Below are 576,716 nucleotides of genomic sequence, written 5' to 3'. Positions count from 1 at the left end.
CCCTGTCCCTCCTCCGCCCGAAGCAGAAGGCCTCACTGAGGTCGAGGAGCTGAGGCGGCAGCTCCTTATACAGGAGGCAAGGAGTTCGAACGTTGAGCGCGCAAGACCGCCCCTCGCTCATGAGGTGAAAAACGGAGCTCCTACACCGGCACCCCGCAGGACTGTGGCCGCTAAAATGTATAGCGGCCCTAAAAAGGGCGCGACACCCGCGGCACGTCCGGCTGCTTCGGCTTCTGTTCCGGCCAAACCAGGACCATCGGGGACCCAAAAAGATACGGGGGCACCAAAACCCGCTCCCTCAGGAGCAAAAAGCACCGGCCAGCGTATGACGCAGAAGACTGCTCCTGCCCCGTCCCAGCCTGCGAAGGCGGGGCCCGGCAGGAGCCGGACCAAGAAGAAGGGGGTCGTCAACGCCGCCAAACCGGCACCGACCCCCCAGCCCCGCCCACTGCCCCCGGCCCCGGTAAACATGAACGAGGCCTGGACGACGGTGGTGCGGCGCGGGCCCAAAAAGGTGGCGGCGCCTCCTGCGCCGCGCCCCAAGCCCGTCCCTGCGGCTGCCGCTCCCCGCCAAGGGGGTCGAGCGGAGCCGAGGGGCCGAACTGGACGAAGGAGGCCGCGCGCCCCGCGGTCGGCTGCAGTGGTTGTGGAGCTGCTGCCGGCCGGCAAAGAAAAGGGCATCACCTACCACGAGGTGATGACCCAGGCGCGCGGTGGCGTAAATGTGGACGCCCTCGGCGTGGAGGGTGGCCTGAGGGTCCGGCAGACGGCCAACGGGGCCCGCCTGGTAGAATGCCCCGGCGCGAATTCCAGCGCCGCGGCAGAAAAACTGGCGGTCCGTCTGCGGGAAATCTTGCCGGACCCCGAGGTGGTGCGCATCGCGCGGCCCGTCAAAATGGCGGAAGTAAAAATTACGGGCCTCGACGAATGCGCCACCAAAGAGGAAGTCGCCGCGGCCATTGCGTCGCAGGGCAACTGTGCCCTCGCCGACGTAAAAGTTGGGGAGCTTCGGCCTACATATATCGGAACCCGGACGGCGTGGGCGCGTTGCCCGGTAGCAACGGCGACAGTCCTGGCTACCCCTCCACAGGGTCGGCCTTCGGACAGCCCGGGACAACTGCGCGTGGGCTGGGTGGTGGCCCACGTGCAACTGCAGGAGAGCAGGCCGTGGCGCTGTCTTCGGTGCTTCGGCACCGGCCACGGCCTCGCCAAGTGCCCCTCGACAGTGGACCGCAGCAACCTGTGCTTCCGCTGCGGCCAACCGGGGCACAAGGCAGCATCCTGCACCGCAGCCGCGCCGCACTGTGTCTTGTGCGACGCGGCTAAAAGGAAGGCCGACCACCGGGCCGGGGGCCCGGCGTGTAAATCCGCCCCCTCCTCTACAAAAACGAGGAGGGGCGGAAAGAAAAAGAAGCCGGCTGCAAAAAGGGCAGCCGGTGAGTCAGCTCCCGCCGCGGCACGAGAAGAGCCGCAGGGCGGGACAGACGAGGGAGCGATGGACGTAGCCCCGTAATGGGTTGCGTCCACCGCTTCCTCCAGTGCAATTTGAACCACTCCGCTAGGGCACAGGATCTCCTCGTCCACACCATGGCGGAGTGGTCAATTGATGTTGCTGTCGCCGCGGAGCCGTACTTCGTCCCCACCGACCAGGACTGCTGGATGGGGGACGTCGACGGCTCCGTGGCCATCGTACTAAGACAGTCCGCGGCGTTACCCCCCTTGGATATGGTGGCCAGGGGACCCGGGTACGTCGCGGCTAGGATCGACGGGACCGTCGTGATCGGGGCGTACTTTTCTCCGAACAGGAGCCTCGCCGAATTCGAGCGGTTTCTGGGCGGGCTCGAGGCGCTTTTACACCGCCTCGGGTCCCGCCCTGTCATCGTCGCGGGGGACCTCAACGCCAAGTGTACGGCTTGGGGTTCCCCCCGCACGGATTCGCGAGGCGGGGCCCTTTCGGAGTGGGCGATCGCGACCGGCCTCTGTCTCCTAAACAGAGGCACGGTCGCGACTTGCGTGCGGTGGAACGGGCAATCTCACGTGGACGTGACGTTCGCGTCCCCGTCCGCCGTGCGCCGCACCCGCGGCTGGCGCGTACTCGAGGGGGCGGAGACGCTCTCGGACCACAGATACGTCCGATTCGAGCTCTCCGCCTCCTCCTTGTCGTCGTCGTCAGCCGTGGGCGCCCGCGGCGAAGAGGAGCTCCCGCAAGGTGCGCCTCGTTCGTTCCCCAGGTGGGCCTTGAAACGGATGAACAAGGAGTTGCTGATGGAGGCGGCCGCTGTTGCTGCGTGGGCGCCAAAACCCGCGCGGCTCGCGGACGTGGATGCGGAGGTCGACTGGTTCCGGGGCACCATGGCAAACATTTGTGATGCCGCCATGCCCCGGGTCGGCCCCCGAGCACCACGTGGGGGTGCGTTCTGGTGGTCGCCCGAGATCGCAAGACTCCGCGAGGAGTGCGTGAGGGCGCGCCGCCGGAGCGCACGCCACCGCCGCCGCCGTCGTCGCGACGCTGCGTTCGCGGAGACGGCGGCCCAGCTGCACGCTGACTGTCGTCAAAAGCAGACGGCGCTGCAGCTGGCCATCGGCGAGGCCAAGAAGCAGAGCATGAAGACTCTCCTGGAGTCGCTCGACGAAGATCCCTGGGGGCGCCCATACAAGATGGTTCGCAGGAAACTGCAGCCGTGGGCGCTCCCGGTGACCGAGCGGCTCCAGCCTCGGCAGCTGCGGGAGATAGTTTCCGCGCTTTTCCCGCCGGCAGCGGGGGGGGACTTTGAGCCCCCCCAGATGGACGCCACGTGGGGCACACCTCCACGTCGCCCCAGCGTTCCCGCTGCCGAGGAGCCCCCTCCCCCTATCACGGGGGCGGAGATCCATGCGGCCGTGTCCAAAATGAGAGCGAAGGACACGGCCCCCGGCCCTGACGGCGTTCACGGCCGGGTCTGGAGCTTGGCCTTCGAGGCCCTAGGGGACCGGCTCGGGGGGCTTTTCGAAGCGTGCCTCGAGTCGGGACGGTTCCCGTCGAAATGGAAGACGGGCAGACTGGTCCTTCTGCGGAAGGACGGGCGCCCCGCGGACTCACCCGCGGGCTATCGCCCCATCGTGTTGCTGGACGAAGCGGGCAAGATGCTCGAGAGAATCGTCGCGGCCCGCATCGTCCGGCACCTGACCGAGACGGGTCCCGATCTTTCGGCGGAGCAATACGGCTTCAGAGAGGGCCGCTCGACTATCGACGCAATTCTGCGCGTGCGGGCCCTCTCCGACGAAGCTGTATCCCGGGGCGGGGTGGCGATGGCGTTATCCTTAGATGTAAGGAACGCCTTCAACACCCTGCCCTGGTCGGTGATCGCGGGGGCGCTGGAGTATCACGGCGTCCCCGCATACCTCCGCCGACTGATCGGCTCCTACCTCGAGGGCAGGTCGATCCAGTGCATCGGACACGGTGGGGCGATGTACCGCTTTCCGGTCGAGCGCGGTGTTCCGCAGGGGTCTGTCCTGGGCCCCCTGCTGTGGAACATCGGCTACGACTGGGTCTTGCGGGGCGTCGTACGGGGTCCCCTCCCCGGGCTGAGCGTAATATGTTACGCCGACGACACGTTGGTCGTGGCTCCGGGGAGGGACTACCGGGAGTCTGCCCGTCTGGCGTGCGCAGGCGTGGCACACGTCGTCACAAGGATCCGACGGCTGGGACTCGAGGTGGCGCTCGACAAAACCCAGGCCCTGTTGTTTCACGGGCCGGGACGAGCGCCGCCTCTGGGTGCCCACCTCGTGATCGGAGGCGTCCGCGTCGGGGTCGGGGTGACCGGTCTTCGGTACCTCGGCCTCGAACTGGATGGTCGGTGGAACTTCCGCGCTCACTTTGCGAAGTTGGGCCCTCGACTGATGGCGACGGCCGGCTCTTTGAGCCGGCTGCTTCCAAACGTCGGGGGTCCCGATCAGGTGGCGCGCCGCCTCTACATGGGGGTGGTGCGGTCGATGGCACTATACGGGGCTCCCGTATGGTGCCACGCCCTGACCCGCAAGAACGTCGCGGCGCTGCGACGTCCGCAGCGCGCGATCGCGGTCAGGGCGATCCGAGGATACCGCACCGTCTCCTTCGAGGCGGCGTGCTTGCTCGCCGGGGCGCCACCCTGGGACCTGGAGGCGGAGGCGCTCGCTGCCGATTACCGGTGGCGAAGCGACCTTCGTTCTAGGGGGGAAGGGCGCCCCGGCGAAGGAGTAGTTCGAGCGCGGAGGCTCCAATCTCGGCGGTCCGTGCTGGAGGCGTGGTCTCGCCGCTTGGCGGACCCGTCGGCCGGCCTCCGTACCGTCGAGGCGGTCCGCCCGGTTCTCGCGGACTGGGTGGGCCGCGACCGCGGATGCCTCACCTTCCGGCTGACGCAAATGTTGACCGGCCATGGTTGTTTTGGCCGGTACCTTTTCAAAATAGCCGGAAGGGAACCGACGGCGCAGTGCCACCACTGCGCTGACCGCGACGAGGAAGACACAGCGGAACACGCATTGGCGCGTTGCTCTGGATTTGACGAGCAACGCGCCGCCCTCGTCGCGGTCATTGGAGAGGACCTCTCGCTGCCGCGCGTCGTGGCTACGATGCTCGGCAGCGAGGCGTCCTGGAAGGCGATGCTCGACTTCTGCGAGTCCACCATATCGCAGAAGGAGGCGGCGGAGCGAGAGAGGGAGAGCTCTTCCCTTTCCGCACCGATCCGTCGCCGTCGAGCCGGGGGCCGGAGGCGGGAATACGCCCGTACGTCCCGGCCCCTGTAGGTGGCGGCCTCCCCCCGGTGAAGGTCAAGGGGCGACCTGAGGGGGTGAGGCCGCGCGGCGCGCTACCAGCACTCTAGCGCGCCGCCGTGGAGTGATTAGAGCGACCGGTCGACGGTGTATCGCGTCCCGACCCGGCAGGCTGGTTCTGGTCCAGCGGGGTATTCCGGGACACCAGCGGCACCGTCTGGGCGGCCCGACGGGCTGCCGTACCGAGACGGCCGACGTTTCAGAGCCTTCGATTCGCCTCGAAGGCTCCGTCGGCTGGGCGTCCTTGGGGTGAGCCGCGCCGTCTGGTTGTAGTGTTGACCGCGGTAGCCCCCCTACCTCATCCGGGTTCTGACCTCGGAGGGGATCGGACGTCGGGTGTAAGAGTGCAGGGGAGTCGTTTAGTGGGTGGGTCCTAAAATCCTTGGGCCCGCGGTCTGCTCACAACACCATGCAGATCGTTGAGTCTCACATACCCCGCGCGCCCCTTTTGCGCGGGGACCTCGTAGGAGGTTCGGCCCTCTACCCGAAAAAAAAAAAAAAAAAAAAAAGGTTAAAAAAAATTATTGTGATTGAGAAATCAATCAATTTAGGATGGGTTTTTAAATTTTGCCCTAATTTTGGAGCTAAGATTGGAATGAAAGAGGAAATGACATTACAAGCAGAGCACTGAAAATTGGAAGAAGAATTTGAAATTAAACAAATTAATATTTTTTTTATGTTTTATTAAAATACTTAATAATATTATAATAATTTCGATAAAGGAGTGAAACAGGACCGAATTATTAATTTTATATCTTATTAATGTTATATATTAACATTGTACTAGCTTCATCGCTTAAAGAATTTCGTTAAATATCTCACAGTCTTGCCAACAATCTAATATTTATAGACTAATGAGATGCAACATAATTTTAATTTAAAATGAACGATTAAAATTTTCCAAGAAGTTTTTCATAGAGTCCTTTAAAAGTAGTGTCTGATGTTTTGTCGTGCTTCCAAATGTTTGTTGAGTGGGGGTAGGAACACTGGTGCAACACGGCCTTCGCAGCTGACATTAGCAGGAAAATCGCATCGTTCCTTTTGAGGATCATAGAAAAGATTAGACGGACAAGCGAGTGATAATGTTTTACCGCTGACGCACATGTGATAGTGGCTACACACATTATGGGCTACAAGTTTGCCGTTCGAACCTTCTTGAGCACATAAAGATAATGCCTGTTTCGGATCACAGTTACAAGGACCAGTATTGACGTTTTCCTCACCTGGAACGACTCTAGTGCCACATTCGACATTCTTGGACCATTCACAAGTTTGGGTGATTGGGCTAAAGAATAAGTTCGAAGGACATTTAAGAGTTACGGGATTTCCAGATGAGCACATGTAAAATTTATCGCAGTCTTCGTGAGCCACTAAAACTCCTTCGGATTCTTTTTTCGAGCAGATCACAGCTGTTGTATCTTCGTCTTTGTTGTTTCCGTTACCGTTGTCTCCCTGGAGCTTTCTATCTCCACAATCAACGTAGCGTGGCCAATCACATTTTTCGGTAAGCAAGTTATAGAGTAGAGTGCTCGGACAAGTCAAAGTAACGGGAATAGCATTGGAGCACGTATAGAATTGATTGCAATTTTCATGAGGAATGAACGTGCCTTCTGAATTACCTCTTGCACAAATAGCTTTTACTTCACTGGGGCTAGTGTTGGTGTTGTTGTTAACATCATTCGGTTCTATTGTAATACAAAAGTTAAGATCATCACTCTTATCAGGAATTATTCTATCTCCACATTCAACAGTACCAGGCCATTCGCATCTTTCTAAATGTGGATCATAAAGAAGGTCTTCAGGGCAATTTAATGGAACCGGTCGCTTATTGAAACATTTATAGAACTTATTGCAATGTTCATGTGCTATTAGAATACTGTCAGATCCTTCAGCAGCACAAATACTTGGGGCTTCACTGGGGTTGCATTTGCAAGAGCCTTCACCACCTCCGCCGCCACCGCCACTGCCTCCACCTCCACTGCCGTCTTCTTCATTGCAATCAGGTATTATTCTGTCTCCGCAATCAACAGTATCAGGCCATTCGCATCTTTCTAGATGCGGGTCATAAAGTAGATTTCCTGGGCACTTCAATGCTACTGGTAGTCCATGGTCACATTTATAGAACTTATTGCAATATTCGTGAGCGATTAAAACACCATCAGAGCCGTCGGCAGCGCAAATACTTGGAGCTTCACCAGGGTTGCAGTTGCAAGAGCCACCTCCGCCACCACCACCTCCACCTCCGCCTCCGCCGCCACCACCACCACCGCCTCCACCGCCACCGCCTTCTCCACCTTCACCTCCACCGCCACTACCACCTCCACCGCCGCCTCCGCCACCACCACCGCCGCCACCGCCGCCGCCTCCTCCTCCACCACCAGATCCCTCATCGCCACCATTGCCTCCGTCTTCTGGATCGGGAATTATTCTGTCTCCACAATCGACAGTATCAGGCCATTCGCATCTTTCTAGATGCGGATCATAAAGTAGATTTCCTGGGCACTTCAATGCTACTGGTAGTCCATGGTCACATTTATAGAACTTATTGCAATATTCGTGAGCTATTAAAACACCATCAGAGCCGTCGGCAGCGCAAATACTTGGGGCTTCACCAGGGTTGCAGTTGCAAGAGCCACCTCCGCCACCTCCACCTCCACCTCCGCCGCCACCACCACCACCGCCTCCACCACCGCCGCCTTCTCCACCTTCACTTCCGCCGCCACCGCCGCCACCACCGCCGCCGCCACCGCCGCCGCCACCGCCGCCGCCACCGCCACCGCCTCCTCCTCCACCACCAGATCCCTCATCGCCACCATTGCCTCCGTCTTCTGGATCGGGAATTATTCTGTCTCCACAATCGACAGTATCAGGCCATTCGCATCTTTCTAGATGCGGATCATAAAGTAGATTTCCTGGGCACTTCAATGCTACTGGTAGTCCATGGTCACATATATAGAACTTATTGCAATATTCGTGAGCGATTAAAACACCATCAGAGCCGTCGGCAGCGCAAATACTTGGAGCTTCACCAGGGTTGCAGTTGCAAGAGCCACCTCCGCCACCACCACCTCCACCTCCGCCGCCACCACCTCCACCTCCGCCGCCACCACCACCACCGCCTCCACCGCCGCCGCCTTCTCCACCTTCACTTCCGCCACCACCACCGCCGCCACCGCCGCCGCCACCGCCGCCGCCTCCACCGCCGCCACCAGATCCCTCATCGCCACCATTGCCTCCGTCTTCTGGATCGGGAATTATTCTGTCTCCACAATCGACAGTATCAGGCCATTCGCATCTTTCTAGATGCGGATCATAAAGTAGATTTCCTGGGCACTTCAATGCTACTGGTAGTCCATGGTCACATTTATAGAACTTATTGCAATATTCGTGAGCGATTAAAACACCATCAGAGCCGTCGGCAGCGCAAATACTTGGGGCTTCACCAGGGTTGCAGTTGCAAGAGCCACCTCCGCCACCACCACCTCCACCTCCGCCGCCACCACCTCCACCTCCGCCGCCACCACCACCACCGCCTCCACCGCCGCCGCCTTCTCCACCTTCACTTCCGCCACCACCACCGCCGCCACCGCCGCCGCCACCGCCGCCGCCTCCACCGCCGCCACCAGATCCCTCATCGCCACCATTGCCTCCGTCTTCTGGATCGGGAATTATTCTGTCTCCACAATCGACAGTATCAGGCCATTCACATCTTTCCAGATGTGGATCATAAAGTAGATTTCCTGGGCACTTCAATGCTACTGGTAGTCCATGGTCACATTTATAGAACTTATTGCAATATTCGTGAGCGATTAAAACACCATCAGAGCCGTCGGCAGCGCAAATACTTGGGGCTTCACCAGGGTTGCAGTTGCAAGAGCCACCTCCGCCACCTCCACCTCCACCTCCGCCGCCACCACCACCACCGCCTCCACCACCGCCGCCTTCTCCACCTTCACTTCCGCCGCCACCGCCGCCACCACCGCCGCCGCCACCGCCGCCGCCACCGCCGCCGCCACCGCCACCGCCTCCTCCTCCACCACCAGATCCCTCATCGCCACCATTGCCTCCGTCTTCTGGATCGGGAATTATTCTGTCTCCACAATCGACAGTATCAGGCCATTCGCATCTTTCTAGATGCGGATCATAAAGTAGATTTCCTGGGCACTTCAATGCTACTGGTAGTCCATGGTCACATATATAGAACTTATTGCAATATTCGTGAGCGATTAAAACACCATCAGAGCCGTCGGCAGCGCAAATACTTGGAGCTTCACCAGGGTTGCAGTTGCAAGAGCCACCTCCGCCACCACCACCTCCACCTCCGCCGCCACCACCTCCACCTCCGCCGCCACCACCACCACCGCCTCCACCGCCGCCGCCTTCTCCACCTTCACTTCCGCCACCACCACCGCCGCCACCGCCGCCGCCACCGCCGCCGCCTCCACCGCCGCCACCAGATCCCTCATCGCCACCATTGCCTCCGTCTTCTGGATCGGGAATTATTCTGTCTCCACAATCGACAGTATCAGGCCATTCACATCTTTCTAGATGCGGGTCATAAAGTAGATTTCCTGGGCACTTCAATGCTACTGGTAGTCCATGGTCACATTTATAGAACTTATTGCAATATTCGTGAGCTATTAAAACACCATCAGAGCCGTCGGCAGCGCAAATACTTGGAGCTTCACCAGGGTTGCAGTTGCAAGAGCCACCTCCGCCACCACCACCTCCACCTCCGCCTCCGCCGCCACCACCACCACCGCCTCCACCGCCACCGCCGCCACCACCGCCGCCGCCACCGCCGCCGCCACCGCCGCCGCCACCGCCACCGCCTCCTCCTCCACCACCAGATCCCTCATCGCCACCATTGCCTCCGTCTTCTGGATCGGGAATTATTCTGTCTCCACAATCGACAGTATCAGGCCATTCGCATCTTTCTAGATGCGGATCATAAAGTAGATTTCCTGGGCACTTCAATGCTACTGGTAGTCCATGGTCACATTTATAGAACTTATTGCAATATTCGTGAGCTATTAAAACACCATCAGAGCCGTCGGCAGCGCAAATACTTGGGGCTTCACCAGGGTTGCAGTTGCAAGAGCCACCTCCGCCACCACCACCTCCACCTCCGCCTCCGCCGCCACCACCACCACCGCCTCCACCGCCACCGCCTTCCCCACCTTCACTTCCGCCACCACCGCCGCCTCCGCCGCCGCCACCGCCGCCGCCTCCTCCTCCACCACCAGATCCCTCATCGCCACCATTGCCTCCGTCTTCTGGATCGGGAATTATTCTGTCTCCACAATCGACAGTATCAGGCCATTCGCATCTTTCTAGATGCGGATCATAAAGTAGATTTCCTGGGCACTTCAATGCTACTGGTAGTCCATGGTCACATTTATAGAACTTATTGCAATATTCGTGAGCGATTAAAACACCATCAGAGCCGTCGGCAGCGCAAATACTTGGAGCTTCACCAGGGTTGCAGTTGCAAGAGCCATCTCCGCCACCACCACCTCCACCTCCGCCTCCTCCACCGCCGCCGCCACCACCACCACCGCCTCCACCGCCGCCACCTTCTCCACCTTCACTTCCGCCGCCACCACCACCTCCACCTCCGCCACCGCCAGATCCATCATCGCCAGGGCTACTTTCCTCACTTTTAGTTTCATCACATTCTTTATCGTTATTTCCATCTTCGCAATTACAAAGTAGTCTGTCACCACATTCAACATTATGCGGCCAATCACATTGGTTTGTATAAGGGTTAAATAAAAGATTGTTATTACAAACCATAGTCCTTGGACGACCGTGAAGACAAATGTAATATTTATGGCAAATTTCATGAGCTATGAGAATACTATCAGACCCAGGTCGCGCACAAATCTCTGGTGCCTCCGCTGGATCGCAATTACAAGTCTGCTCATTGTCATCGCTTTCCTTACTCTCATTGTTACCAGGGTTTTCATCCTTTTCAGGGATAGCCCGGTTTCCGCACTTTACATTGTGAGGGTAATCACAACGCCTAGCGCAAGTATCGAATAGAAGATTGCCGGCACAAGTTTGTGCCACTGGCCTTCCGTGCGCACACTGATAAAATTGATTGCAATTTTCGTGCGGAACGAGACCACCATTATTAGCTGGGAGGGCACAAAGTGATGGCGCATCACTAGGGGCCCAGTCGCAAGTGTTTTCATTTTCATTGCCGTTGTCTTCACCTTCCCAATCGCCTTCATTGTCGTTACATTCGGTGCGATTGTGGACTTGATTTGTTATTCTATTTCCACAATCAACGTTGTGAGGCCAATCGCACACTTCGATGACCGGATTGTAGAAGAGTCCTTCAGAACAACAAAATGGAACAGGCTTTCTATTGGCGCATTTGTAGAATTTGTCACAACGTTCGTGCGCTACGTGCAGATTTGCAGAGCCTAATGCACTGCAAATGTTGTTTGCTTCTTCGGGATCGCAGTTGCATACTAATCTGCCATCGCTACCTAAAAACTCACGCCCCTGTGCAAAGAATATTGCACAGAGCAATGTGAGCAATGTACCTGAAAACAAAAAAACCCATAATTAATGTTTGCAAACCTTCAACCGTTGATATTATTAGCTTAGTTTTATCATAATCCTTTTTTCCTTACGTAATATTTTTTAAATTTTATACTTAGGTAATAATAATATTATGATTATTATACAGGGGGGGATACCTTGTATCCGGCTAAGTACCTCCAGCAAATATGAGCCCCATATACATTGGCTCTCCGTAAAGTAAGTAAAGGATCAGATTAGTAAAAAATACCGGGCTCCCTAAGCCTGCTCTTAGTGTTAGCACTGAAGGCGTCTAATGCAAGAGTTATTAAATCTGTAAGGACGTGTCTAGGGCGTTAACGGTGACTGGCTCCTGCGTGATAAGGATTTGACGATTGTCAGCGGCGGCATTAATAAGGCGATTATCATGACGCATTTTCTTATCGAAGTAACAATCCGACGCTGATTTCATATGTTTTCGGATCGATACCTTTTACCTTTCTACCGTTAAACGGTAGGCAGCGGCTTGGCTCTGCCCCTGGCATTGCTGACGTCCATGGACGATGGTAATCACTCGCCGTCAGAGGGCTGTATGCTCGTCGGCAATTTAAAAAAAAACGAGGCCTAGGCCGTTGTGTAAGTTGACGAACCACTGAGCTCCGACGGATAATTATTAATAATTATTGACGTGAGTGTGCAGGCCGTGTGAGCGAACACCGCACTCGCGTAAGTCATGACGGGCCTTATGCAATTTTTGTAAAGTGTCACCTTGTTCCGAAGGGACATTTTACTCCGCTTACAGATCGTAGGGTAGAGTCGCCGAGAACAAACGCGGTACGGTTGCGGAGTGGCCTTTACGTACCACCACCCCATCAAGCAAACGATCAGACTAACATACGTACATTATTAAAAATACATACATAGGACATGGATACTTTCAATATCTGACGCGCTTGAGTATGTTTATGCAACATTTTTTTTTTACATTGTTGAAAATCTATACCCGCTCATCCCACCGATGTAAAGATATAGATTACATTTGTATAACATTTTTGAAGTTATACTTCTTTAGGCGCGTTATGAAAAATTGATGAGAGTGAAATTTTACGATGCGCGCACACCGACACACAAAATTAACAGAATGACGTTGCCCACTAAATCGTTCATTACAATACGACCGACGTAACTTGGCGAGTCTGAATATAGTTGCAGGTGAACTTTTGCGCATGTACACTCGTAAAAAAAAGGGTTATTAGCATTCATTTTTTAGTAATATAAATGACAAAATTATTATTTAATATAATTCATACTAAATATTATTAAAGTTAAATATTTATTATTAATTATTTAATATTTCAAAAAAAAAATATATATATATATATATAAATAAAGTATAACTTCTCACGCGCGTACATAAGTACACATACACGCACCCTTTTTTTATTAACTAACTTTGCAACCCAATAGGTCTCTATGCGGCTCGAGAAAATCCCCATTTAGCATCGTGGGCTCCTCTGCTATTAACACATATCATTTCCGGTTTTGTTGGTAATTTTTTTTTTTGTTTAAAGCATTTTTTATTTATTTTTAATCACTTTAAATCACTCCAGTAGTGTTTAAGAATTCACACTTAAAACTCACCTTTCATTTAATTAGCACTATCCACTAGTAGTAAAGTTTGCGATGTTGCACAGAAACTGATAGCTTAATAATTGATTGCACATTATTTATACGTTCCTACTGATTTAAATTTATTCACTACTGATAATCGGTTTGATTAAAACAAAACACTGATTGAGAAGCAATTTCTGAGAAATTAAAATATGACGATAAGTCGTAATTATGACAAAGGCCATACTTCAATGCAGTGTTAATAAAATTTTCGTACGTGAGTCAATAAAAACTTCACAACTCACGCAATAAAACTAGGAGCAAGAGAACATACTTCCAAAATGCATTTGGAAGGGTACGTCCTGAAAAAAATTCCCTGAATTGCACCTCAATAATTTTAGGATATTTTTTTATAACATTATATACCGATCAGATTGGATCAGATTATAATATACACATCAGATATTTGAAATCGGCGCGACGATTTTATACTTTTTAATAAATAAATAAAATGTCCTTTTACAAAACAATATACTGATATATTTATGTAGGTCGTATAATGTTAATGTTTAGTCACTGGTGTGTTTCTCGTTGGTGTTTGAGGATTTACATATTTCAAAGTATGTACAGTAGCATCGCCCGATTAGCCTCCTCCCAGCGATAGGCAAAATGTACAGACGACCGATTCGTAAACGTCTCAGGGAATTTATTACCTCTAAAGGCATCCTAATTAAGGAACAGTTTGGATTCCGCGACAAACACTCGTGCATCCAACAACTGCATCGCCTCACTGAGCATCTAAGTAGGAATAAGTAGACCTAAATCCGTTCCCAAACTTCTTCTTCGATATGGCGAAGAGGTCGTTTTTTTTTTTTTTTCATTCCGATTTGAGCAACCGACGCGCGTGGACGTGCTCATTGTTCGTTCGATCGCCCGACCTCGGTTCGTGGCACATCTGGCGTCCAAGTGTTTTGTCGGAAGTGACTACCGGTGATAATAGATCATTGTTCGTGGCACATCTGTGGCCCAAGTGTTTCTCGGAATTTGTACCTGCGCCTAATTGCAAGGCATTGCCGCCCGGGAACTGTGCAGTGGTTCTATTCACTCTAATTATATTCTATTTATTCTATTCACTAAAATTTCTAAAATTCCTAGAATCGCTTCGGCCAATTTAGTGTTACCGACGCAGGGGCCTCGCCGCAAGGCGAGCGCGTGGTTAAGTCCCGGGGCAGCCCCCCCTGGGCAGTCAGAAGAAATGGAGTTCTCTCCAACCAACACACTGCTCGCGGAATTCTTAAGCGAGAAATACCCGGCCCTCGAATCAGAATTTTTAGCTTACAAAGCTAAACGCGCCGTGAACTGTTCTGCCGTGCCCGCCGCGCCCGCCGTTTCCGCCACGCCTGCCGTTCCCGCGTCCCCTGCAAGCGCGCGCAAAACTCCCGCGCCGTACACCGCAGCCTCCGTCGCGCCCAGCACACCGGTGTCCCCTATACTCTCGCGAAAAACCCCCGCGTCTACCGCGGCAGCTCCTGTTCTACCTCAGCGATCGTCTGCGGCCTCCGTCGCGTCCGCCGCTCCCGCGCCTTCCTCCTCGTCCTCCGACTCTGACTCGGATATGGAGGTTGACCTCGTTCCCGCCTCATTGACAGATGGATTCACCCTCGTGCAAAAGGGTAAGAAGCGCGCCGCAGAGTCCCGAGCTTCCGCGGCCGCTAAAATAAGCAAAGCCGCGAACGCGTCGCTCCCCCGCCCTCCGACCCCCGTCGCTCCCTGTCCTTGTGCCACGCCGTCGCCGCGTCCGGTGGCACAAACGAGAAATCAGGCCCCTCCTCGGTTGATTCTTCAAGAGAAGGCTGCTTGGGACCGTGTCTCCCTGGCCCTTAAGGCCAGGAACATAAGTTTTGTCAGTGCCCGTAACCTCGCGAACGGGATACAGATAAAAGTAGCAACACCCGACGACCATAGGGCCCTCTCAAGCTACCTCCGAAAGGAGCGTATAAGTTATCATACGTATACGCTCCAGGAGGAGCGTGAGCTCCGTGCAGTCATACGTGGCATCCCCAAGGAGTTAGATGCCGAGCTCGTAAAGGCCGACCTACTGGAACAAGGCCTACCCGTAAACTCCGTGCACCGCATGCACACAGGACGCGGGAGGGAGCCATACAATATGGTTCTCGTCACCCTCCAGTCTACCCCCGAGGGTAAGCAAATCTTTAACGTCCGAACGGTCTGTAGGCTTTCCGGAATCACCGTGGAAACCCCTCATAAAAAAGGCACTCCGAGCCAGTGCCACAATTGTCAGTTGTACGGGCATTCTTCCCGCAATTGTCACGCGCGCCCTCGATGCGTCAAGTGTTTGGACGATCACGCCACGACTCTTTGCACTCGCGACCAAAAAACCGCAACGGAACCACCTAGCTGCGTCCTGTGCCGAACACAGGGTCACCCCGCGAATTATGTGGAATAATATCGTGGATGCCCCCGAGCCCCTAAAATAAATCGCCGCGTCGCGCGCCAAAACCGCCTCCGAGCTTCCGGCCCTGACATCAAAGCCACGGCACCCTCTGTGCCGAAGGCTAAGCCTGCCTTCGTGCCGGCGCCGGTGCCCAGCGGCTCGGCCTGGGCTAAACCGTTGCCGTACACGAACACGGCTGTAGCTCCCTCCCCCGCGATTCGTCCCGCCCCCGCGATACGTCCCTCCCCCGTGATTCGGACCTCCCCCGCGACCAGCACTCCGACCGCGTCCGACAATCTCGCTCTAGCGATCGACTTTTTTCAGTCGATCAACTTTGAGCGTGTTAATGCTTTGGGTGACGCCATTCGCGCCGCCTCCACTGCACAACACTTCATCGCCGTTGTACAAGAAGACGCTGACGTATACGCGTCGTTAAATACGTACGTCCTCCCCTCACTCCGCCGGTAATCAATGGCGTACATAAGTAGAATAAAGCCCCTATCCGTAACGATAGGATTTTTTAACGCTTACGGTCTCGCAAATCAACGTGATCAGGTTTGTGATTTTTTGCGTGACCATCAAATTGACATCTTTTTGGTGCAGGAGACCCTGCTTAAGCCCGCGCGCCGCGACCCTAAAATCGCGAACTATAACATGGTTAGGAACGACAGGCTCACTGCACGTGGTGGTGGTACCGTCATTTACTATAGACGAGCCTTGCACTGCGTCCCACTCGACCCCCCCGCGCTTTCTAACATCGAAGCATCAGTATGCCGAATCTCACTGACTGGACACGCGCCGATCGTTATCGCGTCCGTTTATCTTCCACCGGATAAGATCGTTCTAAGCAGTGATATCGAGGCGCTGCTCGGCATGGGAAGCTCTGTCATTCTGGCGGGCGACCTAAATTGTAAACACGTCAGGTGGAACTCACACACCACAAGCCCGAATGGCAGGCGGCTTGACGCGTTAGTCGATGATCTCGCCTTCGATATCGTCGCTCCGCTAACCCCGACTCACTACTCGCTAAATATCGCGCGTCGCCCGGATATACTTGACATAGCGTTATTAAAAAACGTAACTCTGCGCTTACACTCGATCGAAGTATTTTCAGAGTTAGATTCAGACCACCGTCCCGTCGTTATGAAGCTCGGTCGCGCTCCCGATTCCGTTCCCGTCACGAGGACTGTGGTGGATTGGCACACGCTGGGCATCAGCCTGGCTGAATCTGATCCACCATCGCTCCCGTTTAGCCCGGACTCTACCCTGTCTCCTCAGGATACCGCTGAAGCCATAGACATCTTAACGTCACACATCACCTCGACATTAGATAGGTCATCGAAGCAAGTTGTAGCGGAGGACTTCCTTCACCGCTTCAAATTGCCCGATGATATTAGGGAACTCCTTAGTGCGAAGAACGCCTCGATCCGCGCCTACGATAGGTATCCTACCATGGATAATCGTATTCGAATGCGTGCCCTACAACGCGACGTAAAGTCTCGCATCGCCGAAGTCCGAGATGCTAGATGGTCTGATTTCTTGGAAGGACTCGCGCCCTCCCAAAGGTCTTACTACCGCTTAGCTCGTACTCTCAAATCGGATACGGTAGTAACTATGCCCCCCCTCGTAGGCTCCTCAGGCCGACTCGCGGCGTTCGATGATGATGAAAAAGCAGAGCTGCTGGCCGATACATTGCAAACCCAGTGCACGCCCAGCACTCAATCCGTGGACCCTGTTCATGTAGAATTAGTAGACAGTGAGGTAGAACGCAGAGCCTCCTTGCCACCCTCGGATGCGCTACCACCCGTCACCCCGATGGAAGTCAAAGACTTGATCAAAGACCTACGTCCTCGGAAGGTTCCCGGTTCCGACGGTATATCTAACCGCGTTATTAAACTTCTACCCGTCCAACTCATCGTGATGTTGGCATCTATTTTCAATGCCGCTATGGCGAACTGTATCTTTCCCGCGGTGTGGAAAGAAGCGGACGTTATCGGCATACATAAACCCGGTAAACCAAAAAATCATCCGACGAGCTACCGCCCGATTAGCCTCCTCATGTCTCTAGGCAAACTGTATGAGCGTCTGCTCTACAAACGCCTCAGAGACTTCGTCTTATCCAAGGGCATTCTCATCGATGAACAATTCGGATTCCGTACAAATCACTCATGCGTTCAACAGGTGCACTGCCTCACGGAGCATATTCTTGTGGGGCTTAATCGACCAAAATCGTTATACACGGGAGCTCTCTTCTTCGACGTCGCAAAAGCGTTCGACAAAGTCTGGCACAATGGTTTGATTTTCAAACTATTCAACATGGGCGTGCCGGATAGTCTCGTGCTCATCATACGGGACTTCTTGTCGAACCGCTCTTTTCGATATCGAGTCGAGGGAACCCGCTCCTCCCCACGACCTCTCACAGCTGGAGTCCCGCAAGGCTCTGTCCTCTCACCCCTCCTATTTAGCTTATTCGTCAACGATATTCCCCGGTCGCCGCCGACCCATTTAGCTTTATTCGCCGACGACACGACTGTTTACTATTCTAGTAGAAATAAGTCCCTAATCGCGAAGAAGCTTCAGAGCGCAGCCCTAGCCCTAGGACAGTGGTTCCGAAAATGGCGCATAGACATCAACCCAGCGAAAAGTACTGCGGCGCTATTTCAGAGGGGAAGCTCCACACGGATTTCCTCCCGGATTATGAGGAGGAATCTCACACCCCCGATTACTCTCTTTGGACAACCCATACCCTGGGCTAGGAAGGTCAAGTACCTGGGCGTTACCCTGGATGCATCGATGACATTCCGCCCGCATATAAAATCAGGCCGTGACCGTGCCGCGTTTATTCTCGGTAGACTCTACCCCATGATCTGTAAGCGGAGTAAAATGTCCCTTCGGAACAAGGTGACACTTTACAAAACTTGCATAAGGCCCGTCATGACTTACGCGAGTGTGGTGTTCGCTCACGCGGCCCGCACACACATAGACACCCTCCAATCCCTACAATCCCGCTTTTGCAGGTTAGCTGTCGGGGCTCCGTGGTTCGTGAGGAACGTTGACCTACACGACGACCTGGACCTCGAATCAATTCGGAAATACATGAAGTCAGCGTCGGAACGATACTTCGATAAGGCTATGCGTCATGATAATCGCCTTATCGTTACCGCCGCTGACTACTCCCCGAATCCTGATCATGCAGGAGCCAGTCACCGTCGACGCCCTAGACACGTCCTTACGGATCCATCAGATCCAATAACCTTTGCATTAGATGCCTTCAGCTCTAATACTAGGAGCAGGCTTAGGGACCCTGGTAACCGTACTCGTCGAACTCGACAAAGAGGTCGACGTGCAACCTAACCCATGCATCAGCCCGCTGAGTTTCTCGCCGGATCTTCTCAGCGGGTTTCGATTCCGATCCGGTAGTAGATTCATTCGCGAAACAATTGCTCTTGAGTTGTTAGGTCTCCTTCGGAGGCGCTCGGGCAGTTGTTAGCAAATCCCGCCCCTCTTGGCTGAGCCTTTGCTCGCCCACCTGTCCTGGTGAAACTGGAAAGGCCTTCGGGCCACCAGTAAACATTCAATCATAAAAAGGTCGTTTTCAATTTTGCGGAAAAAAAGTAACGATTTCATGAATTTAAGCTTTCTATAATTTTCCATTTTTTTTGGATTTAAGCATGTTCAGAATAAAAAATGCTTCATCACAATCAAGTCAATCAGTCATTTATTGATAATATTATATAATATTCATTTATATTTTTCATTTTTCGCATTTGATAACGCCAACACAGTTGACAATTTAAATAGGCTCTTTTTTTAAAAGCTTAGAAATCGTACTTCTTTTGTTTTTGATAAAGTTCTAATGTCCAGTTAGTTTTCTTTTATTATTGTATTATATACTGATTAAATAAAATTGGTGGTAGTGGGTTTACACCAAGGGTCTGCGCTAAATCCCTATATTTTCCTGCTGGTGATAGATGCCTTGACATTGGAGATACAGGAAATCCCCATTGGTGTATGCTGTTTGCAAATGACATAGTGCTCGTCGGAGAAAACGGGCTCGAGGTCCAAAACATACTGGAGAAATGGCGATGCTAGTTGGAGTGTGTTGGCCTAAATATCAGCAGATCGAAAACCGAATATCTGTTCTGTGATTTTGGCGGCCTCTCCAATTTTACACCCATTGCTCTCGACGGAGCACCTTTGCCAGTAGGCCAAGACTTCCGATACCTAGGGTCTGTTATCCAAAGCGAAGGTGAACTGGATCGTACTTGCATGCAGCAGATATGCGAATGTTGCGATGGATGTGTGGAGTAACGAGAATGGATTTAATACAGAATGAATATGTTAGAGGAAGTCTGAAAGTGCTACCTGTGACAAAGAAGCTGAGAAGTGCGTGTTTGGGATGGTATGGACATGTGATGAGACTAAATGAAAATGAGGTTGGTAAGAGAATGCTAACTATGAATGTGGAAGGATATAGAAGAAGAGGTAGACCTAAGAAGAAATTGATGGATTGCGTGAAAGACGATATGGGTAAGAGGGGAGTGAGCGAAGAAATGGTACATGATTGAAGAGTATGGAAGGAGAAAACATGTTGCGCCGACCCCAGGTATCTGGGAGAAGGGCAGGATAATTATGACAGGTACATATATACCTATAAATAGGACCACGTGCCTGTTATCATGGCAGCGAATTTACTGTACTTATATAGGTAATTACGTTAACATTAAGGTTATGAGAATTAAATCAAATAACTTGCTTTTGGCCCCAAATTTGAAACCGACCCGAAGGCGTTCGACAAAGTATTATGCCATAACGGAATTATTTACAAACTGTACCACATAGCTAGATATGCCAAACAGTGTCGTGCTCATCATACGAGACTTCTTGTCGAACCATTCGTTTCGGTATCGAGAAGAGGGAATAATATCGGCCGGAGTCACGCAAAGCCCCTAGTTAGTCCTCTTCGCCGATGATCCGGCTGTGTATATAGTCTAGTGTAATAGTCTAGGCTACCAAAGAATAGGTACCTAAGGAAAGAGGGGGGTAGCTTAAATAACCTTTTTTTCTCCTACCTACGCCGAAAGTTAGGTTTTCCCCCCGCTGTACAGGGAAGAAAGTCTAACTTTTCCTACCGCTGTACAGGGAAGAAAGTGTAACTTTTCCTCCCTGGGTTCTGACAAGTGCGCATGCGCGTTAGTGTCTACGTCTGCTCTCACGCACCTAAAATTCTCCGCCATTGTTGTGCTCGGGTAATTTGCAATATTGTGTTTAGTGTAAAAGTGAAATAAACAAAAGGCAATAAAATTTAATAGTGAAGTATTAAAAAAGATGAGTTCATCAGACAGTTCTTACTCAATTAGTAGTAGTTTATTTAAAAATTAAAAAATCAGTTATTTTTTTTTACTTTTCTCCCTTGGTACACAATGTACTATGTTTTTTATTGCCCTTGTAGGCAAACGAGCATACGACCCACCTGATGGTGAGTGGTTACCGTCGCCCATGGACTTCAGCAATGCTAGGGGCAGAGCCAAGCCGCTACCTACAGTAATACCGCAGTATAATCAGGAGAAATCACACATCTTGGACATGAATGGAATCAGCAGAACATGGGTTCACCACAAGAGATCCGACGGCGGAATTTATGGTAGCACAGGTTTCGAAATAAAGATAAGCCATTATGCTAGCGGTATGCGCCTGGAATGGGCCAAAGAACATTGAAACCGTCACAGTAGTGAGGCCTGATTTGTCTCTTACATATGCCAAATATTGTACGTTCCATAGCCGAAAATGATGCCTCTTGGAAGACAATCCACTCTTTTATGATACCATCTTTTCTGGAAAATACATCGTAGCGATAAAGGCAACGGTCTACTCATGATGCCTGTTCCGCGGTCAGCGAGTAGGAGTCGGTGTGCGGAAATCCGTGCTACTGAAATAAGGCCCCAGAGAGGTGAGCAAACGTTTTACAAGACTCTCGTACTATCAAAGTGTGTTTGCGGCGAACCTTTCCCCAGTGTCTGCGTAGAGACCTCTATTTTGTTTTCGGGTCATGACAACGGATCGACGGTAAAATGCCTAAAACTCAAATATACGCAAAGCATTCGTTTCCAGCTTTAATGGACTGAACAGAGCAATCACAGTCTATACTAAGTTCTAAAGATACGTCCACAACGTTTTTCCACAGTTTCTTTTTTTTTAGTTCACTGTGCTTTGTTTTCTTAATATATCTATGTGTATAATGATAATAGCAATTGTTATTTTTCGTCATTGATTCGCACTTGGCTACGTTGATATCTACCGCCTTCTTATAAAAATATATTATATTATTTTACAATAAATTTTGCTTTATCGATTTCCGTTAATGCGTAAAATGATTTTATGAAGATTTTCAATTTTGTGTTAATCATTATTCTCCTGCCCTTCTCCCTGCCACCTGCCACCTGGGGTCGCAACCAGTTTTCTCCTTCTTCTTCTATCATACACCATTTCTTCGCTCTTTCCCCTCTTACCCATTTCTTCTTAGGTCTATATCCTCTTCCTCTATATCCTTCCACATTCATAGTTAACACTCTCTAACTAACCTGATTTTCATTCCGTCTCATTACATGTCCATACCATCCCAAATGCGCAAACTTCTCAGCTTCTCTGTCGCAGGTGCCACTTTCAGACTTCCTCTAACATATTCATTCCGTTTTCTATCCATTCTCGTTACTCCACACATCTATCGCAACATTCGCAACTCCTCTGCATGCAATCGCCTGTGCAAATGTTAATCGTCAAGTTTAATGTTAAGGTTAATTCACGTGTTAATTAACGCATCGATTTACCATTGCAGTAGTATATTATGCGTAGGTATTGTACCAGAATTTTGTAGTACTTTAACAGATTATTAGGGTATGGCATTGCAGGGGGTATATACGACTGCACCTGGCCCGCTAGTGCGCTGCGCGACCTCGAATGCGGGATTTTGCAGTCAGGGTAACCTAAGGATACCGCATCGTCTCCTTCAACATGGCGTGCGACGACAGGACGCTCGCTGCCGATTACGGGTAGCGATGCAATCTTCGTGACGGGGGAGCTGTGCCCCGACCAGATTGCAGTTCAAGCGCCAAGGATCCAATCTCGGCGGTTTGTGCTGAAATCGTAGTCTCGCCGGTTGGCGAACTTATCCTACGGGCTGTGTAGAGTCATGTCCTCGTCGCGCAAAAAGAACCAGACTTGTGACTGCAAGCAGTCGTGGGTACGATGCTTGATAGCAACGAATTGCGGAGCACGATCTCGTAGAAAGAGGTGGCGGAACGAGAAAGGAAGAGCTCATCCCTATCGGCACCGATCAGGTGCTGGCGAGCCCATGGCCAAAGAAGGAAGGAGGCGTCCTCACCCCTGTGTAGGGCGATGGGGTGACTTGAAAGGCGAGGGATGAGGCCGCACGGCGCGCTATCATAAATCGCGCTAAAACAAAAATATACTGCCAACCATGATCATTAGGGGAGACAATTTTAGCATCGTACGTTTTATTTTCAGCTCACCTATAAGTCAGTATCGCCTAGTTAGATTGTTTTACATTGTTTAGATGTCTCTATAGATACTTCCTAATGGAATATTTCGTTCGTGCGATGATAATCTGCTCATATACGTCAAAAAAATCAGATTTAATCCAATTCCTACTGATTTGTTTTCATTTGTACTGTGGTAATCTGATTATGCTATCGGATTAAGATTGGGTCTACCGAAAAGGACAATTTATAAGTACAAAAACTTAGATGCACCTATAGTTTTGATGTTTTAGCAGATCAGTAGATGCATCAGTACAACTGTTACACTCGTATGTACTGCTAGATAAAAGGTATTTAAACATTTAAAATTGAGTTTAGGTCAGAGTGTTTCTCAATTGATTTTATTTCGAAGGTTTTTAATTATTAAGTGACATATTTTATTGTCATTTTTTACAGTGTTTTATACAACTATTAGGGAGTATTGTGAGCACTTATAGGTACCAGACTAGACCATCGTACTGCCTATTTCTGTCGCGACACAATTAATGTTGACTTCAGCTCTTGCCTCAATGTGGTAGCGGCCTTGTGGTACCTATGAAATTTGGTGACCATTTAAACATCAAGTCTGAGCTTATCTACTAAATTAGTGCATATTTTAATTATAATTCACTTTACAAAAGAAAGATTATTAATATCACTGATTTTGATAAATAAGGAATACGCTATGTTTTATTTATTTATTTATTTATTTATTTATTTATTTATTTGGGAAACAAACAGTACAATACAAAACATACAATATTTAAAAAAAAATTAGCTAAAACAATAACCAAATATGTTTCCACAATCAAAATCACATATAAGTAGACAGTGAACAAGAAGAGAAATTTAGAAATTCAAATTACAAAAAAACAAAAGCAACACAATACGCACATATCATTTTATACATTAACTCACACTATAAAACTACAACACTTAACGGGCCAAATCACCCTTTAAACACTCCAAAACAGCTTTTCTATATGCTACAAGTGACAAGTAAAAGATATCAGCATTAGAGAACTTAGCATCATACAACCTACAAGATCTACGGACAAAAGAGTTAGAAGCATATTTCGTTCGAGCCGTGGACATGTAGAAGGTCTGTTTAGAACGCGCGGAAATACGACTACATTTAAATGAAATTTTGGAAAGAAGATAGCTAGAATCAATCTCGTTATTTATTATTTTATATAAAAACATTTGATCCCTCAGTAGCCTGCGATCGACTAGAGAGACAAATTCTGTCGGTTCTGGAGAGTTAAAGCGACGACAATGGTATAAAAGATGCTTAAAAAACTTTTTTTGGACTCTTTCTAGTCGCTGAATATAAATATTATATTGGGGGTTCCATGTGACGGAGCCATATTCCAATATAGACCGTACAAAACTGTTGTACAACAGAATCAAAGTAGATGGTCTTTTAAAGTCTTTACCAACTCTAAGTATGAAGCCTAACATTCGAAAAGCCTTATTTACTATTTCATTAACATGAAAATCAAAAATCAAACTGGAATCCAAATAAATACCCAAATCACGAACAACTGTGGTGCGTACCAAAGTTTGACCATTAATAGAATAGTCATACAAGATATTCGATCTTCCACGTGAGAATGTTATAATAGTACACTTATTAGTATTCACTGTGAGTAAGTTATTTTGACAGTAAACAAATAAGTTGTTCAAATCATCCTGTAATTCCAAACAGTCGTTTAAGGACTTTATAACTTTATATACTTTTTTGTCATCAGCGTACATAATGAATTTGGATTTCCTGAAAACATTCGAAACGTCATTGACATATATATTAAATAACATAGGACCGAGATGAGAGCCCTGAGGAACTCCCGAGGGAACAGGTGCAAATGATGAACAAAAACTATTGAAAGTCACAGCCTGACTGCGATCTCTAACATAAGACTCAAGCCACCGCAGCAAATCACCGTGGACCCCAAGTCCATGCAATTTCTCAATCAAAATGTCAAAATTTATTCGATCGAACGCTTTGGAATAATCCGTGTACACCACATCAACCTGATGACCATCCTCCATGGAGCTCAATACATAATCCAAAAACTCACAGAGGTTTGTCTCAGTAGATCTATGGCTTATAAAACCATGTTGTTGCTCTATAATATGAGGCCTAATCAATGGAAATAAAAAATCATAAACTATACGTTCAAACATCTTAGGGATGGCACAAATTTTAGAAATTGGTCTGTAGTTAGCTATGTTATGTTTATCACCGCTCTTAAAGACTGGCACCACGAACGACCGCTTCCAAATACGGGGCATAACACCAGTTGATAATGAGTGATTAAAAAGAAGATGCAAAGGGTAACACAGCTGAGCGTAACATTGTCGCAAAAAAACAGGCGGAATACCATCCGGACCAGCACCCTTGGAAATATCAAGATTTTTTAAATATTGCTTGACTTTACCCACCGAAATAAAAAATGAAGAAATATCTACACAGTTAAGGTCGTGAGAAGCAGGGGTATAACTTAACGATGATGTTGACTGTGTATTGTTAGTTAAAAAGGCAGAACCAAAATGAACATTAAATAAATTACATATTTCAGAACCATCAGATGAGCACCTATCATTTAAGAACAATTCGTTAGGAAAATCCCCAGCACTCCTCTTGGATTTAACAAATCTCCAAAATTGCTTACTGCACTTCAAGATATCATCCTCACACTTTGTTATGTGTGCATTGTAACAGCAAATTTTTAAGGCTTTTTGTCTTTCACGAAGAACAGAAAAACTTGAATAGTCGGCCAATCGACCATAACATTTCCATTTCCTGTGAAATTTTCTTTTTTCTTTAATCAACTTGATTAAAGCAGAGGAGTACCAGTAAGGGAAATTGGAGTTACCTCTTACGACCTTCACAGGCACATTATCAGAAATAATCTTGTCTAAGATTTCATGAAACTTGCCCACGGCCAAGTCGACATCTAAATTCATAAAAGATTGTTTCCAATCAATTTTCGAAAGTTCCTCGTTAATAATAGAGTAGTCACTTTTATGGAAAAGCAATATGGACCGGCCAGGAGAACGTAGGGGTCTCACGTCTAACCCCTGAATCTGAATATCTAAGGCTGGATGATGATCATCCTCAGATACAAGAGGAAGGGACGAACGAACAACCTTACAAGCACAATTACTTATTACTAAATCTAAGCATCTTTTATTTATATTAGAAATCGAATTAAATTGTTTAAAACTATTAAAAGCTAAAAAATTAGAAAGACCAAAGACAAGTGAGTCCCACCGATCATCATTCAAGAGTCTAGCAGGTCCATCAACACCGATCAGCTCCCAAGAAGCATTCCTTATATTGAAATCGCCGACGCACAAAAATTCGTATTATCTAGGTAATTTGGCTTTAGTAATTAAAAAAACTTGTTTCGAGCAAAGTTACGAATATAACGTAACACCGTTTGAGAATTAAAACAATTTGAAATAGTGTTTTGGGGTAATGTTTCTCAAAGTTATGAAAAAAGTTTTTTTTTTTATTGCTTTGATGGGTGCACGAGCTCACAGCCCACCTGGTGTTAAGTGGTTACTGGAGCCCATAGACATCCACAACGTAAATGCGCCACCCACCCCGAGACAAGTTCTAAGGTCTCAAGTATGTTACAAAGGCTGCCCCACCCTTCAAACCGAAACACATTACTGCTTCACGGCAGAAATAGGCAGGGTGGTGGTACCTACCCGCGCGGACTCACAAGAGGTCCTACCACCAGTAATGTCCGTGATTCGAACTCGTGATATCATCATCATCATTATTTCATATTACCCTTTGCCGGGGTGTAGGGCTCGAATCAAATTTTTCCATTTACATTGGTCTTGGGCAGTCTGTTCTAGCTCGTCCCATGTCATGCCCAAGACGCCTAGCTCCTGCTCCACCGAGCGACGCCAAGTTGTTCTGGGACGGCCTCTCTTCCTTATGGCCTTAACTCGTGATATAATTAAATTAATATTTAAACGGTATTATCAAAATGGCGATTTCGAGGTTTATTCCCTATCAAAGGTCTTTTACCACATCGCATTTACAACATTTTGTTATCGAACTTCATTAATCATAAAAAGTAAAAATGAGCTCACCAACACGTCCTAGATGATCGCATCGATAAAATTTCGTGAATTTCAGGTTCAATGATTATTAATAAAATGGAAATGATAATATAATCTTATCTTGAAACAAATAGTCTTTAATAAATATCGATAAATTCGATCGGACAGTTGGTGTTTTTTTTTTTTTAAATCTACTTTGATGTTGACCACAGCTTTGTTGATATATAATAATATATTTTTTTTTAATTTCACGACATTTTTCTGCTATTCGACAAGGTTCCTTCATTTCAAAATATCCAAAAGAAAATTTGCGTGAGCAAAGGTTTTATCTCAAAGCAGCAACTTAAAAGAACAGATACTAAATAGTACTCATCCAGCTATTCGTCATTTATATGATAGAAACATCTATCTGTACACGAAATAATATGAACACCACTAAATTATTATTTTTTTATTGCCCTTGGAGGCAGACGAGCATACGGCCCACCTGATGGTGAGTGGTTACCGTTGCCCATGGACTTCAGCAATGCTAGGGGCAGAGCCAAGCCGCTGCCTACCGCTTAATACTCTCCACAAGCCTCGTTTGAAGAAGGATATGTCATAGCGCTCGGGAAACACCGTGGAGGGGAGCTCATTCCATAGCCGGATGGTACGTGGCAAAAAAGATCTCTGGAAACGCACTGTGGATGACCGCAGTGGCTCCAGGTAGTACGGATGAACTCTACTCCGGTGGCGGGCGGTGCGATGGTAAAAACGAGATGCCGGTATCATCTCGAATAATTCCTCAGAGCACTCCCCATGGAACATACGCAATACAGAGGGAACCGAAGTCCCTCCGCAGACCCAGAGGTTCCAAACGATCCGTGAGAATGGGATTATCGACAATCCGAACGGCCCTCCTCTGTATGGAGTCAAATGGAAGAAGCTGGTATTTGGGAGCCCCGGCCCAGAGATGGGACCAGTACTCCACGCGAGGCCGGACTTGTGCTTTATAAAGCAGAAGCCCTTGTCTAGGCGTGAAGTACCGCTTTGCTCTGTTGAGGACTCCCAGCATTTTGGACGCCAACTTGGCTTTGCCTTCCAAATGACTCCGAAACTGGACATCGCTCGAAATGTCGACCCCAATTATCCCAATACTCTCGGAAGGTTGCAGGGATACTCCTTGGAATTGCGGCGCCATGACAAAGGGGTCCTTCTTCGCAGTGAACGCGCCAACTTGTGTCTTTAACGGGTTGAATTTAACCAAGTTCAATTCACCCCATTTGGAGACTCGCCCCAGAGAGTTCTCCACTTCAGACACAAGTTTTGATCGTCTCTCTTGCACCACGCTCCGAGAGAGACTCTGATGGCCGATATATCGCGCATCCCCCGTGCTGTCATCCGCATAGCAATGCATGCCATCAATAGACAGCATGTCATTGATATACAGGATGAAAAGCGTGGGGGAGAGCACCGAACCTTGTGGAACGCCAGCGTTGATGGTCATGGTATCAGAACAGTCACCGTCTACAACGACCGTGATGTTGCGCCCATCCAAAAAGCTAGCGATCCACTTGCAGAGACCGTCGGGGATTCCGTAAGATGGTAGCTTCGACAGAAGTGCCCTATGCCAGACCCTGTCGAAGGCCTTCGCGATATCAAGGCTCACAGCAAGAGCCTCGCCCTTGCTCTCCAAGGCTTCAGCCCACCTGTGAGTAAGGTATACAAGAAGATCGCCAGCTGAGCGACCGTGACGGAAACCGTACTGTCGGTCACTGATCAGCTGGCGATCCCCAAAATACTTCAGGAGTTGTATATTTATAATTCGCTCCATCACCTTGGAAAGCAAGGAAGTTATCGCGATAGGCCTATAGCTCGATGGGTCCAACCGGTCACCCTTCTCGGGGATAGGGTAGACGTGGGCGTTCTTCCATGAAGACGGAACCCTGTTAGTGCAATAAGAGAGGCGATACAAACGCCTTAGCGCAGGTGTCAGCTCAGGGGTGCACCTTTTCAGAACCACAGCAGGGATGCCGTCCGGCCCACTCGACTTATGGACGTCCAGGAGTCGGAGTTCCCGCCTGACTGTACACTGTGTAAAGCAGATCTCCGGCAGGGAACTATCACACCGGGGGATGTTCGGTGGTGTGGCACCCCCGTCGTCCACAGTCGAGTTCGAGGCGAAGAGTTTGACCAGAAGGTCAGCCTTCTCTTTCGCACTATGGGCCAGACTGTCATCGGACTTGCGTAGTGGTGGGAGACTAGACCTGCAGAAGTTACCTTCTGCAGCCTTAGCGAGCGACCAGAAAGCACGGCTCCCGGCGGGATAGCTCTTGAGTCGCTCGCCAATTCTGGCAACGTGCTCCGACTTCGCTCTGGCAATAGCCCTCTTATAGGACCTAGAAGCGGCGTTAAATTTCCGCCTTTCCTCAGAGGTATTAGGATCCTGGCGTCTCCTGGCATCATTCCATGCCACGTATGCGGACCGCTTGAGGCGTGCAGCGTCCCGACTGGCATTGTTATACCAGGGTCCACTGCGACCCCCGACGGGCACCTTGGAAGAAGGAATGAACAGTTCCATCCCCCGAAGCACCACGTTTTTAAGTCGGTCCGCACAGACGTCAGGATCACCAGAGGAAAAGCAGAGCCGCCCCCATGGGTAGGATGCGTAAAATTCACGCAACCCATCCCAATCTGCTGACATATACCGCCAAACTCTTCGATACCCGGTCGTCATTCGACGACCAGGACGAGAGATCGGTACCGCAGCACGGATAAGGCAGTGATCAGACGATCCAAGTGGAGCGTCGATCACCACACTGTATCCGGCCGGATCGGTGGTCAGCAGAAGGTCCAACAGAGAGGGCTCGTGCCCCTCAATATCTGGGACACGGGTGGGCTGTGTCACCAGCTGGGAGAAGCCGTAGGTCAGGGCGAAATCGTAGGCAGCCCGACCCGGGAGGTCAGTGGTTCTGGACCCCAACCACTCTTGGTGGTGAGCGTTAAAGTCTCCAAGAACCACCACCTCCGCAGATGGGTACTGCTCAAGCACGCGGTTAGTCCCCTCTTGCACATGCTCTATCAGAGCTGAACCTGCATCACTGCTGTGGGACCTGTACAGGCACGCGTAAACTCGGGTACAACCCCCGTGATCTACGCGCAGCCACAAGATGGACAGGTCCCGTTGTTCGAGGCCTCGTAGACGGCGACAACAGACATCAGCCCGGACGAATACACACACCCCGGCTTTACGCAGGAAGTTGTGCTCCAATACGTAGCCGGGGTATTCAAGGTACAAAGTGTCATCCGGAGCAGATATTTGCGTCTCCGTCAGAAAAAGGAGGGCAGGTTGCGTCGTCTCAAGATGGTGATGTACGGCGTCGAGGTTGCTATGTAAGCCCCTTACATTGCGGAAATCCACATTAAATGTGGAATGGGGCATCGCCGACAAAACCCTTTTCCTTTTTTTTACTATCATATTATTATTTTTTTGGAGAGTGGTATTGGGTGGGGTAGGAAGTTCAAGGCGAAATCATGACAATACCTGAATAAAGCGCGGAACACAGTACGTGCTTGACCACGGGTTGCGTGAGAGACTGACGAAGGGCCCCCAAATAATATATTGTTGGTGCAACACAAAAACACGCGACGCTCTTGGTCAACAAAATCATTTCTAAAGAGCATTAAAATAAATACAACCATATTTCGGTGCGAAGAGTAAACAGTCAATATGTATTATGTTATTACGAAAAAATGAATAATTTAAATTGAATAATTGAAAATTAGGAATTCAATTGGCTCATGGAGACGACCACTACTTAGAGTTTAGTGACGAAAAAGCAGTTACCCTTTATTTTTAACAATTCTATTAGGTACATAATAGTTATATGTTTAATTGTTTACCTGTATATTTTAGAAAGAGTACCGTGAGAAGCGTTTATATATTATATAAACATACCTACATAATAGTTTGGGGAAAAAGTTTCTTCGCATTTTTTAAGAAAATTCACAACATTTTTTAATATAGTTTATTTAGATTTAACTAAAGTAGGGACATGATCCCATTGCTATAGATATTTTGGGGCTCCTGATCAAAATACCGCGACAATTGGTTTTGGCAGTCCTCTCGTGATGTTAACCTGACACTGCCTAAAGAATTCTGAAGAGACCGAAACAGATGGGAATCTGAAGGTGCAAGGTCAGGACTATACGGCAGACGCATTAACACCTCCCAGCCAAGCTCCCTTAATTTTTGCTGAGTGGCTAAAGATGTTATGTTATGTCTAGCGTTATCATGATGAAAAACTACACCCCTTCTGTTGATTAATTCCGGCCGCTTTCTCTCAACTTCTTGCTTTAATCTCATCAGTTGCTCGCAGTAGAGTTCCTGCCTGGTGGTAACAGCTCATAATGAATAATGCCCCTCCAATCCCGCCACACACACAGCACCTTGTTGCGAGTTAACCCGGGTTTCGCCACAGACTGTGAAGCCTGATCGGCCTTTGACCACGACCTTTTTCACACGTTCTTGTCGTACGTGATCCACTTTTCATCACCAGTTATCAGCTTCTTCAAAAATGGTTCGATTTCATTACGTCGTAATAAAGAATCACAAATGAGTACACGGCTCATTAGGTTTCTTTCAGTGAGCTCGTGAGGTATCCAAATATCGAGCTTTTTTGTGTACCCAGTTTTTTTTCAAATGAGCCAAAACTGTTTTGTGGCCAATTCCCAGTTCTTCAGCTACATCGTAACTACTGATATGCCGATCTTGCTCCACTTTTTCAAAAATTGCATCCGTTTTATTCGTAATAGGGCGACCAGAGCGACATCCATCTTTGACATCAAAATTTCCGGATTGAAAACGCTTAAACCAAATTTGTGCTACTCTCACAGACACTGCACTAGGTCCATAAACATCGCAATTTTTTTTTTGCGGCTTGCGTTGCATTTTTACCTTTTTTGTAGTAAAATTTTAAAAGTATCCAATTTCTTCATTAGATTAACTCATCTTGGCAGTACGAAATGTAGCCGTGCCCAGCATAACATATAATATAAAATATTTTGATTGTATTTATTTATTACTGTGTGAATATAAAATCATTAAAATGGGTATATTGAAGCAGCATTATTTTAAAGAGTTCAAACATGTGTCAATTTGGAAACTCTGAGTAATAATATAATAATTTCTTGAATTTATTTCATTAAGTACTAGACTTTGTCTTTGAAGCAGGTCTTGCATATTAAAAACCAGGTTTTATTATAGTAGTAATATTTTGAAGACTAGTTTACACATATTTTGTATGTACGTACGACTATGTGTTACATCTGATGTTACATAGTATAATGGACCGGGAAAAGGAGCTATTAGTTGTCTCAATCCGAAACTCATTAATGCACTTTTGATTTTCATTCCAGTTTTTATGTGGGTTAATGAACAAAATTCACTAATTTCGTTTTTGACACCTACAGCGTATTTTATTTTTTGCCGCCATTTTTTGTCTAATTTTTTTTACGCAAACTTTAATTTTCTCGGACTGTCAATAGGTGGCGTGGATAGAGAAAATATGAAGGAAAACAGGAAAAAGAAGTCCCAAGAACATGGAGCCACCGAAATAAAAAAAATAGGTTTATGTGATAAACGCTGAAGGAGAAAAGACACCTAGATTTGTTTTTACAACATACATATCATATCATACATCAACATATCATAGTATGTTTTTGTTTTTACAAATTTATTCTTAATGACCCATATACATGCATAATATTTATTTAAAAACATGATGACTAGAGCTCTGTTATTGTAAAAAATTATCAGAATATCAAATACTAATTGTTTAAAAGATAACGATAAAACGCTTTTGTATTGTTTTCTAATCTATGTTGTTATGTAGATTTCTCGAAAAAGAAACGCACAAGTTCATTGTAACAAGATATGCAGCTAACAATTTAATTAGTAACTATTATCCGTACTAGATACAGTATTTTCTTCGGTTTTCACGAATCTTGGACACAATTAAAAGTACTTTTAATCATATTGTAGTACGTTGTCGTCGTGGCCTAATAAAGATCTCTGGTGCATTCGTATCTAGCGATGCAACGGTGTTCAAATCCCGCCGGCAAGTACCAATTTTTGTAATCACAATCGACTTCCACGGCGAAGGAATAACATACTGTAATAGAAATCAAACCGTCAAAATTATAATTTGCGTAATTACTGGTGGTAGGACGTCTTGTGCATAAATAATACACGTAAATTAGATGACACATAATTTATAGCTAAGATGGATGGACGAGTTCAACGGCCCACCTAGTGATCAGATTTTTTTTTTCCTACCTCAGCTGCGAGCCTTGAGAGGCTATGTCAGCGTAACCTTAACTAGTAGGTGAGCTCACGGGGCTCAAACCTGACGACGTTGCTAACACGAACCCTAGCAAGAGCCGTGCTTCGCATAATCTACCACCGGATCGGAAACGCGACCCACTGAGAAGATCCGGCGCGAAACTCAGTGGGCAGTGTCTGAGGGTTAATTTATCGTCGAGCACTTCCTCGCAAGCGACGGGTTCGACGAGAACGATGACCATTTCTTGAGGTACCTAAAAGCACCGTTAGTGGATCAGGAGGATCCGAAATGACATGTTTGGGGCGACGTCGACTGCTTTCCATTCTGTCCGCAGGATTGGGAATGAAGAAAGTGCCGTTGTACCAACAATGAAGGACTTGTGATAGCAGCAGTACCGAGTACACTCGGGTGTCATAGAAGTTGTTCTATTCTTTTATTTTTTTATTGCCCTAGTAGGCAGACGAGAATACCTCTGGTGGTGAGTGGTTACCGTTGCTCATGAACGTCAGCAATGCCATGGCGAGCAAAGCCGCTGCCTACCGTTGGGTACTCTGTAGTTGGGTAGGCTGAAAAAAAATATTGGCGCTGGAGTTCAGTTTCTGTTTTACGCTCCGTCGCTGTCTGCGTTCAGTAACCCATACCTAGTTAGTTCCATTTTAATTGGTTAAGATCATCTCTAACTTGGAAGATATAATGGAGTTTTTTTAGGATTTTTTCCGTTTAAAACAAAAATATATTAGTAGTTGTTGGTGATCCAACAGTAGACCAGATACTACAAATCTAATACTGTCTCGCACAGAACAGTTCCTAAAAAACTCCATTCCACTTACTTCCGAGTTGGAGATGAATTGATCTTAAACAATTAAAATGGCTTAAAATTAATTAATTAATTAATTTAAACGTACTAGAAGATTCTAGAATTGCAATTCTAGATAATAAGTCAATAATAATTAGATTTCTGTGAATTTATCAAACAGCCGGATCATTTATAATAATTGCAATTGCGTTACGTGCACATCCGTTAAGGCTAATCGATTGGCCGAATAGATATTATAATCTTTTGATAACAAATCATAGATCGATATCGATCATAGATAGCTCTGAATTTTTGGGAAATTAAGGGTACTCTTTATCTCTTCGATACATTTGAGTTGGAGGTTGCGTAGCCTTGTAGACGAAAATAATTATATCACACACAGGGGGCCAGTTTTACTCAGACTTGTCCGGCTTTCTCTAATTCCAACGCTGTGTAAATATTGACTGCAGAAAACTAATGACCAATGCTTGGCAAGAGTTGAGTTTGGTAGAAAAACTCTTGTCGAATCTATTTTACATCAATTAAAAGACAGTATGTTTTTTTTATTACCCTTGTAGTAGACGAGCATACAGCCCACCTGATGGTGAGTGGCTACCGGGCCCATGGATGTCAGCAATGCCAGGGGCAGAGCCTGGCCGCTGCCTACCGTTAAGTAGTACCGACTTGTCGCGCATAGCATTTCATGATATTCGCCTTAACGTTGTCGCCGCTGACTACTCCTCGAATTTTGATCACGCTGGAGCCAGTCACGGTTGACGCTCTAGACACGTCCTTACGTATCCATTAGATCCAATAGCCTTTACATTAGACGCCTTCAGCTCTAACACTAGGAGCAGGCTTATGGACTCCGATGACCGTATTCGTCGAACAGTATGATAAGAAGACATGCTGCGCCGATTCTAGGTAAGGACAAAAAGAACGAGCAGAGTTACCGAGCAGAGGCTTATTCGGCATTTAGCCGGTAATTAGCAGCGGCCACAATTAGAGGTTTGTCGTGTCGCTCCGTTTTGTCGAAGTAGTGTTCTGACGCAACCTTAAGAGACTTACGTATCGGTTCTAAATTTAGATCGTCGTGAAGGTCGACATTCCTCACGTACCATGGTACTTCTGCAGAGACGGGATTGGATGACCTGAACAGTAGGAGTGGGTGATATAAATCGTATATAGATTCAATATCTATATATCGCAGCAATATCGTTGAATCCGATATCGCCCCGCACGGAATCTATATATCGATATCAGCCGATACACGATATTGCTCGATGTGATGCGCATCGGCATATCGTACCGATTCGTTAATATCAGCAATATTCGTTTGGTTCGTATCGAATCGGCCAGAGTGAGTGAGCGCACGATAGGGATATCATGTGATGAATGAAACAGAAACAGGCATTATCCATACAATTGTAAACCTTATATTTAAGTCCATATGTCTGTAGATTATTCTTAGCGTATCAGCAGGATACAATTAAGGAAAGAAGTTTCAACTTTCGACCCTAACTTGAATGCAGTATAGCCTATTTGCATCGTTGAATTTAATTTCACGCGCTTTGACCTTGAACTAGAATTTTTGGACAAGTGTTTATAAATACTTGAAAGTTTTTTGTGTTTGATTTTTAAAGTACACATTTTTCTATTTTTAGTTGAATCCAAATAATTGAGTTTATTTCTTGTGTTTGTATTAAACTTTTGAAATCTACACTCTTTTGGTATATTTTGTAATTTTAAATTAAGACACAAAATACTAAAAACTGAAAATAATGTAGCCATTCCTAAGCCTGGTAAAAGCATGAAGGAAAGTTTTTTTGATATTTTTATTTTCATGTTCTTTTTATTACTTTAAGATCATATTATAAATTGATATCAGAAAACCAACCGTATAACGTTGACTTAAATCTATATCTACTACGATATTATATCAGCGTATCGTTTCAAATCTCAAATATCATGAATCGAGAAAATCTACTAGCATCCATCAATATATAGAATCAGAAAATATATAGATTCAATATCCGATATTGATCCTCGATATATAGATACGATTCGATACGCGGCAAAACCGATATTACCCACTCCTACTGAACAGAGTTTATGTGTATCCAGGCCGCGTGAGCGAACACTACACTTGCATAGGTCACGACGCGACGGAACGTATGCAGTAGAGCTTGTAAAGGCTTGTCACCTTGTTACGAAGAGAAAATTTATCTGAAGCGATCTGAAGTTTATTATGCATGAGCTCCATCTTCCTACTCGAGTAGTAGATAGCCGTCTCAGCGCAAAGAGCTAATTGGGATGCTCGATCGAGGTATATCGTTAATATTATATTATATAGGCTGGTCTTAGTTGGAAAGTAACATTCAGATTATGACATTTATGAGGTTTATTAACATTATACTAAGTAAGCTGTGCTTGTTAGCTCATCGATAGCATAAGCGTAATCGCATGAGTAATCACTGGTGGTGTGTCGTGCTGTGAGGCACACAGGCGCGCACAGGTAGGTACCACCACCTTGCCTATTTCTACGGCGGAGCTGCCGTTGTACTATAGATCGGAGATTTGGTACTCTTAACACCAAGTGAGATTCTTAACACCAGGTGGGCCGTGAGCTCGTTCACCAGTTTAGGCAACAAAAAAATCTAGAACAAGAAAAGTTTCCGTCCAAATTTTTTATTTATTTACGCATACCTGACATTTTATGAATCACAGTGAAATGCTTTTTGTTTTTTTTTTTTTGTTTATGACAATAACATTTTTCTACGAATTCCACAATGATAAAAATCGAAAATAATTATCTGTTGATTTCAAAAACAATTAAGTCAAATACAACAAAGAGCTGAATTCTTTACGAAAAACAAAAAAAAAATAGATTATCGTGTGACGTGATACCGAGAACTCCTTTGAAACGATATTTAGTGACATTCTGATAAGATAATAATGAATTTATTGAAATGAATTTTAAAAACGCCTGAATGTAATATGCGAGTAGCAATCAGTGAGACAAATAAGTATTTTTTCGCTTATTTGAAAAATTATACGTATTTACTTATAAGGCGCCAGCTTATAATTGAATTAATGTTTGGTTTAGGAATGTGTGCGATTAATTAATGTATTTATTCTTCATTTAATTTTTCTTTCTTGTTTAAAGTTCTACATGAACTATGTAGCAGAAGAAACATTGAATTTCCATTATGATTGTATAAAACGTGTGCAATATAGCTATTATATTCATTATTAAATAAACAAAAACGCTAAATCGTTTTCATAATTAAAAGTTGATGTATCTTTATTGATGTACAAATATATTTTATATTTTAGGTTATAAACTATAATTTAGTAGGTGTCCATTTAATATAATGTAAAACGGAACGTACACACATAGTTGCCAAGAATGGAGGTCACGTCACATCGTGCGAGGGGCGGAGCGCCACCAGTACGTCAGTAGTCAGTACTCAGTGCAGTGTTACCCCGCCTCCGTCAGTGAGGTCCGTGCTTTCGGTGACTCAGTGATAAACAAACCTCCTCAGTGCCTACATGTCCGATATGCAGGTTTGAATTCCACCCTGGAACGCAGAGCCGGCTCCATGTATCGTAGTCCGCGCCCAACTCCACACAAGTGAGCCGCGTCCTTCGCTTCTCCTGCCAACTGTGCTCCCTGCTCTCCACATATGACCTCGGTGGCCTCTTGTTGCAGATGTCAGCCGCCGCCGCACGCCCTACGGCGGTTTTATCACATTTTAGAAAATGACTGAAGGCTCACTCTTGCATCATGATACACCGGTGAGTTTTTTTAGGGCGCACAAAGTTGTCTGCCGATGCCGCGCGTTTAGAACTGTCAAATGGCGCGCGATTGCGTGAACTCTTACGGAACGTGTTAAAGTCGAAAACAGTGTGAATTTGCCGGACAAATTGGGAAGTATTTTCGTACGTAATCGTATATTGACCATGAATTCACGCGAGTTCATTAAAACCGGCTCGGCATTCAGGAACCAGTCTCCAATTGAATTCAACGTTTGGTAATTAATGAATTAATCGTGTTTTTTTTGTTGTATATATTTTCTATATAAACACATGCCGCCATACAAATATTTATCAACCAATCGTAGCCAGTAGTATCTACCTACCTAGTGTAAAGCATATCCGAGCCATCGTCAGATATATCAGATAACATATAACATATTTAAGCAGATTTACTTGATAAATCGTTTCTACTACTTGAAATAGAGCAAATAAATTATTTAATAATCACTTGTGTTTTGTGTACGTGGACGAATACAGATTAGCTGAACAGAGAATGTAAATTGGGCTTGAATTAATTTATTACGTTGTAGTATTTAAACAGGTGCACGGTAATTATTGACACATTTATTTAAACGATGTGGAGGAGGACGCATAGGATTCAAATAATATACACATTTATCGGTATTTTTTTTCCAATTTACAAGAAATGAAAATCCCGGATATAAATGTGTGCTAGCGTATTTATTGATATTATTTATCTTAAATAAACATAACAATGTTGTTGTGATATAAGATTCGGAACTTATAAAAGTAACAAGCTCTGTCTATTATTGCTTAGTTTTAGCAAAGCCCTTTTCACAGTAAAAGAAACACTGCCTGTTATTTTTTACTGGTGGTAGGACCTCTTGTTAGTCCACGCGGGTAGGTACCACCACCCTGCCTATTTCTGTCGTGAAGCAGTAATGCGTTTGGGTTTGAAGGGTGGGGCAGCCGGTGTAACTATACTGAGATCTTAGAACTTATATCTCAAGATGGATGGCGCATTTACGTTGTAGATGTCTATGGGCTCCAGTAACCACTTAACACCAGGTGGGCCGTGAGCTCGTCCACCCATATAAGCAATAAATAAATAAATATATATATAATTCTTCTTAATCGTTTTCTCATTGCTGAGGATTGTGATTCAGTAACACTTTTTCAACAGAATGCCATCATTAGACGCGATCACCCGCCTGGTGAAACGCGGTGCTGATAGGTATATATCCAGTTGGTTGGACGTCTGACCAGTCCAGACGCGTTGGGATCCGACCTCTTGGCCTTTTCCCTTCGACTTTCCCTATCAACATCAGCTGTTACACAATATATCATGAATACAACGTTTTTTCTTGTGCGATATCATAATTTGATAATGATTAAACATTTAATATAATGATGAAACTTTAAAAGGTTTTCGTACTACCATCAAATTAGGTCAAGTTTCGTCAATACCAAGATATACAATACGGACACGTGGTTTTTTTTTTTTAGTACGGACTATTGATTGCTTTAACATTATCACATTTTCCGACATTACATCCATTTTTTTTTTTGTTATCTATACTCCTAAAAAATATAATATGTACCTACTTATTTAAACATTTTTACTTACTCATGACATGCTCAATAATGTACCTTCTTATTTAACATTTTATGATATCTATTCTATACTAATACTAATACTAATATATATAAATCTACAGTGGTTTTTACGGATGTTCCGTTATAACTACTGAACCATGCATCCGATTGATTTGAAACTTGGTATCAATGTAGAAAATACATGTACTTAATGGATAGGCTAATATTTATATGAGTGTTGGACTCCCTAATAATAATGACAATAAATAATAATGTTAATTTTAAATGCCCAACGAATTGGGCGAGTATGGCTAGTAAATTCATAATATTTAACATGTATATAAATTACATAATATGTATAAGGAAAACGCAGCGTGGGTAGGTCTTTTACAAGGTAGGCCGATGACCTGCTAAAGGTCTCGGAAATCCGATAGATGAAGGCTGTTGCAAAGGTTCTGTGGGCTGGTGATGATGACAATTATGATGATGATATACAACATAATAGCTTTATACGAAATCGTAAGCTCGATGTAGTTCGAATATTATTAATTACTAATTACCCAAATTATAATTTTGCGGATTTGATTTTTATTACACGATGTTATTCCTTCACCGTGGAAGTCAATCGCGAACATAATTTGTTAAGTACGTATTTCATTAGAAAAGTTGGTACCCGCCTGAGATTCGAACACCAGTGCAACGCTCAATACGAATGTACCGGACGTCTTATCATTTAGGCCACGACGACTTAAACGCGGATCCTAAGGTGGCAAAGTCGACGATACTGTGACAGAAAACTTCACTGGAATAGCAAAACTACTGCAGCAATTATTGGTGGTAGGACCTCTTGTGAGTCCGCGCGGGTGGGTACCACTACCCTGCCTATTTCTACCGTGAAGCAGTAATGCGTTTCGGTTTGAAGAGTGGGGTAGCCGTTGTAACTATACTGAGAACTTAGAACCTATATCTCAAAGTGGGTAGCGCATTTACTTTGTAGATGTCTATGGGCTCCAGTAACTACTTAACACCAGGTGGGCTGTGAGCTCGTCCACCCATGAAAGCAATAAAAAAATATACCTAAACGTACTCAATAACTTATATTTTATAGTATGATATGAAATACTTTTACCTCAGAAGATACCGCGAGGCACGCCTAGTTAAACGTTAGTATCAAATGTATGCTGATTCAACAACACAGCGGAAGGAAAGGTGTGGTTATTGTATTTCGCAACAAAGAAATCACGATTGAATAACATTAATATTTTACTAGCTTATTATTACTGAACTAGGCTTGAATTTAATCCTTCATATTTGCTCTTTATTTAATTGTTAAATCCAGACTCCCGTTTCTCTCATTCGGCCGACCAGGCGAAGAATTTTTTTTCCTACCTAAGCTGATAGTCTTGAGAGGCTATTTCAGCGTAACCTTAGCTAGTAGGTGAGCTCACGGGGCTCAAACCGGAGTGATGCTAACACTGACCCTAACAAGAGCAGTGCTTCGCAGAATCTACCACCGGATCGAAAAGGCGACCCACTAAGAAGATCCGGCGAGAAACTCAGTGAGCTGTGTCTGTGGATGAAGAATGTAAATGAAATAAAGTTTCGTTAACATTCCTGGATTTTAAAAAAGCCGATAGTACCTTTTAATTATTTATATTATTCTTGGTTCCCACCAAAATCTCTCGGATCTTCATTAGCCGGTTTCGAGGTATATGTGTATACCTATACTATAATTGATTTATTTAAGTATTTATAATCGCTACTAAATCTTCCAGCTTTAATATTAAACACGATAACAAACTTTTACTAAAGAAAATTGTAATAATTAAATTATATTAACATAATAATCATAAATTATATTGAAAGAAATCGTGTAGTTATCGGTAAATTAGTTAATTATTGCTTATCTAAATGACTATTTTAATGTCTTCCACGAAGAACGAAAATTGTTATTTTTACATAGATATTCATGATGGTAACGACTGCATTATCAACAATTCAAACAGAACCATCCTTTTGTATTGTTCTTCGAAAACAATAAATTGTTATTTTGAGTTTTTTCTTCTCTCTGAAATTATTTTTGAAGCTGGGTCTGTCGACGGGCTTAGGGCATAATATAGGTCTAATATAGGTCGAACATATGTTCACGTCCTACTCTGCGCTCAGTTCTTACCGGATACGCCTTCCACAAAATCTGAAACTACGAAGAATGGTGAATAATGCTAATGAAAATTAAAATAACATCATTTTACATCATGTCGTTTTTGTTTTTATAAAACAATTCCATCTCTACCAACGAACTCATTGAATTTAAAATTGAACTACCTGTGTCTACAGTATTATTTTAATCGTGAAACCTATTGGCTCCAACCACGTAACGTCAACGGCCGTGAACTTGTTTACAGTAGGCCGTCTAAAAAGCATTAGTATACTTTTATCGCCAAAATGGCTCCTTTTTTATCTTTGAACATATTACTCGTATATAATATTTAAGTCATTACCAGTAATACTATAGTGATTTGTGACCGGTTGTCTTATTCTTATCGCGTTCGAGAAATTACTACCCTCATTCGTCACTGATCGTAAGTAAAATAAGTTTTTTATCACTATCCTTCGTTTAAGCCAGTGGTCGGTAACACGCGGCACGCGAGCCTCATGCGGCCCTTTGACTCCTCGGCTATGACTCTTCCGCGAAATGTTTTAGCTCGGGCACGGAATATTACTTATTATCTTGCCTTGTACGACAAGTAAATGTTTTTGAAACACAAGACTATATAAGATATATGTGTTTAAAAAAAATGTCGCTTTGAATAAATTTCAATTGTGTGTTATCTATCTTTCGCTCTTTTGGTTGACAAGGTTGCCGCCACTGGTCTAACTAAACGTGTGCATCATAAAAAATCATTGTCCGTTCCATTTATTGTTGCGACATATGATTGCAATTTTTAAGCGAACTCAGATAAAGAATGAAGGTTCACAATTTGACTGGTTTATGTGTGTGATACCTCAGAACCTTCTTCTTGGTGTTTTTTTTATAGCATTGATGGTTGGAAGAGCTCACGGTCCGCCTGGTGTTAAGTGGCAACCGGAGCCCATAGACATTTACAACGTAAATGCCGCCACCCACCTCGAGACATGACCGATTTTGATGATTCTTTTTTCATTGAAAATCTAGTGCTTTTCGCTATTATTGATCAAAGGCTTTTCGTGTAGACCTATTTAAATTTTATTAAGATTATAGTTTGTATCGTACCTGTTGTATTTAATTGATCTCGAGTACATTTTTGAAGTGAAACTTCCTTATTTTTTATTCTTTATTAGTGCCATACACCTATTAGGTTAAGTCGACCTCGAGTACATTAATGATATGTTTACTTATTTTATTTTGTCAAAGTCGATTTACTTTTCTTATTAATTTTTTTATATTTTATTATATTCATTTAACTTATATATACGATAAGCCACGGCCTTTTTGTATTTTGATACATCGAAAATTAGCATTAACTTAAGTTCGTCAACAACCGTTTGCCAGAAAACTTGTTAATCAGACACTTTGACCTTCAGACTGAATTGTTAAATGAACAATGAACATAAAACATGTTAAATTCGGTATTATAGCAACATATTAAAAATACATATTCGCATAGTTATGTTGCTAAGAAAATAATTGACACCGTATTTGAGAAGACAACACCAAACAATATCACAATAAAATTTTTACATCTTTGTTCGCCGCGAATCTAGACACGTCGCTGCATATTAATTTTGATGAATTTAGCCAAATAGATTTCGGTTTATTAAGCCTTGAACCGCATTGAGCTTTGTATCGCAATCATTTATACGCACTCTACGAGTTTTTAATACAGTAATAGCTGAATTGTTGACATTCTTTTAAAATGTATACAAAACAGTATGAATGTTTCCCATAGACACACAGCTCACTGAGTTTCTCGCCGGATCTTCTCAGTGGGTCGCGTTTCCGATTCGGTGGTAGATTCTGCGAAGCACTGCTCTTGCTAGGGCCAGTGCTAGCAACACTTCCAGTTTAAGCCCCGTGAGCTCACCTAAACGTCATGGAGAAGCTGAAATAACCTCTCAAGGCAATCAACATAGGTAGAAAAAAAATGAATGTTTTTGAAGTGAAACTTCTTTAGGCGCATGAGGGTAAAATTTTTACAGAACGTCACGCAGGTATGCAACGGAAGTGACATCAAACTACTATTGAAATTAAGTACTTGTCAAATGTCAGTAGTAGTTTTTTTTTTTTTTTTTTTTAATTTATTGAAAGCATTGGCAACACGGCCATCAGCTTAAACTAATTTTACAAAAAAATAGAACATGAACTAGAACTTACAATAAAACACAAATAAAAGAAACAAACCAAACCAAGAAACAATTACAAATCATTGAAAATAACAAATTAATGACAAAATGAATTGCAAGAACTTACTATAAAAAAATAAAAACTTACAAGTTTTCTTTCAACAAACAACAAAAAAAGAATATGAGTCGTTATAAAAAAATAATTAAACTTGCACATAAGCAGGAGACCTATGATACATTCATGAATTATACATTCATAGTCGTCCTATAGTGTGAAGTACAAAATTATACACTATTGAGAATAGTTGTGGAAGCTTTAAAATACCTTGAATGGAATTAGGAATAGATTTTAAGCCTGTGTCTTTACATAATGCATTAAACAATAATCTCTGTTGATTGAATTCAGGACAATTAAAAAAAATATGATCTAGATCACACATGCCAGAGTTACAATAAGTACATGCAGCTGAATCACTTAACTTTAATCTAAAAAGATGCGCAGGAAAATGGCCGTGGCCTATACGTAATCTACAAATAATCGATATAAAGGCTCTTCCCGGGAAGAATCTAAAACTATCAAACCAAGATTTAGTACTAGGTACTGGGACTATTTCAGCTAACCATTTACCTTTCGTTTCTCTGGACTTAGACAAGTAATTAGACCAACGTTTCATCATATTTTGTTTAATTGAATAAACTAAATCTGAATACGGAACTTTAAAATCGGAAATATTTATATCTTTTGTAGATTTCGCTAATTTATCAACAAATTCATTACCCACAATACCAGAGTGACCTGGCACCCAGCAAAATTCAATAAATATATTTCTAAAATACAAAAAACTCAAACAACTTCTTAACTTATAAATTAAATAATTTACAGATGCACTAATACATTTATTTTTAAGAGCTTGCAAGGCGCTCATTGAATCAGATAGAATTAAAATTTTGTCCCCTGCAGAGTAATTTACTCGAATGTGCTCTAAAGCATATATAATGCCTAGTACTTCAGCCGAAAAAACAGAGAAAAAATTGCTACATTTATAAACTGATCCTATGTTCATGGATGAATCAAAAAATGCAAAACTAGTTCTATCTTTAGTTTTAGAGCCATCTGTATACACTTTAACAAAATCAGTCTTATCTTCAAGGAACTCCAGAAAATCATTTTTAGATTTAAACTTGATTAGATCAACAGCCACATCTCTCAACATGTCATGAAAGTTATATTCGAAACAAGGCAATACGGTAGACCAAAATACCACATCCTGAAATTCAAAATTCAAGTACGTTAAGGCACTGGATATGGAGGAAGAATTAGGAAGCGGAATTAAATTATAATTTGGAATATTTGCATACTTCAAATACCTGTAAGTTACTTGATTATCACGGCTAATAAGCTTAAGGCAATAATTATCTAATATAAAACTTCTTCGTATGAATAGAGGAACAATACCAGCCTCAACTTCCAAGGAATTAATGGGAGACGACATCATAGCACCAGTAATTATTCGTAATGCTCTATTTTGCACAATATCTAATTTCTTAAGAAGAGAAAAATTTGCGTCCGAAAAGAACATACAGCCATAATCGAAATGGCTTCGGATTGTTGCAATGTAAATAGTTTTTAAAACTTTGGGATCAGCTCCCCATTTTATTCCAGTTAGCGATTTTAATATATTCAAACCTAATTCAGCTCTTTTACAAATAACATCAATATGAGTTTTCCACGAAAGATCAAAATCTAGAGAAAGACCAACATATTTTACGAAAGATTGAGCAGGAATAATAACATAATTGTATAAAACTTTAGGGTAATGCAATCCATTTTGGGAAAATAAAATTGCAGTACTTTTGGAAATATTGACCTCAAGTTTTAGGGAATTTGTAAGTAAATCGTAAATATTACGCAAACAACTATTCATAACCGATTCACCACTTTTAATATCATTACAGTTTACATAGAGAACAAGATCGTCAGCAAAGAATAAATGTTTAACAGAATTTGGAATTTTCTTTATGAAACATACTAAACTAAGTATGAATATGAGAGGTGATAAAACGCAACCTTGAGGAGTACCTTTAGTAGAAATTTTAGGACCAAATAAACTAGATTTAATTTTCAAAAACATAGAGCGCTTGTTCAGGAAATTGTACAGCCAGAACAGAACATGTCCTGGAAAGCCTAAAGAATGTAGACTTTCAATAAGGTAGGAATGATCTATATTATCAAAAGCCCCTTTAATATCCAAAAATACCGCTAATGTAAATTGATTATTATGGAAGTTATTTTTAATATCGCCAATCAAACAGCTTAAGTTATCTATTGTACTTTTACCTTTACGAAATCCGTATTGAGTACTTGGTATTAAGTTGTTATTTTCAGTAAACCACTCTAACCTGTTTTTTAACATAGTTTCGAAAATTTTCGAAAAACAAGAAGTTAATGAAATGGGTCTGTGAGAATTGATACAGTTGGGATCCTTGTAAAGCTTTAAAATCGGTACTACATGTTGAGTTTTCCAAATCGGAGGAATACAGTTGTTTTGCCAAAGATCATTAAATATTTGACATAAAATTTCCTTGGCATACTGGGGAAGATTTTTGATTACTTTATAAGGGATGAAATCAGGACCAGGGGAGGTTTCCTTTTTATTTTCTAATGCAGTCGCAAATTCGCCCATAGAGAATGGGTCTACCAGCCATTGAGCCTCCGGTTTTCCGAGGCTGTTAAAAAAATCTTGTAACTTAGATTCGGAAATTTCATTCTCAGAACCAGCTATCGAATCCAAAAACAAAGATGCATTAGCGGGATTTTGAAAAAAACTTGAAGACGAAGAAATGTTATTGAGTTTAGCGTGCTTAAATCTACGAATGTGATCCCAAATAATTTTACTCGAAGTCATTCGATTGAATGATGAACAAAGATTCATCCAGCTTGAACGTTTTATTTCATATAAAGTTATTTTCTTCAAAGCGTCCAGCTTTTTAAAAATAATATAGTTTTCCATATTTGGATAATGCTTGTACGATAATAAAGCAACTTTGGCTTGTAAAACTACGCGGTCACAATCAGCATTCCACCAAGGAACAGCTTTGGAACAATTCCGTTTTTTGTGCGAGTAACACTTTTTGTCAAAAGTCATTAATATGTCATGTAAAATACTCAAAAACATATTATAATTTTCAAGAGGGTTATCAGCGAAGCTAAAACTTGAAAACTCACTTTCACATAACTTATTAAATTTTGACCAGTCAATCTTATTAAAATTTATGTTAGCTAAAGAGGTATTATCTAGTGTAACTTGATTTATTGAAGAGGTGGTCGGGCCAAAGGAAGGATGGGAAGGAAGAAAAGCATCGTTAAAGACTTCAATAAGTAGTGGGAAATGATTACTACTGAGCAAATCATCAAGGACAGAAACTGTGCAACTAGAGCTAAGAGCAGGGGAAGCGAATACTAGATCCAATACATTTCCTTGTTGACCAAATGGAGCAAAGGTTGTGATTGTGTCATCATTTAAACAAACTAACTCAGAACTTTCCACATAATCATGAAGGGCTTTACCTCTTCTATCATTGACTCTTGAACTCCAGGAAGCATGATGTGCATTGAAGTCACCAATTATTAAATAATTATTTGAAACAAATTTAGAACATGAATCTTTCAATAAATTAATAGTGAACTTACCATTTGGTGGTGGAGGAATGTAAACACATAAAATGTCAAAAGAAAAATTATTAATGTAAACTGTAATTAAAATATTTTGAAAATGATATTGAGAAATTGTGTCTATTATTTTAAATTTATACTTAGAGCGTAATGCAATAGCAACCCCACCATGTGGGTGGTTGGAATCTCTTCTTATAACATTAAATCCAGGTAATTTGATGATTTTATGTGAAGTTAACCAGGTTTCATTGAATAAAATCATATCAACACACTTGTCAAGTTTACTGAGGAAATTTTTAAGTTGATCTAATTTAGGAAATAAACTTCTAGAGTTCCAATGAATGATATTAAACTGACCAACAGAATTATGCATATAAGATTGAGTAGAACTATCCATAATTTATGATGTAAAATTCGTTACTAGCATTTCTTTAATTAACTGAGTAGATATAGGTCCAGAAGGGGATTTAGAATCCTTTTTCTTTAACAATTCTATTAAAGTTTTTGTAATGGTTCTGATGACAATTTCTGAATTGATAATGTCTGAAATTAAAGCCCTACCTTGAGGGGTCTTCGCAGATATAGGTATGTCAGAAGAGGTCACGGGGTTCTTAATAACAGGAGTCTTTAGTATGGCTGCATATGATGTTTGCTTGCCGATGATCTTATTTTTTACTTCAGCAACCTTGGCTGCCTTTACTGAGCAAGAGTAAGAAACTGCAGAATGTGGCCCACTGCAGTTGGAGCACTTGAAGATGTTGGGAGTGCTGCACTCCTTATAAAAATGATAGCCTGAACAAATAGAGCAAACTTGAGTGGCTTTACAGGCACCACTTCCATGTCCGAATTTGTAGCATTTGAAGCACTGTAACACAGGTCTAATATAATCCGAAACAGGCATCCAAATATGCTCGTATGTGACGTGATCAGGATGGCTAGACGCCAAAAATGTAACCAGCACAGTTTGCAGTGGCTTGTCACTTCCATTCTCTTGTTTTTTGAAAAATCTTTTTACTCCGAGTATTGTGCATGAAGCTTTTAAATTTACTAAGAGATTCTTCGTTCAATTCCACAGGAGCTCGAATAATTCCTTGACTCTCAATGCTATCGTAAGGTATTTTTGCTGTCCAATTGTTTAACTCCATAAAACTTACATTTAATAAAAAAGCGTTGGCATCCCGAGCACAGCCAAAGTAAATTTTAGCAAAAAAGGTACCAGCAGCTTTGACATACTGGACCCCTTGAATATTTTTTAATGCTTTGTTTATTTTTAACAGGTCCATTGGGACTCTGTTATTTGGTTGTGAGATGCTTGATTGAAGAAGCACTGGGTATTCTTTTTTTGTAAGGTCTTCGTAAAGAGCATGGTGGTCTTTAAAAAGACCGCGCTTATTTTTAATGAAAGTCATTTTTATTTTGCGGCTTTCGTCGTATTCAGATGACTTCATTCTTCTTTTTCCCATTATTATGGGAGCGGACACAGGGGCGGAGCTGAAGCCCTCACCCCCGTCGTCATCGTCCATTATTACGGAACACACTTATGAAATATAATTTTAAACTCAAACACAGTGAAAAATTAGGAAACAATGTCGTAAAAAAGGGCTAAAACCAAATAAATTAAAATTAACTTGAAAAAAGCGCCTATTTAGTTTGACGTTCCCGCCCTTTTTTTTTTCTCAGTAGTAGTAGTTGTTGTATTTTTCCAACTGGAAGGCAAATGTATCATCATACCATACAGCCTAATATTTTATAATTTTTTTGTGAAAAATGATAATAGGAATTGAAATGAAATGAAAAGAATTTGGAACATTAATCAAATAGCATGAAATTAAATTAGTCAATTCAATTGGCAAAATATTAGTCATTTACCATTTAGAAATCTAAACATAATGTGACTGTCAACACTGAGGTTTGAGATTGACATTTGACAGACTTTTGGCGGGAACATATCTTCCTTTTTCCCTTCCTCAAGTCTCGGAGATCTAAAGTTTTAGATTTGTATAAATTTAAGCAAGACTTATAAATTAGTTCGCCAAAAAAGTTTCACTTCTGACATGTGTACTTTGTACGCACGCACTTTTTGTTTTTGTTACGGGCCTAAAGAAAACAGCATACGAACATGAAAATGTAAGTGCCGAAAGTGTAGTCAAACTAACGTCGTGCCTTATATCATCACATCGGGTGTACTGAAAGTTGTTCCCGATAATAGTCAGTATTATAGTGAACGCAATTCTTGACGCAAAAAAAAATGCTGGTTGTGTGGTGTCGATGTGGAATAGCAGTAGGAATACCAGCAGCATTGCTTAGATGGTTGGACGAGCTCACGGCCCACCTGGTATTAAGTGGTTACCGGAGCCTATAAACATCAACAGCGTAATGTCGCCACCCACCTTGAAACATAATTTGAAAGTCTCAGTTTTACAGTACACACGGCTGCTCCACCCTTCAAACCGAAAAGCATTAATGCTTCACAGCAAAAAGAGACAAGGTGGTCATACCTACCCGTGGAGGCTCACAAGACGCTTAACCAGCAACAATACTCAAATAAAAAAGTGCATGTTTCATTTTGGTACACGATGTTATTCTTCCACTGTGAAAGTCAGTCGTGAACGTATATTAAGTACGTATTTTATTAGAAACTAGCTGACCCGGCAGACTTCGTAGTGTCTCAATCGATAAATAAAATACCTAAACTTTTGTATAAAATAAACTTAAAACAAACAAAAAGAATCCGTCCGACGGTGGACACATCAAAGGAAAAACAAAATTGTTATTTTTATTTAATTCCGAGCATTTTCATATTTATTTACCTTTTATACCGTCTCTGGACTTCCACAAATAATTCAAGACCAAAATTAGCCAAATCGGTCCGGCCGTTCTCGAGTCTTAGCGAGACTAACGAACAGCAATTCATTTTTATATATATAGAAGAAGAAGAAGAAGATATTGCTACCTGCCCGCGGGATTCGAACACCGACACAGCCGATTCGATTGCACCGGGCGTCTTATCCTTTAAGCCGCAACAACTTCAAACTTCATTTATTGGTGTTGTAACCTCGCACGCGGAAGTACTTGCATTCTACATTTTTTTTTATTTTTTATTGCGTAGATGTGTGGACGAGCTCACAGCCCACCTGATGTTAAGTGGTTACTGGAGCCCATAGACATCTACAACGTAAATGCGCTACACTCCTTGAGATATAGTTCTAAGGTCTCAGTATAGTCACAACGGCTGCCCCACCCTTCAAACCGAAACGCATTACTGCTTCACGGCAGAAATATGCGGGGCGGTGATACCTACCCGTGCGGACTCACAAGAGGTCCTACCAACAGTAATCTGTTAAGCAGTCAAGCATCCCAATTTAATGGGAGTGACAGATGTTCTAGAGTGCATTCAGAGTTCTGTCGCATGTCTCAAGGTGGATCGTGGCATTTACATTGTCATGCCTATCGTGGTAACAACTTAACACCAGGTGAGGGGTGAGTTCGTTCATCCATCTACGCAATAAAAACAGTAAAAAGTAAAATAAACTACAAAGAAAAGTAAATTGTTAACTGGATAAATTAATTATATTGTCGGTGTTTCACTGTATGTCGTATGTCACTAGATCGGACATAGTGGTAGTAAATATATTAGATATTTAAATATATTTTTACTGGTGGTAGGACCTCCTGTGAGTCCGCGCGGGTAGGTACCACCACCCTGCCTATTTCTGCCGTGAAGCAGTAATGCGTTTCGGTTTGAAGGGTGGGGCAGCCGTTGTAACTATACTGAGATCTTAGAACTTATATCTCAAGGTGGGTGGCGCATTTACGTTGTAGATGTCCATGGGCTCCAGTAACCACTTTAAACCAGGTGGACTGTGAGCTCGTCCACCCATCTAAGCAATAAAAAGATAGGTAGTAGCACAGTAGTGTTGTAGTAAATCAGTACTCACCGGCCTACTATCGCTATTATTATTGCCAAGACGGTATAATTCCGAGAACTAGCAAAGAATATCCAGCGAGTTTTATAACTGGTTATACTATTTCGCTTCCCGCTCTGATCGGTTTATGATTTTGAAGTTTTAAAATTGTCGTATTGTAGCTTACGGGCAACTTATTAGCATATTATCCGTGTGTATCGGAGGATTTTTATGACATATTTTTATTTTTATTTTCGAATGCTCAATTTAAGAATCGGCAATGTTTATAGCAGAAGAAAAATAGTCTTCGAAATTACAAAAATAATTAACCAGTTTTTACAATAATTAAGATTCATATTGCTTAAAAAAATTAGAGTGCTTTCGGTAGATTTTTCGTATACTCATATGTACCTGAAAAACAATAAAGTAATATGTTCACAATGAGGTTAGTTCATTTACTTCCCACGTGTTAGAATGCACAGCACTTCGCAACAACGTTTAAAAAATAACTTGTGATATTCTCAATAGTTCAGAAGCTAATTTACGTATTCTAGAGGTAGTTTTCCAATTACAGAGCATAATGCGACTCAGTGGCGCACAATGCCGAATTATGCTGGAGCTTAATTGGAACGTGAATTAGTTTTCAAATGCATCAGCAGAGTGCGCTAAGTTAGCACAGTTTTAATTAACATTGATTATTTCTAAGAAACTACGACGAAACGAAAGCCTTACAATTTTTTTCAACATTAAATAATATTACTAACGATAACATAAACAAAAATTCGATCAATGACAACTTAAAGAAAAAACACTTGTCAATTTTCTGTTACTGAGTTTTTTTTTTATTGCCTTTGTAGGCAGACGAGCATACGGCCCACCTGATGATGAGTGGTTACCGTCGCCCATGGACTTCAGCAATGCCAGGGGCAGAGCCAAGCCGCTGCCTACCGAGTTGGTATCGATTGCGAGTATCACGCGAGAGCAGTACTTTTGAGAGTGCTCGATTGTGCGAAGCGTTGCTGTAGTTGGAACATTCAACGTTGAGCATTATGCCGCATAATGCGCTCTTGTGCTGTAATTGGAAAACTACCTTAATCTCCTTCGGTGTTCGCGAAGCGTAAACATAATTTAAAACCACTTTTACGATTTAATCTCGCGTTTTTTATTGACATTATATTATTTTCCGATGTAGCGAATACTTTACAGTTTTCGTTAACTGCCAAAAACGTAAAATTAGTATTAATTATAATATTTTTCACGGTCTACTTCTGACGGAAGCGTATTATTTTTTATAAAAAACAAACAATCAAATTGATGAAACAATACCACATACAGGGTGTCCCAGAAAGAATAGATACTCCTGAAACACCTCATAGTAGAGCTATTGGGGACTGAAAATAAAAAATAAAGCAAGATACTTCTTAGGTTTATAGAAAAATACCAAATTTCAATATAAAAAAATACGCTAGTTACTCATAATATGATTTCCTGCACATTCCTTAGTCCATGTAGAATATTATAACACCAAAAAGCCTATGGATTTCATTTATTTGTAGCTGTTGTATATGTATTCCAGAAACGCACAGCAGTATTGAAAATGTCAACTTTTTTTTTAAATACGTAATTTGGGTACTACTACCTGAGATTTTTTTAAATATTTTTTTTGTGGCCCCAGTAGTTATACTATGAGGTGTTTCAAGACTATCCATTCTTTTTGGGACACCCTGTATATATATTTATTGGGCGTCTTTCTGACATTGCTTTTATAGTTTCTCAATTATTGTGACATTGAAATTTGTGCTTGCACGTGCGTTGCGTTCAGTAGACGCGTGACGACAATACGTTAATGTAGGTATATAGATTCGGTCTAATATATTTAATGAAGCGTCCGGGCGTAATAAAGGTAGGAAAATAAAGATAGGAATAAGGATAGGATAGAGAAATAAATATAGGAATAAAGGTAGGAAAATGTTGTAGTCGCATCGAGTGATGCGACTCTACAGGTCCGTCAGATTTTCCGGTTTGAAAGGTGACAACCAGTATGCAATATAGTGGACACTACGACCTTCGACGCTTGGGACGTAAAATTTACAACATGCGTACACGTGGTGGTAACAATACCAGATGGACCGTCATCCGGTTCGACTTGAGCAATAAAAAAAAGTGATTATAACATTTCTAATAAAGTGTTAATTTAAAGTTTTTTTTCTTTATTGGACTTTAGTGGACGAGCTCACAGCCCACCTGGTCTTAAGTGGTCACTCGAGCCGTTGACATCTACGACGTAACCCCACCCTTCAAACTGAAACCCATTACTGCTTCACGGCAGAAATAGGTAGGGTGGTGGTACCTACCCATGCGGACTCACAAGAGGTCCTACCATCAGTAATAATAGTAACCAGTAATAGTAGTAATATATCTTACTAGATAGATTTCCCGCGATATCGGTTGCACCTTTGTTGTGGGTGAAAAGGAAATCGCCTAACTTCCACCTACGCTATGCGAACTGCTGACGCGTCATGCCGTGATTGAACCGTCTAAAACCTTGAAGAAAGCCCGGCATACAGGCCACTTGATGGTAAGTAATCAATGTCGCTCATACACATCAATGTCAGACATAGCCAAGTCCTTGTCAGAAGAAAACGGTTTTTTTTATTGCCTATGTAGTCTGACGAGCACACGGCCTTCCTTCCTTTTTTTTTTCAGCTTCCCCCTAACCTTTTTTTTTTTTTTATGATTGAAGGATTACTGGTGGCCCGGAGGCCTTTCCAGTTTCACCAGGACAGATGGGCGAGCAAAGGCTCAGCCAGGAGGGGTGGGATTTGCTAACAGCTACCCGAGCGCCTCCGAAGGAGACCTAACAACTCAAGAGTAGCTGCTTCGCGAATGAATCTACTACCGGATCGGAATCGCGACCCGCTGAGAAGATCCGGCGAGAAACTCAGCGAGCTGATTCATGGGTTAGGTTGCACGGCGAACTCTTTGTCGAGTTCGACGAGTACGGTTACCGGGATCCCTAAGCCTGCTTCTAGTGTTAGAGCTGAAGGCGTCTAATGCAAAGGTTATTGGATCTGATGGATCCGTAAGGACGTGTCTAGGGCGTCGACGGTGACTGGCTCCTGCATGATCAGGATTCGGGGAGTAGTCAGCGGCGGCTACGATAAGGCGATTATCATGACGCATAGCCTTATCGAAGTACCGTTCCGACGCTGACTTCATGTATTTCTGTATAGATTCGAGGCCCAGGTCGTCGTGTAGGTCAACGTTCCTCACGAACCACGGAGCTCCGACGGCTAACCTGCAAAAGCGGGATTGTAGAGATTGAAGGGTGTCTATGTGTGTGCGGGCCGCGTGGGCGAACACCACACTCGCATAAGTCATGACGGGCCTTATGCAAGTTTTGTAAAGTGTCACCTTGTTCCGAAGGGACATTTTAATCCGCTTACAGATCATGGGGTAGAGTCTACCGAGAATAAACGCGGCACGGTCACGGACTGATTTTATATGCGGGCGGAATGTCATCGATGCATCCAGGGTAACGCCCAGGTACTTGACCTTCCTGGCCCAGGGTATGGATTGACTAAAGAGAGTAATCGGGGGTGTGAGATTCCTCCTCCTAATACGGGAGGAAATCCGTGTGGAGCTTCCCCTCTGAAATAGCACCGCAGTACTTTTCGCTGGGTTGATGTCTATGCGCCATTTTCGGAACCATTGTCCTCGCCCTTACCTGTGGGTGAGCTCACGGGGCTCAAACCGGAATGTTGCTAACACTGGCCCTAGCAAGAGCAGTGCTTCGCAGAATCTATCACCGGATCGGAAACGCGACCCACTGAGAAGATCCGGCGAGAAACTCAGTGAGCTGTGTTTGTGGGTTAGTTCGCTCGTCGAGCCCTTCGTCGCTAGCGACGGGTTCGACGAGGACGGTGACCGTTGCTTGTGGTACCTAAAAGCACCGTTAAAGGATCGGGAGGATCCGTAATGACAAAATGCCTACCATTAATTCTTCTTCTTAAAGATTTTTTTTTACTAATAATTTTATCAAGATCTGGCCATTAATTTCGGAGCTATAATGCATTTTTTTAAGACTTCGCCTACATTGATCATATGCTCATTGTTTTTTTTTAGAGTACCTACATTGTCTTATTTTGTTGGAGCAATCAATATCCGTGGTAGTATAGTGTTTTAATTCATGCGACTAAGTAAGAAATACGCTAAGTATGCACGGGAGTGTTCCAAATGGCATTGAGTTTGTACAATCTCCGGAGAAACTAAATACGCATTTCTAATCTCATCACGTGTCAGACACGAAGTTCAGTGGCACGGTAAACGAAACTTTTTAATATAAAAAGGTCTCTAACTACGTCCCTTTTGGGTTCAGACTTCAAAAAGACAGGAAGCGTGTTACAAATAAGATCGAGATCGTTCTGTACGAAAATTGCTCGTTTAGCTGAACCCATTATAGGAATTGTTGTTTTAATCGATTGCGTTTATAGATTATTTTTTTCATCTATAGGATTTAATATACTAAGAGTATGTATACTAAGAGCCTAAGTACCTTAGCCTTTTTTTCTTTTTATTTCTGCTAGGGTGTCGAACCTCATACTAGGTGTCCGCGCCTAGGACGTAGGTACGCAGGGCAGTCTCTTCGCCCGCATTGAGGTCCCGATGTTTGCTTATGACAGGAGCACTCTCCTTAACTTCTTTTAGGACTCATCTATTTTCCCTGGGCACAGGTAAAATGATTAAAATTAAAGTAATATTGGGCACCTCATTGAACGAAAGGAACACTAAAGAGCTTGTTGGACGTTTTAAAAACTACAGAGATAAAACAATAAAACTAATTTAAAATCATCCTTTTTCAATATAAACGAAAATATTTGCTTAAAATAAAACTTATGGGTGTGTGTTAAATTAAATTCAAAACTCAAAAAAATCATTATTTCCGCCAGGTTTTTAGGAAAACATTTTAAAAACACTGGCTTGTATTCGATGTAATATATTTGCTAAAAAAAACGAAAACAAACAAGAAGTAGCGCGAGACTCAACTTAAACACACTAATATTATATCATAAAGGTGAAAGTGAGTTCGTTTTTTTGTTAAGTTTTCACCTCTTAACTACTTCCCTTCGTACTTACCTTATAATGAAATATTTCATGCACATTGTCACAAGTGTCTGGTAAAAGGAAGAGAGGCCGCCCCAGAACAACTTGGCGTCGCTCGGTGGAGCAGGAGCTAGGGGTCTTGGGAATGACGTGGGAGGAGCTAGAACAGACTGCCCAAGACCGATACAAATGGAAAAATTTGATTCGAGCCCTACACCCCAGCAGAGTGTAATAGGAAAGCATGATGATGATGACATTGTCAGAGGTGCAGATCAGGGTGCAGGGTATATTTTATGCCGAAAAACAAGTACTACCGCCGAGAGATATGTTTTTTCTACAGTTTATACGTTGCTGCGCGAGAGAAGCCGCGGTTAAAAGTAAACATCTAAATTACACCCAGGGTATCGGAACCATTCTTCTTCTTCTTCTTCGTAGCTTCCTTCATTACTGAATGTCGTGTCGGAAAAAGGAAATTAAGGGATTTGTTCTGGCTACCATCCTATGCCAAAAGGTTTTTATTGGGGAGGAGGGTTTAATTACACGTTAAAATCTCGACTTTGTTCTCTTCTTTGGAGTCTGCTGGAAGTGATTTCATTTTGAAATAAGCAGTAGTACCTTTGTGTAGCTTTCATTTTTATACAAAAATCAAATGAAATCAAATAATCAATCAATCAAATCATAGCTCCCTCAACGTCACATGATCACCTACCGATCCGTGAAGTTGAAGTAGCCTCTTAGGCTGTCAAAGATTAGGTAAGAAAAAATAAACCAGATGGGGCATTAGATCCTTGACCTAATTACGTCAAGTTTCATCTGTTGTTCCAGAACCTTCGTAACTTGATAATCTATTTTCATTACATCTTAGTTCTTCTATTTCTTCTAGCCTATCTCTCTCTAATCAAAAATCGCTTTGTGAAGAATGCCTCAGGGTTTGTTACTTTGGAATACTTAGTTATGTTAGTCACCTGAATGCGAAGAGTTAATGCTAGGCTCATCGCTATATTGACTAGTCGCGCTATGACGCTGACACATAAGGAGGTGCGCCAATATCTGAAGCGTAGCCGCGATTCAATAGTTTTATAGATAAGAGCATACAAAATAAAAACTCCCGCTTTTTCTTTGTTCAAAGTTAATAAATAAAACAAAAATCTTATCTGTGAACTTTATTTCCTGAACAATACATTTTAGCATCTAAGTGGTGTTCCGAGAAAATATATGAGGTCGATGTGAGAGTCTCCTCGGTCAGTCACCCTGTTAAAAAAACATACAGCAAGTACGTATTATAGCGCGACAGTATAGAGGTTCCGATGCTTTTTGGAGTTTAGTGCCATTTAATTAGTATTAGAAAAAAAAAACTGAAAAAAAAGTATTTAATGCAGTAGTGGCCAGATACTGTGTTCCGTCATCTCAATTTTGCATCCAATTAAATTTAACAATTCCTCTAAATACATAATAGTATAGTTTTGAGGTAAACAGTGATTGTTCGTTACGTTTTTATGAGTTTATTACGGATCCCTAAATATTCAAGGGAAGATGATTTGTCGTCCCGATTCACAGTATCGTCTGACAGTAATCGCAGTAATGGACGATCTCCGTGAATATAATCGGGCACTCGATTAAATTCAGTGCAACGACTCGACGTCCTAGAGGTCGGATGTGGAATTAGTAAAAGAAATTCTGCTTTAACGCCACGTATAAGAAAAAAACATATTATACAATTGCTCGTGAAGATTCCAATAAAATTGTTCCTGTAAACTTCTATTACATTTTTAAATCAGTTACTGCTGCGAAAAGTGATTTCATAACCAAAATAATTGTATTTAAACAACAATGAATACGCTGGTATTTTCTACGATGAAGGTGAGTAAATATATCGGATACTTAGCAGTGAAATTCACTTAACTACAGGGAACTGTGAATCGAATGCTATTTTATCACCTACTAGCGAAATCCGGCCATGCTTCAATGTCAGTCGTGAAATGCTAAATGAAATACGCACATTTGTGAAACTGCTTGTGCTCCCCCTATCCTCCTTTGATATACTCCACAAATATTCTCCATTGTGCAAATAACAACATCTCAATACAACAACAGCGACTGTTTAATGATGCATGAAAGTAATTGTTTATGGGGAACTTTTTATTTATTCCTTATTTCAAACGAGATCGGGTTGATGCCATGGAAAGTTTATTTGTGTTTCCTGATATGTTGGACAGCACAGCTTAAATCAGCTGCAATACAATTAGATGGGTAGATTAGAAAACTTGATATTTTCCAAAAACAAATCAAGCGAATTTACATGACCCATGAGCGCAAAAAACGGTATAGCGTAGGTATAGAGTATTCTCTACTAAGTACTTGTAGTGTATTTAATATTTTTTTTACAACAAATTTAATTTATTATAAGTTCCTACAAAGTAAGTTGATGATATAACTGACAAAAACCTTCACTGAATTGCCAATAGCGCCATGTGAAAATCCAAGCACACAAACATTAATTTCTTAATCTTACACGAACCTTAAATCGCAAGGACAAAATATTTTTAAGAGATGGTCTTTTGAGGGAATGATTGTGGTTATTAAATATAAAACGCTTTTCCAGTTCTGGTATGGTACCAGAATGAGATCCTAGTATCTCTTATGTCTCAATAAAATTACCGCTCTATCTACGTTGTTTAGGTCTGGTCAAGTCTAAGTCGCTGATCATATAGGGCTTTATACCTTTTTTTACCTACATATAGTCTTATTACGTTTTAAAAGTACAGATTTTTTTCATTGTAGCTCATTTGATATTATGTAAGCATATTCCCAGAGAGATCTAATATAAGTACTTTGCTTTGTCATTTTCTTTTTGAGGCAAAGGAGGCGCCACGCCGGAGTCGCTAGGGCGAAATCTGTGAAACGTGTTTCTTTTTAATTTTGACATCCAAGTAGACAGTTGACTGGTCAGGTTTTGTAGCCATAAAAAATTACGTACAAAAACATATACAAGAAACCAAAAGCGAATTTTTGATTTCGTTCAACGTTCACGGCCAAGGTCGTCACGCACGGTCGTTTTGCTCAGCTGAGTATCACGATTTACTCAAGTTAATCGCATTTTTTAATCTGATATTAATTTACGTAGCGTTTTTTTTTTTTTAAAGATTAATTGTAGATTTCGTGGACCACGTTTCGCTTAATACCTTCGTTTTTTAGAGTATTTTGAAACTGGCTAAGCAACAGAAATAATGTTCATATGTCATTTACATTCATTTTGTATTTCAATAGAAAAACGTTCGAAGGTCACGATTTCTGCGTTTTGTCTGAATTTAAGTCATACTTATATATTTTATCATTTCATTACGGATTATTATTTGTATTGGCCAAACATAATGCGTTCATTAAAATAATGATCACAGCGGCTAATCAGAAACACGTTGAGATAATACCCTATAAATCATCATTATCACCCATAAAATAGGGGCTTCTTATCGAATACATACGCCAGTAATTACTTAAAGCAAATTATGATTAACTACAATCAAAATGGATACCTTTAGTTTTCCTGTAGCACTGAGAAATGTTTTGAAATGTGACTCATAAGATGAATGTGGAACAAACAACAATTCTCGTTATAAAAAAAATATAATATAATAATAAAGCTTTCTTTATTCCATACAAAAATAATTAACACTTAATTACAAACAATTTGAGTATACATTTATGGATTAAAAGGTTAGTTTCTAATATTAATTTATTGTTGATTATTATTTACATTATTTCTGTACGGCCCCCCTTCGAGGCACACCACTTCTTTCTATCCCTGGCGATGTTCAGCCAATAATTACCAGCCACTGTTACAATTTCGTCTACCCACCTGACGTACGGGCGGGGCGGCCTTTAGCTCTCCTCCTGGACCTGTCCACTTTTTTTCCCTACCTATGCTGATAGCCTTGAGAGGCTATTTCAGCTTCTCCTTGACGTGTAGGTGAGCTCACGGGGCTCTAACCGGAAGTGTTGCTAACACTGGCCCTAGCAAGAGCAGTGCTTCGCAGAATCTACCACCGGACTGTCCACTATAACTACTATTCTCCTAACTAACTATTCTCCTTATGGATAATTATAAAATATCCTAAATGTTGGTTTTTTGATACATTGGCTCGATACTGTACTGCATTGGGAATTGTTCCGGACGGGCGCATTTCTTTCAAATACCTACTAGTAATAGTAACCTATTTGTTTTTAATTTGATTTTATTAATATACAAATAGTTTATTAGTGTGCGTTTTAGTTTCAATTTTAATATTTTGGAACAAATAAAAGAAATCGACATTCTAAAACAGAGATTAGTGTATTACTTAGATGTTGTAAATAAGAAAATTTGTTACATTCATCGAGAATGTTTGTTACCCCCTCACGCAAAAACTATTGGCGGGATTATGATGAAACTTGACAATGAATCGCTTATACATTACATTAATACGGAAGTATAATATAGTACAATCAACGTACGAGTGATAACGCGCCAGTTGTTTAAAGAAATTGATGTTTTTCATTCAATTACTGATTTTTACATAGTGATCAGGTTTCATTTATATATTTAACATACTTTTATTAGCTTGGTATGTATCTTTGTTTGTATATAACGGAATCTTTGAACGTCATTTTCACCGATACTAAGACGATTGATTAGCTTGTAGATTTATTTGCACACGCATCAAGGACTAATAACAATACAATAATTTTAATTTCGCTCTAATATCCTGACCCGTATTAACGGGATAAATAACAGATGACATTAATTGTTAGTTCAATTTGCTATTTAAGCGTGTGTTTTTTTTAAACTACATAATATGTTATAGAGTATAGATAGATAGATACGATTTTGTCCAGTCTAATCTGAGTAATATGTTATATAAGATAGGTTATCGTAGTTTCTACTTGTGTAAGTAAGCTCGCGTCGAATTCTATGCGATAAGTAAGAATAAAATCTATACATATAAATAAAATTGGAGTGTCTGTTTGTAATATTGAAATAACCGCTTTTTGCTACATACATATGAATATATATATGGTACACACACCAAAATTACATTTTTCACAATCTTTGTCTGTCTGTCTGTTTGTTCCGGCTAATCTCTGGAACGGCTGAACCGATTTTGACGAGACTTTCACTGATAGGTAGCTCATGATATAAGGAATAACTTAGGCTTAGTTCTTAAAGACTAGATTCGCCCCACGGCGTCACCCGCGGTACGAGAATAACCGCGCGTAACATCGCGGGACTCAGCTATCAATAATGAAATTAAATGTTTCCGAAGCGAAGCGAGGGCGGTTCGCTAGTTTATTAATATATTATGATGTTCTCAGATGTGTGTGCGCATATGGCTAGAAGTGGGGCACGCGTGCGAACCGCGGCGCTCCGCCCTCGGCCGGGCGCTGGCGTTGGACTGGCGCGTGTGGGTGCGTGGTGCCAATGGACGCGACATCAGTGCTTTCGTTCACAAGATCGTCTTCCGCCTTCACCCCTCCTCGGCTTTTGTTTACCCAAAAAGAGGCAAGGATGTTTAACATTATCACATACCCCCGGACAAGTTCGAGGACTCATTTATATACTTTGTAAGCAAAACCATTCATGTTTTTTTTGTGTATCAATATAATCATTATCGATCAGTCGATTGTGGGTGTTTTTTTCCCCACATTTCATTACTTTTACGAATTATGAGTGCGTGCTTGATCGCTTGTCTACTATGGATCTGTGAGAGTTTTCAAAGCATTAAATGCGAAAATACATAGTCGTTTGTATAATATGTACCTACACAAATACTTGTCTTAGTTGTATTTATCGAGTCTAGTACAGAGCCAATGTATTGACAAAACGAACGGGTTCATTATTTATGTAAATGCTTACATGAATCGACGTCAATGCCGTCTAACTCGTAGAACGTGCATGTTTTTATGTAATTCGATGTTTTTTCATTGTTATTTTTATTTTTTCATCGTCACTATCTTTACATTGATACCCCTAGTCAACCTCGCAACACCTATGACATTATCTCAGTGGCAATACACACTGTTACTTTTTTTTGTCTTACTCTATTCGAACTCGGATCTCGCTTAAAAACGAACTCTTTTTTCCAGTGCTCCAGGAGCCTCCGTACGAGATCCAAGAGTCCGGCTGCGCTTCGATCGAAATACCGATTCAGATATACCTGAAATACAGCAGTCGGCCAAAGAAGATACAACTTAAATACAGTCTTCAGATCGAGAACAACACGAAGAGCAGTTCCGAGTCTCGTTGCATCTACTACGACTTCGAGAAGCCTTCGGAGCAGCTGTGCCGCGCGCTAATGAGCGGCGGAGGTGAGCTGATCGCGCGGGCCAGAGCCAAGCACCTGCTAGAGTTGCTCTCGGGCGCCGGTACCAAACCACCGCGCAAAATGAACACCAACAAGTTCGTCGAGCCGGTCCTCTGCAAGCACGGCTCCAAGAAACGCAGCAAACGCTTCTCGTCGGCATCGTCGTGCCCGAAGTGCGGCGAATCGACAACGGCCGAGATCAGGAAGCAGCTGCGCGCCGTCGAGATGACCGACGACGAGATACTACAAGTGTCGCGCCTGTACATATCGTACACGAGCTACGAGAAGTCGGCGAACGCTCTAGAGCTGCCGCCGCCTTCGGATCCGATATACGCTGTGCCAGAGTTGCCGGCCAGACTCCGCGAGGCCCTCAAAGCGGCCGAAATCGATCGGACTTCTTCACGCGGTGAAGTGCGTTAATGACCAATTTTGTGTATACCCTATAATTTGTCGGTGCCATTTTAAAAGTTCTTCCGCGAACAAGCATCAAGATTTTAATATATTTTTATAGTTAGTTTAATTGAAAATCTATATTTCTCAGAAACTTTTACTGTAGATATAGAAGAAAAAAAGGTTTCATTTTAGTTACTTATGTGTCTATTTAATTTGTCTCGCGACAACGAATGACTGGTGCTGTGAAGAGGATCTCAAGTATTTGAAGAGGTAAACATATACGTATAAATATATTTAATTAGATATATGAAAAACACATCAATTAAAAATAAAAATCTAATTTGAATTTGAATGTGCGACGTTATGATTTCGTGTTGTAAATTACGTAAAATAATTTCATTTAATAATTATCCATCTATTTCTATCGAATTATTTTTATTAGTACCTACCTATATTTTCTAGCCGAAAGATCGCAAAGCAAATACATGGGAACATCGTGCCTTATTTTACGTATTTTAACGACTACATATTGGCAAAATTGTTAATGATTATTCGCAAAAAACGGCAAGAAATTTCCCATTAAAACGTATAATTAATATTTTTTAATAAATTTTCGCGGGTTCTATTTATGATGGTGATGTTCAATAAAAAATCAAATGAGTAGCTATCGATTTACGGAAAATAATAAAAATTAATAAATCATTAGTAAGTGAGGGTTTGTGATATTACTATGAATTATTTTTATTAATATTTGATAGTTTACTTCGTTTTTAGTATTTAGTACTTAGCACAAAGAGTGAACGTTCGTTTATTATTAAATCGATACCAGAATCAGAGTACAACAAGTCAAATTTGTTAACAATGTATTTTTTTTAAATCAGAAAACTGTTTCAAATCAGGTACTTATTTAAAATAAGTTAATATGGTTTGAAACTGATGTTGAATTTTGACTTGTGTCAGTTTGGTTCTGATGTATCTAATGTAGCTGTTTGGTTCTGATATACTTAGTCAGTTTGTGATTTTGTTGATTATTTCTTTGCTAGTGATTTCACGTTATGTGGTGCTTTTAGTGGTTACGATACGATAATGATCTTTCAGAGAATCAAAATTATTGATTTAATAAGTTTTCGTCGTGATTGTTCCACAGACTGATTGTAAAAGTGTAATTTATGAATATATTCTAGTTCCTGCTTCGTTGTTGGATTATAATATATTAATGAAAAATGTCAAATAGGTTAGATTATATTAACAATAAACTATAGCTAAGAAATTGTATGCTCAACCCTGTGGTGCTTTTTTGTATTGTAAATCAACCCTGTTATGTTATGCTATTTACAAAAAAACGTCTTCCAAATGTACAAACTATTTGGAAAAACAATACGGACGCTTGAAGATAAATTTTGATAATTATCTTGTTTTTCTTTAAGTTCTTTAATATAAAATCACGAATAAGGCATAGTGTCGTTTCTTTGATATCAGCTGACTGATTAAGGAATTAATGTCAAATGTTCAAGCTTTTCTATGCCTTTTGTCGGGCGACTAGTAGTAATTATAAATGAAATTACTTATCATTGTTCGATTTTAAACTCTTATTTAAATTAAATTAATGATTATTTAATACTTTGTACAAATAAACAACAATCGCGTTTGTGAATGCGTCGAGTGCACAGTGTGTATACACGATTTTAATGAACCGAGGGCGGATCCAGCTTTGGCGCCAGGAGGGGGTCACATAGTCAAATTTAGATGCGTTCGTTCCCAAGCGTTTGCCATTATACAAAGTTATTATATTATATTAAATCAATTAAATATTGAAGGTATGTAGTTACATAAAATCTGTATGGTGCCAAAATATATAAATAAAATCATTATATTCAATTAGTGGTCCACCTAAGTCCTGGAACCAGCTCAGGGGGTGGTCATGACCCCCATGACCCACCCCCATTGGGGGGATCCGCTATTGTAATGAACAGGGTATTAGAATGTAAGTAAATTCAAATTTATCAAAACGTCATCAGTCATTAAAACGTCATGATGCGATGTTAAAATAACAAAAGTAATAATAATATAATAGCAAATATATTTAATTGAGCAGTTTACTTGAGCAATGTTGTAATCGGATAATTTTTAGTTGTTAATACTATTGAAATAAATTTTAACATTTTGTTAGAATTATTTTTTTTGTTTTGCACACAACCTTTTAGATTTTCAGTATTAATTTGTATCATGATAATAATAAATTTATTATTCACATCATCATCATCATCATCATCTCATCCTGTCCACTGTCCACTGCTGAAGATAGGCCTTTCCAACTGATCTCCAGCACGGCCGGTCCGTTGCCACCTGCAACCAACGTGACCCAGCGATTCTCCATCTGGTAATTATCATGGGTTCAATTGGGCAGGTTAAATTGACTTAAATTTTTAAAATACTTCTATTCTATCCTATCAACCCACAGACATCCACTGCTGGACATAGGTTTCCCCCAAGCCTCGCCACAAAGATCGGTCCTGCGCTGTCTGCATCCTATCTTCAATATTTTCTTCGATCGTAAACTATATTATCTTTACTGTTTCATTTTGCCCTTTCTAAGTAATATAAATTTTCATTTTCAACGTTTCGAATACTTCAGGTTTTTATCTTTTTTTTTTTTTTTTGCTACAGCCCACCTGGTTTTAAGTGGTTACTGGAGCCCATAGACATCACAACGTGAATGCGCCACCCTCCTTGAGAATAAGTTCTAAGGTCTCAAGATAGTTACAACGGCTGCCCCACCCTTCAAACCGAAACGCATTACTGCTTCACGGCAGAAATAGGCAGAGTGGTGGTACCCACCCGCGCGGACTCGCAAGAGGTCCTACCACCAGTCAAAAACCGTGGTCACGGACTATTCAAACGTTGGCAATAATACTAAAAGAGAAGCGAGATAAAATAAGGTTTGACTGTGACCTTTTGAAGTTATTATTTTACTAAATCATTTCGGCGCAGTAAATGGTTTAAATTAACGAGTCACATAATGGGTCTTTAAGATAACGCTATTTTCGGTAGACAGTAGAGAAAAATGTCATTAAAGTGATTTCCAGCGTTGTTCAGATTTACCGTTAGCAGAGCAGTGCGTATATCATTAAAATGCAAATTCAAAGATTCAAGCGCGACACCATTACCAGCTCAATCTTCAATTATTAAATGCATACACATTGTTAAGCTTATGAAAAGTGACGCGAAATGAAATGAAGTTGATTAATTTGTGTCTTTATGTAATCAAATGGCATTAAATTAAATGAAACGCGATGAGATGGTATGAAATAAAGTCTCAGTACGAATGAAACGCGATGAGATGGTATGAAATAAAGTCTCAGTACGATAGTTGTTATTTAGACTGTTTCAGTGGACAGCGTTTAATATCTGTAAAAGTGCAGAAATGTGAGAAAAGAAACGAAGCTGCTGGACGTAGCTTCTCGGAATCTTCCAAAAAGTCCACTGAAAAAGCCTCAGTAAATAACCACCATTTTACTGAGATTCTTGTACATCCCATATCATTTCGTGTCAACTGATTAATGTTTCAAATCAATCAACTTCGTTTCATTTCATTCCATATTATCCTTTTTTTGATATGAAAAAAAATTAAAAGATTAGGCTGTATGGTACCAACCTTTGCTTTTCTAGTTGGAAAAATAGAACTACTGCTACAATAGCTGTCATTTGTCGTCTTTGTCAATCACACTTTCCATTGTTAAACGTTTTATTTACGTTGTTAGATTGAAACATTTCTTCAAATCCAAATAGTAAAAAATACAAAATTGGGAATTATTAAAACATTCCTAAAAGTGCATATGTAATAGAACCGAAAAAATAATTATAAATAAATATGGTTTGTGTTCCATGTTTCATTATACCACTACTTTTGTTTTTATGGCATCGATTTGTGCAGCCGTATATTTTACGCTTCTGGAATCCATGGGCTGTAAAAGACAAGGACGGCAACGTAATGAAAACCGAATTCCCATTTCAATGTAAAGAAGGCGTTTGTGTTTTTGCACGAAACAAGAATACAGAAAATTCAACAAGCAACGAAGCTGATCAATCTGAAGACCAAAAAACGAAATAAAAAGAAAACAACACTCCAAGGCCTACTTGTTTTGAGTAGTAATTTAATGGTTCAAAAACTAATTAGGAAATAATGGCTTAAGGTATAAACATTTTGAAGCTACAGTTCACGATTCCTTATTTTTCAATTATAGTGCATAGCTTTATTACATATTTCAATGATTTCTTTTTACTAATATAATCAGTATTCATAATAGTTGGATTTCAGAAAATTCAATATAACTAAATAAGAAGTTTCATTACAATTGATCAAATCTTATGAGACAGCAGCTTTGAGAAGGTTTGTTGATTCTCAAGCAGTTAACATTTCTGTATTTTTGACTCTTATGGCAGATATAAACAATGTGGTGCGGTTTTAGAAATTTTATTTTATTTTATTAGGATAATATAAGGGTATATTTTTACATATACGCTTATATTGCCAATTACTGTTTAGAAACAAATAAGAATGCAGTATATGAATTCAAAAGCATGGGTGATGGCAAATTTCATTATACTTAAAGTTATAAAAGGAAAACAAAGCAAAATATTTTCCAAATGGATAGTTATTTGCCCTCACGGGATTTAAAAAATATTTATTTGAATTATATTATTCATCCTTGATGTAAATAAAATACTTATTATGGAGTCTTACATTTTATTTGATTGGCAAATACAAAAAAAAACAAATTTGTATAGTTTACTTAATGTTCAACACCTAACGGAATGTACTACAGAACAATGTGGTTGATGTTGTTAGTAGTTTTAAACTAAGGACACTGAGTACACTACACAAATTTGGTAACACCTGTATGAAAACTTAAGATAGCATCATGCTGTTATTAAAATATATTTGGAGAAATAAAAACCTATTGAAATACATATTTTCAACATTTTACTACTGATATCACAATAAAAATAGAACCATAACTAGAAAGTATGTATTTGAAAATAATTAGTAGTCATATAGTCCAATGAAGCTTACCAGCTAATCTTAATGTGAATTTAACATTAACACCAATCATGTAATTATAACAGTCCTCCTGAGAAGTCTCTAAATGACAAATAGGTAATATTGTCCATCAAAGGAGAAAAAGTTATTAATCATATTTTTTTTTACAATTTTGTACTCTTATCTGTGACAAATGAAATACAAGTGGCAATATCAACTTCAGATTGGCAAACATACATGTTTCATTCATACAATGGCAATCAAATGATCAAATTATCTGTTACTTAAAACTAGTGTTCACTTAACATTCTTCAATTCAACTTCAAATACTAAGGTGGAGTTAGGTGGAATAACTGGAGGAGAGCCTTTTGCACCATACCTGTTAAAAAAATTATATAAATTAGTCACAAATTAATATTTCTTTTTGTCATGTTTTGTTACTGAAAATTAAAAAAAATACATTATTTAAATTTTGTTGATCATATTGATGATAGGTACAAAACAAATACAAAGTTTATACATATCAGACAGATAGTCTTATAATACATTAGTCTTAGGGACTATAATGGGTTAATAATATATCAAACAAAGGAAAGTATGGTAGATATATAATGTACCATGTATAAGTATGTATGTATATCAACAAGATGTATCTGAAACATTTGCTTTTCTTAAATAATTAAATGTGTTGATTTGTATCTGTACATTGAATTCATAGCCTACATAGTATTGAGCGGTCTTAATGCACCACAATTTCAATGCCACCCACCTACCTGCGACATCTGATATTGATGTCTCGAAAGATATTTTTATTGTTGCAATACTACTTCATTGTTCTTTTCATTTCAAACAAATTATGTTAATTAATTACTGGGTGGAAGAAGCATTTGTAAATATTGTTTAAAGAATATTATATTCGCATATGTAGTTAAGTATACTTACGCCATGCCGGGAGGGCAGATAATCTTCCTTTTGCCTCCGACTTTCATACCAGAAACACCAACATCCCAGCCGCTAATGACCTCTTTTGCGCCAAGACGGAACTTGAATCCAGGTCCCTTGAGGCAGTTGTCAAACATTTTGTTGTTTTGTTTAAGGCGACCTTCATAGTAGACCTATTAAATACAAAAAAATATATTGAAACTACTTATGTGCATTATTATATGAAATCTTATTATATATTATTATATTATTATATTATTTTATAAAATATATAAATTTATATTATATAAAATATATTGAAGCATTATTATATAAAATATATTGAAACTACTTATGTGCATTATTATATTATTATATGAAAGCTATTATTATCACAATAGAATCCATGAAAACAAACTATAAGTCTTGATATTGATTATACATTTGAGGAGTTACAATAAGACACATAATTTAAATGATCATTGTATGAAAACAAACTATAAGTCTTGATATTGATTATACATTTGAGGAGTTACAATAAGACACATAATTTAAATGATCATTGTACTTGTAACATATCTAATAATTTTTTATATAAAAGTTGGAAATGTACTTGTCAATTTATTGTTGAAGCATCTTTATCTTTATACAGACAATGGAACACGGTAGCAGCGAAAACATTATTGACATTATCAATACATTTACTATATTATTTTAAGTATTATTAATTTTATATATTACTGTTTAAGATCAATTTCGAAGTTGTGTCTCTTGAAAATAAAATGACCTAGTTCTCAGTTTAAATACACTATTTTATAATTGTGTTTACAAAATTATGCTTGATGTTGAATAAAAGTCACACTTATTGACTATAGCAACGATTTAGGCCTAAAGTGTGAGGAGAGAGTGAATCAATACTAGCATTTATCAAAGGTTAGACAAATAGTAATACAATTAATGTATAACTAGCTGACCCGGCTGACTTCGTAGTGCCTCAATCGATAAATAAAAAAACGTAACTTTTGTATAATGTTAATGAATCCATCCGACGGGGGACACATCAAAGGAAAAACAAAATTGTTATTTTTATTTAATTCTGAGCATTTTCATATTTGTCTACCTTTTAAACCTTCCCTGGACTTCCACAAATAATTCAAGACCAAAATTAGCCAAATTGGTCCAGCCCTTCTCGAGTTTTAGTGAGACTAACAAACAGCATTTCATTTTTATATATATAGATATAATGAAGTTATGAAATTTCACCTACCATGACAACTTTGCCTGGCTTAGCAACAGGACCATTACCAAGTTTCAGGTCCTCAATTTGTACTCCACCACTGAGAGCTTTCTTCTCCTTTTTTTCAATTGGACCCTCCTCATTTTCTTTTTTAGCTGCAGCCTTTTTCTTTTCAGTTTTTTGTGGTTCTGCTTTCTCTTTCTAAAAATAAAAGAATAAAGATACATTCTATTATTTTATTGAACAGGTAATTGTAGGCTTGAGCTATGTCCGACATAGCAACAGGACAAACATACATTTAGACCAGCACTTAGTGATATTCCTGCTTCTTCTAGTGCCAACCCAAGCAGGGTTCAAGGAATTTGCTGAGTTTATTACCAATTTTCCAGTGGTGAAACATTATTCTAAATTTGTTGTGAAAGAGCATTTTACTTAATGGTGAAGTCATGATCATTAAAAGCCCAACTGTGAAGGTCTACTTAATAAATGCTTTGTAATTTGAATTCCTTGTCCCATATTAAGTCTTACTTAAACTTCCAACTAAAATCAGTATCTTATATTTGGCATTTGGCACTTGATTGTTTTGTAACATGCCAATTTAATAAAATTTGAAATTACTAAATAATAAAATAAACAGAATTTAATGTATTAAATCAAATACCTTGGGTTTGTCAACACCATTCACCTGTCCTTGGGCTTTTTCTTGTTGCTTTTGTTTCTTCTTGAGTCTCCGTTTCTGTGACTTGGTAAGCTTGGAAGTATCAACTTTGGATTCTTCCTTACTTGTATCCAAAGTGGTTTCAGCCTCCTCAGACTCTTCATCTTTATCATCATCATCACCTTCTTCTTCATCAGAATCCTCTTCATCTCTATTAAATTTTTTAAGACATTTAAATTTAGGAATATACTACATGTTTAGTTTTAGTGCATACTCTGAAATGTTTAAATAAAATGTTTTTGGGAACAAGATAATATTTGTACCAATGACTACATGCTTCCTTCTTTATCTTCTATTACTTATGAAGACGCTAGCACTACAGGTGCTGAACAGAATCTGATTAAGTTAGCATATAGGATGTTTATCAGTACTCACTCATCATCACTAGCATCACCAGAAGTATTCATTTTGAATGAGTCATCATTTTCATCTGTGTCAATATCTTCACCATCCAACAATTTCTGAAGTTGATCTTCCTCATCATCATCATCATCATCATCTGAGCTCTCAGCTGCAGCTGTTTTTTTTGCAGTTTTTTTATCTGGCTGCAAGTTTTTGAAATTATATGCATGGAAACAATTAAAAGAGTATACAGATACATAGCACCTGATACAAAATTTTTACTATGGTCTTATCAAAAAGTCACTAACTACTGCAAGCATTGGCAGATTGTCTTTTATTATTAAACAAATCAAAAAGGCAATAACAAAAGTTGTTTTAACCAAAAGCATCACTTGACAACTAGCAGTTCATCAATATGTTATTTGGGCTATTACGTAAACTTTGAAGGGATTAACGAAAATTCATAAGAATATAATTTATTCCGAAGCCACATTTATGACAAAAAGCATAAACAGAAATAATTGTAATGATTTTAAGAAATGTGCTTGTATTTTTTAATGTTTAAAAGGTAAATGTTATATGATAGTACTAAGGAGAGGATATCGTTTCAAATATTTGTTTGTATTATTGTACGGTACCTTGGCTTTCTTGCTGGCAGTAGCATTAGTATTGTTTTCAAGTTTCCTTTTGTTGTTGATAGGTGCTGAAGTTTCTTCCTCTTCTTCTTCAACCTCTTCCTCATCCTCTGACTGCTCATCCTCAAACTCAGGGTCCAAGTATCCAGTTAGATGTACATTGCATTTACCTGATATCATTAAACTATGTTTAATTCACATGTAGTTTATGTCATACTTGAATATCAAAAAGGTAACTTAACCTGTTAACCAAGCAGGGTGTATAAATACATCAAACATAATCAATAAAATGAATATATGAATATGTCCTTAAAATGGGCAGGATGTATAGTTTTACAACAAAGGTATTAATCATCAATACATTTTGAAACATGCCAAAACATGAATTTAATATTCATGAAGGAAATCAGTATCATTTTGCTGTTGAGAATTGTACTGGCACATCTTAGTGAAAGATCTTGCACCCATTATATACTACGTAATTAAAAAGGCAATTCCCCGATAATAGGTTAATCTATCATCTTACTATAAATTTTGTTTAATTTACCATTAGTCAAAAAGGCAATAGAGTCTCCTGTTTTGAAATACAAGTCAAGTGGAACTTGAATGCATTTGTTTTTCTGGAGAGTGCACACGAGAAAGTTCTTTCCATCAACAACAACCATCACTTGACATGGCTCATTATCACCAGTTGATGTGTCCATAGCAGCCTGTGAAATGTGGAACGGCTTCTCCACCACTTGGGTGTACCGTTTGTTGGGTTCCATTATTAATCCTGTAGAATAAAAAAAAGTTAGTACGAAACATTCTTTAAAATATAATCTACAACACCATTTAGTTTTATTTTAAAAGATCTAGAATTAAAGTAGTGATTTTTTGAGTGCTAATCTATTAATTATAAATTAATTTCGATGGGCGATTTTGGATAAGTAAGTAAGGATAAAATTCCTTATTAAAAGTGATTACGACTAAGACATAAACACAACTGAAGAAGGATGGTTACAAAAGTATCACATGTATCGCTAATTAAGACGTATAAGACACGCAACAGATATGAAATAAGAATAACGTAAAGTCAAAGAGACTTGATGGATGTTGTTCCACCTATCTCGTTTTAGTTAATTATCAATTTTATTAAATTTAGCACAAAGAATTCTTAAAGCCAAAATTGACAGCAAAATTGCACTTTAGTAAATGTTTGTGGATATTGAAAACTTTGAAATCAAGTCGAATACCCAGAGAATTTGTTTCGTGCCATGAAACAATGCGGTTCAACACCGGCATACAACACGTGGTTATAACCGGCATTAGGAATACTTACCCCAAAACATGTTGATAGTTAGATCAGATGCGTAAATGACTAGAAACACAAACAAAATTAAGTTGATTCGTTATTTTAATTTTAACCACTTTAGTTTTGTACTCTTGTAAGTAACTCAGCATGTGGGGACTACTCGTGCTCCTGATGAATGAACGCGCGCGGTAAACGACTCTTTTGACACTTTTGACACTATTGTTCTTCTTCTTTTTGATTATGGCAATCAGCTTTTTACAGTCATAGATTATTCTACATGTATTTTATGACTAGCGATAGCATTTTGCCAATGTCATGCTTATTAATTTTTCTCTTTATAAACATGTCATTTATACCATTATAAAAATTATATATTATATAGTATCTACGTAGGTATATGAAAAAATTGTATATATTCTCTAAATGTTGGAGTTTGAATATAAAAGTAATGGCCGGCAGCACTTGACACATGTAAGGTTACAGATTTCGAATATTGGAATTATTTTAAATGTTTAAAACAAATAATTGTCTTCTCGTCAGTGAAGACAATGACTTTTCATCTAGACACGGTCAGAGCAACATCTACGAATTTTATAAAGATAAAATATTATAATGGTGTAACAATGTACAAAGTATTTTCAATATAATTATAATGAAGCAGTGTGTTTTTAAATAGCCTCTCATCAACCTACAGAACCCAATCCCTTCAAATTTAACCATCCAACACTAAAGATTCCGAAATAGCTAGAACAATTTAGATGAAATGATTCTAGGAATCTTTATATTAAGATCGTCGTGGCCTACAGGATAAGTCCGGTGCATTCGTATCTAGCGATGCAACGGTGTTCAAATCCCGTAGGTGGCTACCAATCGGGGGTTCACAATTGACTTCCACAGTGAAGGAATAACATCGTTTAATAAAAATGAAACCGGCAAAAATTATAATTTGCGTAATTACTGGCGGTAGGACCTCTTGTGAGTCCGCACGGGTAGGTACCACTACCTAGCCCGTTTCTGCCGTGAAGCAGTAATGCGTTTCGGTTTGAAGGGTGGGGCAGCCGTTGTAACTATACTGAGACCTTAGAACTTATATCTCAAGGTGGTTGGCGCATTTACGTTGTAGATGTCTATAGGCTCCAGTAACTACCTAACATCAGGTGGGCTGTGAGCGCGTCCACCCATGAAAGCAATAAAAAAAATTTAGCTAAGCGGATGATCTTGTGAAGCCTAGTATCGATCGGATCAAAGTTAAATAAAAAGTCAGCCCGCAAAGTAGGCAGACGGGTTAGTCTAGTGTTGTATAAAAATTAAAAAGAGTATAATCATAGATATATAAAAACACATTTTTTAATACATCAATGAGTATAATGAATGGAAATGGTATCCGGGAAGTAATGATAGGCTGTATTGGCTTGTTTTAACCGTAGTACAAGTGACTAAAAGTACTTCAAAGTGAACTTTGGATAATACATTTACATATTTTATTCACAGTTTTATTGTTTCATAGATTATTTAGAAGTGCAAAAAATTTTTTCCATAGATTATCACCTAGAATGTAAATCCGTAAAACGTGCAACACTGTGTTCTTTCTTCCTTTCGCTTCTCTTTGATTCTGTCAAAAGCAGCGCTGTACAACTTCAGCCATGGTAATTTAATAAATTCGTAATGTAATCCAAAATAATCTTAACAATTGTATTTTCTTACAACTGTTTTAATACGGTGTTCATCAGTTTTCCTAAAATGAATTCTTGCTACCTGTGTAATTTACAGAAAATTTGTTGTAGGGTCGTGTCCGGACTAAAACCGTCAAGAAAGCGGCGAAGATTATTATTGAAAAATACTATACAAGATTAACACTTGATTTTGATACAAATAAAAGAATATGTGAAGAAATCGCTATCATTCCTACCAAGCCTCTTAGGAATAAAATTGCTGGGTGAGTATATTCCTATTAAAAATCTAACATTTAATTTTTGCTTTACACAAACAAATATTAACCCATTCAAATAAATCTAACAATAATTAATGCATACTCGCAACCAAATGAAACAAGTGTGTTATTGAATTCAATGGTCTTTAAATTTTGATTTTAAATGAAAACTTTTAGGTGATGTTTTAGTAGAAAAGTAGTGTAGAAGCGATGCGGGGATTCTGTACTGTATAGATATTACAGATATACACATATTTTCTAAAAAAAATTTAAATTATTAGGAAAACGAATATATTACTATAAAATTTGATTTCAGATAATCTGAATTCAAAAACTTAAACGTGCAATTTACGAAATGTATGCTGACAGTATCCAATCCTTTAAAACTTCTCCTAGGTTTTAAAGTGACAGGTTATTAAAATTATAATTCATAATAAGCTACTGAAGATACAAATGTAATAATTTGGAAAAGCAAAACAAAAATATTAGGTATGTTCATATTAGTCACCTAATTGGTGATTAAATAGAAACATAATTTTGAAGCAAAAAATATCTTAACAATAGTTACTTGGAAATTTTCTGCCAGAAATTTTCATTCTAGTAATTATATTGCCAGATTATCCTTACAATATTGTCCCATACCAACTATTAATAATAGTAATAATCCAGACCTGAACATTATGTAGAATATATTGGCTACGAAATTATTGTGTTATCAAAACAAAAATATATATTATTAAGTTGAAGTTGTCATGTCAATACAATTATCATATACATACATTCATTATACAATTAATTATACAATAATTATAGATTATGTATAAAGTTAGATCACAAATTGGATCAGCACTGCTAGCATTTTTGTAGTAGTATACCCAACACTATTACACAGTTTACAGGGGCTTAAGAGACCATTCAGAAATCGGTAACCTTAATAAACTATTATTATAAAGAAATTGAAAACAATAGAACTAAGCATAAATAAACAAGTAAATTTTGTGATTTTCACATGTTAACATAACTTAATTACTCCAACATAATGAAAGCAATTGGAAGTTTTTTTTATTAATTTGAAGCTCTAAGCTCATTTGGTGTTAAGGGTCACCAGAGCTTAATGATATCACCCACATTAACGTCGCCTTCATCTTCAAATATGAGTTCAAAATCTTTTTTATTCACTTTTCTTACTCTACTACTATCTCTTTTATTTACTTTTCAACGGTTTGGCCAACCTTCAAACCCAAATGCATTACCACTTCATGGCCGAAATGCATTACTGTTTTTCCTTGAGGCTGCACTTTCGTTGTGTCAGCTAATTAAAGTTTTATGTGTGTAAAAAGGTGATAAAAATTTCAAATTCCCTAATAGATATTGAATTTAATCTGAAAATTGGCGTACAGAATGGATTGCAGTCACATTGAATATTATAGTATACCAATAAAATTGTATTTTATTGTTTTAGATTTGCCACACATTTAATGAGGCGTCTCAGACACTCGCAAGTGCGAGGAATCTCTATCAAACTTCAGGAAGAGGAGCGTGAGAGGCGTGACAACTATGTCCCAGAAGTGTCTGCTCTCGAACATGACATCATCGAAGTAGACCCCGACACCAAGGATATGTTGAAGATGCTGGACTTCAACAATATTAATGGCCTGCAACTAACACAGCCAGCTACCCAGGGTGGCTATGGTGGCAGGCGTAATTAATAAATTATAAGAATAAAATTGTCTTGTTTTAATTGAATAACCTGTATAGTATATATGGCTGTGGTCTGTGAAGTGTCAGTTGTCCCTCCCGACTAGGTGCGTCAACACCCCCGCCATTATCACGATGTTCGACCAGCCCATACCGTGGACCCCGAAGGTCAAATATTTAGGCGTCACCCTCGACAAAAGGATGACGTTCCGCCCCCACATCAAGACGGTACGCGACCGTGCCGCCTTCATTCTAGGACGTCTCTACCCGATGATATGTAGAAGTAAAATGTCCCTTGGAAATAAGGTGACACTACAAAACTTACATACGCCCCGTCATGACCTATGCAAGTGTAGTGTTCGCTCACGCGTACTCGCACTCGCATACACTTAAAATCATTCCAAATTATTCAATCCCGTTTTTGCAGGATAGCCGTCGGAGCCCCGTGGTTCGTCAGGAACGTCGACCTCCATGACGACCTGGACTTAGAGTCCATCAGTAAGTATCTTCAGTCGGCGTCGATGCGCCACTTCGATAAAGCGGCACGACACGAGAACCCTCTCATCGTGACCGCCGGTAACTACATTCCCGATCCTGCAGACAGAATGGAAAGCAGTCGACGTCGCCAAAAACACGTCATCTCGGATCCTCCCGATCCACTAACGGTGCTTTTAGGTACCTCAAGCACCGGTAACCGTTCTCGTCGAACCCGTCGCTAGCGACGAAGGGCTCGACGAGTAAATTAACTCTCAGACACGGCCCACTGAGTTTCTCGCCGGATCTTCTCAGTGGGTCGCGTTTCCGATCCGGTGGTAGATTCTGCGAAGCACGGCTCTTGCTAGGGTTCGTGTTAGCAACATCATCAGGTTTGAGCCCCGTGAGCTCACCTACTAAAATTAGGGTTACGCTGACATAGCCCCTAGGGCTATCAGCTTAGGTAGGAAATGTCAGTTGTACAAAGAATAGTCAAGTCAAATACAACGAAATTCCGGCACTTTTGTTGTTTTCAGAATGTTTATTACAATAAACAAGTAATCTCAGCCCCAGTAGTACTAAACGCCATTGATATACCAGAAATATTGAAAGTGGAGACTGTGTTGCAGTAGACTCTGACACTGTCCAGCGGCGACGAGTCGAACGGTCGGTTAGTGCCCATCGACTGCTGAAATTTGTGTCGGAATTAAATATAAATGTGTGGTGTATGTTAAAGTGTATATGTGGGAGTAGCCCATATCAGCTTATTAATTTACCGTATACAGTTAATATAACTTCGAGTAAATAGTGACATTTAGTAGGTACATACCTACCGACCTATCGAGGGGTGAAAGGCTATTTGGTTTAAGCGACATTTCGCTAAATACGCGATAGTTAACTTTGTAATTAAGGGATAAGCAAGGGGTGGGGTCATGGTTGTCATGACCCCCCCTGAGCTGGTTCCAGGACCTAGGTGGACCACATATTGAACAAAATGATTTTAGGACCACGGTTATGGAATTAAATAATCTGCCTCATTCCGGGCGTGATAGTGCTTCTCTGGATGTCTTCAAGAGAAGATGACAATATGTACGTATATGTACAAGTTATTATGTGTTAAGTTTTTCAAGTGTACAATAAAGAATAAATATTTTTAAGTACAGTACTTACTTTCCTAAAATAATAAAATACATATTTTTTACTTGTATCTATTGTTATCAAAATTAAATTATAAGTTCTTGACTTGACCATGACTATGTGACCCCCTCCTGGCACCAAAGCTGGATCCGCCCTTGGGGATAAGATTACTGGTTTCCATGTATCTTGCTTCACGGTCCATTCCGACAGGAGCCCTCTTCTTCGATATAGCGAAGGCGTTCGACAAAGTCTGGCACAACGGTTTGATATACAAACTGTATAACATGGGAGTGCCAGACAGGCTCGTGCACATCATACGAGACTACTTGTCGAACCGTTCGTTCCGATATCGAGTCGAGGGAACGCGTTCCCAGCCCCGTCACGTCACAGCCGGAGTCCCGCAAGGCTCCGCCCTCTCCCCGTTACTATTCAGTTTGTATATCAATGATATACCCCGGTCTCCGGAGACCCATCTGGCGCTCTTCGCCGATGACACCGCCATCTACTACTCGTGTAGGAAGAAGGCGTTGCTTCATCGACGACTTCAGACCGCAGCTACCACCATGGGACAGTGGTTCCGGAAGTGGCGCATCGACATCAACCCCACGAAAAGCACAGCGGTGCTTTTCAAAAGGGGTCGCCCTCCGAACACCACGCTGAGCATCCCTCTCCCGACTAGGCGCGTCAACACCCCCGCCCCCGCCGTTCGCCCAATCACGATGTTCGACCAGCCCATACCGTGGGCCCCGAAGGTCAAATACTTAGGCGTCACCCTCGACAGTAGGATGACATTCCGCCCCCACATTAAGACGGTACGCGACCGTGCCGCCTTCATTCTAGGACGTCTCTACCCGATGATATGTAGGCGAAGTAAAATGTCCCTTAGAAATAAGGTGACACTCTACAAAACTTGCATACGCCCCGTCATGACCTATGCAAGTGTAGTGTTCGCTCACGCGGCCCGCATACACCTAAAAACATTTCAAATTATTCAATCCCGTTTTTGCAGGATAGCCGTCGGAGCCCCGTGGTTCGTCAGGAACGTCGACCTCCATGACGACCTGGACTTAGAGTCCATCAGTAAGTATCTTCAGTCGGCGTCGATGCGCCACTTCGATAAAGCGGCACGACACGAGAACCCTCTCATCGTGACCGCCGGTAACTCCCTCCCTCCCGACTAGGTGCGTCAACACCCCCGCCATTATCACGATGTTCGACCAGCCCATACCGTGGACCCCGAAGGTCAAATATTTAGGCGTCACCCTCGACAAAAGGATGACGTTCCGCCCCCACATCAAGACGGTACGCGACCGTGCCGCCTTCATTCTAGGACGTCTCTACCCGATGATATGTAGAAGTAAAATGTCCCTTGGAAATAAGGTGACACTACAAAACTTGCATACGCCCCGTCATGACCTATGCAAGTGTAGTGTTCGCTCACGCGTACTCGCACTCGCATACACTTAAAATCATTCCAAATTATTCAATCCCGTTTTTGCAGGATAGCCGTCGGAGCCCCGTGGTTCGTCAGGAACGTCGACCTCCATGACGACCTGGACTTAGAGTCCATCAGTAAGTATCTTCAGTCGGCGTCGATGCGCCACTTCGATAAAGCGGCACGACACGAGAACCCTCTCATCGTGACCGCCGGTAACTACATTCCCGATCCTGCAGACAGAATGGAAAGCAGTCGACGTCGCCAAAAACACGTCATCTCGGATCCTCCCGATCCACTAACGGTGCTTTTAGGTACCTCAAGCACCGGTAACCGTTCTCGTCGAACCCGTCGCTAGCGACGAAGGGCTCGACGAGTAAATTAACTCTCAGACACGGCCCACTGAGTTTCTCGCCGGATCTTCTCAGTGGGTCGCGTTTCCGATCCGGTGGTAGATTCTGCGAAGCACGGCTCTTGCTAGGGTTCGTGTTAGCAACATCATCAGGTTTGAGCCCCGTGAGCTCACCTACTAAAATTAGGGTTACGCTGACATAGCCCCTAGGGCTATCAGCTTAGGTAGGAAATGTCAGTTGTACAAAGAATAGTCAAGTCAAATACAACGAAATTCCGGCACTTTTGTTGTTTTCAGAATGTTTATTACAATAAACAAGTAATCTCAGCCCCAGTAGTACTAAACGCCATTGATATACCAGAAATATTGAAAGTGGAGACTGTGTTGCAGTAGACTCTGACACTGTCCAGCGGCGACGAGTCGAACGGTCGGTTAGTGCCCATCGACTGCTGAAATTTGTGTCGGAATTAAATATAAATGTGTGGTGTATGTTAAAGTGTATATGTGGGAGTAGCCCATATCAGCTTATTAATTTACCGTATACAGTTAATATAACTTCGAGTAAATAGTGACATTTAGTAGGTACATACCTACCGACCTATCGAGGGGTGAAAGGCTATTTGGTTTAAGCGACATTTCGCTAAATACGCGATAGTTAACTTTGTAATTAAGGGATAAGCAAGGGGTGGGGTCATGGTTGTCATGACCCCCCCTGAGCTGGTTCCAGGACCTAGGTGGACCACATATTGAACAAAATGATTTTAGGACCACGGTTATGGAATTAAATAATCTGCCTCATTCCGGGCGTGATAGTGCTTCTCTGGATGTCTTCAAGAGAAGATGACAATATGTACGTATATGTACAAGTTATTATGTGTTAAGTTTTTCAAGTGTACAATAAAGAATAAATATTTTTAAGTACAGTACTTACTTTCCTAAAATAATAAAATACATATTTTTTACTTGTATCTATTGTTATCAAAATTAAATTATAAGTTCTTGACTTGACCATGACTATGTGACCCCCTCCTGGCACCAAAGCTGGATCCGCCCTTGGGGATAAGATTACTGGTTTCCATGTATCTTGCTTCACGGTCCATTCCGACAGGAGCCCTCTTCTTCGATATAGCGAAGGCGTTCGACAAAGTCTGGCACAACGGTTTGATATACAAACTGTATAACATGGGAGTGCCAGACAGGCTCGTGCACATCATACGAGACTACTTGTCGAACCGTTCGTTCCGATATCGAGTCGAGGGAACGCGTTCCCAGCCCCGTCACGTCACAGCCGGAGTCCCGCAAGGCTCCGCCCTCTCCCCGTTACTATTCAGTTTGTATATCAATGATATACCCCGGTCTCCGGAGACCCATCTGGCGCTCTTCGCCGATGACACCGCCATCTACTACTCGTGTAGGAAGAAGGCGTTGCTTCATCGACGACTTCAGACCGCAGCTACCACCATGGGACAGTGGTTCCGGAAGTGGCGCATCGACATCAACCCCACGAAAAGCACAGCGGTGCTTTTCAAAAGGGGTCGCCCTCCGAACACCACGCTGAGCATCCCTCTCCCGACTAGGCGCGTCAACACCCCCGCCCCCGCCGTTCGCCCAATCACGATGTTCGACCAGCCCATACCGTGGGCCCCGAAGGTCAAATACTTAGGCGTCACCCTCGACAGTAGGATGACATTCCGCCCCCACATTAAGACGGTACGCGACCGTGCCGCCTTCATTCTAGGACGTCTCTACCCGATGATATGTAGGCGAAGTAAAATGTCCCTTAGAAATAAGGTGACACTCTACAAAACTTGCATACGCCCCGTCATGACCTATGCAAGTGTAGTGTTCGCTCACGCGGCCCGCATACACCTAAAAACATTTCAAATTATTCAATCCCGTTTTTGCAGGATAGCCGTCGGAGCCCCGTGGTTCGTCAGGAACGTCGACCTCCATGACGACCTGGACTTAGAGTCCATCAGTAAGTATCTACAGTCGGCGTCCATGCGCCACTTCGATAAAGCGGCACGACACGAGAACCCTCTCATCGTGGCCGCCGGTAACTACATTCCCGATCCTGCGGACAGAATGGAAAGCAGTCGACGTCGCCCAAAACACGTCATCTCGGATCCTCCCGATCCACTAACGGTGCTTTTAGGTACTTCAAGCACCGGTCACCGTTCTCGTCGAACCCGTCGCTTGCGACGAAGGGCTCGACGAGTAAATTAACTCTCAGACACAGCCCACTGAGTTTCTCGCCGGATCTTCTCAGTGGGTCGCGTTTCCGATCCGGTGGTAGATTCTGCGAAGCACGACTCTTGCTAGGGTTCGTGTTAGCAACATCGTCAGGTTTGAGCCCCGTGAGCTCACCTACTAAAGTTAGGGTTACGCTGAAATAGCCGCTAGGGCTATCAGCTTAGGTAGGAAAAAAAAAAAAAAAAAAAAAGCTTCACGGTCATCGTTAGGGTTAATTTAGTCGTCGAGCCCTTCGTCGCAAGCGACGCGACGGGTTCGACGAGTAAATTAACCCTCAGACACAGCCCACTGAGTTTCTCGCCGGATCTTCTCAGTGGGTCGCGTTTCCGATCCGGTGGTAGATTCTGCGAAGCACGGCTCTTGCTAGGGTTTGTGTTAGCAACGTCGTCAGGTTTGAGCCCCATGAGCTCACCTACTAGTTAAGGTTACGCTGAAATAGCTTAGATAGGAAAAAAAAAGATATCTTGCTTTGCAGGGAAGGAGGTTTTGAATTTCGGATTTCTAGCTTGTTGCGAGATCCTAGCTACAGTAATGCTTATAATAATTACAGTAATATTAAAGTCTCGTTTCTTCCAAATTAAATCCAGAATTTACAGAGTACTTTTTGATAGAAGATAGGGAAATAGCCTTCTGCAACACTACACTGCAAATTAATGTCAAAATGTCAAACATAACGTTCCCACAGATTATACAATACTGTACAACATAGGCACCTATAAGAAGACGGAACTCCTTGTATTCTTCCTTGAATGTAGCTAATAATTACATCGTGATTAAATACTTATATTTCACTTAATTTTTCTGTACTATGAAGAATGGAATGCGAACATTTGTTAGATAACGTCAAATTGGAACAAATCAAAGTCGAGGACACAAAAATCACAAAGAACTTCAGTTGTTCAGGTAAAGTTATCTGAAATGCGAAATTTAATCGTTTTAAAGGATACGGTGTATTATAGTAGTTCATCAGATAAAGTTAATGTTATTAATCATGGAAAAGGGGAAGTTAGTTTAAAAAAATCAATAGCGTTTAACATATTGTATTAATCAGCTGTTCGTCGGTAAAGGGAGGGGGGCGCGGCATGGCTGACCGTGACTGACTATTGACTAATTATGACAACTATATAATAAGAATAATTAAGAATTAAAAAAAAGCCTTCCAACAACTGACGCTACCATACCGCTAACAATTCAGCAGTCTTTAGGCTTAAAATTTATGGCTTTAATAAATTTCTAAGTACAGTAACTAAGTAAATTGCACAGTATAGATATATTTATGTAGTAGATTACTAATTTGTTTTATTCTCTTAATAAATAAATCAAGGTTACCCCCATTTTTTCTAATTTGATTCAAAAATAAGTTAATGTACTTATTAAAACACCTTATGAACACTGTTTAAATTAGTCTCAATTTTTTTTCAAAACCTGTACATTTAAAATCATGTAAATGTACAAATTAAAAGAATACATATTAAATAATTTATGGTAGTGAGGCGTTTTGTGAGTCTGCATACTTATGATATGGTTATTAGAGTTGTGGTTCTGCCTATGTCAGTCATGAAACAGTAATGCATTCCAGTTTCCTGCCAGCAATATATTGTAACCTACACCTTAAGTTCTCAATGTTTGTGATGGAACTCACTATGTCTATAGGCTTAGTTACCTATTAACACAAGGTGGGCTATGAGTTTGTTCAATATGATGAAGTACAATAAACAAATCCAAAAATCAAATTATCCCTTAAAAGCTCTTAATCTTAATTTATATGTACTGAGTTGCAATAGTAATCGTATTTATAAAATGTAAACCACAGTGTAAATAACAGCAAATACAAATATTATTTCACTATCCAAAATTTTTATTGAACAAACTGATATCTAAAGTTCATAGCGAAAACTAAAAATATAAACACATCTAATTAATTTGTTTTGAATTTTTGGACTGTAATAAAATTTAAGAATAAGAAAAGATATTTATATTTTAGAATGTTCAGTACCAGAACAGAACTGGCTTTGCCTACATTGTGGTGTGGTGAACTGTGGTCGTTATGTAAATGGCCATGCGAAGAACCATGCTGACACACTCGGACACCAGCTTTGCATTAGCTGTGATGCTTATTCTGTATATTGGTATGTATATCGAACTAATTCTGATTAAATAATAATATAGGTCTTAAAAAACCAATTATTTTAGATAGTGTAAGGGCTTATTTACATTGTACCACATATTCAGTATTATGACAGTGTGTAACGTACAGTCGGTAGTGCTGGTCGTTCTTGCTGTGCGCAATAAATCATTAGCTGCCAAACTACTTTAATTTCTACACACTCCTTAATGCGTGACTGCAACACAATAACACATCACCTAAAATAGCAATAAACCAAAATTCTGTTATATAATAACCAAAATTCTGTTATATAATAACCAAAATTCTGTTATTAACACAATCCATCCAAGTTTCCTCCTTTATTGAGGACATGTGAGAGATGTGTGAGTGAATATGTGACGTATGATAAGCCTGAGTGAAAAAGAAGATATAATGTGCCAACCCCACATAATCAAATATTACCAAGAAGAAAAATGATTCCAACATGAGAATATTATGCTATTAGATTACTATTATCTATCATGAATAAAATGCTAAATGCAATAAATATACTAATAATGAGCTAATAAAGCTTTGATAATTCATTGTGAATACACTTTTTGTAAAATTTACATTGGCGGACTTAATGCCTAAGGCATTCTCTACCAGTCAACCAAAGGCAGTGCAGAGTGAATAGTGGTAGGTGCAATGAAATTTATGTTAATTTACAAATACATACACACAAAAAAAAAGTAAATACATACATATATACACAATCACATATATATACATACATACACAAATAAATACATATTTAATGTATACGTATTTAATGTAAAGTATTAAAAGTATGTGTTGTTAAGTAGGTCTGCCAAGGAAATGGGAGTGCAAATTGGTATTACAAGGTTGTGAGATTATTGAAAGAATGCATGACTAAGCTATGTAATTAATGTTTTAACTTTACCTATTATTTTGTTTTAGTTACAAATGTGATGATTACATTATAAATGATACTGAGAACAATATAGATAAAATAAGGCAATGTATTATACGGATTAGGCAACAAAATGATGAAAAACAAAACAGTAGAGAAAAGCAGGAAGATAGCAGACAAGATGAAGATGACTGTGATGCCAATATACCTGGTTTGGTCACTGCTCCAGATGATATAGTGCTCAATGTTATTGAAGGAGATATAGCAGTGCAACCAACAAGCTCTTCTTTAGATCCTCACAGTACAGAAATTGAAAACTGTGATAGTAAACTTGATAAATGTATTAAGGTAATTTTTTAAATCTAAATATTAATATAGATATATGACGGAGAGGCTGGTAAAATGATGACGTCGTCATCTATCATACCATTCTCTTGATCATTATCATTCCATAGTTCCCATCCATTCCAAGTTAATTAAGGTTCACTTTTCCAATGAACTCCATTTATTACATTCCAAGTGTACAGCGATCACAACAGACAGCTCTGCCTCTTTCGGCTGCTTGAGTCGGGAATGTTTTGTGCGACAATAGTCACTCATATTTATAGTAGAACAGTGGCTTAGTCATGAATTCTCTTGAACACCGTCTTAAACTGTTGATGACATATGTAACATTAAGGAAACAACTTTATTTTCTAAGCCATTGATTTACATATAGTACTACTCATATATCTTGTTTTAGGGGACTGAAGAATCTATACGAAGTCTTAGACCAAGATCGAGGAAGAGAACTCATTCCGAGGACAGTAGCTCAACTGAAAACTCATTACAGATAAACAGAAAAGATAAAAAACGATCGCCTTCTAATGGAAAGCTTCAGAGAGAAAAAAAAGTTGTAGGATTAAAGAATTTAGGCAACACATGTTTCATGAATGCAGTTCTTCAGAGTCTGAACAATATACAAGAATTTAGTTGTTATTTCAATCAATTACCTTCTTTGGAGATGAAGGCAAATGGCAGGAAGGTGTATCATTCAAGGAGTTATACACGACAGGAGATGAATGATGTTGTAATGGCTGAAGAACTCCGTAAGGTGAGATAATTTTTTAGCTGCTGAGTGAATGTGAATGCTCAAATTTCCACCAAAACAGTGTGACATTGATTTTATAGTACATAATTTAAAAATGTATATATATAGTGTAAATTGTTAGTAAATATATATAGATAAAAAACTAAAAAAAAACCTTAACAGTGAAGTCAGTGTTATTTGTTCTGGTAACTAACGTCAATATTTTTATAAAAACATTTATAGTATTTACGTATGATTTCACACAGAACAAACTAATAGTATCTTTAGTTCTGGCAGTTTATTTGACTTGGGTTTTCATTTTTACGGTAAGAGAATCCCCTAATATGACATTAGATCCTCTTCCTTGATATGACAGTAAAAATGTGAGATTAAACTGTAACTAAATTGTAAAAAAAACTTTTAATTATGATTCATAATAATCTAAGAAAATACTATACTATAAGGATGCTTATAATAATGGCAGACTTATATCATTAATGGAGAATCAAATAAAAACATTTCAATCCTTTCTTACAGGTGTTGATAAATCTCAATACTGGTGGTTGCGGTTCGAAAGGTGCTATTTCACCGGAGTGCTTGTTCCTTGTGATTTGGAAGGTGGTACCGAGGTTTAGGGGCTATCAGCAGCAGGACGCACATGAGTTTCTCAGATACATGCTAGACAGGTGATAAAAAAAAGATCAGAGGAAATAATCCTATTCTTTTAAAAAATATATTAACATTTAGCACTCCTTCTCTATATTCTCTTTAAGTCTGGGAAATTTCATACTCCTCCGTCCGTGCCATTTTCGTAAAAAAGTTTTTGTTTCACATATCAATATACAGATTACACACGGAGCTGTTGCAACTGCTGCCCCCCGAGAAGCCGGAGCCCGGGTTCGTGGCGCGGCCTCCGTCGGCGTCCATCGTCACCGCTGTGTTCGGGGGAACATTGCAGAGCGAGGTATTAGTAGTTCTCTTCGTTTCGCATATCGTCACCGTCAAACCAAAATCTGCTATGTGCGAAAACTCTATTTTGAATTAACGAGTAAAAGTTAACACAAATTTATATGCAGCTGGAACAGCGCCCCTAGCGGCAAACGTAGGCAAACGTTCTAACTCCATACAAATTTAAGTTAACTTTTAAGCTACCGAGAACTTTAGAGTAAAAAAATGTTCGTATAAAATTTTATTTAAGAAGTGAATCTTTAAGAACTATATCAAATGAAAGCTATAGATAAATATTAAAGCTATAGACGCATACCAGTTTTTTTTTTTATATACGGTAGATAGGGCTGTAAATTATATGAAAAGGTCAGAAAGTAAAAATCTCTAAAAATGCACATAGCAGATTTTGGTTTGACCACGACGATATACTACATTCCATTTTGCTTTTTTTATAAGTATATTAGGCACACAATTCACATTTTAAGCTTTTAAAAAAATATATGATACACAACAATTTGCTTATACGGGGAATTCAATTTCCCCAGGTTTTTTTTTAATGTGTTAGGCACATAATTCACATATAAAATGTGGGCTTAAAAAAAAGTTACACAATAAAGAACATAAAGAACAACAATTAAAGAATCTGGCTTGTAACATATGCCACGTGCGCACGACTAATCAAGATAATTGTGCTAAGTACACAAGACTATAGGATGAAATATGATAACGAAAACTAATGTAACTTATAATGTTATGAGAGTAATTCTCCTCACAATAAACATAAAACAATTACACGACTTTATCTACTATTAACATGGAGGATGTCTTGAACATTATAAAAAAAATTATACTCTGGTTCTCCGAGTACCCAGTTTCTTCATATCCAAAACATATAAGAAAAATATTTTAAATGTGAAAGTGTGTTTGTTTGTCCTGCTTTCACATTCAAACGAAGCAACGGATGTCTTTTTTTTAATCTCAGTTTTAATTCGGAAACTTAAATTTTTCTCCCAAAAAAACATATCATTCTCACGGGAAACTACACTGACACATTTCCTTGAAAACGCAGGCGAAGTCGCGGGTAACTGTAATAAGCTAGATTACTGTATTTTTACAATAAAATTGAGGTGTTGTTCGTTGACATATTTTCAATATTGTGCTGAATACAATGAATGTAAAATGTACTACTACAAGTAATGAAGATAAAAATGTATGATAACAATTGCGTTTTCAGGTTCGTTGCTTGGCGTGCGGCACGGAAAGCAAGAAGTACGACCCTTTCTTAGATCTCTCACTGGAATTACCAGAAGTCGGAAGAAATGATACGCCCGTCGCTCTTTCGGATTGTCTCGCCAGCTTTGTACAGGTAGGGTTCTGTAATATCATTAAAATTGACCAACATTCATTCTTCATTCTTACTGGTGGTAGGACCTCTTGTGAGTCCGCGCGGGTAGGTACCACGACCCCGCCTATTTCTGAACAGTAATGCGTTTCGGTTTGAAGGGCGGGGCAGTCGTTGTAACTATATTGAGACCTTAGAACTTATATTTCAAGGTGGGTGGTGCATTTACGTTGTACATGTCTATGGGCTCCAGTAACCACTTAACACCAGGTGAGCTGTGAGCTCATCCAACCATGTAAGCAAAAAAAACATTTACTCATATATAATATAACCATCAGTTATAAGCAGATGTGCTGTAAGAGGTGTTCATTTGAGTCCTTCGCTCACTGAACGAGCAGTTCTTCCTCAATGGATTATTTAAGGCTTTGAGTGATCACTGGAGTCCACTGGAGCTCGTGGAATGTTTTGGAACGAAGTTCCTTATGGGACGATGCGGAGGGGTACCCTAATCTGGAAAAAACGTCCGTAACGTAAAATTTATATTAGTAATGCACACAATGTACGACTTAACTTTGTAAAAACGTACAAAAAATAACATTTTTTTATCATTCATTGATCACGATCTCAAATCGTTCGTTTGCGCAATACACTAACTCTTATGCAAACAACCGTGAATGAAGTGTACCACAATAAGTTCGCACGTTACCGAATGACCGTGGGTTGTTGCGAAACCTCCAGTTTTATTTTCTTTATATCTCGAATAGAACTTAAAATTAATATTTTTATAATAAGGAACTTCGTTCCTATCCGGTGTCCCACGACACCACACATCTTTTTTTTAGAATAATGACTAAAAGGCGACATTTGTTTAATGTGAATGTTTCATACTGTGAAGGTCGAGGAGTTGGCCGACACGGAGCGTTACTTCTGCAGCAGCTGCAAATGTAAGCAGAAGTCCACTAAGCAGTTCTGGATTCGGAGGTTGCCGAACGTTTTGTGTCTACATTTGAAAAGGTTTCGGTGGCACAATTATTTCAGGTAAAATATTGAATTTTTTTATTCTTATTTTTTCATTAAAAAAAAATCAGTGGCGAGCAATTGGAGATGCCTATGTCCAGCAGTGGACTGCTATAGGCTGATGATGGTGATGATGATATTTTTAGTTATTATATGGTTGGACGAGCTCATAGTCCACCTGGTGTTAAGTGGTTACTGGAGCCCATAGACATCTACAATATAAATGCGCCACCTACCTTGAGATACAAGTTCTAAGGTCTCATATAGTTACAACGGCTGCCTCACCCTTTAAACCGAAACGCATTACTGCTTTACTGCAGAAATGGGCGGGGTGGTGGTACCCACCCGTGCGGACTCATAAGAGGTCCTACCACCAGTATTTGTATGGAATGGGATCGTTCGCCTACGTTTGCCGCTAGGGGCGCTGTTCCAACTGCATACAAAATTGGGTTAACTTTTACGCTATCGAGAACGTTCATAAAGCACACGGGTATCGTAAATACGCCTTATCTTTTTGTCGCGTTTGTTTTAACGGAACATTGTTTTGTTCAGGACCAAGGTGGACACTTCGATCTCGTTCCCGCTGCGCGCGCTGGACGTGTCCCGCTTCGTGCGCGACGTGCGGCGCGCCGAGCACGACGCGCTGCTGTACGACCTCGCCGCCGTCATCGTGCACCACGGCTCCGGGTACCGTACCCAATGCGGAATTTACATTACGAATTTATTGTCTTGCATGCTTGCAAACTCAGTTTCACGAAAGTACTTTCGACATATGCGAAGGTAATTTCGTAAAAAAAAATAGTGTCGCGAAATCCACAGTAGCGCAGTAACCATGGCGCCATCAGCATCAAAGCTATATTTTGTGATATTCAATGTAGCTAAAGAAATGCTTATATACCTAAATACTTTAGACTTTAGAACTCATATCTCAAGGTGGGTGGTGGAATTTACGTTGTAGATTGTCTATGGGCTCTGAAAACTGCTTAACACCAGGTGGGCTGTGAGGTCGTCCACCAATCTACCTCGTGTCTCGAGTTGACGCGAGGTGGGCCATGAGCATGTTCACCCAATTAATAATAAAAATTAATAACGTCCCTATGCACATCCCCCAGGGCCGGGTCTGGTCACTACACCGCGTTCGCTATAAACGAGGAGCAGTGGTTCCACTTCAACGACCACACGGTGCGCGCCGCGGACTCGCACGCCGTCGCCAGCTGCAAGCCCTACATACTCTTCTACATCCGCAGGGAACTGTCGCTGTGACACCGATACCGACCTCAATACTCACAATTTTGACCCTCGTACACTCAGATTAGTCTGTAATGGTGTAATCAAGAAGGGTGTAATTAAAATCGGGACCTGAGATACAAATGGCTGACTCTAAGTGAATGGAGTGACAGAGAAGGGACAAGACAAAAAAAAGTTTGGGAATCTATGTTCAAAGGTCATTGCCCCTGTAATAATTAAGATTGTAAAAACACTGTATGATACAAGTGTTGCCAACTTTTATTTTTTACAGCGCGCTCAAAGATCGTTACAAGTAGCTTAAAATATATAAAATAAAATGGCTGTTAGGTATGTATGTATGCTCCCGTGTCCTGTGTGCAAGTATCTTGGGCTCTGTCCTTTTGACTTTTATTATAATATATACATGGAAGGCTCCATGAAGCTCGCTGTTGTTAAAATCTACTGAATTGTGAATATGCATTATTCTATGCCTATATATCGACTAGTATTTTTTTTTAAAAACCTCATTCTCAAAACACGTTTATAAATTTTATAAAATCGTAATTCTCATCACGCATTCGTTTTTGGGAGTGATTTTTGCAAATGAGTATCCGAAATAATTTTTTGTAACGTAATAAAATATTTTTAGTCTAAACAATAAATTATGTCAGCCTTTTTTTAACAAGATGTTTTCTACTTTTTTATTAATTCGCAATAGGTCAAAATAAGTTTCGTGTTTCTTATTTCATCGCAAATGAGGTTGTGTTTTCGATTGTGAATTCAAATTTGGAATGTGTGATTCGCCACAACGTTGACTAGCCACCAACGACTATGATGTTTTTTTTTAACAAACAAACAAGCAAAAACATCCGTCAAACTTTAGATCCTATGATTAAAGTAAACTTATGATCTAATTAATTAAGAATGTAATATTTAAAAGGCTATTATTGTGTATAATTATGACAGTTATTATGAGATAACGTAATGTGATGGGACAGTTTAATCTGCCCGCCTGGTTTTATTTACAGCTTTTTTTTCTTCGTAATAATAAATCATGAACTGTTATTTTTGTGATTTCTACACAGTATATGTACATCTCGTATTTTAACAGATTGAAATTTTTAATGAATCCTTTACGATATTTCTACATAGTAAAACAGAGTCGCTTTCTCCGCGCTTTCTTTCTTAATCTCGCCACCGATTTTGATGTTGTTTTCACCAATCGATAAACGAAGAAGTTTTATTTAAACAATACGTCAATATTTTGGCACATCACGCTTGACTATAATGGCGGTGTTATGAAAAAAAAGTTATTTTTCGCGTGTTTACTTGGCTCACGCTGGCCAAATCGAGAAGGCTAGTTTTAAATAAACGATAACATTTTCAGTTCGAAAATAAGGTCGATTTATCCAAGAGTGTTCAAACAATAATAAACGTTGCGTAACACCGGTGCGTGTTTCGTTATGGGATATATATTATATTTTGTTGCCGAAAACAAAGGTCTGTTTGTTTTTAAGACGTACTTTTCTGCACCCTTTGCCTACACCAGCGGTCGGGGAAGTTTTTTAATTATTACCCCAAAATATTTTTGAATAATATTGAAGAACAAAAAAAAACGAAATCGCTTCTTTTTAGTATCTTTCATATTGTAGCCCCCATGATAATTTTGAAAAGAAAACAATAACAAAAAATTTAACGATTCTAAAGAAGTTTCACTTCAATATATACTTTTTACTCACAAAAGTTTCATTTTTACCCCCCAAAATTTCATTTCAAAAAGTCGTTGACCTCTGCTTGTTTTTCACCTGAACTTTAATAAGATCCTAGTGAGATTTTTTATCTAAATAATAAAACACGAATGCTGTCAATATCGACGGCGCATATTTTGAATTATTTAGATATAATGGTGTATTTTTATAACAGCTGTCGACTGCATAGCGTTGTATATTGGCATCACACGGTACCGCTTCGAAGACATGTTTATGCATATCGACGCTTGAAAGTCTCGAATATATTAAGTGTATAATCTATGCTTGAAAGGCAAACGTGACTAAGCGACAATGCGTGAACTTTACAGTAGACTAATTTGAAGTTGAAATACCTGAAAAAAATTATATTTTAACGAATCTAGCTGTAGAATTGAAATGATTTTAATAGACCTAGAATTTTTTTTTTGCGCATCGAATATGGTTATTGCCTATCATTTATGTACAAAGCAGTTATTGTCGCTTAGTCAAGTTTGCCTTTCAAGCGTCGTTATGCAAGCTTCCCTTTCATTAGTAACATTAATAATTTAATATATTTTGAAGTTCCTTACGAATCGGACATTAAATGACGTATTAATCGCGCGTTTATTAAATACTTTTGCTGTTTCACATCTAGACAAATTTTAATTGCGTTATTAAACTGTGCAAGGATTATAATCGCATATTATGTTGAGATTCTTTAAATTAGCCAAAAAGGTTTTCAATACAAACTCTTTCGAATTTGGTGAACCAATCTAAATGCTTATTAAAAATATAATATCCTACGAATACTGTTAATGCGACCGTCTGCGTGGATGGTTGGATATTTCACTGAAAAAATACTTACGGATTTTGATGAACTGTCACGATGTATTAACTGATTAAGACTTAGGCTATATAAAATAGTACGATCAAAGTATGGTAGGTGGCGCGCGAGTAGTTAGAATTTAAAGTTTATCGGACAATAATAGTCACAGCGGAGCGTAACCTTGTCTTGCGTAATATAATCATGAAGTCGTACCTCATTAATTTTCGAATAGATTTCGTTTAAAATAATGTACAAATCAAACATTGTTCGCAGATTTTGTTAATTAATAGCAAAATACAAAAGCTTTAAGCAGGCAAAGTTAAAATAATGTTTAAAAAAAATATATTTCACGTGTTTTACAGAAAAAAGTACTTTAATATAAATGAAGGCACAAATTTTCTGTACAGATTAAGGTCTAATGCAGTATGGAACCGAAATTTAGTACCTAGGTAGCACAGGATTTCATACGAGCCTCTCTGATCTACAAAAGAAAAACAAAAACCAACATATACTTTTTAAATATCATAATAAGATACTTAAGCTTACATACTGATATACTTATATACGCGAGTTATAACACTTAAAAAAGTTAGTTACATCTTACGAGTATAAATGATGAATTGATAAAAATGCCTTAGATTCAAAACTATCTACACGCCAAACAAACTTCAAGACGTTGACAGTTGACATTAAATTCTACTTTTTAGATAGGCTATTACTGCAAGACGGTTTCGTAGTCGCTTTGCTGGTCGTGGATTTAACAATAATTTAGGTATACCTCGTGTTTTGTTTCTCAATTGGACTTACTTTTTAAGATTCGAATTCTTAATTACGCCTCTTACATTCCCATTGGTTTTTTCTTAACGCGAAAATGTATTACGCAAAGAGAAAACGAGAATTGTGTGTTGAAATGTTACGGTGAACCTTGTGTAAATAAAATCGGTTTTTTGTTTCGTGATTGTAGTCTATATCAAAACCGAAGTAACTTTATAGAAAAAAAAAATACAGATTAGTTTTGTATAAGCAACATCGATTACCGGAATTTAGTGTTGAATTTAATAAATTCGCCAAAATAAAATAAAAATGTTGTTTTCTTTATTTACATTTATTTATTTCCAGCATTTAAACCAATTAATGAAACGCGTAAAGCACGATTTTGTTTCTACGTTACTAAGTGATAATTGTGGCGTTAATGGTGTTTCAGTTATTGCTAAATATTCACCCCATTGCGCGGGCCTAAGTAATGCCGCCGCGTTTCTCGTCCATAGCATATCTTGTTTAGTCACTTTACTATCAATGTTAACACCGCAGTTGAGATTATCCTCTTCCATATTACTTAAAACAAAATCTGTAATCGCGGAATTATTGTTGTCATTCTCTTCAATAATCCAGTTGTTGCATTCTAACTTTTCGATTGGATCAGTAATTTTGTCCTTTGTAAATGTGCGTTCCATAGTTATATGCGGTTTCCGTAAACGCTTTCTTTCGATTCGCGCTTCATTTGTGCCGAAATCTTCATGAGACGTGGTACTTTCATTGAAAGGTTCAATTTCTTCGTGGATTTTTGCAAGCTTATCATCCCTGCTAGCTGTTGAGGACGTAAAAATAGACTTGAAGTGTAATTTCTCGTCTAAACGCTTTTGGACTTCTAAGCTCGGATTCGCAGTAGTGGAAGTTTGTTTATCTTGTTTTTTGGGGTGAGAACGTAATTCTATGTCACCAACGAATTCTGCACATCTTCTACGGCTTCTTTTGTTAAATCGTGGCGATAAACCCATCTGAGTAATCAATTTTCTAGATTTTTCATTACTGTCATCGGAATCGCCGGTATCTTGATCAGGGAACCAACTGTTAAATTGTTTCTGTAAAGAGTTGCATACGTTTAACATTTCGGGTCTAACGGGTTCTGTTACCTCTGTGAGTGTAGAGAGAGTTTGGCCTAATGTCAGATTCAGTCTAGGAACGTACGTGGTTGGAATTGGTGACGGCAGCCTAGATGTTTCTGTACTGCTGCTACTTTTAGTCAAATCGTTAACATTAAAATCGCGAGAACTAGAGCTACTTGTTTCGTTCGAATAATTTATTGGTTCATAATCAGATAGCAAATTTTTATTTTTGTATGAATATATCCAGATAGTTTTCTCATGATCTTTCGTATTAAATGCGTTCATAGTTTTTTGATAATGATCTTGATTCCAATTTACGGTTTCACGATTTATGTCGCCGCTTGCAGCAAATAATTCGATGTCACGATCTTCATATTCCGAAGAGGTGTCAGAATAGTCGAAGTGTCTATTGACTATCGTGAAACAATTAATTTCGCGATTGAACGCGACTCTTTCTTTCAGAGGGCTAATATTTTTAGTGCGTTCGTCACATTTATTTCGATTTTGTTTGTTGTAATCATTAATTCCAAATTCCTTTGTGAAGCTACATTCTGGTCTGTCATTTAGTGTCTTAGTAACATTAAGATTACCCTTGACATCGTGTTTCTTCCGTACGTTATAATTCCAAGATGTTTGTGGGTCTGGTGATTTGGGTGTCAGCGTGCTACATGACGAATCTAGTTCTATAATTTCCATGGTATTAACTTCATCTTGTGTCCAAATCGACCGATTTAGTATTCCTGTATATTCAATGTAGTCTCGTGGAGTATTACTAATATCTACAAAAAATATATATTCATAAGCAAAGGTGAGTTAACAACTATAGGTAAACTAGTTACCATTCGATACCATTATCTAAGGCACTTATTTGGAAAAGTAGGGCCGAAGTAGTCTCTAGTAATTTTCGAAGAAGAAACTGGTTCCATTTAGAATGTTTCTTCAAAGGCAATAATACTGCTGAGTGTTGTCTGTGGGTACAGGCAAGAGTCAGCGCGAGATTTGACTGGTAGCGTTCTCTTTGTTAGAGGTGAAGACTGAGACGCTACGAGAACGAAGTAATTAAGTCTGTTTGCACAAGGATTATAATGACGGCAGTAAAAATAAGCTTTCAGGATATATTCATTGCGTTATAACTCAGACCTCTACCGCTGATTATTAAGAATAGAAATAAGAGCTGAGTTTAAGGGTGGTAGGTAGAACGCTGTGCGCTCAGCAAGATAGAATTATGATGACTCATTAAATTTTATACTTTTTTTTTAATTAAAGGAGCAATGCTAAAGCTAAAGTTCAGGTGTGAAATTCACTTACGATTAAAAATATTGCTGTTCCGATTAATATTGTAACGCGATCCCATTCTGTTCATATGAAACTATGTGAAATAAACACAAGATGTAAATATGTGTATTTGCCATTTGTACCGACTTTATATTATTAACGTTTATTGAAACATCAATCGCTTTGTCAATACGTAAAGAGGTTTCATTTTGTGTTTTTTCTTAAATTAGGTACATATAATAATATGTTCGTTGACCGAAGTAAGCTTGTTCCAGTAACCACTTAACACCAGGTGGGCTGTGAGGTCGTCCACTCATCTAAGCAATAAAAAAATGTATACAATTTAATAGGTATAAATTATATAGGTTTTTTTACATAATTCACCTATAAAACTACATTAATTAAACATCATTAAGATTTTAGCCACAGAGAAACATTTTGCATTTTAAAAATTAAATTAGATTACACTCTAATTCTATTACATATTAAACTTCACCATATTGTTGGTAATTTACTGGTGGTAGGACCTCTTGTGAGTCCGCACGGGTAGGTACCACCGCCCCGCCTATTTCTGCCGTAAAGCAGTAATGCGTTTCGGTTTGAAGGGTGGGGCAGCCGTTGTAACTATACTGAGACCTTAGAACTTATATTTCAAGGTGTGTGGCGCATTTACGTTGTAGATGTCTATGTGTTCCAGTAACTACTTAATACCAGGTGGGCTGTTGTGAGCTCGTCCACACATCTAGGCAATACAAAATAATAATAATAATAATAATAATAATAATAATAATATCGCGTAGAGTAAATTGCTTAGTTTTTAGCAGAGGACAAAACTGAATTTACCTCCTAAGGACTTTGTCAAACATACCTATATCATGGAATGTTTTCATAAACAGTCAATATAACGTATTGTATACGTGTGTAGGTATACGTAGATTGTACGAAACATAATTAATTAATTAATATTTTTTAATTAATTATTAGTTAATTAATATATTAATTAATAATTATACCTAATATTGATTGCCTCGTTGATCCATTAGTTAGTGTTCTTTATTGTAAAACGAAGTCCGAAAAGAAATATTATCTATGCCGATAGAAAATAGTATTTTTCGTAAGAATTTGGAGTTCGAGATATGGGTCATGCTTAACGTAGCGGTAGGCAGCGGCTTGGCTCTACCCCTGGCATTGCTGAAGTCCATGGGCGACGGTAACCACTCACCATCAGGTGGGCCGTATGCTAGTCTGCCTACAAAGGCAATAAAAAAAAGAGTGACCTTTTTTTTTCGTGTCAAAGCGGGACGCCTACAGAATTTCGTATAGGTATAAATAAATACATTTATATAGGGTACGTCGAAAATGTAATATTTAAGTGCAAAATAAAAAATACTTATGGTTTGAAAAATGACTTCACTGTCATCTTCATTCTTACACCAACTTGGCCTTAAAATAATATTTATAAATAATTTCGCAACAAAAAACTACTTTTCTACAGCAAAATTAGGACCTTACAATAAGGATTTCGGATAAGTATTTAGGTACGGTATTATAAGGTAAGTATTTGGTAAGTTTCTATTAAACACATGGACAAAAGATAAATGAAAGTGAGACATTTTTGTTCTCATTGGGGACAACGGGACGGACAGCCTGAAAGCGGAACAATCCCGCCCAAAGCGGGACGTATGGTCACGTTAGTCATGCTACATATGAACATCTGGTGCACTGTCTTCGGTATCCCGTTGAATTTTAGATGTTAAATAACTTATTAGCGCGGCTCTGGAGTGCTCGCTGTCGGTGGAAGACCAGTGCCGTGATACCGGATGGATAATCGATGAGCCGGTAGCTTGTTCCGTGCATTATTATTTTTCCTGTCTTTGTGTTAGGCTTGGAGAAAAATCTCGACATCAGATGATAACTCTCGTTAGGATGATCGACTAAAAATCAGATTAAACTAATAAGATAAAGATAATATTATTATAAGATAAGAAATAATATAAAGAAGAATATAATAATAAGATAAATAAACATGCCTGTATTAGAAATACTTATACGTTTATTTAACTTCAAATTCAATTTTGTAGACATGAAATTCAATTTCTATTCCAAGGTTAGATTTATTTTTATTATTCTTTTTAACTAAACAAAAAATAACAATACTAAAAAATAACAAAAAGAAGAAAACGCCAAAATAATTTAGATAATTTAATATTAATTATTTAGATAAATTAATTTAATTTAATAAATAATTTAGAGATGTAATCATCTTAATTAAATTTTTTCAAGTTAATCATGAATTTTCAATCATGAAGACAAATATTGACAAGTTTCTTCATTAAATTCATAAAAGAATATGGCATTTTAAGGCACCGAGGTCAATCAATTTAAAACCTTTCTCGGTTGTAAACGTTAAAAGCTATTTAGTTTTGACTAAAAGCTGTAGGTACTCGATGCGGTGAGGGCACACGATAGCGACGGTAGTAGCGCCACTGTTGGCGAAACAAAGTGTAAATGGATTGATTGCGCCAATTCCGTCTCACAAAGGGAGGAAAATTTCATTAAAAGCTCCGTGGCGCGGGCCATTTGGCAAGCACTTAGTCCATTAGGAGCGTCCAAATAACGTTACCTTGGTGCGAGAGTCAGGGGCGGCTGCTGAACTATTTCGAGCAGGGCGGGGATAGTTGCTTGTTTAGGTGTGATGCAACTAATTGTGTAACACGATATATTTTGTTTACAGATTGTACCATTCAATTTGTATTTCATAATATGTATGTGTAAGAGAAAAACGATATTAAACATTCGTAATGTAATTAACAGAACATTTACAGATTATTAAGTCGTTCTAAGCGTCTGATTGTACAATTTTCAATATTTCACTTGTGATTTAAAAGATTTAAATAATTTAAATTTAGGTTGATTATTTGAAAGGCATACAAAAATCAGGAAATCTGCGTCAGAATGCCGCACTATTTCAGAGGCACGAATAGTCAAAAAAAAAAACAAGATGCGCTACACTATTTTCAGTATATCTTAACGCAGGCATAGTGCGAAAAAATTGGAACCAAATAATTAATTTGAAATCACATAGAGGACGCGGGAAAAGCGAAGTTAGACGCCGTACACAGGGGCGAAAGCTTTAATTAATTAGATTGCACTGTGCTCGAGTGGCCGGGCTTTCATTGCACGCGTTAATTTGCAAATTAGACGACGACAAAGCGGCTTTATTCGCTCCATTAGGCTTCTGACGTACACCTATGAAATTTAGATATTTCTATTTAATACGAATTATCGCTGACAATTTATAATATGCTTTTATTATTAGTTTCAGACGTTTGTAACGGAATCTTTGAACATTATTTTGATCCCCTTCAAAACGTCGGATTAACTCGAAATTTGGTATACTTATTAAGGATCGACAACAGTAAAATATTAAAAAAAATATTGAAAAACTAGATATTCAACTAAAAAATGAAAAATAAATAATAGTTTAAAAAAACTAACAAAATACCATTACAAAACAATTATTAATTCAAATTATTTTTTTATTTTGTAGTTGGATTTTCTATGAAAGCGTATTTTATTAATTTTCTTAAACTATTATTTATTATTCTTTATTAGACGTGACGTGAAATAGGATTATGGAAATATTGATTTGAAAAATTGAAACGTGCAACAGTTAAGGGGTCCTTTACGTAAAATATTTCTTGAATTTGCTCGGATCTTGGATTGTTTGCGATCGCGTTTTGTTCAACCGATTGAAATGAAAATGTAAAAAATACTTTAGTTTTTAGTGCTTTACGGAATATTTCTTTATCTTTAATAAACGGTACATGGCGCGCGAGTAAACAAGTACACACATTAAGGACTGTCCCCGCGATGTCCTGTCCTAGTATTGATATCTAAATTATGTTATAAGTTATAATATTAAGTCGATCTACCTGACGTGCTTTTTTAATAATATATGTATGTATATAATTTAAAAACTAAAAAAAAGGAAACCTTAGTCGAACTAACAATTGATTTCATCTTTTTTTTCCTGTTGATACTAGTCAGGATATTAGAGAAAAGTTAATTTTTGTATTGTCATCAGTCCTTGTTGCGTGTTCAAATTTACTGTTAATCGGACGTCAAAGATTCATTTTATATACAAACAAACACATAATATGTTTATATATTATTATAAGTATCAAGCTAATAAAAAACGTGTTAAAAGAAGTAAAATGGTACTATGATTTTCTATGCTGAACAGTTCGTTAGGTTTTTTTATTGCTTAAATTGGTGGATGAGCTCACAGCCCACCTAGTGTTAAGTGGTTACTGAAGCCCATAGACATCTACAACCTAAATGCCGTAACCCACCTTGAGATATATGTTCTAAGGTCTCAGTATAGTTACAACGGCTGCCCCACCCTTTAAACCGAAACGCATTGCTGCTCCACGGCAGAAATAGGCGGGGTGGTGGTACCTACCCGTGCGGATTCACAACAGGTCCTACCACCAGTAAAAGGTAAGCTCTCTGAAAATTATAGTTTCATTTGGTTCACATTATTACGTAGGTATGTCTGTCCGTCGTAACTTTATGAATGGTACAAATTCATAAATGAGCAGGTAATCACCGACATAATCTTAATCTATTTTTTAAGTAATTTACATGAAAACAAACCGTTGTCTTGATCTCACGCTTAAAAAGATAAACATGTTTAGTTCCAACTTGCTATCTAAGTGGTCCATCAAGTTTTACATAATTTTTGTTATACAGAAAACAATGGTTACCGTTCATAAAAAAAAAAAATCTAGATAAATTTAGTTTGCAACGGAAGTCAATGTTTGGCGCACCGGCCGACCATGAGAACAAAACCAAACAGAATAAATAATTACATTAATTTTTGTCTATCAAAATGTTTTTAATTGGTTTTAGAGTTGAAAAATACTGTAGTATGTGATTATCTAGCTACAAAGCTGTATATTTGGTTAATGGAAGAGTGTTCGAGATAAAAGCCAGAGCTATCGGTGCGGGATCTCTGAGATAATTAGAGGGGCCTTCGAGCGCCGCCTGACGCCTCTTCCTATACATGCCACTTAAAACTACACTGTCTTGCCAAACGTATGCCACACGACACACACATAACACAATATTGTATATACTTAACGCGTAAACACGTCTTGGAATACATTTCTAAACAATTCATAATTCTATATTTATTTCTTTGTCGAATACAAAGGTTCTCTCGAGTTAATACATTTTCAATTGACAATTTCCAATTTATTTATTTATTTATATTTATTTCTTAGATGGGTAGTCGCTCGCAGCCCACCTGATGTTAAGTGGTTACTGGAGCCCATAGACATCTACAATGCAAATGCGCCACCCATCTTGAGATATAAGTTCTAAGGTCTCACTCAGTATAGTTACAATGGCTGCCCTACGCTTCAAACCGAAACGCATTACTGCTTCACGGCAGAAATAGGCAGGGTGGTGGTACCTACCTGAACGGACTCACAAGAGGTCCTACCACCAGTAATTACGCAAATTATAATTTTGCGGGTTTCATTTTTATTACACGATGTTATTCGTTCACCGTGGAAGTCAATCTTGAACATCATAAATAAAATATAAATGATATATAATATGTAATAAGTAAAATAGAATAATAAATAATATATAATAAGTAAAATAGAGTTAATAAACTTTATTAATGTGTGTCAATAATTAGTGTAGTCAATGAAGATTGTTGAGAACAGCTACTTATTTTTTATCTATAGCAAAATCAAAATCAGAACATACCAGCCAGCTTTACATAAAAAAATATGTTGCATTAATTTAATATTTTTACGCTATCATAGCAAAGCAACTTGAAGTACTCGGGCGGTCCTAATCTTAACGCGTAATCATGTTGCTTTTAGTGAAATTGCTCTATAAATATTCAAGGAAGAAGTGGAAAAAATTAATAACACAGTATCGGACCGGTTTAATTGCGGACCACGTGTGCTTTGATGTTATAACATATGTGCCACATTTTAACGGAATTTCGGTGCGATGACTTGTGATTTATTTAATTTTTATTGATACTTCGCTGTCAGATTTAACGTCATTAAAGGTGAATAGAATTAGGTGGCAGACGGAAATGCGCTACAAAACAAGTTTCCTTCAACGACCGTATTTTGTATCCGTACCTTAACTTACTTTATCTAACACGATTTTAGCCTAAAGGATAAAACGTCCGGTGCATTCGTGTTGAGCGATAAGCCGGTGTCCGAATCCCAGGCGGGTACCAATTTTTCTAATTAAATACATACTCAACAAGATGTTCACGATTGACTTCCACGGTGAACGAATAACATCGTGTAACAAAAAGGAAACCCGCAAAATTATAATTTGCGTAATTACTGGTGGTAGGACCTCTTGTGAGTCCGTACGGGTAGGGACCACCACCCTGCCTATTTCTGCCGTGAAGCAGTAATGCGTTTCGGTTTGAAGGTTGGGGCAGCCGTTGTAACTATACTTGAGACCTTAGAACTTATATCTCAAGGTGGGTGGCACATTTACGTTGTAGATGTCTATGGCCTCCAGTAACCACTTAACACCTGGTGAGCTGTGAGCTCGTCCACCCACGACCCAAAACACGAACTTTAAAGACCAGCCCATGAAATGTGACCTAATATTTCTCGACGCTCTACTCAAGTCAACAAAAACAAAACTCAATATTAATTTACGAGTTTACAAAAGCGGTAGCTTGATTCTTATCGGCGTTCGATAAAACATTCGTTGCCCTTTTCGTAGGAATGATACGAAACTTGTCCGAGAGCTTTCAGAGGGCGATAAACAAAAGAAACGAACTATTAGGCATACAGTTTCCAGAGGTTAAAAACATTTTCGATTGACCCTTGTGTTTTATTTTTATATTAATTTAATCCTATTGTATCTTAGTTGAAGTGAAAACTTTTTAATTAGCGTTCTGATTTGAAACACGACGCGAAAAGTGAAACTAAAAAGAGACGTCTATAATATTTGGCCTGCGAGAGAATGAGATATGTATAATCTCAACTAATACTCCATCTCCATCTATAAACTCTTATTTTTATTGTTATATATGAGCTCACGGGTCTCCTACTGTCTAATACAGACAGACAGAAAAAACTTTCATATTTTCTCCGGTCTTTGTGAGTCCTAGACGTAATTAAAAATACTTTTATTATATATCGTCTCGCATCTTATTTGTCATAATATTGTTATCGCCCGTGGCTACGAAAACTCGCGAGATTAAACCGTAAAAGTACTTTTAATTACAATTGACTGAATAAGAGCTACCTTGAGTAACAAAATGAAATATTTGTGTTTCGCGGCATCTCAACGAACAAAACATTAAAATCAAAATATTTTTTTAAATTAAATTTATTTTTATCATGTAAACTGTGTTATCAAATGAAGTTTGGAGAAATACAATTTGTTCACACAATATAAACAATTGACGGTTAAAAAAAAACCTAACACGATTAATTGAATGATAGAAAAAAACGACCTCCAAATATTTGTGGCTCCGACGTATTAAAGTGTAAATGGAAACAATGATTTGACACTATTCGTGTAGAAATGTTTTTAAGGAAGCGACAGCGTTGCATCTGCTATCAGGCGAGGGACTAAAAAACAGTGGCTGTCCCCTCGTCGACACGTAATTGGCACGTTTTCACAAAATTACTGTTTAATATAACACTTTCTAGAGATAATAAGTTAATAGCCTCAATATTGGGCCAACGGTCCGTTCCATAACACTTAACGGTGAAAGGCAATCAGACTTAACAAAAAAATAGCCGACTAGGATATACTGCTACAGATAAAATTAGTAAAATTTAAAACAAAAACATTATTGCGGTAGATTTATTTACTGGTGGTAGGACCTCTTATGAGTCCGCAGGGGTAGGTACCACCGCCCTGCCTATTTCTGCCGTGAAGCAGTAATGCGTTTCGATTTGCAGGGTGGGGCAGTCGCTTTAACTATACTGAGACCTTAGAACTTATATCTCAAGGTGGGTGGCGCATTTACGTTGTAGATTTCTGTGGGTTCCAGTAACCACTTAACACCAGGTGGGCTGTGAGCTCGTCCACCCATCTAAACAATAAAATAAAAAAAATCAATTAACGAGATTACAGATTTGTATTTGACGAACTATTCATTACATACATTGGGATTTTAATGGATTTTCTGAATAGAGCATTGCTACATACAAATATAATTACATGCGGCTATTTATGTTATGGAGTTTATCCAACGCAATCTTAAGTTTGAACAAATTACTCACTTAGATAATAAGGTTATATACACATTGCCAAGAAAGACAGAGATAATCTTGAAAAATAAGTGATTATTGGCTGAAGATTGCCGGGGCGCAGTCCAATGTGCTGGCTTGAGAAGGTCTGCATCACCTTCGATTCAGAGTGGCCCAAGATAGGACGAGGTGGCACAACATCGTGAATATCCTGGATATTGATGGTGGTACCGATCCTCGGATATGAAGAGCACGAAAGACCAAAATTGGGGAGAAAGTCGGGAGTAAAAATATAAAAACCGATCTCACAATTTGCTTGGCATTGACGTGAGAACTTTTTTTAGATTGCCAAAGAAAACATTTCAATCAAGGCGTTAATTTAAAAACATTTCGAGAGTTGAAACAGCGCCGAAGTTTTTTTTTTTTTATAAAATAGTATTTCTGTGTCGAGTGTCAATTATTTCATCAAAGCGGCGCCGGCCCGATGTGGGATCGAAATGTTTTACCACTTCAGAACAATGAGTTTCTTATTGATTCGTTAATGCTTTTTTGTGAATACTACATATGAATTAAAACGAAAATCGTTAGTCTGGTGTGAAAAATTAAAAAGAAGATCAGTGAATCAACAATATAATGGACATTTTTGGCACTATTTTCCGCCAAGCTCCCTATTATTGTAACCGTGCGAATTGACAACCCGATAAAGATAACCAAGTCCAACCAAAAGTGATATGTCGTCTCGATGTTATACGACACGAAAAAATATTAATAGAATATTGAACACAGTCGAAGTATGATAGAAACGGTATAGTTTGTCGAGACTAGCTGTGATTAGTGACGGGAGCCACGTCGACTGATTACAGGCCGGCAAATGCGTTCACACGCTCACATATTATTCACATAGTTTACGTAATACTACGATATTTTAGTAAATGCATTTTTTTTATTGATCATATGGGTGAACAAGCTCACAGCCCACCTGGTGTTAAGTGGTTACTGGAGCCCACAGACATCTACAACGTAAATGCGCCACCCACCTTGAGGTGTAAGTTCTAAGATCTCAGTATAGTTACAACGGCTGCCCCACCCTTCAAACCGAAACGCATTATTGCTTCACGGCAGAAATAGGCAGGTGGTGATACCTACCCGTGCGGACTCACAAGAATGCATATTCATATTCAATTCAAATTGTATAAATATATGTATACGAGTATACTTCATGAGTTTCAGCAACTGAAGAGCGCAAAGTGATCTGTTATATATAATAGATGTTACAGTTTTGACTTTTAAACGTCATAGGTTTTTGTGATGGTCTGAAAATTGATACTTAAAATTAGATCGATTGATCTTAATCAAAAAAGTCGAAAAGTAAAAAAAAATTAACACTTCTTAAAATAATAAGGAAAAAGTTTTACGATTGGCGGTTTTATCGCTTAGAGTGATCTCTTGCAAGCAATGAAAAATAACTATTTCACGCAAAAAGAAATGGTCGTTTTCAATATCATTAAATGTCAACAATAGCTTCAAAGCAAATATGACGCAATTAAAAGTCTTTTTTTTAAATATACTTATTTACGTACACTTACATAAATGCAGTATAATAAAAATTCGAATAATAATTTTCTTCTTTCTAATCATTTTTATTAGCGTGACGAAAGATCATAAATTTAAAAATACTTTTTTATTGGACTAGTTGGATGAACTAGCTCATCGTCCGTCCTGGCCTAGTGTTATATAGTTAGGGTCCTAAAACCACGATACTTTAAGACAAATATTTTTCTGTATGGAAACTAGCGACATCTTGTAGCGGACGCCCCTAAACTTATATGTTATTAAAGTTAAGGCATTTAATTATTGCATAACATAAACACAGAAAATAATTTTATATTTTTTATAAAAAAAAACATAGTCTTTATTTGTTATAGACAAATTGACTAAATTTTATCAATTTGTGATTTCTGAAAATTTACAAAATCCTTCATTAAATATAAAATATAGGATAGGTAATATGCTACTGCCATCTACAGGAGCAATGAGAAACTAGTCGAAGCGAAGCCATCTAGTGGCCGACGCCCGTAAACATTTTTATTTAGTGCTTGAGTTGTTTAGCTATAACTAATTTATGTGTATTATCTGTGAAATAGTTAGCCTATAAATAATAATGAATGTCGCCATCGATCATCTCGTTCGGTAACGCTGACATAGCCTCTCAATGGTATCAGCATACGTAGAAAAAAAACCATCGACAATTAGAACTGAGAGCGGTATCACAATTGTATTCTTTAACGATCATGCCACCCTTTAACCGGATTTGACTTAGCGGTAGAAATAGATGGAATGGACATACCTACATATCTACACGTGCGAGCGTACAATATGGCCGATAATTTTGCATCTATCTATTATTTTACTTATGCTGAGAAGTTTTCTAACTGTTAATACAAATATATCGTAGAAGCGCTACGAACTACGCTACGCAGCTACGCCCTGCTGTCCAATTGAAATGTCTCTTTGAAATCCCCGACCTGAAATAATCAAAAACATTATCATCATTGAAAACTGAGCTTTGTTATGAATAAAGTTTGATTGTGAATTTATTATAATAAAGAAATCTGAAACTAGTCTGTGGTTGTTGTTTTCAAGTTCTAGTATTTTCTTTATAATTATAGATCCCGCTAAAAGTGTCCAGTGAATATTCTATTACCATTAAATCGTATTTTTCTTCTTGTGTTTTAAGGTACATTCTAATAATCCTATTAATGAGACCACTAACTAGTCATTAAATTATTAAATTAAAACCATGCTGTCAATGTTTTGCGGATTAAGAAAGAAGAAGTAAATAATTTACTATAGAAAAACTTACCCAAAAATTACTGCTTAAGTTCTTGTTTATAATATCACGGTGTTTAGAAACCGAAGTGCTGCAAATTTGTTTTACATTAAAAAGTTCCAATATAACAGCGATCAAAACTTTCTTATAAAAATGAATTGCTGTTCGTTAGTCTCGCTAAAACTCGAGAACGGCTGGACCGATTTGGCTAATTTTGGTCTTGAATTATTTGTGGAAGTCCAGAGAAGGCTTAAAAGGTAGATAAATATGAAAATGCTCGAAATTAAATAAAAATAACAATTTTGTTTTTCCTTTGATGTGTCCCCCGTCGGACGGATTCCTTTTGTTTGTTTTAAGTTTATTTTATACAAAAGTTTAGGTCTTTTATTTATCGATTGAGGCACTACGAAATCTGCTGGGTCAGCTAGTGAAGTATAAAAATAAGTTCAAATATTGAAAAGGTAATTGATTTTTTTAATTGCTTGTAGGTAAAGGAGTATATACCTCAGGAATACAAGGGGCAGTGCCGCTGCCTGCCGAATTTATCAGAGTATAATTTTAGGAAAACTTGTAATTAGTAGTATTAGGAAACGACGCAGCCTCTGACACTCCATATTCGATTTAAAATAAGTCACCACTGACGACAAAATAGGCCTTATCATCGTCTAATTACGAAGGCATTAGAAAAAATATCGTACAACAAAATAAACAATTTAAAAGTAAGTTTAGTTCAGTCAGTTACAAAAATAAAACCGGAGTGGTACTAATTGAATTGGTGGATTGCGTCAGCGACTTAGAATAGGGGCACTATTCAACGCTTTACAAATATAAAACAATCATTTGGACAGTTCAAAGAGCTCCGCGGTGTAACGCAACCTTAACGTGTGGTGTAAGTCACGAGCTGAACGAAAATAATAATAAACAATACACATTAAATGAAACCAAGACAATATTCTCTCAAGAGGCGGATTATCCGTAAGGCAAACTAGGCACGTGCCTAGGGGCGTGTAGTTACAAGGGGCGCGCGAGCTCAGAATTTTTAAATGAATAAAGAAAATAACATATCGACGATTAAGAAGTAAATGCTTGAACTAAATATCTTGGTCTACTAAATTCCAGGGTTTGATGATACAACATCATCGTAATTGCAAAAACAACTAGTTCAAATTTATAGTATTATGATGGCCATTTATGGCCGGTACAGGGGCGCCGATAAAGTGATTGCCTAAGGCGCTCTGGACCTTTAATCCGCTACTGATTCTCTGATGTTGTTTTGTTCTCGTCGTTGCCGATTCAACTGGGAAGCTTATTTTGGGCTCGTGGTATTTGGTAGTCAAAGTCACTTAACCGATGATGCGATCACGAAAATTTATTTCAAAAACTCTTCATTGCAAGCAGTGGTGTTGTATTTCGCTTTGATACGCCTTAAATAAGCACGTGCATTATTTAGAATACAAGTTAATTAAACATAATAATTATCTGATCATTAAAATTATATAAGTTTTTTATAACATACAATATATCGAGGGGTGAAAGGCTTGCAACTTTACAGGTGAGTTATTTAAAGTTTAAAATTTGGAAAAATTATCATAACAAAATAACTTCTTCAGTTATTTGAATAGAGTCAACTCAATTGAAGTTTGTTAAAAAAAAACATTGAATTTTTGGTAATAATAGCGAATAAAACGGACCTTTAATTACAAAGATAAATATCGCGTATTAAGCGAAATGTCGCTTATACCAAATAGCCTTTCACTCCTCCTTTTGAGGGTTCATAAATTGATTAATCACAATGTGCGAAATTCACAAACTAAATGACAAACGAAAATATTAAAATATTCGTTACGTTCACGATAATGTAATGTGTTCTGCATCAACCCTGTCCCGCCGTCTCAATAATGGTATAAAATGTATATAATGATAGTTATGTGTTAGATTTTTTAAGTTACTAACATAGATTATAAGTAATTATTACTAACAAAATGTTATGGTTTAAAAAAAAAAAAGAAAACTGAAATAAAGAATTAATAATAATAATAGTCCCGACTGGGCTCCGGCCGGGTCTGGGGTAGGGCGCCGGCTGTGAGCGGCAGGAGTTTTTAGTGTGGTTCAACTCTCACATACCCCATCTGCCGCGCGGGTGGGAATCCGGCGATTTTCTCCTGTTGAAAAAAAAAACTTTCACGATAAAGAAATAAAATCCGAATTTATTGACTTGCGCCACAAAGCTTGAGCTCGCGCCTCGTCATCACGCGGCGCCTTTCAATTCACATCTCAAACGTTTGGACACTCCCCCACAATGGGCCGAGCACAAAGCACCGACACGTTTGCCGGCTCGTTATGTAAAATCCACCAAACAATGCTGTATCGTTTTCTATAAGAACTCAATCGAATTAACAATGACTCTCGTACAATGCGAGCCCGCGTTTCGAGGCCTGTGTTTCAGTTGTAACTGGACATTTCGTCGGGCCTTTTATCTGATTGACGTCGATCGGCGATCAAGAGCTCTTGTATATTAATCGAATTACGATTTAAATGTGAAAATATTAAAGGATTTGTACCTTCTGTGAAACCTTGGTTGTGTTTCTGCAGTCAACGAACTGACTAACATATATAGCGTATAGTAGGTCAATTAATAATCTATATTAATATATAAATCTACCGTGGTTTTTTCGCGTGTTCCGTTATAACTACTGAACCGTGCATCCAACTGACTTGAAACTTGGTATCCATATAGAAAATACATTTATTTAATGGATAGGCTAATATTTATATGAGTGTTGGACTCCCTAATAATAATGACAATAAACAATAATGTTAATTTTAAATACGCAGCGAAGCGGGCGGGTACGGCTAGAAACTAATAAATTACCAATACATATTACTTTAAGATTATATTTTAAATTGGCTTTTCCCTTATTCTGTTATTTCGGTAAAATCTAATATCTACATCTAAATATTGTAATAGCTGCTTGATAGACTGATCTGTTTTATTTTATTTCTTAAAATAGATAAATCTGATAATTTAATGCGAGTTCGGCAGGACCTAAATATCGCAATAAAATACGAAGCGCCATCATTTAAAAACAAACAGAGAAATGTATTAAGGCCAATAAGAAGAAGTAACAAATACATTGAAAGCTCGAGTTTTATATAAAGCGTGCACACAGTACATAACAAAACATTACCACACAAACAGCGTGCCGCCTCCGACTCTCGCCTGCGCCCCGCGGCGCCTCACACATAGTTGCGACTAAATCACAGTATTACAAGTAAATAAAATATTCGGTTCTAAACGTCGATTCGTATCTTCAATAACTTGACAATAAAGCAAGCTATTAAGTACGTTATTTAGAATTGAGAGGTACTTAAGTAAAAATCAAACTTTATTACGGTCTTCGGTAAATACTTAATGGTAGTGAGCTGTGAGTTCATTAACCCGTCTACACGATAAAAAATCTGTAAGTGTCTGTAAGCGCATCACTTGAGAGTCACTGGAAAAATTTGGACAATTCAGGAAATGATCATGCAGCTACTTTGTTGTCATTGCTGGTATTAGTTTTATTTTTTATTTTTTATTGTCCGTGTAAGTAGAAGAGCATACGGCCCACCTGATGGTGAGTGGTTACCGTCGCCCATGGACTTCAACACTGCCAGGGGCAGAGCCAAGCCGCTGCCTACCGTTTTTTTTGAACAACAGCTATGACGACCACTCACCGCCATGCCGGCTGTGAGCTCGAATTCATATACAGGCAATAAAAAATAAATAAAATATTGCTTAGCATTTTTTATCAAATTATGCAATTATAATTTAATATTAAAAAAATAATAAAATAAGACCACGCTATATTTATAAACATTAACAAAAGCAAAACATTAACTCATAAGCTAGACCGCGCGAGAGAGAGATGGGCAGAATTTACATGATGCGCATGCAGTGTGACTTCACGCCGCGCGCTTATTCACAAACACTATACAATCGCAACGTTTGAATGTGTTGAACGCGAGCTACATGGTAGGCGGAGTGGGTAGTGTTAGGCTTTATTTTCGTTATGGAATTTCTTGATTTGGTCGCCGCGCTCAAAAAAGCTATGCTATAGCTTAAAATTAACATAATACCTGTTTGGTCAACAGTTAATAGTTTATTGAACACTGTATTTAAAGTAAACAACAATGACATTACTGTGCGTTTTATACTGTGAGAACTGAGTAGGAGTCGTAGCGTTACCCCGAGGCGTCGAGACGCATTTGCATATAGCTCCACGCTTTGAACGTCGGCTCACCTAATAGGCTGTATGCCAGACCGACGGTTACGTGTTGCGAAAGTCACGTTTTCACACATCCATGATTGTTATATATCATTGATGGTTGTATTTTGATTTACATTGATGTTTTAAGAAATTTTATGACCTGGTAACTAAGACCTTTAAGTCATCCTATTTTTATGAAAAATGATAGTATGGAGTGAAATGAAATGAAGTGAAATGAAGATGATTAATTTGAGACATTAATCAACTGTAAAAATTATGTAATTCCAATTGAGTGTTTGACAAAATTAATATTGCTATTATCTGATGGCGTCTTGAGTGTATTTTATTTGTTTGATACTCTCGACCGGGCTTAACCAAGTCGATGGTTTTAAGCATGTGTAAATATACATTGGTGGAATTGATTAAACATGTGTTAGTAAATTGTAAATTACGTAATATAACTCAAAGCAGTATCGCGAATTTTAAATTTGATAATCAAAAACATACTAATTTATGAAAAATAATTTCTAGCTGGGGACTACAATGTTTATTTCTACAAACTTATGCCAAAAATAGTTTAGATCAATTACTGTTTCATGAGTACATTAATTTGTTAATTCTTTTTGCACAAAAATATTTGTAATGACCCTTGAAATTTCTATTTAAAAAGTTAAGAATTTTACGTCATTATTTCTGTCATTCTTGCCTTGTACTTGTAACAAACACAATATTAAGGGCAACGTGCGTAATCGAGTTTTTTTTTTAATTCTTCGTTACAGTTTCATACAATTTCATGTTTACATTTGTCAACCTTTATACTATATAATTGAGATTAGGACCTCATGTCTCAAGGTGGGTGGCTGCGTTCATTTGGTGATGTCCATGTGCGCCGGTAACTACTCAACAACAAGTGAACTCGTTGACCCATCTATGTATGACCCATCTATAAATTAAAAAGGTAAAATTCAATATGAAGGATAGCGTGATAGAACAATATGGTTTTTTTAAAACGCTTTCATTAGCTTCATGCGTATGTTAGTATGTATGTATGTAACGGAAACTTTGAAAATGATTTTGATCCCATTCAAAATGTCGGATTAACTCGAAATTTGGCATATTTATCCTGGATCGATGACAATTCAATATTTTAAACAGTTACACCCGTTATCCTTACTAGGATAATCAGGATTAGAGATTTTTTGTTGGGACTAGCTCCCAATTTTGACAACTATTCCACAATATACAAATTAATAGCTTGTTATTGACATGTTAATGTTTTATTTGTAGCACCAATAAATGATAGTTTAAAAAAACCAAAAAACACGCATTTTTGTTTTTTTAGTTGGATTTTATTTTTGGAAAATCCAACTAAAAAAAAGAAAAAAAAGTAGTGCTTTTTAAAATGTTATGAAAATGATAAACCTTTTTCTACTCATATCTGTTAATAAAATATTTTTAACAATTGACACCACGCACCCCATGCTTTTTTACAATAAATTTAACTAGTTTCTATTTTTTAGTTAGATTTTCTATAAAACCTGTTTTTTTTTTTTTTATAATACTTTAAAAAAAATATTATAATTTACTGTCCGCGCAAAGGTAATTTAGTTCGAGTTAATAAATGCCACGGAAACTGTGTAAAATTATTTGTACATCTCAGTGTATATACAACAAAGTAAAAATGAAAAATAAAGCAGAAATTGTTTTTAAGATAAAGGTCATCGTCAAATTGATACTTCGCCACGGTGGTCTGTGCGAGTCCACGATCTCCAAAACTCAAGTTTCGGTGACTGTGGGTCGTGGAGAGTTCAACCCGAATGGCCAGAGTACTTTAACAGAAGAATTCGAAAGTAAACTACGTATGTCATGGGGCATGTAAACATCGGTATAGTGTTTTACAAGTGACGATACGATTCGTCTCGTCCCATTAACACTTTCGCGTGAGCAACATTTTACAACGTCGTGTTTTTAAAATAGACAATAAGTTTTAATAAATTTGAATTAAAAATAGTGTAAGAAAAAAATATTTTATTATAAAAAAGCGTGGGGTGCGTGGTATAAGTAGGTATAAATATTTTATGAACAGATATGAGTAGAAGGGTCATTTTGATAATATCCTGAAAAGCACCCCACGCTTTTTTTCTTACACTATTTTTAATTCAAATTCATTAAAATTTATTTTCTATTTTTTAGTTAGATTTTCTATAAAATTTTGTTAGTTTTTTTCAACTATTATTTATTTTTCATTTTTTAGTTGAATTTAATTTTTTTAAATTTTTTTTTAAATATTGAATTGCCATCGATTCATAATAAGTGTAGCAAATTTTGAGTTAATCCGACGTTTTGAAGGGGGTCAAAACCATGTTCAAAGATACCGTTACAAACATACATACATACGTCTGAAGCTAATAAAAGCGTATTAATTATGAAATGGCGCAACGTCATATGGCGGCCTCTAGATTATCATATTTATTTTGTCGGAACTTCTTTGGACGTCTATTTTATGGGCAAATTCCTATGACGCATCTACTTAGCGCCGCAACTCATTCAACACTAAACTAAACCTGGAGTTTTTTTTAACTTGATTTTCCGTTTTAGTTCTCCCTGGGCAGACTTACAAACAAACTCACGCTACAAATTGCGTACGGCGGATAAGCCGTAAACAGTAAAATATGGGAGATTAATCCGTTCAAGTAGTTTTAATTATGTGTACGACTCACAAAAACGGACAAAAATACTACACGTGGTGTTATCTGAAAGATAGTCACACAGCGTTGTGTCTTTTGCGTTGTCAATTTAAAAAACTATCAATACAGGATGTGGTGAGCTGGGACAAGTAACACGAAGTTAGAGTATTAAACGGAAGGCAGCGGCTTGGCTCTACCCTTGGCATTGCTGATGTCCTTGGGCCACGGTAACCACACACCATCACGTGGAGCATGTTCTCGTCAGCCTATACGGCAATAAAAAAAGTTTGGTAAGGTGACCACATGAACTATCTGTTTTTAACTTTATTTTTTGTCTATTTGCAGTAAAATAATCGCATCGTGAAGTAAAAATGGCGCCAGTCCTCTCGATGTCTCGTAGATCGAGTTGAAATGAACCTTGACACTCGAACAGACTCGAGAGGTTTGCTCTTCGTTTGAGACTCGTATTGTTACGTCACACGCATTGTATGTAACTGTTCTTGTTATTATTTGTACAAAACACGTACACGAAAATAAAGAAATGCGGGAAAATAATTGAAGACATGTGTGCATGAAGGGTGATATGATACAATTTAATAATTTTGAGAAAATTGCCAACAAGCTTTTGTTACTTGTCCTTTTTCTTCGTACATACTCCTTCGTCACATGTAATTTCTAAAAATAGCTTTTAAGCTTGGAGTATTAAGGTCTAATATCATTTATAGGCACATAACACCTTCGTACAATGTAAAAACTAAAAAAATCTTAAAAATGGTATACTTAACCCCTTCGTTCACTCATGTCTTCAGTTAATGAATACCATTGACACATTCTTAGCGATACACAATTTATTAATTTGTTTAATTAAATCACCTTGTAGCCTAAATTAGGCTAGATTGTAGTAGTATAGGAGATACTTTACGGCGGTAAAAAAAATTGTACCGTACATAGCTTAACTATTTAGGTGATGTAAAGATCACGCGTCTTACGCCACGCAATCAATGGTTCTGCTCCTACCATAGCTGAGGTTCGCAGGCGATGGTATCCATCAAGCGAACTGTGATCTATTTTCAATGTCGATAATTACAAATAATCTTTAAAACCTGCGCTATGGTTTCACTTCAAAAGATGCATGTTGCGACCCATGTCGGGTGAAAGAATTGTCTAGAGACAAATCTCGAGCGAGTTATTAAGAAAAGCCAAATAAACTTTAACTCTTAACACGTTCAAGGAATAAATGAAACCTATGATATTATCAATCCAACTAGGTATATGAATAAAAAACTGCTTATTGTTTTTTACCTTAGCATAAAAACTAACAAACACGCATAAGTAGCCAACCAAACTAACTATGAATTAAATTGTTTTCATCCTCTTATTATTGGTTAAGATATTAGAGCGAAGTTATAAAATTATTGTATTGTCATCGGCTCATGAGCCGTGTATAAATTTACAAGTTAATCGGACGTATTGAAGTCGGCGATAATGAGTCGGAGATAATTCAAAGGTTCCGTTACTTACAAAAGAACATACATAAATATGAAGCTAATAAAAACTTCTTCAAAATTTATGTTTTATCCTCTTAGTGTTCCTATACCATTCATCTGATTACTGTTGTTGGTACTTCAGAGATTGTTTATATAATATGATCTTATCCAACCCAGGTGACGTCGTCCGAAGCATGTCTTGTCGGATCCTCTTTCGGCACTTTTAGGCCCCTTAAGATGCGAATTAACCTATAGATACAACCCATTGACTTTCTCGCCGGATCTTCTCAGTGGGTCGTGATTCCAATACGGTGTTAGATTCTGCGAAGCATTGCTCATGCCAGTTAATGTTAGCATTTTTTTTCAAATTGAGCCCGTGAGCTTAACTACTCCTCCAGGCGTCTCTGGAATAGCCCCTTAGATCACCGAATAGGTAGGGAAAAATAATAATAATATTATCATCACAATAGGTGACGTTAGCGACCGGCTGGCTGTGCCTCTAACATGGCCGACGTAACCACTATCATCAGGCTGTTGCTAGCCTGCCTACAAAAGCAAAAAAAGATGACGCGTTATTAGTTTCAAGAAATTATTCTTTTTGTTACACAAATACTAGTGCACTACATGTTCAAAGTTTCTACTTATTTTGTCAATTTGTGTGTTAAAACGAAAGCTGAATGTATTATTTTTATCGTGTAGGTATTGCAAGGCATTACATCACGAGGCTGCTCTCCAGCATTTGCCAAGATCGAACCCTCAGCTTTTACGGACATATCATGCAGTGTCCAAGGCATAGTCTGGAAAAGCTTCTTATTCTTGGTCAAGTGCAGGGGAAACGAGCCAAAGGCAGCGCACTTAAGCTGCTTTCAGACTATGCTGTACTATAGTACCATATAGTATAGCAACGTATACTTAGCCAATAATATATAGTACAGTACAATGTGAACGTGTCCGGTGCTTTTAGATACCTCAAGCACCGGTCACCGTTCTCGGCGAACCCGTCGCTTGCGACGAAGGGCTCAACAAGTAAATTAACCCACAGACACAGCCTACTGAGTTTCTCGCCGGATCTTCTCAGTGGGTCGCGTTTCCGATCCGGTGGTAGATTCTGCGAAGCACGGCTCTTCCTAGGGTTCGTGCTAGCAACGTCGTCAGGTTTAAGCCCCGTGAGCTCGCCTACTAGTTAAGGTTATGCTGAAATAGCCTCTCAAGGCTATCAGCATAGGTTTTTTTTTTTTTGAGGAAATCGCCGGACTTCCGCCCTTTTCTGGGGATACTGGGCGGGGTATGAAAGAGTCGAACTGACTAAAACCTCCTGTCGCTCAACAACCAACGTCCAAACCTCGCATGAGACAGAACTCATGACAAGGCAAAGGGGGGAAAGTGAAGCGTTTAGTGCGGAGCACATCTCTCCCATCACCCTCCCCCTTGGGACGCCAGACTGGCGGTCGTCGGTGCCACGACCACCAGCCCTCTCGGTCGGCCGACTGTCCGAAGCCCGCCTAGATGGCGCCGGTTAGAGTGGGTTACCCTACGGAATACCCCGCTGGGCCACAACCAGCGTGGATCGAGGGTAGCCGGCCTTCCATCACCCGGATGCTCTTGCGTAAAACGCGTACAGAGCAGCTTGCACGTCGTCTTCTTAGGCCCCCTCGCCGGTCCCCAGACTGACATGTATTAGCATACGTAGGAAAAAAAATAACCATAACAATATATGGTGCGCGATATTGTTGTGCTATGAGCTATATACCATATGCTTTATATTATAGCGTAGTCTGAAAGCAGCTTAACAAGATGATCGGACACTATAAAGAGGGCAGTTGGAGGCACCATTCAACAGGCGGTCCACCTCGCAGCGGACCGATCTTTACGGAAAGACTTACATACGCGTGATCGCGACCTTCAGCAATGAGAGAACGATGAAGAAGAAGATAGTGGAAACAACAATTTCCTATCGGCACAAGTCGTAACCTGAGAAGACAATCCGGTTATTAGCTATGCTCTCGTCCTAGCCGACTCCACATTTGCATTAAACAGTAGAAAATCTTAAAATAGATCTATACTACAACTTTATTTAATTTCGTACCTTTCTTTAGAACCAAGCACACATTATTATAGATACCGTTTCAAGATTTTGATCGTAATGAAATCGAGTATTTATAATTTGCGTTGTGTTGTTTGTAGTGTTGCCTATTTTAATGTTTTGGCGATGTAATCTTAAAAAAAAAAAAACGTGTCACGTTAAACATAATGTTATTGATCAAAACAACGAAGTGGCGATGATCATTATGTGTTTGTAAAGATCTACCGCATGCCGAAAGCGTCAAGAAACTAAGGACTTTCTTAATTACGTAAATTACGTAATACGTAAATGTTTGCAACAAGCGTTGTCTTTAAATTTCCTGCTGTACATACTAATTCTAAAGCCTACTTTCTATGAAGAGACTCAACGAGTATTGGAGCAGCTATTTCTTTCGAATAAGATCGTACAATTTACTTTACGGTGGAATGACACAGAACTATAGCTCTGACTAATACGGGCTTCCGTCTATGCCACGATCAAATTCCTAAAACAGAAAAAAAAACATCATAGCGTAGCTACTGCAACAATAATTTGTAATGAATTAAATTGAACTCCTTGTCGTTTCAAAATACAGATAAATTTTTTTAATTTTATTAGTATAAAATGTAAAAAAAAACACAAAAATGTTAAAATTCATGATTGTAGTTCGGAATTAAAGGGCTTTATTATTATTATTATTGTTTTAGCTTCGAAACGATGTAAGCGACATAAAACAATGATAATATGGTGACAAGATAAGGTACTGAATTAATCCGAGATATTTAGTTTTTATACGAGAAATATTTAGGGCATCAGCGTAAACTTTACGAACGGAGAGTTCGGATGCGGAACGTGTAACCGTGGGTACTTCTACAATTTTTAATTTAGTTTGAGCTGCCTTCAGAGATGGATCAAGTTCGAAACTGGTCTGTCAGCAATCATCGACCGTTGGAGATGTTTGTCTGAGACGTCAGAGCGTATATTTATTTACACATGTATATCGATGTGTTTCAACCGAGACCGGCCTTTCATCTGACAAACACGAACCGACTGCGTTCTTTATGTCGCCGCGACCACCACTCGGTAATTACGATTAGGCTAGCCGTTCAAATATTTTACGAAAACTTTAGTCCATTAATGAGCTACCGATACACCGACGTTCAGTTTTATACTGTTTACGTAATAAGTGAGCTGAGAACTTGTCTCGTGCAATTAAGAAAAAAAAAAGTTCTCTTATAATGTGTTTGTGTTTGACTCGGTTCTGTTTGGTTATGGTGTTTGTTATTGCAGCCCGTTTAGAGACGATCGACTTACCTGGAATTTATGAGAATTCACCAACAATAACATCGCTGAGAATATGGGAAAGCAAACACATATTATTCATGCGAGAAGTAAGTAGAAAGAGCAAACAAAATTAATTTTTAATAACTTTTTTTTTATTGTTTAATCTATGTTATTATATTTTTTACGTTTTGGCGGGAACGCGAGGAGTGACGTTGTGTGATTTGTTTTACTTTGTCTATTTAGTGTTTCTTCAGGTTTAAATGTGTAATAATGGTGGTTTATTAACTGTTTAATATCTGTGAAAGTGCACAAATGTGGGAAAATGAAACAAAGCTGCTTGACGTAACTTCTCGGGTTCCTCCAAAAAGTCCACTGAAAAAATCTCAGTAAATGACCACCATTTTACTGCGATTATATTTCATCCCATATCATTTCATTTCATTAAATTTCATCTCAGTTGATTAATGTCTCAAATTAATCATTTTCATTTCATTTCACTCCATATTATCATTTTTCATAAAATTAAGAATATAACGTAAAATAAGACATGACTTAAAGGTCTTAGTTACCAGGTCATAAAAACTCTTAAAAAAAAAATACGTTTTGGCGGGAACGCGAGGAGTGACGTTGTGTGATTTGTTTTACTTTGTCTATTTAGTGTTTCTTCAGGTTTAAATGTGTAATAACGGTGGTTTATTAACTGTTTCATATCTGTGAAAGTGCACAAATGTGGGAAAACGAAACAAAGCTGCTGGACGTAACTTTTCGGGATCCTCCAAAAAGTCCACTGAAAAAATCTCAGTAAATGACCACCATTTTACTGAGGTTATATTTCATCCCATATCATCTCATTTCATTTAATTTCATCTCAGTTGAGTAATGTTTCAAATTAATCATCTTCATTTCATTTCATTTCACTCCACATTATCATTTTTATAAAACTATGAATATAATATGTAAATTAAAATAGGACATGACTTAAAGGTCTTAGTTACCAGGTCATAAAATCACTTAAAAAATTTTTTTATATTTTATTCTATGCGCATATAGTATGGTTCGATTCTTTACCCAAATACATACATATGGATACCATACAAATTTATACAAGCTTCAATTTAATGTTTGTAAGTTGCAATGATTAATTTAAAAATTAACTTTCGTGGAGTGACATTAACTTCAGTTAATTTGCTTTATAGTTTTTTTAACCTTTTTGAACTTTTGAACCTTTGTAAACCAAAAAGCCATGTACCAAAAAGCATTGAGGAACCTAAATCTAACAATTTAAAACAGAGGCATGACCCCATTACAATGTAAACTTAATCCAAATTTCTGGCAATCTATCACATTTATACGAGTCATCTGTCCAAACTTTGGCAGGGTATCGTTCAAATAATCCGAGAATCGAGCAGCGAGGAGAGTTTGCCTCCATTGTGATCGCAGCGCAGTGTAAACACTACATTCGTTCTCCGAAGGGCCCTGTCATGGGTAGCTTTCAAAACTTCACGGCTTTACTCGGCGACCTGTTTTTTTTTTTTGTGGAGAAAATAGTATATTTACTGACATCCCTGTTTTGTGTGACAATGGAGACGTATCATGTTTTACGGAATTCCAACTTGTCAGAAACTTTACAACTGCGAGTCGATCCACCGTAACCAATCGATGTGGATGTTGGTAACTGAAAATGTATAATTTTAAACAGCCAGTCCGAAGATCATTTAAGTATTTAATAAGCGATAAAATGAACAGCAGAGTAGAATAGATATTACAAAGAAAATACAACGAACTACAGTTACCTTTTCCAAATTAAAAGGATTGAAAAGAAGATTCTTTCAATAGGTAAAAAAAAAACAATAAATAGATACTTAATTCATATTAATATCATATTTTAATCTATAAATTTTACACAATATAATCTATTAAGAGCACTGCTATTGGTCAACTATCAAAGGTTCCGTTACACAGTTAAACAAATGTATAATAGAGATACAAGTCAGGCTAATACATATGTGTATTCACTGAGGATGTATTACTTTTTTTTTATTTATTGCTTAGATGGATGGACGAGCTCACAGCCCACCTGGTGTTAAGTGGTTACTGGAGCCCATAGACATCTACAACGTAAATGCGCCACCCACCTCGAGGTATAAGTTCTAAGATCTCAGTATAGTTACAACGGCTACCCCACCCTTCGAACCGAAACGCATTACTGCTTCACGGCGGAAATAGGCGGGGTGGTGGCACCTACCCGTGCGGACTCCCAAGAGGTCCTACCACCAGTGAAGTTATTATACTAATCGTATAATATTGTTTCAATGAATCTTGTACAACACGCTATGTGGATAATCCGAAATATCGATACCAAATATAATATAGAATGCTACGAGCTCACACAAATAACATTGTGTTTATCGAAAGCACATCCACATAGTAGCCCATGTGGTCGTATGGATTCTGTTGATACTTTAATAAAAACATATACACATGTGAGGTCCACTTGTGAAATATTTACTATTTGGATTATATTATCAAAGTCTTGAGTTCCAGTATCAAAAGCTAAGAAACCTGCATGATATCTCACTTTATTCTAGCGATTGCTGCTTTCTGCACTGCTTTCTCTTTTCTTTCCCTCGTTTTCCAAATTAACTTCCTGCTTATATCTCCACTCCTTTTTTTATGCTTAGATGGGTGGACGAGCTTACAGCCCACCTGGTGCTAAGTGGTTACCGGGGCCCATAGACATCCACGACGTAAATACGCCACTCACCTTGAGATATGAGTTCTAAGGTCTGAGTATAGTTACAACGGCTGCCCCACCCTTCAAACCGAAACGCATTACTGCTTCACGGTAGAAATAGGCGGGGTGGTGGTACCTACCCGTGCGGACTCACAAGAGGTCCTACCACCAGTAATTACGCAAATTATAATTTTCCGGGCTTGATTTTCATTACACGATGTTATTCCTTCACCGTGGAAGTCAATCGTGAACATTTGTTGAGTACGTATTTCATTACAAAAATTGGTACCCGCCTGGGATTCGAACACTTTTTATATCTACTCTCCACTACAATACACTACTTTTTATATCTTGTGTTTGTAGTGGGACGTACTTTCAGTGCCGCTGAGTTTTTTTATTGTCATGTAGTATAGTTATTATATATAATAGTTTATTCAATACAACTACGACTAGATATGGCTCGAGTGAATTTTTGAGGTCACAGTATTTTAAAGGATAAAGTTCATAGATACTGGTGGTAGGACGTCTTGTGAGTCCGCACGGGTAGGTACCACCGCCCTGCCTATTTCAGCCGTGAAGCAGTAATGCGTTTCGGCTGGAAGGGTGGTGTAGCCGTTGTATAGGTACTTTAGAACTCATATCTCAAGGTGGGTGACGGCATTTATGTAATACATGTCTATGAGCTCGTCCCCCATCTATGCGATAAAAAAAAGATATCTCAATAAGTATGCTGCCCACCTTGAGACATGACGTAGCAGTCCCAAGAGTATTGTAATATGGCTGTTTCACTATTCAGAGCAGAATTAGATCTCAACTGAGTCTTCTATCGGACAGTTTTCGAAACAATTTTCTAGAATTCTCTTCGCATTTTTTTATCTTTTTAATCTTCGCATATTGTAAATGTGAAAGATTCGTGTTTTTTACTCAATCACCCGCAAATTTGGGTGAAAATTTTGCACAAGGATCGTTTATAACTTCAATTAATATATAGGATGCATTTTATGACGGTAAATGACTTAGCATAATTATTACAATATACAGACTGGTTTTTGGTTTTATCAATCGACATCGGATCTTCTCAGTGGGTCGCGTTTCCGATCTGGTGGTAGATACTGCGAAGCACGACTTTTGCTAGGGTTCGTGTTAGCAACGTCGTCAGGTTTGAACCCCGTGAGCTCACCTACTAGCCCGGTGACGCTGATATAGTCTCTAGACCATCAGTAAAGGGTAGAGAGACAAAATAGAATCTTATGATTATTGTAATACGTGACCAGTGAATAATAATTATGTAGAATAGGGATCGCAGCGCAAAAAATAAAACTTCCACTGTTCCAAAATCTTCTGTTGTAATAATAATTAACAATTTTATTACGTCTTGTTCATTTTTCAACCGTCTTCGCCATCTTCCTTTTCTCTGTCATTCTCTTCTCCCTTTCTTTCCGTTTTCTCTCACTCACATCTTAACGCTCCGTTCCACACTATTTTCATACGTTCCGTTCTTACCAGTCCTACAATTACATATAACCTCTAAAACATTTCAAAATAATTTATCGCAAATCGCAATAATGTACACAAACTCTTCCCTATAAATGCTCCACGAATCCCTAAACATTTAGTAGCACAGTAGTATTTCCGCTAAGGGATGTCAGCAGGGTGGCTTGTCGCGTCCCGGCCACAATTAAATGTTACCGCGCGACCGACTCCCAATGCAGCACACATCATTGCATTTCATTCGTTATTCGCTAACTTTTTTTTTCAACAGATTTTTGAATCGGTCAGACTACGTTTTAAAGAGAATACACATTAACATTGCTCTCCCATTTATTGATTAATTTAAATTTCGGTTTTGATCTCAACGAATCTGAGTATAGTTCAGCGGTCGAGGAACCGGGGTAAATTACCTCAAATGGGGTAAAATGAAATTTTGGGGGGTAAAAATGAAACTTTTGTGAGTATTTAAAAAGTATATCTTGAAGTGAAACTTCCCGGAAAAAAACATTTAAATTAAGAAAGTTTTCTTATGGGGGCTATTTATAAAATTTAAACTAGTTTTTTTGTCTAATAATACAAGAAAAATATCATATGAAATTATCATTTACTTATATTTTCTGTGGGGGCGATTTCTTTTCCTCGACTGTATATTACATATATTACTATTATTAACGTTATGTACTACATTACTAGGAATTACATTGATAAATTGAATAAATGATGATTAAATTAATTTTTTAGTTAATGTTTTCTTTTCAAAATTATCATATTAAAGATGCTAAAAAGAAACGATTTCGCTTTATTTTGTTCTTCGCCATGGGGTAACATCAACTTACACAAAAATATTTTCGGGTAATAATTAAAAAAGTTCCCCCTACCGCTGCTTTAGATGAAAACATTAAATGATAACAAATCATTAGCATCCAATTTAAATATTGTCTTTTTCATTATTATTTGGCGCTGTTTTGGCAATGTTGGTTTGTTATATTCGATTTTTTTTATTGCTTAGCTGGGTGGACGAGCTCACAGCCCATCTGGTGTTGAGTGGTTACTGGAGCCCATAAACATCTACAACGTAAATGCGCCACCCACCTTGAGATATAAGTTCTAAGGTCTCAAGTATAGTTAATTTTAAACTCAAACGACCGATTTCCTAATCTGTATAAGATACAAAAAGTACCTACATAATCGATGTAGATGAAGAAACGACGCATTATAAGTGTTTAATGATTTTTGTTCACAATTTAAACTTTTTTTTAATAACATTATAGATAACTAGATTTATATTTTTAAAAGGAAGAGGAAGGGAGAGAGAGAGGGGAAGGAAATTAAGTGAAATACGTGTAATAACATCAGTGCCTTTTTTTTCTTTTCCTCTTTTCTTCTTTATATTTAATATACATATATGTAACAAAAAGTATTGCATGGAATAAAAGGCTTAATATTATTATTATTATTTTTAATGATTTTTGTTTTCCTCAGCTGGGCCTCAATTTTTCGTTCTAAACGCTAATCGAATTGTAGCATAGACTGCACCGGTGTTTTTGTAAAAGAACCGGTGGATCGGAAAGCGCGTGACGTATTTCACTCGGTCACGCAATTATTTCGTATGGAAATCGTAATAGTTCGATATAGACTTATAAAGGCAAAATACATATAGCAATCAGATACAGACTTATAAAGGTAAAGTGAAAACTTTTTAGGATTAAAAAAAAAACTTGCTTAGAAGGTTGAACAAGCTCATGTCTCTTTTCGGGCAGAGGGCTGAACTTCCTACCAGGTATTCGCAACTAGAGGTTGCGCGGGGTATGTGGGACTTGACGGTTAGCAGATGTTGCGGCAGACCGCGGGCCTATGGATATAAACTCAGGTGTGGGACCTTAGTCTATATCCTATGCTGATGTTTATATTATATCTTATATTACACCTATGCTTATATTATATCCTGATGCTAAATAACACCTTAAGAATTGAGTTCTAAGTATATTAGATAGTACAGCAGCTGCCCCACGGAAGCTTCTTCGTGGTAGAAATAGGAAGGGTATTGGTACTAATTCGTGTGGGCTGAGAAGACGCCCTACCACCATAGAAGCAAATTATAAATTTGGCGTATTTGATTTTTATTACACGACGCTATTCCTCCATCGTGGAAGTCATTCGTGAACATGTCTTACGTAGGTATGTGTTTCTTTAAAAAAAATAGTACCGGCCTGCGGGATTCGAACACCGGCACAGTCGCATCGGTCAATATGAATGAAACGGGCGTCTTATCTTTTAGGCCACTACGATGCTTGAATACAATTATTTTCAATTAAACATAATCCAATTTCTTAAAGCTCTTTTGGTTTTCATTACGTTTATACAATCACTTTACTTGTTTTAAATTGAGAGAGGTTAACGCTTAATTCAGTCTAAATATTGGTTCAAAAGAAAACTGTAATATCGCACATACGCTGTTATAAGCAGCAGGCAGTAGGCGGCGGCTTGGCTCTGCTCCTGGCATTGCTGAAGTCCATGGGCGACGGTAACCACTTACCATCAGGTGGGCCGTACGCTCGTCAGCCTACAAAGGCAATAAAAAAAGTCACTTATGCAATTTTTGTTAAAACTGAACTGAACTGAGTATGAGAAAATACATTTTTAATAGTCATATCAGTGAGATGTTTGCTTTTACTGATCAAAATTTAAAGTTGTAATTTAAATAATAGCGTTTTTATTTATTTACTCTAGCAGAACTATACATAATAAGATGTTGAATTTTCCAACATTTCTCCTGAAAAATTACATAATTTGCATAAGTGATATTATTGCACCGTGTGTGCGATATATACAATAGTGTAAATAAATTTCAGCTGTGACAGTACAGGATACCTCGTTTCCGTGAACCCTTGCGAATCAGCGGGCGGTCCACTTGAGGATCTCGAGGGCTGTTTGTTTTGCTGGTGTTTGTACTCTGTGGCGCCCTACTTCGAGAGACCATCTCGTTACATCACTAACTTGACTCGCTTCCCTTCAGCCGGTTACGTTGTGTACACACCAGCTGCTTGTTTTAAAGGAACCGCCTACTTAGATAAATTGTTGGTGGCATCTATATGTTAATACATACGTGAAGTAAAAACTTTGTGTACCCCTTTTTACGAAAACTGCGCGGACGGGGGAGTATGAAATTTCCCACACTTATAGCGAATATAGAGAAGCATTTTTTTAATTATGCATTAAAAAAAAACATTAAATCAATAAATAAAAAATATTACACACACTACCATGTGTTTGACACACACACGCATATATACTCTTTTGTTGATTGTCAAACTTTTGTTATTGTTTAAAATCTGTGATCAATTAAGGATAATATGTATATTAATATTGTTTATCTTTAATATTATCTATCTATAGTGTAGCCTTGGCGAAATCTGTGATTATAGAAGTAAAGTTTTTGACAATACAACCATAATAATGTTCATACTTATTATTTAAATTTATAATTATGGTCGAATTTCGACCGCGGGGCGACACTAGTACCTACATATTTAAAATTGCTCAACGCTTTTTTCTTTCTGTATTGCCCTCTTTTGAATGATTATTATATGGTCAATATAAAACTTTTATCTGTTGTCGATTTAGACGGAATAGCAGTTGGATTATTTGCAATGTTAATTGGGAATAAAACGTTTTCTCTTGGCGGCAGCAGACGAACGTAAACCTACAGTAATACATTATACAGACGAAGTATATTATTATCGCATTATATTTGTCGAATAATTTTATTGATAGTCGGAGAAATAAAAAAATAAAAAATATCGTGCAAACTGCTTAAAAATACACTCGAGTTAACTAACAGAAGTGCAAATCAGAGTTCATTAAGCAGCGCACAAAAAAACACAATGTTGTCAATCATCGCAACGATGATTTGTTATAAAATAGCGCCGGAGAACTGGGGTCGCGGCGGGCGGCCTTCATTCACGATGCTCACTCAGTCCTTACACATTAACACCTATTACTGGGGCGCCCTTTGTCGCACGCAAAACACTACTACACTTTCCTTTTACTGTTTATTGTTATCGTTTTGTTTCACTACGCAAACCGTTCACCAACAATGCCCCACTCGGTTCGTCGGACACTTTCAAGTGTCGAAAAGCGGTAATTTGCCTCATTCGCTTATTGTCGAGGCTAAAAGTCAGCCTTTGTCGGAACTCTGTGGAATTGGCAACGTTTAGATTCGACGGAGGCAATTCTCGGGGAGTGGACGCGTTTTATCGACGGGTCCCGGTCACTCTCGGATTTCACACCTCAATGGCTGCCTAATGGACTATTTCAGGCGAAGTTTGAAAAGCTTTTTCCTTTTCGATCGCCTTTATATTTATATGTTTTAGATTCCTTTCAATTGGACCATCAATATTGTCGTGCAGTGGCTCTTTGATTAAATTAGAATCAGATATGCATAATCAATACGAATTATCATATAAAACGCACGCGTACCAATTTATCATGTCTTGAGAGCTAATTATTAAGTTTTTGCTTCTCAACGATTTAGAATAAAAACTAGCAAATGGTAAAGTCAACTTATACATATTTGTGTTGTCGTCAAAAGCCACAGTTTTCGAACAATGTGAGATTGTTTCACGTAGATAATGTCTGCATTTAATCTCGGACTAAAGAGAACAATATCGAGCCCGCAGATAAGCGCCAGGAAGTTGACGCATTCGTCCCTTCCCATGAATGCGTTCGAGTTTGTAAGACTTTTGTTATGCTGATAACATGATAAAAAATTGCGTTCTTGCACCTTACTGGTTTGCGAAATTATAATGCGAAGACGGTAAATATTTGGGTCCGTTATTTTTACGATGTTTCTAAAGCATGTTAGGATGGTTTTTGAACAACGCCGGGGACCGCATGTTGATGCGATGATTCAACAAAGGTGGCAGACCATATTCACTCTCAATTCTTTAGTTGAAATTGGAACTTAATAACTACAGAACCACGTAACAAGAAAGACCGGTTAATTAATTTTGCGGAACTTAAATATCTGGAGAGTAAACTGGATATCAAACTAAATGATACGTCTTAGGATTAGGCTCTAAGCACTGGCATGCAAACACAAATGAATTGACAAGCCTTTTTAATGCCTTTCAAACAGAGCACAAATATTTTTATTCCACGGGTTCGTACCGCGATTTTTTATTTCACTGAATAAGAATGAGTAAAAGAGGCAGTCAGAAAAATTTACTGGTAAAAGTTTTTCGTATGATGAGAAGATCGCAATTGATATCTTTGCTCCGACAATTATTGTCTACCCAATGGGAGAGATCGCTCTAAGAATTCTGACGTCCCGTTGTGTTTTCGTGTTGAATGTTTTGCATTTGTTTTTCCATCCATGATGTCTCCATCTAATCCACTCTGTGTTGAAGTTAGTTCCATCTAATCACCATAAAGTATGGTGTATAAAAAATAAACGAAAGTTTTTGTTTTTATTTTTGATAACATTGTCGTGTACAATGAAACATACTCAAAGATCCATAGACATATTTGTCGGCACCCACCTTCCAACCCATAATCTATCGGTGATCGTGACCATTAATATACGATAACATTGAAAATCGCGGTCAGATACCGTCAAATAAAAACCTTGCGCTCTGAGAAATTAAATGCCCATATCGTTTCCATTTTATTATCGCCGCACTCGCCATAGGAGCATAGTTCTTCAATGCTATCTGAGACACACTTTAATGCTATTAGGGACACAAATCGTTTACCAACCGTGTCGAATTCTAAGTTCGTTCACAAGACAATAAAGACTTTATATGCCTCAAAATATTTTCCTTTATATGGACAGATTTTTGCAAATAAATTGTCAGTGTGGAGGTCATGGGCTATGCTGTTCGTTCTTCTGATAGAGGGCTGGTGTAAGCGAAAAAGTACTTAAAAGCTTATAGCTACTTACATAATAAATGCGACTTTTTTGTGACGCGATTTATGGTTTAATAATGTAATGTAAATAAAACAAAGGAAAAAAGTTTGTCCATCTAACTCTGGGAGAAATATTGCATTGAATGTATTAGGTACTTATAGTATGTATTGAAAATGAATATGTGGATTAAAAGTGACGCAGCATCTGGACTTAATTTTTAAATAATCCATGTAGGTAGTTGATACCTACTTTAACTAAAATGTTATTTTATTAATAACGTAAGTAACAAGTTCACGATTGACTTCCACGGTGAAGGAATAACATCGTGTAATAAAAATTAAACCCGCAAAATTATAATTTGCGTAATCACTGGTGGTAGGACCTCTTGGGAGTCCGCACGGGTAGGTACCACCACCCCGTCTATTTCCGCCGTGAAGCAGTAATGCGTTTCGGTTCGAAGGGTGGGGTAGCCGTTGTAACTATACTGAGACCTTAGAACTTATATCTCAAGGTGGGTGGCGCATTTACCTTGTAGATGTCTATGGGCTCCAGTAACCACTTAACACCAGGTGGGCTGCGAGCTCGTCCACCCGTCTAAGCAATAAAAAAGCAAATAAAAATAAAAAAAACGTAAGTAACAAGAAATCCTAAAAATTCAATTGTTATCGCATTAAGTATGTACACGTTTTTACTAAACATTACGTAGAAATCTTAATTTACACGCTAATATTTTAAAATAATTACTATAATCCTCCTAAATTGGTACATATTGTACTGACCAAGTCATTTATGAATTGGTTAAAGTTTTGTCTTTTGTTTATAGCAAATTCTCACGACCCGTGTCCGAAATATTAATATACTTAGGTATAACATGACTCATTAAAATTCCTAGTAACACTAAGCCTGTATTTTAGTGAATCTAAGTCGCTCTCTCACTGTACGTAAGAGCGAGACAAAAAACTGTTTCATTGTATCAGTAGTATTTCCAAGAAAGAGTGGAATGTTGCGTATTTCGCTATTGAGGCTCAATAATTACGACAAACTATAAGAGAAATTACTTTTTTAGATAATACCTAAATTTATAAAAGTCGATGGTTTTCTATGAAATTTTCAGAAAATATTCAGATCGGTCCGGCGAGTGATTCCGTGAAATTTGCGATCGGTAAAAGACAAACCAAAGATCCGCCGAATAGAAGCAATGTATACTGAGTTTTCGCTAGTACCTACATGTATATTTATTTTAAACATCACAATTTTGAATTACGAGTAGTTTACATATCGAGGGGTGAAAGGCTATTTAGGTTTAAGCGATATTTCGCTTAATACGCGACATTTATCTTTGTAATTAAAGATTTGTAGGCAGCGGCTTGGCTCTGCCTCTGGCTTTGCTGAAGTCCATGGGCGACGGTAACCACTCACCATCAGATGGGCCGTATGCTCGTCTGCCTGCAAGGGCAAATAAAAATAATAATAACAATAATAATCGAAGACAAGTCACACGCATTAGTCTGGCCTCTATTTAGGATTTCCTGTACTACGGGGCCATAGACTGTTATACATACTTTTATACATTTAAATATATACAAATATATATATTAACCATCCAGACAAACAAATGTGCCTATCACTATTTCTTTCTACTAGAAATATTTCTTTGTACTATTTTTTATGTTAACAAATTTATCTAATTCGTGCTTACCTTTTCTTTTTTAGAGTATGTACATTTCTTCTGTCCAATTCGACTTTGCCGTGGTATTTCAAATTAACAACAGCTGCTATAAGCATTATAAACATGACTTGTTATAAAAATACTACAATAATATTATTTAAGTTTACCGACCGCTAAGTAAAACTTAGAGATGTTTTCTTTGAGGAATAATCTCATTACAACTCGCAAAAAAAATGTTTTCTAAAATAAATACTAAATTGTACCTATATCTCTATTAATTGCGATACCTAATAATCTCTGATTACTCGCAAAAAAAATTGTTTTCTAAAATAAATATTAAATTGTACATCCCTACTGATTGTAATACCTAATATTATGTATTCTGTGTCGGTGGTAATCCGAGGTGAATGAATCAAGCGAACAGAATTATTCAACAAAAACTATAACACTTTAATTTAAAATCTAATGCAAAAAGATTTACAAGTAGCTCAGAGCTAGAGAAGAAAAGCTATCAGCACCTTGAAACATTTCCGCTACCTACCCTCGTTCATAACATGAGTTTCTTCACTTATTTTCGTACCTAATTCTAATTCTAAGCGTCGGTATGAAAAGCAACTGCCCGAAATTGTTGAGACAATTTTGTAAAAAAAATATTTAAGTTTAATCATTTCTCACTTGGAATATATTGGAATTTAGGTTAAAATTTAAAATTGAGCATGTGCCTATCTATAGAAATAAAATATAACTATAAAGTAATATAAATATCTAACTATAATACAAAAATGACTCATTAAATTGTTCTTCTCTCACGAAATTACGAGAAAGACTAGGTGTATATTAGTCTGAAAAATATGAATAGTGTGTAAAAGAAGTTAAGAAGAAGAAAATAAGAAGTAGGTATCTAATCATTTTATAATAATACCATACACGTATAGCTTTGCTACTTAAGACGTTGGATTTAATGGTATTTAATGATTAAATAGGCTCACTCAAAACTTGGGAATGACTTAATTTAACTTAGGTATGTATAATCTTAATGTTCTGTTTATGTTTGTAATATATCTTTTTATATTTCTGTACACAATAGAGTATGAATAATAATAATAATATATAGCACGATATTTTTGTAGATTATTAAAGCGTAATTAGAATTAACTATTTATTTTTCAATAAACATAGCCTACGGCACCATTTAAATAAATAAACTACAAGAAATTATATGTGAGCTTATGTGCTGCGCAACATTTGTATCGTAATTCAAAGATCTCTAAGGAGCTGCTTCTGTATTCCTTGGAAGATGACTCTTATAAGAAACCATAGACATTTAAATCTACTTCTACGATATAGTAAAAGTGATTGATGAAGCTCTATGTTTATTTTCATACTTTTTTTTTTTAAAGTAAACTCCATTATACACATCAACGACCTACAGTTTAATCAAATAATAATAACATTGAAATAAAACATGTTTGTCTTCGTTATTTTAAATTTCTATTTATTTGTTTCAATAATACTAATTCATACTTTTGTTTATTTCAATTAAATCAATACGTATTCTAGTAAATAAACAACGTTATGTTTACATAATTATTAACAACATAGCGTGGACACGATTATCGCGTGCCGATATATATGTACAAATAGACACGTACACCCTATCTACATACATAGCTTGGTCGTTTTCAGACTTTACATGAACGATTTAAGTTAAACATGACTTCATATGAAAGATCACTTCGGAATAGCAATATCCAACGTAAGGTACACAGTAAAATTCACAAAAAATGTAGAATTTTTAGAAAAAGAAAAAAGAAAAGAACGTTCCTAAATACAGGTTGTTATATACAGCTTCAAGAAAGAATTGAAAATTGGAAGTCAGCAACATAATTACGGTATAACAACACAGAAAGAGCACGATCGGGAATAGCTTAGAATTAATCTATAGAGTAATTTCACTAAACGTAAATTTCACTCCGGTATTATAATTACAGTTCATATTGAATATTCACAATTTATACAATCGGTTAGTTATATTTGGCAAAGTTTAAATATCCGGCGGGCGATGTTGGTCGGGAGGGCTTGGAGGCGCAGGCGTGGCGTGCCGCCTTAGCTGCTGGAGTAGTGCGGGTTCCAATGCCGGCCACCATCCGCCCAGCAGAGGATACTGTGTAGCCGTTGTCAACGGTCCTCTGGTTTCTTCATCTACACCGCGTTCCTCTTGGTCGCTGGCTACCACATCTATATCTTCCTCGGGTTCTTCGTCACAACTGCTATCTCGCCGCTGCCTTTTCTCGGGAGTTTCGTCGGGCGCCAGCAGCGAGGCGACGTCGAATTGTCGTTTGCGCGGCTGCCCTCCGCCGGCAAGTCGGGCCGCATTCCAGAACGGAAGTGGTAACGCTGTCGGGGGAGGCGATTGCGGCGGCGGGGAAGGCGAGTCTTCGCCATCGTCGTCCACCGCTAGTCCCATGTGTTTTCTCACCTTTCTCTGGGCTTTGCGTCTTCGAAAATCGCCCTTTCGGAAATCTTCAACGTTTGCAGGATGTATGGCCCAATAGTGCCCTTTCCCGTTGGCTGACCTGCCTGCCTTCACGAAGCAGTCGTTCAATGATAGATTATGTCGTATTGAGTTGCGCCAGCCGGGACCGCGGGTTCGGAAGTACGGATAATTGTCCAAAATATGTTGATAAATGTCGGATAGAACTAGTTTCCTTTCTGGTGAACTGAGGATGGCCATCGCGATGAGTCCTATGTAGCTGTGTTGGGGCTTCGGTTCTTCGGGTTGCAGGGCGCGCTGCTGCAGCAGCGACATGGACAGCGCGAGTCGCGGTCCGTAGGGTCCATAGCATGGTGCTACCGTCGGTGGATATAGTCGTAGCCGCTCGGCGACGGCGTAATTGTAAAGCTGAAGACGATAGTGGTCGATTGCGGCAGCCGTAACTGTCGGAGCGTCTTTACCGAGCGGCCAAGAGCCTCCCTCGGCACCGCTGCACATGTTGTCAAGCAGAGAGCCAGCGTTGGAGTGGAGCTAAGCGCGGCGGAGCGACGGCCGCGAGTTCGGATGGGGGCCGGACCGACCTCAGCCAATCACCGCCGCCCTACACTTGTATACGTGTTATTGTTTAGCGACGGCCCACTCCAGTGGCTTTGCGACTCCACGCTCCCTGCCTTGAGGCTACAAGTACAGCCAGCAATAAAATTCCTAATCACCTTCTATTGTAAAATACATTCTTCTTTTAATGTTGTTTGTGAGGTAATTAGGAAAATAATATGACGTATTATTTAGATTCATTTTCACAGATCGTAACGGCCTGCTAGTTCTTTTTAATGATTTTTCAACATCAGAAGTATTCTTAAGGTAATTTAAGATTAAAAAACTAAGGCAAATACTCTGCTTTAGTTAGAAACTTGCTGAGTTTGGAAAAAAATTATTACCAATGGGAGGTTTTGTTGCTGATGTAATTTTTATCATTTAAATTATTGAAACAAAAGCTTTCCCTTTAAATTATAACAACGTATTACGAAAATTCAATTTACTTGCTATAAAAAACTAAATTCTGACTTTAACATAAAAAAATACTAAGCATTACCCAATTATGGACAAATAACAAAAAAGAGCTTGCATAGGCAAATAATCTTAGCGTATTCCAGTATCACAACTAATATAGATTATTGCGACATTATGGTAATATAAAGTGGCATTAAACAATTATTTTAATGTGGCAAACATATAAGTGTTTAGTACAATACTATATACCATTTTTCACCATCGTTAACGATAAATATAGATTCGTGCTTTTTTTTCTATCTGTACATCATCAAAACCGTTACAAATGACAACTTCGTAGCGAGTGCTTCCCTGTTATTTCAGAGATATCACAACACACAACAACACATTACTTCTCAGGAGGTGAGCGAGAAAGGGATGCAGCTAGAAAAATACCTTCCCCTACCGGAGAGCGAGAGGGATAATCGCAGAACAGTTTCATGCACGACAACAACATAAGTAACAATTTCAAATCTAACGTTGTTTTATTCGAAATTCGATCTAAGTTACGAGAAAATAAAGATGAATTCGGCGTTTTCGAAAGCTGAACGTATTATGTTTTCGAATTGGGAATATGCGTTTGAAAACAAAAAGCACGGGCAAGAATCGTGTCTGTGTGCGAGAGGGGCAGAGGATGGTATCGTTGTAACGCGCGACTCTCGATGCAGTTACCGCCCATTTAAATACGCCATTTTGTTTACTGTCTCCAGTCTCCACGGCTGGAGCCTTTGTGTTTCGTTTCGAGAAAGCAGTGTTTTGTGGAATAAGTAAATCGCAGGAAACATTTAGGTATATGTAGGTTAGACAATGAGGGACTGAGGTTCGGTGGGTCCGCATCCGAGTGTTTGTACAGTTCGATTGATTCAAACAAAAGAGTATTGCGTTCGTTGTCAGAAAGCCAATTATTGCACGTATCAAATATTTTCATTTAGAAAGATTTTTTTTTTTTATATTTTGGTAAAGCGTGCTTTTTTTTTGGGTTTTATTAGAAGTCACAGTTTACAATCGAGTCGTTTTAAATTTTTTATAAGTTCTAACCTATAATTCATGGTAGGGCGTAGGTATTTCGAGTTCGTATAAGATGTCTATATACCTAGTTTGAACTTCAATTCTCATGTCAAGCGAATGCCTCCTAATTTGAGTTATTAGGCCGGTTAACCTGTCAGCATCAGGTGAGGCGTTTGTTTGCTTGTTTGTTTGCTTCGAAGCGTTCGCACGGTGTTAATCCGATACTGTTGAATCATTTATAGTAGTTGCCCGGATCACATTTAAATGTTCTTGCATAATACCATCCCCGTGCGTTAGTGGTGCGAGAATGGTTTCAAGAAATCGATGTTTCTGATCAAATTAGCGATTTGTTAATAGAATTAGATGCGCTAATATGAAAGAAAATATTGCTTTACTATTGGATTTAAAAATCGAAACAAAATAAAACTGTTTACATACGAATCCATATAAAACGACAGAAACTTTCCCTGAAGGGCCACCAATAAATGGCTGAGGAATGCATAAAGCATATTTCATACATTTTTCATCGACATATACCTAGTATACCTACTAAAATCGATTATGATATACCATCGATACAGTGAAATGTTCATTAATATTATATACATGTATTACAATAACAATCATTGTTATTATTTATTAAATATATACTAGAAACTTTCACTGATGCGTGAAGCCTTAAAACTTAAAGACTTCAAGTTCGTCAAATCTGTTTGTGAAAATTATAGTATCCTATAGTATCCGTTTTAATCTATTGCACTCCTAAAATGCTATTTAGTGAAATTATTAATATAGTTAATGACACAATAATAGCAGTTTTGTTGGTTTATTCTTATTCTATACGATCACAAGTATTTATCCAACCTCATATATTCTAATGTCGTTGTTGATACCACGAAAAAACTCTTTACATACATTATCAATGTATCCTAGACATGGAGTGAGTACTTTGAAAAAATATTATAGTATTTCATTACATTTCATAATCCATTTATCACTATTATATTATATATATGTACATATATTTCCACATTATAATATAGATCTATGAGTAAGCGACGCAATTATTTGATAGTGGTAATGAATAAGAGAATTGTATTTTTAATGGGGTTATCATAATTTTAAGATAATTATATGACTTTTTGGCGGGAACGCGAGGAGTGAAGTTGTGTGATTTGTTTTATTTTGTCTATTTAGTGTTTCCTCGGGTTTAAATGTGAAATAATGGTGGTTTATTAACTGTTTAATATCTGTAAAAGTGCACAAATGTGGGAAAATAAAACAAATCCGCTGGACGTAACTTCTCGGGATCCTCCAAAAAGTCCACTGAAAAAATCTTAGTAAATGACCATCATTTTATTGAGATTATATTTCATCCCATTTCATTTCATTTAATTTCATCCCAGTTGATTAATGTCTCAAATTAATCATCTTCATTTCATTTCACTCCATAATATCATTTTTCACAAAACTAAAAATATAAATTAAAATAAGACTTGACTTAAAGGTCTCAGTTGCCAGGTCATAAAATCCCTTAAAAAAAGATAATTATATTTGTAGAATTTGAAAAAATACACTAATAACAAAGCTAACGAAAAAGTACCTAATTTTAGGAGATCTTAGTTAAATTAAAACTATTTTTATTAGTATTTTAAATGAAAAGATTAATAGCATCGAATAATTTTAACATTTTTACATAATATCAGACTTAATAAAATGTGTGTATGTAGTTTAAAAACTAACAAAACACGCGTAAATAGCAAACAGAATTTAACAATAATTAATTTCATCTTTTTTATCCTGTTGATACTGGTCAGGATATTAGAGCGAAGTTATAAAATTATAACATCGTCAACCGTACTACTCGATGGGTGTATAAATTTTCAAATTCATCGGACCTTATCAAATCGATGGAAATAAGGTTCAAAGATTCCAATACATGTTTTTTTTTTTTTTTTTTTTCTTAATAGGTTGGACGAGCTCACAGCCCACCTGGTGTTAAGTGGTTACTGGAGCCCATAGACATCTACCACGTACCTAAATGCGCCACCCACCTTGAGACATAAGTTCTAAGGTCTCAAGTATAGTTACAATATATAGGTACATACAAACACACATATTTAGCAATCTAATAAAAGCTTATTAAAACGATAAAAACGATTAAACTGATATATTTGTACTGCATTACAAGTGGACTATTCAATGTTCCGTAAATTGTACTAAACCAAAAAAAAAATCGTAAAACTTGGCTCCAAAATTCGTTCCATTCGGTCGAGTTGAGACGAAATTGCGCTCTACTTGTGAAAAATAAATTCAACTACCCGATTTTCTGTAAAAAAATTTATCACAACACTAGTTACGTTGACTTATGTAATTAATGTTATGATAAATTTTTATCACACGAGTTTTATTTTTTAGGTGTACCTACACGTTTTGCGCCTATACGTTTTTTTTTCTTTTCTTATCTCAACTGAGAGCCTTGAGAGGCTATTTCAGCGTAACCTTATTAAGTAGGTGAGCTCACTGGGCTCAAACCGGACGACGTTGCTAACACGAACCCTAGCAAGAGCCGTGCTTCACAGAATCTACCACCAGATCGGAAACGCGACCTACTGAGAAGATCCGGCGAGAAACACAGTGGGCTGTGTCTGAGGGTAAAGGCCTCTACGCTGTACTCAATGTATTCACAGTATTAGTTGTACTGTATTCAGTTTATGGATCTATATATCGAAAGGTGAAAGGGTATTTGGTTTAAACGACATTTCTCTTAATACGCGACATAAACGAAATACGTACTCAACAAATGTTCACGATTGACTTCCACGGTGAAGGAATAACATCGTGTAACAAAAATCAAATCCGCAAAATTATAATTTGCGTAATTACTGGCGGTAGGACCTCTTGTGAATCCGCGCGGGTAGGTACCACCATCCTGCCTATTTCTGCCGTGAAGCAGTAATGCGTTTCGGTTTGAAGGGTGAGGCAGCCGTTGTAACTATACTTGAGACCTTAGAACTTATATCTCGAGTTGGGTGACGCATTAACGTTGTAGATGTCTATGGGCTCCAGTAACCCTTAACACTAGGTAGGCTGTGAGCTCGTCCACCAATATAAGCAATAAAAGAAATCGCTTAATACGCGACATTTATCTTTGTAATTAAAGGTAGGTTTTATTTGGTATTAGCATCAACAGTTCGATGTTTTTAATTTAACTTCAATTAAGTTTACTCCATTCAAAAAAGTTTTTAGGTTGCAATATTTTTCCAATTTTTAAACATAAAATGGCTCTCCTGTGAAAGTTGCAAAAAGGTCGCTTAAGCCAAATAGCTTTTCACCCCTCGATATATATATGTATGTATAGATTTATGAGATCGAAATACACATACTAGGAATCTACACCCAACGGGCTAGAACATAAAGTTGTGGTTGCAGAGCTTGTAAACAAGCAGATATTTTTGTTAGTATCCACTTTAATTCTTAGCAACTGAGTCTGCAGTCTGGTGGTCTCTATGGGCTCCAATTACTGTTTAGCACCAGGAACCTAAAACGTTTAACATTATAATTTATAAAAAAAACATATGTATTTTTTTTTTGTATTCTATTTAATTTTTAGCAACTGAGCCTTCAGTTTGGTGATCTCTGTGGGCTTCAATTACCGTTTAGCACCAGGGAGCTAAAACGTTTAACATTATAATTTATTTAAAAAAAAATCGGTTGTCTGTAAAGTCGTTTTACTGACGATAGTTGAACGTGACAACGTGATAAGAAAATACGCCTCAGAGCGAGGTAACGCCGCATGAGTCATGTTTTTCGTGCGTGCAGCCGGCTCCATCGAATTATAAGACGTTGTCACGTCAAAAAACATATGTACACTTTTTTGTATTCAATTTAATTTTTAGCAACTAAGCCTTCAGTTTGGTGATCTCTGTGGGCTTCAATTACCGTTTAGCACCAGGGATCTAATACGTTTAGCGTTATAATTGAATTAAAAAAAAACATTTAAAAAAAAATTAAAACGTGACAATAATAAAGAAATTCATTTACAATTTCTATACGTGAGTTTTGTTCATTGTTGTCCTAATTGTCGGAGACGGCGAGCCCGGGGAGGCGGTTCGCCCCGCCCACGACTCAAACGCTTTTGTCCCCGACAGTACCGCTTACATGTAAATTTTTAGTAACCGTAACAACGGAGGGCTCACTCTGTGTTTGTATTGTTTGCTTAACTGTACTTACAAGAAAAGGCGGAGTTTCGTTCTATTAAAGTCTCACGTGTTCAAACATGGATGTACATATGTAAATCGTTAGCCAAACGAAAATATAAAAATAAATAATAGTTTAAAAAAACTAACAAAATACGCTTTTATAGAAAATCCAACTAAAAAATTGAAAATAAATCTTAATAAATTTGAATTAAAAATAGTGTAAAAAAAAATTATTTTATTGTAAAAAAAGCGTGGGGTGCATGGTATCAAAAAGATTCTGTTACAAACTTACATACGTCTGAAGCTAATAAAAGCGTATTAAAAATAATCTAATTAGTTTGTTATAGTGACGCGTTCTTGTATCTGATTTCTATTAAAAAAAAAGAACTGCATGGAGTTTATATAGCTTTGCAAAAAAAAAACTTTTTGGTTTAAAAGTAGGGACTGTTGAAGAGTTAAGAAAACAAACGAGAAACGTAATAAAATATTTAAATCGTTAAAATATAATTCAATGAAAGGATTTATATAATATGTAGTCCCGATGTCTATTTATGTAGGAATTGGAGAACTTCCTATGTCAATGGCCAGCTTTATACAAGCTAGCCTTAATAAAATATACAGAGAAAATATTTTAATGTTTAATTCATTGATATATTTAAATAAGTACTAACTTTAAAAAACAACAATATTGAGTGAAATGTAAAAGTAAGAAACAAAGAATTTTCTACATGTTGCAACGTTCAATGAAATTTATAATAATTTTCTCTGATATATCTTGCCGTTTTTCAATTTAATATCATGAGACGAAGAGTTTTTGCGTTAGTGTATTTAGCGAAGTAAAGCGTTTTGCTCTTGCTAGGGCCAATGTTAGCAGCAAATTCTGTAAGGTTGAAACAGTAAGCTCGCCTACCCGTCCGCGAGATGCTGAAGTTAGTCCCTTAGGTTAAAAAAAAAGTTGATTTTTAAAGTATGTAGCTAATTAAAATAATAAAATAAATTATGGACTTAAAAAAATATTTGTTGTTATTCTTTTTATCTTTTTAAATCCTTTTTTAATTGCCATTGTAGGCAAACCAGCATAAAGCCCGCTTACGGATAAGTATCCTCAGTCGGTTATGGACATCAGCAATGCTATGAGCAAAGCCAAGCCGCTGCCTATTGCTGAAGACCCTTCTCAAACCTCGATGGAAAACATTTCTGTGCGATTCTAAAAGTCAGGTTTAACCGTTTATCTATTAGACGTTTTCAATGTGTTACAGTTTAGTTCCGATCATAGACATACAACGTGTTTTCGTCAATTAATTTCGCGAAGAAACCCTAAAACCTGTATTTGAGAGTTCGGGTTGTAGAGTAGGTAAAGTCGAACGCCGCTGTCACCGCATATTGAATTACAGACTTTGTGTGGAAAACTGTACGGAAAATATTTTGGCGTCACAAAGGAGGTATTTAGACGATGTTGCCAGCCTATTAAAAGCTTTTAAAATATTTGGGAAATTCAATTATACAACATTATCATTGTGTGTGAATAATAAAAGGCATATTATTACCTTAATCACGAAAGGTGTTACGTGACGACCTCTCGTCAACGGTTCGAGTTTCTCTTAAACACTCAGAAAACAACAGATACCCGTTATATCTTGGTACATTTGTCACATTTGATTAAAGAGATACAATCTCTTGATGGTGTAAGAAACTAAATTAAATCAAGAATTAGAAAAAAAGAGTCACCATTAGTCAGTTTGCTTAAAACTTCAACTAATCTTCAGCTTTCAGGATTTGATCAGACTTTATTTGTAACTAGCTGACCCGACAGACTTCTTAGTGCCTCAATCGATAAATAAAAGACCTAAACTTTTGTATAAAATGAACTTAAAACAAACAAAAGGAATCCGTCCGACGGGGGACACATCAAAGGAAAAACAAAATTGTTTGTATATATGATTCCGAGCATTTTCATATTTATTCACCTTTTAAACCATCTCTGGACTTAATAATTCAAGACCAAAGTTAGCCAAATCGGTCCAGCCGTTCTCGAGTTTTAGCGAGACTAACGAACAGCAATTCATTTTTCTATCTAAAGATATAGATAGATATAAAATTTAGCATTTCGAGTAATAAATCACTCGTATTAATCACTATTCATTTTTTTTATCCGTTGATTCCCAGCGAAACGTTTGACCGTGGCAATTCCGAAAAGGGGGAGAATCGAAAGCCCCGCAGCGACGAGGGTCTCATGATAATTTCATGCAAATCGCGTGCCGACGGCTGACTTTCACGATGGTTACAGAATTTGTTTATGTCTGACGAAGAAACAAATTCAGCGTTGGCTGCGCGAGGAAAACTTGAATACACGTTTATCAGCCGTTCGTGAATGTAAATTAGTTTGGCGGAATAGGAAATAAATGTGAGAAGCTTTTTGATATAAAATATTAAATATATTATATGATAATTTACTGGTGGTACGACCTCTTTTGAGTCCGCACGGGTAGGTACTACCACCCTGCCTATTTCTGCCGTGAAGCAGTAATGCGTTTCGGTTTGAAGGGTGGGGCAGCCGTTGTAACTATACTGAGACCTTAGAACTTATATCTTGAGGTGGGTGGCGCATTTACGTTGATGTTGTCGATGGGCTCCGCGAATCACTTAACGTCAGGACCTGAGCTCGTCGATTGACCAAAAAAATGCCGCCCCCCACCTCACGATATGAGTGCGAAGTCTCATTTTCACAATATAACGTATTACTAAACGTATTACTGCTTCACGGTCATAGATAATACACATAAATTAGTTTACACGGCCGAAATTGGCAGTATGGTGGTACCTACCCGTGCTAAAATTGGCAGGGTGGTGGTACCTACCCGTGCGAGCTCACAAAACGCCTTACCACCAGTGTATACGCAAATTATACTATGTTATTTGTTGTGCGTTGAGTACGTATTTCAATAGAAAAATCGGTACTTGCCTGCGGGATCCGAACACGGATACCGTCGTCGCTCGATACGAATGCACTATGTGACCACATCGTTTAAGCCACGATTACTTCAGCCTTTTCTTCCTTTCTTTAAAGCACACACATAACTATGTGTTCTATTCTTGCGTGTTTTTTTTACTAAAACCTATGTTCGCCTAACGATCGAAATCGACTATTACCACTGACATAAGAATATCTGGATTCCGATAAATGTTATGCATTGACATTTTCTGTTTTATTATGTTATTAATATTTGGAAAAATATCTATTACTTAAAAAAAAGGTTAAAAACACTAAAGCTCAATATTGGGCACGAAACAAAATAATTTTATATGAGAATTGGTCGCAAGCCAAAGGTAAAAATGGTGTCAAACAGTATTTTTTTTTAAAAACATACCTATTATGTAAGTTAAGTTGAATTAGCAAATTCGTAACTAACATTAAGTGAATAAAATGACCACAGTAACGAAATTCCTTTGCACAATTGCTTTGAACTATGCGAACGTTTACGCAAATAAAAAAAAACAACAAGTGAAATATTTAAAATACTGATGTGATAAAGATTGCGACATAACTATAATAGTTAGACATATGCTGTCGCGACACTTTATGTAAATAAAAATGTGTTCTACAAAGTCGTAGTACATTATTTTATTCTATCATCAACAGTTTTCGCAGGGCGATATAAAGCGATAATAGCGATGTAAAGAATATTTTAGGTATTTTTTTTAACGTTGGGTACATGATTGGAGTTTTAGTAAGGAACCCTAATTTTTTTTAAAAAGATGCCTATGTCACTCGGCTATAGTGTAGCTTCCGAACAGCGAAAGAATTTTTCAAATCGACTCAGTAGTTTCGGAGCCTATTCAATACAAACAAACACACAAATATTTCCTCTTTATAATATTATTATAGCATAGATAATAGCTACTTTAAAACCATTGCGAATGAACAAGTAAGGTACTTTCTGTGAAAATTATATCCAAATAACAATAATTGCCATACCGTCGGCTTATTGCAAGAAGTCATTAAGTGACATATTCATTATTTTGGGAAAACGGAATTTTAGTTGGAATTAGTTAGTGGTTATGTTGATTAGCCCATATTATCCTTCATACATAATTACAGTGAGCAAAATTGAATGTTTTGGATTGCTTAATATGTATATTAATTAAAACAAGTGAGAGTCGGTAGTCATATAACATTATATATGATTTATATACTAAAACTAAAAGTTAATGACTTCTTGCTACTGTAAGTCGGTTTTATATGTGAATTAATTATTTCTTAAATTAAAATAAAACAACAAAATACTTATCAAACCTTATTGAAATAAACAAAAACGAATAATAACATAATAATCAAAAACATTTTTTTCATAACAGTTGACGTAAGAACTTGCAATAGCTAATATTGCCAAATACTCACGACAACTTCGCAGTCTCAAAAGTTGTACATAATTTTATTTTTATTTTATTGCTCAGATGGGTGTACGAGTTCACAGCTCACCTGGTATTAAGTGGTTACTGGAGCCCATAGACATCTACAACGTAAATGCGCCACCCACCTTGAGATATAAGTTCTAAGGTATCAGTATGGTCACAACACTGCCCCACCTATACAGAGGAGGGCCATTTGGATTGTTGATAATCCCATTCTCAGGTATCGTTTGGAACCTCTGGGTCTGCGGAGGACTTCAGTTCCCTCTGTATTTTGTACCGTATGTTCCATGGGGAGTGCTCTGAGGAATTGTTCGAGATGATACCGACATCTCGTTTTTACCATCGCACCGCCCGCCACCGGAGTAGAGTTCATCCATACTACCTGGAGCCGCTGCGGTCATCCGCAGTGCGTTTCCAGAGATTTTTTTTGCCACGTACCATCCGGCTATGGAATGAGCTCCCCTCCACGGTGTTTCCCGAGCGCTATGACATGTCCTTCTTCAAACGAGGCTTGTGGAGAGTATTAAACGGTAGGCAGCGGCTTGGCTCTGCCTCTGGCATTGCTGAAGTCCATGGGCGACGGTAAACACTCACCATCAGGTGGGCCGTATGCACGTCTGCCTACAAGGGCAATAAAAAAAAACCCTGGAAGCCGAAACGCATTTCTGCTTCACGGCAGAAATAGGCGGGGTGGTGGTACCCACCCGTACGGACTCACAAGAGGTCCTACCACCAGTAATTACGCAAATTATAATTATGCGAGTTTATTACACGATGTTATTCCTTCACCGTGGAAGTAGATCGTGAACATATTTTGTTAAGTACGTATTTCATCAGAAAAATTGGTACCCGCCTGCGGGATTCGAACACCGGTGCATCGCTAGATACGAATGCACCGGACATCTTATCTTTTAGGCAACGACGACTTAAATAATAAACTAAAAATAAATTTCTTCTTCCTGTTAGTCAATCACTCATGTATTCATTCAATCATGTATTTTTTAATGAAAATTAGGGACTGAGCTTAAACACCATACAAAAACATAAAACAAAAAAAACAAAAATCTAGGTTAGAAAAATCTGTATCAGAGGTTTCTTCTTCAGGAAGATAATTCTTTATCAGGTATATTATTATACCAATGGTGTAGCTCTGCAGGCTAGGTCTTTAATGTTGGAAACGTAGTCATACCTATATTGAACAATTTTAAGTCGGTTTTTCCAAGCTTGAAGCATTTAACCTTCAAACACTGTAGTCCTACAGTGTCAATTGACCTTTTAAACATTAATTTGTTTCTCAACTCTTTTAGGTTCAAGATATCAGAGTGGCTCATTACTATAGGTTCATACGACGTCTTTGCTGTTTTTTTTCTTTTTTAGCTTTCTGTTCGATCTAGCCAATCTTAAAACATTACAGAGGTCTATCATAGAAAAAATTGGCATAAGACACATTTGATTCTCGATAGAACTATGCATATTATCGACCTCCATATTATGTGTGTGGCCCAATTCTAAATACTTATGTTCAACCACCTCAAGGTGGGTAACTTGAACTAAGTATAGCATTAAGCATAACAGAAACTGATTACGTTCTTGCATCAGCTCGCTGAGTTTCTCGCCGGGTCTTCTCAGTGGGTTGCGATTCCGATCCGGTAGTAGATTCATTCACGAAGCAGCTGTTCTTGAGTTGTTAGGTCTTCTTCGGAGGCGCACGGACAGCTGTTAGCAAATCCCACCCCTCTTGGCTGAGCCTTTGCTAGCCCACATGTCCTGGTGAATCTGGAAAGGCCTCCGGGCCACCAGTAATCCTTCAATCCTAAAAAAATATAAAAAAGCCTGTCTGGTGTTACAGTGATTACTGCAGCTCATAGAGATCCAACGTGAAAGCCACCACCCATCTTGAGACCCGAAATCTAAATCTAAATTGTTCCGTATGCTGCTTCGCTTCGATGGTGGTACCAACTCGTACGGGCTTGCCATACGCCATACCAACCATCCTATCAGTAAATACAAGTTGGTAATCGTAGTCCACTGGTATGATTCTCAGATAACGATGTTGCCAGTGTATCAGTCATCTCCAGTGTATCATTTAACATCTTCTACACCCGTGGAAAGAATGATGCTATTGTAGGTCAGGTGTTTGCTTGCTCGGTTGTGCGAAGGTTGTTCGGAACTTCAATTGCTCCAACATCTTGCTTCCTCGTCCTTGTTTGAAACATTTATTTCGTTGCATTTTGTCAAAAATCATTAACTCTATAACAGGCGTGGTAATCAACGTATCTCGCCGCAAACTGAGCGAGCGAGGCAGTACTCTCTCGTCCCGCGCAAACCCACCCTCACCCGCGTTCGTCGGTTTCGTCTTATGCCCCGTGTTCCCTAGACAAGCTGTTTTGTCGCATTTCACCAAACCCTATATAACTCACTAAACTACAACCGAGGAACCACGTAGCCTGCAAGAAGTTACTATGTTCTTTTAATCGATGTTAACTTATTAAAATCATGCCATCAACAAAATGGAAAAAATAAGGAAAAAGAATAAATGATTTTATGGAAATCTTACTATTATGATTTATATTATATTAATATCGATAAAAATCATTAAAATCACTTATTGTGCATTTGTGATGAAATGATTCATTACAGAAACTAACTAAATGTAAATAATGAATTTTATCGAAATGCAATTTTAAGCTATATTATACTACACTGTTTTGATAAAATTAATTAGATGCTGAAAATGAGTTCTGTAATGTAATGTATGCTGTTTTCAAATAATTATCCATTTAATAAAAATAACTAGTGCTGCTTAGTGAATCTTTGTAAATGCCTGACTTCCAAAGTTGCAATTATCAATTTTCTACCAAAGACGTAACGGCTAAAATTGGCCAGCTAGAAATTAGTGTGTTTTTGCATTTTGTAGAATATGCAAAAATGAGCCCATTATAGATAAAAACGCATTTAGTGATTTTTTGCAGTTAATGAGTTCTTGCAATAAGCCGACGATACAGGGTACAAATTAAATCTGCCCGCAAGATCCTATTTGGTCACGTCTGATCCGAAATAACCAGTATTGAACGAGCGAGACGAAGCCTCAGTAATTCTAAATCTGCAAATAAAGCCATATCAGACCCAGACTGGTCTCGAGGGAGATGCCTAATCATCATTTTTCCTTTAAACACATTCGTGCCACAGACCAGGCACGAGTTCGCGGGGCTTGATCGAGAAAACATCAGTTTACGAGTTTTCGAAGGCAAGTATTTTAGTCTGTGTCGCGTGTGGTGAAGCCGTAGTTATTTTGATCACAAAGCACGGGCCACGAGTCGATGTAATACGCTTATTTGAAGATAATCCCCTTCCCCTCGTCGAGGAGAATGCCGCGCGGCCTCAGACGATTTGTTAGACTACGCGGCGAGCTTTGAACTCTGGTGTGATTACATTCTTATATTCTCCGAGATACGCTTCTTTTGTTGTTTAATAGTTTTTGTTGAATGTAATTTTTGTTATATTTATTTGGTGCTCAGATTAGGATATCAAGTTATTAATTAAAAATACATTGGCAGCCCCGTCAATTGTTTTAGCGTAGGCTATGGTTAGGTTATGAAGCACACAATATGTGTACTGTGCGTGTAAAAAGAAAAAAATTAGTTATTGAAATTTAATTACTAAGTAATTAAAATTTTACCTGTCAAGCTAGTCCTATTACTTTTGATACTAACAACAATAACAAACTATCATCAAACTGCCAGTTTCTTCAAGATACTAGTAGTTCTGTGTGAAATGAAACGTAAAAAACTAAAAATGTTTTTTTATCTAGCAAAATGTTTAAATGTCGAATAGCATCCTAGTAGTCTGTGATCACGAAAACTGTAGAGTATTTGAAACGGAAATAATATAGAAGCGGAAATAATATAATGACAATAAAAATGCGAGATTAAACCGTAGCGTAGGTAAAAGTAGTATAAAGTAAAAGTAAAAAAAAAAGAAAACAAGAGCTAGCTTAATATATTATCGAGCTTTCGAACTAAAATAATATCAATGAAATAGTTTTATAGGTATACTATTTATTATCTTCCCAAGTCGTAGACGTAATTAAAGTACTTCTACAATTTAACTTCGCGTTTCTTGTTGTAATTATAATTTACCACTCGTTACCACGTAAAATGTATAGTACTTATTCGAAACTTCAATCATAATATAATGACAATAAAAATGCGAGATTAAACCGTAGCTTAGGTAAAAGTAGCTTAAAGTAAAAGCTCCTAATTCGTGCCTTCTTCATTCGCTTTTTCACTATTGGGCTATTAAAAATATGCAAAGCAATTCCTATATCCTCCCTAAGCTGATAGTCTAGTATCATATCAGCGTCACCGGCTAGTAGGTGAACTCACGGGGCTTAAACCTGACGATGTTGCTAATACGGACCCTAGTAAGAGCCGTGCTTCGCAGAATCTACCACCGGATCGGAAACGCGACCCACTGAGAAGATCCGGCGAGAAACTCAGTAGGCTGTGTTGTTGATGCGTGGGAAAGTGCAGTGTTTGTGAGATTTCCACCATTTACCCATATTAAGCCCGGCTCACCGATGACCACCGGTGCCTCACTGGCCTTTGTCTCGGGAAAATAAAGCCCCTATTTTGTAAGTTAATAGCGTACACCTAAACTGTGATTCTACGAAACCGTATTTTATGAACAAAAGTAAAAGAAATGGTTTCCCACGGGCAACTTAATTGATTCTGGAAATTGATGTTTGATGAATTGCGACATGAATATAGTCTGTTTTTCTTTTATATACGTTTGGGCGACCACACGGCCCGTCTGCCCTTAAGTGGTTTCCCGTAGACTTCATACGAATGCCACCGACCAAATTGAGATACGAGGTCTTATTCTAAATTCTAATTATAACAGTTATTTACTTATATACCTAAGCTATAAATTTCTTTACATATTTTTCTTTGTTAGTATTTCTTCCATGTAAACAGAAAGATGACCTCATTCGATCCATTCACTTTTAATTAATTACGGGTTTTATAGTGACCCTATTAGGCAAGGTTACTTACTGGTAGTAGGACGTATTGGAAGCCAATCCTGCCTATTTATAGCGCAGCAGAAGCAGTTATGCGTTCTAGTTTGATAGCTAAAATCGTTATACTATACAGCAATTGAAATTTCTACCTCACGTCTCAAGGTAGCTTTCACGTTGTGACATATGAGGTTTCCCGCATAACTTAACTCCAAGTGAACCGTGACGGTCGACCGCACTATAAAATAAAACAAAAAATTTGACTAAGGTATCTATCATTCCCAGCAGCTCCTAGGAGCACTTCGATTTAAGTTAATAATGGCGACAAAATGAGCGGTTTTACGTCTTATGGAAAGTAGTTCACGGTAACAAGGAGTACGGCTTTGAACACGTCACTGTCGATGCCAATGGACAGCATCATCTATCGAAAGCTGATTCATTTTAACTAATAATAAATTTCGTAACGCATCTTTGTGTGTGGTCAAAAATGTATGTATTCAGTGACTGAACAATACAATCTTTAGCCCGCTGAGTTTCTCGCCGGATCTTCTCTATGGGTCGCGATTTCGATCCGGTGGTAGATTCTGCGAAGCACTGCTCTTGCTAAGGCTAGTGTTAGCTAATTCTCTCAGGCTGAGTCCGTGAGCTCACCTACCCGTCCATGCGTAGCTAGAATAACCTCTTAGGTTACCAGCGAATAGGTAAAAAAAAAAAATGAAAAAAAAACAATCAATACTAATATTATAAAGCTGAAGAGTTTGTTTGTTTGAACGCGCTAATCCCAGGAACAACGGGTCCGATTTGAAAATTTCTTTCAGTGTTTGATAGCCCATTTATTGAGGAAGGCTATAGGCTATATAACATCACGGTAAGACCGATACAAGTGGAGCACCAATAAAGAATGTTTCAAAATATTTTCACTTTCTACGTAAATGAAGTGGGGGGTAAAATTTAGCGTTATGCCAAAGTAACTATTCCACGCATACACATATTAAATACACAACTAAAGGCACACTTGAGCTAATAAAATTTTCTATGAAGCCCGCAACGCGTTTCCGCGAATTCGCATCAAAACGCGCCCACACTTGAATAATCATATTTTTATTAGGACCAGACATTATTCATAATGTTGTTTTTTTTTACGAATTGTGTAACACGACCGAAGATCGGGTCGTCCCATTGAAATTGTAACACTATACAAATTGGCAGCCCCATTCATTTCGATTGACATTTTTATTTAACCGCGATTGAAAATTTGAAAACGAAATTAGACCCCAATAATATTATTAAGACGTTTTTCTGTTGCTTCTGAGTACCTACAATGGATGCCCCCTTTCGTCGCTCGTATTACCAACGACGTTTTTGGTAAACACAATAAATATTTTTTGGATTCGCCTTTATCCCGCGAGCGAAGATCGTAGATATTAGCGATGCGACGAACGATACATGTTGTAGATTAGTATTGTTAGTTAGATTTTTAATGACAAGTGCTCTATTTGTAACGCGTTTAGGTGTGTTTTCGGTTGACTTTAATTTGGCATATTCTTAAGCTCTGTGTTTGATGCGATATTGATGTAAATGTAACAAAATTTTGGTTTCTTTTTTCTCTCTTTGGCATGGCTTGCTGACGTCTATGAGTGACAGTAACCACTCACCATCAGGTGGGCTGCATGCTCGACTGCCTAGAAGAGCAATAAAAAAGAATATTTTGTTCTGATTTGATCTTGATCTTTATGATAATATATGAATATTATATTACATATTATTATTTTATATTACTTAATTGACTGTTTCATTAATATTTATATATTATTATTCTTCATGAATTAATGGATCAAAAAATAATCTTAAATGAATTGGACTAGTGGCTGCCTTTTACTAACATCCGAAATTTAGTCCTTTTTAATTTTACCTTTTTTTTCCTAGTCGTAGGTAGCCTAAAGCGGATAGATAGATGAGCTAACGGGACACAATGCGAGAGAACTTGCCAATATTAGGCCTATCAAGAGTAATGCTTCGCTGAACCTACCACCGGATCGGAATCGCGACCACTGTGAAGATCCGTCTCAGAAACTCAGTGAGTTACCACATTACAATTTAAGGTAATTTTTTTTAATTCTTAATTTTTACATTTAGTTATTTTTCAGTTTTTCTTGTGAAAAGTTTACAATGATCATTATTCAGGGAGTGCTTAAAATACATTTACGGAAAAGAGATTTTATCAACGTAACATAAATAATTTTACTAAATTATCGAGTAAATTCACCCATTCTCATCAGATACACCCATTCATCTAGAAAATACGGTTGTCTTTCTTATTGAAGAGCAAAGGTTGTTTATAATTTTTGAAGCATTTTTAGAATGAAACGCAAGTGTACGCAAATACGCGTGCATTACAATAAACGACAAATGTCGAGATTGTAACAGTTGTGATCGAATTAAACATGCTCCTTTGCACATCACTCCACTTCCCTTGGTTACGAGTGTACGACAATGGTGTCCGCTAAGTTGGCGTGAGGATTAACCATCGGTAAGTGGATTACACGCATGTGGCGAGGCCCTTCCGTTTGTATTGTCATAGCTTACGGCCACTGGAAACTTATTGTTGACATGTTAATGCGATAATCATTTTATGTAGTGAGAAATTATCGCAACATTATACAGAAGATTTGTGGTTTAGATAGGATTTATTTATTTATTTTCGGTATCATAGAAAAATACGTTGTCCGGTATATTTGGATTTAATTATTCAATTATAGTTTTGTCATGTATAAGTAGTGGTTGTGTATTAATAAAATTAACCATTTCTTTTAAGCTTGTTAAGATTTACTGGTTTTAGAAATTCAAGAAAATATTCCTTACGTTTGTCTAATGATTGAGCGGTTGTTTTATTTTTTTCATCGAACCAATGAGATAATAAAAGCAGACTTATTGTGATAAATCTAATTTATATTCAGCATTAATGTGTTTTAATTATTAAAACTCATTTCGCTAATCCTGTTGCATTGGAGAATATACATTTTCCTGTTAATTATTGTGAACAAATTAATAACAGTGGTCCTGCGGTAGTCGAAATTCGACTATAATTAATTGGAATTGCAAGTTTGTACACTATTATGATTGTATTTTATACTTCTATAATCACAAATTTCGCCAAGACTACACTATAAAAAATATTAACAAAGACAAACAATATTTAATCTCAATTTGACAACAGACGTCAAGAACAAAAGTTTGACAATAAATAGTATGCATGCGTGTGTGCGTCAAATACGGTATGTAGTGTGTGTAACGTTTTCTTTATTGATTTAATGTATCCTTTATGCATTATTTAAAAAAAATATTAGCATTGTGCACTTCTTCTCTATATTCTCTATAAGTGTGGAAAATTTCATACTCCTACGACGGCGCAATTTTCGTAAAAAGGGATACAAAGTTTTTGCTTCACGTATTAATATTAACATAATACTAGCAGTTCCAGTAAATAATTCCTGCTTATATATTAATTTATTTATAAGTACAGTGGGGAGCAAATTTTCTCGTTTGGTATTTTCACGAAACCCACTTTAAATTAATCGAGAACATAATTTTTTTGTAAATCAAACGTAAAATAAATTTATATTAATAAACAGCATATATTGCTGCCGCCCTGCCTATTTTCTGCCGTGAAGCAGTAATGCGTTTCGGTTCGAAGGGTGGGGCAGCCGTTGTAACTATACTGAGGCCTTAGAACTTATATCTTAAGGTGGGTGGCGCATTTACGTTGTAGATGTCGTCTATGGGCTCCAGTGACCACTTTACACCAGGTGGGCTGTGAGCTCGTCCACCCATATAAGCAATAAAAAAAAGAAAACAAGAGCTAGCTTAATATATTATCGAGCCTTCGAACTAAAATAATATCAATGAAATAGTTTTATAGGTATACCTAGTCAGGTCATAAATTCTGTCACATGTTTAATGTAAAATAATTGAAACAAGTTTATTCATTATGTAACCATTCATATACCAAAATGAACTTAACAAAACATAGATTCTTATGACACTAAAGTTTATTCAAAATGACCTCCGTGATTTTGAATACAGGCCTTCAATCTGCGCGGCCAGTCGTCTATCGCAGCACGAACGAGGTCCATGTCAATATCGGCGGCTGCCTTAATCAAGGATGTCTTGAGTGACTCCAAATTGGGATGAGGCTTTGAGCACGCCTTTTCCTCCAAGTGTTGCCATATCTTGTAATCTAACGGATTCAAATCTGGACTGGAGGAGGGCCAGTCTTCGTGCCGGATGAAGTCGATTTCACGCGCCGCCAGCCAGTCTTGTGTGCTCTTCGCTCTATGAGCTGGTGCCTAATCTTGTTGGAATACCCAGTGCCTGTTATTGAACATGGTATGAGAAACAGGTTCCACAAGGTTCGTCAGGACTGTATTTTGATACACAACTGCATTCGTTTTTACACCTTTCTCACAAAAATGTACCTCTGTTAAGCCCCAATAAGAAACTCCCAACCATACCATGAGCGAGGATGGAAAATGACCTCGTTGGACACGCGGAATACGGTTGCTCGCTTCTTCACTACTGTGTGCGTACACCTTATCATTTTGTTTGTTGTAGCTCTCTTCTACGGTAAAAAATTTTTCATCCGAAAAAAGAATTTCCCGATATTTTTTCCCGCGTACCGCTTCTACAAAGAGCGGCATCTCTTCAGTCACAGGTCCATTAGACGGGCATTCAAACGATGTCCTGTTTTTCTTCGATATGCCCGAAGCCCTAAGTCTTCATTTAACACCCTTTTCACCGTGGTTCTGCTTAACCCCATCTGAAGGGCCAACAGTTTCTGCTTACGTTTGGGATTTCTTTGAATTCGCGCCTTCACAGCTTTTATCACTGCTGGAGTACTAACAGACCGAGGGCGACCACTTCTTGACCTGTCATCTACACTAAAGTCTTCATTGTATCGTTTGATGGTACGATAAACGAATCTTTTGGTTATATTCAAATTCTTCAGTATGTTAAAAATTTGAATTGGCGCGTAACCGCAACGATGCAACGCAATAACTGCAACACGGTCTTCTTTAAGCGTCCACTCCATATTTAAAATTGAGTAAAATTCTAAAAGTATACATTTTTATTTTCATGAACAATTCGAAATTCGAATTCAATAAACTTTTTTGTGGCCAACATTCTAAAAGAAAAGTTTTTACTGTGTGACAATACTTATGACCTGACTAGGTACTATTATTATCTTCGCAAGTCGAAGACGTAATTAAAGTACTTTTACAATTTAACTTCGCGTTTTTTGTTGTAATTATAATTTACCACTCGTTACCACGTAAAATGTATAGTACTTATTTGAAACTTCAATTATAATATAATTATAATAAAAACGATAGATTAAAGAGATTAAGTAGTTTAAATTACTTCTATACTATTATTAACTTAACTTATTAAATATATTTTAATACGTGAAGCAAAAACTGTACCCTTTTTACGAAACTTGCGCGGACGGAGGAGTACAAAATTTCCCACACTTATAAAGAATAGAGAAGGAGTGCAGAATGTTAATATTTTTTGAAAGTATGCATAAAAAATACATTAAATCAATAAATAAAAACATTACACACGCTACCATGTATTTAACACACATACACACACGCATACCTACTATTTGTTTATTGTCAAACTTTTCTTAATTCATATAGTCTGTGGTCAAATTGAGAATAGATTAAATATTGTTTGTCTTTATTCCTATTTGTCTAACTGAAGTGTGGTCTTGGTGAAATCTGTGATATGAAGTATATTATAATAGTCTTTGACAATAGAATAATCATAATAGTATACAAACTTATAATTTCAATTAATTATAGTCGAATTTCGACTACCGGGGGACCACTAGTATACGTAAATTCTCGATGCAAACCAAACAAAATCAAAATACCACAAGGTCTCAATATTGTGACGTTTTATTGTGAAAGCCTCATTGAGTATATCCCCCTGCATTGTCTGCTAGTGCGGAAACCCTCGACTAGTCATTGGAGTGTTCACGACTTTTAACAATGCTACCGTATTGTGCCAACATTTTTGTTTTCAATATGCGTAAATAGTGCATAAATATTTGAACAGCTTAAATCTTTAACCCTTGGGTTTGTTTTTGCGGGCGCAGGCTGTGTCCGTTTTTGCGATTTGGAATGTGAATAGTAATGATTCGGGAATTTTTGCTTTTTTTTTTGCTACGAAAAGGATTGCTTCTGTTATATTTATTTCGAGATTTGTTTCGTATTTTCGTAATTTTGTGAGTGTTTTTTTATAGTTTTATATTGAACAAAACTAAGACTTATTATTAATTTTATGGCATTTTTATAATTTAATAATTAAAATACGTATTTTATCTGTTGTAATGTATATTACGTCTAATGATTTAAATTAACATTAATAACTTATAGGCATAATATTGCGTACCTAAATTATAATGGTACATACATACATATTTTTATTAAAAAGGCAAAGCTACGAATATCTTTCTGGTACACAAATCATTTCAAATCTTCAAAAACGAAGAACACATTGTAAATTTCTTTCAAATGCAGCTGCAGAATCAATCAATGAATAATATCATAACCATTAAATAAGGTCATAGAAATAAAACGTGCAATCGCAAACTCACATATTTGTAAGGAAGGAAACTACGTCCAGCTGTATGCGTGTACGTCCGACGGTGACATTACATATGTTCCAAGAACGGACATCCAAATCAGCAACAGTCCTTAATTCAATTACGGATCCATTGTCACAGTTTTTGCTCCCGAAGCTCTTAACGCCTCAACAATACTTATTTTGCCAACAAGAACGGTTTTGTTAAACACAATAACTTTTAGCTTCGGACACGATGACCGTAATATTTTTTTTTCTAAACTCGAAACTAACCGTTCAAATGTATTATTAACTCGCGTAGTGTTTGTGCAGTTTCAACGAGATAAGATCTTAATATTCGGATTAGCGAGGTGTTCGATCTATTGTCAGGTTGTCTGGACGTGTATCTCTTTGTCAACGTAAGTGTTGGTGCCACCTATGAGGCACAATAATGCGAATGAATGGTCGAGATGCTCCCACGATTTAGTAATTGTTATCGGAGAAAGGTTTTTCCTATCTTTCAACATCCGGTTTGATTGTTTGGGGAAAAAAATATTTTTTGAGCTTAATTTTGTATTTTAAATTCCCTGTATAACTCAAGTTACAAGTGAAATATAATTGAATATTCTTTTTTGTGTCAAATATATTTACGCTAAATTAGTGGACTGGCGCATTTAGCGTACATAATTTGAATTGGACGGAAGCGAACGATCTGAACAAAAAAATCTAATTTTAAAATGTAAATACAACATAATTGTTTTGAGGTTTTGTTTTGTTATTTAATATATTTATTTCTTAGATGGGTTGACAAGCTCACAATCCACCTGATGTTAGCTGGTTACTGGAGCACATAGACATCTATAACGTAAATGCGCCACCCACCTTGAGATATAAGTTCTAAGGTCTCAGTATGGTTACAACGGCTTCCCCACCCTTGAAACCGAAACGCATTACTGCTTCACAGCAGAAATAGGCAGGGTGGTGGTACCTACCCGTGCGGACTCAGAAGAAGTCCTACCACCAGTAATTACGCAAATTATAACTTTACGGGTTTCATTGATATTGATATAATAGGGAGACGGTCCTCGTGGTTACTCTCGATCATGGGCACTATCAATATCAGACAAGCCGTCGCCTGTCAATACTATTTAATAACACAAATTTGTCTTGTTTTTGTTTTTTTCTAATGAACAGATGACGCCAGTTTATTTGATTAATTTGGATTAAAATGCTTAAGCTTTGGATGTGTCTTCGTGGCCTTTTTTTGTTGTAAATATCTTATTTTATTTTATTTTATTTATTGGGTACCAACATGTTATACATCAGCACAGAATATTACAGGTATCATACACATACATTGATTTCACACTAAATGCTAACATAATTACAGGTACCGACTGCATGCATTGATAAAAAAAAAGCGGTGCGTTGTATAAAAAAAACTATATATAACATTACATGAAGACCTTACATTATTTCTCATTTACTACCAAATACGCCATTACTTATTTGAAAAACTCATTGAGCAAGACTTCTCGTCTAAAACTATCCACAGTCCCAGCAAAAACGTCCAGAGAATACCTACTTGCTATGCAAATTGTTTAATTATTTCTTATTTGCAGATTGGCTGGAAGAGATCGCTAACAGTCAATAAGCCCATTTTACTTTAGTTTTAAGTGTTTGGATGGACCTTGATCGCTTAACTGATCCCAGATACAGGTTTTTTTACCTTTTAATTTGCTTTTTTTTTAAATACATGCTGCTGTTTTTGCTACCTTTTTTGTACCGTCTTCATAACGTCAATACCGCCCACCCACCACGAGACATAAGCTTGGAGTGTCAGTGGCATTAACTAGTGTAATCCCTGTCAAACCGAAACGCATTACTGCTCCGCCGCAGAAATAAGCAGGCGGGTAGTAGTGCCTGTGGGCACACTAGGCGGCTTACCACAAGTATTTAATTACCCAAAATAGTTTTTTTTGTTTGTTTTGGATTCACTTTTTATTACATCGTGTTATTCCTTCATCGTGGAACTCATGTTTAAATACGGATTTCAATAGAAAATTTGGTACCTGCCAGCAGAAATCGAAGCCCGACTTAGTCGTATCGATACAGGTGAGTATACCAAGCGGCGGATCCTTTAGGCCACGACGACTTCGAAAACCAACCTAACCGTGCGGCTTCATAATACGTCCTGGCTACAAATACAAATTGGGCGCTAGGAATCATGTTGGTTTTTTACTGGTGGTAGGACCTCTTGTGAGTCCGCACGGGTAGGTACCACCACCCCGCCTATTTCTGCCGTGAAGCAGTAATTCGTTTCGGTTTGAAGCGTGGGGTAGCCGTTGTAACTATACTGAGACCTTAGAACTTATATCTTAAAATGGGTGGCGCATTTACGTTGTAGATGTGCTTCTGTAACCACTTAACACCAGGTGGGCTGTGAGCTCGTCCACCTATCTATGCAATAAATAAATAAATCAATTATAACTACTGAATGAAATTGTTTCTCAAAAATTTGTCCCATAATACGAGATAGAAAGTCTCTGTAATCAATAATAGCCCCTCCGTGCGCTATCACGCGTAGGACCTCCATAGAATCGTCATTAACTCGCGATCGTTTAGCGATCATAATTACTTCAATGGCAACAATGGATCGGTGGGAGCCACTCAATTATGTGGCATTCAGGAGCGTCGCTGTTTGCACTGGCTGACTCTCAAGTGTGCCTGGTGGATATCGAGTGGCGGACGAGAGCTCTCATTGGTTAAGCACCCCCGGCGAGAAGGGGAATCCTGTCTTTGATTCGGTAGTTCCGCAAAGTCTTGTGGATAACACTTTTACTTGGGAATCGGTTTACTAATCTATATACCTATATATATAAATGAATTGCTTTTCATTAGTCTCGCTAAAACTCGAGAACGGCCTTACCGATTTAGCTAATTTTTGTCTTGAATTATTTGTGGAAATCCAGAGAAGGTTTAAAAGGTAGATAAATATGAAAATGCTCAGAATTAAATAAAAATAAAATTTGTTTTTCCTTTGATGTGTCCACCGTCGGACGGAATCCTTTTGTTTGTTTTAAGTTTATTTTATACAAAAGTTTAGGTCTTTTATTTATCAATTGAGACACTACGAAGTCAGCCTGGTCAGCTAGTACCGAGTAAAACAGTTCCTACAACGTTACCTATTACAAAAAATGACAATGCTTTAAAAGGATTTTTTAGCGAGTAAGTCGACAGATATATGATTTTTGGTACTATATATGGTTTGCAACGAAACCGCTTAAACAAATTAATTTGAATTTAAAGTAAAATTAAATTGCGGTCTCTCTCTCTAGATCCACGTTATTCCGTCGGCTCGAGTTCAGAGGGAACGCGACATCCCGCGCCCCTCATTCCATTAATGTTATTATTTGGCAACATTTACTAAATAATTTGCTCGTTAAATGTCCGCCGATAGCGGCCCCCGTTCCCTAACTACTGTATTGTGTCAGCGGCGATTTGCCCGGGCCTCCCCCGGGAACTAACGACGGAATTCAACCAATACGACTCTAACATTAATTACTCGGACGTCTTTGTTCGGATATTTGTAGCAACATGCTCTTTTGTTGGCGATACGAAATTAATAACGTCATGTTTATTGTACGAACGGGATTTAGGAAACTATCGGTCACGCTTCCAAAGAACGCCTGTAAGTGCACGCGTGCAAAGGATTTGCTTGATTAAGTCCCGCTTCAGCTTATATTTGGTTAATAAGTATCGTGTTTCAAAGAATCCCGGTAAAGTCTTATCTTGAAATTCAACTTTTTTTGGAACGAAGTTCCTTATGGGACGATGCGGAGGGGTACCCTAACCGGGAAAAAACGTCCGTAACGTAAGATTTTTATTAGTAATACACACAGTGTACGACTTATGTATGTGTTTATCGTAAGACGGTATGCGATTTCACGTCCCATCAGGCGTCTCAAACCCGACCCTGTAGACCGAATGGTAAACAGTCGGCGTCGCCCAAAACATGTCATTACCGATCCTCCCGATCTATTAACGGTGCTTTTAGGTACCACAAGCACCGGTCACCGTCCTCGTCGAGCCCGGCGCTTGCGACGAAGGGCTCGATGAACGAATTAACCCACAGATACAACCCACTGAGTTTCTCACCGGATCTTCTCAGTGGGTCGCGTTTCTGATCCGGTGGTAGATTCTGCGAAGCACTGCTTTTGCTAGGGCCAGTGTTAGCAACACTCCGGTTTGAGCCCCGTGAACTCACCTACACGTTAGGCCGAAGCTGATATAGCCCCCAAGGCTATCAGCATAGGCAGGTAAAAAAACAGGTGTCTGCAGAACCCTTGAAATGTGCTGCCTCGTTTTCTATTACCTACAACGGAATAACAACTATCCCGACATTGAAAACAACGAACAAACAAAAGAAACAAAACAGAAAAATTTATCATTTAAACAGAATAAATGACGAATGAATTTGAAATGTTTTCTCATCTCAATTCGGGGGGTCGATTGCTTCCCGCTTCCGTAGGTTTAACCCGCGATTCCCTACAAGTGACCCCTGGGTGGTGCTAAACGGGAGCCGAAAACATAATCGGTGGTAGGACTAGTCCGACTGGCTGGCGACCACCCTCCAACTAGAGTCCGCCGCCAAATAGCCTAGCTGTGTTCCGGTGTGTGGGTTGGAGAGCCAGTTTTATTCCTTTCCTTTCCTCTTCCTTGTTGGGGGTGAATCTTGATGACACCTGGAACATGCGGATCAGACGTGCGCGCGAGCTTGCGGGACGTGATTGTTTGACAGGGGTATAGGGAGACCCAGTGAAACGGTGTTCGCTGCCGCCCGCCGGTCAGTAGGGGACCTGAACCCGGGTGTCACTACTAAACTCCGCCCCGGGAAGCTGTCCCGCCAACCGGTGTAAAATCCTGTCGTGCGGTCGTCGTGCCGGAGTCGGAGACCGGAGTGGATCCCGGCGATCGTACGCAGGGTGGACTGGGGGCCCTTCCATGCCCTGTGTCGGACTCTCACGGAACCCGTGATCGACCGCACACTATGTTCCGCGCTTTATTCAGGTGTTGTCATGTTTTCACTCCGAACATCCTACCTCACCTTATCCCACTCTCCAAAAAACAAAATGAAAATAAGAAAAAGAAAAAGGGCTATATCGGCGATCCCCTATTCCACATTTAATGTGGATTTCAGCAATGTCAGGGGCCTACATAGCAACCTTGACGCCGTACACCACCACCTTGAGACGGCGCAGCCTGCCCTACTGTTTCTGACGGAGACACAGATATCTGCTCCGGATGATACCTCTTACCTTGAATACCCCGGCTACGTATTGGAGCACAACTTCCTGCGTAAAGCCGGGGTGTGTGTATTCGTCCGGGCTGATGTTTGTTGTCGCCGTCTACGAGGCCTCGAACAACGGGACTTGTCCCTCTTGTGGCTGCGCGTAGATCACGGGGGTTGTACCCGAGTCTACGCGTGCCTGTACAGGTCCCACAGCAGTGATGCAGGTGCAGCTCTGATAGAGCATGTGCAAGAGGGGACTAACCGCGTGCTTGAGCAGTACCCATCTGCGGAGGTGGTGGTTCTTGGAGACTTTAACGCTCACCACCAAGAGTGGTTGGGGTCCAGAACCACTGACCTCCCGGGTCGGACTGCCTACGATTTCGCCTTGGCCTACGGCTTCTCCCAGCTGGTGACACAGCCCACCCGTGTCCCAGATATCGAGGGGCACGAGCCTTCTCTGTTGGACCTTCTGCTGACCACGGATCCGGCCGGATACAGTGTGGTGGTCGACGCTCCGCTTGGATCGTCCGATCACTGCCTTATCCGTGCTGCCGTACCACTCTCTCGTCCTGGTCGTCGGACGACGACCGGGTATCGAAGAGTTTGGCGGTATATGTCAGCAGATTGGGATGGATTGCGTGAATTTTACGCATCCTACCCATGGGGGCGGTTCTGCTTTTCCTCTGCTGATCCTGACGTCTGTGCGGACCGTCTTAAAGACGTGGTGCTCCAGGGGATGGAATTGTTTGTTCCCTCTTCTGAAGTGCCCGTTGGGGGTCGCAGCAGACCCTGGTATAACAATGCCAGCAGGGATGCTGCACACCTCAAGCGGTCCGCATACGTGGCATGGGATGATGCCAGGAGGCGTCGGGATCCTAACATCTCAGAGGAAAGGCGGAAATATAACGCCGCCTCCAGGTCCTACAAGAAGGTAATTGCCAAGGCGAAGTCGGAGCACGTTGCTAGAGTTGGCGAGCGACTAAAGAGCTATCCCTCTGGGAGCCGTGCTTTTTGGTCGCTCGCCAAAGCTGCAGAAGGAAACTTTTGCAGGTCTAGTCTCCCACCACTGCGCAAGTCCGATGACACTCTGGCCCACAGTGCGAAAGAGAAGGCTGACCTTCTGGTCAAACTCTTCGCCTCGAACTCGACTGTGGACGACAGGGGTGCCACACCACCGAACATCCCCCGGTGTGATAGCTCCCTGCCGGAAATCTGCTTCACACAGTGTGCAGTCAGGCGGGAGCTCCGACTCCTGGACGTCCATAAGTCGAGTGGGCCAGACGGCATCCCCGCAGTGGTTCTGAAAAAGTGCGCCCCTGAGCTGACGCCTGCGCTAACGCGTTTGTATCGCCTCTCTTATTGCACTAACAGGGTTCCGTCTTCATGGAAGACCGCCCACGTCCACCCTATCCCCAAGAAGGGTGACCGGTCGGACCCATCGAGCTATAGGCCTATCGCGATAACTTCCTTGCTTTCCAAGGTGATGGAGCGAATAATAAACACACAACTCCTGAAGTATCTTGAAGATCGCCAGCTGATCAGTGACCGACAGTACGGTTTCCGTCACGGTCGTTCAGCTGGCGATCTTCTTGTATACCTTACTCACAGGTGGGCTGAAGCCTTGGAGAGCAAGGGCGAGGCTCTTGCTGTGAGCCTTGATATCGCGAAGGCCTTCGACAGGGTCTGGCATAGGGCGCTTCTGTCGAAGCTACCATCTTACGGAATCCCCGAGGGTCTCTGCAAGTGGATCGCTAGCTTTCTGGATGGGCGGAGCATCACGGTCGTTGTAGACGGTGATTGTTCTGATACCATGACCATTAATGCTGGCGTTCCACAAGGTTCGGTGCTCTCCCCCACGCTTTTTCATCCTGTATATCAATGACATGCTGTCTATTGATGGCATGCATTGCTATGCGGATGACAGCACGGGGGATGCGCGATATATCGGCCATCAGAGTCTTTCTCGGAGCGTGGTGCAAGAGAGACGATCAAAACTTGTGTCTGAAGTGGAGAACTCTCTGGGGCGAGTCTCCGAGTGGGGTGAATCGAACTTAGTTCAATTCAACCCGTTGAAGACACAAGTTTGCGCGTTCACTGCGAAGAAGGACCCCTTTGTCATGGCGCCGCAATTCCAAGGAGTATCCCTGCAACCTTCCGCGAGCATCGGGGTACTTGGGGTCGACATTTCGAGTGATGTCCAATTTCGGAGTCATTTGGAAGGCAAAGCCAAGTTGGCGTCCAAAATGCTGGGAGTCCTCAACAGAGCGAAGCGGTATTTCACGCCTGGACAAAGACTTTTGCTTTATAAAGCACAAGTCCGGCCTCGCGTGGAGTACTGTTCCCATCTCTGGGCCGGGGCTCCCAAATACCAACTTCTTCCATTTGACTCCATACAGAGGAGGGCCGTTCGAATCGTCGATAATCCCATTCTCGCGGATCGTTTGGAACCTTTGGGTCTGCGGAGGGACTTCGGTTCCCTCTGTATTTTGTACCGAATGTTCCATGGGGAGTGCTCTGAGGAATTGTTCGAGATGATACCGGCATCTCGTTTTTACCATCGCACCGCCCGCCACCGGAGTAGAGTTCATCCATACTACCTGGAGCCACTGCGGTCATCGACAGTGCGTTTCCAGAGGTCTTTTCTGCCACGTACCATCCGGCTATGGAATGAGCTCCCCTCCACGGTGTTTCCCGAGCGCTATGACATGTCCTTCTTTAAAAGAGGCTTGTGGAGAGTATTAAGCGATAGGCAGCGGCTTGGCTCTGCCCCTGGCATTGCTGAAGTCCATGGGCGACGGTAACCACTCACCATCAGGTGGGCCGTAAGCTCGTCTGCCAACAAGGGCAATAAAAAAAAAAAAAAAAAAAAATTCAATTCCATCCGATAAAATATTTTTGTTCGCTGTAACTTTTAAATTCGTTAAAGCGAAGTTCGATGTTGAAATTCACAGTTAGATGTGCAGCTATAATTTCGATGCCTCCAATGAACACTACGCTAATTACAAATTCGTAGATTTACAGGAGGAGCGTTTAAACGAAATAAGTTGATAAAATCTTTATTATTGCAGATATATTTATGGTTATTTTGTGTAACTAGCTGATTTACTCTTTTTTTTTTTTTTTTTTTTTTTTTTTTTTATGATTGAATGTTTACTGGTGGCCCGAAGGCCTTTCCAGTTTCACCAGGACAGGTGGGCGAGCAAAGGCTCAGCCAAGAGGGGTGGGATTTGCTAACAACTGCCCGAGCGCCTCCGAAGGAGACCTAACAACTCAAGAGCAATTGTTTCGCGAATGAATCTACTACCGGATCGGAATCGCGACCCGCTGAGAAGATCCGGCGAGAAACTCAGCGGGCTGATGCATGGGTTAGGTTGCACGTCGACCTCTTTGTCGAGTTCGACGAGTACGGTTACCGGGGTCCCTAAGCCTGCCCCTAGTATTAGAGCTGAAGGCATCTAATGCAAAGGTTATTGGATCTGATGGATCCGTAAGGACGTGTCTAGGGCGTCGACGGTGACTGGCTCCTGCATGATCAGGATTCGGGGAGTAGTCAGCGGCGGCAACGATAAGGCGATTATCATGACGCATAGCCTTATCGAAGTATCGTTCCGACGCTGACTTCATGTATTTCCGAATTGATTCGAGGCCCAGGTCGTCGTGTAGGTCAACGTTCCTCACGAACCACGGAGCCCCGACAGCTAACCTGCAAAAACGGGATTGTAGGGATTGGAGGGTGTCTATGTGTGTGCGGGCCGCGTGAGCGAACACCACACTCGCGTAAGTCATGACGGGCCTTATGCAAGTTTTGTAAAGTGTCACCTTGTTCCGAGGGGACAATTTACTCCGCTTACAGATCATGGGGTAGAGTCTACCGAGAATAAACGCGGCACGGTCACGGACTGATTTTATATGCGGGCGGAATGTCATCGATGCATCCAGGGTAACGCCCAGGTACTTGACCTTCCTGGCCCAGGGTATGGGTTGTCTAAAGAGAGTAATCGGGGGTGTGAGATTCCTCCTCCTAATCCGGGAGGAAATCCGTGTGGAGCTTCCCCTCTGAAATAGCACCGCAGTACTTTTCGCTGGGTTGATGTCTATGCGCCATTTTCGGAACCACTGTCCTAGGGCTAGGGCTGCGCTCTGAAGCTTCTTCGCGATTAGGGACTTATTTCTACTAGAATAGTAAACAGTCGTGTCGTCGGCGAATAAAGCTAAATGGGTCGGCGGCGACCGGGGAATATCGTTGACGAATAAGCTAAATAGGAGGGGTGAGAGGACAGAGCCTTGCGGGACTCCAGCTGTGAGAGGTCGTGGGGAGGAGCGGGTTCCCTCGACTCGATATCGAAAAGAGCGGTTCGACAAGAAGTCCCGTATGATGAGCACGAGACTATCCGGCACGCCCATGTTGAATAGTTTGAAAATCAAACCATTGTGCCAGACTTTGTCGAACGCTTTTGCGACGTCGAAGAAGAGAGCTCCCGTGTATAACGGTTTTGGTCGATTAAGCCCCACAAGAATGTGCTCCGTGAGGCGGTGCACCTGTTGAACGCATGAGTGATTTGTACGGAATCCGAATTGTTCATCGATAAGAATGCCCTTGGATGAGACGAAGTCTCTGAGGCGTTTGTAGAGCAGACGCTCATACAGTTTGCCTAGAGACATGAGGAGGCTAATCGGGCGGTAGCTCGTCGGATCATTTTTTGGTTTACCGGGTTTATGTATGCCGATAACGTCCGCTTCTTTCCACACCGCGGGAAAGATACAGTTCGCCATAGCGGCATTGAAAATAGATGCCAACATCACGATGAGTTGGACGGGTAGAAGTTTAATAACGCGGTTGGATATACCGTCGGAACCGGGAGCCTTGCGAGGACGTAGGTCTTTGATCAAGTCTTTAACTTCCATCGGGGTGACGGGTGGTAACGCATCAGAGGGTGGCAAGGAGGCTCTGCGTTCTACCTCACTGTCTACTAATTCTACATGAACAGGGTCCACGGATTGAGTGCTGGGCGTGCACTGGGTTTGCAATGTATCGGCCAGCAGCTCTGCTTTTTCGTCATCATCGAACGCCGCGAGTCGGCCTGAGGGGCCTACGAGGGGGGGCATAGTTACTACCGTATCCGATTTGAGAGTACGAGCTAAGCGGTAGTAAGACCGTTGGGAGGGCGCGAGTCCTTCTAAGAAATCAGACCATCTGGCATCTCGGACTTCGGCGATGCGAGACTTTACGTCGCGTTGTAGGGCACGCATTCGAATACGATTTTCCGCGGTAGGATACCTGTCGTAGGCGCGTATCGAGGCGTTCTTAGCTCTAAGAAGTTCCCTAATATCGTCGGACAATTTGAAGCGGTGAAGGAAGTCCTCCGCTACAACTTGTTTCGATGACCTATCTAATGTCGAGGTGATGTGTGACGTTAAGATGTCTATGGCTTCAGCGGTATCCTGAGGAGACGGGATAGAGTCCGGGTTAAACGGGAGCGATGGTGGATCAGATTCAGCCAGGCTGATGCCCAGCGTGTGCCAATCCACCACAGTCCTCGTGACGGGAACGGAATCGGGAGCGCGACCGAGCTTCATAACGACGGGACGGTGGTCTGAATCTAACTCTGAAACTACTTCGATCGAGTGTAAGCGCAGAGTTACGTTTTTTAATAACGCTATGTCGAGTATATCCGGGCGATGCGCGATATTTAGCGGGTAGTGAGTCGGGGTTAGCGGAGCGACGATATCGAAGGCGAGATCATCGACTAACGCGTCAAGCCGCCTGCCATTCGGGGTTGTGGTGTGTGAGTTCCACCTGATGTGTTTACAATTTAGGTCACCCGCCAGAATGACAGAGCTCCCCATACCGAGCAGCGCCTCGATATCACTGCTTAGAACGATCTTATCCGGTGGAAGATAAACGGACGCGATAACGATCGGCGCGTGTCCCGTCAGTGAGATTCGGCACACTGATGCTTCGATATTAGCGAGCGCGGGAGGATCGAGCGGGACGCAATGCAGGGCTCTTCTATAGTAAATGACGGTACCACCACCACGGGCAGAGAGCCTGTCGTTCCTGACCATGTTATAGTTCGCGATTTTAGGGTCACGGCGCGCGGGCTTAAGTAGGGTCTCCTGCACTAAAAAGATATCAATTTGGTGGTCACGCAAAAAGTCAGAAACCTGATCACGTTGATTTGCGAGACCGTAAGCGTTAAAAAATCCTATCGTTACAGATAGGGGCTTTATTCTACTTATATACGCCATTGATTACCGGCGGAGTGAGGGGAGGACGTACGTATTTAATGACGCGTATACGTCGGCGTATTCCTGCACAACGGCGATAAAGTGTTGTGCAGTGGAGGCAGCGCGAATGGCGTCGCCCAAAGCGTTAACGCGCTCAAAGTTGATCGACTGAAAGAAGTCGATCGCTAAAGCGAGATTGTCGGACGCGGTCGGAGGGCAAGTCGCGGGAGAGGGACGAGTCGCGGGGGCGGGACGAATCGCGGAGGAGGGAGTTGTAGCCGTGTTCGTGTACGGCAGCGGTTTTGCCCAGGCCGAGACACTGGGCACCGCCGCCGGAACGAACGCTGGCTTAGCCTGCGACGCAGAGGGTGCCGAGGCTTTGATGTCTGGGCCGGAAGCTCGGAGGCGGTTTTGGCGGGCGACGCGGCGATTTATTTTAGGGGCTCGGGGGCAACCACGGTAATTCGCGGGGTGACCCTGTGTTCGACACAGGACGCAGCTAGGCGGTTCCGTCGCGGTTTTTTGGTCGCGAGCGCAGAGGGCCGTGGCGTGATCGCCCAAACACTTAACACATCGGGGGCGCGCGTGATTTACTCTTGCTTCGAACCCCATCAATAATGATTAATTGTAATACTTTTAAGATAGTGAAGCGATTTGCGTGCAAAACGAAAATTTCAAAATTTTGAGTTTTTTTTTTTTTATTGCTTAGATGGGTGGACGAGCTCACAGCCCACCTGGTGTTAAGTGGTTACTGGAGCCCATAGACATCCACAACGTAAATGCGCCACCCACCTTGAGATACAAGTTCTAAGGTCTCAAGTATAGTTACAACGGCTGCCCCACCCTTCAAACCGAAACGCATTACTGCTTCACGGCAGAAATAGGCAGGGTGGTGGTACCCACCCGCGCGGACTCACAAGAGGTCCTACCACCAGTAAAAAAGAGAGTAGGTAGTGATCATTGGAGGCATCGATTTTACCTCGACCGTTGAGTAGAGCTAACTAATTGAGCACACCGCTTACTAAACATTTATTCGTAAACGCGAAACGATAATGTATTCGCGTTGCGAGCGGAACGTTTTGGCGACGTTTCGTTAAGCCTCTCCCCTGCACGCGGTACCACTGGTTCTCACTTCTGCTAATAGCTTTCGAGTTCACTAATAAAACTAAACTGATTGCCTTTTCTCGATTTATAGAGATATGAAGGACAGCCTTACTAGTGTAATGTGGTTATCGGTGACCACGGATTATGCCATCCTTCAAACCTGAATTAGTGAATTGTGGCATGAAAAAGGGAGCGTTCTTACCCTGACTCACTTGACGCCCTAGCACCAGTAGAAAGACTAGACTTGTATACTAGTCTGTCTTGTTTTTCGTCAATATGGTTTTTTTCTCATACTCACTTCTTGAAGAGCTATTGACCTGAAACATTGAACATAATACAAGCAATATAAATAGCTTCACATACCTATAAGACTGATACCGAAAAAGATTTATTGAAATTAGTAGAACCAGGGAAATTAATACTATTGGAAGTTCCGCCATCTCGCAGAAAGAGAGGAGTGTAAGATAAACAGAGAGAGCTCCTCTAGTCATCACTATCACTACATAATATAAAACAAAGTCGCTTTCTCTGTCCCTATATCCCTATGTATGATTAAATAAATTATTGAACGTGATAAATACCCCTGCAAAAACTTCTTTCCGTGAACTAAGGCGTGGGACACCCGTTTTTCAATAAAACATCTAATTTCAAGGTGTTTGGCAGAGTTCGCGTTATCATTTCCATATAACCACTTTACATCAAGCCATTGAAATATGTTATGATCCTTATCATTCGCTGCTTGAAACGCAAAAGTCACGAATCCTGTAATTCGTGGCGCGTCTCATAGTAACAAATCCCCCGGGAGAGAGTCGGCCCCACAAACGGAATGGATAATTCAATAAGCGACGGAACGCGGCGGCTAATCCAGAAATTAGCAATACGATATGAATAAATAGATTTTGGTCTCGAACGAAACAGATGTCGTGGGAATAGTAAGGGACGCGACGGGGCCGTGTTTAGCGAATGATTAGTTACCTAATGAAGGGTTGCGTCAAATATTACTATTGTATTTCTGTACCAATTCGTTGGTTCGAAATTGTCGGCTTAGTGATTACATTTACTTCAGTGTGCTTAGTGCGAGTTTTTTTAACTTCTCGATCGCGTAAAAGTTAACTCAAATTTGTATGGAATTGGAACAGCGCCCCTAGCGGCAATGCTGAGATAACTTTTACGCGGTCGAGAAGTTAAAAAACTGGCACTAAGCACACTGGTCCAAATTTTATCCACTAGTCAATATTTTGCTAATGATATTCGATTGATATTAGGGGCCTAGTACGAAAAGTACTAGTAATTATCACGAATACACAATAAACATGGAACTGAATCAATCTTACCTTGGAATGGCGGTTGGAAGTTTTTTTTATTTGAGTGTAGAACAACTAGAGAAATCGAAGCGCCTTATTTAAAAATATCCCATTGAGCAAATCATTATTTGGAAGCTTAAGGCGTCGTTAAAAAGCTCTTTAAGAACATTAATGTGTTATTTTTGAAGAAACGACGATTTTGATCATAGTAAATGAAGTTTTAAAGTCTTGACTAAAAAAAAACAAATTTTTAAAATCAGGATTTCGCCTGTCTCCGAAATAATTAAAACTACTTTTATGTTTTAATCTTGCATTTGTTATTCTCCTTTTATTCTTTTTGACGTTTATAAAACTACATTTAAATGTTAACTACTGTCTTTTTCTCTATAAAAATATAACGTCACCTTTACATTTCTTTTATCACAGAAAAAACAAAAAAAAATGTGTGCGTGTACTAGTGTACACACGTAAGAAGTGAAACTTGTTTATGGCCTTATTTTTCGAAAAATGATCTACATGCAACTTTCTAGAAATTGGTTAAATAAAGTTAAATTAGATAAAGTTTAAACAAAAGGATTTTATTATCATAGACATGAATACAAAAAAGTTAAATTAGATAAAGTTTAAACAAAAGGATTTTATTATCATAGACATGAATACAAAACAGATGGCGCGTAACGGAAAAAAGTGACGCGTAACCGAAAAATGTGACGGTAAATTTTTTTCCAACGCCGATAAGGAAGTTTCACTTCAACAATATATTGAGGACTCAATCTGTGAAACTAATTTTACTTTAAATATAACCAGAATATTCCAAAAATAATATCATAACGGTTTTTGGTTGGCTTCAATTTGTGTTAACAATTGCGACAGTCTATAAATAATTTGTACATACAATAGGTAATCTCTCGGTAACATCAACATTGGCTTCAATTATAATAGGAATACATGAGCAGAGCAGAGATACGCCAATTAGGCTAGGAACAGGAAGCAAGGGCGCGTGCGCACCGCCTAATTGTTTCCGACGGAGTCTTGTGCCCGCTTCCCATCCCTTGCAACACCCGGCGACACCCTCCTCCCCCCCAGACCTCCCTCGAGCCAGCTTCAGGCGATACCTCGCAACGTACAATATTACACAGAGAACTCTAGCTCAGTAAATATTTTGAGAGGTTTTAGTTGGCTCGGTTTCAAATTTATGAAACGTACCTACATGTTTCATTTACGGAACACAGTGTCGTGTGTGAGTGGGAAGATCGGTACTTTTTGGTTAATTCACACTGGCACACTAGTTTTATTTTAAAAGAAGAAAATAATATAAATGACAGATAACAAATTGACATAACGATGTTACAAATGTGTATGTAGTTTTTTTTTTTTTTTACAGAATAAAAGAATTTGTTGTTAAACTAAACATCCACTAGATTTCGCCAAACCATCCCACATATATTATTATATACCTTGTTTTTCTAGCGAATACGGGTAGTGGTTCTCAAAGTCCATCTGGCGTTAACAAGGCCCAGCCAGTGTACTTAGTGCGAGTTTCTTAACGTTCTCGATCACGTAAAAGTCAACTCAAATTTGTATGCAGTTGGAACAGCGCCCCTAGCGGCAAACGTATGCAAACTTTCCAACTCCATACAAATTTCAGTAAGCTTTTACGCTTATCAAGAAAGTTAAGAAATTCGCACTAAGCACACAGTTTTTAGTTTGGAAACATTCGAATTCGAATTAATATATTTTTTTTATTGGCGTATTCAGGTAGGCGAGTTAAAGCCACAATATAAGTACGACAATACAATTGAAGGATCCGAATTTGACTTAAACAAATTTTTTTAACAATATTTGTCCGAGGCCTCCTATTAAATAGTCGAAGACACTTTGGTACTTGTGTTGGGAATGACTCGTTACTAATGACTTATCTAAAATTTTATCAAAGTTACAAAACTACTAAAATTGCCTAATGTAAAATAACTCTGACTTGAATTAAAAAGTAAATTAATAAAAAATCTAACTTATCAGATGTATCCAACACATATCTCAGACATGTATTAACCACCTGTCCTGGTGAAACTGGAAAGGCCTCCAGGCCACCAGTAATCCTTCAATCATAAAAAAAAAACATGTATTAATATCTAATCTGTCTTGTAAATCAAAAGATTGTTCGAACAGTTTGTATACTATCTGACTACAGTGTTATTACTGTATTCCTTCCTACCTAATTTGCTGGTATGTTAAGGAGATATTCCTGCTATGCTCTGAACGGAAGTGTTTTCATTGATGTGTGTTACGTTTTCACGACCAATCCAGTGAATTCGGCAACGAAATATTTGAACCATGGGATATAATATAGAAATACGTTTCCTGGTAAATATAGAAATACCTTTCATCATATTGCTGAACATGGGTGTCCGTGGACGCGATATGAAGTGTAGTTAGTCTACGCGGCCGAAGCTTCTAGATGGTTCGAGCGTAAAATACAGAGAGAGCTACTTTCGTATTTGTATTATAAGTGTGGAACGCACACTATCCTAATTGAGTCGATCCGGAAATATTATCGGGCGATCGTTACAGGCACGTGTCTGCTATTGTGCATCCCGACGAATTTAATGTGACGAATTGGTGACATTTCTCGTTAGACATGACATTTTAGACATTAGACATTTTTTTTAAATTGCAACAATAAGAATGGCTTTTTTATTGCAGCAAATTTCCCACTCTGCGATGTTTATAATTGGTTCTAGGTTAAATAGGTTATAGGTATTGTTATTAGTATGACATCATCAAATTATTTTTGTTGATTACTTACCATAATTTTTGACGGCAAACTTAGGTACCCTTCGAACCGAAACGCATGACTGCTTCCGGCAGAAATGAGCGGGGCGGTGAAAAGTAAAAAAAATGTCAAAATTCCAAATCTATAGTACCTAACTTAATGTTGAGTCTGACAATGACATGAACAAATAATGAAATGGATAGTGCATATAATGAAAATTTCATGATCAAATTCAATTCGATGTCATCAAAACAAAATATTCTTCAAACAGTTTTATTTGAACATTTACGTTATTATTATTATTATTGATTTATATTTATTTAAAATCTTATTAATTACATAATATTTTTTTAAAAAAGATATTAAAAATACAATTTTTATTAACTATATAAAAATAGATTGCCGCTGATGGCGGTGTCTACGACACAAGCCACCAGTGGTTAGGACTCCAGAGTGAGATACCTCCTCACAATGCTTATTAATACTTTATTTCAGTTTTTTTTTTTAAACCATAACATTTTGTTAGTAATAATTACTTATAATCTATGTTAGTAACTTAAAAAAATCTAACACATAACTATCATTATATACATTTTATACCATTATATATATTTTTTTCTCCTTCCAAGTGCCTACTGCAAAGGCTATTGATCAGCAGTCCCTCGATCTTGCTCGATATGATTCTCAAAAGACTGTTGCCACTGTCACGAACTCGACGCAATAACGATGCACTTCTCTTCCGCATTATTGCAAAGAAGTCATCGGTGTGAGATGTCACAAACATTGTGGATGCACTACAAAAGCGCGGCAGTGACAACATCATCCTAAACGCATTATTATATTGGACATAACATTATGATTATGAAAAATTACGAACATTGAAGGGTGTTTATGAAAACAAATATTTAAAAAAAAAACGCCGAAGCGTATTCAACCCTTCTCGTCTGGCGTAATGACAGTTTATACATCAGTCCCGAGAGGATCCTCGAATATTCGTAATATCAACGATAATGGCAGTACAAACGGGACCGAGGGGGTGGGGGTGGGATGAGAGGGGGGACGCACGTAATAGTTCATCATCCGATAATACAGGGATTAACACGATACAACCCTTTGTGGGCGGATTGTAAAACTTTACCAAAACATTTGTTCGCACTGATTATTTATTCGGGTCCCCGTTTAATATCCGCAAAGTGAATATTCGAATTTGTTGTCGATTGTGTGGGCAATGTGATGCTGATTTAAAATATTTCATAATGTACCACCAACCACCAAAGTAACTGTTGATTATCTAGAAGATTGCACAAAGTGGGAATGAGTTGCTCGCTCCGGGCATTTCAATATTGTAATAATTGTTATGTTATAATTACTTATTGTAAAAATGAATATTTAAAAAAATCTAATATTAAAAGAATTATTTAATATTTCAAAAAAAAAAAAGACATGCCCGCTGAGTTTCTTGCCAATTCTTCTCAGGACGGAGGCTAATTCTTGTGAATTGGCGGTAGTTCTTTTGACGTTCAACAAGTATGTACTTTCATTTATGTTGAATAAAACTTTTTTGATTTGATTTGATTTAATAGTGTAATTGAAATGACTTTTACGGTTTAATCTCGCGTTTTTGTATTGTGTTGTTTCGCCTAAGCCGGTTCGGTTGGCAGCGGCTTGGCTCTGCCCCTGGCATTGCTGAAGTCCATGGGCGACGGTAACCACTCACCATCAGGTGGGCCGTATGCTCGTCTGCCTACAAGGGCAATAAAAAAAACCATCCGTGACCACGAATACTGTAAAGCACTCGAAATACCAGTAAGAATATTTTATGAAAACAATAAAAAACCCCTTAAAGTAATTTATATCATATTAGGTCTACGATTCGCGGAAACCGAAGAAAATCCTATAGGTAATTATGACTTTTACGCGCGATGCTACGTGCAGAGACAATGGACATAACGAGATGTTTTCAAACACCAACCATGAGACACGAGAATGATATTTCAATGAATATTGCAAAACGGTTTTATCCCTTAGCATGCAAAGAACGGATTTTTCGGTCCACTTGATGTGTCAACCAAACCGCTTCTTATCACTGAGTATTCGCCGTAACCCTTATTTGAAGAAGAAGAAATTGATGTCATAAAATTATATAAAATGAACGAAAGACATTAAAAAGCATGTAGGTAGGTACTACCTGAACGCATTACATACATAGGTAAAAATCGTTAAATAAAAGCACGTGTTATATTGTAAGTGCTTAATAAGCGACATACTTAAAGCTTTGTTAACATTAAAATCTTCTCTATCAATAAAATCTAAAATCAAATCAATAAAATCTAAAATTGGTTGATTGCTAAGTGTTATAATAATATAGTGAGACGCATTCTATACAGCCGAGTCGTCTAAACAATAATAATTTCCACAGTTGTTATTTTTTTTATTGCCCTTGTAGGCAGACGAGCACACGGCCCGCCTGATGGTGAGTCGTTACCGTCGCCCATGGACTTCAGCAATGCCAGGGGCAGAGCCAAGTCGCTGCCTACCGCTAGTTATTTATCAGTAAAATGTATTATTTGTAATATCTATTAATTTAATAACTACCGTTAAATTTATAAAATTAAATGAATGGAGTTTTTTATTTTCCCTTCGGTTTTCACGAATCTTGGACATAATTAAAGATACTTTTGAAAATAGAATTTCGCGTTTTCGAAATTCCATCGGACTTAATCTTCTTTGAATACGAAAATCGCAGAGTATCCGATACATTGGAAATATTGTAATTTAAATTTTTAAAAAAAGGCGAGATTAAACCGTAAAAGTAGTTCTAACACATTAATATTCTTGTCGTATTTACCGTACCCCTTCGCTTTGTGATAACAATCAGTCCTTACTATTCGCGCTGTCAATTTGTATTTGCCTGCAATTATTAAAATAAGCTTCGACGCGCCTCAATTTTTTTGTGAAACGGCTACCTACTACCACTTTAAAGAACCCCCGAACCCAATTCTCGCTGGTCTAATGTCGCGAAGAGAAATAGTCAAAAACGCAGCTCAGCGTAAAATGGTGGATTGTGAACTAGCCAAATGAATAGGTGTCGAAAGTAATGCGTCAGAACGTCCCGCTGGGGGCGCCTCAGACGTGACGCGTAACCGGACCCACTCGTCTCATAATGTTACACAATTCAATTGATTCCCCAACACTACCCGCACGCTTCCTTCTAACTTCGTTTGCAACGTTTTGATATCGGATACCTCGTTTTGACGCCTCCTCGAGCCATTCTTTCACGCTTGACCCAGAGGAAAAATAAAGACCGAAATACATTTGTTTAACGCTGTATTCAACAATATAAATTAAACATTTATAACAATGGTTTAATACAATTAGTGCTGGTAGGTAATGCCGGGGGAAGAGAAGCTGACGTGTCCGAGGGGGGCGCTATAGGCGACTTTGGCGACAGGGGCCGAGGCGTAGGCGACTGGAGCAGGTGCGTACGCGACTTTGGTGATCGGAGCCTGAGCGTAGGCTAGGGGAGCTGGATACGCAATCTTGGTTAAAGGAGATTGGGCGTAGGTCACTGGAGCTGGAGCGTAGGCTACTTTAGTGATGGATCCTGGGTACGCTAGTTTAGTTACAGGGGCAGAGTAGGCGAGCTTGGGGACGGGAGCGGCGTACGCGATGTTTTGTACGGGAGCAGCGTAAGCGATCTTGGCGGGCTGAGCGATAGGATGTCCCTCGTAGCGGACGTTAGCATTGAATCCGTGTTCGTTGTCGGCGGTGTACTCGACAATGCGGTGGACACCGTCGGGTTGCACCAGCGAGTAGAAGCCCTGGACGACGTCTCCGGCGCGGGACTCCTTCTGTTGCTTGATGTCTCCGCTGTGGTCGTCGTGAACGGAGTATTCGAAGTCATAGTGTGCGGGGGCTTCGTGTTCGGCGTAAGCCAGTTTAGCTACTGGCACAATGGGGACGGCAACAGCAGCCGCCGCAGCCACCAGGCAGGAGAAGATTGCGAACTGAAAAGAACAACAAATATTGTTTTATTTAAAACTAGCTGACCCGGCAGACTTCGTAGTGCTTCAATCGATAAATAAAAGACCTAAACTTTTATATAAAACAAACTTAAAACAAACAAAAGGAATCCGTCCGACGGGGGACACGTCAACTTTTTAAACCTTCTCTGGACTTCCACAAATAATTCAAGACCAAAGTTAGCCAAATCGGTCCAGCCGTTCTCGAGTTTTAGCGAAACTAACGAACAGCAATTCATTTTTATATATATAGATAGACAGTTGCTTACATATTACCGATAGTGTGTTGCGTGTTAACTTACTTTGGCGACCATGTTGATAGGTTTAGTTGTTGTGACTTAATATGCTCATAATCGGTCGCAGAGTGTTTTTATATGTGACTCAAGCTTCACACACCATGTACACATACGCCCGTATGCCCCCAGGGGTCCCCGCGCCAGAACTGGACCGATCAAAATAATATGACTCGCTCAAGATCGTTCCCTTGAAAGAGTACTTCCAAGTTTTGATTAATACATATAAATAAATTGAAATCTTTGGTACATCCGGCGTCGATTGCTAACTGTTTTGGTGACGATTATTGATACAAAAAAAACTTAACCTCTACTTTGATTTTTCGATTAAAATGTCATTTTATTATGGTGCCTACGCATTTTTTATGTAGGTAACATTAGTATCGTTAGTATAGATATATAGAAATAATAGAAATTGAAAAGGGACTTTAAGAATGAAATGCCAAGATAAATAAATTAAATTTTAACAATGTAACCACCACCTAAAGGGTATTCTTGAAATATATTTTCAAACAAAAAAAGTTGTTTACGAATGACAGAGGAATCGGTAAACACTTTAAAAAATACGTACAGTTAAACATGAAATCTCCTCTTTTTTTAAAGTCAGCCAATATGTCGCTCGTAAACAGAGTCGCTCATAATTGCGAATATCTACTTTAGTATTTCGAGTCGGCTTTTTTTCCTAGATATGCTGATAGCCTTGAGAAGCTACTTCAGCTTCACCCTAACGTGTAGGTGAGCTCACGGGGCTCGAACCGGAAGTTTTGCTAGCACAGGCCCTAGGAAGCACAGTGGTTCGCAGAATCTACCACCGGATCGGAAACGCGACCCACTGAGAAGATCCAGCGAAAAACTCAGTGGGCTGTGACTGTGGGTTAATTTACTAATTTACTCGTCGAGCCCTTCGTCGCAAGCGACGGGCTTGGCGAGGACGGTGACCGGTGCTCGAGTCGGCTAGTGACCAATTAAGTGTATCGTATTTTTGGAGTCAAATATCAAGAACAGGATTACGAATAGTTTTGAAGTCCTCGGAAGGTTTTGACTGTAGTAGCAGTATTAGTATCTTTAATTTGAAAATTGTATTCATATTTATGTTAAATTTTTAAGAGCCGTGATAAGCGCCTACGCACGCACAGAACAGGTTTAACGAGAACATTACAGATATATTACTTAGTAACTATTGCTCTAATTTTACAAATTGCCAAACTATCGGCTTACATAAGTCTCGATTGAGTAACTCGTACCAATCGAAGCTCATTGTTACACAAACAACACGCTATCCCTTATGAGTTTTCTTTTACAACACAATTAGTTAGGAGCCGCCTTGCTTCCGACGGTGTGGAAATTTGGAACGCCTTCATAAATATTATAGCGTTAGGAAATGAGATCGAGAAAATAGGTTATTTTATTGACAGTGCCCTCATAGGGGTGGGATGGATAGGTATAGCCTGTACCATGTCGATTTCTGCCGTGAAGCAGACCCTAGTTCCGGCTTGAAGAGTGGGGTATTATGTTTTTTAAATATTTTTTTATTACTTTGATAAGTGGACAAGATCACAGCCCCCTAGTGTTAATTGGTTACTGGAGCCCATAGACAACGTAAATGCGCCACCCACCTTGAGACATAAGTTCTAAGGTCTCAGTATAGTTACAACGGCTGCCCCGCCCTTCAAACCGAAACGCATTACTGCTTCACGGCAGAAATAGGCAGCGCGGTAGTACCTACCGGTCCGGACTCACGACAGGACCTAAAACCAGTACAAACAGACACACTCTAGTAAGCACAACACATCAGGTGGGTTGTAAGCTTGTCAACCAATAAAAATTGAACTTAGGTTTAGAATTAAGTCTGCCGTATTGTAAACAGCAAAAACGGCTTCACATAAACTTGCAATTACCAGTCCGCCTTCGAAAACCTATGAAGCTTAATGTAATTAATTATTAGATTGGTATTTAACCTTGTGTCACCCAAGATATGTGAATATAATTTTTATGTTTTCGGATTCGACATTTTGATTACTCATTACATAAAATAGCACATGTAGTTTAAAAACGAATGAAACACGCTAGAGTAGCACACCGAACTATTAATTAATTTCATCTTTTTTATTTAGTTGATACTGATCAAGATATTAGAACGAAGTTATAAAATTATCGTATTGTCAGCGATTTAATCAATTTAAGCAATTTAATCGGATATCTTAAGGTCGGTGAAAATTATGTTCAAACATTCCAATACATATAAATTTCAAGCTAATAAAAAAGAAGTTATAAAATAATTTATTCCATTAGTAATGAGGAACAAAAATACGATCCCGAGTCAGCATAAGGCATAGAAATTTGCAACTGGGTGAAAATTCAACATCAACATCGTTGTAATTATTTATTTTCTGTAATTATTTATTTAAACACAAAACACTTTTACAAATAATGGTTTATTTTAGAACAAATTTGGTTAGAATAAAAAACGTTATAGTGAGCCTTTAAATATAGACATATGCTGTCGCGGACTTTTTTTTAAAACTTTTAAAGGGGAACAATTTTTGTCATACATTATTTTAGCGAAACTTTAAGCGTTTCTGCAGCGCACGCAACGGATGCTTTCAAAGAAAAAAACCCCAATTTTGAAACATTCTTTATTGGTGCTCCGCTTGCATTGGTCTTAGCGTGATGCTATATAGCAGCCTTCCTCGATAAATGTGCTACCTAACACTGAAATAATTTTTCAAATCGGACCAGTAGTTCCTGAGATTTGCGCGTTCAAACAAACTCTTCAACTTTATAATATTAGTATAGATTGTCTGAGTTTTGGTTTTTTTATTAATATACCGCATAGGTGGGTGATGATGTGCATGGCATACTTGGTGATAGCATGCTACCGGAACCCATACACACCATAACGCGTCTATTGAGACAATTTCAAATGGTTTTGTGGCAGGGTCTAAGTGTTACATTAAACCATATTTAGCATATCCTCTTGTTTTATTTTTTATACATATTTCACACTTTTTGCATATATCAGTTATAATTCTAGTTAAATACCCACTTTTAGACATGTGGTCGAAGCGTCACTCGTTTGACTGCTGTCCCAGACTTCAAAACCGTAACGTGTTACTGCATTGCGGCAAGGATAAGTGGGGGGTGTTTATTACCTACCCTTACGGGCACCACCAACAAACACCAAGATAGTGGCATAAAGACAAAATGGTGCAATTTATTTAAAAAAAGTTTTTTATAGTATTTATTAATTACTTTTCAATTTTTATTTTCGATATAAATGGTTCTGTCACGATGCGATCTTACATGTGAAGACTACGGCGGAGGTATTCACGTGGTCATCATATGCATAAAAAAATTAGATGGACGCTGAGCTTTATTTTGAGCTTTATTATATTATTTACCAAGAATCAAATAAGATCTCTGTTCCATTTCAATGTTTGACAATATCCATATATTTAAAGTAAGTACAAAAAATAAAAAGCACTGGAATAAAAATTGCTGACACTTGGTTACTAACTAACATTGGTTACGGAATTTTAGCACCAATATTGGTGAAGCAATAGGAGCATTGACCGAAGCTTTCGTACTGTAGACTCAGAGCCCGAATGTTGACATGAACTAATACATTTCTAACAATTATTTTAAAAATACATTGAATTTCACACAAGGTAGTCTCTATTTATAAATTAGCGTAATTCCCGCTGTATGGCATATTTTGAGGCTCGCACCAGTAGATACGGACATACTTCTTATATATTTGCTGCGAAATAGATAAGCCTTTCGTTTCCAAGGGTGTGATCGTTCTTTATACAACAACTGAGTCATCCATCTCATTTTTATTTTTATTTAATTGCTTAAATGGGTGGACGAACTCTCGGCCTGGTGTTAAGTGGTTCCCGGAGCCCATAGACATCTACAAGCACATTACTGCTTCACGGCAGAAATAGACAGGGTAGTGGTACCGACCCGTGCGGACTCACAAGACGTCCTACCACTTAATAATTACGCAAATCATAATTTTGCGGGTTTGATTTTTATTACACGATCAGCCTTCCTTCCTTTAGCGTGGAAGTCAATCGTGAACATTTGTTAAGTACGTATTTCATTGGAAAAATTGGTACTTTCCAGCGGGATTCGAACACCGTTGCATCGCTTAATATGGATGCACCGGACGTCTTATCATTTAGGCCACAGCGACGCTCTCAAGGTTGGTTCAGAAAAACTATGAATGGTGGTATTTGAACTATGACCTCTATGAGTTCCGGTAACCATTGAACATGATGAGCTGTGAGTTTGTTCGTCTACCCATATAGAGCAATAAAAAAAATTTGAATTTCTAGTGAGGAAATTTCACTTATGTATAGGCAACACTATCGAGTTTATCCACAAAATTAGGGAGAAAACAATAACAATTCGTCAGTCGCGAACAATAATAATTCGTCAGTTGTGACTAGAGTACGTGGAACTCATAATACTATTACACACACGCGACATTCACTCGTTCATCAATCAAAAGCGCGTACACACATACCCGAACGATACCAGACCGCGCCCGAACTATGTCAAGGCCACGGCCAAAAACAACTTTTCGATTTCTTCGACCACAAGAACAAGTACAACGGAAATTGAAGCATTTCTTTTTGAATATTTTAGCCGACAGGATGCTCAAGGTGACTGGGTTTGGAGATATTTACGTGATTTAACATGAATGAGATTATGTTGTGTGATATAAAATTAAAATATTACTGGTACTTAGTACAGTTTTGAACGTTATGGAATACAACGAATATTGAAAGTTTGAACTCATGCCTCTAGGTAGATGGCTCCTATAAGCCCCAGTCACCGTTCTCGTCGAACCCGTCGCTTGCGACGAAGGGCTCGGCAAGTAACTTAACCCACAACAGACACAGAGTATCTCTCTCATCCCACTGAGTATCTCGCCAGATCTTCTCAGCGAGTCGCGTTTGCGCTCCGGTGGTAGATTCTGCGAAGCACTGTTCTTGTAAGAGTTAGTGTTAGCAACGTCGTCAGGTTTGAGCTCCATGAGCTACCTACTTGTTAGGGTTACGCTGAAATGGCCTCTCAAAGCTAGGTTTAGGTAAGAAGGTAGGCGCAAATAAGGTTTTATTAAGGTTATTATACCTTGTCATATATTATACCTAACCTTAAATAAGGCACTTAATAAACCTAAAAAATAAATCTTAGTTTAGGTTGGCACAAAAAAAATCCTATAAGCACTTAGTTGTAGGCAGTGAGCTTGCCTTTATATTACAACAGTGAGCACGCTGTAGTATTTACATAATTAATTATGTTCTGATAACAACAATATGAAAAAAAACTTGGATAAAAGCCAGTAGACGAGCCGTCTAATTGGTAGCATCCAAAGACATCGGAGACAAATAGAACATAAATATTAGGGAAAGTATCTCCCGGCCGGCAATAGTGGTAGTATCAAACAAACAACTGACTGGTGGTAGGACCTCTTGTGAGTCCGGACGGGTATTTCTGCCGTGAAGCAGTAATGCGTTTCGGTTTGAAGGGTGGGATAGCCTTTGTAACTATACTGAGCCCTTAGAACTTATATCTCAAGGTGGGTGGCACATTTACGTTGTAAATGTCTATGGGCTCCAGTGACCACTTAAGTAACACCAGATGGGCTGTGAGCTCGTCTACCCATCTAAGCCACAAAAAAATAATCTTTTTAAATACATAAATTTTCTTCACATCGCTTATATCTATCTTCCTGTCATTGAACCTTCAAATTCAACGGCTTTGATCGTATTCAAATTTCGTTTCAAGATCGCAATGCAATTGAGTTCATATCAAACCAAATTGCGTCAGTATTTATTGTACATATTTGTAAAAGAAATATTTGTAAAAGAAATTTTTGAATTTTTATCTCTTACCTGTACCGACCGCACTTATATAATGGTTTAAGAACGCAATTAATTTCAGTATTTTTAAATCAAGATACTAATTATCTAGCTATGTCAAATTATCAAAAAAACAGTACATACAATCAATTTCATACAATTAGATGACAAATTTATAACTGGTGGTAGGACCTCTTGTGAGTCCGCGCGCGTGGGTACCACCACCCTGCCTATTTCTGCCGTGAAGCAATAATGCGTTTCGGTTTGAAGGGTGGAGCAGCCGTTGTAACTATACTGAGACCTTAGAACTTATATCTCAAGGTGGGTGGCGCATTTTCGTTATGGATGTCTATGGGCTCCAGTAACCACTTAACACCAGGTGGGCTGTGAGCTCGTCCAACCATCTAAGCAATAAAAAAAAAATGCGTTCTCTTTGAAAGATTCTTACGAAACATTCTTGTTCGGGGATTTGTTCAAAATAATTTAAATTAGAATTGATTTATTGTAGATACCTGTAATTGGATTACCAAACACACTAGCCAATTAGTCTGGCTGGTGGTTATAAATGGATCTTCTAAATCGACATTTGATAACTAAGTAATTCAAATTGATTTTAGGATTTCTAAATCGTAAGTGTTTTATTAATGGGCAATTCTTTTAAAACATTCGGTTATTCTTCGTATTGGCTAGCTCATTTGAATTTAAAATAGAGCGATGAGGATTTCATATGACGAGATGAATTTGTTTTGATGATAATTTACTGGTGGTAGGACCTCTTGTGAATCCTGGGATGGGATGGGTACCACCACTCTGCCTATTTCTGCCGTGAAGCAGTTATGCGTTTCGGTTTGAAGGGTGAGGCAGCCGTTGTAACTACATATACTTGAGACCTTAGAACTTATATCTCAAGGTAGGAGGCGCATTGACGTCGTAGATGTCTATGGGCTCCAGTAAACACTTAACACTAGGTGGGCTGTGAGCTCGTCCACCCAAAAAAAAGTGGAAGTAGAACATCATATATTTCACTCTGTCGTTCAGTCGGAATGAAATTCATGATTACGATGAAGACATTCATGATCATGATGATGAAACACAAGCTTCTGATCACCGATACAGCCCATAAGGAGAAAAAGGTATTGGTTTCTTGGTGCAATTTCTTTTTAGGCATTCGAAATTTCGATAAGTCGTACCATGCATTAATTGTCACCGCCAAGACCTGTCTTTTTATTTGCAACCTGCCTGCATGTCACAAGCCTCTTAAGAGCGTGATAAATTGCGTAATAACCATCGTACGTACATAATAGATTATTAATCTCGTCCACCAAGGTTATTAACATCAGAGCTCATTAAAAGGACCCTCGGCTGCTCTTGATGTAGTCTTTCTAATTAATTGTTTACTTGTTGAGTAGATACGTTAAAAAACTTACACCCCATCTCCAAGAGCACATAGATATCTCAACGTGATTACTGTCACCCACCTCGTGACATGAAGTTGAAGACTGAATTGAATTGCATATAAGTTTTAACACGTTTCAAACTGGTCGGTAAACACGAAGCATTTTTACTTCGCAGCAGAAATAGGCAGGATTGTAGTAGAGTATCCGCCATTATTTTGCGGTCGCAATACGCCAATACAATGCTCAGAGAATGCTGCTGCCCACGCCGGTCATCGTTATTAACCCACAGACACAGCCCACTGAGTTTCTCGCCGGATCTTCTCAGTGGGACGCATTTCCGATCCGGTGGTAGATTCTGTGAAGCACGGCTCTTGCCAGGGTTCGTGTTAGCAACGTCGTCAGGTTTGAGCCCCGTAAGCTCACCTACTAGTTAGGGTTACGCTGAAATAGGCTCTCAAGGCTATCAGCTTACGTAGGAAAAAAAAAAGAAAGAAAAAATGCTGCCCACGCTCCAGAGAATCCTTAACTCGCCTTTTACGACACCCACGGCTGGAGACGGAGGCGGCGCTATGCTAGTCCCCAGCGTTTTCTCAGCGTTGCTAAGTTTCATCGACTAGACAAATATTTTCAAAGCGAGAACAACAGTGCTTAATTAACGAATTTAAAAAAAAATAAGCGGATAAACAATTAATTCATTAAGTCGCACAGTAACATAACAACAAACAGGTTTCCGAAATTATAGTTACGACGCGACGTACTGAGGTCGAATCACGTCTGCGATTCAGGTGCAATATTCACGAGCCTTCCATTGCACGGTCTCGTTCGCACTCGGCAGATCTTATCTGTTTCATGACACCGTTACAAACGTTGTCGCATACTTAAGCGGATTGACACGCGATCTGTATACAGCGTGACCTTTACCTTTCAATCATTGTGGAGCTTATTAATTAAAACGCCCCGGGCATGCGTGTCACCGCGCCGACCTGCATGCGACACATTCATATAAAAACTGGTGCAGCTCATACGAATGGCACAGTCAAGCACTTACATCACAAAATATCACAATGGCCGCTAAGGTAAATAGTATTTTGCTCTAGATGGAAATAGGAGCCGTTGGACTGTAGGGTTAAGGGTACAATTTAAATATCACTTTACAAGAGATACGAAGTCTCGTATTATTTAACGTCTGTCCCAGCCTTTAGACTGGAATGCATTAGTGTTTCCCTGTAGAAATAGCTTACATACTGACATTAATAAATTAAAAAATAATAATAACAATACATTCAACAGTTCTTCGCCGCTCTCTGCCTGGCGGTTGCCGCCTCGGCTCTCCCAGTGGTCCCGATAGCCAAAATCGCATATGCCGAGCACGAAGCCCCCGCACACTACGACTTCGAGTACTCCGTTCACGACGAGCAAAGCGGAGACATCAAGCAACAGAAGGAGTCCCGCGCCGGAGACGCCGTCCAGGGCTTCTACTCGCTGGTGCAACCCGACGGTGTCCACCGCATCGTCGAGTACACCTCCGACAAAGTAAACGGATTTAACGCTAACGTCCGCTACGAGGGACACCCCGTCGCTCAGCCCGCCAAGATCGCGTACGCCGCTCCCGTCGCCAAGCTCGCCTACTCCGCCCCCGTGGCCTACGCCGCACCCGTAGCCAAGATCGCCTACAGCGCTCCTGTTGCCAAGATCGCCTACAGTGCTCCTGTTGCCAAGATCGCCTACAGCGCACCCATCGCTAAGGTCGCATACGCCGCCCCAGTTGCCAAGATCGCCTACAACAGTGCTCCCTTAACCCAAGTAACCTTCTCTTCCCCTGCCATTTCCTACCACCACTAGACTGATCTGAGAAACCTGTTATTACTGAAGCCCTAATTTATTGATTATGAATAGTTGTAAATAAAGTGTTCTAATTTATCATAAATCTGTTTTTTTTCTTAAAGATCTTAATTACTCAAAATTAGAGTTAAAATTGCAACATAGTTGATTATTTTCCTATTCCGCCTGTGTCATTAACAATGTTAATACGTTTCCACGAAACTTCTAACTGTAAGCACTCATGAATACACCTTACACCACATATTAATACTATTGCATAATTTAGAAATATATTACTGTATTTTTATTTAAAAAAAAACGGGCACAGGACATACATATTAAACGAAATAGATATTTGTTGCTAGATACACTACCAATAATCTATTATTATGTACGGATTTTATCGTAGTTATTTAGTTTCTATTAGACATGCCTTGTTATTTCATTTGCGTTAAATTTACAATTAAAAAAGAACGAACCACGTTACATTTTCCCGGGATAAAGAGTAGCCCGTGCCGCTCTGGTCCATAAACTACATTTGTAGATCCGTTAGCATGTAAAGTTACGGGCCAGCAAACATAATGTGGTATTTGTTATATCAGATTTGCCGAATATTGCTTGGTCATGCCATGTAGATACCATACAAAAAACGACTATAAGTTTATGAACTAGTTTACAAACTAACTTTGTGAAAAATTTCATGCAAATCGGTTTAGTTATATTTTCCTTGATTAACCTGTTAACATCGAAACTTTCAGATTTATAAATCAGGATATCAGTACATACATCAGTATAGATGCACTGTTTTCGGAGTTGTTTTTTACAAAGTGTTTACAGCTTGACATCAACGTGAATACCACCACACATCTAGAGAAATAAGGTGGAAGTTTAAGCAGTAGGTACTGTACAGCTTCTGTCTTATACTTCAAACTGGAACGTACAACTACTTCACGGTAGAAATACGTAGTAGGCTGGTACTTATGATACGCCCAGTCAATAGAATACAGCTAGATTTAACATCATCAGGTAAAATTGTTGAATAAAGGTCTTTGAACATGTTCAAAGCTCAGGTGATAAACAGCTGTATTGTTATTCGACTTTATCAATTAATTAATCGCTAATCTTAATCGAGGAGTTATCAATTCCATTGTTTTTTTTTATGTGTCACCTCTTAACTTATTACTATGATTATACATTTTTTCACACCTCTATGCTGGTGGCCTAAGGAGCTGTTACGACTATGCCGGGATGGGTAGGGGAGCTCACGGGCTCAACCTGGGAGAATTTGCCAACAATAGCCCTAGCAAGAGCAGTGCTTCGCAGAGTCTACCACCGGATCGGAATCGCGACCCACTGAGTAGATCCGGCGAGAAACTCAGTGGGCTGTGGATTAGTTCGCTCGCCGAAGTCTTAATAGTAATCGACGGGTTCGACGAGGACGGTGACCGGTGTTTGACGGGCCTAAAATCACCGAGAGTGGATCCGGGGGATACGACAAGACATCTTTCGGGCGACGGCGACTTTGCGTTGCCCCATTGCCTGGGTGGGACAAGTAATTAACTGCGGCCACGACAGGAGTGCTTAACAATGCATAGTTAATCGACTTCGACTACCTTGACGATGTTCTTGCTTTATTTTATTGAAGCCGGATTTTTTTTGTTAAAATTTTAGGTAATTATAGAATCTTCTTGAAGAGGAAAGCTCTACTTATTTTACGAAATTCCTAAATTAAAAGATATCTATTAATGCATCATCAGGTCACCATTTTTGGCAGCAATCACGGTTTTTTTTTGTATGAAAAAATTTATTCAAAGATGGGTAACAGCCACCTTGTGAAGAGTGGCTACCTGTGCGCAAATATATCATCAACGGAACAACGCCACGCACCTTGTGGAACCGAATCAGAATCGCGACCCGCTGAGATGATCCGCCGAGAAACTCAGCGGGCTGATGTATGAGTTTAGGTTACACGTCAAAAGCTTTAGCTAGTTCGACGAGTACGATAACCAGGGTCTCTAAGTCTGTTCTTAGTGCTAGAGCTGCAGGTGTCTAATAATAGTCATAGTGGTTCCGATGGATCCATAAGGACGTATCCAGGAGGGTCGACGGTGATTGGCTCCTGTTTGAGCCGGAGTTGAGAAGTCTGCGGCGGCCACGATGAGGTGATTATCATGACGCATGGCCTTATCGGTGTACCATTTCGACGCTGATTCCACGTGTTTCCTGATGGATTTAAGGCTCAGATCGTCGTGTAGGTCAACGTTTCTTACAAGTCAGATCCAAATTTACTTGTTCGGAACTTGTATATATACAAGCTTATCTTGAAAATGTCGTTAGCGAGTGTTTTTTTTTTTTTAATGCATTGATGCGTGGACAAGCTCACAGCTCACCTAGTGTTTATTTATTTATTTGGGAAACCAACAGTATAAAATTAACATATAATATTTAAAATAATAGATAAAACAATAACCAAACATGTTTCCACCATCAAAATCACATATAAGTAGAAAGGGACCTAGAAAAAAAAGCAACACAATACGCATATATTATTATGTACATCAACTTACACTATAAAACTTACTAATACTCATCGTTAAGTGGTTACCGGAGCTCACATACATCTACAACGTAAATGCCGTCATCCATCTGCCGTAAGTGCCTGATACAGGCATCCGTCAAATATCTTGTGTTCTATGATAGCTACCCGATATATACCGCCAGTAAATGCGCCTTCGTAAGAGTTAGCTAACACTCCGAGAACTGTGCTGCCTTTTCTTCAATGAATCTCTTAGTCATTTCTGAGAAGCCTACTTGAAGAATGGGGCTGAGCTTCACCGCTAGACCGGCCTAGAACGACCAAAGCTATTTCTGAAATTTAAAGTTTTGCATGAATTACATCATCAGTTCGCATGTTATGAGTAGGTTGACATAAGAAATGTGTAGCGCGGCCTTCACCCTTCCGTTGCAATTAACATGCCGCGGGCGGGTCGAGTGACACAGACCTCGAGAACAAACCGAAATCAGAGTATAAAACTGAAATCAGACACAGAATCGTCACAGTCTAGTATCTACATTCGGACAATAAAATGGCAGCCAAGGTATTTATTGGAAATAATAATCAAATAAGCAAAGTATTTCATATTTTTTCAATTGACCCTAACAAATATTATTAATTTATTACAGTTCTTCGTCGTCCTCTCCCTGGCGGTCGCCGCTTCAGCTCTTCCAGTTCTGGAATATGCCGAGCATGAAGCCCCCGCACACTACGACTTCGAGTACTCCGTTCACGACCAGCAAAGCGGAGACATCAAGCAACAGAAGGAGTCCCGCGCCGGAGACGCCGTCCAGGGCTTCTACTCGCTGGTGCAGCCCGACGGTGTCCACCGCATCGTCGAGTACACCTCCGACAAAGTAAACGGATTTAACGCTAACGTCCGGTACGAGGGACACCCCGTCGCTCAGCCCGCCAAGATCGCGTACGCCGCTCCCGTCGCCAAGCTCGCCTACTCCGCCCCCGTGGCCTACGCCGCACCCGTAGCCAAGATCGCCTACAGCGCTCCTGTTGCCAAGATCGCCTACAGTGCTCCTGTTGCCAAGATCGCCTACAGCGCACCCATCGCTAAGGTCGCATACGCCGCCCCAGTTGCCAAGATCGCCTACAACAGTGCTCCCTTAACCCAAGTGACCTTCTCTTCCCCTGCGATTTCCTACCACCACTAGATTGATCTGAGAAACCTATTATTACAGAAGCCCAATTTATTGATTATGAATAGTTGTAAATAAAGTGTTCTAATTTATCATAAATCTGTTTTTTTTCTTAAAGTGCATAATTACTCAAAATTAGAGTTAAAATTGCAGCATAGTTGATTATTTGCCTATTCCGCCTCTGTCATTAACAATGTTAATACGTTTCTACAAAACTTCTAACTGTAAGCACTCATGAATACACCTTACACCACATATTAATACTATTGGATAATTTAGAAATACATTACTTTATTTTTATTTTAAAAAAAAAAGACACAAGACATACATATTAAACGAAATAGATATTTGTTGATACTAGATACACTACCAATAATGTAGTATTATTATGTACGAATTTTATCGTAGTTATTTAGTTTCTATTAGACATGCCTTGTTATTTCATTTGCGTTAAATTTACAATTAAAAAAGAACGAACCACGTTACATTTTCCCGGGATAAAGAGTCGCCCGTGTCGCTCTGGTCCATAAACTACATTTGCAGATCCGTTAGCATGTAAAATTACGGGTCAGCAAACATAATGTGGTATTTGCTATATCAGATTTGCCGAATATTGCTTGGTCATGCCATGTAGATACCATATAAAAAACGACTATAAGTTTATGAACTAGTCTACAAACTAACTTTGTGAAAAATTTCATTCAAATCGGTTTAGTTATATTTTGCTTGATTATCCTGTTAACGTCGAAACTTTCAGATTTACAAATCAGGATATGAGTATATATACATCAGTATAGATGTACTGTTTTCGGAGTTATTTTTTACAAAGTGTTTACAGCTTGACATCAACGTGAATACCACCACACATCTAGAGAAATAAGGTGGAAGTTTAAACAGTAGGTACTGTACAGCTTCTGTCTTATACTTCAAACTGGAACGTACAACTAGGTATTTCACGGTAGAAATACGTAGTAGGCTGGTACCTAACTTATAATACGCCCAGTCAATAGAATACAGCTAGATTTATCATCATCAAGTAATATTATTGAATAAAGGTCTTTGAACATGTTCAAAGCTCAGGTGATAAACAGCTGTATTGTTATTCGACTTTATCGATTAATTAATCGATAATCTTAATCGAGGAGTTATCAATTCCATTGTTTTTTTTGTGTGTCACCTCTTAACTTATTACTATGATTATACATTTTTTTCAAACTTCTATGCTAGTAGCCTAAGGGGCTGTTACGGCTATGCCCGGACGGGTAGGGCTCAGGGCTCAACCTGGGAGAATTTGCCAACAATAGCCCTAGCAAGAGCAGTACTTCGCAGAGTCTACCACCGGATCGGAATCGCGACCCACTGAGTAGATCCGACGAGAAACTCAGCGGGCTGTGCCTATGGATTAGTTCACTCGCCGAGCTCTTAGTTGTAATCGACGGGTTCGACGCGGACAGTGACCGTTGTTTGACGGGCCTAAAATCACCGAGAGTGGATCCGGGGGATACGACAAAACATCTTTCGGGCGACGGCGACTTTGAGTTGCCCCATTGCCTGGGTGAGACAAGTAATTAGCTGCGGCCACGACAGGAGTGCTTAACAATGCATAGTTAATCGACTTCGACTTCTTGTTTTATTTTATTGAAGCCGGGTTTTTTTTGTTAAAATTTTAGGTAATTATAGGATCTTCTTGAAGAGGAAAGCTCTACTTATTTTACGAAATCCCTAAATTAAAAGATATCTATTAATGCATCATCAGGTCACCATTTTTGGCAGCAATCACGGTTTTTTTTGTATGAAAAAATATATTCATAAATGGAGAACAGCCACCTTGTGAAGAGTGGGTACCTGTGCGCAAATATATCAGCAACGGAACAACGCCACGCACCTTGTGGAACCGAATCAGAATCGCGACCCGCTGAGACGATCCGCCGAGAAACTCAGCGGGCTGATGTATGAGTTTAGGTTGCACGTCAAAATCTTTAGCTAGTTCGACGAGTACGATAAAAAGGGTTCCTAAGTCTGCTCTTAGTGCTAGAGCTGCAGGTGTCTAATAATAGCCATAGTGGTTCCGATGGATCCATAAGGACGTATCCAGGAGGGTCGACGGTGATTGGCTCCTGTTTGAGCCGGAGTTGAGAAGTCTGCGGCGGCCACGATGAGGTGATTATCATGACGCATGGCCTTATCGGTGTACCATTTCGACGCTGATTCCACGTGTTTCCTGATGGATTCAAGGCTCAGATCGTTCTGTAGGTCAACGTTTCTTACAAATCAGACCCAAATTTTCTTGTTCGGAACTTATATATACAAGCTTATCTTGAAAATGTCGTTAGCGAGTGTTTATATATTATTTTTTTAATGCATAGATGTGTGGACAAGCTCACAGCTCACCTAGTGTTTATTTATTTATTTGGGAAACCAACAGTACAAAATTAACATATAATATTTTAAATAATAGATAAGACAATAACCAAACATGTTTCCACCATCAAAATCACATATAAGTAGAAAGGGACCTAGAAAAAAAAAGAAAAATTTAGAAAAAAAAAGCAACACAATACGCATATATTATTATGTACATCAACTTACACTATAAAACTTACTAATACTCATCGTTAAGTGGTTACCGGAGCTCATAGACATCTACAACGTAAATGCCGTCATCCATCTGCCGTAAATGCCTGATACAGACATCCGTCAAATATCTTGTGTTCTATGATAGCTACCCGATATATGCCGCCAGTAAATGCGCCTTCGTAAGAGTTAGCTAACACTCCGAGAACCGTGCTGCCTTTTCTTCCATGAATCTCTTAGTCATTTCTGAGAAGCCTACTTGAAGAACTGGGCTGAGCTTCACCGCTAGACCGGCCTAGAAAGACCAAAGCTATTTCTCAAATTTAAAGTTTTGCATGAATTACATTAGCAGTTCGCGTGTAATGAGTAGGTTGACATAAGAAATGTGTAGCGCGGCCTTCACCCTTCCATTGCAATTAACATGCCGCGGGCGGGTCGAGTGACACAGACCTCAAGAACAAACCGAAATCAGAGTATAAAACTGAAATCAGACACAGAATCGACACAGTCTAGTATCTACATTCGGACAATAAAATGGCAGCCAAGGTATTTATTGGAAATAATAATCAAATAAGCATTGTGTTTCATATTTTTTCAATTGACCCTAACAAATATTATTCATTTATTACAGTTCTTCGTCGTCCTCTCCCTGGCGGTCGCCGCTTCAGCTCTTCCAGTTCTGGAATATGCCGAGCACGAAGCCCCCGCACACTACGACTTCGAGTACTCCGTTCACGACCAGCAAAGCGGAGACATCAAGCAACAGAAGGAGTCCCGCGCCGGAGACGCCGTCCAGGGCTTCTACTCGTTGGTGCAACCCGACGGTGTCCACCGCGTCGTCGAGTACACCTCCGACAAAGTAAACGGATTTAACGCTAACGTCCGCTACGAGGGACACCCCGTCGCTCAGCCCGCCAAGATCGCGTACGCCGCTCCCGTCGCCAAGCTCGCCTACTCCGCCCCCGTGGCCTACGCCGCACCCGTAGCCAAGATCGCCTACAGCGCTCCTATTGCCAAGATCGCCTACAGTGCTCCTGTTGCCAAGATCGCCTACAGCGCACCCATCGCTAAGGTCTCATACGCCGCCCCAGTTGCCAAGATCGCCTACAACAGTGCTCCCTTAACCCAAGTAACCTTCTCTTCCCCTGCCATTTCCTACCACCACTAGGCTGAACTCAGAAACCTGTTGTTACTGAAGCTCTAATTTATTGATTATGAATAGTTGTAAATAAAGTGTTCTAATTTATCATAAATCTGTTTTTTTTTCTTAAAGTTCACTACTTTTAAAAATCAGAGTTGGAATTAGAGTAGAAAATAGAGTTGATTACTCTCCTATTTTAATTCAGCTGAATTTCTTTAGTGACACAATGGTTACTCCTTTGTTTTGTATCAAAACGGCAGAATTTATTTAAAACAATATTTGCACATGTTGTTGTTGTTGTTATTTTTTTTATTGCCTTGATGTGTGGACGATCTCTCAGCCCACCTGGTGTTAAGTGGTTACTGGAACCCATAGACATCTACAACGTAAATGCGCCACACACCTTGAGATATAAGTTCTAAGGTCTCAAGTATAGTTACAACGGCTGCCCCACCCTTCAAGCCGAAACACATTACTGCTTCCCGGCAGAAATAGGCGGGGCGGTGGTACCTACCCGTATGGACTCACAAGAGGTCCTACCACCAGTAATTACGCAAATTATAATATTGCGGGTTTCATTTTTATTACACGTTGTTATTCCTTCAATCAAATCACGATGTTATTCCTTCGGTGGAAGTCAATCGTGAACAATTGATAAGTACGTATTTCGTTACAAAAATTGGTACCCGCCTGCGGGATTCGAACACCGTTGCATCGCTATATACGAATGCACCGGACGTCTTATCCTTTAGGCCACGACGACTTGTTATCAACAATGTGTTAAAATTTTTCACTGAAATAAGAATAAAACCCGAAAAGTTACAAAGTGTTAATTTCTGCCGTTCTTGTTAACTTGCTGCGGCGATATGGGGCGTAAGTGTTCGATTAGTGATTATTTCTTTCATTTTTATCACTAACCCACAAAATGACAAAACTAAATACACTATCGATAACGCTTATCGACAACAATAATGCGCATCACTATGCCCGTCCATAAGGCTCGTGAGTGGAAGAGAGAGCGAAATACTCGCTTCACCGCTCCGACTTTTTATGACCCAAACTGCACGGACAAAATAATTCTACTATAGGTCGTAAACTATATCCTTTTATGCATCTACACCTGTACAAAATAATGTCTCTAGGCAAACTGAATGAGCGTCTGCTCTATAAACGTCTCAGAGACTTCATCTCATCCAGGGGCATTATCATCGATGAATAATTCGGATTCCGTGCAAATCACTCATGCGTACAACAGGTGCACTGCCTCACGGAGCATAATCTCGTAGGGCTTAACCGACCAAAACCGTTATACCTACACGGGAGCTCTCTTCTTCGACGTCGCAAAAGCGTTCGACAAAGTCTGGCACAACGGTATAATTTCCAACCAATCAGCATAGGCGTGCCGGACAGTCTCGTGCTCATCATACGGGACTTCTTGTCGAACCGCTCTTTTCGATATCGAGTCGAGGGGACCCGCTCCTCCCCGCGACCGCTCACGGCTGGAGTTCCGCAAGGCTTCGTCCTTTCGCCGCTTCTATTTAGTTTATTTATTAACAACAATCCCCGGTCGCCGCCGACTCAGTTAGCCTTATTCGCTGACGACACAGCCGTTTACAACTCGAGTACGAACAAGTCCCTTATAGCGAATAAGCTCAAGAGCGCAGCCGTGGCTCTCGGACAGTGGTTACGAAAATGGCGCATAGATATCAACCCAGTGAAAAGCACAGTGGTGCTATTTCAAAGGGGAAACTCTACACGAATTTCCTCCCGTATTAAGAGGAGAAATCTCACATCTCCGATCACCCTCTTAGGCCAACCTATTCCCTGGGTTAGGAAGGTCAAGTACCTGGGAGTCACCCAGGACGCATCCATGACATTCTGCCCGTATATTAAAACAGTCCGCGACCGTGCCGTGTTTATTCTTGGCAGACTTATACCCCATGATTACTAAGCGGAGTAAAATGTCCCTTCGGAACAAGGTGACTTTTTACAAAACTTACATAAGGGCGGTCATGACTTACGCGAGTGTGGTGTTCGCTCACGCGGCCCGCACGCATATAGATACCCTCCAGTCAATACAATCCCGCTTTCGCAAGTTAGCCGTCGGAGCTCCGTGGTTCGTGAGGAACGTTGACTTACACGACGAGCTGGGCCTTGAATCCATCCGGAAATACATGAGGTCAGCGTCCGACCCGTACTTCGATAAGACTATGCGTCATGATAATCGCCTTATCGTTGACGCTGCTGGCTACTCCCCGAATCCTGGAGCCAGTCACCGTCGACGCCCTAGAAACGTCCTTACGGATCCATTAGATCCAATAACCTTTGCATTAGACGCCTTCTGCTTTAACACTAGGAGCAGGCTTGGGGACCCCGGTAACCGTACTCGTTGAACTCGACCAAGAATTCGACGTGCAATTTAACCCATGCATCAGCTCGCTGAGTTTCTCGCCGCATGTTCTCAGCGGGTCGCGATTCCGATCCGGTAGTAGATTCATTCGCGAAGCAGCTGCTCTTGAGTTGGTAGGTTTCCTTCAGAGGCGCTCGGGTAACTGTTAGCAAATCCCACCTCTCTTGGCCTTTGATCACCCACCAGTCCAGGTGAAACTGGAAAGGCCTACGGTCTTTCAACAATCCTTCGATTCTAAAAAAAATATAAAAAAAGAATCTTCTCATCCAAAATACCACAGTATCTCAAGACGAAAGTTTATAACCAGTGTGTGCTCCCAGTCGTAACTCACGATAGTGAGTCGTGGTCGCTGTCAACGGCTCTTATTAGAAGAATCAAAGTCACTAAAAGAGCAATAGAGAGAGCTTTGCTCTTTGAGTTTCCCTGCGAAATCTAATCACAAAAGAGGAGATTCGCAGAAGAACCTAGATGACCAGGTGGACAGTGGTTACCTGAGCGCAGAGACATAATGTCGGGAATAACGCCACGCACCTTGTGAAATGGCTCAATTGTCTTACTGCTGTCCCACTCTTCAAAGTGGAAAGCTTGACTGCTTCACAGCAGAAATACCATACAAGAGCTGCCATAAGCAGGTTATGATGCCTTTGACCTCATAATGCGCCCTGCCACCACAATACCATCCCGTAGAATACACTGACTGGCACAATATAAATAAACGTATGAATAGTCAAGCTTATAGGAAAGCAATTAATGAAAATGTTCCTACCCATGTAGAGTATCAATGTTCCTAACTACTACTTACACTTTGGAAGGTAACGAGGGGAAGATCTTCCACCGAGCGGATGAAATTGCTCGGTAAACTAAGAGTACAAATGCAAATTGTCCAATATTTTTTCCCTACCTAGCTGAGAGCCTTGAGAGGCTATTTCAGCGTAACCTTAACTAGTAGTTAACTCACGGGGCTCAAACCTGACGACGATGCTAACACGAACCCTAGCAAGAGCCGTGCTTCGCAGAATCTACCACCGGATCGGGAACGCGACCCACTGAGAAGATCCGGCGAGAAACTCAGTGGGCTGTGTCTGAGGGTTATTGTCCAAATGTTCAAAGCTTGTATATATACAAACTAATATTGAAAATGGCGTTAGCGAGATTCAGGTATCTATTACATATCTTAATTTCTATTACGGCTACCTGCTACACTGCCCCCAGCAAATACGTCTTCGTAACAGTAAGCTAACAGTCAGCGAACGCTGCTGCTCTTTTTACAATAAATCTCCTAGTAGTTTCTGATTAAACCCACTTGAAAATGTGGGTGGAGTTATTCTAGGCTAAAGCTATTTCTCAAATTTAAAGTTTTGCATGAATTACATCAGCAGTTCGCGTGTAATGAGTAGGTTGACATAAGAAATGTGTAGCGCGGCCTTCACCCTTCCATTGCAATTAACATGCCGCGGGCGGGTCGAGTGACACAGACCTCGAGAACAAACCGAAATCAGAGTATAAAACTGAAATCAGACACAGAATCGACACAGTCTAGTATCTACATTCGGACAACAAAATGGCAGCCAAGGTATTTAATGAAAATAGTAATCGATTTATTTATATTTCATATTATTTTAACCGAATCTAACAAATATTATTAATTTATTACAGTTCTTCGTCGTCCTCTCCCTAGCGGTGGCCGCTTCAGCTCTTCCAGTTCTGGAATATGCTGAGCACGAAGCCCCCGCACACTACGACTTCGAGTACTCCGTTCACGACCAGCAAAGCGGAGACATCAAGCAGCAGAAGGAGTCCCGCGCCGGAGACGCCGTCCAGGGCTTCTACTCACTGGTGCAACCCGACGGTGTCCACCGCATCGTCGAATACACCTCCGACAAAGTAAACGGATTTAACGCTAACGTCCGCTACGAGGGACACCCCGTCGCTCAGCCCGCCAAGATCGCGTACGCCGCTCCCGTCGCCAAGCTCGCCTACTCCGCCCCCGTGGCCTACGCCGCACCCGTAGCCAAGATCGCCTACAGCGCTCCTGTTGCCAAGATCGCCTACAGCGCTCCTGTTGCCAAGATCGCCTACAGCACACCCATCGCTAAGGTCGCATACGCCGCACCAGTTGCCAAGATCGCCTACAACAGTGCTCCCTTAACCCAAGTGACCTTCTCTTCCCCTGCCATTTCCTACCACCACTAGACTACAAATTACAATCACTGTTATTGTTGATCGTTGTATTTATTGAGTATGAATCGTTGCTAAATAAATCATTTGAACCATTTTTTTGTTTTCATATCAGTTTATTGACAGAACACTGTTTTACACAACATGTATTTTTTTTATAATCCTTGACAAAACATATGATTACTGTAGATCTCATAGCATTCTTACCGACTTGTATAACTACTGAAGACTGTTGGTATAGGTTGATGTTAAGCCGCTGTAACTTTAATACAATTTTCACTATCGTTTTTGGTACAATTCATAACATTTTTGTATAGTTACCATTAAATTTTATTATCAGCAGGCCGTATTACAATTGCCAATTTCGTACGCGAAGCCATCACTCGTTCTGGTTTGAAGAATGGATCAGCCAATACAATATCTACAATTGAGACTTAGATATCGAGATTGGTGACGGAATTCACATTTTGATGTCCATAGGCTCCGGTATCTTAAAACTGGTTTGCGAAAACAAACGCGATAAGAGAATTCTTTAAAAAACGCGTATCGGGCTTTATTTCATTATAGAAGGAAAGTAAGTATATGTTTGTCATATTGAACGGTTGATTCAGACGTTTGTCGTCGATTAGGGTATAAAAGTTGTAATACTTCTTTGTAACAAATACTATACTAATCAATAACTTTCCCTTTTTCCTGTCGCCTTGTTAAGTATGAAAAGTCACAGTGTCAAGTCTCCATCTTAGTCTATGTCTTCTTGTCATTGTAGATCATTAGTCGTTTCAAAAAGGTTGCACGCCACAACAGATATAACCGTTTAAGTACATAGTTTTAGTCAGACCAAATGTCTTGGTGCTTTCAGCACAATATCCTGATCCTCTCGTGTGACGCTGGGACGCTTTTTTATACGTGTATTGCCAACATTGTACTAACATTTAAGCAATTCATGTGTGGTGACATGTATTTGAATTATGTTTTAACTAGCTCTTACCACACGTCATTAAGAATATTTTCAACATTTGAAAGTCGCCAGCTGTCAGATCTTTCTGACGTAAGTATGTATACTGGTAACCCTTTTATAACACGGTATTTTACAACGCAGTTCCACTCTAACACCAAAAAAAAATTCCTCAAAAATGGTTTTGTGGGGTACATGGTACATAAGGGTACATGGTACTTATACAATACGCTAACGAGATTTTTGTTTGAAATTATTAAGAAAATTACATTATGCAGTATGAACACACAATTTAAGGGAATAACCGAAATTTTACTGCTTATTTTTTATGTAACAATACAAACAGGCATAGCGCATTCTAACTCTCCTTCTTGTACTGGCTTCTAGAGTCATATTATTTTTGCTAACTAGCTGGTAGCCTTGAGAGGCTATGCCAGAGTAAACTAACAAGTAGGTGAGCTCACAGAGCTCAAACCTGACGATATTGCTAACACTACACTAGCAGTGCTTCACAAAATCTACCGACGGATCGGAAACGCGACCCACTGAGAAGAGTTCATTGTTCATCATTCATCTCGCTCTGGCGAGAAACTCAATGGGCTGTGTCTGTGGGTTAATTTGCTCGCCGAGCCCTTGGTCGCAAGCGAGGGGTCGACGAGAGCGATGACCGGTGTTTGAAGCACCTAAAAGCACCGTTAGTGGATCGGGCGGATCCGAAATGACATGTTTAGGGCGACGTGGACTGTTTACCATTCGGTCCGCAGGATCGGGAATGTAGTTACCGGCGGCCACGATGAAAAGATTCTCGTGCCGTGCTGCTTTTTCGAAATGGCGCACTAATGCCGATACATTACTGATGGACTCCAGGTCCAGGTCGTCGTGGAGCTCCACATTCCTCACATACCACGGTACTCCGACGGCCATCCTGCAAAAACGGGACGGTATGATTTGAAGGGGTTTCAACTTAGTGCGTTAGGTATTTATAAGCAACGATAGTGGATCGCGAGAATCAGAAATGATGTGATTTGGGTGACGGCGACTGTTTACCTTTTGCTCCTCTGGATCAGCTATGTACGAGTAGTTGCTGGCAGTCACAATAAGAAGATACTTACGTATCGGTTCTAACACTAGGTATTCGTGAAGGTCTACGTTATTATTATTTCCCTTGTAGGCAGACGAGCATACGGCCCACCTGATGGTGAGTGGTTACTGTCGCCCATGGACTTCAGCACCGCTAGGGGCAAAGCCAAGCCGCTGCCTACCGTTTCTCACGTACTACGGTGCTCCAACAGCTATTCTCTAAAAACGGAATTGAATAACTTGTAGGGTGTTTATGCGAATGCGGGCTGCGTGATCGAACCCTACACTTGCTTATATATCTTATGACCGAACGTATGCAAGTTTTGTAGAGCCAGAGAAGACAATTTACTTCGTTTGTATTTTTTAATTGTTTATATGGGTGGATCAGCCCACGGCCCGCCTGGTGTTAAGTGGTTACCGGATCCCATAGACATCAACAACGTAAATGCCACCACCCACTTTGAGACATGAGTTCGAAGGTCTTAGTTTTTACAGCACAACGGCTGCCCCTTCAATCCGAAACGCACCACTGCTTCACGGCAGAAATAGGCAGGTTGGTGGTACTTACCCGTGCGGACTCACAAGACGTCCTACAACCGGTAATTAATGTTTCGATGACATTAAGTTAGTACGATTTAAGTGCTATCTCTAAATAACCGCCACTAAAAAACCGCAACATATATATACAATCACCCGAGTTTACTTAAACGACCTGTGCGCTTAGTGCGAGTTTTTTAACGTTCTCGATAGCGTAAAAGTTAGCTCATATTTGTAGGGAATGGGATCGTTTGCCTACGTTTGCCGCTAGGGGCGCTGTTCCAACTGCATACAAAATTGGGTTAACTTTTACGCTATCGAGAACGTTAAAAAACTCGCACTAAGCACACTAATCTAATTAAACCGAATTGATTGAACAGCTTTTCATCTTGATCGCGAATTAAGGCATTAATACTCATTTCCCCGGAGACGAGAAACTGGCAAAATAAATTACATGAGGTACATGAGTGTTTGCTAAAAGTTCTTGAATCTTGAAACACTACATTCCACTAGTGTGACCTTCCTCTTTCTCTAATTGTTTCAGTAATGAGTTCAATTGCCTCGGGCGAATTGTCGCGAGGCGAACGACCAATCATGTACATATAAAAACAGGTGTGGTTTCGAAAAACGATACAGTTGAATTACAACGACCAATCCAACAACAATGGCAGCTAAGGTACTTATCAGAATTAATTCATCAGAACCAAAATATTACTCGTCGAAGAAAAATATTTCAGATATATAATAAACTATTTCAGAACGTGTGTTGTATGTATTTTGATTAATGCATTTTAATTGTGTTCCAGTTTTTCGTCGTCCTCTCCCTGGCGGTGGCCGCTTCAGCTCTTCCAGTTCTGGAATATGCTGAGCACGAAGCCCCCGCACACTACGACTTCGAGTACTCCGTTCACGACCAACAAAGCGGAGACATCAAGCAACAGAAGGAGTCCCGCGCCGGAGACGCCGTCCAGGGCTTCTACTCGCTGGTGCAACCCGACGGTGTCCACCGCATCGTCGAGTACACCTCCGACAAAGTAAACGGATTTAACGCTAACGTCCGCTACGAGGGACACCCCGTCGCTCAGCCCGCCAAGATCGCGTACGCCGCTCCCGTCGCCAAGCTCGCCTACTCCGCCCCCGTGGCCTATGCCGCACCCGTAGCCAAGATCGCCTACAGTGCTCCTGTTGCCAAGATCGCCTACAGCGCACCCATCGCCAAGGTCGCATACGCCGCCCCAGTTGCCAAGATCGCCTACAACAGTGCTCCCTTAACCCAAGTTACCTTCTCTTCCCCTGCCATTTCCTACCACCACTAGACTGATCTAATAATATATAGTGCTATTTATTGATTAGATTAATTTCAGAAATAGTTTTCAATAAATTTTGTAAAACTTAAATTTTGTATTTAATTAAACTAGCTTTACGCCAGTAGCTTCGCTCAACCCACTGGAAGACATGGGCATAGCTGTTCTACATCAAAGCTGTTTCTCAATTTTAAATTTTTGTGTCAATCAGGTACATTACCGGTTCGCATGTGACAAGATTTGACACCAGCGTTATCCGTATAAGCTTACAACGAAAACAGTAATTTGACATAAAACAGTCATAGTTAAGACATTTCGTTCAAAATATTTACAAATTATCAACACAAATTTTCCTTGTTTATCGCTCTTTCTATTGGCGAAAACCTATCAAAATCGCCAAAAAAAACGGATAGACGCAGTCAAAATCTTTATTAAATACCATTTGGAGATACTTAAATAATTCATCAAAGCTTTATCTTCCGAAGACAGCAGTGCGACGAGTATCTTTTTTTACATTCTAGTAAGTTTTTACTGGTGGTAGGACCCATTGTGAGTCCGCACGGGTAGGTACCACCACCCCACCTATTTCTGCCGTGAAGCAGTAATGCGTTTCGGTTTGAAGAGTGGGGCAGTCGTTGTAACTATACTGAGACCTTAGAACTTATATCTCAAGCTGCGTGGCGCATTTACGTTATAGATGTCTATGGGCTCCAGTAACTACTTAACACCAGGTGGGCTGTGAGCTCGTCCACAAATCTAAGCAATAAAAAAGAATCATAAAAGAGAATCGAGCAACTAATAACAATACGATTAAACGACTACGAACTAAAAAAAAACAAATTTATACGAAACATGAACTGATTTATAAAGATGTTATAGAAACAGTGTTGTCGCGGCCCGATGGCAGTGTAGTGCGGTGCCGGGCGGGGTGTACCTAGCCGATGGACCGCACCTGAATTATTCATACAGCCGCATAGTGATTTCATCTCATTGAATGGCGCTGCCGGCGGCCGTGATTACGACACCGATACCTCCGATAGTCAGCGCCGCACACAATACGACATGCAGCACTACTAAATTGCCAAATATTATCTAGTGAAACGTGACGATTAAAACCTGGATACATGAAACTCGTTTTGAATTTTCACTAGATTTAAAACACATCAGTATATAATAAAAATAAAGTTTACTAGGGTAAAACTATAGCACAAATTGAGTTGCTCTTTAAAGAGAAACAACATTTAAAGCTATTGCTTCACCAGTTTTTATGTTTTTTTTATATTTTACAATTCAAAAATGTTTTTATATTTCATATGTTCTTTCTTCTAATGTTTGAATATTCCAAATTAACATTTATGTCAACTTAGGGTGGATTCGACCAAACTTAAATTTAAACTCGAGTAACTATACGAGGAATAACCTATTCCATGATTTTAATCTCGAGTAAATTCATAGTCGTTTTTCCACGTATACTTGCGCTAGGAATAACAATACGCGAATAGCAGAGTGAATGGTGAACAAAAATAAAATCCGGCAAATAAATGTTGTTGTTTAACGGCATAGTGTAAGAGCATACAAATCGTCAACTCGATTTTGCCGTATTTTAGTGTGAAAAAGTAGCTGTTGTGTAAGATATCCAGCTGTCAAACGTATTATTTTTATTTCTTGTTTGTTTGAGGGAATTGTCAAGTTTTGTCGTGTGGTTTTATCTTTTTTCGTTTAAACGTTGCATTCAGACTATTAATAATCATTTAGTGCATTGCGTTGACTTGAAATTAAAACAGAATAAATATTTATGAAATGACAGAAATCAGATGTTGGACTGACAGACGCCATTACTTTATTCTAGGAATAGCTCCGTTATTCCGTGCGAAACGGCGGTATAGTAACAATTCCCGAATAGGCCCACTATTCTTAGAATTGTAGTTGGTAAAACGTAAAATTGATTTACTCTCGATTAACTGACGAGTTATTCTAAGAATAAGATTTACTCTTGTTTGGTAGAATCGACCCTTAAGTGTATAATCTATGATGTCAACTGTATAACATATTAACCTCTTTATGTCATAAACTATATGGAGGTTACAAGTATTATAATGAATACACGCGCTGTAGTTTCTAGAGCATAGTATTGATCAAGAACTAGGTATTAAAGAAAAAACTTTTATAAACTAGACAAATAAATTGACAAATAGGTGTTATCATTTACAATGTTAACATTCGTGTGACATCAATGGGCAGTGCATACAATTTCTCAAATACGTTTTTCAAACGCAGTCATGCTTATCTATATATTAATACGTGAGCAAAAATTTTGTATCCCTTTTTACGAAAATTGCGCGGACGGAGGAGATGAAATATTCCACACTTATAGAGAATATAGAGAAGAAGTGCACAATGCTAATATTTTTTTAAAATAATGCATAAAAGATACATTAAATCAATAAAGAAAACATTACACACACTACCATGTATTTGACACACACAGACACATATCCTCTTTGTTTATTGTCAAACTTTTGCTATTGCTTAAAGTCTGTAGTCAAATTGAGAATAGGTTAGATATTGTTTATCTTTAATATTACGAGTACCTATTTGTCTATAGTGTAGTCTTGGCGAAATCTGTAACAATAGGGCCATAATATTATTGATACTTATAATTTCAATGAATTATAGTCGAATTTCGACAACTGCGGGACCACTAGTAAATACTAAAAATACACATAACCGTTACAAAGTCCATAAATAGATACGATATTAAGAATTACTTACTTACTTTATGAATGGTAATAGTAGGTAATGAACAACTTTATTTATCAAGGGAACTAATTAATCATAATATTATCCACTAATCGCATTTGATCTGTTGAAATCAAATTTAAAATGTATTCGGCAATATTTTAGTACAAATGTTGTTACGTTATAGACGGGCAGGTAAAAATGAGGAGATTGCTTTTTTCTGTTCAGAGCCGCGGCAAATTGAATTCAAAGTTGATTTCCCGGCGGACTCCCGACCGCATAATTCCACGCAAATTAAGCCGATACCGATTCAATCGCTACCGATGTAAATATTTTTGATAAATGCTTTCCTTTTATGCGAACGATCATTGAAAACATGAAGCCGTAGTGTTAGCAAACTAATTTATTAATTTAGCTTTATTCTTCTTCCATTATTAGATTGTTCTGTTTTTTTAACTGCTGATAAAATATTTTCAATTGAAGACTAAAACAGACGGACAATATGGCAGTTTTTTTTTTTTTATAACAACGAGAGGCAAACGAGCAAGACGGGTCACCTGATGGTAAGTGATTCACCACTGCCCACGGTCACCAGCGTTTACGCCAGTGCGTTGCCTACCCTTCAGGAAAGAATATGCTCTTTTCTTGAATAACCCAATGTCGCAGTTGATGGCGGGAAATTACCATAGATAATAAGACATTTAATTTAAAATTAGTATATACGAGTAATGATTAAGTATTTTGCTCCTCTGCAGAGTACACTAAACCGAATTTTTTTTTTGCAGGTTTTGTATTATAAATTATTACCGAAGTTTATAATAAATACTAGTGTGGCCCTTGCAACCCAGCTTATGAATGAAATAGGACGATTGTACTTACCTTTCTCACTTGAGAGTGTGGAGAGTATTAAACGGTAGGCAGCGGCTTGGCTCTGCCCCTGGCATTGCTGACGTCCATGAGCGACGGTAACCACTCACCATCAGGTGGGCCGTATGCTCGTCTGCCTATACGGCAATAAAAAAAAAAATTGCAATAGGCGCGGGACATGCATTTGAATTGTTTTTTTCGAGAATCTTCTTTACTGTTTCAATTATGTAAATCAAATATATAAAATGAAGCTATAGCCAGTATAAAATGAAGGCATAGGCCTTTAATCAACAGCTTTATAAATTATAACTTTATAAATTATTATTATTCTTGTTCAAAAACAAATATTAAATTAAATACATCTCAGCGTTTCCCGATGAGTGCACTGTGTACCAACAAAAAAGAAATCAGGTTAAAATAGAAGTTGGTAACAAGCCGGTGGGCGCAATCCGCTTATGCCGAAAATTAATCAACGGAGACCAGGCGATACGGCTTACTGTGTGGGACTATAAAACTATTTATACGATACGATACGACCTTTTTTTTACTGATGGCCAACCTTCTAAATACGGTACCTCAGTAATCAAAATACAAAAGTACCTCAGTAATCAAAATACGAAAAGTTTTTATTTTCATTTTTTTATATCGACGAACGTCGAACAAACTCAATCACGTAGTGTAGTCCATTCCTAATTCGAGTGTTTGTGGAGACCATTTGTGGAATAATATCTTTTTGATTTGAGAAATAGTCATTTAATTAATGAATTTTTCAAGCCTTTAAATTCCTACCTACTTTTTAATCACCCAATAGAAATGTAACCATGATTAATAAAACACATAGCTTTGATCACATAACTTTATTTGACATCACAACAACAAATCGATAAATCACTATTTTCTTATAAACTCAACATTTGGTTTGAAGCGGATTCCTTATTTTTTAACTTTTTTCGCAGACTTCGGTGGGATAGGGCATTCGTAAATATTTATACTTTTGTCTTTCGATACTGATACAAGTTTGGAACCGTCAGCGTTGAACTGAACACCGCAAACCTGAAAACAAGTTTGAGATTTACTATCTTTTACTATCTGTAAGCTGCGGCTTGGCTCTGCTCCTGGCATTGCTGAAGTCCATGGACGACGGTAACCACTTACCATCAGGTGGGCCATATACTCGTCTGCCTACAAGGGCAGAAATTTTTTTTTATCTTCCATACTAGCATAGGTAGCTATGTCTGGTGGGTGAGCTTACTGAGCTCAATCTGAGAGAATGTACACTGGCCCTAGCAAGAGCAGTTTTTTTTTCTACCTAAGCTGATAGCCTTGAGAGGCTATATCAGCGTCGCCTTAACTAGTAGGCGAGCTCACGGGGCTCAAACCTGATCACGTTGCTAACACGAACCCTAGCAAGAGCCGCGCTTCGCAGAATCTACCACCGGATCGGAAACGCGACCCACTGAGAAGATCCGGCCAGACACTCAGAGGGCTGTGTCTATGGATTAGTTCGCTCGTCGATTTCTTCATCGTAATCGAATGTAAATCTTACTATATTACACTTACATATATAATACTTGCAATATTTATGATTTAATGAACGTAAATACCAAGGCCACAGAATCTAAAATAAGTTAGTAATAAGTTCAGTTTACTATTCGCAAAATGTATCGTTTCGTTTTTATATTAAATCGATATCGATGTTTGGATGGTGTCCTAGAATATCACCACCCATCTCTTCCCGTAGGTGTCGCAAAACGTGACTTAAGTACCGTGTATACTACAACCGCGAGAAGCCGCAAAGCATCGCGTCGCATCGCCTATAGATAGTGTGCTTTAGTCTATATGATATGTAGGAAAGTGATTTATTAGAGGGTTTTTGTTATGCGATGCGATGCGAGGCAGCCCGCTTTAATGTGCGCGAACTTTAAGCAATTCACTGGGGAGGGGGCAGGAGCTTTTTCTGGACTGTATTATAAGCCTACACGGGTAAGTGTCACAAGCCTGCCTACTTCTGCTACGAAGCAATCTCGCTTACGACATTTTCAAAATAAGCTTGCATATTATATACAAGTTCCGAACAACGACATTTGGACCGTCGGTTTACCGAGTAATATCACCCGCCCGGTGGAAGATCTTCCCTCTGTCGTTCAACATCCCAAACTACAATTTCTACTACGCTCATTTCATTATAATTAAAACTAAAATAAGAACAGTATACGATTGAACGACGAAGGTTTGTTTATGGTGTAATTACTCACGATATGTGTGTGCTCTTCGAACGTGTGGAGTACACGGAACTCCTCAAGTAGGACGACGCGGATGCTGCCGTCCGCCGCCGAAGTCGCCATTCTCTGTCCATCGGGGGAGAAGCACACGGAGACCGCCCAGCATTTGTGGTCCAGCTTATTCTGCAGCGCTGCGCTTTCGCTGATTCACAACAATTTCGATATTACCTTTGTCATTGCTTCATTAACACTAAACATACCATAATGAGTCAATGGCCCATTTTGAACTTTTGCATTGAAAATCCACGTATCATCTTATTGCTTTTGCACATTTGACTTCATGCCTTTTCTTACCAATTTATCTACAGTTATTATACTTTTTTTTTGTTTGGTTACGTTTATTTTGAATAATACTTGTTGTATACCAGTTATCTACCTGCTATGGCAGAAATAGGTACGAGTGAGTGTTGGTATGATTAGTGTTAATACGCTTTTATTAGCTTCAGACGTATGTATGTTTGTATGTAACGGAATCTTTGAACATGATTTTGACCCCCTTCAAAACGTAGGATTAACTCGAAATTTTGTATACTTATTAAGGACCGATGACAATTCAATATATATATAATAATATATATATATATTGAAAAAATTGATATTCAACTAAAAAATTAAAAATAAATAATAGTTTCAAAAAACTAACAAAATTCGCTTTTATAGAAAATCCAACTAAAAAATAGAAAATAAATTTGAATTAAAAATAATGTAAGAAAAATTATTTTATTGAAAAAAAAGCATGAAGGGCATGGTATCAGTAGTTATAAATATTTTATGAACAGATATGAGTAGAAGGGTTATTTTGATAATATCCTGAAAAGCACCCCACGCTTTTTTACAATGAAATTATTTCTTCTTACATTATTTTTAGTTCAAATTTATTTTCTATTTTTAGTTGGATTTTCTATAAAAGCGTATTTTGTTAGTTTTTTTAGACTATTATTTATTTTATGTTTCATCCTCGCCCGCTTACGCTGAAATGGTCTCTCAAGACCATCAGCTTAGGGAGGAGGAAAAAAAAGTCTCATCACCATCGATTAACCCCTACTCTCCGCCGCAGAATTTAGGTGGCTTTCGTTTTTTTTTTATTGCTTAGATGGCGGACGAGCTCACAGCCCACCTGGGTGTTAAGTGATTACTGGATCCCATACACATCTACAACGTAAATGCGCCATCCACCTTGAGATATAGGTTCTAAGGTCTCAGTATAATTACAACGGCTGCCCCACCCTTCAAACCGAAACGCATTACTGCTTCACGGCAGAAATAGGCGGGGTGGTGGTACCTTCCAGTGCGAACTCACAAGAGGTCCTACCACCAGTAAATGAGAATTCAAATTTCCAATGCGACTCATGGCAAAATTCGCAAACATTATGAAAATATATGTAGGTATATTTATTTGTAACTAGCGGCCCTCTCCGGCTTCGCTCGGGTCTTAGCATAAAATTTAGGTAATTTTTTTACACCTCGGGTTACATTGTTGGAGTTTTAGTAGGGATCCCTAATTTTTGTTAAAAAATAATATAGGCTATGTCACTCGGGGATAGTGTAGCTTCCAAACAGTGAAAGAATTTTTCAAATCGGTTCAGTAGTTTCGGAGCCTATTCAATACAAACAAACAAACAAATCTTTCCTTTTTATAATATTAGTATAAAAGTATAGATTTTTATCAACGCTATTAAAACAATAAAATAGCTTACATATTGTAAACATTGACGTAGCCGTCGTTGGATGCCGATGCCAAGAGTTTGGTTTTGGGTGAGAACGCGAGGCTCCGGACGGCCTGCGCGTGGGCCTCTATCGTGTGCAGCATCTTCCCTTGGCTCACGTCGAACAAGTAAACCGAACCGCCTTCAGCGCCGCTCGCTATGTACCTACCATCGGGGCTCTGAAACGTTTCAAATCTAAATCTACTAATTGTAAATTTTTTAACGGATTTTATGACCTGGTAACTAAGACCTTTAGGCCAAGTCTTATTTTAATTTTAATGAAAACTGCACTATCACTATTTTATATACGAAAAATGATAATATCAAGTGAAATGAAATGAAGTTGATTAATATGAAACATGGCATGAAATGAAATGAGATGAGATAATATGGAATGAAATATAATCTCAGTAAAATGGTAGTTTTTTACGAAGACTTTTTCAGTGGACTTTTTAGAGGATCCCGAGAAGTTACGTTCAGGGGCTTTGTTTCATTTTCCCACATTTGTGCACTTTCACAGATACCAGTTAATAAGCCATGGTTATATTATTATACATTTAAACCTGAAGATACACTAAATAGACAAAATAAAACAAATCACACAACTTCAGTCCTCGCGTTCCCGCCAAAAAGTCCCCTACTAATTGAACTAAAAAAGCCGCACAGAGAAAGCCCTTGCAAATAACACAGATTAGGTCAAAATATGAAATAGCATTGTGACATTAGTGACACAGAATTTTATTCGGTTCTCGCGATTCGTAGACCCGATTAAAAATATTGTACCGTCAGTAAGAGTAACGCCGTCTATCGCCGAATAACCGAAACGAATATCAAAGGATATAGTAACATTTAGAAAGCTCGAGAAGTACAACGCCATCTATTACCAGATAGCGGAAACATGCATCGAAAATACTTGACTTGTGAGGAATGTTCTAGATAATGCTAGAGATGTCGTATCGATTATAAAAGCGTTGCAGAGATGGGATGCAGTCAGTTAGTAATCGGAACTAGTCGAAGCGAAATAGCGAATGGATCACTTGAAGCGAAGCGGAAGAAGTGAACTACGAGTTGAAAAGTGTTTTGTGAGTGTTCTAAGTGATAAGTAATACAGTTTAAATTTATACTTCGGTAAAATTTTTATTCATACCGAACCCCAGCGCGTGTGTAACACTATTTTACTGTTTAGTTTCCCGTTTAGTACATTTTAAATTTTCATTTTACTTTTCCGACGTTTCAAATTGAAATACGAGGGCGGCACTGAAAATTTCGGGAATTAACGAAGTGACACAACATTACTATTTAAAAATGTATTTATTGCTTTTCGAAGTATTCTCCGCGAAATTTGACACATTTTTCCATACGATGGAACCAATCATTGAAGTAACCATTCCATTCGGAAGTTGGGTTCTCCAAAATGGCCGTTTTGTAGGCGTCCACAGCTTCTTCAGGTGATGGAAATCTCTGTCCACGCAATTTATTCTTTATTTTAGGGAAATCATTAGGCCTTAGGTCGGGGCTGTACGGCGGATGGTCTAATAATTCTATGTTTTCTTGCTCTAAAAACTCTTTTGCTCTGTGCGCGGTATGAGAACTCGCATTGTCGTGATGGAGGATGATGCGGCGGTTGCAGTTCTCTTTACGGAGTTCAGAAACGACCTGTGGCAAACAAATGCTAGCATACCATTCTGCATTAACCGTTCTTTGTCCCTCAAGAGGAATAGTCGTAACATGGCCGGTTTTGGAGACAAACGTGGCCCCCATTTTTTTTGCAACACTCCGTGAACGAACAATTTTTGTTGTCTTTATCTCATTTTCGAACACCCAAACTCGTGACTGGTTTTTTGTTTCGGGTTCGTACGCATATATCCAGGATTCGTCACCTGATACAATGTTGTATACAGCATTTGAGGATCCTGCGTGGAATCTTTCGAGAGTTCTGACGCACCAAGTAACGCGAGCCGCTTTTTGCTCTTCACAGAGCGAATGCGGTATCCATCGGGAAAACAACTTTTTTACACCTAATTGTTCATGCAAGATTATTTGTATTTGACTCATGCCAATGTCTAAAGTTGCCTGAATTTCGCGGTATGTCACATGTCGATCTTCCTCAATCAGCTTACGCACAGCATCAACGTTTTCTTGGGTGACTGCAGTTTTTGGACGACCTTGACGGGGATCATCACTGAGCTTGACACGTCCACGTTGAAACTCAGCAAACCAGCGATAAATTGTGGTTTTGGATGGGGCTTCATCACCAAATGCAGAAATCATCCGGTCAACACACTGTTTTTGTGTTAAACCACTTCGAAAGTCATAATAAATCATCGCTCTTGAATTTTCTCGAGTCAATTCCATTTTCTCAACGACTAAACAAGTTTGACAAAACCTCGTGACAAGACCGAGAATCTTTTTTTAAATAAATAAATGGTATTCGATTTTTAAAACCAAGGAGTTTTCAATTAAAAAGATTTTAATATGACAGGAACAGTGGAAATATTTCATTCCCGATACTTTTAGTGCAGCCTAGTACTGTTTTTTATTTATTTTGCATCGATGGGTGGACGAGCTCACAGCCCACGTGGTGTTAAGTGGTTACCGGAGCCCATAGACATCTACAACGTAAATGCCCCCACCTACTTTGAGATATGAGTTCTTAGGTCTCAGTTTTTACAGTACAACGGCTACCTCACCCTTCAAACCGAAACGCATTACTGCTTCACGGCCGAAATAGACAGGATGGTGGTACGTATCCGTGCGGACTCACAAGAGGTCCTACCACCAGTAATTACGCAAATTATAATTTTTCGGGTTTGATTTTTATTACACGATGTTCTTCCTTCACCGTGGAAGTCAATCGTGAACAATTTTCGAAAGTAGTTTTAAATATGTCTACGAAATCGCGGAGCTCGGAAACCGAAGTAAATATGTACTAGGTATATACAGATCAAAGTAATATTAAAAAATTAACAAATTAAATGCTATCTCTTAAAATTTACAGCATGAATTTCGTTAACTTCGAATGATGTATTATGTATACCAAAGTTTTAGAGAAATTAAAATTAACAATGTTGGATCATTTAGGTAGATTGGAAGCTATAGTGAAATAAATGTGAAATATCGTGTAAAAATCAAATCCGCAAAATTATAAATTGTGTAATCACTGGTGGTAGGACATCTTGTCCGCACGGGTAGGTACCACCACCCTGCCTATTTCTGCCGTGAAGCAGTAATGCGTTTCGGTTTGAAGGGTGGGTAACTATACTGAGACCTTAGAACTTATCTCAAGGTAGGTGGCGCATTTACATTGTAGATGTCTATGGGCTCCAGTAACCACTTAACATCAGGTGGGCTGTGAGCTCGTCCACCCAAACTAAAAAAAAAATAATCGACTCGCTTCTCAGAGAACTCCTAATTTTATGGACGCCAAATATTACTCACCCAGGCAACAGACATAATAAACTTTCCCCTCGTATCTAGCACTTTATCCACAGTTCCATTGATTATTCCATACACAGTCACCTTTCCAGTGTGACCTCCAGTGGCTACTTGGCTACCATCAGGTGAGAACACAATCTTCCACATATCAGAACTGTCTGTTTGTATTTCTCGTATTTTTTGTCCATCTAAGAGATCCCATATGATAAGTGAGGAGTCCAGGGATGTGCTTGCGATTGCTAAAATGTAGGAGACAAGTAAGTATTAACTTTATAATTTTTCATCCTTAAATTAATTGCTTAGTTGACTAGCTGAATGACTGACGGGACATACATAGCTACACCAAGCGCTGTCTGTGACTAGTTCGTTGGACGAGCCCCAGTAAAGTTGTAGTTTACTTTTTATTGTATCACTGAAATAGTTACCCAGCAGTATTACTAATATTGTGTGCATTTTAGTTAAATATCTAATGAATTTAATTTTCAAGAGTTTATCTCTAGTTACGTCCAACTTAGTAAACAACTGACTGATAGGTTAAAAAGAAAAGTCTTATGTAGAATTATAGCAGATTATTATATAAATTATTTTACAAAACACACTAACAGCTTTGGCTGATAATGTGTTAATGTGTTGAATTTTCAAGTACGTTATTGAAAGAGTTTTAGGTTGGTGCCTTCTTGGAGCTTCTGGAAGCTTGTTCCAAGCAGTCACTACTTAAATAAGTAGGAACTAGGTTCTAAAATTCAATCATATAATTTTTTGAGGACTCATTCCAATGCTTTGCCCCTTTCCCATAATGAAACTGTTGGTATAGAATTTGAGCTGCATCCTTGAAAGTTGAAGTCATTGTACATATTGTTACTGGTGGTAGGACCTCTTGTGAGTCCTCACGGGTAGGCACCACCACCCTGCCTATTTCTGCCGTTCTATTCTAAAGCATTTCGTTTTGAAGGGTGGGGCAACCGTTGTGTCTATACTTGAGACCTTAGAACTTATATCTCAAGGTGGGTGACGCATTTAAGTTGTAGATGTCTATGGACTCCAGTAACCACTTAACACCAGGTGAGCTGTGAGCTCTAAGCAATAAAAAAAATCAAAACATAAATAGTATAGAAAAATTGTAATGAATGCTAATGCTCTCTGACTAATGGGAGATTAGATTTATGCAGCAGCTGGGCTGTGGCTGGTGTTGCGTGGCATCTATGAGACGTGGTAGCCGCTCATCATTTAGTGGGCCATGTGCCTAAAAAGTCCAAGGCCTAAATTTTAATAGACAGTGAAAATTACATGGTAATTGCTTTTTGCTACAATTAAATTATGTTTTCACTGTGATATCAATATCTATTTATAAGCTCCATAGGAATTAATTTCATTAAAAATGTAAATTAATTAAGTATTTATAAACTGTTAAATGTCAGCTAACATGAGTATGTTTTGCAAAATGTTTTTATTATATGCAACCCCTAGTCTTCAGTGGTTGCCAGAGCCAATAGACATCAGTGAGTGCAACATTCATCTTGAAATATCTTATCAAAGCCTCAATTGTACAATGGTTAACCTACACCGTAGCCTAACGCGTACCTCATTTACACCTGAATGTAGGTGGAACCTATCAATCTCAATTGCACCCTAATCAAAGTAAATATAATAAAAAAAAACAACTTACTTTCTCCATCAGGACTAACAGCAACTGATACAACAGGCATTTCATGTCCTTCGAGGGTGTGTAATAGCTCTAGTTTATTATTCTCATATGACCAAACTTTTACTAAATTATCTAAGCCTCCTGTTACTATGTAATCCTTTGATGGACCTCTAGAATGAAAGAAAACTGCAATTGATAAATCTTCATAGAGAATTATAGACAATAGGCAATGTCACATAGCTTCCAGTTTCACAGATTTTTTAAAATATTACCTACCCACCTACTCAGACCTGAGGTATTAATAAAATATGTAATAATAGTCTAAAAGCTGTATGAAAGTATTCAGATTACAAGAACAGTTTTGGATTACAGAAGTAATTATTGACTCTGATGTGAGAGTAACTGAATTGAGTAATCAGTCAGTAAAAGTTCTTCAGTTCAGTAAATTCAACATCCTCGAGTAAGCTTTCACTGATAAAAAAAGAAAGCAGGTATGAGCATAAATAAGAGATATAAAGAAACAAATGTATTTTTATAATTTGTGAATTATTAACTTTTAAAAACAATTTTCAGCTACTTGATAATACCCAAAGAAGTGTAATAATTTGGAATATTATAAAAAAAATAGCAAACTGTAAAGAAGTAGCTCACAGAAATGTATTGCTGCACTGTTTTCTGAAAAAACTATTTATTCAGCAATCCTTGTAGTCGTCTATTTCTAATTCGACAATTAGAATATTACAATAGAGGATATGAAAAAGAGTCATGTCTTTACTTTCAAAAATAAAAATAATTATGGTAAATTAATAAATATATCTTTGAATACTTAGAGTCTGTTGAATGGTTAATATTTGCCCATGCGCATCCATATATCAGATCTTCGTGAGCATTCTCCTTTTTTAACAATATTGAATGCTGAAAAAGAAAATGTATTCAGTTCATAATGAAATTTGCACATTTAAATACCTTAGAGCATTTAAACACCTGGAAAGAACTTACTATTGTATTTGACGGCATTTTTAGATATGTTTAAATAGCTCGTAATGAAGCTATTGGTAAATTATTGTCGGCAACAAATAAAATTAGGTAGTTCACACAGAGAATTTATACGTTTAACATATTTATTTGTGAAGGAATTTTAGACCAATAAATTTTAACGATCTTGAGAGCCACAAATTGCAACAATAATGTAATCAATAAATATGAATTTCAGTTTAAATAATCCAATTCCCAACATAAATACAAGTTTTTTTTTTAATGCCAGCTGTCAAAACAAAGTCTGACATTTTCGGAGTTTTGTTTGATTTGTCTGTTGAACAGCCAAAGAAAATCTCGCCCATATGATGTAATTTTTCAAAAATACAGTTTATAAGGCTGAAATAATGTTTATGCAAGAAGAAAAAGATGAAATGGACCGGAATGAATTAAAATGCTATTGGAAATGAAATTAAATGAAGTGCAATAACAAAACAGCGTAGGAGTTAGGGAAGATGAAAAACCTTTCGGTAAATGGTGCGAATCTACTGAGCGTTTTTCGCACTTGCCACGATCTTATTTTATTTTCCCATGCTTGTACACTTCTACAGATACTAAATGACTAACGTATTACCATTAGCACATGTTTCAACTTGAAGAAATATTAAATTATCCAATTTTTTTTTTGGCGGGAACGCTGTCAATCTTTGCAAATAACTACTTTTAAGTGGGAACGTAAGGTGTACGTTCCCACTTAAAAGTTCCACTAATGTCATTATGGAGATGCTATTTTAAACTGAAGAACGTATCGTTGATTTTGCCTACTCGGACAGGTAGAGAAAATATAGTGATGAATCAAATTGAATTTATATAATTTCTACAAGAATATTATGGCATAGACTAAGAATAAGGTGGCATGAGAATTCATGATTCAGACTGCTTACTAGATAGACATGATTAAATAACTTTTACAGCAATCAATCTCTATTCATATCTCCGTCATTGTTTTCTTAAAATTTTCTATCAACACTACGTTTACTAAAATAATATTGATTCAGGATATAAAGGAAGTATAAATAGGTCAATTGCTTAATAATAATTTATTACGCATTACTTAAAAATAACATCTATAGAGGACAATCATAAATGTTCACACACTTATCTTCAGATACTGATATGATTTTATTACTTTCAGCATTAAATTTCACTCCCCAAACCTGAAAAATAATAAATGTATACTTAATTTATTTAAACATTGTGTAATTACATTCAATTTTACCTTGTTATTAACTAACCTGATCATTATGTTCTTTGAACGTATGTTGGCATTGCATGCTATCTAAGTCCCACACACGCACCGTTCGATCTGCACTACCCGATACAAAACGCTTTCCATCTGGAGAGAATGCTACTGACAGCACCCAAGATGCATGGCCAGATAATGTACCTGCTAAATTAGCATGTACTCTGTAATTAAAAAAACACTTTAAAAATAGGTTTTTACTTGTATAATGTTTTCGTTAATAAAATTTAAGATTTAAGGATGGTAGTTCTTTATCTCTCACTGCCATATAAATTAATGGGTATTTTCAAAAATGTAATTCTTTCTCTGTAAATAGCTTTTTTTTGCCTACCTATTGCTAGTTATGCTTGCTTCGTCGACCGTATAGGCGATAGCCTTACAGATTTTACTAACATCTGCCCTAGCAAAGATAGTGCATCCCTGAATCTACCACTAGATCGGAATCGCAACCATTGGAGGAGATCCAGAAAGAAACTCACTGAGCTGAGTTTGTGGATCAAATTGCACGACGAGCCCTTCATCGCATCAGGCTTGAAATGCCCAAAAGCACAGATAGCAGATTGGGAGGGTCCAAGATTATGTGTTTAGGGCGACAGCGACTGTTCATCTGGTCTAATTGGTATTCCCGATTGGGTCTATGGTTTGCGGCTACCATGATAAGAGGGTTATCGTGTCGCGCCACTTTTTCGACGAATCATAAATAGAAACTAATTTCTATTTATGATTCGTCGAAAAAGGATGGGTGAACTTCTAACACACTGCGGATGGAATTGCTGACAAATAATGCACATGCTTAATTCTATAGGTTCATGTAGGCCTGTTTAGCCTTAGATAAGAAAAAAAAGCGATAGAGATGGAGTTCTTGTTTTGGAAACCAATACTAAAGTGTGAGTAAAAAAATATTAAAATACACATACACATCATAAAGTTTCATATGACCATCATCCGAGCCAGTCAATAAAAGCTGTGAATCTGGAGAGAAACATAAACTTCTAATAGACATTGCATGTCCTTCAAGGGTATGTACTAATTTTCCTTGAGCCACATCAAAGATATTGATAATTCCATCTAAGGCTCCGCTGGCAATGTATTTCCCATCAGGGCTCTAAAAAGCAGAAATTTAAAATTATTAAATTCTCTTAAATTAATTAATTAAATTGCTTAGAGGCATTCAATACCTAATAGACCATCTACTCATTTACATACATACATTACAGTACAACTGTGCTGTTGTATTCTTTATTCCGTATACTGATAATAAGTGAAGACTCACTGGGGCAAGTTGGTAGTTTATTTAAATAATTTATTAAAATTACTTACGTAAGCCACACTAAGAGTGAATTTCCCCCTGGTGTCCAATACTTGCTCCTGTTTACCACTTTCAACTCCAAAAATGAGTATTTTCCCTGCATTGCTTCCAGAAATAACATGTTTTCCATCTGGTGAAAAGTCTAAAGTCCAAACGTCGGTGAGTCCAGTTTCAAACATTTTTAGTTTTTCACCCGAGATCAAATTCCATAGTATCAATGATGAATCCTGTGAGCTGCTTGCTAAGGCTAAAATTACATTTAGCTTATGTACAAAAGTTAAAGAGTTATTGCTCAATGAGTATTTTTTGTAGTGTACCAATTAAAATTCAACACAAGTTGGGTTAATTTTGATGATGTTAATTATTGATTTATTTCATAGACTATATGAGTCGTCTATTATCAAAGGTGGCAATCTGTGCATTTGGACAAAAAAAATTTATTGATATGTCAATACAGATTGATTTGAATATAATCATCTCCTTTAAAGAATACGGTTCAAAACCTGCATTAAATAAAGGTTAATAGTTAACCTGTTATTTATCTAAGATGTTGTTCCGAAGAGTTTTGTGACTGTCAATGGAATACAAAGTCAATAATTCGTTTTTCTGATTTACCAATCATTGTCCAAAAGTCAGATTGCCGGCTTTGATAATAGTGGACTCATATTACCAAATTGTCTTGATAGATCTGACACATACTTTTCCCATCGGGGCTAACCGCAACTGAAATCACTCCTAAAGAATGTCCTTCGAGCTGGTGCTTAATTTCTAGTTTCCCGTTATCTAATTGCCACACTTTTATGTAGTCATCCAAGCCACCGGTTATAATGTAATTTTCTGCGGATTCCTTCTGAGAGTCCCTGTAATATTAAAATGTTAATTTTAGAATCTTATGAATTTCTGTTCACGTATTTATTAACTTTTTTAATACAATTACAATCAAAATATTATCATGATATTGCTTGAATATCAAGGTTTCAATTTATCAAGCAATTATAATTCATTCATAACACTACAATAAGTTAATATTAAAACTGTTTTCTTTTCATGTTACATTATGTTTAGGTTTCATAGGTTGTATTTAGTACTTTAGGCCAGGTTAGTATAATTAATATTCTATTACAGTATAAGTTCATATGATGCTTACCACTTTAAGATCTTTTTAAATTACTAAATTATATTTATTTTAAAGTTTATTTCTGAAGCTTTTATTAGTGGCATATGGAATTAGGATTACTTACTGTAATTCCTCTGCGTTTTCTGTATCATTTTCGCCTTCTTTCGGTTTCTCGGGTTCTATCCTACTCCAAGTACAACACCAAATTGCATCCTCGTGTGCATTTTCTTTTTTCAATTGTAAATAATACTGAAAAAAGGTTTGACTTAAAATCGGAACCGGTGTTTAATTACTGAAGAATTATGTACACATTTAAATTATACCAGAGTTGTAATGGACATGATTACTAGAAGCCCGAAGCGCGATCTTAAAACCTTTAGTTTCCTAATTAAAACAAATAGTGTACATTATTTCGGAATTTTCGAATTTTACAATTTTTTGAGCAACTTTTCATAGGTACCAATTAGGGATGTAACGCGTTTGAAGAAAACCGGAAAAACCGGTTTTATAGATAAATAAATTATTTAAGAATATCGGTTTTTAAAAACACGTTACATTCACAATTCACACCACTGCTAGCAGATCAAATATACAAACTACCGTGCTGCTAAATAAAAAATGCCGTGTTTGAGATTCAAATTACCGTGCATTACATTTAAAAACTACAGTACAGTTTGAAAAAAATACAATAGTATTAAATCAAAACTAAAAAGCTTTTTATTATTGGATAATATAAGATCATTAAGCTTATATAAAATATGCTCACCCTATTAATTGTATGAAGAAAACTCTTCATTTGCATGTAAATTTGTTTTATTTAATGATTATTTAGCCTTTATGGAAAAAACCTAAAAATACCTTAAAAAACCGGTTTTTTGAGAAACAAATCAGTAATAAACCTGAGCCAGAAATTGTAATTTTTAGTTTAATTTCTTGAATCAATGAGGCAAAAGAAACATGATTCATATGCATGTACGTGTGACATATATCTTGAAAGGTGGACAATTTTGCAATACTTGACGTGATAGACATTACTTATCTTTTCCGTAAGATTGGGAATATTTACTGATGCCAACCCAGACCCTACAGGAAGTCAATCAGACCCTCCAGGTTTCCGATCCTGACCAGTGATCTTAGAATCCTTAAGTATTTTACCCGCTAGCTTACAAATCTATTACACTTCAGTATGATACCGTTGCCCTCTGAGAAAACGCTTGTATCCACTGTCCATGATACTGGTGGTACGATGATTTGTTAGTCCGCACGGGTAGGTACCACCTTACTTATTTCTGCCGTGAAGCAGTAATGCGTTTTAGTTTGAAGGGTGGAACAGCCATTGCACTGTAAAAACTAAGATGTCTCGAAGTGGGTGATGGCATTTACGTTATAGATGTCTATGAGCTTCGGTAACCACTTAACACCGGGTAGGCCGTTGGCTCGTCAAAAAAAAACTTTGTATCCATCCGTGAAGATGGTTTGGTATTAGGTTCAAATTTGTCTCCTCAAGCAATAATTCTACTAATACTTTTCTAATTAATTTCTCATGTGCCCTCTCTCAGTAGTACATTTATTCGTTATGGGATTTTAGTTATAAAATTTCATCGTAAGATTTAAGTAATAGATCAATAACTATCCAGAATTAAGTATTCTATTTTTTTTATTGCATAGTTGGGTGGACGAGCTCACAGCAAACCTGGTGTTACCTGTTACTGGAGCCCATAGACATCTACGACGTAAATGCGCCACCCACCTGAGATATCAGCTCTAAGGTTTCAAGTATAGGGCTGCCCCCACCCTTCAAATCGCATTACTGCTTCACGGCAGAAATAGGCAGGGCGATGGTACCTACCCATAAGGACTCACAAGAGGTCCTACCACCAGTAATCATAATAAGACCTGAAGGTGATTATTCGAAATGTAATGAAAATTAATAGAAAGTAGTAAAAACAGAAGTTAAACACAGAAAGAACTCAAAACTCAAACAACCTGAGAAACATTGCTAATTCTACACTGTTTCACTGTTTCTGCTCAGCTCACCATAACATAACCTAGTACGGTTAAGTACCAAGAGTCTTTCTATTTCGCTATGAAGTTTTTTATTTATTTAAAAAGTGGAAAAAGAATGGAAACATCGACCTGGTGTTCCAACGCCGGCAGTGACGGCCATTTGACTTATAAAGCTGAAAACTGGAAATTGATATAGCATTTTATAGCTTCGTTGACTTGTTGAACAATTTTAGTCAAATTACGTAAGTGTTGTAGTAGTAGCAAATTAACGATATTAGTGATCTGAGGAAATGGCTCTTAGTAGCACCGCTCTTTTGATATTTTTTAATTCCTATGAAATTTGCATTTCCTGCAGAGAATTCCCCTTTTACTGAAAGATTATTTGAATTGATTTCCTTTGAAGTCCAAGTAGTTCAACTACTTTAGTCATAGAGTTTCTTAATTCTACATAGAATAGGCTTGGCTTTACTTTCCATTGCAAAAGAACTGTATGCTCTTGATTTCTTTGTCTGTTTAAGCGAAAAAAATCAATAATCTCTATGTTCATCCCAGTGTCGACTGTCGACGGTTCAGTGCCATAGATTATACACTTTCAGTGCTGTTCGTTCAGAGTGAAAATCTGTCATTACAAAATGAATGTTCAATGACGTACCTTGGTAACTAAATACTTTTGTGATTTAGTTGCATGTAGAAATGGGAAAGAAGTGTTTTGTTTGATAGGGTAATTTAAACTAAATTACATTTCAACTTTACAATACAAATTACATTTCAATTCAACAATTATTTTTGTCACAGTTAAGCTGCGTTGAATCTAAAATAATATCAAGAAAGGACACGCCATGGCTACATCGAAGTCAACAAACACATACAATCGTCAGAATTGGGAAGACGCCGTGAGTATATTGTTGAAGCTTATCAATTATCATTATCTCATTGTGGTAGTAACCATGTTATATTTTTGCAGGATTTTCCAATATTGTGCCAAACATGTCTTGGAGATAACCCTTACATTAGAATGGTATGTATTGTGGTTTCCGATAACATTATTTCGACAACTTTGATTGTTTTTTTTCATTTAACTATTTTCAGACTAAAGAAAAATACGGTAAAGAATGTAAAATATGCTCAAGACCTTTCACAGTGTTTCGATGGTGTCCCGGAGCAAGAATGCGTTTCAAGAAAACAGAAATATGTCAGACCTGTTCGAAACTGAAAAATGTTTGTCAAACATGTTTATTGGATTTGGAATATGGTCTGCCAATCCAAGTGAGAGATGCTGCATTAAAAGTTCAGGATGACCTACCTCGAAACGAAGTAAACAAGGAATATTACATACAAAACTTGGAGAGTCAGCTGTCTAACTCTGATCCAACACAGCCAACCAATTCTCTAAAATCTAAAGGATCGTCCGATTTGTTGGTGCGGTTAGCTAGAACAGCTCCATATTATAAGAGGAATAGACCGCACGTGTGCTCGTTTTGGGTCAAAGGAGAATGTAGACGAGGGGAAGAATGTCCGTATCGTCACGAGAAGCCAACAGATCCTGATGATCCACTAGCTGATCAGAACATTAAAGACAGGTTAGTCACATAAGTTTTCTGTACATCTGCTTAGTGAAAATAAAAATAAACACGTCTTTGTAAAGTGGAATTTTAGTAAATTGCATTACAAAAAGTCTTTCGATTTAAGGTATTCATAGATTTTGATCAATTATTCATTTGAGTTCCAAAAATGAACCAAATCCTGACTAAAGATTGCGAATTAATGAGGCTTAAGTTATTGAAACTCCATTGTAATAATAGTATGTGAAATAACAGCAATATCATAGTTGTTATTGAATATCTCTTGATATTTTACAGTAAATAGCTGTTAGTGTTTCTAAAAAAAAAGTTGAAGGTTTCATAATTTTTTATTCACAGGTATTATGGTGTAAATGATCCAGTAGCTGAGAAGCTTATGCGTCGTGCTGCTGCAATGCCTGCTCTACCTCCACCTGAAGACAAAACTGTTACTACCTTGTATGTTGGTAATCTTCCTGATAATGTCACTGAGGACGAGCTTAGAGGCCACTTTTACCAATATGGTGAAATTAGGTAAGTTTGACAAGTTAACACAACAAATAACAATGCTCTGGAAACAAACAGTTCATAGAAATAAACTCATAATTGTGTCTGGTGATATACACTGCATATATCTTAATTATGTTTTAATAATCTAAATATTTTTTTATTTAAATTATGCAGCTAATGTAAAGTATTCTCATATGTTCAGAGTTGACTAACTAATATTTAATTTAAGGATTATGTACCAAGTAAACCATAGTACATCCCTAGTATTATGGTTTTTAAAATAAGACCGATATCTGATTGGTGGTTATCTTAAGTTGCTACAACCATTTTTCTCATCAGTTCACAGTAGTATTCCCTTGTATTTTTTTATTATCTATTAATGTAATTGAGATTTTGATCATCATCACAAGGCTGATGAAATTAATGGTGTGATGTTGTCATTAGAAATGTGTGTATCATTAGAAAACAAATCACTATTCTAGACTTGTTTGATAAAATTAGCACTATGTTAGAAGTTATTGAATTTTCAGATGTTTGACTCTTGTACCTCGAGCCCAGTGTGCCTTTGTGCAATATACTTCAAGAAATGCTGCAGAACATGCTGCAGAAAAGACTTTCAATCGTCTTGTTATTTTTGGCAAGAGACTGACAATCAAATGGGGTAAATCGCAAGGTAACAAAACATTATTATTGCATTGTGCAAGTTTCTAAGAGAGTACCTGGTAACTACAAAATGTTAGAATACACTACATTTATGAAAAAGTATTCAATATGTTTTTTGCAAGTTATTTTCTGAAATGAGGTTTGTACTCAAACTAGTATAATTTAAAGACCTCAATCTGTAATATGATAGTAAAAGTTTATATTTCGTAATATTTATGAGTGTGTAATGTTGTTGTATATAACAGGACGACAAGGACTTACTGAGAAGAATGATGGTGTACCCATGTTGGAACCAGTTCCTGGATTGCCTGGGACGTTGCCACCACCCCCTGCATATTTACATCCATTCCCGCCACAAGTTAGTGTAAAAATGTTTTAAATTCTATGTAAAATATTTTACTTTTCTTCAAAGGATACTGAACAAAGCCTACTTTACTGGTGGTACTTAGCTTTACTGGTGGTAGGACCTCTTGTGAGTCCGCGCGTGTAGGTACCACCGCCCTGCCTATTTCTGCCGTGAAGCAGTAATGCGTTTCAGTCTGAAGGGTAGGGCAGCCATTGTAACTATACTGAGATCTTAGAACTTATATCTCAAGGTGGGTGGCGCATTTACGTTATAGATGTCTATGGACTCCAGTAACCACTTAACACCAGGTGGGCTGTGAGCTCGTTCACCCATCTAAGCAATAAAAATAAACAAAACTTAGAGACCGTATTTGTAATATTTTGTAAATTCTGTGTTCAGATGCCACCACCCCCGAACCGTCCGAACGATTTCTTCAACTTGCACCACTATGGTGGTCCGGGCTGGGGACCGTGGGGTCCGCCTGGCATGGCGCCGCCCCCGCCTCCGGCTCCGCTCCCGGCCCCGCTCCGCCTGCACTACCCTAGCCAGGACCCCGCGCGTCTCGGGGCCCACGCACACACCAACGCGCCGCAAATTTAGCAGTTGCTAATAGAATTCATAGTCATGAACTTTAAATTATGACGATGCTTGTTAAACGTGAATAAATCCAATAACTATGATTTGTGCATTGTTTGTTTGTGGTATTCTTTGTGTGAAATTTGAAAAATAAATTTAAGTAAGGTTCGATATAGAGTAGCCATTCCCAAAACGACCCAGTACCTTCAAGCTTAATACCTATAGAATAGTAAAATAAAGAATAAAAAAACGGAATTGAAGATGGTGGTGTGATCTAAATGAATTATTTTTAAATAAACGAGCACTGCTAAAGAAGATGGAAAGACGCCGTAACAATTTGCTAGTACTAGAGACCTTCATTCAAATTAAATGAAACTGACCTAACTAAAGAATGCTAGTAATGAAAAAGTTCTTATAAGTTTCTACATTTCTTTCATGTTAATATCAATAAAGGTTTCAAAGTAAAACAGATATTCTGAAACTATATTTATTATTAATCATAAGTTCATAACATTACTTAATTGTTACAAAACAGTTTAAACATTCTGATAAAACTACATTCCTTCGCTTACCATTTATTCTGGGTAAGGACGGTCTGTTAAATAATTTACATTAAACTAGGCCCAGATTACGTAATGAATCTTAATTAAGATGACGCACTAATTGTACGTCGCGACGATGAAACAATTTAAAAGCAGATTAATATTGGCTCAGAAAGCTGTTTAGTCGGTTGACTAGTTTTAAGAATATGCTCATATCCTAATTCTATACATATACATTATAGTGTTGTGCATCTAAGTCTCAGTGAAGGGCAAGAAGGATCATTCAGATTAACGGTAATTAACTATATATATATATATATATATATTTAAATGAACATCGAGAATACAAGTTACTACTAAATTAGAGACGTTAATAATTTATGTACACTTTGGAATGTTAGACACATCTAAAAGTTTAGTTTTAAAAATCGCTAAAGGTTTCGAACTCCACATCACAAATTATAATTTAGCATTAAACAGTATAGGGACACAAAAATATAGATATGCAAATATTGAGCCTGCTAAAATTCAATTGGTACATGTAATCGATACAATAAATATAAAAGTATTAAAAGCCTTGGGTGTTTATTGGATATTATTTTCTTAAAGCATATTTTGTAAGCTCTCGTCTCGTCCGGTAATAGTCTAATAATAATCGAACGTTGAATAAATGCGCTTTAAAATATGACATTAAAATATAAAAAAAATGCGCCAAATGAAATATTTCTAAGTACATAGGTTGCACAATATCTTACTAACTTACTGCAGCCGTTCATAATTATTTTCAGTATATATATATAGTATTTAATAAAATCTTATCTATAATTGCTGGAGTAATGTTAACATTTCGTCAAGAATAAAACAAATTACAAATAACAATAAAATTATGTTTGTATTAGTTTTACAATAGGGATCGCACAGCCAAGTAATAACAATGTTGCCGTTCAAGTATTTTAACGTGTTTTAAAGTGTTATTATGTTTCATAAATTAAGTGTTCGAGCTGTCCATCCTTATTGAAAGAAGGTTGTCATAATTATAGTCAATTATTAAAGACTTCGTTCACACGAATTGTTCTTCGATTTTGAATTTTCCATTCTTTTTTACCTGGGAAACAAATATGGTTTGTATGTATGGTGGTAGGACCTCTTGTGAGTCCGCACGGGTAGGTACCACCATCCTGCCTATTTCTGCCGTGAAGCAGTAATGCGTTTCGGTCTGAAGGGTAGGGCAGCCGTTGTAACTATACTGAGATCTTAGAACTTATATCTCAAGGTGGGTGGCGCATTTACGTTGTAGATGTCTATGGGCTTCGGTAACTGCTCAACACTAGGTGGGCCGTGAGCTCGTCCACCCAACTAAGCAATAAAAAAGAAATAATAGCTTAGTACTTAAAGTAATAGCAAGTTCATATATGGTGAATGCATAAGCTAAAACAAAACAGCTGGCGGACATAGCCCACGTGTCACAAAAGGTCGTTAACCTCGCAAGACCTAAAACTTCTTTAATTACTACCTACCTCTAACCAGTGCCGGATTAACCATGTAGCAAGAGTAGCAACTGCTACGGGCCCCGCGCGAACGGGGGCCCCGCATATTTAAACCCACTCATCTCTGCCCGAGCTTAATTTTTTGAGTGACTTATTAAGAAAAAGTTGTTTGTATAAACGTGTAGAATTTCAATCAGCCTGATAATCAGCTCTACAAAAGTCTGACGTATGCAAGCACTCTTACCCGACACAGTGTGGATGTGTAGCAGAATTGAGATGGCTCGATTTAAGTTGTTAAAATTATATATTTATTTGTAAGATTAACAGTCTACATTAATATTAGTATAATTTAGTAACCATATACCAAAAACTTATTATCTATTTATATATAGTGTATATTGAGATATAGAAGCTATGACTAAAAAAAAAATATTTTATTAGAGATTTCCTCCAATTGAATTTTTCATAACCATTTCGTAATCTTTATATAGTAAGATCATTATCAAATGCATCAGGAGCAATGCATAAAATAAACTATTTCCAGAACCAAAGAAGTTTAAATTCTAGACGCAAGAATCTCACGCATGTTTTTTTTTAAATATAATAATAGGTATCCTACCCCTTATCGCTACAATGGACACCCGACCAATGCAAATGATTCGCGAACGAAGTTGGTAACATTGAAAAATTAACCGGGGATTCCCTAACATTGCCATCGAGTATCGTAACAAACAATCAATTAAAATAAAGTTCTGTTATTGAATTATCTCGCTTTGATGAATATAGAATATGATTTGCTCAGAGAAATTGATACGAATCGTATCATTTCTCAATTTGCCCACATGAAATGTAGAAAAGTTACTTTGTAGAAGTTTAAAAAATAATAAAGGAAGCAAATAAATAAACATAAAACATAAACATTATTTAAAGTACACCATTGATATAATATAACATTAGTTATTCCTAAAAAAATTATATACTTTGCATTATTGAAAAGTGTATTGAAAATAATAATTTGTGTAGTATCATCAGTTTTCAATTGTTAGTTTCTTATAAAAAATATTCTATATAGCCAGAAAAGCTCAACTCTGGCTTTTTGTACTTGTCAGAGCCTAACAGCGCCTATAGTAATTTACTAAATACCCACAAAATTGTAACCTATAAGATGGCAAATAAACGTATAGACTATTGATTTGTTTTTTTACCACTTTATACTTAAGAACCCGTAATAGATCAAGGGCTCTTTGAAATAATTTGCTACGGGCCCCGCGCTTGCTTAATCCGGCACTGCCTCTAACATTTTAGCCTCAAGAATAGAAACAAATGAACAGGTTTCAGGGCATTGAAAATAACTATCCGTTATAATTTGATTACTACATTTCTGCTGAGGGTGGGGATTACTTTAAGCCCGCATAGCCGAGCGAGTGGTGATGTAGGTAGAGGGCGAGTTACCGTTTAGTACCGGTTGGCGCCGGCGAGCTGCGCGTTGACGGCGGCAGCGGCGGCGTCGGAGGCGGCGGTCTGCACGTGCTGGTTGCGCAGGATTTCGGTCGTGAACTCGGCCTGCGCCTTGGCCAGCGACGCGCCCGTCGACCTGTAGATGCGGTGCACCTGCCCGAAACGAACATTCTTCGTCAATCGTTTTTAAATAACCAGAAAACCAAAACAAATCTTCGGTCTGCTTCTGAATAATAATAACAAGTCTCAACAAAAAGTCGGTGGTGGCCCAAATGCAAAAAGCAGTCTTGCTGGACAATGCCCGTATAGTTCGCCGGTTTCTCGCCCAATAGTCCCTAAGGCCAGGTTCATATGACCGCGCGGTACAAGATCAATATAAACTGTGTTTATCGTTCACATAACCGCGCGGTGCGCTTCGACCCGCGCGCCAGGCGCGGTACAAGGTCTACAAAACTGTATCGACATGTTCAGTTGATCCGCGCGGCTTGAGACGGACAGACGCATAGATAAAAAAAAAATGAGTAGCGAAGATGATATCGTGTCTATCGATTTGCTTATCGACGAAATCGAAAAAAGAGATGCCATTTGGAATCTTAACTTTATTTTATTTTATTTATTTATTTTATTAGGCTCACAACACACATCACAAGCTAAAGATACACAAAAAACACAAATAAAAAGAAACAAAATCTGGCTTGCAACATAAGACATGTGCGCACGACAAAACAAGACATATAGTGCTGAATTTATATAACAATGTTCCTTACAATTATGACAAAACAACACAATAACAAAAACTAATCTAACGAATAATGTAAGGAAAAAAAAAATTCACAATATAATACATTTAACAATTACATTAACCTACCTATTAATAAAGTGGAGGATGCCCTTTAACATTTTTCTAAACGTAACTAACCTACAAGTAAAAATATCTAACTCAGGTGACGACCTTGCCAGTTCGTTATAGGTACGACACATTCGGGTAATGGGATTATAGTAAGATATATTGTTTTTGTAAATTAGCAATGCAAACAAATTGTTTTGGTTGACCCTCCGAGCACTAAATTTAATGTTTAGTGAAATCTGAGATAATAGTTCAGGCGAATCCAACAGAGAGTGAATTATCTTATATAAGTATATCAGATCAGTGCATGTACGTCGATCTTCTAGTGACTGCATGTTATAGTTTAATAGTCTTTGCTCGTATTTAAGTTCAGAGCGGCCTGGTTGTATACGATAACTTAATAATCTTAAACACTTCATTTGCACACGCTCAATAGTGTTAATGTGCACTCTGTAATTAGGGGACCATATTGGACTGCCGTATTCCAATACACTTCTCACTAAACTCATGTACAGATACAAAACACTCCGAGGATTCTTAAAATCTTTTGATGATCTCAATACAAACCCCAACAACTTATTTGCCCTAGATGTAATCTGTTCATAGTGTTCCCTAAATGAAAGTTTTTCATCGAAGATGATACCCAAATCTTTAACTATGAATAGTCTTTTTAGTGTCTCGCCCTCAATTGTGTATGTATGAATAATTTTATGTTTTTTATTAGTGAACGTAATTATGGAACATTTATTTATGTTCAAATGCATGTGATTGACCTTGCACCATTCCGATACAATGTCCAAATCTTTTTGTAAGGCGAGACAATCGGATGTCTGGGAGATAACATTATAGACCTTTAGATCGTCGGCATACAAAAGACAACTGCAAGATAATTTCTCAATCAAATAATTAATAAAAATTATAAAAAGGAGGGGTCCTAAGTGGGATCCCTGGGGAACACCAGAACCAACCTGCACCGGAGCAGAAACAAAACCCTTCAATGCCACCAGTTGACTTCGATTTTCCAGATACGAACAAATCCATCGATACAAATTTCCATGAACACCGTATGAAAACAACTTGCGACAAAGTAATCGATGACAAACTTTATCAAAAGCCTTAGAGAAATCCGTATAGATAGAATCAACCTGTCCTCTAGTGGCAAAAGCTTGACACAGGTAATGCTTATACTCAAGGAGATTGGAAATCGTAGATCGGTTCTTAACAAAACCATGCTGCCGGCTAGAGATCAATGGTTTCATATGGTTGTAAAGATAAACATATACTAACGACTCAAACAGTTTAGCAAAACACGACAATATACTAATGGGTCTATAATTTTCACAGCAAGATTTATCACCACTTTTGTGTATAGGAATAATGTGCGCAGTTTTCCAATAACTTGGAAAAGTACCAGATCTAAGAGAACTATTAAAAATAATGTTAAGCGGAACAGAAAGTTCCTTTCCACATGTCTTAATAAAAGAAGGAGGAAGTTTATCGGGGCCCGGACCCTTCTTTCCATCTAACTGTTTAATTTTCCGTTGTATGTCACTCTCACTTATTGAAACTTGCGTTAGTATGGAAGAAATATGGTTATCGATTTCCGTGCAGCTATGATTGAGAAAATCATCTTGATTGTGATCATTAACAAAAACAGAGCCGAAATACCGTGAAAACAGTTCACTTATTGACTGACCGTTAGAAGCGGAGTCGCCAGCATAAGTAACCACGTTTGGTATAGAAACGTGACCTTTCCTGTTGTTAATAAATCTCCAAAATGCATTAGTGTCCTTCTGTAAAGATTCTTCTGTACTTGCAATGTATCTTTTATAGCACTCTTTGGTCAACACTTTGCAACGATGACGTAACATTGAAAACACATCATAATCACGTGGATTTCCAAATTTTTTGTACATTTTATGATACTTATTTTTTTCTATTATACAATTAATTAGAGGTTTACTAAACCAAACAGGGTAAGTATTATATTTATACGAGGTCAAAGGTGTATGGCGAGCAATTATTTCGAATAACATATCATAAAATATTTGTGTATTTTTATTAATATCCGATGACGATGATAAAAGCATGCTCCAATCCACGAAACGTAGGTCATTTTTTATTTTATTGTAATCACATTTGTTAAAATTTAATTGTTTATTATTGCATTTTGCCAAACTTCTTGAGACTGGCTGGGCTGATAAGCTTATTATGATCGCTGGATGATACTTATCCAACCTACTCATTGATTCTACATCACCAACTTTAACATTAATAAGATTTGAGAGCACTAAGTCTAAAATGCGGTCGATATTATTTTGTATGTAATTAAACTGTATTAAGTTACAAGAATTCATAAACTCTTCCAGTAAGCAGAGTTTCCCACTGGTACAAGGCTGATCTCCAGCACAAATATTAAGTTTTGAGGGAGAAGCAATACGCATGGCTGAGATGTAATCTGGTTGGTTAAAATCTCCCAATAACAAATAGTCGTCATCAGGATGATCGTTCAAGATTATTTTCTGACAATTAGAATAAAATTCATTCAGCTTATCATAATTTAAATCTGGAGGCAAATAACACACGCATATGTTAAGATGCGACGAAGATCCTTTCATAAACAGAGTTACCCAGACATCCTCCATATTACTATCCCAAGATGCCTGACGAATAACCTCAAATTTTTTCTGGACTGCTATTAAAACACCACCTCCCTCAATTTTATGAGAGGAGGAATCCACACGATCTCTCCTAAAGACAGCATAACGCAAGTCGAACACTTCTCCGTCAAACACTGACTTAATAAGATTCGTTTCCGTCAGGCATACTACATCGTAATTATTGGTAAGTAGATTCAAACGAAAGTCTACAAGCTTACTGCGCATCCTATTTACATTCTGGTAATATATTGAAAGCATAATTAAAATTATGTTAATATTAAAGCTATACACTAATTAATTATTAATAAAGATATAACTACTTAACTAAATACTTAATAATCAATATAATAGAAGTTTTTAAAGAAAGAAAAAATAATAATAATTAAATACAATAGCACAATTATTTGCAATTACTCGTTTCTCAGTTTATTAATAATTTCAATATTTTTAATATGAACTGCGGGACATTTCTCGTCCTTTCGAATATAAATTTGACCAAAACGAACCCAAACAAATTTATAATTTTTCTCTTTGCTCAGTTTTCTAGCCATGCTATTAAGTTCCTTAGCCTCAGGAGAGAGATGCTCAGATACATAAATCCTTGAAACCGCGCATGTTAAGCCGACGTGAGCGGTTCCAAGCTTATCTTTTGAATTAGACTTGTTATACCTAGTAAACGCAGATAGAACCTCATCACGAAGACGCTGGGATGACAGTGAGATTAGTATATTTCTTGGCCTTCTCGAGTCAGGATTCATTTTAGCAACTCGACGACAAGATTTGATATCTGCATCAGATATGTTGACACTCAAACACTCACAAAGTTTTTTAAATAAGTGATTAAGGTTCTCATGATTATTCTCCGGAACTTCGTGAATCTCAATATTGAGGTCTCGAGAAATTTTCTCCACCATAGAAACTCGATTCTGAAGCCTGTGTAAAGATTCCCCGGTTTTATTAAGTTGTAGTCTGAGTAACTCGATTTCTTTTTCCTTATCACAAATTTTGGATCGGATACTTTTCTGCTCAGCAGACATGAAATCCGTCGTTTGCGAGAAATCCACTCTCAAGCCCTCAACAGCACGATTAACCTCCTGAGACACCATTTCTGTGATATCCTTCCTAAGCGAGGATCGCAAATGAGTCATGAACGAAGAGCCAGGCGCTAGTTTCATATCGAGAAGCTGCCCTATGCTCTCCAAGGTCACTTGTCCGCTGATCGATTCCATGTCCGAGGAAGCATCCACTGCAGTCGAGTCGTAGGAAGTAAAAGAGGAAGAAGCATTGACAGTGTCATTCAAATCAGGACGCTTGTGGATCGGAGTATTGCAGTTAGTTTTACGTTTCGTAACGTTTTGACAAGAAGGACAGCTTAAAGACGCAATTTGCTTAGCGCTTAATTGTTTCCTTGAAGCGGGAGCAATATTCAGGCAATCAAAGCAGTATTCTGAAGCACATTTATTGCACTTAAATTTTTCCTTGCATAATTTTGTAGTGCAACCCTCACAATGCATTGTTAAATAATAATAAATTAAATAACTCTAAGAATTATTCAAATAAAATAATAAAAAGAAGGTCTTGGGAAGAATTAGTTTTAATTTTTTGCAATAATAATGATTCTGAAGAAAAAAAGAAGAACTTGGGTAAGTTTTATTTATAAATTAGTTTTATTTTTTTGGCACATTATATTTATAAAATAATTGGTATCAATAACAAGCGTATTACACCATTTTTTCTTGCCAATCTAATTTTCCCTCATTTACAAAGTAATTTGTTATTTTAGTTCTAACATTATCTGCTTCGTGCATTGCTCGTCCACTGTTAGTTGGATTCATATTAAGTTATGGCGCTGGATAAATCATGTCGTCCTGTTTTATACCATCTCTTGTTCTAACATAGTTGTGTAAAACACAAATGGCTTTGACAATATCACTGGCAAAATCTATCTTGACGTCTATTGACCGGTGCAAAATTCGCCATTTGTTACACATTATGCCAAATGTACATTCGACATACCTTCGTGCTAAAGAAAGACGATAGTTAAATATTCTTTTTTCTTTTGACAACATTTTACCTCCATAGGGTCTCATCAGATTTTTTGTAATGCCGAAAGCTTCGTCAGCTACAATTACATATGGCAATTTATATGCATCGTTCTCGTTGTTTGTGATAGATCTTGGCTCGGGAATGCTTAGCAAATTATCTAAGAGTTTTTTGAATAGTGATGTTTCCTTGAAAACACCCGAGTCACTGTCTTTTCCATAAGCTCCAACGTCTACCCATATGAAACAATAGTTAGCATCGCACAAAGCCATTAACACTAACGAGAAAAAGTGTTTGTAATTGTAATACATAGATCCTGATTCTGGTGGTTGAATTAAACGAACATGTTTGCCATCCAAAGCACCTATACAATTTGGAAAATAGGCTTTATTTTCAAATTGTGCAGATATTTGTTTCCACATCTCCTTAGTTGGTGGACTCATGACCATAGTTTTCAAGTTTCTCCATAATACTTGGCACACTTGTCTAATTATAGCCGATAACGTAGATTTGCCAATTTTATAACCATACTGCAACTCTGCTAATGAACAACCACTTGCTAAATACCTGTAACATAAATCAATGTATTATAATGATTAATTATTTCTTTTTCAGGATCAATATTGCAGAAAAAATGGAAAAATTTACGCCTATGTAAAAGAACATAAAAAAACAAAAAATTTGAAATCCGGTTCTTCAGTACCAACAACATCTTCATTTGCGCATTTTCAAAGATTATCATTTCTTAAACAAGTTGTCCAAAAAAAATCTACTGACAATAGCCTTGATGTTGAGGAAATTTCTGCAAATATTGATCCGAATAGCGTTAAATTTCCAACAGAAAATGTTCCTCGAAAGAAATATAAACTTCACCCAGCCGACGAGCATTTTGCAAATATTTTAGAAAGAAGTATAAATGCTCGTAATAATAATGTAACAGAAAAGAAAGAAGATGATGACGAAGATAAGCTTTTTTGTCTTTCATTGGTTAAAGAAATAAAAAAAGTTCCTGAAAACCGGCGTTTAAAGTTGAAAATTGAAATGTATAAATTGTTAGAACAATACCAATCTGCACAAGCACAACCATTTGAAGACTTTAACTACCCGTCTGCTTCATATAGCTCACAACAGCAGCCAAGAAAGTATCCAACTTCATTCAGAAGTCCTCAATATAGCGATACGACCCGATACTCTGATCGTGAATCCTTAACACAATACGGCTATACGGTTGGCTCTTACACTTCACCTCCCACAAATTCAACACAAGTAACATCGCCCGAGTCATACGAAGATTCTCAAGAACTGGATTTATTCAATCAGACAATAAATTAACAACAATTTTTTTCCTGAAAGTCTCATTTATAATTATTTTATTTTTAAAGTCCTTAATAAAGATTCCACTTACCTTAATGTTACTATGAATTTTTCTTTTGGGGTTATGCAATATCTTATAGCACCATCTCTGGGTTTTAAATAGTTTTCAACGCAATCATATAAAAAATCAAAAGATGCAACTGACATTCTAAAGTAGTTAAAAAATTTTTCTTCGTGTAGTCTCAGTTTGGGATATAAAGTTACAAAAAGACTTGAGGAAAGCCTTTCACGTAAAATAGGATGCACCCAGTATCGTCTTTGTCTTCTTCTCCGACGTCTCAGTTTTCGGTATAAAATTAATAAGCAAATTGCCTCTTCCACGTCCATTCTCAATCAATGTTGATGCCAGACTGTCGCGCGTACATATTCTGTCATCTGAATGCTTCCACCGCGCGGTGACGCGCGGTACCGCGCGATCATATGAACTTAGCCTAACGCTCCGGCCGATTGTTGCCCACCTCGCCGGAGTGTGTCCTGCCGTCTTCTCAGGTGAGGCAGTGATTAATATACATAATAATAATAGTAATACCTCCTTTACCTGAAACCTAACAGTTACATGCTTCTTCAAAAAGCTGCTATATTAAACACGTGGAGAATCGTAAGAAAGTTTCTGCAAATAGATCATGATCAACTACATCATGAAATAGTAGAACACATTTAATTAGCCAAGCCCAAGTCCTTGACCGAGTCCATAAATGCCACTAAAATACTAACAGCGCAATTTGAGAAATTAAAATTAAAAAAAGAAAATAATAATAATAAGAAAATCATTTATTGCCTTTCACACTAAATAAAAGAAAATATAAACAAAAACAAAAAACAAATAAGGCAAAGGGAGGATCGAATGCTGTTCAAAATTAATAAATCGAATAGCGCTGATTTTCCTTCACCCCCATTTCCCCTTGGTTCATTGCGAGAATGAAGGTTAGGTACGTGTTTGTACTGACTTAAAACGTGGTATAAACTAGTATAAAAATAAATACAAAAGAATACAGTCAAACTTCGTTTCAATTTGATGAGATCACGTTCAACTCGAATGAAGCCTGGAAGCGTATTGTTGTGCTAACATAGTATTGCCAGAGCTACAAGAGACCACAAGATCAACACTGGCGCTTACTTTAGAATTGTTTTTTTTTTTAAACTTTTCTAGTAACATCGAAGGGTTATGCTAGGTTCGCAAAACGAGGCAATTTAATCTATTTTTTCCGACCTATTCTAGGTGATAGCTCCAATTACACTAGAATTATGTAGACACTTTACCCTTCAAAGTTGAACAATGATCTGAAAACTTTACTGAACTATGACGTCACAACAGACAATATTCAGAAATGTTTGAACATTTCATCAGATTGGTAATGTAACCAACTGTTTATTTTAATACCACAGAGATATTGGCAGATTATCAAGGAAATACGCACCTTTCTTTCGCAGGTGAGAAATTTTTTAAATTTACTGAAGTTACCTATTTAAATGCCTACTACTATTTACTCTGGACTACCTTTGGTTGACTGGTATTAAATGCTTTAGACATTAAGTCCGCCGATGTAAATTTTACATGAAGTGTAATATATAAATAAATAAATGCTTACTTTAGCCAACAGCATTACGTCAGCGACAACGCAGGTGATGAAGCCTATGGTCACCATCAGCGTGATGATGCCAACGGCTATGTTAGTTTTGAACTGACTGATACTTGTGATCAGGCCGCTGTTGAACATAAAAACATTAATTAGAACGAAAAAAATCTTTTACCAAGGATACACATTCAAGGTGGGTGGCGCATTTACGTTATAGATGTTTATGGGCTCCAGTAACCACTTAACAGATGGGCTGTGAGCTGGTCCACCCATCCAAGCAAAAAACAAAAAAACATTTTGTCATGATCAAAACAATTCAACATAAAAAATGGAGAGCTCAAAGCTCCAAGTAAATTTAAAGCCTTAATATAGAATCGTGGTATGACAATAATTATATAACCATTAAAAAAAATCCTCATTCTACTTTAAAGTTCTAAGATGGCAACAGTAAATTTTTGTCGCAAGCATAAATAGATAAACAGGTAAACCGAAGTTTTTTCCTGTTACACAACAAAATAACTTTTACCTCACCGATGTTTACATCTATATTTATATAATGTATTTGATTATTGTACAATAATATCGATTATGAATGTCACAAATATTCGTGTCGCCTTTGAAAATGAATATCGCAAGTGTATTGATCCAATTTTACATACTATTATAAATAATTTACTATTCAACTAGATCGAACGATGTAGTAAAAAAGAATACTTTACATTCGGAGTGACCACATCAAACTATACAGTCTATAGATTATTGTAAACGATTTCTTAAAGACAAAAAATAGCAAATGTGTTCGCCAAACAACGCATTTCTTTTAATCATCACACGAGGTCATTCACCCCATTAATCAGTTGATTTTCTTTATTACATTGCGTGCTATGCAAAATCTATACATATAAATAAAATTAGAGTGTCAGTTTGTCGTATTGAAATGACCTCTTTTTACTACATGCATATGAATATAATATATACGGTACATACACCAAAATAGCATTTTTTACAATTTTTGTCTGTCTGTCTGTTTGTTCCAGCTAATCTCTGGAACGGCTGGACCGATTTTGACGAGACTTTCACTGATAGGTAGCTGATGATATAAGGAGTAACTTAGGCTATTTTTTTTAGACTAGTTTCGCCCCGCGGCGTCATCCGCAGTTATTGTCGTACCGCGCGCAACATGGCGAGCTTCGCCTATCAATAATAAAATTTAATGTTTCCGAAGCGAAGCGAGGGCGGGTCGCTAGTTAATTAATAAAATCGAATGCTTCGTATAAATGCGCGTATTAATATTAACTTGCGGACTAAATAATAATAATAATAATAATAATAATTGATACTGCACGCATTGTGAGGAGGTTTCTCACTCTGGAGTCCTAACCACTGGTGGCTTGTGTCGTAGACACCGCCATCAGCGGCAATCTATTTTTATATAGTGTTTTTTAAAAATTGTATTTTTAATAATTTTTTAAAAAAATATTATGTAATTAATAAGATTTTAAATAAATATAAATAAATAATAATAATAATGGTTGGTTCAAAGTATCAGTTGAATGGAATATTTGAAATGTATTCAAGTGATAATTATTTTTAATAAATGCATCTTTTTTATTTGATTGGTTTTGTTAATTTTAAGTATGTTTCAATGATACTATGTACACATATGGACTTGTTGTTGTCTGAAATAAAATAAATCATTCATTCATTCATTAAAAATAGCTCACCAAGAACCACCGTCGCTGAATCCGATCGACTGTACCACAGTTATTATGATCTGGAACAGGAATATGAAGAAGAAGACCATGAAATTGAACGAGGAGTCGCTCCGGAACGCCTTGTATATCGGCCGGTACCAGCACACGAAACTGAACGGCGTGAACAGGACGAAATACAGTATGGAGAGGCCGAAGGTCGTGAAGCCACCTCCCGAGAACAGTATGGACATCCCTCCGACTATGTTCAGAGCTAAGACGAGCGCGTAGACTGAAAACGAAATATGTTAATTAATAAAAATATTTCCATATTACAAGCAAGCACGAACTAATATTACATTCACTTCCCTTAAGACTCGACCGTGTTAAGGGTACGACAAACAAAAACAAATAAAAGAGTTCATAGTTTACAAATCGAGTACTTCAGAATATTTGCCCACTGAGTTTCTCGCCGGATCTTCTCAGTGGGTCGCGTTTCCGATCCGGTGGTAGATTCTGCGAAGCACTGCTCTTGCTAGGGTCAGTGTTAGCAACACTCCGGTTTGAGCCCCGTGAGCTCATCTACACACCTTAGGGCGAAGCTGAAATAGCCTCTCAAGTCTATCAGCATAGGTAGGAAAAAAAATCAGAATAAACCAAACAAGAACATTTATATATCAACATTATTGGGCATAGGGCGAATTATAAGCCTACACGGCTAAGTAGGTTTATTACTGGTGGTAGGACCTCTTGTGAGTCCGCGCGGGTAGATACCACCGCCTTGCCCATTTCTGACGTGAAACAGTAATGCGTTTCGGTTTGAAGGGTGGGGTAGCCGTTGTAACTATACTGAGGCCTTCGAACTTATATTTAAGGGTGGGTGGCGCATTTATGTTATGCTGTTGGGCTGTGAGCTCGTCCACCCATCTAAGCAATAAAAAAATTATTAAAATTATGGTATAAACATTATTATTGTATAGCTCATCTACAATACTTGACCTACGTCATGCGTTTCAGAAGTGTGTTCTCGTTTACAGGTGATAATTGATAACATGAAACCTTCTTTTGAGGCGCTTGAGATAACAAAGTATATTTACAAGACAGTCACGGAAAATCTCATTTCCATGTTTTCATCGCGTTATTAGGTTATTATTGTAGGACATAGCGCATCTATAACCTAAAACTAACGTGACCATTAATTTTTTTGTCAAAGCGGGACCTCTGCGGAATTATATAATAAAAAAAGTATTTAGTGCTTTACAACTATTTTCTTACAGAAGATAGAATAACACAAAATAGTACTCTGTAATAATATGTACCTCTTTTGTTAAATTAGCCCATTTAAACCCTTCTAGCTCTATGTTGCATTGAATTTATCGTATATTCTGTTTGCAAAAGCAGAACTATGTCGGCCTCACTGGGGACAGCGGGACTGTCCTGCCCAAATCGGGACGTATGGTCACATTACCTAAAACCAACCTATATTAGGCATAATACGTACACATCCACAAATGGTATAGATGACGGACGATCCTCTGGAACTCGAGTGGTATGTCGACGTTGATATCCTGGTAGAAGCACGGCTGTATGGGACAGAAGCCCGGGAGGGGCGGCCAGTTATTGTGGCGACCCGCCGACCCCGCGCGGAGTTCCGCTTCCCGCCGCGCCAACTCCTCGGCCTTCCGTTCTAGCTCCTCTTGCCGCCTCTGCAGTTCGTCAGCAGACATTTTTAACAATAACACTACACTATAGAAATAATAAGAATACAGACAGGCGTGCTAAATGTACATCTCCAGATCTTAAATACGGGACGCGTCATTTGAAGCGGGAAACGATTCCTACGCGCTCATTTTACGAGCGTCGACCAATTTTCGTGATTACCTTGTTAGAATAATTCTAAAGATAATGAATGTTGCAGTTTTATACTTTTCGTACTTATGTTTGATTAATAATAATGCACAAACAAATACTGTGTTTTCTAATGAACTATATTTTAGGTGGTGAATTAAATGATAAATTAAAAAAAAAAATACTAAAATGATTTTTCTATGAACTGTACATACTGCAAACCGTAATTTAATTTAATAGTACCTACGTTTTATTTTTATACGCATTTATTGTTTACAAAAACATACGAAGATACCATCGATCAAAGATAAAAATGACAAGTACTGATAAAAGCTTTCAGTGAATTCTATAGGATTGAGGTGTTTACCTTTAACTCCTTGGTGCGGTTTGAAAGAAAAAGCAAAAGTGCGTATTAGTGACATGCTCAACACAATGAAGACTTAATAATGGCGGCTCGAGCCGAGAAGTGGAATTTTCTAAATGAAAATACTGATTTCATTTTCGGCCCAGAATGTTGGTACATACTATGTCCTATTAGATTTCCCCCGGGTTGCCGGTAGAGATAATCAAAACCCACATTTACGGTTCAATTTACAAATTTCCAGCACAACATTCAAATATCGACTTAAAAGATCTTAGTCGACTGTGCTGACGAAAACTGTTAATTGCTCGAAATGTCAGAAATAATTTAATGACCATAAATAAAGCGAGATTAAACTGTAAGAGAAGTTTTAATCGTGTTCATGTCCTATTTTTTTATCAGTAATTAAATAATTTGTCTTAGATTCAATTTCTTGTTGTAAAACTTGAGGGTGCTTTCGTGAAATGTGGTCGACCACTTGCCATTATGGGTGGGCCATCTGTTTGTGTGAAGGAAATGAATATTAATTTTACTGCGATGACGGCTGACCTGCCCTTCAAACCGGAAGGCATCAATGCTTCGTGGCAGCCATTTAACATATGATGGTAGGGGCTATACAGTGCTTAAGTTAGCGATATTATTGTTGCAGTGCCATATTTATACTAGAACGATTTATATTTCAACGAGTATTGACTTAAGGGTCTCATTTTTAATGCGACATCTTGTATTTTGCATAAAAATTATTAAACAGTAAGTCTTATTTAGCATTACAATAAAATTATAACGTTTTTGTAATTCCGTGAGCTACATCAAGTTTTTTTTGAAATAAGAGACGAGACGCAAGAGCGTCACGTTACTAAAATTCCACTATCTCAGATCATATCAAATTAAAATTAAATATAATTGTACATCAAATGAAAAACTATGTAGCTTGTGCAGTGCAAACTTTGCATGTCCTACATAGAGTGTTTCCGGAAACGATGACTACGAACGTTTGTGATTCATCACAATACTCAAATTGTAATCCATTTCTTTAAGGTACACTTTGAAGAAACCAAAGAAAACAATAGATGCGTGGAATGCGCGTTTTGAGTGTATTGCAACCGTTAAAAATTTTCAGATATTTAAATTTACTATTTTCGCGTAAAACCCAATGAAATACAAATAAAGTGACGCGCGAAATAAATTGATTTGTTCACTTAAGAAACATAAATAATAGGTTTAAGGAAGAAACCGATTAATACCGATTTTCTATATTAATTTAGTGCGATTGCTCCCCTTAATTATCAAATAGCCCCCTTGGGGAGCGTAGGCCCCACGTTGAGAAACACCGGTTTAGATGGAATGCAGTTTCGTCGGCAAGCAGTCTTCGCCTTACATTACGGTCCACAATTTTGTGAACTCATTAAAATGGTTTTATGGATTGTTTTGTAAATTAATACTGTGCGTCGTTCACTTTATGATTATTTTCTTATTATATTATTATTCACTTTTGATTCGGAAACGGTTGTAATACCCCCTCTATGTTGAAGAACCAATGCGGGGACATCTGCCATTTGTCTTCGTCCTACGTTGCACTACAAACTACAACTATCTATAATACAACCAGACTATCAGTGCTTAGTTTATTAAATAAATATTATGTTATATGTTTTAGTCTATATGCATTATGTAAATTAGGCTAATTTTAGAAAATGACTGTACAACAGGGAGATTTTTTATACCGATGTTAAGTATAGTTCAGTTTTGTACCAGATATACATGGTAGTGAAATCAAAGCTCTGCTTAAGATTCAGAATAGTTCTTCGCCATAGTAATTATCAGGACGGAACAAGCATTACTGTCACCAGTAAGACTAATAATTTAATGATAAAAATAAAAAAAAAATACTATGACTAATTTAATTAATGAATTGGTTACAATCAAAGAATCTCCGATATGAATGGGATACTTGAACTTCATTCAAGGCAATTACTAGGACAAAATTGAATATATTATTATTATTTTTAAACAATAATGTACTTTCATTTTGCTCATTAACATTAAGAATCAAGCAAAGTATGGCACCACCATAGTTTTAGGAAGTACATTACATATATCATGAAACCAATGCCAAGGATTAGTAGCTTCTCTTGGACATGTAATGAAGTTTTCGGTTTTTTTTTGTTTTGTCAGCTTTTTTGGTGGCTTACTGGTGTTAGGACCTCTTGTGAGTCGGCAGGGGTAGGTACCACTAACCTGCCTATTTCAGCCATGTAGAAGTAATGCGTTTCGGTTTGAAGGGTGGGGCAGCCGTTCTAACTATACTTGAGACCTTAGAACTTATATCTCAAGGTGGGTGGCGCATTTACGTTGTAGATGTCTATGGGCTTCAGTAACCACTTAACAACCAGGTTAGCTGTGAGCGCGTTCACCCTCTAAGCAAAAAAAAAAATCAAAAATCATTTTTTGTAATTTTGGTTTCAGATTTAATCATCCAAACTAACTATTAGTAAATTTATATTTTATTTTATTTTAATATATAATAAGTAAAGTGTAATTTGATTATCTTATACTCATTCTTACTAAACAGAAATTAACAATGAAATAGTTTTGTATTTGCAAGATAAGGTGTTATCTAATGCATTTTTGTAGTTATTTTTTAGTTAATCACAAAACTAGATATAACTTTAGTCATATCAATACAGTCATTTGAACACAGTTTTACAGTAATTGACAAAATACTGATGTCAATACAATTTATTTTGAATTATTTTGATTTGATCAAATATTTTGTTGAATATCATATAGAGATCTCATAAGATCCCATACCGATCCTTTAACTAAGGAAACATGACTACAACCTTAACCAATCAGAGCTTTGTTTAAGTTTATATAATATAGCTGTACCCGACTGCTTCGCTGGGCATTTAAAATTAACATTATTATTTCTCACCCCCACAAAGATTCTCATCATTAACGCCCCTGCAACTGGTGTAGGGAGTCCAACAATCATTTAAATATTAGCCTATCCATTAAGTACATGTATTTTCTACATAGATACAAAGTTTCAAGTCAAATGGATGCATGGTTAAGTAGTTATAATGGAACATCCGTAAAAACTACTGTAGATTTATTATATATTAGTATAGACATACCTGAAAATCAGCAGTTGTGAAATTTGGTGGAGGCGCTGAAGCCTGCTGTGCGGGTCTTGTGTACTGGCTGCTGGCTGGTGGTGACACAGCCTGCATGATTGCCGGTTGTGCTGGTTGCTGTTGCTGAGGCTGAAGATAATGAAAAAATTACAAAATTAACTTATGACAATGTTAAAAAATTAGAATTATACTCCTCTCTATACTCTTCCTCGTAAGCTAACCTTTGAGCTATTTTGCAGTATTGTTGTGGCGTGCAACCTCTTTGACAGGACATTAGAACTACAAAGACTAGACATCGACACAGACTAAGACAGAGACTTGACAAGAATTCGAAAAGAAATGGAACGAGGGCGTACATGACTGGCGGCAAGCAGTACGTTTTTTGACTTCCTTAAAGACAGACACATAATAGACGACAAGGAACGAACCGACCGTTCTCATATAAGACAAGAGAACAAAGACTGTTCCAAGTGGTAATCGACCATTCAAGTATTCTTCCTGTTCATTCCAGCTATAGTTTGGAAGTTTTAGCAAAGATAGGTAGACTACTAACATTAAATTACTAATTGCATTCAACACATATTTGAAGTTGGTATATAAAATATATAGTCATACATTTGAAGTGCTCTCTGATAATATCACAGTTTTTTCCGAATTTTAAAGCTAGATAACATTAACAGTGAAGAGATATATCTTTTAAATAGGCAACTACAAAGTTTATAGTTTCACAGAATAATTGGCGGAAGTCTAATGAACTCATATGGACATGTTTTGTACCATAGTATATTTTGTTTTTCTATTATATCACTGTAAATCATTCCAGTTTAAAAGATGAGACAAACAATTTTAGAATACAATGATGACTTTGATTTTTATAGTTAAGTGGCTGAAATAATTTTTCAATGGCGATGGGCTCTGTTAACCACTTCTTCCCAAGTGAGAAATTTGCAACATTTTTGTATCTGATCTAGAACTAATCATGATCAAAGATTTATTTGGTTAAATAAAATTTCCATATTTTAAAATATATGTATTTCTAACTATAATTTTTCAAAGAGATCCAGGATACTAATTTTATACCATGATCCCACTCACTTGAAATTTCAAGCACCTAAATTTTATTCTATTTTTGTCCTTGTTCTCAACCAACTATACCATCAAATACATCTAATATATCAAATAGATATAATTAAAATTTTTGAAGGTAAATATAAGAATTTTGAATACAACAAATACTATTATATTATTATTGGAAATGTTTATTATCTTTTTTTAAAGAGCATGTCCCCCCTCTTCTTTGGCTGGTTTTAATATTCTTTTTGTTCAAAAATTATTGAAAGATTTTTAAGCAGCTTGTTTTTTTAGAAACCACTATGGAATGAAGCACAAATGAATAAATTCAAGCGGATTTTAATTTTAATAAGTTTGTCAAACTAAAAGTATTAAAGTACTTATTAGTAAATATTATATTCATCTCTATTCTTGTATTATTCTAGACGTATTTGCTTACTAGATTTTATTAAATATTTTTTTACGTTCAGTCTTTCATTTTGTCTTATTCAAGGTTTCTGTCTCATTAATATTAACAAGTTCCGACGTGCGCTTCTAAGAGGTCAGTCCCGTTTGTTTGCCGCTAAGCTACCACCTACAAAAATATCAATAATTATGACTAATAAGATCGGTTACCGTGGATTGATTAACATTTTGTTGGCCGTCGAAAGGATTGTAGTCTTCTAAACCACGTGTAGCATTGTTTGTACTCCGTGCAACTTGCTGAACCGACGGGTCCTACGAAACATAACAGAAATATAGTCATTTCAATCGAAACAACTCATTTCTTTAATATTTCATTTACCGAACTTAATATTAAACGTACTGCAAAAGGATTGTCTATGGTTGGGTCACTAAACGGATTGTCTTCAAATTTAGACATCCTTAATAAGTTTTCGGCACTATTATTTAGTTTTCAATGTATCACCAACACAAAGGAAAGTTTTAATTATTTCTCTACAGTATTTTTACACTAAAAACAGACAATCAAAATAGGATGACAGATCACTGATGATGACGAAAAGTGACAGACATAAGACAGTGTTGTCAGATAAAAAAAGAAAAGTGTGAAAATCCAATTTTCAATTTAGAAACTACGAAATAGTTCATAAATATCGACACTTGAAAGGCAAACGTGACTAAGCGACAATGCGTGAACTTTACAGTAGACTAATTTAAAGTCGAAATACCTGAAAACAAAATTTATTTTAACGAATCTAGCTGTAGTAGAATCTAGCTAGTAGCTGTAGGATTGAAATGATTTTAATAGACCTAGAAATATATATTTTTTGCGCATCGAATATGGTTATTGCCTATCATTTCTGTACAAAGCAGTTATTGTCGCTTAGTTATTTTTGCCTTTCAAGCGTCGATATTATGTTTGATAAAAAAAAACATGTATTTTCGCCAAAGGAAAGCATTATCGAAGTCTTATTTTAAAATAAAATGCATATGTTTGCGCAAAACATTCTTAAATTACTGTGGTTCTCGTAGGCAAATATAAGTTTTTTTTTTCATTTTAATCAAAATAAAGAAAAAAATTCAAATTCCGTAAAAAGAAGTGCAATGGCCTTGTTAAATTTTATTTACCATTACTCATGGCAAGATATCTTTCTTTCAATAAATGTTTCTGTCAAGGTAAGAATAGATCTGATTGTACACTGAAGGTGAAAGTGATTTTAGCATTTGGCAAATGGCAATCACGAGTCTAGTGTCAGACGTCAGTTTGTCGGCTGGTTCTGTCAAAGTAGGTAGACTGTTTACGTTTTGTACTATCATTATTTTGCGATCGGTTTTAACAACTTTTGTTGTGTCCTATTGTTTTTATACAGTGGCTTTTGTATCGAATTTTAATGGTGAAATACGTACGTAAGTTCCGCTGATTTTCTTTGAACAATGTCGTATGTCAAGAGGTGAATATTAGTGTAAAAACGTGTGAGTGACAGTTTTATTTTGTTTGGGATTCAGTGGCTATAAACAAAACGGTAAGTTTTTTTTTACGTTGGAGTACGTTACTCACAATGTACATAATTGTTATGGGAATATTTAGTACATAAAAAATTTACCTACGGACGAGTTTTTATTTACATTGTGATGGCCTGAATGAATGCATTGCTAACTATTCCGGAGGCTTGCGTAACTACAAAGTAGATGTAATTGACCAGTGAAGAGTTCATGCGGGTGTTGATAATGTTTCGGCGGTGTCGTGAAGGCGCGTGCTGGCGAGCTGCGCCCGCGCTCCCGTCACTCACCAGCGAAAGTTGTTTGCTCTTGGTATCAAGGAAGTGACTTCTGAGCAATCTGTACCGGTCTTACGACATCGTATTTTTTTATACCGTTACCAGTTTGGTATTTAGTTCTTTATAAACCTAAAATGATGTATAAAATTATTTCCCAGAATATTTTAATTTACAGAGGGTAGGTATTAATAATTTCAATAATCTGATCAATTATTTTTCAAGAGCATTAACATTTAAATCCAAATATAGTTTATTACATAAATAATACAATAATACTAATAATAAAACTAAATAATATGTTATCGAATTGAAGTTTAAATTACAGTTAGAATATTAAAGATGTCAATATACTATCAGAACTGATAATATTGTCAGGGGTCATCGTAACTTGCCTAATTATCATTATTTCACCACATCCAACTATAAGTTAGAATGAATAATAAGTAATGAAAATGATAGCAATGACTGATTTAAATAACTGTTATGTGCTATATATCTACTTACTGTACTACCACTTACATATGACTGGAAAACTGAAAACACATATTATTATTACGAATATAACGAAAGTGAATATTTTTATATTACATAAATTTTAATTATGAATCACAGATGCTCTGAGCAGTTTATGCAATAATTTATTCATGTTATATTATGCGGAAGAATAATGTCAAAGATAAAAAAAAAGGTGAATAAAGTAAAATTTTAAGTGTGTTATAAGAATAACTTTGGAACACTATCCTAGTTAGAAAGCATTGAATAATAGGAAAAAATAAAACATTACTTTCTAGTCCTGTCAACCTATTTGCCTTTTTTGCTATATTTAATGTTACTAGTAATAAGCATATTCAATTTTTTTTCCTTTTTGAATGAAAAAAATCAATAACAACAAAACGGTAATGTATTAAGTTTTATGCATAAAATGAGCGTAAATATAAGGTGTCAGTGATTTTTGTCAAATTCCAACATAATATTGGCAAACATACTTTAAAGAAAGTCTTAATTTATAGACTAATGTTGTTTTTTGATCCATTGCTTTCAAGCGATAGATAATGTCTTTTTGGAAAAACTGCGCGTTTTTTGGCGCCACGACCACACTGATTTTACGCGCCAAAAACCGTCACGAGTCCATGAAGCGAAAAAGAAATCGATTTTAGCCTCATGTCACGAAAATCTCGATACAAGATCGTCGTATCAATAATTTATTTTAAAAGAATATCTATTGTTCTTAACATTGTTTATACTAGATCGTTCTTTGTGCTATTCATAAAATATTTCATTGTTCACGATGTAGAAAAAAATGACTATACCAACCTTTTAATTACGATGTCACGAACTCATATCGTATGCGCATAATATGCCGGGCTATTGTCCAAAATCGTGTATAATTGTACGCAATCATTTATAGGTACTATTCTGATTCAGTCAGTTACTTTGTTGTATGTTTAAATTTTTCGGTTCTTGTGGAACAGACGTATTGCGCATGACAATAATTAAAGTTTGCGATTCTTTTTCGATTATTTAAACGTTTTATCCGAAAACTATTTCGCACTGATTTTTAAAGGTCGCATACATATTTTCGGAAAAAATATTTATCACGATTGTTGTTATTTTCATATAATATGTGAAACGCTTTTCGTATTACAGATAACTTGAAATACTGAAATAAGAATGCCGACAACAAAATAATAGCAATTATATTTTTAAGGCGATCGATTATTCCGTGGGGGTGTTTTTGTGGTCTTGCTTTGTAGCACGATTCTGCCCAATCCTGTCCCGAAGCACTAATGCATTCTGGTTGATGGGCAGAGCAGTCGCTATTGAAAAGCCAATTGAATAATATGTATTGAAGGCTGCGGTGGCATTCATTATGGAGTGCAACCGCTTAAATCCGATGTGTTGAGAAGTTTTCTGATGAAATAAAGAAAAAAAAAATACAATACACTCAATCTACAACCACGTCTTTCAATTATTAGGTACGTACGTCGGTCTGCAAATGTGGATAATCTATATAAAGTAACAATCGAATGAACTTAGTAATTATATTAACGTCATCTAGGTAAGTATAACATATCATTATAATGAAACGGTAGTTAGGTAAAGAAACAACTGGACTTATGTCTATCGTGCATGTAATTAATAAAACCATTATGGCGACTAAGAAGGCCACTACCACATCTAGATAGAAAGACTTAAATCTATTTGAAGGAAGTCGAAAAAGAGAAAGAAGAATAAAATATATCAGTGACTAAATCTGAAGAGAGAAAAAAACATGTACTAGGCTTTTATAAAATTGATCGAAACGTTAATTAATATCAATACTATACTCTAGATAAATGTGTTTAATTAAAGATACCCTACATGAATGGTCTTTTTATCACGCCATCTACTTAGTTTATTTTTGCTAACTAGGATTCAAGTATTCCCAGAATTATCGAACTGAAAGTTGCCATATAAATTTGTAGTAACGCGGGTAGCTGTTACCAAATTTCACGCCCCTGGCTGAACGCTTGCTCGCCCACCTGTCCTGGTGAAACTGGAAAGGTCTCCGGGCCACCAGCAATCCCTCAATCATAAAAAAATCATTTCATATGATTAACAATTTTTTTTCAATCGAAGCTTTAAAATAATTTTATGGTAGGAAGGATATGGCTCCTTCTATTCCTAATACTCAGAAGTGATGGTGATTTTTTTTTTGCTTACCCTATTATAGTGATCTCGAAGGGTCATACTAGACTCAGCGAACGAGTAGCTGAGCTCACGGGGCTCTATCCTCTTGAGATGGAGTCGATTTTGTTGCCAGATGTCATAGAAATTTAAATCTTCAACAGTAATGTACAAATTAATTTTTTTTTTGGCACATCTAATGTATCGTCGTCATTTAAAGTTCGATTATGATTTTGATTATTCTCTAGAAGCCCAAATAAACTGAACCAATTTTTCTTGGATTGCGCACAGTGAAAGAATTTAGTATTTGGTATTAAAATTCATAATGAATTATGGTAATTCAAAGTAAATCGTAAAGTTCTGATAGCGGCCCGTAATTACAAAATGTAAAACGATAATCTAATAAAATATACAATAACGATTTGAAAAGCATTAATGGTAGCTTATAAGTAATGTTAAAAAATTACTTCGCTTTAATTTGGTTCATTAAATTTATAGATAGCTATAGAAACATAATAAAAAAGGAAAAATCTAAAAATTTCATAAGTTTTATGAGTCGACCAAATCGAGTTTCCACTTTCAGTACACGAATACAGACAAAAGTTTTACAGTAAAAATGAGTATCACTAGTTGGAGACGAAGATCAGTAACTCAGTAGGTCAGTTTTACTGTCGCCTGGAGCGTAATGAATCGGCGCGAAAATGCGTTATGTGGGCCGCATTACGTAAAAGAGCCTCGAACTTTCCAGGCGAGTGCACTTGTATAGGCCAACTTTGTCGATAAACGGCCAGTGCGGCGTCACCGTGACTGTGTTTCGTGTCGGTTCCAGGCGTAAAACAATCCTGCTATTCAGCTAAATAATATGTCGAGTACTTAATTACGTCGGTGATCCGGTCGTACAGCGTATCGAATGGTTTGGAAGGTCGAAAGGTCGCCCTGATTATTCAGAATTCTTTTCACATTTGCTCGTCTATAAAAAATATTTTTATTTAGTCGCCTAATGGCTGTAGCTTTAGATAGTACTAGCCGTACTCGCCCGCTTCGCTTGGCATTTAAAATTAACATTATTATTTATTGTCAGTATTATTAGGGAGTCCAACACTCATATCAATATCCATTAAATACATGTATTTTCTACATGGATACTAAGTTGCAAGACAATCGGACGCATGGTTCAGTAGTTATAACGGAACATCCTTAAAAACCACTGTAGATTTATATATTAGTATAGATGATATTAGTAATAGTAAATTCTATTCGTAATATTGAGTTTTTAGCAACATTTTGAATGCAGCATGAAAAAACAATAGTTGTCTATTGAGGTGAAGAGATCTACACGGTTCATTTGGTATTAACCAATTACCGGAGGCCATAGAAGTCACAATGTGAATGCGGTATTTACTTTGAGATACTGAAGTCTCAATTGTACGCGACTGCCATAGCTGTCAAACCTCGATCAATGGCGCTTCGTACAATAAAGCTTGGTAAAAATAGATATGGTGGTAGCACCACGGGCATACGGATAACAATACAGAGAGTTTTGAATTATAAAATGATTTAGTTGAAAGCCGGATGTGTGGTAAATAGTTACCGGGAAATTATAGGACGAAGAGAACGTTTGACCTTGTCGATTGTCATTTAAAATACTCCGCTCATAATAAACGTTTGCTGTCTCGTGTTTAGAAATCAAGGTTGGTTTTTTTTCTGACATCGGACTCGCAATAGCGATTGTCTTTTAAACGTAATCTATTTGATATAAATTAAATTCATTCTCACTACAACGTAATTGTAGGTCTGTGGTTTTTAATCCGGCACGGTTGTGTTCGATTACAGTTCGCTCCATCATTTTTTTTAATTGGCCTTTTAGACTGACGACCATACATACGGCCGGCTGGCTACCTGGTTTACCATTAAGTACTCTACCAGTATCACTACACTTAAGCGCTAAGCTTTTGGGAACTTAAGGACCGACCGGAAAATTTCAGGAAGGAGAAAAAAAACGAATAGTAGATGCTGTTATCTGTTACAGTTCAGTTAATAGGACGAAGTAAGAGCTAATGATGGCCACGGTCGCGTACTAGTATTACTGACATTAAAAAAGCTGAAATGAACACTTTTGGTGTTATTCATATTTCAGTTATCGGGTCTTTATAGGTCCGTCATTAAATATAAGGACGGAATGCACTAGATTGTTTTCAAATTAGCATGCCGTCATTAGCTCTGACGCCATTGTTATTGTTGACGCTAAGAGCAGATAAAAAAAACAAATGAGAGATGTACAACATTGTATTTACAGGTCGGAATCTTGCGATTCGGTCGATTTGAGAGAGTATAGTAATGGTAATGATGGACGGTATTCATTACATAATGTATCTTCGTGACATTTTTTTGTACGACTGTCCAAATCTGCGGCTTTAGGAACTAAATTAGTAATGACGTATGAAAATTTCCAATAAAAACTTTAGAGTTCTAACGTAAACGTACCGTCACGCCACAAGTATTACATTATCTATATATTAATACGTGAAGCAAAAACTTTGTATCCTTTTTTACGAAAATCGCGCGGACGGAGGGGTATGAAATTTTCCACACTTATAGAGAATATAGAGAAGTGTACAATGCTCATATTTTTTTTTATATAACCCATAAAGGATATATTAAATCTATAAAGAAAACATTACCCACACTACATACCATGTATTTGACGCACACACGCATTAATACTATTTATTGTCAAACTTTTGTTCTTGACGTCTGTGGTCAAATTGAGAATAGATTAAATATTGTTTGTCTGTATTAATATTTTTTTATAGTGTAGTCTTGGCGAAATTTGTGATTATAGAAGTATAAAATACAATAATAATAGTGTACAAATTTACAATTCCAATTAATTATAGTCGAATTTCGACTACTGCGGGACCTCTAGTATTAAATATTAGTTGATAGCGATCAAGTGTTATTTTAAAATAGGGTTTGTAAATAATACTACTAATTATTGTAGTTTGTTCAACGGCCGTGAATAGAGGACACTGATTCTTTGTAATTAATAATTAAACAACCTTGTGTGTTTGCCTGTTGATTATTTAACCTCATTTTTTCTTGTGATAAAATTTTTACATTGTCTAAATAAAAATAAATAATACAAGACAATCTTCGTATACTTTTATGTGTGTTAGTAGGTATTAATTAATAATTCATATGGTCGAATCTTAATATACTAATTAAAGTTGTCTTCAAATTAATGTGCTATTTATTCGTCGTTGCTATGTGTATTGTTATAGTCGAAAGCATTAATTATTTAGTGTTAATGTTTATTTTTTAAGGCTTCGCTGGATATTGCCACTGGAGACGCTTTGGTTATTTATTTAAAAGAAGAAAAAAACGTTTTTCATTGTTCTGATTTATACGTCACGGTTATTTTGTAGTTATAGGTCAATACTAATGGGTGGTTAGAAAGAAATGGATCAGGAGAGCTTAATATCGGGCTCAGTTGTGTAAGTTTGGAGAGGCCTATCTCCAGCAGTAGACGACTGTCGGCTAATGATGATGATGATGATCGAGATATCACGCCCATATATACATTTAGAAGTTGTCTGCGCTTAAACGATAAGGTGCCTGGTGTTAACGTATCAATCGATGTTTAAATCAGATGTCAATGTATCCTAAGGTAGGGTTGATATCGTACACGCAGAGTCGGGAATGGTCAACATGACTATCTTCTAGAATGTGCCGTAACTGGCTAGCAATTAAAAACTAGGTCTTGAATATCCCGATCACACAGGTCGCCTAGTAGAGGTTGGCCAAACTGTTAGATGGCACCACATTTCTGTCAGTGATTTTCGGTATTTATGTTCAGGGCCCTGAAAATGCGATACTTTAAGACAAATATTTTTTTGTATGGAAACTATCGACATCTTGTAGCGGATGCCCCTAAACTTGTGTGGCTAAAGTTAAGGCATTTAATTGTTGTATAATTAAACACAGAAAATTATTTCTTTATTTGTTATAGACAAATTGATAAATTTAGTTCTGAAAATTTGCAAAATCCTTCATTCAAAATAAAATAAAATAAAGTTAATTTGTTACTGCCATCTACCGGAGCAATGAGAAACTAATCGAAGCGAGGCCATCTAGTGGCCGACGCCCGTAATAACTTTTGTTGAGTGTTTGAGTTGCTTATCTATAACTAATTTATGTGTATTATCTATGTTTATGTTGTTTCGTTTACGGGCTCCGGTAACTCGAGAACAATTAGGCCGTGTTTTTTTTTTATTATTGAAGGATTTTTGGTGGCCCGGAGGCCTTTCCAGTTTCACCAGGACAGATGGGCGAGCAAAGGATCAGCCAGGAGGGGTGGGATTTGCTAACAGCTACCCGAGCGCCTCCGAAGGAGACCTAACAGCTCAAGAGTAGCTGCTTCGCGAATGAATCTACTACCGGATCGGAATCGCGACTCGCTGAGAAGATCCGGCGAGAAACTCAGCGAGCTGATTCATGGGTTAGGTTGCACGGCGAACTCTTTGTCGAGTTCGACGAGTACGGTTACCGGGGTCCCTAAGCCTGCTCCTAGTGTTAGAGCTGAAGGCGTCTAATGCAAAGGTTATTGGATCTGATGGATCCGTAAGGACGTGTCTAGGGCGTCGACGGTGACTGGCTCCTGCATGATCAGGATTCAGGGAGAAGTTAGCGGCGGCAACGATAAGGCGATTATCATGACGCATAGCCTTATCGAAGTACCGTTCCGACGCTGACTTCATGTATTTCTGGATAGATTCGAGGCCCAAGTCGTCGTGTACAGCCCGTGTACTCGGCCACCGGTGTATGCTTTAAAAATAAATAAAATCACTCGTCTTCTAAATTGACAGAAAATAAATATGAACGAGCCGCTTGTACGAGGCCATTTCGATTTTCTATTTTCCCGACAATACATCAGTCAATAGGAATTGTTCCGCTGTATTCGTTTCTCTTACTTTAATTTTCTCGTTTCGTTCGTCTGGGGGGTTCTTTGTTACCTTGACATTGACTAATATCTCATTCCGTTAAATCTGTACGTATCCGAGTCGGATAATAAATTCGTCGTTCATAGCGAGTATTACGTAGTTAATGGTGATGGATCCACAAACTTGTCATACTTCGGTTTTATTGACTCTTATTATGTCCGATGCCCCGTGGCTATCTCGACTCGTTTCGTTTGATGGTCTTGCGATGGTAATACGTTTCAAATTGTCCTAATTTACTTTTATTGTATGTTTGTGTTCGGCATCACTCATCGATTTATTATTAACTAGAGGTCCCGCAGTAGTCGAAATTCGACTATAATTTATTGGAATTGTAAGTTTGTACACTATTATGATTGTATTTTATACTTCTGTAATCACAAATTTCGCCAAGACTACACTATAAAAAATATTAACATTCAACAACAACAAATTTGACAACAAACGTCAAGAACAAAAGTTTGATAATAAATAGTATGCATGCGTGTATGCGTCAAATACATGGTGTGTAGTGTGTGTAATGTTTTCTTTATTGATTTAATGTATCTTTTATGCATTATTTAAAAAAAATATTAGCCTTGTGCACTCCTTCTCTATATTCTCTATAAATGTGGAAAATTTCATACTCCTCCGTCCACGCAATTTTCGTAAAAAGGGATACAAAGTTTTTGCTTCACGTATTAATATATAGATGGTACTAATTGTGATTGAATGTATACATATATTGCTGTCTAGTTTAGGCTTAAAACTATCGAGTCAATTGAAACTAGTTTTACGGATTCGTCTCGCTCTTTTGGTTGGTATTGTATTATTTTCCTAACTATCGTCTATTTTAGCGCAATGTTTAAATGTTTGACGGATTTGTCGTCTACGTATCACGATAACTGTGTACATAAAGTTTTCGAAACGTCTGAATTAATTTAATAACAATAAAAACGCGAGATTAAGCCGTAAAAGTACATTTAATTGTGTCTTCGATTCAAAATCAGAAAATACTTCTTATATACAGTGAATCAAAAATATTCATTATTTGAAAAGCGTATATAGTAAAATTTAAAAAAAAATAAACAGAATTGTCGGAATTAAGTTGATGATTTTAAGTTGTATACAAAACAGTGTTTTTTTAAATCACGCTGGTGTAAATAAAAATAATGTTAGAATTACAAATTTTTTTTATTGCTTTGATGTGTGGACGAGCTCACAGCCCACCTGGTGTTAAGTGGTTACTGGAACCCATAGACATCTACAACGTAAATGCGCCACACACCTTGAGATATAGTTCTAAGGTCTCAGTATAGTTACAACGGCTACCCCACCCTTCAAACCGAAAGCATTACTGCTTCACGGCAGAAATAGGCGGGGCGGTGGTACCTACCCGTGCGGACTCACAAGAGGTCCTACCACCAGTGTCACTTATAATCGTAGTATACAATCCGAAAAGGTTTGTACTCCTCGAAGGTAGGTTGTACATGTTTTAGATAGTACAGCCCGTGTCACATGCTTTAAGTAAGCCTTAGACAAAAAGTCTGGTACCCAAAACACGCCCATTACGTTCTATTCGCATCGCGACTACCGCAGAAGGTCGATACGGATAAAACTCTAGGCTCATTCATATTTATAAACTAAAAATAATGCGTTGAGGATTATCGGAGTCATGAATACGGAAGCCTGTTTGTCTTGATAATTATTTTTAGATAACTAAAAACTTTGCAATTATTTTGAAACTTATTACAATGGCTGTTAAGGTTAAATAGCAATTTGGAATCCGGTCACGGAAGTCAGTGCATGTTAAATGCGACCTTCCTGTAAGCAATAGACGGAAAAAAAAATCACGTATTTATTTATGTGAACATTTTGCTGTCACATATTTTTTTCTTTGTCTGACTTGTGATTTTAAATGAAAGAATTCAGCAAAATTATAGATACAGAAAAATGAATGTAAGTAACAATTTTTTTTGTTTTTAAATTTGAAGAATTCCCGTTTTAAGTATCTTAAAAGTATAAAGTTTTTTTTTGCTTACATGGTTGGAGGAGCTCACAGCCCACCTGGTGTTTAGTGGTTACTGGAGCCCATAGACATCTACAACGTAAATGCGCCACCCACCTTGAGATATAAGTTCTAAGGTCTCAGTATAGTTACAACGGCTGCCCCACCCTTCAAACCGAAACGCATTACTGCTTCACGGCGGAAATAGGCAGGGTGGTGGTACCTACCCGTGCGGACTCACAAGAGGTCCTACCACCATTAAAACCATGTCACATATTTTTTTCTTTGTCTGACTCTTTGATTTTAAATGGAAGAATAGTAGTAATTCAGCTAAATTATAGATACAGAAAAACTAATGTAAGTAGCGGGTTTTTTTGTTGTTTTTAAATTTGAAGGATTCACATTTTAAGTACGTTGAAAGTATAAAGTTGAAAGAAACAGTCGCATTCTTATTGTGCACAATGGAACGACCGAAGTTATTCATACGTAAGTTCCTAACAAAGGATCTCCGTTTAATATTCGCTTTTATAATGCAAGAAATATTTCCAGTCTTCGCTCTCGCCGAGTTTAGATTAACATTAGTCAATTGTTATGAATTCCGATAGTACCGTATTATTTTAGAATGGTTTTTGAGTCACGCTGTGTCCTGTTTAACGTAATTCAAGTACATTTTATGGCTATTATAACATAAAGTACTTTGTTTTTTTTTAAACAAACTTTTGGGGAAACTGATCTTTTTTTTATTGCCTTTGTATGTAGACGAGCATACGGCCCACCTGATGGTAAGTGGTTACCGTCGCCCATGGACTTCAGCAATGCCAGGAGCAGAGCCGAGCCGCTGCCTACCGCTTAATACTCTTATTGGGACTCCGAACTGCCTGTGTGTCTAATCTGTCACATAGTCGACTAGTCGAGAAGGGAACAGATAGAATGTTCTTATTTTTAGATTAGTACGAATTATTAGTTAGATTTCAATATACTCGTAATAGTGCTATCATTTTTGACCGATCTCAAAAAAGGTGGAGGTTCTCAATTAGTTTGTATTTTTTAACCTTAGAACCTGTTAGTAGGTGAATCGATTTTTTAGGATCCTTTTTTATTTGAAAGCTGGTACTGGTACCATTTTAATCTTAGAGTATTATATAAGATCTGACCAGTAGTTTTCGAGATATCCCTAATAAGGTATGTTTCATTGACATCCACTACATTGATGAAGCACTCATGCTATTTTGTCTATGACAGCTTACTTTTCGGTTAAATTTTCTTATTAATATTTTTCAAGCCCGGTCGTTAAGCCGGTTCATTATTGAACTAAGTGATGTGTTGTGCGGTGACTGATGGGATGCGATGAGTGTAATCCGACATTGTCGACTGATTTTAAAGACTCGTCACGAAAGCGTATTTAATGTTAATGGAAATTGCAAGTGCTTGCGGGTAACCACGGTCAAATGCCATACAAATTGTGGTTTTTATAGCTTTCGTGCGGGTAACTAGGTACTCTTAAGTATGATGATGCTGATGATGATCATGATGATTTTACGTGCGATTTTGAATGCGGCAGCGCAGTCACAGTTTTACTGGTGGTAGGACCTCTTGTGAGTCCGCGCGGGTAGGTAACACCGCCCTGCCTATTTCTGCCGTGAAGCAGTAATGCGTTTCGGTTTGAAGGGTGGGGCAGCCGTTGTAACTATACTTGAGACCTTAGAACTTATATCTCAAGATGGGTGGCGCATTTACGTTGTAGCTGTCCATGGGCTGCAGTAATCACTTAACACCAGGTGGGCTGTGAGCTCGTTCACCAACTAAGCAATAAAAAAAAGTTAACGGGAAATTCCCATCTTTTTTTTTTAGGAAGGAAAGATTACTGGTGGCCCGTAGGTCTTTCCATTTTCACCAGGACAGGAACTCCTATCTGAGATATGCAGAACATTTGTGTCCTACCCATGTTAAAGCCAACAGTTAAATTATTAGGTATTGAGTAAACCCCTACATATCTCTGAATGTTATTTTAATTAAAAACTCTTGCATAATTTTAGTCGCGCTCTGAGTGTTCGGTTTCACATCGACAAATCATTAAATTACCTAACTAGGTCGCAACCAGATCCTTTATGTTGAATGGTAATACTATCAACCTCTAGACGGTAACTGAAACTTATCTAGTTTACGAGTTGCAATCTCTGCATTTCGGACGTAGTTGCGCGATTCACTTGATGCTGGTGGACAGTTTCTCTTTAATATTAAATCTTTCTCCCGTAATAGTGTTGTTACGTGGCACGCGTCCGTATGTGTCCATCGCGTCATCTCGAATGTCCATGTACGCGAACTTCGGAGGAGACGTTTCACTTTTTGTTATTTATTACGAAATCGGTGTTAATCAACTAGGGATGATACTCGCGTTTTTTTTTAATATTTTTCTAAATAGTCGATATATATTTGGACATTGAGAGCTAAGGAAGCTAATAAGTATTGAAATTAACCAGATCATTTAAAGCAAGAACATCGTAAAACTCTTTCTTAAAATTTAGGTATTTTGTAACAGATTGGCATAATAAATAATTATAAATTGGTTTCTTAACACTCATTTTATGTGCTAAGAAATATAATTTTAGATATGATTATTTTAATTTTAATAAATCGCACTAAAGTGGGTACGTATTAAGTCTTATTTCTTTTGCTCGTAATTTTAGTATTAGATAATACTAGCCGTACTTGCCCGCTTCGCTGCGCATTTAAAATTAACATTATTATGTATTGTCATTATTATTAGGGAGCCCAACTCTCATATAAATATTAGCCTATCCATGAAGTACATGTATTTTCTACATGGATACCAAGTTTCAAGTCAATCGTATGCATGGTTCAGTAGTTATAACGGAACATTCGTAAAAACCACTGTAGATTTATATATGAGTATAGATATAGTTTTGTCGATTCGACACACTCTGAAGACGTCAACGCTAATATTATGTAGTAGAAGATAAATCGAGCGTCAAACGATATACGGTAAAATGAAATATTGTTTGTAGTAATGACGATCTCGTAGTAATTGATCTGACACACGTCACCGTGTTGTTAGTATTAATTTGTAATTAATTACATATATTACGATATATTGCCGCTAAAGGAAGGGACTAAGGTCGGACGAACTAATAAATAATCCAGATTACGTTTTCGCGTTGATATGTACGTGACGTTTCAGCCACTTTCGTGCGTGATGGTATCTCGACTATTAGCAGGTTTGTATAGAGTCCGATGTCGCCCCGTTTCGTTTCCCCACTAATTGGACCATAAACAGTTATCTGGGACATTCTCTTATAAACTCATTGCTTTATAAAACCAGAAAATACTTTGCGATTTATTACGCCATTATTGGTTTATGCGCACTAAATATTTATAGTTGTCGTCAAATTTATTCGTAAATAAGTACCGATTCTGTTATGATACTTAAATTGAATGCGTGTTTATAAACGTCAATGGGAATTGAATATGCAATTTCGAAAAGGGCACATCTCTGAAAACGTAAAATGTTCAGGAAATGAAACAAAAAAAACTGATTATTTTCTAAAGCAGTGTAAAATTTAATATGTATATATTTACTTTTGAGATATATTTTAGTGTTAATTAGCAATTGAAAATTACTGGAATTATTATAAAATGGGTGTAGGTAAGCCTCAAAACTACATGTATATGAAAATACGTATTTGAAAAAATATGCGACATGTGCCCTTTTCGAAATTGCATATTCAATTATATTTGAGGTGCGATCGTGTGTGTCTGTGTGATCACAGCGTGCAACGTTGGAGCGTATCATAAATATAAGAGAATATAAGGTTTCCTCGGAGCCAGTTTGCCTTTTGAAGGGAACTTCCTTTTAGCCCGGGGAATGTGTTCGCTTTGTTTTGTTTTGTTTGAGAGTTAGGAGCGGCAAATTGTGAGATTACACAACTCCTAAGTTGCTCGGTCAACATTGCCGCGAAACCTCTTCGTCGTAGTCAAGCTAGCTGCTGCTTCGTGCGCGGTTTTTGTGTTTTCGCGCCTAATTTGTTTAATGGCGAGGCTCGAAAAACGCCCGAAAGATTTTACGGTTTGCAAATCAAGGATCGGTATTTATTACCAAAGATTTACAGTTATAACTAATTAAGCATCAACTGTTTAAACTGTTAATTTGAAGTGGTTACTGGTGGTAGGACCTCTTGTGAGTCCGCGCGGGTGGGTACCACCACCCTGCCTATTTCTGCCGTGAAGCAGTAATGCGTTTCGGTTTGAAGGGTGGGGCAGCCGTTGTAACTATACTTAAGACCTTAGAACTTATATCTCAAGATCGGTGGCGCATTTACGTTGTACATGTCTATGAACTCCAGTACCCACTTAACACCAGGTGGGCTGTGAGCTCGTCCACCCATCTAAGCAATAAGCAATAAAAATAAAAAAGTTGGCTGCGTAGATGATCAGCTGATACGGAATTGCCGTTGTTCGTTTTTTGCAACGAATCGTAAATATGTATCAGTTTTTTTAAATTAAATTGGACGATAATTATAGTAATATTCAAATGTTAACGAAAAACACTTTAGTCCGTGACCACGAAAACCGTGAACTATATTGAAAATGTCGGAACTAATAAAATAAAATCAATAAACGCAAAATTAAACCGTAAAATTAGTTTTGATTATGCATACAACTCTCGAAAACCTCGCAAAAGTACACACAAGAGTAATATTATATAAACTTTAAACATTTAATATTATTACTTTTTATTGCGTAGGAACGTGAACACGGCTCACTTGGGCTTAAAGAATACTGAAGTCGATTGTGATTACCATCACCCATATTGACACACGAGGTCTAAATCTTAATTGCATAGTGTCAGAGTTGCCCCGCCCTTTAAACCTTTGCGGCAGAAATAGACAGGAGGGTAGTGCTGGCAAAGAACAGTGCTGGTCAGGTTACCATCAGCTATTACGAAAATTATATTTTTTGCGGGGTTTTTTAATTTTTTTTTAATAAGAATTTGGCTCGCCTTTGGCCTTAATTTTGCCAATGTCAAAGTATGTACAAAAATAACAGGTGCTTAGAGAGAAAATTTTTTACTAAGTACAAATAAATTTGATCAGTTTTTGCGGGTTTTGATTTTTATTACGCGACTTTTGTTCTTTCATCGTCGAAGTCATTCGCGAACACGTGTTAAATACTTATTTGATTAGAAGTGGTATCTGTCTGCGGGATTCGACTGTGTAGTCAAAGCTAAATCTTTTGACACGAATGCACCTCATGTCTTCCCCTTAGGTCACGATGATTTCCAAGTTAAATCATGATATCAGAGGTATAAGGTTGGATTATCTATAATTGTAAACAGATAATTTGAATCTTAAATCGTTCTAACTTATACATCTAATGATCTAAGCGACCATTATTATTAGATTAAGATTTCCTAGATAATAGATTTCATAATAATAATCTAGATGACGAGATCCGTAAAAATAATTCCAAAAATAACACACAAGTAAATGCATACAAAAATGATTATAGGAATAAGTATATCTGACTTTTATGCTGATGATATTTACTTTAGAGAAATAACCTCTCGTTTCGCTAGGACTGCTTATTGAATTTGAACCTTCTCTCTAGGGAAATAAACTCCAGAGTTACGTTTAACGGTCCAACGATTTTAGATTGAACTTCAATCACATTATCTAGGTGTCAATGACTACATGACGAAGTCGTCGATTCTTAAATATTTATGAAACTCCCCGGTCACCGTCCTCGTCGAACTCGCTTGCGACGAAGGGCTCGACGAGCGAACTAACCCATAGACACAGCCCACTGAGTTTCTCGCCGGATCTTCTCAGTGGGTCGCGTTTCCGATCCGGTGGTAGATTCTGCGAAGCACTGTTCTTGCTAGGGTCAGTGTTAGCAGCTCTCCGGTTGAGCCCCGTGAGCTCACCTACAAACGTTAGGGTGAAGCTGAAATAGCCTCTCAAGGCTATCAGCATAGGTAGGAAAAAAAAAGAAAAAAAAATTAAACTCCATAAAGAGCCGTATCTTGAACGCGCGAGACGGAGTCCTGTTTCAATTGTATGAAACGATTACAGTTCAGCCGAAACGTACTTTCTTGTTTTCTTTTTAACACGCTGGTGTAAATAAAAATAATGTTAGAATTACAAAAAAAAATTTATTGCTTATATGGGTGTACGAGCTCACAGCCCACCTGGTGTTAAGTGGTTACTGGAGCCCATGGACATCTACAACGTAAATGCGCCACCCACCTTGAGATATAAGTTCTAAGATCTCAGTATAGTTACAACGGCTACCCCACCCTTCAAACCGAAATGCATTACTGCTTCACGGCAGAAATAGGCCGGGCGGTGGTTCCTACCCGCGCGGACTCACAAGAGGTCCTACCACCAGTAATTAAATAAATAAAAATAATGTTAGAATCGCAATTGGTGAACTACAGCACAAAGGAAATCCGATCGCAAAGTTATATCTAGGTTTTATCTTCGATAAAATCATTGGAATGGAACGGCTATTTGTCTTAAAAATTTCCAAGAGCAGATCGCGCGGACGCTGTGTGAGATCCGTTTTCCGACTCCGAAGCTATCCACAATACCACCTCAGCGTAAATAAACGGATTCCCTTTGTTTGTCGGTTAACGGTTGTAAATTGTACGGTAATAACGTCGAGGTCGTACCCGTTGTGTGAAACCCATATACCCCTTTAGCGGAAACAATACAAATCTTCGCCAACGTGAATATTCATGGGGCCCGCGGAAAAATTGCCTTCCATTTCGTTCGTATCGACTTCAGTGTTACCTTGTGTTGATGTTTCGATATTTTATCGGTTTTTTTTTTTTTGTAGCGATAGTCTTGGATTTTCATATTATGTTACATATCAAGCGGTGAAAGGTTATTTGGTTTAAGCGATAGTTTTACAACTTTGGAGAGCCATTTGAAGTTTAAAATTTGGAAAAAATAATATAATTACATAAAAACTTTCTCAGCTATTTGAATGAGATAAGCAATTAAAAACATCGAATTGTTTGATGCTAATACAAAATAAAAGGGACTTTTAATTACAAAGATAAATGTCGCGTATTAAGCTAAATGTCGTTTAAAACAAATAGCCTTTCACCCCTCGATATATTTATTTAAAGTTACTGGATTAATTTTTTTACAATAAATATTGATATGAATTCTTCAGAAGTGAATACGAAGTTTCTTTTGAGCGAAATCAGTTATTTTAGTCAGCTTATGTTTAATTTTTCTATTGACTTTGAAGGCAGACGAACACACGGCCCATCTGGTGGTGAACGGTTACCGTCCTTCATGAACCAAATCGCAGTCTACCGCTGATCGTTTGAGGAATAAACAACGTGAAGAGTTGTTTGTTTTTTTTTAAAGGAAGGCGTCACTTAAAAGGCGTCACCCGTCACTACAGTGAAACTAGAGCGCCGCCTCAAAACTTCATTAGAGCAGCCGCGCGGTTTGTTGCAATGCTGTCAGCCGTCCGACGGCTCGTTAGGCAGTCCGTTCACGTACGCGACTGTCGTGAATGTGGACTGTTTTTCCCTTGGTCAGGAAACTCACGTGGACGTGACAGTAGCGTATCGTTTGCGAGTTCTTATGCAACCCCCAGTTCCGACCTTTGCGGTTCGAGCTTAAACTAGTTAAACTTTTGAAGACACGCCCCGCGTAAAGCGTTGTGTCTTCGTTGCTAACATATTCTTGTTTTTCAATTTCCGCAGAAACGTTTTCGCCGTTGCATTCTTGCCAATTTTCCAAAGAATATTTCGCCGGAATAGTTTTTGCGTAGCCATCCTCCCGGTAACACTTTTGGCAGCAGTTTCGTTAATCTAGAACTTCCCTTGTTCTCGGTTTGGGGTTTGTTAAAGTTTTCAGTACACTGTATTTCATACTTAGTTGCACGTATCCGCTGGCTGCTTCATATTGGGTAATGAGAAGGGTTTTTAAATGTATATTTTTTGAAGATGTAGTTTGTTGAGTTTTAAGAAAAGAAGTTCACCGTTCATTTATTTCATTTATAGCGCGGAATATTATTAGTGTATATTGTGTGGTTGTAGATTTTCTATTTGAACTAGCTGACCCGGCAAACTTCGTAGTGCCTCAATCGATAAATAAAAGACCGACGGGGGACACATCAAAGGAAAAACAAAATTGTAATTTTTATTAAATTCCAAGCATTTTCATATTTATCTTCCCCATTAAACCTTCTCTGGACTTCCACAAATAATTCAAGATCAAAATTATCCAAATCTATCCAGCCGTTCTCGAGTTTTGGCGAGACTAACGAACAACAATTCATTTTTATGTATATAGATAGATAGATTTGAATAAATGTCTATGAAATACGTAACGTGCTCGCTTCTGGTATATGTGTGTGGGTTGCGGTAACCGGTTGCAACGGGAGGTCCATGACCTTTTTTGCCCAACTACCCCACAAAGAAACTGAGCAGACATAAATCAAGTATACTCTCGTAAAATATTGCTGGGCGCCTCCATAAGAAACCTTCATGCAGCTCCGCATTCAAAAAGCGTCTTCTCATCTTTCAAACTACGCAACGTTTCCTATCTATGTACCATCCCTTCGTTTTTTTATTTTTTTTATTGCTTAGATGGGTGGACGAGCTCACAGCCCACCTGGAGTTAAGTGGTTACTGGAGCCCATAGACATCCACAACGTAAATGCGCCACCCACCTTGAGATATAAGTTCTAAGGTCTCAGTATAGTTACAACGGCTGCCCCACCCTCCAAACCGAAACGCATTACTGCTTCATGGTAGAAATAGGCAGGGCAGTGGTACCCACCCGCGCGGACTCACGAGAGGTCCTACCACCAGTAATTACGCATATTATAATTTTGCGGGTTTCATTTCTTCGTTAAACTTTTGTACAATAAAACAATTGTCGAGCACCGAAGGAGCAATTTACGATGCAGCCAGAGTTACTCTCTTTATGACGCGAACAACCCATCTTCTGCATACAAATTAAAACGGCACTTTCAAAGTTTAGTACATCGTTAGCTGAAATTATTCTACCGACTGTTCGCGGTCGTCGAACAAGGGACACGATTGTTACATAACTTGTGTTTTTTTTTATTGTATACATGAGTGAGCGAGGTCACTGTCCATTTGATATAAAATGGCTAGCGGATCCCATGGATATCACAACGAAAATGCGTCTACCCACTTTGTATCGTATGGTCGTAAATGCCACCTGACAATGCCAATACGCTGGTATATAATTCGACACATGTAAAGGAATAACATTGTAAATCATATTCCTTTTAGTCGAGTACTCTTGGCAGAGTAGTAGTGGCTGTCGATGGACAGAGTTGCGTGAGCGCGGGTAGGTGAGCGATCGCGTGATCTTCTCCCGTCAACCTGACCAATTATCAACAGCTTGTCTAAGTGATTGAGGCCTCTACGAGCCATGCAACCATAGTACGTGAGAATGCGTTGGAAGCAGATAGCCTTGTGGCAATACCGAGCTCCTTCAGAACGGATATGTTGGTCTGGCGTGCTGTCCATGAAATTCGCAACATCCGCCTCTATGGGATGGATGCTACTCTACAGTGATACCACACAGCACTAAACGTGACTTAATCATTTCTATACCTTTTTTATTGTAGATACAGACTGAATTGAATACTATTCAATTGCTTAAATACAATATCGATAATGTTGTTAATAATGTTAGTAACAGCCCACCATATTATAACGGCTGCCCCAACGAATATATGTACATATGCCGACATCAATTCTCTGGGTGAGCTTCAGCAACAATATCTATTCGGTAGCCAATCGCGCTGATTTAACGTATTCGATTTTGTAATATTGTTTGTAGAAGCAATCGCGATAGTCGTCCGAATGAATCGCGATAGCTTTACCAATTAAATTTTGATTTGAACCAGAGTTAGTTGGCTATTAATTTCTAATGAAGCTTAATTTACTCGGTATTGTCACCGACGATAGTTACATGTAGTTCAAACCAAGAAAAATCTGTCTCAATCCTAAAGCTTGTTAATAGTTCTAGAAGGATAATTAAAACAAGCATCTTGATCTTGAAACTGATCTGTTAAACATCATGTGGCTCTATAATAGCTACCCACTACATATTTCGATTCATTGAACTTTATAAGTTGAAGTGTTCCGAGGGATGGTCTAATGGCTATTATTATCTGATTTGTGGTAATTGTGTAACGCGTTTGTTACGCTACCATATGCGTATTAATGGATGCCATTATTATATGGTACGTTTCGTTCTTCTATTGAATAATTTCCTAACGTCGAGACAAGGGGGCAGCTTGACGTTCCTCTCAAAAGCCGCCCATTAAGATGTGTAAACCACATGAGCTTTGAAGGCGACGAGCCAGACAACAACATTATCAGAAGTTGACGTTGATCACCATGTCCTCTGTAAACATTCTTCTCGAGGTTATTGGGAGTAGGTAGCTGAAAAATAATTGCTAATAGGATGCATGAGCAATCTTCTACGCACGTCATCGCTTGTCTGGTATACGAAAGGCGACACAAGCGTGTGTCGATTTGACAGATCCCTAGTACCTATAACTCAAGGTTAGAGACGTGTTTAATTAGGTAAGAAATTGTCATTTAAACAGATTTAATTCATAACACGCTCATCCGGCGTGTTAATTAAGCAGCATTCGAGTTAAACCCACTAATTGTCAATTTATACCGCCATGGGACTATGAATATCAATATGTACTGTAATGAGTTATGGTAATATAAAATAATTATACATCAAAATTATGTTTGATAAATTCTAAATATCACTTGTTCGCGCCCAAATTGACTAAAGTTATATTGGTAAAATCTTTACAAATAAATTTCCATAATAGTAAATATACCGGACGAGAAGAAAATCCATTAATGTTTTGTTTTAATACTGTTTCGTATTAAAATTAAATTGTTTCAAAATTATTAGTTGTGAACTGACGTAGTTATACATAATGCTAAATAAGTTTAGTGCATAGTAGAAATAGCACCATATTTGCCTGTGTGGTCTAGAAGAATCATCCTATCTCTTCCCGAGGGTATCGTAAACCCAGTAGCAGTCTCTGTTTATTGTAATATAATAACTACTAACATCGGTATTAACATCGGTAATGCGAGTGTCAATAAAAAAAAACCCTTTGATGCCCTCGCTCTTAATTGGCGATCATGGATTGTTAACCATATCCACCAACGGTTTTAAGAGATCCCTAATCTAGTAATTTCTGAACAGTTCCCTAATAGTCTGCTATTTATAGCCGCGAACTTTGACCAAAAATTATATTACTTTGGAAATATATTATTAATATCTTCTATATTTTATATGTGGTTTAAAAACTAAAAAACACGCTTTTTTTTGGTGGTCCAGGACTTTAACTGAAAAGTGCGAGTTTAAGTAAAAATTAAAACTATGTTTATTATAAGAATATTAGGTTGAAGGAACAGAATGATTGTATTGGCACTTGATAATGTGCAATTTTCTTAAGTTGATCAAAGTCTTGAAGTTAGCGAGAAATTCGTCGAAAAATTCCCTTCTAAAGATAAATACAGCTACAAAGCTATGCGTTTTAAAGAAGAGCCAATATCCCTGTACAAGAATGCATGAATCAGAATGGTAGATTATGGCCCATAAGGTCGATAATTCAATGTTGACAAACGAAAAGGACGGCATATTTGCCTACCATTCAGCCCGTGAAAAAAACGTTATCGAGAATATTCTTGGCTATATCTCGGTCAAATTCTTCCGGTTACCTTCCGTAAAACTTGCAGAGATCTTGTTTCTCAATACTATATCCAAATTTTATTAGCATTAGTATTGGATTAGTACGACGGAGTTGAATTAATAGACGTTGATAACAAATCACGCTGTTTTTTGACAATAACATTTTTTTTTATTGCCCTTGTAGGCAGACGAGCATGCGGCCCACCTGATGGTGAGTGGTTACCGTCGCCCATGGACTTCGGCAATGCCAGGAGCAGCCTCGTTTGAAGAACGACATGTCATAGCGCTCGGGAAACAATCTATTGTTAACGATCGCGCACCCGTACACCTAAATAACAATAATTTTAAACGGCACACGTTTCGTACTTAAATGAGCAAGGTAATGAAGCTGCAATCACGGGCCTTTTATTCAAACGAAACGCCATAACATGCCCGCCAATTGCATCGATAAACGAGATCGCCACACCGAAATATTCCGCCATTCCGATGTGGCTCACGGAATTTTAAACATTAACGTTGAACTGGATCGTTTTGATTTTCGAAATAAATAAATTAGACTCGTTGCGCGAACTTGTGCCTCTGAAAGGTCAGGACGTCACGTTTCGCGGAATCTATTCTAATTTGTTTCCTCGTTTGCGTAATGAATAAGTAAATTTACAGAGGAACAACGTTTTTAATTTAAATATAGTACGGTACATATCCGCAGTCACATTTAACGCACAAATCGTCTTTTCGCATTAAATGTGTACAATTTCCAAAAATATTCGAAACTAGCTACCCGCCCTCGCTTCGCTTCGGAAACATTAAAGTTTATTATTGATAGCTGAATCTCGCGATGTTAACCGCGGTTATTGTCGTACCGCGAGTGACGCTGCGGGGCGAAGCTAGTCTAAAAAAGTAGCCTAAGTTACTCCTTATATCATACCTACCTATCAGTGAAAGTCTCGTCAAAATCGGTCCAGCCGTTCCAGAGATTAGCCGGAACAAACAGACAGACAGACAGACCGACAGAGAGACAGACAAAAATTGTAAAAAACGTTATTTTGGTGTATGTACCGTATATATATTCATATGCATGTAGTAATAAGTGGTTATTTCAATATTACAAACAGACACTCCAATTTTATTTATATGTATAGATGAGTTAATATGCCGAATCATTTGGTATCACCAGTATTTTTCACATAAATACTGTCAAAAGAGCGTAGTTTAGTTTTCATTTTTTTTTTTAGTTTACCTATATTTTGATTACAATTAACAAAATTAATACATAATTTTATCTTAATTTAAAAGACAGATAATGTAACTGGTAATAACTAAAAAATAAATGTTGCAAAGAAGATGATTAATATTAAAAGTATCATATCGACGCTTGAAAGGCAAACGTGACTAAGCGACAATAACTGCTTTGTACATAAATGATAGGCAATAACCATATTCGATGCGAAAAAAAATATATTTCTAGATCTATTAAAATCATTTCAATCCTACAGCTACTAGCTAGATTCTACTACAGCTAGATTCGTTAAAATAAATTTTATTTTCAGGTATTTCAACTTTAAATTAGTCTACTGTAAAGTTCACGCATTGTCGCTTAGTCACGTTTGCCTTTCAAGCGTCGATATGTTAAACCTTTAAAACGCTCTCCTGTAAAATTTAGTACGTTTTGAGATTATACAGTTTTAATGCGAGAAGACGAAATGTGACCAAATAACGTTTTGATTCTATTTGGCTTCTATGATTTTTATGGTTTGCTCAACGTTAACAACAAACACGTATTAGTTTTTAATACAACAAATTCAATGTAATCCTGTTTTTATTTCGTTCTATACTGTATGTAGCTCAGTCAAACCTTCTGTACGTTGCGTTGTAGCCAATTAGTTGTTGTGTATACGTACCATCGTTCTAAAGAGCCCCGACCTTTCAGCCGCATTAGATCCAATCGTGGATTATTCGAGTCAGTTTACTCGCGAGCTGTTTAATTTGTTAAATTGAAAAGAAACATCGTATTGTTCAGATAAAATTAGGTTTATTTGCGAAACCCATTCGGTCGTAAGAGAAGATCCCTTCGACGGAAATAAGTGAATGGAGAATAAATTAAATGACCTATAAAGCGGGTACGGTGCCGGGGGTCTTATTTTATTTCATTTGTTTATATTGCATTTTGTTCTCGTGTGAATATGTTTGGGTAGGTACTGCAGCTCAAAATGTATGAACGTTTTCTTTAAGTGCTTCAACATAAAGCTAGAGTGTATTTTCGGTTATTAAGCAGAAGATAAGAGTCAATCCTGCCTATTTCTGCCGTGAAGCAGTAATGCGTTTCGGTTTGAAGGGTGGGGCAGCCGTTGTAACTATACTTGAGACCTTAGAATTTATATCTCAAGGTGGGTGGCGCATTTACGTTGTGAATGTCAATGGGCTCCAGTAACCACTTAACATCAGGTGGGCTGTGAGCTTGTCCACCCACCTAAGCAATTAAAAAAAAAAAACTTTTTGAGTATAATCGTGTCAATCTCTGTGCGGGTCTTTAGTAACACCGGGTGCGTCTAGAGATCGTCTGACCACTCATCAGATTGTTTTAGCATAAATAAACCCTAGAATATGAGGTATTCATAAGCACACTGGAACGTTAGCAATTATTCTTGATGCGAAGACAAAGGAAACACAGGCTTATGTCACACGGTAATTACTTAAACAGTTACAGAATAGGGACGCGAAGCCGTATGGATTAGACGCGTTTACATTGTTCCAGTAATGACACTAAAATTAACATTGTTGCGCTCAGACTTGCCGCGGATGGATTAAGAAATAATTTATAGTAATGAAACTTTTATGAGTCGGCTTGAATGGGGGAAGTGATGGTTTTTAAGGTTTGCGTTCGCCAATGTAAAGTTAATATTAAGTATTAGCGAAGAAATAAACTTGTGCGTGCAATAGTCGGCTATATTTTTTGTTTGTATTGCTTTAGGGCGATAGCTGTAAGCTAGTTGGTAATGTATGTCTTTTAAAAAAAAAAATGTTTACGCCGGTCAGTCACATTTCTTGGCCATTTTTGAAAGAAAATCTTTATTCTTTGAATGGTAGGAAAATTGTCAATATAGTGTTTCATTACCTCGACTAGAGTATCAATAGCGGCTTTGGATTAGTGATGTGTCGGATCATTACTCTAGTTCTCCAATGGAAAAGTTTCTAAAACAAAACATTACATTAATTCATCGTAATTTATTAGTGTTTAATTTGTTAATCGAATAAAATTATGTTTTAAATTAAAATTTCAATCTAGTTTTAATATTGAGAAGCTACACGTGTACCGTAAGATCGTTGCGAAATGAAATTGTACGAATATAGATGTGTGTCAAAAATAGATGTGTGTCAAAACTGTTGGCGTATATTAGTTTATTTGAGTAGATATATATATATATATATATACATATATACGTGTAGCCGATCGATTAGAGAGATCCATACACTTAATATCGTGAATAACTAACTGTTTTCCTATTCTTCAAACTTGTATGCATAATTATACCTTTAAACGAGCAATTCTTGAATATTAGTATATATATAATCTGAATCTCGGAAACGGCTCCAACGATTTTCATAGAATTTAGTATACAGGAGATTTCGGGGGCGATAAATCGATCTAGCTACGATTTATTTTCAGAAAATGTTTTTTAATTCGTGTTTTCAATAATCAACACTTTCCGACATCTATTGGCGAATAATAATACTATTTTTCTTAATCGAGGGCAACTAACCGCTTTAAAGACACAACAAGATGGCGTTATCAAAAAAAAAACCGAGGAAAGCTCGGTCATCGTCTAGTTGCTTTTAAATAAGCAAAATAGTGGTGCTGAGCCTTGTTTGCTCACTACACGCGGTACCACTAGTATATGGTGAGGGACTTTAAAATGAATATCAGACAAAAGGAGGAAAAATTTATGAAAAAAATAAGCAAATAAAATTGGGACTATTTTGGTGCTCTTTGAACTTAATAGCATCGCTCTCAAATTATAATTACTAGACATTGTTTGATTCAGTTGAATCTTCTAAAGAGAATCCGGCCATACATACTATAATAACTTTAGATTGAATTTGTCTATGTGGGTTATTTTGAATAAAAGAAAAATCTTATGAAATCTTATTTTAAAAAAAACCTCGAAAATTCCTTTCTTTGAAAGAGTCCTTGATGGGACCTTAGGCAGCGATTTGACTTGGTGTATTTCTTCTTCTTCCTATTCGTACACTCTTGACAGAGTGGTCGTTCGTGGTCATGCATCAGTCGGATCCTGCATTACCGCTGCTCTCGCGATGCGACGCCATATGGCACGATGTTGAGTGAGATCGCAGAGTGAGAGCAATCATTTATGTTGGAGTGAGTCACAGATTTTAAGAGGTCGGTCCGTCGTGTTGGAGATCGTCCGCGAGATCTTTTGTCCTCGATATTTAACTACCATTGATTAATATCGATGGTCAGTAATCACGACCGTTTGACCTCGAAGAAAACATTTAAAAAAAAAAAAATTCTCTGCGATAAAGAAATATGTAAATAACACGTAACGTTTGAAATTACCAAACGAATAATAAACACGAAATTAAACCCTAAAAGTTTTTCAATCAACATAATTATATTTGTCTCGGATGAGTTTGCGACATGAATTTACCTACGAAATTATGAAGGCGTCTCTCTCGTACACGATTATAACTTGCTTAATGATGGCGTAATCTTCAGATGCTCCACGTCACAGTTGTCGCCCGAGGTCGGGACATCGTTAATCTCGTGACGTAGCGCGTCTAGCACGCCATCCTCCGTCATATTTACATAAACAAGCGCTTCGACGCGCCACAGGCAATGTACAATTACAATGCTAGTGCGATATCACATTGTTTTTCCTACCTATTCTAGTTTTTTTTTATTTTTTGCCCGTTGTAGTCAGACGAGCATACGGCCCATCGGATGGTGACTGGTTACCGTCGCCCATGGACTTCAGCAATGCCAGAGGCAGAGCCAAACTACTGCTTACCGTTTAATACTCTCCACAAGCCTCGTTTGAAGAAGGACATGTCATAGCGGTCGGGAAAAATCGTGGAGGGGAGCTCATTCCAAAGCCAGATGGTACGTGGCAAAAACTATCTCTGGAAAGGCACTGTGGATATATAGATGAACTCAACTCCAGTGGCGGGCGGTATTCGAGGGGCTATACTAAATTCGATGAATTAGTCGGAATTAGTTAGCGGAATCGCGACCTACTGAGAAGATCCGGCGAGAAACTCAGTGGGCTGTGTCTGTTGGCGATATCAGAAGATACTTCACTTTGTTCTTGTAGTAGTAATATATTCAAGGCGGTCACTGTGAAACCTACAGCATGAATATTTGCATTTACTCTGCTAGATTTCAGTAAAGCGTGATTAAAAAATGTAAATTAATTCAATTTAAATTGATTCGTGTTTTAAATTCTAGAGTGTAGGTACTATGTGTTTACAGAGAACAACAGCGTGTGAGCTAATCGACGTAAACGTATTGATTATGGGTTGGTTGTTTTAATCATATCCGCATGGCCGAGTTTTCGTGGTACAGAGGTCGGATTTTGATAGCCCGAATGGGACTGAATGAATATTAAATTAATTCAAGCGTTTAGCTCGAAAATACGGCAATTAACGACCGTGGTGCCAGCCGCGGTGCGTTTACGAGGTGATAAAATTGTCGAATGGTCTCCGATGACGTGTGTGGGGTCGTGTCGGCTGACCAGCGACCGGTGCTTGTGTGTGGGAATGCTTTATCTTTATGATTGACTCCAGGTCCAGGCTCCAAGTGGTCAGCGGCTAAACGCAATAAGGCTCATGTCTGCCGCCCGTCGATAATATCGCTCTATTTTTAATACGCCTTTATTATAATAGCTTCAGACGTATGTATGTATGTTTATAACGGAATCTCTCTGAACATGATTTTGACCCCCTTCAAAACGTCGGATTAACTCGAAATTTGGTATACTTATTAAGGACCGATGACAATTCAATATTAATAAAAAATAAAAGAATTGAAAAAAATTTAATTAAACTAAAAAATGAAAAATAAATAAGTAATAGTGTAAAAAAAATAAAAAGATACGCTTTTATAGAAAATCCAACTAAAAAATAGAAAATAAATCTTATAAAATTTGAATTAAAAAAAGTGTAAGAAAAAATGATTTTATTGTAAAAAAGCGTGGGGTGCTTTTCAGGATATTACCAAAGTAACCCTTCTACTCATATCTGTTCATAAAATATTTATAACTACTGATACAACGCATATTTTTTTAGTTTTTTTAAACTATTATTTATTATTTCGCTTTCTCTAAAAATTAGTTGGAAGCGTGTCCGAAAATATACTAACTCACTACTCAGTAGTTAAACAAACAAATTTAAATATACGTGCGTGTTTTTGATACGAACCCGACTGTCTAATGATTGATGTAGAACATAAGATCTTTCGGATCTGTTTATGTATATCGACCGATCATATATACATTTGTGTAATATTGTTTGATCTGAAAGGTGTGGGTGTATAGTGAAAAAATAGTTAATATAGATTAGTAACGGTCAGTACATGTTCACGGTGCGTTACTTGCTTGATTCATAAACATTTGTTCCATTAAAATGCCTACTGCGTTAGGATTTTGTTGCAAACTTTGCGTATACATGTCATGTTTACGGTCCGGCTGTTGTTTGTAAGCAGTTATCGCAGTCCTAATAATAAGTAAATTAAAAAGAGTATCATCCATCTTGAGACTTAAGATGAAACTGTCAATGACACAATAATATGAGTTAGCACTGTTGATATCGGAACGAGAATTTCTCATGCGACAGGAACAGATATGCGGTGACTGGTCGTTAGTAAGCAGTTTTATCGTGGGCATGTTATTGTTGATACCGGTCATCGTTCTCGTCGAACCCATCGCTTGTGACGAAGGGCTCGGCGAGTAAATTGACCCACAGATGCAGTCCACTGAGTTTCTCGTTGGATTTTCTCAGTGGGTCGCGTTGCCGATCCGGTGGTAGATTCTGCGAAGCATTGCTCTTGCTAGGGTTAGTGTTAGCAACATCGTCAGGTTTAAGCCGCGTGAGCTCACTTGCTTGTTAGTTTACGCTGATATAGTATCTCAAGGCTATCAGATTAGTTAGAAAAAGAAAGTTGATATCCATAACGTTGGCCATTCACCATCAGGTATGCTCGTCTGCCTATAGTTACAATAAGAAAAAACTTTGCAAAATCACTAAAGGTACATGTTTGTTTTGGTTGAGATCGACCTCATGCTTCAAGGCGGGTGGCGTCATTCAGACTATGTTAATGAGCTTCGTTAACCACTTAACTTAACAACGTCCGTCTGGTGTAGTGGTAAGTGACATGGTCACTACACTAGAGGGTCGCGGGTTCGAATCCCGCCAAGGGAAGATATTTGTATGATAAATATAAATGTCTTTTCCAGGGTTATGGATGTATATTAAATATATGTATGTGTATAATAAAAATCTTACATTTATTTATTTCCGTTATCTGGTACCTGTAACACAAGTTCTTTACGAACTTATCACGGGACCAGTTAACGTGGCGTGATTGTTAGTAAAATATTTATATTTATATTTATTTAAATATATTTATATTTATATTAACTCCAGATGAACCGCAATAAAACACTAGAGACCTACATAAGGTATCATCGTTAATTCGTTCATTAATTGATTTTATTATTTTTGTTTTTAGGTAAGTAATCGTCAGCGGGAAGCGTCTTCGAATCCAGAACAGGTCTGTGGGTGAGGGCTGTTAGCTGGCATGCTTAGTTGGACGAGAAACGAGCCGTGCGAAACACGACATCATTAGAACGATAATTGTGTCGCAACATGACGAATCACTGACTTTAGCACCTACACGCAAACGTAACAGTATTAAAAAAATAACGTTAATTTCGTTGTGTTATAAGCGTTGTTATATAAGCTATTTGCTATTTAGCTATTTAATTAAACGAAGCTACGTAAGCGCGTATTATCTAATAGACAATAGGTCACTATTCTTTTAAAATATACTAGAGGTCCCGCAGTAGTCGAAATTCGACTATAATTAATTGGAATTGTAAGTTTGTACACTATTATGATTGTATGTTATACTTCTATAATCACAAATTTCGCCAAGGCCACTCTATAAAAAAATATGAATAAAGACAAACAATATTTAATTTCAATCTGTTCTCAATTTGACAACAGATGTCAAGAACAAAAGTTTGACAATAAATAGTATGCATGCGTGTGTGCGTTAAAATCATGGTGTGTAGTGTGTTTAAGGTTTTCTTTATTGATTTAATGTATCTTTTATGCATTATTTAAAAAAAATATTAGCATTGTGCACTTCTTCTCTATATTCTCTAAATTTCATACTCCTCCGTCCGTGCAATTTTCGTAAAAAGGGATACAAAGTTTTTGCTTCACGTATTAATATATAGATACTACTGTTTCTGCTACAGAACGTTTCCCTTCTCTTAATGTGACACACAAACTTAATAGTTTAAAAAATTATGCTAATTTTATTGTGTTATTAGTGTACTTAAATAAGCTATGTGCTACTTAGCCCTCCAATTAAATGGATACACTCAAGAACTTATTATCTAACTAGCCGTACTCGCCCGCTTCGCTGGGCATTTAAAATTAACATTATTATTTATTGTCATTATTATTAGAGAGTCCAACACTCATATAAATATTCTAGCCTATCCATTAAGTACATTTATATTCTACATGGATACCAAGTTCCAAGTCAATCGGATGCATGGCTTAGTAGTTGCAACGGAACATTCGTAAAAACCACTGTAGATTTATATATTAGTACTAGCTGACCCGGCAGACTTCGTATTGCCTCAATCGATGAATAAAAAAACGTAAACTTTATTTAATTCCGAGCATTTTCATATTTATCTACCTTTTAAACCTTCTCGAGACTTCGACAAATAATTCAAGACCAAAGTTAGCCAAATCGGTCCAGCCGTTCTCGAGTTTTAGCGAGACTAAAAAACAGCAATTCATTTTTATATATTATATCCATAGATAGAAGATAGATAAACAATAGTTTAACTACGGATACATCACTAGACTTTAAAATACGTGCATACAAATATTTCTGTTACTAAACTTAAAGAAACGTATGATTTTTGTTCCGATACAAATCACTACACACGCATACAACATCATCGACGTTTTTCCCTTTACTAATACGAGCAAATAAAATCGCAGAAATCAAACATGCTCGTCGCTTATCGCGCCCACTCTATTTCCTCCGCAGCAATGGACTGAACGACTATGACTGGCTCGACACTAATGCCGTTTGTTTGAATGAAAGCCGCGCCGAGAACGAGGCTGTGATGTACCGCTTTTGTTCCAAGTCTCTCGGGACGTTTGTCATTGGAGAAATTTAATTAACTACGTTCATGACTTACCTTTATTTTGTACTAGCTTTTGCCCGCGACTTCGTCCGCGTGGAATAGTTCACAAATAATGCTTTATTTTAGAACAAATTTGGTTAGCATAAAAAACGTTATAGCGAGCCAACCTTAACATATAGACATATGCTGTGTTTAAAGGGGAACAATTCGGTTATACATTATTTTATGGAAACTTTAACCGTTTCTGCAGCGCACGCAGCGGAAGCTCTCAAAAGGGGGGAAAAACAGATTTTGAAACATTCTTTATTGATGCTCCGCTTTTATTTGTCTAAGCGTGATGTTATATAGCCTATAGCCTTCCTCAATAAATGGGCTATGTAACACTGAAAGATTTTTTCAAATCGGACCAGTAGTTCCTGAGATTGGCACGTTCAAACAAACAAACTCTTTAGCTTTATAATATTAGTATAGATTATTTAATTTTACTGTGCGGTGTTTAGGATTGGGTAGTGTGTGGCTTATATCTAATATAAAACAGCCCATCTCCTCCCGTGGGTGTCGTAAAAAGTGATTGAAGAATTCATCATGTTCTCTTGTGTTGTCTGAGTGCGGTATACGATTGTTAGATAGCATTTACTGGTGGTAAGGCGTATTGTAAGGCATGCGGGTCTAACTATCACCATGGTCATGTGGCGAAGCAGTTCTGCGTTCCGGGTTCGAAGGTTGAGGGAGTCGTATATACAAATGAGTAGTCATTCGATAACTCAATGTATTGAATTTTGAATGTCGTCGTGGTCTAAAGGATAAGACCCCCGATGTATTTGCATCGAGCAATGCGATGGGGCCGGTGTTCGAATCCTGCAGGCAGGTACCAATTTTTCTGATTATATACGTCCTTTTTTTTTATTGCTTAGATGGGTGGACGAGCTCACAGCCCACCTGGTGTTAAGTGGTTGCTGGAGCCCATAGACATCTGCAACGTAAACGCCGCCACCCACCTTGAGACATGAGTTCTAAAGTCTCAGTATAGTTACAACGAATGCCCCACCATTCAATTCGAAACGCATTACTGCTTCACCGCAGAAATAGGCAAGGTGATGGCACCTACCCGTGCGGACTCACAAAAGGTCCTGCTACCAGTAATAACGCAAATTATGATTTTGCAAGCTTAATTTTTATAACACGATGTTATTTCTTCACCGTGGAAGTCAATCGTGAACATTTGTTAAGTACGTATTTCATTGGAAAAATTGGTACCCCCGCCTGCGGGATTCGAACATCGTTGCATCGCTGCACACGAATGCACCAGACGACTTATCCTTTAAGCCACGACGACTTCAATAACACCACGTTCAATAACATTAGTTACATAACAAACACGAAGTGGATACTTTTGTTACCTAACGTTAGTCTTCGGAGGTCTCGTGAGGAATACGTTGCAATTTATTCTGATGACTGGGGCATATTAATTAGATTAATTTACGGGCACACAAGAACAGATGGCTTAGACGTTGAATTTTGATATTAATAGTCGAGCTAATGATAATTGTGATAATTGTTGTACCATTCAGTTTTCTGATAAACGATGTGCTGTAACGGGGCTGTAAATGTTGATCTCCAAACAACATTTAAACTTAGAATTCGTAAATCGATTTGATAAAAAAAATATTATAATAATTAAACATAAATAAAATTGGAGTGTCTGTTTGTAATATTGAAATAACCGCTTTTTGCTACATGCATATGAATATATATACGGTACATACACCAAAATACAATTTTTTACAATTTTTATCGATCTGTCTGTCTGTCTGTTTGTTTCGGCTAATCTCTGGAACGGCTGGACCGATTTTGACGAGACTTTCACTGATAGGTAGCTGATGATATAAGGAGTAACTTAGGCTACTTTTTAGACTAGCTTCGCACCGCGGTACGACAATAACCGCGGGTAACATCGCAGGACTCAACTATCAATAATAAAATTTAATGTTTCCGAAGCGAAGCGAGGGCGGGTCGCTAGTCACCAATAAATTGCTTAGCAATTGCTCAGTACCAAAATTTTTTTTTTTTAATTTCGATGTCACTAGATGAATCTTTTGTTTTGAAATACGTAATGTATTATACATATTCATGGAATTAATTTTTGTATGCGTTTGGTGTTTGTTTCCTTGTAAACATTTATTGTATTCATCGACAGTACAAAACGAGCACGGTCTGTATATATTATTTATGATTACAACGAGACTAGATTTCGTGTCGTGATTTAGTTTAAGAACGTGTGTATTTTAATGAAACGCGTAATGGACGTATTTAAAATTTGCTTGAGTATTTGTATTTTAAATAGCGACCCGCCCTCGCTTCGCTTCGGAAACATTAAAACACAAATGACACCAAAAAAAAAAAAAAAAAAAGTAGCCTATGTTCATCAGGGACAATGTCGGCTTCTAATGGAAAAAGAATTTTTCAAATCGGTCCAGTAGTTTCGGAGTCTATTCGAAACAAACAAACAAACAAACAAATCTTTCCTCTTTATAATATTAGTATAGATGAGTCGACTATTATCAAAGCCGGCAATGTGACTTTTCGATAATTATTGGTAAATCAGAAAAACTAATTATTGACTTTGTATTCAATTGGCAGTCACAAAACTCTTCTGAACGACATCTTAGATAAATAACAGGTTAAGTTAATACTTTATTTAATGCAGGTTTTGAACCGTATTCTTTGAAGGAGACGATTATATCTATATATTAATACGTGAAGCAAAAACTTTGTATCCCTTTTTACGAAAATTGCGCGGACGGAGGAGTATGTAATTTCCCACACTTATAGAGAATATAGAGAAAAAGTGCACAATGCTAATATTTTTTTAAATTATGCATAAAAGATACATTAAATCAATAAATAAAACATTACACACACTACATACCATGTATTTGACGCACACACGCATGCATACAATTTATTGTCAAACTTTTGTTCTTGACGTCTGTTGTCAAATTGAGATTAAATACTGTTTGTCTTTTTTAATATTTTTTAGTCTTGGCGAAATTTGTGATTATAGAAGTATAAAATACAATCATAAAAGTGTACAAACTTACAATTCCAATTAATTATAGTCGAATTTCGACTACTGCGGGACCTCTAGTTCAAATTAATCTGTATTGACATATCAATAACATTTTTTTGTCCAAACGCACAGATTGCCACCTTTGATAATAGACGACTCACATTGCGTTTTCGGAAACAACGATTCACTACACTACGTTGAATGTTCGATTGGCCACGATCTAAAGTTTTTTTTTGTTTATAATTGAATACCTACAAAATTTATTTATTTTTTATTTATTTATTTATAACTTCATATACTAGAAAGTATAAAGGCGGACTTAATGCCATAGACATTCGTTAACAGTTTACCTTAGGTGAGTGCAGAGATGAATCTTGGTAGGTGTAGTGTGAAGGTGATATTACATAAACTTAAGTGAATATATAACATACATAATATTTATAGATACAAATAGTCGTACTTAAATAAATACATATACATAAATATTCTTTCTTCTTCTCTATCGCTCTCTCATTGCTGAGGATCGTGACTCCGTTTTAGCTTGTCGACTGTTAGCCTCCATCGGTTCCGGTCAGTTGCCTGGTGTAGTGCAGCGCTAAGTGGTCCGCTGGTTTGCTCGGAGATCTGGTCGGACCAACGTTTGGGGCTCCGGCCTCTAGGACGTTTTCCTTCTACTTTCCCAGTGACCATCAGACTTTCCAAGTTGTCTACACCTCTGCGGGCAACGTGGCCAAAGTAGTGCATTATGCGTTGCAGACAGGTGGTAGACAGGCGTTGAGCGTTCTCCATTTTAAGCTGATGTAGGACCGAGATGTTCATGCGGTGGGCTGTCCATGGAATCCTTAATATATACATATACATATCATAAATATATACATATAAAAACATATATAAACAAATATTATCAATTAGATGACTCTGCTAACTCACTAATGTCTATTCAATAAAAAGTTTTATCGCGTCTACAACAAGAGTGAATTTCCTCGATTTAAATTTAAAATGGTCGGTCAGGATATAATCTTATTTGCTTGTGTTGCGTCATTTTCATTACGTTAGCATCCGGCTGGTTGTGTTTGACAACGTCGGATACGTTGAGCGCACCGACGCTCTCAGCTGTCGGACACATGAGGCGCTACCGGAACGTAATACACACGCTTCCAAGCTTACACGCTACTAGTTAACTCATTATAAATATAATACACTAGCTGAAAAGTGCTAAACTTTTGTATAAAATAAACTTAAAACAAACAAAAGGAATCCGTCCGACGGAGGACACATCAAAGGAAAAATAAAATTGTTACTTTTATTTAATTCCGAGCATTTTCATATTTATCTACCCTTTAAACCTTCTCTGGACTTCCACAAATAATTCAATATCAAAATTAGCCAAATCGTCCAGCCGTTCTCGAGTTTTAGCGAGACTAACGAACATCGCTTGGATGGAACCTCTTGGAACCTCGGGGTCCTACGGAGGGACTTCGGTTCTCTCTGTGTTTTATACCGTATGGTCCATGGGGAATGCTCTGAGGAATTATTCGAGATGATCTCTTCATCTCCTTTTTATCATCGCACCTCCCGCCATCGGAGCAGAGTTCATCCATATTATCTGGAACCACTACGTTCATCGACAATGCGTTTCCAAAGATATTTTCTGCCACGTACCATCCGGCTTTGGAATGAACTCCCCTCCACGATGTTTTCCGAGCGCTATGACATGTCCTTCTTCAAACGAGGCTTGCGGAGAGTACTTAACGGTAGGCAGCGGCTTGGCTCTGCCCCTGGCATTGCTGACGTCCATGAGCGACGGTGACCACTTACCATCAGGTGGGCCGTATGCTCGTCTGCCTACAAAGGCAATAAAAAAAACACATGAATTCATTTTTATATATGTATTTAGAATATAGATAGATATAGATTATCTTCATTACGTCACCGTTTTAATTTCACAACATCGACCGACCAGCCACCGGTCTTGTACAAGCGTCGAACGGCTTCAGTAGGTCGTAATCCAAACGAAATCAAACTCTACGTTTAAAATCGTAGCGACGGCGATTCTATCGTAAACTTAGCTTTAGCATTTTAGTGCGAACGTTTAAAATTTTGTTTTTGCAGCGGAAACCGAGCAAGCGTCTGGCGCGCCCGCGATTTGATATTTCACGAAATTGTTTTCGCACTTTACGATTCATCAATTTTCCGTGAACCGGAATTGGATTCGTTACGGAAATGGGCCACAATTGGCACTTTTACACGACGATTTGAATCCGCAGCGCCGGGTGCTCCGGGAATACGGCCCGTTGTAACGTTTCGCTGAGTACCTGAAGCTGAACAGCGTCTCAGATTGAGCATCCGAATCTAGAGTAATTTATTCCTTGACGCAGCGACGATAGCTCCTGTTTTTAATACGCTTTTATTAGCTTCGGACGTATGTATGTTAGTATGTAACGGAATCTTTGAACATGATTTTGACTCCCTTCAAGACGTCGGATTAACTCGAAATTTGGCATACTTATTAAGGACCGATGACAATTCAATATATAAAAAAAATGGAAAAATTGAATTTCAACTAAAAAATGAAAAATAAATAATAGTTTAAAAATACAAAAAAAATACGCTTTTATAGAAAATCCAACAAAAAAATAGTTTTTTTTTTATAAATTTGAATTAAATATAGTGTAAGAAAAAATGATTTTATTGTAAAAAAAGCGTGGGGTGCATGGTATCAGTAGTTATAAATATTTTATGAATACGCTTTTTTGTATTTGCTTTAGTTGGATTTTCTCTAAAAGCGTATTTTTTAAGTTTTTTTTTGACTATTATTTATTCAGTTGTTTATTCCGGGCGCTTTTGCTAAGGCGTCGGTCGATGGAGCTCTCGAGTAGTTGAAGCGGATAGCTTCCTTTTGTTAAACCGTAGGCTATAACAACGTGACACCTGTCAGCGGAAGCGTGCCGTTGACAGCGCGCTGCTGTTCCTCGAGCTCTGTGTTTATAATCGCTTTATGCACATTTTCATGCTCCTAAGAAACTGTTCTAACCCTTGTCTCCTTCGGAATAAAGTATATATCGGGTCGTGTAAAGATGCAGGAGAGGGCTGTGATGTAGAAACGCTTTTGTGCATTATGAAGCCTAACTATCGAAGAGACCCAAATGATTTTGTAATTATGTAAAGAAATTATGTAAATCTTCAGTTGAGGCTGCACATAAATCACATTATAGACAAGTACAGTTAAAGTGCATGTGGAAAAACCATACGCCGGTTCCACACGTTGGCCCCAACATAGGTCCCCACGCCACAAGCTCAACGTGTGGATCTAGAAAATAGCATTGGCCCACTCGACACGTGTTGCAATAGGACTGAGCAAAGCGCCAACATGTGGACGGAGCGCGAACGTTGGCACAGCTTCCTTTGATAAAACCGACACTCGATGGCCAACTACCAACGGTCGCTCCAACGTTGGAGCCAATGCTATTTTCTAGAACCACGCGTTGGGCGAGTGGCGTTGGATCTCTGTTTGGGCCAACGTGTGGGGACGGCCTGAGGCTTTTCATAAGTCTTAAGTACGAAATTTATAAATACGATATCTGTGCAGAATAAAGAACCAGCATTGGCATATTCAATGTGTCGTGAAGATAAATGTGTTTTGTTGAAAAACAAGTGCTAATCCATCAGGCATCGCTTGGAGCTTGTCCAAAGGATACGCACACATAAAAAAGCAATATCAAACTCGTTTAATTCAACACTGACGACTTCCTGATTCTTAAGGGCGATAATTTCTTTTACGGCCCGCGTTTATCGTGGTCATCAAAACGAAAACGTAACGTTGAGTTCATTCCCTCTACATTCATCATGTTCGTGTAATAGTTTTTATAGTGTTTGAACAATCAATAATGCTCCTAAAAATCCCTAATACTTGTCTTTTTTTATACATTACAAATTTGATGAAACAGAAAATCCGTAGGTGTTCGTGAAAAAAAATATATAGAAGGATAGTTCCCAGACAGAATCACCCAGACGGCTTTAGTGCTATAAAGCGATATCACTTTGTAAATATCGGGCCTAGAACCCGGATATAATTCCGCTAGAACGGCAATTTATCGGCACAATACCTTGCCCCTCGGGCCTCGGGACCCACGGCCTCAATTGTTTAATCGGCGAAGTTCCTCGATACAAGCTCGCCGACGCGGAAAGTTCAGCCGTAGCCGATAGGACAAGCTCGTTTCCATTAATGCGCTAGCGTGCTTCCACTGCACTCGCCTCATTCGTAATGGTACTCATTGTGAACTTAAGATAAGACAATTGCACGTGATGCTGATCTCAGCGGGGTTGAATTTATTGGAGGCAATTAAGCAGATTGAAACGTATCGGTATTTATGTAATATAAAATTTTGAACATAAAAAAAGGATGGTTACATGTAGAAATGGCAAATATGGAGAAGAATAACCTAACCCAGAACGATGCCGAAGACCGGACAAAGTGGAGGAATTTAAGTAGGAAAGCGGAACCTTGTACTAGACCGGGAAACCGCTAGGAAGAAGAAGAAAAAGAAGAAAAGAAAACAGGCTTTAGTCAGGAAGTCAATGAAATATGCAATATTAAGGATACCTCAAAAACTACTTGTCAGATCTTGATAAAATTGAAGTATAAATCAGAACCGCCAGATTTAAAATAAAAAAAAATGCTCAAATACGGTACACCTTGAAAAAAGGTTTGAGGTAACACTTGAGAAATAAACTCTAATTGAGAGGCTCCAACTTTTTTGAACCCGGACAAAAAACGATAGCACAGTTGTAATTAAGCTTATGTAATAATTCATACTCATCCAAAAAAATAATCTTATCTGTTTCCTTCTCGAATAGACATGTTATAGATTAGATACTGGTGGTTAGATTAGACTCTTGTGAGTCCGCGCGGGTGGTCTATTTCTGCCGTGAAGCAATAATGCTTTTCGGTTTGAAGGATGGGGCAGCCGTTGTAACTATACTCGAGACCTTAGAACTTATATCTCAAGGTGGGTGGCGCATTTACGTTGTGGATGTCTATGGGCTCCAGTAACCACTTAACACCAGGTGGGCTGTGAGCTCGTCCACCTATCTAGCAATAAAAAAAAAGATAGTTCGGAGTGCCTATATTCAGTTCGCTCAAGTTGTCTTTTACACAGTTTTTTACTCGTGTAGAGGATGTCGAATCGAATTTGAACAGGTCCGTATCGACGTACTGGCTATTTCTGCCCCGATATATTAGTGCTATTTGTTCCTAATTTCAAGAGTAAATAGCTGATGCACGCGACCAATTGCGGCTCTGATCTGCAGTTCTAGCGTTCGCGGAGATATATGCTTGTCCATCTAGACATGCCGGAAATAGAAAAATAAATATTCATTAGGATTCATTATATCACGTCTTCATCTTGCGTATTAACGCGTTGAAGGAAACTATGTCGTTAATCGTTGACGCACAATTTTTTTTCATCAAACGTTAGATAAGTTGTTAAGAGCTTAATGTTATGTAACTTAACCACTAAGACGTGGTAAGATCTATCTTTAGTTACAACGAGAATCTCAACATAATATGTTCGAATTATTCTGAATTTTATTTGAAAACATAATGATGCTATGATTTTGGATTTAAATCTTCGTCTTTACTAGCATAGATAACTATAATCCGAAATCTGACTTGAATCTACAAGTTCTTATTCCTTTTTAAATAGAAGTCAGCTAGACATAAGTTTTTTGCTAGTAAGGCCTGTCCTACCGATTTCGAAGCATTGTAATATTTGGAAGTTTAGAGACAGTGGTATTCCGTTTGTAACAATCGGGTCTTCGACATTGTGTCTTAAAAAGGCGGTTATATCCACGGTGCATCGTGAAAAGACTTTCAGGACTGCGTCTGACGTGAACTCTTATGTCCGTACCTTCGATAATAATAATCAATGTCGCACTATTATTAATATTCTTGCATGTGCGTGACAAAACGCTAAAATATAACGCCGACTATTAGTTTTATATGTAAATTGTAGAATGGAAACGCGATTTCCGTGTGGCGACTCGGAAATAATTCCCTTCGGAGCCCAATAATCTTTCGATTCAATCATTTGAATAATGGAGTAAATGTATAATTTTTTTCACCACTTAATGTAGGTCTTAAAACGTGTTTCTCGGCATTCTCGCTACGATATAAATGGCAATGGATTTCGATTAGTAACTTTACTTCTTGGGTTCGATTCAATATTCGTGTTCCATTCACGTCGATTTAATATTAAAAATACGCTTTTTTTTCTTTTTCTCTGTTGAAAATTTTAGTACATTTTGGCTAATTAGGTATCACAAGTAAAGTAGCATCCTTTGTTAGCTTCTTACGTGTGAATAAGAATATTGTGCCGAAAATAAATTACAGTAAACAAATAAGTGTTATATACATCATATTTTTTCCCTAAATGATTTATATAAAATTTCGAAAGTGGCGCACTCCCCATATAAGCTTTCAATTCACCCTCCCCCCTTTCACGTATGTACTTAGTTCTTAAATTGGTGCACCATATCGGAAAACCAAAGGTCACTGCTCTGCATCTGAAAAAAGAAGCAGATACTACAAGCATTCTCTAAAAGCAGAATTTAAAATTTTTTTCACTGTGTGTTCTTTTAGTTTTAAAATTACTGATACCACGTTTTCAGTTTTAGTACATGCGTTATAAAATCGCATTTAATTTCAGTTCCGCAACATCATCAGCAGTAATGCTCTTAAGTTTGAGCCCTCCGTAAGGATCTTAACCACATCATTAACGTTTTATTACGTTCGAAGGTAGACATTCGCAGGGAGAGGGCCCTAAAATGTTCATGATTAGTACCCCGTTGTAAAGATAAAGCCGTTGCCCTCTCGTTTTGTACGAACTTTGTTGTTCCCCTGGACAAATTTGACATCGGAACGAATGTTCTGGAAAATTTTCGTTTGAAATATTTGCTGGTGGTAGTTTCATTTGATTAATTATTATTGTTATTATTTGTGGTATATATTTTGTTCTTATTGTTTAGCCTTGTGAACGAGCTCACGGCCTACCTGATCATAAGTTGTTAACAGATACATCAACAACGTAAATGCCCCCACCCGTATTGAAGCACGAGATGCAAGTCTCGGTTCTATAGTACCTTGCCCCACTCTTCAAACCGTATCTGCCCCACCTTTCAAACCGTATCTGCCCCACCCTTCAAACCAGAACTCATGACTGCTTCGTGGCAGAAGTAGGCATGGCGGTAGTAAAGGTTCACTAAAGGCCGGGCCTATAAACAGTTATAACACAAATTATATTTTTTGCTGGTTTTGATTTTTATTACGCGATGTTATTCCTTCATCGTCGATATCATTCGTGAACATTTGTTAGGTACGTAGAAAAATTCGTACCTGCTAGCGGGATTCGAACACTGGGACAGTCGCATCGTTCGATACGAGTGCACCGGGCATCTTATCTCGCAAGCTACGAAGACCTAATTTATCTTGCAATTCTTGTTTATATACCTAATGTTTTTGTATATTATATTTGACCTGGGATACTTGTTAAAATGTCAAATTCTATTTCGAACTGCAGCCTGTTTAAGTTTCTACAATTATTTAACTTTGATTTTGTCTGTTTGTTGCTCGGTATTTTTGTGGTAATCAAGCAATTTACAGTCGAACTTCGATGTGAGCATTGCGTTGTTCCATTATATAATAATAAAGGATGACAATAAGAATATAAATTCACTGAGCCACCAACAAATCGAAGCACGCGTCAAGCATAAACACGTTAAGTGGGTTTGTGTAATGGTGGAATCATGTAATCAGGTTTATAAATGCTACATAAAGGTTTCTCAACTCGTATACAGATTATGTGCCTCCGTTTTTAAGAATTGACTTTATCTTGGGTTGTGAATATATAGTTACAGGCTACAAGGCTGGCAGTGTTTTAGCAATAAATTAATGTTCAAATGACTAGAATAGTGTTTGTTGTAAACTAGTTCTGTTAACACATGTACTACTAATACTACTGCTACTCTCCTTAGCCAATCTCGGTCACGGTGACCATTTCAATTCTGACCGTTTTTAAATCTCACGGTGTGTTCGTGTGTGGCCAACATAGCCGATCTTATTCCTAAAAGTTTGTGCACATTGCAGTATCATATCGTCTTTTCACATTAAAAGTGTACAATTGCCAAAAATATTCTAAATTGAGTTAATATGCGGAATCATTTGGTATCACCAGTATTTTTCTCATAAATACTGTCAAAAAAGCGTAGTTTAGTTTTTTTTTTAGTTTACCTATGTTTTGATTAACAAAATTAATACATAATTTTATCTTACTTTCAAAGACAAGACTAATGTAACTGGTAAAAAAAAATGTTGCAAAGATGATTAATATTAAAAATATCACAAGACATTCTCCTGTAAAATTAGTAAGTTTTGAGATTATACAGTTTTAATGCGACTAGACGATATGTACCGTATTTCTCAAATCCACATACTAAATAATATACGTTATTCCCTTTCGACAAGTTAGCAAATCGCTGTACGAAAGAGAGAGAGAGGAAGGCACGTAATGCTGAAGAATTATTTACTCCGCTGAATGAAGTACGCGGGGTCTTGTTTTTCCACTAGCATCCGTGACTTGGCTCCCGCGAGCCGTTTGGCCACGGTCCAACGCTGCCTGATGACGTCTCTTACACGGTTAAATTGATATTGGCACTTAGCACAATGTTCCCTGTCGTCGATCATGCTTTTAAGAGTTCAAACTTTTCGGACGCTCCGGGTGTAAATAACGGACGGGTTAAGCCCCTTCTTAAGTGTCAAAAGTTTGTTTCTAAATTGATTTTCGGACCGAACGGGCAAATCCATTTTAGTCGAAACTGAAATGTATACGGTCTGTAAATTTAATGGCCTCCACGGGCAAAGTTGAAATATCTTAATTGAACAATTAACAGTGAACGACTTGTTTTATTTTTATTTACTCATTAAAAACTGTGTTCACTGGGCAAAGTCTGAAGTTTTTGAAATTTATCGAGTCTTCCGCGGACGCGAACTGAGATTTTTTAATATGTAAATTTTCACATTGAACATTAACTAATATTCAAGTTATAACTATTTGGCCACGCGAAGGATTTTTGTGGATTGGCACAATTTTTAGATTTATTTTTATTGCGAGATGATGATACCGGTGATTCCGGTGCAACCCTTATTTTACGGAAACCCTTATTTTAAAGCACTCATGATATCTAGGAGGGCGTCAGAATTCTTTATTTTACACAGTTTTAAACTTGGTCATGTAATTATCACCACACACTATTGCCGTAAAGGTCACGGCTTCGATGCAAATATTAAGCAATGGACTTCGTGGTAACGTGCGTGAGGTTTTTTTTATGGTCTTTGTAAGCAGACGAAAGCGCGTCCCGTCTAATGGTGAATGGTGACCGTCACTCAAGGACGTCAGCAATGTCACGGGTAAAGCAAAATTTATAGTAGCCCATCACTAAGTACCTAGTCAGGTCATAAGTATTGTCACACAGTAAAAACTTTTCTTTTAGAATGCTGGCCACAAAAAAGTTTATTGAATTTCGAATTGTTCATGAAAATAAAAATGTATACTTTTAGAATTTTACTCATTTTTAAATATGGAGTGGACGCTTAAAGAAGACCGAGTTGCAGTTATTGCGTTGCATCGTTGCGGTTACGCGCCAATTCAAATTTTTAACATACTGAAAATTTTGAATATAACCAAAAGATTCGTTTATCGTACCATCAAACGATACAATGAAGACTCTAGTGTAGATGACAGGTCAAGAAGTGGTCGCCCTCGGTCTGTTAGGACTCCAGCAGTGATAAAAGCTGTGAAGGCGCGAATTCAAAGAAATCCCAAACGTAAGCAGAAACTGTTGGCCCTTCAGATGGGGTTAAGGGTGTTAAATGAAGACTTAGGGCTTCGGGCATATCGAAGAAAAACAGGACATCGTTTGAATGCTCGTCTAATGGACCTGAGACTGAAGAGATGCCGCGCTTTGTTGAAGCGGTACGCGGGAAAAAAATATCGGGAAATTCTTTTTTCGGATGAAAAATTTTTTACCGTAGAAGAGAGCTACAACAAACAAAATGATAAGGTGTACGCACACAGTAGTGAAGAAGCGAGCAACCGTATTCCGCGTGTCGAACGAGGTCATTTTCCATCCTCGCTCATGGTATGGTTGGGAGTTTCTTATTGGGGCTTAACAGAGGTACATTTTTGTGAGAAAGGTGTAAAAACGAATGCAGTTGTGTATCAAAATACAGTCCTGACGAACCTTGTGGAACCTGTTTCTCATACCATGTTCAATAACAGGCACTGGGTATTCCAACAAGATTCGGCGCCAGCTCATAGAGCGAAGAGCACACAAGACTGGCTGGCGGCGCGTGAAATCGACTTCATCCGGCACGAAGACTGGCCCTCCTCCAGTCCAGATTTGAATCCGTTAGATTACAAGAGATGGCAACACTTGGAGGAAAAGGCATGCTCAAAGCCTCATCCCAATTTGGAGTCACTCAAGACATCCTTGATTAAGGCAGCCGCCGATATTGACATGGACCTCGTTCGTGCTGCGATAGACGACTGGCCGCGCAGATTGAAGGCCTGTATTCAAAATCACGGAGGTCGTTTTGAATAAACTTTAGTGTCATAAGAATCTATGTTTTGTTAAGTTCATTTTGGTATATGAATGGTTACATAATGAATAAACTTGTTTCAATTATTTTACATTAAACATGTGACAGAATTTATGACCTGGCTGACTAGGTACTATCTGGAAGCCTTGTTTGAAGAACGGTAGGCAGCGGCTTGTCTCTGCCCCTGGCATTGCTTAAGTCCATGGGCGACGGTAACCACTCACCACCAGGTGGGCCGTACACTCGTCTTCCTACAAGGGTAATAAAAAAAAAAATATATATAAGAAGGACATGTGATTGCGCTCAGGAAAGGTGGCAAAAAAGATATCTTGAAACGCAATGTGGATGAACTTTGCTCTGGTGCCGGGAGGTGTGACAGAAAATGGAGATGATCGCGAACATTTCCCTTCCTCAAAACACTACCCATGGAACATACGGTACAAAACACAAAGAGAACCGAAATCCGTCCCAGAGGTTCCCGGCTATCCTCGATGATGATCCATTGATGCGTTTGTTGACTTTAAATCGCTAGTGTTTAAACTGTAAATTTTATTAGTGAATCATATGTGGTTTTTGGTAATGTCGGATACTACGTGACTCCTGGCTCGATCGCTCGATATCGCTAGCTATTAGTTCGCGGCTGGACCCTTAAGGTCATGCCACATTGATTGGGTTCGCGAGTAAATTATAGCAGCATCGTTTCACTTGTTGGGTCTGAAGTATTTGGTAGGCAAATCCGAACCTTTTTTTTTTTACTAAAAAAAACAACCGCAACAACCCACGGTCATTCGGTAACGTGCGAACTTATTGTGGTACACTTCATTTACGGTTGTTTGCATAAGAGTTAGTGTATTGCGCAAACGAACGCTCTGAGATCGTGGTCAATTAATGATAAAAAAATATGTTATTTTTGTACGTTATTACAAAGCTAAGTCGTACACTGTGTGCATTACTAATAAAAATCTTACGTTACGGACGTTTTTTCCCGGTTAGGGTACCCCTCCGCATCGTCCCATAAGGAACTTCGTTCCAAAACCTATATAAAACATGCTATATTTAAAGTGAATATTAGTTGTTTTTGCACAGCACTATTTTGATGTTATTTTGATGCTTCCCTCTGTATTTCCTGTTATGCGATGACGTCACATTCCAGTGCGCTTGCCATAACAATAACTAGTCGGCGTGTCAGTTACAATCTCGCGATTATCTGCCTGAGAAGTGCAGGTTCTAAATATCACAACAAAAACACTATTTACGGATTCGTTGGTTCTTTCGGCTCTATCTTGTGATATCGGAACAATAATCTTGTATGATTTGGAAACAAATACTATAAAAATTAAATAGTCTATAGTCTTTAGTTTATATAAAAGTATATTATTACTTAGTAATAATAATTAGTAATGTGAAATGTTAGCACGAATGTTGCAAATTTTTTAAAGAAGAATTTCATAGGATCACATGTACCATTTGAAAAAAGTTTCACTCAAAAATCTCAAACCATGAAGGTTCTATGTCGATTTGAAGTATCTATTACAATAAAACGGCAATTTCATACTTTAATCCCTAATATGTAGCTTATTCATTCATCATGAAAAATGATGAAAGAATCTATGTAGCTTATTACAGTTTAAATATTTAATTTATAAATACGAAAGATATCCGATCTTTTGCCTTATTTGTCATTGGGGAAATGAGAATATACAACTGACATGTATAAATTGTGTGTGTATGTATATATGAGACCTTAGTACGTATAAACTATGAAGCTAAACGGTATCCGGACATTTAAGTTGACATTTAACTATTTTATGATTCGCCTCGTCGTATAAATTTCATCACCGCGGCCGATTGAATGAATACGAAACACGGTGAATTCCTTCTTAAGATCAAAGCTTAAAATGTCGGAAGCGCTCCGGGTTTTCTTATCAAACGTTAAATATATTCCGGCGGAATTCGGATAGGTTTGCGGCGTTCAAACGACGCCGCGGCGGTCGGAGGACGCGATCGTTGGAACTTCGCCAGCGACCGGTGCATTGTTGGCCGGCCGTGGCCCGTGTCAGTAAATTAATATCGCCGATAGTGATGTAGGTACTTTGGCCTGCTTGCTTCGTCTCGTTTAAAGTAACACATTTCAAATGAACTATGGGCCATTAAACCGATCGAAACAGAAACAAACTTGACCCAGAATGAAAAACACTTGTGGTGACATCTATATAATATTAATACGTGAAGTAAAAACTTTGTACCACTTTTTACAAAAATTGCGCGGACCAGAGCATTATGAAATTTCCTACACTTATAAGAGAACATAGAGATGGAGTGCAGAAAGCTAATATTTTTTTAAATTTATACATAAAAAATACATTAAATCAATAAAAAAAACATTACACACACTGTTTATTGACAAACTTTTTATATTACCTATAGTCTGTGGTCAAATTGAGAATAGATTAAATATTGTTTGTCTTTATTAATATTTTTTTAAAGTGTAGTCTTGGTGAAATCTGTGATTATAGAAGTTTAGTAAATAGCATTTGACAATAGAATCATAGTAGTGTACAAATTTATAATTTCAATTAATTATAGTCGAATTTCGACTACCAGGGGTCTACTAGTTTTAATAATTATTTCTATTGGCGTCTCGGTACATTGTTTGTGATTATATTTTGTAATAACGTTTTGTGTTTCGTTGGGACCGCGTGCATACATGTGGGCCGTGATGAAATCGATGATTCCAAGGTAACAACGCACAGCGTTCTTGACACCCATCCAGCATGACAATCGGAATGGTAATGACGTAGTTCATTCGCAGACGTGATGTTTGAACAAGACCTTCGGTTCTAACACACGCACATTTCAATTTAGTTGTTGATTCACGAAATGCGTTTGTTTTTTCTTTAGTCAGGATTATTTGATTTTATAAGTTTTATGCTGACATTTCAATTGATATTAGTTGTATGTGTGATGTGCAAATGAAAAGAAATTGAGGACGTCATCTAGTAACGTAATATAGCGTAATATAGGCGTTTGTACAGTGTATAAATATAACAAAAGCTCGGTTTTAATTGGTTTCAATTTTTCTAAAAATGATTCATACTCATTACATTAGATAATTTGAGTTCGGCTGCGTAATCTGTTCTTGAGCTCATGAACAAAGTAAATTTGGCCAAACACCGCGTGAAATCTTCAGTTCTATAGTGCGACGGCTGTCCCATCCACACTGGTTCGCGGGGGAATGGATAGCTTGATGGTATTTACCCGGGCTGATAAGACACCTTACTACCTAAGATTTGCAATAGTCGGTCAGTTCAGCATCCATAATTTCCTTAGGTTAGAGCCCCGTGAGCTCATCTACTCGTCCGGTAACGCTGGCATAGCCTTCTAAGGCTATCACCAGCATAGGAAGGATAAGGGAGACCCATCGTTCCTAATGTTCATTGGTCTGGATTGGTGATGCTAATTTCGCATCACGTATGTAGGTCGTTTTTTTGGGCACATAATGCGATACCCATTGCACAGCCTGGGGAAACTCATCATTCTCGGACAAATGGTGGGGAAGCGCGCTAGAGGAAGAGCGCCAGCTAGATGTGTGGACCAACTCAAGGAGGTGACTGGAGGCCAGATACAGGCAGCGGTACATGCGGCGCAGAACCGGACCGAGTGGAGAAGATTGACATACAGTCACGATCCTCAGCATTGAGGGAACGACCAGAAAGAAGAAAGAAGAAGTAGGTCGTTGTTGTCGAAGTATCGTCGAACGATTGTATGCGGTCACGTGTCGTGGTCTTTAGGTTGTGTCGGTCGCGTGTTTGTTAACTAGAGCGCGGCTCGCATGCATCTGTCTACGCAAGGTCAATTGCACCTTTTTTTATTATTATTTTATTTATTTATTCATATATTTTTATATAGAATTGTTTTGAAGTTTCGCATCTATTTAATCTGTTAGCAATTGTTTTGTTTGGCGGGTTCTTGTGTATACAGATGTCGGTGCGATTTATCATGGTCATGTGGTAAGGCTCAAAAAATAAATAGAACAAATAGAAGGATGTAAATGTAAATTCTTTATGTCCGACGTTATGCATTTGGTATCATGATTTATATTTTGAGTCGTGGTGGTGTAAGGATTAAGAAGTCGGTGTTATCGAGCGATCAGACTGTGTCGGTGTTCGAATCCCGCCCGAAGGTAGCAGCAATATTCAATTTTATAGGATGCAAGGGCTGCCCCATCCTTCAAAGAGAAACGCATTACTGCTTCACGGCAGAAATAGGCATGGTGGTTGTACATATTCGTGCGGGCTCACAACACGTCCTGACACCGGTAAATGTCATGTTGTGATGTCTATGGGCTCCGGTAATCACTTAACGCCAAGTGGGTCGTGAGGTCGTTCACCTATCTATGTAATTATATATTAATAATTCATACAATACAACTGAAACTTTGGCCTCACCTCAAATTGAGTGACACGGCATTGTGATATATAAATATAAGATTCGGTAACCTTTAATATTGTTCTTCACCTATAAAGACAATTTCAAAATTAAAATTTTTTTTAAATACATTTATCAGTAAGTTGAACTAAAGATATATTTTTTATCGTTGTGACCCTGATGAGAATATTAAGTCAAAATAATAAAATATTTTGATAACATCAAGTAAATCGGACGTCTTCAATTCGGTGGATTATATTGAATGATTTTGTTGCATAAATCGATATGCACGTCAAACTAATAAAAAAGTAAAAAAGTGTGTTAAGAAATGTGGCCATGCGCAGTCGCCGTGCAGTGGATTCCCGCGACCTTGACCTGTGTTTTTAAAGTTCTCGATAGCGTAAAAGTTAACCCAATTTTGTATTGAGTTGGAACGTTTGCCTACGTTTGCCGCTAGGGGCGCTCTTTCCAACTGCATAAAAATATGAGTTAACTTTTACGCTATCGAGAACGTTAAAAAACTCGCACTCAGCACCCAACATGCAGCGTCCCCTCGTGCTATTCTTACTCGAACCTACAGATATGTATATTGCATTGTAATTTGGTATGCCTGTGATTGATAACACAGTAATTTATCATCCTCGTTATAATAATACACGCATATAAATTATTTAAGATCTCTAGACCAGCGGCTCTCAACCTGTGATACGCCTACTGCTGGGACGCGGAGACCCATTACGGGTACGTGAAAATTATCTTGATAATGGCGGAATACAGAGAATTTCTTTAAATTCTAGCTAACTTATATAAACATTATTAGTGTTATGTCTTCAGTATATATGCAGTTTCAAAATAATCCTTATTAATTAATAAATAAAATATAAATTTAAACAATAAATAATATTATTGATAAATGTAATAATAAACTTTACTAATAAATTTATAACTCATTAAGATGCTGGACTATCAGCGTTGGGGTGGTAAAATACAGTAAACTCGTTAATATGGAGTATATTTAAGTTTATGTCTGTTAATAGAAATGAGACGCATTTTTAGAAGAAGATATGAGAGTATAATAAATAAATAAATATTTACTAACAATCACGCCACGTTAACTGGTCCCGTGATAAGTTCGTAAAGAACTTGTGATACAAGTACCAGATAACGGAAATAAATGTAAGATTTTTATTATACACTTACATATATTTAATATACATCCATAACCCTGGAAAAGACATTTATATTTATCATACAAATATTTTCCCTTGGCGGGATTCGAACCCGCGACCCCCGTATGTAGTGACCATGTCACTTACCACTACACCAGACGGCCGTTAAGTATGGGATGGTATGTTAAAAAAGGTTGGGAAGCACTGCTCTAGACGTCGGACTCGCTGTCTTCAAAATTCAGTTGACGTTGTTTAAATTTGCAATTCGTTAAGTTTCCGAGTAAATTACTGCGTCAAAGGATAATTTTCGTAACGTTCCGTGAATTCCTATATCGCCTTTAATTTTTCATGTTAAAAAATGCTTATTTAATTAAATATAAATTAGGTAACGTAAAATTAGCTAAATTTTTTTATTCCCCTATAGGCAGACGAGCTTACGGCCCAGCTGATGGTGGGCGATTACCGTCGCCCATGGACTTCAGCAATGCCAGGAGGCAGAGCCAAGCCATTGCCTAGCGAGCTAAATAAAGCCTGGAAACTCCATTAATGTATTGTAGATGTTAGATACTGGTGTTTAGGGCATTGTTAATGCCCATTTGGTTTTAAGTTCTTACCGGAGCCGATATAAATATGTTAACAACGAAAATGTTGCCACCCAATATTTGTAGCTTTTTTCACAATTTACATTTTTTTTATTGCCTTTGCATGCTGACGAGCATACGGCCCACCTGATGGTAAGTGGTCACCGTCGCTCATGGACGTCAGCAATGCCAGGGGCAGAGCCAAGCCGCTGCCTACAATATCATTCAGTTTATTTGGAATTAATTTATGGTACTTGTAATTCGAATATTTGAATCTGAGATAAAATCAACAAAACGTTCAATTATGTTGAAGCTTATTTTAAACTCAAACATAACGATCGTCGAGCAATTTTACCAATATTTAAACCACTATGCGTGAAACTTTATCAATGATCGTGTAATTTCGGTAAAGTTGTATGAAATTAGGGTCGAATATTTTGCTAAGATGCAACGGGACTAATTGAATCGAATTCAAAAAACGTTTAAACGCGAAGCTGTAAAATATTAAATCGCGCAAAATGAAAACAAAAAAAAACCACGATCATTTCGCCTTGAGTTTCGAATTCATGAGTTTTATCTGAAGCGTATATTGATATCTCAGTGACCCATTATCGCCAGGTGGTAGGCCGAAGACACCCTAAACATATCTAAGTAAAGTAAAGTAAACCAAAAAAAGCGCAGGTGAAGTAACAGTTACCGTTCATAGTTCGGTAACGATATTGTCAAGTTGCTATACCAAGATTCTCGGACGGTCCAAATAGAAATAGCGGACGAACATATTTATGGTATTTTTCTTTGAACCCTTCGGACTGCCGTTCGCTTTCCTGTTCAGAAACAAAATAAAAAAAAACGAAAAATTTCCGTCATAATGTAGCGTAAACCGGGATTCTTTTACAAAGGACAGCCTAACTATGTCTAGTATTCTTTTAGAAGCGATTCTCTTGAAACCGGATTGCGCATTTTATTTTCAGTTCGAAAATATTCTGAAAATTAATCGCCATTAATCTATATATTAATACGTGAAGAAAAAACTTTGTATCCCTTTTTACGAAAATTGCGCGGACGGAGGAGTATGAAATTTTCCACACTTATAGAGAATATAGAGAAGAAGTGCACAATGCTAATATTTTTTTAAAATAATGCACAAAAGATACATTAAATCAATAAAGAAAACATTACACACACTATAGACCATGTATTTGACGCACACACGCATGGTGTCAAACTTTTGTTCTTGACATCTGTTGTCAAATAGAGAATAGATTAAATATTGTTGGTCTGTATTAATATTTTTTTATAGTGTAGTCTTGGCGAAATTTGTGATTATAGAAGTATAAAATACAATCATAATAGTGTACAAACTTACAATTCCAATTAATTATAGTCGAATTTCGACTACTGCGGGACATCTAGTAGAAAGTAAACGACATGCGATCTCACTTTTTATATTGCTCTAGATGGGCGATTGTATTAAGGGGTTAACGAACTAAGTCGCATGTGGGTATGTCGACTTCTCTAGCTACGATTACTTCTCCATCATTCGTTCTTAGCAGTAGTATCCTGATCTTATTCGCATACTTAACTTTCATGACAAACCCCCTAACTTCCGCGTTAAGCACCCAGTTAGTGTCCGCTATGCGCTCACACGAGGTGCTATCGTTAAGTCTGCAAACTGATCTGAATGGCGGGCTAGCCTTTATTTCAATGCTGATACGCCCTTGTTTCATGGCTCGTTTTTTATGTACTAAAAAAGAAAAAAGAAGTTATGCAAAGTCCCCATGTAACTCGTGCGTAATTCGAATTTCCATTTATAAATAATTCCTCTTTATTGTCTCTTGTGTTATTCCTTTCATAAAAAAAAAAAACCGATCACGAATCTGAGCTAGACGACCGGAGACGTTCGCTTTCTCCAAGCGTGTGACCATTATGTAAACATCGTCGAAGCGGTTTGTTGAATCTGCTTCGAGATTGCATTCTGTGCCGAAATTGATTCGGTGACAAACATCAACTCAAACTCAATTACGGGCGCCATTGTGGTGCTCGTGTATTACATCAGATGAGGTAATGCTCCGCCGATACCTCTGTTAAAATTTTAACGCTATGACAAACCTTCATTAACGTTTAACGAGAAATGAGGTTCTTATTAGCAAGCGAAGATTTGTTGTCAACGATATATTCATTAAGTGGAGGTTCGAGTATAATTTATCGTAATTGTTTCATAAATCAGTACGCTCGTTTGAGAATACTGTTATTAACGTAAATTTGAGATCATCAACAAATTGGGGGAAAAGGCGCCCGTTTTAGATATTATTATATAGCTCCACCGATGAAGGCTTACTAATGGGGAAGAGGGCACGCTTCTTTGAAATATTAAAACTGCTTTAATTCATCAACAACACTTGCAACAATTAATAATACTTTTAGAGGTTTTAGAGCGTACCTTTTTTTTTCTACCTATGCTGATACCCTTGAGAGGCTATTTCAACTTCACCCTAACGTTTGTAGGTTAGCTCACTTAGCTCAAACCGGAGAGTTGCTAACACTGACCCTAGCAAGAGCAGTGCCTCGCAGAATCTACCACCGGATCGGAAACGCGACCCACTGAGAAGATCCGGCGAGAAACTCAGTGGGCTGTGTCTATTGGTTAATTTGCTCGTCGAGCCCTTCGTCGCAAGCGAGGGGTTCGACGAGAACGGTGACCGGTTCTTGTGGTGCCTAAAAGCACCGTTAATGTATCAGGAGGATCCGTAATGACGAGAGCGTACCTTAACAAGAAACTACTTAAGAGTGATTTTTCAGATTGTAAAACTTAAAGCGAGTCTAACTAATAAACATCTCTCAGAAAGGACATTTAATTTGTCGAAAACGAAATAGCCACCGGCGCAATGAATAGACGTCCGGTGTCGGATCACCTGTCCGATCTTCTTAAGTGCTTGGTCATCGTTTGTCAACGTCACGTCTGCCTGAGCCTCCGAGAACGATCCGAAGGAGCCCATTGTCTGCTCGTCCAGTCATCCCCTTCTCTCAAACCCTAAAAAAAGTATAAAGAAATCCTACAGAAGTTTTACTGTTCAATAATCTTAATACGAAGATTATTTAGTTCAATAAAGTGAGTCGACTATTATCAAAGCCGGCAATGTGACTTTTGGACAATTATTGGTGAATCAGAAAAACGAATTATTGACTTTGTATTCCACTGGCAGTCACAAAACTCTTCTGAACGACATCTTAGCTAAATAACAGGTTAAGTATTAACCTTTATTTAATGCAGGTTTTGAACCGTATTCTTTGAAGGAGACGATTATATTCAAATCAATCTATGGACATATCAATAACATTTTTTTGTCCAAATGCACAGATTGCCACCTTTGATAATAGACGACTCAAGTATAGTAAGTAAGTTTATATGTAAAATACGAGAGGGATTTTGTAAACCAAAATACTGCTAGCTATATATTTCATGTTTGGAGAAAAAGTCGACTTGAAATACGACGTTCGATAAATGAAATCGTTGATCTGCAGAACTGCTTGTTAATTACTTTTGGCCGTGTGTGTGTGTGTGTGTGTGTGTGTGTGTTTTGAACAGAAGTTAAAAACATTGTTGCGGAACAAGCTAAACGTAGTTTATAGTTTCCATCAAAACTCGTCGGTGGAGTTACGTTCTTGAAAATTGCAAGGAATGCAACTTTGGAATAGAGTTTAAATTCCAATGACTGTTAAAGTTATTTTGAGCGTATGCTCGTCTCTCGCGCTTCGTACCGGTTACCGCACAAGCTGCCTAACACGCAACTCCGTAACAATTAGTTACTTATTGTCTCATTTAAGTTGCTCGCGGTTACTCGAATAACTTACGGAGTGTTGAACAAGGTACCGCTGCGACTTAGGAAGTTGTTTAGCGTCAATGGCACTTAAGCGTTATTCACTCAGCACGGCGGCAAACTTTAGCGTGCCTTAGTGTTGTGCACTGTAACAGTTGCATTTCAGTAAAATGTCTCAGATTTGACGGCGTACCGCTTCGTAATGATCTTTGTTATGTAATTACTGGTGGTAAGACCTCTTGTGAGTTCACGCGGGTGGGTACCACCCTGCCTATTTCTGCCGTGAAGCAGTAATGCGTTTCGGTTTGAAGGGCGGGGCAGCCGTTATAACTATACATGAGACCTTAGAACTTGTATCTCAAGGTGGGTGGCGCATTTACGTTGTGGATGTCTATGGGCTCCAGTAACCACTTAACACCAGGTGGGCTGTGAGCTCGTCCACTCACATAAGCAATAAAAAATAAAATAAAAATTGTCGGCTATATGATTTTAGTTAATTTATCTTTGTTAATGTTGTACTCTAGAATAATAATTACAAAAAAACAACAGTACGATTTTCTCAAAGTTAATCTAGAGGTTAACACAAAAAACGATGCACATTGTTATATCTACAATGTCGTCACGGTGACTAAGAAATGGACGTACGAAAGAGACGGCGAGATATTCCTTACTCATTACACTGGTGGTAAGACCTCTTGTGAGTTCACGCGGGTGGGTACCACCACCCTGCCTATTTCTGCCGTGAAGCAGTAATGCGATTCGGTTTGAAGGGTGGGGCAGCCGTTGTAACTATACATGAGACCTTAGAACTTGTATCTCAAGGTGGGTGGCGCATTTACGTTGTGGATGTCTATGGGCTCCAGTAACCACTTAACACCAGGTGGGCTGTGAGCTCGTCCACCCATCTAAGCAATAAAAAAAAAAAAAAAATTTTTTGTCGTCTATATGATTTTAGTTAATTTATCTTTGTTAATGTTGTACTCTAGAATAATAATTACAAAAAAAAACAAACAGTACGATTTTCTCAAAGCTAATCTAGAGGTTAACACTTTTTTCCCTACCTATGCTGATAGCCTTGAGAGGCTATTTCAGCGTACCCTAGCTTGTGTAGGTGAGCTCGCGGGGCTCAAACCGGAGAATTGCTAACACCGCCCTAGCAAGAGCAGTGCTTCGCAGAATCTACCACCGGATCGGAAGCGCGACCCACTGAGAAGATCCGGCGAGAAACTCAGTGGGCTGTGTCTGTGGGTTAATTCGCTCGTCGAGCCCTTCGTCGCAAGCGACGGGTTCGGCGAGGACGGTGACCGGTGCTTGTATTGCCTAAAAGCACCGTTAGTGGATCAGGAGGATCCGTGATGACGTGCTTTGGGCGACGTCGACGGTTTACCAAACGGTCTACAGGATCGGGTATGTAGTTTCGGGCGGCCACGACAAGAGGGTTCTCATGTCGTGCCGCCTTCTCAAAGTGGCGCAGCGATGCCGACTGTAGATACTTACTGACGGGGTCGAGCTCCAGGTCATCGTGGAGGTCCACGTTCCTCTGGAACCATGGTGCTCCGACGGCTATCCTGCAGAATCGGGATTGTATTACCTGAAGGGGTTTCAAGTTGGTGCGGGCCGCGTGAGCGAACACTACGCTTGCATACGTCATGACGGGGCGTATGCAAGTTTTGTAGAGGGTTACCTTGTTACGGAGGGACAGTTTGCTTCGTCTACAAAGCATTGGGTAGAGTCGTCCTAGTATAAACGCGGCGCGATCGCGTACCGTTTTTACGTGGGGACGGAATGTCATCCCTCTGTCGAGGGTGACGCCTAGGTATTTGACCTTCGGGGCCCACGGTATGGGCTGGTCAAAGAGAGTGATGGGGCTAACGGCGGAGGTGTTTACGCGCCTACTGGGGAGTGGGGTGCTCGAAGTGGTATTCGGAGGGCGACCCCTTTTGAATAGCACCGCTGTGCTTTTCGTGGGGTTAATGTCTATTCGCCACTTCCGGAACCACTGTCCCATGGTGGTTACTGCGGTCTGGAGTCGCCGATGAAGCAACGACATCTTCCTACACGAGTAGTAGATAGCCGTGTCATCGGCGAAGAGCGCTAGATGGGTCTCCGGAGACCGGGGTATATCGTTGATATACAAACTAAATAGTAACGGGGAGAGTGCGGAGCCTTGCGGGACTCCGGCAGTCAGATGACGGGGACGAGAACGAGTTCCCTCTACTCGATATCGAAACGAACGGTTCGACAAGAAGTCTCGTATGATGAGCACGAGTCTGTCTGGCACTCCCATGTTGTACAGTTTGTAGATCAAACCGTTGTGCCAGACTGTCGAACGCCTTCGCTACATCGAAGAAGAGGGCGCCGGTCGGGATTTGTTTACGCCTATTTAGCCCTATTAAGATGTGCTCCGTGAGGCGGTGCACTTGTTGTACGCACGAGTGTTTGGCGCGGAATCCAAACTGCTCGTCTATTAGAATTTTATTCGCGGTAACGAAGTCCCAGAGGCGTTTCCGAAGGAGCCGTTCGTAAATTTTGCCTATCGCTGGGAGGAGACTAATCGGTCGGTAACTAGCGGTTTCATTATTCGGTTTGCCCGGCTTGTGTATACCGATAACGTCTGCTTCTTTCCATACCGCCGGAAAGATGCAGTGCGTCATAGCAGCATTTAAGATGGTAGCCAACATTGTTATCAGTTGGACTGGTAAGAGTTTTAACGCGCGGTTGCGGATGCCGTCGGAGCCGGGTGCCTTCTTAGGTTGAAGGTTGTCTATTACTTCTCTAACTTCGTCAGAGGTAATGGGGGGTAATGCGTCCGAGGGTGGCAGGGAAGCTCTGCGCTCGACCTCCCTGTCGACTGCCTCGGTGTGTTCGGGGTCCGCGTATTGAGTGCTGGTGGTGCACTGCTCTTGCAGTGCATCGGCCAGCAACTCTGCCTTGTCATCGTCATCGAAAGCCGGTGGTTGGCCTGAAGGGCGTACGAGAGGAGGCATAGTAGCGGTAGTTTCGGACTTGAGAGTCCTTGCTAGTCGCCAGTATGCTTGATGAGAGGGCGCGAGTCCTTCTAAGTAACTATCCCAATTCTCATTTCGGGCGTCGCTTAGGCGAGATTTTACATCCCGCTGTAGACGACGCATCCGAATCCGGTTTGAGTGCGTGGGAAGTTGATCGTAGGCCCGGATTGCCGCGTTTCTAACTCTTAGGAGGTTCCTAAGTTCGGGGGACAGTCTGATGCGGTGGAAGCTATCCTCCACATCGACTTCTTTTGAGGATCTTATGATCGCGGAAGAGATGTGATCCGTGATGATGTTTATGGATTCGACTGTGTCCTCGGGGGAGGGAGTTGATTCCGGGCCGCAGGGGAGGATTGGTGGAGCGGCATCGGCTAAGCATTTGCCCAGCTTCTTCCAGTCCACCATGGTCCTCGTAGCTGTGACTGGGTTGTGGGGGCGACCGAGCTGCATAACGACAGGTCGGTGGTCTGAGTCGAGCTCTGACATTGCTTCGATGGAACGCAAGCGCAGAGTTACGTTCCTCAGCAGTGCCAGGTCTATAGTGCTCGGACGGAGCGCGATGTTATACGGATAACATGTTGGAGTTGGGGGACCGACTACTTCAAAGGTAAGGTCGTCTATAAACGCGTCGAGACGCCTACCATTTATGTTTGAACTGTGGCAGTTCCACCTAGTGTGGTGGCAATTTAAATCGCCTGCCAGGATGACGGAGTCTCCCATGCCGAACAGTGACTCGATGTCACTGCTCAGAAGGGGCTTGTCCGGGGGGAGATAGACGGATGCGATGACGATCGGCTGGTGTCCCGTCAGCGAGATACGGCACACTGACGCCTCGATATGTGAGAGCGAGGGGGTATCGAGAGGGACAACGTGCAGGGCCCGCCTATAGTAAATGGCAGTCCCGCCTTTGGAGGCGGTGAGTCTGTCATTCCTAACCATGACGTAATTCGCGACTTTCGGGTCACGACGCGAGGGCTTCAGGCAGGTCTCCTGCACTAGCAGAATATCTACAAGATTGTCGCGGAGGAATTCGTAAATTTGATCGCGTTGTCGCGCGAGTCCGTTAGCATTGTAGAATGCTAACGTAAGGGAATATGGTTTCTCTCTAGCGTTTTGCGCCATTGATTACCGGTGATTTTAGAAAGTACGGGCCACGGACTCGTAAACGTCCATGTAATCGAACGCGGCCGCGAGCCGTTGTTCGGGGTTTACCGCCCTTCGCAACGCGTCTGCGAACGATCGCAGACGGTCGAAGTTGACCGCCGTGACGAAGTCGCGCACGAGCGTGAAGTCGTTGACGGCTGAGGGTTGCGGGGGACGGTACGCGGGCGCGGGGGGAGGTGCGAGCAGGGGCTGCGGCGCGGGACGTGTCGCGAGCGGGGGCTGGGGTGCGGTTTGTGTTCCCGACCTCGTATACGGCAGCGGTTTATTCCACGCCGAGACGGTGGGAACCGCAGCCGGTACGAAGGCGGGTTTCGGTGCTGAAGGCACCGAAGTCTTTGGGCCGACGGTACGGGGGGCTGGGTGGGTCGGACGTTTTCGCGGAGCCCTAGGACATCCACGGTAATTCGCGGGGTGCCCTTGCTTAAGGCATAGGACACAGCTTGGAGGTTCGGTCGCGGTTTCCCTAACTCGCGAGCAGTCTACCGTGGCGTGATCGCCGAGACACTTCACGCAGCGGGGGCGCGCGTGGCAATTCCGAGCCGAGTGGCCATATAGTTGGCATCTGTGGCACTGTCCGGGAGTGCCACGTCTATGGGGGGCTTCAATGGTAACCCCGGATAGGCCACATACTGTCGCGAGACATGCGATCTTTTTCTTGGCCTCCGGGGTTGGTTCTAGAGCGACTAAAACCATGTTATATGGTTTTTTGTCGCGGCCGTTGTGCATCCGGTGCACACTTACTATCGGGAGGGACTGAGCGGTCAGATCCTCCCTTACGTACTCTATGTCGAGTTCCTTCGGAACTCCGCGTATTACTACGCGGAGCTCGCGGTCCTCCTGAAGAGCATAGGTGTGGAAACCTATGTTCTCCTTTCGGAGGTATGCTGAGAGGGCCCTATGGTCGCCCGGCGTTGCGACCTTTATCTGAATCCCATGCGCGACGTTACGCGCATGGGTATAATTTATTTTGTTTGCCTGAAGGGCCTGGGAGACGCGGTTCCACGCTGACTTCTCCTGGAGAATCAGCGGGGGCGGGGCGACGGTTTTTTGCGCGGATGCGGGCTTGGGACGCGGCGGTGGGGTTGCGCGGCGGCCGGAGTCCGACTCCGGTGTCACGACTACCTGCGGAGAGGTTAACACAAAAACGATGCACATTGTTATATCTAAAATGTCGTCACGGTGACTAAGAAATGGACGTACGAAGGAGACGGCAAGATATTCCGTATTCATACAACATTAAGATTAAAAAAAATCTACATATAATTTATTATCGTGACTTTACAAAATTCAAACAAAAATAATAATTAAAGTGTTACTGTTTCGTATGAAATAGTTTGTCATGCATGTAGAAAACGAGCTGATTGGTTTTACTTCGCTTTGTAACCAATGATGATGTTTGTTTTATATATATTTACAATTTTTATCTTCGCATATGTGTTGTACAAAGCGAAATCGATAAGAACGCGATTTGTTGTTCTTTGGTAATATAAAATTCTCACACATACGATGCTAGCCGTAAACTTATGTATTCGAATATGTATTTTCCCATCTTAGGACGAAAAAAGAAAACGGGAATGCCAACTGACGACAGTTTTATTATGTGAATGCACTCTTCCATGGAGCAATTACACAGCGGGTGCCATTGTAAGGAAATATTGCTGGGGCTCTTACCTTCCATTATCATCCATTGAACGGTAAAATGTATGAAGATTGATTCCGTTCGTGTCATTGGACGCTGCTTCGGTACGACATCGGCTAGTGGAAATGCGTATAGATGAGAATATTCTTTACGGAATTCGTATTTCGACGATCTGATATAGCTTCGCGATCTGTGTGCTTAGTGCGAGTTTTTTAACGTTCTCGATAGCGTTAAAGTTAACTCATATTTGTATGTATGGAATGGAATCGTTTGCCTACTACCTTTGCCGCTAGGGGCGCGAGAACGTTAAAAAACTCGCACCAAGCACACTGCTACAAAAAAGATGTGTGGTGTCGTGGGACCCCGGATAGGAACGAAGTTCCTTATTATAAAAATATAAATTTTAAATTCTATTCGAGGTATAAAGAAAATAGTTATTCAGGTATACATTTTTTATTATTTTTTTTTTATGGATAAAAAAAAACTTTTATAAAGTTATCAACTTTATTTTATTCATAATGATTTATAAAAAATATATAATAATAATATATAAAGAAACAGCTATTTATATGAATAATAATAATAATTAACGTCATCACGTAGACTATACATTAGACACTGTATAGCCATCATACTAAGACTATACATAAATAATAAAAATCTTACGTTACGGACGTTTTTCCCCGGTTAGGGCATCCCTACGCATCGTCCCATAAGGAACTTCGTTCCAAAAAAATAATAAACAAGTATTCCTTAAATCATTTACTCTCGTACATCTTAACGTATCTAGCTAAAATGAATTGTTCATATGAACCGATAATTGAATCACCACGTTCGACCCTAATGGAAATCAACTCGAAACGTTTGGCGTTCGACCGTTCTAAATTAACGAAATTGTATTCGTTATAATAACCGTGGTGGCCACTTTAGTTTTTGATTTAATACAAATGTTGTGACGCTGTCGCATTATTTGCGGTTTCATGAATAATTGATTACCGTTTATTTGTATTGTTTCAATGTATTCAAATATCGTGCATGTTTTCAGTCGTGCTTAATGAATTACGAGAACAAGGTTCGCTGGTGATTGTTTTTGTTATTTAATTGTTCTGTTCCAGATCGGTTCGTTCCGGATTTGTTTCTTTCTATTTTTGTAGTGTTGTATTCTTCTTTCGGCATTAAATAGACATATAGATATTTCTTTATAGTATTTAAAAAAACAGTAAGTCTTTTAATAACAATGGAAAAGCGGTACAATAGGCGACTTTATGTCTGAGAGCGATAGCTTACAGACATGCCACGGTGATGTATTTTGTAATTTGTATTCCTGAAAACAATCTTGGATTATATAAGAGGGGTAAAAAAATATTTGGCTTAAGCGACATTTTTGCAACTTTACAAGAGAGCCATTTAAAGTTTAAAATTTGGAAAAAATATAATTAATTTTTTTTTTATCTTCAGCTATTTGAATGGGGTAAACTTAATTGAAGTTAAATTAGAAACATCAAATTTTTGATACGAGTACCAAATAAAACGCACCTTTCATTACAAAGATAAATTTCGCGTATTAAACAAAATGTCTTACATTAAATCAGTGTGTTTGCAGTACGTAATGATGAAGCCACAATTACTATTTCTTAAATTGAGACTATCATACTTATAACTAACGCAATGTAAGTTTAGGTTAGAACAACAAGGAGGCTATTTAATTGAACCTAGGACGCCAAATCCACCTTTTGGGATAGTCGCTATCATAAAATCAAATAAAGGATGAGCGAAATGCGTAGGGTAATCTTGTTGAAACTATATTTCGTAATGAAGTAGAGAAAGAACATCTTTAACAATTTTTTTAAATAAAGTTGCAAATGCAAGAGAATTCAAATTCAGATGTTGCCATTTGAAGTATCAGGCAATGTAACTATTGTTTCTTTCCATTCAAAATCTCGGTATTGCATATACAGTATTCCAATGTGTGTCCAATCTCAAAATCGCGACTCTGTGCTTACCGGCTGTACGTGATCTTTCTGAGTCATTGCCAGATGAATAAATCAATTACAACCCAATATAAACAAACTTTCACAGATCAATGTTCGATATTCTTTCATTATATATTTAGTATTCTTTCTCATTGTTATGTATTGAATGATTATCTTATCGTAAAACTTAATGATGCCATATCTAAGGGGTGGTTCTCAATCAAACGAACGGTCGGTTGGTTAGAGCCAGATTTGCTCGTAAAGGCCGGTTCCCAGCTCCCAATTACACTTTCCGATCGAGTGCCGTGTCATTTCGTCTAGTCATTCGCCCGTCCTTGTCGATGTCTGCCCATGAAGATAACTCGATTGTATCGATTTATTGTTACACTAGATTATCTTAACGCTATTACGATACAATATACTAAACATCGGACTATCGTTTTGTTACATAAAATCTTTTGTTTGTTCTTAATTAAACGAAATCCAGTGCCCAGATCAATCAAATTACAATTACGTTTGAGCACAATGCATAAGGCCTGAATACACAATCGTGGAGCCGGCGAAGCGACCCACATTCGTCTTATTTAACGACTATAACGTTCAATCGATAGGAAAATCACTTGAAGCGATTTACCCGAGTACCCTAGTGGTACCGGCGTACGTTTGCGTCGCGTGTGTTTACATAACCTCGAATTCCCTCGCTCCCAAATTCCCTTACGAGCTTGTTCATAACTAATCTATTAAAATACGACTCCCCCTAAAGTTCTGATTGCGTGCCACCGCAACTTCCATTAACATCGGATAAATTGAACGTTACTCATATTAACGTTTTTATATGGCCCACGTACATATGTGTGCGTATATAAATAGTTAATTGGACTAATTTATTTTGGTAGTGTATGAATCGGTAACGATTGATCATAATCACTGTGATAATAAGAGATAACTGATTTCATTGGGTTTGGAGAAATGAATAAGAAATCTATGTTTGATTTAGTAGATATTCAATAAACGGATGATCGCTCTCTCCACTCTAAGCTGTTTCTAATCCAGTAGTGTTTCCCGGGGGTGTGATTAGGCAGCACGATCAAGGCGGGTTTCGTGTATTTCGCCAACCGACCACAACCGCCACTTTGGCGTCCAGCTTGGGTAGGGTGGTGGGACATACGCGGTCAGTGTGAAAGTGATTACCTTGTCCCTGGAATTCTGCTATATACAAGGTTCGGATGTGGGTTTAGCGTCAAGAGGATTTAGTCGACATAATTTCCACGTACTGCCCAAAAGCATAGGCGGAATCCGGCGATTTCCTTCTGACCTAAAAAAGGTACCTATTCAAAAAATTAAAATTCCAGCACGAAATAATGCGTGCGATGATCGTCTATTTCTTATCAAGAGTTAATATTTGGATACTAAAGCGGTCGTCATAATTACAAAGAAGAATGTAACAATGATAAAATTTGCAAATGGCGTTGATGACCTTAGTAGCTTAGTACAGAAATTAACCTAAATAAAACAGGGTTATATTCTTCCTCGTCTTGGCTATTCGAAAGCCACAGTAATACCCAAAGCTCTTAACGAGTTTGCACTTTATCTAGGAGCGACTTCTAAATTAGAAGATTAATGTTGTTTTTTTTTCGCATTTGAATTTATCTGTGATCTGGTGATAATGGAGCCAGTGATTATTATTTTTAGTATTAAGCATTAGAACAATGAAGCACCTATAACAGTTACATATCGATGCTTGAAAGGCAAACGTGACTAAGCGACAATAACTGTTTTGTACATAAATGATAGGCAATAACCACATTCGATGCGCAAAAAACAAATTTCTAAGTCTATTAAAATCATTTCAATCCTACAGCTAGATTCGTAAAAAATAGATATTTTTTCAGGTATTTCAACTTTATATTAGTCTACTGTAAAGTTCACGCATTGTCGCTTAGTCACGTTAGCCTTTCAAGTGTCGATATGTAAATTGTAGTATAGCAGAACAATTATTGTTATTCGACGATTTATGTTGATAAACCATCACCATTTTAGCACGAAAAAATCATACTTTTTAGTAAACTGGCAATAAAATCTCATTAAAAACAAAAACCCACTTTAGCTTTTTGAGCTCAAGGGCACAGTATTAGATTTAGTAATAGGTGAATTATTTGATTAATTAGTGAATTGATCGATTCAACATTTCGTTGGTAATTGTTCCAGTATTCTTCTGTAAATTCGGTTAGTTGCTTACTTTGTAATTTCACACACCTAATAATATTTATTAAGGGTAATTCAATGTTTCATTTAGCATAAAATTTTAGTGCAATTATATAAATATCTTGATCGTTGAGAGATGCGACAAAATGACCAGTAGTAATAAAAACTATTTAGAATTTCAGCCAATCGAACATTAAGTATGTGGTAATTATAATAGCATTACCCTTTCGCTGTGTTTGAATTTCAAAACACATTTCGACATTTGCCCCGCACTACTATAGCTTTGTTATCCATTTCATGTAATCAAATGGAAATATTTATTTTAACTATATTACCATGCCGTTGTTATCTGTATTTTATACGTGAAGCAAAAACTTTTTATCCCTTTTTACGAAAATTGCGCGGACGGAGGAGTATGAAATTTTCCATACTTATAGAGAACATAGAGAAGAAGTGCACAACGCTAATATTTTTTTAAATAATGCATAAAAGATACATTAAATCAATAAAGAAAACATTACACACACTACCATGTATTTGACGCACACACGCATGCATACTATTTATTTATTATCAAACTTTTGTTCTTGACGTCAGTGGTCATGTAGAGAATAGATTAAATATTGTTTGTCTTCATTAATAATTTTTTTTATAGTGTGGTCTTGGCGAAATTTGTGATTATAGTAGTATAAAATACAATCATAATAGTGTACAAACTTACGATTCCAATTAATTATAGTCGAATTTCGACTATAGCGGGACCTCTAGTAAAGAGAATTTGACAAATAGATCATTAGCATTACTACAGTTAGCTTTATCGTATAGTAATATATATGAAGAAGAAGAAGAAGAAGAAGAAGAAGAAAATCTTTATTCGCCAGAAATATAGTTTACAAGATATTATGGATATAGGACATAGTTTCATATATTTCGCCTGTTTAGGCATGCGAAAATTTAACTTATTTTTATATTAATTCTAACACAAAATTTACTAAATCTATCCATTTTTACATTCTATCACTTCTTATTCTATTTTATTATGTACAACACTTATCATTTAAAAATTCTTGCACACTATAATAAGCCTTATCTATTAGCCATAAATATAATTTTCTTTTAAATTGAGTTCGTACGAGTAGGAGTAAATCTATTGGGTTTTTAATGCAAACAATACACAGAGAACATGATTTAATATTGTACATCGCTAACTGCAGTTCGGGGCGGAAAAATATTTCCACAATGTCTAAGTTCCACAAATCATAATAACGATAAGTACCCAGTTCGGTAAAGACATTATACTCATACGAGCATCCTGAATTGGCACCAAAAGGCTGGACATGAGCCCATATTCTGTAACAGTGGATACCAAACGTCGCGCTGATGTTCCTCGTAGACTGATTCATATCCAATACGTCCTAAGTAAAAAGGGTTCGACAATTTGTTGGCACTCCATCACACAAGCGGGTCGGACTAAGACAATAGGCAATCGTGGGATTGATTTAGTGTTCTTTGGTTGCGTGTGATGTAATATCCTTCATATACCAAGTTATATGTGTGTCTTTATTTGACAAGAGTTATTTGATTGATTTACATTGTCAGTTGTTGTGATTAAGTAACATGCATGTATTTTAAGTAAAATTATACCTGATTTCTTCGGGCTTTTAAATAGTAAATCGAATATTAACTTTGTCGGTGTTGATGATTAATATAAAAATTTAAGAAGGAACGGGAAAATTACGCATGAGCTTCCAGACAGTCCAATTACCATATCTAACGTTATCCGATTAAATTTAGTTTTTAGGTAGGTTTATATATGCCGTAGGACTGACGATCGCTGGAGCAGACGGGTTCTCGAGTGGAGACCGCGCAGCGGAAGACGTAACGTGGTACGCCCCCTGGCTAGATGGTGCGATGACCTCCTCACGGTGGCCGGCAAGAAGTGGATGAGGAGAGCCGCAGACCGGGCTCAGTGGTGTGAATTAGGAGAGGCCTATGTCCAGCAGTGGACGACTGTGGGCTGTTGTTGATGATGATGATGATGATGATGATGATGATGATGATGATGAGGTATAGTCTCTTAAATGCAGGGTGGTTGGTAAGAACTGGATAAGAGAAATCGAGGATCATGCTCATGCAATTATCTAATCATCTATAGGCATCATCATCTATATCAATCAATATATAGGCTGATGTGATGATCTTAAATATACAGCAAACGATTAAGTGTGTTCGTAAAAGTCGACGCAATAAATGAAGTCACAATGCTTTTCTTCTTTTTTTTTATTGCCCTTGTAGGCAGACGGTCCACCTGATGGTGAGTGGTTACCGTCGCTCATGGACGTCAGCAATGCCAGGGGCAGAGCCAAACCGCTGCCTACCCAACTACCCTACTTTTACTTACCCGAGTTGGTATACACCACTCAAATAACTTAGAACCTTATGTATTTGTGATTAATTAATGGTTGAATCGAGCCGTGTACTGCAATAGAAATCAAATGGAGTGTTAATTGCTTGTGCATCGGCGTTACGTAGTCACCGCTAGTTCATGGTCTTGTAGTGTTTAACTATGCACACATAATAGTACTTGTTAGTCAATTCGTGTGTAACTGTCCGAAATCCGATTCAAGTCACAGAACTTGTTATCTACTAGAGGTATATTTTTGCATTTTTAACCGCGTTTATTTTCAGTAATCGAATTTAAAAAAAAAACGCTTTTTATTTCTATTGTGAAGTCGTATTTTTCACAGTGCCGTGTAAAAAATCTCCAGAACGTTAAGGTACTAAAAAAATCGTCAAAATTGTCCATAGCAAAATAGACACCTCCATAATGATTTTCATTTCTACCTAAGCTGATAAAAGTCTTCAGAGGCTATATCGGCGTAACCTAACAAGTAGGTGAGCTCACGGGGCTCAAACCTGACGACGTTGCTAACACTAACCCTAGCAAGAGCAGTGCTTCGCAGAATCTACCACCGGTTCGGAAACGCAACCCACTGAGATGGTCCAGCGAAAAACTCAGTGGGCTGTGTCTGTGAGTCAATTTACTCGCCGAGCCCTCTGCCGCAAGCGACGGGTTCGACGACAACGATGACCGGGATAATGAATTGACTCTGTGTTACTGAAAAATTATTTTCAAAACTCCTTATCTTTAGGACGACCGGCTTAATCAGTGTTAGTCAATTGTTTAATTTTAATTCAGCAAAACATAACTAGTGTAGTAGATGTTTCGACTGCGTATGTTACGTGATACTTGGGACTTGATTAGAAGTCGCCACGGGCTGCGGGTCGCCCGAACTTGTCACCGCAGTTTGAACTTGTTAGGTTTCGGCTTTAATCCAATATGATGGTGAACTTTACTTTACCTTCCCCCTCCAGTTTCCTTGGAGCACTTGTCTAGTTTTCTGGAAAACTCTACAAATGTTATCGAGCAATCTGATCAAGTGATAATTTTGGGTGATTTTAATTTGAGTCATATTGGTTGGTCTCAAAAGTCGGAAAGCTCTCCATGTAGTGCAATGAATTATGGATCTAAATTGGGACTTTCTCTTATTGATTTCATGTCAGTTAATAATTTATCACAATTTAATAACGTGAATAATGTGGATGGTAAAATATTGGATCTTGTTCTTACTGATTTCAACGGATTGGAAGTTACTGAATCCAATAATGTATTGAGCAAAATCGACCAAAAGCATCCTCCTCTGTTAGTTTCCTTACCACAACATAGTCCCCATTTCCTCAAACCTATATTGAGACCCCGATACAACTATTTTCGAGGAGATTATAGTCAAATCGTATCCTACTTAATAAATGTTAATTGGAGTGAAAAGTTAGAGGGGTGTCAAAATGTAAATGAAATGACTGACATATTTTATGATTTCATTTATACGGCTATTGATTTATTTACTCCACGAACGAAGCCTGTGTCTACTAAATTTCCCCCATGGTTTACCAACTCTCTAATAAAGACTATTTCCGAGAAAAATAAAGTGAGGTATCGATTTAAGAAATATAAAAATCCGCGCGACCAATTAGAATTTGAGCTCCTTCGAGAGCGTGTTCACAAATTGAGCGAGAAATGTCTTCATGTATATAAGAAGAGAATTGAAGTTGATATTTGTAGGAATCCTAAAAGCTTTTGGCGCTTCATCAAAGATAGACGAAAGGGTGAGACCACTGTACCAGCAATTATGTATCAGGGAAACCAGATCGCATCTACCGGACCGCAAATCGCACAGATGTTCGCAAGTTGCTTTTCGTCAGTATTTAACAGAGATTCCCTAGCTGATTATGTATACTTTTCTTTTAATACAACTCCTTTAAGTCGTATTAACATATCAGAACGTGACATTCAACGCGCAATTAAAAAGCTAGACATGTATAAAGGTGCTGGACCAGATGATATTCCCCCGGTTTTTGTTAGACGTTGCGGCTCTGCTTTGACTTTACCTTTGTCAATTATCTTCAACAGATCCTTGAATGATGGTGTATTTCCAGACATTTGGAAGAGCTCTAAAGTAGTCCCAGTATTTAAGAAAGGCGCCACAAGCAATGTTAGTAACTACAGACCAATTTCCATACTTTCATGCATTCCAAAGCTCTTCGAGTCACTTGTCTGTCCTTTTATTACACAGCATCTAAATAACTTTATTTCTGAACATCAACACGGGTTTAGAAAAGGCCACTCTGTTGAAACTAATTTAGTCTCATTTGCGTCTTACCTCTGCCGAGAAATTGATAGAGGTCTGGAAGTAGATACAATTTATATGGACTTTTCCAGTGCCTTCGATAAGGTCTGTCATTCTCGTTTAATAAATAAATTACGAGGCTTTGGGATTAGTGGGTCGTTGTTGGAATGGTTTCGTTCGTATCTTGCAAAAAGACTCCAGTTTGTAGTGGTGAATGGTCATAAATCACAGGACTACATAGCCATTTCAGGCGTACCACAAGGCTCCCATCTCGGTCCTGTACTGTTTTCGGCTTTTATTAATGATATAACTTCAGAAATACGCGACAGTCAATTTTGTCTTTTTGCTGACGATTTAAAAATATACAGAACAGTTACTTTACCAACAGACTCAGAACTTATACAATGTGATCTAGATAGAATAAATGTATGGTGTAATTTAAATGGAATGACATTAAATACAAAAAAGTCCCATTACATAAAATTCTCTAAAAAACTAATCCCTATGACATCCTGTTATGTACTGAATGGTGACATTCTGCAGCAAGTCAATGAAATTCGAGATTTGGGCGTGATGATGGATAACAAATTAACATTCAAAGCACATATTGATACAATTGTTATTAAAGCTGCCAGAATGCTGGGATTCCTAAAAAGAAATACTAAGGGATTTATGTCCTCAAACACTAAAATAATATTATATAACTCGCTGGTTCGCAGTCAACTTGAGTTCGCATCAGTAGTTTGGGGTCCCCATTACGCTACTTACTCGCAGCGTATTGAGAGCGTACAGCGTGCATTCACTAGGCACTTGGCATTCCATTCTTCTAGCATATCTTACCGTACCACATATGATCTACGTCTTAAACATTTTAAAATGATATCGCTCGGCAACCGTCGTAGAATAATTAATATCATGTTCCTAAAAAAACTAATTTCCGGAAACATAGATTGTAGCCACTTACTTCAGAAAATCAACTTTAGCGTTCCATACCACTGCCCACGGCATCCTATTACTGAAATTTTCCATATTCCCGCAAGTAGAACAAACCTCCTTAGATATTCCCCTTTATCAAAGATTTGCAGTGAATTTAACCAAATATGTGCATTAATTGACGGCATTGACATTTTTAACGACACGTGTCCTGGTCTCAAAAACAAATTAGTATCCAAGTTCCTTTGCTTATAATTGATGAGAGAATGTCATTCTGATTACATTGCGCAGTCTGTTCTATGTATTTATATTTTTTGCATTGCCGCGCTCGACTTTTTTAATTTTTTTATAGTTTTATAATTTTTGTTTATAATTTTTTACTATATAAATATGTGCATTATTTCTTATTTAGTAATCTGTAAAGTTAGTAGTGTGTGTACTTAGCTCCTGTTTTCATGTTGTTTTCAAATATATATATTGCTGTAACATGTCATAGTGTGTTATAAGAGATTGCTGTACATGCCTGTAACTGGCTTACATACCAGTACTTAATTTTATACATGTTAATTTTAAGCTTGAATGTTTTGTGTGTATTGCTGTTGGTGTCTAAATAAATAAATAAATAAATAAATAAATAAACTATATTGTTAATATAGTTCACGATCATATTGAATTGAATTCGTCGTGGCCTAAAGGATAAGACGTCCGGTGCATTCGTATGTAGCGATGCACCGGTGCTCGAATCCCGCAGGTGGGTACCAATTTTTCTAATGAAATACGTACTTAACGATTGGCTTCTACGGTGAAGGAATAACATCGTGTAATAAAAATCAAACCCGTAAAATTATAATTTGCGTAATCACTGGTGGTAGGACCTCTTGTGAGTCCGCACGGGTAGGTACCACCACCCCGCCTATTTCTGCCGTGAAGCAGTAATGCGTTTCGGTTTGAAGAGTGGGGCAGCCATTGTAACTATACTGAGACCTTAGAACTTATATCTCAAGGTGGGTGGTGCATTTAAATTGTAGATGTCTATGGGCTCCAGTAACCACTTAACACCAGGTGGGCTGTGACTCGTCCACTCATCTAAGCAATAATAATAATATAATATAGGTATAGCAGGAGTAAGGATCGTACAGCCGAAATGAAAATTTACTGCCAAGCTTTGATTTATGTCGTTTGTTCTTAGGCTTGTTTTGTTTTGTCTTGTTAATTAAATTAGATGTGAAATATGAGTTTTGCTGGTACTGTTATACGAATCGTTTCGGCACAATACATATGATGATACCGATGTCGTGAGTTTGGCGATCTAATTAAGAAATGCGAGAAATTGTGTATCAATTTTAATTTATTATTTTAAATTTATTATATTTTGTTTTGAATTGGGTTTTTCAATAATAATATAATGCAATAATGCAGAAGCGACGGTAATCATTTTCATGGATGATGCTCGGCTCACAAGCGTCATATTGAAAAATAATTGTACCTACATTATTTTAATCTACTTATATTACCTACTAGCAGTACCCGTCCGCTTCGCAGGGCATTTAAAATTAACATTATTATTTCTCACCCCCACAAAGATTCTCATCATTAACGCCCCCGCAACTGGTGTAGGGAGTCCAACACTCATATAAATATTAGCCTATCCATTAAGTACATTTTTTTTTTTTTATTAATGTTTAAATAATTTGTAATTTTCTACATGGATACCAAGTTTCAAGTCAATCGGATGCATGGTTCAGTAGTTATAATGGAACATCCGTAAAAACCACTGTAGATTTATATATTAGTATAGATTAACTTACCCGTTCGTTCTTCTGTTAATTCATACAGCCGCCAGAACTCTACCTTATCCATAACTATACTTTATTTCACGCAACAACTATCAGTATCAAAATGTAATACATAATAGTATATAGTAATATATGTCTTATTTAATAAAAAATACCAACTATCCTCGTTCTCTATGTAACATTCTCTCTCTCTCTCTCTCTCTCCCTCTCTCCCTCTCTCCCTCTCTCCCTCTCTCCCTCTCTCCCTCTCTCGCTCTCTCGCTCTCTCGCTCTCTCCCTCTCTCCCTCTCTCCTAGCTATTCATCCCACATGGTGGTGGGGTCAGACCATATTATGTTTTGCTGATATTAATGGAGCATAAAATAATAATAAAAATGTTCGTACTCAAGATTTCCTTTGCATCTGCTAATTAAACTGTGAATATATTTCGATCGACCAGTGAAAGGATGTCGCTTCAAACGAATACGGGCGGATTGCGCAATGCCGCCGTGAGGTTTTTTAACTTTCTTTAACGTTGGCAGTGCAAATTTAGCTTTTACTTTAAATTGGGTAATCGCAGAAATCTCTGTACGAATTTCTAAATTTAAATTTCTTTGTACGTGAAATGCGTCCAATGTCCTCGTGGTCAGGTCATGTTATTGTATCTACCGTGGTACGATCCTGGAACTCATACCATTTTTTCTATATACCCATATGCCTTAGGTTATGGCTATCGATTTTTACCATAAATTAAACAAAATGTATGAATAATTGAAAGTATTGTGGCCGATAGTTCGTCTAGTCAAACGTATGTCCTAAAGCAGTACTAGGAGTGTTCAATTTTGAATGGTCTTTATTTTGATGCAATTAAAACCGTCGTCTATTTTATCATGGGGGCACCGGTATTAACCTTCTGAATTATAAGGGCTCTATTAATTGTCCAACGCCAGAAGAACTATAAGTTAATTTGCTATATAAGCCAATTACAAAAGTCTGGTGGCATGTTTAGCATTTCAATAAGAAGCCGTTAAAGTCACAACTGTGAATTGGAATAAGGGCCATAACTTTCAAACAGACACCTAAATACACATGTGATGTACACTATTTCAAATTTATTAATGTGCATATATCGAGGGGTGAAATGCTGTTTGGTTTCTCTTAATACCCGACATTTATCTTTGTAATTAAAGGTGCGTTTTATTTGGTATTAGCATCAACAGTAAGTGCTAATAAGTTTACTCCATTCATATAGCTGAAGATATTTTTTGGTATTATATTATTGCCAAATTTTAAATGGCTCTCCTGTAAAGTTGCAAAAATGTCCCTTAAACGAAATAGCTTTTCATCCCTCGTTTTCTTTTTTTTTACTGGAACCCATAGACATTAACAACGTAAATGCGCTACTCATCTTGAGATATAAGTTCTAAGGTCTCAAGTATAGTTACAACGGCTACCCCACCCTTCAAACCGAAACGCATTACTGCTTCACGGTAGAAATAGGCAGGGCGGTGGTACCTACCCGCGCGGACTCATAAGAGGTCCTACCACCAGTAAACCAGACTACATTTGGTCTTTTCTCCGTCAAAAACATTTCTCATATGCGATGTAATTGTTTCAGGTACGTATGTCAGTTTAATCACGAGCAAGCGCCGGTCTCCGAGAGGCGTCGGCGTTGGACCGAATCTAGTTGTCAACGCGGGGCGCCTTCCAATTTCATTGCGACCAATCCCGATGTACACTGGCCACGAACAAAAAGTAGCCAAGTGCAATAAGTGATGTCACCAACGTCGCGTTAGGTACACGTTTCCGACACAATAAAATAGAAAGTCCGTTCGTGAAATAGAAATAGCGCCTTCCCACACGTTTAAACTTGGTAGGTCTTGCTCTTAGATATTTTTTTCAATGGATTGAAGCGCCTTTATAACGTGACTAGTGAAGGAAGATATGACGTACTCGATCGGATAAGATTACCGTCTCTCATCATCGCTTAGTAATTTAGTTTTTATTTTTACGTCCTCACTATGGAACAGTATTATTTATATTTTCGTATATTGGTTTGTAATGCATATAAATTACTAGTTGATACTTTTGTTGGACACGATTGTAAATTGTGAAGTGATGATATATTTTGTTGATCGTTACATAATCAAAATGAATTTCCCGCAAAGAGACAAGTCAACTGAATTTCGAACAAAACCACTGTTCTAAATTCAATGAATACGTGATATTTTTATTCATCGTGAATGGCGAACGTCTGTTTCCAGATTTCGTTATCGCTTATACGAATTTCAAGTTTCTCCGCCTTATCGATTCGCTTGCGAAATTTTTGCATAATCGACACACCGGCACCGCTCGGACGTGTTAACATAAAGTTTGCGCGATTTTACCGAATGTGACGTAATTTAATTTGGACTAAATTAGTACCGTACCGTGGCCGCTAGTTAAGCTGGTGATTAGATGATTTTGTTCTAGCATACGGCCCACCTGATAGTGAGTGGTTACCGTCGCCCATGGACTTCAGCAATGCCAGGAGCAGAGCCAAGCCGCTGCCTACCGCAAAATTCGATTTCTGTTGGCTCAACACTTCTTGGAGGTGTAAATATCTTTCAAACCACACGAATTCTGTAGTATCATTTTTAAAAGTTTTCTATTCTAAAGCTGCTTTCGGACTACGCTATACTATAGTGCCATATAGTATAGCAGCGTACACTTAACCAATAATATAACAGTTACAGTGTGAACGTGTCCATAACAACGTGTGGTGCGCGATATTGTTTTGCTATGAGCTATTTATATACTATTATATTATAGCGTAGTCGGAAAGCAGCCTAATATAAACTTCACAAAACGTTTCAGTTCTTAAAAGCATTTCTATATTTTAACAATAAAATATATATAAAACATTAAACATTTTTCTGGAAGCACTACGAGATACCTTTCTAAAACAATGCGGCAATTCAATATAGTATACATATGAGTGTTGTCGACGATTAAGTGAGTACACTAAAATTTATGTCCATATTAATCTGCTTTTTATATTCCTCGTTGCCGGGCACACGTCGTTGTTACGCCACAGTACACGTGCAGCGATTTAATGTTTGAGCCTGAGTGAGACCTCGGGCCATGCGAAATCGAGAGTCCGGCCCAATAGTCTGGCCGTTCACTTTCACTGCCTACAAAGGCTAACGTTTAGAGTTATCTTATTAGTCTGTCCTGTTTGTTACGAGTTCCGTTTCGTCTGATTGCGGTGTTTCTATTGGATTACGTTCTTTATTTGCCATCGTATCGGTGAGTGCTTTTTTATTATTATTCACATTTTGCCCAGTAACAAAACTAATAAAATCAAATGCAAGTTCAAAGTAAGAATGTAACTGTTTTGTAGCGCGTCATCATTATTATTACCTAACTGGTTTCTATCTCGCTGCTAAGTACGCTCGAACCAATTCAGATCAAACGTTTCGTCTCAAATTTGATGCGAACATCTCAAACAATAGAATAATACCATTATTGCCAATGATGTTATTAACAGATTACAACATTTCGAACGATCGATTGAATGTCAATAGCGTATCTCATAACTGATTGAACTTTGAATTTCTTCGCTAAAGTACCAATGTTATGTGTCGATGTATAGAAACCTGAGCAATACAATCTTGGCATTTAAAACGATTCACGATTCTACTCGTCGTGTCTTTCCGGTAATATTATTACTGCAAATTCTTGCACTTTGATATTTAGGTATTTCCAGTTAAATCGATAGAAGCTTATGATCGTTGATACATACATAATTGGTAATTCATTTATGTTTCATCGTAGCCCTAAAGCGTTTATTGAGACGTGATTATTCGTCCTTCAAAGCAGAATCTGACAATAGTGTCAGGTGGATGACACCTTGTTAGAGAGGGCGCCCCTTTTGAATTTTACCTTCATTGTGTTGAGATGGGTCGTGCGTATTCTGTTTCAAACGCGCTTTGTGCTAAACCTTGAATAAGAAACACTTAATTGAAATTACCTATATTGTCCGGTCTCGGTAATGTCATAGGATTTGATATTGAAAATCTTATTCAAACGCGCCTTTTGTTACACAAGTTTTCTTTTTATCTCAACAGGAGTATACGTTGCTAATTAATTAAATATTTACAAGGACACATAATATTTTGCTGTCGACAGTACCGTGTATTGGACGGAGCTGTCCGGAACATGCCTCTTGGTAGTCTATAATTCACGGTCGAACGATCACTAGAGCGGCTTCGATCGCTCAATGTCAAATCGACTACTCTGCCGCGATCTTGCTCTCACAATGGCCCAACCACAAAGGAATGTAAGTCGTTTTTCTTCGAAAAATGCAATTAGAACAGCCGCATTTCTCTTGTATTGTGCAACAATGGGCAACGTTGTCGGATTTTCAATTTAAGATTGTGCTTTGCCTGTTTCGGTTTTTGTGTTTTGTCGGAGGACATCAGGCCAGCAATCGAATTTGCTCGTTGAGTCGGAAACTGAGATTTTTTTTCTTTGTTTTGGATATTCTTTTCTCTGTCCTGTTTTGCTTTGACAGAGAAGAAGAATTCTTAAATTAAATTCTGTACAATGTTGCTATGAGTTAATTCCAGACAATATTACTGTATGAAAAAATAATACAAAACTTTGATAGACATTTGCATGTTGAAGGTTACCCGAACTGTATTACCCATTGAAAATATTCCTTTGTTTATGTTTCAAATACCACGCGATTCAACTTGGATGATTTTTTTAATTAAGATTTTTCACTGAACTGGTTTTAAAATGTTTTGTCTTAGAGCTGCTATCATTAAGCTTTTTTTGTTAATTTTATAGCGATCTCAGTGTTAAGCGCCTACCGAAGCCCATAGATGTCACTACGTGAATGCTGCCAACCACATCGAGGAATGAGATTTTCTTTCCAATTATATTGTATAACAGCTATCCCACCCTGAGACTAGAGCCCATAGGTCCTTTTTGACAGAAATAGGCAGGGTTGTGATTCACAAGATGTCCAATCACCGGTGGCTACCATATTGCAATTTAAAGTATACTAGAGGTCCCCCAGTAGTCGAAATTCGACTATAATTAATTGGAATTGTAAGTTTGCACACTATTATGATTGTATTGTATACTTCTATAATTACAAATTTTGCCAAGGCTGCACTATAATTTTTTTTTAATAAAGACCTATTCTCAATTTGACCACTGACGTCAAGAACAAAAGTTTGACAATAAATAGTATGCATGCGTGTGTGCGTCAAATACATGGTATCTAGTGTGTGTAATGTTTTCTTTATTACTTCAATGTATCTTTCATGCATTATTTTAAAAAAATATTACCATTGTGCACTTCTTCTCTATATTCTCTATAAGTGTGGAAAATTTCATACTCCTCCGTCCGCGCAATTTTCGTAAAAAGGGATACAAAGTTTTATCTTCACGTATTAATATATAGATTCATGCTCTCTTTCAAATCGAACTACAGGATCTAAGTTTATATTAGCTTAAAGAGGAATCGAAAAGTTTTGGTTCTTTTTAATTAATTGCCGGAATGCCTTTCTCAGTTTTCTTTTTCCGAAATTATCCAGAATACTGAATCCAATTGTCCAAATGAGATAGTCAATACCCATCTGAAATTTGTGCTTCCACCATCCGAATCAGCACGTATTGTTTATATAAACGTCAAATAAATAATTTACTTTTTTGGGAGCCGGCTATCTCGCACCGGTCATGGCTGAATTACGAGTGAAATTAAACTCGGGGACCGTAGCTTGCGAAATTCATCCGGCCTTTTGAATAATGCAAACGCTTTATTGGACCGAACGTACGCGCTGTGTGTCCGAACCTATTGTTTTTAATTTAACTGTAAATTAGATGGCGACGCGTCGGGCCTTTAGGCGAACACCCAGGTACAAAGCAATTACGGATCGTTAGCTAACTACCTGACGGATTACCAGAGATTTATGGCCGGATACTGAATACAGGTGTATTGGCTTTAATTGGCGGTATCATAATTTCCAATGGTCGTTTACTATCTGAGATTTTTATTGTGTTTTATAGAGCCTCGATAGTAAGTTTAAGGTCTATAAGTTTTCTAATATTTCATTTTTGAAATGTTTTCGTCGATGCAATTTTCTAGTCGACACATCATAAAGAACAACAGAACGCATGTCGCTAAAATAAAATGAGTTATCTTGACATTCCGACAATAGATTACCGTTTTTTCGGTGTTGTCGATGTATTTCAATTTTATTTTTTTCACAGAACATTCATCAGCCGTCGGACCATTTAATCTAAACGTCATAAATATATCAGGATCAAAAATTGAATGTGTTTTATGTCGACCCTCATCGAGGTTTGTGCACCGTGAATATACATATGGCTTTACGAATTATGTTCGGTATTGTATTGTTTTGTATTCAAATCGATTTGGAATGATTTCTCTATTGACGTCGTCGTCCATCGTACCATCATGTTCTAGAATTTACCTTCCTCGATGGTTGCATGTCTTGCGAAGTGCAGCAGTCTGGGTATGTAGCTCTGGAATCGCCGATGTCCTAGAGCGACGGTAGCTATAAATATAGCTACTATTAAAAACATTCTATTATTGTACGAGTAGCACGACTCACCTTTTCGTATATTCTTCGCGGGAATTAAAATAAACTTCAACTTTAACGAATAGGATATCATAAAAATTAATATGTAATCCTTTTTTTATCATCAACATGTAATCAAATCAAACATGACTGTACAAAAAAGGAAAAGGGTTTTATCGGCGATGCCCCATTCCACATTTAATGTGGATTTCAGCAATGTAAGGGGCCTACACAGCAACCTCGACGCCGTACACCACCATCTTGAGACGGCGCAGCCTGCCCTCCTTTTTCTGACGGAGACGCAGATATCTGCTCCGGATGATACTTCGTACCTTGAATACCCCGGCTACGTATTGGAGCACAACTTCCTGCGTAAAGCCGGGGTGTGTGTATTCGTCCGGGCTGATGTCTGTTGTCGCCGTCTACGAGGCCTCGAACAACGGGACCTGTCCCTCTTGTGGCTGCGCGTAGACCATGGGGGTTGTACCCGAGTCTACGCGTGCCTGTACAGGTCCCAGAGCAGTGATGCAGGTTCAGCTCTGATAGAGCATGTGCAAGAGGGGACTAGCCGCGTGCTTGAGCAGTACCCATCTGCGGAGGTGGTGGTTCTTGGAGATTTTAACGCTCACCACCAAGAGTGGTTGGGGTCCAGAACCACTGACCTCCCGGGTCGGGCTGCCTACGATTTCGCCCTGGCCTACGGCCTCTCCCAGCTGGTGACACAGCCCACCCGTGTCCCAGATATTGAGGGGCACGAGCCTTCTCTGTTGGACCTTCTGCTGACCACCGATCCAGCCGGATACAGTGTAGTGGTCGACGCTCCGCTTGGATCGTCTGATCACTGCCTTATCCGTGCTGCCACACCACTCTCTCGTCCTAGTCGTCGAACGACGACCAGGTATCGAAGAGTTTGGCAGTATTTGTCAGCAGATTGGGATGGATTGCGTGAATTTTACGCATCCTACCCATGGGGGCGGTTCTGCTTTTCCTCTGCTGATCCTGACGTCTGTGCGGACCGTCTTAAAGACGTGGTGCTCCAGGGGATGGAATTGTTTGTTCCCTCCTCTGAAGTGCCCGTTGGGGGTCGCAGCAGACCCTGGTATAATAATGCCAGCAGGGATGCTGCACACCTCAAGCGGTCCGCATACGTGGCATGGGATAATGCCAGGAGACGTCAGGACCCTAACATCTCAGAGGAAAGGCGGAAATATAACGCCGCTTCCAGGTCCTACAAGAAGGTTATTGCCAAGGCGAAGTCGGAGCACGTTGCTAGAGTTGGCGAGCGACTAAAGAGCTATCCCTCTGGGAGCCGTGCTTTTTGGTCGCTCGCCAAAGCCGCAGAAGGAAACTTTTGCAGGTCTAGTCTCCCACCACTACGCAAGTCCGATGACAGTCTGGCCCATAGTGCGAAAGAGAAGGCTGACCTTCTGGTCAAACTCTTCGCCTCGAACTCGACCGTGGACGACGGGGGTGCCACACCACCGAACATCCCCCGGTGTGATAGTTCCCTGCCGGAGATCTACTTTACACAGTGTGCAGTCAGGCGGGAACTCCGACTCCTGGACGTCCATAAGTCGAGTGGGCCAGACGGCATCCCCGCAGTGGTTCTGAAAACGTGCGCCCCTGAGCTGACACCTGCGCTAACGCGTTTGTATCGCCTCTCTTATTGCGCTAACAGGGTTCCGTCTTCATGGAAGACCGCCCACGTCCACCCTATCCCCAAGAAGGGTGACCGGTCGGACCCATCGAGCTATAGGCCTATCGCGATAACTTCCTTGCTTTCCAAGGTGATGGAGCGAATAATAAATATACAACTCCTGAAGTATCTTGAAGATCGCCAGCTGATCAGTGACCGACAGTACGGTTTCCGTCACGGTCGCTCAGCTGGCGATCTTCTCGTATACCTTACTCACAGGTGGGCTGAAGCCTTGGAGAGCAAGGGCGAGGCTCTTGCTGTGAGCCTTGATATCGCGAAGGCCTTCGACAGGGTCTGGCATAGGGCACTTCTGTCGAAGCTACCATCTTACGGAATCCCCGAGGGTCTCTGCAAGTGGATCGCTAGCTTTTTGGATGGGCGGAGCATCACGGTCGTTGTAGACGGCGATTGCTCTGATACCATGACCATTAACGCTGGCGTTCCACAAGGTTCGGTGCTCTCCCCCACGCTTTTCATCCTGTATATCAATGACATGCTGTCTATTGATGGCATGCATTGCTATGCGGATGACAGCACGGGGGATGCGCGATATATCGGCCATCAGAGTCTCTCTCGGAGCGTGGTGCAGGAGAGACGATCAAAACTTGTGTCTGAAGTGGAGAACTCTCTGGGGCGAGTCTCCGAATGGGGTGAATTGAACTTGGTTCAATTCAACCCGATAAAGACACAAGTTTGCGCGTTCACTGCGAAGAAGGACCCCTTTGTCATGGCACCGCAATTCCAAGGAGTATCCCTGCAACCTTCCGAGAGTATTGGGATACTTGGGGTCGAGATTTCGAGCGATGTCCAGTTTCGGAATCATCTGGAAGGCAAAGCCAAGTTGGCGTCCAAAATGCTGGGAGTCCTCAACAGAGCGAAGCGGTACTTCACGCCTGGACAAAGGCTTTTGCTTTATAAAGCACAAGTCCGGCCTCGCGTGGAGTACTGCTCCCATCTCTGGGCCGGGGCTCCCAAATACCAGCTTCTTCCATTTGACTCCATACAGAGGAGGGCCGTTCGGATTGTCGATAATCCCATTCTCACGGATCGTTTGGAGCCTCTGGGTCTGCGGAGGGACTTCGGTTCCCTCTGCATTTTGTACCGTATGTTCCATGGGGAGTGCTCTGAGGAATTGTTCGAGATGATACCGGCATCTCGTTTTTACCATCGCACCGCCCGCCACCGGAGTAGAGTTCATCCATACTACCTGGAGCCGCTGCGGTCATCCACAGTGCGTTTCCAGAGGTCTTTTTTGCCACGTACCATCCGGCTATGGAATGAGCTCCCCTCCACGGTGTTTCCCGAGCGCTATGACATGTCCTTCTTCAAACGAGGCTTGTGGAGAGTATTAAACGGTAGGCAGCGGCTTGGCTCTGCCCCTGGCATTGCTGAAGTCCATGGGCGACGGTAACCACTCACCATCAGGTGGGCCGTATGCTCGTCTGCCTACAAGGGCAATAAAAAAAAAAAAAAAAAAAATATTTTTTATTTAAGAACTTCTTGATTCGTCATTTCATTTATCTATGGTCACAGTGAATACAAGCTGCATAGCTTGGTTCGCGGAATCTAAAACCACAATGACTAGTGATCTTTCCTCGTATTCGATGGTTAAAACGGCCCGGTCTTCATCATCTATCCACAATAATTAAATTGCATCAGCTAGGAGCTACCAGAAGACGTCGCTTGAACGGTCTGACGTCCAATTATGAGAATATGAAAGATTTTATGGTTGCATTAATAACAAATACATAGTCAAGTCATAAATTCTGTCACATGTTTAATGTATAATAATTGAAACAAGTTTATTCATTATGTGACCATTCATATGCCAAAATGAACTTAATAAAACATAGATTCTTATGACACTAAAGTTTATTCAAAATGACCTCCGTGATTTTGAATACAGGCCTTCAATCTGCGCGGCCAGTCGTCTATCGCAGCACGAACGAGGTTCATGTCAATATCAGCGGCTGCCTTAATCAAGGATGTCTTGAGTGACTCCAAATTGGGATGAGGCTTTGAGCACGCCTTTTCCTCCAAGTGTTGCCATATCTTGTAATCTAACGGATTCAAATCTGGACTGGAGGAGGGCCAGTCTTCGTGCCGGATGAAGTCGATTTCACGCGCCGCCAGCCAGCCTTGTGTGCTCTTCGCTCTATGAACTGGCGCCGAATCTTGTTGGAATACCCAGTGCCTGTTATTGAACATGGTATGAGAAACAGGTACCACAAGGTTCGTCAGGACTGTATTTTGATACACAACTGCATTCGTTTTTACACATTTCTCACAAAAATGTACCTCTGTTAAGCCCCAATAAGAAACTTCCAACCATACCATGAGCAAGGATGGAAAATGACCTCGTTGGACACGCGGAATACGGTTGCTCGCTTCTTCATTACTGTGTGCGTACACCTTATAATTTTTTTTTGTTGTAGCTCTCTTCTACGGTAAAAATTTTTTCATCCGAAAAAAGAAGCCCTAAGTCTTCATTTAACACCCTTTTCACCGTGGTTCTGCTTAACCCCATCTGAAGGGCCAACAGTTTCTGCTTACGTTTGGGATTTCTTTGAACTCGCGCCTTCACAGCTTTTATCACTGCTGGAATCCTAACAGACCGAGGGCGACCACTTCTTGACCTGTCATCTACACCAGAGTCTTCATTGTATCGTTTGATGGTACGATAAACGAATCTTTTGGTTATATTCAAATTTTTCAGTATGTTAAAAATTTGAATTTGGCGCGTAACCGCAACGATGCAACGCAATAACTGCAACACGGTCTTCTTTAAGCGTCCACTCCATATTTAAAAATGAGTAAAATTCTAAATGTATACTATTTTTATTTTCATGAACAATTCGAAATTCGGGTTCAATAAACTTTTTTGTGGCCAGCATTCTAAAAGAAAAGTTTTTACTGTGTGACAATACTTATGACCTGACTAAGTATATTGTTCTATCACTAGTGCTCATTTCAGTCAGTATGTTAATACCAGAATCATTTTATTATTGATTGAGGCAAAAAGCATGAGGAAGGGATGAGCGACGATTGCCGCGATATTTTCAATGCACTCTTTATGATTTATCATTTTGTTTCCATTAAATAACTTTAAATAGTTTATCATCTAATTGATCTTTTACTATATGCGGTCAAAGCCATAGACCTGTTGTTAAGTCTCAAAATGAGGTCAAACTCCGGATTGTGTCAAATGGATCAGCATGAATATGAACCCAATACTACGTTCAACCAATAGGGACTCTTTAGTTCGCACGTTTGATTTCTATAAAACGATATTATTTATTCATTGTAGACTAGCTGACCCGGCAGACTTCGTAGTGCCTCAATCGATAAATAAAAGACCTAAACTTTTGTCTAGAATAAACTTAAAACAAACAAAAGGAATTCGTCCGACGGGGGACACATCAAAGGGAAAACAAAATTGTAATTTTTCTTTAATTCCAAACATTTTCATATTTATCTACCTTTTAAACGTTCTGTGGACTCCCACAAATAATTCAAGACCAAAATTAGCCAAATCGGTCCAGCCGTTCTTGAGTTTTAGCGAGACTAACGAACAGCAATTCATTTTTATTCATTCTAGATATCATTCGTAAACTAACGTATTTTAGAAATGGTGTGTTGTTTCTGTGCCCCGGATGGTTTCATCATATCGGGGCGTCTTACTCGTAAGGCTATGAACACTAGCTGACTGAAAATTCAAAGTCTTTTCGGGTGCCTTATTGTTGTGAAACTGTACACTTTGTGTATAAATATTGTTTCCTTCGATCGAAGCAATTTCACTGGCGCAAAATTGTTTCGTTTACTCCTCTTTATTCAGTCGCAGCAAATAACTGACAAAAAAACACGATTTTTCCGCTGTATCACGATAAACTTCCGGCATGTCAAAATATCGCATTCCATACAAAACGTAACGCGTGTTTATCGAAACAAACACGCGTCACCCGGTAATCTGATCCGCGACAGATACGAACAAAAAGCGGCGTAAATATATCTAAAACACATTACGAGCTGTTCCAACGGGCTAATCCATAATTATCGGCGTAATGTATTGCGACCGCCGCGTTTTGCCCGTACGTCGTTTGTTTGCCAGCGGGTGACTACCGTAATTACAAATTGTGGTCGTGTCTGTTACCGACTATTCGAGCAGCATCGGGTATTTGATAGAAACGACAACGTCCCCTAATGGGGTTGGCCGGTTAAAGCTTTTCTCAGATGTCGCCAGCGTAGCTTGTTCCCTTGTCACAGAGAGCCGCCATTTTGTGTGTTTTGCGTTCGTGATATTTCGGAATTTTGTGACTTTGATACGGTTCTTATTACTTTCTAAGTAGTGCTAAACAGTTTTACAACATGTATTCCAACTGGATAGTTAAAGAATTAAAGGAGGAGTTGAGAAAACGTGTTGCATCTTTACGAAGAAAAAAAGTGGATTTTGTCGAAAGGTACAATGTTGATGTTTTATTTTAACTTAGAAAACTTCTCTCAAACTGTTTCCGGTAGCTATTATAATAATAATATTAAATTGTGTACCTTAGGAACTTTATTCCTTGTAGCATGTGCAAAAAGAATTGCTCATATTACACACATTACCTACCAACTAATGTATTATTTTACTTTTTTCAGATTAGAGCTATATGACCAAAATTTTAATTTTGAAACAAAATGAAAAAAATGCTCTAGCAAAATATGCTAATATATATGATTTGCTAGTGGAGCCGTGTGGCATTTTCATTAGCCAAGAGCGCCCATATCTTGCTGCATCTCCTGATGGTGTGTTGGGCGAAGAAGCTATAATTGAAGTGAAATGTCCATACGCTAGCAGAAAACATGAAATAAATATAACAACGGTGCATTACTTAGAACAATGTAACGGGATATTGTCTCTAAAAAAACCTGCCCATATTATTATCAAATCCAAGGACAGTTATACTGCTCAGGCAAAACATACTGCAACTTGGTCATTTACACCTACAAGGACATCAAAGTGATTTATGTTGAAAAAGACAATAATTTTATAAATAATATGTTAAATAAATTAGATAAATTAGATTTGGGGGTTGGTGCTTCCCGCTTCCGTAGGTTTAACCCGCGATTCCCTACAAGTGACCCCTGGGTGGTGCTAAACGGGAGCCGAAAACAAAACCGGTGGTAGGACCTAGTCCGACTGGCTGGCGACCACCCTCCAACTAGAGTCCGCCGCCAAATAGCCTAGCTGTGTTCCGGCGTGTGGGTTGGAGAGCCAGTTCTATCCCTTCCCTTTCCCCTTCCTTGTTGGGGGTGAGTCTTGGTGACGCCTGGAACTTGCGGAGCAGACGTGCGTGCGAACTCACGGGGCGTGATTGTTTGACGGGGGTATAGGGAGACCCAGTGAAACGGTACCCGCTGCCGCCCGCCGGTCAGTAGGGGACCTGAACCCGGGTGTCTCTACTAAACTCCGCCCCGGGAAGCTGTCCCGCCAACCGGTGTAAAATCCTGTCGTGCGGTCGTCGTGCCGGAGTCGGAGACCGGAGTGGATCCCGGCGATCGCATGCAGAGTGGACTGGGGGCCCTTCCATGCCCTGCGTCGGTCTCTCACGCAATCCGTGGTCGAACACGTACTATGTTCCGCGCTTCATTCAGGTGTTGCCTCGGTCTCACCTCCAACATCCTACCTCTCCTAATCCTACTCTCCGAAAATTGAACAACTATGAAGTCGACAAAAAAAAAGAAAAGGGTTTCACAGGCGGTTCCCCATTCCACATTTAATGTGGATTTCAGCAATGTCAGGGGCCTACATAGCAACCTTGACGCCGTACACCACCACCTTGAGACGGCGCAGCCTGCCCTGCTTTTTTTAACGGAGACGCAGATATCTGCTCCGGATGATACCTCATACCTTGAGTACCCCGGCTACGTATTGGAGCACAACTTCCTGCGTAAAGCCGGGGTGTGCGTATTCGTCCGGGCTGATGTCTGTTGTCGCCGTCTTCGGGGCCTCGAACAACGGGACCTGTCCCTCTTGTGGCTGCGCGTAGACCACGGGGGCCGTAGCCGAATCTACGCGTGCCTGTACAGGTCCCACAGCAGTGATGCAGGTTCAGCTCTGTTTGAGCATGTGCAAGAGGGGACTAACCGCGTGCTTGAGCAGTACCCATCTGCGGAGGTGGTGGTTCTTGGAGACTTTAACGCTCACCACCAAGAGTGGTTGGGGTCCAGAACCACTGACCTCCCGGGTCGGACTGCCTACGATTTCGCCTTGGCCTACGGCTTCTCCCAGCTGGTGACACAGCCCACCCGTGTCCCAGATATCGAGGGGCACGAGCCTTCTTTGTTGGACCTTCTGCTGACCACAGATCCGGCCGGATACAGTGTGGTGGTCGACGCTCCGCTTGGATCGTCTGATCACTGCCTTATTCGTGCTGCCGTACCACTCTCTCGTCCTGATCGTCGAACGACGACCGGGTATCGAAGAGTTTGGCGGTATATGTCAGCAGATTGGGATGGATTGCGTGAATTTTACGCATCCTACCCATGGGGGCGGTTCTGCTTTTCCTCTGCTGATCCTGACGTCTGTGCGGACCGTATTAAAGACGTGGTGCTCCAGGGGATGGAATTGTTTATTCCCTCCTCTGAAGTGCCCGTTGGGGGTCGCAGCAGACCCTGGTATAACAATGCCAGCAGGGATGCTGCACGCCTCAAGCGGTCCGCATACGTGGCATGGGATAATGCCAGGAGACGTCGGGATCCTAACATCTCAGGGGAAAGGCGGAAATATAACGCCGCTTCCAGGTCCTACAAGAAGGTAATTGCCAAGGCGAAGTCGGAGCACGTTGCTAGAGTTGGCGAGCGATTGAAGAGCTATCCCTCCGGGAGCCGTGCTTTTTGGTCGCTCGCCAAAGCTGCAGAAGGAAACTTTTGCAGGTCTAGTCTCCCACCACTGCGCAAGTCCGATGACAATCTGGCCCACAGCGCGAAAGAGAAGGCTGACCTTCTGGTCAAACTCTTCGCCTCGAACTCGACTGTGGACGACGGGGGTGCCACACCACCGAACATCCCCCGGTGTGATAGCTCCCTGCCGGATATCTGCTTCACACAGTGTGCAGTCAGGCGGGAGCTCCGACTCCTGGACGTCCATAAGTCGAGTGGGCCAGACGGCATCCCCGCAGTGGTTTTGAAAACGTGCGCCCCTGAGCTGACACCTGCGCTAACGCGTTTGTATCGCCTCTCTTATTGCACTAACAGGGTTCCGTCTTCATGGAAGACCGCCCACGTCCACCCTATCCCCAAGAAGGGTGACCGGTCGGACCCATCGAGCTACAGGCCTATCGCGATAACTTCCTTGCTTTCCAAGGTGATGGAGCGAATTATAAATACACAACTCCTGAAGTATCTTGAAGATCGCCAGCTGATCAGTGACCGACAGTACGGTTTCCGTCACGGTCGCTCAGCTGGCGATCTTCTTGTATACCTTACTCACAGGTGGGCTGAAGCCTTGGAGAGCAAGGGCGAGGCTCTTGCTGTGAGCCTTGATATCGCGAAGGCCTTCGACAGGGTCTGGCATAGGGCACTTCTATCGAAGTTACCATCTTACGGAATCCCCGAGGGTCTCTGCAAGTGGATCGCTAGCTTTTTGGATGGGCGGAGCATCACGGTCGTTGTAGACGGTGACTGTTCTGATACCATGACCATCAACGCTGGCGTTCCACAAGGTTCGGTGCTCTCCCCCACGCTTTTCATCCTGTATATCAATGACATGCTGTCTATTGATGGCATGCATTGCTATGCGGATGACAGCACGGGGGATGCGCGATATATCGGCCATCAGAGTCTCTCTCGGAGCGTGGTGCAAGAGAGACGATCAAAACTTGTGTCTGAAGTGGAGAACTCTCTGGGGCGAGTCTCCGAATGGGGTGAATTGAACTTGGTTCAATTCAACCCGATAAAGACACAAGTTTGCGCGTTCACTGCGAAGAAGGACCCCTTTGTCATGGCGCCGCAATTCCAAGGAGTATCCCTGCAACCTTCCGAGAGTATCGGGATACTTGGGGTCGACGTTTCGAGCGATGTCCAGTTTCGGAGTCATTTGGAAGGCAAAGCCAAGTTGGCGTCCAAAATGCTGGGAGTCCTCAACAGAGCGAAGCGGTACTTCACGCCTGGACAAAGACTTTTGCTTTATAAAGCACAAGTCCGGCCTCGCATGGAGTACTGCTCCCATCTCTGGGCCGGGGCTCCCAAATACCTGCTTCTTCCATTTGACTCCATACAGAGGAGGGCCGTTCGGATTGTCGATAATCCCATTCTCTCGGATCGTTTGGAGCCTCTGGGTCTGCGGAGGGACTTCGGTTCCCTCTGTATTTTATACCGTATGTTCCATGGGGAGTGCTCTGAGGAATTGTTCGAGATGATACCAGCATCTCGTTTTTACCATCGCACCGCCCGCCACCGGAGTAGAGTTCATCCATACTACCTGGAGCCACTGCGGTCATCCACAGTGCGTTTCCAGAGATCTTTTTTGCCACGTACCATCCGGCTATGGAATGAGCTCCCCTCCTCGGTGTTTCCCGAGCGCTATGACATGTCCTTCTTCAAACGAGGCTTGTGGAGAGTATTAAGCGGTAGGCAGCGGCTTGGCTCTGCCCCTGGCATTGCTGAAGTCCATGGGCGACGGTAACCACTCACCATCAGGTGGGCCGTATGCCCGTCTGCCTACAAAGGCAATAAAAAAAAAAAAAAAAAAAAAAAAAAAAGATATCTTTTATGAAAATATTTTCAAAGAAGCATTGTATGAAAAATATCTGTATTATAACTATACACACTTGTCGAAATAAAAAATCAGGAATATTTTTAATTATTTTTATTGACAATTCCTTCTCTAAAATTACATAACTTCCCTACTTTTTGTTTCTTCAGAAACTGGTTTCATATTCCATGAAAATATAGATGGTACAGCACCTTTCTTCAGATATTTATATTAATGTTTGACACCTACAACACAAAGAATAACATTTAAATATACTATCACAAGGAAACCTGACCATAGTTTCAAAATATTTGTTATTGCAATGGATGCAGCGATTTAGATAGAACTCTCAATAGTAACAGCTGATAATGAACAACAGCTCATGAGGAATGTGTTTCCTCCAGTCTGATTTTGTGTTTGTTAAAAGGTTCCTTACAGCATAAATCTACTTGCAAAATATGTTAGCAACTAATAGTGTGCCTAACTAATTATTATCGGATTTTTTTAAATAAAAGAACAAATATGTGTGCTACACCTAGTCATGCATTATAAATATTTGACAGAAAGAAGCATACCTGTGTATTTACTAATGTTTTCATAGTCAGATTCCACAAAGTGTTTACGACATAACCTCGAACTTTTTGTGGGAGTACTTTTTTCGCGTCAAATGGCCTTTAACCACAGTCTTCCAATTTTCTTGTCCTTCGGAAATTGATGTACTCCAATTTCTGAGCATATTGGTACAAAACAACGCGTCATTGTGCTTATAATAATTTTTAATCAAAAATTCCAATACAAATATTGAATGTTATGGGAACAATGCACACCAGCGCCACTTTGACAGTTGCCAACCCCATTACGTAATACCCTCAGTGTTGCATCGGTGGCACGTATTGCTGGGTAGCAAGCACCATCGTATCCTTTTTCTACCAAGGATTCTCTTGTTACGTTGTCAAAGTCGTATCGTAAGTATATCGCGGCGTCCAGAGGCCCGGCTGTCACATATGATTGTTGATTCGTAAACTCGTCAGCACAGGAATCCATGGTGGACGTTGAACCGAAGTAAACATTAAAATATGTAGACCTTTTTTTTTTTTTATTGCTCTCATGGGTGGACGAGCTCACAGCCCACCTGGTGTTAAGTGGTTACTGGAGCCCATAGACATCCACAACGTAAATGCGCCACCCACCTTGAGATACAAGTTCTAAGGTCTCAAGTATAGTTACAACGGCTGCCCCACCCTTCAAGCCGAAACGCATTACTGCTTCACGGCAGAAATAGGCAGGGTGGTGGTACCCACCCGCGCGGACTCACAAGAGGTCATACCGCCAGTAATTACGCAAATTATAATTATGTGTGTACTTTCACTATTTTAATTATATAGGCGCTTAAATTACTCAAACAATTGGAAATTACAGTAATAATTAATTAGTGATTTAGAATCAACGGGGCTTATGTCGGGCCACCTCATATGACCGCTGTCAACAAAATAATAATAATAAACATTTAATATAATAATAACATTAATTTAAAAAAAAAATTAAACAAGAATGAAAAATGAAACAAAAGAATGAACGACTTAACGTTCGCCCGTCAAACGCAACTCTATTCGATGTTACCTGCTCTTAATTAATAATATTATTTTATTAGATGAATACAAAATGATTCAATGTTATCAAAATAAACAGAATAATTCACCGACGATTAAATCAAACAAAATTTTTAAAAATATCACCGCTGATTTCCCTTCTCAAGGTGAATGGTATCTTGCACAGTCCCGTTGCGTTGTCTATGGGCTTCGGAAACCGCCAATGCCGTCATCAGCCTGTCTATCCATACGAGCATTTCACGAAAACAGTAAAACAACACAGCTATATAAGTTATAGCCTTTATCTCGGGAAATGGCTAACGTTAACTCGAAATATACAGCCAGCAATAAAATTAACAGTAAAAACAAAGATACTGTATCACAATAGCAGCGAACTAATCGTTTCAACTCGGGCCCGGTACCTTAAATTTTACAAATTGGTCTTCAACAAACAGTGGAGGTCTAACGGCTTAAAATACGCGCCGGCGCCGAGGGGTTAAGCTAATTTATAATATAGCAGTAAATTATGCAGTGAATGCTTGGGCGAAATTTCTTAATAGCGAATGAAAATGTAGGTGAGGGTCCTCGTGCAGGCGGATGGAGCCAATGGGATCGTGAGCATACAACGTGAGCAACCGGGCATCTATTGTTTCAGGATTTGTTACATTGTTTACGTGCCATAAAATGACTTCGCTAAATTACGTCTCTGCTGTAGGATATAACTGGCTGAAATATTACAGTGTTATAATTTACCTTTAAGAGTCTATTTAGCCTGAATTAATGTGAACTAAAGGTAAATACATGGATACATTCGCTAATAAAGCATGGCTAAGATATACAACTTATTCATCTATGACCACAAAAATCTTAAGGAAATGAAATCGAACGATTCTTTTTTTCAAACGGTACAGAGTTGACTTGTAAAAACTTGGACGAAATTATGGTCGCCAGCGGTTCGGCTGGATTTTATTTGTGTTAAATACATTGCGTGCACTACAACAATAGATACAACAAAATTTTCGTCCGCAATTTTTTCATGTCTTCCTTTTTAGGTACAGCTGTCTGAATTGTATATACCAGAAATATGTAGGTAGGTTGAATTTAATTGATAAAGTGAAACATGTAATAAGCAGCTGAACACACTTCCGTTTGTTTGTACAACTGAAATGCTACATCTCGCGTTCGCTTGTGAATTATTCCGTGAATGGGACAGGACCGCAATCAACTAAGGAATTTAGTGGAAGTTCTTTGGCTTGCTTTCTCGCGGTGTTTACTGGCATCCTCTGTTGAGGATCAGTTGAATTTTAGCTTGTTTGATACGAAAATATTTCAATTATAGCAATTGCTGCAGTGCGTTCGCATTCTTGTCCGTTGCTTCGTGAATTAACTTATTTATAGTTTTTATGACTATACGTAGAGTATATACATTATATATATATTTACATTTATTTATATATAAATTTGGTAGGCTATGCTTATAGGTTTTTCTCTGGAACCACATATTTTCAAGGTTTTTTATTTATTACCTAGACGAGAGAACGAGCTCTCGATCCACGTTACGTGGTTACCGGGGCCACCTACCTTGAGACTTATAGTATTGAGTCTATGTTTGGATTGCACACTAATTATATAAATTTTATTTTGGGAGTTTGATTTTTACACAATTTTATTCATTCCATGTAGAAGTCATTTGCGAAGATTGTTTAAGTATATTTTATTAGAAAAATTGGTACCTGCTGCCTGATTCCAACACCGTCCTAGTCTTATTGCTCGGTACGAGTATACCAGGCATGTATGAGACTTAAAAAATTTAGATATACTAAATGTGATTATTTTTTAAAACGTTTTGTAAGTCGTCGTGGCCTAAAGGATAAGAAGTTCGGTGCATTCGTATGTAGCGATGCAGCGGTGTTCGAATCCCGCAGGCGGGTACCAATTTTTGTAATGAAATATGTACTTAACAAATATTCACGTTTGACTTTGACGGTGAAGGAATAAAATCGTGTAATAAAAATCAAACCCGCAAAATTATAATTTGCGTCATTACTGGTGGTAAGACCTCTTGTGAGTCCGCACGGGTAGGTACCACCACCCTACCTATTTCTGCCGTGAAGCAGTAATGCGTTTCGGTTTGAAGGGTGGGACAGCCGTTGTAACTATACTGAGACCTTAGAACTTATAACTCAAAGTGGGTGGCGCATTTACGTTGTAGATGTCTATGTGCTCCAGTAACCACTTAACACCAGGTCGGTGAGCTCGTCCATCCATCTAAGCCATAAAAATTAAAAAAACAATAGATAATATACTAATTGTGAGTATTTTTTAAGACAATTCCTGGATCTGGACTTTTATTTCTGAACGCGGTATTAAAAATAATTACCTGGTTATACAACATGAGTCTCTATCGTAGCGGGTTTCTGTTTGAATATAGAAGGAATCAATTTAATGTTTGATCGCTTCACAGAAGTTTCGCGCTACCAAGACGGTTTTATGTTGAGTAATTCGAGATTTATCCAAGCTTTATTTGGAATTCATTCGCGTGTTTTAAACTGGAGCATTTCCTTTCCATTAGAATTCATTGTCCAAGGCTTAGTCAGGACTTAAACAATTGTTTCTCAAGCTCGCCTTCCTGAGTAAGGCTTACCTGTCTTAACCTATTTAAGATCAGCACTAAACGTTTTTGTTAAACGTAGTAGCTTTATTTACTATTTAATGTTTAATCCTAAGATTTCGAATCATTCCAGAACATTAAGCATTACTGTGGGTTTCTTCTTCTGTTCCATCGCTCCCTCATTGCTGAGGATCGTGACTCCGTTTCAGCTTGTCGACTGCTAGTCTCCATCGGTTCCGGTCAGTTGCCTGGTGTAGTGCAGTGCTAAGTGGTCCGCTGGTTTGCTTGGAGATCTGGTCGGACCAACGTTTGGGGCTCCGGCCTCTAGGACGTTTTCCTTCTACTTTTCCAGTGACCATCTGACGTTCCAAGCTGTCTACACCTCTGCGGGCAACATGGCCAAAGTAGCGCATTATGCGCTGCAGACAGGTGGTAGACAGGCGTTGAGCGTTCTCCATTTTAAGCTGTTGTAGGACCGAGATGTTCGTGCGGTGGGCTGTCCATAGAATCCTTAATAGGCGGCGCCAACACCACATTTCAAAAGCATCAACTCTGTTTCGGTCAGCTGCTTTTACTGTGGGACTAAAAAAAAGGAATTATTGATATTTGCTTAATCCCTATTGTCAAATTCAATTGAATACATTTAAACCTGACAAAACATAGTTTGCAGGTGAATGATACATATCTAACAAAAACTGTAATAGGTTCGTCCTTCATAGATTTCCATCAAGACGGAAATACGAGAGTATCGTGTACGAAATTGCTTCCAAGGAAAAAAAAAGGGAAAATAAGGCGACATCCGGAGGAGGCGGTGGTCATTACGTTAATGCGAGACTAAACTTGATTGATGACGCCTCGGGCTGGTGAAACCATAGGCCTCCAGGGTGTCGTGTCTGACGGTGTTTATACAAATACTTTTTAAAGGATACCTCTTAATCGCCACGGGAAATGGAAGGGATGCTATTTATTATAATAATAATAATAAATTTTATTTCAGAATTAAATTCCATATGAAGTATTAGTAATACAAAATTTTAAAAAAGCAGTACATTTTATTTATTTTACATTGACCATGGCTGGTCTTGAGCCAACATGGACTTCATTCCAGTGCCTCAGTATAGGGCAGCAATAGCGACTCCCTATCCCGGCCAGGAGGCTGTTCGGGCTTCCCGGATGAGGATGTGGATTAGGTTACCCGAGGGAAAGTCGACTTGTCTTGAATCCAATAATAATAAGCAACAAAGTTAGTCATAAGACCATAGTGGACTTAGATTCCGACCAGCCACCTGGCGCAAAGCTGGAGACGATGACAGCTAAACAGGCACCTAACCAGAAACTAATAAGAGTTTCAATCGAGAGAAGCTCATTTCACTATGTACCAGTTATGAATGGGCCGCAATGGCTCGCACGGGTAGATACCACCACCCTGCCTATTTCTACCGTGAAGCAGAAATGCGTTTCGGTTTGAAGGTTTCGGTTTGAACTTATATCACGAGGTGGGTGGCGCATTTACGTTATAGATGTCTATGGGCTCCAGTAACCACTTAACACGAGGTGGGCTGTGAGCTCGCCCACCCGTCTAAGCAATAAATAAGAAAAAAAACTATTACTTCCGCGTAATCCGTACCCTATTTTTTTAAACCATCAGGACAGCTCCTTCTATTCCATATTCTTCCATTGGTTTCGCCTTTGAGCAGCACATGTCAACGGACCAACGCAATAGTTGAGGACAGAACGGATCTGGTCTATCTAGAGCATCTGGCTCCTATTTTCTGTGACGGTTACGGTTTTGAAAGTTTTTCTTGAATTTACGCGCTATCTTAATCATTCCAGAGCGAATTGTGAATAGAAACTGGTTGTTATAGGAACTTAAATGAAGCACTGTAAGTACCATTATCTTTCCGTTATATTTGTGCATTTAAAATGACTCGGTCGAAGATAACCTAAAGTCGCATTGTACGTTTCACGGAACCAATGAATAAGTCATTGTATTCTAAAAATATACTTATTATTGATTCTTCTTCAAGGGCTATATAGCGGTTCGTTCGTATTTCGTTTTCAAAGCGAGCATGGAAGCGCGATATTTTCTTTTGTTACAATAATCCAGTGCCAAACGACAATAGGCTACAGGAAACATTACATCAATGTGACCGGACGAATATTCGTTTCGTCAATCTCGGTAAGTTCCGGTACACAGTATGATAATTCCTTGGCGTTACCGAGGTCTTGCGTTGTGATGTCTTTTAGGAACGGCAATATCTTCATGTATTTCGTACTAGCTGACCTGGCAGACTTCGTAGTGCCTCAATCGCGAGTGGGGAGATACTTTTTGGTTAATTCACACTGGCACACTAGTTTTAGTTTAAAAGAAGAAAATATAAATGACAGATATAAAAATTGACATGACGATGTTACGAATATGTATGTAGTATTTTTTTGAAAGAATAAAAGATTTTGTTGTTAAACTAAATATCCACTAAATTTCGCCATACCATACCACATCTTATAAAAGACCTAAGTTTTTTAAACGAACGAAAATTAGCCAATCGGTCCAGCCGTTCTCGAGTTTTAGCGAGACTAACGAACAGCAATTCATTTTTATATATATAGATAGTATGTTGGTATTTGGCTATTCATATTGCATTCACAGTACGAGTTTGAAAAAAAATTACGCTACACTCATATCTTGTTATAGGTTTGCGAATGGCCTGCATTATATCTATCGTTTAGGGATCGCTAATGGATTTGAAAGGGAAATGCACTGAAATATAAACTTGTTAAAAAAGTGAACGATGATTCTCTTTTTAATTAGATAATGCATTAATTCCTTTATTGCAACAGATAAAGAGAGAGAATAAGGCCGTTGTTGTACTTGCGTGTGCAATATAATATGGTTACGTAAATCGCGTTAAATGTACGTGACGAAATGACGCACGTTTGTTTAAAATTGATATAGGTAATTACGTTTTTGAGTTATTACTCTTAAAGAGTCCGTGGCTTATTTTTGTGTATCTTCATTTTATTTTAAACTCGTAATAAACGTATTTTGATATATTTTTCTTGGTATATGTAAACGGAGGTCAGTTAGTCTCAGCTAGTGTCAATTGTTCGTGGATTCCGCAAATTAATCCTGATACGTGACGTCGTAGTTTTCATTGTATTATACGTTACGGCTTTCGCAGTATTTAGTAGACGCATTACCGCTACTAGTACCTACCGTTAAAACTGAGAGAAAATTTGAAGGGGACTGCTGACCAGGTAGGATGAAGAAATCATTTTTCAGCAATAACTGAAGTTGCTTTCCCGTAGCCTCTGGTGAATAACCGGAAACTTTATTATATTTTGTCGTTGTTTCATAATCGCTAAGGAGACCGGCGTACTCAAGTCAGGCGATGCTATTATGCCAGTGTTCAAATCATGCCTGCCTGCTATGTATATTTCTGTGGAAAAGCGTAATTTATGTGCGTTCGCGAACGACTCCCAAGATGATGAACTAAAAATTAAACCTGCAAAACTTGTGCCCAATTAATAATGGCAGCGCGTATTTCTAAGCGCCTAACTCTGAAGGAGGTTCGACATTGGCCCGAAAAGTGAAAACGAGGGTACGGGTAAGCTTGCACGATTAAGTACCGTCATCTTTGTAGTTCTGTACGTGGTAATCGAAATTCAGTTATAACCTGATATACCACGAGATTTAGATTTTTTTAAATATTGTTACTATTAGGTATACCTTTCGTATTTTTTTTTTCTTATTGATATAGAAAGATAAGAAGCTGTTTCCAAATTGTTTTATTAATAAAGATGACGATCGTCAGTATCAAAAAAAAAACATAGACGGCTTAGAAAGGGGCAGAGAAAAGATATTGTAATATAAAGTTCTTATTTATTTGTAATTCTGTCATTAAATTTAATCTAATGTACGAAAGCCCTCGCCCAGTGTCGCTGGCATACCCCTTTTTTCCTATCTAAACTGGTGGTCTTTAGAGACCATTTCAGCGTAACCTTAACTAGTAGGTGAGCTCACGGGGCTCAAACCTGACGAAGCATAGCATAGCCCTCTAAGGCCAACTAAGGTAAGAAAAAAAAAACGAAAGCAAACCTTATGAGTTAATTATACGTATCTGCTTTGAACATAATATAAAGACAATAGGTAAAAGTGTATTCGTATTCGAAGACAGAATCTTCTGCTCGAATAATAAAACGGTTAATCGCGAACAAAGCCGTAATACCGAGTATTGTTAAGCGGGCTCCACGCTGCGGACTAATTAGTTCATGATGCAGAGCCAGTAATGGACCGGCCGTGTTCGGGCGACGAACACTAGTCCAGGCACTCGTACCTACATTCAACTAGATCTATCTATTATAGTCCGGGCTGTTGTGAACACCTGATATGGGCGGGCTTTGTGCGGGTGCTATAGCATATCTAATCCCTTCATTCCAAAAGCTTCTAACTGGAGTTTCTGTAATTCGAGTTTGATTTTCGAGTGTGTTATTATTAACACATTCGCTGTGTTACGATATTTTGGCATTTCACTTTATAATGACGCAAGCATTCATAATACACCAGATTTCGGTATCACGGTATTGGTTAAAATACCTGATACTAAAGGATGAATGTAAACTATTTCTTTGTCAATTCGAAATCATGGAATTTGTTGACCGCTTTATTAAAATGTGGGAAGCTCTTTTTACGTCTTGATCTTCAGAAAATAAGACAGAGAATTGAATGCACAAAAGCCTAGATCATGGCAGCGAATGTGTGTTGTAATAACATGGCATAACAAAAATTAGAAACGACATTCCTATGCGCAAAACCAGATTGGCAATACAATGAATGTCAAAAGTTTCGTTCGCGCGTGTATGACGCTTTTTATAATGGCCGTCGTCTATATGCAATATCAATTAGGTGATTACTTAGCTCATCGTTAAAGTACAGACCGACAATACGGCGGTAGAGAGGCGCATGCCGATGTGGTTACTTGCCGTCCTTGTACCATTACACGTTCCACTTACAAATACAAGATTAGATAGGTACGCACGCGTGCACATAGCGTTCGCTTTGATACAAATACGCGTCACAAGAGAACAACAATCGGTGTGCTATTACAATAAACAAATGCTTATCAGCGAATTCGGTTCACAATTTAATAATTACTCGAACTTGAAAACGATAATTTCGGTCTTTTTTTTTTTTTTTTTTCCTACCTATGCTGATAGCCTTGAGAGGCTATTTCAGCTTCGCCCTAACGTTTGTAGGTGAGCTCACGGGGCTCAACCGGAGAGTTGCTAACACTGACCCTAGCAAGAGCAGTGCTTCGCAGAATCTACCACCGGATCGGAAACGCGACCCACTGAGAAGATACGGCGAGAAACTCAGTGGGCTGTTGTCTGTGGGTTAATTCGCTCGTCGAGCCCTTCGTCGCAAGCGACAGGTTCGACGAGGACGGTGACCGGAATTTCGGTCGAAGCATTTGTTATTGCCCTTGTATTAAATATTGTTTTTTATTTATTTACTTTTTATTGCTTAGATGGGTGGACGAGCTCACAGCCCTGGTGTTAAGTGGTTACTGGAGCCAAACATCTACAAAGTAAATGCGCCACCCACCTTTAGATATAAGTTCTAAGGTCTCAGTATAGTTACAACGGCTGCCCCGCCCTTCAAACCGAAACGCATTACTGCTTCACGGTAGAAATAGACAGGGCGGTGGTACCTACCCGTGCGGACTCACACGAGGTCCTATCACCAGTAATTAGGCAAATTATAATTTTGCGGGTTTGATTTTTATTACACGTTATTCCTTCGCCGTGGAAGTTAATCGTGAACATTTGTTAAGTACGTATTTCATTAGAAAAATTGGTACCCGCCTGCGGGATTCCAACACCGGTGCATCGCTACATACGAATGCACCGGAAGGCTTATCCTTTGGGCCACGACGACTTAAAACCACCTGATGCTGAGTGGTTACCGTCGCCCATGGACTTCAGTAATGCCAGGGGCAAAGCCAAGCCGCTGCCTACCGCTTAATACTCTCCACAAGCCTCGTTTGAAGAAGGACATGTCATAGCGTTCGGGAAACACCGTGATTCGATTTTCTAATTTAAATATAGGTTTGTTAATAATACTCGGAATGGCAACGAGTTTTTTTTGTTAACGACATTAGAATGTTTCTCTCGACAACTGAGATTGTATTGAATACCATTGAAGCGTTTAAAGTTATTATTTTCCAATGATATTTTAGGAATGTTTTTCGAAAGTGAAAGGACGGAGATAACGCCGAAACCGGTGCAAGAATTCGAGTTAATGTCGAAGCGTTGGTGTAGGAAGTTGAGAGCGGTGAACCGATTTTTAGGGCTGATCTCTTAATAAAATCTGGAAGCATTTTTGTACCCATCTATTGTTCATGACCGTTCAGGGGGAAGAGAGGGGGGAGGGAGAACAATTGTGTTTTAAAAAATAATTTAAAACTAATTTAAAAAATAATGCAGTTTTAATATACAAAACATATTGGATAGAAATGCCAATCATTGGAACAAAAAGGTGCATGTTAAATATCATACAGAAAGCAGGCTCTTGATTTAAATAATTGGAATTTTGTTTATCAGGTAAAGTAAAGATCGAAGTTGCATCGTCGCAGATGTAAGCACGATTGTGATACCAGTATATAAATTAGCGGTCTGATCTTCATTTTTTCAATTGCTTTAAGTAAACCTACCTGTATTAGTGCTTAATTTGGTCACACATTACAGAATTAAAATCATAATCTTTGACCATTATGAATAGATAGATATATTTGTAATATTAAACACATGTAACATACGTACATACATAGATTTATCTCTCATTCGATTTAAATTTTCAGAAAATCATACTGTTAAAATAAAATCGAAATTTTTGAGCGAGCTATAGTTTGTGGTGATAAAATTAATAATTTCAAGTAGATTAATTGTTGTAATTGATATAACTAGTTAATATCAGTAAAATAAAGTTGTGAGTGATTGATATAATGTACAATTTAGGAACCAGAAGTACTGTAGAATTAAATAAAATTTCGCAACCTCAAAAAACCGTTCTGCTTACAGTAAACACAGTCGGTGGTCTGGCGCTCCGTTTACAACGGAATTTTTGAACAGAACTTGGCGCCAGATTCTACCGAATCTGTGGATATTTTTTTCGTTGATAAGCGATGTCTTAAAAACAAAATAGTGTGTAGCCTAAAATTATGTAATTTGATCTTTTAAGTCTTTGAAGTTTCTAGAAGAGACACTATTACCAACGCATAATTCGTATTAAAGAGATTACGAAGGGAAATACGAAGTAACGTTCACACAAAGTAGTCTACTTATCCCATCATATTTCATAACAATGCCTCATTCAGTGCCCTAACGAGGATCGTCCACGGTTCCATTGACGGGTAGCCGAGTGAAAGGAAGAACGGTTTTCAGAATAATTCGCCGCATTTTAAGGCACGCCATTGAATCACCTTTGCTTTCTCCCATTTGCCGGCTTCACTTTATCTGGCTCGTGAGTATTTTTATCCGATAATCTCGACTGAACTGCATTATTCGATTGCAGCGTTGATTATCGATTATTTTATATCGTTGCTTTTATTATATCGGTGATGGGGCGCGGAGGAGATGAGATTTTGTAAACTTTTACATAGCCAAATTAATGTATTATACTATAAATAATGGTGTATGTAATTATGTAGGTATATATAAAAGAATATTGAAGAACATTTACACTAAGTTGATTTGTAAGCATACATCTTTAATAATTGTAAATAGACATGCCTTAACAAAAACAGCCACTACATAGAAAAAAAAAGATATCCCAAAATAAATTAATATACACTAAAAACAATAATAATTGAAATCGGTTGGCGTGATATTGAGTTATTGAGTTATTCATCATCTATTTGTCGCGCACGTACTTAATGCAAATTTAAGATTTATATGGTTTTCTCATGGACACCATTATCAGAACTGGACTAAATTGAAATGGGACCACACGGGAAGCGTCGGCTTTTGAATAAAAAAAAGAAACATCAAAATCGATTCACCCAGCCAAAATTTATGAGGTAACAAACATAAAAAAAACATACAGTCGAATTGACAACCTCCTCTTTTTTTGAAGTCGGTTAAAATTAATATGGAATGACAATGATTTGAAACTTTAAAATATATTATTATATTTGTATAATATATTCTATATTCACATGTTATTAATGCACTCATAACATGACACGCGTAACACCATGATTATTGTAAAAATAGTTAAAAAGCATGTTGCAGGAAAAAGTAATGATAAACTAAATTTACATAGTTACATATCAAAAAGCGATGTGTGGTGTCGTGGGACACCGGATAGGAACGAAGTTCCTTATTATGAAATATTAATTTTAAGTTCTATTCGAGGTATAAAGAAAATAAAACTGGAGTCTTCGCAACAACCCACGGTCATGCGGTAACGTGCGAACTTATTGTGGTACACTTCATTCACGGTTGTTTGCATAAGAGTTAGTGTATAGCGCAAACGAACGCTCTGCGATCGTGGTCAATGAATGATAAAAAAATATGTTACTTTTTGTACGTTATTACAAAGTTAAGTCGTATACTGTGTGCATTACTAATAAAAATCTTACGTTACGGACGTTTTTTCTCGATTAGGGTACCCCTCTGCGTCCCATAAGGAACTTCGTTCCAATATTCAAATGTCGACGAATACACCTTTGTCGTCCCCAGCAATTCCCACCTGGTGGTAGATTCTGCCAAGCACTTCTCTTGTAAGTGTCAGCTACTCTCTCACGTTGCGCTCGTCAGTAGCTGGAATAGCTCTTTAGGCTACTATCAGCGAATAAAGTAAAAAAAGTAGTCTCTGACAACGAAATCTATTATTTATAGTGTTTGAAAAGTGAACGAAAAAAAAGAACACTTGAGATTAAACGTAAACCTAATTTTAATAATGATAAACTAATAATTATTGAAAATAAATCGTATTTATTTAATTTCTCATGATTTATACTACAGTTGACAAATGAGTCATAGTATAACGAGAAGTTCTAGTTACTGGAATATTGTCATACATTCTGACAGTGACTGTTCAGTCTAATTGTTTAATGAAGATTTAATGATTTTAAAAGTTATTACTGGTGGTAGGACCTCTTGTGAGTCCGCGCGGGTAGGTACCACCACCACCCTGCCTATTTCTGCCGTGAAGCAGTAATGCGTTTTGGTTTGAAGGTCGGGGCAACCTTTGTAACTGTACTGAGACCTTGGAACTTATATCTCAAGGTGGGTGGCGCATTTACGTTGTAGATGTCTATGGGCTCTAGTAACCACTTAACATCAGGTGGGCTGTGAGTTCGTCCACCCATCTAGTCGTGAGTTCGTCCACGCAATAAAAAAATTGTCAGACACTCTTTTTGTTAACAAACATTTTGTATCCGAGCGTTTTGTTTGCTGTCACATAAACAATTACCACAATGGGCATAATCACTGGTGGTAGCTTGCACGAGTAGGTATCGCCACCCTACTTATTACTGTTACGAAGCATTGCAGCCGGTTTATAGGGTAGGTCAAACGCTAATACCATAAATCTGAGATAGGCACGTTGCGGTGCTCGAGAACCGCCTAACACCACGTAGGATGAAAATTAAATCCATCTAGACACAATAAAAAAAGAAAGCAAATTTGAAAAAATATTTCTCGTGTACCCAATAAACAGCGAATGAAATCTTCAAAGTAATATGTAGTCTCGAATAAAACAAAAGCCCAGGTGACGCGAAAGCGCTTTTATGGATCGGCTGTCAAACACAGCGTCACCATGAGTGATAGTATGAAAACGAACGCCGAACCTCCTCTGTCGTTACCTTAATGCGAGACTAAACTTGATGGACGCGGTCGTATCGCTTTAAAACGATGCTCACTTTTATCTTAACTAAAGAGCTCGCGACAGCCGGGGGTTGTTCACCGCAATAAAGAAGCGATCGAGATAAAGGGTGAACCAGAAAGCGAAAATAATTCGCCCTCGAGGAAAATCCAACGTGTATTTGATACATCTCGCGTCGAAACCTCAACTGGTGTCAATGGGCACGACCCTTTTGTGCGATTGCTTAATTTAAGTAAGTGACGTTGAAAAACGACGCCATCTTTTCGTGTTAAAGCTATGTAGAAACGCTGCTATGTGTGTATCCTCGTGCACGAAATCCGAATTTAGGGTTGTCACTGCGTTTACTGTACCGTGAAACGTATCTATTGCAAACGAAGAGTTGGTACTTCTAATATAACGCGGACGCCTCGTTTGGACTTTCTTTCAGTCAAACGAGGCATAATAAAATAATGGCAGGAAAAAAAGGTTCCTCGAAAAAGTTATGAACGGGAGTTTCAAAAGTTTAGCGGCGTCCGCCCCTCGGCGCTTTGTACATTTCACTCTCGTCTCTTGTTATTATCATATTTACGTTACGTTCTCGTCTGACCGCAACCCCTCATCAGCGGTTCTGTTTTTAATTAATGTTACCCATTTCTTGTACCTTTCTAGTGTTACAGCAATTATTTTGCCAACCTCATTAAGGAGTTTAATGTCGGGAAGAAATGTATATCCGTCGTAAGGTTTCCATCGCGGCGGCGTCTTTATTCTTTTATTTTGTTGTTTGTAGCGCCTTTGTGTCCGCGATATCGTCTCGACAATTTTCCGTTTTTTTTCTCTCTGTTGTTTATTCGATCCCTTCGATCAGTTGTATTATTCGATACGATTGGTGCTTTTCTTTGAAGTAATTGAAACGATTAGTTATGTTTTAAATTTCTAGAAGCATAACAATATTTAGACCTAATATGTAGTATTTTGTGTGAAAACATGTTTGATTGCAGCAAGCATTGCAATTTATCCGCTATCGTTTAAAATTCGGAAACGTAATTTTTGAACTTATCTGAAACCAATAAAATACCGGAGTGAAACATACGCTGGCCACGTATCGGGATCGTTAGTGGAACAGTTAGGTCGTTTTGCTGTTTGCCATCGCTCGTCCATCATATTTAATCGCGTCGCGTCGCATCGACTCGTTTTTGCTAGTGTCCTGTACCGATGTTGCACGCAGTAATGCTTATCATATATTGTTGGCTACGATTGCGTACCGATATCGGCATTTAAATTTGGAATTAGTGGGTATATTAAGATCCAATGAAAGGTCGATGAACTCATGACCCTCCCTGCTAGATATAGACTCAGCACTGCCAAGGGCACAGCTAAATCGCTGTCTGTAACTAAGGATTATATTTAAATTTAGTTCGAAGAAGAACATGTTGTGATGGCAATTTGGGAATAGAAATATATATGTCAGAAATTTTATATTGAATTATATATTTTTTTCTTATCGTTCTATATGTTTATGTATAAAAAACATTAACCTATTCTTCTCTTGTGTAGTTGAAGTAAAACTGACACGTATCGCAGTAACCATTTTGTTTCTGCCGTCACGGGAATGATGGATCGAGCTAACGGATTTACCATCCATACTCTTCATGGTATTTATAATAAAATAAACATGTTTTACAACATTTTTAAAATGTCAAACGATATGGTTTTTGTAAGTTTATAAGATTATAATAGACCATTTCAACGATTAGTACATGAGAAATTATTTTTGACGTGACAACGTCTTATAATTCGATGGAGCCGGCTGCACGCACGAAAAAACATGACTCATGCGGCGTTACCTCGCTCTGAGGCGTTCCATTTAAGGCTTGAAGTGCAAGCGAGAACGCGCAACGAGCGACAAAGAGGCACAATCGGCCTCCGCGTTCGGCAGCGTTCGACATCTGTTCTTTTGAAAAATGAAACCATTCCATCAATATTTTCTTATGACGTTGTCACGTTCAACTATCGTCAGTAAACCGACTTTACAGACAACCGATTTTTTTTGTAAAATTTGTCAAATGGATCTAAATGTTGAATTCTATCTCAATTGGGATTAGGTATACTGATGTATAATTTATGACAAGTTTTTATTTATTTTCAATTCATATGTATAAGTACCTCATTGTCGAGTGGATTCTTCCCAACTTAATGCAAACTATTTTAGTACGGATTTTTAAATTTTTATGGTACCATTCTTCAAATATTATTTTAAGTTGTTGGTTTTTATAATTATCTATGTTGTGTTTTTTGTTTATGTTGTTTGCACTTAAATTTAAAAAAAAATATTAATAATTTATATATATCCCCTTGTATTAATGGTAACTTTGTTGATGCAAGTAATTCAATGTTTAAACATTATATAAATATTCTTTCTTCATACGAATTTTGAGCACATTTCTCAGACAGTGATTATTCTACTATCTATTATTTTACTACCTTTGCGAATGTCCAAGAATGACAATACCTTCTAATCTTCGATTGGAAGTTCGTGATATTTATTGCTGTTACATTAAAAAATGTCTTTTCTGTAGTTCAAGCTATTTGGTAGACGATTTTTACTTTAATCGAAAAAGAATATTTCTAATCCATATATATCATTTAGAGTTTATTGTAAATTAAAAATTTTGCAATTGAAATTACTTGAAAACATTAAATTTGCTTTCTCCATGAACGTTCTACATCTAACATGTTCTTCTTGATGTTATCCTATATTATTTGAGGTCGGCGCAGCGTGTCCTCTTATCCTGGATCTAACTAACGAGGGTCTTTAAAGTAATCAACGAGAATCAAATGACACAAGTCCCGTTTATTTCTCAAGTTCTAAGTAATTATGACCTTTCACAGGTAACTACCGTCTTAATCCCGTGGATTTACTGCACTCGGTAAGACGTACGAATTATGAAGGTGACGATCACAATTATAATTTGTGAAGATTATAACGGCGATGAGAGTTTGAATAGTTGATAATTCAGTTTCTAAAATTTGTCGGCTTAAGCCTTAGACTCCTTAAGGTATATCGGTCACATGCTGGTTTTTTCATATGTGTCGGTTGTAAAGTTTTTTCTAGAAGTTGTTTCCCACGTTGTTCCCACGTGTTGTTACCACGAAACACCCGTTGTCTCGTTGTAAAATATAGTGACTTCAGCTTTTTCAAGGTTGGCCGAATTAATTCGGTTATTGCTCTAAACGGATCGACGAACTATTTGCACTCCTGTTATGTGGTTTTCTATTTATAGTCTCCTATAGTTAATACAAACTTCTAATGAGAAATTTGATGTGGTGTGTTGTGACTTCAGTTATAATTTGTGTAACGCCTGCTTCTTCAATCAAGAACACATTGGTGATTCGCCGTAGAAATAGGATGGAGTTTGGTGTCTATAGCACGCTCTGCCACTAGTATTCATATTTGGTTGTCATATTTGGCTCTATCTGCATAAATTCAGTTTATTTCGATCTCTGTTTTATTTTTAAATTAAATAAGTAAAGGTAACTTAAGTCGCATTGCTGATTATACGTGTGATTGTAGCTATATAACCGCGTTGTTAGCTTAGTAATTCTTTGTTGATATTAAAAAATAAATGCTCCCTAATTCTTACCTACATTTTTTTATTCGTTCATCAGTCTATAATCTCTTGTCACGCGACGATGCACAGCTATTTATTGATTGAGTCGAATATCTTGTTAAGTAAAATAAGAATATGTGTTGTTCCACTTGGACTAATAAACATTACTAGAAAATGACCGAGCTTTGCTCGGTTTTTTTTTGATAACGCCATCTTGGTTAGTTACCCTAAATTATGAAAAATAGTATTATTATTCGCCAATAGATGTCGGGAAGAGTTGATTATTGAAAACACGAATAAAACAACATTTTTTGAAAATAAATCGTAGCTAGATCGATTTATCGCCCCCGAAATCCCCTGTATACTAAATTTGATGAAAATCGTTGGAGCCGTTTCCGAGATTCAGATTATATACATATATATTAATATACAAGAATTGCTCGTTTAAAAGTATTAGATTTCAACATTATCAAAAACTTCATAGAAGCGTTTTTTCACTGACCGACACGATACGATAATCTCAACGTAAATACGATTCATCGATATTTAAGCGCTTAAATGTATGGAGGGATCACTAACACTCATTCACTGAGGGCCGTGTTTATCAGAAACGATATTGTCGTTATCGTGTCGGACTATGAAAAAAATATCTCAAGATATTTTTCGTAAATAGCTGAATGTCGACGTGTCCCGTCACGTTATAAGCTCATTAAGGTTACAGAAGTCAAATGGTCAAATGAAATTTTGGTTGTACCCAATTACTTTTTGAATGGTGTTGAAAATGTGTCTTTAATTTTCTTTTTTTTTTTTGTGTCTGTGTAGATAATTTGTACTTACGTTTACTAGCCAAATGAGAGTGCTTAAAAAATAATTTGTTGTGACATGTTAATACATATGTTTTTGGCACTAATTTAATTCCTTGTGATAATATTAAAAAAAATAGTGACGGAACGTTTGGTAAATACGGAATTTTAAAATTTTCACTTAATAAATAAGAAGGAAGAATCAGAGGAAGAGGTAGACCTAAGGAAAAATGGATGGATTGCGTGAAAGACGATATGTGTAAGAGGGGAATGAGCGAAGAAATTGTATATGATAGAGGAGCATGGAAGGAGAAAACATGTCGCACCGACCCCAGTTGACTGGGAGAAGGACAGGATAATGATAATGACTTTATATATCAGAATATACTTTGGAAATGCCCCTTCAATTAATCATTATCCCTTTATTGTATCGTCAAGTGGTCAGGGACCCTGATTACTGTGCTATAGGTTTCGGGTTTTGATTGGATCAGATCGGTACTCATGTACTAAACATGGGCCTCGATTTCTTGTGCAACCAATCTATACTAATATAAATCTACAGTGGTTTTACGGATGTTCCGTTATAATTACTAAACCATGCATCCAATTGACTTGAAACTTGGTATCCATGTAGAAAATACATGTACTTAATGGATAGGCTAATATTTATATGAGTGTTGGACTCCATATACTAGTTGCGGGGGGCGTTAATGATGAGAATCTTTGTTGGGGGTGAGAAATCATAATGTTAATTTTAAATGCCCGGCTTAGCGGACGGGTACCTACAGCTAGTAAGTACATAAAATCAAGAACTAGTTAGTGAACACGCTTGTAATTATTACATCCGGTGCTGCTTATGTCATGCAACACAATGAAATTGTACTACTATGTCAGTCTAGATAATAATATATTTGTGTGAAATGTCATCATAAGGCGTTCAGACATTTTTACGTGATTGAGAAAACAATCATGAAAATAGACAACTTCAACAATTTTTTATATTTTTTTTATTTGTTAGTTGGTCGGACGAGCTCACAGTGCCACCTACCTTGAAATATAAGTTCTAAGCTCTCAAGTATAGTTACAACGGTCGCCCCACCCTTCAAACCGAAACATTACTGCTTCACGGCAGAAATAGGCAGGGTGGTGGTACCTACCACCCGTGTGGACTCACAAGAGATCTTAACACCAGTAAAAATATTATTCACTAGTAAGTTATATATAGCGGTGCGGCTTCGTTTGCGAGAACTTTTCCTATATGTCCGTATTGTGGGAAAAGAAAACAAAGTCGTGTCCTTAACATAATATTAGAAGGGTCTGTTCGTTTAATTCCAGTATAACACTCGGTGTTAAGCGTCACGTTTTCAATTAGCGTGCCCGGAACTCAAGGATATAGGACGGCGTCGGTACTTCGGCTTTTCATCCGTCCGGCCTGGCAGAGATAATCGTCACTGTTTGCCGTAAACAGCTCGCTATGAAAGGAAACACTCCTTTTGAGCCCTCCGCTTTCATACTCACTAGATTAATAAGTAGAAGGGTTTGCTTTAAAACGTGCTTATTATTTTAGCGTTCACGTTTTTTTTTCTTCTGTTGAGAGCTTTTATCGAGCTAGCCTTTTTGTAAGCACTCTTTTTAGATACAATGCGTATCGTTTGATCTGGTTTATTATGAGTAATTGAAGCGTCTGAATTACACATTATATTGTAGTTATTTCGTATTACCGCGAGTTTTTTTATTGCCCTTGTAAGCAGACGAGCATACGGCCCGCCTAATGGTGAATGAACCCAATTACTCTTAAAAGTGGTTGTGTTCCAAGAAGTTGGATTGCAATAACTCTACTTATATTTGTCGCAAAGTTATTTGTGTATTCCGATCTTATAGGACAGTATTATTAGGGACTTCCATCTTAAAACTCACGGTGTGTGTGGGCGTTCATTTTGTGATGTCCATGGGCCACCGTGACTACTAGACGACCTATTCTGAAAATTTATAGTATAAGCAAAAACAAAATGTCACACGACCTTCCAATATCAGGTTTCGAAATTGTGCAAGTTTTAAATAAATTACACCACAATGTTGGTTTTTAATTGTTTGAATTGTATCTTGTGACTTTTAATGACTAACGATAAATCTTAATTCGCATTCAATAAAAGCTTAATAATAGCCATAAAAAACGAGAGGATAAAACAAAGAAAAATGAACTTCAGTTATAAATGGTGTCGTCCGTGGTTCCGCCCTCGTGCGCCCTAGAATTTCGTGTTTCTGAGTGAAGGTGAACCAGCTTTGGAGCTGTTGGAAACAAGAAATTAAGTGTCACTAGCGCTTTATCTTCATTTGTTCTAAATTTGAGACGACGAACGTGTCGTAATTTTTATCAATTCGTGTTAAGGACGCTTTGTTGCATAAATGCCAAGAAATGACCCGTGTTCTAGTTTTTATTGAGAGTTATTAAATATTAATTTAATAGTACTGTGGCAATGTCCATCTTCGTATGCGTAAATTTAAGAGAAAATTACTTTATCTTTAGCCATGAATGAAATATTTGACTATGGACTGTTTTCAGGTGTATTCGGACCCATCTATATATTAATACGCGAAGCAAAAACTTTGTACCCCTTTTTACGAAAATTGCGCGGACAGAGGATTATGAAATTTTCCACACTTATAGAGAATATAGAGAAGAAGTGCATAATGTTAATATTTTTTTAAATTATGTATAAAAAATACATTAAATCATTTAAAAAAACATTACACACACTACCCTGTATTTGATACTAATTGACACACACACGCGTGCATACTATTTGTTTATTGTCAAACTTTTCTTATTGCTTATAGTCTATGGTCAAATTGAGAATAGAGTAATATTTTTGTCTTTATTATTATTTGTTTAAAGTGTACTTTTGGCGTAATCTGTGATTATAGAAGTTTAATGGTCTTTGACAATAGAATCATAATAGTGTGAAAACTTATAATTTCAATTAATTAATTATAGTCGAATTTCGACTACCGGAGGACCACTAGTATATATTAACTCCTGTTAAAATATTTGATACCTGGTGAGCCATTTAGTTCCCGGACCAGTAGCATACCTGAATCAATCAATAAAGTAAATACACTTAAACACCTATTAAACTTATCGATCATAGCTGAGCATTTTCAATCTTAAAATGCCTTCTCTTCATTCCGTGTATGCCTGAGGTAAGTTGCTGAATAGTATCGCCCTCCATTGTAGTATTGTAATAAAAATCATTTCAAATGGAACAGATTTAATAAAAAAAGAAGCGAATGGAAGCTTGGAGCGCCACAGCCCGATGGAATTAACTTTCTCGGGGAAGACGCGTACTTCTATTCAATATAATAATATTCTTCAAAGTCAGTTTTTAAATATTTTCGGAGAACTACAGAATTTTTTTTTTTTTCGTTTCTTTGTAAATCATCGAAATCGCATTATAATTGCGAGATGCTCCGTTAGTGAAACCGGATTTTAGTTGATTACATAATATAAAATTTATTAACAAATTTAATTTCTATTTATAACAATGTTTGCCTTTAGTCGTATAGCGGATTTTATGATCATAATATTATCACCGTTCTGATGACTGTAGGTACTCTATAGATTTAATGTAGAAACTTTTTTTTTATTGCTTAGATTGATAGACGAGGTCACAGCCCACCTGGTTTTAAGTGGTTACTGGAGCCCATAGACATCTACAACGTAAATGCGCCACCCATCTTGAGATATAAGTTCTAAGATCTCAGTATAGTTACAACGGCTGCCCCACCCTTCAGACCGAAACGCATTACTGCTTCACGGCAGAAATAGGTAGGGCGGTGGTACCTACCCGCGCGGACTCACAAGTGGTCCTACCACCTACCAATTTTATGGTCATTGCGATAATGTTGTTTTGTTATGCAAAATGAATCAAACACAATGTGTAATGAATGACATTTGTTTTTTTTTATCACGTAATGTTCTATTGAAGCTAAACGTTTATTTGGTGATGGTAAGATAATGTTTGGAATATAATTGGTTGAGTGACAATTGGCGTCGGTTTTATTTTTATTCAAGGAACTTACAGCTCTGTTGTGATCTCTAATTTGACAATCCATAATGGTGTTGTTCCAATCTCTGGAAACGCTTCGTTTAACTTGTTAATGATCCTAAACCATTGGTCGGTAAGTTTGTAAACCAAAAGAGTCAAATATATAAATAACACATAATTGAAAGTAGTCTATAGAGCCTTTTGTTAGTATTTTATTTCAAAAATGTATGTTTATTTAATGTTTCTTTAATGTTAATTAAATGTGTATTTTTTTCTCTTACAAGACAAGTTTTTTTGTATTGCCCTTGTAGGCAGACGAGCGTACGGCCCACCTAATGGTGAGTGGTTACCGTTGCCCATGGACTTCAGCAATGCCAGGGGCAGAGCGAAGCCGCTGCTTAACGTACGATAGTAAGTAATATTCCGTGCCTGAACTAAACATTTAGCCGTAGCCGTATTTGAGGAGTCAAGCACTATCCTAAACCCACTCGGTCTAAGGTGCCTTCTACAATGCGATTAGTAAAATAAGGCTCCGATATGAGGTTGCTCAAATGTGGTTTAAAAAGATTAGAGTACCGGCTTGACCGTGCCCGCAGAGTTGCCGATTTTCTTGGACAAAGTTTTCGTCCTTACGGTTAGGCGAGTCGCATATTCAAATTCAAATTCATTTATTTCAACTTAGATGTCAGTATAACCCACTTGTTGAATGTCAAAATACAAATAACAATGTCAACTCTACCACCGGTTCCAAAAAAAGCCACAGTCCCGAGAAGAACCGGCGAAACAAACTCAGCGCATACTTACCTAGGCGGCACTGAAAATTTCGGGAATTAACGAAGTGACACAACATTACTATTTAAAAATGTATTTATTGCTTTTCGAAGTATTCTCCGCGAAATTTGACACATTTTTCCATACGACGGAGCCAATCATTGAAGCAACCATTCCATTCGGAAGTTGGGGTCTCCAAAATGGCCGTTTTGTAGACGTCCACAGCTTCTTCAGGTGATGAAAATCTCTGTCCACGTAATTTATTCTTTATTTTAGGGAAAGTATAGAAATCATTAGGGCTTAGGTCGGGGCTGTACGGCGGATGGTCTAATAATTCTATGTTTTCTTGCTCTAAAAACTCTTTTGTTCTGTGCGCGGTGTGAGAACTCGCATTGTCGTGATGGAGGATGATGCGGCGGTTGCAGTTCTCCTTACGGAGTTCAGAAACGACCTGTGGCAAACAAATGCTAGCATACCATTCTGCATTAACCGTTCCTTGTCCCTCAAGAGGAATAGTCGTAACATGGCCTGTTTTGGAGACAAACGTGGCCACCATTTTTTTTGGTCGTATCTACCTTGGGCGCTTGGGCGCTAGTAATGAATGTAGCATAACATAATATTTCGTTTGGTTATATAAAGAACTGTGTCAGTGTTTATTTTTATTTCGGAACTCCACTCAGTGCGCCATCGTTACGTTTTTATACATCGTTAGTTTTTAACACTCGACTCGACGAAGAGTTCCTCACTCAAGTACATTAGGAGTGCATTTTATTTTATACGCGTCGGTCTCAGTGCTGTGCTTAAAATGTTTACGTCACCAAATATTGACGTCACCGTCTTTAAAACAAGCAAATGCTTAAAACTGCTTTTACGGTTTTGCGTTTTTTATTGTCATAATATTATTTGTGATGTTTCGAATACTTTACAGTTTTCGTGGTCACGAACGAATAAGGTGCTCTACTCGTCGACATTAGAATATTGTGCTAACTATCGTCTGTTTTATTTTAATTACTAGCTGACCCGGAAGACTTCGTAGTGCCTCAACCGATAAATAAAAGACCTAAACTTTATTTAATTCCGAGAATTTTCATATTTATCTACCTTTTAAACCTTCTCTGGACTTCGACAAATAATTCAAGACCAAAATTAGCCAAATCGGTCCAGCCGTTCTCGAGCTAACGAACAGCGATTCATTTTTATATATATATAGATATCTAGACTAAAAATTAAATGAAATAAAACGTGAATATCTAGAAATGATTTTTGACCTAAAAACTGTAAAATTTTCCAAACGTTGAAAATATGATACAGTAAAAAACCGATATTAAACCGTAAATATACTTTTAATTGCTTATTAGTTTGTTCATATTATTTGGCTCGATTTTAATAATCGTCCAACGGTCGCAAGCTTAAAAGTCAAGTTATGTACCTATGTACCTACATATTGTTACTAAAACTATGTGTAAAGCTAAAACAAGGGCACAGGGCTGCGAATCCCTTAGTAATTGTTCAATTGGGCTTGGAAATATATACAATTACAGACGTGAAATAGCTGTACAATAAAAAATAATTAATTTCTAACAGATGATGCTTTATTACTCAAGAACGTTTGAAGTGCTTTCAACCATGGATCATAATTACGAGACTATTTCCTGTTCACCAATAAGCTTGATTTGCTTCCAATATATTCTATTCGTGTACTTCAAGTTAGGGCTGTCAAAAGACTTCAGTCATTAATCAGTGTTTTATAACAAGATCTTATTAGGGCTTTCACAGAAGAAGAGTAGAATATTTTAGTTTTCTTTAAAGCTTTATGCCCTGCTATTGAATAAAGTATGCAAGTAAGCATTATGTTTTAGCGGTATTGTAAAACTCTAACTATAGACTTAACCATTCGCGCTTTTAGTGTTGATATACTCTATTAAGATTACTATGATATTGGCTACTTGCAATAAAGACAAAGTCTAACTGTTAACTCCATCACCATTTAGACAGTGACGTCAGGGGCACAACATCCGCTTCCAGCGGCTGGATAAACATTGAAATCGAAAATGTAACGCTGTGGACCACATTCACTGACTACATTAAAATCATTGATTTAACAAGAATTAAGTTTGATTTCAAACCAAATTCTTCCTTGTCTATGTAGCACGGGGGCTTTAAAGTTATCTCACAGTTTATTGATCTTGACTTTGAGTTAAACATAACAATTACTAGTTAAAAGTAATATTCACTTTTGCGGCCGACTTATTAGCAATCTCCGTCCGTGTGAACTTAGCTCAGAATTTGCCAAGGCTTCGTAAGGCTATCAAGGTAAAGTGGCACTGAAAAGTGAAGTTTAACGTGATTCCTTCAATTGGTTAGGGAGACGCTTGACCGTGTCTTTGGAGATATCGAAATCGAGCGACGTTGACCTCTCATCATTCGGTGCACTGTATGGACGGACGTCTGGCTACTTAACCCTTTTAGTGCTGAGCTTATTTTTGCATATTTTGCAGAGATTGCTAAAAGATTTTTGAAAAAAAGTACCTTACAAAAAATCACCAAATTCATCATCATCATCATCATCAAATTCACAGCAAAATAATTTTAAAATGGTCATTTAAAAATGTTATTAAGTTATTAAAAATGTTATACATACGCGCGCTAAAACATGTACCTAATTAATACCTATAATCAAACTGTACCTACAAATAGTCGGTATTCCGACTATACCATATCAATAAGTAAAAAGTGGAAATCTCTAGTTCCGAATATATCGTTGCCGGCGCTGACTACTCCCCGAATCTTGATCATGCAGGAGATAGTCACCATCGTCGCCCTAGACACGTCCTTACGGATCCATCAGATCCAATAACCTTTGCATTAGACGCCTTCAGCTCTAACACTAGGAGCAGGCTTAGGGACCCCGATTACCGTACTCGTCGAACTCGACAAAGAGTTCGACACGCAACCTAACTTAAACAGCCCGCTGAGTTTCTCGCCGGATCTTCTCAGCGGGTCGCGATTCCGATCCGGTAGTAGATTCATTCGCAAAGCAGTTACTCTTGAGTTGTTAGATCTCCCTTGGAGGCGCTCGGGTAGCTGTCAGCAAATCCTGTCCTTTCTGGCTGAGCCCTTGCTCGCCCACCTGCCTTTTTGAAACTGGTAAGGCCTCCAGGCCACCAGTAAATCCTCAATCATAAAAAAAATGAATATGAAATGCTATATATATAAAAATGAATATGTAATTTGTAAATCATCGTGGCCTTAAAGATAAGACGTCCGGTGTATTCGTGTTGAGCGATGCACCGGTGTTCGAATCTCAGGCGATTACCAATTTTTCTAATAAAATACGTACTCAACAAATGTTCACGATTTACTTCCACGGTGAAGGAATAACATCGTGTAATAAAAATGAAACCCACAAAATTATAATTTGCGTAATTACTGGTGGTAGGACCTCTTGTGAGTCCGCGCAGGTAGGTACCACCACCCTGCCTATTTCTGCCGTGAAGCAGTAATGCGTTTCTGTTTGAAAGGTGGGGCAGCCGTTGTAACTATACCGAGACCTTAGAACTTATATCTCAAGGTGGGTGGCGCATTTACGTTGTAGGTGTCTATGGGCTCCAGTAACCACTTAACACCAGGTGGGCTGTGAGCTCGTCCACCCATCGACGCAATAATATATATAAGAGTAATTCAAAGTAACAGAAAACATAATATGTAGCGTCGTAGTCATAGAGAGTAATCAGTAACAACAAAGTATGTAGCTGCAGGATGTACATATTTATTACGGTACGCGTCGGGTAGTCGGACCTAGGTATCGCTTGTTCCACGACGAGGGTCGACACGTGTCCGTCCAAACGTGGTTATTGTAGGTGACGTTCTCTTCATATAGTATATCGTGTGTTTTACGAGTATATAGCATGATATACTAGGCATAGACGATTAGATTTAAGGGCGTAACATTACTGGTGTCAGGACGTCTTGTGAGTCCGCACGGTTAGTACCACCACCACAATCCTGTCTATTTCTGCCGTGATACATTGTTGGTGATACATTGGCAGCCATTGTTATAGTACAAACAGATTTAAACTCCCATTTTTTTAATATAATACCTTTTATTTTTTCAGGTGAGTAAAGACGTCGCGGCTTGGTTTCGTTTTCTCGTAGGCGACTCATTATTGTCCTCGGTAAGTTTACTATGAACAGACCTATTGATGTCAAAGCCGTTACAAATCCCTTGTTACAACGGAGCAAATAAGATTTTTTTTTTTGTTGTCTACCTCCGCAAAGGTAAATCCTATCAATTACATTGCATTACGTTCGGAATTACACTCTGTATATACCGTTTCATACCCCTGATATTACCTTTCTGTTTTGCCGTGTACATACCGAAATTGGACGTTGTCTTCGAAATCTTTGGTATTTTATTTTAGTTTTTTATGTCTTAGATGTGTGGACGAGCTCACAGCCCACCTGGTGTTAAGTGTTTACTGGAGCCCATAGACATCCACAACGTAAATGCGCCACACACCTTGAGATATAAGTTCTGAGGTCTTATTGGTTTTTTTTTTTTTTTTTTATTCAACATAAATGAAAGTACATACTTGTTGAACGTCAAAAGAACTACCGAAGAACTTAGTATAGTTACAACGGCTGCCCCACCCTTCCAACCGAAACGCTTTACTGCTTCACGGTAGAAATAGGCGGGGCGGTGGTACCTACACGTGCGGACTCAAAAGGGGCCCTAGCACCAAAACTTTTATTTATTTATTATTATTAATTTAGAGTGTAAAACAGCGAAAGTAAAGTAACATTTTATAATAAACTAGGACTAGGATGTGCCCTCGTTAGACCCCTGTCAAATTCAAAATAACTATGTATCCCGTTATCGTATTGAGATAAAATTAAATACCTTCTATCAATCATAAACTAATAATGTAAAACGAACAAACAAAATAACGAAGGTCCTATATTTACTAGTTAAACTTTAAATAGGTTTTTTTAAAATATTGAACTTATAGAGAGACGAAAAAAAAAAGATGTGTGGTGTCGTGGGACACTTTTTAGGAACGAAGTTCCTTACTATAAAAATATTAATTTAAAGTTCTATTCGAGGTATAAAGAAAATAGAACTGGAGGTTTCGTAACAACCCACCGTCATTCGGTAACGTGCGAACTTATTGTGGTACACTTCATTCACGGTTGTTTGCATAAGAGTTAGTGTATTGCGCAAAGGAACGCTCTGAGATCGTGGTCAATGAATGACAAAAAAAAAATTTTGTACGTTATTACAAATTTAAATCGTACACTGTGTGTGTGCATTACTAATAAAAATCTTACGTTACGGACGTTTTTTCCCGGTAAGGGTACCCCTCCGCATCGTCCCATAAGGATTCCGATAGAGGCACCCGTCACGTGCGGACGTGCTCATCGTCCACTCGATCGCCCGGTCTTTGTTCGCCCGGCTTTTGTTAGCCCGGCCATTGTTCGCGCGGCCTGTGTTTGTGGTACATCTGCCGACTAAGTGCTCTTTCTGGAAGTTTTTATTTGTTTTGTTTCCTTTTGTTGTTTCTGTGTTCGTGGTACATCTGCCGACAAAGTGGTTTCCTGCAAGTATTTATTTGTTTTGTTTCTTTTCGTAATTTCTGTTTTGTTGTGCTTTTTCTTTGTCCTGTAGTAATCGCGCCGCATTGCCACCTGTGTTCAATAGAACCGCTCAGGTCCGAGAAGTTGGGGCCTCGCCGCAAGGCGAGTGTTTTCAAGACCCGGGGCCGCCCCACCTGGGTACTCAGCGATCATGGACGCTGTATTCGCGGAATTCCTCCGACTTCGCCACCCACAGCTCGCCTCGGAGTTTTTGGCCTTCAAGGCCAATCACACTGCGAGCCCTCTCGAGGACTCCGCCGCGCTCGCTGCTCCTGCGTCGCCTGTACCTGCGTGCAGAGCTTCTGCATTGAGCACCGCAGCCTCTGTCGTGCCTGCCGCTCCCGTGTCGCCTATACTGGCGAGAAAAGCTGCTGCGTCGTCCGCCGTGACCATCGTTTCAGCTGAGCGATCATCCGCGGCCTCCGTCGCGCCCTCTAAAACACCTACACTTGCTCGTAGGTCGCCTGCACCCGCCTCCTCGTGCTCCGACTCTGACTCGGACATGGAGGTCGACCTCGCCCCCGCCTCATCGACGGATGGATTCACCCTGGTACAGAAGGGTAAGAAGCGTGCCGCGGAGTCTCGAGCTCCCGCGGCCGCTAAAATTAGCAAAGCCGTGAACGCGTCGCGCCCCCGCCCTCAGACTCCCGTTGCGCCCCCAGCCCGTGCCACTCCGTCGCCGCGTCCGGTGGCACAAAATAAAACCCAGACCCCTCCCCCGGTTATCCTTCAGGAGAAGGCAGCTTGGGATCGAGTTTGCCTGGCCCTTAAGGCCAAAAATATAAATTTCACGAATGCCCGTAACCTCGCGAACGGCATTCAAATTAAGGTTCAAACACCCGACGACCATAGGGCCCTCTCTTCTTACCTCCGTAAGGAGCGTATAAGTTTCCATACGTATACGCTCCAGGAGGAGCGCGAACTCCGCGTTGTAATACGCGGAATCCCTAAAGAGTTAGATGTAGAGCTCGTAAAAGCCGACCTGTTAGAACAAGGCCTACCAGTGAATTCTGTGCACCGTATGCACACCGGTCGCGGTAGGGAGCCATATAATATGGTTCTAGTCGCTCTCCAGCCTACCCCCGAGGGTAAGAAAATCTTTAACACACAGACCGTCTGTAGGCTCTCTGGTATCGCTGTCGAAGCCCCCCATAAAAAAGGCACTCCTAGCCAGTGCCATAACTGTCAATTGTACGGACACTCTTCCCGTAACTGTCACGCGCGCCCCCGATGTGTTAAGTGTTTGGGCGATCACGCCACGGCCCTCTGCGCTCGCGACCAAAAAACCGCGACGGAACCGCCTAGCTGCGTCCTGTGTCGAACACAGGGTCACCCCGCGAATTACCGTGGTTGCCCCCGAGCCCCTAAAATAAATCGCCGCGTCGCCCGCCAAAACCGCCTCCGAGCTTCCGGCCCAGACATCAAAGCCTCGGCACCCTCTGCGTCGCAGGCTAAGCCAGCGTTCGTTCCGGCGGCGGTGCCCAGTGTCTCGGCCTGGGCAAAACCGCTGCCGTACACGAACACGGCTACAACTCCCTCCTCCGCGATTCGTCCCGCCCCCGCGACTCGTCCCTCTCCCGCGACTTGCCCTCCGACCGCGTCCGACAATCTCGCTTTAGCGATCGACTTCTTTCAGTCGATCAACTTTGAGCGCGTTAACGCTTTGGGCGACGCCATTCGCGCTGCCTCCACTGCACAACACTTTATCGCCGTTGTGCAGGAATACGCCGACGTATACGCGTCATTAAATACGTACGTCCTCCCCTCACTCCGCCGGTAATCAATGGCGTATATAAGTAGAATAAAGCCCCTATCCGTAACGATAGGATTTTTTAACGCTTACGGTCTCGCAAATCAACGTGATCAGGTTTCTGACTTTTTGCGTGACCACCAAATTGATATCTTTTTAGTGCAGGAGACCCTACTTAAGCCCGCGCGCCGTGACCCTAAAATCGCGAACTATAACATGGTCAGGAACGACAGGCTCTCTGCCCGTGGTGGTGGTACCGTCATTTACTATAGAAGAGCCCTGCATTGCGTCCCGCTCGATCCTCCCGCGCTCGCTAATATCGAAGCATCAGTGTGCCGAATCTCACTGACGGGACACGCGCCGATCGTTATCGCGTCCGTTTATCTTCCACCGGATAAGATCGTTCTAAGCAGTGATATCGAGGCGCTACTCGGTATGGGGAGCTCTGTCATTCTGGCGGGCGACCTAAATTGTAAACACATCAGGTGGAACTCACACACCACAACCCCGAATGGCAGGCGGCTTGACGCGTTAGTCGATGATCTCGCCTTCGATATCGTCGCTCCGCTAACCCCGACTCACTACCCGCTAAATATCGCGCATCGCCCGGATATACTCGACATAGCGTTATTAAAAAACGTAACTCTGCGCTTACACTCGATCGAAGTAGTTTCAGAGTTAGATTCAGACCACCGTCCCGTCGTTATGAAGCTCGGTCGCGCTCCCGATTCCGTTCCCGTCACGAGGACTGTGGTGGATTGGCACACGCTGGGCATCAGCCTGGCTGAATCTGATCCACCATCGCTTCCGTTTAGTCCGGACTCTATCCCGTCTCCTCAGGATACCGCTGAAGCCATAGACATCGTAACGTCACACATCACCTCGACATTAGATAGGTCATCGAAGCAAGTTGTAGCGGAGGACTTCCTTCACCGCTTCAAATTGCCCGACGATATTAGGGAACTCCTTAGAGCTAAGAACGCCTCGATCCGTGCGTACGATAGGTATCCTACCGCGGAAAATCGTATTCGAATGCGTGCCCTACAACGCGACGTAAAGTCTCGCATCACCGAAGTCCGAGATGCCAGATGGTCTGATTTCTTAGAAGGACTCGCGCCCTCTCAAAGGTCTTACTACCGCTTAGCTCGTACTCTCAAATCGGATACGGTAGTAACTATGCCCCCCCTCGTAGGCCCCTCAGGCCGACTCGCGGCGTTCGATGATGACGAAAAAGCAGAGCTGCTGGCCGATACATTGCAAACCCAGTGCACGCCCAGCACTCAATCCGTGGACCCTGTTCATGTAGAATTAGTAGACAGTGAGGTAGAACGCAGAGCCTCCTTGCCACCCTCTGATGCGTTACCACCCGTCACCCCGATGGAAGTTAAAGACTTGATCAAAGACCTACGTCCTCGCAAGGCTCCCGGTTCCGACGGTATATCCAACCGCGTTATTAAACTTCTACCCGTCCAACTCATCGTGATGTTGGCATCTATTTTCAATGCCGCTATGGCGAACTGTATCTTTCCCGCGGTGTGGAAAGAAGCGGACGTTATCGGCATACATAAACCCGGTAAACCAAAAAATCATCCGACGAGCTACCGCCCGATTAGCCTCCTCATGTCTCTAGGCAAACTGTATGAGCGTCTGCTCTACAAACGCCTCAGAGACTTCGTCTCATCCAAGGGCATTCTTATCGATGAACAATTCGGATTCCGTACAAATCACTCATGCGTTCAACAGGTGCACCGCCTCACGGAGCACATTCTTGTGGGGCTTAATCGACCAAAACCGTTATACACGGGAGCTCTCTTCTTCGACGTCGCAAAAGCGTTCGACAAAGTCTGGCACAATGGTTTGATTTTCAAACTATTCAACATGGGCGTGCCGGATAGTCTCGTGCTCATCATACGGGACTTCTTGTCGAACCGCTCTTTTCGATATCGAGTCGAGGGAACCCGCTCCTCCCCACGACCTCTCACAGCTGGAGTCCCGCAAGGCTCTGTCCTCTCACCCCTCCTATTTAGCTTATTCGTCAACGATATTCCCCGGTCGCCGCCGACCCATTTAGCTTTATTCGCCGACGACACGACTGTTTACTATTCTAGTAGAAATAAGTCCCTAATCGCGAAGAAGCTTCAGAGCGCAGCCCTAGCCCTAGGACAGTGGTTCCGAAAATGGCGCATAGACATCAACCCAGCGAAAAGTACTGCGGTGCTATTTCAGAGGGGAAGCTCCACACGGATTTCCTCCCGGATTAGGAGGAGGAATCTCACACCCCCGATTACTCTCTTTAGACAACCCATACCCTGGGCCAGGAAGGTCAAGTACCTGGGCGTTACCCTGGATGCATCGATGACATTCCGCCCGCATATAAAATCAGTCCGTGACCGTGCCGCGTTTATTCTCGGTAGACTCTACCCCATGATCTGTAAGCGGAGTAAAATGTCCCTTCGGAACAAGGTGACACTTTACAAAACTTGCATAAGGCCCGTCATGACTTACGCGAGTGTGGTGTTCGCTCACGCGGCCCGCACACACATAGACACCCTCCAATCCCTACAATCCCGCTTTTGCAGGTTAGCTGCCGGGGCTCCGTGGTTCGTGAGGAACGTTGACCTACACGACGACCTGGGCCTCGAATCAATTCGGAAATACATGAAGTCAGCGTCGGAACGATACTTCGATAAGGCTATGCGTCATGATAATCGCCTTATCGTTGCCGCCGCTGACTACTCCCCGAATCCTGATCATGCAGGAGCCAGTCACCGTCGACGCCCTAGACACGTCCTTACGGATCCATCAGATCCAATAACCTTTGCATTAGATGCCTTCAGCTCTAATACTAGGGGCAGGCTTAGGGACCCCGGTAACCGTACTCGTCGAACTCGACAAAGAGGTCGACGTGCAACCTAACCCATGCATCAGCCCGCTGAGTTTCTCGCCGGATCTTCTCAGCGGGTCGCGATTCCGATCCGGTAGTAGATTCATTCGCGAAACAATTGCTCTTGAGTTGTTAGGTCTCCTTCGGAGGCGCTCGGGCAGTTGTTAGCAAATCCCACCCCTCTTGGCTGAGCCTTTGCTCGCCCACCTGTCCTGGTGAAACTGGAAAGGCCTTCGGGCCACCAGTAAACTTTCAATCATAAAAAAAAAAAAAATCGTCCCATAAGGAACTTCGTTCCAAAAAAACCACTAAGAAACATGTTCATATTCGCACAAGAATATGTTTTACGTAACATTTCGTATACTAGCTTTTTGTTTAAAAGCCAAACCAATATGCATCCAAGTTGCACGCGTAAGTTAAGGCGAATCCTAAATCGTTTACACACCTAAATTACTTCCACATTCACTCACGTCCAAAGCAATCTACACATACACACACACACACACACACACACACACACACACACACACACACACACACACACATACACATACACTAATTGTACTTCTAGATTTTGAAATAATATTGTATTAATTTGATAATTGTATTTAAAATTAATTATTATAATGTGTTTAGGAAATATTTAAATTTATATGTTATTGTTCGTTGTGTGTAGGGGTTGGCGTTGTTATCTGCAACACAGTCTATGACTACAGCAGATAACATCGTTTCAATATTTGTTATTATGATTAAAATTGTATGTTTTTGTAATAAATAAATAAAAATAAATAAATAAAAATTAAAATCTTCATGGAAATGCCGTTTCCTTTACACGTTCAGTCTATATAAAACGATTGCTCGCTAATCCTGTAACCACTGGAGGGTTCGTGTACAGAGACAAAGCGACACGTCCGCTTCAGGCGTCCCATTACGTTAATGCAGAGCTAAAACTTGACTGATTACTGCCCCGCCAGAACGAATTTTTCCCGCTCTCACATCTATTTAGAGCTGGTTGGACTTGGACATTAGCGATATTAGAGATAGCACAATTAGATTCTTTCTTGGTTACACGAATCGGAGTTGTCGGTTTTGTTTATTAAATATAACGGCCCGCTCCGGCTTCGATCGGGTGTTTAACAAAATTTTTAAAGATAAAAAATTATAATACACACACATTAAACCTTATATTTGCGTCAGGTTTCTATAAATAGAAAATTATAAAGATTATATTTATTATTATTTTGATGAACTTTTATTTTCATTTCAATAATATTTGTTTTTATTCATTTTTTTATTATTTTTATATTATTATTTTTCTAATTTTCATAACATTATTGGAGTTTTAGTAAGGATCCCTATTTTTTTTTAAAGTAATGATTTAGCCTATATCACTCGGAGATAGTGTAGCTTCCAAGCAGTGAAAGAATTTTTCAAATCGGTTCAGTAGTTTAGGAGCCGATTCAATACAAACAAACAAACAAATCTTTCCCCTTTATAATATTAGTATAGATGATTTGTAGTCATACGGTATGTACAAAGTTATTTTATTTATGATGAACTCCAGGTATTTTTATTACAGGTTCATACATAGCTATATTATAAACACTTTTAATTGTAAATCCTTACCACGATTTTCACATTTAATATGATCCCAAAAATCCGACGCTATTGAAACGCCATGATCAAGAGTAGTATTCGTATCAATGTTTATAATAATTTATTTTTCCTGTTATAGAATATCGTTTTTAACTTTATATTTTTATGTATAATCTACGGGTCCCGGTTCAGTCTCGGTACTGTAATCTCGGATTCTTTGAGTAACAAATATTGGATGATGTATCGCAACTATTCCGTAACACATTACCATATTCAAAGGAAGTCTATTTCATAATATACTGTCGGATCTTAAATTACCTTTGAATTTAGATGTATTTCGTTGTGACAGCGGATGTGATTTCCATTCATTATTGGCCTTTTGAATATTCATCGGGAAACGCGACAGTTATTGTTGTTAGGGATTTTGTATGTAAATATATATGTATGTATTATTATATTGTTTTGAAATTGTTTTGTTGCATTGTTGCTGCGTGAATGCTCTGTTCGTTTAATTATCGCATGCCTTTATGTTCTCTATGTCAGTTAAGTTTAAGGTGGTTTTTCCTGTGATTATTTCACGTAATAGATTCCATTCATGTTTGTTGTATTGCGGCCGTGATACATTGATTGCTTACAAACATCTGAACGTCGCCATGTTATGATCCACGTAATTATTTATTTCTTCTATTTGTGGATAAGCACGGATTGTATTCAAATCGTTGCGCCATTTAAATTTGATCTTCACGACGTCTGTTTCAATATTGTTATGTTTCTTTTGCGTGTGTATCTGCATTCAATATTACTGTTTATTTTGTCGATCAATTTCGAAGCGCTCAAATTTATTTCGTTGTAAATATTACGGATATATTACAAGTGGTTTCTTACTCTATATCGGTTTCCATTTGTTGTAAATCTTTGGTTTTCTAATGTTCATATCTCAGTATCATATTTGTATAAAACAAAATTGAACGAATCAAATATAGTAAAATATAATAAAATCCGTCAAATATGTTAGGTAGCATAAACAACGAAGCGTAATCATTTTGAAGATTAAAGATCTCCATTTAATACGGAATAGTATAGATTCCGTAGACCAAACTACAATGTATTTTATAAACTAATTTACGTGCCAACGTTGCTAACCAACACGCGAAATGTTCATTGAGTTGGACTTTTTTACCTTCAATTACCCGATGTTTTTCGTGTGGCGTTCGTTCCTCGCGTATCTCGGGTCGTGTCTACTGCAGTCACGTCAGTCCTATTATAATTAAAACGGCTTGTTCGTTGACAATGGCACGATTCCGGGATCGCGGTCTAGTTGCCAGCGCGAGCTTGAAAAAAGTAAAATTTTCGTATTCTTATGGCGGTCGCGTTTCCAGAATCTCATTCTGGCCCAACACTATTTTACGTGCTAACTACGAATAGATGTAAAATTAGTCGAAGGAACACGCTTCTAAGCGGTCTTGCAAGAAATCGGGGAATGTCTGTAAAGCGTATTTCGTCAGGGCTCTGGGTCGTAGATTCTATGCATAATTTTATCATGATCTATATTCTTACACCTAGCCAGGGCTTGCTTACGCTTAGGCCGGGCTTTGGTTGAAAAACAGTATGCGCTAGATTGGATTTGATAGCTTTAAAATTGTTATCGATATATCGATCGATTGTTATTGTTGATCTTGTTATTAATAGCGATCAAAATCGATCCAGCATATGTCCCCACCGAACGTAGTTCCGCCTTGTCGTGGCGGTGGGGCTTAAGCGTGCGTCCCTAAAATCGCGTGCAGAGGAATCTGTGTGGACGCCGCGACCAAGAGAACTGCACCCAGCTCTCCTTGGCCGCTTTTGCGTTCCGCGGGGGCTGCCTTGAGAGAGAGCGAGGGACCCTCTCCCCACGCCCTTTGCACCGCCAAAGGGTGTTATTCTGAGGATGAGGGGTTGGCTCTCGGGAGCCTGATGAGCCGGCAGCACTTTTGTGTCTTCCGGCTGCGGGTTGCCATGTCCCCGGCTTCGGCTACAGGGGAAAGCCTTCCAGATATGGGAGGTACCGGCTCGCCGGCGTGGCCCCGCACCGCGCTGTGGGCGGCGGACAGGCTTCGGCCACCGCCGGCCAAACCGTAAACCCCAGTCATGGGGAACGGGGGCTCCTGCCTTTACTGGTCGGAGCCACGAGGATGCAAACCTCTTCAAAAATGCCCCAATCCCAAGCTCGACACCCGGCGATGGGATGTATGGCTGGAGGGTTTCCAGTCCCGAGGGTGTCATTGATCCCAGGGGACCAAACCCCTGGTTAATAAAAAAGGAACACATGAATATGGCCAATTGTGAAAAGTTAGTACCCCAGGAGGGTACCGCCCGCGAGTCGGGCGGAGAATCCCTCCGTGCTTCCACCCCAGTGGAAGCACGCTGCCCCACGTATTCTGGGGGGGGCAACAATTGCCAGGATGAAGGAGGCTGTGCGACGGGCAGCGGAATTCCCGTCGAACCGAGGCGTTCCCCGATCGCCGGCTCGATGCGCTCTGCGCTCGCCAGCGACTCGGGTGCGATCAACCCCACCAGATCATCGGCGGGGAAAAAGAGGAGGCGAAAGAAGACCCCATTACAAACTTCCGACGATGGCGGCGCGTCATCCTCCAGCATCGAGGTGCCGGAAAAGACGATGGCTGTCGAGGAGGTGGTTCCGGTGGTTTCGGGGCCTGCCACGTCGGAAGATATGATGCCTGCTCCCCAGTGGGCACCAGTAAGGAGGAGGGGCGCGGTGTCACCGGCGACGTCGGTGGAGTCTATATCGACGTCCGCCGCATCCCTGGCTAGCGGGGATGAAACATTCCGCGACCTTGACCTTGCGCTGGTGAATCTGGGCAAGCTGCTGTCGACCGTGGCTGCCAAGGGCGCCGAGCCAGGCAGCAGCTACCGAAAAAGGCTTCGAGAAGGAGCCGCTATGGTTAAGACGAGGCTGATCCCCACTATGTCTAAGCTGTATAACTTGGTGGCGAGCCGGGAAGGGGATAAAAAAGGTCTCGTCGCGCAGCTTGACCCCAAGGAGAGTAACATCCCGGGGGACTCCCCGGCCTTACGGGGAGGGACCCCCCTGTCGCCAATGCCTGCGCTGACACGCTCTGGGCCCCTCGCAGAGGCGATGGACACCGACGTACCCTCGCGGGCCGCGAAGAGTGTGCCGGCACCTATGCCAGTGCCCACCCCTGTGGCCTCTATTCCTCGAGCACCTACGTCTGCGCTTTCTCGCCCCCCGCGGAGGGTTGAGTTAAGGCCTGCGCTGCCTCCCCGGATATCGGCCGCCCCTGCATCCGGGCAGAGAGGAGTGCAACGGCCTGCGCCAGCACAAACGGAGGACATCCGTTCGCCACTGGCGAGGATGGTGGACGAGTGGCCGGCACTGCCGCGGCCCAGATCTACAGAGCCGTCTCTTTCGGCCCCGCGTGCCGTGGGGCCACAGAGTCCACACTACGTGGCTGCTGGTATGCGGGAGGTGAACAATTCCCTCCCAAGCAAAGAGGAAATGGTGGCCTGCATTTCGCGGGCGGTGGCAGTAGAGGTCGGAAAGCACTTTGCCAGCCTTGAGGAGATGCTCCGCTCCTCGGTTGATTCCGGAGTCTGCGTCCTGGCGCCAAAAGCCGCAGCCGCCCCGCGCGACCAATCCACTCGGCCGACCTCTGCCTTTACCCCCTCCGCGAGGGTGGTACAGCGTGGAGGCCGAAACCAGAACAGTAGGGCTGCGGGTGCTCCGCGATCCCAACCACAGTCTCGTTCCCTTCCTCCTCCTCCGTCAAACATGGACGAGGGCTGGACGGAAGTGGTGAAGAAGGGAAATAGAGTAAAGGGACAGACAGCAACTCTGGCAGCTCCCCGAAGGGGTCGAGCGCCGATCAACGCAACACAAAATATAGCGCTGGTGGCCATGGCTGCTCCTCGCGAGGGTAGAGCACCGGCCGCCAGCAAAAAGAAAAGAGAAAGAAAGAAGCGGCGCGCAGCGCGGTCGGCTGCCGTCGTAGTGACGTTGCTGCCGGCCGCCGCCGAAAAGGGCCTCACCTATGATGAGGTGATGGCCCGGGCGCGCGCGGCCGTAAATTTGGAAGAAATCGGGGCGGAGGAGGGTCTGCGCTTCCGGCATACCGCCAATGGGGCGAAGCTGCTGGAGTGTCCCGGTGCCAATATTTCTGGCATCGCAGACAAACTAGTAGCGACGCTCCGCGTGGCACTGCCGGAGGAAGACGTGCGCGTGCACAGGCCGGTGAGGATGGCTGAGATTAGGATCACCGGCCTGGACGATTGCGCCACCAGGGAGGAGGTGGCAGCCGCGATAGCCGCCCAAGGTGGATGTGCCCCGGAGAGCGTGACCGTGGGTGAACTCCGCTCAGGGTACTCCGGGGCCAGGTCGGCGTGGGCGCGCTGCCCTGTGGAGGCGGCCACCTTCTTAGCCACTCCTCCGCCGGGAAGATCGACGGGGGATCCGGGGAGACTGCGCGTGGGCTGGATAGCGGCCCACGTGCGTCTCCAAGAACCGCGTGCCTGGCGATGCCTTCGGTGCTTTAGTACCGGACACGGCCTCGCCAGGTGCACCAGCTCGGTTGACCGCAGTGGTCTGTGTTTCCGCTGCGGCCAGCCAGGCCATAAAGCGGCTTCCTGCACGGCCGCCCCGCACTGCGCTCTGTGCGCTGCGGCCGGGCGCAGGGCAAACCACCGGGCGGAAGGCAAGGCGTGTTTTCCGTCCGGTGATAACACCGAACGAAACCGGCGCCGGAAATCAAAGCGCCGGCAAAAGAGAAGGTTGGCCAGAGGAGCACTGGCCAACGTTGTAATCCCCGTTGCGGCGCCGGTGCCGGAGAGCGGGGGCAGCGGTGAAGGGGAGGGGGCGATGGATGTGGTCCAACAGTAATGGACCGCACCTATCGCTTCCTCCAAGGAAACCTGAACCACTCCGCCAGAGCTCAGGACATGCTGTCTCAGAGCATGGCGGAGTGGTCCATAGATGTGGCTGTGGTCGCCGAGCCGTATTTCGTTCCCCCAGCAAATGATTGCTGGTTTGGGGACGACGGCGGCCTGGCGGCCATAGTCATAAGAAGAGACGCGGCGATCCCCCCCCTGGCGATGGTGACCAGGGGTCAAGGGTTCGTCGCGGTGCAGCTGGAAGGGACCGTCGTGATCGGGGCGTACTTCTCTCCGAACAGGCCTACCGTCGAGTTCGGACATTTCCTGGACGGGATCGGGGCGATTGCTCGCCGCCTCGCTCCCCGTCCAGTGATTCTTGCGGGGGATCTTAATGCGAAATCTGTCGCATGGGGCTCCCCCCGCTCGGACGCTCGTGGTAGGCTACTGGAGAGGTGGGCGAACGCGGCCGGCCTCTGTTTATTGAATAGAGGTACGGTTGCGACGTGCGTGCGGTGGCAGGGCGAGTCTATTGTGGACGTTACGTTTGCGAGCCCGGCCATCGCGCGCCGTATCCGCGACTGGAGGGTTTTGGAGGGGGCGGAGACACTGTCAGATCACCGATATATTCGGTTCGATCTCTCCGCCCGCTCCACAGTCGCGGACGCCCGCGGGGGTCATCCCCGTGACGCGTCTCGATCATTCCCTAGGTGGGCATTGAAGCGCCTGAATAAGGAGCTCCTGATGGAAGCCTCTACAGTGGCGGCGTGGGCGCCCATGCGTCCACACCCGGGCGAGGTCGAGGGCGAGGCGGGGTGGTTCCGGAACACGATGCGTCGCATCTGTGATGTGTCGATGCCCCGGATCGGCCCTCGACTTCCCAATCGCCAGGCGTACTGGTGGTCGCCTGAAATCGCGCAACTCCGCGTGGAGTGCGTTCGGGCGAGGCGCGAGTGCGCCAGGCATCGCCGCCGCCACCTGCCGCGGCGCAACGATCCGGTTGCGTTCGCGGCGGTGGAGGCTCGGCTGCACGGCGCATTTCGCGTCGCGCAGAGAGCGCTGCAGCTGGCCATCAGAAGAGCCAAGGACCGACACATGGAGGGTCTCTTGGAGACGCTGAATGAGGATCCGTGGGGGCGGCCCTATCATATGGTGCGCAATAAAATGCGCCCATGGGCCCCCCCGATCACGGAGCGTCTCCAGCCTCAGCAGCTGCGGGACATCGTCTCGGCGCTGTTCCCGCAGGAGCGGGAGGGATTTGTCGCTCCCGCTATGGAGGCGCCGCCGGAATACGAGGGTGAAGTCCCTGCTGAGGTGCCCCATATAACGGGGGCGGAGCTCCGTGTGGCCGTGCGCAAAATGTGCGCGAAGGACACTGCACCCGGCCCGGACGGCGTCCATGGCCGGGTTTGGGCCTTGGCTCTTGGTGCCCTAGGGGACCGACTCTTGAGGCTTTACAACTCTTGCCTCGAGTCGGGACGGTTTCCTTCATCGTGGAGGACGGGCAGACTCGTGCTGTTGAGAAAGGAGGGGCGCCCGGCGGATACTGCCGCCGGGTACCGTCCCATCGTGTTGCTGGATGAGGTGGGCAAGCTGCTGGAACGCATTCTGGCGGCCCGCATCATCCAGCATCTGGTCGGGGTGGGACCCGATCTGTCGGCGGAACAGTATGGCTTCCGAGAGGGCCGCTCAACGGTGGACGCGATCCTTCGCGTGCGGGCCCTCTCGGAGGAGGCCATCTCCAGGGGCGGGGTGGCTTTGGCGGTGTCACTCGATATCGCCAATGCATTTAACACCCTGCCCTGGTCCGTGATAGGGGCGGCGCTAGAAAGACACAGAGTGCCCCCCTACCTTCGCCGGCTGGTGGGTTCCTACTTGGAAGACAGATCGGTCACATGTACCGGACACGGTGGGATCGTGCACCGGTTCCCGGTCGTGCGCGGTGTTCCACAGGGGTCGGTGCTCGGCCCTCTTTTGTGGAATATCGGGTATGACTGGGTGCTGAGGGGTGCCCTCCTCCCGGGCCTGAGCGTAATCTGTTACGCAGACGACACGTTGGTCGTGGCCCGGGGAGGGAGTTTTGCTGAGTCTGCCCGTCTTGCCACCGCTGGGGTGGCGCATGTCGTCGGCAAAATCAGGAGATTGGGCCTCGACGTGGCGCTCAGTAAATCCGAGGCCATGTGGTTTCACAGGCCCCGGAGAGTGCCACCTGTCGATGCCCATATCGTGGTTGGAGGCGTCCGTATCGGGGTCGGGGTGCAGCTGAAGTATCTCGGCCTCATTCTGGACAGTCGTTGGACCTTCCGTGCTCACTTTCAGAACCTGGTCCCTCGTTTGTTGGGGGTGGCCGGCGCGTTAAGCCGGCTTCTGCCCAACATCGGGGGGCCTGACCAGGTGACGCGCCGTCTCTATACAGGAGTGGTGCGATCAATGGCCCTATACGGGGCGCCCGTGTGGGGCCAGTCCCTGGCCGTGGGGGTGGCGAGGCTGCTGCAAAAGCCGCAACGCACCATCGCGGTCAGGGTCATTCGTGGTTATCGCACCATCTCCTTCGAGGCGGCGTGTGTACTGGCTGGGACGCCGCCTTGGGTTCTGGAAGCGGAGGCGCTCGCCGCTGACTATCAGTGGCGGGCTGACCTTCGTGCCCGGGGCGTGGCGCGTCCCAGCCCCAGTGTGGTCAGAGCGCGGAGGGCCCAATCTCGGCGGTCCGTGCTGGAATCATGGTCCAGGCGGCTGGCCGATCCTTCGGCTGGTCGTAGGACCGTCGAGGCGATTCGCCCAGTCCTTGTGGACTGGGTGAATCGTGACAGAGGACGCCTCACTTTCCGGCTCACGCAGGTTCTCACTGGGCATGGTTGCTTCGGTGAGTTCCTGCACCGGATCAGAGCCGAGCCGACGGCAGAGTGCCACCATTGTGATTGCGACTTGGACACGGCAGAGCATACGCTCGTCGCCTGCCCCGCATGGGAGGGGTGGCGCCGTGTCCTCGTCGCAAAAATAGGAAACGACTTGTCGTTGCCGAGTGTTGTGGCATCGATGCTCGGCGACGACGAGTCGTGGAAGGCGATGCTCGACTTCTGCGAGTGCACCATCTCGCAGAAGGAGGCGGCGGGGCGCGTTAGAGACGCGCAAGCCCGCCGCCGTCGAGCGGGGGCCAGGGAGGCGGATTTCGCCCAAGCCCTGGCCCTCTAAGTGTTTCGGGTCCCCCTCATATGTCGGTCTGGGGACCGGCGAGGGGGACCTAAGAAGACGTCGTGCAAGCTGCTCTGCACGCGTTTTACGCAAGAGCATCCGGGTGATGGAAGGCCGGCTATCCTCGACCCACGCTGGTTCTGACCCAGCGGGGTATTCCGTAGGATAGCTCACTCTAACCGGCGCCATCTAGGCGGGCTCCGGATAGCCTGCCGACCGAGAGGGCTGGTGGTCGTGGCGCCGACGACCGCCAGTCCGGCGTCCCGAGGGGGAGGGTGATGGGAGAGATGTGCTCCGCACTAAACACTTCACATTCCCCCCTTTGCCTTTTCATGAGTTCTGTCTCATGTGAGGTTTGGACGTTGGTTGTTGAGCGACAGGAGGTTTTAGTCGGTTCGACTCCGACATGCTCCGCCCGCCGTCCCCAGTGGAGGGCGGAAGTCCGGCGATTTCCTCCTGACCAAAAAAAAAAAAAAAAAAAAGCATATGTAATGCCGTTTGCTGCAATTTTTTAGAGCATTTGTTGGAGGAGCAGTGGTCGGGCCTAAATACCAACAGTCACTTTCCTACCGCTTTGTTACATTAAATGTAGTGCTGTAAAATATATTTATTTCTAGGAATTACTTGATTGCTGGTAACACTAACTGTTTACTATAATGTGGCTATGTCATTATCCGACGATCCTACGTCAGCGGCTCCGACATTACAGCAATCAATTTCAATTAAAGTGATTTGTTTTGGACTGATTTTAGGACTATTTCGACGATTCGCATCCCTTTTATTCAATTGTTTTATTAATTTTGAAATTTGCCTTTTGTTTTTGGTGTTGTCGTTGTTATTAGTATACCGAGCCTATTGATTTAAGCGATTTTATTTTTAATTCTGAACAATTGATCTTAACACATTATGTGTTAGCCTGTTTGTGGCGTCGTAGGTTTTCAGTTGCAAGTTTTTTGTGTCCGAAAATTGTAACTATCATTTCTAATTTTTTTATTTTTTTTATTTTTTATTGCTTCGATGGGTGAACGAGATCACAGACCACCTGGTGTTAAGTGATTACAGGAGCCCATAGACATCTACAACGTAAATGCGCCACCCACCTTGTGATATAAGTTCTAAGATCTCAGTATAGTTACAACGGCTGTCGCACCCTTCAAACCGAAACGCATTACTGCTTCACGGCAGAAATAGGCACGGTGGTGGTACCTACCCGCGCGGACTCACAATAGGTCCTATCACCAGTCTAAAATTCAATTTGCATTCACAAATTCTTTTTTGCTTTTGGACTCGATGGGTGAATTCGTCCCGGCTTGGTATTTATTTCCAGGGTTTCCGGAGCCCATAATGTGAATGCCGTCACCCATTTTGAGATAAAAGTTTGAAGTTTAAATTTTATTGTACATACAACGGTGGTCCCACTAAATCGAGACGTATGCATACAGTGCGATAGAAATTGGTCGGTGGTGGTAAATAGCCCCGCGGTCTTACAATACGATCGTCGACAGCATCATACCACTGAAAAAAATGAAAAATAAAAAAGTATATAAGAAGTAAACAAGAGCTATGTGTTAAATGAATTCGATGAACACGTTATTGATAAAGTCAATTTTTTATTTTTTTTTTCGTTTTTCGACAATTCCCTTTTGCGTTAGATTCGGAAAGAAAAACTATCCAAAAAATACTAATATCTGGCCTGTTTTAATATAGTGATCGTGTCGCTTATCTTAAAATGTCAAAGCTGTTCATCATTGTGCGGTATTGCGGTTGCGTTGGCAAAAAAAGCCAATTCATCATTTACGTCAAGTGTTCGGAAATAAATGACCGCTTGTCTTCAATGTGTGTGTGTGTGTGTCTATATTTTTTGTATTCTATAGCAGTAAATCATATTTTCAAGTCTTATTTTTGCTTTATTGTTCAAAGTTTTTATCTTGTCCGTATTATTGTTGTTTGGCACAAAAATCTAAAGATTCAAGTCGTATTATACAAGCAATTTAAAATTTGGATAATTTTGATTAGCGTTCTCTTTTCAAAACTTTTGAGGCAGGTGTTTGGAAAAAAACTATTGCTCTAAATTCAATCCCGAAGTCGATGGTACGCGAAAAACATTATATTTGATTACGGATGGAAGGATACATATTGATCCGATTAAAGTTAGTACAATAGTAAAAAGAAGATGATGGGATCATTTTAAATATTTGAGAGCTCATATAATATACAGTACAAAACACGTTAAGTGCTAAAGTGACTTCGTAGCCCCAGAGGCTCCAAACGATTCCTGAGATAAGGATTATCGACAATTCGAATGATTCTTTTCTGTTTGGGGCCTCGTTCTAAAGATAGAAGCGATATATCGCAAGAATTCCATACCGTTGCTTTGTTGGTCATAAGTCTTTGTACCTTTCTTTAACTCCAATAAAGATTGACAGTCAACTAACATGTTCAGCTAAAAATAATAACAGAGAATAATGCGGATGTTCATATAGAAGTAGGAATTTGACTAATTAATGTTTTGGTTTTTACCTTGTTTTTTTAGATATATTCTTAATAATCAAGATTTTTGTTTTTGTTATGAACGCGGTTGTTGATTACCTAACAATTAAGATTCTTCAGGATTTTTTTTAAGCTGGGATAAAAACTGCTAGCAGTACCAGAGTTAAATGTGAAGCTGAGCTATAGAGGTTCAGATAATATACGAAACAGCGAAAGCTATCAGAAATCTTTGATTGAATCTTCTTGAATACGTTGATGTTAGGACCTCTTGTGAGTCCGCACGGGTAGGTACCACCGCCCCGCCTATTTCTGCCGTGAAGCAGTAATGCGTTTCGGTTTGAAGGGTGCGGCAGCCGTTGTGACTATACTGAGACCTTAGAACTATATCTCAAGGTGTGTGGCACATTTACGTTGTAGATGTCTATGGGCTCCAGTAACCACTTAACACCAGGTGGGCTGTGAGCTCGTCCACACATCAAAGCAATAAAAAAAAAAACCAATAATTTCTATTAGATGAATAGTATATATCGAGAGGTGAAGGCTATTTGGTGTAAGGGACATTTCGCTTAATAATACGCGATATTTTTCTTTGTAATTAAAGGTCCGTTTTATTTAGTATTCGTATCAACAATTCAATGTCTTTAATTGAACTTCAATTAAGTTTACCCCATTGAAATAGCTGAAGAAGTTTTTTTGTAATTACATTTTTTCCAATTTTTTAACTTTAAATGGCTCTTGTGTAAAGTTGCAAAAATGTCTCTTAAACCAAATAACCTTTCACCCCTCAACATACATCCATACTGCATTGACCTAGAGCAGTGCATTCCACGAATCATCGTGCCGTATCAACGGCAGGCTATGTTCCGTGTCCATACATATTCAATACGTCAATACAAGTGGTAGACGGGATCTCGGCGTGTGTGCTCAGTAATCATATGCGGCTCACGATATATTGAACCGGTCATGTTCATGACTGCGGAAGGAATGCCGCTGACGGTACAGATTGTCTGTTCGGTTCTCAATACTGATTCAACGATATTTGATCTGGACTAAGGAATTTTGTGAGCGTATTTATGTAACGTTCGGATAGTCTTACGCGCCTTTTACGAACGAAAGATTTCATGTCAGGTCCGTTTCGTTAAATTTGTAAAGGAAGTGGAAAATAAGTTTGTTAGTCTAACTTTGCTTTTTTTTCATACCTAAGCTGACGCTCTAGGGGAGCATATCAGCGTCACCGGGCTAGTAGGTGAGCTCAAAGGGCTCAAACCTGACGATGTTGCTAGCACGAACCCTAGTAAGAGCCGTGCTTCGAAGAATCTACCACCGGATCGGAAACGCGACCCACTGAGCGGATCCTGCGAGAAATTCAGTGGGCTGTGTCCCTGGGTTAATTTAGTCGCCGAGCCCTTCGTTGGAAGCGACGGGTTCGACGAGAACGATGGCTGGCATAACTTCGCTGTTTTTTTTAAAGATATAGACGTGTTGTAAATATGGGTAAAGACGATATGGATAAAGACGACCATATAATGGTTCTTTTCTTTCGTTCTGTATATAATTGACTGATGTTTCCACGTAATGTACTTTTTTCCGTATAAATTCGCTGGTAGCCTAAGGGGCTATTACAGTTACGTCCGGACGGATAGGCGAGCTCACGTGTTCAACCTGAGAGAATTTTTTAGCACTAGCCCCAGCAAGAGCAGTGCTTCGTAGAATCTGGATCGCAATCGCGACTCACAGAGACAATACGGCGAGAAACTCAGTGGGCTTGTACTTATTACTAGTTGAATGTTTACATTCAATCATGAAACTCGCATCCGTCGCATCGCAACTGCATAGATCTTCGAAAGTGTACAGCATCTCTGGGTATACGACAAAGCGAAGATCTTCCACCGTGCGGGTGATATTGCTCGGTAGACTGACGGTCCGAATGTTGTTGTTCGGAACTTGTATATATGCAAGCTTATCTTGAAAATGTCGTAAGCGAGATTCAGGCATCTGTCAAATATCTTATGTTCTATGTTGGCTACCCGCCACAGCATCGACTATTGATCTATTCGTTGGACAAAAGTTGCCACGTTTGCTACTTTAGTTTTGAATTTTTTGTCCTTCTATGACATTCTAACGTTCTTTTAGCTTGAGAAGTTATGATCACAAGATCAATGATGCCATTTCATTTTTATAAAACAATGAAAACAACTTAGGTACATTATAGTGATCGCAGAGAATTTGTAATACTATTGTAAGCTACGAAGATATAATTTGCTTTGTCATTGAAATTTCCCTTGTGGATTATCCCCCGTAAGCGATTCTAGATTTTCCAGTAGTTATAAACTCTGATGGTTTATCTCTTCGAATGTGTGCTTTGTTCGAGTATTTACTCGTAATTCAAGTTGAAGTTAAAATAATAGGTAGATCTCAATTAGTTGTGAGTAATATGACCGGAATTCGAATCTGTAGAATGGTCTATTGGTAGAATGGTAAAGTGGCCATTCGGGGGGTCGGGAATACGTAAAAACCGCACTTTTATTTTAATGTACAATGCTTAATTCTTCACACTTACATCAAGAATAGTTTAGGTGATTATAGAGTATTATGTCATCAACGAATAATTATTTATCTTGTTATATTTTTCAGAATCAAAAGTAAAAGTCCTGGGGGTTCTAATTTCATAATTACTTATTTATTCTTATTTCCAAAACACTTCCAATTGAATACAATTTGAAGCTAATAAATATAATAAGTTGTATGCTAACAAATGGTGACTGACAGCCAATCGTTTTTATTTTTAATACTTTTGTTTTTTTGGGTTTTGTTAACGGATATAAATAATATTAAAATAGTTATAATATAAATCTATATATATATAAAAATGAAACCCGTTTTCAGTTGTCACGACATAACATGAAAACGGCTTGACCGATTTGGCTAATTTTGGCCTTGAATTATTTGTGGAAGTCCAGAGAAGGTTTAAAAGGTATAAAAATATGAAAATTCTCGGAATTAAATAAAAATAACAATTTTGTTTTCCCTTTGACGTGTCTCCCGTCGGACGGTTTCCTTTTGTTTGTTGGAGTTTACTCCTTTAGAATCGATTTACATATATAGGCCCGGGGTATGAAAATTATGGGGACCAAAATCGTACTAGCATGTCACACGAAATGCGTTATGCGCCTGATTGGCTCCTGATTGCGTGATGCGTGCGCGCGCCAATCAAAATCGTACTAGCATGTCACACGAAATGCGTTATGCGCCTGATTGGCTCCTGATTGCGTGATGCGTGCGCGCGCCAATCAAAATCGTACTAGCATGTCACACGAAATGCGTTATGCGCCTGATTGGCTCCTGATTGCGTGATGCGTGCGCGCGCCAATCAGGAGCCAACGCGCGGCCGCGTTATTGCAGGTGACGCCGGGCTGCTGCGCCGGCAGTCCGCCACAAAGCCTCGTACTGATCGCGCGTTTCTCTCATTATTGTATTTTCATATATTTGTTAGTCGTTTGTTTTGTGTCTCGTTAATTTGTTAATAATCTGTAGTGTATCGTGTTGTCGTAATATAGAACTATTTCTCGTATTGTTTCGTTTAATTTTTTATATCCAGTAAACTCCAGTCGTGCGTCGGAGCGGACACACACACTTTTTTTTAAGTTTATTCTATATAAAAGTTTAGGTCTTTTATTTATCGATTGAGGCACTACGAAGTCTGCCGGGTCAGCTAGTAGTTTTATAAATGGAAAACGCAACATTCGTAAGAAGATAACAACGCTAACACTAAGCAAATTACGCATGAAAGTATGTGTACACCATGTAACATAACGTAACATCCATCATATTTTTACAATAATTGAAGTTCACTAAAAGGTTCGAAGTCACGTACGATGAGATCAAGTAATCTGCCACAATTGAACGGCTGACTTTGAACTAGCGAACATGACGTGGAAACTAATTACGCGACACTTGCTATGTTAATTAGTTCCCTGCGTTACTGTTTGATATGAATATACTAGTCAATTAATATGGTGTGCGTAACATCTCATTTAGGGATGTCAATGATTGGTATTGGAGATTGTTGATAAATGATTGAACGGCTAATAGGCCATAGGTTGCAATGGAACTGTCCCCGAAATCTAAACGGTACTCCAGGTTAGGTTATAGCGGATAGTTATCATAGAACACAAGATATTTTTATTTTTTGGAGTTTACTCCTTTAGAATCGATTTACATATATAGGCCCGGGGTATAAAAATTATGGGGACCAAAATCGTACTAGCATGTCACACGAAATGCGTTATGCGCCTGATTGGCTCCTGATTGTGTGATGCGTGCGCGCGCCAATCAAAATCGTACTAGCATGTCACACGAAATGCGTTATGCGCCTGATTGGCTCCTGATTGCGTGATGCGTGCGCGCGCCAATCAGAAGCCAACGCGCGGCCGCGTTATTGCAGGTGACGCCGGGCTGCTGCGCCGGCAGTCCGCCACAAAGCCTCGTACTGATCGCGCGTTTCTCTCATTATTGTATTTTCATAATTATATTTGTTAGTCGTTTGTTTTGTGTCTCGTTAATTTGTTAATAATCTGTAGTGTATCGTGTTGTCGTAATATAGAACTATTTCTCGTATTGTTTCGTTTAATTTTTTATATCCAGTAAACTCCAGTCGTGCGTCGGAGCGGACACACACACTTTTTTTTTATTCCTTAGGTGGGTGGACGAGGTCACAGTCCATCTAGTCCATCTGGTGTTAAGTGGTTTCTGGAGCCCATAGACATCTACAAAGTAAATGCGCCACCCACCTTGAGATGTAGTTTCTAAGGTCTCTAGTATAGTTACAAAGGCTGCCCCACCCTTCAAACCGAAACGCATTACTGCTTCACGGCAGAAATAGGCATGGTGGTGGTGCCTACCCGGGCGGACTCACAAGAAGTCCTACCACCAGTAATACAATACAATACAATATGAAACAGATGTCTGAATCTCGCTATCGACATTTTCAAGACAAGCTTTCATATGTATACATTAAAGTACCAAACAACAACATTAGGCCCGTCGTTCTAGCAAGCACTTTCATCCGCTCGGCGGAAGATGTTCCCTTTGCCGATACTCCCAAAAGGTCAACATGAAAAGAAATTAATATAAATAAATATTCTAGCAAGCCATATTGTATATTCGAGATATTCGATTGTATATTATGAGTATATGTATGTTCGCGCTTGCTAAGATGACCTAGACAAGGACCGTTTTTGGGTGTTGAAGATAAACGAATTCATGACGTATTTTTATAGTTTTTAGGACTATCATATCTTTTAGAACTGTTTAAAATGAAATGCGTGTATTCGCATGGATGAACTTTTGGCTAGAGAGAGTCATGGAACGATCTCAGACAAAAGTTGTATCTTTTATTTATCAGACTCCTCGTACTTGCGTCGTATTCCTCAACGCTGATGGTCGTGACCACCCTTCTGTATCACTTTCCCCATCCACTATACCACATCCCTAGAATTATCGAGAATATTCCACACATTTCTAGTATTATGTTTCCGCTATCTGAAAATAGATGGCGTTGTACTTCTCGAGCGTTCTAGGTGCTACTAGATATCGTTCGAAAATATTCGTTCGACTATTCGGCGATAGATGGCGTTACTCTTACCGGCGTAACAATACTAACACGTATGTCCATAAACGATAATAACATGAATGATTCTTGATTTTCATTGCTATGTTATTATTTATGTTCAGTGTCTGAAGTTTCAGAGCACACACTTGAAAATTAATTTTAAACACATCCCTGATCCGAGTAATCAACGTTGAAAAAGTAATTACATGTTCATTAGTGTGACTGAAACGGCACGCTACTTCGCGTGACAATACATCGCCGTGTGTTGGTTACCAAATGATTATGTAGGTAACGAGGGCCGAATTAAATGTGACACACGACGGATCAGGGGTGAAACGTGTCAAATTTACGCGCGTGATGAATTTCATTCGTCTACCCTTTGTTGTTTAGATCTTATTTACATTAGGGGAAGATACAATTTGATTTAAAATCTGAATTATGAAGAAAATGTTCGTTAGTTTACAAATTGGGATGATATGAGAATATTGAGTTTCGCAACCTAGTAAGTAGTACCTACCAATTTGGGTTTAGTTCCTACCGGAATTTGTTCGGTTTTGTTGGCCTAAATGATAAGACGCCCGGTGCATTCATATGCGACTGTGTCGTTGTTCGAATCCCGCAAGCAGCTATAAATTTTTGTAATGAAGTACCATACTTAAGACATGTTCACGAATTACTTCCAGGTCCAAAATCAAAACCACAAAGATACTAATTTGCGTGCTATTTTTTTTTTAATTGCCCTTTTAGGTAGAGGAACATACGGCCTACCTAAAGGTGAGTGGTCATCATGGACGTCAGTAATGCTAGGGGCATAACCAAGCCGCTGCCTACCGAAAATTACCGGTAGTAAGGCGTCTTGAGAGTACAGAAAAAGACAGGTTTTGAGTGATTTTAAATTGATTGAAGAATTGTAGCAGTATTCATTCATGTTCATAATCTAATGCTATAAAAACAGAAACTATAAAAGCAGCGTAACCTCCTGTTGGCTATACAATAATTATACTGCAGTTCAAAGTTGGCGCTGACGAGGGTTACGGTTTGGACACGTCAACACCTGAACAGGTCTGAACAGACGCGAATGATATGTGCGACCTGCGAAGTTCTGAGTGGTTTGAGTGTTCACTGATGAGTTTCAGCCACAACACAATGCCTTGGATTTAGAATTGGGCATTAAAGGAATCAACGCAATTTTAAAGTAAACCTTACGAAAATTGTGCTTTAAAATTGCCTATTCGTTGCGAAGTGACTATTGTCAATAACATTGCTGATGCTGAAATGAAAAAAAAGACAGCTTCTAAACTATTAAAAGACGTTGCTTAAATACACGAATTTGAAATAGAGATGACGGTGCGTTCGGATTAAGTACCTTTTGAAATTATTTAATAATTCGTTTGGAAATACATTAGAAATTATCAAGTTTGATAATACTGAATAGTAAATATTAGATGCTTCCTTCGTAAACAAATCAAAATAAACCTTTAGGAAATTTCTATAATGAAAAACACGACACTGTTATAAATGTTAACTGTTAATAAAAGAAACGATTGTCGTTTAAGCAAGTAAGCAGCGCAAAAACTCCCCGAATATGTTAGTGAACGTTGTGAACGTATACACATCTCGTAACGTTCGTATTTATCCAATTCATTGTGAGTAAACATGGATCAAATTTCCCTCAGGTAAAAGATCCAAACACAAGGCATGTAAAAATAAATTGGCCCGCACCAAAGAACGCTCTGACAGAACGTAATGAAATGTTGGGATGAACCTTTGAACGAATCTTGAAACCAGACGTCTGAAGCTTATTGTTAAATTTGTATTTATGTTTGTTAAGTATTTTCATTATTTTTTTGTTAGTATTGTAGTCCTAGGGTACCTCGCTGGTACATAGGGCCCTTATAAGTTGTCTCCACTTCACCTTGTCTTGGGTTTACTCCTTAACATCACTCCAGGTTATGCCGGCAGTCTTTATCTTGTTCTCAACGGTGCGTCGCCACGTCGCCAAGTGTATGCAAGATGACCAGGTCTTCTCCTGCTATGACTGCTATCCTGCGATGACTCGATGCGCCGTAGAATGTGCCTTATCCAAAGCCATTTCATGTGGGCAATGTCTTGCGGGTTTGGTTAAATCTAGTCCAGAGGTTTTTTATTAGAGATTGTATCTGGTCAGAATATGCGGAGTATCAACCGCATACTTCATTATTATTGTTAAATGAAATTATTTTCGCAATGCAGGACCAAAAGCTATGCCGCTGTCTACAGATGAGTCTTCTGAAATTCGTTTGTAGCAAAACCTCTCAGCTCTCGCGAAAGGCGCCGGGGTCATTACAGAGCTGATTCGTTAGAAATCGCAACCGCATTGCCGGTGAACTGTTCTGGTCGATAGTAGTCCTGATGGAAAGTTTTTAACTATTAATTATCTCTGTATGTTAAAACAATGACGCGTCCGAATGTACTCGGGTTACTAACGGGTTAATGTCAAGAGGTTACCAGACCGGGACAAAATCAATACGTTGAAGTCGTGTATTAATTTGAATAACGGCTTTCTCCCTTTTCGAATCAGAGCACATCATTGTTTCGCGCCGGAAATAGGACGGACGTATCACGTAACTGAAATGGAGCAAGTTTCCGAAAAATAAAACAAAATTGGGTAAATAATCTGTCTTAAATACACCAATCTCGCGAAGGAATGATAAATGTTCGTTTGTTGCAGCTATGTTTTTTTTAATAGCTCATTTAGTTGGATGAACTCACGACCCATCTGGTGTGATGTGATTACCGGGGCCAATAGACATCTAAAACGTAAATGTTTCCACTTACCCCAAGACATGAGTTTTAATGTCTCAGTGTTTACAGTACAATGGCCGCCTCACCCTCCAAACCGACATGCTTTACTGCATACATTACCCGTGCGGACTCGACTCACAAGACGTCCTCGTCCACAAGACGACCAGTTAAAAGTTTTTCGCTTTCTACGCGCAAATGTTATTGTATTATAATAAACCCGTTCTTATTTTTAAGCAAATGAAAATGCTTAGCATTAACCGTTGTAGTTTTTTTCTTTATAAACATTGCTCGATCATCGATTTAGAAGTTTTTTGATCTAGCAGTGCTATAACCTACGTTCTGTGTTCTCAAAGTTTACCTTATTTAAAAATTACCTACAAATCCACGGGCATCAGAATACACGCTCAAAATTCTGTACTTAAAACGAAAAATACCATCAATAATGGCATCAAAGGAAGCATATTCGTGTATTTTTATGACGCACAGAATCGGAACCGTCTAAATATACGTATGGAGGTATGTTATACAACTTGGTATTCGGTTCGGAAAAAATTCGCTATTTCTAATCGCGTTGAATATTTATCGAAGCGCGTATTATACGAGTATGCGGGCTCGCTATTTTATGAATCGTTCTATGTGTTGTGATTATTTGCGTAAATCGAAAATGTAGTATGAATAACGTGACCATACGTCTCGCTTTGCGCGGGACTGTCCCACTTTCAGGCTGTCCGTCCCGCTGTCCCAACGAGAACAAAAATGTCCCGCTTTCATTTATCTGTTGTGGTGCATGTGTTTATTAGAAACTTACCGCATACTTACTTATCCCAAATCCTTATTGTATTACAAAATACATACTAAAGTAACTCTTAATTTTGCTGTAGCAAAGTAGTTTTTTGTTGTGAAATTATTTATAAATATTATTTCAAGGGCAAGTTGGTGTAAGAATTAAGATGTCAGTGAGGGTAAGATACCATAATAAATTATTTCAAGTAATTTTTTAAACAATATTTTTTATTTTGCACTTAAATATTACATCTTACCCCGACGTACCCTGTATATGTATTTATTTATATACGAAATTCCGTAGGAGTCCCGCTTTGACACGAAAAAAAATGGTCACGTTAAGTATGAACGGGAAAACAGCACCGAAAAATGCATTTTATAGCAAAACGACCGGTACGTCATTCTCGCGGCCGTATGCCCGCTCGCTATACATAGTTAGTATCTATGTCCATCTTTTTAACAGTGTATAATCTATGTTCCGGGCGCTTCCATTTTTGAGTGTGAATAGCGTGCGCCAGCGTCTGAATATAATTATCGTTTAAAATTGAAAATTGTTTGTGTTAAAGAAAGATTAGAAATTCGAAATTCGATACTGGTGACTAACCCATAGTTTTAAATACCCCTGAGATCTACCCCTCACTATAATTTTTTTTACAATTATAATTAACAAGTAATGGTTTGGTTTACGATTAATATCAACAGCTGATTCTTAATTATCTTTAGTTCTGTTAAACATTAAAGAACAAAATCGTGTAATAAATAAAAATGAAACCCGCAAAAAATTTAATAAGCGTTATTACTAAACAGTTAAGACCTCTTGTCTCAAGGTGGGTGGAGCTATTCACGTTGTGATGTCTACATTTTCTCAGTCATAATTATTTAATTTTTCAATGTCGGTCTCGAGTTTCGATGGTTTGACACCTTTAGCTCTAACACTAGGAGTAGGGTCCCCGGTAACCGTACTCGTTGAACTCTGCAAAGAGTTCGACATGCAACCTAAACTAACTATCAGCCCGCTGAGTTTCTCGTCGGATCTTCTCAGCAGGTCGCGTTTTACATTCGGTAGTAGATTCATTCGCGAAGTAGCTACTCTTGAGTTGTTACATCTCTTTTGGAGGCGCTCGGGTAGCTGTTAGCAAATCCCACCCGTGCAGGCTGAGCCCTTTCTCGACCACCTGCCCTGGTAAAACTGGAAAGGTCTCCGGGCCACCAGTAATCTCTCAAACATAAAAAAAAAGTTTCGACGGTTTCGCCCTATATAGCCCTATATATAGTATATTTTTTTTCTAAAATAATTCCTTGCATTAATAAAGAAATCGGAATGATTCTGCTGAATAAAAATCGTTTTATTTACCACTCACTCGTGCGGCCCAATGACCATAACGCAATTTTTCTATCACGCCACGGCCTTCTAATAAGAATATGTATTTCATTTTCTTGTATCATTAATCTTGCCTATCGTGGTCTACCCATTCAATTGACTGGTTATTTCCACGGGGGCGCGGATAAATTATGAATTTCGGTTTTTTTTTTTGTGTGTGTACATCGGAACGATGATAAGGCACAGATGTTTGGAATATGAACAATAACGTTTATTCGTATTTTATTTACACATTCTGAGCGTCGGTTCGCTTCCCTCTATTTTGTCGTGGATTTTGTAATGTCACGGTGATCGTATTTCACAGTGCACGATGTTTTTTGTATGATAAAAAGATGACTAATCCTGGCCTGTCAATCTATACAGTTTTTGTAACTTAATAAAAATGTAGGTCGATGTGTGAATTTTTTTTATTGCTTAGACGGGTTTACGAGCTTGTAACCTAGCTGTTGTTAAGTGGTTACCGGAGCCCATAGACATCAACGACGTCAATTCCGTCACTTACCATGAAACATGAGTGCTAAAGACTCGGTTTTATAGTATGGCTAACGGCTGCACGACATTCAAACCTTCACGGCAGAAATAGGTGGGGCGGTGGTACCTACCCGTGCGGACTCACAAAAGGCCGTCTGGTGTAGTGGTAAGTGACATGGTCACTATATAAGGGGGTCGCAGGTTCAAACCCCGCCAAGGGAAGATATTTGTATGATAAATATAAATGTCTTTTCCAGGGTTATGGATGTATATTAAATATATGTATGTGTATAATAAAAATCTTACATTTATTTCCATTATTTGGTACCTGTAACACAAGTTCTTTACGAACTTATCACGGGACCAGTTAACGTGGGGTGATTGTTAGTAAATATTTAATTATTTCTTATCCGTGCAAGACAGACCCCCGAACACGGTAAAAAATGTTATAATGTTGTGTCAAGGCTTATTGGAACTTATATACGATATAACAATATGATTTTCGCTACCCGTGTTGGGATTTAAGGTTAATGTCTCAATTTCATTAAACGATTGAGCCAACTCTAGTCAGAGACACGGACAGCTTTGGTATCGTTACACTTACCGTAATTACGCAAATATTTTTGTGGCTATAATTTTTATAGCAGGATGCTATTAAAACGTGGAAGCAATTCGCGATCAAGTGTTAATTACGTCTAAATCGAATAAAAAAAAACTGGATTTGAAACTCACCATAATAGCCCGAGAGCCCGTGGGATCTACCTGTATGTATTTGACCAGACCTGAATTTTCGTACATTGAGACCCCTATACCTACCATGCATGAGGTGGGGACTCACTAAGCTCAAAGTGGTCGACGCGCCGAGCGCTCAGGTAGGAAAGGTACCGATTTTGACGGATTTTAAATCCATTTGACCACGTCTGCCGTTTTGAAATTTTGAAAATATATGATTATTATTATCGGAAAATAAGAATGGCAGACCATTATCGCGCATTTTACTTTGTGGCAGACCACTTTGAAAATGCTAAATTGCATTGAAAATGCAAAATTTTGAAAGTAATTGATTAGATCTGCCATTGATTTAATAATATGTTGTTTATTATAGTCTTAAAAACTTATATTGATCACGGCAGACCTCTACATTGCGTACATACATCAACATATAATAAAATCTTAGCTACTACCCGGCCAGATGTATATTATGTTTTCCGTTCACTGTTTTAGAGGAATATAATTTACTTGCGATTTACTTTAGCAATGTATTTACCGAAATTAATATTTTTTTATATTATATATACTAAACTTCATTAGTTAGACAATTAAGAAGTGAATTTTTTATGGAATAATTATAAATAATACGGTATAATGCTGATCAAAAAATAATTCAATTCCTCATTTTTATCATTCAACATTTAACTTGCCAGCTATACAATGCCAAAAATCTAGTCATGTAGATGATGGAAGGTTCCAGCTATTCGTTAGCAACTATAAATATTCAGATATCAATGAAAATTATAGAAAAAAAAATCAAAAATTTGAGGCAAGCTCAATACCACCGCATAAGAGTGAGCTTTATCAACAACTTTTGAGGGCCCACTATATTTCTTCTATTTGGAGAAATGCTTACAAAAAGCAACTGACAACTTTAGACCCATTGGAGTATGGTTGGATTGAGCAGGACAACATATATGCCTTCAAAGGGTTCGAAGGTGACCAACTTCCATATTTTGTGAGTGACTTAATCACCAATGTTCCTGGTAAGTTGATAACAATTCTTTCTCGAACATGTTCAGATGAATTTACGTTCATTTTACAATTTATGTTTTATTTTTGCAGTATTCGATTCAATGGTTGATGAAGACGAGTCGCCTAACGATAAAGATGACTCCGATGATGATAATGATGAATGAAGATTGATATATATATATAATATGTAATGCATGCATGATATATTTTTTTAAATGATTTAACACTTTTAAATTTTGTCTTGACGAAATAAAAATGAGGAATTGAATTCTTTTTTGATCAGCATTGTACCGTATTATTTATAATTATTCCATAAAAAATTCACTTCTTAATTGTCTAACTAATGAAGTTTAGTATATATAATATAAAAAAATATTAATTTCGGTAAATACATTGCTAAAGTAAATCGCAAGTAAATTATATTCCTCTAAAACAGTGAACGGAAAACATAATATACATCTGGCCGGGTAGTAGCTAAGATTTTATTATATGTTGATGTATGTACGCAATGTAGAGGTCTGCCGTGATCAATATAAGATTTTAAGACTATAATAAACAACATATTATTAAATCAATGGCAGATCTAGTCAATTACTTTCAAAATTTTGCATTTTCAATGCAATTTAGCATTTTCAAAGTGATCTGCCACAAAGTAAAATGCGCGATAATGGTCTGCCATTCTTATTTTCCGATAATAATAATCATATATTTTCAAAATTTCAAAACGGCAGACGTGGTCAAATGGATTTAAAATCCGTCAAAATCGGTACCTTTCCTACCTGAGCGCTCGGCGCGTCGACCACTTTGAGCTTAGTGAGTCCCCACCTCATGCATGGTAGGTATAGGGGTCTCAATGTACGAAAATTCAGGTCTGGTCAAATACATACAGGTAGATCCCACGGGCTCTCGGGCTATAAGTGTCTCACTCGATTCGAACTTTTACCTATCCAGGCCTCGGACGTGGTGTCGTTATAATGTTACAACAGTTATCTAGTGTTCAACGGTTACAGGTTTTTTTATTGCATAGATGGGTGGACGAGCTCACAACCCACCTGGTATTAAGTGGTTACGGGAGCCCATAGATATCTACAACTAAATACGCCACCCATCTTGAGATGTAAGTTCTAAGGTCTCAAGTATAGTTACAATGGCTGCTCCACCCTTCAGACCGAAACGCATTACTGCTTCATGGCAGAAATAGGCAGGGTGGTGGTACCTACGCGTGCGGACTCACAAGAGGTCCTACCACCAGTTACCAGCATGTTATCTTATCGGCTCCGAGTCGAATGAAATATCTAGTAACGTAAATTATGTAACTTAAATTACAAATGAGAGAAGAAAGACTTACACGTACGAGTGGCTCGCAACTAAATGTTTTTCTCGCATATCATCATTATCAAACTTATAAAGTTAGCTCACAGCGATGCCTCGGCGGTTAGAAGCCATAATTAAAAGTTGCCGGGCTAGTTTCACCGTCAACTTCTCTCATTAAAAGTTGCCACGTGAAACGTACTAACTGTTTTCGTATCGAATTACGTATTGTTCACGTGAATCCCAAAAAAATTTAACGGTCATATTTAATTTTTAAATTAATTAAAACTAAGTTTTTTTTTATTGCCCTTGTAGGCAGACGAGCATACGGCCCACCTGATGGTGAGTGGTTACCGTCGCCCATGGACTGCCAAGCCAAGCCAAGCCGCTGCCTACCGCTTAATACTCTCCCCAAGCCTCGATTGAAGAAGGACATGTCATAGCGCTCGGGAAACACCGTGGAGGGGAGCTCATTCCATAGCCGGATGGTACGTGGCAAAAAAGACATCTGGAAACGCACTGTGGATGACCGTAGTGGCTCCAGGTAGTATGGATGAACTCTACTCCGGTGGCGGGCGGTGCGATGGTAAAAACGTTATCATCTCGAATGCCGGTATCATCTCGAACAATTCCTCCAGTAAATGTTCTACGTCGCGCACTGATGTATCTTTAGCTGATATTTTTAGTTACAAAACACGTTTGCTATTCACTGTAACAGATGCTTGATATATCTTTGATTTGCGCGTCACTTCGCTTACGTTTATGGTGTTATTTGAAATTGATTGTATATTGAAAAGCCAAGGTTTATGGATTTACCCGAATTGCGAACAGATACCGATCAACCCATGAATGTTGATGGTAGTGGCGCTGATGCGCGCTATCAGTCGACGCGGATAAGTACTGCCTTGCTTATTTCTACGGGCGGAGCGGTTTTGTGTTCCGGTTTCAACTAATGCCTCAATGTTATTGTTGGCATTCACGTTGTGACGTCTATGGACTCTTGTAGCTAATGAATACAAAAAAACAACCCAGAGCTTCTTCACCTTATTCATGCCATGAATAAGAAACAATAAAATTGAATCCTTGTCAAGCGTGTTCATGTAATTTAATAAAATTAATTTCACGTATATATCGTTCCCCAAGAAGGGTTTATAATATACGAATATAAATATTATCTATACTAATATATAAATCTATAGTGGTTTTTACGGATGTTCCGTTATAACTACTGAGCCACGCATCCGATTGACTTGAAACTTGGTATCCGTGTAGAAAATCTACTTAATGATAGGCTAATATTTATCTGAGTGTTGGACTCCCTACACCAGTTGCGGGGGCGTTAATGATGACAATCTTTGTGGGGGTGAGAAATAATAATGTTAATTTTAAAAGCCAAGCGAAGCGGACGGCTACAGCTAGTATTACATAAATATATAAAATATAAGAATTAATACGTCTTTTTAATTCAACCTTTGGTTTTGATCCGTTACGATTCCCCGAACGTAATGTTTATTCAAAAACATTTGTACAGAACAAATTTCATTTTACTAAATAATTTTCGGCATATATATCATGTCACACAATATTACGCGACGAAATTAAATTCCTGGAATACATTTAGAATTTCGTCTCTGTGACGGAACAATCAAAATTTATGTGCTTAGCTTCTTCAGTGGCGCACAATTTTTGCTTTATGTTTCGTGTAGGTATGCGATATGACCTATTTTCAACGGATTCACAAAGGACATTTGACAATCTGTTTTTATAACTATGGCGTTTTGCGAAAAAGTTCACGATAAAATTGTCTATCAGAATATAAGGTTCGAAAGAATTTGATATTAAATACAGTTGGTACAGGTGAGGAAATACGTTTGTGATGCATAATAAAAATGAATAGCGTTGTGAAGATAGAACTAGTAAATTTGGATCGAAGTCAAATGCATGATAGTTGTAACTTAAGGACGGTACTTCAGGAAATTTCTCGTTCATTTCTATCATAAATGTCCAAAGTTTTATTCTCTTGTTTGTGTTCGTTGAGATCGAATCGGATATCGAAGTAGCCGATTGGCATCGCGGCATCGGTGCGAAAGATCCGAACAGAACGTGTTTGAACGTGAAACTTCCTAGTTCAATTTTACGGTCCCGACGGAACTAGTTCTCTCGACGAGAATTATAGGTCGCGTTGTTTTTGGCACGATCCGCGAGGATTTATGACGTTTTGAGACATCAGAGGCTGCACTCATAAACAGTGCAGCCTCTCAGTATTCGGTGATTCATAGCGACTCTTGTTTTGAATTCCGCAGTTAACGTTTCGTATCGCTGCGAGTTTGCGGGAACTCTGCTTTGAGTTGTAACATCTAAAATATACGAAACTATAGCTATAGAATTTGCTTTCCGAAGTTCTTACTGTAACTCGACAGTGTTGAAACTATTGAAACGAGCCGCCAAGCCATTACGAGTTAGAAGTCTTTGCGGGGACCGGGATTTGGCGACACGCAGACCTCTAAATCCCTACAAATCTCCCATAGCTTTATACGAATATATAAATAGCAGTAACCCTTTCCCCAACAGTCTCTATCCGTTTAGTTTTACTCTGATGCTAGTTTGATATGAATCTTAATAATAATATAGATAACAATCTTGTATGTTCAGTTTACAATCGTATAAGTTTCTGGAATTCGTAGATAAATTTCTTATCAAGATTGAAACAAAAACGGTAATAACCAGAAAAGAACCATTTAGCCTATATGACTACGTGTTACCTTACAATTTATTCCTGCTAGGAAGTAGTCATGAGTTCCGGTCTTAAGGGTTGGACAGCTATTACTACTAAAACTATGACTTCAAGTCTCAAAGTGACGGTATTTATGTTGCGATGGCTATAGGCTTTGATGAAGCAATAAAAAAACTGTTTAACTATATGTTTGGCTCCTCTATTCATACATTTCATACTAATCGATTTACGAACTACCGTTAATATTCAGTTACTCGCTTACACCAAAAGAACAGTAACTTACGAGAACACCTAATCGTTTTCTCCAATACGAACATAATTAACCCCCTCCTTTGTTGTGGAACTGCCCCGGCACTCCATCGGAACTCGTATTCTGGTCGCAAATTCACTAAGTCACGTAATTGGCCGGAAATGGTACAGCGTCGTTCGAGATTACATTCGATCACGTCCCATCGTAAACAGTTTAGTGCGGATTTTTTTTTTCATCAACCTCCTTTGTTGTGTCGTTCGGTTTTGCTATGAAGAGGGGCTTTGCTGTTTGTGGATTGGACTTGTAGATACGTTATGCCACATAAGCTGTAAAAGACGCAATGAAGAAGTCTATATTTTGATTAAAAATACAATTAATCTATGGATTGTTCGAGTCAAAAACTTTTGTCGTCTATGACAAAGTGGATTAATTTTATATTAATGCTTGCTTTAGCATTTTTTTGTAGAAGAAGGAGGAGGTAACTTTAATCATATTCACTACAAAATCACTACATAGTATAAAACAAAGTCGCTTTCTCTGTCCCTATATCCCTATGTATGCTTAAATCTTTAAAACTATCTTTTTGGGGGTTGGTGCTTCCCGCTTCCGTAGGTTTAACCCGCGATTCCCTACAAGTGACCCCTGGGTGGTGCTAAACGGGAGCCGAAAACATAACCGGTGGTAGGACTTAGTCCGACTGGCTGGCGACCACCCTCCAACTAGAATCCGCCGCCAAATAGCCTAGCTGTGTTCCGGCGTGTGGGTTGGAGAGCCAGTTCTATCCCTTCCCTTTCCCCTTCCTTGTTGGGGGTGAGTCTTGGTTACGCCTGGAACTTGCGGAGCAGACGTGCGTGCGAACTCGCGGGGCGTGATTGTTTGACGGGGGTATAGGGAGACCCAGTGAAACGGTATCCGCTGCCGCCCGCCGGTCAGTAGGGGACCTGAACCCGGGTGTCTCTACTAAACTCCGCCCCGGGAAGCTGTCCCGCCAACCGGTGTAAAATTCTGCCGTGCGGTCGTCGTGCCGGAGTCGGAGACCGGAGTGGATCCCGGCGATCGCACGCAGAGTGGACTGGGGGCCCTTCCATGCCCTGCGTCAGTCTCTCACGCAACCCGTGGTCGAGCACGTACTATGTTCCGCGCTTCATTCAGGTGTTGCCTCGATCTCACCTCTAACATCCTACCTCTCCTAATCCTACTCTCCCGAAATATAACAACTTAATGAAGTCGAAAAAAAAGAAAAGGGTTTTACAGGCGGCTCCCCATTCCACATTTAATGTGGATTTCAGCAATGTCAGGGGCCTACATAGCAACCTTGACGCCGTACACCACCACCTTGAGACGGCGCAGCCTGCCCTGCTTTTTTTAACGGAGACGCAGATATCTGCTCCGGATGATACCTCATACCTTGAATACCCCGGCTACGTATTGGAGCACAACTTCCTGCGTAAAGCCGGGGTGTGCGTATTCGTCCGGGCTGATGTCTGTTGTCGCCGTCTTCGGGGCCTCGAACAACGGGACCTGTCCCTCTTGTGGCTGCGCGTAGATCACGGGGGCCGTAGCCGAATCTACGCGTGCCTGTACAGGTCCCACAGCAGTGATGCAGGTTCAGCTCTGTTTGAGCATGTGCAAGAGGGGACTAACCGCGTGCTTGAGCAGTACCCATCTGCGGAGGTGGTGGTTCTTGGAGACTTTAACGCTCACCACCAAGAGTGGTTGGGGTCCAGAACCACTGACCTCCCGGGTCGGACTGCCTACGATTTCGCCTTGGCCTACGGCTTCTCCCAGCTGGTGACACAGCCCACCCGTGTCCCAGATATCGAGGGGCACGAGCCTTCTTTGTTGGACCTTCTGCTGACCACAGATCCGGCCGGATACAGTGTGGTGGTCGACGCTCCACTTGGATCGTCTGATCACTGCCTTATTCGTGCTGCCGTTCCACTCTCTCGTCCTGATCGTCGAACGACGACCGGGTATCGAAGAGTTTGGCGGTATATGTCAGCAGATTGGGATGGATTGCGTGAATTTTACGCATCCTACCCATGGGGGCGGTTCTGCTTTTCCTCTGCTGATCCTGACGTCTGTGCGGACCGTCTTAAAGACGTGGTGCTCCAGGGGATGGAATTGTTTATTCCCTCCTCTGAAGTGCCCGTTGGGGGTCGCAGCAGACCCTGGTATAACAATGCCAGCAGGGATGCTGCACACCTCAAGCGGTCCGCATACGTGGCATGGGATAATGCCAGGAGACGTCAGGACCCTAACATCTCAGAGGAAAGGCGGAAATATAACGCCGCTTCCAGGTCCTACAAGAAGGTTATTGCCAAGGCGAAGTCGGAGCACGTTGCTAGAATTGGCGAGCGACTGAAGAGCTATCCCTCTGGGAGCCGTGCTTTCTGGTCGCTCGCCAAAGCTGCAGAAGGAAACTTTTGCAGGTCTAGTCTCCCACCACTACGCAAGTCCGATGACAGTCTGGCCCATAGTGCGAAAGAGAAGGCTGACCTTCTGGTCAAACTCTTCGCCTCGAACTCGACTGTGGACGACGGGGGTGCCACACCACCGAACATCCTCCGGTGTGATAGTTCCCTGCCCGAGATCTGCTTTACACAGTGTGCAGTCAGGCGGGAACTCCGACTCCTGGACGTCCATAAGTCGAGCGGGCCAGACGGCATCCCTGCAGTGGTTCTGAAAACGTGCGCCCCTGAGCTGACGCCTGCGCTAACGCGTTTGTATCGCCTCTCTTATTGCACTAACAGGGTTCCGTCTTCATGGAAGACTGCCCACGTCCACCCTATCCCCAAGAAGGGTGACCGGTCGGACCCATCGAGCTATAGGCCTATCGCGATAACTTCCTTGCTTTCCAAGGTGATGGAGCGAATAATTAATATACAACTCCTGAAGTATCTGGAGGATCGCCAGCTGATCAGTGACCGACAGTACGGTTTCCGTCACGGTCGCTCAGCTGGCGATCTTCTTGTATACCTTACTCACAGGTGGGCTGAAGCCTTGGAAAGCAAGGGCGAGGCTCTTGCTGTGAGCCTTGATATCGCGAAGGCCTTCGACAGGGTCTGGCATAGGGCACTTCTATCGAAGTTACCATCTTACGGAATCCCCGAGGGTCTCTGCAAGTGGATCGCTAGCTTTTTGGATGGGCGGAGCATCACGGTCGTTGTAGACGGTGACTGTTCTGATACCATGACCATTAACGCTGGCGTTCCACAAGGTTCGGTGCTCTCCCCCACGCTTTTCATCCTGTATATCAATGACATGCTGTCTATTGATGGCATGCATTGCTATGCAGATGACAGCACGGGGGATGCGCGATATATCGGCCATCAGAGTCTCTCTCGGAGCGTGGTGCAAGAGAGACGATCAAAACTTGTGTCTGAAGTGGAGAACTCTCTGGGGCGAGTCTCCGAATGGGGTGAATTGAACTTGGTTCAATTCAACCCGATAAAGACACAAGTTTGCGCGTTCACTGCGAAGAAGGACCCCTTTGTCATGGCGCCGCAATTCCAAGGAGTATCCCTGCAACCTTCCGAGAGTATCGGGATACTTGGGGTCGACATTTCGAGCGATGTCCAGTTTCGGAGTCATTTGGAAGGCAAAGCCAAGTTGGCGTCCAAAATGCTGGGAGTCCTCAACAGAGCGAAGCGGTACTTCACGCCTGGACAAAGACTTTTGCTTTATAAAGCACAAGTCCGGCCTCGCATGGAGTACTGCTCCCATCTCTGGGCTGGGGCTCCCAAATACCAGCTTCTTCCATTTGACTCCATACAGAGGAGGGCCGTTCGGATTGTCGATAATCCCATTCTCTCGGATCGTTTGGAGCCTCTGGGTCTGCGGAGGGACTTCGGTTCCCTCTGTATTTTGTACCGTATGTTCCATGGGGAGTGCTCTGAGGAATTGTTCGAGATGATACCAGCATCTCGTTTTTACCATCGCACCGCCCGCCACCGGAGTAGAGTTCATCCATACTACCTGGAGCCACTGCGGTCATCCACAGTGCGTTTCCAGAGATCTTTTTTGCGAAAGCTGAAAGGAATATGACATGCGAGCTTCGAATGATTTATTAAATTTGCATTGTGCTTCATGATTTTCTACTATTGAAGCCACTCGAAAAACCCGATACTATGACAAAAAAATATGGATATTTTTCTCTGAACAGATGTGACAAATCCACTTGCGATCGAAGCCATATTTTTCGGAAAAATATTACCCGATCAAAGTCAATTTCGGTTCGTTCGTGAACTGTCTAATAAATTAATCTGGCATCGGATCAACGCCGTTGTTACATTAAGGTCGATGGCATAGTTCGAAAACCACAGGATAAACCTGTCATTCAATTAATGAAAAGCTGATTCCGGGGAATGTCTTTAGAGATAACGCAAATTGAGTGTGGCCATTATTTGATCGAGGGAGAGATAGGTCCGTCCTCCTTATTGTGGCGAATTAATCAAATCATAATCAAAAGGTTTGATCCGCGTTATTTGATGTTGTAAATAATATAGTTTCGGTTCTTCCTTTAATTTGGTCTTGGTTTTGCCCTTGTACATATATTTTTTACTTTTGTGATATTTAGGAAGGATAATTCTATAACATATTTGTATTTTTGGTAATATTTTTATACTTCCATGAGTAGAGATAACATCAATGTCTTAATTAAAAAAAAAAAAAACTAACGCACTATAAAAATGGCAGTTAAATACACAGTATTCTATATCACTCAGTATCTAATGTTACAAAATATAGTACAAAGAAAATTTGTGTCATACATGAATTCTGTTTCTTTTCTTTCTTTCAGAAAAATCTATCATTATTCCTAATACAAGCTGTTTAGGGACAGTCAGCTTAGAATTGCTGTTTGTATCTGTTAAACTAATGTAATTCCAAATTTTAAGTGGTCCTTAAGGGCCTTCGATTTCACCTTAGTCACTGAGTTACCGCATCGAACGCTAATCATGCCGGAAATGCGCCCAGAGTCTTAACTCACCTTTAATTCATTCTCCTTTCAAGTCTCAAATCTCAAGTTGAAAGTTTTTATTTTTCATTGTTCCGTATTTGCCAACTATGAAAGACCCGAAAGCGGTGCACAAACTGTTCGATAGGGTTTTGTTGTCGCCCGGTGCGCTTGAATAACAATTATAAAACTCGGGTATGGCTCGAAAATGTCGCTTACAGAAAAAAAAAATGCTCCCTCTCGTTTAGAAGCAACGTTTGAACAAGTTCTTTGACAAGTTCCTTTTGTGGTTGCCAGTGTAATTAATGTTGGCCGACAGACGTTTTAGTCAGAGAGTTTTCTTATCGCATTACTTCTATTGGCGTAGCATTATTTCCAACTTTTTTTCCTTTCGATCCCTTAAGGTTTCGTTATACTAAATAATGACGCACATTGGCTTAGCTTAGGGGCGAAATTCGATGTCTTCGAATGAGGTTTTTTTTTCTGTATTTCTTCCGCGAAGTTGTTCCTTGTTACCATCCTAATGATTGTTAGCAACTTATGTGCTTACGTCTTTCGGGGAGCTAACAAGAATCACATTTAACCTTGTACATACAGAAAATTTTCGAGCACCTACTCGTATTGTACAAAGTTTATTTTATGTTTGATTGTTGTTATGATAAATATAATATGAAGGGAGTTTCCTGTGGTGTTATAAGGATATGTCGGAAATGAACTTTCTGAGTCCGAACTTATGTAACGTATGTTAAAAAAACATGTTATTTTTAACAACGTCTTTTAGAGAATTATTTTCTATATTAAGAAAAATGAAGTCATTTATTGTCGCCAATAACAGATGAGTCAGAAAATCTCACACGATCTCATCGAATTTGTTTGGCTTTTACTAAAAAGTCCTGCCGCTCCTACTTACTACAACCACTTTAGTAGTAGCAGTATTGTTGTTATTTGTAGTTTTTAATACTCTCTTATTAATTCCCGTTTCGAATTCCCGATCCATGCTGCGTTGATCTCGCCTATTAGTTAAACATTGATGTATACTTTCACAAAAATTGATTTTTTTTATATTTTTTATTTTTATTGCTTAGATGGGTGGACGAGCTCACAGCCCACCTGGTGTTAAGTGGCTACTGGAGCCCATAGACATCTACAACGTAAATGCGCCACCCACCTTGAGATATAAGTTATAAGGTCTCAGTATAGTTACAACGGCTGCACTACCCTTCAAACCGAAACGCATTGCTGCTTCACGGCAGAAATAAGCGGGGTGGTGGTACCTACCCGTGCGGACTCACAAGAGGTCCTACCACCAGTTAAATGTGTTGTTTCTGAAATAGTCTCCTGTTTGTTGTAAACTGAGTACAGAGTAGAGAGAGACAGTAGATTGTCTTAGCGCTATCGCTATGTAAAAAAAACATCGTGTAAATTTATCCCTATCAAATAAACAATTATAAAGACCACACTTCTTTGTCGCTGTCAGGATCCTATTGCAACACTCAGGCCACCGTTCATTTATTAAACGAAACAACTAGCGCGCAATTGCATTAGTATCGGTTTAATTAACCTCTAGCCGTGTCTAATTGACGCTACCACTTAGTAGTGTATTTGTTGTTTTATGTGTCTACTCTGTACCTGTACTAACTGCATTCTTTAGACGTCTTTTTTTGCACTGATTAGTTTTTTAACTGACTTCAAAAAAGAAGGAGGTTCTCATTTCGACTGTATGTTTTTTTTATGTTTGTTACCTCATGGTAATCGATTTTGATGATTCTTTTTTTATTAGAAAGCTGACGCTTCCCGTGTGGTGCCATTTCAATTTAGTCCAGTTCTGATAATAGTATCCATGAGAAAAGCATATAAGTCTTAAATTTGCATTTAGTACGTGCGCGACAAATAGATGAATAACTCAATAACTCAATATCAAGCCAACCGATTTCGATGATTATTATTTTTAGTGTATATTAATTTGTTTTGGAATATCTTTTTTTTCAATTTTAAGTCGGTTTTTGTTAAAACATTTCTATTTACAATTATTACGTTGGTGAAAACATTTCGATGAGGCCATAGCAATGTTGTTGCCATCGACACTTGTCATAATAATCACATTATTTGTTTCATATGCACTGGATTTAGGGAAATTTTTATTATCGTTTAAAACTTGCTCATGATATTCTCATTCAAAGAGTTGATATATGAATCACGAACCATTTAACATTTTCACCGTCTCGTACCTCATTTTTGGTCCGTTTATCAACAAAAGGTTGTAGAGCATGATAGTTGCCTACATAAATATGGCGATTGCATGCAGCAGAAATGCGAATGTCGCGATGGATGTGTGGAGTAACGAGAATGGATAGAATATGGAATGAATATGTTAGAGGAAGTCTGAAAGTGGCACTTGTGACAGAGAAGCTGAGGAGTGCGCGTTTGGGACGGTATGGACATGTGATGAGACGAAATGAAAATGAGGTTGGTAAGAGAGTGTTAACTATGAATGTGGAAGGATATAGAGGAAGAGGTAAATTTAAGAAGAAATGGATAGATTGTGTGAAAGACGATATGGTTAAGAATAAATGGTATGGTTGAGCGAATAAATGGTATGTGATAGAAGAGTATAGAAGGAGAAAACATGTTGCGCCGACCCCAGGTGACTGGGAGAAGGGCAGGATAATAATGAATGATGAGTTGCCTACATAAATATAGCAAGGAATGTTAAAAGTAGTCATCGCCCGATCTTGTTTTTATTTGTGCTGAATAAGTGATGATTTCATAACAATAATAACGGATGTACGAATAGTTTGAATCAAGGAGCGGAGTCAACCGACTGAATATTATTTAGCTCTTTGGCAGCTAACGGAAATTATTATACTCATATGTCACTAACAGTAGCGAGGCTTGTATTGATGCGGAATGCATTGCTCCTCGCAACATATCCAGTTTTCGTTGAGCTCTTGTTCCTTAGCCGGCGTCGTGGTAACTTGACTGATCGGAGTGATTCCTTTTGTGCACAAGAGCCTCGTCTAATTGGTCGCTTGGATGGTTTGTGTCGTGTATGCGCATAGTAAATGTCTTTAAGATGAGCATTTAATATTTCAAGTGCATTTCAATGGAACTAATTGACAAAAATAATAACGATTCAGTATAATTGAGTAGCAATTTTTAAATGCAAGCATTTGTCTAATGCTTGTTTTTGTTGGATAATGAAACGTATAGGGTTTACGTTTCTAAGATATATTAGTTATTGTCTTAGAACATGTCTATGTTATCAAAACGATCTCTGGGTATTGTTTTTACATTTTAATTTTGGAACGAAGCTCCTTATGGGACGATGCGGAGGGGTACCCTAACCGGGAACAACGTCCGTAACGTAAGATTTTTCTATTTAGTTTGCTATCAACAGATGTCGCTGCACGTAAATTCAACAATTCCTGAATCGCGATGACGAGATGTTACACAATTGATAGTCGTTCTGATCTGGCGTAGGGGATACCCTGACCATGCAGGCGGTTTCCTCAGGGCGAGGCTGCTCTATTGCACTGCGGAGTGGTTGACCATTGCGATTATTTTTATTTTTATCAATAAAAAAATCATAATAAAAAATGTATACCCGAATAATTATATTCTTTATACCTCGAATAGAACTTAAATTTAATATTTTTATAATATGGATCTTCGTTCCTATCCGGTGTCCCACGACACCACACATCTTTTTTTCTTGACAATGCGAGATAAAAATATGGGTTTTTCATAAATCGCCCAAAATAGCTATTATACATTCCTCGGGGGCAATTTCATAACGCTTATCTCCATATGTACTAAAGGCCAGTACCAGTTTAATTTAATAATAATTGTTAATTAAGCATTAATCACGCAATCACGATCACACAAAGTATGACAAACGTAAATGTAAACAATATACCGCGAATGTGGGGGTTCGGACAAATATTAATCGTTCATTTCACGCCGTAAGTAAATATTTAACGAATTTGATAATCATATTTACCTGTTTTGTTCAACAGTAGACAGACGGCAAAGTATTTCCAAATTGAGAATAAATTATAACACGACCTACATGAATCTGTTAGGACTAGCTCAAAATAATAAATGACTTTCTTTGGGACCAAATTCCCCATCAACATTATTATTATAATTGGATAATGTTAAGCTTTTCGGGGCCGAGAATGTGTTCCCTAAGCAGTATCTATGACTTAGTATTAAGATAGTATGTGAAGAGGATTTTGATCGTAATCATTACGTGGTCACCGGTCCGAATTATACGTCACAGGGAAGATCTTCCACTGATCGTTCAGTAGATCGACTTTTTTTTTCTACCTATTCTTATAGCCTTGAGAGGCTATTTCAGCTTCACCCTAACGTGTAGGTGAGCTCACGGGGTCAAACCGGAGTGTTGCTAACACTGGCCCTAGCAAGAGCAGTGCTTCGCAGAATTACGACCGAATCCGAAACGCGACCCACTGAGAAGATCCGGCGAGAAACTCAGTGGGCTGTGTCTATGGGTTAATTCGCTCGTCGAGCCCTACGTCGCAAGCGACGGGTTCGACGAGGACGGTGACCGGGGTAGATCGATAGTTCAAATGTTGTTGTTTGGAATTTGTATATTATATGCAAGCTTATCTTGTAAAGAGGTGTGGTAGCTATCACACAATAGAAGAAATCAGACGACTTCTATTTATATAATATTTCTATTGTGTGATAGCTACCGCTACCGATAGATACTGCTGCAACGGCTTTTCTTCTCTTCCATACAGCAGTACAAATTGGACCAGTTACGAAGTGTAAGTAGTGTGTGTCTCGACAATTTACACTGTAATTTGTAAATTTATATACGTTATAACGTCTAATAAAATCATAGAAAAGCGTTCCCTTTTTTTTTAAAGATTCTAAGGTATATGAAATTTTTTTTTATTCGAATGTTATTGAGATAAAGTGTATATGTAATTTTGGTTAGCATTGGGTGAACTGTAAGCTATTTTATCCGTCTCAGATAGAATTCTTAGATGGCCCGGTGTAGATGAAATGTGCATTAAAATAATCCATACAATGTAAAATCTCAAACTAAATGTCGATTTTTTCGATTTTCGACTGTTCATTGGGATTTTCCCTAAAACACCCGATAGATAAACCGAGACGATGAACCCTGTAGATCGAACCGTCTTATCAGTTCTCTGTAATCTCGATACGATAGTGAGTGTACCATTATGTATATTGCACTACAGTGTACAAGTCTATTATTCAAGCCAGCGCATAATGTTGCCATCTCCAAGCATTCGCTTTATCGAGCTGAATGTGTAATTTGACGGGTGCCCGTGACGTCATTCAATTATAATCTACGCTCCACTTGTCATACATAGCTCAAGATGTTGTTTCAGAAAATTTACGGGCATATTAATATTGCTATCAGCGCGTTGTGTTTGTAAGACAGAAATAATATAAAATGCCGTATAATTAATCTTTAATCTATATATATAAAAATGAATTGCTGTTCGTTAGTCTCGCTAAAACTCGAGAATTATTTGTGGAAGTCCAGAGAAGGTTTAAAAGGTAGATAAATATAAAAATTCTCGGAATTAAATAAAAATAACAATTTTGTTTTTCCTTTGATGTATCCCCCGTCGGACGGATTTCTTTTGTTTGTTTTAAGTTTATTTTATACAAAAATTAGGTCTTTTATTTATTGATTGAGGCACTACGAAGTCTGCCGGGTCAGCTAGTACTGAATAAAAATTATATTTTTATTTTTTCAGATCAATTAGGTGTGGTTGTACGTTGCGTGCCAGTCTTTCAGCCAGGGTAAGTTTTAGAATAATTTTCTGGAAGGGTTTAAAAATACTAGATGCAGAACCTATATTAATATTGCTATGCTATTCGACCAGGTACCGATACTTCTGCTACTATGCAGTATTCAACCAACGAGAAACTCTTAACCGCTCAACACAAGGTCATTGATGCTTAATTGCATTGCGTTGTCTGCATTAAATTTTCCGGTCATCGTTCTCGTCGAACCCGTCGCTTGTGACGAAGGGTTCGCCGACTAAATTAACCCACAGACACAGCCCATTGAGTATCTCACCGAATCTTCTCAAAGGGTCGCGTTTCCGATCCGGTGGTTGATCCTAGGAATTTTGCTAGGGCTAGTGTTAGCAACGTCCTCAGGGTAGAGCCCCTACTCATTCGGTTACGCTGAGCTAGTCCTCTAAGGCTACCACCAGCTTAGGTAGGAAAAAAAAAAGGATTTTTTTAGTGAAACGTAATTTTTAAATCAGGATGCTTATTCTATATTGTCATTTGCGATTTGCAAGAGTAACATATAGTTATTTCGGAAATCGCTCCCTTGAATCTCATACAAGATTATAAATGTGTTCAGAGGAATATAAACGTATTGTAATAGAAACAATTGCTGGTCGGATTCCGTACATAAAGCCTCCGAAATGTAGAGCGAATGAATTATATTTGTAGGTTTAAATAATTTAGAATCTCTTGTCTGCCGCTACATTATTTATTCAGGGATAGCTAGTACACGTCAAGTATTTCCCCGGGGATTGAACTGTCCCGCCCGTATTCCCCGAGATAGATTCAATTTAAAACGTCTGCCCACCTGAAGACCGTGCGTTTAAGCTATGCAAATTTTACAACTGAACCTAACGCTATAAAATATAGCCGAGCGTAAAACGTTCCATTACAGATGTACGGGTTAAGTTCTAGATGTATTTACGTGAGCGCAGGTGGGATGCCTTTATAGGTGATATTTTGCATGGATTGTTTCGTCTGAGAAATGCGAATTGATTGAAACTAGAGGTACCGGTAGACTATAATTAATTGGAATTGTAAGTTAGTACACTATTATGATTGTATTTTATACTTCTATAATCACATATTTCGCCAAGAGTACACTATAAAAAATATTAACAAAGACAAACAATATATAATCTATTCTCAATTTGACAACAGACACCAAGAACAAAAGTTTGACAATAAATAGTATGCATGCGTGTGTGCGTCAAATACATGGTATGTAGTGTGTGTAATGTTTTCTTTATTGATTTAATGTATCTTTAATGCATTATTTTAAAAAAATATTAGCATTGTGCACTTCTTCTCTATATTCTCTATAAGTGTGGAAAATTTCATAGTCCTCCGTCCGCGCAATTTTCGTAAAAAGGGATACAAAGTTTTTGCTTCACGTATTAATATATAGATAATATATTGGGTTGAGCTCTTCCCGATCATCACCTGGTGTCCTCGTGGTCAGTCATTTGTAGGTTAGACTCGAAATAAGAACATAATTAAATAATAGCAGACTAGAAACGCGGTGATCTCAGAGATGCGTGCGATCGCAACGGTGCCTCCAAAGAGTATGCCTTCTCTCTCAAATGACTGTCTAGTCCATACTATCGTCATAGACTAACTTTTCAAACACAGTCACACATCATGCACAGATTCACTGACACTTGCCATAAGTCATTGTCTATTGAACGAGTCAATAACAAGTCTACCCATAAACAATTACGATCGCAGTGCCATCTCCGATTCCACCCAGGTAATTAACTTGACGTTTCCAATCTGATATATCACAACTATTTCCACTGACGCTCTGACATATCTATACTTCTATCTATACTAATAATATATAAATCTACACTGGTTTTTACGGATGTTCCGTTTTAACTACTGACCAGGTATCCGATTGATTTGAAACTTGGTATCCATGTAGAAAATACATGTACTTAATTGATAGGCTAATATTTATATGAGTATTGGACTCCCTACACTAGTTGCGGGGGCGTTAATGACGGGAATATTTGTGGGGGTGAGAAATAGTAATGTTAATTTTAAATGCCCAGCGAAGCGGACGGGTACAGCTAGTATATTATATTTCACTAGACGTTATCAGTTCATCTGAATACCCACCTTTAGATATGATGTCGAAGTCTCGATCTTATTGTGTAGCGAGCGACCGGCTTATCGTTCAAACTGGAATACACAACTGCGTCATAACAGTTCGGTACAAACTAGCGATAAATGAGTTCGCATATATGTATTGTCAAAAGAGGTTTGTAATAAATTTTGTGAAGCCTGAAGGCTGTGGGGTGTATTAAGTTATGTATCAATTTCTTTCGATATTTTGGAATATTTACACGATAAAAGTGACTTTGGGCTTATACGACGTACGATACGTCTGACCTTTGTGGCACTTGTAAAATATTCAATAGGCATAAATAAGGATTGCTTTCGGAAAATTCGACAAATATTGATATATAATTTTATTAGAATCGAATTGACGTACAAACTACTCGATTTATTACAGTCCACATTAATTACATAATAAATAAAAATCACACATTTTCCTAATTTGAATTTATCTTCTTTAAAATTTTATACGTTTAATGATACCAAAACCAGCCAGATACAAATAGTATAGCCAAAGAGATTTTATTACAAGCTCATACATACTATAATGCGAAAAGACTTTTTCCCCAACCTATTACAAATATTGAACTGTGAATTTAGCGCTCGGTGTGTATTGAATTCGTACCGATATGGACCTTGTGACTGATAGCACAATCAAAAGTTTTCTTAATGAATTCATCCATATATGAACTAAAGTTTTGATTTAAAGTTTGAGGTTTCGTTCAATATTGGCGAATGAGTTCGAGTTTTACTGCAAAAAACAAACGAATACAGCGTAGTTTAATGAATTTTGACCTTTTCTGTATTAAGGTTTGCTTCTGCACAAAATCCACTATGTGATTTGTTTTTAAGGACAGTAAAGACGTAATTACAAAGATTGCAGACTAGTTTAAGACTTTATTGTTATAGATTAATACACGGAGACACAAACGGACTTGTTACCTGAGCTCACAGGGAAAACGAGTGTACTGAGAAAGATGCTTTTAAAAAAAATGTATTTCATTAAAATGGTGGTCTTAAAAAGGCACGTTGATAACAGAGTAACATGAAATTTGTGTGCAATATAAAAATATTAATAGATTACTCATTCCGCTAACAATGGACGCTTTTATCGTGTTTTCCAAACAATAATATTAAAATAACATCAATTCACGAGAAAAATCACAGCGGATAGCGGATTAGCAGCGCGTGCAACCTCAGGCACAGCCCACTGAGTTTCTCGCTGGGTCTTTGTAGTAGGTCGTGATTCCGATCCGGTAAATATTTGGTATGTCAATAATTAAGACGAGGTAGACGTTTTAATTTTATTAGGCTATTTGGGTAAAACAATATTAACCAATATGTCCAATCTATTTCTAAATTCACCCCGAGTTAGCAACTATCGCAGTCTTCGGCATTCAAACTACCGCGTGGAATAGAAATACGCGATTATTTCGCTGGCGAAATAAGAAAAGAAAAGAACTACTGTATCAAAGGTAGATAAGCGGTTTTCATTATCTATAAAACCGAGAAACCAAGTAGAGGGTAGTAAGTAGGGTGGTGACTGTGAAGGGTGTATTCATTCCACCGAGCGAATGAAGTTTCTCGGCAGACTGATGTTTATTCTTATTAACATTGTTCACAAGATTTTCTACAGGCTATTTGGAAATTGTCATTCGGGAGATTCAGACTTTTGTCGTACTTCTTACACTACTACCAATTACAAAATTACAATTAGATTAATTATTTAGGAGTACATGAATTATAAGCTGGATCAAATTATAAGGAAAATAGCTGTGGTAGGCGATGTGGCAGAGGTTAAATATGACCAGGCACATATACCAACCAGTGTAACATGTGTTCAAAACCTTTTGACCTTCTATATATATAAATCTATTTCATTTAAATAATACGTCTTTACTACAAAAACTCTTTAAAATTATTACTTCTAAGATGAGTTTGTAACACATTTTTGCTGACATCACAACAGCGCGGAGCTTACAAAGTTTGTAGGAACAGCGGTGCCCGGCGAACTAATGGAATGGAAAGTTGGTGGTTATTTTTAATTAATACACGGACGGTGCCCGGGGAGGTATTAGTGCTACGTCCACTGAGCTAGTAGTTTCTGAAGTTGGATACTGGTGTGCTGACTCAGGACGATGAACGGGACGCACGGGTATCGTTTTCGGGGATTGCCGACAGATGGCGTTCGTAACTTCTGATACGATGTCACCAAAAAAAAGAAAAATAATATTTGTTGACCCACGAGACACCGGGTGGGTTTTACTGGTGGTAGGACCTCTTGTGAGTGTGAAAATAACAAACGCTAGATTAAACTGTTAAAATTAATTTTATTAATAAAATTTTATAATTAAATTAGAGAAATAATCGTTCCTATACACTAATGGTGATGTATTCCAGGTTTTTATTTTATTTCTTAGATTGGTGGACGAGCTCACAGCCCACCTGGTGTTAAGTGGTTACTGGAGCCCATGGATATCTACAACGTAAATGCGCCACCCACCTTGAGATATAAGTTCTAAGATCTCAGTATAGTTACAACGGCTGCCCCACCCTTCAAACCGAAACGCATTACTGCTTCACGGCAGAAATAGGCAGGGCGGTGGTACCTACCCGCGCGGACTCACAAGAGATCCTACCACCAGTAAAAATGTTGTAAGGAAAATGTGTAATGAAAATTGTTGATAGAGAAAGCGTGCAGAGGTGTAATTATGTAGCGGATTAAGTTTTCCCTTGAATGCAACGTTCGGAGTTTGATATTACTTTCTGAAACTAGTCGTTTATTAGAAAGGAAGAAAAAAACCAAAGTTGTTTTAAATAATATATGACATAGTTGAAATTTCGAAAATAGTCTGAAATATTTACGCTTTGTTTCCATTGCGCTGGAAATTGAGTCTGCTTCTGTGTTGTATATATATTTTAATGAAGCTTTTACTGTTTTAATGAGTACCATCTGACAATTATCATAGTCACTGATATATAAATACAAAAAAAATATGTTGAAATTATAATTTATACGAAAAATTACGGTATTCTTCCGAACATTCACATTTTCGTAAATCAACAAATAAACTTAATAAAAACACTGTTATGAGCCTTAGCTCAGTATAAAAAAAAATTTTCACAAAAATACTCATTGAAATTCAATTTAATTATTACGACGATTAAGGTACAATTTACATTCACAATTAACTTTTCCCTTTCGTGAGGTGATCCATTTTTTGCTTCGCTTCGAATAGAACTGTCTTTATTAATTTTTTTCCTACCTATTCTAGTGACATCGAGGGGTCAAACTAGATTGACCGGGCGAGTACGTGAACTCATGGGGCTCCAACCTGGTGAATTTGCTAACACTAAACCTAGCAAGAGTAATGCTTTCCAGAATTTACCACCTGATCGGAAATGCCATGCATGAGTAGATCCGGCGAAAAACTCAGTGGGCTGTGTTGGAGGGTTCATCATGTCGCCTATGCCACGCTTTTAGTGTTCTCGACTATGCCTTCAATTTTCCAGAACATTCCCCATGGAATTAGAACATTAGGAATGTTTTAGACTAGACTCGTCTTGCCTATGTCGAGAACATTCTCGGGGGCATTAAAACAATCTCGCTCCAACCAGAACACTAAGGAAATGTTCCAGAACATTCAAGAGTTGTTCTAATTGTTTCGATATCCGTTTTTCCTACCTGATGACAGATGGCGTTACTCGTACCGGCAAAACGATACCGCGACAAGCACTAAATTTAAACTTAAAATGGTTTCATAAACTTAATTAGAATGAGGGATTTGATATTTGTCCATTGGTAAGTCTTCCTTAATTTAACCCAGTACTAGTTTACTGTAAAATTCATATACATAAATAAATATCTATAATTGCCTAGTGCAGTGATTCTCAACCTTTTATTTGTTGCGGCACATATTTAACGATTTTAAAATTTGGCGGCACACAAAGAAAAAGATTTAAACTATTTACTTTCTAAAACACTGCATAAAACGTTTATAAAAAACCATTAAATAAACGAAATAAACTAATATATGCTTTAATAATATTGAAACGTTTAAAAAGGGATTAATTACAAGCTAATAATAAAAAGAAAATATTTTATATAATTTAATAATATTAACATGATTATATATTGGCAAAATTTGGCGGCCCCCTCTGGAAATTACGCGGCACACAAAAGTGCCGCGGAACAGTGGTTGAGAATCACTGGCCTAGTGCTATGCGAGTATAGAGGAGAACGCTGAAAAGTTTCCGGAGCTTGAATCCGAAACCGTTCTAGATCCCGCAGTGTGCATCCGTATTTTACGGTTCATTAACGTCACGAGCACACTTCACTGTGTATTTACATTTTGTTTACATATAACTATGGGCAACAAAATCCACGATTTTTTTGTTTGTACTAGTCGCGTCGAAGAAGTTCTATTGACAGCCGGTGTAAAGTGGTTACTTGACATCACAACGTGTTTGATGACGACCGTGAATCATGAGGTCAGTTTTAATTGTGTTGTGTAAGTATTGTCCTACCCTCCAAATCGGATCTTATGATGCCTTAGCGGCAGAAATAAGGATCACGCATTTACTGCCAACATTACATTTCTTTTGGCGAACGTTTGTGGAATTATTATTAACCGATCATGGAAAATTTTGTTATAATTTCAAAAGCTCTCATATCTGATTTTTTGTCGCTAATGTCGACAGTTCAATTTATAGCTATCGTTTGACCTTTCAGATCCTTTGTCATGCATTGGCTGCATACCGTGGATATAATAAAGCTCGTTTGGACACGTTAAAGTTTGCTTAGTTGCATATTATACATAGCTTATTCTCGCTTGCAGTTGTGACCTTATGACGCGTAATATAATGCGCACGCTGTGCACAAACTTTGCGCTACATATAAAGCTGCTAAAAATATTATGAGATTGTTATCCTCTTCTAAAACTTGTGTTAGAGAGAGATAGAAATTTACAGACAAAATGCGTCCAAGCTTAATTGAAGAAATGGCTATACGATTTTAAATTGGCTGTTATTAAATAAATAAATAATAAATATTTACTAACGATCACGCCACGTTAACTGGTCCCGTGATAAGTTCGTAAAGAACTTGTCTTACAGGTACCAGATAACGGAAATAAATGTAAGATTTTTATTATACACATACATATATTTAATATACATCCATAACCTTGGAAAAGACATTTATATTTATCATACAAATATCTTCCCTTGGCGGGATTCGAACCCGCGACCCCCTTATGTAGTGACCATGTCACTTACCACTACACCAGACAGCCGTATTCCACATTGTCCACTCGATTATGCTTATTAAAAAAATAAATGTCATTTTCAATTAATACCATTTTCATTTAAATTCCGAAGTTACAAGAGACATGATTATCGCTGTAATGGAAAAGCTAATGGAATACAGAATCGAAAATGCAGTCAGTGTTTTGATTGTATAATAATTAACATACACTTCTGAGGTTTTATTGGATTTTATTCGCGTAATGAAACCCGTTGGATATTGTGTGCGTGATTATGAAGGATTCAGTTTTCGTTTCGATTTGCTTGAACCAACATTTCAACTGACTTATTAGCTTGCAGTTCAGAAAAAAGTACCTCATGTTTCTTACCTTAGATAATACTAGACGATGACGTTTTTTTTTTTGATAACGTCATCTTGTCGTGTCTTTAAAGCGGTTAGTTGCCTTCAATTAAGAAAAATAGTATTATTATTCGCCAATAGATGTCGGGAAGAGTTGATTATTGAAAACATGAATAAAACAACATTTTCTGAAAATAAATCGTAGCTAGATCGATTTATCGCCCCCGAAATCCCCTGTATACTAAATTTTATGAAAATCGTTGGAGCCGTTTCCGAGATTCAGATTATATATATATATTAATATACAAGAATTGCTCGTTTAAAGGTATAAGATTCTGATTTTGATTTTATACCCTAAACGGAGTATGAAAGAGACAAATGTAGTTGGTCTGAAAATATTCATGAAAACGTCGAAATCGACCCATAGTCCTCGCATTATAAACCCAGTCCGCATTTACACTAAAACAGAAGCAATAAGGTCGGCCCAAGAGCCCTAATAAGGAAAACAATAAAAGGCCTCGATTGAAAAACTAAGAGGGTGTCCGTCAAATATTTTCTCTTTCGTTAACCAATCTAGCATAAAACGATTAATGTTTATGTTTTTTTTTTTATTGCCCTTGTAGGCATACGAGCATACGGCCCACCTGATGGTGAGTGGTTACCGTCGCCCATGGACTTCAGCAATGCCAGGGGCAGAGCCAAGCCGCTGCCTACTTATGTATGAAACTTATGTATGAAAACCTATTGTTTTTCGCTGTAAATAGCACATTATAAGCACTTGGACTTTAGAAATGATACCTTTACATCCTGCATCAAATTAACACTCCGCCCGGAAGTTTGTGTAACGTGTGATATCATGTTATAAGTTCCCAATTTACTAGTCCTCGTACATCCGGTGTGGAAATATCGATCAATGTCCAGCATTTTACTGTAGTTGCTCGCTTCTATTGAAATGTCGTCCAGTCATGGTCTCCTTTAAATTATTTTATATGTTACGATACGATTTATGGTTAAATTTTAAGGGCAAGCTCGCTTTTATAGACGTCAGCAATGCCAAGGGCAGAGCCAAGCCGCTGCCTAGAAAATTCGTCAAGCATAACAAGAAATACAGTTACCTATAGATTCTTGTGATAATCGCTGTTTGTTTCATTTGATATTTTTTTAATTTATACCAAATATATAGAAAGTGTTGTGGTCTTATTATTGTGTACAAGAGAACCCGTGGTAGATAAGCAGGTCAGTTTTGCTTTAAAAACTTATACCGAGTACATTATTTATGATCTGTCGTCATAAATGCTCCTAGAACTTTTTACTGGTGGTAGGACCTCTTGTGAGTCTGCGCGGGTGGGTACCGCCACCCTGTCTATTTTCTGCCGTGAAGCAGTAATGCGTTTCGGTTTGAAGGCTGGGGCAGCCGTTGTAACTATACTTGAGACCTTAGAACTTATATCTCAAGGTGGGTGGCGCATTTACGTTGTAGATGTCTATGGTCTCCAGTAACCACCTATCACCAGGTAGGCTGTGAACTCGTCCACCCATCTAAGCAATAAAAAAAAAAAGAATAGAATACCAGACTAAAAAGCGCGTATACTTTTGGAGGCAAAACGGGAGTACTCCTGTTTTACTTGTTTTAAAACAACAATCCATTATTTGAAATTAAAAAAAATCAAAGATAATTTATTTTTGGTCGTATCATGTAAATGCTTTGAAACACAATCCTGTCAGCATTCTCGAACCGTGTACGGTATAAGCTTAGTTGTGAATGTTCGCAATGGAGATTTTTATTTTAGACCCGCACCCCCTTGCGTAGATTATGAAGTTTACAACTACTCCACGCCACGGTCCGAAGATTCTCGAAAGATTGGAACCGGCTAAAGCGAGAACGGAGCACGGATGGGAATTACACAGTAATATAATGTAAATTGGATGACCCGCCCCTGTAACTTACAGCGTAAGCACACTCAGCTCTATTATCATTATACCCTGAAGATACATCGTACGTTGGAAGAGTAAAATCTAAAAAATCTGTACGACCATGACCTCAGTTTTTAATCTGAAATATGTTATTTCGATAAACACGATTTCTGGTGGTAGGTCTTATTACTGGTGGTAGGACCTTTTGTGAGTCCGCGCGGGTGGGTACCACCACCCTGCCTATTTCTACCGTGAAGCAGTAATGCGTTTCGGTTTGAAGGGTGGGGCAGCCGTTGTAACTGTACTTGAGACCTTAGAACTTATATCTCAAGGTGGGTAGCGCATTTACGTTGTGGATGTCTATGGGCTCCAGTAACCACTTAACACCAGGTGGGCTGTGAGCCACCCATCTAAGCAATAAAAAAGGAAAAAAATCCTATTTTGTATGTGCCTAATTCAACAATATTCTCTTTAATGTTGTTGTTTTATTTAAGCGTTTTATTAAAATTCCGGCAATTATGCAGAAGCAAAAAGACATGATATCTTTAAAAAGCCCTCGAAATCTTTTTTGTAGGGCTTAATTGAAATAATATTCCTTTGTCCCCACGGCAGAGAAGATTGAGGGCGGGACGTGCGGCATTTTCGTTGTTTTTCCCCTCTCGGGCAAATGAGAAATACTTTTCTCTTTGTGACATACGACGCCCACAGCCCAGCGCGGTGGCTAAGCACCAACAAAAATAGAAAAACGGACACGCAAAACTAACATTAGACTTGTTTGCCTGCCAATTTGAATTGCTCCGTCCGCGTCGGTAAGTAGCGTCGCAACTTTGTCGTTTTTATTTATTGGAACGCATTTTGTAATGAATTATCTGGGGGGATTATGCAGAAGCGGGGGGGGGGGGCTATTGATGAAATTATCAAAAATATGAGCTATTCAAATTATCGTTTTGTTTGTAAGTATCGTTTGTGTGTTGTAACTCCGGTGGTAGATTCTGCGAAGCACGGCTCTTGCTAGGGTTCGTGTAAGCAACGTCATCAGGTTTGAGCCCCGTGAGCTCACCTACTAGTTAGGGTTACGCTGGAATAGCCTCTCTAGGCTACCAGCTTAGGTAGGAAAAAAAAAAGTGTTGTAATTATTGTTTGTTTTTTGGGGGTAGTTATAAAAAAAGATAATACGTCAATAATTTTTGTGTACTGCTAACTAAATTGACAAACAATTTTGAGACTGTTTTCAATGAAATTGCTTTCGATTCAATTTTATTTCGTGTTATGTAAAAATAGTATAAAATTCAAATAGGACATATCCATATTGCTGAGACGGCAAGCTTTGGAGATTTGATTCGAGCTTACGTCGGAATGGTCTTATAAATTTTAGGAATATGCGGTGCACTGGCTTCGAATGTTTTTGTTTAGGTAAATTTCTTGAGCATCTTCTTGAAATTATAGTTAAGAATATTGTATTTGGATCTGGCAATAATATACCACCTACATTTAGCAATGACAAATGCAGATGTATAATCATGTATGAAAAAATATTCATGGGCAACTCCTTAAGAGACCAAACGTACATAAATACAGTATATAACTGATGTATATAAGAAAAAAATTGTTTGAGAAAAAAGTAAGGTAGTATTTTTGGTTTATCTCTATTTCCGAGTGATGAGTGGTATCGTATGAATTATACTGATTAAGAATAACTGCTGATATGAATGTTCTTTGTAATTTACTGTACATTGTAACATAAATGATGCACTAGAAACATTCAAAATAATATAATGAATCATCATCATCATCAGCCTTTATCTGCCCACTGCTGGACATAGGCCTTCCCCAATGCCTTCCACATAATGCGGTCCTCCGCCTTCCGCATCCAACGACTTCCCGCCGTGCGCACTAAGTCGTCAGTCCACCTGGTTGGAGGACGCCCCACGCTCCTTGTACCTATCCGTGGCCTCCATTCGAGGACTTTCATTCATTGATAATGAATACGAAAGTAAAAACATTTACCTGATACATTTTCACGCACGAACCACTGCAGCGCTTTTGACGAAATGTGTTATGGAAATAGTATAGTATTTGCACCCTGGGAAAGAATATATCTTTCATTCTGCTAGGACGATCTACACGATTAGAGCTTAGTTAGTCCACGTGGGCGAAGCTGTGTACTGAAAACTAGTCGGAATATAAACGTGGTTAGTGGTTAATTTTCAATTTACTATCACCATGGCCCAGTTTGGTACCACCATCCTACCTAATTTTACTGGTGGTAGGACCTCTTGTGAGTCCAAGTGGCTAGGTACCACCGCCTCACCTATTTCTGCCGTGAAGCAGTAATGTGTTTCTGTCTGAAGGATAGGGCAGCCGTTGTAACTATATTGAGATCTTAGAACTTATATCTCAAGGTGGGTGGCTCATTTACGTTGTAGATGTGTATGGGCTCCAGTAACCACTTAACACCAGGTGGGCTGTGAAATCGTCCACCTATCTAAGCAATAAAATAAAAAAAATCTGCCGCGAAACAATCATATTTTTTGTTACGAAGAGGATAGGTAGTCGTTATTGTACCGCAGATTCCGAGCTCGTGTCTCAAGATGGACCGTAGACTGAACAATATCTATTATTAAAAACATATTTAAAATTATGTTTATCCGCTGAGTTGTCCTACGGTGCTCGCGTCTAAATTGTGTTTTCAGTTCTTCTCAAAGTTTTATGTTTTTTTTTTTTTTTTTTTATTGACCTGTAGAAAAAAGTTATAAGGTATTGTGAACAATATATTAAATGTGCATACGTAATGTGAAGTGTGTTCTTGGGCGTTATGTGTGAATACGGCTTCTCAGTTAACGTAATAATGTAAGAAAATTGTAGCTTTACTGTTTACTGCAAATTTCATATTAAATACACTAAGACTTAAATGAGTCGACTATTATCAAGGCCGGCAATGTGACTTTTGGACAATTATTGGTAAATCAGAAAAACGAATTATTGACTTTGTATTCCATTGGCAGTCACAAAACTCTTCTGAACGACATCTTAGATAAATAACAGGTTAAGTTAATACTTTATTTAATGCAGGTTTTGAACCGTATTCTTTGAAGGAGACGATTATATTGAAATCAATCTTTATTGACATATCAATAACATTTTTTTGTCCAAATGCACAGATCAGACCTTTGATAATAGACGACTCAAATAAAACTAAATAAATTCGTAAGACTAAAATGTCTCGAAAGAACCGAATCTACAATGTCGGTTCGAAGGCTACCGCGCTGTCGAAAGCTGACACACACACACACACACACACATACTAAACCGAACATCGAATAAATGCATCTCTAGTTAACCGATTCGTTGGGCAGAAATCGATTTTCCGATAGTGCAGTGTATGTTAAGATAATCCTAAAATACATTCGGAATTCGATGTTATGGCCACAAGTTTTTAGATACGGAACGTTACCCGATATAATTGAGTTAAACAAAAGCCTTATTAACGCAGTCAATGTCTTGCAGTGATATAAACAGTTGTACGAGCTGACAGCCCACCTGGTTTTAGGTGGTTACTGAAGCCCATAGACATCTATAACGTAAATGCGCCACCCACCTTGAAATATAAGTTCTAAGGTCTCAAGTATAGTTACACCGGCTGCCCCACCTTTCAAACCGAAACGCATTATTGCTTCACGGCAGAAATAGGCAGGGTTGTGGTACCTACCCGTGCGGACTCACAAGAGGTCCTACCACCAGTAAGAAAGTATAGTTAATATCTAGTTGAATATCTATTATTTTGAAAACATTTCCAGTTCCGAGTCTATCCAAATTACATCTGAGCTTGTTACGTTTAGATGCCATTAAATTAGTTATCGGGGGGACACATTAACGACCCGACTCGCCGGAGCCAGCGAATACGACAAATGAACACGCCCGTCCGCCGGATGGTTTATTACAACAGATAGCATTAACGTTAAGGATATGACCTATGGCCGTTCGAGTTCCCGATTCATAATTTACAATGTTAACCGCCGGGCCTCTTTATTGACACGTATTATGGACCCGGGACCGGCGCGCGACGGAGTAACTTTGATAGCTACAAATTAACTTCGATCCATGCCCTTCGACTTCGGCTTAAACTATGTTTTGTAATTTATGCTAACTGCTGGTGGAGGTGGAGGTTGTGAGTCCTCGTGGGTAGGTACCACCGCCCTGCCTATTTCTGCCGTGAAGCAGTAATGCGTTTCGGTTTGAAGGGTGGGGCAGCCGTTGTAACTATACTGAGACCTTAGAACTTATATCTCAAGGTGGGTGGCGCATTTACGTTGCAGATGTCTATGGGCTCCAGTAACCACTTAACACCAGGTGGGCTGTGAGCTCGTCCACCCATCTAAGCAATAGAAAAAAAAATGTTACGACCGGGGGCCGGACATACGTGTCGCAGAACCGATGGTCGTTGGAGCAGACGTGTTTTGGACTGGAGATCGCGTACCGGTAAGCGCAGCGTTGGGCGTCCCCCTGCCCGGTGGACCGATCACTTGCGGCGATGTGCTGGGAAAGATCGGACGCGGAAGGCGGAGGATCGTTCATTGTGGCGGACTATGGGGGAGGCCTACATCAAGTAGTGGAGAGATACAGGCTGATGATGAATTGATACGAATTGTTTGGTACTAAAGATCTGTTTTTTTTTTGCCGCACCTTTTGACTTGTAGTTCAATTATATTGTAACCGCTTACGTACCCTTGAACTGACGCGGCAGAAATTGGCAGGACCGTGGGAGCAACACGTCGGCCTACCACCGGCAATCATGTGGTTTTATAAGTTTTGAAGAATGTTTTTTTTTATAGCACTAGCCCCAGCAAGAGCAGTGCTTCGCTGAATCTACCACCTATTCGGAATCGCGACCCACTAAGAAGATCCAACGAGAAAATCAGTGAGATTGAAGTTCCTTAATCTCGGACGCTATTTCAGAAAAAATTACACCTATTGTCAGTCGTATCACACTTTTACACATCACGATGTTGACGCTTTGACATTAGAATTATTTAAGTTTTTCATGTCAATATTCGCTTAAAACTTTCATGTAAAAATGTTAACTTTATAAACATTTTAGTACATACTCATCTATACTCTATACTAATATATAAATCTAGAGTGGTTTTCACGGCTGTTCCGTTATAACTACTGAACCATGCATCCGATTGACTCGAAACTTGGTATCCATGTAGAAAATACATGTACTTAATGGATAGGCTAATACTTTATATGAGTGTTGGACTCCCTACACCAGTCGCGGGGCGTTAATGATGAGAATCTTTGTGGGGGTGAGAAATAATAATGTTAATTTTAAATGCCCAGCGAAGCGGACGGGTACAGCTAGTTATGTATATAAATATGGTTTTATTTATAGTATCCTTTACACGAATATGATATTTTGCGGCCGAACGAGTAATTACACAAGCCGGTACATTTACAAGAGAACAAGGCCGATGTAATCTAAAACTTTGTGCGAAACCTATCTGCGAGAGCCACGCCGTTCTATATTAAATTCAAATTCTGCCTAAATTCAGTGCGAGCACATTGTGATTTACGTACGGTTCTGAGTTAAATATTTGCTGAATTCACAGTCCAGTGTCGGCCGCGAACGTCAGAATGGCGATGCGGTGGCGACACGCGACACGGCGCGTTACGTATAAGTCCGACATCGGTTCAAAGCCCGTCTGGTGACCGTCAACGCGTCCGCACATAAATTTCTGGGCGCTCATTCAACGCGCCGAAATTGAATTATACGGAGTCCCCGGATTTTATATCTATTAGGAGAACGTTCAGTCGTCCCCCGGGGTGAGGATTTAGATACCGATAACTTTCTCATTTCCTTCGGGCATCGCGGCGAGCGTTACTTAGACGCATATAAAACTCGGTCCCTAGCGACATAAAGGCCTCACCTTCGAACCGGTACCTTTAAATTAAGTCATCAATCTTTCATCTGACACGCATTTTGTACATTCATTGCTTCTTATTTTATACCATATAAACCAACGTACGTATCAGGAAGGATACTAGTTTAAGTTGACATAGCTGAAAATAAAACAGTCAATATATACTAGAAAAACATTCTACAAATATGTAACTGATTGTCGTATGTAGTTCACTAGAGAGGCGGATAATAAGTACGAAATACGTACATACATATATCCGTCGTGCCTCTGAGCTCAATCGAGACAGTGAACTCTCTGTGTTGATTAGTGAACTACTCGCCACTGAGGATGGGAGGGTTTAATTAAAATGATTTGGCGCTCGAGATTTCAGCCGCATCGAGCGAGACGTACCAGATTAAACGTTCATGTTCATACTAAAATGGTAAATATTTTCGAATTTCTCACTAGGTAACAGACAGTAGAGTTGTGCTGTGAATTTTAATGATATTTCGACATTTTCTAGGGGGTAGCAGCGCGTCGTGGCGTAGCGCTACGTTTAATTCGTAGTGTGCTACGAAACGTGTTTGTATAAAGTTTTCCATTACATTACCAGCGCTGTGTGCTACGCCGAGCGCCGCCTTTGGAACTAGGACAATAAATGGACACCGGAGCGCGCTCCGATATCGCAACTGCTACTGTTATTGTAACGGATGTAACTTTGGATAAACGTCAACTGCACCCGAATTTAGTGCGCTATCGCAGCGACTGCCGTTTTATTAGTCCGTTTTGCATACATTACCCGGTGCGCGTCGATACACGAACGAATGTGTACTACCCTACAAGAATTTAGATGGGAACACAAGCAAGGGATTATCATGTCACGTTTTTTGCAGGTAATTCACAAAAACGTTATACTACAAAATTCCATTTGGGATTGTAATGTTGTAGAAAGCAAAATTGACTTGAGTGCAGTTCACGCGAGTAAGGTAACGACTTTTCCACTGTCCAATTTGCAAAGGAATTCTCCCGTTTCCTGTGGTGAAATAGGATTTGTGATGATCCCCTCATTTTTCTCTCCATTATTGCGGGCTCGGGTGACGTCATTCCGAGGATTTGACACAATGGCTTTAATGATCCCGAAAATCTTTTAGAGAGTTTTGAAGTTGTCCTTCATTTGAACGTTTCGATTTAATAAACTTCTTTGTTTAAGAGGGTAGAGTTTTTGATTGCAGTCGCCCATATCTTTATGAAGTAAAATTCCTAAAATTCCTATGTCTTAAGATTCAAGTCGGGTGATAATAAGTTAAGGGATCTAAAACAATAATAGTCGGTAAGCAAATATCAAATAGTCGAACGCAACTTGCTCGAGATTTCGGTAAAACTTCCTCATCATACATTTAACAGTAGCATCCTTGAATAATTATTCCTACCCTCACTGGTTCCATAGGATGGCTTCTTATTATCTTGAGCATATAATACTCGTGCACTTGGACTCTTATCACTGAAATGTCCATTTCTATATATCTATATAGTCAACGTCTACCCACAACCTGCCTAAAAAGAATATTGCGGTATTTTGGTCATGTTGCACACAGGGATACCAGCAATTTGGAACGCCTTGTGGTGACCAGTAAAATCGAGGGAAAAGCGAGGGATAGAGGTCCCAAACGATGGTCGGACCAAATAGCGGAGGAACTAAAATTACCTCTCAACGACGCACTCCACCAAGCTACAGAACGGGATCGATGGAGACAGAGAGATAGGTATCTATCTTTATACTATCTATCTAAATACCTACCCATCTCAGCAATCACGCGTATAGAAGCATTTAAAGCCTACTCGGCTTTGTGCATTAATCACAATTCAGATTCTATCAGTATTATGGAAGTCGAGCATCAGGGCGGGCTATGATATGATTCTAACGCAGTTGATTACTCCCCTTCATAAACCTACCCCTAAGTACGTATATTTACTGCACGCTAGTTGGTGGCGCGAGAAAATAGGCCAACCAGGGGAGTGCGGTGATGCAAAGAACATTTGGACTGCGCGGTGATATGGAAACACACTTTTTTTTTATATATATAATACGACACGTTAACTGGTCCCGTGGCTAAGTTCGTAGAGAACTTGTGTTACAGGTACCAGATAACGGAAATAAATGTAAGATTTTTATTATACACATACATATATTTAATATTAAATCCAAAGCAAGGGGTTATCATCATCTGTAGTAATCTTGGGAGTCTGATAAAAGTTTTTAAGAGCGTTTTGAAAGTCGGAACATCCCGCTGATAATTTGTTTTGTTATTTTATTAGATGCATTTTGTCTATGCTGTTCGTATTATTTTAAGTAATAGTTATGTATTATAATAATGGAAAAATTTAACCCTCAGACACAGCCCACTGAGTTTCTCGCCGGATCTTCTCAGTGGGTCGCGTTTCCGATCCGGTGCTAGATTCTGCGAAGCACGGCTCTTGCTAGGGTTTGTGTTAGCAACGTTGTCAGGTTTGAGCCCCGTGAGCTCACCTACTAGTTAAGGTTACGCTGAAATAGCCTCTCAAAGCTCTCAGCTAGGTAGGAAAAAAAAAGAAGGAAAAATGCGATGTCATGTAGTGATGAAAAATGATTAGCTTCTACGAGGTTCTAATTTGTCCCACGCGTCAGTGCGATGAAGTCCGAATGGTGGCCGGCAGGAGTTAGAAGAGGAGATCTCAGGATCGGGCTCGGTGATGTGGATTGGGAGAGGCCTATGTCCAGCAGTGGACGACTGTAGGCTGATGGTGATGATGTCACAAGCGTACGTACTCTAAGCATAAACTGCGTTTAAAAATGTTGGATTGTAATAAGAACGTATATGGGATAATAGAATGTAAAAAGGTTTACTGGTGGTAGGACCTCTTGTGACTCCGCACGGGTAGGTACCACCACCCCGCCTATTTCTACCGTAAAGCAGTAATGCGTTTCGGTTTGAAGGGTGGGGTAGCCGTTGTAACTACACGGAGACCATAGAACTTATATCTCAAGGTGGGTGGCGCATTTACGTTGTAGATGTCTTAGGGCTCCAGTAACCGCTTAACACCAGGTGGGCTGTGAGCACGTCCACCCATCTAAGCAATAAAAAAAAAGGTTGAGGTCGTTTAGTTCAACTCTTCTAACATAATGCTCCACAGCCCCAAACATGTGGGCTGATGAGGCGCCCCCCGCTTTACCTCGTGTAGATAGATCCCGCATAGCAGCTGCTATTTCTCACATTGTGTATTACTAATGCAGAAACATTAGTAAAAAAACATTTTTGTTCGAACGTGTTTCAAATTATTATCTGTCAGATGGCTATACGATTGAATTCAAGCTTAGTTGAGGATATTTTTTGGAAAATATCCGACAAGTAGATGATGTATGTCTGCGTGTAGTAATTGAGCATGCAATTCTTAAAACATATAGTATACGTCGACAAGATCGAGTTTTGAACAAGCTAGAGTTGTACCGAGGTGCTTTTTTCAGTGAATCTAAAATAATAATAACATCACAGGTCTGGTTATTGGAGCCAACCAATGTCACATGTTCCAAAGCTGTTTTTTTTTTCTTCTAATTAACATAATGACATATTGGACGTATTATGGATATGGATTTCGAGAAGGATTAAAAATTATTTAACGTCTTTATCATTTTACGCTTGTATGAGGTGCAAAAACTGTTTAGGTCAGAGGGTACATTTCATTAATTTTACGGTAACAATGGTTATGGAGAACGAGAAATCACCAACCCAAAAAAAAGCTATCAATACATAACGTTAAAGTATAAAAGGAATTTTGATTCTCATGAAACTATAAATAGGTATATATGTATTCCAAGATACATACGATTTATATAGGTATAAATTTCGTATAATGTTATACGGGCGTGCTCCGTGCCAAAGGTGATTATCACGAGGTAATATTCCCTGTCGGTTATTATTTTACTCCATTACGAACGTAACTATTATTATTTCGTACCGGAATTGCCCTTCATTTAGCCTCTGTTTGATGGAAATATTCGATTTAATTGAACCTGTATGAAAATAATCAGTATAAAGAAATCGTTGCTATGTTATTTTTTTTAAAATCCCGTCAAACTAATATAAACAATGTTTTTTTTAAGCTATTGCATAGCCTTTATCGCGGGTTTTGAGCGTGGCGACTGAATCAAGAAATTCCGTAACGAAAATAAAACCTAACACACCGCGGTCTTGAGGAATTTTGTGCGGCCATTTCTCGTTTTCTGTAAGAGTACAGTTCATAGAGATGAATAGTTTAAGTTTAAAGATTGATAATAACCGACTTCAACAAAATAGAATGAAAATATTATCAAGGTAGTCGAAGTTACTAAATTTGCATTCTTAAGGATAACTAAAATATTCAGGTCAGATTTTGATAAAATTAAAATGAGACCACATGAGAAGCGTCAGATTTCAAATAAAAAGAGAATACATGGAAAGATAAAAATCGCTTCACCTAGTAGAAAATTCTGAGAATACATTCGTCTTGAGAAGTCTTTTTTTTGAAGTCGATTTAAGATTCTGCTCTAAAACCTTCGCGTAAACTAATATTTTAAAATAATGGCTACACTTCAGTGTTGTATTAATTCTTCACAAAATATATTCATGTATATATGTGTGTATATATCGTCTATATATTTATAATAGTGGTTCCCCGGCAGTCGAAATTCGACTATAATTAATTGAAAGTTTGTACACAATTATGATTCTATTGTCAAAGACTTATTATACTTCAATAATCACAGATTTCGGCAAGACTACACTTAGGACAAATATTAATAAAGACAAACAGTATTTAATCTATTCTCAATTTGACCACAGACTATAAACAATAAGAAAAGTTTGTTAATAAACAAATATTATGCATACGTGTCACACACGTGTAAATACATGTACTTTTTATGCATAATTAAAAAAAAAATTAACATTCTGCACTTCTTCTCTATACCCTATATAAGTGTGGATAATTTCACACTCCGCCGACGGCGCAATTTTACTAAAAAAGGGTATAAAGGTTTTGTTATTAATATATAGATTTTAGGTAGGTACTATTACCCTGCCTATTTGTGCCGTGAATGCGCTCCGGTTTGAAGGGTGGAGCAGCCGTTGTACTATTACAACTGAGACCTTAGAACTCTTGTCTCAAGATGAGTGGAGGCATTTACGTTGTAGATCTCTATGGGCACCGGTAACTACTTAACACCACGTTGGCCCTCAGCTGGCTTGGGTAGACCAATCTAAGCAATAAAAAAGAAATCGACGGAATCTTAAGTTACGACAATTTTATTCCGCTCTTTTCCGTCGAAATAATTACACTCGTAAAATACTCGTTATTCGTGTTCGATCTACAAAACGATTGACAGTGCGAACGTAGCGGCAGATAATACGTTGTTAGAACGTTATCTGACAGGTATTTTGTCAGGACAAGGTATATAACATCGACTCGACTCCAAGACAAATTAAGGCGATGCCCGGGAATTAAGGCCGTAATCGCTGCAATTTGTGAAAAGATCACGTCTCCGTTGTGTATTAAACTGGCCGTTTTAAATAATGGCGTTTTGCCTTCTTTTTTTTTTCAGTGTTTCATTATATGATGTGATACGCAAAAAGTGGTTTTATGTTGTAAACAACAACACATGTTTGTGGTATGATTTTGGTCTAACAAAAGAGTTTTGAAATTTTTGTCTAATGTATTTTTTTTTTTATTGCTAGGTGGGTGGACGAGCTCACAGCCCACCTGGTGTTAAGTGGTTACTGGAGCCCATAGACATATACAACGTAGACGCGCCACCCACCTTGAGATACAAGTTCTAAAGTCGCAGTATAGTTACAACGGCTGCCCCACCCTTCGAACCGAAACGCATTACTGCTTCACGGCAGAAATAGGCAGGGCGGTGGTACCTACCCGTGCGGACTCACAAGTGGTTCTACCACCAGTAAAAATGTTCGTCATATGTATAATGTATAATGAAAGTCGCCAGTCTTCTTTTTCCCCTACCTATGCTGATAGCCTTGAGAGGTTGTTTCAGCTTCACCCTAACGTGTAGGTGAGCTCACGGGGCTTAAACTGGAAGTGTTGCTAACGTTGGCCATAGCAAGAGCAGTGCTTCGCAGAATCTACCACCGGATCGGAAACGCGACCCACTGAGAAGATCCGGCAAGAAACTCAGTGGGCTGTGTCTATGGGTTAATTTACTAGTCGAGTCTTTTGTTGCAAGCGACGGGTTCGATGAGAACGATCACCTCACCTGTTTTTTTACATAGATTTGTAAATAATCTCTGTTTATGTAAAGGGTGTTTGTTGGTTACTGTTATATGAACTTTAGAAGCATATTGATTCAATTTTTTGCTTTCAGTATTTTCTAATCGAGATTTAGCAAAGTTTCATTGTGTAGTGCTGTGCACTGTTTATTAACTATTTGTTAAGTATGATCATGTAGCTGAAAGTAAGTATTGTACTTTTTGACGAAGCATGTTGCTGATAACTCTGTTTCTATAATCTGACGAAGCGTGTTGCGGATAATAATATTATGTTTAAAAAAAGTGTTATTTCATTATTGCGAAAAAAATATGTATTATCATTATGGAGTTCTGTAATTTCAGTCTACCAAAATTTGATTGTTCCTTTTATTTACGATAAATCGTACGTATGCGATGCGAACATACAGGATGTTGCTTTTTTGATTGGTGGTTTACAAACTTCACGTAACCCGGGTCAGCGCTCGTAAGCTAGTCTTAGTTCGTAGGTACATGGAGTGAGATGTAATAGAGAGCAATAACCTAAGATTCCTAAACGTTTTTTTATTTTTATTTCTCTGTAAAGTAATCATTCAGGAATCAGCAGCATGGATGGCTCCTTAAAAAAATTAATTTATTTAGTGGTGGTAGGACCACTTGTGAGTCCACGCGGGTAGGTACCACCACCCTACCTATTTCTGCCGTGAAGCAGTAATGCGTTTCGGTTTGAAGGGTGGGGCAGCCGTTTGCGTTGTAGATGTCTATTGGCTCCAGTAACCACTTAACACCAGGTGACCTGTGAGCTCGTCCAACCATCTAAGCAATAAAAAAAAAATCCAAAAAATTTCCCTAAGTTTTACTATGTATTCGGATTAATAAACTATTTTAGAATAACAAGATTCCGGCTTCACTTCTAAATTGGAAAGTTTAATTTGATGATTAATGAAGCCGTAAAGACCAGAATTTATGTGACAAATCCGTGAAGCGGCGAGCTAGAGGATTAATTTGACTATCACTGAATGAAATTTAAGCCTACCGAAGAAGAGTCGGTTATGTTATGACTAACATTATCCACCATTGGAAATTGGCAACGTTCTGAATGCATGTATGGAACGTTGTAAAAAATTTATATTGTACTATTGTTATAATATTAATAATTTGTTTAATGAAAATTATACTATACAGTACATTTTTATTACTTTAAAAAGCAGATCAGAACGTGGCCCCAACGACGTAAAGTATGGAACATTAGGCGGTCTATGCTTATCATATTATCATCATCATCATTATCATATCATATATCATATATTACGCTATAATTTTTTTTTTTTTTTATTGCTTAGATGGGTGGACGAGCTCACAGCCCACCTGGTGTTAAGTGGTTACTGGAGCCCATAGACATCTACAAAGTAAATGCGCCACCCACCTTGAGATATAAGTTCTAAGGTCTCAAAGAATAGTTACAACGGCTGCCCCACCCCTCAAACCGAAACGCATTACTGCTTCACGGCAGAAATAGGCAGGGCGGTGGTACCCACCGGCGCGGACAAGAGGTCCTACCACCAAAAAAAATATGACTAATTTTAATGTTAATATACTCCACACTCATCATCAGCCTGCGGCAGTCCACTGCTGGACATAGGCCTCCCCCAAAGCTCGCCACTGAACCCGATCTTCGGTTCTACTCCACACTCGCAAAAACAAAATACTGATCGTTTTTTTGTTAAATTTCTTTGCTTCCCTTGTATTTTAGATAAAGAAACGTAAACAGTCCAAAATTACCTAAGATTTATTCTGGACGCATTTGTTTTCATTAGCCGTAGTTACGTTTGTTATTTTAAATAGAATAAGAAAAAGCTTACAGGACTTGAACGAAAATAATTTAAAAGTAATGCATTCAGTGTGATCGAAATCTGAAACGATCATTTGTCAAAGTGAATTTGCGAAACACTATAGACAACTTTAAGTAAATTATAAAACGAAGTTAAGATATAATTAGCAACGGCTCGCAGCGAATCAATAACGAATATGCCTTTGACGAGAACAAAGAAAAGTTTAAAAAAATAATTATCGAACCAATTTAGTTATCTGTCTAGACAATCGCATAACTTCGATTCTAAAAACAAGATTAAACGAAGCTCGTACCGTTTTCTTTGAAACTTTTCGTAAATACCATTAATTTGAAAGTTTAAGCAAGTTTTAACGAGGAAACATGATGGGCCCGCTGGCGTTTAGTTTGAAACAGACCCTGTTGGTGCGCTAAATGATAAAATTGTTAAGGTCGAAGGTAATATTAATGGTTTGTCTGGAAGAGTTCAAGTTGAAGTAACGGTTAGTAATCGCAGAAGAAAATCTGTATCATTAACAATGCTATTTTGACGTAAGAGCTCAGAACGACAAGTTTTTATTTGTTTTATCTAGAATCTGGAAAATATCTACTATGGAAATAATTAATGCTAAACATATGTTGGAACGCAGTTCCTCATGGGACGATGCGGAGGGGTACCCTAACCGGGAAAAAACGTCCGTAACGTAAGATTTTTATTAGTAATGCACACATAGTATGACTTAACTTTATAATAACGTACAAAAAATAACATATTTTTTTATCATTCATTGACCACGATCTCAGAGCGTTCGTTTGCGTAATACACTAACTCTTATGTAAACAACCGTGAATGAAGCGTACCACAATAAGTTCGCACGTTACCGAATGACCGTGGGTTGTTGCGAAACCTCCAGTGTTATTTTCTTTATACCTCGAATAGAACTTAAAAATTAATATTTTTATAATAAGGAACTTCGTTCCTAAAAGGTGTCCCACGACACCACACACCCTTTTTTTTCCTGTGTGAGCATGCTGATTTGAGACTAAGGTATTGTTTGTTTTCGGTCATCATATAAGATTACTTAGCCGTAAGACAAATGCATGAAAATAAAATATGTATCTCTAGGGCAGACCTTTCGCAATAAATGCTGGCGTGCCCCTGGAATTTCTGATGTTCGTAAACCTCAGTGACTACTTATATTCTGGTAGGTCGTAATACGAGTATATAATTCTTACGAAAAGTAGATGATGTATGTTTGCGTGTAATAATTGAGTATGCAATTCTTAAAATATATAGTATACGTCGACAAGATCGGGTTTTGAACAAGCTAGACTTGTAACGAGGTGTTTTTTTCAGTGCATCTAAAATAATAATAGCATCACAGGTCTGGTTATTGGAGCCAACCAATGTCACCTGTTCCAAAGCTGATTTTTCTTCTTCTAATTAACATAATGACATATCGGACGTATTATGGATATGGATTTCGAGAAGTATTAAAAATTATGTTGCGGATTTATCATTTCGGTGACTTATATCGTCTGAAGTGGATATCAATCCATTCCGATCGTTTCGTCGGTCGCACGCCGCATGGCTGTGTCGTATGAGATACGAGAGCCGGTCGAGGGGGCCATTGTGTGTCTCCTGAGAGGGAGCTCAACGTATGCAAGTGGCCCCCCGCGAGTGCCTCTTACATCCTGCACTCGAGTTCACTGCTTATAATAGATATCCGTCAGCATAGCGTTAGTGCAGTGCGTTCGCCCTGCGTGAAGTCACAGTTTAAAGTGTATATATATATATATATGAGTTGCTGTTCATTAGTTTCGCTAAAACTCGAGAACGTCTGCACCGATTTGGCTAATTTTGGTCTTGAATTATTTGTGAAAGTCCAGAGAAGGTTTAAAAGGTATATATAGATATGAAAATGCTCGGAATTAAATAAAAATAACAATTTTATTTTTCCTTCGATGTCCCCCCGTCAGACGGATTCCTTTTGTTTGTTTTAAGTTTATTTAATACAAAAGTTTAGGTCTTTTATTTCTCGATTGAGGCACTACGAAGTCTGCCGGGTCAACTAGTTTAAAATAAATAAATATGTCTTCTTTTAAAATCACATGTGAATGCTTACATTAATATAGTAGGTGCTTCAACGAGAACCTCAAGCATGATTTTAGGAACATATTTGGTAGAGTACCCGAAGAATTATGTAGGATATAATTTACTGGTAAAAAGGCGTATTTTTTTTTAATTGCTTAGTTGTGTGGACGGTCTCGCAGCCCACCTGGTGTTAAGTGGTTACCGAAGTCCATAGACATCTACAACGTAAATGCCGCCACCCACCTTCAGATATAAGTACTAAGGTCTCGGATTAATCACAACGGCTGCGCCGCCACCCTTCAATCCGAAACGCACTACTGCTTCACGACAAATAAGCAGGGTAGTGGTACCTACCTGTGCGGACTCACAAGAGGTCCTACCGCCAGTAGAGAGCGTATTTTGAACCCGCAAGAGTAGTTACTATCGACCTGACCATTTTTGCCGCGATGCAGTCATCCGTTCCGGGTGGAACAACCATTATACTACCCAACAGAGACTTCGAACTCGTGTCGAAAGTTTGGTAATGGTATTCCTGTCATGGTGTTTATGGACCCCGGTGATTAGCTGGTACCAGAAAGGCCTTGAGCTCTAAATTTAATTTAGTGCAAGAAAAATAGATTGTTACCACGGTCACAAATAAAAAATCTGTTTAAAATTGCATAACTAATGAATTTCGGTTTTATATCAGCAGATTTGAGACACCTATACTAATATTACAAAGAGGAAATATTTGTTTGTTTGTTTGTATTGAATAGGCTCCGAAAGTACTGAACCGATTTGAAAAATTCTTTCACTATTTTGAAGCTATACTACTTCCAAGTGACATAGGCTATAATCTTTTTTTAAAAAAATTAGGGATTCTTACTAAAACTCCAATAATATAACCCAAGGTGTAAAGTAATTACCTAAAATATTCTTTACATCTGGTGTCCTGCAAAAACGATTGATGATAGAATAAAATAATGTACTATGACTTTGTAGAACACATTATTATTTACAAAAAGTGTCGCGACAGCATATGTCTAACTATTATAGTTACGCCGCAATATTTAAAAAAATAAAACAACATCAAGTATCGTTGAAATTTTTGTTAAAGACCCGAGCGGAGCCGGAGCGGACCGCTTTTTTTTTTTTTTGGTCAGGAGGAAATCGCCGGACTTCCGCCCTTTTCTGGGGATACTGGGCGGGGTATGTCAGAGTCGAACTGACTAAAACCTCCTGTCGCTCAACAACCAACGTCCAAACCTCGCATGAGACAGAACTCATGACAAGGCAAAGGGGGGAAAGTGAAGCGTTTAGTGCGGAGCACATCTCTCCCATCACCCTCCCCCTCGGGACGCCGGACTGGCGGTGGTCGGCGCCACGACCACCAGCCCTCTCGGTCGGCAGACTGTCCGAAGCCCGCCTAGATGGCGCCGGTTAGAGTGGGTTACCCTACGGAATACCCCGCTGGGCCAGAACCAGCGTGGGTCGAGGATAGCCGGCCTTCCATCACCCGGATGCTTGCGTAAAACGCGTGCAGAGCAGCTTGCACGTCGTCTTCTTAGGCCCCCCTCGCCGGTCCCCAGACCGACATGTGAGGGGGACCCGAAACACTTAGAGGGCCAGGGCTTGGGCGAGATCAGCCTCCCTGGCCCCCGCTCGACGGCGGCGGGATTGTGCGTCTCTCACGCGCCCCGCCGCCTCCTTCTGCGAGATGGTGCACTCGCAGAAGTCGAGCATCGCCTTCCACGACTCGTCGTCGCCGAGCATCGATGCCACAACACTCGGCAACGACAAGTCGGTTCCTATTTTTGCGACGAGGACACGGCGCCACCCCTCCCATGCGGGGCAGGCGACGAGCGTATGCTCTGCCGTGTCCAAGTCGCAACCACAATGGTGGCACTCTGCCGTCGGCTCGGCTGTGATCCGGTGCAGGAACTCACCGAAACAACCATGCCCAGTGAGCACCTGCGTGAGCCGGAAAGTGAGGCGTCCTCTGTCACGATTCACCCAATCCACAAGGACCGGGCGAATCGCCTCGACGGTCCTACGACCAGCCGAAGGATCAGCCAGCCGTCTGGACCATGACTCCAGCACGGGGAGCGGACCGCTAGTAAGAAAATAAAATTATACAAAGTAATTAGCAGCTTATTATTTCAATTCGTGCATATCAAATGCACACTTAAACAGAATTAAAATGGAATTCATAATTTACAACGACACATAATGAGCGAAACATTAAATATTTACAAAATTTATTAGAAAACCCAAAAATGGTTTTGTCTGATTTACAACTCAAAGCGTTGTAATAAAAGTGTACTAATTAAAACGCGTTCAATATAAATATTATTATCATAAAGGAATGTTAAAATGAATTGAGGAAACCCGGAAGCTTTTTGTGACGATCACGTTGGCACATAAGTCATTTCGTATCTGAAGCCGTCGGTAGCGACGTTAATATTTCTTGGTAACAATAGCCTCTTAAATATTCATCACTCCGATATTAATTACGAACATTTACATAATTACCGTTGTATTACACGAATTACCGGTACTAAAAGCGTTTTTCAGTTTTCACTACGGTGTATATCAGGTTAAAGGTTGAATAATGAAAAAAAAAATACTTTACAGGGTCTAATTCGGATTAGGTAGTTATAACGCTATTGTTATTTTTAAATGAGATTGGAATGGAGAAATTCCATAACATAATATGTGTTATTCTTCACGAAAATGATGTTAGGGCTGTACGCACACAATAAATTGTTAGTATAATTTTATAAAATTTTTGTGTGTGTATAAAATTAACTTTATAATTTAAACTCCTTTTGGTAAGATTTAATGTCGCGTTTTTATTGTAATTATGTTATTTCCAACGTTTAGAATATTGTACAGTTTTCGTGGTCATAGACGAACTGCGGCGTAAAACTAAAATATATATGTATTTGTAATTATGTATAAACACAGAGAGTGCATTAATACATTCATTTCAATATTTTTTGTTAATTGTTATATTATATTTTAAGCTCACATATTGTCACTTTTATGCAATCCATGAATTTCAGTTTAATTTTTGTTTATTAATTTGCTATGTTTGTGTGTCTGAAGTAAAGCTGTTGTATTCTTTATCGGCTAGTTCAAGCACAGATGCGAATTATGATTGTGTTTCTACTTCTATTTTAACAATAAATAAATAAATAAATAAAAACTAATTTGTATACGATTCGCGAAAACCGATGTAGATGAAATGAGTTTAGTTGATTCATTTAGGAGCCTATCTATTCTCGTATAAATTTATTTATTTATTTATTTTTACTTTATGCACAAAACAAAACTTGTACACTTAATGCCACGGGCATTCTCTTCCGGTCGACCATAGGGTGGTGCAGAGATAATGCATGGTAGGTGCATTAATAAAAGAATAACAAACAACAACAACAAAACCAAAAAAAGAACAAAATCAAAACAAAAATCTTCCTTAAAATAACATCTCAGTGTTATAGAATACACATAATGTTAAATATAGGTACTTAAATGTTAAATATAAATTCTTAAAAATAGATGCTAAAAGAGTACACAGTCGTAGGCAGTAAGTAGCTTTCTGTGTTCCTGCTTCGATGTCCACAAGCGACAATGATCACATACGCACAGGTGAGCTTGTATGCGATCACATTAAAAAATTAAAACATGAGTAAAAATTCAGCAACACTTGAAATCATATAAAATGCGAGGACTTTTTGGCGGAACGCGAGGAGTGAAGTTGTGTGATTTGTTTTATTTTGTCTATTTAGTGTTTCTTCAGGTTTAAATGTGTAATAACGGTGGTTTATTAACTGTTTAATATCTGTGAAAGTGCACAAATATGGGAAAATGAAACAAAGCCGCTGAACATAACTTATCGGGATCCTCCAAAAAGTCCACTGAAAAAAATCTCCGTAAATGACCACCATTTTACTGAAATTATATTTCATCCCATATCATCACATGTCATTTAGTTTCATCCCAGTTGATTAATGTCTTAAATTAATCATATTCATTTCATTTCACTTCATTTTATTATTTTTCATAAAAATAAGAATATAAATTAAAATATGACATGACTTAAAGGTCCTAGTTACCAGGTCATAAAATCCCTTAAAAAAAAAATGTATAAAATGCGCTAACATAATATGTCGTAGAGATAGAAATGTAGCATTAAGTGTGTAAACCATCGTAGCAGTTCGTAGAGCGAGCGTAGCATAACTCGCTACGTCGCGTCGGTTGAAAGCTCGTGCCCCAGCATAATAAGCTGTCTAAACAATTCTCATTGTTCTCGTTGTAATGAACATGATCGGCAGTTTGAGTACACGTTACACAGTATTGTACAGATTATCAGAGAGTATTTAACCATAATACCACATCAGATTGATTAAAATCTAAATTCAGACTGATCGTAGTTTAAGATATAGGTTTATCGGTCCTATTAAACGTCTTTAGTTTGGTAATGGCAATAAACAATGTAATATGGCAATAAGTCTATCTGTAACTGATAAATTAAAAGTATTATTATGGTTATTAATGAGGTAGATTCAGTTTCTATATACATTATATTATATGGCTATATGCATACATATTCGATAGAATGTTTGATAGAAATTCAAACATGTGATTTAACAGATTATTTGTCCCAGAATTAAAGAGTGAAGTATGAGAAGGAAGAGTAAATAGAGACAATTTAATTTGCAGGCGAAACTAGTTTTTTTTTATATAGTTGCAGATACAAGAGTATATAGTATAGGTAAGAATAATTATACTGAGACCTTAGAACTCATATCTCAAGGTGGGTGGCGGCATTTATGTTGTAGATGTCTGCGGGCTCTGGTAACCACTTAACAACAGGTGGTAATTACTGGTGGTAGGACCTCTTGTGAGTCCGCACGGGTAGGTACCACCGCCCCGCCTATTTCTGCCGTGAAGCAGTAATGCGTTTCGGTTTAAAGGGTGGGGTAGCCGTTGTGACTATACTGAGACCTTAGAACTATATCTCAAGGTGTGTGGCGCATTTACGTTGTAGATGTCTATGGGCTCCAGTAACCACTTAACACCAGGTGGGCTGTGAGCTCGTCCACACATCTAAGCAATAAAAAAAAAAAGGTGGACCGTGAGCTCGTCCACCCATCTAAGCAAAAAAAAAAATTTCGTTTTCTTTACACTACCTTCTCCCAAATGTTTGTCATCAAAGGCAATTGAGAGTTCAATCACATGACTCAAAGCGCCATTCAATTTGCGGCTACTACGGGTTCCCATGTTCAGTTAGCACCGCGTAAGATAGACCGAAGCCGCTGCGAGAATCCTCAGTGCACTTTCAGAAAACATTTTTACATTTCTATCTATAAAAGTTTGGAAGTAATTCTCTTCCTAGGTGTCGTGGCAACGCTATGAAATATGCTTCTTGAAGCGATGTTTGAAAGGAGCCCTTAGCTGTAAACAGCGGCCTAATAAATTGCAACTTCTTTTTTAATCTAATCAATACCTTTTTTTAGGCTATGAACATGAAAATTTGCTTCAGTCGTTTTTGAGTCAATAAAACAAGCACACAAGCAAACCGTTACGGCTTAGATGGGTGGACGAGCTCACAGCCCACCTGGTGTTAAGTGGTTACTGGAGCCCATCGACATCTACAACGTAAATGCGCCACTCGCCTTGAGATATAAGTTCTAAGATCTGAGTATAGTTACAACGGCTGCCCCACCCTTCAAACCGAAACGCATTACTACAGAAACAGGCAGGATGGTGGTACCTACCAGCGCGGACTCACAATAGGTCCTACCACCAGTAACACCACGCGAAAACATCGCAAAAACAGTAAAAATTTTATTGTTTACATGTATGTATGTATATATTACATTAATACACTTTTAATATTATCTTTTCGTATAGAATTGACGTTACGTATTTACGTATTCGGCACGCGAACGCAGTTGCAAGTATAACGCGCGCCGCATTCCGTGTATCGACTTGATAATATATTATATAGCACAACTTTATCGATCATAAGCTGTTCGGGCATGTAGGTACTTGCGGGTGGACTCGGTTGTTAGATGCCTGATGTTTTTTATACGGAACTAGACTTTTGTTAAAGGATTATTAAAAGGGTGGCGGCGACAATTGAGGCATTTTACATCCACACGAAATAATATGTTCTCTTCAATACACGTTAAGACGGGTAGAATACGAATGAATCAGATTTTTTCCCCCTACCTAAGCTGATTTTTTTTATTTTTTTTATTGCTTAGATGCGTGGACGAGCTCACAGCCCACCTGATGTTAAGTGGTTACTGGAGCCCATAGACATCTACAACGTAAATGCGCCACACACCTTGAGATATAGTTCTAAGGTCTCAGTATAGTCACAACGGCTGCCCCACCCTTCCAACCGAAACGCATTACTGCTTCACGGCAGAAATAGGCGGGGCGGTGGTACCTACCCGTGCGGACTCACAAGAGGTCCTACCACCAGTAATTACGCAAATTATAATTTTGCCAGTTTGATTTTTACTGCACGATGTTATTCCTTCACCGTGGAAGTCAATCGTGAACATTTGCTGAGCACGTATTTCATTAGAAAAATTGGTACCCGCCAGCGGGATTCGAACACCGGTGCATCGCTCGACACGAATGCACCGGACGTCTTATCCTTTAGGCCACGACGACTTATAAAGCTGATAACCTTGCGAGGCTATATCAGCGTAACCTTAACTAGTAGGTGAGCTCACGGGGCTCAAACCTGACGACGTTGCTAACACCAACCCTAGCAAGAGCCGTGCTTCGCAGAATCTACCACCGAATCGGAAACGCGACCCACTGAGAAGATCCGGCGAGAAACTCAGTGGGCAATCAGAAATATACTAACCGCCGGTATTTATACAAACATCTTGACCTATTTTAATACAAACTTAATAGTTAATATTAAACATTGTTTATCTTAATTATTCTGTTGATTATTTACGTACAATTATTATTTAATAATATCGAATTATCGAATTATTATAACATAAATAACATTAAAAGTTTATTGCGCCGGAAGCTGTCAAGCGGAATAAAATATTATTAATGAAATAAAATATTATAAGTATAAAGAAATATGAATCAACTATTTACTTGATTATGAAATTACTAATTATATTATAAGACTATAAGTTCTATATATTGCATAATCATTAGGATGTACCTTAACTAATTCGTAAATAATTTATTATGTGATGCCGCAAGTGTTACTCGATAACACGTTATTAAGGGCTTTTCTTGTTTTTTTCTTTTTTATGTAACTTTAATTCATACTGCTAAAGTATTTTGTTAGTGGTGTGATGTATTATGAACTAGTACAGCCAGTGCCATTTATAGTAATATAGCAGCAAAATGGAAATAAACAGTTTTTGTCTCAAGGTATTGACGTTTGACAACCACAGCCCGCGGTAATTACTCATCCGTGGTCTGCTTCTGCTTCGTAGTCCGAAATTAGTCATATTGTTAATCGCGGCGAGATATTATCTCGATCCAATTAAAAAAACGTGAAAATATAAAACAATACAAATCGAAAATAAAATACACATTCGTATTGTACTTGCAACGTGAGTGTACTGAAAGTGTTTATTTATTTTATAAAATGTCGACGCGAAAGGAAATAAATTGAGCCAACAACCAATTAGCGCACAAGCGAGTTCACGATTAGACGTTATAAACTACTATACTTGGCTATATCGTGCTGCGTCTTATTTCCTTGTAAAGTTCATTTCAATTGAATTTTCTCTTTGTGGCCCCCGAAGAATGTAACCATTTATTCCTTGGGATATTAGTTTCAAAGATTTCACGCTTCAAATCGTAAAAGCATTAGGTTTTCTTGGAACTCTGAGAAATGCATTTCGCGTTTTGACTTTGTGTAATACTTTAACATAAAAAAGTTGGATTCTGGACTTTAAGGAAATGACAATAAGAAATAGGAACGTTGATAGTAAAAGTATAATTGAGTGGTTTCAATGTTAGCGCACATACGAAAAGAAAAGAGTCTTGATATTTCTCGTATCCGTCAAGGAATCCGAATTCATTTATGTTACTGCCGTTCGTCTAAGTTGGATACCTTAATTCCTCAAACGAAGAGGGCACAAGTACCTTTTATGGGTCACGAGCCTTAGAGGTTAGACTGGACATTTCGATGTTGAACAAGTATGGCAATTGACACTACATGGTCTCCGCAAATATTCATTTAATATTGTAATGAAACCTTTTTATATAAGGATTAAAATATTTAATTAATTGATAAGCATTATTTAATAAGAACACTGTTAAGAAAAGACAAGGGAGAAGTTAAATAAAGAGCGAGATAGCTACATTTGAAAATGATAGATGTCGAATGCGTTTAGGAACTAGTTACCCCCTAATTAATTGAAATTATAAGTTTAAACCTACAGTTTAAACATTATTATGGTTGTAATGTCAAAGATGATTGTACTTCTTTAATCACAGATTTCGCCAACACGACACTAGACAAATAATATTAATCTATTCTCAATTTGGCCACACCCTTTAAACAATAACAAAAGTTTGACAATTGACAATAAACAAAGAGTATATTTATATGTATGCGTTGTGTTCAATACATGGTAGTGTGTGTAATGTTTTTATTTATTGATTTAATGTATTTTTTATGCATAATTAAAAAACGTGTGGTACTCGGGAACTGCCGCGGTAAAGCTATTGCATAACATTTTTTATCAACTTATGCAATTATAATTAGACAATGATAATTTAATATTAAAACAATAATAAAATAAGACCACGCTATATTAAATTAATAAAAGCAAAACCTTAACTGTCCCCTTCGCACTCATAAGCTAGACCGCGCGAGAGACAGATGGGCAGACTTTTTATGCAGTGTGACGTCACGCCACGCGCTTATTCACAAACATTACACAAGCACAACGTGTGAATGTGTTGAACGCGAGCTACATGGTAGGCGTGAGGGGTGTTAGGTTTTTTTCGTTACGGAATTTCATGATTCGGTCGCCGCGCTCAAGGCCCGCGATAAAAGCTATGCAATAGCTTAAAAAATAAAATTATCATTCTGCACTCCTTTTCTATCGATCATCGAGTAAGAATATTTCAATTCATTGCTATGGCATACGAGTATCTGTACACGATATAACAGTGCGTTCTCAATAATGATGGGCACATTCATTTGTATATGCGGGTTGTCTGTAACTTAAATATAACATTGATTAATTACGAAAACGTGTTCCCGTAATACCGCACGAGGCTTACGCGCAACGCAAATACGAGACTTGATGAATGAACCTGCCCCGTTATTACTACTTCAGAAAACGGACGGGCAATGCATTCTAATTAATCCCTTGAACAGTAATAGCGGTCGATGTTTGCCACGTCACCGCCTGTTTACCTCAGCCCTGTTGATTTGGTCTGTGCACTGGAAGGCACTATAAACCGTGTCCATTCTACTATGACCCGCCCGGTTGAACCTACGAAGTTTTTCGTCCTTATGCACTCCCTAATACAGTTGAGTTACCAGAGGCCCGGCCGGATTGGTCGTCATAATGGCACTTGTGTTTCGTAAACGATGTTTTATTCATGCCGCGTCGCTCGACTGCTGCGAATAACCGGCTAATTATTGAGGTGTTCAGCCAAGATTTGGGTGGCTCGAGAATTTCATCGACACCGCTTACAAAGAGGACCACTTCACTTGTCGGGTTAATAAACTTTTGTCTCTCGTTTCAATATATTTCACCCAGAAAGCTTCGTGAGTATTAATTATGATGATATCCCTGACTTGTCTCGCTGATGTAATCCTTGGAATATCAGATGTTAATATAAATGGTATTTTCGAAGGAAACTGTATCATTTCTGTGTGCGTGCAGAAATGAAAGTTTTCTTTATATTAAAGGCTGAAGATAAGTGTTTTGTTTATGATCTGTCGTGCTATTTTCTGTTTACTTTTTTCCTTTCGCTCTGGATCTGATTTGATTTGATTAAAGTACGGAAATGTATTCAAAACTTTATGGTGTTAACGAGAAAGTTTCGTTGGAAGGTATTTTTTTTATTTTTTATTGCTTAGATGGATGGATGAGCTCACAGCCCACCTGATGTTAAGTGGTTACTGGAGCCCACAGACATCTACAACGTAAATGCGCCACCCACCTCGAGATATAAGTTCTAAGGTCTCAGTATAGTTACGACGGCTACCCCACCCTTCGAACCGAAACGCATTACTGCTTCACGGCGGAAATAGGCGGGGTGGTGGTACCTACCCGTGCGGACTCCCAAGAGGTCCTACCACCAGTGATTACGCAAATTATAATTTTGCGTGTTTGATTTTTATTACACGATGTTATTCCTTCACCGTGGAAGTCAATCGTGAACATTTGTTAAGTACGTATTTCATTAGAAAAATTGGTACCCGCCTGCGGGATTCGAACACCGGTGCATCGCTTCATACGAATGCACCGGACGTCTTATCCTTTAGGCCACGACGACTATGAAGTTCGTGAAAGTAATTAAAATTGCAATTATTATTACTGTGTCGGGTCGTTAAATTTTCATATAAATAGTTTAATAAATTTAACAGAATTTAAAAGTAAAATTGTAAGTCAGAGAATCTGCTATCACATAAATTTCACTCGGAAGGAAAGTATAAAATTTTCTCAACGTTCCTTACTGATCTCCTTTGTTCCAGCGAAGCTTTTGACAGCCTTTCTTCCTATTATATTACACAGGTTTTTTTTTTCCTGCGGGGCTGCTAAAATTTCAATGATATAATTTCTAAAAAGAGATGAATTATGACAATAATATATTAAGACTGTTTTAATCACTAAATGTCATTTAATGCTTTCGAAATATATTTTTGACAGTACTATAATATACAATTTATTTTATCAGTATTTTGTTAGGTTTTCGCAAATGGTAGACATAATTAAAACTATTTGAAGTTTTCAATCCCGCATCTTTTATTGTCTACATTATTTGCAGATATTTCGTGATCACGGACGATTGATGTGTTATTCATTCGTCGAAATTCGAATATTCTGCTAACTACCGTCAATTTTTCTATAAAACATATTTTGAATTTTTTTACGTTTCGTTTCACACAGATTTGTTTTCAATGTTATTTGTAGAAAGTAGAATATGAATTGAAATAAAGAATTTCAAAGAACCCCTTCAAGAAAGTTATTCGTTCAATACCAAAAACGAATCTTTGATCAAATTAAACTTATCTAACGTAAGATCATACATATATTTAATTCAATTCGTAGTACATTTGATCAAGTTTCATCGTCGAGCGTGAGCGTGAAAATTGCTAGAAATTTTCTTAATAAAATATTTGGTGGCGTTATTAAGTCGTAAATATTAGAGTTCCCTCGCGTTCCACAATGCTCCGATCTCGGTGCCTAATAGAATTATCCCCGTCGTAGCTCCGAATTAATTCGAAGGTCCCGTAGACCTTTAGATGTGTAGCCTCGGAGGGTGAGGAGCGCGCGTGACCAAAAATACTGGCCCTGTAGGGGTGATGCTGGAAAATTATGGATCTAAAGTTGATAAGGCTAATTTTGTAGGGTTGAAAAATGTCTCATTGGTCCTAGGTGTAACTGCTGAATGATGCGATGTGAATTCCCATTTTGTAACTTGAGTCATGCATACTGAAGAATACTAAAGTTGTTACACATTTGAGATTTGGCTCTCATTGTTTTGAAATGGGCTGCGATTTTAATGTTTGGTGCCTGGTGGTACTTGTGTCGACTTAACACGTGCTTAGCCGTAATTTCTCCTATCTGCCCACGGTAAAGAAATCTTCCAAGTCTCACTGTCATGGAAAATGTGTTTTTAACAAAATCTTATCTCGTTTTATTACAAGGAAAAATAAACTGCGAAAGATCATATCGTGAAAAGTTTATAGCTACATTCATGTTTTGCAGGAAATTAAAAACTCTTTTTAAGTCAACACAGTACGGTCGTTATGTTTTGCACAGTAAATATAAGTGTTAAAATGGGAAAATGTTAAGAAAATATATTTATATAATACATTTTCTAAAATAGAACTAACTTTTCTTCGTCGAGAATAAATATTTTCTTGATGTATTCACGGTCAGGATTCTCATACTTTGCCGCATGGCTTATCGGGCAATCTCGGGATTTTTTTAATCTCGGGATTTTGTTCCTTTATGTGCGTTCGCTTATAGCGTTGATGCGTGATATAGAACGCCCTAAGCTAAACGTATTTATTCAACGCTTGCTTCTGGAATACAACCGAAACTAACGCCTGTTTGAAAATGAAGAGGCCCGCGTCAAAGAAATCGCTCTTTATTAACATTTAATATTTCTCAAGCGCCTCTTGCGGTTCGAGTGTCGGACGGGGCACGTTACGTTCACGGAAGTGCCTTTAAATTAAGCTTTTCAAGTTAACGGCCCAAATTAACCGCCCATCTATTGTTACAGGTAACAGTGGGATGACCCAGTACCCGAATCGCCCAAGAAAGACGCAACTGCTAATGCATTGTAGTTTGTGATAAAGTTACCACGGATATCGTACCGTGTAACGTGCTGTTATCGGACTGCTTTTCTGTCGTCACCGCGTCGCGGACGTGTCGTTGTGTGGTCGCGACCGATGCGGGGTTGTGAGGGTGCGTGACGAGTGCATCTGTCATGGTGACGTCATGGTGCGCGCTGGCGTTGCTGGCGGCACTGCACATGTGCCAGGGGGCTCGTGACACGGTCTACCACAATCACTTCGCGGTTCACGTGCCTTCTGGACCGGAACACGTGGATGACATCGTGAGGAGACACGGATACGTCAATCACGGACAGGTCAGTCTTTTTATTAGAAACTTTTGTTAAGGTTTTTGTGATAGATTATATCCAATCGGTAATGTATCTTTATGTGTGAAGCATACGATTGTTAATACGCTTTTATTAGCTTCAGACGTATGTATGTTAGTATTTATTTATATATTTGGGAAACAAACAGTACAATACAAAAATATAATATTTAAAAAAATAGCTAAAACATAAACCAAATATGTTTCCACAATCAAAATCACATATAGGTAGAAAGTGAACAGAGAAGAGAAGAGAAAAAATTAGAAATTTAAGTTACAGTTAGTATATATATAGTAAAGTTAGTATGTAACGGAATCTTTGAACATGATTTTGACCCCCTTCAAAACGTCGGATTAACTCGAAATTTGGTATACTTATTAAGGACCGAAGACAATTCAATATTAAAAAAAAATTGAAATTTAACTATAAAATGAAAAATAAATAATAGTTTAAAAAAACTAACAAAATAGGCTTTTATAGAAAATCCACCTATAGAAAATAAATTTGAATTAAAAATAGTGTAAGGAAAAATGATTTTATTGTAAAAAAGTTTCAGCGACCTTATGTCATTGAAATGTAATTTACGTTTCCTTAAGTTTTGATTAGCGAATAATGAAATTAGTTTTTCGTACTCGATACAACCATTGAAATATACTTGCGTGTCTACGTATCTCTTAGCAACACACGGCCAACACCTCTTCCGTTAACTATATCGCAGGGCATCGCGTGACTGTCCGTTAGACGTCCAATTAAGTTTTCTCTAGTGATTAATGACTCTAATACTAACACCGGGGTTTTGCTTGCCCGATACCACTATCTCCGCTTTGACGCCCCTTCGTCGACTTCGCCGAAAACAGATGATTACTTACAATTTTCTTTACTTGTAGATTTAAATTGAGTTTGTTCTTTACTTTTCTTAGTGTACTCAGAATTTTTATTTATTTATTGCTTAGATGGTTGGACGAGCTCACGGCCCAGAAGGTGTTAAGTGGTTACCGGAGCCGATAGATGTCTACAACGTAAATGCGCCACCCACCTTGAGATATAAGTTCTACGGCCTCAGTATAGTTACAACGGCTTCCCCAACCTTCAAACCGAAACGCATTACTGCTTCACGGCAGAAGTAGGCAGGGTGATGGTATCTACCCGTGCGTACTCACAAAACGTCCTACCACCAGTAGTTACGCAAATTATAATTTTGTGAGTTTGGTTTTCTTTACACCATGTTGTTATTCCTTCATCGTGGAAATCAATCGTGAATATTTTTTAAGTAGGTTTTCTAATTTAAAAAATGGTACCTGCTTCGGGGTTTGCAAACAAGTGCATCTCTTTATAGATTTCACTGGGCGTATCCTTTAGGCCACGATGAGTGTGAGTGAGTGAGTGAGTGAGTGAATAATATTCAATTGCAAGAAATTTATGAATAATAGTCGAATTATCACAGTTAATAATATTAAGGTCTGCTCATGAATGTGCAGCTAGTACGTTAAACAGTTACAACAGCTTAAAACAGTTCTTTTTCACTATTTGATATAGTAAGTACCACAGAATTTTATTGCAAACGAACTTAGTTCAGCACAGTGACATCAATCACGGAACTCCTCATTTTTATTAGTTTCTCTCTTATGTGTGACGTAACACATTTCTTTTCCCCCCGCCCACTTCCACTGGCGTCCCCTTTGTCGCATTATGTAGTTCACGCGACTTTGATAAACGATTCAGATAATGGTATTTGTACACAAAAACTTGTAAATGTGGCATGCTCTTTAGTTCGGGTACAATATAACATGTAGTAATGATATCATGTACCTACAGCGAAATGTATACTAATAGAATTCTTTTTTGGATTTCAATTGGCTTCAGTCGGTTGGCCTTTCATGATAGCGATTACTATTATATTAGGCTGGTATCTGATAGTTTTTGATGTTAGTATAGGTATGCTTAATTTTTTTTTTACGCTAAACGAAAGTAATCTTTAAATCTATACTAATATATAAATCTACAGTGGTTTTTATGGATGTTCCGTTATAACTACTGAACCATGCATCCGATTGATGTGACACTTGGTATCCATGTAGAAAATACATGTACTTAATGGATAGGCTAATATTTATATGAATTTTGGACTTCCTAATAACAATGACAATAAATAATAATGTTAATTTTAAATGCTCAGCGAAGCGGGCGAGTACGGCTAGTAACAGATAAATTTGATACACCTAAGTACGCTATACACTGCCTATTCCCAGCATTCTCTTTTCAATTTAGGATATCATCATAGACCTCCACTGCCGGTCATAGGCCTTCCCCAAAGTTTGCCATAATGACCGCTACTGTGCAGTCTTCATCCAGTGGATTCCCGCGACCTTTAACAGAACGTAAGATACCCACGATATGCTTTCCAGTGTAGGGTCTCCGTTTGAGAACTTTTCAGCCTCAGCAGCCATTGTTCGTGCAATGGGCCCGGCCCACAGCCACTTCAATCTTGCAGTACTTCGGGCTATATCAGTTGCCTTGGTTCTCTGCTAATCTCTTCATTCCTGATTCACAGGGAAACTCTGAACATAGCATTCTCCATTGTTCTTGATCCGTTGTTCTTTGAGTGAGCTTAGGATATGTTGTATACTAATTTAAAATACCTTTTTTGTTCCATTTTTGTAATGAAATACGCACTTAACTTATTCACGGTTTCATTGTAAAAAAACCAATCACGCCAAAAAATATAATTTTCGTAATTACTATAGATTTAAGATATAATCTTCAAGCGTCAAAGTGGTGGCCGTAGTCATGCTCTGTTGTCTATGGGCTTCAAGAACTACTCTACATTAGATCGGCCGTGAGCTCGCTTAGCCGTCTTTTTTTTTGTCGTATCACTCTTGACAGAACGGTGGTGGTCGTCATTTAGTATCTTTGCTGTAGGCAGATGCTATGTACCTCACGGGCAATCGTCACTTCTACCGGCTTGTCGTGAGCCTGGTACACTCATGTAAATAACCGCTAACTGCCGACTTGACTTGTCGTCTAAGTAAATAATAAAAAAAGAAATATACTTATACTTACGGTAGGCAGCGGCTTGGCTCTGCCCCTACCATTGCTGAAGTCCATGGGCGACGGTAACCACTCACCATCAGGTGGGCCGTATGCTCGTCTGCCTACAAGGGTAATAAAAAAAAACTTATGAAGTGACTATAATGCATAAGCCTTTCTACTTCGTAGATTTTACTATATACTATATTATAGAAATATCTAAGATATTTGAATTTCGTAAATTGCGTTAAAAAGACTAGTTAAAGTCTGAGCTCTTAAAATTACCCAGCAATTTTTCGCAGACAAACCATTCGGTGCTGAAGCGAACGATTATTATTGACACGCCAACACATCTTCAAGGTTAGACGTGTACGAATATTAGAAAAGTTGGAAATAAACTTTTGATTGATCCGTTACGCTTAATATCGTGTCGCCGGGACATCGGCGGAGTCGCGTGCGTCCCCGTCGCCGTCTTCTCGTTTTTTTTTAACTTTACCCATAAATCATGTTCACACATTCGAATGAGGGAGAAAATAACTTGGGTCGATCGTTTCGGGAGGTCGGAACCCAATCGGCATTTGATAGACTGCAACGAGAAATCGGATAGCTTTGATAAGTCAAGCGCTTAATCTAATTACGTACGAGATTGATGTTTAATTGTAGGTCGAATGTGGGTCGTTTTGTCAGTCGTGAAATACATTGTACAATATATAAATGGTCAACATTCTTAGCTACTCACTTAATTCTTAGTGACTATCTGTGACCTTGCTCGTTCACGAATCACGCTATAGAAAGCAGAGTATTATATACACTTGACATTGACGAAATCTAAAAGGAAACGCCATAAACCTAAGAGATAGATAGATATATAAATGGTCACTTTGTAAAAAATATTTTATAGATTCCGAGATTTAGATAATGATTACCAAGACTCAATCGTGTATAAGAACCTCATTTTTACGTATAGATATTTTATATACCTACATATTTTACGTATAGATCACTTTTAAGTTTATTGTGTTTATATTGTGCAAAACTATATTCTGATTTTAACACCGCCATATTATTTGAATAGCATGAGTTGGAGTTAGCCAAAAAACACTGATGAGAAATTAATGCGTTTTTCGCGATAGTTTCACTCCTAAAGCTGACGAAATCCACGAGTGTGCCACTGCTTATAGATGCATAGGCCGGCTCCTTCAAGAGCTTGGAACTTTATTGATCGTGTATGTATATAGCAACATGTTAGGAAGCGAAAATCAATCGTGTCTTAAACAGAAATTGTATTGAAATTCAACTTTGTAAACAGTTTATTTTGCATGTCTACTTTAGATAATAATGTAATAACGAAATGCGCACTAATTTATTTTACGAAAATTTAACTAACATCTTAGTATCGGATGCAATGAACGCACTTATTTTTAATACGCTTTTATTAGCTTCAGACGTATGTATGTTAGTATGTAACGGAATCTTTGAACATGATTTTGACCCCCTTCAAAACGTCAGATTAACTCGAAATTTGGTATACTTATTAAGGACCAATGACAATGGCGTTTTTTTTTTATTGCCCTTGTAGGCAGATGAGCATACGGCCCACCTGATGGTGAGTGGTTACCGTCGCCCATAGACTTCAGCAATTCCAGGGGCAGAGCCAAGCCGCTGCCTTAATACTCTTCACAAGCCTCGTTTGAAGAAGGACATGTCATAGCGCTCGGGAAATACCGTGGAGGGGAGCTCATTTCATAGCCGAATGGTACGTGGCAAAAAAGATCTCTGGGAACGCACTGTGGATGACCGCAGTGGCTCAAGGTAGTATGGATGAACTCTACTCCGGTGGCGGGCGGTGCGATGGTAAAATGGAGATGCCGGTATCATCTCGAACAATTCCTCAGAGCACTCCCCAAAATGCGTGCATGGTATCAGTAGTTATAAATATTTTATGAACAGATATGAGTAGAAGGGTTACTTTGATAATATCCTGAAAAGCATCCCACGCATTTTTTACAATAAAATCATTTTTTCTTACACTATTTTTTAAATCAAATTTATTAAAATTTATTTTCAATTTTTTTTGTTGGATTTTCTATAAATGCGTATTCTATTAGTTTTTTTTAAACTATTATTTATTGATCTTTAAAATATAACACGGATTAATATCGTATACCTACTTGACGCATCGCAGAAAAACAATCCGGTGATTGCGGGTCGTTTTTATCAAATCGCTCCATTATTTCGAACACGGAACTGATGATCGGAGCGAACGAAATTGAATTCAATACAAGGAAATCGTATCTGGATTTTGAAGAGACGCACCCGCTTAGGGTGTGTGTTCAATAAACTGGTGATGCAGTGAGTTCGTTTCCGCAAACATGATCTGATATATCACCTATTACGTATGTATGATATTAATACGCGAACACCCTAATTTGTTTGTATAGTTTTGGTCTGTCGGTGTGTGAATTCGACTGGGAATCGAACCAGGATACCGTGCTAAATAAAGAAAGAAAGAAAGAAATGATTCATTTATTCCCTAAGCATAGTGAAAATGATTTATTACATAAGTTAAAAGCAGGGTGTATGTCATGTCATTATTTGACATGCGAATTTTAGTGCAGTGCAAGATATTATGATATTATATAATTTACCTTTCATTCATTCATAATTCAAAAAATAATTAAAAAAATCCATCAGAATGAAATCAGTGCTATTAACCAACAGACAAATAAAGCCATTAAACGAAACTTAAATACAGATTAAGGCATGTAATAAATATACAATGTGTGTATATGAATAGACAATGCGTAGGTATATATGTATGTGTATGTTTGGATTCCTTTGTCTCCAAACATCATAGTATGTGAGAGTATTTTGATTAAACTAGATAACTCAGTTTGCTGTGTTTGAAATACACTTCTTTGACTAGAATCTATATATTAATACGTGAAGCAAAAACTTTGTATCCCTTTTTACGAAAATTACGCGGACGAAGGAGTATGAAATTTTCTACACTTATAGAGAATATAGAGAAGAAGTGCACAATGCTAAATTTTTTTAAAAATAATGCGTAAAAGGTAAATCATTTAATCAATAAAGAAAACATTACACACACTACATACCATGTATTTGACGCACACACGCATGCATACTATTTATTGTCAAACTTTTGTTCTTGACGTCTGTGGTCAAATTGAGAATAAATTAAATACTGTTTGTCTTTCTTAATATTTTTTATAGTGTAGCCTTGGCGAAATTTGTGATTATAGAACTATAAAATACAATCATAATAGTATACAAACTTACAATTTCAATTAATTATAGTCGAATTTCGACTACTGCGGGACTAATTATTAGTACTAATTATTAGACAATATGCGCTAATAGTATTATATGGAAAACCCACTAAGAGCTGACAGAATTCGCACTGACGTTTTTTAATGAATCGATTCTCAAACGTAGACTCGAACACACAGCTGTAATTTTAAGTATACAAATCTATATATATAAAAGAAAGTCGTGTTAGTTACACTATTTATAACTCAAGAACGGCTGAACTGATTTGGCTGAAAATTGCTGAAGAGGTAGCTTAGAACCAGGAGAAGGACATAGGATACTTTTTATCACATTCCCTTGGGACGTGACATAAAACGTGGTATGACAAAACGCAACTGATATGGAATAACAAAACGCAGCTGACAGCTAAACGTAATATATTCTATGGGTAATTATAGTAGAATTTTGAAGTTGACCGGTTGATGTCAACTGATAGCTAAACGTTCTATGGTTAATTATAGTAGAATTTTGAAGTTGACCGGTTGATGTCAACTGACAGCTAAACGTTCTATGGTTAACTATAGTAGAATTTTGAAGTTAACCGGTTGATGTGTGTGAAACAAACCGTGTAGCGGAACAAAGTTCGCCGGATTCGCTGGTTGTAGATAAACGACTCATATCTTTATCATAAATAGTAATGTAGCTGAACACAGAAAACATTTATTTCTAGAATAATCGATAAGACCGAAACGATAAATCAAATTAACATCATCAACGATTCTCGTAAATGTAATTGTCTGCAAGTTCGACGAGAACTATGAGAAGTACGAGTTGGGAGTTCTCAAACAACAGAATGAGAGAGAGAGAGCGTCTAGTTTTCACTCGTGAAACTCTGCTGGGAATACTCAGAGTGTTCCATGAATCACATTTGTAACATTTCCTGTCGCATTATCGACTGTTTGACTTTCTTGACGACGTGCGAGAAATATAACTGTAACTCAAATGCGTACGTACCTTGGGGATAGGCGAATGGAAAAAGTTTCTCGAACGAAATCAAAAAAAAAAGTTGCTTCCGTTTTAATATCATATAAAAGCTCGGCTCTGAATATTTATGATAGAGAAACACGACCAAGAAACAGCGAGCAAATCGAAATAAAATTGAATTTACATACAGTTGAAATGAGAACGGATAGCCTTTTTGTTATTGACCGTGAGGTGGATCAAAGTTTTAATGGAGTTACAATTGCACCGCACTGAGACCGAACGACCGTCTAACTTTTCGAACAGAACGAAAAAGATTCGTAACCACTTAAATACCTAATTTACGTGAGGAAAACGCGAAAACGTTTCTTGTCGCTGCGTTCAGTTGAACAACTCGTTAACGCCAAAGAAAAAGTTCCGCGGAAACTTTAATTTGACACATAAAAACCCTCGACGATGCGAGAATAACAGTTCTCACTTTCGTTTTTATAGTTTTCGTAGCGAATTTCTTCGATAAGGCAGTTTTCGGACGACTTAAGAGATCGCGTTTTAGTTTGAAGAGTCTCGTAAAATGTAGTCCGAAGGTAAACCAGTGACGTGCTTAAAACAATATTGTAAAAAAAAATACATATAAAAACACTGGATGTTTGTTCAAACGTAGTAAAGTTGCTATGAAAGGTATGGAGTACCGAAATTCCCCCGAGAGCCAAACAAATAACGCTTAAACTAAGGAATAACACATTCGAGTCATCTCCGAAAACAGTGTTGAATAAATCTTGGGAATCGAGGGTAGATGAGCAAACTAAGGCTGGTGTGAACAAACACGCTATAGGGCCCGTTGATGTCGAGAGAATGTTGACAAACACTCGCCTCTTCTCATCGAGACGCCCGTGAACTGTGTTTGACGTACTACGCCAAATCGACCCTGGAGTGCTCTCGTGTCGGGTTGTAACTCCGGACTTGAGGCAGCCTCCAGCTTACATCACAGAAAACGGAGTCGCTGTTTTTGGCTGAAAAAAAAAGATGGTAGAAATCGTTATCGAAGCTGAAGATAAAGTAGTACTTGCGATTCTCGATTCGAAATATAATTGAGGTAGTCAACGCAAAAGTGGCCATAGTCACTATGGAGATAATGAGGTTTGAATTTACTTTTACACTGCTTCGTAGGCAAAAACAATACACGCAAAAATAATGTTTACAAAGCCATCTGTTATCTATGGGTGATACTAGGGATAGGCCGGATTGGCACCAACATGTTTGTAATGTTTTAAATAAATTGTAATATTTAAGTACGAATATGAAAAATTATAGGTTAGGACGCTTTTGCGCTGACGGCCTCAATTAACGTCCGTCTGGTGTAGTGGTAAGTGACATGGTCACTACACTAGGGGGTCGCGGGTTCGAATCCCGCCAAGGGAAGATATTTGTATGATAAATATAAATGTCTTTTCCAGGGTTATGGATGTATATTAAATATATGTATGTGTATAATAAAAATATTACATTTATTTCCGTTATCTGGTACCTGTAACACAAGTTCTTTACGAACTTATCACGGGACCAGTTAACGTGGCGTGATTGTTAGTAAATATTTATTTATTTATTATTTTATTCTACTAATAGTTTGATCGAGTAGTTCGATAAGTGCAACCAATAGTAAATCATTGACTTACAAAAAGGATAACTGTTTAGTTGTTATTAGAAAAATTGGTTGTTATCTTGAACTTGGTAATAGTTGTCAAAACTTGGTAATTGGAACATCGGCATAGTGGTGTCGCTCGATATGAGTACACCAGCCGTTCTTATAGCCTGAAGGCTATGAAGACTTCAAAATATTTCTGTTTCTTGAAAATAAATCTATTTCTTCCTTTTATTACAGACAAAACATAACAAAATAACAGTAATTGATGTACAACAGACAGACAACTGTGTAATGACGCATTTCACGAAGTCAACGACTTCAAATATTTACGTCAGTATTTTTTTGTCTTAAGATCATTAAAATTATCTACAACAGTTCGCTTCTGGTTAGTTTTTTGACGCATCGACTCGTCGCTGTTTCGTTAATCAGCAAGCAGCGTTTCTTGGTAATTATACTTTACTTGAATGATACTGTTATATTCAAGACACCGACATGAGTACAAGATCACTGACCTGATCATTAAGAATAAAGTTTGTTTCATTAAAAATATGTTTTTATCTTCTTTTTTTTTTTATTGTAACACGCACTTATTCTTCAGTAGTAGGTTTGATCGCACGAGCTCGCATGAAGCTATTAAATATCGGTTCAAGTTAGAAGCTTTGTGTTTATAAGTTTTCCTACCTACTAATTCCGTAAATATCATTTTTGTGACTGAAATAGGATCTTATGGCGATAAATGAAAGTCAAAATCTTATAAAACTTATAATAATATTACTGCGAAATTATCCATTAGCGTGAATTTATTCGAAATATAGATTATGGTTCATCGCTACGTAACGTCGTAGCAGCCCCGAATAAAGAAATAAAGATGAAGAAACGGGCTGGACAAGTCAACAAACAAGGACAATAAAAATATTAAAATGTTCGGACTACAATTCCTTTAATACCAGTCTGAACTATCTTGAATTATGAACCCACAGTTGTAATTAACACCGTTAACCCTATTTTTGCCACGAAGCATTCATATAATGCAGTTTGAAGGAAAAATAGCTTTTATTCCAATCCGATCGAGGCTAGTAAATCACGTCTCAAGATTAATTCATTCAATATCGTTTCAATTATTATTTTTAGTTATATTTTTTTACAAATACAGTAGTTTAGTCACACTTTAATTTAGAGTTTTGAAAGATAGCGTGGGCTTTACATACAATAGCTTGGCTGTGGCTCTAACATTGCCGATATCCATGAGCGAGTTAATAAGGCAATTAAAATGTATATTTATGAACTAAGGTGGAGTAGTGTAATATTAATGTTAATTATTTATATAAAAAATCGCTCAAGTCTAACGATTGCACCGTCGTCTTTAACCCTAAACCGCCACTAAACGTCGCGAGTTAAAGTTTTCGTTTCACATCACGTCCCACCCGTCGATGGCTCTCAGAGGAGGCCCATTCTTCCCATTCGTTTTATAAGTATTCAATAGTGTTCCCATTTTGTACCTACTTAAGCACCACCGGCATGCTTCTATAGAGACGTGTTTACCGCTGGTTTGTATTTCTGGATATTTATATTTGATAGGCGCTTTTTGTAGTTTAATTGTTCTTAGTATCGGTTTTTCTCTTATTATTATCGTCTATTTCGAGTTTTAAATGCACTTTCAGTGTATTTTTGTCCGTCTTTTTGGGTTTGTCAACTAATCTAGGTATATTTTTCAAGGATAGATTCTCTTCATTTTGAAAATGTGGTTAGTGCTTTGAATTTATATTTTTCACGCCCTCGAAACATCTAAGGGGCTGTTTGATTTCGGAAATTGTGATAGGATGTAAATTGGAAAGTGACGTTTCTGAACAATTATAGATACAAAGGTCGATGCTCATATGTTCCCTACAGATTCGATAGAATTTTCGGTGAAATCTTAAGATTGGCCAAGCGGGTGATCCTACGGAGTTTGTTACTGATCGAATCAAAATCAAAGATCGGCCAGTAAGGCCTGTTTTGTTTATGAAGGACTGTCAAAAAAAAAAAAAAAAACTTTAAAATCTGATTCCAACTATTGTTATATAATTTTTGGCTTCACACTTTGATAGAAATTGAAACTACAGACATTGTCAGTTGAATACGACGATAATAACTTAATATGTTCTACGCGATATTCACTTTCGCCTGTCGATCCAAAAATATGATCTTCCTTATTGAATTAAAATTGATTGTTATTCACACATTTATTATTTGTGGTAGATGCTTTAACGATAATGCATTTGGATAATGGAACAATTCGAACCGATAAATTCGACGTAACATTAGCGAAAGTAATTAGTCGACCAAATTATAGAACAGAAGCAACGGCGGCGCCTCAAGTTCAGACCGCGCTCACTCAATTACCTGTTTTCGTATTTAGTTTGGAGCTCTTTCCGGCTTCATGTTATAATGTTAGCGATTACCGTTTATGAATAATAGTTAATGGAGAAACGGAAGTAATTACCGAACTATTGTGGCACGGTTTTAATACATATTATTGTTAGAAATGTTTATAGAAATATGTGTTTAGATGGAAAGTTTAGTTGTTGTCTCGTAATGCATTCGATACGGTTGTCGGGCGACGTCACCTTCGCCCCACGATGTTTCCGCAAAATTACGACATGACTCTAGTCGAAATTTGAAAAGACCCTGACGGTGATATTAATCTGGTTCACAACATGCTCTGTTATAGGTATAGATCACTGCAAGAGATATATGTGAAATAGGGATGATACTTTATTTATGGGACAGAACTGATCGAGGACATAACCAGGAAGGAACGATGTTTCTACGGGCAACCATAACAATACTCGGATATATCATAAGCACACACTTAGTTATTTTTAACAACACCGCTACTTAGTTCTAGATTCTAGACATTAGATGAATGCGAATTCACGAGATTCTTAAATAAACATTATTTCATAGACAAAGCACTAAAACACTAAACTAACACTAAACTATTTATGGCATATCGTAGGAGATTACATACCGCTTTCTGGATTGATTTGGGTTAAAGAATAAAAACGCAAATTATGTAATCATTCGTGTGTAAGTACCAACGTCCTGGTTATTTGTACGTTAGGCAATCACAATGTGGCAGTGCCATAATAGACTAAAGATAGCAGAAAACTATTGCGATTCATTTTGCTTAATAAGCGACATTTATCTTTGTAATTAAAGGCGCGTTTTATTTGGTATCAGCATCAACAGTTCGAGGCTTTTAATTGAACTTTAATAAGTTTAGTTTCCATCCAATTAGCTGAAAAAGATTTTTGTCATGTTGTTTTCCAAATTCTAAACTTTAAATGGCCCTCCTGTAAGAGTCCTCCAGTAAAGAATTCTATTTCAATTTTCACGATTTTTTTACTGATGGTAGGACCTCATGTGAGTCTGCTCGGGTAGATACCACCACCTCGTCTATTTCTACGTAATGCGTTTCGGCTTGAAGGGTGGGGCAGCCGTTGCAACTATACTGAGACCTTAGAACTTATATCTCAAGGTGGGTGGCGGATTTGCGTTGTAAATATCTATGGGCTTCAGTAACCACTTAACACCAGGTGGGTTGTGAGCTCGCCCACCCATCTAAGCAATAAAAAAAATTAAAAACGATTGATGGCTGCATCAACTTTGTTCACGGAATGCGATGGCCGCATTAAACTGGACTAAGTTTGTGCTTGTTATATTTATTCACTATGACCATAGAAAAAAAAAAACGATTAGATCATTAAAGTTCTGTTGTCATGTAATATTTCAAAACAGGATTTACGCTTTGATGTCACCGCAGTTTCCATATAACAATGGGCAATTATGTCGTTTTGTACATTTTACTTGTGTTGTTATCTTCTAACTCTAACCGTCGGTTTTGGGGCGCGAGATTTGTCTTAGCGAGATGCAACTATGACATTAAATATTGCTTATTTTCACGTCACAATTTAAAACCGTTATCCACCTTAAGGCACAAGGGCGAAGGCTCAATTTTGTTGTTTGACGGCTGTAATAAAGATGGTAAGAGGTCTTGTGATTCCGCACGGGTAGGTACCATCACCCTACCTATTTTTGCCGTGAAGCACTAATGCGTTTCGGTTTGAACGGCGGGGCAGCCGTTACACTGTTACAAGTGAGACTTCGTCCAACCATCTAAGCAATAAAAAAACCCGTTTAAATAGGATCTAACTAAACCACTACGTTGCGGTGGTAATACGCAGTATCTTAATACCTACACGCACAGACATCGTCGTGGTCTCAAAACTAACGTGTCTCGTTAACTTGCTCTATAACAAGCGGACATAAAGAAATTATCCTTTTTTTTCTCGCCATTTACATTAAGGAATCTTGAAAAAAAATACCCGAAAAAAAGAACGTACGTTGTATCTTTGACATTTCAAAAGCTTCGGCTCATAATCTGACAGTGAATGCGCTGCGACAGATGCTCTCCGGGCTAAGCAAAAATATACATCGCGTGAAAAATATTCTCGTATTCCCGAGCTACGTAATGCAGTAGTGTGTCACCTTGCCACTTTGATACCCGCCCGTTGTAGACTTGTGAGACTTCCGAATGATGGATGTTAGGAAGTATTTTTTGTAAGGATTAAAACAAAATCGCGCGATGGTTAGAAGCTATCGAGCTGTTTGTTCTCTTTTAAGGAGGCTACAAGTTCCAGATAGGGTACAAGCAACTTTTTGGAATGAAGTTCCTTATGGGACGATGCGAGGGGTACCCTAACCGTGAAAAAACGTCCGTAACGTAAGATTTTTATTAGTAATGCACACAGTGTACGACTTAACTTTGTAATAACGTACAAAAAATAATATATTTTTTTATCATTCATTGACCACGATCTCAGAGCGTTCGTTTGCGCAATACACTAACTCTTATGCGAACAACCGTGAATGAAGTGTACCACAATAAGTTCGCACGTTACCGAATGACCGTGGGTTGTTGCGAAACCTCTAGTTTTATTTTTTTTATACCTCGAATAGAACTTAAAATTAACATTTTTAGACCTATGGAGGCCTATGTCGAGCAGTGGACGTCTCTGTGGGCTGATAGAATAGAATAAATTGTATCGAAGCTAATTTTTATTTCTTTACTAAGTCTGATTGTTAAAACTATGCTACGTTAAAAAATGACTATATTTTTTTTGTAAATAGTGAGTTGATGTCAAATAACAAAAAAGGGTCTATTTATTAAGGCTTTATGACAGGGATGCCGAGATGCTCACGTGCATTCTTCGTTAATAATATTGCGACTTAATTGATTTTACAAATTTACCTAAATTTTTTAGTCACCTTTAAAATAACTACCAAAAACAATTACATAGAAAACGGTAGATGTGTGATGTGACGTAGTTAGTAAGTCCTATTGCGCAAAATTCTAACTGAATTCTTTCAAAGAATAATATGTAAGGACGTTTTCAGATACAATGCGTCAGAATAGAAAGCCCCGTCGTCTCTACGCTCTATTCACCGACTCAATCCTAACAATACACTATGGATATGCTTTGTGTACGTAATAAGCGAATATAAGTGTAAGCCAGATGTCGGTAAGGGGGGGAAGTCCCTAAAAATTTCATATGGAAAAACGAAACGTGGTGGTCGTACTTTAAGCGCGCATGTGTTTATTATGGCTTCTAATCTTGGTAAATACAATTTTCATTGTTCGTAATAAAGTCGCAATAAAAGGGTACCCGTGCCGGTACGGAAGGAAGGGTGCGACTGGCCCGTGGTTCCGAGCGCCTAAAGACGTACCCAAACAGGACTTGGCCTAATAGGATGGAAAGTATAATATGTTTGTTAGGGTTTTTGTTTTGCTGACGGTACTTTTAAAAGTTCATTGTACGATGAACAAAAAAATATTTTTTTATTGTTTACAATTGAATTTAATCTTTTTTTCTCGTATTTGTGGATGTTAATATACTGTTACGACGGTAAGAGTAACGTCATCGCCAGAGTATCGCCGAATAGTCGAACGAATATCGATAGATCAAGTAGCACCTAAAACGCTCGAGAAGTACAACGCCATCTATTGTCAGATAGCGGAAACACAATACTCGGAATGTGTGGAATATTCTTGATAATTCTCGGGATTTAGTATCGGCTATAAAAGCGTTGCAAAGATGGCCCACAGTCAGCCAATAATCGGAACTACTCGAAGCGAAACAGCGACCTGAAGCGAAGTGGGAGAAGCGAATTGAGAGTTTTAAAGTGTTTTTTTTGAGTGTTTTAAGTGATCTAAGTGTTGAATACAGTATTAACTTGTAATTCGGTAGAATTTTATTTATCCAGAACCCCAGCGCGTAACAATACCTAATGGTGTTATTTAAAAGCGATGTTATGACTTGAATCTCGCATTTATGGTTGTAAACTACACAAATAGTACTGGTATAATTTTATTATTATTGCACTAAAGCACAATAATATTATTAGCATTCTTAACTGAATATAACTGCATTTTATAAGGTACCGCGTAATTACACCGCGTTTCAGATTAAAATCTTAATATTTATCACAAAAAATACGTTGTTTTTTTTATTATTATTTATTTGGAATTCGCCCTTTTATCCATTTCTAGGTTAACTGGACTAATTCAAATTCATACTTTAATCTTTGATTCATAAAACTTTCCATTTTTGAATGTATCTTAGGAAGCACAACTAAGATTTTTAATTTTATTTTGGTTAGATAGATAGTCTCTCTATTCAGTATGATTCGGAGCTAAATAGCTTGCACCACTGACAACGTATTCCCATGCAAATTTATCACTGGTGGTAGGACCTCTTGTAAGTCCGCACGGGTAGGTACCATCACCCCGTCTATGCCTACCGTGAAGCAGTAATGCGTTTCGGTTTGAAGGGTGGGGTAGCCGTTGTAACTATACTGAGACCTTAGAACTTATATCTCAAGTTGGGTGGCGCATTTACATTGTAGATGTCTATGGGCTCCAATAACCACTTAACACCAGGTGGGCTGTGAGCTCGTCCACCCACCTATGCAATAAAAAAAAAACTAGTTTGTATACAATTTATAGTCACATTTAAATAAACGATTGTTTGGTTGTAAATTTGCCAATCAAATCAAGAATCCAAATATTTTCGTTTAGATATAATAAAAAAAAAAACTATTTAACTCAAATTGTAGTTGAATTTGATATTGGATTCCATTCGAACTGGGTATTCTGCTCTGAAGTTATGTAGATGAAAATACTTTAACTCAGTAAACATTTTGAATGGTTTCAGAATATTATATTCGTATATTAAAAATGTTTGTGAATGTACAAATTAAGAGAACTAGCTACGCCCACGGTTATGCTTGTAACTATACTTGAGACCTTACAAATTATATCTCAAGATGGGTGGCGCATTTAAGTTGTAGATGTCTATGGGCTCCAGTAACCACTTAACACCAGGTGGACTGTGAGCTCGTCCACCCATCTAAGCAATAAAAAAAAAAGAACGCTAGGAAATTAATTTTTAAATGACACAATGTATCAGCGCGATTTAGAAAATCAATGACGTCATCTATCCAGTACAACTGTTTCCTCGTCGAGCTCGTCAATTACGACAAAGAGTTTGAGGAGCGAACTAACCCATAGATACATCCCACTGAGTTTCTCGCCGATCCTTTTCAGTAGGTCGTGACTCCGATCCGGTCCTAGATCCGTGAAACACTGCTCTTGCTAGGTTGGGCTAGTGTTATCAAATTCTCCCAGATTGAGCCCGTGAGCTCATCTACTCCGTCCTGGCGTAGCTGGCCCCTCAGGCTACCAGCGAACAGGTAGGTTAAAATAACTCAACATGAACTTTGAATATCTCAATTTACACATATGGGATTACAGGGGATACGTTCCTAGGTGACAAAATAAAAACATACTTCGGTATAATTGTAATAAGGTCTAGTTTATTTTTTGGAGTTTACTCCTTTAGAATCGATTTACATATATAGGCCCGGGGTATGAAAATTATGGGGACCAAAATCGTACTAGCATGTCACACGAAATGCGTTATGCGCCTGATTGGCTCCTGATTGCGTGATGCGTGCGCGCGCCAATCAAAATCGTACTAGCATGTCACACGAAATGCGTTATGCGCCTGATTGGCTCCTGATTGCGTGATGCGTGCGCGCGCCAATCAGGAGCCAACGCGCGGCCGCGTTATTGCAGGTGACGCCGGGCTGCTGCGCCGGCAGTCCGCCACAAAGCCTCGTACTGATCGCGCGTTTCTCTCATTATTGTATTTTCATATATTTGTTAGTCGTTTGTTTTGTGTCTCGTTAATTTGTTAATAATCTGTAGTGTATCGTGTTGTCGTAATATAGAACTATTTCTCGTATTGTTTCGTTTAATTTTTTATATCCAGTAAACTCCAGTCGTGCGTCGGAGCGGACACACACACTTTTTTTTTTATTGGTCCACTTGATGACCCGTTTACAAAGGATATTCGGTCGGATACCTACACACTGGAGTCCTTTTTATCAGTGTGTAGATGCCGATTAGATCCGCGTTTAAAGAAATCTTTAGCCGCGAATATAGGAACTGGAGTCGCGTTTTTCAAAATCCGCGAATAGTGAAAACGCGAATGAAGGAAGCGCGAATAAAGAGATTTTCCTGTATTCCGTTCACTTCTAAAAGTCATTTACGATCGGTCAGTCTCATTTCGTAAATCCATCCTAAGAGCTCCGATGCCATATTTATTTCTTTTTTTTGTTAAGGAAAAACGTTTATTTATTACTCGTCAAAAGGTGGAGGCAACACTGTTTTCCTTTCTAGCGGAACAAACATTATGAAGATTGCGAGATAATAAATTATATTATCGTCTCGTTGATTGGTTTAGTATTTCCATCATCAGTTTGCGTTCACTGAACTGTCTATAGATGTATTGATATATGTATTTTTTTAAATACATTTTCTTAAGGCTATGCTTGTTTAAAGAAAATGTTTGAGCAAGTTTTTTGAGTACACAAATTCTTTGTTAGCGCTATGAGTTTATAGTTCAAAATGCAATAACATTGGCTGTTTGTACTTAATGTCAGTGCGTGCAATGAACAGTGCTTCCTAAACTCTTATTTATTGAAAGGGCCCTAATTTAACTCTTTCACTGCCATGTAGGTCACGGGTGCCCTACGTGGCGCATACTTACTTACTACTACACTATAGACAAATAATATTAAAGACAAACAATTTTCTTGATCTCTTGTGAGTCCGCACAGGTACGCACCACTACACTGACTATTTCTGCGGTGAAGCAGTAATGCGTTTCGGTTTGAAGGGTGGGGAAGCTGTTGTTGTAACCTTACCAAGACCTTAGAACTCATATCTCAAGATGGGTGGCGGCATTTACGTTGTAGATGTCTATGGACTCCGGTAACCATTTAACACCGGGTGGTCTGTGAGCTCGTCCACTAATCTATGCAATAAAATATGTAAAAAAAATGACTAGTTTTTAAAAAACGAACAAACCTATTAGTACCTAAGAAACATTCAGTTAGCGAGATTGTTGAAATAGGTCGTCGCTTAAGTATGTTTGGAAATCGCCACAACGATTCATATTTAATTTATGTTCATACCAAAATGATTATTAATTCAAAGCTCCGTAATTATACTTAGATCAATAATGGAAGATAATGCCGTGCGAAACGACCGATGTCCCGTAGTTAAAGTAAGGACGTATGTTTCATACAAACGTATCTACATTAGAAAGAGTATTTTAAGGATCAATTCCTTTTATTGAGTAAAGGTACGGTGTATTTTATATTCGAGTTTGTACAACGAAAACGCTGTTTGATGTTTGATGTATTTAAGCGGGTGGCTCAGCATTATCTGTCCTATTTTCGTTTTGAATATTAGCATAAAAAGTCTTTATATTGTTACGCGCTGGGGTTCGGGATAAATAAAAAACTATACCGATGTACAAATTAACACTGTATTAGCACTTGGAACACTAAAATTCTCTATTCGCTTCTTCCGCTTCGCTTCAGGTGATCCGTTCGCTGTTTCGCTTCGAGTAGTTCCGATTACTGACTAACTGCGTGCCATCTCTGCAACGCTTTTATAGTCGAGACGAAATCCCTTGAATCGTCGAGAATATTTCATACAAGTCGAGTATTGTGTGTTTCCGCTATCTGACAACAGATGGCGTTCTACTTTTCGAGCGTTCTAGATGCTACTAGATCCTTCGATATTCGATCGACTATTCGGCGATAGATGGAGTTTCTCTTACCGGCGTAACAATATTTTTCCTAATAATGGTGGTAGGACCTCTTGTGAGTCCGCACAGTACCAACAACCTGCCTATTTCTGCCGTGAAGCAGTAATGCGTTTCGGTTTGAAGGGTGGGTGGGGCAGGTGTGTTGTATCGTAAAAACTGAGATTTGGACTCATGTGTCAAGGTGAGCGTGGGTGGCGGCATTTACGTTGTACACGTTTACGGGCTTCCATTTAACACTAGGTGGGCCTTGAGCTCGTCCACCCATCTAAGCAACTCAAAAAAACTCTGACGTTCCAAAAGAACGTAACCGAACAGAGCAGTATTTTATAGACGAAAACAAATGAGATGTTGAATAATCGAATCGGCCAGAAAATTAGAACCGCCAAAAAAAAAAAAAATATTTCGTTAAAGAAACATAAGAAAAATAAGACATATCAACATAAGCACGTTTCACAACCGAGTCCTTCATTATAAAAGAATCATCTAACAACAACACATATTTTCTGATTTACGTTCGTCTATTCCGTTCCCTAACACGATACGTGTTAGCGAAAACACGCGACCATCTGCTTTGTACGATCCGGAATCAGTTGACCTCCGATACACCCGGAATTTGATTAATGCGTAAAGGGAATGGAAGGCCGTCACGGGTCACCCGGCTTGGGCCGTAGTGATAAGTTTCGCGGAAAATGCTATCGGCCAAGGAGCCGTGCGTTCGTATGAGAAAAACGGTGACTGTATCACGGTATAATCGATTTAAGGGGATGTCTTTGCGATAGTAATTAGATGTATAAAATCACATCTGTTATTGCTAGTAAGTGTAAAGCAGTGGTTTCCAAATTTATTTTGTCTACTACCCACTTTGAGAATAAATTATTTTTTAGCGCCCCCATTTTTTCACCTACTTAGAAACCACTATAGCGAGAGCTCAGTCGGTGTCTAGGAGTCCTCCTAGATGAAATTACAAATCGCCTCCCAAGCCTCTACACAACGCCCCCATTTTTTTCTGGGTCTATTACCGCCCCCACTAAGCATGCAGCGCCCGCAAGGAGGCGTTATCACCCACTTTGAGAAAGGCTGGTGTAAAGGAATGAAACTCTATTTTTGCATTGCACGTAATGTAAAACAAAATCAGATAATGTACGGGGCTCAGGACATGCTTTTTAATTGCTGCGCCTTAAGTGATTATCACGTCAAGTATTTTGTATAAAGATTATCCCGCTCATCAAATTAGAATGCGTGTCTACTTTAGGGTAGATAATATGCAAAAAGAAACCAACGCTAGTCGGGCTTATGTATTTTTTAATTGTTTTTTAACGGTTCAAAAATACTATATCTATATTTGTTATGTCAAATTAAGATTCGACATTAATACTCTGAACGGCTCATCACGCTCAAACAAATGAACAGACAGGATAAAAGTTGATCAGGACAAAAACCGGTATAATTTTCAAATCTATTGACCTCCTTCGGACACGACCGAATTGGCAAGAACGAACTGCGAATAGGAAAATAATGCACGGTATTCGCACAGAACCGTGCTCCGACACCGATTTATTAAAAAGAGTCGTATTCGATCGCGCGAGTCGCATTGTAATCGCCGTATTGAGAGTAAGCATTCAATCAGTGTTGTGAATACGTAGCAGGGTTGGTTATTGCAACTGGAAAACATCATACCCGCAAATAGATTCGCCAGTACCAGTAGCAGTCGAAGTCTATTTCAGTCACGAAGCAACATCGCGTTTCAGTTTGATGGATACGACAGCCCTTACGCAAAAGAAATGCGAAATCCGACCTCATTTCTCAAGGTGGGTGGCGGCATTCCCGTTATATACTCTATGAGCTCTGGTAGCTACTTAATCCACAGATGAGCCATCAGCTCGTGTTTATATCGAGAGCAGTAAAACATATCGACGTTTGAAAGGCAAACGTGACTAGGAGACAATAACTGCTTTGTACATAAATGATAGGCAATAAACATATTCGATGCGCAAAAAATATATATTTTTATGTCTATGTTTACGCAAATTCACATGTAATTATTACTCTGTAACAACGAAATTGTTTATCTGTATAAAATCAGTACGAAGCAGTAATAATCTATCTTAATGTTCAGTTTTGTCACTCATTACTCTGTACGCTCTCTGCCCAAGCGCCTCTCACGCGAACGGGCGCGTCTTCAGTACACTTCAATCAAACTTGGATATAATTAAATGTTCTAATTCAGACTAAATACAATTGTTCATAAGAAGTCAGTGCTTTTATTACTCAGACTATCAGTACGCTGCGTGCGATCCAGCCGAGCCCGTCTGGTGGCCCATGAAATTCAGTAACCACGCTCATTCGACCGCCATATTCAACAGTCTATTAAAATCATTTCAATCCTACAGCTACTAGCTAGATTCTGCTACAGCTAGATTCGTTAAAATAAATTTTGTTTTCAGGTATTTCAACTTTAAATTAGTCTACTGTAAAGTTCACGCATTGTCGCTTAGTCACGTTTGCCTTTCAAGCGTCGATATAAATCCAGTTTTCATCAACGATATAAAGGAGACGGGTCTGTGTACATAAATACAATATAAAAATTGTGGAATTCAGTCGAAACATTTGAGCGTCGATAACCCGCCGCGCCACTCAATATCGATAATAAAATAAAGTATTGGATTTTCACGTGTGTTTACCGTTTGCATACGAGGGGAACTACGGAACGGCCTCTGAATATTCTGTATGTTATAATGGTTTTTAAAATAAAATACCCAGTGGCCCGCTCCGGCTTAGCTCGGACGAAACGTTATACCCCTGAAGTGCATCACGGTAATTATATTTGTATTGCCCGTCTATTGCATCAGCGTATATGCTTATAGTCTATGAATTGATTGCAGATACACTGCCATATCTGGTGAATAAGGACGTGGCTCTATGGTATTTGTTGAGTTTTTGGTGAAAAATTCGTATAAAAAGATGGGAAGGCGCGTTATAGTGTTACAAAAAAAAAATTCAACTAATTTAGCTTTTTCCGCTGAATTTGATCTTTTAAACGCCACAACAACGCGATAGTTTGAAGAAAACAGTAGATTTTGACTTTTGATCGACTTTGGCGTGGTTTTTTCGGATTCAGAGTTTGAAGGCCCCACTTCGAAGTTTGTTTGCACGTTTGCATGACAAACTCGTAAATCCACATCTCGTCACCAGCAGCAATCGGAAGCCGGAATTGATTCTAGCACGTTCTCAGCGATTCTTATGCGATTGAATTTCTGAAGAAAATCCAAGTCTTTTGGGACTAGCCGAGCAGCAACATGTTTGATACCCAAACGATTATTTAAAATAGTACGGATCCTGAATCACAGAAATTACGGCGGCTATCTCTCAAATTTGAATGAGGATTCTCAGTCACTATTTTCGTCACTTTTGGCATTTTAACTTTAGTGGTAGAGGTCGATGGCCTACCAGCGCGGCGAAATTCATCCATTACTCATAAGCACGTGTTCTTGACAAAGTATATTCACCGTAAGCCTTCTGTAACATTTTCAGTGATTCCGAAAACGAAATTCCATTGGCGATGCAAGATTTAAGACAAACTTTTTGTTCGATGTTTTTTCCATTATGATATTCGCAATACAAATTAGATATGCTATAACTCTTATATTAGATATGCTATAACGTATTTAATATAAATAAAAAATGCGACTGCGCGCCAAAATGGAAAACAGTTGTGCCAATCTAACAACAAAAAAAAGTAATATGGAATTTTCTGCCATAAACAAATCATCCATTCGCGATACTTTTTTGACAGAATGTATAGAAAATATTGATTCGTGGACTGCTGTTATAAAATTGTGATTTAGACCAAATCGTCTCAAGGTGAGTTGACCTTTCCACGTTGTAATGTAAGACATCCCCGTGTAAGAGCTCTTGTAAACACATAATACCAGCTATACATATCTATAAAAACTGTAAAATAGATTCACATAATTTCAATCAACAGCAATACAATTACATACATATTATATGGTATGAAGAGTGTTGGGTAATGCTTATGTTTATCTACTTTTATATGCCATGTCTATACATGGTGTCTGCTACTACTCGTATTAGTAGTCACCGTCCTTATGGAATTAAGCATGGCCCAGACTAGGCGATGTCTATGGTGAGTTACAAGCTTTATGACGAAGAAAATAAATATTCCTTGTAATGTACTCTGCGGGTTGTATTGAAGACGGCTGACTTTTGATTCAATTCACATACTATTTTACGAAGGAAACTTTTGCAAATTCAACTTTTTTTTCTTTTCAAATATATAGTTAATTTAGTCAAATTACAACATTATGCGGTGGATGCTTCCGAAATTTTTGATGAAAAAAGGCACTCTTATCTTGAGGCGAATGTTTATGAAAAATGTTTTTTCTTTACGTCCATCCCGTGAAACCTTTCTAGAGAATTTCCTTTTTTTTCTTTCTTATAATTAGATCCCATTTACTGGAACTTAATTAAAGCCTTTCTTGCGTAACCGAGCGAAATGTTTTTGAGATGATGTCGATAGGCGGCTTTGAACTTTTATACGGGAGTGAGGATAAAAATCCATTTGGTCGAATAATATTTGGTCAAAAAATTTCGACGAGGATGGGATTCGAACCCACGCGTGCAGAGCACATTGGATTAGCAGTCCAACGCCTTAACCTCTCGGCCACCTCGTCATGCGGTGCTCAAACGAAATATCTATACCAGTTTGTAAACTAAGCCCTCCCGAAGTGTTTGCGCAGTTGTTGTATTAGGTAAATTTGTTTTTCTTTAACATTTTTTTTTTTTTATAAGAAGGCGTTCCCTCTCGTATTTTCTTATAATTTATCGATGTTCTTGTTTTGCATTAAAACTTTATTTGGATTTATGATCGCGATAACAGAAGCGGTCGGCAACAGCGGGCCGGTGTTACAGGCTCGACCTTCAAAAACCGAGGCCTGTTTTCGAATCTCACAGAAAAAGAATTAATGTAAACCCAATCTAATGTCCATCAAACTCTTATAGTACCCTGAATTATTTTTAAAGACACATAAAAAATAAATGCTTAAGTCTAAATGAACGGTCGATTAGTTCTTTTGTCGTCTATTTTATTTTTATGTACATATGAGAACGGTCAATTCGTTCCTTATCGTCTGGTTCGTGTCCGTCTTTTAGGAAGTCAAAAAAATCCTGCCGCTAGTCACGTACGCCCTCGTTTCATTTCTCTCTTTATTTTTGAATTCTTGTCAATTGTCTGTCTTAGTGTGTGTCTAGTCGTTGTAGGTCTTATGTCCTGTCAAAGAGGTTGCACGACAGTAAAGTTGGACATAGTTTAATCGCGTCTCGGGATCCCAATAATAATTCGGGAATATCCGACTGTGGAACGAAATTCGTAAAAGGATACGTGAACACATCTGTTGTGTAATTCAATAATATAATGAATATATTATGCATTTTGCTTGTAATAAATGTATATTTTAAACAATTTATAATTAAGTCATAAAGGCAGGTGACATTCTAAATTATTCGAAGGTGAATTCTAGATAGCTCTCAATTAGTTTTGACACAAACAGACGGGTGTTGTGACAATCTTTTAATCTCTTATTATACTATCTTGGTTATATTCTCAAATACACTGATTTTCTTAAATGAAAGTAAATCTAAAATGAAAACATAAACATTGTTTTGTTTTTAAGTAGTTTTTAGATCGTATTTTTAGACAGCGGCTTCACCGTGTCCCTCTTGTTAATGGTATCCATTAGCGACAGGGACTACTTACCATCAGGTCGCTGTATGTTCTTCTACTTAAAAATGCAATGATAATAATAATTTTAAGCGCGCTTTATGCAAGTCCTCGTATTTATTTTCGGTTAGTGATCCAAAAATACAATTGCCTAACATATTGACCCAAACAGCAAAGCAAACCATGATTTAACAAGACCGTCATATTACTATAATTTTCATTGAGAGACGAAAAAAAAAAACTAGTAATGCCTAAGCCGAAAAAGCAATGGCCTTTCCGATCCTTTAAGCGAACCAATTCATAAGTGAAATGTCAATAAACGGTGCGCCCAGTCCCTGTCTACTTAACGTCACACCGGTCGTTCTGTCGTAGGTCGAGGGTATCACGAGGGGGTTTAGGTTGAGATTTCTAATTTAAAGAGTTTTAAGAGTGCTTGTGGATAGCGGTTGTGACATGGATAACTGTTTGCAAATTTAGTAAATACTCAATAAAAATTAGTTTACTGGTGGTAGGAAGTCTTCTGAGTCCGCACGAGTAGGTACCACCGCTCTGCCGGTGTCTGCCGTAAAGCAATAATGCGTTTCGGTTTGAAGGACTGGGCAGCCGTTGTACTGTTAAAAGTGAGACCTTAGAATTCATGTCTCAAGGTGGGTGACGCATTTACGTTGTAGATGTCTATGGGCTCCGGTAACCACTTAACATCAGGCTAGCCGTGAGCTCGTCCACCCATCTAAGCAATAATTGATATTCAGTTCAATTCCAATAATAAACAGAGGTATCCCGCGATTTAGGCCGCTACAAATAGTTACTACTACTACTAATACTAATACTGCTACTAATACTAATTCAAAAATAATGAAACACGCTGCATTTCCCGGTAATAAAGAGTCACCTCTATCACTCTCCGGTCCCTAAACTGCCAGTCGGTTTATAGTCCCGTAAATCAAGGACCAAAGAATCCACTGTCGTATTTGAATATTATATCAGATCTAAACATGTTTAGCCGTCTTCGGCAGATTGAGTAACAATCATGCTATCTTTCACATTTACAATACTAATATACATTACATATTATTACAGATAATAACGTTACATTTAACGTTTCAACTTCACGCATTCACGCGAATTGAATAATAAAACTTAAAGTAAACGAGCTCGCGAGCACACAGCGAAAACACAAAAACACCAAGTAATGTTTTGAAAAGCTCTGAAAGTTTTATTAAAAAAACAAAGTTGGAATATTCCGACTTTAGTCTATGAATATGCAGAACCGAATATATTACGTATTGTAAAGCTGTAACCTAAAGTTTTATTCTCTACCAGCTCAGCAGGTAGGATCTGTTACGAACACAAACAAAAACTTTTCATACAAGTAACCACAAATAAGTTAACCGCAGTTTTATATCGATACTGCAAAACCTTAAGAATCGTATCGTTGTAAAATAAAATAACAACTTTTACCCGATACAACCTCCTCTACTTTCTAAATCAATGATTAAAGTTATAAGCCCACCTGGTGTTAAGTAGTTACTGGAGTGCATAGACATCTACAACGTAAATGCTTCACTCACCTTGAGATATAAGTTCTAAGGTCTCAAGTATAGTTACAACGGCTGCCCCGCCCTTCAAACCTAAACGCATAAATTCATTGTGTATATAAAATACAATTATAGTTTATAGTTTGGTAGCCGGTCTTGTGCTTGGTGGTGGTGTATCGCGCTCCAAGCCCCCACACTGGTTCTGGTATAGCGGGGTATTCCGAGACACCAGCGGTACCGCCTAGGGCGGCCTGATGGACTACCGTACTGAGACGGGGGACGTAAATTTGGCGACTATCGCCTTGACGATCCGTCAGTAGAGCGTTCTAGGAATGGCACCGCGAATCTATAGTGTTGACAGCAGGAACGTTCCTACTCTGACCGGTTGAGCCCGGGCGAAGATCGGACGTTGGGTGATAGAGTACAAGGCGAGTCGTTTGGCGAGTAGGATCCTAAACATAACCTCAGCCCGCGGTCTGTTTCCAACATCTAAAGACCATCAACTCCTACATACTCCAGTTTAAATGGTTAGACGTGTACCATTGAATTGAGACTTCAAACTCATCTCTCAAGGTGGTATTTACATTGTTCATGTCTATAAACTTAGATAACTTATTAGATTGCGCTGAACTTATTTTAAGTGAAATAGATGTTTTTTCAAATTGCCTCACTACTTACAGGAAAAATCTGTCGCGGATCATCTCCCAATTAAATTAATCTTAAGCAATGAATGAAATGTATCCAATTCTTAGCTGTATATTTTATTTTTATTTTTGATGTTAATGCAATGTCGATTGCACCTATAATTGAGGTGACATCTGCCATGAACTTTTGTCAATTTGTCAATGTTTTGTATTGATGATCACTTTGTTGGTGCAACTTATTAAATAAATAAATAAATAAATAAATAAATAAATAAATAACCACTTGACAACATGCGAGCTCATTCATCCATGTAAACAATTAAAAAAATATATCTAAGGAAGTGTTCAAAACAGTTCCGCCTCTGATCTTTAAGATTGGATTTCGATCCTTTTGATCTTTGTACCGCTTTAAGTGTGGTCACGGCTTTAGGCTATTTTCAATACTCAAACCAGAAAACGTTAGAACGGAATCCTTATTTAAATGTCCTATTATTCTTATCTTGCTTGGGTTTTGGACAGCTCTTTTAAATAAAAAAAATGACAATTATTTGCTTAGGAATCTCCAGGATGACTCCTTTATTGAAATATTATGTATTATTAGAGGCGACTTCCTCTTAAGTCAAAGTCGATGGGCGGAGCCATTGACGACGAGCACTCACGTGGACTCGTGACGTCATCTGGAGGGGCAACTCGTCATCTGGAGGGGCAACCGACCGACCAGCGGGGACATCACGCCACCTCGGATCACTTTTGCTGGAAGCGCGCGCAGCGTTCACTTGTCTTAGATTTAATATTCTGTGTCGATCGTTCCAACCCACTTTTGTATTTTTTTTATTTATTCAAATTATTAAGCCGTTGCTAAAATCAGAAGTGGGATAGGGCTTGTGCCCTATCCGCTTTTGGGTTATCCTGGCGTACAGTTTGTTTTTAAAATTTGCATTAAATTAACAACGTAATGACCGATATACGTGTAACTGGAAGCAGGGTAGGAGGACGCTCGCATTCGCCGAATGCTCGAGACCAATTAGGAATAATATTGGCGCGTTTAATTGCTTAAAACTCAAATGTGAACGTTGCGCGTGAGTCGAGCCCGCTAGGGTCGCAGATAGAAGAAGCACGTCCCTCGACCGCGGACGGTGGTGGCGCCGGACCCGTGGTGGCGTTGGGAATCACATCACCGCCGCCGTCGGAGTCCCGCGCGTACGACGCTACAGACAGGATCATCGGAGCATTAAGTGCACTGTCCAAAGTAAGGTCGAACAATTTTTATATTTCTAATTTTGATCCCAGCGTTAATGATATCGATTCTTGGTGCGAAGTAGATTTTTTGTCGGATACCCTCTTATCAAATGTAATAAATCACCAAGTAACTAGCTCGACGACTTTATCACAACCGACCTTACGGTCTATTTTTATTGACGCGATAGAACATGCTGGAGACTGAATGCTCAGTTTCGATGGGTGGAAATAACATTCGAAGGGTTCAAAATGTTACTAGTCGGCACACTCCATCAATACGTCAATTAGACAACAGTTCGACTGTCCAGGTCGGTGATCATGCAAACGGGACGCCGTGCTGTTCCATCGCCGTGTCGATTGTACACGCGTTTGAGAATAGATGTAAAATAGTTCCACCACGCGTTGTGACAATAAAAAGGCAACTACCACATCAGCACGGAAGTTAACCGAATCCTTTAGATTCGTAAATTCAGATCGAGCTCATGGTTACTTTATTTCTAAGTTTTACCCTGCCGTGCAATACATGGACACATTGTGTAAGGAAGTAGAATGGACTAGATCCTTAACTGGGAAGGCACTGAGTATTTGTCACGAGTTTTGGGCTGTCTTAAGAGTGATGAGCGTACTTGGTTACACGTGTGATTGTCTAGTGACCGGACGTGGGGTAACTTCGTAAAAGACTTTAAGCCGTTGTGTCCGCGAAAGTTAGAGTATGCCAATATTCTTTATAATGCTATGCAATTAGCATCAGATTGCTTTGCCTCATACGTCGAGTGCGCCAGGAGATCGTTGCTCTGTATTAAGATGGTCAGAGGTCTGACTGACAAACTCGGAACTTTAATAATGATACGGGGCATAATGGGCCCTCTGGTTGACTCGCGAACGCTAGTCTACAGATTCACGAGTTGATTTAATTTTTGGTGGAGGTCAGGTTAGGCCGAGTCCTCGTAGGGTTTAGGCACTAGTTGAGTCACCAGTGACGCGTAATGTCAAACATTCTTGGGGTTGACTGCATGCTTCCAGAGATTTACGTGGTAACATAGTTCACGTAGATGTTGTAACGTGGTAACATAGTTCACGCAGAGATTTACGTGGTAACATAGTTCACGTAGATGTTGTAACGTGGTAACATAGTTCACGCAGAGATTTACGTGGTAACGTAGTTCACGTAGATGTTGTACCGTGGTAACATAGTTCACGCAGAGATTTACGTGGTAACATAGTTCACGTAGATGTTGTACCGTGGTAACATAGTTCACGCAGAGATTTACGTGGTAACATAGTTCACGTAGATGTTGTACCGTGGTAACATAGTTCACGCAGAGATTTACGTGGTAACATAGTTCACGTAGATGTTGTAACGTGGTAACATAGTTCATGTATATGTTGTGACGTGGTAACAAAGTTCACGTAAAGGTGTGACGTGGTAACGCAGTTCACGTTACGAGTGTATTGGCTTGACATGTTAACTTGGCCATGTCAACCAGACTTTACTCTCACAGTATATTCTACACCCGATATGGTAACAGTGCCGTGTCGTCAGTACATCTAACGTAACTCAACAAGAGCCTACTATACATGAACACACTGAAATGTGATGTAAAATGCTCACAAGAACTACTAACTTTTACTAATGGTTCATGGTACCAAAATCATGATTGTAATGCAAACAATCTATTTCTATGACGATATCATAGAACACCCCGATAGCAACGCTGTGCACACAGTGAGTCCTGCATCGTCAGAGATTGAAGACGGTCATGACGTCGAGGTGAACGTGGACGTCCACCAGTCAGGAGAGGCCGTATTAGAGGCGACTTCCTCTTAAGTCAAAGTCGATGGGCGGAGCCATTGACGACGAGCACTCACGTGGACTCGTGACGTCATCTGGAGGGGCAACTCGTCATCTGGAGGGGCAACCGACCGACCAGCGGGGACATCACGCCACCTCGGATCACTTTTGCTGGAAGCGCGCGCAGCGTTCACTTGTCTTAGATTTAATATTCTGTGTCGATCGTTCCAACCCACTTTTGTATTTTTTTTATTTATTCAAATTATTAAGCCGTTGCTAAAAGTATATTACATATTTTAACGTTCCGAAAATTAAATGTATGCATCATTATGTCATAACATAATGTTCGGTAGGCAGCGGCTTGGCTCTGCCCCTGGCATTGCTGAAGTCCATGGGCGACGGTAACCACTCACCATCAGGTGGGCCGTATGCTCGTCTGCCTACAAGGGCAATCAAAAAAAAAAATGTTTTTTGTCGTCATCTGCTTTGTGACCAGAACGGAATTATTGTTACGCAGCAGAATTAGGTTAGTGGCACCTAACCGTGCGGGTTCACAAGAAATTCTACCACCAGTAAAAAAGTCTTACCACGATTGTGGTATGTGTGAGCACTTAATTACTTATTAACTTTACACTACATGGGCCGCGACGTGAAGCAAAAGTTTTGTACCCCTTTTTACGAAAATCGCGCGAACAGAGGAGTATGAAATTTTCCAAACTTATAGAGAATATAGAGAAGGAGTGCAGAGTGTTAATATTTTTTTTTATTTATGTATAAAAATACATTAAATCAATTAAAAAAACATTACACACACTACCATGTATTTGACACACACACACTATTGCATACTATTTGTTTATTGTCAAACTTTTCTTATTGCTTATAGTCTGTGGTCAAATTGAGAATAGATTGAATATTGTTTGTCTTTATTAATATTTGTCTAAAGTGTACGTAGTATTCGCGAAATCTGTGATTACAGAAGTTTATTAGTTTTTGACAATAGAATCATAACGGTGTACAAACTTATAATTTTAATTAATTGAAATTATAAGTTTGTAGTCGTCGTGGCCTAAGGGATAAGACGTCCGGTGCATTCATGTTGAAGCGATGCACCGGTGTTCTAATCCCGCAGGCGGGTACTAATTTTTCTAATGAAATACGTACTCAACAAATGTTCACGATTGACTTCCACGGTGAAGGAATAATATCGTGTAATAAAAATGAAACCCACAAAATTATAATTTGCGTAATTACTGGTGGTAGGACCTCTTGTGAGTCCGCGCGGGTGGGTACCACCACCCTGCCTATTTCTGCCGTGAAGCAGTAATGCGTTTCGGTTTGAAGGGTGGGGCAGCCGTTGTAACTATACTTGAGACCTTAGAACTTGTATCTCAAGGTGGGTGGCGCATTTACGTTGTGGATGTCTATGGGCTCCAGTAACCACTTAACACCAGGTGGGCTGTGAGCACGTCCACCCATCTAAGCAATAAAAAAAAAAAATTATAGCCGAATTTCGTTTACCAGCGGACCACTAGCTATATATAAATGTGGGATGTGTGTTATCACTAGATAGTACGAGCAACGTTACTGCGATGCTGGTGGAACGCCCACTCATTATTGACGATTGTCTGCGCTTTGAATACGTAATTTAATGACGTATAGTGAAAATATTGTACGTTGTAATTCGTTCGTTTGGAATTTTACGGTCCGTCGCGGTTTGGTAGATGAGCGTTTGCTGGCGAGTCTTTGCTTACTCTCAGAGTACCTACACGAGATCGTCGTGCCTTTGATGGGAATACCTGGACCTACAGATATCTGAAATAAAATACAAATTGCATTGAAATCTACTAGAGAAAGACCTACTTGACTGACCAACACAGAAACTAGTGGTAGGATCTCTTGATTACTGGTGGTAGGATCTCTTGAGTCCGCACGGGTAGATACCACCACACTGCCTATTTCTGCCGTGAAGCAGTAATGCGTTTCAGTTTGAAGGGTGGGGCAACCGTTGTAACTTTACTGAGACCTTAGAACTTATATCTCAAAGTGGGTGGCGAATTTACGTTGTAGATGTCTATAGGCTCCGGTAACCACTTAACAGCAGGTGGGCTGTGAGCTCTTCCACCCATCTAAACAATAAAAAAAAGACGACGCGCTGCTTGAGACATGATTTCTGTGTGAGTTTCTTAACGTTCTCGATAGCGTAAAAGTTAACTGAAATTTCTATTCTATTGTCAAAGACTAATAATCTGTAATTCTGTATTATGTGATCACAGATTTCGCCAAGACGTTTACGCTGACATAGCCTCTCAGATTAGGTAGGAAAAAACAATAAAAAAAATAAAGAAGACGTTAAAAAACTTGCACTAAGCATACTGAAACTGAATTCCATAATGGTTATACTTTCAAACCGGGTGATGGTACGCACCCGCGCGGACTCACAAGAGTACCTACCACCAGTAAAAAAGAAACCTTCTAAGATCAAATTAAATTTATCGCGAGTTTAACACGCTTCATGAACGAGTGTCGATTTGCGAACAAACATACGCCATTAAGATAATCTCTCGACCTATCTGCGTGATGCGGGACAGCGGGCCCCATTGACTGCGGCCCGTACGCTCGGTCGATAGCGTTATCAAAATCGACCTTAACGATTAATTAATAGAGGTCATCTATATTATGTGTGCCCCTTATGTACGATACGGCAGCCGCAGATAGCTTTCGTTATTTAAAACGATGTTTTATTTCAATTAAATGTTTCGGATGTGGATTATGATCTGTAAAAAAGCGGCGTTTTTTTTTCTTTTAAGGCTTTGTCAAATAGAACGCGTAATTAGCGCGCGTCATAGCGCCGCGTTAGTTTAGCGCTCTGACGCGCGCTAAGTACGCGTTACTGGTGGTAGGACCTCTTGTGAGTCCGCACGGGTAGGTACCACCGCCCCGCCTATTTCTGCCGTGAAGCAGTAATGCGTTTCGGTTTGAAGGGTGGGGCAGCCGTTATAACTATACTGAGACCTTAGAACTATATCTCAAGGTGTGTGGCGCATGTACGTTGTAGATTTCTATGGGCTCCAGTAACCACTTAACACCGGTGGGCTGTGAGCTCGTCCACCCATCTATGCAATAAAAAAGTAAATAATAAAATTTTTAGATATAATAATCACTACATAGTATAAAACAAAGTCGCTCTCTGTCCCTATATCCCTATGTATGCTTAAATCTAAAATGTCTAAATGTCTATGGGCTCCAGTAACTACTTAACACCAGGTGGGCTGTGAGCTCGTCCACACAACTAAGCAATAAAAAAAAAAAAAAACGCGTTCTGTTTGACGAAGGCTTTACTTATATTACTTATAGGTAGATCAGCTCACAGCTGGCCCACAAATATTACGTATGTACATATGTATGTATATCGTATTATTTCGAATGTAATGTAATATGAGATCTAGTAACCGTTTAAAACAAAGAACACATTAAGTTGGTTTTCATATTAATGGTAACTATACTGAGACCTTAGTACTTATATCTCAAGGTGGGTGGCGGCATTTACGTTGTAGATGTCTATGGGCTCCAGTAACCAATTAACACCGGTGGGCTGTGAGCACTTCCACCCATCTATGCAATAAAAAAAGTAAATAATAAAATTTTTAGATATAATAATCACTACAATATAGTATAAAACAAAGTCGCTTTCTCTGTCCCTATATCCCTATGTATGCTTAAATCTTTAAAACTACGCAACGGATTTTGATGCGGTTTTTTTTAATAGATAGAGTGATTGAAGAGGAAGATTTATATGTATAATAACATTCATTAAATAGTGGAGAAATACTGTTATCAATAATAAATTACAGTTCCCTAAGCGAAGCGAGGGCGGGTCGCTAGTGTTAGTATAATGACGAAACACCATGCGCTTAAAGATCCAATTTTAGAATTTATTAGTTGATAGTTTAGCGTTAATTTTAGTCCGTTGACACGCGCTCCGCCCGCATTCCGTCCCTTGAAACCACAGAACTTTAGAGGCGCCGAATGCCAGTCACCATTAAAACTTGTATGGAATACTGACTTTGCAACGTCGAAGGTGCGGGCTCGGGTTGGAGAGACGGTCGAAACTAACCATTGAACGATATTACAATTCATAGGGTTGTGTTTGAATCGAGTTGGGTCAGAGGCCACTTTAAAGAATTCTAGAAAATTCTTAACAGTGTTTTGACGCTAGCAATCTTTTGGTGCCATACCATTAATTACGTGAAAATTTTTTTTTTTGCTTAGATGTGTAGACGAGCTCACAGCCCACCTGGTGTTGTATTTACTGGAGCTACAATGTAAATGCGCCACCCACCTTGAGATATAAGTTCTAAGGTCTCAAGTATAGTTACAACTATACTTGAGACCTTAGAACTTATATCTCAACCTGGGTGGCGCATTTACATTGTAGATGTCTATGGGCTCCAATAACCACTTAACACCAGGTGGGCTGTGAGCTCGTCCACCCATTTAAGCAATAAAAAAAAAATAACACTAGTTGGTATACAATTTATAGTCACATTTAAATAAACGATTGTTTGGTTGTAAATTTGCCAATCAAATCAAGAATCCAAATATTTTCGTTTAGATATAATAAAAAAAAAACTGCCCCACCCTTCGAACTGAAACGCATTACTGCTTCACGGCAGAAAATAGGCAGGCGTGGTGGTACCTACCCGTGCGCACTCACAAGAGGTCCTACCATTAGAATCGAGTATAAAGCACAAGTCTGGCCTCGAGTGGAGTACTGCTCCCATCCCTGGGCCAGGGCTCCCAAATACCAGCTACTTCCATTTGACTCTATACAGAAAAGAGCCGTTTGGATTGTCGATAATCCCAATCAGAGATCGTTTTATAATAAATAAACCGTAATTAAAGATTGCAATTCTTATTTCTGGAGAATGAAAGCTGTTTTTTTAAGAGCGGTAAAACATATAATACTTAGATGGAGCTTTTCATACATAAAAACAAATTGATGAAGGGAGATAAGCACATAAGATGATCCTACGATCGAGGGATTAATAATAGAGCTGCTGGTTGCAGCAAAACACACGTGTATTAGCTAACAGGAGCAAATAGTGAATTGTAGCTGCCCGCACGTCGTATAGATTCATTTTCCAATCTTCTATACGATCCGGGCGAACATAGATTCTAAAGCTATGCATATTCAGTGTTTAGAAAAAAAAAATCGGTTGTCTGTAAAGTCGGTTTACTGACGATAGTTGAACGTGACAACGTCATAAGAAAATACTGATGGAATGGTTTCATTTTTCAAAAGAAAATTTTAATTTTATTTGTTTGATAGATATTGATGTAAATGTGTTATTGTATAGCAGCTGTCCACGTGGATGCATCGCTCACTCAGGTAGGAGAGAGACAGACGTCGAACGTTCCCGAACGCGAAGGCCGATTGTGCCTCTTTGTCGCTAGTTGCGCGCTCTCGCTTGCACTTCAAGCCTTAAATGGAACGCCTCAATAAGTCATGTTTTTTCGTGCGTGCAGCCGGCTCCATCGAGTTATAAAACGTTGTTACCTCAAAAATTGTGGGTAGCATACTTTTTTTTTGAAGGAGGCCGAGTCATCGAATTTCAGTGGTAACTTCAGTGGATTTTTCTGTACCGACTTCCTATTCGTCTTTAATCTACCCGTGGTCATGGCGGTTGTAATAACAACGAAATATCGGGAGCTCATTAAATTCGAAAATTATGATAATTACCCGTCAAATAATACGTTTTTGGTTGTAAAGTTCTCGGTTTATTAGAAAAATTGCTTCCATTTTGCCTAAGACTTTAGATTATAGTCACACAGGTGCAGTGATAAAATAGATAGCCGGACCGACTCTCACTATTCCCTGAAGGCAGACTACTAATGCAGATTGCGTTCAGAAGGTCATATCTAAATCACGGGCGCGAGTATAACGCCAGTACTTTATCTTAACTCCGCACCTGCCCGCCCCCGGGGGCCTGAGTTATAACGTCGGTTCTCCTTTTGTTGTTTACGAATGAGTTTTTCACATTCTCGTCAGCCGCGGACCGCGTTCGACACACCTGCTCCATACCTCCCCTACTGTTATATTTATTATACCCATTTTATGTATATTGTGAGCGAATAGTACGGCACAATGTCGGGAACTTATCGTATCTAATGTCCCGCCATATTTTCGTTTTCGCGACGAGGATGATGTTTTTATTATAAACACGTGTCGGGCATGTGAAATATTCGTGGATGTTGAACGTAACGCGCACTCGAGAGGTACGAGTGTCGTTTACGTGCGAACGCTTCTATTATTTGTTCGAATGTTTGATTGATGAAAATCTCAACGTATTGTATTATTTGTACTTTCTCTTACGAAATGTTTCCGTTATTGCGTCTCGTAGGTTTCTTCTACGTTTTCTGCTCCGGCTGTCAAAGGCGTGTGTTGTCGTAAATAGATTAAATTCAGAGTCTGGGAGTGAAGGCAGAAATTTTTGGACGTTTCTCATTTCATAGTTTGCGTATTTCCCTTTTGTTGTTTACCTTTGTGCGAATACAATATTCGATTGGACGCCTTTGAAATGTTATTGGGTGTTATGCGAATAACAAAATATAAAGTCACCGAAACAAATATAATATTTCCCTGATTGATAATTTTTTTTCTTTGCCTTCCTGAATATTATCGATCAAAATACGTTTATTGATATCAATACCGTGCATTCATCATCATCATCAGCCTGCGGCAGTCCACTGCTGGACATAGGCCTCCCCCAAAGCTCGCCACTGAACCCGATCTTCGGTTCTACGCATCCAGTTACTGCCAGCTGCCTTGCGCAGGTCGTCGCTCCATCTAGCAGGAGGGCGTCCTACACTACGTTTGCCGGTTCGCGGTCTCCACTCCAGAACACGTCTACCCCAACGGTTATCGGTTCTGCGACATATGTGACCAGCCCACTGCCACTTCAGCTTACTAACTCTGCGAGCTATATCGATTACTTTGGTTTTTGCCCGAATGACCTCATTGCGTATTCGGTCTCGCAATGACAAACCAAGCATAGCTCGCTCCATAGCTCGCTGAGTAACTTTTAGTTGGTGGACTAGTCGCACAGTCAGTGTCCACGTTTCGGCTCCGTAGGTAAGCATTGACCTCTATGAATAATTGAAAACTGAAATCGTTTCTTTTTTTTATTGCTTATGAGTGGATGAACTCACAGCCTACCTGGTGTTAAGTGGTTACTGGAGCCCATATATATCCACAACGTAAATGCGCCACCCACCTTGAGATGCAAGTTCTAAGATCTCAGTATAGTTACAACGGCTGCCCCACCCTTCAAACCGAAACGCATTACAGCTTCCACGGCAGAGATAGGCGGGGTGGTGGTACCTACTCATGTGGAATCACAAGAGGTCCTACCACCAATAATTACGCAAATTATAATTTTGCGGGTTTGATTTTTACTGCACGATGTTATTCCTTCACCGTGGAAGTCAATCGTGAACATTTGTTGAGTACGTATTTCATTAGAAAAATTGGTACCCGCCAGCGAGATTCGAACACCGGTGCATCGCTCGATACGAATGCACCGGACGTCTTATCCTTTAGGCCACGACGACTTCTTACCTTACATTGTTACATTAGCTTATTAGTTTTCATTTTAGCGAGTAGGTACGGTCGTTAACTGGTCGCGTTGTTAGCGCATTGGAGATTGCATGCAGTAAATAAATGTATAGCTTATTTGAGGTTGGAAGCGGTGAGCACCGTACAAACACAATATCACTCAGCTACATTCGGATGTGCGGGCCTTTGTTTGTTCGCGTTAATTAATTAAATTATTATCGTACAACTGCGAACGGAATGTTTGCGTAAGAGCCGTTATATTGAATGCATTTAAACCGGCTAATGCGTTTGAGTGTGCACCCAGAGCGGTAACATTTCTTAGGTGTTTTATTGGACGATCATCGGCGATTTTTACTGGCGGTAGGACCTCTTGTGAGTCCACGCGGATGGGTACCACCACCCTGCCTATTTCTGCCGTGAAGCAGTAATGCGTTTCGGTTTGAAGGGTGGGGCTGCCGTTGTAACTATACTTGAGACCTTAGAACTTATATCTCAAGGTGGGTGACGCATTTACGTTGTGGATGTCTATGGGCTCCAGTAACCACTTAACACCAGGTGGGCTGTGGGCTCGTCCACCCACCTAAGCAATTAAAAAAAAAAAAGATGAAATAATTTTTTTTATTGCCCTTGTAGGCAGACGAGCATACGGCCCACCTGATGGTGAGTGGTTACCGTCGCCCATGGATTTGAGCAATGCCAGGGACAGAGCCAAGCCGCTGCCTACCGCTAATCTATCTTTGGAGCTTCACAATTAAGCTGCTTTCAGACTACGTTATACTATAGTGCTATATAGTATAACAGCGTATGCTTAGCCAATAATATATAGTACAGTACAGTGAGAACGTGTCCATAACAATGTATGGTGTGCGATATTGTTGTGCTATATACTATATGCTATTATATTATAGCGTAGTCTGAAAGCAGCTTTAAGAACATTAAAAGCGTATAAAAAACGGGCGCTCGTATCTTCAGTGAGTCTTCCGGGAAACAATATAGGCTAAAGAGTTATTTCAGAATCGAGTACAGAATTAAGACGTATTTTATCGATGAGTGAAGGAGTTTAAGGACAACTGGTAATTGGTTTTTATTGAAAATAAAATACACTCATGCTTAGATAAGTAATAAAGTATGCTCCGGCTATGGAATGAGCTCCCCTCCACGGTGTTTCTCGAGCGCTATGACATGTCCTTCTTCAAACGAGGCTTGTGGAGAGTATTAAACGGTAGGCAGCGGCTTGGCTCGGCCCCTGGCATTGCTGAAGTCCATGGGCGACGGTAACCACTCACCATCGGGTAGGCCGTATGCTCGTCTGCCTACAAGGGCAATAAAAAAAATGCTATAATTAAATTATGAAAAAAAAACTTTTTAATTTTTTTATTATTGCTTAGATGGTTGGGCGGGCTCACAGCCCACCCGGTGTTAAGTGGTTACCGGAACCCATAGACATCTACAACGTAAATGCCACCACCCACCTTGAGATATGAGTTCTAAGGTCGCAGTATAGTTACAACGGCTGCCCCACCCTTCAGACCGAAACGCATTACTGCTTCGCGGCAGAAATAGGCGGGGTAGTGGTACCTACCCGTGCGGACTAACAAGAGCTCTTACCACTAGTAAAAATATATCTTGAAACATCCGTCTAATCTGCCTACACAAACTATATCAAGTGACTTGTAAGATAGAAGGTATAATAAAAAAAAAATACCTAAATTTTTTGATTAATATTTTCAGTAAACATTGTTATAAAGATTTTAAAATAGCAGCTTCATAAGATATACCTACGTGTTTTTTCTGCCAACATTTCTACGTCATGCACTGAATTAATTGGTTTAGTAGTCTCCCGACGGACTTGAAAGCTAAATTGACCGATAATTCAATTCCTCTGGAAAATGTAACAAGATGAATCCCTTGCACGGGAACATCAATAAAGAATTAGCGATTGATTTTAAAATATCAGCTTAAAAAGTAGTTAACTAAATAGAGTGAATATACCCGTATTTCGCAAAACTAATGTATTTTTTATCAGTCTTATTCCGATTGCCAAATAAATGGTGTGGTATGGTATACATTGTTAAAATGCAAATATGTCTAAGGTACAATTATTATTAATTTTATAATTAGAATTGTATTAGAGATTTTTTTTCTTTTTTTTATTGCTTAGATGGATGGACGACCTCACAGACCACTTGGTGTTAAGTGGTTACTGGAGCCCATAGACATATACAACGTAAATGTGACACCCACCTTGAGATATAAGTTCTAAGGTCTCAAGTATAGTTACAACGGCTGCCCCACCCTTCAAACCGAAACGCATTACTGCTTCACGGCAGAAATAGGCAAAATTTAAAAACAATCAACACTAAACGATTAAAGTAGATTTAATTAGATGTAAGCGTGTTTATAAACAAATAAACGTTGACTTAAATGGATATAGAACGGAGCCATCGAACGACGTCGAGAACTGGGTGGGAGCCGCGGTAGTGCAATTACCGGCATTATTGTCGCAGCCGCCGCACTATTTGCTCTTACTCTAACAAAAGCATTGTCAGCCCAAGGATTATCAAGTTAAAGTTTTGTTCCGTTATTCTATGGTACTTACTTTTTACTGGTGGTAGGACCTCTTGTGAGTCCGCACGGGTAGGTACCACTACTTTGTCTATTTCTGCCGTGAAGCAGTAATGCTTTTCGGTTTTAAGAGTGGGGCAGTCGTTATAACTATACTGAGACCTTAGCATCTCAAGGTGGTGGCGGCATTTATGTTGTAGATGTCTATTGGCTCCGGTAACCATTTAACACTAGGTGGGCTTTGAGCTCGTCCACACATTACAATAAAATAAAAACTTAGATTTTGAAATATTTGATATTACATTGAGGGGCCCTAGTGAAAATCGCTGGGTTACGTTTGATGCAGGCGGCAACATGTTGATGATTATATCGAGGGATAAAAGGCTGTTTGGTTTAAGCAACATTTTTGCAACTTTACAGGAAAGCCATTTGAAGTAAAAAATTTGGAAAAAAACATCATAATAAAAAAACTTCTTTAGCTATTTCAATGGGGTAAACTTTATTGAATTTCAGTTAAAAAAATTGAATTGTTGATAATAATACTAAATAAAACGGACCTTAAATTACAAAGATAAATGTCGCGTATTAAGCGAAATATTGCTTAAACTAAGCCTTAGAGCGCGAGATATAGCCTTAATATTATCTCGCAGAGTTCTTCAGCCTATAGAAATTACAATGTGAAAGTCACGATTTGAGACGTGAAGGGTTAAAGTTACGAATGTCTTTAAATTACGTATCTAAATAAGCCAATCCTTAGTCTTGGTATATAAGTATAAGTATCTATTTATCAAAATTCACTTCCGAAGACCGCTTTTTCGACAATTCATACGAAATCGGTATGTTTCTTAAACCACACCGGATTTAGCTGACAAAACGCGATTTCGACTATGAATTTCTTTCGCCGAAATTACAAGACGATCAACGTTTGAGGTCTTAGTGTATCTTTGTGTACAGGCCCAGCTGCGTACTTGCGGATTAAATCGATGGTTTTGTGTTATCTCAGTTTAACGTTAACGGAAAAAAGGTGAATATTATTTTAGGGTTTGATAGTGATATATAAATAGACAAAGGTGAAACGGTCCTGTTCTTTTTACTCCAACGCTGGATGATAGATAATACTTCGTTTTTTGTTGTTTATTTAGGAACTCTTGATTCCCTAAAGAGTTGGATGCCGAGCTAGTCAAGGCCGACCTTCTCGAACAAGGCCTACCGGTTAACTCCGTACACCGCATGCACACAGGTCGCGGAAGGGAGCCATATAACATAGTTCTCGTCGCCCTCCAGCCTACCCCCGAGGGTAAGCAAATATTCAACATCCGAACGGTCTGTAGCCTTTCCGGAATCGCCGTCGAAACCCCACACAAGAAAGGCACACCTAGCCAGTGCCATAACTGCCAATTATACGGGCATTCTTCTCGTAACTGTCACGCGCGCCCCCGATGCGTCAAGTGTTTAGGAGATCACGCCACGGCCCTCTGCACTCGCGATCAAAAAACCGGGACGGAACCGCCTAGCTGCGTCCTGTGTCGTACACAGGGTCACCCCGCAAATTACCGCGGATGCCCCCGAGCCCCGAAAATAAATCGCCGCGTCGCCCGCCAAAACCGCCTCCGAGCTTCCGGCCCAGACATCAAAGCCTCGGCTCCCTCTGTGTCACAGGCTAAGCCAGCGTTCGTTCCGGTGCCGGTGCCCAGTGTCTCGGCTTGGGCGAAACCGCTGCCGTACACGAACACGGTTACAACTCCCTCCTCCGCGATTCGTCCCGCCCCCGCAACTCGTCCCTCTCCCGCGACTTCCCCTCCGACCGCGTCCGACAATCTCGTTGTAGCGATCGACTTCTTTCAGTCGATCAACTTTGAGCGCGTTAACGCTTTGGGCGACGCCATTCGCGCTGCCTCCACTGCACAACACTTTATCGCCGTTGTGCAAGAATACGCCGACGTATACGCGTCATTCAATACGTACGTCCTCCCCTCACTCCGCCGGTAATCAATGGCGTATATAAGTAGAATAAAGCCCCTATCCGTAACGATAGGATTTTTTAACGCTTACGGTCTCGCAAATCAACGTGATCAGGTTTCTGACTTTTTGCGTGACCATCAAATTGATATCTTTTTAGTGCAGGAGACCCTACTTAAGCCCGCGCGCCGTGACCCTAAAATCGCGAACTATAACATGGTCAGGAACGACAGGCTCTCTGCTCGTGGTGGTGGTACCGTCATTTACTATAGAAGAGCCCTGCATTGCGTCCCGCTCGATCCTCCCGCGCTCGCTAATATCGAAGCATCAGTGTGCCGAATCTCACTGACGGGACACGCGCCGATCGTTATCGCGTCCGTTTATCTTCCACCGGATAAGATCGTTCTAAGCAGTGATATCGAGGCGCTGCTCGGCATGGGGAGCTCTGTCATTCTGGCGGGCGACCTAAATTGTAAACACATCAGGTGGAACTCACACACCACAACCCCGAATGGCAGGCGGCTTGACGCGTTAGTCGATGATCTCGCCTTCGATATCGTCGCTCCGCTAACACCGACTCACTACCCGCTAAATATCGCGCATCGCCCGGATATACTCGACATAGCGTTATTAAAAAACGTAACTCTGAGCTTACACTCGATCGAAGTAGTTTCAGAGTTAGATTCAGACCACCGTCCCGTCGTTATGAAGCTCGGTCGCGCTCCCGACTCCGTTCCCGTCACGAGGACTGTGGTGGATTGGCACACGCTGGGCATCAGCCTGGCTGAATTTGATCCACCATCGCTCCCGTTTAGCCCGGACTCTACCCCGTCTCCTCAGGATACCGCTGAAGCCATAGACATCTTAACGTCACACATCACCTCAACATTAGATAGGTCATCGAAGCAAGTTGTAGCGGAGGACTTCCTTCACCGCTTCAAATTGTCCGATGATATTAGGGAACTCCTTAGAGCTAAGAACGCCTCGATACGCGCCTACGACAGGTATCCTACCGCGGAAAATCGTATTCGAATGCGTGCCCTACAACGCGACGTAAAGTCTCGCATGGCCGAAGTCCGAGATGCCAGATGGTCTCATTTCTTAGAAGGACTCGCGCCCTCCCAAAGGTCTTACTACCGCTTAGCTCGTACTCTCAAATCGGATACGGTAGTAACTATGCCCCCCCTCGTAGGCCCCTCAGGCCGACTCGCGGCGTTTGATGATGACGAAAAAGCAGAGTTGCTGGCCGATACATTGCAAACCCAGTGCACGCCCAGCACTCAATCCGTGGACCCTGTTCATGTAGAATTAGTAGACAGTGAGGTAGAACGCAGAGTCTCCTTGCCACCCTCGGATGCGTTACCACCCGTCACCCCGATGGAAGTTAAAGACTTGATCAAAGACCTACGTCCTCGCAAGGCTCCCGGTTCCGACGGTATATCCAACCGCGTTATTAAACTTCTACCCGTCCAACTCATCGTGATGTTGGCATCTATTTTCAATGCCGCTATGGCGAACTGTATCTTTCCCGCGGTGTGGAAAGAAGCGGACGTTATCGGCATACATACACCCGGTAAACCAAAAAATCATCCGACGAGCTACCGCCCGATTAGCCTCCTCATGTCTCTAGGCAAACTGTATGAGCGTCTGCTCTACAAACGCCTCAGAGACTTCGTCTCATCCAAGGGCATTCTCATCGATGAACAATTCGGATTCCGTACAAATCACTCATGCGTTCAACAGGTGCACCGCCTCACGGAGCACATTCTTGTGGGGCTTAATCGACCAAAATCGTTATACACGGGAGCTCTCTTCTTCGACGTCGCAAAAGCGTTCGACAAAGTCTGGCACAACGGTTTGATTTTCAAACTATTCAACATGGGTGTGCCGGATAGTCTCGTGCTCATCATACGGGACTTCTTGTCGAACCGCTCTTTTCGATATCGAGTCGAGGGAACCCGCTCCTCCCCACGACCTCTCACAGCTGGAGTCCCGCAAGGCTCTGTCCTTTCACCCCTCCTATTTAGCTTATTCGTTAACGATATTCCCCGGTCGCCGCCGACCCATTTAGCTTTATTCGCCGACGACACGACTGTTTACTATTCCAGTAGAAACAAGTCCCTAATCGCGAAGAAGCTTCAGAGCGCAGCCCTAGCCCTAGGACAGTGGTTCCGAAAATGGCGCATAGACATTAACCCAGCGAAAAGTACTGCGGTGCTATTTCAGAGGGGAAGCTCCACACGGATTTCCTCCCGTATTAGGAGGAGGAATCTCACACCCCCGATTACTCTCTTTAGTCAATCCATACCCTGGGCCAGGAAGGTCAAGTACCTGGGCGTTACCCTGGATGCATCGATGACATTCCGCCCGCATATAAAATCAGTCCGTGACCGTGCCGCGTTTATTCTCGGTAGACTCTACCCCATGATCTGTAAGCGGAGTAAAATGTCCCTTCGGAACAAGGTGACACTTTACAAAACTTGCATAAGGCCCGTCATGACTTACGCGAGTGTGGTGTTCGCTCACGCGGCCCGCACACACATAGACACCCTTCAATCTCTACAATCCCGCTTTTGCAGGTTAGCCATCGGAGCTCCGTGGTTCGTGAGGAACGTTGACCTACACGACGACCTGGGCCTCGAATCTATACAGAAATACATGAAGTCAGCGTCGGAACGGTACTTCGATAAGGCTATGCGTCATGATAATCGCCTTATCGTAGCCGCCGCTGACTACTCCCCGAATCCTGATCATGCAGGAGCCAGTCACCGTCGACGCCCTAGACACGTCCTTACGGATCCATCAGATCCAATAACCTTTGCATTAGACGCCTTCAGCTCTAACACTAGGAGCAGGCTTAGGGACCCCGGTAACCGTACTCGTCGAACTCGACAAAGAGTTCGCCGTGCAACCTAACCCATGAATCAGCTCGCTGAGTTTCTCGCCGGATCTTCTCAGCAGGTCGCGATTCCGATCCGGTAGTAGATTCATTCGCGAAGCAGCTACTCTTGAGTTGTTAGGTCTCCTTCGGAAGCGCTCGGGCAGCTGTTAGCAAATCCCACCCCTCCTGGCTGAGCCTTTGCTCGCCCACCTGTCCTGGTGAAACTGGAAAGGCCTCCGGGCCACCAGTAATCCTTCAATCATAAAAATAAAAAAAAAGGAACTCTTGATGAGCTTTAGGGTTAATCAATAAAAGAATTGGTAACATTTTTATTCCTCCTTTATAAGAAATAATTTATAGAGTTATGAAAACAAAAAAAATTTATGAATCCAAATCTTATATGAAATATGATCGAATTTTAAACACCGAGTCAATGTTAGTAGGAGAAATTGCTTTGTTGTCAATTGAGATTTGTCTCCGAATATTTTTTTTGGAAATTATCGTATTTTCATATTATGTTCTTAATAATTTAGCAGATAATGAAACGAGGAATGAATTTGATATTGAATCCCAAATTGTAATGTATAATGTACTACATTTGTTATGTTGGTTTTAGTGTCATTCATTCTGGTTACCTGAAAATATTGCGTTTATCTAAAATAACAAATTCTCCTCAAGGTTTTCTATGATAATTTTTTTTAAGCTTTGTCAATGGTAGAGTACAGAGGCTTGGCCACAGCACAGAGTCTTATGTGCATAAATATTAAGTTGGAATGCAGATCTTCACGATGATCCTCAATTAGAACCGATACGTAAATATCTGATTACAACATCAGAACGCTTCTTTGAAAAAGCGGCTCGTCGCGTTGACCCTCATATTGTGGCAACCTCTAACTTTTTTTTATTGCTTAGATGGGTGGATGAGCTCACAGCCCACCTGGTGTTAAGTGGTTACTGGGGCCCATAGACATCTACAACGTAAATGCGCCACCCACCTTGAGATATGAGTTCTAAAGTCTCAGTATAGTTACAACGGCTGCCCCACCCTTCAAACCAAAATGCATTATTGCTTCACGGCAGAAATCACAAAAGGTCCTAGCACCAGTAAAAACTATTACATAAAAATATTACTACATATTCGATCCAGGCGACAGGGCAATGCAAAGCCGCCGTCCCAAAAATATCTTGTCTGTTCTTTCGGATTCACTCTTGGTCCTTTTAGGCGATCTAAGCACCTAGCTCAATTCTTGTGCAACCTGGCCAATAACCACAAGATTTCGATCAGGTGGTAGATTGCTAGTGTTGCCAAATAGACTAGGGCTCCACGAAAGTTCACTTACACGTCCGCGCGTAGTTGGAATGGTCCTGTAAACTACCAACGATTGGTTAGGGAAAAAGAAAAGTTAGACTTGCATCCGAATACAATCAAAATCGACAGAAACATTAAATAAACATATTGAACAATTAGTTATAATTAAAGTAATGAATAAATTAATTTAAATAAACACAAAAAGACTGCATCGGCCGGGAATCGAACCCGGGCCGCCCGCGTGGCAGGCGAGCATTCTACCACTGAACCACCGATGCTCACATTTGTAATTACAAAATACGTAATCTAGTAAGCAACGAACATGTTTATCTTAAATTAAAAAAAATATGTTTCTACGAATAATTTATAAACGGAAACAAAAGACTGTTTAAAATGAAACAATATTTGATATTAATATGAACTTCATACATAATTCAAGACAATAGTTGAACCAATTTGCTTTTCAAACTTGTGCAAGGTATTAAAGTAAAACATAATATGTATGAGTAAATATTACCTACACCTAAATAAACACCTAAAGAAAAGGTGTTTCGAAATTAGTACATTATTATATTTGATTATCTCATAAAGGCCATTGATACCGTGTACAGTTCATATATGTAGTTCCCTTTACTCGTTTTTCTCTTTGCGACTTTCCCTTTTTTTATCCTTAAGTAGGCAGCGGCGTGGCTCTGCTTTTGACATTGTTGACGTCCATGGACGACGGTAACCACTCACCATCACGTGGGCCGTATGCTCGTCTGTTTACAAAGGCAATAAATAAGAAAAAGCCTAATTCTTGGAGCCTTAGGGTCTATTCCAATTTCGCGTCGACTGTTAGGTCAGCTCACGAGCTCAACCTGGGAGAATTTGCTAGCACAGTGGGTTGGTATACCCGCGGGCTCACAAGTCGGCCCTACCACCGGTAATTATGCAAATCATATTTTTATATGCGGTTTTAGTTTTTATTACGCGATGTTATTCCTTTACTCATTCGTGACAATTTTTACGTACCTACGTATTTCATAAGAAAAATTGGTACTTGCCTGCGGGATTAGTACACTGACACAGTTGTATCACTCGATTTTTTTTCCTACCTGTGCTGATAGCCTTGAGAGGCTATTTCAGCTTCGCCTTGACGTGTAGGTGAGCTCACGGGTCTCAAACCGGAGTGTTGCTAACACAGGCCCTGGCAATAGCAATGCCGCGCTGAATCTACTACCGGATCGGAATCGCGACCCACTGAGAAGATCCGGCGAGAAACTCAGTGGATTAACTTTCGTGATTTGTGATTTGCGGTAGGAAAATTTTTATTGATTTTTGTAAAGCTCAAATATTGGCAAATTATAAGATTTTGAAATTGCTTTTCAATTGAAACAATATTTCATTTTATTTTAAATTACGATATATGTGAATATACGTAGAATAGATATTACGTTAAATAAATGTGAGCCGTCACGGGACACCTGGCAGATGTGAAACATCGACATTATTTTGTAAAAGTAATATGCAGATGCAAAAGATGAAGATAATATGCAGAAAGATGAGAAAGATGAAGATAATATGCAGATTGTGATAGGAACTAAATATGTCATAACGATAAAATAAAATATTACGAAAAAATAATTTGTTTTCAAGTAAAACACAGAGAGAATCGCACAGTCGATTGCGAATGGCGACGCGTCGCCACACCGTACACACTACTGCATATAGACTGTAGGTATATATATACCATCATATAGCGTGGCGACGCGTCGCCACGGCATGCCTCGCCACGCCAGAAATCGGTTTTACGTGCGGCTATAGATGTTTCACATCAAAAGTTTTTTTATTATAGGTGGACGAGCTCACAGCCCACCTGGTGTTAAGTGGTAACTGGAGTCCATAGACATCTACAACGTAAATGCGCCACCCACCTTGAGATATAAGTTCTAAGGTCTCAAGTATAGTTACAATATTAAGTTTAGTGTCATTGTATTAGGACATCTAAACTTTAGTTTATAACTACTACGTACGCACTTAAAAGATATTGTTAACCCTAAATACGTATTAATGTAATAAGGGTGGGTGTACCGTAGAAATGCGGCCAGAGGCACCCGTCACGTGCGGACGTGCTCATCGTCCACTCGATCGCCCGGTCTTTGTTCGCCCGGCTTTTGTTAGCCCGGCCATTGTTCGCGCGGCCTGTGTTTGTGGTACATCTGCCGACTAAGTGCTCTTTCTGGAAGTTTTTATTTGTTTTGTTTCCTTTTGTTGTTTCTGTGTTCGTGGTACATCTGCCGACAAAGTGGTTTCCTGCAAGTATTTATTTGTTTTGTTTCTTTTCGTAATTTCTGTTTTGTTGTGCTTTTTCTTTGTCCTGTAGTAATCGCGCCGCATTGCCACCTGTGTTCAATAGAACCGCTCAGGTCCGAGAAGTTGGGGCCTCGCCGCAAGGCGAGTGTTTTCAAGACCCGGGGCCGCCCCACCTGGGTACTCAGCGATCATGGACGCTGTATTCGCGGAATTCCTCCGACTTCGCCACCCACAGCTCGCCTCGGAGTTTTTGGCCTTCAAGGCCAATCACACTGCGAGCCCTCTCGAGGACTCCGCCGCGCTCGCTGCTCCTGCGTCGCCTGTACCTGCGTGCAGAGCTTCTGCATTGAGCACCGCAGCCTCTGTCGTGCCTGCCGCTCCCGTGTCGCCTATACTGGCGAGAAAAGCTGCTGCGTCGTCCGCCGTGACCATCGTTTCAGCTGAGCGATCATCCGCGGCCTCCGTCGCGCCCTCTAAAACACCTACACTTGCTCGTAGGTCGCCTGCACCCGCCTCCTCGTGCTCCGACTCTGACTCGGACATGGAGGTCGACCTCGCCCCCGCCTCATCGACGGATGGATTCACCCTGGTACAGAAGGGTAAGAAGCGTGCCGCGGAGTCTCGAGCTCCCGCGGCCGCTAAAATTAGCAAAGCCGTGAACGCGTCGCGCCCCCGCCCTCAGACTCCCGTTGCGCCCCCAGCCCGTGCCACTCCGTCGCCGCGTCCGGTGGCACAAAATAAAACCCAGACCCCTCCCCCGGTTATCCTTCAGGAGAAGGCAGCTTGGGATCGAGTTTGCCTGGCCCTTAAGGCCAAAAATATAAATTTCACGAATGCCCGTAACCTCGCGAACGGCATTCAAATTAAGGTTCAAACACCCGACGACCATAGGGCCCTCTCTTCTTACCTCCGTAAGGAGCGTATAAGTTTCCATACGTATACGCTCCAGGAGGAGCGCGAACTCCGCGTTGTAATACGCGGAATCCCTAAAGAGTTAGATGTAGAGCTCGTAAAAGCCGACCTGTTAGAACAAGGCCTACCAGTGAATTCTGTGCACCGTATGCACACCGGTCGCGGTAGGGAGCCATATAATATGGTTCTAGTCGCTCTCCAGCCTACCCCCGAGGGTAAGAAAATCTTTAACACACAGACCGTCTGTAGGCTCTCTGGTATCGCTGTCGAAGCCCCCCATAAAAAAGGCACTCCTAGCCAGTGCCATAACTGTCAATTGTACGGGCACTCTTCCCGTAACTGTCACGCGCGCCCCCGATGTGTTAAGTGTTTGGGCGATCACGCCACGGCCCTCTGCGCTCGCGACCAAAAAACCGCGACGGAACCGCCTAGCTGCGTCCTGTGTCGAACACAGGGTCACCCCGCGAATTACCGTGGTTGCCCCCGAGCCCCTAAAATAAATCGCCGCGTCGCCCGCCAAAACCGCCTCCGAGCTTCCGGCCCAGACATCAAAGCCTCGGCACCCTCTGCGTCGCAGGCTAAGCCAGCGTTCGTTCCGGCGGCGGTGCCCAGTGTCTCGGCCTGGGCAAAACCGCTGCCGTACACGAACACGGCTACAACTCCTTGCTCCGCGATTCGTCCCGCCCCCGCGACTCGTCCCTCTCCCGCGACTTGCCCTCCGACCGCGTCCGACAATCTCGCTTTAGCGATCGACTTCTTTCAGTCGATCAACTTTGAGCGCGTTAACGCTTTGGGCGACGCCATTCGCGCTGCCTCCACTGCACAACACTTTATCGCCGTTGTGCAGGAATACGCCGACGTATACGCGTCATTAAATACGTACGTCCTCCCCTCACTCCGCCGGTAATCAATGGCGTATATAAGTAGAATAAAGCCCCTATCCGTAACGATAGGATTTTTTAACGCTTACGGTCTCGCAAATCAACGTGATCAGGTTTCTGACTTTTTGCGTGACCACCAAATTGATATCTTTTTAGTGCAGGAGACCCTACTTAAGCCCGCGCGCCGTGACCCTAAAATCGCGAACTATAACATGGTCAGGAACGACAGGCTCTCTGCCCGTGGTGGTGGTACCGTCATTTACTATAGAAGAGCCCTGCATTGCGTCCCGCTCGATCCTCCCGCGCTCGCTAATATCGAAGCATCAGTGTGCCGAATCTCACTGACGGGACACGCGCCGATCGTTATCGCGTCCGTTTATCTTCCACCGGATAAGATCGTTCTAAGCAGTGATATCGAGGCGCTGCTCGGTATGGGGAGCTCTGTCATTCTGGCGGGCGACCTAAATTGTAAACACATCAGGTGGAACTCACACACCACAACCCCGAATGGCAGGCGGCTTGACGCGTTAGTCGATGATCTCGCCTTCGATATCGTCGCTCCGCTAACCCCGACTCACTACCCGCTAAATATCGCGCATCGCCCGGATATACTCGACATAGCGTTATCAAAAAACGTAACTCTGCGCTTACACTCGATCGAAGTAGTTTCAGAGTTAGATTCAGACCACCGTCCCGTCGTTATGAAGCTCGGTCGCGCTCCCGATTCCGTTCCCGTCACGAGGACTGTGGTGGATTGGCACACGCTGGGCATCAGCCTGGCTGAATCTGATCCACCATCGCTCCCGTTTAACCCGGACTCTATCCCGTCTCCTCAGGATACCGCTGAAGCCATAGACATCTTAACGTCACACATCACCTCGACATTAGATAGGTCATCGAAACAAGTTGTAGCGGAGGACTTCCTTCACCGCTTCAAATTGTCCGACGATATTAGGGAACTCCTTAGAGCTAAGAACGCCTCGATACGCGCCTACGACAGGTATCCTACCGCGGAAAATCGTATTCGAATGCGTGCCCTACAACGCGACGTAAAGTCTCGCATCGCCGAAGTCCGAGATGCCAGATGGTCTGATTTCTTAGAAGGACTCGCGCCCTCCCAAAGGTCTTACTACCGCTTAGCTCGTACTCTCAAATCGGATACGGTAGTAACTATGCCCCCCCTCGTAGGCCCCTCAGGCCGACTCGCGGCGTTCGATGATGACGAAAAAGCAGAGCTGCTGGCCGATACATTGCAAACCCAATGCACGCCCAGCACTCAATCCGTGGACCCTGTTCATGTAGAATTAGTAGACAGTGAGGTAGAACGCAGAGCCTCCTTGCCACCCTCTGATGCGTTACCACCCGTCACCCCGATGGAAGTTAAAGACTTGATCAAAGACCTACGTCCTCGCAAGGCTCCCGGTTCCGACGGTATATCCAACCGCGTTATTAAACTTCTACCCGTCCAACTCATCGTGATGTTGGCATCTATTTTCAATGCCGCTATGGCGAACTGTATCTTTCCCGCGGTGTGGAAAGAAGCGGACGTTATCGGCATACATAAACCCGGTAAACCAAAAAATCATCCGACGAGCTACCGCCCGATTAGCCTCCTCATGTCTCTAGGCAAACTGTATGAGCGTCTGCTCTACAAACGCCTCAGAGACTTCGTCTCATCCAAGGGCATTCTTATCGATGAACAATTCGGATTCCGTACAAATCACTCATGCGTTCAACAGGTGCACCGCCTCACGGAGCACATTCTTGTGGGGCTTAATCGACCAAAACCGTTATACACGGGAGCTCTCTTCTTCGACGTCGCAAAAGCGTTCGACAAAGTCTGGCACAATGGTTTGATTTTCAAACTATTCAACATGGGCGTGCCGGATAGTCTCGTGCTCATCATACGGGACTTCTTGTCGAACCGCTCTTTTCGATATCGAGTCGAGGGAACCCGCTCCTCCCCACGACCTCTCACAGCTGGAGTCCCGCAAGGCTCTGTCCTCTCACCCCTCCTATTTAGCTTATTCGTCAACGATATTCCCCGGTCGCCGCCGACCCATTTAGCTTTATTCGCCGACGACACGACTGTTTACTATTCTAGTAGAAATAAGTCCCTAATCGCGAAGAAGCTTCAGAGCGCAGCCCTAGCCCTAGGACAGTGGTTCCGAAAATGGCGCATAGACATCAACCCAGCGAAAAGTACTGCGGTGCTATTTCAGAGGGGAAGCTCCACACGGATTTCCTCCCGGATTAGGAGGAGGAATCTCACACCCCCGATTACTCTCTTTAGACAACCCATACCCTGGGCCAGGAAGGTCAAGTACCTGGGCGTTACCCTGGATGCATCGATGACATTCCGCCCGCATATAAAATCAGTCCGTGACCGTGCCGCGTTTATTCTCGGTAGACTCTACCCCATGATCTGTAAGCGGAGTAAAATGTCCCTTCGGAACAAGGTGACACTTTACAAAACTTGCATAAGGCCCGTCATGACTTACGCGAGTGTGGTGTTCGCTCACGCGGCCCGCACACACATAGACACCCTCCAATCCCTACAATCCCGCTTTTGCAGGTTAGCTGTCGGGGCTCCGTGGTTCGTGAGGAACGTTGACCTACACGACGACCTGGGCCTCGAATCAATTCGGAAATACATGAAGTCAGCGTCGGAACGATACTTCGATAAGGCTATGCGTCATGATAATCGCCTTATCGTTGCCGCCGCTGACTACTCCCCGAATCCTGATCATGCAGGAGCCAGTCACCGTCGACGCCCTAGACACGTCCTTACGGATCCATCAGATCCAATAACCTTTGCATTAGATGCCTTCAGCTCTAATACTAGGGGCAGGCTTAGGGACCCCGGTAACCGTACTCGTCGAACTCGACAAAGAGGTCGACGTGCAACCTAACCCATGCATCAGCCCGCTGAGTTTCTCGCCGGATCTTCTCAGCGGGTCGCGATTCCGATCCGGTAGTAGATTCATTCGCGAAACAATTGCTCTTGAGTTGTTAGGTCTCCTTCGGAGGCGCTCGGGCAGTTGTTAGCAAATCCCACCCCTCTTGGCTGAGCCTTTGCTCGCCCACCTGTCCTGGTGAAACTGGAAAGGCCTTCGGGCCACCAGTAAACTTTCAATCATAAAAAAAAAAAAAAAAAAAAAAAAAAAAAAAAAAAAGAAATGCGGCCGACTCCGCCTAACTCAAACATTAAGTGCCTTTAATAACAGTTCTTCTGTTACGTGAAAGTATACGAAGGTTAAATATTAAATCTGATGTTTGAAAAGGGGTTTTGTGTACATTTTTGTAGTTTTGTGTTAGTAACGTTTTTGACGAAGGGTATTGTAATATTCGATAAAAATTCACGTCCCAGGTCCTAGATTATTGTTGCCCTTGATTTGAGAACGAACTCACAGTCGACCCTCTATTAAGTGGTTACTGAAGCCCAGAGTCTTCAAATTATGGATGCCAATATCAGTTTTGAAACAAGGTTGATGGATAAAGTCAACGTGGCACTAATTTTAGTGCCCTGATTGCTGGGCACAGATGCGTGGATTTCATTCTCACATCGGTTAAAAATTCGTGAGATGAACGAACGCGTTTTTCTTCTCTTTGTCTGGAAGTTTAATAATTATATCTGCGTATATTTAAACGTATTTAAGTAGGTATATAAGTCTCTGCTTCCCATATAACAGGGAATCCTAGCTTAGGGCCAGATGATCGAGTGAGACTTATTCCCGGTTATAACTGTTATTATTATTACTATGTATATATAGTAGAACCGGAACTTAAGGTTGCTTTATGGCAGAAATATACAGAATGTTAGTATCTGCCGGTGCACCCTAATATTAACACAACATGCAATTGTTTTTTATTATTTCATTGGCAGGGCACGAATTATATTCTGAACCTAAATACAATTAGATAAATATAAAAACTAATTGCTCACTAAATTTTGGATAAAATAAGCCCACACAATTTTTAACTATGCCTATTTTTCGAAATAAGCACTTATTTTAATGGTTACAATATTGGATTTCAAAGCTTTTCATTATTTACAGTATTTAAATCATGATTATCCATAGAACACTCAGAGGATAAAAGGTCATTTATAAAACAAGGGAAATGTGTTTTATTTATATGGTTTCGTTCGGTCTAGCTGTTGACGGATTTCGGAATTTGCGCATTTCACCGACGCGGCGGGGTACTACTGGTGTAGCCGTTGCACCTTTTTTTGTATCCGAAGCCTTTCAGAATGGTTCGGGGCTTTGAGGTTGTTACGATGAGATGGATGGATTTAAAGGAAAACGCATTGTGGGATACGAATGTACTTTCAAAATTCAATCTGAAATGAATGTGTAACACTAGGTGTATTTTAGAATAACATTGGTAAATAATAAATTATTAGCTAATAAAACAGAATCAGTTACATCCCTTCCCTTCCTTTCTCGTGTCGTCTTCCTTTCTGACAGTCTTTATTCAGCTGATTCAAGATCAATGTCCTAATGGTGTCTGTCCTTGGCGCCATAAAAAGCTTTACGTAGCTTGTTGTTGAAAATTTAACGAATTTTGTCGTACCATATCATTGAGTTGCGATCTCTTGGTCTTTTTTCACTTTTCCATTAGCTTCTCTGAGCTGTGAGCTAGATTGGATTTAATTTATTTCTTTTGGATCTGAAAAAATGTGTTGTTTCGTTGCTCGAACAGTAAATATACCCAAAATAGCTATTAGTTCCGATATATAAATCGTTAATAGATCTTCTATTGTTTCATTGTATAAATCACCACAATGACTGAGCTGATAAATCAAAATACGAAAGGAATACGTTTATTTTCACTCCCAAAGAAAATCTGTAGGATTTGCGGTAGGCAGCGGCTTGGGTCTGCCCCTGGCATTGCTGAAGTCCATGGGCGACGGTAATCACTCACCATCAGGTGGACCGTATGCTCGTCTGTCTACAAGGGCAGTAAAAAAAAAACTTGGTCATTGTTGGACTTGGACTGTACGAATTTTTTTTTTTTGGTAAATGAAATAAGTAGTCATATTTATGGGTTAATTTAATGCAATGAACTACACTGTTCACTCGGCGACAGGCAACATGAACGTAACGTTACGCAGTTTTCATTATTCATATCCGAAATACGGTGATATTCGATGAACAACAAACAAACTGACGGGTAGTTCGCTACGTTCCACATATTAAAGATCCGTGTCGATACCATTCGCGCCACAAACGTATTGCATGAAATACGTTTTATATATTGTCAGGGTTCGCCATGTATCGAGAGGTGAGCCATTTTGTAGCGCCCTTCTCTCGTCGGATGAAAGGGAGACACTAAGCTATTTGGGTCGCGTTGAGTTTTAACGTGTCCATGTAAAGCTTAAATTATGTTCTTGATTTGCGAATTAGCTAGTTTTCTGATAAGCTTTTTATCTAACGGCCGTCTGGTGTAGTGGTAAGTGACATGGTCACTACACAAGGGGGTCGCAGGTTCGAATCCCGCCAAGGGAAGATATTTGTATGATAAATATAAATGTCTTTTCCAGGGTTATGGATGTATATTAAATATATGTGTAATAAAAATCTTACATTTATTTCCGTTATCTGGTACCTGTAACACAAGTTCTTTACGAACTTATCACGGGACCAGTTAACGTGGCGTGATTACTAACGTAAATATTTATTATTATTATTATTTATTATTATTATTTATCTGATTTTGATTCAGCGTCTAGTGTCTTAGTAGTCACGAAGTGTATTGTGGAACCAGAAAATATTCTACAGATATTGTTCGTGATACGAAATTGTCTATTGCATGTAACGATGAAAACACGACTGTTAATCAATAAATAAAAATTAAATATGGAAATTCAAAATCCAATGGTAAATGGTATCAACGATCAGACACATATGTGTGCGTTCAACCATGAGAGCTATCGAGAATGAAACGGCATGGGAAGGCTGAGCGGTTTCCAATACTGTCGTACGCCAAACACTCTCCATAGTAACTATATAGATAGGTATAGGGCGCGATGCAAATGATTGCCTTTGAATGCATGATGTACGATATTTTTGGACTCTTTATATTGCTATAAACAAACTACATCGATGGACAAACTAATTGATATCCTAAACTTCAGTAAAAGGTTAAAGTGGCGATAGGCTGGCCACGTGAAGGCCACGTTCTTCACTGCGAAGAAGGACCCTTTTGTCATGGCGCCGGAATTTCAAGGAGTATCCCTGCAGCTTTCCGCGAGTATCGGGATTCTGGGGGTCGATATTTCGAGCGATGTCCAGTTTCGGAGTCATTTGGAAGGTAAAGCCAAATTGGCCTCTAAAATGTTGGGAGTTCTCAACAGAGCGAAGCGGTATTTCACGCCTGGACAGAGACTTGCGCTTTATAAAGCGCAGGTCCGACCTCGCGTGGAGTACTGCTCTCACCTCTGGGCCGGGGCTCCCAAATACCAGCTACTTCCATTTGACTCCATACAGAAACGGGCTGTTCGGATGGTCGACAGTCCTGCTCTCGCGGATCGCTTGGAACCTCTGGGTCTACGGAGGGACTTCGGTTCTCTCTGTGTTTTATACCGCATGGTCCATGGGGAATGCTCTGAGGAATTATTCGAGATGATTCCCTCATCTCCTTTTTATCATCGCACCTCCCGCCATCGGAGCAGAGTTCATCCATATTATCTGGAACCGCTGCGTTCATCGACAGTGCGTTTCCAAAGATCTTTTTTGCCACGTACCATCCGGCTTTGGAATGAACTCCCCTCCACGGTGTTTTCCGAGCGCTATGACATGTCCTTCTTCAAACGAGGCTTGCGGAGAGTTCTTTATGGTAGGCAGCGGCTTGGCTCTGCCCCTGGCATTGCTGACGTCCATGAGCGACGGTGACCACTTACCATCAGGTGGGCCGTGTGCTCGTCTGCCTACAAAGGCAATAAAAAAAAAAAAAAAAAAAAAACGTAGCACGCTACAGTGACAAACGATGGACAATTTAAGAGACAAAACGGAAAAGGCTTAATTGGAAAAGACGGAAAGGATGACCTATGAAACGATGGAGTGATTATATGGAAAATAATGTATGAAACGAGCTAAGAATAAAGAAAATTGGATTAAGCTGGAAGAAGCCTATACCCAAATAGGGGTTCCTATCGAAGAAAAATTTTGATGTGGGCACATCAAATAAACAACAATAAAGAAGAATTTTAATATAAAAAGAATAATATGTAAAAATTTAAAATAGATCTAAATGTAAAAATCATATATATTTAAGAATATTTACATGTAATACTTAGGTGATGGGGAATAAAAGGTTTTTATTATTATTATTATATTGCTATTACGGGACTTCTATAGTTTTACCGCAACTGTTACTCCGGTGAGAGTTAACTTTACTTAAGTTGGCAAAGATGCAAAACATGACCGATATTATTGTACAATATCACATCATCATCATCATACCTATAGTCTTCCGCTGCTGGACATAGTCCCCTTTTATATTACACCACACTTTGTTGCACATTACATACTACCACACTTAACAATAAATAATAGCGATGCTGTGTATTTTAAACAAAAATTGAGAAGCTTAGTTCAATTTGCAACTAGCGATCTTTTAAAGGGACTCAAATTTTATATGAATTATCCAAAAGCCGGCCAGACGGGGTAAAGTGGAGATAACTTGTGAGATCTGCAGGGTACCCTAGGACTACAACTATATACTAACAACTACCCAAAATCTATGTATAATTTCGTCAGATATTTAATTGTCCTTTCAAGCATCTAATATTTCTTAATATGTCATTCACGTAATCAGGTGAGTTAATTTCTTTTGAGAACAAACTAAGCACAATTGCGTAAACATTCGTTAATTAGGAGTTGACTGAATTACTGGTGGTAGGACCTCTTGTGAGTGTGCACGGGTAGGTATCACCGCCCCGCCTATTTCTGCCGTGAAGCAGTAATGCGTTTCGGTTTGAAGGCTGGGGCAGCCGTTGTGACTATACTGAGACCTTAGAACTATATCTCAAGGTGTGTGGCGCATTTTACGTTGTAAATGTCTATGGGCTCCAGTAACCACTTAACACCAGGTGGGCTGTGAGCTCGTCCACACATCTAAACAAAAAAAAAAAAAGTTGAATCAATGGAAAAATGGGTTGTTTGAATTGTTTATTTGAACATGAATTTCTTATTTGAACAGCTTTAAAAACGAGTCTTCTATTGAATACTAATAAAAAAGATCACTATGTCATTTTGTGCTAGTAATATTCCATGACAAGGTCTTAAGCTATTCGTAATCAAAAACGCAATAATAAATCGTGAAATTAGAAACTATCCCAGAAACTATATAAAGGAAATCACAGAAATTACTTTAAATGTTTTTTTCTCATCAAAAAGTTCCGGTGGCACTCAAATTATTATAAATTTCAATGTTTTGCTCGGGTGATTTTGGATGACTAGATAGTATTTTATTTATTTATTGCATAGATGGGTGGACGAGCTCACAGCCAACCTAGTGTTAAGTGGTTATCGGACACTCGACTTGAGATATGAGTTCTAAAGTCTCAATAAAGCTACAACAGCTGGCCCCATCTTCAAACCGAAACGCATTACTGCTTCACGGCAGAAATAGGCAGGGTGGTGGTACCTACCCGTGCGGACACATAAGACGTCCTACCACCAGTAAGTATGTAAGTTCTGTTACAATTGTCTTTTTTTTCTGCAACATAATGTAAATGAAAACAAATGTATGTAAATAAAAATACGTTTCCTTTGAAGTCTGCAGGTTATTATGTCGGTCTCTCGTATTATTTTTCGTGTCGCTTTTGGCGATGCAAACGAGGAAATTGCATGCATATGCGATGTGAGGGGCCTGCTTGTGTTCAGCCGGCTCCTTCAGTAACTGACATGTCAGCGCATTTATTTACGGGACTCCTTTGGTCGCGTATGAAAATGAGTTCGTTGAATAATTTTGCGCTTTTTTTTTCTCGCTTCGTTCTTATTGGCGAATGTTTTATTCTTTTATTTCATATTTGTTTTGTATTATTCGAAGTTTTTTTTAGCCTCGTAAGCCGAGGAGATCATACGCTCCACATAATGTTAAGTAGTCATCATCGCAGCCAGCCCAACCAAGCTCTTGGCTACTGCTGCACACTTTCTTCAAATTTTGGGAAATATTGGTTTACTGGTGGCAGGAGCTCTTGCGAGTCCGCACGGGTAGGTACCACCACCCCGCCTATTTCTGCCGTGAAGCAAGTTTCCGTTTGAAGGGTGGGGCAGACGTTGTAACTATACTTGATACCTTAGAACTTATATCTCGAGGTGGGTGGCGCATTTACGTCGTAGATGTCTATGGGCTCCAGTAACCACATAACAACAGGTGGGCTGTGAGCTCGTCCAGCCATCTAAGCAATAAATAAAATAAAAATAAAAAAATACTAATTTATTTTGTATTTAAACCCCGAACACACTCCATTTTGTATCGATTTAATAATTTGCTCTAAAAAAGGCAAATCGAAATCGTCTTGTCGTTTTCCCTGCCAGAGTTAAGTCTTCTTGATGCAGTAGACTCGCGCTTATATTCAATTACACTGAATCCTACTTTTACTACCTCTTACTGCCTACTCTAAATTTATACATTTGCTCTTACCTATACGAATGAACCGATGATGTAAGCTATGCCCTCTCGTAAGATACTCATACGATACAGACTTTTCGAAAGTATAGTTCGATGCCTCCAATGAACACTACGCTGATTCCAAATTCGTAGATTTACAGGAGGAGCGTTTAAACGAAAAAAGTTGATAAAATCTTTATTACTGCAGATATATTTATGGTTATTTTGTGTGACTAGCTGATTTACTCTTGCTTCGAACCCCATCAATAATGATTAATTGTAATACTTTTAACATAGTGGAGCGATTTGCGTGATAAACGAAAATTTCAAAATTTTGAGTTAGTGTTCATTGGAGGCATCGAGTTTATCTCGGCATAACAAATAAAATGCATATTATTACGATTCCTTAAATATTATATCGTAAATGACGTAATTCAAAATACTTATCAGTTAAAAATATCAACGCATTTAAGTAGTATCGTATGACAATACATACGTTTGCCAATTATTACGTAAATCTTAGTAATGCTTATGTTGTTATTATTGCCCGTACTCGTAATAGTGCATTTATTAACAATTTTTTATTATTTAATTATTATAATAATATTATTAACAAAGTATAGCTTTATTCAGTGACTTTAGAACCATTATGATGGAAATGACAAAAAATAAATAAATGCGATGTCGGTCTATGAAGAATAAAATAAAATAAAATTGATGTATTTGAGTCGTCTATTATCAAAGGCGGTAATCTGTACATTTGGACAAAAATTTTTTATTGATATGTCAATACAGATTTATTTGAATATAATCGTCTCCTTCAAAGAATACGGTTCAAAACCTGCATTAAATAAAGGTTAATAGTTAACCTGTTATTTATCTAAGATGTCGTTCCGAAGAGTTTTGTGACTGCCAATGGAATACAAAGTCAATAATTCGTTTTCCTGATTTACCAATCATTGTCCAAAAGTCAGATTGCCGCCTTTGATAATAGTCGACTCATTTCTTTCTTTTCTTGGAAGAAAAGTACAAAAAAGACTGCATCGGCCGGGAATCGAACCCGGGCCGCCCGCGTGGCAGGCGAGCATTCTACCACTGAACCACCGATGCTTGCAATATCGTTATAAATTTAGATATCATATTCTCACTGTCATACACAATTAGCACTTGGTTCTGTCCTGTTTTTTCTCATTCAATTAATTTTTAATACGCTTTTATTAGCTTCATAATAATATCTATTTTGGTATGTAACGGAATCTTTGAACATGATTTTGTCCCCCTTTAAAACCGACGTTTTTAATTAACTCGAAATTTGGCATACTTATTAAGGACCGATGACAATTCAGTAAATTAAACAGTTAGACCCGTTATGTACTTTCGGCAGTCAAACAACAAATATATTTGAGCGCCTTCTATTTTTCACTTAGCAAATTGAAAACTGTAGTATTTATTTACCTGAATGTACATTAATGAATAATTTACGATACATAATGCTACCAAAAAATGAAAAATAAATCATAGTTAATAATAACTAAAAAAGTCGCTTTTGGGGTGCTTTTTAAGATATTATCAAAATGATAAATAAGACTTCTACTCATATCTGTAAATAAAATATTTATAACTATTAACAACATGCATCCCACGCTTTTAAATTTTTTTGTTTTTTTATACCTATGCTGATGGCTTTGAGAGGCTATTTCAGCTTTTCTTTGACGTGTAGGTGAGCTCACGGGGCTCAGACCGGGGTGTTGCTAACACGGGCCTCTTGGATTCTCTATAAAAGCGTGTTTTTTAATTTCTTTTTAAACAATTATTTATTATTATATTAATGTGTACTGATTTATTAATGTTTTGCAATATTTGTGGAATGTAGTATACAATATTTCTTGCAGATTTTTCGGCAGTGAAACTGCGTTTCGATCTCTCGGTTCACATTTTTATGTCAATGGACGTTAAGTAACCACTTAGCACTAGATCGGTTATTAGCTCGTTCAGACATCTAAGAATTCACTATCACTACATAGTATAAAACAAAGTCGCTTTCTCTGTTCCTATATCCCTATGTATGCTTAAATATTTAAAACTACGCAACGGATTTGGATGCGGCTTTTTTTAATAGATGGAGTGATTGAAGAGGAAGGTTTATATGTATAATAACATCCACTAAATAGTGGAGAAATCAATAATAAATTACAGTTTCCGAAGCAAAGCGAGGGCGGGTCGCTAGTAAAAATATATAGAAAGGAGTATTTTTTATAACATGAGCGATGCTTGCGTTTTAATTATTTGTAAACTGTTCCGGAAATGCTTTATTGTTTTCAATGGTACATTCATAAATCTACCCTTATACGTATCTATATGGTTTTGATTTGGCTCCCCTCGCTTCTTCCGAGATTTGTGCCTGTCGTCTCCCGCCGGCCACCTCGCTGACAAGGGTCCAAATCAGTGATATTAATTCGCAAGGTTCCCTGTAAATTAACCACCGCGACTTCCGCCCTAACCGAGTTACTTACTGGTTGCTCTTTGTTCAGTGTACCTACCAACTATACGTTGAATCAATATTTATCATTTTTGGTTATTGCTTAGATGGGTGGACGAGCTCACAGCCCACCTGGTGTTAATTGGTTACTAGAATCCATAGACATCTGCAACGTAAATGCGCCAGCCACCTTGAGATATAAGTTCTAAGGACTCAGTATAGCTACAACGGCTGCCCCACCCTTCAAACCGAAACGCATTACTGCTTCACGGCAGAAATAGGCAGCGTGGTGGTACCCACCCGCGTGGACTCACAAGAGGTCCTGCCACCAGTATAATCTAGCGATTGAGCGATCGTCCTGCGACAAGTTTTACCGTTAAGGTTGAAATTTGAAAGAACTTAAAAGAGCGTATTCTTTAAATAAATTCCACTTCCTTATCGATTTATGACAAAAAGTTAATTCGCCACTACGCTTCTGATTTCTCGATATATGATACAATATAAAAATATTAATACACTATTAAGGTGTTACATGAAGATTAAAACGCAAAAAGACGTAAGCGACCTCAGTTTGGGTTACTCGTGAATAACTTATACTTATATGCTTATGGACCGGGCAATTTGTTAGGCGGGAGAGTAATAATTTCCGACGGTTGTCCCTTCGGTACGACGTATGTTAGATTAAATGTTAAGAAGGGTAAATTCGTTCTTACGTACGCATGGAACCTAATCAAATGCGAGACGGATTAAGGTTGTTCCGGCGCCAGGTGAATTATAATAAGCGGAACACCGAATAATAAATCGCGGTGCTGCTTTGTTTGGACGATCTCTTTATGTTATGTGTCTTAGATGTACTTAGGGGGCGCGTCCATTAATTACGTGGGGCATTTTTGAGGATTTTTCGACTCTCCCTTCACTCTCGGTTTGAAGGGTGGGGCAGCCGTTGTAACTATAATGAGACCTTAGAACTTATATCTCAAGGTGGGTGGCGGCGTTTGCGTCGTAGATGTCTATGGGCTCCGGTAACCATTTAACACCAGGTGGGCTGTTAGCTCGTCCACCCATCTAAGCAATAAAAAATATCGTAATATTCTCTCCGTACTCCCTCTCCTAATCTCTTCAAAATTTATGTTTTGGCTGTCAATGTGCTGGATTATTGAGAAATAACGCACGTGTCGATACAGCTGGTCGATAGTGCTTAAACAATCGAGCGCTGCTTTGCTGCTCTGCGGGATTCGGAAGAATACGACAAGCACTATTGTGTCAGATTTGGTCATATTTTATTCAAGAAATAACTTTAATTTTAACTTAAATTAATGACGTGTAATTTTACACCATTTTCTACTACAAAAAAAAAATCCGTGATATTTGCAAATACCCCCTTTCCTTTAAGTGAGATTTGAAAAATTTAGCACGATCCCCTCCCCTTTAGAACACCTCAGGTAATTAATGGATGCTCCCTTATATGAATAGCCGTTCAGAGTATAGGAACATTTTGGTCTTTGTCGGCCTTTCGTGCAACTTAAAAATCTTTCAAAAGAACTATACTCGTAAATTTTTTAACTTAACTTTTCCGTACATTATTATCTTTGTCAAATTATTTAATACATTAATACACGATTGTTATTTGTTTATTTTAAACAATAATAACTGTAATATCATTGGGACATTTTATTCGGGGGCGAAGACTTGGCTTTCAACTTGAGTTGTTTTGCCCGAAAACAATTTGAATTATTCTCGATGACTCCGAAATCTTGGAGTGTAATGGGAGAGACCCCTGGCGGCTCGGTTCGTAACTTCGACAATTAATTAAAACTTTTAAGAAACACTCCCAAGCTAATATTGAGCGTAAGATAAACTCCGGCTTTCATGGAGTGCTCGAAATGTGGCGTTCGGAATATGTTTGATGGAGCGGTGAATTTGCGAAGTGTATTTGTTAAATTTAAATCGTAACAGGAGTTTTGGTTAGATGGTTTTACGTCACCGATCATCAGAACGATAATAGTATATTTGAAAATTAACATTTTGTTTCGCTCTAATATACGTGTTGTATTTTTAAATGAGAAAATCGTCCTGCTTCTTCAACAAAAGAATTAGGCCTTTTATTACTATGGGAAAGGGTAAAATATATTTTTACAAGTGCGTGGTAAATTTTATTTTTATGGTGTCTATAGATCACTGCATATTATTGGTTGTGCCCCTCCCTGGCTTTCTTGACGCTTATCCAGCGACGACTATCGTTCGCCATCAGGCGGGCGGTATGATTCTCGGTCGACAATGGTAATTTAAAAAAAAAAAACTCGCTATTATTGCAAGGTTTTGGTTTTATTGATTGTTAAATTTTCTGGACTTCATCCAATACCGATAATAATTCTTCTCGCAATTTTTGGGTTAATATTATGCCGATATCAATAAACTTGAGAGGTCTTTCGCGATTGTACTCTTCGAAGTAGTAACTGATCAGCCTTGGCCTCCAGTATCACCACCAGCTTAACGCGCCCAAGTTAGATGGTTCGCATTAACATAGCTTAATGCCTCAATAACAATGCAAGTCATTCTCCGTCAACTTCTCCATTAATCCAACTTGAAATATTCTTCATTGAAATATCTTCAAGTTTTAAAATAAGATTCAACGGCGCCACATCCAGAAACTACCCTATCTATTTATGGCGGTTTTTGTCGTCCGCCCTTATTGCCAATAAAAAATCCCCTTCGAGGCACTAGAACAGCGATTTCTCAATTTCCTTACCGTGTCCTTTGAAAATTACATTCGTTCCCCAAATCATAAACAAAAGTCACATGAACAACGGTCACATTAAAATAGTATCGGACCGTTTCAACAGTTCGGGCAGTTAATGAAATGAAATGCTCTCTCATGAAGTGCCCGTTGAAAAGTTCAGAAGGTCGAGAGAGTCTCATTCCTAAGTATCGATTCCGTATTAATTTCCGATTTCGTAGCAAGGGCACTCGATATTGTTGAGAATAACTCGACTTGTTTCGGTTATTACTAACTCGTTTATACAATGAAGAGAATTCGTATTTAATGAATCGTTAATTGATTTAAATAGTTAATTGGTGAACTCGAACCTACGTTCGAACATTCAGATCCATAAATAATTTTAAAAGAAGTGGAATGAAAGCGACCGGTCTTCAGATTTAAATGAACTGATACTAGTAATAGTAATAAGTTTGGAAATAGTAAGGACGATGGTGTAAAATACAACATCTTTTAGTGTATTATAATTAAACTGAAACAACAATTTTTTCCTCTACCTAATCGCTGGTGACCTAACTAAGTTTTTTTTCCTACCTAAGCTGATGGTCTTGAGACCATTTCAGCGTAACCTTAACTAGTAGGTGAGTTCACGGGCTCAAACCTGACGACGTTGCTAGCACGAACCCTAGCAAGAGCCGTGCTTCGCAGAATCTACCACCGGATCGGAAACGCGACCCACTGAGGAGATCCGGCGAGAAACTCAGTGGGCTGTGTCTGTGGGTTAATTTACTCGCCGAACCCTTCGTTGCAAGTGACGGGTTCGACGAGAACGATGACCGGTGCTTGGGGTACCTAAAAGCACCATTAGTGGATCGGGAGGATCCGAAATGACGTGACCTAAAACAGGCTCATCCAGCTACGCATGAACGGACGACTACGATGTCTTCTCCATAATGATTAGTCGCCACGGAGCCACAACTGTGACCTCTTGAAATCGGTAGCGTTGTTGCATTTCCGTATATATCTATTTACTTATTTTATTTCAACAAACAAGTAGAAGTTATGAAATTACACGTTCGATTTTTAATAAATTTTTTTAGCAGGCAGGCGATATTTTTTCAAAACTTTATTTTATTCTGTAGACAATAGCTAAAGTTACGTGCTCCAATTTTAAGGTGCCTTGATTTAAGTGAATAGCCTGTTGGTACGTCCATGGAAAATAATCCGCGTGCACTTGCATCAATGATGTGATTTTGTCGGAGTTCAAATGTTGCGGCTAACATATTATTATGTTGAACGACATTCATGACAGTATAATAGGATCATGTAATAAAACTTATCGTATATATTACTTTGAAATAAACCATTGATTGCATATCGCATGATTTGAACCGGCACGTGTAAAATATTTATTATCTATCTAACTCAGTCTTTCCCAAAGTGGGCAATAACGCCCCCTTGTGGGCGCTGCAGGCTTAAAGGGGGGGGCGGTAAGAGACCCAGAAAAAGATGGGGGCGTTGTGTAGAGGCTTGGGAGGCGATTTGTAATTTCATCTAGGGGGACTCTTAGACACCGACTTGCTCTCACTATAGTGGTTTTTAAGTATGCAAAAACATGGGGTGCTAAGAAATAATTTATTCTTAAAGTGAGCAGTAGACAAAATAAGTTTGGGAACCCCTGATCTAACTCAATTGGGACTTCGACCTTCATATCTCAAAGTTGGAAGCACATAACATTCAAGTTTTTACATCTGACCTCCGCTAAAACATTTAGTATGGTGCAGCGTGATCTTGCCAGATCTTCTACGAAAAAATAATAATAATAATAAAATCAACAACTTTACGAAACAAAGAATTTTTGTTGAAGAAACTTTTCAAATATTATACTGAAACATTTCAGTAATGCACTGGCGTCCTTTCATAATTTCGCCGTTGAATACGAAATGTTCGTCTGAGTAGCGAATATTATTTTGATAATATTTTGTAAGACTAAATTTGGTAATGTTTTAAAAATGTAAAGGGGTCATTTAGTAGAAACTAAAATTTTATTTTGAATTCAAACAAGTATATTATTGGTTTATGCTTTGTTACGGCCATATTACTTACTTATTTCATACCGGGAATGACTTTATTTGATGCAGAGAATTTTTATTGAGAATACTGGTTTTTTACTGGCGGTAGGACCTCTTGTGAGACCGCGCGGGTGGGTACCACCACCCTGCCTATTTCTGCCGTGAAGCAGTAATGCGTTTCGGTTTCAAGGGTGGGGCAGCCGTTGTAACTATACTTGAGACCTTAGAACTTATATCTCAAGGTGGGTGGCGCATTTACGTTGTGGATGTCTATGGGCTCCAGTAACCACTTAACACCAGGTGGGCTGTGAGCTCGTCCACCCACCTTTTTTTTTTTCATTTGGTCAGGAGGAAATCGCCGGACTTCCGCCCTCCACTGGGGGTAGAGGGCGGAGCATGTCAGAGTCGAACTGACTAAAACCTCCTGTCGCTCAACAACCAACGTCCAAACCTCGCATGAGACAGAACTCATGAAGAGGCAAAGGGGGGAAAGTAAAGCGTTTAGTGCGGAGCACATCTCTCCCATCACCCTCCCCCTCGGGACGCCGGACCGGCGGTCGTCGGCGCCACGACCACCAGCCCTCTCGGTCGGCCGTCCACCCACCTAAGCAATAAAAAAATAAATAAAAAAAATACGCTCTTGTGAATATATTGCATTGCATTAACACGAAACAAAATACCCTCACTGCTTGGAATTTCTAGTCCATTCTTTTTATACCTTAAACATCGTGGGAAATTTCTCTAGGAATTTTAGCGTGCAAGTGCTCATTATCGTGGCTTCGCTATTATTGGAAACAATTGCACTGGTCCGAAGTGTAAAATGTAAAATTCTCGGCCGCCATAGCGCTGTATATCTTGCTACAGACTAGGTTTGAAAAGGCAGACAGCGGCTATCGGGTTTTGCCCCTGCATTGTTGTTGTCAATAAATAATGTTTACCACTCACGATTAGAATCTATCGTAAGTTACAACATATATATCTTGTCTATCACAATTAGAATCAAAGCAACAGATTAAATCACGCATAAAAAGCTTAAGTTTCCTACAATAGCTTCTATAATTAAGAAGGACAATAATGAAGAAGCCAAACAAGCCGTTACTAGGATGTGGGCTTTGAAACAAAATTCAAAATAACCAAATATTTTTTATGATCCTTTGCTATGCGCACTCTGTTATCCAAAAGCATTTATAAAATCTTTAAAGTTTGAACTACTTAACATATTAAATAATTTTAAACAGTGTGACACAAGCATCAAGATGACAGACCATGATTTAGTTCACGGTAAACGTTCGAGTTACCTGTTAAATTCACGATCATATATCCGCCGGGCTCCGCGAGTTTTCCCACCGACTCGATTTTTCACCCGGGCCGCAATATATGCGCCCGTCTGAAAGCCCGGTCACCGATATATGAAGCCGGATTAAAATATTATCTACTTAAAATTGGCCCGTAGTTTTCATGTGAAATGGATTCGGTTTTTGAATGGATTATTAAAACGGCGAAGCGATCGCGCGCAAACATTTGGTGTTGTACAAAAGTGATTGTTGAGAGTTTCCAGTATTTATTGGAATTTTGGTTCATTAAGTTCATTCAGGAAATATTGAAAATGTAAAAAATGTTTTTTTTTGTTTACGCCGCAACCAAACTCATGGTATTTACAGTCTGAAAAATGTCCTGTAGCGGCGTGACTAACTTTGGTTTTGTGTGATCTTAATACACAATCATGTTTCTTTTAAAATTAATAGATAAGTTTTTCATAATAGATAATAATAGATAAATATTAATACTGTATAAACTATTATATGTATGTATGTATGTATGTATATGTATATGTATGTATGTATGTATGTATGTATAAGTATATGTGATTTTGTATATATGTAGATATACTTTTTTTGTATGTATTCGTTACCTAATATAAATTTCATTGCACCTACCACTATTTACTCTGCACTACCTTTGGTTGACTGGTAGAGAATGCCTTAGGCATTAAGTCCGCCAATGTAAATTTTACATGAAGTGTAATAAATAAATAAATAAATAAGTAAAAAATGTATATTGTGAAAAAATCTTCTTTGTGACCACGTTCCACTTATTATCATTGTATTTTCTTATTAGCGATTTCTTTTACTTACACTATTGGTTTTGTTTCCCATCTCTAATTAATTTAAAGTATAATATGATTTAAAGACTGTATTTTCTTTTATTGTTGCCCGTTAATTGCTATTAACGGGCAACTATTATTATTAAGTAATTCAACTAAAAATGCTGGTATTAAAAAAAAACAATTTACTTTTCATCGGCTTTTAGTATACGCGCTTAGAATTTGATCTGTTAAAATTTCCTATAACCGATATCGAGAAGAGAATATCATAAAAGTATTGTAAAATAAATTCATCGAAACTCAAGAATGCATATTGCTATGTCACGCCTTAATTCAAGCATTCACGTGCTCGCATCAGAGCTTCAGTGGATGCAGTTAGACACTTTATAAGAGGATTTATGGCCTCATATTTCGGGCCATCCATATCATTTATTTACCACGCGTTTTCCTTGTCCGCTTGATCGAGCGCAGGAATGTCTTTTGTTGGATTTTTACTGTGATTTTTTTTCGTAGTTTTTTGTTCTGCTAGGGAATTTGAGAGGAGATCGGTAAGGTAAATGTTTCGGAGTCTCGTTCTCCATGTGCAAATGTATAGTGAAAGATCGACAATCGACTCCTTAAATCTGGGCTTTTTAAAATAAGCCTGAATAGGGTTTGGGCCGTCCATGTTTTCATACTGATTTTTCTATGTCGTAACATCCTGTGCCTTTCCGTCTTACTTTTGCCGACTAACTTGTTCTCGTGATCGCTTATAACAAACCTACAAAATCTATATATTAATACGTGAAGCAAAAACTTTGTATCCTTTTTTAGGGAAATTGCGCGGACGGAGGTGTTTGAAATTTCTCACACTTATAGAGAATATTGAGAAGGAGTGAACAATGCTAATATTTTTTAAAAATAATGCATAAAATATACATTAAATCAATAAAGAAAACGTTACACACACTGCCATGTATTTGAACACACACACACTTAAGTATATATACTCTTTGTTGATTATCAAACTTTAGTTAATGCTTAAAGTCTGTGGTTAAATTGAAAATAGGTTAATATTGTTTATCTTTAATATTATTTGTCTATAGTGTAGTCTTGGCGAAATCTGTGATTATAGAAGTATAATAATCTTTGACAATATATCTATAATAATGTTCAAACTTATAATTTCAATTAATTAGTCGAATTTCGACTACTGCGGGACCAATTTAATTCGTTGTTGTCTTCGTTGTTGACTTCAGTTTTCGGGCGACCACGGGTTCATTTTTTTAGTCGTAAACGCTCAAACCAATAACGAGCCGTGCGCTCCTTTTTAATGCTCACTCCGTAAATGTCATTAATGTTATGAGCCGTTTGTGCGGTATTGTTACCGCGACAAAACTCGTATTCTATGATTACTCGTATTTTTTACAGTGTTACTGAAGAAAAAGATAAAAAGGTGGGGCGTAAACAAATCAGTAATCAATAAATAAATGACAGAATTTGACAATGGAATTCCTTATTTTTAAAATACAGTTCATCTGAATTTAGAATTTATTGTTTCTTGGTTTGGTTTGTTTCTTTTATTTGTGTTTTTATTGTTAGTCCTAGTTCATTTTCTTTTTCTTTTTTTTTTGTAAAATTAGTTTAAGCTGATGGCCGTGTTGCCAATGCTTTCAATAAATAAATAAAAAAATTAGAATTTATTGCCAGTCATACATAAGTTCTGTTTCAAATGCCCTGTATTTTAAAACAGAAAAATCATAATATGTAAAGGCCTATTATTTCTCAGCATATGTCCTAAGTAGGTATGCCAGTTTCGAATTTCAAAATGACCTACTCATTATTAAATAATTTATTATACTAGAGGTCCCGCAGTAGTCGAAATTCGACTATAATAATTAATTGGAATTGTAAGTTTGTACACTATTATGATTGTATTTTATACTTCTATAATCACAAATTGCGCCAAGGCTACACTATAAAAAAATATTAATAAAGACAAACAATATTTAATCTATTCTCAATTTGACCACAGACGTCAAGAACAAAAGTTTGACAATAAATAGTATGCATGCGAGTGTGCGTCAAATACATGGTATGTAGTGTGTGTAATGTTTTCTTTATTGATTTAATGTATCTTTTATGCATTATTTAAAAAAAATATTAGCATTGTGCACTTCTTCACTATATTCTCTATAAGTGTGGAAAATTTCATAGTCTTCCGTCCGCGCAATTTTCGTAAAAAGGGATACAAAGTTTTTGCTTCACGTATTAATATATAGATAAAGAAGTATCATTGCGATTATTATGTCGTCAAGGTAATTATGGTTATTATTATTTATATTTATTTTTAAGGCTACTTATTGGAATAAGAGCGTCTCATTTTAAAGAGATATTGGTAGCTACGCATTGGATGTTGTTACAACATACACGGTAATAACAATCATCAACATTGTTTTTAGGTTGGGAGTTTGTTAATAATCCAAACATGGGTCCGATTGTAGCAGTCGTGTTTCGATCCTTTTTTTTCCCCTGCTTAATCGTTGGTAGCCTAAGAGGCTAATCCGACTACCCTTGGGCTTGATCATAATTCACTATTATTTACTTTGTATTATACAGGAAGCTAATCTGTTAAATACAACAAGTCAACAAAAGAAAAAAAAAAAGAAAAAATTTGAAGTCGTCGTGGTCTAAAAGATATGACGTTCGGAGCATTCGTGTTGAAGCGATGCACCGGTGTTCGAATCCCGCAGGCGGGTATCAATTTTTCTAATGAAATACGTACTCAACAAATATTCACGATTGACTTCCACGATGACGGAATAACATCATGTAATAAAAGTGAAACCTGCAAAAGTATAATTTGCGTAATTACTGGTGGTAGGACCTGTTGTGAGTCCGCGCGGGTACGTACCACCGCCCTGCCTATTTCTGCCGTGAAGCAGTAATGCGTTTCGGTTTGAAGGGTGGGGCAGCCGTTGTAACTATGCTGAGACCTTACAACTTATATCTCAAGGTGGGTGGCGCATTTACGTTGTAGATGTCTATGGGCTCCAGTAACCACTTAACATCAGGTGGGCTGTGAGCTCGTCCAACCATCTAAGCAATAAAAAAAAAAAGCTCAAAAAGCTAAAAGCTAAAAAAAAAAAAAACAATTTATATGGAGGCAATAATCGACACGATGTTACAGAAGTTTTGAATGTAAAACCCAAGCAACATCAAAGATTCATCCATTAAAGAATTCGATCTTATGTATGATCCTCTTTGCCTAATACGGGGCGAGTTGGGCGTTAGTTAATAGCCTGGACATTAAACGCAACGCTCTGGGGCCCATCGTAAAACATCCGCACGTGAGCTGCCAAATAATTTAATTCTACCTCTATATTTTGCTTACCTGGTCGACGGTAAACGAAGCGTGTTGTTTAGTTTTAATGAAAGACCACAGTTTTATAAAATACTAGCGACCCACCCTCGCTTCGCTTCGGAAACATTAAATTTTATTATTGACTAGCGACCCGCCCTCGCTTCGCTTCGGAAACATTAAATTTGATAGCTGAGTCCCGCGGTTATTGTCGTATCGCGGGTGACGCCGCGGGGCGAAGCTAGTCTAAAAAAGGTAGCCTAAGTTATTCCTTATATCATCAGCTACCTATCAGTGAAAGTCTCGTCAAAATCGGTCCAGCCGTTCCAGAGATTAGCCGGAACAAACAGACAGACGGACAGACAGACAGACAGACAGACAAAAATTGTAAAAAATGCTATTTTGGTGTAGTTACCGTAAATGTATTCATATGCATGTAGTAAAAAGCGGTTATTTCTATATTACAAACAGACACTCCAATTTTATTTATATGTATAGATTTTAACGCGTTTTGGTTGAGTTTTAATCTGGATTATTATGACGTTTTTACGTGCCCCTCCCGAAAACAAGGGTTATTTAGCTGAAGGATTCTGTCGACCCCGTATGTGGGCTCACGTGAAACATAGCATAGTAATCGGATAATGTTTTTTTTGTTGGGTGTTATGAGGGAATGTTCAACACTAAAACTTCGTCCGTAAGACGGGATTTAGTGTTTTCTGAATGGCCCGCGAACAGTGATGTGGCACGGATAGCGGTCGGCTTGCGTGAGCTCAGATTTATTACCGGCCATTGAAGCCTTCTTAAAATACAACCGCTTCCCCCACAGCCACTAATTTCCGAATACCAATTCGAATAAATTACCCAAAGCTAATGTTTTTATAGCGCCTAATCGTAGCTTTTTAGACGTCTCGTGATCGTCTTGGATGGAATAAAAATCGGTTCCCGCGGACCTCGTGAACGGCCATTAGGAAGTCAATGGAACGACTTTTGCTTTTAAAGTGTTTACGTACAAAAATTGATCTTACGGTATTCCGAAATGAATATTGCTTTTGTTGAAAACGTTTTTAGAATTTTTCTTTAAATTTGCCAAAAAAGAATCGGATTTTGGAAGTGGACAGCAATAAAAACATTTTTTGGAAGCGTTTCATAGTCGACAATGATATTGCGTATTATTTAAAAAAAAGTCACTTTTTCTTTGTCATTTCAGAAGCGGCAACCAAATCTCAACATGACAGATGTGTGCTTTTGATTAAGAATAATGTTTTTTTGAAAAGTAGCCTAACTTTATAAAATGTAGAAATCGATAAAAAATATCCTTTTTTCGTTTTCCCATTCCTAAAATATATGGGCTTGGACTCTTAAAACTTTCTGCTTTTAAAAACAACAAATGAAGACTCGTTCAAGATGTAAAGAAAAATAAAGAGAAAAATCAACGAGAAAACTATCTTTGTAATATTTAAACGGATTCAGATGATACCCTCGTTGGAGAATGCAGTTCGATTTTTTTTTTTAGTCTTTTGCAGGATTTGTGTCCTGGGCTAGTTTAGTTTAGTTTTCCCTCTTTATCTTATTGTAAGTAAGTTCATATTTTACGAATAACAGACCTCGCGTCTTCCACATGAGGCTATGAAGTTTATATAATATTTGTGAATACGTATGAATTTGTAAAATTACTTTTTAGTTAATGTATGTTTTTTTTTTGTTTGTTACAGATTGGTTCATTGAAAAATTACTATTTATTGTCACATCACGAAGTACATAAGCGATCGACGGAGCCGAGTCACGAGCACCATAGTAAACTAAGGGACGAACCACAGGTATGTTAGGCAAAGTCTTTCTAAAATATTTTTAAACCAGCAACATCAAGTTCAAAATTTCGGAGAATGTTTAAAATTTGTAATGGAATATCGGTACAAAGATTTCCTTTCGACACCATCCGCAAGAGTAACATTGCGTTAGTACTTTTAGGAACCAGAAATGAAAGAACCACAAGCACCGGTCACCGTCCTCGTCGAATCCGTCACTTGCGACAAAGGGCTCGATGAGCGGATTAACCCATAGACACAGCCCACTGAGTTTCTCGCCGGACCTTCTCAGTGGGTCGCGTTTCCGATCCGGTGGTAGATTCTGCGAAGCACTGCTCTTGTTAGGGTCAGTGTTAGCAACACTCCGGTTTGAGCCCCGTGAGCTCACCTACACGTTAGGGTGAAGCCGAAATAGCCTCTCAAGGCTATCAGCATAGGTAGGGAAAAAAAAGAATAAAAAAGTGAAATATTGTTAATATTATTTATCAATTATCTTAAAATTAAAAATCTTAATGAGATATATTAACACTCAAATCCTATGCTCTAAGTACAATTTTATGACAATTAAAACTAAGCTCAAGGAACCAATCAAACAGCAAAATGGAACGGATTTACAAATCATACCGAGTCAAACCGACAGAGCTTAAGAACGCGACTGCATCACAAAATTAAGAGTGCCACGGACCTTTTCCACACTGCTTTGCATAGCGGCAACCTAACCTAACCGCACATAAAAATATCAAGTAATAAATAAAAATAAATAAACTTTTTTTACAATAAAATATTTTTTTCTTACACTATTTTTGATTCAAATTTATTAAAATTTATTTTCTATTTTTTAGTTGAATTTTCGATAAAAGCGTATTTTTTTAATATTAAATTGTCACCAGCCCTTAATAAGTGTGCCAAATTTCAAGTTAATCCGACGTTTTGAAGGGGGTCAAAATCATGTTCAAAGATTCCGTTACATACTAACATACATAAGTCTGAAGCTAATAAAAGCGTATTAACAAAAACGTTAAATATCCTACAATACCTTCTTCACAGTTTAACTTTAAATATATCTGTTTTGCATGATCTATAATACTATACATAAACCAAATTGATTGTAGCAATAGTGTCGCAGAATAGTGTGGCAGAAGCGAGAACTCAATGATACATTTATCAGACGCCATTAATCTAGAGATCGTGCATTAATGAAGAACACAAGTTTCAACGTCAATTCAATAGACCAGATAGTCGTTGTGTTAATTGATAACCAATTAGGCTTCCTAGTAATCTAACTGTTTTGTTATCAAGCTCATCTGAAATATTAGAGAATACAGGCATTCGAATTAGAAGGTATTACATCACTAAAATAAAACGTAGGCTTTTTAATTATTTATTTTTTGTGCGGTTGAGTGAAAAAACGTGTGGCACTCGGGAACTGCTGCGGTAAAGCTATTGCATAGCATTTTTTATCAACTTATGCAATTATAATTAGATTATAATAATTTAATATTAAACCAAAGACCACGCTATATATATAAACATTAACAAAAGCAAAACATTAACGGTCCCCTTCACACTCATAAGCTAGAGCGCGCGAGAGAGAGATGGGCAGACTTTTCATGATGCGCATGCAGTGCGACGTCACGCCGCGCGCTTATTCACAAACACTACACAAGCGCAACGTGTAAATGTGTTGAACGCAAGCTACATGGTAGGCGGAGTGGGGGTGTTAGGTTTTATTTTCGTTACGGAATTTCTTGATTTAGTCGCAACGCTCAGAGCCCGCGATAAAAGCTATGCAATAGCTTAAAAGTTCACATACGTAAATGACCTCACTTACCTTAAGAATAAAGGTGTATTTCTTTTTGTTTATTTATTACGAAAATTATAATCTTTGCGGTTTTTATTACACTAAGAAATTCCTTCATCATGGAACTAATTCTTGAACATGAGTTAGGTACGTATTTCATTAGAAAAAATGGTGTCCACCCGCCTGTGGGATTTGAACACCAGCATAGTCGCATAACTTGACATGAATAGGCGTCTTATCCCTTAGCTTGGCGTCTTCACGTCACTATTACAGTTGATAGAACGTGTTTTGAGCCCGCACGGGTAGGTACCGCCGCCTTGCCTATTTCTGCCCTGAAGCTAATACTGAGACTTAGAACTTATCTCCCAAGTTGGGTGGTGGCATTTACGTTGTTGATGTCTATGCTCGTCCATCCATCTAAGCAATAAATAAAAAATCACGACTTATCGCCACCGACAGTCTCAGTGGTATTTAATATCTTCTTTCCCACAATTCAAACCGTGAATGCATGGTTCAAGTAACGAAAATAACCTGACACCCCCATTGCGCCTACTATGACGCTCGCGTTCAACACATTCACACGTTGCGCTTGTGTAGTGTTTGTGAATAAGCGCGCGGCGTGACGTCGCACTGTCGCATGCACATCATGAAAAGTCTGCCCATCTCTCCCTCGCGCGATCTATGTTATGAGTGTGAAGGGTACAGTTAATGCTTTGCTTTTGTTAATGTTTATAAATATAGCGTGGTCTTATTTTATTGTTGTTTTAACATTAAATTATTATTGTCGATTTATAATTGCATAAGTTGATAAAAAATGCTATGCAATAGCTTTACCGCGGCAGTCTCCGAGTGCCACACGTGTTTTTTTTTTTTCACAAAACCTTACCGAGTTGAATAAATGCGAATGAATTTTACGTTCGAAGCGTTGCCGAGGCGGCTCTGTTTTCTGAAATGTAATCAAGCTCCCAATCCAGAAAAAAAAAGAGTAATCTCGTGAAGCACATCACTCGGGTAGATTATTACCGTTTTGACAAAGAATGTCATAAAAAGGGTTACGTTACGCCGCGCCTACCTGTTTCGAGTCCAGAAGGAATTGGTATCACGAAACGCATTTATAACTTGAATATTTTATATATAATATCAGCTCGTACTAAACAACCGTTCTGTATGTAAACAAATTACATTTTGAGTACGTTCTGGTTTGTTATTCGCGAATTTGTATTTTGAGTAACGAATGTTCGTAGTTCGTGTTTTGTTGTATAGATCAGGGTAGAAGAAGCCTTTAAAAATAAGAAAAAGTGAAAAAAAATAATTAGTAGGATGAAACCCATTAGAAAAGGAGGAGAATATTATAAAAATGAAAGGAAAAATAATTTACGGGCGATCTGAGGTCGGGAAGGGGATGGGGGTGAGTTTTTAAGGGTAAAAAACGGTTTTTCTCGATTTCCGGCAAAACTAAAAGTCCTATGGAAAAAAGTCCAATGGCAAAGTTGTAGGTAATAAAAAGATCTAAAACTTTTGTATTTACATTTTTTTCACATAACCTCAACATTTATGTGAAAAATTAAAAAAACCAAGTTCTTCGTTTTTTGAATTAAATATCAGACGGTTGAATTGAAATTATTTTTCCTTTCATTTTTATAATATTCCCCTCCTTTTCTAATGGGTTTCATCTTACTATTATTTTTTTTGGTTTTAAAAATATCGACCCTGGTCTAGTAAGCATTTTTTTTTTTAATATTAAGACAAAAAATTGTGGCAAACGTTTATTATGAGAAATCAATTGTGATTCGCACTAAATTCTTGTCAAGGCCGTGATTTTTTGTTAGTATTCTGTGCGAGGGTGCAAAATAAAGTAAGTTAGAGCACGCAGCGGGCTATACATCGTTGGACACAAAGATTGAGTGGGGTCACGGATTAGCCAGGGTCGGAGTCGCAATGGGGAAGTGTCACTGGACTTGTCTCTTCATAAAATATGTACTATTGGGACGTTGTAACGCTCCACGAATTGTTAGTATGCTTCTTTTTCGTAAGACGTGTCGCATCTTTTATTATTGTCGTACACGCTATTTAGCTCTAGTAAATCGGTGTGAAGTTTAATCCGCTTATACTGTTTTGTAGTTAAGAAGACTGCAATCAAATTCTATTGCTGTTAATAGTTAGATATGAAAAGATTTATAAGACATAATATACCTTTATATACCTTACGGTTCCGATGGGTGAATTCAATATATCGAGAGGTGAAAGGCTAATATTTAGGGTGGGTAAGGTGGGTGGCGCATTTATGTTGTAGATGTCTATGGGCTCCAGTAACTACTTAACATCAGGTGGGTTGTGACCTCGTCCACCCATCTAAGCAATAAAAAAAAGAAGTTCTATATTTTTAATTGAAATTAAAATTAAATTTACTCCATTCAAATATGTGAAGTTTTTGTTATGCTATTTTTTAAACTTTGAATGACTTTCCTGTAAATTTAAAAAATGTCGCTTAAACCAAATAGTATTTCGCCAATCGATATGTAGATTTGAACATAGATATGATTAGAAGTAGATGAACTATATTCATATTATCAGTATAAATTTTGTGTAATTAAAGCAACGATAAAATTGAATCATCTCATCAAAGCACTGTGTACTAAATAAACAACACTAAATAATATAAAAGAACGCCCAAACAATTCCTTTATATACGATACCTTTGCGATAGGGTATCGGAACTAAGACGATAACGCATAGAAAACTTTTCGCTTATACGAATTTGTGTTATATGTACTTACTATACATATATTACATAGTTCGTCGCTTTGATGTTGTCCCGCGGCTCGTGACATTGCAAAGAGGGTAAAATATCAGCAATCTACATTAGCAGCGAGCTTCATGGTTCGCCGAGTTTTCTGTATGTTTTCTTCTCATAAAGGACACTGCGAATTGGGATGCGAACTGTAAAAAAAAAACGATTATTCCACGGCGCACAATAGTTGCTGGGTGGGGTGCGCTTCGGACGCTTGAATAAATTGTAAATGTTTTTGTGTCCCGGAAGGAATAATAGGGATTCCGTTTTTGTGTTTCATCATATTATTTGTTACTATTAATTATACATTATCTTTGTTCGTCATCGCAAATATAACCTCATAATGCTACATCAAAACGCTGTGGGATCGTGCACCGGTTCCCGGTCGTGCGCGGTGTTCCACAGGGGTCGGTGCTCGGCCCTCTTTTGTGGAATATCGGGTATGACTGGGTGCTGAGGGGTGCCCTCCTCCCGGGCCTGAGTGTAATATGTTACGCAGACGACACGTTGGTCGTGGCCCGGGGGGGGAGTTTTGCTGAGTCTGCCCGTCTTGCTACGGCTGGGGTGGCGCATGTCGTCGGCAAAATCAGGAGATTGGGCCTCGACGTGGCGCTCAGTAAATCCGAGGCCATGTGGTTCCACAGGCCCCGGAGAGTGCCACCTGTCGATGCCCATATCGTGGTTGGAGGCGTCCGTATCGGGGTCGGGGTGCAGTTGAAGTACCTCGGCCTCATTCTGGACAGTCGTTGGACCTTCCGTGCTCACTTTCAGAATCTGGTCCCTCGTTTGTTGGGGGTGGCCGGCGCGTTAAGCCGGCTCCTTCCCAATGTCGGGGGGCCTGACCAGGTGACGCGCCGTCTCTATACAGGGGTGGTGCGATCAATGGCCCTATACGGGGCGCCCGTGTGGGGCCAGTCCCTGGCCGTGGGGGTAGCGAAGCTGCTGCAACGGCCGCAACGCACCATCGCGGTCAGGGTCATCCGTGGTTATCGCACCATCTCTTTCGAGGCGGCGTGTGTACTGGCTGGGACGCCGCCTTGGGTCCTGGAGGCGGAGGCGCTCGCTGCTGACTATCAGTGGCGGGCTGACCTTCGTATCCGGGGCGTGGCACGTCCCAGCCCCAGTGTGGTCAGAGCGCGGAGGGCCCAATCTCGGCGGTCCGTGCTGGAGGCATGGTCCAGACGGCTGGCCGATCCTTCGGCTGGTCGTAGGACCGTCGAGGCGATTCGCCCGGTTCTTGTGAATTGGGTGAATTGTGACAGAGGACGCCTCACTTTCCGGCTCACGCAGGTGCTCACTGGGCATGGTTGCTTCGGTGAGTTCCTGCACCGGATCGGAGCCGAGCCGACGGCAGAGTGCCACCATTGTGGTTGCGGCTTGGACACGGCGGAGCACACGCTCGTCGCCTGCCCCGCATGGGAGGGGTGGCGCCGTGTCCTCGTCGCAAAAATAGGAAACGACTTGTCGTTGCCGAGTGTTGTGGCATCGATGCTCGGCGACGACGAGTCGTGGAAGGCGATGCTCGACTTCTGCGAGTGCACCATCTCGCAGAAGGAGGCGGCGGGGCGCGTGAGAGACACGCAAGCCCGCCGCCGTCGAGCGGGGGCCAGGGAGGCGGATCTCGCCCAAGCCCTGGCCCTCTAAGTTTCGGGTCCCCTTCATATGTCGGTCTGGGGACAGGCGAAGGGGGCCTAAGAAGACGACGTGCAAGCTGCTCTGCACGCGTTTTACGCAAGAGCATCCGGGTGATGGAAGGCCGGCTATCCTCGACCCACGCTGGTTCTGACCCAGCGGGGTATTCCGTAGGATAGACCATTCTAACCGGCGCCATCTAGGCGGGCTCCGGATAGCCTGCCGACCGAGAGGGCTGGTGGTCGTGGCGCCGACGACCGCCGGTCCGGCGTCCCGAGGGGGAGGGTGATGGGAGAGATGTGCTCCGCACTAAACGCTTCACTTTCCCCCCTTTGCCTTTGCATGGGTTCTGTCCCATGCGAGGTTCGGACGCGGGTTGTTGAGCGACAGGAGGTTTTAGTCAGTTCGACTCCGACATGCCCCGCCTTCCATCCCCAGGGGAGGGCGGAAGTCCGGCGATTTCCTCCTGACCAAAAAAAAAAAAAAAAAAAAAAACATCAAAACGCTATTGCTTATCGGGTCTTGTAATCTATGTACGTGAAGCAAAAACTTTGTATCCCTTTTTACGAAAATTGCGCGGACGGAAGAGTATGAAATTTTCCACACTTATAGAGAATATAGAGAAGGAGTGCAGAATACATTTTTTTTTAATTATGGATTAATAATACATTAAATCAATAAAAAAAAAATTACACACACTACCATGTATTTGACACACCGCATATAATTATATACTCTTCGTTTATTGTCAAACTTTTGTTATTGCATAAAATCTGTGGTCAAATTGAGAATAGGTTAATATTGTTTATCTTTAACATTATTTGTCTATGGTGTGGTTTTGGCGAAATCTGTAAATAAAGAACTATATCTTTAATAAAAGAACCTTAATGATGTTCAAACTTATAATTTCGATCAATTATAGTCGAATTTCGACTGCTCCGGGACCACTAGTACTTATTACTTTGCATAAAAACAAAAGAAGTTAACAGTTGGCATTTGTATGTGGTATATACCTGACTTCAACCGACTTTTATGTTGGTCTGTTTGTTCTATGATTCTTCAGTTTTTTTCGCAGGAATAGCATCCCGAACTAAAATAAGTAAGTGCGCTTAAGAAGTTCGCTGACGATCATCCCGATCCACTATCGAATGCAATGTAGGGTTCGGCGAGTAAATTAATCACACAGACATAGCCTACTGAGTTTCTCGCCGGATCTTCTCAGTGGATCGTCTTTCCGATCCGGTGGTAGATTCTGCGGAAGGCTAGTGTTAGCAGATTCGCCAGGCTGAGCTCTGTGAGCTCGCTAAAATCGCTAAAAACGTGGATGATTCAATGCGAAATAAATGCTTGTACGAAAATATAGATGCGCCATTATGATCACATCCAGCATGATTCAAATGTCTACTCGAAGCATAAGGCGCATGTAACAATAAGAAATACTTATTTCGTCCTGGGAAGCGACATTTAGTTCCATTTTGCATGTCTGGGAAGTACGAGTAGTGACGTCATGGCTCTCGGAATGTCCATATCGCGTGTAGGAGTCTCGACTTTACAGTGCTCGCGGAATGTGCAAGTATATAATATATGTCCAGGGTATATTGATATCACACTTTTTGACACTCCGAGGCGACTGATACATTTATTTATTGATAGATTTTTTTATGGAATTGAGACTGTTAATGTAAGGTTTTTTTTAAATATTGGATTCAAAAATGAGTCCGTGTTTTGGACTGGAAATATTAATATTTCAACGCTGTCACTAAAGAGTGGTTATGTAAGTAATTACTGTTGAGAGTTTTTATCTCTACAAGATTGTACTATCGTTATAATAATATCTTAATAGCCAATGAGTACCGAGCAGAACAATTGAAATTCAATATTTTCATTACTCAACATTATGTTATCGTAGAATGTAAAAGGTATTCTTAATTGCTGTTACATAGTTTGCGACAATGCGAAAACTTCTCTCTCTCCGCGTACTCCATATTCAGCATCGTATTTAGCTTTCACTGAGCTTGTAATAATAACGAGATATCTTCCACCAATAGGGCTCTTTAACCTTTTTTCCTCCCGAGGAAATGACATCATTCCGTCGGATGGCTTATATTGTTATTAGCTGTGTGTCTCACTCGTGAATCTCTTCATATTGTGGGCACAAAACACTCGCATTACTTTCCCGTTTTATATTTAGCGACCGTATTTGTTTGATTTGAATGTGATTGCGTGAGAGAATCTCTTCTTTTTTTTTTGTTGGTGGTAATTTTTTCAGAAAAATATTAAGGTTAAGAAATCTTGAATGTTCTTTATGTCCATTAAATGTGTAGTGAGTCGTGAACCTATTCTTTTCTCGTCTAAATTTAGGCAATAGCGGTTTTCGGGGGGAATGTTTAAAGGAATTGGATTTGTAATCTTAAAATGTTGAAATGATGTCTGTGTGTTTGTGATCTTGGTGACCTTTTGAGTCATTGCTGCAATAAATTTATTTATTATAAAAAAAAAGAACACAATATTCCTAACCTAAAAGTACGTGGTATTATCCGCAATAAATCGACTGTTTCTCCGTGTAAATTTCCCCATTTTTGTACTAGATTTTATAATAATCATGCACAGTTCCTTTGTGTTGCGTTCCATTTTAAATAATCACAATATTTAATATCATAATTTCAATTATAAAATACACAATATTGAAATACATCTCTTAATGAATGTTTATAAATATGTTCAAAAGTTTATATCAATCGTAATTGACTAACATACATTGGCTTTCTTATTGTGATAAATTTCTATCAAAATACTTATGAAACAATAATAATTATTACGTTAAAATTTAACATTGAATCGTTATTCACTTACGTTTAAATAAGGGCATAATAATGTAATGTCTGAGCTTGTACTTAAGAGATAACGCACATTTCATTAGCAAAATGTTTTGCCACTTCTGACTTCGTACTAATTGTTTTTGTTCACATAATTTAAGCTTTAGTATAATGTAAGTTCATAACGTAGGTGCTTCGGGGGAACTTTTTAACTTTGACAAGAAATAATAACGGGCCTTCGTTAGAAGTTTTTGGCGGTACCGATGAAGGGTTTTTACTTTGATTACGCCTTACCTAATGTGCTTTGTTTCTGTGTAGATGACGTAAGAGGATTTAGAAGCAAAAAAATAATACCCTTTGACCTTTGAGTGTGGGTATAGACAATTTGAAGTAAGATTTTATTGGTGAGCGCGTTTCGGGATTCGGTTCCCTTGGGCGCTTAGGGTAGTTAGGTTACTTTTGAGGTCTAATTAAAATTATGTGGCTTAAAGATAATATTCCGCAAAATTATAATTAATTATAATTACTGGTAGTAGGACCTCTTGTAAGTCCGCGCGAGTGGGTAGGTACCGCCGCTCTGCCTATTTCTGCCGTGAAGCAGTAATGCGTTTCGGTTTGAAGGGTGGGGGCAGCCGTTGTAACCATACTGAGATCTTATAACTTATATCTCAAGGTGGGTGGCGCATTTGCGTTGTAGATGTCCATGGGCTCCAGTAACCACTTGACACCAGGTGGGCTGTGAGCTCGTCCACCCATCTAAGCAATAAAAAAAAATCGACTTTTAACAGTAATTTATTTTTTAAATGGGTAATTCTCTTCCTCTACCTCTTTCTCAAAGTCCCAGGACTTGATTTTTCCACTTAATCTGCCAAAGGTGTTCTACAAGTGTGGGGGAGCAAGTTAATATCGATATAAAGTTTTCATGTGGCTCGAATTAGTAAGTCTGATGTACGATAAAAAGTCTAGTTTTAGCTGTCAAAAATGAACGTTTCAGCTATTATCCGTCTTAGACTTGGCCATGTTTGCTCCCCTGTTTTTCTCAAAATTAGAGTCCGAGACCATTCTATTTGTGAGTGTGGATTAAATCAGGGTACCCTGGAGCATATTTTCTTTGACTGCCCCAATATCTTGTCCCCTCTTTATCATATCCTGCCAAAAGACATCCCCCAGCCTATTAATACTAATCCTCTATTATCTTTAGTATATAACTAAACATGTAAATAATCTATGTAAATTTTTATCTGCTAATAATATTTATGTTTAGTCTAACATATTTGTTTGTGCGGTTCCTAAAATCACAAATGTCGCGTATGGCAAAACTGATCAAATTTAGTTGTATTTAGTTTTTTTAAGCTATTGCACAGCTTTTATCGCGGGCTTCGAGCGTGGCGATCGAATCAAGAAATTCCGTAACGACAATAACCTGACACCCCCACTACGCCTACTATGTAGCTCGCGTTCAACACATTCACACGTTGCGCTTGTGTAGTGTTTGTGAATAAGCGCGTGGCGTGACGTCACACTGCATGCGCATCATGAAAAGTCTGCCCATCTCTCTCGCGCGGTCTAGCTTATGAATGTGAAGGGGACAGTTAATGTTTTAATGTTTTATTAATGTTTAATATAGCGTGGTCTTATTTTATTATTGTTTTAATGTTAACTTATTATTGTCTAATTATAATTGCATAAGTTGATAAAAAATGTTATGCAAGCTCGAGTGCCACACGTGTTTTTTCTTTAAGCACCTGTCATTTTTGTGCAAACTGTGACATTGGCAAAATCAATGCCAAAGGCAGTGGAGCTAAATTTCCTTACAAAAAAAATGAACGATGATCAAAACGACATCTTACCATTCCGACAATATAAACAACATCACGTAATATCATCGTATTAAGACACAGCAAAGACACCGAATACGTGATTTAAATTCGACAAACATACGTCCCTTATGCGAATACGAGATTTATTGCGAATAAAGTTTCCGTTCCAACGGCCAGCAACGGTGGCATGACGGTTTTGTCTTTGTGGCCGGCCGGCTAACAAGCCGACTTGGAGCCGGGGCACAGTGGTGTAGGGGGGCCTAATAAAACTCCTAGGCGTAACGCCGGACGCCCGGGCCTTTCTCATGTTGATGAGCCGAGGACGCAGATTACACGCTTGACGCCGTCGAGCTAAACGTTGACTGTGCAACTTGCAAATATGTATAGGTTGTTTGCTGACGTAATTTCGATGTTCGGTCGATCAGTGTTTCGGGTGGCGCGAAATTCCCACGATTAGATGCAAGCCCGATTAGAAACTATGTAACCTCTTTACGATTAATCTTAAAAGAGGTTAATATGATATAAATATGACAAATTATTATGATTTTTATATTGAAACATAAAAAACATTAGAAAGAACTTTAGGAAAGCATTTTTGCAATATTAAAATATAAAAAGATATAAAAATAGTGGTGAAGCAATAGCTTTAAATGTTGTTTCTCTTTATAAGAGCAACTCAATTTGTGCTATAGTTTTACGAAGCTAAACTGTATTTTGATGTAAATAAATAAATACATTATATCTACATACTAATATATTAATCTACAATGATTTTTACGGATGTTCGGTTATAACTACTGATCCATACATGCGATTGACTTGAAACTTGGTATCCATGTAGAAAATACATGTACTTAATGGATAGGCTAATATTTACATGAGTGTTGGTCTCCCCAATAATAAGTTATACTAATATATAAATCTACAGTGAATTTTACGGATGTTCCGTTGTAACTACTGAACCATGCATCCGATTGACTTGAAACTTGGTATCCACGTAGAAAATACATGTACTTAATGGATAGGCTATTTATATGAGTGTTGGACTCCCTAATAATAATGACGATAAAAAATAATGTTCATTTTAAATGCTCAGCGAAGCGGGCGAGTGCTGTTAGTATAATAATATGTATAATATAATGGACCGACAAAATAAAGGCAACTCTAAACGTTCCCGTCAACGAGTGTACAAGAAGGACCTCGGTACGTGAGGAGTGGTGACGTCTTTTGAAGCGCATCACCACCCGAACTGATGACCACAACCATTCTGCCAAGAGTGCAAGCAACTAAGAAGAATGTATAATAATATGTTATTGGTTTAATCTATCTATCTCTATATATAAAAATGAATTGCTGTTCTTTAGTCTCGCTAAAACTCCAGAACGGCTGAACCGATTTGGCTAATTTTGGTCTTGAATTATTTGTCGAAGTCCAGAGAAGGTTTAAAAGGTACATATATATACATATATGAAAATTATCGGAATTAAATAAAAAAACAATTTTGTTTTCCCTTTGATGTGTCCCCCGTCGGACGCATTCCTTTTGTTTGTTTTAAATTTATTTTATACAAAAGTTTAGGTCTTTTATTTATCGACTAGCGACCCGCCCTCGCTTCGCTTCGGAAACATTAAAACAACCATGAAACCAAAAAAAATAATTAAAAAAAGTAGCCATAGGGACAATGTCGGCTTCTAATGGAAAAAGAATTTTTCAAATCGGTCCAGTAGTTTCGGAGCCTATTCGAAACAAACAAACAAACAAATCTTTCCTCTTTATAATATTAGTATAGATTGAGGCACTACGAAGTCTGCCGGGTCAGCTAGTAATTCAATAAAAAAACCCGATTAATAGGTGTTTCAACATGAATTAGAGTATAGATACAGCTCTCAACCTTGACACAAAAGATTTTCATTTGTATAGTGTTATATTATGTTACCTGTTACCCACCGCAATGCACACAAACCAGTACTGTTGTTTGCGATTTTTTTCAAATAAAAATGTACCCTTCTAAATGGCGACCTGACTTCATAATTAACGAACGTAAGAAAGAATTTTAATTAGATTCAAAAACAAATACGCTCAACGTAGCGTAAATTGGGTCGTGCAACAAAAGACAAGGGTCGAAGCACAGCTCTAGGGACCGGGGAATGCTTTTTTTCGGTGTAAATCTATTTAAACCGGTCCGCTTCATAGAGTTGTAGAATAAGAACCGCGCCCGGTTTATTTGTTTAGGACCCCATTACGTAACGACGTATAAGTACAAAGGAGCTTTATTAAAGCTCATTGGACGTGTACACGTTTGCGGGTCGGCATTTTTGCGGGAATTCAAGACGCACCGACGTTGGATAACTTTGTTTGCGCCGAGGGAACATCTGTGTTTGTACAACGCGTCCTCCTGATAAGTGTAAAAACAGTACCCGAGGAAGCGAGGACGTAACCGTCTAGCAAAAACTGGTTGTTATCTACGTCAGCGGGATCAGGACGAACGTTTATTTACGTAACGCCTTGTGTTTCAACCTCGGCTCTGCGGGATTCTTGTTAGACATAAACACATTTAGGTTTTTATTACTCTGCCATTTGGCGAGATCAATGCTGTGAAAGAATCGCAGCATTAGCTATTTATAATTGATTGAGCCTTATAATTGATCTTTAAATGGGGATTTCTTATTTTTACTGTAATTTTTTTTTATTGCTTAGAAGGGTGGACGAGCTCACAGCCCACCTGGTGTTAAGTGATAACTGGAGCCCATAGACATCCACAACGTAAATGCGCCACCCACATTGAGATATAAGTTCTAAGGTCTCAAGTATAGTTACAACGGCTGACCCGCCCTCCAAACCGAAACGCATTACTGCTTCACGTCAGAAATAGGCAGGGTGGTGGTACCCACCCGCGCGGACTCATAAGAGGTCCTATCACCAGTAATTACGCAAATTACAATTTTTCGGGTTTCATTTTTATTAAAAACGGTGTTATTCCTTCATCGTGGAAGTCAATCGTGAACATTTGTTGAGTACGTATTTTATTGTACATTTTTATTGTATTATCATCGTAATAATTGACTACTAGTTCTCAATATCAAACGGAATGTTTATACGATTGTATTCATTTAATTTTCATTTAACCATCAAGGAGGTATGTTACGTTCTAGAATGTTGCAGATTTGTGTGGCGCCATAGTCGTTCATATTATGTTGAAGTCACAACAAACCCGCGTGACTGAATGACCCGTCTTTCCTTTTTATGTCGACGAAGAAGACATTTTTTTCTTTTGTCATTTGAATACGACAGATTCCACGCAAAAAACATGCTTCCATTCAGTACAATATTTGTAATAAAAGTCCGGTTAGGCGTTAAATAAAATAAATAGTGCGTGAGTATTCAATTGATAACTTCGTCCGATCGATTTCTGAGAATCGTGATGCGCCCACACGAGACCTTTTCTTTGTTGAGTTGAGACAGTCTTACCAAAAAACGTATAGGTCCAAATTTAGAATCTAATTTTAGATCAAACAACCGATAAAGGGTGGGTGGAGCATAATCGAGTATCCCGAAATTACGTATGAGCTCCGAATAGGGGCGTTCCGCATCTAGTTTGGGACGTTGCAATTTCACAGCTGTTGAGAACGCAACGTGACGTCTCTGGAGGATTTTGTTGACCTAAAAGAATGACTTGATTCTATTTGAATGTTTTTTTTTAGCTTACCATGGTTTTGACGAATTCAAAAATAAATAGTAACGACCCTAAAGGGTTAGGTTATTAAAGTTTTAGCTGAAGCTAAGACATTGAAATTATTCTACTGTTTGGGCATACATAAAACTGGAAGTTGTCTGTGAATTTGATCTGTAACATTGTTTATTTTTTATTGTTGGGCGGCTGAACTCACAACCCATCAAATTATTTTATCTTTTTTATCTCCGTGGCAGGCAGACGAGCATACGGCCCATCTGATTGTATGTGGTCACCGTCACTTATGGATATAATTAATGCCAGCGATACACCCAACACGTTCCCTACCCTCAAAATCAGAACGCATTCCAACATTAAGGCAAACAGGCAGGAGGGTAAAATCTACCCATTTGGGTTACCTACGCAATTTTAAGCCCTTTTTCCTATCACCTATTTGTTAACAGCTTTCACATACCGCGAGCTAAGCTAATGTTAATAACTTAGCTAATAACTTAAAAGAACCTTTTAAAATTGTTAAAAAATTTCATTCAATTTTCATACTTTTTGATTTTTTTTTTGCTGAAGAGCATTCTTTTTAAGTTAGTCTTAATTAATTTTGAAAGCAGGAATTTTAAGTGAAGCAATCTCAATTTGATGCTGTAGTGCACCCGATTGCGTTTTAACTTGGCTACTCTCCAGGGCGTCTGTATAAGTCGGGATACTAATTTGGTAATTACGAGAATCGTTCAAGATTTTAATGCCGTGATTCTGTGTTTCGTTCCTACTAACGGAGTTAGAGTCCGTTATTAGAATCAGTAATTGTTTGGAGAGAATAGAAACTTGTTTTATTGAGGATGATATTTGTGTATCGTATTGGGGTCAGTTTAAGTGGTAACGGCAGGGGAGGGCACATCGCTCGTAGAACAGATGACCGTTGAAAAGATCTCGAGTGACGACCGCGTACTGGGAGACGGAGCGTGGGTAGGCTCCCCACAAAGTGGACCGACGACTTATTGAGATTGGCAGGGATACGCTGAATGCAAGCAACCCAGGACCGATCGTTGCGGCGAGGCTTGGTGTCTATGTCCAGCAGTGGGCGTCTGTGGGCTGAAAGATAGATATAGTAGTTAGACGCATTAAGTATAAATGACTATTTAATGTAGATCTATTCTGAGTGTGTTATGTAGGCTTTGAATAGCACCGTCTCATCTCTTTCTGTGAGGGTAGCAAAATGCAACTAAAGGATTGGATGGACCATCGACAGCAGCGTTCTCAGAATATAATACCAGCTTACTGCGATCACCAACCGCTAATTACTAGTCGTAAAGCGTATTTTAATCGAAGTAGTCGTGCAATATAATTGAGACTTTCTACCTCATATTTTAAGGTGGGCAATCGTGGTACGATGTCTATGGGCTCCGACAACCAAATGGCTTGAGAGCTCGTCTATCAATCTCCGAAAAAAAAGAAAACAATTACCATTACTGAAACAATAATAACATAACAATAATATCCTCCGCGCAGAACTATCGTCTCCATTTCCTCCTTATCTGTAGCATGTTCTCGAATATATTCAGTAATTTCTAAGAGCTTATCACGCGTTGGCGTGAGCTTATTTCGGAATTTTAAGATTTTATAGTCGTACTCCTGTCCCAGTGGGAACATACGTACTTGGCACGTACAGCTACATTTAAGTTGTCAGTTTTTGTGAATGTTATATGTACGATAATTAAAGGAATCTCACGAGGGCACAGGGGTGCGATGTTTCATATTGGCAATTTCTTTGTCAATAGCCGAGGCAGAATTTGATCAGGACATATTTACTGGTGGCCGGACATATTATAAGCCATCCTTGGTAGAGACCACTATTCTCCATGAAGACATCATGCTTTCCCATTGTCGACCTACGTCATTTCGGATCCTCCCGATCCACTAACGGTGCTTTTAGGTACCTCTAGCACCGGTCATCGTTCTCGTCGAACCCATCGCTTGCGACGAAGGGCTCGACCAGTAAATTAACCCATAGACACAGCCCACTGAGTTTCTCACCGGATCTGCTCAGTAGGTCGCGTTTCCGATCCGGTGGTAGATTCTGCGAAGCACGGCTCTTGCTAGGGTTCGTGTTAGCAACGTTGTCAGGTTTGAGCCCCTTGAGCTCACCTACTAGTTAAGGTTACGCTGAAATAGCCTCTCAAGGCAGCTTAGGTAGGCAAAAAAAAAGTCGACAGCATAACTCAAGGTGTGTTCATTCACCAAACAATTAAAAAAAGTTCTTGATATTTCCAGCCATCCATCCTTATTAGTAGTAGTACGAGTATCCTCACATTTTTTCTAATTCATATCTAAAGTACTAGTGGTAGGATGTATTTATTGCATGCCCGCATTATCATGCTGTTTATTTTTGCCGCGAAATACTCACGCGTTTCTGGTGGGACAGCCGTTGGACCAGTGCAGTGGAGAAGATTTTTTATCTATCTGAGGATAGCGCCGATTTGGTATCAAGAAAACGCTGAATTTTCTTTGTTTTTGTTTTAGGTAGCGTGGTTCGAACAACAACATGAGAAACGTCGCTTCAAGCGCGATTATAACGCCTACGATAGGGCTTCTTTCGGTCAACTGCCGCGGCGTACGTCACCTCACCGAGCGCACAATAGAGCGCTGTCCTCACAGCCCTACTTCACCGATCCGTTATATAAGGAACAATGGTATTTGGTGAGTTAACATTAAGCGCTTGAGATTTCGCTAAATATTAAAACCAGAATTAAGATTTACTGGTGGCAGGACCTCTTGTGAGTCCGTGCGGGTAGGTACCACGACCCTGCCTATTTCTGCCGTGAAGCAGCAATGCGTTTTGGTTTGAAGGGCGGGGCAGCCGTTGTAACTATACTTGAGACCTTAGAACTTATATCTCAAGGTGGGTGGCACATTTACGTTGTAGGTGTCTATGGGCTCCAGTAACCACTTAACACCAGGTGGGCTGTGAGATCGTCCACCCATCTGAGCAATAAAAAAAAAAGAAACATGCCTAACACTCAGCTCAGGTTTTAAACTAGCGATGAATATTGACTAACTTTATATTTAGATTACACAAAAGAATAATACAATAGTTTTTCCTAAAAATAATCTTGTTCTCTACTTTTCTGAGTTATTTAGAAGTCAGTTAAATACTTATACGAAAGAATTGAACATATGTTCACAAGATGTTCTCTTAAACAGAATGGCGGTGCTAAAGATGGACTTGACATGAACGTGGCGCCAGCATGGCAAAAGGGATATACAGGCAAGGGCGTTGTAGTGTCAATATTAGATGACGGAATACAAACAAACCATCCAGATTTAGCACAGAATTACGTAAGTGAATATACATATCTATACTGTATTAATGTAAATAAAACACCACATGTATGAAGGAGCATAGCCTGAGAACGGTATGACTGAATTGGCTGATTAATTTATTTGTTTTTTTTTTTTGTAATTATCAGTAAAGGTTTGTGTGGAATATTTTTGCAACCTTTTTTGCAAACTTTACATCGTTAGTTGGTAAAATCGGTGTTTTTCATAGAATTAGCGATACCGACAGAGGAACATGACCAGTTTTAATTTTTTGTAAATGAAAAAGCTCTAGACTAATACTAGATTCAGTCAGAGCTTAATTAGGTTTAATGTCGTGAAATCGATCTAATATGGTGCCATAACAACATTTTGACAAGCGTTGAATTAATTTTTGCCCAAAAATAGCGAAAAGCTATAGCGAATGCGCAAATGCAAATAACCTAATATAAAACTTTATAAGAGTTGTATTTCTTGAAGGATCCTCTAGCATCGACGGACATAAACGGCAACGATGATGACCCTATGCCACAGGACAATGGCGACAATAAACACGGCACAAGGTGTGCAGGCGAAGTCGCAGCTGTCGCTTACAATCGCTACTGTGGTGTGGGTAAGGGCAATTAGAATATTCGTATAATTAGGCAAGCTGATGACATATATATGCTCTGCGGGGGCGTGATCTTTTAAACCGAATCAATTCAATAACGACGCAGGCCTAATGGGTAGGCACTCTGTACACGTGTCGAGTGATGCGATTTTTTTATTGGTACCAATTTGTCTATGTAAAAAATCATCTATGTGTGTTAACAAAAAACTCTCTCGTAAAAACTCACAAATAAAAATCGCGAAAACAAATGTATTGTTACTAGTGATTGGGCTTATTTTGATACTAGTACTACCCGACATTTTGATATGAGAATTCGTCTATACTGATAGCGCAAAAAAAAACGAAAACTTTATTTAAATCTTACAATGAGATTCTTTTTTATACTGTAGGTATTGCCTACAACGCCAGCATAGGAGGAGTTAGGATGTTAGATGGAATTGTCAATGATGCAGTAGAAGCAAGAGCGTTGGGATTGAATCCAGATCATATTGACATCTATAGCGCTTCCTGGGGACCGGAAGACGATGGCAAAACAGTTGACGGTCCTGGACCTTTGGCCAGAAGGTGAGTCTGAATAAAAAAATAACACCTAGTAGATATGTTAAATAAGGAAACTAATTCATAGTATTTTTGTAGAGCATTTATATATGGTGTTACGAGCGGTCGTCGTGGCAAAGGCTCTATCTTTGTCTGGGCTTCCGGTAACGGCGGAAGGCACACCGATTCATGTAACTGTGACGGCTACACAAACAGCATATTTACTCTATCGATATCTAGTGCAACACAAGGAGGCTACAAACCTTGGTATCTCGAAGAATGTTCTTCCACTTTAGCTACCACTTACAGTTCGGGTACTCCGGGTCACGACAAAAGTGTGGCGACTGTTGATATGGACGGTAGACTGAGGGCTGACCACATTTGTACAGTAGAACACACGGGAACTTCAGCTTCTGCACCATTAGCAGCTGGAATATGTGCTTTAGCTCTTGAAGCAAATCCTGAATTAACATGGAGAGATATGCAATATCTGGTTGTAATGACGTCTAGGCCTGAACCGTTAGAAAGAGAAAAGGGTTGGATCATCAATGGAGTCAAGAGGAAAGTTAGTCACAAATTCGGATACGGTCTTATGGATGCCACGGAAATGGTAAATTTGGCCGAGCAGTGGGTAACGGTTCCACCTCAACATATCTGTAAATCGCAGGAGTTGAACGAAGACAAGTCGATGGACTCTACTTTGGGCAATTCATTAAGGACATATATGGATGTAACTGGATGCAGTGGTACGGTGAATGAAGTGCGTTACCTAGAACATGTCCAATGTAAAATATCGTTGAGGTTCTTCCCCCGTGGTAACCTGCGTATATTATTAACTTCACCAATGGGTACTGTATCAACATTATTGTTCGAACGACCTCGTGACGTGGCTAGTTCTACCTTCGACGATTGGCCATTTTTGAGCGTTCATTTTTGGGGAGAACAAGCAGAAGGTAGATGGACATTAGAAATAATAAACGCCGGCAAAAGGCACGTGAACCAGGCGGGCGTTCTCAAGAAATGGCAGCTGATATTCTACGGAACTGTCATAGATCCCGTTCGGTTACGATCAAAGAGACCGTCGCCATTTGCACCGTCATACGCGTTTCCAACGGCAGCGGATGGCTACGACACAATCAGTGATTCTTTTTACAATACTGACGCGTTTGCTAATTACCAGAACTTTCCAAATTTATTCGCCGCTGGGTCCAACCCGGAAAAGGCGGTAGCCCGTCTCGACGGACATAACGTCCCTTCACCGCATGGGGAAAATGTCCTCGCCGATAGTAATGACAAGCGCGTCATGCACGACTGTGATCCCGAATGCGATTCTCAAGGATGCTACGGAAAAGGACCGTCCCAATGTGTGGCTTGTAAACATTACCGTTTAGATGACACGTGCGTTTCTCGTTGCCCACCGAGAAGCTATGCCAATCAAGGGGGAGTTTGTTGGCAATGTCACGAATCGTGTGAAACTTGCATGGGACCGGGGCAAGATTCATGTTTCACATGTGCTCCGGCTCATTTTTTAGTGGCAGATTTGGCTGTTTGCCTACAACAATGTCCTGATGGATATTGGGAGGACACAGATTCTGCAACTTGTCGGCCTTGTGCAGCTCATTGTGCGACTTGTTCGGAAAGAGCGAATGCGTGCACGTCGTGTGAACATCACCTACTCCTGCACGAGGGCAGCTGTCTGGTCACATGTCCGGCAGCGCACTACGAAACCGACGATTACACTTGCGCCAAATGCCACAATTCGTGTGACACATGCGTTGGACCAAAGGAAAACCAATGCATAACTTGTCACACTACAAATTACGTGTTAGATGGTAGCTGTGTGGCGACATGTCCAGGCGGATATTACGTGGACAAAAAAAGGAAGGAATGCGTGAGGTTGGTCTGAATACTTTATTAATTACTTGCAGGCTATTAATTGCAGGACTTGCTAAATTTGTATCCATTGCACAGGTGTCCAGTTGGATGTGCGACTTGCACAAGCGCTTTCTGTCTCACATGCGAAACAAATTGGGAAATAAATAAGAAGGGGAGATGTCTCCCAGCTGGATCTGATCGATGTTCGACCGGACAATTCATAGATAAACTCGGCTGTAGCAGATGTGACGACGCTTGTGAATCGTGCTATGGAGAGGGCGAAGGACACTGTCTAACTTGTCCATCGCCTAATTTGCTAGAAGATTACAGGTGAGGATATTATTCTTTTCTTATTGCTTAGACGGGTGGACGTGCTCATGGCTCACCTGCTGCACATCACTTTTAAACTGTTAAATGATTCTTAAAAATAATGGTACCATAGTTTAACGTCTTGGCTGAATCGTGTAACATTTTCGTTTTACGAAAACCAACTTAAAAACATTATTTCGTATTAAACGCTATTTTTAATTGAACCATGCAGTAAGTATTCTGTACGAAATTAGTGAATTACGTATTAACTATCATCAGTCCTCAGTAGGACGTGTTACTGCGGATTAGGTCGAATCACGTTTTGGTAATGCCGCGTCTTAAATAACTAATGCACGGGACTTGTCGAACAACTCGGGTAGCGAATCCGAAGGAAATTGTGATTACCTACGTCATTGTTATATCAGTAGTTGCTGGTTCCTCGTAAAGCTTACTGTGATTTTGATCCTCTGTTAGGCGGTCGCTCCTATTTTATGCTGCACTTCTTTTTTTTTAATGGGATTTTATGACCTGGTAACTAAGACCTTTAAGTCATGTCTTATTTTAATTTATTTTCTTATTTTTATGAAAAATGATATTATGGAGTGAAATGAAATGAAATGAAGATGATTAATTTGAGACATTAATGAACTGGGACGAAATTAAATGAAATGCGATGATATGGGATGAAATATAATCTGAGTAAAATGGTGGTCATTTACTGACTGACATTTTTTCAGTGGACTTTTTGGGGGATCCCGAGAAGCTACGTTCAGCAGCTTTGTTTCATTTTCCCCATATTTGTGCACTTTCACAGATATTAAACAGTTAACAAACCACTGTTATTACACATTTAAACATGAAGAAACACTAAATAGACAAAATAAAACAAATCGCACAACTTCACTCCTCGCGCTCCCGCCAAAAAGTCTGCTGCACTTCTAATTCGGTTGTAAAATCTATGCTTTCTGGACACGAGTGTAGGTTTCAGTTTGGACACGTCACTCGTCGTGTTAAATATAGTATTTAATGAAAATTGTGTTTATCTATACAAATAAATAAAATTGGAGTGTCTGTTTAAATTTTTGTCTGTCTGTCTGTTTGTTCCGGTTAATCTCTGAAACGGCTGGACCGATTTTGACGGGATTTTCACAGATAGGTAGCTGATGATATAAGGAGTAACTTAGGCTACTTTTTTTAGACTAGCTAGACGGCAATAACCGCGGGTAGCATCGCGGGACTCAGGTATATTTCATAATTCCGGTACGCAGCAGTTTGGCTCTGCCCCTGGCATTGCTGAAGTCCATGGGCGACGGTAAACACTCGCCTGCCGTTAAGGGCAATAAAAAAAATCGTCTACAAAATTTGTTGTACTATGTCCTTTTTATGTAAGTCAGTTTAAAGCGAATTCAACAGACACAATAGAATTTGTTACGCAGTGGCGTTTGATTAGGGCCGATATACATAAGCCGAAATAAGGAGAAAACCAATAAGTATTATACATTCGTTGTCGCTAGATGCGTTCCGGAATGTAGCAGCGGATATTACGCGGAGGCCGGTCGGTGCATTCGCTGCGTGCACGGTTGTACTGAATGCGTTTCAAGACTCAACTGTACCAGCTGTGCTGGGTCCCTGAGACTGCAGTCTGGAGCTTGCAGGACTTCATGCGCTGATGGGTAAGTTCTCACTTTAGTTTCATTCAATAGGTTGTCGAACTCAGGCCTCTCCGGTCATCGTTGTCGTCGAACCCGTCGCTTGCGACGAAGGGCTCGATGAGTAAATTAACCCACAGACACAGCCCACTGAGTTTCTCGCCGGATCTTCTCAGTGGGTCGCGTTTCCGATTCGGTGGTAGATTCTGCGAAGCACGGCTCTGGCTAGGGTTCGTGTTAGCAACGTCGACAGGTTTGAGCCCCTTGAGCTCACCTACTAGTTAAGGTTACGCTGAAATAGCCTCTTAAGGCTATCAGCTAAGGTAGGAAAAAAAAAACGTCCTCTGCGACTTTAAATGAATTTGCCCACTGAAGCCGTGAATATGATCTCATTGCAAATCTATAAGTACAAAAGCTAAAAGCCCAATTTTACCCAACTAATCTCAAACGGTGCGGCTAATATGGCTAACCAAATCTCAAAAATCTTTCTGATTTTGACCAGAACTCGATAGGGTCTTTGTTTGATGATGCTTAGAACAGTGACGAATACAACGATCTATTTACACATCTCGTTTTTAACAGGTACTACGCTGATCGCGGCGCCTGTTCCAAGTGCTATTTATCTTGCCGGACATGTATTGGGCCCCGTCGCGATCAGTGCGCGTCCTGCCCTCAGGGTTGGAGGCTAGCCGCTGGAGAATGTCACCCCGAATGTCCTCAAGGTAACTACTCTTCTTTGAAATTTCGAAATCCTTTTTGAAATCACGTCTGATACTGCAGATATGCCTAAACGTATCATTTTGTGTTTTGTAATCGATTGAATTGAAGAGCCAAAGGGCCACATGACCAGATATCCTCTGACCTTAGTCGGTAACATACAATTTAACCCTTTGAACGCTATGTAGGTCACCGGTGTCCTACGAGGCCCACAGAAGTAATTATGTCGATTTCTGTTATTAAGGCGTCGGAATATCTATAAGTAGACTCTGGGACAGACGAATCCGTAGATGACTGAGAGTCAATCTATTTCAAAGGGACCTAAAAGGCAAACATACAATTTGACTCGCAATCTAGTGTGTTCTGTGCAATATACGATTTTCTTATACTTATACTATATTCTTCTTTGTCTCTGGTAAATGTATAAATTATTATCATGATATAATATTGTGTACGTTGTTGTATGTGATGCGTAAGTGTTGGAATGATTAGTGTTAAATCAAGAGAGTGGTGATTCGGTTTAGGATTCTACAAAAGCGACGACGGCTGCCGTCATTGTCACCACTACTGCCGGGAGTGCTCGGACTCCGGTCCGCTACACTGCACGTCGTGTCCGCCTCGTTTCGTGTTAGACGGCGGGCTTTGTATGGAGTGCCTCGGCTCTCAGTACTACGAGGCGGGCAATGGAACGTGCAGCACGTGCGATCCGTCGTGTCGCACCTGCTACGGTTCGGGACAGTTCAGTTGTACAGGATGCTCCAGGCCGCTGAGGCTCGATAGGTGAGTTCGCGTGTTTTGTTGGTTATTGGAATATAGTAAGTACATGGTGCACCAAGGGAGAAAAGTTGGACATTTCCTCCCGCGTGTAAAATTGCCAAACACGCGGGATGAGATGTCCTACTTTTTTCCCGCGGTGCACATACTATTTTTTCTCCTACCAGACCGAAAGTTCGACATTGTAAAAAACTTAGCCCCCGTGGAGTACCGAGCCGGGGTCCAGGGGCGAAGCCCTGGCGGGGGTTGGAGCCCCCTCACTGATGAACTCAATCAAAACTCATCTTTGTTTAATACTTCACTATAAAATTTTATTGCCTTTTGTTTATTTCACTTTTACACTAAACACAATATTGCAAATTACCCGAGCACAACAATGGCGGAGAATTTTAGGTGCGTGAGAGCTGACGTAGACACTAACGCGCATGCGCACTTGTCAGTACCCAGGGAGAAAAAGTTACACTTTCTTCCCTGTACAGCGGGAGGAAAACCGAACTTTCGGCGTCGGTAGGAGAGAAAAAAAAATTTTTGTTTTGTTTTGATGTATTATTAAATATCCGTGAGATCGTTTCCCCTGTAAATTAATTTTAAAAATTAAATCTTAATAATTAATTGCGGAAGTTCTCGTGTATAATATTGAATTAAAACTCCGCGATGGAAACTTGAAGATTCGTAAAATAAAATCTATTTATTTGAGACATGCAAAATATTCAGCACCCGATGGTTACAGTCGGAGCACAGAGAGTGTATGAAAACTAAAACGTATTGAAATTATATAGAAAATCGACTGACTCGCTGAGTTATCGGCCCTGACTGTTGAACCGAGGGTCGTGGGTTCGATTCCCACGTCGGGCAAACGTTTGTGTGATGAACATGTTTGTTTGCTCTTTGTCTGGGTGTTTATACTACATATTGAAATCAATAAGTGGGTAATAGAGGTAGCCCCTTCTATGGTTAACCGGTGTTTCCCGAGCGCTATGAAATGTTCTTCAAACGAGGCTTGTGGAGAGAATTGGTAGGCAGCGGCTTGGCTCTGCCCCTAGCATTGCTGAAGTCCATGGGCGACGGTAACCACTCACCATCAGGTGGGCCGTATGCTCGTCTACCTACAAGGGAAATAAAAAAAAGACGTGACGATTGAAATAGCAGTAGTTCAAGGACTCGGAGTTTTAAAAACTAAACTAATTTTTTATGTGCCGAGGTTAATAATATGTTCTATGATGTATGCTTAGTCCAGCGGCGAAGTTGAGGTGTAGGCTGTTTCGTTGAAATGCTTCTCTAACCTAGCCTATAGACTTAACCCACTGACTTTCTCGCCGAGGATCTTTCTTCTCAATGAGTCGCGATTCCGATCCGGTGGTAGGCACTGCTGTTTTTGCTAGGGCCAGTGTTAGTAATTTCTCTCAGGTTGACTGCCGTAAGCTCGCCTACTAAACCGGGCCTAGCTGTAATAGCCCCTAAGGCTACCAGCGATTAGGTAGGTTTTTTTGTTATAATTGTTCAATGAGACCGTACTTAATCATTGTTACAGATTAAACAATCAGTGCGTTCCGTGTTGTACGGACAGGGGGACGACGACCTCGCCCGGGACCGAATGCTGCCATTGTCATCCCGAAACTGGTAACAACTCACGCAGTTTGCGACTTTTGTTGATGTTCCCCGGTTAATAGCCAGGAGCTACTGATTTCTCACGTGTCTAAACACACACAAATGCACGCCCACATACTCTGAATAGAAATCTGACAGCCATTTTACATCAGTGTGCTTAGTGCGAGTTTTTTGACGTTCTCGATAGCGTAAAAGTTAACTCAGATTTGTATGGAGTTGGAACAGCGCCCCTAGCGGCAAACGTAGACAAACGTTCCAACTCCATACAATTTTCGGCTAACTTTTACGCTATCGAGAACGTTAAAAAACTAGTACTAAGTGCACTGAACACCATACAAATCTGAGTTAACATTTACGCGATCGATAAGTTAAAAACTAAGCACGCAGATGGGCCGTCAGCTCGTTTACCTATCTACCCGATAATAATTAAATAAAGGTATTTTAGTAAATCAATTTGGTTCGGACTTACATTAGATCAAGCAATTTGTACATAATCTGTATTTGTAGCGTGGAATATTGCCATTTCTGGTCGCAATCGGGTGTCATAAGACGCGATCGGAATTCCCGAATGTGCAGGTGTTCCCTGACGTCATAACAAGATTCGCGCGCCGATTTAAGTTATATAAGATTTAAGCAATATAAAAACGAATTTTCAGTTTTATTTGTATTGTCTAGTGTCTAGCGTCGTTCGCTCTTTTTATTTTATTAGTGAAAATATATTATAGAGTGAAAATTTCCCGTGAATACGGAGAACAAATAACAAACCACATATTATTATTACTAGAGCTGGATCAGTTAATGCAATTTCGTTTTTTTTTGTTGTCCCAGGTGAATGCATTAACTCATCGGTGGCGGGAAAACGTCGTATAGCCGAATGGGGCGCTCTGCACACAGTGGAGAACGCTCGCAGTACGTCAGCTCCCAGCGCCGCCGCGATAACCGTCATGGTGTGTCTGTCCGCCGGTGCACTGTTCTTTGTCGTGCTGATGATACTACAGGTGAGAAACCGAGGAAAATAAATCAAGCAAAATTTGAAGAAAACATTTTTTTTTTAAAAATCGAATTCGAATGCTTTTATACTATTTTATAAGATTAAGCAAAATCCAATAATATAAGCCTAAAATATTCTTTACATAGCGTGCCCTGCGAAAACTATTGATGATATAATAAAATAATGTACTAAGACTTTGTAGAACACATTATTATTTACAAAAAGTGTCGCGACAGCATATGTCAAACTCTTATAGTTATGCCCCAATAAGTGTTCTTTATTTAAAAAAATTAAACAACGTCAAATATCGTTGAAATTTTTGTTAAAGACCCGAGCGGCGCCGCAGCGAGACGCTAGTCTGTCAATATATTCGGTAAAAATAGAATCAAGTTCGCTTTCGTTCTCAACGATAAGTAGCACCGAGCTTTAGTAGTGAGGTCGCGACGTCTCACGGTCCGTTTCTGACTGGTCGATGGGTAATGGAATGTAAGATCATCCCTGATTAAAATGATTGAGTCCGGTCAATAAGGCATTAACAGCGAACGAAGGGCTTATTGTAAACTTTGTTATTGGTCTGTCGTTTCTGAATTATTATCACAAGTGAAACGTGTTGATATTCTAATAGGCAAATTATCTGTCTAGCGGATCTGGTATTGTCTTAGAATTCGGTACGTTAATCGTATCGCTGTGTGTGTCAGCTCTGGGCTCTTTATTATAGGGGGTGTAAATCAACTGTGGGTTTTTATTGTAGGGGAATTTTCGTCGGCCATAAGAAAACTTTGAGAAAATGGCGCGGAATGATAACCCTCTTATCGTGGCCGCCCTGAATTACCTTTTCGACCCAGGTGACGGGGCAACGCATATCCGCTGTCGCCATAAACATTTTGTGTGGGATCTTCCAGATCTACTCTCGGTGCTTTTAGGCAATCCAAACCTGGACACCGTTCTCAGGAATTCGGCGCGCAATTTAATCCATAGAGACAACCCACTGAGTTTCTCGTAGTATCCTCTCAGTCGGTCCCGATTACGATCCGGAGGTAGATTCAGTGAAGTACTGTTCTAGCTAGGGCTAGTAAAGTCTCTCAGGTCGAGCTTCGCCTACCAAGCCTAGCGACTAGGGATGGGAAAAAAGAAAAAGATGGCAATAATTATTTAAAAGTTTATTTATGAAAATGAAATGTAATGTATTATAAATGCAATTAAACACAAGTAATCTTTATCAATAATGAATAATATCTTAACATAAATAACACTCACGTTCTTTTAAAGGTGTTTTTCGGTTAATTTTTGGGTTTTTTTTATTAATTATTATTATTATTTTTGGTATTATGTCATTATATACAAATATTTGTTTATAGAAAGATAGACGGTAGTATCACAATATTGAAATGTCGATGAATATCACCTTAGACGTCCGTTATTACCACGAGAATTATATAGTATTAGAAATAATAATAAGTTGAATAAAAATAAACCTGAAAATAATATTTTAGAATGACAGTAAATAACCACGAAAAAAGTAAACTTTAAAAATTATATTAATTATATCCATGACTCGTGGAAACTGAAAATAAATAAATAAATACTGTACACACATTTCTATCAAGTACTGTTTGATAAAACCTTATTTAATTATTTTAATCTTGCTTTTTTTTTTGTACCAGTGGCGTTCACCGCGCGACAAGCGAACACGAACCCGCGGGCTCGTCTACTACCCCCTCGCCTACAACGACGACGGCAAGGTTGTCGTCCTTGCTCCGCATACGGCGTTCCCCTCAAGCGAGAGCAGGACGGAGGAACTACACGAGCACGAAGACGAACCGTTGCTCGAACATTCCACATAGCGCGCGCTGTGATCGTAGAGAGTAAGTCTTAGGTGGAATTTGAAAAAAAATAAAATAAAGCGTTCCATAAATTTAAAAATCTTAGGTTCGTTTGAATATTTTAAATTTTATTTAGTACTAGCGACCCGCTTCGCTTCGGAAACTGTAATTTATTATTGATTTCTCCACCATTTAATGGATGTTATTATACATATAAACCATCACTCAATCTATTAAAAAAAACCGCATCAAAATCCGTTGCGTAGTTTTAAAGACTTAAGCATACATAGGGATATAGGGACAGAGAAAGCGACTTTGTTTTATACTATGTAGTGATTGTGATTTCTGTGCCTCAAATTACATACAGTAAGATAATTCGGTTACTTATAGATAAAGTAACTTAACTAAAACCACAAATACAAATATAATATTTTACAAAAACGTGTTGTGAGGGCATTCGTGACAAACACACAAAAACAACTTAAGATTTTTAAATTTAGACTGATTGTATTGTCATTTTTATACGCGTCTAGTTCAAACAAATTAAATAGCTTTTAAAATTTAATGTTATCAATTTTGAAATGTATAATTTGCAATTGGTTCCGTTTGAAATAGTTGATTCTAAATGTGTCAATAACAAGTTGATGTTTTCTTGTTATTAACATAAAAAATATTACCTAATTAAGGAATATGGATGACAGAAAAATCAATTGAGATTTTTTTCTAAAATCAATTTGCATAACAAAAAGTCCAATAATTTAAATTTTTTGAAAAAGAGTATCCGAATATTATAAATGTAACAATGCGTACTATATAAAAAGGAAATGTAATGAAAAATGTGCTGAAAATTTTTAATAACAACGGACCATTTAACATTACTATGTATTAAGTCCAATATTTATTATATAATATATTATTATAATATAGGATGCAAATAACATAACGTTGACATGTAAATATGTTTAAACGTAGAATATAATATAGTATGTATTACAATATATGTAGTTAGTTTAATAAAAATAAATTAAAAAATTGGTTTTCATCGGTAAAACACATAGTTGTATTGATGTATTAGTTGATTTTTTAAAAAAACGGTTCTCCTAGAAGCCCTTATGACATACTATAATGTATTGTAGATAATACTGATCAAAAACATTGAAAGATTGCAGATTTTTAAATTCTAGGAAGAAACTTCACACATATTTCCATTCACTTTTAGTCTACATTTAAATTCCTTGATGCGTGTTTGATCTTCTCTTGGATTTATGTTACTAATGGTCGTGTAGGATATTCGAAAGACGGAACTATATCGAGGGGTTTAAGGCTATGTGGTTTAAGCACCATTTTTGTTACATTTTTGTTACTACTGGTGGTAGGACCTCTTGTGAGTCCGCGCGGGTAGGTACCACCACCCTGCCTATTTCTGCCGTGAAGCAGTAATGCGTTTCGGTTTGAAGGGTGGGGCAGCCGTTGTAACTATACCGAGATCTTAGAACTTATATCTCAAGGTGGGTGGCGCGTTTACGTTGTAGATGTTTATGGGCTCCAGTAATCACTTTACACCAGGTGGGCTGTGACTCGTCCAACCATATAAGCAATAAATTTTTTTTTACAGAAAAACCATATAGAATTTAAAATTTGGAAAATATATCATTAAAAAAAAAAACTTCTTGACTTATTTGAATGGCGTAAATATAATTGAAGTTCGGCTAACAAAGTCGCATTTTTGATGCTAATATCAAATAAAACGGACCTTTAATTACAAAGATAAATGTCGCGTAAACCTTTCATCCCTCGACATCATCTTTTTGATCAGTTACAAGGAACAGACCTTTCATCACGAGTCACATTAAAAAAAAGTATATTATATATAAAATTGAATTTGTTGTTCGTGTAGTATACGTTCTTTAACTATCGCGATACGTAAATACAATTAAAAAAAATTTTTACAGCTTAATCTCGCATTTATTATTTACGACTTGTCGAAAAATTTTAAGTTTTCATATCGATTGTAAAGTGTTTGAATGCGATATTGAACCGCAAAGGTAGTTCTAATTATTGAAGTTATACTTCTTTAGGCGCGTTATGAAAAATTGATGAGAGTGAAATTTTACGATGCGCGCGCACCGTGACACAAAATTAACAGAAATGAAGTTGCCCACTAAATCGCTCATTGCAATACGTTCGACGTAACTTGGCGAGTCTGAATATAGCCGCAGGTGAACTTTCCGAACCTTACCGAGAATTACCGAGTTTATACGATGTTTCAGAAAAGGAATGTCCAATATGCGTGTTTGAGGATGTTGTTTAATCGGGTTTTTTTTCAAATTGATTAAAATTTAAACAAAAAAAAAAGAAATAAATTTAATAAAAATAATGTATAACTTCTTACGCGCGTACACGCACCCTTTTTTGTATTGTTTTTTGTTATCTGGTCCTCGATAAATTCGATCAATAAGTCAACACCCACAATAATTATCGGGTTGGCCTTCAAATCGATTAACATATTCGATAAACCCAGACGACGTGAAAACATATCTGCAAACTCCTAGTATCTCTAACCTTGAGTGACCACTTGGACCAAATCTATCAAATTAAATGATTGGTTTCACAAATACTAGTAAAGTCGGTTAGATCGTCTCTCTCCGCTGTCATGATTGAATGCGAATGTAAAGGGCCTATTAATTGAGTTTTTTCAACTCAATTAGTGTTTCGTTGTGAGCGAGGTCGGACTATACTCTGACAGAGGTTGAGAAGGATAATTATAGTAGTTTAGTTATGTAAATTGGTCTTTGTGTGAGTTCAGTGATTTGTGTAGTTCTCGCTGAGAAAAATCGAACCTTGCTATGACCGCTAAAAATTATGAGGTTGATTGATAACGATGAGGATGGGGATGGGGATGATTTTAGTCTCGTAAAAAAAAATTCACAGTACATGTAGAACTGAATCAACCTAGTTAATTGTTACTTAAAAATAAGCCAAACTGTTACAAATAACTAATGGAAATATGTCCCTCGTTGCAGACCCGAAATGTCATAAGGGCTTACAAAATTCGCGGAACGTTTAAAACCGTAAATAAAATTAGATAGAGTATAAAATTGTAAGTTAAAAGAACAAAACGTTCGTTGACGTTATTGTCCTCTGCCGTATTGTATTGTGATAAATAAATAAATAATTAATGATACACAAATTAATCGACAGTAAATATTAGAATCTCTATTCACAGTCTATAGATTTGTAGATATCGCTAGATAGTGGCATCTCAGCACGTCAAATTGTACCTATACATTCGACGAGTATCTAATTTGACAAATGTTAAATATATTCTAGAATAATGTAGATAATATTAATTCGTACTTGGAGCGTGGCCACTGTTTCTCAAAGTGTAGGCGACGGGGCATTGTGTAAACAAAACTGAAGTGACTTTAGACACTGGATGCGATTGTATCGTAAAAAGGGCCACTTATAGCCAAACATTATTATTCTTTTTGTACGATATGTAGTCGAATATACCTATAATTAATGTTTATGATGTCAGAAAACAGTTACTATTAAATCGATATATAAATAACACAAGATCTAAATTCGATTTAAGTTTTGAAAATAAATGTTCACTGTCTTTCTCTTGCTAAGCGAATATTAACGAGAGTGACTGAAATTGCACTATTACTTTGAGTTTCGGAAGGTTCTCGGTTTTTAAACAGTGCATATTATTATCAGCGCTAACACACATGGTGACAAAGTTTAAAATCGTTTCCACAAAAATAGCTTACGTCTATCGTAGGGAAAGGTAGCGGTTTAAGCGAAATGTGATTGTGCACGGGTGGCTGCCGACCGTATTTATTGCAAAATCAGTTTTGCAACACGCGAGTCTGTGCAACTAAACTGCTTTCACAACTCTTAAACTTTACCACTGGGTAATTCGAAAATAAACCTAAAGCTCATAAATTCACGGAATTTCAACAGATAAATAAAACCTACTTCATTCAATTGATTATTCACAAAACAGTTGCCTATGAAAAGTATTCAATTAAAATCACTCTAAAGTATGTAGGTACTGAAATCATTTGCCTGATGTTTTCTTCACGGAAACAACAATAAATGTTGTTCTGACGTTTGACACACGAGATATTTGACAGTCGAGTGACATTGACAGATGTGGGATCATTGAACGTTTAACTGATTTAGGTATTGGCGTTATCGGAGTTGTTTTTTCTTCATGATGGCTCCACGTCGATTTGCTTGTAGGCTAGCACACTGTTTTAGTTAAATAAGTTGAGAGTTACCATATTTTTAGATGAATTCACCGATGAATCACATACGCATGTGATTTAGACGTTCATAAAAAGTACCTCTACAAATTCGATTGCAGAAATTTTAGCGTATTTTGATTTTTATAGAAACATTTACAATCGAAAATTGGTAGTTTGAAAGTAAATTTTTACGAGTCTTCTATCTGTGTGGAAGTTCACTAGTTTTTATTTTAGAAATACGTAACTTAAATTGATGCCTTTCTATTAATTTTTTTGTCTTTAAGTAATTTTTCAAATTATTTTTAATTATATTTTTGAGAAAAAAAGAAACTATTTGATGTAAGCAGCTACTACTACTTACTACTTACTACTTGAACTAAACATTTCAAAGAAAATTTGTCACAATAATGAATTCTGGAGTATTTTGAAGTCTCAAATTATAATACATATATTTAAGAGAATAAATAATAAATAGTTTTAATTACACGTGATAGATAAATATCGCTTGTTTAAAGTCGGTTTAATAACGAGTCGTAACGTTACCACTTACCATCACAAATGTATATAATCAGTTAGCTAGAATCTTGAATTGTTATTTTAAAACATCTTGTGAGAACCAAATGTTCGGATCATTGACCTCTATGAAATCTTAAAAAGCCATTTAACATGACAAACGTACGAAATTGTTTTGAAAATAAACGTGAAACCTTATGTAGAATTATAATAGGGTTTAAAATAAAAATATATTATTGAAAGTTTCTGTTACATAATAAAAATGTTACTCCTATTAAGGTTTTGTTTTAAATTTAAAAAAAAAAGTTCATATAAACTTTTACCTTTCGTATCAATTATGAATATAAAATAAAATGTAAAATTTATATATGTAATAGCATATTTTTTTCTAAACTTTTTATTTTTCTTTTGTTTTTAGAATATTTATGAATAAAATGAAAAAATGCCGTTTTGACGTTTTACTTTTTAATTGGTAGTGCGTTTATAATTTAGAATATATTTTTGTATGACATGTTCTTATGTGCAATTAATGTTTATAATAAAAGCGAAATCTGTCCAAATTTTGTTCTTGTTTTATTTTGACGTAGCAACCGGCCAACGTTGAGGAAACTTTCCCCAATTACAGATATCCCGTATTACCCTAAATTATTTGAGTTTTTTTTTTTTTATTGCTTAGATGGGTGGACGAGCTCGCAGCCCACCTGGTGTTAAGTGGTTACTAGAGCCCATAGACATCTACAACGTAAATGCGTCACCCACCTTGAGATATAAGTTCTAAGGTCTCAAGTATAGTTACAACGGCTGCCCCACCCTTCAAACCGAAACGCATTACTGCTTCACGGCAGAAATAGGCAGGGTGGTGGTACCTATCCGCGGGGACTCACAAGAGGCCCTACCACCAGTAAATTGTAAACGAGTAAAGTGTATTTTTAAGAAAAAGAGTAATCTCTCCTATTAGCGTTTAGTGGTAGGCAGCGGCTTGGCTCTGTCCTTGGCATTGCTGAAGTACATGGGCGACGGTAACCACTCACCATCAGGTGGGCTGTATGCTCGTCCGTCGGCCTACATAAAAAAAAAAAGATGTGTGGTGTCGTGGGACACCGGACGGGAACGAAGTTCTTTATTATAAAAAATATTAATTTTAAGTTCTATTCGAGGTACAAAGAAAATTATTATTCGGGTATACATTTTTTTTATTTTTTTTATTTTGATAAAATAAAAGCTACTTTACAAAGCTATCAACTTTATTTTATTCACAATGATTTTAAAAAAATATATAATAAAAAATTGTTGTTTTTTATACGTCACTACAAAGTTAAGTCGTACACTGTGTGCATTACTAATAAAAATCTTACGTTACGGACGTTTTTTCCCGGTTAGGGTACCCCTCCGCATCGTCCCATAAAGAACTTCGTTCCAAAAAAACTACTTTACAAAGTTATCAACTTTATTTGGATTTATTGAAAACCAGAGATTGCTTTGAGTTTCAAGGTAAGGATCAGCGCTTATTTACAATAAACACTTATATATCAATCTGTGCTTTAAATTAAGTTACTCCCGTACATTCCCATTAAATTTTCCGCAACGACAGTCCCAATGAAGGCAAGTAGAACCTTAAATTAACGAGATCCGAGAGTCGAGCATACATATAACCAAACGACAGGTGTAGTAACCGTTGTTATTGAGCGAAGCATACATTACGGGCCCAATATTGGACGGATAGTATTTGCATAGTATTGTCCCGGGCCGAATTAACATTTAGACTACAACGGGATCCCGGTAGCGGGTTCCGTAGTTTTAATGGGAACAAAGCCCAATGGTCTTACGTTTGTAGACAGTTTAATTGGTCCGACCTTAAGTTGAGTTTGACGTTGATTCGATCGGACAAGCGGAGAACCAAAAACGATCGAAATTTAACCGTAATTTTACTGGTGGTAGGATCTCTTGTGAGTCCGCACGGGTAGGTACCACCGCCCTGCCTATTCCTGCCGTGAAGCAGTAATGCGTTTCGGTTTGAAGGGTGGGGTAGCCGTTGTAACTATACTTGAGGCCTTAGAACTTATATCTCAAGGTGGGTGGCGCATTTATGTTGTGGATGTCTATGGGCTCCAGTAAACACTTAACACCAGGTGGGCTGTGAGCTCGTCCATCAGTCTAAGTAATAAAAAACAAAACTAAGTATTATAGTTCAAAAAAGCGATTGTTTTGACTAACTGGGTGGTGCAGTAGCTAGCGCTCTTGACTGTTTCGCCGAGGGTCATGGATTCGATACCTAATAGTCTAAGATAGTCTAAGAGGCTACGCCCGGACGGGTATGTGAGCTCACGGGCTCAACCTGAGAAAATTTGTTAACACTAGCCCTAGCAAGAGCAGTGCTTCGTAGAATCTACCACCAGATCGGAATCGCGAGGCCGCTGAGAAGATCGGCGAGAAACTCAGTGGGCTGTGATATTGATTCCCAGATCGGGCAAACATTGTGTGATGAACAGATGTATTAGCTCTTTGTCTAGGTGTTTATTATCGTATGTGTGGCGCATGGGTGTTTATTATTTACTTGTTTATTAGTCTCTGGTGGTACCCATAACACAGAGAATCCTAAATTGGGGTTGGATGATCGTGCGTGATTTGCCTCCTTTTATTTATTTATTCTTAATTATTCGAGATCGTAAACAGTTACCAAACAATTTGTTTGTCAATCGATAGGAAAATGATAGTTAACTGTTTTCTTGTTACTTTTTATATATACACAAGAGACACAAAAACCACGTTACTACTTTAAGCACAACTTGCCACGGACGAAAACCTTTATAAGATTCAGTAGAATTTTTAATAAATAAAATGCCATGTACAGCTTGAAAATTAAAACAAATAAAAGCTATACCCTGCATAGTTTTTATTGACAGCCGTTGTACTGTAAAAACTGCGAGCTTAGAACTCATGTCTCAAGATGGGCGGCCGCGTTTATATTTGCCTGAATTTAAACAACAAAACAGAACAAATTCGTTTAATTCATTTCAAACAATGAAGGCGACAAGAATGCAACCATATTAGTAGGTCCTTAAGGCTCATAAAGTTGCAAAATAAATTACAATCGAAAAAGAAATTGCAAAATTATTACCGCGAATGCATTTTTTTTGCTAATTTGACCTTTGTGTCCTATGTGTGTGTGTGTGTATTTCAATCAGCTGATCAATCAATTCAATCTGTGATCGTTTTTAGTTTTTTGAAATCAATTACGGTACTGCACTATGGTTTTTCAAGCGTTTCTTCAGACTCCAAAGAGCAATTCGAAGTTATTGGGATTTTTGTGATCATTTCTACAATTATTTTTACTATTACATGTCTTAAGCTTTACGGACCCGAATCTTTGGGAAATAAAAATGATTCAAGTTATTACTTACGTGACCTCGACCTAGAAGATTCTTGATGAGATGCCAAAGAGTGCTTAAGGAAAGCTATATAACAAGGGCAAGGTGCTAGAACACCTTGTGAGTCCGTACAGGTAAGTTCCACTTAACACCAGAAGGCCCGTAAGGTCGTCCACCCTTATAAGCAATAAAAAATATCGCATCCTTTGATATGTGACCAGCCTTATTATCCACTACGAATCATATTACGGTACCTTACGTAAAACATACTCGTAGTTCAAGGGTTGGCAGAAGAATAGTTTTGTGTTTAAGAACTCCTTATGTCGAAACGGCTTACTTACCCTTTTTATCAACAATTATTCTTTGATATATCTTATTGGAACACCCTGTAGATTCCGAAACGGCTCGGCCGATTGCGATGAAATTTTGAATGAAATCCTCCTGGTGGCCTAGCCGACGATTATGTTAAGTTTGGCGTCGATCGAATCAAAGTTAAATCAATTATCGCTCAGCAAACCGGGCAGGTTTTGACTAATGATCGATAAAACATTATATTATTGAGACGTCAAACAATGCGCAGAGTTAATTAGCCCGTATCAAATGAAACATTATTAGCCAATTTACGATAATGAGGAAACATATGAGTGAGGTAACAGATTAACATATCTACACATACATAAGGATCCAAAACTAAAATAGGCTAAAACAATAAGCCCTTTGGATTTTGCCGTTGTCAGATAGATAAACGGAATATTGTATGTACATAAGACTGTGATTATAGTGTAGGTAATGCTAAAACAACATTCACAAATCACACAGTTTATCACTTTAGTATTTGCTCTGATACTAAATCATAGTCATTAATACACCCGACCATTCTAATTAGATACGAGTAAGCGTTGCCAACATACATATACAACGTAGGTATACATAGTCTTTACAATGAAAGCTGATCAATTAACGGTTATAATATGTACATACTTACTTACCTTAAGGCTTAATCTGGCCGATTAGCAATATATTCAAAAGTCGGCGAGAATAACACTTTTATCGTCCGTGACAACAGCTAAAAACATCGGAAAGTAAAAAAAAATTGTAAAAATAGTGTAGTTGTTTCTGCCAATTGCGAAAATCGATTAAAAACAGATAATAATATGTAATTTGTTTTAACATATTTCAACATACATTCAAAGTTACAACAGGCCAAGTTCTGACGACGAATTTTGGTAAAGTATTTTTGACAATTTGAAAAACAAAAAACAACTATATTTTAATGGATGTAAGTGAATGTGAACCTATGCCGCTAATTCGGCAAAAGATACTAAAAATATATTTTTTGACAAATTGAAATTATTTGTATTACATTTAAATACTTAAGTAACTTTGAATTTATACGCTAAAGTATGATCGGAACGCCCCAAATTAGTCGTAAGGTACTCTCCCTCAAATTTTTATACCATATTTTTTAATTAATATTTAAAATGTATACAAAAACCAGAGGAATACAGCGGAGTATACATACAATACAGTTTTTAATAATTAATCGGCACGAATGTGTATTGTTTTTTTTTTTAGGGGCAGATCCAAGCGCACTGTAGATGACCGCAGTGGCAGATGCCGGTATCATCTCGAATAATTCCTCAGAGCACTCCCCATGGAACATACGATACAACATACAGAGGGAACCGAAGTCCCTCCACAGACCCAGAGGTTCCAAACGATCCGAGAGAATGGGATTATCGACAATCCGAACGGCCCTCTTCTGTATTGTATTGTATATATCTCTATGTATAAGTGCAATAAAAAGTTTTATCCGTAGTAGATATTTGCTAAAAGAATAAGGGAGACAGTATATCGACACATAAGGTCCAAGTTTCCACTATACAACGACCGTACTACCATTCAAACCACTATACATGACTGAATCAGTTGTGCGAGATATGCAATACCTATCATAATTACGTTGGTAAAATAATGAGTAAATGTTGTTACCAATTTTCTAATAACCTCCTGAGTCGCCCTACGAAGCCACGAGCACACGGCATGGGATGAAATGGGGATCAAAATACCGGCTCAATACCGATTGAGATATAAACACCTCAAAAATTTGTTAAATAATAAATAAATAATAGTAAATAATAATAATCACTGGTAACGAATCATCGTCCGGCCTCAATGTAACATTCCTTGTGTTACGGGTACTGATAAACATACCTGCATATGTACAATACATACATACAATAATGTTTAAATATACATATGACGCTTGAAAAGAAAACGTGACTAAGCGACAATGCGTAAACTTTACCGTAGACTAATTTAAAGTTGAAATACCTGAAAAAAAAAAAATTTTTCACGAATCTAGCTGTAGGATTGAAATGATTTTAATAGACCTAGAAATATATTTTTTTTGCGCATCGAATATGGTTATTGCATATCATTTAGGTACAAAGCAGTTATTGTCGCTTAGTCACGTTTGCCTTTCAAGCGTCGATATAGATAATGAACATCCAAACAAAGGTCAAACAAACCTATTCATCACACAATGTTTGTCCGATGTGGGAATTGAACCCACGACCCTCGGCGCTACAGTCAGAGCTAACTACACCACCACCGAGTCTAGATAATTTAATAAAATAACTATCATTTTCATGCTAGAGTAAGTGCTATGGAATAATTTAACAAGCGCGGAAACAGTTAAACTTTGTGCAAGTTGCAGGTTCATCTGATTGCTCATACGGAGTTCAAATTATAGTTAGACCGTGCAAACAAGGATGCTATAATTGGTTACCAAGCAGTTTCTCGTTCTGCATATTTTTGAATTCATTATTTTTTATTTCACCAAAGCACGCGTCTTGTTTCTGTATTTTAGATATGGAATGGCAGCGAAAAAGGAATAATCGCTGTCAAAATGTGTCTGTTTAAAACAAAAACAGATGTTTGTACATGTCGTTATTTATGTGAGTTAATATAATTAATAAGTACATCTGTTTGTGTGAAATTGTCGAGGAGAAATTAATTAAAAACTTGTTTATTAAATACACACGGAAGGCTTGCTATAAGAGAATGAGTAGTGTAAAAATATGCATATGGTTTTTCGAAGTAATTTAATTAATGGTAGGACATAATGTAATGAGCTTGCAGATATAGATACCATCCTGCTATCCAGTCTATTCTTGTGGCGAAGCAGTCCGAGGTCTCCTTTGAAGAGTGGCGTTTCGAAATGACGACTCAAGGTGGGTGGCGGTATTCTTATTATGATATTTTTAGGCTCTGGTAACCATTTAATATCTGATAGGCCATGTTCAAAGTTCAACTATCGACGTAATTAATAAATAAAATATTATACTGTCATTTTTTTTTCTTCTTAAATTGTTGGACGAGCTCACAGCCCACCTGGTGTTAAGTGGTTACTGGAGCCCATAGACATCTGCAACGTAAATGCGCCACCCACCCACATACAAGTTCTAAGGTCTCAGTATAGTTACAACGGCTGCCCCACCCTTCAAACCGAAACGCATTACTGCTTCACGGCAGAAATAGGCGGGGTGGTGGTGCCTACCTGCGCGGACTCACAAGAGGTCCTACCACCAGTAAAGAAATCTTAATTACTGGAAAAGCTTTGTCGAAGGTCACACGTGTCAGTACCACTATTCTGCTTATTTCGGTCGTGAATCAAACACATGTTTCGGTTTGAATGCTAGGTTAGGCGATTTACTAATAAAATGACGACAATCATAAAACTCATATCTCAAGGTGGGCACCGGCATTTGCGTTGTAGATATCTATGGGCTCCGATAACCACTTAACAACAGGTGAAAAAAAAAAGAATGTCCTTTAAGTCAAGTTAGGCAACATTGTTACACCTATAAATTCCTATAATCGATTTAGATGAATTGGGACGTGAGATCGTCCATGCAAAAGAAAAAAAAAATCAAAGAATACATTAACCAAGTAGAATCGAAGAAACAAACAGAGAATCAACTCAAAAAACACTAAATTGTACAAAGATACAAAGAAATAATTACTCTGCACCTTTACGTAAAGTACACCGATCCAAAGCGATGCGATCCCGCCCCGATGGTCACAAACACGACAAAAAAAACCTTAATTTATCTTTGGAAAGCGCCCCGAGGGACAAAAAAGGAAGGTACAATTTGGGTAGCATTTTTCGGGTCCTATCTATATGTTAATGAGACAGTCGATCAAATGTATGTTAAAACGGTTGATATTATTCCGATTTCGAATGGGAAAGTTTGGGGTAAATTGAAATAGCAGGGTCATGGTGAATTCTGATTCGTTTAGGTTGGTAGTACTGTTAAAATATATCGATGTTTTAGGACATATATATTTAGAAATTTATTATCATAGAAGATTTCTTAGCAAGATACAAACGGAGTATTATTTAGAGTATTTATCTATATACTTATATAAAAAAATGAATTGCTGTTCGTTAGTCTCTCTAAAACTCGAGAACGGCTGGACCGATTTGGCTAATTTTGGTCTTGAATTATTTGTTGAAGTCCAGACAAGGTTTAAAAGGTAGATAAATATGAAAATGCTCGGAATTAAATAAGAAAAGCAATTTTGTTTTTCCTTTGATGGGTCCCCCGTCGAACGGATACCTTTTGTTTGTTTTAAGTTTATTTTATACAAAAGTTTAAGTCTTTTATTTATCGATAGTAGGTAATAAATTTCAACCCGTATGTCGGCCCATAAAATTGTATAAATAATAGAAAAAAAATCCTTTTAGACTGAAGAATATACGGCCCACCTGTAGTGAATGGTTACTGTCACTCATGAACGTCAGCAATGTCCGCTTTTTTTCCTACCTATCCTGATAGCCTTGAGAGGCTATTTCAGCTTCTCCTTGACGTGTAGGTGAGCTCACGGGGCTCAAACCGGGTGAGTTGCTAGCACTGGCCCTAGCGAGAGCAGTGCTTCGCTGAATCTACCACAGGATCGGAAACGCGACCCACTGAGAAGATCCGGCGAGAAATTCAGTGGGCTTATGCCTACCGTTTAATACTCTCCACAATCCTCGTTTGAAGAAGGACATGTACATACCCTAGAGGGCAAAAAAGAACTCTGGAAGCGTACCGTGGAATATTTTTAAAATCATCCATATTTTTAGCAAAATTTGATAGCTGAATATTTTTCTATGAATTTCAAATTGACCAACAATATCGATTTTCTGTTTGAAAATAAATAGACGCATGTTTTCAAATTTAACAAAGCTCCGGAATGGTACATCAACATTTCAATTGAGCTTTCGAAGCACATTTGTTCGCCCAGTCCAAATACATTGAATAAACAAACAAAGATCGAACAGGAATAGAATATTAAATAATATTCAAACTTTAACAGAAATATTCATATTTTATTGCAATTCATTATGTAACAATGGACTTAATTGGATTCACTGAATTGAATCTATTGTACTATCTAGGTTCGTAATTAAGATTTTAATTTCTTTAAAAAAGTCTCACGGTTCCAGTTTAAAGTAAAAAAAGATTTTTTTTTTTTTTTTTTTTTATGATTGAGAGATTACTGGTGGCCCGAAGGCCTTTCCAGTTTCACCAGGACAGGTGGGCGAGCAAAGGCTCAGCCAGGAGGGGTGGGATTTGCTAACAGCTGCCCGAGCGCCTCCGAAGGAGACCTAACAACTCAAGAGCAATTGCTTCGCGAATGAATCTACTACCGGATCGGAATCGCGACCCGCTGAGAAGATCCGGCGAGAAACTCAGCGGGCTGATGCATGGGCTAGGTTGCACGTCGACCTCTTTGTCGAGTTCGACGAGTACGGTTACTGGGGTCCCTAAGCCTGCTCCTAGTATTAGAGCTGAAGGCATCTAATGCAAAGGTTATTGGATCTGATGGATCCGTAAGGACGTGTCTAGGGCGTCGACGGTGACTGGCTCCTGCATGATCAGGATTCGGTGCGTAGTCAGCGGCGGCAACGATAAGGCGATTATCATGACGCATAGCCTTATCGAAGTATCGTTCCGACGCTGACTTCATGTATTTCTGGATTGATTCAAGGCCCAGGTCGTCGTGTAGGTCAACGTTCCTCACGAACCACGGAGCCCCGACGGCTAACCTGCAAAAGCGAGATTGTAGGGATTGGAGGGTGTCTATGTGTGTGCGGGCCGCGTGAGCGAACACCACACTCGCGTAAGTCATGATGGGCCTTATGCAAGTTTTGTAAAGTGTCACCTTGTTCCGAAGGGACATTTTACTCCGCTTACAGATCATGGGATAGAGTCTGCCGAGAATGAATGCGGCACGGTCGCGGGCTGTTTTTATGTGTGGGCGGAATGTCATGGATGCATCCAGGGTGACTCCCAGGTACTTAACCTTCCTGACCCAGGGTATAGGTTGGCCGAAGAGGGTGATCGGGGGAGTGATATTTCTCCTCCTAATGCGGGAGGAAATAAGCGGTGAGTTTCCCCTTTGAAATAACACTGCTGTGCTTTTCGCCGGGTTGATGTCTATGCGCCATTTTCGGAACCACTGTCCGAGGGCTAACGCTGCGCTCTGGAGTTTACTCGCGATTAGGGACTTGTTTCTACTTGAGTAGTAAACGGTTGTGTCGTCAGCGAATAAGGCTAGCTGGGTCGGCGGCGACCGGGGAATATCATTAATAAATAAACTAAATAAGAGCGGTGAGAGAACGGAGCCTTGCGGCACTCCAGCCGTGAGTGGTCGCGGGGAGGAGCGGGTTCCCTCGACTCGATATCGAAAAGAGCGGTTCGACAAGAAGTCCCGTATGATGAGCACGAGACTATCCGGCACGCCCATGTTGAATAGTTTGAAAATCAAACCGTTGTGCCAGACTTTGTCGAACGCTTTTGCGACGTCGAAGAAGAGAGCTCCCGTGTATAACGGTTTTGGTCGATTAAGTCCCACAAGAATGTGCTCCGTGAGGCGGTGCACCTGTTGTACGCATGAGTGATTTGCACGGAATCCGAATTGTTCATCGATGAGAATGCCCTTGGATGAGACGAAGTCTCTGAGGCGTTTGTAGAGCAGACGCTCATACAGTTTGCCTAGAGACATGAGGAGGCTAATCGGGCGATAACTCGTCGGATTATTTTTTGGTTTACCGGGTTTGTGTATGCCGATAACGTCCGCTTCTTTCCACACCGTGGGAAAGATACAGTTAGCCATAGCGGCATTGAAAATAGATGCCAACATCACGATGAGTTGGACGGGTAAAAGTTTAATAACGCGATTAGATATACCGTCGGAACCGGGAGCCTTGCGAGGACGTAGGTCTTTGATCAGGTCTTTAACTTCCATTGAGGTGACGGGCGGTAACGCGTCCAAGGGTGGCAAGGAGGCTCTGCGTTCTACCTCACTGTCTACTAATTCTACATGAACAGGGTCCGCGGATTGAATGCTGGGCATGCACTGGGCTTGCAATGTATCGGCCAGCAGCTCTGCTTTTTCGTCATCATCGAACGCCGCGAGTCGGCCTGAGGGGCCTACGAGGGGGGGCATAGTTACTACCGTATCCGATTTGAGAGTACGAGCTAAGCGGTAGTAAGACCTTTGAGAGGGCGCGAGTCCTTCTAAGAAATCAGACCATCTGGCATCTCGGACTTCGGTGATGCGAGACTTTACGTCGCGTGGTAGGGCACGCATTCGTATACGATTTTCCGCGGTAGGATACCTATCGTACGCACGGATCGAGGCGTTCTTAGCTCTAAGGAGTTCCCTAATATCGTCGGGCAATTTGAAGCGGTGAAGGAAGTCCTCCGCTACAACTTGTTTCGATGACCTATCTAATGTCGAAGTGATGTGTGACGTTACGATGTCTATGGCTTCAGCGGTATCCTGAGGAGACGGGATAGAGTCCGGACTAAACGGAAGCGATGGTGGATCAGATTCAGCCAGGCTGATGCCCAGCGTGTGCCAATCCACCACAGTCCTCGTGACGGGAACGGAATCGGGAGCGCGACCGAGCTTCATAATGACGGGACGATGGTCTGAATCTAACTCTGAAACTACTTCAATCGAATGTAAGCGCAGAGTTACGTTTTTTAATAACGCTATGTCGAGTATATCCGGGCGATGCGCGATATTTAGCGGGTAGTGAGTCGGGGTCAGCGGAGCGACGATATCGAAGGCGAGATCATCGACTAACGCGTCGAGGCGCCTGCCATTAGGGGTTGAGGTGTGAGAGTTCCACCTGACGTGTTTACAATTTAGGTCACCCGCCAGAATGACAGAGCTTCCCATTCCGAGCAGCGCCTCAATATCACTACTTAGAACAATTTTATCCGGTGGAAGATAAACGGACGCGATAACGATCGGCGCGTGTCCAGTCAGTGAGATTCGGCATACTGATGCTTCGATGTTAGAAAGCGAGGGGGGGTCGAGTGGGACGCAATGCAGGGCTCTTCTATAGTAAATGACGGTACCACCACCACGAGCAGTGAGCCTGTCGTTCCTAACCATGTTGTAGTTCGCGATTTTAGGGTCGCGGCGCGCGGGCTTAAGCAGGGTCTCCTGCACCAAAAAGATGTCAATTTGATGGTCACGCAAAAAATCACAAATCTGATCACGTTGATTTGCGAGACCGTAAGCGTTAAAAAATCCTATCGTTACGGATAGGGGCTTGATTCTACTTATGTACGCCATTGATTACCGGCGGAGTGAGGGGAGGACGTACGTATTTAACGACGCGTATACGTCAGCGTATTCTTGCACAACGGCGATAAAGTGTTGTGCAGTGGAGGCGGCGTGGATGGCGTCGCCCAAAGCATTAACGCGATCAAAGTTGATCGACTGAAAAAAGTCGATCGCTAGAGCGAGATTGTCGGACGCGGTCGGAGGGCAGGTCGCGGGAGAGGGACGAGTCGCGAGGGAGGGACGTATCGCGGGGGTGGGATGAGTCGCGGGGGAGAGAGTTGTAGCCGTGTTCGTGTACGGCAACGGTTTAGCCCAGGCCGAGACGCTGGGCACCGACGCCGGCACGAAAGCAGGCTTAGCCTTCGGCACAGAGGGTGCCGTGGCTTTGATGTCTGGGCCGAAAGCTCGGAGGCGGTTTTGGCGGGCGACGCGGCGATTTATTTTAGGGGCTCGGGGGCAACCACGGTAATTCGCGGGGTGACCCTGTGTTCGGCACAGGACGCAGCTAGGCGGTTCCGTAGCGGTTTTTTGATCGCGAGTGCAAAGGCTCGTGGCGTGATCGCCCAAACACTTGACGCATCGGGAGCGCGCGTGGCAATTACGGGAAGAGTGCCCGTACAACTGACAGTTATGGCACTGGCTCGGAGTGCCTTTTTTATGAGGGGTTTCGACGGTTATTCCGGAAAGCCTACAGACTGTTCGTACGTTGAAAATTTGCTTGCCCTCGGGGGTAGGCTGGAGAGCGACGAGAACCATATTGTATGGCTCCCTCCCGCGTCCTGTGTGCATGCGGTGCACGGAATTGACCGGCAGACCTTGTTCTAGAAGGTCGGCCTTGACGAGATCGGCATCTAATTCCTTTGGGATGCCGCGTATGACCGCGCGAAGTTCACGCTCCTCCTGAAGCGTATAAGTGTGGAAACTTATACGCTCCTTTCGGAGGTAGCTTGAGAGGGCCCTATGGTCGTCGGGTGTCGTTACCTTAATTTGAATCCCATTCGCGAGGTTACGGGCGCTGATAAAATTAATTTTTTTGGCCTGAAGGGCCAGGGAAACTCGGTCCCAAGCTGCCTTCTCTTGAAGGATTACCGGGGGAGGGGTCTGAGTTTTATTTTGTGCCACTGGACGCGGCGACGGTGTGGCACGGGCAGGGGGAGCGACGGGAGTCGGAGGGCGAGGGCGCGACGCGTTCGCGGCTTTACTAATTTTAGCGGCCGCGGGAGCTCGGGATTCCGCAGCGCGCTTCTTACCCTTTACCAGGGTGAATCCATCCATCGATGAGGCGGGGGCGAGGTCGACCTCCATGTCCGAGTCAGAGTCGGAGGACGAGGAGGCAGCAGGCTCGGGAGCAGGCGACCTACGGGCAGATGCAGGACGTCCCTCGGACCCTACGGAACCCGCGGATGATCGCGCCAGGGGAGCGGCGGTCACGGCGGACGACGCAGCAGTTTTACCCACTAGTATAGGCGACGCGGGAGCGGCAGGCATGGCGGACGCTGCGGTGTACGACGCGGGAGCGACGAGCACGGCGGAATCCGCGAGAGGGCTCACGGCGTGATCGGCCTTGAAAGCCAGAAACTCAGAAGTGAGCTTAGGGTGGCGAAGTCGGAGGAATTCTGTAAATAAAGCTTCCATGATGTCTGACCCAGGTGGGGCTGTCCCGGGTCTTAAACACACTCGCCTTGCGGCGAGGCCCCAACTTCTCGGTACTTAGCGGTTCGATTGAACACAGGTGGCGATGCGGCACAATTATTGCAGGAAAAAGAAAGAACAACAAAAAAAAGGAAACTACAAAAATAAACCAAAACAAAACAAACACTTCCAGGAACACACTTTGTCGGCAGATGTGCCACGAACAAAAGCCGGGTGAACAAAGGCCGGGCTAACAATAAAACCAGGCGAACAATGGCCGGGCGATTGAGTGGTCGATGAGCACGTCCGCAGGCGGCGGGTGCTTCTGTCGGACTGATAAAAAAAAAAGATGTGTGGTGTCGTGGGACACCGGATAGGAACGAAGGTCCTTATTATAAAAATATTAATTTTAAGTTCTATTCGATATATAAAGAAAATAATTATTCGGGTATACATTTTTTATTATGATTTTTTATTGATTTAATGTATATTTTATGCATTATTTAAAAAAATATTAGCATTGTGCTATTCTTCTCTTTATTCTTTATAAGTGTGGAAAATTTCATACTCCTCCGTCCGTATTTTCGTAAAAAGGGATACAAAGTTTTTGTTTCACGTATTAATAATAATAATAATATAATAATAATAACTGTCATCACGTAGACTATACATTAGACACTGTATAGCCATCATACTAAGACTACACATAATTAGTCAAAATCTTACGTTACGGACGTTTTTTTCCGGTTAGGGTATCCCTTCGTTTCGTCCCATAAGCAACTTCGTTGCAAAACATCTAAAAAAATTAATAAAGTTAATTTTAATGTTTTCACATTTCAATTATTAATCTGAGTAAATGAAGGAAGGATATTACGTATGTACATTTACCCCGGGCTGCCTGCGTCTTCTGGAGGTCGGAACTCGAAAGTTTCGTCGTGTAAAACAAACAAAATTTAACCGCGGCATCCTTCGCGAAACGAGAAATTATTACTCCCAAAGATATTGCCCGGGAAAAGTTTTTAAGGCAAACACAAAAAAAAAAAAAACGGGTGAAACATAAAAAATCTGACAGACCGAAATCGGTGAATGTATGCCGGGATATTCGGACAATATCACGAGAAAAAGTTGTAAAAGAAAAATATCCTTTCTGGAAATAGGTTATACATTATTTATATTACGGTGTGATATTGTACCGTGTTCTGTTTCTTTTGTTTACCGCGAGTAGTTTAGGTCCGATGGGCGGCGGAGGGCTTTCGGACAATGTTATTGTCTTCTAAATGTTTGATAACGTTACAGGGGGATCATTCATGGGTCCTCGTTGTTCAGACAAAGCCTTTGAATTTCGATTCTCACTATCGTCTAATAGGAATTGTTGTTTCAGCTTCGTAAAAACATTTCAATTGCGTTTAAATTTTGATAAATCTCTATCAATACAGTGTCGTTAAACGTATTCGTTTTTTACGGGTTTTTTTTATTGCTTAGATGGGTGGACGAGCTCACAGCCCACCCGGTGTTAAGTGGTTACTGGAGCCCATAGACATCTACAACGTAAATGCGCCACCCACCTTGAGATATAAGTTCTAAGGTCTCAAGTATAGTTACAACGGCTGCCCCACCCTTCAAACCGAAACACATTACTGCTTCACGGCAGAAATAGGCAGGGTGGTAGTACTCACCCGCGCGGACTCACAACAGATTCTACCACCAGTTATATATATTTCTTAAGGGGAAACAATACCCATAGCCGAATCTTGTTTTTCATGCCATTAAGCGCGGTCTACGATTAGGCACCCCATATGCAAATCAGCTTTGCGTTAACAGAGGGTTGCCACCGTATTATGGGGTGAGATGAATTGGCGACAAACTCTTTCAAACAGAGAGTACCTTTGTACGTTGATAAACTAAAATACCGCTCTAAATATAAAATTGACTTCAACTTCGTAATGTTTAGCAGCCCTGATCGGAACGGGGTCTCAGTGCGCGCATAAATTGTATTATCGTCGCCCGCGAGCATCTACGTATGACAGCCCCATGTCCAGGGTACCGACTTATTGAATTTATTTACATAACATACATATGAGGAAAAGGTTTCGAACAAAAGTGGGACCTATGATATTACCGTATCGGTTTCATATCGAACAGTTTTTATAGTGTGTAATTTCTTTTTTCATTGCCCTTGTAGACAGATGAACACATGGCCCATCTAATGGTGAGAGTCATGGCTTCAGCAATATTAGGGGCAGAGCCAAAGCGCTGCCTACCGTTAAAATTCTGAATCTTAGGGCCGTAAGGTAGTCTGCCTACAATGGCAATAAAAAAAGGCATTAAAACACACTGGACTTGGGAAACGAAATTTTTAATAAATAGTGTAATAGTTGTTTTAGGTTTCTCAGTTACTAACATAGATTAATAAGTAATACTTACTAACAAAATTTTATGGTTTGTAATACTTTATTTCGTATTAATAAATAAAATAAAAATTAATGTGGAAAGTGGTATTAATGTCGCATAGGACGTAAAGAATTCTGCTGTATACTTAACTCATCATACACGTTATCTCGACACGACTACTAACTTCGTTGAAGAGCTTTGATAAAATCCCTTTTACCCTATAATGACAAAGTAGACATTATTTCATAACGTATCGATTTTGCCACAGTGCAACAAAGTCAGTAGTTTCTTTATTGAATACTAGTTGACCCGGCAGACTTCGTAGTGCCTCAATCGATAATTAAAAGACCTAACCTTTTGTATAAAATAAACTTAGAACAAACAATAAGAATTCGTCCGACGGGGGACGCATCAAATGAAAAACAAAATTGCTATTTTTATTTAATTCCGAGCATTTTCATATTTATCTACCTTTTGAACCTTCTCTGGACTTACACAAATAATTCAAGACCAAAATTAGCCAAATCGGTCCAGCCGTTCTCGGGTTTTAGCGAGACTAACGAACAGCAAATAATTTGTATTTATATAGATTAGGATGTTAATGGTTATGTTAGGAAGTATATTTTGTATGGGGGTGAGAACGACTGTACCTAATTACGTTTTTTTTATTTTATTTTTTTATTGCTTTGGTGGGTGGACGAGCTCACATCCCACCTGGTGTTAAGTGGTTACTGGAGCCCATAGACATCTACAATGTAAATGCGCCACCCACCTTGAGATATAAGTTCTAAGGTCTCAGTATAGTTACAACGGCTGCCCCACCCTTCAGACCGAAACGCATTATGTACTGCTTCACGGCAGAAATAGGCGGGGTGGTGGTACCCACCCGCGCGGACTCACAAGAGGTCCTACCACCACGTGTCAATGTTGTGCCTATTTCTATCGCAGTGTAATATTACCGACAATATTACTTATACTACTGTTACGTGCTGGGGCGTGGGATAAATAAAAACTCTACCGAATTACAAGTTAGCACTGTATTAGCACTTAGAACACTTAAAACACTTCACAAACACTTTAAAATTCTCCATTCGCTTCTTCCGCTTCGCTTCAGGTGATTCAAATTCAAATTCAAATTCAAAATCATTTATTTCAACTTGGATGTCATCAAAAACACACTTGTTGAATGTCAAAATGTAAAAGAAAATGTTAACTCTACCACCGGTTCCAAAAAAAGCCACAGTCCTGAGAAGAACCGGCGAAACAAACTCAGCGGGCTTTTTTTTTTTTTTTTTTGTATTTTCTCAACTATTTTTTTTTTTTTTTTTTTAAAACAAGAAAACATATTTACAGTATACAAAAAAACAATTCAAAAAAATACAATTCAATCCGTTCGCTGTTTCGTTTCGAGTAGTTCCGATTACTGACTGACTGCGTGCCATCTCTGCAACGTTTTATAGCCGATACCTCATCCCTAGAATTATCGAGAATATTCCACAAAAGTCGAGTATTGTGTTTCCGCTATCTGAAAATAGATGGCGTTATACTTCTCGAGCGTTCTAGATGTTACTAGATCCTTTGATATTCGTTCGGCCATTCGGTGATAGATGGCGTTACTCTTACCGGTGTACTACTAATTCGAAGTTATTTTTTATATGGCCACCGTTGGTAATTAATGAGAGTTTTTGTGGGTTTATTTCTAATATATTTATACGTTCATCATGGGACTCATTCGAATTGGTACCTGCTTCCAGAATTTCAATACTCAGACACGCAATACTCGATACGAAATGTTTTCAAACTTATTCCGATTTATTTTTTATGTAATGGTAAATGGTCATCAACGCTTGTGGACGTTAGCGGTCATATTATATCCAGGCCGCTGCCTTATGTATTTAATTCATAAATACACGCTTTCATTACTGTACTGTGTATTTGGACTGTGTCTTCGATATTGTAAGAATAATGTGATTGTTGGTAGGAAATTGAACATGTTACTCCGCATCGCTTCGGTAGGCTTGTAAATTTTTAATCAAACATTCTCTAATGAATGTGTTTTTGTGACAGTTCAGAAAAGAACGAACATATTTAATAAACATTCTGTGAATCTATTTGATCTTTGGTGATGATTTTGATGTGGCAAGTTTTGTTATTCATGCGTTAATTTTGAAATTGGAATATTGCTGATAAAAAAAAAATCGGTTGTCTGTAAAGTCATTTTACTGACGGTAGTTAAACGTGACAGCGTTATAAGAAAATACTGATGGAATGGTTTCATTTTTCAATTATCGCAATTATCGTTGCTAAAAACATGCGGATGCATCGCTCACTCAAGTAGGAGAGAGACAGATGTCGAACGCTGCCAAACCCGGAGGCCGATTATGCCTCTTTGTCGCTCGTTGCGCGCTCTCGCTTGCACTTCAAACCTCAAATGGAACGCCTCAGAGCGAGGTAACGCCGCATGAGTCATGTTCTTACGTGCTTGCAGCCGGCTCCATCGAATTATAATACGTTGTCACGTCAAAAAAAAAATACTCCGCCGTCACCGCACTTCATTCCCATTTTGGTTGCTTATTGGATCGGCTAACCCTTTAACACTAGTTTGTGAGGTGATCTATTTACTCAATAAGGAAAACAAGAATTTTAGTATGAAATGTTCTAGTAAATTATGACCACGGTGGCAAATTGTGAGTTTACAAACATCGATTTATTCAAATGACTGGCCTGCAACTATGCTAATAATAGCACTAACTAATAATAACAATAAACTTTTTTTGGAGTTTCAACAAGAACGCATATGTTTCACTAGGACATCTTAAGGTCCGCACGGTTAGGTATACCCTGTCTATTTCTGCCGCGAAGTAGTAATGCGTTTCGGTTTGAAGGGTGGAGCAGCCGTTTTATGATAAAACCGAGACTTAGAACTCATGTCTCAAGGTGTGTAGGTAGCATATACATTGTTGATGCATATGGGTTCCAGTAACCAGCTAACACCAGGTGGGCTGTGAGTTCGTCCACCCATCTAGATTAATAAAAAAAAATCTGCATAAAAAGAGGTCAATTACAAAAACATTTGACAAAATTTATATAGTGATTAATCACCATACAATCAATACTTATTTCGAGCAATTTATTTATAGATCACCAATCTTTAATCTCGTCCTAACATTGGAGACAAAGGTATGCGAAGGAGTGCGAGAGGTAGGTGTGACTCCAAAGACAGCACGTGTGAGACTTGAATAGAAAGGATATGCAGCGCCGACCCCACATTAGATATATAAAGGACTAGCCCTACTCGCATGCTTCGCTGGACATTTAAAATTAACATTATTATTTATTGTCATTATTATTAGCGAGTCCAACACTCATATAAATATTAGCCTGTCCATTAAGTACATATAGTTTCTACATGGTTACCAAGTTTGAAGTCAATCGGATGCATGGTTCAGTAGTTATAATGGAACATCCGTAAAAATCACGGTAGATTTATATATTAGTATAGATAAGGGTATAAAGAAGAAGTATCTCCTCCTAACACGTGCAGCAAATTGTAAAATCACTTTGTAACTTCCTATGTCCA

General features: G+C 39.4%; 15 protein-coding genes, 2 long non-coding RNA genes, 1 other non-coding gene and 1 pseudogene across 38 annotated transcripts; 10 read left to right on the top strand and 9 right to left on the bottom strand.

Annotated features, from left to right (window-relative positions):
* Window positions 1-5,592: 5,592 nt before the first annotated feature.
* On the bottom strand, window positions 5,593-13,074 carry LOC101736329 (uncharacterized; annotated as a pseudogene). Its single transcript, XR_005245916.2, has 2 exons — window positions 12,961-13,074; window positions 5,593-11,342 (listed from the first exon to the last, which is right to left on the bottom strand). The product of XR_005245916.2 is annotated as an uncharacterized LOC101736329 (transcript).
* Window positions 13,075-36,799: 23,725 nt separating this feature from the next.
* On the top strand, window positions 36,800-67,970 carry LOC101742846 (protein AF-9). Of its 15 annotated transcripts, none has more exons than XR_009975922.1 (4): window positions 36,952-37,756; window positions 37,835-45,191; window positions 45,778-46,031; window positions 46,595-47,608. XR_009975922.1 is itself a non-coding variant. In XM_004929552.5 (4 exons), exons 2-4 carry the CDS (start codon window positions 37,885-37,887, stop codon window positions 63,258-63,260), a joined length of 861 nt encoding a protein of 286 aa, XP_004929609.1. In that variant the 5' UTR covers window positions 36,952-37,756; window positions 37,835-37,884; the 3' UTR covers window positions 63,261-67,970. The 15 variants fall into 15 exon arrangements, 10 of the variants coding, with proteins under 10 accessions (XP_037874359.1, XP_062530649.1, XP_062530647.1 ...); XM_004929552.5 differs by lacking the exons at window positions 45,778-46,031; window positions 46,595-47,608 and adding exons at window positions 61,852-62,038; window positions 62,623-67,970 and having other exon boundaries at window positions 37,835-37,920; XM_038018431.2 differs by lacking the exons at window positions 45,778-46,031; window positions 46,595-47,608 and adding exons at window positions 61,852-62,100; window positions 62,623-67,970 and having other exon boundaries at window positions 36,800-37,920.
* On the top strand, window positions 66,959-67,448 carry LOC101742697 (UPF0729 protein AAEL015238). Its single transcript, XM_004929550.5, has one exon. The coding sequence runs from the start codon at window positions 67,105-67,107 to the stop codon at window positions 67,342-67,344; it is 240 nt and encodes a 79-aa protein (XP_004929607.1). The 5' UTR covers window positions 66,959-67,104; the 3' UTR covers window positions 67,345-67,448.
* A 601-nt stretch (window positions 67,971-68,571) lies between the features above and the next one.
* Window positions 68,572-73,474, bottom strand: Fkbp45 (45 kDa immunophilin FKBP45). The gene is made up of 8 exons (NM_001043891.1): window positions 73,449-73,474; window positions 72,675-72,902; window positions 72,131-72,297; window positions 71,526-71,695; window positions 71,094-71,301; window positions 70,463-70,633; window positions 69,217-69,389; window positions 68,572-68,653 (listed from the first exon to the last, which is right to left on the bottom strand). The coding sequence occupies exons 1-8, from the start codon at window positions 73,456-73,458 to the stop codon at window positions 68,572-68,574; spliced, it is 1,209 nt and encodes a 402-aa protein (NP_001037356.1). The 5' UTR covers window positions 73,459-73,474.
* Window positions 73,475-75,034: 1,560 nt separating this feature from the next.
* Window positions 75,035-77,078, top strand: RpS17 (ribosomal protein S17). The gene is made up of 3 exons (NM_001043802.1): window positions 75,035-75,067; window positions 75,206-75,357; window positions 76,814-77,078. The coding sequence occupies exons 1-3, from the start codon at window positions 75,065-75,067 to the stop codon at window positions 77,058-77,060; spliced, it is 402 nt and encodes a 133-aa protein (NP_001037267.1). The 5' UTR covers window positions 75,035-75,064; the 3' UTR covers window positions 77,061-77,078.
* Window positions 77,079-83,366: 6,288 nt separating this feature from the next.
* LOC101742552 (ubiquitin carboxyl-terminal hydrolase 3) lies at window positions 83,367-94,960 on the top strand. The gene is made up of 10 exons (XM_004929549.5): window positions 83,367-83,603; window positions 84,685-84,829; window positions 85,768-86,068; window positions 86,463-86,813; window positions 87,327-87,475; window positions 87,636-87,753; window positions 88,972-89,103; window positions 89,975-90,117; window positions 90,649-90,783; window positions 91,209-94,960. Exons 1-10 carry the CDS (start codon window positions 83,516-83,518, stop codon window positions 91,357-91,359), a joined length of 1,713 nt encoding a protein of 570 aa, XP_004929606.1. The 5' UTR covers window positions 83,367-83,515; the 3' UTR covers window positions 91,360-94,960.
* A 2-nt stretch (window positions 94,961-94,962) lies between these two features.
* LOC101742405 (uncharacterized) lies at window positions 94,963-97,280 on the bottom strand. Of its 3 annotated transcripts, none has more exons than XR_009975918.1 (3): window positions 97,071-97,280; window positions 95,845-96,541; window positions 94,963-95,738 (listed from the first exon to the last, which is right to left on the bottom strand). It is a non-coding gene; the product is annotated as an uncharacterized LOC101742405 (long non-coding RNA). The 3 variants fall into 3 exon arrangements; XR_001139903.4 differs by having other exon boundaries at window positions 96,353-96,541; window positions 97,071-97,234; XR_002431047.3 differs by having other exon boundaries at window positions 94,963-96,541; window positions 97,071-97,249.
* Window positions 97,281-113,091: 15,811 nt separating this feature from the next.
* LOC110385804 (uncharacterized) lies at window positions 113,092-115,916 on the top strand. The gene is made up of 2 exons (XR_002431055.2): window positions 113,092-113,336; window positions 115,411-115,916. It is a non-coding gene; the product is annotated as an uncharacterized LOC110385804 (long non-coding RNA).
* A 60,671-nt stretch (window positions 115,917-176,587) lies between these two features.
* CPR77 (cuticular protein RR-2 motif 77) lies at window positions 176,588-177,549 on the bottom strand. Its single transcript, NM_001173212.1, has 2 exons — window positions 177,538-177,549; window positions 176,588-177,220 (listed from the first exon to the last, which is right to left on the bottom strand). Exons 1-2 carry the CDS (start codon window positions 177,547-177,549, stop codon window positions 176,588-176,590), a joined length of 645 nt encoding a protein of 214 aa, NP_001166683.1.
* An 8,307-nt stretch (window positions 177,550-185,856) lies between these two features.
* Window positions 185,857-186,725, top strand: CPR76 (cuticular protein RR-2 motif 76). Its single transcript, NM_001173213.1, is given in 2 exon segments — window positions 185,857-185,874; window positions 186,089-186,725. Coding segments are annotated over 2 exon segments (564 nt in total). The 5' UTR covers window positions 185,857-185,862; the 3' UTR covers window positions 186,641-186,725.
* Window positions 186,726-193,421: 6,696 nt separating this feature from the next.
* Window positions 193,422-194,151, top strand: CPR138 (cuticular protein RR-2 motif 138). Its single transcript, NM_001173162.1, has 2 exons — window positions 193,422-193,444; window positions 193,530-194,151. Exons 1-2 carry the CDS (start codon window positions 193,433-193,435, stop codon window positions 194,064-194,066), a joined length of 549 nt encoding a protein of 182 aa, NP_001166633.1. The 5' UTR covers window positions 193,422-193,432; the 3' UTR covers window positions 194,067-194,151.
* Window positions 194,152-201,835: 7,684 nt separating this feature from the next.
* On the top strand, window positions 201,836-202,594 carry CPR75 (cuticular protein RR-2 motif 75). Its single transcript, NM_001173214.1, is given in 3 exon segments — window positions 201,836-201,862; window positions 201,864-201,875; window positions 202,006-202,594. Coding segments are annotated over 2 exon segments (522 nt in total). The 5' UTR covers window positions 201,836-201,862; the 3' UTR covers window positions 202,516-202,594.
* A 4,361-nt stretch (window positions 202,595-206,955) lies between these two features.
* On the bottom strand, window positions 206,956-216,410 carry LOC692852 (WD repeat domain 61). The gene is given in 7 exon segments (NM_001046697.1): window positions 206,956-207,162; window positions 208,365-208,533; window positions 210,089-210,276; window positions 213,536-213,771; window positions 215,199-215,347; window positions 216,004-216,092; window positions 216,177-216,410. Coding segments are annotated over 7 exon segments (969 nt in total). The 5' UTR covers window positions 216,195-216,410; the 3' UTR covers window positions 206,956-207,042.
* An 827-nt stretch (window positions 216,411-217,237) lies between these two features.
* Window positions 217,238-220,352, bottom strand: LOC732907 (WD repeat domain 61). Its single transcript, NM_001046908.1, is given in 7 exon segments — window positions 217,238-217,369; window positions 217,448-217,619; window positions 218,373-218,560; window positions 218,776-219,011; window positions 219,464-219,624; window positions 220,006-220,130; window positions 220,205-220,352. Coding segments are annotated over 7 exon segments (990 nt in total). The 5' UTR covers window positions 220,223-220,352; the 3' UTR covers window positions 217,238-217,279.
* Window positions 220,353-222,433: 2,081 nt separating this feature from the next.
* On the top strand, window positions 222,434-225,646 carry LOC101740781 (pre-mRNA-splicing factor RBM22). Its single transcript, XM_004926688.4, has 8 exons — window positions 222,434-222,609; window positions 222,684-222,781; window positions 222,853-222,906; window positions 222,978-223,468; window positions 223,808-223,981; window positions 224,488-224,630; window positions 224,866-224,978; window positions 225,366-225,646. The coding sequence occupies exons 2-8, from the start codon at window positions 222,728-222,730 to the stop codon at window positions 225,564-225,566; spliced, it is 1,230 nt and encodes a 409-aa protein (XP_004926745.1). The 5' UTR covers window positions 222,434-222,609; window positions 222,684-222,727; the 3' UTR covers window positions 225,567-225,646.
* Window positions 225,647-226,015: 369 nt separating this feature from the next.
* On the bottom strand, window positions 226,016-246,681 carry LOC101740922 (secretory carrier-associated membrane protein 5). The gene is made up of 8 exons (XM_004926689.4): window positions 246,444-246,681; window positions 246,254-246,355; window positions 244,568-244,696; window positions 240,723-240,927; window positions 239,255-239,513; window positions 237,543-237,660; window positions 229,024-229,182; window positions 226,016-227,189 (listed from the first exon to the last, which is right to left on the bottom strand). Exons 1-7 carry the CDS (start codon window positions 246,498-246,500, stop codon window positions 229,027-229,029), a joined length of 1,026 nt encoding a protein of 341 aa, XP_004926746.1. The 5' UTR covers window positions 246,501-246,681; the 3' UTR covers window positions 226,016-227,189; window positions 229,024-229,026.
* LOC105841711 (uncharacterized) lies at window positions 233,540-236,498 on the bottom strand. The gene is made up of 2 exons (XM_012690854.4): window positions 235,985-236,498; window positions 233,540-235,146 (listed from the first exon to the last, which is right to left on the bottom strand). The coding sequence occupies exons 1-2, from the start codon at window positions 236,278-236,280 to the stop codon at window positions 234,378-234,380; spliced, it is 1,065 nt and encodes a 354-aa protein (XP_012546308.1). The 5' UTR covers window positions 236,281-236,498; the 3' UTR covers window positions 233,540-234,377.
* Window positions 246,682-247,326: 645 nt separating the features above from the next.
* On the top strand, window positions 247,327-557,668 carry LOC101741158 (furin-like protease 2). Of its 4 annotated transcripts, XM_062674605.1 has the most exons (18): window positions 343,975-344,254; window positions 344,364-344,598; window positions 364,208-364,267; window positions 410,313-410,358; window positions 448,553-448,921; window positions 523,497-523,601; window positions 540,655-540,831; window positions 541,336-541,470; window positions 541,930-542,062; window positions 542,449-542,623; window positions 542,696-544,492; window positions 544,568-544,801; window positions 546,295-546,453; window positions 547,012-547,151; window positions 547,671-547,926; window positions 549,452-549,540; window positions 550,357-550,526; window positions 552,184-557,668. In XM_062674605.1, the coding sequence occupies exons 5-18, from the start codon at window positions 448,760-448,762 to the stop codon at window positions 552,361-552,363; spliced, it is 3,912 nt and encodes a 1,303-aa protein (XP_062530589.1). In that variant the 5' UTR covers window positions 343,975-344,254; window positions 344,364-344,598; window positions 364,208-364,267; window positions 410,313-410,358; window positions 448,553-448,759; the 3' UTR covers window positions 552,364-557,668. The 4 variants fall into 4 exon arrangements, with proteins under 4 accessions (XP_004926747.1, XP_021204031.1, XP_062530589.1 ...); XM_021348356.3 differs by lacking the exons at window positions 343,975-344,254; window positions 344,364-344,598 and adding an exon at window positions 247,332-247,602; XM_062674606.1 differs by lacking the exons at window positions 343,975-344,254; window positions 344,364-344,598 and adding an exon at window positions 351,986-352,153.
* TRNAS-GCU (transfer RNA serine (anticodon GCU)) lies at window positions 472,692-472,773 on the bottom strand. Its single transcript has one exon. It is a non-coding gene; the product is annotated as a tRNA-Ser (tRNA).
* Window positions 557,669-576,716: the final 19,048 nt, after the last annotated feature.

This window comes from Bombyx mori, chromosome 21 (genome assembly GCF_030269925.1).
Source record: "Bombyx mori chromosome 21, ASM3026992v2".
Taxonomy (NCBI): domain Eukaryota; kingdom Metazoa; phylum Arthropoda; class Insecta; order Lepidoptera; family Bombycidae; genus Bombyx; species Bombyx mori.
This window is presented reverse-complemented; position numbering and strand designations above follow the sequence as displayed.

Bases quoted from the DNA above. Each gene is read 5' to 3' on its own strand.
- RpS17 (NM_001043802.1), top strand. The intron at 75,358-76,813 runs GTGAGTATATTC...TTATTGTTTTAG, and splicing joins CTTAGGAATAAAATTGCTGG to ATTTGCCACACATTTAATGA.
- LOC101742846 (XM_038018431.2), top strand. From the start codon at position 61,866: ATGGCTAGAAGTGGGGCACGCGTGCGAACCGCGGCGCTCCGCCCTCGG. The intron at 62,101-62,622 runs GTAAGCAAAACC...TCTTTTTTCCAG, and splicing joins AGGACTCATTTATATACTTT to TGCTCCAGGAGCCTCCGTAC.
- Fkbp45 (NM_001043891.1), bottom strand. The intron at 72,298-72,674 runs GTAAATTAAACA...TAATGATATCAG, and splicing joins TATTGCCTTTTTGACTAATG to GTAAATGCAATGTACATCTA. The intron at 71,302-71,525 runs GTGAGTACTGAT...AAAATTTAATAG, and splicing joins GGTGATGCTAGTGATGATGA to AGATGAAGAGGATTCTGATG.
- LOC105841711 (XM_012690854.4), bottom strand. From the start codon at position 236,280: ATGGACGTGGAAGAGGCAATTTGCTTATTAATTTTATACCGAAAACTG. The intron at 235,147-235,984 runs GTAAGTGGAATC...TTTATGTTACAG, and splicing joins AAATTCATAGTAACATTAAG to GTATTTAGCAAGTGGTTGTT.
- LOC101742552 (XM_004929549.5), top strand. From the start codon at position 83,516: ATGGAATGCGAACATTTGTTAGATAACGTCAAATTGGAACAAATCAAA. The intron at 86,814-87,326 runs GTGAGATAATTT...CCTTTCTTACAG, and splicing joins TGGCTGAAGAACTCCGTAAG to GTGTTGATAAATCTCAATAC. The intron at 89,104-89,974 runs GTAGGGTTCTGT...CATACTGTGAAG, and splicing joins GTCTCGCCAGCTTTGTACAG to GTCGAGGAGTTGGCCGACAC.
- LOC101741158 (XM_004926690.5), top strand. From the start codon at position 448,760: ATGGTGACGTCATGGTGCGCGCTGGCGTTGCTGGCGGCACTGCACATG. The intron at 540,832-541,335 runs GTGAGTTAACAT...TCTCTTAAACAG, and splicing joins ATAAGGAACAATGGTATTTG to AATGGCGGTGCTAAAGATGG. The intron at 549,541-550,356 runs GTAACAACTCAC...TTGTTGTCCCAG, and splicing joins CCATTGTCATCCCGAAACTG to GTGAATGCATTAACTCATCG.
- LOC101740922 (XM_004926689.4), bottom strand. From the start codon at position 246,500: ATGTCTAAATTTGAAGACAATCCGTTTAGTGACCCAACCATAGACAAT. The intron at 244,697-246,253 runs GTAACCGATCTT...CATTATCTTCAG, and splicing joins AAAATGTTAATCAATCCACG to CCTCAGCAACAGCAACCAGC. The intron at 240,928-244,567 runs GTATGTCTATAC...GACGAACTGCAG, and splicing joins TCACAACTGCTGATTTTCAG to AGGCGGCAAGAGGAGCTAGA.
- LOC101742697 (XM_004929550.5), top strand. From the start codon at position 67,105: ATGGTTTGTGTTCCATGTTTCATTATACCACTACTTTTGTTTTTATGG.
- LOC101740781 (XM_004926688.4), top strand. From the start codon at position 222,728: ATGGCTACATCGAAGTCAACAAACACATACAATCGTCAGAATTGGGAA. The intron at 222,907-222,977 runs GTATGTATTGTG...AACTATTTTCAG, and splicing joins ATAACCCTTACATTAGAATG to ACTAAAGAAAAATACGGTAA. The intron at 224,979-225,365 runs GTTAGTGTAAAA...TTCTGTGTTCAG, and splicing joins TACATCCATTCCCGCCACAA to ATGCCACCACCCCCGAACCG.